Genomic DNA, 576,716 nt, shown 5'->3' on the forward strand with positions numbered 1-576,716 from the left:
TGAGCGACCAAAATCTTTATCTCTTTATTGTATTCTGCGCTGCAATGTGATTAAAACCGTTCGAAAGAAGTCAAGCCCCAAGTAGAGAGACGAAGCCCAGAGGTGGGCAATTACTTGACTCGCAACCCGAGTAATTAATAACCCCTCATATCTCAGCTATCTTCGACAAAATCATGTTATCCAAATGGAATTTGAAAGTAAAATGTTAAGTCAAAGGACAACGTGCAATTACATTCCACTTACTCTGCATAAAAGTTTTACTTACATTACTCACGAAAATACTTACTAAATTACTTTTATCGCATGCAAAGATCTTTATTAACTTAGATTTGAAGTCAGACGTTGTTTAGGAACATTTTGTGGACTGATACTTTCTATTTTGCTAGAAAAATTGTAAATAAAATAATCGATTATTGCCTTATTGGCGCTTATAACGTTAGTCTGATTTTCTCAGACTTATCAAAAAATAAAAACTCAGATTTTAATATAAGAAAGGCACATAACCACAAAATTAAAACAATAACTACTCATGCTAATTTTTTTCTTGTTGAATAACAGCTGCGTACCTTTAAAATCATGGAAGCATTGCACAATCGATGTTTTTCGGCAGATGGGGTTTCAAAATGTGAAAACCGGAGATATATATCAATTAAAACGATTTCTGAGGACTGCTAACGATATGACAAAGGTGATAGCGGCCAGTATTACGAACTTAACCTGCTCGCGTAGGAATTACGACTAAATACAGGATATTAGTATAAGAACTCCTCTCCGGCGCAAAAGGTTTCAATAACACTGCCCAACTGCCACATTAACAGTCATTTAAACTTAAGTTGATGAAAAAATCTTCTAAAAATAAATTACCGTCGAATTTCCATTGACTCAATGAAACACACAGAGTGAATTAATTTTTTACACCATCCGCCAGTTTTAGAATCAGCGTGAAAGGTGCAAGAAAGGAAGTGAAGATGCTTGAGTCACAAATTAAACCAGAGGCTATGTTAAACATTGAAGTTGGGGGGCGTAACTAGAGCAGGTAGAATGGGTCACCTGCCTATGGATTGCTTAAGACGAAGATTGGGCGAGAATGTAGAAGGGAAGCATGTGTTAGGCAAAGAGGCTTGGGCGAAGAGAAGGGAGTAAATGAGAAGGATCTCAAGCACATACGCAAAAAGAAGGCGAGGAGGAAAACTTAGACCGGGAGTGTCGCTTTGTTCGGCTCGGAAACTTGGTCAATCGGAATATAGGATTTATATAGATTGAAGGTTTTCGAAATGTGGGTTTAGGAGAGGATGGAAAAATTCAAATTGATGATAAGGAAAATAAAAGAAGTTTCGGGTATTGTAAAGGAGGAGGAAAGGTGGCTGGATGAAATGCAGAGGATATGGGAAGATAAAAGGACGTGAGGTATCTCGATTGGTGATGTTGTTGAAGAGGGATGTTGGGCAGGAAAGGTGGGGAAAGAGTAGGCGTGTTGGGTGGAATGAAGAGGAACTGAAAACATGTGGAGTTGACGAAGGCTATAGCGCAGTGTGTTCATTGTTGTCTTCCACGAGAGTTTTACTTTTATCAGTGCTTCGTCTCTGGACTCATCAGAAGCCTGGGTTAGTCGGTGGAGCACTGGTTATTGGTGACTGCCTTCACATTAATAAACGTATATTTTGCAGTACGATATTTCGCATACACTATTCCATACGCCGGGGTGTTGCATATACCTGCTCAGCAGCGGGGTGCATAAACAGAACTTCGCTTGGGGTGTTGGAAGAACAAGGGCCATCCCTTAAATCTAATATTCTTCGACGGAGAGACCGCCTACCTCGAAACAACACCCTCCTCTCTCTGATGGGTGGTCAATGCGGCTGTCAACGCCGCCACCTCGTGGATTAGTGGGCGACCACAGCACGCAACCAAGGAACTGGGTCAGCTTATAAACATCAGGATTGCTCCATCTCCATCTTTCGACGCTGGTGCAGAATCGAGTCTGATGGGGAAATATAAATACGTACTCATTTTTATCCGTAAAAAATATTTCCTAACAAGATGTGCGCAGAATGTAAACATGCGAAATTGTGATGATTTTGACGGTCGAAAATATTTGGAACAAAAATTTCACTTGAACGCAACCTAGAAGTAAACTGAGCCTTGTGAAATGAATTATTATTTCAAAAAGTTAGTAAATAAGTATTGAGGAACTTCGTTCAAACTTTAAATACTCAAAATTAATTATTTTCCAAATCGAAAGTAACTTGGGAAAATGTAGATGTTAGCAATAAAATATCATCATTGTCTCTGTGTGGTCAAAAAAATAAAATAAAGAACTAAATACGTTTTTCACAAAATTTACGCCGCTGAAAAAATTGACTCAGTAAAATTATTGAGCGTTATGTTTCAGAATCATTAAAAACGCTATCGGTGTAACTTAAAAAAAGTAAAATACAAATCAAAACGATATGGAATAAGTAAAGTAAACTTGCAGCATTGGCTTATTTGCTGTAGCGATTAATCAGGCAGTTAGTTGCAAGGGGTTTTAGGGTTTACGCCTACCATTATTCCATCACGAAAGCCAATTCTTTTCCTTCATCAATCTCGATTTCCCAACTTTTTCTCCACTACCGTTGCCTCTCAGCATCTTCTGCATCCAATTGTCCGCAATCTTCGCATTTTCTCAAGTTACCGCTGCGAAAATAATATGAATCAACAGTCGAATATCGAAATCAAGTAAGTTCTTGTACACCCCCCCCCCCCCACGGTGTTCCTCCAACAAAAGTGTGCCACCCACACACACCTACGCTCGCGAAAAGCAAGATTACGGTTTGGTTGAGTCGAACCGAGGGTTGTATTTCGCCCGGCAATAAATGGGACTGTGGATGGACGGCGGCAACCGAGCGGGAATAAATGGCGTCAGGGACGATGGGGACATGCATCAGACACGACGGACTTCTCGGAAGTTGAAGAGCACTCTGCATCGCTGCCCAAGTGCGCAAATGCACCTTTTTCTCGTGAAAGGGAGGTCTTCGGTGCCCTTCAACTGCCGGACACTGTCTTCATCTTCGCTCCTGTCTCCCCTCATTAAGACCAGAGTTCCATGTCCTTGCCATCGGTCAATGCCAGCAGCGCATTGTCCTTCCTTTCTCTCGCCTCGACGACCGGGCTGCCTTTCCTCAAAGCACACACGCCACTTCAATGGATCGGAGGGTCATCAATTGCTCCCTCTCTCCAGAGTACACGGAGGAAATCCGCATTACAATCGAGTGAATTCTAACTATATTATAATGTACTGAGATCGAAAATCTCGACAATTTTCCGCACGCATCTGATTCGAATCGATCTTGTACGTCCGAGATTAATTGGATTGTACTGTTAGTTCACGATCTTTCCTACCTTCACATCGTTTTGACATTAACGGTTCTAGGACGAGGCTTTCCACATTATCCTTCGCCCTTGTCCTGGGAATATCGATACCTGCGTGCCCATGCAGCTGATTTTCGAAATTCGACGGTGCGAAAGATCTACGCTAAACTCGTCCTCCCGAAGTTCTTTGGATTGACGAGTAAAGAGCATAGTTGAGTGTCTGCTTGCGAAAATCTTCTGCGACGGCATCGCGACGATTCCCCAACCCCCTTAAAGCTCCGACTTGGCACCAGCAGACTATTTCCTATTATCAAAAGTGAAATTCTCCCTCAAAGGATACCATCTTGTGACCCTAAGTGCCATCAAAGAAGCTTGCACACCTACCCTTAAGGACCATCCGGAACCCACCTATCAGTTAGCCTTCGAGGGGTGGAAAAGCCGCAAGGGCTAAAGTGTGTCGACGCTCTCAAGGGATGTACTTTGAAGAATTTTGAGTCGTCGTAGCAATATTTGAAGTGAATCAATTTTTTTGAAATTTTCCCCGATACTTTTTATACAAACCATGTATATATGCATCGTTATCATCTGTCCTTCGACCCTAAAACTGCATCCCTCCATTCTTCCCTATTCAGCGTTGATTCCCTTTCACCCCCTGATAGTCTTTCTGTCCTCCTTAACCTATCCTATGCACTATAGTATGTCCTTGTCTCCTGGTTTTCCTTTACGGGACCTTCCCTTCTATTATGTTTCTCATTAATCCATTGTGCCTCAAGGTGTGTCCAATCCATCAAGGTGCTCTTTGCCAAAGAGTTCTGCATATGGCTCTTCCCTCCGACGCCGGGTTTCTCTCCACCCTTCATCTTGTCCATCCCTAATGGCGCAAATGACCTTAGCTGTCGGTCGCCTCCCCTTATTACTATTACTCTTCAATTTGTCAACAATTTTAAACATGTCAACCTTCTAATAGATGATCCAGAAAATATAAATTTGGCACAATGACAATTTTAACGTCAAGCGCCGCAGAAAAATTGCGAAATTCCATGCGTATCTTAATGTGTAGCGACACATATCAAGTGTTATTGAGAATAAGAAAACCTTTGTTAACAGACATTTCTTAAAGCTTGACCTTTAATCTAGATGAGAATTCGAGGGAAATAATGCAGAGGAAAGTCGAAATGCCAGCAGCCCTTCACTGGTATGCATATCAAAATGCATAAATATTAATTTACTATAGCGGAAAATGTCTTGCTTTACGAAGGGAACAACGAATGTATTATGTGTCTTTCTTTAAGTGACGCTCTATTTCCTTGCTTGCATGATGAAGAATGTAACCTTTGGTGGAACATTTCTTGGCGTTTCAAGGCAGTAACCACGTAAAATTATCATATTATATTGTACTTCCAAGCTACGTATTTAGACTAACACGAGCACTGGTAAAAGATTGAATAACACGAAGAAAAGACGCTACTGCGAGTAGCACCCACAGATTTCCATTCAATGTGAAGAATGATCTAGGAGAAAGGGTGGCCTATCTTCGATGCTCTCATCCCGGGAATTCCCCTGCTTCGACTAATTACATTGGCAGGAAGAAAATGGACTCTTAAGGAGAAGGATTTCTTTGGGAAAATCCGTGCGCAGAAACGTTAAGGCCAGCTAGAATTTTAATAATTTTGCCGGCCCCGGTGGCGGCGGGGTAACGTCCTTGTCTGCCATTCCAAGGGTCGCGGGTTCGATTCCCGCCTGGGTGAGTTTCGCTCCATCTAGGGCTTGGGTGTTTGTAAATGTGACCATTGTTATCGTTGTTAATAGTTCGATGTAAAGGCCAAAATGTGCTGTTTTCGGACTTATACTGAATAAATAAATAAATAAATTAGGTATTTTAGGTACCATGCCTAGATTAAAATAAGTCTTCGTATTATTTAGTTCTCAATAACACTAAACAAATATAAATAAAAAAGTAAGGAACAAAATATAAACTCCATTCGACAGTACTAAGTTGGTAATTTTACCCTACACGGCCAAAACAGTTAATTTTTTTCCACAGAGATAAAAAGAATGAGAACCAACGTAAATAAAACAAAGTTAATCAAATCTCCGAGCAGGAGGAAGGTTAAGTTAAACAGTAGAATAGATGGTGATAAACTAGAGCAGACAGAACCAGCTCTAGTTAACTTTCTAGTACGTACCATCCTGGAGGTGCCTTGAGGAAAGAGATGATCACACGAGTAAGGACGTATGAAGAAATGCGCTGGGCAAAGAGCGTAGATGGGAGGCTTTTGAAATGTGGGTGTTGAGAAGGATGGAAAAGGCGAAGTGGACAGAAAGGAAAACAAACGAGGAAGTGCTGGGTATGGTGGGAGAGGAGAGAGGATTGTTGGGAGAAATTAAACAGAGGATGGAAAAATGGATGAGAAGACCACTGATTGGCAACGGGATGCTGAAGTCTGTGATAGATAGGAGAAGGTTACGCAAGCGAGGGGAAGGAATGAAGGGAGGATGCTAAATTGAAGAACAGTTTGTTGCAGTGTGGGGTGCCATGTTTTTCCTTGCCAGGCGAGGCTAAGAATTGTAGCCATTAAGAGTCACTGACCATCCAAAACTTACCCTAAACGGTAGAGCAATAGTAATTGGTGTGGTTCATCTTGGAAGGGTTTAAAAAGGGAAACGTTTTTGTGATATTTTCAGATTATAAAATCATGGGTTTTCACTCGGCACAATTTATAAATTTCGTTCAAGAAAACTGAGTAAATAAATCAGGCCTAAATCATCAATATATAAACTGTACAAAGTGCGAGCGCGTGAAAAAATCGTACAATTAATAAATTGACTAGTTTTAGGCGTGATTTGGTGAAATTCGAAACTTTACTTAAGAAAAGATAGTAACAAATTTACGATGGATATGTTTATTTGTACGACCGGTTTTCGATGTATTTCATGAAGATGATACGTCGAAACCCAGTCGTGCAATTAAACTTATCTAATGGAAAATTAATAAAATAAAATGAAAACTCCTACAGCCGTAATAAGTTAACACCACTCGTCCCTCGCCATCCATGGTCTAATATTTTTGCGACCGCGGTCATCACAACAGAAGTCTCCAACCGAGTGCCGTGTCGCATCCTGAGGGACCAAATAAGTCTCACACGGTCCATCGGTATCGTAGGTTCAAGGGGTGAAGGTGTCGCTTCCAAGTGTTGGAGTGTCCAAAAGACAGCACCAACGCGATTCGCGTCGGATTTAGCGTCCATTCATAAATCGGGACGCTTCATTCCCCAATCAGCCTGACTTACATTCAATAGCACGCCCTCTCACGCATTCATATCAAGTTATCCTTTCCAATTGAACGAAATAGATGTGCAGGTATCTGGTGATGTTTTAGATACCATTTTCACAGCGATGTAGGTTGCTGCAATTTGCGAAATCAAAGCTATTTAATCACGAGACGTGAATACTGCAAATAACGTGTCGAATGCGCGATGCAATTTACAATTGTTGCACACAAGAATTTTCAGATGCTTAGAACTTTGAAAATACTTCCTTTATCACAAAAAAATCCTATTGTTTTTTTTTACAGCTTCCGATTGATGGTGACCATTCAATGGACACACCAGTTGCTGGGGAGTTGTTGACGAAATGATTATTCGGTTTAAAACATTATTGAAATCGACTTTTTCAAAAATAACCGAGAAGTTACTGATGAAAAATGAGTGTCGCTAAGATTTTAGACTTTGAAAATCGTGGAGAATATGGCTTAACCATGCAGGTGCCACACATTCTGAGAACTAAAAAGTTTTACGAAAAGTTACGAAATGATTTAAAAGTTTTGAATTCGGAGCAAAGACAGAAGTGTGTCTATAATTTCAGACAAATTGGATGCAACATTTTGAAATATTCACTATTACTGAAGTACTCTGCATTGTCGGGTTTCACCGCGTCGTTGTTTTGATTCAGACAACAGTTTCACCGAATGCAACTTCGGCGAAACTGTTGTCTGAATCAAAACAACGACGCGGTGAAACCCGACAATGCAGAGTACTTCAAACCATCGCCGCGAAAACCTACGCAGCCATTCACTATTACTAATTGCATTATTGTCATGAATATTTCCAAATCACCTAAGTCGTCGATGAGATTAATATATATAATTAAAACTATAAATATCTGAGACAAATCCATAATTCTAGGTTACTGGGGACTAAGTTGGCATGATCATGAAGGCTTTGATCAAGTGCGGCAACACAGGAAGGTACTAATGGCATTTTGGGCAACAAATGAAAATATTTCTCTCAGTAGTATTTAGCATAGCAGCATACCAAATGAGACAAAGGTTTACGCACAATCAAGAACAAATAGTGTTAAAGAGAAACAGTTAGCAGTAGTTTCAACTTGAGTGTCATAAACATTCCACTTCAAAAAGCGCGAATAAAAAAGTTAATTTCTAGCAAAAGAGTTAAGCATTTACAAAACATTTTCGTTTCAAACTAAACAGCTAGTAAAAAGTCAATAATTTAGAGGACCCTTCTAATTGGTTAATTAATGAGTGTTTTCCTTTGGTTGGCCAACATTTTTTATTTTTATTTATTAATTATGCACCATGCAAGCCACCGCTAGGGTATGTGGCGGGAGGTGACACACCAAACTAATTCTTAACCGAACATGACCCTACCGCGGTCGGAAAATGTTAATATGATCTCTTATCGTGCGTGGAAAAAATGAAAAATGACATCTTAAATCTATCAAATCTTATTGACATGATCTCTCCTACCGTACTACGACGGGGCTATTAATACATTTTCAACATCACCGCTAATGAGCCACCCAATTTATGCAACAGATTCAATCTGAAATTTAACCTTCGCTCCATTGGGTGATTCCCTGCCTAGCTGCTCCAATATTTTGGATAAGCCACTAACTTTAACATGACAAGCTTTTACAAATCTAGCTCCTCTTCGCTGCACGCGATCCAATTCGGCAATTAATCCAACTTCATAAGGATGCCATATACTTGCACCATATTCAAAATGAGGGTTAACCAACGACATATGAAATTTCTCTTTGATTTTCTCATCTCTTTTATTTTCTAATATATCCTAATTTTTTGTTAACTTGTCCACATATTCCCCGTATTTGTTTCATTCAGGAGAGGTCGTGAGCGAGGGTAACGCCCAAGTAGTATTTAATCAAATCTATGCATTCCATTTTGGTTTTCCTAATGTAGTAGGCGTTCGGGAGGGAAATGCTCTTTTTTCTAAAAACGTATCACTACGCACTTTTTTAAGTTTAATTCTTATTGCCAAGAGTTGCACCAGCGTCATATGGCATTAAGGTCATCTGAAAAAATCTGCTCTGTTCTCAGGATCACGGATATCTCGGTAAACTTCTGCATCGTCGGCAAATAAACGTATCTGACTGGTGACTACGGAGTCGATGTCGTTAACGTAAAGTAGGAAAAAAAGAGGTCCGATAACACTTCCCTGGGGAACACCTAAAGTAGCTTCAACTGTATGTGAGCTGACTGTATCTATCACTACTCTTTCAACCCGACCATTCAACAAGTCTTTAATCCAACTCCGGATATTTTTATCAAAGTATAAAAATCATTCGGATGACTTCCTCAAAAGGTACTTTCGCGGTGCATTTCCATCGAATTTCGTAGCTCATTCCAAAAAAAGACGAAACTATCGATGTCGAATATTTTTGCGGGTAAAACCATATTAATGGTGCTCATTAACTACGTCTCTGAAAGGTCTGATTTATTCGTTTAAAGGAAGGATATTCGCGAAAATCCGCAGGTACAAACTCTAAAGTTTATTTTTCCATTCTATAGGATGCTGGACGAATGGACGCACACGACGAGCGTAGAAAGTAACTGAACGCTATTCGCAGAGTCGGAGGGCGTGAAGGCTTCCTCCTAATTTAATCCGATCCACGCGGAAGTGTAATTGTTGCTTGAGAGTGCAGATACGATAGTGTATTGTCCGCAGAAACTATAAATATCATGCAACGAAAGGTCTAATAAATTATGGAATAAGGCGACTGTGGGATATCGTGGACGGATAATGTATTCCATATGCAACTGAAGCCTGTCGGACGACTTATGTGATTCATCAAAGAATGCCCGAACTCCTTTCTTCTATAGGTGAACATCGTCTTTAATACTTAGGTTTACCTGGTGTAAACATGTTATCAGGATGTTATAAGGATAACGTGTATATTATAGTTTTTATTCAGTATTTTTGATAATATAATTCCTACAGTTGTAGCTAGAAATACTGATACTAGATACTTACATACGTTCGAACGACTTACATGTATGTCTTATATCTTTACCATTGTAAGAAACCATCAACTTCTTCTTCTGATTGACACCTTAATTGAAACGTAATAAGAAATTTTAACAGCATAATTCTTTGTGGTTCGATTATTGTAACGCTACGGTTCCCTTTAATATACCATCCCCCCTTCTCTAAAAGTATTTCCGCAGATGCTTGCTTCTTTGCAATTTCCGCAGGCCGGTTTAATATTGAGTTGGTTAACATTTACCCTTTCTCCTGAGTTCAATTACCCAACTCGCTTGTTCACTGGTCATATTTCATTCTCAACGCCGACGTCACGAGATTTATTCGATGACCGATTGATTCCTTAGCTATTAATTCCATGCGTACCTTAAATGCCAATTGCTCCATCAAGAACGCTGACATCAACGGTACATTTCAATATGGTTATTCACGGAGATAAGAGTTTGGGACTTATTCATCTGAAAAAGTGAACTGCCGAAGCGGAAATACTGAAAGCATTAGGATTCTCTATTCTTTTTATCTTACATTAGAGGACGGGAACTGCACGTCGTAAACAATTTGAGACTTGTGTTTTGGTTTCAACTAAAAGCATCAAAACCAGCCACTGCTGCAATTGTTTTCCCAGTTGAGTGTTTTCACCGTCAAGCGGCTGATTGAGATTGAACTTCACAGCGTGAAATTTATCTAAATTATTTTACTTTTCTCTATTCACACATCCGCAAGACACCTTGAGAGGCACCGACCGACGTGGTGCGTGCTAGGGCGTAGAACATCGACGCGAGGACAGCACAGCACGGGGGGAGTTGCGGTCAAGTACCGTACGTACATGAAATACTGGTGGTAACAAGCGTGGCATATTAATCTCAAAAATGCCGAGTATGTCGCTGCCTCGCGTAGTTGATTCAATTGCTTGTTCTGGCCAGACCAGACCCCCTATTGACTGGGCTTTTGCCCTCATTTTTATCGCTGCTTCGGTGAGACAACGTCCACCCCTTCAGCGGTAGTGTTTGTGCAGTTCGCACAGGGGAAACAATGGCGATCGAATGTGTAAATGGCGAACGTGTACCTTTCCAGTGTTAGTGAAGGAGAAGTTGAAAGAAAGACCTCTAGTGGGTTGGCAATTGGCCTTAACTTAAAGGAAGAACTAAAATTAGCTTAATTCTAAGGGCCGAGACATTTTGCCCAAAAACTCGTCAACAGGACGGAAAAACATTTACTAGTCTAAAAACTTAAAATTAACTTACGATTCTGGTCTAATTTTTGGTTATACAGGATATATATTTTTTTCTCTTTTGTTCTGTTTTTTTTTTATTGTTTTCTTTTATCCATTGGATTTATATTTTTTTTTTCTTTTTGACCTTTTTTTTTTCCTTCTTTACTTTTCTTTTCAAAAGAGACTTTTTTTTTTTTTTTTTTTACATTCAATGATAACAAAATAAAATGATAATATAATGGCAGTTACACAATGCCTTAAACATAATACATAAACCCTGGCTCAAATACATATTAATTTTTGAATCATATATAAGAAAGAAAGTCATAGGAAAGAATTCGGTAATGTTACCGAAATAAAATTTCTTTTGGTAGTCTGTAGCTCGGACGGCGTTTCCTGTGTAGGGAGTAATCCCATATATTTTTTGTAAGCGTGTTACGTGGAAGGGACCTCTCGAGTCGTTCAGCTTGCGCTCGAATGAAGTCGTGTATTTTAGGTATTTTGTGTGCGTTTCTGATCTCTTGTATTGGGACGAGTTTACTCTGGTTTGTGAGGTAGCGAAGTATTTTATTTTGGAATGTTTCTAAGCGATTTCTGTCTGTTTTTGTCGCGTTCCCGAAAATTTCGCAGCCGTACAGCATCCTGGGACGGATATACGAAAGGTACAGTCTAATCTTGGTTCGGTGCGTGAGGCGCGATTTGGAGCACAAGAGTGGAGACAGAAGTGCTCTTGTGCCCTGAGCGATGTGTAAGGCATGCTGTACGTGCGTGGCCCATGTCAGTCTGTAGTCGAAGTGTATCCCTAAGAATTTGTGTGACAATTTCGTCGGAATACGCACGGATTGAAAGGTTAGAGGTTTTTTTGGGAAATAGCTTCGTCTCCTCCGAAAGTCGACAACAACACTTTTCTCAGCATTAATTGTGACTTTCGAGTTGACGGTCCACTTTTCAAGTAAAGAGAGGTGGTTTTGTATCTTTCGGAAGGCACACGTGCCGCTCCAAGATCTTGCCGCGATAGCAGTATCGTCGGCGAACATGAAAGTTTGAGTTTGTGGAGAAGAAGGAAGATCGTTGACATAGCAGTTGAAGAGAGTAGGAGATAATATGGCGCCCTGCGGGACGCCACAATTTATTTGTTTCCCGGTTGACAGAGCTCCGTTTTCGGCGACATGTATAGCTCGTGAAGCGAGAAAACTATGGAACATCTTGATGAGATGCAATGGAACCCCGATTTTAAATAATTTAAGTATCAATCCATCATGCCAGACTTGGTCGAAAGCCTTGGCCACATCCAAGAACAACACTGCAGTGTGTTGGTTGTTCTGCATGCCGTGGCTGATATACTCTGCTAGTCTGAGTATCTGCAGGGAGGTGGAATGTCCTTCCCGGAATCCCATTTGTTCCGGTCGTATTACGTCATTGGTCCGTAGGAAGAGGTCTAGACGGGCTTTCAAAATCGATTCAAACAGTTTAGAGATAGAGGAAAGTAAAGATATAGGTCTGCGGTTGAGAGGAATTGTCGGGTCTTTGCCTGGTTTGGCAAGCAGGCACACTTTTGCTATTTTCCAGGAATCTGGAAAGTAGCAAGAGGAAAGACAGTTATTGAATAAGCCCAGTAGGTGACGAACGGCCGGCAGTGGCGCGTTCTTCAAATGCCTGTTTGAGATGTCATCAATACCCGGGGCTTTTTTCGGGTTTAAGTACTTTATTGTCATTCTAAGCTCCGTCTCAGTGACCGGCTGGAATGGAGGAGTCGGAAGGAGACCTAAGCTACTTACAGCAGCCTCGGCTTCTTCGTCCTCCCGCGTCCTTGGCCAGTCGGTTTTAAGAGTCATGGTTTCCTGGAACGCGTTGGCTAGGATTTCTGCCTTGTCATTGGCGTCGAAGTACAGGTTGTCGTTATGCCTGATGGGCTGGTCTGGACGGCCATTTTTGGTCAGTTGCTTAGCAACCTTCCAAAGGGATCCGTCGTCGAAGGAAAGGTTGTCGAGTTTGTCTCTCCATTGGTCATTAAACCGATTTCTGATCTCGCGTTTGACGCAGGACGCGAAAAAGTTATAACGCCGTTTATAGGCGCCATCCCTGGTTCGCGCCCATTGTCTGCGGGCCTTGTTGCGCTGTTTTATGAGTAGCAGGATGTCGTCGGGTAGGGCGTTTGAAGGAGGAGGGGGATGAGGGTACGGGAGCGATGCCAGTGCATGCGCGTCCCAAGTACTTAGCGAATATATAAGGATTTTTTTCGCACGAAACATCGAAAATTTTTTTCCGGCTTTCCTACGCAATAGGAGTCTCAATAAAATGACGGAAGGTTAATGTCCCGGCAGACTACAAATATACTGCTAATAGGTATTAGTCCATTGATTATTTTCTACGAGTGTAGTTATTCCTTCTACTTCTTCAGTGGTACTTCACGGTACATCCGTGAAAGTTAAAAAGACGTTTTTCACACTCGACTCCAGTGATGGTTGTACTGGAGTCGACCCAAGATGACGACCATGGCCAAAATCACTGACACAGTTCTTCCTGACTTCCAGACTCACTTTTATGTATCGCAATTAAATCTCGCGGCAACTTTTCTCCGTTGGTCTCATCGGTCCATCAAAGGGGAGATTGCTCCCTCACAGCATTCAATTGTCTCACCGTCGAGTTATACATGCGCACACAATGTCGGCATAGGAAAAGTTCACGTTGGCCGAAAGGTCGTCAAATATTCAGGGTTCGAGAGATTTTGAACTCGTTCCAGTGAACAGAGCTCTGCGATATATTAAACCGTCGCTCGGTGGTAAAGAGAATACTCAATACACGAGGCAAGATAAACAATAGCAAATTCAATGCTCATATATTAATTGTATAAGCATATAATACTTGCAAAACCCTCCCTGAATCACAAAATACGATTGTGATAAACTGAAATCCGACTTTACCTAACATGGAAGCATCGAAATAATTAAGAATGCGATCGTTGAAGATGATAATAAGAATAGTTTTTATGTGGGTCGAGATTTAAAAACAAAATAATTAATTCGCGAAAGTGGACAGAGATAATTCATTACTGTGGTCAGTTCTCTATCCCCTAAAGTTCCTCGAGACATTAGATGATATTAGTAATACGCAGGGGTTACGTTTAACGTCTCGATCGCCGCGAATTTCTCAGTTCCATACGACCGTATTGTATTCGTTCGATCTCCATAAGACAAAAATGAAGAATGCTCAGAGAGATTGGGGGAACTGGAACACTAACGGGCTTTTTAATGCATCTATAAACAACATTTCTATACGAGTCCGATTACGCCGATACCTCGGCTAGCGTAAAAAAAACAAAGAAAATTCAAACGAGGCAATGAATATTCATTCGATTTTTTTATTTCCAAAACAACAATCATTGTGAAAACCCACTTTCGATTTCACAGAATAAAATTATCCCCCAACACGCGGTGAAGATAGATATGTAACGGAAACCAGACACGAAAACATTGAAACTGAAATCAACCACACCCAAATCCAACATTGCCACTTGTAGGAGTCGGAAAGGAACCGGTTGGGAGTAATGGCCACGTAAAAAGCACCAATATATGGTATCAAAATGTTCTTCTTTCATTTTAAGTCTTACCGCCGAATGATATTTTTACTATTCGATTTTATTTGATTGCCAAACACGATTTCTGGCGAACTTTAATTCGAAAAATTACATAAGTGCCTTACCAGCAGCGAACTTGAACGTAAATAATTCTTTTATGAACCGAAAACCTAAGGGAATGTTGACCATCTAATCAAGAACTTGATGAACCCGCATGATTAATTTTATTTGAAAATCATTATTCTACGCTTTTCCCAATATGTAAGCTCTAAACCTTTACTGTGAAGTCTAGTTAAAATAATAAAAAAATATAATCACCAAGAGATGTTAGGGTTTAGATTGACCACTATCAACTACATATCCTCGAACTTTCTTTTTCCTGCAATAAATACCCTTCTGCAGTTCTTTGGATCTTCTCTACTCGCATTCATGCCGTCTAAAAATCTCCTCGCTTCTTCATGTACCTTCCTTACCTATTCATTTAATACACTTCCAGGATTCAAGCATCCCCTATGGTTCTGTGTTCCCATACCCACTTCTTAAACCTCTAGCTAGGAATTTAGCCGGCAACATTCTCCCTCCTCTCAGTATATTTAAAAAGTCTTCATTAGCCTCCATATCGATTTATAATGTCACTTACATTCGCCTCCATGTCCACCAATCAAAACCTTTCAAACATTGTTGATACTTCCAAGAAACTGAGGGAAATTCTGCAACTGTAGATTTTAATTGAGTCATTCACTAATGCAACAATTTCGGAGCGTAAAAATCATTCGCCTTGACCGGGAATCGAACCCATATCGTGGAGTGTAAGAGGACGCCTCGGTAGCTTGACTGTCTAAAGCGCTCGGTTGGGCATCGAAGGATCCGGGTTCGAATACCGGTCAAGGCGAATGATTTCTACACTTTCAAATCGTTGCATCGTTGATTCTTTTGCCCCAGAGACAAGGTTTCACATCCATTTAAGTGCTACGCTTCATGTTAAGTCAGCAACCATCTTATCTATCATCTTCAATCTGCTGCTTTGTCACCCTTTTCCTTCCAGCGAATTCCTTTTTCGCCAAGTCTCAGCGGATGAATTCGGGCTTCATTCGTTAAGAGCCCAAGCTTCCCTCTTCAATTGAGCAGCATCGTTCGAAAGACATTAAGTGTCTTAATTTCCTGGAGATACTTCCAAACCAGCGATCGCCCAAACCTAGAAATCCGTCAAACAGCTCTCTCCTGAGCCGATGTCATGAAAATCATTTCTTACGACAGCCTTTAATCCTAATCTCCAAGGACAACACATTCGGGCGAAGCCGCGAGGAAAACGAAGCAATCCCAGGGAATCTTATGCCTTTGTTTGGGCGATCCGGACACATATAGTATTGCCGCAGTGGTGTCCCCTCGTCCTGCCTCTCCGCCACCTTGACCTTCGGACATATTTGGAAAAGCGTGTCGTCCCGGCCCAAGGCTTCCCTCACTTCATTATTTTTCTTACGCGAACCTTTAATTAATGTGAATTAGGAACCGCTATTTTTTACATCGCGCAAAGAAAAAAAACTCATGAATCAACTGTCAGCCGTCAAAATATATCTGCATGCAATCTCCACTCATACCCTTGTTAGATAAAGTAATGTCGAAGTTTAGGACCGTCATGAGAATAACTGGTTCCAGAAGCGACTGCGGTGTCACTCCCCACTCCCCACTCCGCCAGCCTCCCTAAAATATAGGCCTTCTTCTAAGTATCCACGTGTAGATGATGAAAGAATAATCACAGAGATTCAACTTTAAGGAAATTTGATATTCATCGATCGGCAGTCCGTGGTGTTGGCTGTCATTATCCTTCTGAATTCTTATTTCCGATATTTTCATGATTGTTTCGCCAAAATTTAATGGGCGGGTGAGCTGATGACAGGCACCTTAGGTAAAGTCGCGAAAAAAAACAGTGAAAACTTTCCTTTGGAATGTTGTTTTGAACGGTTCGGAAACTTGGTCGTTGAGCCAAGGGGATGAGCGTGGTTTCGGAGGCCTTTGAGATGACCGCGCGGAGAAGAATGGAAAAGATGAAATGAACGGAAAGGAAAAGAAGCAATGAAACTCTAGGAATAGATGAACCAGAGGGATAGCGATAGGGAGACATTTGAATGGGGCAGGAAAAGAGAACGCAGGATATCCTTGAGAGGCAATGGCATAGTGAAGACGGTAATGAGAGGGAAGAATGGTGGGATATCGAGATGGATGAAGGGCAAGAATTGGCATCCTCTTATATATGCAGATTTAAAAAATGAGTTACTGGGAAGGAGTATATAGAAGAACTGTATGGTAAAGAACTCAGACCAACAAAGTTAGACATTGAAAAAGAAAATGACGTAGAGGAGGACAGCTTAGGTCCAGGCATACTAGACCATGAGATAGAAAGGGCATTAAGGGAGATGAAACTAAATAAGGCCGTGGGGGTAGATAACATTCCCGTGGAACTTTTAAAATGCTTAGGAAAATGTGGGAGGAAGAGGCTATATGGGCTGATCCGTAGTATTTATGAGGAGGGAATCTGGCCGGAAGACTTAGTGAGATCAGTTTTAGTTCCTATACCGAAAAAGGTAAAGGCCACGTCATGTGAGGACTACAGGACAATTAGTTTGATATCCCACGCAGCTAAAGTTGTTCTCAGGATCATAAACAAAAGGATAGAGAGTAGGGCAAATGATTACTTAGGGGATGATCAGTTTGGGTTTAGGAAGGGGAGAGGTACGCGTGATGCCATTGCAGTAATGAGATTATTAATCGAGAGGAATATAGAACACAACCAGGAGGTATTTGCTTGTTTCGTAGATTTCGAAAAAGCGTTTGATAGGGTGAATTGGGAAAAACTAATGAGTATATTGCAGAAAATAGGAATAGATTGGAGGGAAAGGAGGCTAATCCGCAACCTGTACATGTCTCAGACTGCTCAGGTGAGGGTGGGAAACGGGGAGTCAGGATGGGCAGTGTTAGGAAGGGGTGTGAGGCAGGGTTGCCCATTATCACCGTTGCTGTTCAACCTATATGCAGAGGAAATGATTAAAGAGGCATGGGAAGAACTCGAGGTAGGAATGAAAGTGGGCGGGGAATTCGTAAAATCAGTTAGGTTTGCTGATGACCAAGCCTTAGTTTGTCAGTCAGCCAAGGGGCTGCAAGCATTGCTGAGTGAATTGGAAATTCAGTGCGACAGGTATGGGATGAGAATCAATATTAATAAAACAAAGGTTATGCGATTTTCTAGAAAGAAAAAGGGCAAGCTTAACATTAAAATAGGAGGGCAAAAACTAGAGCAGGTAGAACAGTTTACGTATCTCGGTAGTGTTTTGGACCAACAGGGTCAAAGTAGGAGGGACGTAAGGAGAAGAATTGCGCTAGGAAAAGAGGCTTTCACAAGGAGGAGGGAGTTGATGACGGGGACTTTGAGTAAGGATGTTAAGAAAAGACTCGTAAAAACTTTGATATGGAGCGTAGCTATGTACGGCGCGGAAACGTGGTCATTGAAGCAGGAGGATAGACGTAGACTGGAGGCTTTTGAAATGTGGGTGTGGAGAAGAATGGAAAAGGTGAAATGGACAGAGAAGAAAACAAATGAGGAAGTACTTGGTATGGTGGGCGAAGAGAGGGGTTTGTTGGGAGCAATCCTATGGAGGCAGGAAAAGTGGATGAAGGGGGTATTGACCGGCAGTGGGATGTTGAAGACTGTGATAGAGGGTAGAATGTTGGGCAAAAGAGGAAAGGGAAGGAACAGGATAGGGATGTTGGACGGGATGAAGGGAGGAAGAAAGTACTCAGAGATGAAGAGGGACCTGATATAGAGTAGGATGATGGATTTTTTGTGTTTTGTTAGGAGTAAGAAAATATTTGTTTGGTAGTTGTGTCCATCCAAAAACCTACCTTAACCGGTAGATTACCTTAAAAAAAAAAAAATTGCGTCAAGTGCGGTAAAAGTTATCAAGAAATTACTGAAATGTAAGAAGCTGTAAGCACAACTACCAAACAAATATTTTATTACTCCTAACAAAACACAAAATCCATCATCCTACTCTATATCAGGTCCCTCTTCATCTCTGAGTACTTTCTTCCTCCATCCCGTCCAACATCCTTATCCTGTTCCTTCCCTTTCCTCCTTTGCCCAACATTCTACCCTCTATCACAGTCTTCAACATCCCACTGCCGGTCAATAACCCCTTCATCCACTTTTCCTGCCTCCATAGGATTTCGCCCAGCAAACCCCTCTCTTCGCCCACCATACTAAGTACTTCCTCATTTGTTTTCTTCTCTGTGCATTTTACCTTCTCCATTCTAAATATAAATTTATATATCTATGTATATTATATATAACACAGTAATCAACCCGAAGGTCGGTTTGGTAGAGTTCACCCAGCACAAGGCCCGACGGCGTCTATCTATCAGACATGAACATTTCCGCACTACCATGAATGACATCCAGGGTTTACATAAAAAGTAACGAAAATCGACTCATGAACCGAATTTATTTGAAAGAAAGAAGGCGATGAGGAAGAAAATGGAAAGCTGACTCTTCTTAGGCCTTAAATACGGAATAATGTGAAACGTAATCTGGAGATTTCATTCATCCCACAGCGCAAGGGCGCCAATCGGAGATAAGGAAAAATATTTTTCCCCTGACCGACATGTACGGTGGGTGTTATCTAAAATACTCATACCTAGTCTATTTCAGTGCTTTAGTTTCTACCTAATGGCGCTTCTGTTCTCTGGTGACTCCCAAGGTGGTCTGTGGGTTGACCGTTTATTTCACTTGTTACTTGTCGCTCGTGTCCCAGACGGCATCTTCAGGAGAGAAGCGCGCTCAAGAAACGCTGCGATATACGATGGAGAGCCACGATAAAACATAAACAAGCGATCTTCATTCGATACGGTCAGAATATCTTCAGTGAAGAAGTCTTTCAATACTATTCTAACTGTAATTTGGTTACATATTTTGTTGTCTCAGGCGTAACTTTATGGAATTTGCTTAACAAAGTCAATTATTTCATTACATTTCAATATGTTACATATTTTTTTGAAACGTAGAATTTTACAAAAATTAATTATGTGCGACAGATAGGAAAGTTAAGGGTAATCGCTGGAAAAGAAATTATTAAATTCCGGAGAGCGGACACAAGGTATGCAGTCTTTTTAGGGCCCCCTTGACATGCTGGGAGAAACTAACTCGGTATCCTTTGAATGCTGGCCACATGGCAGCAAGAGACATATTTTAACTGATTTTAAAGAATATTAAATTATTAGATGATGATGCTGCCATTCCGGTAGAAAAAGAGGAGAGCTATTGGAAGCTGTGCCCACTTTTGAAGGCTATTAGAGATGCCTATCTTGAAGATCCTTGAATAAAAAAGTATCCATAGATGGGCAGGGGATCCTTTGCTAAATGGCCATTCGGGTGCTCAGCAGCATATGGAAGGGAAGCCACATGCAGTTGGGCTCAAAAAACTTGTTATGGCCACACCTTCTGCCCTGCCTCGATTTCTTGGTCCTCGTAGGGAAAGGAGGAGCACTTACGGCAGATAAGACTCCTCTCCCACAAAAACTACCCGGTCGGACTCACAACAGAGTGGAATGTATACGCGAATCAACATCAGTCCTCCGAGGCTGTGACGGGAAGGGTTTTCGGGTTCAGAGATCTTTTGATGAGTAGTAAATTAAGGGTTAGTCGATTTTTCTAGTCAATAAAATTCACTAAGGATGGTAATACGAGACGATGGGGTAGGTTTCGATAAAATTCGATGAAAAAGGCAATCGGGCAAAATGGCGAGTTGGCCCAGATGAAATAACAAAACATTAAATACGGTTTATTGATTCCATAGCAAACGTATTTACTTGGCGTCTACTAAGCACGACGTCATACCAATTGAAGGATATGGACGTTGGTCCAGGAATAATTAAATGGCCCATGTGGAATAAAAACTGTATAATATTATTATTTTTGAAGGAGCGGACTTCGTGTATGGAGTATATCTGCTTTGAAAAACAAGATGTATCAGTGGCCCATTAGTGTTAGGTCTAGAAGCCCATATCCTGCCCGTTAAACTTGTACTGACCGATGCATTTAATGTCAATAAGAAAACCATAAACACAGTAATCAACCCGAAGGTTGGTTTGGTAGGTGATGGTAGAGTTCACCCAGTACCAAGCCCTATACGGCGTGTGAAATTCACACATCTGGGTAGGGGGGCCAGTTCCTTTCCCTGTGCCGGTTATGGTTTCCCAGAAAGACTTCCCGAACAATCACATAGCTTGGATGGAGCTGTAGGTGCCCAGAGAGACTTGCACGGAATTCGAACCCGGGCCCTCCGGTCAGTAGTCCAACGCTCTAGTCCGTGACCCTGTAATGTCCTGAAAAAAGTTAATATTCGATTTTTTAAGAGCGTAATTCTTTTTCAATTTTCCAAAAATTAATATTTTCAGGATAGATATAAGAATCTAAGAGAAAATGGGGATAAACCGATGAATTATCAAATCAATTTATTTTTTTGCCAGAGTAAGAACGTTACAATTGAATTTTCATAAATTTATGATCGACATTCTTATGGAACAAATTGTGTTAACATAAATATTTCTTTTAGTTGTTATTTTTTCTGACTTCCATTATATTTATAGGAATCCCAGCGATGACTTCCCTCCCTGTTTACTCAACTAAAACAAAACGTAAAAGATTCTCTCGGTGGTTTAAGAACACGCTTCCTGAACGCGTTTTCCAAAAGTAACAGTGTTAATCTCAAATCATTTAAAGTTTGGACACCAAAAAGCACAAGTCGAGACGAACCATTTTAATCGTTACATACCTGCCTTTCGCCACAGCCATCTTTATGGCATTAGTCAAATAATTTATTTAGCAATGGCAAAAAATGAGGACTGTTTCCGCGATTTTCTGGTGGAAGGTGGAAGTTGAACGAAAAAAAATTGTTCCCCGAGCAGGTCTTACATTAGGATTTGGAGTTCTCGAGTTCGTACTTCGTGACATTTGGTCGTTACATATGACGCCGTAATGGAGCCTTCCTTGAGCCGAAACGTTGCGGGCAGCAATGTTCCTTGGTGATCTCATGCGGCCCACGGAATTACAAACCCAAATCCTTCGCTTATAACCCTATTAAAGTGAGAATTTCTCATAGTATAGAGCTCGTTGGAATATAAAGTGTAGACTCGATTTAATGATTAAGTGCCAATCACACTCACGATCTCTCCTGTGTGAAACACATCTGGGGAATATGCGGACAAGCTACCCAAATTAAGATTAATTAGAGGAGTACTATGTACATGTGATGAACAGGTCAAAGAGAAATTTTACTCTCACTAGCTAGGCCTCATTTGGAATATGCTGTAAGTGTATAGGATCCTCACGAAGTTGGACTAATTGCCGAATTGGATCGCGTGCAGCGTAGGGCAGGAGCGAGATTTGCAAAACTTTCTAGTGTATAACCTTGGTAGCGCATCCAAAATATTAGGGCAGCTAGAGTGTAGAAAGTGAGATGTAGAAATAATTTTTTTAACGGCGGATTGCAAATTCTTCATTATCTACGCCTGCGGTAAATGGTTATGCGGTCGAAACAATCGGAGATAATTCAATTTTTTCAGACTTTCGGTCATAGAAGGGGGAAAAAACGGCCGTATTATTTCCAGAACAGAAGATGAGATTTTGGTATTCGAATTGGGAATTCCCATATATTAATCCCGGGAATAATATTAATTAAAATTAGAATAAAACCTACAAAAAAAGTGCGTAGTGATAAATTTTTGGAAAAAGAGAAATTGCCCACCGAACGCCTACTGCATTGGGAACCCCGAAATGGAACGCGAAGACACGATTAAATACGCTAGGCGTTACCCTCACTAACAACCTCTCCTGGATGACACACATGCGGGGAATATAGGGACAAGATAATAAAAAAAATAGGATTAATTAGAAGGATACTTGCTAAATGTGATGAAAGGGTGAAAGAGAAATGTTATCTGTTGCTGGTAAGGCCTCATTTAGAAGATGCTGCAAGTTGCTATGGGATCCTCACGAAATTGGTTTTATTGCCCAATAGGATCGCGTGCACCGTAGAGGAGATATATTTGTAAAACATTGTTGTGATAACGTTAGTTGCGTATCCAAAATATTAGAGGAGCTAAGCTGGGAATCACTGACGGAGCGAAGGTTAAAAAACAGGTTAAATCTCTTGCACATATTGAAAGGATATCTCTTTAGCAGTGATGTTGAGATTATATACTATCCCATTCGAACTACGCCAAGAGAAATCATGTCAAAAAGAACAGAGAGATCAAGAGTAATGAATAACGAATTTACCTCTAACCTCACCAATCAAACCAACCTTCCCCGGTTGATTACTTGGGTTGATGGAATCACACATGACCACAAGGAAGCTAGACACGTAGAAATCCTAGCCCCTTAGGGCTAAGATTTCTTCGGGTAACAATTTTCTACCTTGTTGTAATGGCATTTATAAGACCGGAATAGGTAGCCGAACAAATAATTTGTTAAAATTGGAGGCGTCGGACGTAAATTGAAAGATGGAGGAGCTTCCATCACTTTTCTCGCAAAACCTCGCGTGAAATCCCCTGTTCAAGGTACTCTCTTGTGCCGGGTGTAGTTTTCTTGATAAATATGGCGCTAAGACAGGGTAGGTAAACACGTGAGGTGAGGTCGACCTCACTTGAATCCAGAACCAACTAGGTAGCAGTAAGGGTGATTACACAGACGGGAATATCAGCAATTACTCAATTACCTCAAACACGCCTTAAGAAGGCAGATTTTTTTATTCGTGGCGAATGCGAAATGCCAATCGGGAATTACGCTTAAAGGCGATGTTTCTTTTCGTTTGCGAGACTACCTAGTGTTTGGTACGAGGCCATCGCGCGGGCTGACCCTGACAGATACCAAAAGTGTGGCAGGACCGATTTCGGCAATCCAGTGGCACGGACCACTAGAGGTACGGAATACGATTCCAAACAGCCGGGAGAAATGCCAGAAATGGACATAATGTCCGACGGGAAATTTGGGGAAAAGTCGGGAATTCAGAAATTCAGCAAACCAACAGCCACCTTGGCTTCGCTCTTGACCCATCTTTGAGGCTAGGTCGATAAATCTCAAATTATTTTTAAAATTTAAATCTCGATAATTTTTCTGCCAGCATCTAATTGTTGATAGCTTTTAGCTCTTTTTCATGTAAAATTTTAGATAGCAGAACGAGAATAAAAAAGAAAATTCCAGATTAAAAAACGAGAAACATTTGAGTCGTCAATATTTGGCTTAAGATTTTGAATATCAGGGATTTAAGAGAAGGAAAAACACTTGAAATTCACAATTAATTAGATGAAATAACTTTCATTATTCCTTTGTCAGGCATTACTGTAAGGTTTTCCCGATATAAATATTAGAGTCTAGGCAATACGATAAATGCAATGCAAAAGATGCCGAATGGAATATGAGCGCATTTGATTTAGATTTTGCCTCGGTCGTACTAAAACTACGAGAAGTTCTTATTATTTGCACATGGGCAGTCTACGGATGGTGTCAAATGGTGGAGCAGGTGATGCTTGCCAATATTACAAGGTAACGAGTGTGAAAGTTTTATATTAGATTTAGGAATGGTTCCAGAGGACTTGAAAATCGTTTTTTAGCTTTCAGTAAGTATAGTAGCGGTTAAAAAAATTCAAATGATTTTTCACTAATATTAATTCATCCAAAACAAAGATAATTAAATTTGAGCTTTAGAAAACATAATAATGATCAGATACGAGCATCATCAAGAAACATTTGTGCCCGGTTCTATTTTACGAGTCAATAAAATTTTAGGGATATCCATTTTAAGAGCTGCGATATTACAGGTCCAGCAGTGAATAAGAGAGTGGCGCATGAATGGACCCTGCCAGAGACCACGGGCCGCGTTCATTGTCATCCCTTACCATGGGACCCACGTAATCGCCCCCCCAAGGCCAAATGGCGAATCAATGGCTGTACACACGCAACTGACATCGAGCGGAACGTGGCGATCCCATTGACTCATTATTTGGATATAGGGGAAATTATGTAAACCCTCATTTAACAAATCAAGGATACACGGAGATATTTCCAAATGCACATGCAAGGGCGAATCGAACGAAAACTTAAAAAAATATGCTGAGAAATCGAGACACCACGCCATATTCATGTTCGTTTACTGACCCTTGTACTTTGAGGAGCGGTCCATAGTTGGTAGCATGGTGCCAGAACGTAAAATTGCGACGCAAGAAAAAAACAGATAAGAATGGCGACTCCACTTGCAAAATGCACAAGGGAGGAACGCCATTTTTTTAAGCAGTGAAGGACTGAAACCCTTCGAGTTCATCGCATATTGAAAGCTAAGTGTGGTGACCCAATATTGCCACCCCAGCAAACTTAGGTGTGCACTAGGAAGTACCTAAACAACGTTACCAACATAACATACTCTCCTCGATCAAGTCAGGCACAATTGTCGTCTAGCAAAATGATAAGGCTCGACCTGCAGTCAGCGTTGGCACCTGGTGTTTGACCAGGAACTCGTCGACTCGTGGCGCGTAGTGGCAAGGCGCGTTGTCGTGATGGAGTTGCCAGGTAGCGGAGATGTCTTTTTTCGTCCTGTTGACCCTTTTTCGCAGTCTTCCCAGCACGTCCACGCAGTAGGCAGCGTTAACTGTCAGTCCTTGAGGAACAAATTCCTTATGGACCACTCCTTTACTGTCAAAAAAGAGAATGAGCATTGTTTTCACTTTTGAATTACTCATTTTTGCCTTTTTGGGCTTGGGGGACTGGTCGGTGGGCCACTCACAGCTTTGGCGTTTAGTTTCTGGGTCGTATTAAAATACTGTTTTCATTACTAGTGATGACGTTGTCCAAATAATTAGGTTCATTTTCAATACGTTGAAAAGTTCACCTGAAATTTCCGCTCGATTGGTCTTTCGTGACACGGGCGGCGCGGGGTTTACAACTGACTTCCTGCCGCTTCCATAGCTTGGAGAGCACTGAGACCGAGGTTTCGCGGCAAAGCTTAGTGCCCCCCCACCTACATTAAGTGTTTCGATTCCATTCCAACTAATAGGAGCGGCGCGGGAAAGATACTAAAAATATATGTCTTTCGCTTTTCTTCCACGTTGCCCTAGTGACCTATGGACCGCTATGGGAGTCGACGGGAGGAGGCAACTCTTTTTATGTCCGACAGAGAAATATTCCCCTCGCAGGCGGTGCGTGGGAGGTATAGTGAGCAACAAGGATTCTTTTTCCAAAAGTACCAGAGCACTTCCGAAGCGCCAGAATATTGCACACAGTGGAGACTGCGGGAGAAAATGTCTACATTTTGTATTAAATTATTAATATTGGCAGCACTCTAACTGGTTAGAGATGGGTTTTTATGGACCCTGGGACGATACACCACTGTTACCATAAGCTCCCACTAAAACTACACAGAATTGTCCGCAGACCTGATATCATTTATTGCAATAACACATAGCTATGTATACTTTCTACTTCTCTTAACTCCATCCGATCATTCATTCAGAGAAAAACTCTTTCATTTTTTTCTAAACTCTTTAAATTACATTATTAGATGACAAGAAAAAATACGCAAGGTTTTCAATCGACGCTCCGACACCATCGAGGTGAAATGAGTTGTTTCGCCTGCCTACTTGTGAAGAGTTGGTCGGCGGTGGACTTGGGTTGAACACCCTCGACTGAGGCCGTCCCTCGGCGAAGCGGAGGATCAACAAACATCGTCAGCGAAGCGATGCGACGCGTTGACATGACATCGGTCCACGGATGCTGCGCCTCGCTTTCCTCCATCCTCCCGAAAGGGGTCATCACTCTCCAGTTTGATGAGAGTTTATTAATAAATTGCATAACTCATCCATTCGCGATTGAGTGGCAAAAATATATTTAAATATAAATTCAATTTGTACATTAAATACCCCACGGAATCAAGTTAAAATGTACGTTACTGAAAGCAACTTCATCTCTCCATCAATATGGGTTCTTTATTTAATATTTTCAAATTCTTCTTTTTTTCAACATTCAACGAGGTATATCAATTAAAAAGATTTTCTAGAAACGTTGACTTTTAAGTTACTTAATAAATGGACTTTTACCATTGGTAGTCTTATATCATGTTAGGGTAGGGCTTCGATTCGCATCCGATCAGATTACTTCTTAAGATCTCGGCCCAACGAAACATATGACCCAAGCTCATCTATTTCAGTCGAAGTCCTTAAGTTACCAAATAATCTACGGTCTATGTCTTGTTCTCTAGTTATCCAATCAAGAACGACCGTGGCTTGCACTCTAGCGCCACGAGTGACCAAAACTTGCAATACCCTTGACAGCAGTGCAAACAGCAAATAAGAGAGAGAAAAAACGAGAGAAATTCGAAAATGGTCAGATATCTCCGAAATCTATTAAGGAGGTTGCATCGAGATGTCAGGTGTACAAGCATGTCATTTCGAGAGCGTTTTCACTATTTATAACTCTAATTGCGATCTATCGGATGACGATGGCAAAAAAGGGCCTTTTCTTTGTATTTTTATTAGACGTCTATATCGAAGATCGAAGGTTTTATACATGCTCTCATGCAAAGACTACCAGAAGAAGAAGCCTGGATTGATCGCGAGGAAATTACAATTCGTTTTCACGAGAAACTGTTAGCATGTTCGCAATAATTAATGTAAGAATTGCAATTACACGATCATAAGAGCCTTTAATAGCTTGATGTTAATTAATTTGTGGGAAAATAGTTGGAATTGCATAGTTTCAAAAATTGAACCCTCACAACCAATCCAAAAAAATTATAAAGCAAGTTTAAAAAAAACCTCAAAGAATCTCATAGAATGCCTAAAAACTGCACGTAAGTATAGTCCCAACGTAATCAGTGTACGAAATGGGCGCGAACGGGTAAAATATTAATTTAATCACTCTTCATAAATACAGGAACTAGGATTTTGAAACGCGCAGTCATAAATCATCAAGAAACGGAGTGAATGTTCCCAATGATCTCTGCATGCGCAGACAAAAGATTGCTGACTGAATAAATTTGGAAGATCAGAGTCACTTTGAACGACGCGAGAAATGGTGGACGGCGCCGAATCACATTGGAGTTGTCCAGGATCGACGCGTTGCGAAGTAAAAGGTCGATCAACACGGCCCTCACCATCGAAAATTTGAATTTTAATCAAGTAAGTTGACTAAGTTGAGTACCTGAACGTCTTATAGGTCTGGGAGACACCTGTCTCTATTTATTCAATGTTCGACAGATGTGATTGGTTTGTTCTTCGAACTCGGACGACTATTAGCGCTGAAATGCGAACTCGCCGCATTTTAACACTCGCTGCAACTTAAAAATTTAATGATTGCTGAAAATTAGGCCACGAAGATTCCTTCAAATAGCCCACTAGATAAAAAAATGGGCCTTTCGAAGGACGATCCTTGAGAAGAGTTGGGCTGTCTTCAGTCGAGTCACATTCATTTTTTGTTTGGGAATGGCGGCCGGTGGACGTCCATAGGGACGTTTTTTTCCCCTCTCCCCCTCGGCCGCCGCCTTTCATCAAAGGACGAGGGCGATAGAGACCGCGGTCCACTTGACCCCTCCCTATCACGGGATGCCAATCTGATTGACTCCCGATGGGCAGCGGCTGAGGAGTTCGAGAGAAAAAAATCCCCATTTTGTCCACCGCGAGCACTAGGGAAGCGAGAGTGGTATCTCAAGGGGGAGGAGGGGATGAGAAAGTTGGAGGCGAAATTCGGATGGAAGAGGGCAGGCGTGCGTGTGTGCAAATCACGAGGACGTCTCCAACACTGTCACCTCGCCGCATTAATTACCACAAAATGTAAATTGTGGATTAAATTAAGTGTGGAGGAATTGGGTCGATTCGGTCTTTGGTTCACTGCCGGCCTCTCGCTTTATTGAATAATTCTCCTGAAGCTAAATGAAATGACCACCAAAACACAATATACGATGGTAGGCTGAAAACTAATGCACACACATACTTGTAGACCACAAACAAAAAGACATTCATAAGAACTCCTGGTGGCATTTGGAAGTAACATTCCCCCTCAACACGCATGCGCATGTTTGAGGTCGTTACATTCATCCAGTGTATTTCGAGAAGCGGAAGTATGGAGAGACGTACTCTAGTGCTGTGTCAACGCGAGTTAAACAGCGTGCTCTTATGGAATTTTTAACACCTGAAAAAGTGGCTCCTACTGAGATTCATCGTCGTTTACAGGCTATTTGTGGCGACGATGCTGTTGTTAGGTCTACTGTAAATCGATGGGTAGTAAAATGTCGTGGTTGCGAGCCTGGAAAAGTCATAATTATTTATGAGACACACGGCGGACGTCCGATCACTGCCACAGACGATACACATCGCAAACTCGTCGAAGATTGGATTCAAAATGACCGGCGAATCAGTCAAAAGCGTATCGCAAACCATATTGGAATATCCAAGGAACGTGTCGTCTTCATTATTGAACATTTGGGATACCGCAAAACCATCTGTGCAGGATGAGTACAACGCCTTCTCACAGACGAGAACAAACAAAAACACAGGGAATATCCCGATCTTGCGCCTTGCGATTTTTATTTTTTTCCTCAACCCAAGAGACACCTCAAGGGTAATCAGTACACCTCGGACGATGAGGTGAAGACAAAAATTCGATAACAGCACGCTGTTTAACTCGCGTTGACATAGCACAAGAGCACGTCTCCATACTTCCGCTTCTCGAAATACACTGGATGAATGTAACAACCTCAAACCTGCGCATGCGTGTTGACGGGGGATGTTGCTTCCACATGCCACTAGGAGTGCTTCTCAAGGTCATTTTATTTGTGGTCTACAAGCATGTTCGCATTCGTTTTCAGCCTACCCTCGTAAAAACTGACCACTTTTCGCTTGTCATTGAATAAAACTCACCACATTTCAATTAAGAGAACATTGCCAAATTTTGTCCTTTCTCCACATTAGTTAGAGAGAATGAAAGCATTCGACCTCGGGATTGAAACACGTTTTGAGAGTTCCTGAACAAGGTTTGACTGTTTCCCAAATTAATTCAATACCCGCGTATTTTTTAAGTTTTTTCAAGGTCACAGTAGCTACAAAATGTTAACTGATCATCTCCAAATTTTATATTTTTATTAAGAGCAGACAAATTGATTAAATTTGGTCTCATACTGACCCACCGGAAGTGGCCGTTTCGACCTTCTCCAACTCGTGACAGCGGCGCCAATCAAAAAAAAAATGTCAAGGGAGCGGCGGATCTGAGAACTACTTTCATTAAAACTAATACGAATTTCCATAAATACCATTCTTGTTTTTCTCATTGAAATATGAAAAAAATGTAGTTATTAGCGTGGTTGTTGAACTATTATACGGATAAAGGAATGAGTGCCATTATTTTGAATTATCTTCCGTATTTCATAGGAAAAAATTTTCAAACTTCGCTCACGTGCGGATATGTGGTATTTTTTCGACACTATTGTTTTTGGTCAGTGCGGAAATCTTGTAATCACTCCGATTTCTTCTCTTCGATGAGCCCGCTACGCCAAATTCAGACCTCCCCGGAAGAACTCGTGTTTTTAAAAGCGAAAACTTAAAGAATGAACTGCAAAAGGGTACCCAAAACCTTTTAGTCATTATGTTTGGCAAAGATAACAAGAATTATGCTCAATAGACCCGAGTAATTCAACACATTTTACTACCTTCAATATTTAAGCGTTGTCCGGATCTTTGGTAACCAAAAGGGAAATCGCATGAATGAAGTTGAGTGTGCAGGCCACCACGTGATTGATTGATTGAGATGATTTATGATTCGAGCTCAGGTGATCGACCGGTGATACAATGTGTTCGTTAGCACAGAATGTGCACGCACACTTTTCAGATGAATCAGAGAACAACCTGCTGGCCGATGATCGGAACACCCAACCAATTGCGAGTCACCTCCTGGTTTAACGTAGATCCCAAATTCACCGTGCGCTCATACCCCGATATTTAAATGCTTGGTCTTGGGGCCGCGGTTCTTGCAGGGCTGCTAAAAACCCCGTGAGCCCCATCTCAAGGAATACGGAACAAGAAAACTTAAAGCAATTGCAGATGAGGTGTTTGACGAGAATGGTAAACAACTATTGGATAAATGAATCTTAGAATTGTGGCGCATTGAAGTGGAAGACGAGGTAAGTGCATATACGCGGACAGACTTGATTGGCAAAATGGAAAAAACCGGGTAGGCCGCATACACTAAGATGGAACCGCTAACCGAATGACATAATAGAAGGCACAATTATGAGGGTTGAAGAGAGAAAGGAAAATGGCAGAAATTATGCAATTTCAAGAACGTAGAAGAGTTCGGCTAGGTAAAGAGATGGATAGGGATAGCTATTGGAAAGACACCTAGGAGTTAGACACTCAGATTACCTATGATAATAATAGGTATTCTGGATAATATCGTGACTACATACGTGAAGTTGCACTTCAAGAAACTGGAATACATTAGACAGTATTGGGAGAATGTAATGAAAAACAAAAGAGAGTTGTTCCCTCAATTTAGTCAGGCCCTATTTAGAATACGTTGCAAGTACCTATTCCGAATATGGGTCGACGTTAAAAATGTTATGAAGGAATTTGAAATAAGCTGAAAGAAAATCTGCCATATTGTATAAAAAAGGGGTACAAGGAAAGAGTAAGCGTGGCAGGTATGTTGGAAGAATTACGATGGAACCCTCATGACTCACGATGAGGTCAGGCAAGATAACGTATTTTAGAAAGGTACAGAACACCTAAATTCGATTGGAACAGTAAGGGAATAATTATGGCTCCACAGATCAGCAGCTTGGACTACCCAGGAGGAGATACGATATAAACGCCGTAGTCGGCAGATTCGAGTCGATGTCACTCCCTCGCAGGATACACAATCTTCCAGAAAGAAAAGTATCGTTTTATAGACTATGTCCATTCAAAACATAACTTAAACGGTAGAATTATTAAATCTGGTATTCTACAGTTTAGGTAGACACAGACACTACACCATTACAAAATTATACTCGTATTTTCTAGCTTCTTCTGACAATACAAAACCTGACTACAACACGCCGAGCATCATCTTTCCTTCCTACTTCTGATTCCTCACATGAATCCCCGCTCCTCCTCCGCCATGCCTAGCACCTCTTCGTTTATTTTCCTCGCCGAGTGGAAGTTTTGCAGTTGTTAGTGGGATGAGGGATGGAAAAGGTGATATGCGAAACAGAAAGAGAAGCAAATGAAGACGTAGCAGGTATGGTGGGGGAAGGGAGAAGACAGTTGGCAGAGATGCAGATGAGAAGCAGAGTACTTTGATCGGCGATGGGATGTTGAAGACCGTGATACAAACTCCTTATGGACCACTCCCTTATTCTCGAAAAAGACAATGAGCATTTTTTTCACTTTTGATTTGCTCATTCTTGCCTTTTTGGGCCTGGGGGTTTGGGTCGGGGACTCATAGCGTTGGCGTTTCGTTTGTGGGCCATATTCAAAAACCCAGGTTTCACCACCAGTGATGACGTCCAAATAATCAGGTTCATTTCCAATGCGATGCAAAAGTTCACTAGAAATATTTCGCTCGGTTGGTCTTTTGGTCGCCTGACAACACCTTGGGCACGAGCTTCACGCACACTTCCCTCATCGCTAAATCTTCAGCAACAATGCGAAACACAACAGTTGACGACAAGTTCAGTTGTTTGGCAACCATCTTGATACTCAATCGACGGTCAGATTCCAACAATTATCGAAACAAGCCACATTGTTGTCGGTTTTTCCTTGTTGACGGCCGCCCAGATCTTTTTCCTTCGTGAACCTCTTCCCGGCCCTCCTCAAAGGCCTTTAACCACCGCGAAACTTGTGATTAGGACAGAGTCCCCGTAAGCCTCAGAAATCATTAGATATTATTTCAGTTTAGCACAAAACTTAGTGATCGCGTAACGTTGCTCGATCGTCGATTCCATTTTCTTCGTGACACGGTCGGCGCGCAGTGGTTCACAACGGCCGTCCCACTGCTTTCACAGCTTGGAGAGCAGGGATTAATTTTGTGGCCAAGCTTAGTGTCTTCCCAACCTACTCCAAGTCATTTCATCTCACTACAATCAAAAGGAGCGGCGCGGGAAATTCAATGGCATTACATTCAGAGCGCACCTTGCAGGGGGGAGGACGACAAGCAAACAAGGAAGGGGAAGGACACAAGGATGTTGGACGGAATGAAATGAGGACGGAAGTACGTGGAATTGAAGAGTGACTTAATGTAGTTCGCGGTGCCAAATTACTAACACCACATATTACAATCAATACACATATTTTCAGCTCCGCATACTTCCTTCTTCCCTTCGTGTCGTCCATTCTCTATTCCTTGCCTGCCTCTTTTACCCATCATTCTCCCTTCCACACATCCAAGACTCCAACATTCAATTGTCTCTCAATGTAAGCAGCGTACACTTTCTCTGCTTCCTTTGAATATCTCTCAACAATCTTCCCTCTCTGTCCCCGCCATGTCTAGGGTTTCGTTCCTTTTCCTTTCGGCCCATTTCATTTCTTCCTTTCTCCACACCCACATCCCAATAGCCTTTAATTTGTTTTCATCCTCCAGACTCAGGGACCAAGTTTCGGAGCCATCTCACGGGTGGAAGTAGCGCACCTCCCCTGCGACTACTTACGTAACTATCACTCCACCTGGGGTAATTTCAATGTTTTTAGGTGACCTCGCGAATCCTAGACCGCTTCATTTATCAGTTATTTATTTAAAGGTTATTTCCTTTTCTAGAGTCTCCAATCTGATGCACTCCGTACGCGTCCCCGCCCCGCCTTTAAGACGAAAATAACTCTACCATTTTAAAGACGTCCATAACCTTGGGGGAAAAGGAAGACCTCTTCATTCTTCAGCGGTAAGTTTAAAATTACTTTCCTTATTCGACGGGATTTAATAACAACCGTCCAACGAATTCCAAATCACTATCTCTCTCAAATTTTCAACCGGTCGGGTCTCTTTTTGGAAAACGGGTATCGATCCAGTCGGTGAGGCATTCCGAGTCTCGTTAAGGGAACTCAATTTTGAAAACTCCACCCTGCGTCCACCCGGACGCGGCGGTTCGGAATGGAAAAGATATCGCGGGTGCATCGAAATAGTTCGGTGGATTCTGCGCGCGTGCCTCGGGCTTCGCTTCGTCCGGTCGCTGGAATCCGACGGGATTTCTTCTTCCCCGGAGTCCCCGCCTCTCTTCCTCTCTCTCTCCGCTACTCGCCAGCCGAGCCTTGGCCCTTTTGAGTCCACCACGCTGCCGCCCGCGAGCAATCAGGGGCATCCGCGAATTCGGAAGAGGGGTTCGGTTGTCCAAAAGTTCAAAAAAGTCGTATTCCTCTCTGATTTACATAATTGCGGAGGGTTTTCAAAATGGAAAACAGATGGAAGGAAATAATGTCCCCAAGCTTCAGCCAGGAAAGTTGGAGAGGAAAACAATTCCATTTTTAAGTTGGTTTTTTTTATCATTCTTTAACCCTTTCATTTCAATCTATCCCAATCCTGGGGTCAAAGGAGATGGGATAAAATCTCTTTTAAGATGAAATTTTTAAAAAATCCGATACTTTCAAAACGCAGCGCGATTTTTTTTATGTCTTGGTAATCACCGTCAAATCCTAAGTGTTCCTTGTCATATTTGAGTGACATTTGCAAAATTTTGAGTTTTTCGAGAATGTTATAATCACGAAAAACACTGTAGAAAGCCCACGTGCTGAAATTCACTCTTTTCGCAATGAAAAGGGTTTTGTAATAATTTTATGTTCAAATGAAGTCACTAAACAGAAAATGGAAAAGAAATTTTCAATGTTATCCCTCTAAAAATACTAAATTTGACGATTTTTGCTCGGGTTAACGATATTTTGGACGTCTCTCTAAGGAAACGTCTTTCCCGGACGGCCTCTAAACCGAGACGAGAACAGTTCGGTGTCTTTGCTGCACTTCTCCCTATGTTTTCCCGCGTAATGTGGGAAGGGGGTGGGGGGGTGGCAGCGTCCGACTTTTTTACGACCCTCAGTCGTCCCTCTCGGGAGCTGGACGCGGACGAACGAACGAACGCGGAGGGAATGGCAATTGGGCGCGCTCAATGCACACGCTCGCGAAGCTCCGGAGGGATTCATTGACGGAAGGGCTGCTTAAGATGTCGAAGGGTTGGTCGGATTAAAATGCCGGGCAAAAGCAGCACTCCTTCCCGTTGCTTCGGGGGAGGATTGCGGCGAGCTCCGACATCTTCCGTACGAGACTCAATGAGGACGAGAGGAGACGGAGCCGTTCATGGTGACTGGTTCATAAATGATTTTCCCCGGAAAAAATAGTTCCATGCCCAAAGTTTGAAGAAGGTATGCGTGCAGTAAAGGTGGAGTGGTCTTATGGTGGTGAGGGTGAATGTTGGCGGGGAGAAAAATGGGGTGCAAGTGAAATGGATGGAAAGCAAAGCAAACGAAGTACTGGGAAAGCATGGGAGGAGAGAAGTTTGCTGGGAGAAATCCAAAGGAAAAGTGGATGCAAGGCATATTGAGTGGCAACGGAATGTTGATGACTGTGATAGAGGGGGGGGGATGTTAGGCGGGCGAGGAAGGGGGAGGACAAGGATGTTGGACGGAATGAAGGGAGAGAGAGAGGGAGACGGAGTTGAAGAGGAGCTTATTGCAGTACGGGGTGTTGTGCAGTGTTGTCCGAAGCTTAAAAGGATAGCGCCGTTTAGTATGGGGACCCATCAAGTACCTGCCTCGGCGGATATACAAGCATTAAACAGCAATAATATTGATGATGATAGTGAGTAATAAGAGCCAGATCGTACATTTAGCCGGATGTAATTAAAATCGATGGCGAGATGATGGAATAGGTAACAGAAATAAAGTCGCTAAAAGAAGAAAAAACTCGCTAAATCTAGTGACAAAATCTCTAAATTGGCAACCGTGACTGTGCACTGCTGTCCGGTAGGGGGGAAAGAGAGGGGTGGGGTGGCGAAGAGAGGCGGAGTGGGATGGGGAGGAAATGGTGGCGGCGGGATTCGCATTCCTGATCCGCCGGCCGCGATGCGACAGGAGGGAGGGGGGAGAATGCGGGGGGGAGGCGGGCGTGTGGGAAGGGGATGGGGGGGGGGGGAGGCAGGGAGCGGCCCAAGATGTCCCAAGCCTCTCTTCCTTATCGATTTAATTAATCTGAGCGATTTCCGCGGTGGTTCATTTTTTCCCTTCCCCGCACCTGATACGTGCATTCCATGAAAATCTTGTTCCGCCGCGCAGAACTGACCGCCGACGAGGGAAAAAAAGAGAATAATCTTTTCGTTCGCGCATACATTTGGGACCGTTTCTAATCCCTCCTCGCCCGTATCATTCCAATACAGGGTTGCCGCTGATTTCTTGTTTCAACACACACTGTATTTTTACGGTTTTCCAGAGCAAGAATCATCTTTTTCAGTACTTTTTATCATAAATTGAACCTGTAATCATTATAAACGCACCACGTGCATGTATTTTGGGAGAAAATAAGCCAAGTATACGTACCAGATATTTTATAAAATAGATAATAAAGTGAAGCCATTTAGAAAAAATGTTAAGAGATAATTTTGCTAACAAAGTTATTAAGTAAAATAGGCAAAATAAAGAATTTACCTTCACTGTTTCATAAATGGACCATAATATTCTCGTTATATGTAATACTTCTAGAATATATTGTTGAGTAGTAGTAGTATTTAGGGGAGGCGCCATAGGGGATGGACAGGAAAGGATGAAGGGTGGAGAGAAACCCGGCGTCGGCATTAGCCCGCTCTTTGAGACAGGTGCCAAGGGGTCCGCAGCTTAACGTCCCATCCGACGGACGGCGTACTCACTCAAAGTGCCCTCCACAAAGCACCTCAAGTAGGGATCGAGATACCTCTGAAAAATATCCAACACCGCTGGGATTTGAACCCGAGCCCTCTGGGTAGAAAGCCAGTACAATGGCCACCGCGCCAATACCGATCCATGTTGTTAAGGCTTTGGTTAAAATTGCATACTCCCTTTATCAATAGGCACAGATTTTCTGAAATATTTCAAAATAATCATAAAGAGGATTGGTGTTACTGTGTGATGCCAACATAACAGCTCATGTTTATAGCACTTATGTAAGCATGGCATGTTTACTAAGCCAATATGGCTATTATAAATGGCTGACTCATAAAAATTATTCAATGGTTAATGAGTAATGGGCTATGGGATACTTCGATATAGCGAGTAGATGTCGCCATTGACTTTGATACCTTCACTTCACTTAAAATCGTACACATATCGTTTGATGATATTGATTTCGAGGTCGATGTTGACGTCGAATTTAATGTTAATACCGCCGTTGAAATTGATGCGAAAATTGTTTGACAGGTCTCCTGTTAAGAAAAGTTTCAACAATGTGGGAAAGAAACAAACTACCGTTTGTTTTGGATGTACACGACAAATATATTGTAAACCAATTTATCCCTCTCTCCCCTCCCTGAAGAGGCTTGTCGCCTAAAACGGGGCTTCCTAACAAAAAAAAAAAAAAATTCCTTCACATTATCGTCTTTGCATGACACCTTATTTCACCATATGTTCCGATGGCGAGTAATTGTTCCATTGCTTTACGCTTAATAGTTATTATAGTCATTAAATCATTCTGACGCAACAAGATCAGAGCAGTACTCCCTGCAGGAAGCGGTGCTTGAACTACTCTGCCTTGAGGAGTTGAGGCGGTGTCTTCTATGAATCGAGGCATCGGAAGGAAGCGGGAACCTGAAAGGGTTATTTTCCTGCAAGATCCCGGCACCATTCCTTTCTTCCACAATTTTCCTCCTAAATATACTTCCTATTAATATTTCGGAACCGACGAGAAAGATCCCTGAGAAGTGAAAAAAATCCCTGTTGAACAGACAAACTACGCAAATTTAATTATTGAAAATGGAAGGCAATCCTTTCCTCAACATCCCCTAGATTGGTCATTTGCCTAAGTCGTCGCTGTGAATTGTTCGCGAAACAGAATCTCATACCACTACTTATATGCACCTGGATTGGACAATTGGCGTCGCGAATATTCTTTCCGGCTAAGCCGCATAACATTAAAACTATGGAGTACCGACCAACCGCAAATTGGTTTAAAATATATGCGCCATTCTATGTAACCCACCGCGATGGCCGTAATTGCCGATACTATCCAGCCACAATCGATCATCGTCCTGAAGTTTTGAGAATGGCAGCTCTCGTTTAAAATCGATGCCAAGGCCGTGCCAAGCAAGGCCAAGGTGGCTGTATTGCGATCAGAACATGGCGTCAATGCAGCGGGAGTTCCAGATGCAGATCGCGGGATCGCCACTCCCGAAAGTTACCGCCAAACCCCTCTTTGACTTGTAAGGGAGATGAAAACCTAACAAGGGAGCTCTTGTTTTATTCGCATCATAGCATACGTACACGGTCGCATGGCGACTGCGCTTACGTTTCAGGCAATTCTTACGAGACCAGTACGTGGCATTAAGGAGTACTCAAAGTAATTCTTCGACCGAACACTAGCACACCGCTGTCTATCATTAAAGCCCTCACATCTCGCACAATGATAAAAGTAATGCGAAGAGCCACACAATGAAAATTTCCCCATTTTCCAAAGACTTTTCCACTTTGCTTCTTTATTGATAGCAGATACGGTGGAACTAACCTTAGTGCACGAATGGGATTTCAACACGTTACGGCTGTAACGGCAATCGCTTTCATACAGCCCTCTATTAAGTTTGTAAAATAGTATTTTGCTTCTTATCAAAGTTTAATGAGTCATGTGACTGTGGGGAAACTCTTAAACTCTCCTTGAGGCGACTAAAAAGACTTGAAAAAACGACGCGCCGCGGTAAAATCTCCTAATCAGGAATGTTCAGGGACATTAAGCCAATGCGAATTTCAGATGTGCTAGCGAAAGGCTGTGCGATGTTTTGGAAATGTCGTCTAATGTCGCGCTCATAAATTTTAAAAGGAATAAACCCAAGGAGTTAAATCCGAAAACAAGTTGACTGTTATCATAATCGCATGATTCCCTTAAACCGTGAAGTAGTATTAAGACCCTACAGAGGTCACAGATTCAATTTAAGTCCCTAATGAATTCCCTAATAATTCGGATTTCGAAGATGCAAACTTTTTGATGGGGTCGATGTCGTCACGATTATGAATAAATGGAGGCCTCGAAAAGTTTTCCACTCACCTACTGACCCCGAAAAATGAGGAAGAACTCCAAGGACCGGAAGGCGAGATTGATCGCTGGATTGACACTCCCGCAATAAAATTTAACGTGATTGATGGGGAAATTGACTATTTAACAAGATTCAAAGCTGGAATGCATAAAATAATAACACTCTTACATCTTACTGGAGAGTTCTCTGCCGACCGAATATGCTTCCGATCTTTCGCCCTCTTAACAAAACTCATGGCAAACAGCGTTTTGAAAATCACAGCACATCTCACGTTTGTCAGTTCTGAGACGTAAAACTACGAGGGTAGGCTGAAAACTAATGCACACATGCTTTGTGGACCACAAACAAAATGACCTTCAGAAACACTCCTGGTGGTATGTGGAAGTAACATCCCCCCTCAACGCGCATGTGCAAGTTTGAGCTCGTTACACTCATCCAATGTATTTCGAGAATCGGAAGTATGGAGACGTGTTCTAGTGCCATATCAACGCGAGTTAAACAGCGTACGATTTTCGAATTTTCACCTGCTGGAAAAGTGACTCCTGCTGAAATTCATCGCCGTTTAAAGGCTGTTTATGGTGACAATGTTGTTGATAGGTCTACTTTAAATCGAAGGGTAGTAAAATTTCGTGGTTGCGAGCCTGGAAAAGTCATAATTATTGTTGATGAAACAAGCAGCGGGTCTCCAATCACTGGATTTGATTCAAAATGACCGGTGAATCACTCAAAAGCGTATCGCAAACCATATTGGAATATCCAAGGACCGTGTCGGCTTCATTATTGAACAGTTGGGATACCATTCCAATGCAACAATTTCAGAGTGTAAAAATCATTCGCCTCCACTGGGATTCGAACCCAGATCCCTCAACATCCGGTCGAGTGCTTTAGCCACTTAAGCTATCGAGGCGTCCTCTTAAAACCTGAATTTTTTTGGGCTTTTAAAGGAACAAGGCATATCCCGCAGTTTCTTTGGAATTTGTCAAGGTATAAAAACCATAAGTGTTTAAAAGTTGGCATTAACCTCGTGGACTGTGGCGCGTCGCGCACGAATACGAATGCCGGTGACATTGTATGTACGGTATTTCGTCACAACATCTTGTTCCTTTAAAAGCCCCAAAAAATTTCAGAGTTTAAGAGGACGCCTCGATAGCAGGACGTGCCTGTGTTCACCGAGTGTCTAAAATTCGCCGGCGTCCGAGGCTTCGGCCGCCGGGGTTTGGAGAGCTGCACTGCCGGACTCTCTCGGAAATCGAGGTTCCGATCGTGTTTTGTTTCGAGCGGCGGTTGACCGCCTTGTCCATCAAGAAGCGTGCAGTTTGACTCTCAACTTCTTCCGCCGGGAAGGCCGTGCCTTTGTTTTGTTTACTGGATCAAGACTGACCTTGACTCCTGGTGTATAGCTTAGGCTCCTTTTTATTTGCTACCGCCGGGTGCGTGTAGCGGGGAGGGAGTGAACACGGGTGTTTTTTTTCTCTTTCTTGGAGTGCCTTCAGTGCGCTCTTCTTTTTTTTCGAGCTGGCGTGCTCCATTTGATTTGTTTCAAAATGGTCGTACGTCACGTAAACACGCTCGCCTTGCAAGTTCATGAGAAGGCAAAGCCCCCTACTCCGTTGGAGGTCCACCTCTTTACACTAGAGTCGCTGGGCCTCACACCCGAAGAGATTGTGGCGATCCAATTTGGATATAACCGCCCATTGGTATTCCTGAAGTTGGCAACTGAAGCTACTATGAAGAGGATTCTAGATAATATCCCACGAAAACTACCGTTTCCATCCCAAAATGATCCGAGGACGACGATTACCATTGACGAGACCTCCGGCAGCCCTTGTAATGTCAGGGTTCTCTGTCTCCCCGTGGAGACCCCATCGGAAGATATAACAGGCGAGCTTCAACGTTTTGGAAAAATCCATCGCTCGGGGGAGAACAGGTGGGAGGGCGACAAAATGGCGCGCGTGCTGACAGGTGGTGCGAGAGTGGTGCGAGAGTGGTGCGGATGACGGTCGAAAGAAATATCCCCTCGTATCTCCACATCGGCGGCAACCGGGCCATCATCATCTACGAGGGTCAGCGCCGCACCTGCGCCCGTTGCAACCAAGAAGACCACGAGCGCAAGATCTGCCCTCGGAACCAGGGAGGGAAGAGCTATGCGGATGCAATGTTTTTGGCCTCCAATCCGAACACCGCCGAGGAGATTGATCAGCCCGAGATGGCTGTGGAGGAGAGGGCACGGTCGCTGATACTTATCGAGGGTGCGCCCCCAGCTGTTCCCGCCGAACCCCCGCATCCCCCTCCACTTGGAGGGAAATTTCAGAGGGTCGAGCGAAAGTCGTCTACGGAAGAAAGGGATCCGAAGAAGAAGAGGACGGACGACACTGCACTGCTGATTTCGAACATCGATCAAGCTGCGGCCCCTACCAGCTCGGATACACACTCACGACCACCGGCCCCTATCTCCGTGACCCCGTCAAAAGAGGACGGATCATCCTGCGTCCTTCCTTTCTCTGGCCACGCCAACGACGCGTTCTCCCCGCAATCCTTGCTTCACGGGCTTCCAACTCCCCGAGAACCACGGGTGACAGCGGGGGAGGATGTATCCGATTGCGACTGTCCCCCTTCCTCAACGGCGGGCCCCTCGATTGCGGTATCACGGAAACTCAAGAAAGTATCACCGGCCGCGGAAGTTGACACATGTACGAGTAAAACCTTGTCGACGTCAACAATCCCAGACATCCATCGTCCTTCTCCTTTGAGGACAGCCAAGGTGTCGACGGTCTTCCCAGGGCTCCTCTAGAGGCGGACCAATTCGACCGATCTCCTATGATTTTCCCAACGGGACCCCTTCGTAAGATGACCACCAGTCCGCCACTCCGCCCCCCCCCTGAGGCCACCTCCTGGGCTGGGACGGCCCACAGCTTTGCTCGCTCGAAGAGGGTCCCCCGTGGAATGCCGCCGAGTAACCCGCTCTTCGTGGAGACCACGGCTGGGTCTTCCTCTTCGGACGAGGTTGGAGGGGAGGTATGCGGTGACAACTCGAGACCTCGATCGTCGACCCGTCGGACGAAGCGTCCCGGGAAGCGGCGAAGCACTCGTCGCCCGAGTTCGAGCCGCGACCGAAGCGACGTAAGCCACGACCAGGACTCTGGTAAGTGGTGTCCGGTGCCCATAGCTGCCCTCTCATTCCATCAATGAATATTATTTCGCTTAATATTGCTGGCGTTTACAGCGCTTTAAAAATTGCAGTCCTCCAACGTTTTCTCCGCGACCTTAGGGCTGATGTAATCCTCCTTCAAGAGGTAAAGGAGGACATAGTCTGGGATGCAAACATCTTTCAGGCTATCGGCAATTTCGCCGAAAGTCATTCTGGCACCACCACCCTAGTCCGAAATGGCATTCCGTTCTCTCATGTTCGCCGCCACCCCTAGGGCCGAATAACGTCCGCTATCGTGAATGGTATCCATATCACAAACCTTTACGCTCCCTCCGGTGAGCGCGCGAGGGCAGAGCGCTGGAATGTTTTAAAACCTATTTTAACCCACCTTTTTAACTGCATTTTAGCTAGCGGCTCTCTGACTGCAAGTCAGAGGACCGCCGTGATAACGCTTATACCAAAGAAGACGAGGCCAAAGTCGTTCAACGACTTCAGGCCAATCGCCCTTTTAAACGCAGACTATAAAATATTGGCGCATGTCCTACGATGTAGAATGACGGCTGCTGCCGACATCGTCCTCTCTCCATCCCAGTACGCCGTGTCGAAAACGCGAAACATTTTCGGTGCAGCATTTTTAATTCGCGACATTATTTTTTCCGCGCCCTTGTATGGCGATCGTTTTTTATCACTGCTGGCTATCGATCTTGAGAAAGCATTTGACCTGGTCCGGATCGAATGGATTCTCACCGTGCTCAAGACGATGGCCTTCCCCGAGTACTTCATTCGTGCCGTATCAACGATGTATAACGGAGCATACTCTATAATTAGGATAAACAATGCCACCTCGCCGCCCATCCCCGTCAGGAACTCCGTTCGGCAGGGCTGCCCACTGTCAATGCTGCTGTTCGGGGTACGCCGTCACGGCGCCGTCGGCCTGGGCGTCGCATACGCTGACGACATAACCCTCTTCGTAGACGACCCGTCCCACATGGATCTAGCCCACGACATATTAACGTCATATGAGCAGGGTGGTATCTTCCTCAACAACAGGAAATCCAGGTTTTTGCTGCTGAAGGGCGACCGGCCCTCGACCTCCATCGGCTGGTCAGAAGCGCCCTCGCTCAGAATCTTGGGGTTCTGGTGGGAGGAGGAGTTGGCTCCCACGATTGAGCGAAACTGGGGAATTATTGCCCATCATGTAAAATGGAGTGTTGGAAAGCTTTCACTCCCTTCCCTCCCGATCGTGACCAGCGTCCGCCTCCTCAACCAGATTTTCTTCCCAAGGATATGGTATGTGGCCCATCTATGGCCCTGGTGTAACATTCTAGACCGAATAAAACTAAATTGAACCATAGCTTAAGTGGCTAAAGCACTCGATCGGATATTGAGGGATCTGGGTTCGAATCCCAGTCAAGGCGAATGATTTTTACACTCTGAAATTGTTGCATTGAAATGCACATTAGCGGATGACTCCGTTAAAAGTTACTGTTGCGGCATCTCCCGCAGTAGTAGTAGTTTTAAGGGGAGGCGACCGACAGCTAAGGTCATTTGCGCCATAGGAGATGGACAGGAAAGGATGAAGGGTGGAGAGAAACCCGGCGTCGGCATCAGCCTGCTCTTTACGAAAGGCGCCAAGGGGTCCGCAGTTTAACGTCCCATCCGACGGACGGCGTACTCACTCAAAGTGCCCTCCACAAAGCACCTCAAGTAGGGATCGAGATACCTCTGAAAAATATTCAACACCGCCGGGATTTGAACCCGCGCCCTCAGGGTGGGAAGCCAGTACGTTAGCCCCCGCACCATCTCGATCCCCATCTCCCACAGTTTCTTTGGAATTGGGATACCGTAAAATCTGTGCACGATGGATACTACGCCGTCTCACGGACGAGAACAAACAGCGTCGATTGGAATGTCTCCTTATTCCCCCGATCTCGCGCCTTGCAATTTTTATTTTTTCCTCAACTCAAGAGACACCTCAAGGGTAATCATTACATCTCGGACGATGAGGCGAAGACAAAATTCGATAACAGCACGCTGTTTAACTCGTGTTGGCATAACACTAGAATACGTCTCCATAATTCCGTTTCTCAAAATACACTGGATGAATTTAACGGCCTGAAACCTGCGCATGCGTGTTGAGGGGGAATGTTACTTCCACATGCCACCAAAAGTGCTTCTGAAGGTCGGTTAGTGTGTGGTCTACAAGCATGTGCGTATTAGTTTCCAGCCTAACCTCGCACAAACACACAAATAATAGCCAATCATGCCACCTACTTAAATGCCACCTACTTAAATGCCACCTACCTAAATACAGAAAGCGCGGAGCTATTGGATGCTTAAAGGTTTCTCGACTCGTGTATATATGTTTCAAAATGGTTGCTTAATTAACTGATTCATATGAAAAAGCTACTGACATTTTTTTACCAACGGAGTGGTTAGATGTTGTATCGATTTTTCTAGTTATTTCATAATTATATGCGTAAAACATTTTCCGACTATGTTTTGCGATTAATTTCTAGGATTAAATCATTCGTTTCATTCAATTAGGCTGCCTCTTTATACATCTCCTTCTAAAAACATGACAAATCGTTTTTTTCCTTGGAGTTCCACCATTAAGAGCACTTTTAGCCATTTTACCTCCCCGTAACTGCTTTCGAGCCAATCTACAGCTCTATCTACACAGCACGAAAGTTCCATGTTAAACAATAGAGCATCGTAAATCACGTCGTCCTCCACGCGCGCCTTCCTTCCTTCGCCTGTTTTCTCTCCCCCCGGGAAAACACTTCTAGCACACAATGTGGGAATTCTCAACGGAAACTTTTCCGATCGGTTGCTTGGTGGCAAGCAGCTACAAGTGATCCGAGATTCCGGGTCCTCCGCAGAGGGTGGAAATGACAGCCGGGCGAAATAGCTCATGTTCCTCGCGAAGCAGCATCGTGTTTCACTCATCCAGGCCGTTCTTCTGTGCGATTCGAGATGCAATCTCCTCGCACCAACACCAAACGTCCCAGACATCCTACTACAAATTACACGAGTCGATAGAGGATTTCCCCCTCCGCCGGACACCATGGCATTTTAGCCACGAGGAACTGATGAAGTTCGCTTCACGGGCGGTGTAACGGCACCACGCCGAAATGGCGCACGAAGGGCTGTTTGATGGGGTCGCGCAACTCTATTCAATTTACTACTTTCCCCGATCCCATTCGACTTAAGTTTCCACTGACGGAAGCGTTTGCAAATGTACCTTCAAGTAATTGATTTGATACTTACACTAAAACACAACTAACGGCCGGTGTTCTCTTCGCTTTTTTAGTAAAAATATCATCGTAATGCAGGCGCACTTCAACTTTGCAATTTTTTTAATGCACGCCCAAATTTTGCTACTTTTTCGTCCGCCACCACATGTATTAAGAGGGAAATAAGAAATATGTAACTCCTTCGTTTAAGAGTTTTAAAATTTTTCAGCTACGCTTGTCGCGAGTTTTGTTTTCGTAAGGATTTCATTGAATTTTCATCCTCTTTAGTATTTATAACCTGAGTAAAAAGTTAGTTATGATAACAATGTGGCTCTTTTGTGGTAGTATTTTGTAGTTAAACGGTGACCCGAAGGGAATTATTAGCCCCGCATTTTTTGGATAGGTCAAACCTCAAAGGTAATATAAGGGAGATGGACTCCAGTACAGATAGATACAAATATCCGCTCTTTCCTCGGACAATCAGAAATCGTAATAGTAAGAAATAAAAGTCACGATGGAAATACTGGAGACATTCGAGTTACAAGCGAGGACAAGATTAAACGCTGCGTGGACATCTGGTCAACTCGCAGATGCACGTGCCTGTGTATGCTAGCCGCGCATTTTCATTTTTGTAAGTAAAAATGGGTTTTGCATGAATATATACATCCGCGTGGGTGTGAATTGACATGTTTTTGTTTGCTTTAATTGTTGTATCGGTGCCATGTGTTCATGGGGTAACATGGGGTTCATCCTAGAATACTCCTCCATAGTATGGGATCCATATGAGGTGGGACATATTAAAAAGATAGAAAAAGTTCAAAGAAAGGCAGCAAGATATGTACTCGGAAGGTACAAAATAACAGATAGTGTCGCAGAAATGTTAGATATACTGAAATGGGAGAGTTTGAAAAATAGAAGAAAAAGGAGTAGGTTAGGCGCGATGTATAGAATTGTTAAAAAGGACGAAGCGTGGGAAGATTTATGGCAAGGGATAGAAAAGCCTAACTTTAAGGGAAAAAACGACCATAGCCTCAAAATAAAAATAAGGACTCAAAAAACCAATAAGAAAAAATATTCTTTTTTAAATAGAACTATAATTGATTGGAACCAGCTGCCTGGAGGTTTGTTTGAGCCCTTTCCATCCAATTTTAGAAGTTTTAAGTTGAAATGTAAAGCAGCCACTGGGTAATAAACTTCACTGTAGTCATGAAAATATTGTTTGTATGTGATGTGGACGGCATTTTGTGTGTGATGTGGAAGTTTGTTTGTATGTGATGTGGAAGTGCCATTGTATGTAAAAATATTTTGTCTCTTATCTGTTTTTATGTGTTCGTATGTAATTTTCGTTGTTAGTAGTTATCTTTGACCTAACCTGACCGTTGCCACCAGGAAATTTGCCTAATTGCAACGTAATTGTGTAAATAAATAAATAAATTCCCACGCGCCGATACTTTGCTGGAAGGCTGTGTGCCCCGAATTTTAAAGAGTGCATGCGTTTCAGCAAGGAGGGAGAGAGAATCATTCTTTATATTCGAGCGTGCATTTCGTCTGATGGACAGATTCACGGCAACTTGGTGGACCGGGAACAGGTACTAACTGGACCCCATATACGAGGTCTGTTCAAAAAGTATCACGACTTTTGTGTTTTTTCAAAAATTATAAATATTTTCATGAATATCTATATTGTCCCCTTCAAAGTAATCCCCATTGTATATTATACACTTGTGCCAACGTTTTTTCTAATCCTCGAAGCATTTCACAAAATTATTTTTTGTGATCTTGTTCAGCTCCTCCTTCGATGCAGTCTTCATCTTGTCAATCGTAGCGTAGCGTCGTCCTTTCATAGGCCTCTTTAGTTTCGGGAAATAGAAAAAGTAACAGGGGGCTAGATCTGGGGAATATGGTGGCTGCGACATCATTATTGTGTTGTTTTGGCCAAAAATTCGCGCCCAAGTAACGATGTGTGAGCAGGGGCGTTGTCATGGTGCAAAAGCCAATGTTTGTTCTCCCAAAAATTTCACGGAGACCCGTGTCATGCCCAAATCATTGGTAAAAACCGAGTAGCACGAGCCAATCGATATGTTTAGGTCCTCAGCAACTCCTCTAATGGTGATTCGACGATTGGTCAATACTATTTTCTTCACTTCATCAATGTTTTCGGCTGTTGTTGACGTGCTCTGGCGTCCGGCTATTGGTCGTTCACATCTTCTCGGCCCTCTGAGAACATTATGTACCACCGATAAACGTTACTACGGTCCAAGATAGCTTCTCTATATGCCACAGTCAACATTTGGAATGCGTCCGCGCACTTAATTTCGTTTTTCACGCAAAAGTTGATTGACAGTTTCTTTGATCCATTTTTTGGAACTGGCAAAAATCGAAGACAGGCCAAAACACGTCCAGGCAAAACAGCTGTCAACAATTAATTGATCATTCAAAATGGCCGAACTTTTCGGCGTAAGGGAGAGACATAAGTACCAACATAACTCCACAAAAAAATCAAAAATCAAATAAACACAAACCGCGAAAATTAAAAATTCGCGATAATTTTTGAGCAGGCCTCGTATATATGACACAAATGAAAGGTTTCATACCAACAAAAAAAAGACATTCATAAAAGGCAGAGATATTTTGTTTCGATTGAATGAAATAATGCATTCTTATTTCCATTCAATTTATTGTCATGATGTTATTCCGATTCCGGAACTGCGATTTATGCATCATGACCGATAATTCAGTAACACTGGTGTCCTTTGGCTCTGTTGATGGTCGCAAATGGTCAGATTCATGCATTTTCTGATCTAAAATTGTCACTTGCAGAAAATATAGCAACAGTATTTCGGTTTCTAGGGATTATTATTGTATGAACCAAATGGGATCATTTTTTTGCAAGGAAATATTGATTGCATTTTTTCACCTGCAACGGATATGTGAATTCGTCTATGGACGTCTATGGATGTAGAAACACTGAGTCACTCCATCCGTAATGAAGCAATTCCACCAAGCGCCATTAGATCGAACTACTTCGTTTGAACGAGCACTTCGTTATTAATAGTACCCGAGCCGTTTAAGTTGCCGGAGTATTGGATTCAGATATTTAACATTAAAAACAATAAATAAGAAGGAAAAGACAATGAAAGGAGAGCCGAGGGAGTTTTACGGGTAAACTGCTCCACCACTCAGGACTGGAACAAGTTGAGGAGTTTTCCCTAAATTACCTGACATTTCCATTTATTCGTAATTTCTAAAAAATACATACATTTCACTTTCCGAGATACAGCACCTTCCCATTGCATCTCCCGCAAATAAACTTTTATCTAAGATGTTTCAAAAGTCCTTAGGGTTTAGCCATGGACGATGAAGGATGAAAATACAAGGATTTTGTTGGCAGCACAACCGTAATGCGTACAAAACAGTCCCAGCGCGACAGAATTATGAAAAGAAATATTTCTCTCTGTACTGGATCACGGTGAATTAAAAGACTCACCTCGTGGTTAGAAAAAACAATTATTAACTTAAGTAAAATGATTATTTGCCACAACTTAAGATTTTCTTAAATAGTTGCCCATATGTTATATATTTATCTCATTCACAACGTAAAAGATCTCTTATCCCTCATAAATTTCCATGCACTATGCTGATAAGAATTGATTTAATATTAATAACCTTATCTCACGGGGATCGGGGTTGTGCGGTGCCAAACGTACAGGCTTCCCATATAGAGGGCTCGGGTTCAAATCCTGGAGACAACAAATATATTTCAGTGGTATCCCGAGCCCTAACTTGAGGTGCTTGCTTTGTGAATCTCTCGAATGTCAATACCGGGGTGCAAGCGCAAAATTTCCCAAGAATAAGGAAATTACCACATGGCATGACATTAATATCACCCTTAGACTGAATACATCATTAGCTGAAGGGGTGCATTTGAAAAATGAAACTACAAACTGCGCTCATATCCACGCTTCAAGTGTAATCTCTGCTGTAAAGACTATATCGCACCTCATTGTGGAACGTTAAACTTTGAAATTAATTTCATTTTCCGACAATTCTTTCTGCGAAATAAAATGTTTTATATCCGCCCGTACGTAATTTTCCACTTTGTTCAAGCAGTTCCTCACAGGGTAAAAATCAATCGACGACTGGAAGGTCTAATATAAAAATAATGCCCATTCTCTGAGAAAAATAGTTTAACTATCGTACTTGTACAAATGTTTAAAATTCTTCAAAATACTCTCCCCCACCCTCAATACACAACCGCGGAGACGTGTCTGTCACGCTTGGAAGCCACCCTGAAACTCCTCGACGGGAACGTCTCTCGGGAACAGCTTTTAGATGTTTTCCACAGCTTTCCACCCAATGCTTTCCTTTCAGCTATCTCTTAAGTCGGGGAAACAAAGAAAAGTCGCACAGGGCCAATTCGGGACTGTAAAGGCGCCGCAAAACCACCGAGGGTGGTGCTCCGGGCCAGGAAGTTGGTAACGATGAAGGACGTGTGGCCGTATCTTTGATGTCAGTCCTCACTCGCGCGACCCGACGTTTCACTCTCTTGAGCACTTCCAGGTAAAAGGCTGAGTTGGCAGTTTCTCACTGCGGTAAAAACTCTAAATGGACGATTCATAGGACGTTAAAGCAGACAATGAATATGGTTTTGATGCGAGACTTGCTGATTCGCGCTTCCTTGGGGCGGGGATGATTATTTTGTGGGCCACTCGCTGCTCCGCCTTTTCGATTCTGGATCGTACTCGAACATTCGGGGTTATCGAACTCGAACAATCTACGGTTACAACAGAGCTAAGAAAAACCAATTCATTTTGAATGGGATCTCTTAACTCTTGATAGCACGAAATTCGAAGCTCTTTCTGGTATTTCTGGACTTTCGGTATAAGCTTCGTGCAGACCTTGCCCATATCCAGATCCTAGGTCATTATCCCATGTTCCGCAAATGAGGACATGTCTAGGGTACGCGCACACGATTTACGTTTTCGTCGGTTCTGGCCGTTGTTGGGCGTCCAGAACGGGGTTCGTCAGCGACCTCCTCCCGGCCCTCCTAGGATACCTTGTGCCACCTAGACTGTGACCTTGAAATGCAGTCGTCCTTGAAGGCCTCTTGAAGCATCTGGAATGCTTCGTACGTATTCCTTTCAAGCTGTACGCAAAACTTGATGACGTATCGCTGTTCAAGCGAAAGTTCTATCGCGCCGCGTTACAAAGTAGAAAAACAAACTTCACAGGAAGGTACGTCTTTGCGATCAGACTGCTCGGAGCAAACTGGTAACTGGCTTTGTTGGAAGGGCAGGCCCCCCACCACATTTGCCAACCAATTTTTCCACGCTGCCATGGATGGCCGCATCACAATAAAGTCTTGTGCGTTACTTTCATAATTGTCCGTGTATATCTAATTCGAGAACCCGATCAGTCAATATCAGGAATTTCGAGCCACTGTTCTTTCCTACAATTCCTAGGATACCAGGCATGGAAATTTTTTAAGAAACCGCGCTGCCTTGTCCTAAGGTGGATCTACTTTCAAGTGAAAGTACATTTTATGAAAATTTCGCCAAAGCTTCTCAAAGTAGCTTCATCTATGGGTACAGCTAGCAAATATGAACAGGATTATAGTTTTTGTCCCTTACTTTCAAAGTGTTTAATCAAAGTTTTTAATCAAAATGCACCGTAAAATACGCCCGTGTGGCTTCCCACCGTTGCCTCGAGAGATAGAGTAGTGTGTGTATTACAAATATTTTCGAATTCTCAAGTCGTTGAGGGGAAAATGGCGATTTGACTAGTATGAGTTTTCCAATTGATGATGCGTTTGCCATTTTAAAGTTAAGGCAATATGTTCATATTATCTATGAAAGGACCATTGCGAAATTTTTATAAATACAAAAGGCATGAATTAAACCTTAGGAGACTGACATTTAAAATATATTATTTGAAGGCCTTGAGCTTGTTGGGAACAAAAGCTGGAGGCGAAATGATTTCAGCCACTTATGATCGCGGCCGATCTAAAATAGTAGGTCAGATAGTCAAGAGTGTCAAGTCAGTTACTATTGATTGCAATACGTGAACAATGGGAGAGGTATATGATGAGTATTAACCATAAGATTACAAAATTAATGAGATTCTAGAGACGAACGAAGATTTATTGCATCTATTGGGCATGAGGAATAAACTAAATCAGAGGGGGCATCTCGTGTATTTTTGAGGACAAAGGGGTAATCCGTATTCGTGGGGTAATAAAAAGAAGAGCTGTGTTGGTGAAAGAAGCATTTATAAGTAAAGAATTGATGACTGGTGTACTAAGTTGTGAAGTTGTGAAGAAAAGTTTAGTAAAAAGCTTAAAATGGTCCTTAGCGCTTTATGGATGCGACATCTGGTCTTAGAAATTAGAGCGTAGATGGGCGGAGGATGGAGAAAATAAATCGGGCATTGACGAAGACAAACGGATAGGAAGACAGAAGAAGTTTCCTGGTAAAATCCGAAAAATGGAAACAAAGCGGGGGGAGGGAAATACTGAAAGGAGGTCGAGGTGGAAGGTAGAATGCTGGGAAAGCGGGGTTGAGAGGAAGGTAGCGAATGAGGTCATTAGACAACATGAAGGCAAGCAGAAGAAAAAAGAGGGTTTTGAGAAAAGAAGTAGGATTTTTCGAGATAAGATGACGATAGTCATTAGAGACCGTCCAAAACCTACCTGATTCGGTGATATACAGGGTTCGTCCGGAAAATAAGTGTACTAAGCTCAGGAAAAAAAATGTATTACACTTTTACATATCTTAAGCTAATATTCCTCAAAATAGGACCCTTGTGAGTCGATACACTTGTTCCAGCGGCGTTCCCATTCCTGGAACGCTCCCGCGAAGGCATCATCGGGAACCTCTCGAAGACACGTCGTCACGGCCTCTTTGACGGCGTCCAAAGTCCCGTATCGCGTTCCTTTCAAACTCCTCTTTATCTTCGGGAACAGAAAGAAGTCTCTAAACGCTCTCTAAAAAATGTGGATAATTTTTGCAGTGATCCGCAAGTTGTGTCGCGATTTCCAAACGATTGAGTCTTTGATCATCACTGAGCACTTTCGGCACCAACTTTGCACAAATTTTTCGCATCTGTAATTGCTCCCTAATAATCTCGTGCACTATTGTTTTTGGCACATTACACTGCTCTGCTATCATCCAAACACTAAGACGACGATCAGAGTTCAGTGCATCGCGAACTTTTCGCACATTTTCGTCGGCGAGTGTCGTTGATGGGCGTCCAGGCCGTGGTTCGTCGTCGACCTCTTCTCTGCCCTCCACGAACATCTTGTGCCACCGAAAGATCATGTTTCTGGACATGGCTGACTCCCCGTAAGCCTGGTTAATCATACCGACAGTTTCGGTAGACGATTTTCCAAGCTTTACCGCAAATTTGATGGAATAACGCTGCTCCAAAAACTTCGGCATCGCGTTCCGTGACGTGGGTCGAGCGTGGAGGTTTGCGTTAACAGAGCTCCCCACTACACCACAGCTCAGAGCCGACTGCCTTTTTCAGCGTCGCTTGCCAACATACCCCCCTCCAATCGCAGCCCGTCAGAGCGGTGCTGGGCGCGCCTGGAGCGGCGGGGAAAAATCAGTACACTTATTTTCCGGACGAACCCTGTACTTCCAAGATGAAAATAATGTTATTTGGTTTATTCGATGTTTTTAGGCTTAGCTTTGTGGAAATCCATCGACAATTTAGTAAAAATACCAATGCATCCCTACACTCAATTTTATTGGGTACAGCTAGTTTCGACGCATTAGCGTCGTCCTCAGGAGACCTAAGAAGGATGACGCCGATGCGTCGAAACTATTTGTACCGAATAAAAATTTATAGAAAAGATATACATTGGTATTTTTACTTCAGTGATACTGTTCGGCAAAGATTTGTACCAGTAAAGAATATCGCTTTCTCACCAAACACGAAGCTTCCACATCAGTTGCACAATAAACCATCAAATTTACCGTATTTTAAACATAATCCTTCAGAAGTACAGGTACTGTCAGCAATCGGTAACGCTACGAGCACAACCGAGTAGCATTTGGCAAACTTAATATGCGGCAATGATTATGATAAGAGCATACACATCCTCCTCTAAGGTCTCGCCTAATGACGTCCGCATCACCTCAAGCCTCATTCTAAGCCACCGTAGGAATTTCTCCCGATCGAATCTCAGAATAATTATCTTCCAGTTGCGTACTCTCAGTGGCAATGGCAGAAGAACAGTGATACCATTGTCTTGCTTCATCACTAATGCCATTTATCGATATCAAATTTTGCAATTAGATTCCCTTACAGTTTTATTGGTGAGAAACCCAGGATTAGTTATTAATAAAAGCCACATCAGTACAAGTTACCGAATAATGTCTTTTAATTGCATACAAAAATTTCCAATCGGAGATAATTTCATTAAAGAAATGCGCCACACGCAAATAATTTATTATATGTCGATTACAATAGATATTATAAAACCGATTTCAGATAAGTGTCATCCAGAACCTTGAAAGGTGAAGCAGATACGTTTTCATTAATTTTCATACCACTCTGAAAAATCGATTATTTCTCACTAAGTTCCCACTGTTTTATTTTCTCAATTATCTCAATTCACACCCGTGAGGAACCTCTGAAACCATAATAACTGCAATGACGTCGGGAAATACTATATTCTTCTAGAATGAAAACCTGCGACTCAATTTGATTATATATATATATATATATATATATATATATATATATATATATATATATATATATATATGTAGCAGTATATATTTTATAGAAAATATATAATATATATACATATAGTCCAGTAGATAGAGCGTTGGACTGCTGATCGGAGGGTCCCGGGATCGATTCCCGGGCAAGGCACTCTGGGCACCTGCAGCTCCACCCAAGCTAAAGTGATTTTTCGGGTACCAGGTCTTCCTGGGAAACCATAACCGGCACAGGGAAAGGAACTGGCCCCCCTTATTACCCTGATGTGTGAATTTTCACACGCCGTATAGGGCTTAGTACGGGGTGATCTCTACCATCACCTACTAAACCGACCTTCGGGTTGATTACTGTGTTTATGGTTTTTTTAAATATTGCATACGTATATGCATATATATTGTACATTGTACATAATATTTATATATATATATATATATATATATATATATATATATATATATATATCTATATATATAAAGGAGAGTGTTTGTTTGTATGTATGTAATTTGTTTACTTTTTTGCTGTCATAGAAACAGCATTTTCCCAACTATGCCAGCAGGATACTTTTGCAAGAACACTATTGTATTCAGAATTGCCGAGATATTATACGTGGAATACATCAAGGAAAGTCTTTTGTAGAAGAAAAATGGGCAACTTTGATCCTGAGAATAATATTTATTCATGTGACGCATTGGGCCGAGTCTACACAGTCCATCCTAACAACGCCGAATGTTATTTTTTAAGAATGCTTCTGCATACCATTAGAGGACCTCGCTCATTTGCAGAATTAAGAACGGTAAACGGAGAAATATGTGAGACATTCAGAGAAGCTTGCCAGATTTTAGGGTTGCTAGAAGGAGATCAACACTGGGATGACTCATTGCGAGAGGCCAGTTTGATTTCTCTTCCAGGACAAATCCGAATTTTGTTTGCCATCATAATAACCTCCTGTAATCCATCTAACCCAAAAACAACATGGGAAAATATAAAGAATCAATGAGTGAGGATATACTGGCTAAAGTTCGAAGTGAAAATCCTACATTGAATATTACGTTTAACTCCGACATTTTTAATAAAACTTTGATTATTTTGGAGGAAAAGTGTATCACCATGGTTAACAAGACTTTAGTGGAACTCGGTCTTTTTGCACCTGTACAAGATCAACAGGGTGTATTTTATCCAGATTATATACGTGAAACTAGCTACAATGTACTAGACTTAGAAGCATACATCGCGGATAAAAAGCCACTTCTTAATGAAGATCAGAAATTCGCGTACGAAACAATAATGGATCAAGTAGATAAACAAGAAGGAGGTATCATTTTTCTTGATGCTGCTGGTGGCACGGGAAAAACATTTTTAATTAATTTAGTTCTCGCTGAAATCAGGGTTCATGGAGAAATTGCTCTAGCCGTTGCATCTTCAGGTATTGCAGCGACATTAATGGAAGGAGGAAGAACAGCCCACTCTGCCCTTAAGTTGCCACTTAATATTTCCCGACAAGAAAATCCCACATGTCATATAAATAAAACAAGCGGCCAGGCACAAGTTCCTATAGAATGTAAATTGATAGTATGGGATGAGTGTACGATGGCTCATAAAAAATCTCTTGAGGCCCTCAACGCAACACTTCAAGATCTTAGAGGAAACTGCAGTTTAATGGGAGGAGCTCTGGTACTCCTGTGTGGAGTTTTCCGTCAAACTCTGCCTGTCATTCCAAAATCGACTCCAGCTGATGAAATTTATGCCTGTTTAAAACATTCTGTTCTATGGAATCATATCCAAGAAATTAGCCTTAAACAAAACATGCGAATCCTCTTAAGAGATGGGAATGCTCAAAATTTTGCAACTAAACTTTTGGAGATTGGAGAAGATAGATTAGTTATTGAAGCATCTGGCATGATAGAATTGTCATCAGATTTATGTGTATCGTTGAAAACTGTCCGCGATATGATACAAGCAGTCTATCCTAACGTAAATCAAAATTATAAAAATTTAGAATGGTTGCGAGAAAGAGCCATTCTTGCTCCTAAGAACGATAATGTTAATGAAATTAACAAGGAGATACTAGCCATGCTGCCAGGAGACGTGATTGAATATAAATCGGTTGATACCGTAGTGGATGCTGACGAAGCCGTCAATTATCCAACGGAATTCCTAAATTCACTTGATCCAGCTGGATTGCCACAACATCGCCTTATACTTAAAGTAGGATCTCCAATCATTTTATTGCGAAATTTAGATCCACCAAAACTCTGCAATGGGACACGATTGTGTGTGACAAAATTAATGAAAAATATAATCCAGGCAGTCATTTTAACTGGAAAAGGAAAAGGTAAAATAATTTTTATTCCACGGATACCTCTAATCCCAACTGATCTTCCCTTCAACTTTAAAAGATTACAGTTTCCGGTCCGGCTAGCTTTTTCAATTACCATTAATAAATCACAGGGACAGTCTTTAAAGTTTTGTGGTGTTGATCTAAGATCGCCATGTTTTAGCCACGGGCAACTTTATGTTGCTTGCTCCAGAGTAGGTTCGCCTAAAAATTTATATATTCTTTCTCCTGGATATGAAACAAAAAATGTAGTTTATATACAGGTGTTAAATAAAAAAGATTCTTAAATTTGTATGAAGTAGTGTATTATTGTACTTTATAATTTGTTGTTTTTATTTATGTAGTATATTTATATTATTGTTTCTCCCTAACCCGTGCAAAGCCGGGTATTCAGCTAGTATATATATATATATATATATATATATATATATATATATATATATATATATATATATATATATATATATATATATATACACACACATATATAATTCCATCAAACCATTAATTTTTATTGAAGTGCACTTAGCGGGGCCCTGTCTTAGCCTTTTTATGAATCCAACCAAACTGCATCGACGTATTTATTGCCATGGCTCGAATAGAGGCGATCACGTACACAAAGTCCAAGTACTTGTCCCACACAACCGAGATGGTCATTACTTATGAAATATAGGCTATCGAGATATCCCGTCCATAAACTTAGAATGATTCGTTCAATGATATTACAAGAAAACTTCGCGAAAGAAATATCTTCACGGCTCCTTCTGAAAATGGGCACGACGCGTTCTATTTTCCTATCCGCTAAGACTCTTGCCTCATAACATTGGGCCGATTTATTTAAAACCTTTGGAGAAGGCACTTTGTTATTAACTGAAACTTTTAGGGCCAAAACGTAAGGAGGGTGGTGTAAATGTAAGTGATGAGTCGTATGACTTGAGGGGCAAAAGTCAATGCGTGTCCTCAACATTTTGCCAAAATTACGAGAGCGGTTTCATGGGATTAGGAATTGTGCGGCTAAAAGGCGAACTCACCCTTAACCGAAGACGAAAGCCGACTTCGCCGTCGAATAGTGAGGGGCGGTGGGAAACCCGAGAACTCTTCTTCCAAAATCGACTCCTTTTCCCCAAAATCTATTTTACAAACTTAAGCTACGTCCTCGGTTACTGGACCCTGGACAAGGAAAGCAGGCAGCCGATGGGTTGCCCCTTTCCGCGCGAGTCCCTTCCCTCGCATTCGGTCAGCTGGGAGCCAGACACACTCGCCGGACGCCCCCTCACCCCACCCTCTCGCCTGAATACTGGTTTCCCCACGGGATCCGGCCTTTGAATGCAGCATATAAAATACACGATCGACGTCCACTGTGCGCGGTAAGAAACGAGCGTCCGCGCAGCTTTGGCGTGCTACACGAGTCCCCTTGTACCTCTTTCCCCCGGGAACACATTTGCTCGGGGAGGATACACCGTTATCGAGAAAAATAAAGGTAGGAGTCGCTTCTTAAATTATTGTATTCTGCAATGCTTCGGAATGTCGGTCAGAAACTCAACTCGCCAACGTTTCGCTCATGTTTATTAGCATCTTCAGCGCTGACAATTACACCAAAAACACTCCCATTAAAACCATAAATATAATACGCACAGAGTGTCAAAGATGCTGTTTTTGTTGTACTTACTATATAAGTGAAAAAGATGCCAACAAACATAAGTGAAGCGTTGACGAAGATACGGTGAGTTTAATTTCTGACCAACACGAAAACATTACGACTTCTCATGGTCTAAAAAATGGTCCAAGATTTTAAAATTCAAGCTCCACTTCTATAGCTTTAAGTTTTCCTCTAAATTGAGTCGTGATGGCCTGGTTGATGGAGAGCTCGGCTATCCTTGAACCCTGGGTTCAAATTCGGGTGGCCTTTCCGATTACATCCCGTTTCAACAAAACAGTATTTTTCCAAAGTATAGATATTTTAGTATCCTGCAAGCCACCGCTAGGGTGTGGGGCAGGGAGGGTATACACACCAGACTAATTTCGAATTCAATATTACCCCTACCGCCGCGGAACATTACTATTCTGATCCCCTATCGATTGCGGAAAAAATGACATCTTAAATCTATCTGTTCTCCACTTAATTTCTATAATTTTATCAATATGATCTCTCCTACCGCAGTGCAATTAGTACAATATATTTTCAGCATCACTGCTAAAGAGACTTCCTTCCAATTATTTTTTTTAAACCTGGACAAGGAGAGTTTAGTTTTAATCTGTAATTTAACCTTCGCTCTTTGAGTGATTCCCAGCCTAGGTGGTTTGATGTTTTGAATATGCGTCTATGAGGCATAACCAGCGACGGACAACATTTCTCTTTGACATTTTCATCTTATTTACCCTGTTCTCTTCTAATAAATGCTAACTTTTTCTTAGTCCACAAATTCTCCGTGGGTTTCCGCAGTTTTTCATACCCCCTTTTTTGTGGGTGTTTTCCTGCGGCGGTTTTTACTTGGGTCTTCATGTCTGACTCCCGAGGTTTTTCCCACTAAATTGCATATTGTGTTCTTTTATTGTATATATGAATTTACCATTATTTTCTTTTTCTCTAATGCTTTGTATTTCTTTTATTATTATTATGGTTACACACTTGACGAAGGGTTAAATGGAAGAAGGGACCTTATGGTCTCAATTTCGCCCGAATAAAGAAGTGATTGATAGACAGATTTTATTCTAGCGAATTCTGGCGGATTATGGTGAAAGAAATCTGTCTTTAGGTAAATAGGTATTAATCGAGTCTACACATCCCCTTTCGGTGTTCACCGTACGCGTTCAAAACGGGATTGCTTTTTTCCAAAAATTCATTACTACGCACTTATTTAAGTTTAATTCTAATATCCTCGCCAGTGTTGTATAGCACTAAGGCTATCTGATAAAGCTGGCATAGAGAAAGAAGCCCCCTTCCAAAATGATATTCTCATAATATGTTATATTTAAACACCATGGGGCTTTGTATCAATCGACCTTTACCCTCCCTTATCGATACCAACCTGGAATCGGTCACCGTGTCTTTACAAATAAAATACTATATTAAGAGATTTTTAATTTTGAATGTTGCCAAATCGAAATATTTTCTTTTTAATGATAATTTAATGATTTAATGATTCGACTTACAAAGTCATCATCTGGTGATGATGACTTTGTAAGTCTTAACCCGGGTCGTGTTTAATTAAAAATTTATGTGGAATAATCAAGTATTTATTTTCTGAAATGAATCGCTTCCACAAAGTGACGCCTGAAACCATTCTATTCAGTCACAGTATAATGAGGCATGAACAGCTTTAAAAGCAGAATCCACTAGCACATCGGGTGGAATTTAAAGAACTGACGTATCTAACTTCTAATTTATTTAAAATTATTTATATTCGCCTTGAATTATAATTCGCAATTTCACGATTGGAGGGAAACAATGACGTAAACGATCGCACAGCTGACTATCGCCACAATAAGAATTCTACGCTGGAGATGTCGCCACTGCCAAGCAAAGATATACTGTTTTCGCGTTCTGTGAATCGGGGTTTATCGGCAATGTATTCCGAAATATTTGCTCGGGGAGTCGTAACTTTCCGCGAACTATTTCGAAATAAACGCACGTAGCTATGCGCGAACAATATGATCCCCATTATCATTCCCCCCTAATGAAATCTGTTTTCCCGAGTTGGTCATTAGGACCTGGCGCAGCTGGCGCCCCATTAGCCCACTAAAGCGGTCTCCCGACAGAGATGAACGGCGGGGTTCCAGAATAGCGCCGTTTAAAATACCTGGACATCACGAAAAAAGAAAAACCGCGCAGTATTTTTATTGGTACACGGACGGAGGCATTTCCGGGATCTCTTCGCATTGCTCGAATTGCGAAAATGAAACAATAACGTCCTGCGCACTTTATGTACTCACCCCCCCCCCCCCCAGCGCGCCACCCCTCGTCAGCAGAGGGGATGGAATGCCGCTGCGCTCGTCGACCGGATGAAACGGCTGTCCCCTAAGGGGGCATCGGGATCACGTGGCCTGCGCGATTCCCTTCACATGTCCGCTTTCCTCCGCATCCCATCGCTCTCCTATCCGGGGAATTCTCGAACGCCACTCGTGCAGGGAGGAAATGAGTCAAAACGAGAGTATTCCTCAATTAACTTCGCGAAATCCGCAAAAGAAAATTCTAAGGATGTGTGCGCCGGAGACGGTGAGTTAACAGCCGCCTGTCACCGCCAGCTCCGGTACCTATAGATCACCGCTTGCTCTCGTCTTCGTCTCCGTCAGAAATCCTCGACAGCTGCACTTAAAGTTCCTGTAATGACTCAACGAGGAAAGGACAAGAAGAGACCTGGAGAAGTTTACCGTAAAATTTAACTTACTGAAGTTAAATTTAATAATATATATAAATATGTACATAAACGTATTCAAAGTTAAAAGCAACCCTCCAATATTATGTATTCCATTAAAATCAATCCATGATTGACTCTAACTTAATTTTAAACCAGTAAATTTTATTAACAATAAAATATTTTCACTCCATTGAAAACATTTCCCATTTATGAAAGATAAAATCTGTCAAAATAGAAGCCAAATCTAAATTGGCAAATCTAATCCGTGGCACACCGACATGCAAGGTAAATATTTTGGGCAAAATATCCAAACTATTCCAAATATACAGAGATGTAAGCCAAGGTTTTTATTAATCGCCAATTTTTTTCAATTTTTCCTAGGAAAAAATTGTGAGAGTCCAGATTTTAAAAATATTAAAGGAACGCAAAATATCTCCAATAATCTTGAAAAGAAAGAAAAAATATAATGAAATAAACTGTCTAGCATTCGCGAACGATTTTGCCGCCTTTTATAAAAATTTGAGAAATACAGCAATTCATTCCAATCTCTTGGAGAAAATATCCAGTCGGTTGCATTTAAGAATTTCAGCAGAAAAAACTGAATTTATTACGATCATAAAAAAATGCTTCAACGTCTTTCATAACGGGCATTGGAAACAAAGAGAGAGTTGAAAAGTCAAATTTTTAAGGGACATAATACTCGTACAATAAAATGATTTACAAAATTTGCTACAGATAAAAGTGTTTATCAAATCCAAATAGTGTATCGTATAACTAAGGATATTTACAACGAAAAACGCTCATCTAAGAACGCGAAGTAAGACATTAGAGAAACTAGAATGCCTATGCTCGAGAAAATGCGTAGGACTAACCATAATTCAGGCAAGTGATGTAAAAGAGCAATACGGACCATAAGAAACAAAACTGGGCCCACTAACGATCACAGAAGTATGGAAAGCTAGAAGTTTTCATTCGCCTTGCCCGGGAATTGTACACTCTGAATTTATTGCATTGAATTGCATATCAGCGGGTGACACCGTTAAAAGTTACAGTTGCGGTATCTCCCATAGTTTCTTGTAATTAGAAATAACGATGATACATGCATCAACTTTAGAAAATTTAACTGAAACAATAACAAATTATTTACATATTAGGGCGTTAAAAGGGAATGGATGACGATTGGTTAACAGAGCAGATGTTCTTTGGGAAAAGGAAACAAGAATTACATTAAGATTGGATTCAAGAAGTTCAGAAATACTTAGAAAGGAACAACATACAAGAAGAAGAGGCGATAGAGAGAAAATTTGAAGATTTGGGATTGGATGGATTTCAGGATATGCGTGAGAAATATTAAGAGGCCAAAATTGGTCCGGAAGAAAGAGGAAAGAGACGCACTTCGAAAGGATCTAAGAATATTGGAAGCAAGAATAGCGACAAGAGGCGGACTTGAAATTGTCACCTATCAAGGATTGAAAAACAATAGAAAACGAAGGAAAAGGCGAAGAAAAGACTCGTTGGAGTTATAATCTTCTCACTCTGTCCTCTTTTACTGATATCAACAAAAACTTATTTTATTAGAGAAACTAGAATGGACGAGAGGACGCCTTAAGAGGACGCCTCGGTAGCTTAAGTGGCTAAAGCACTCGACCGGATATTGAGGGATCTGGGTTCGAATCCCAGTCAAGGCGAATGATTTTTACACTCTGAAATTGTTGCATTGAAATGCACATTAGCGGATGACTCCGTTACAAAGTTACTGTTGCGGTATCTCCCGCAGTTTCTTTGGAATTTAACGTATTAACGTTTAACGCGTCACTACCCAAGTCTGGGCACGAGTTTCACGGGAAGTCCCATGAACAGGAAGAGCTCACGACTCCCGAAACCCGAGCGGGAGTTTTACACCGCTCGAGCCATTTCATACATTTTGCTCCGCCCTACAGGTGTAGAAGTGTGCCAAGCGCAAGTTATCAGAATGGTCCAAAATATAATTTCATCGAGGCAGAGAGGGACTTGCTCATTTCTACGTGTAAGCAAAACAAAGTCTTTATATCGAAAAAATATATTGATAATAATTCCATTTCAACGATTAAGTACTGTGGGAATATTATCACTGCAAAACAAAAGCACCGGCTATCGCTTCATTATACGAGTATTCAGTAGATAAATTGTATTATTTTCGGGGTGGCCGTGGTTGCGATCGTTTTGGTGTGGCAATCTCCCATTCAGATCGCCACTAACTACGCACGTGAACGCACTCACTTCAGTCTTAGGCTTGAGGTCAGTTTAAAAAAATTTTAGGAGTAATCTGAACATCTACTTGCCAAGAAACAATATATTTTTCAATGAAAAATACCATAGAAATACTTCATGAGCAGTGTCCACACATTCAATGGAGGCATAGTATTATCACCATAAGGTAATACTCTCTGGGATTACTGATTGTGTAAGTTGATTTCAGTTTAGGTAAGGCTTCAATTATTTGGTTGATTTGAAACGAAATTATCAATAGTAATGAATCACAAGCAGCACCAAAAATACCGAAAGATCTATTATTTCTTGGTGTTTTGGAAAGCTAAGTAAACAGTAGGACTGAGTTAATCGCGAGTAATTTGATGGAATCTATTTTGATATATTAGAAACTTTGTAAAAGTTGAAACCTTAAATAAGATAGATGTATAGGTCAGGGATTCTTACACCCGTACTGTAAGGAATACGTTTATAATTTAACAATTAATTACATTTTACTCCAGTCACTTTTGATTTTTTTTATAATTTTTTATTTTTCTGCTCTGATTTCAGTCATCCAAACACTTTTCAATATCAGTATATTTGTCATAGGAGCTACTGCGACCACTTTGAGCTGCATGTAACCATCGAACCATACTCAACGAAAAGCCAATCTCCATGCTCGAGGAGGGAATGGACCATAGCTCTGCGTGGCCGACTCCTTTTCATCCCCACTACCGCGGCGGGAAGTTAATTACGGACGTGCCTCTCCACCGAGAACTGCATTACCTCATCAATGCGGGAGCAACGTGACTGGAATTTCTATTCCATTTCAAAATTAATGTGTGTGGGTGTATTTATACATAATACACACAATACATAATACACATACAATATACATAATAATGTGTGTGGGTGTGTATATATACGAGGGTCATCCGGAAAGTAGTACCCGTTCGTGAAATAAAGACACAAAAGTAAATATTAACAAACATAAAAAATTTTATTTGAAAGAGGATACTTTAAACTACTTCTCAACATAATCTCCAAGCAAATTAAGGCATTTGTCATAACGTGTGACAAGTTTCTGTATTCCTGCTGCATAGTCCTTCGCCGCCAGCTCATTGAGATACGCGAGGGACCCATCTTGCACAAATTTTTGCATAATGCAGATGGTGTTTAACAATTTCATGAACAATTGTTCGAGAAACATTGGGAAAATGCTCACAGATGTCATCAATTGTGACGCGCCGATCGTTCCTCACGAATTCGTCAACTGAGCTCACCAGTTGGTCTGTAATGACAGACGGTCTCTCCGAACGCTCATCGTCGTGTGTGTTCCCCCTCCCCATGTTGAAGTTGCGACACCACCGCCGAACAGACGACTCGTCCATTACATTGTCTCCATACACCTCCTTTAATTGGCGATGAATATCACATGGGCGAACGTTTCTTGCATTGAGGAATTTAATCACTGCCCTCACTTCACAACTGGCGGCGTTCTCAATTTTTTTAAACATTGTAAACAATCACAGAAACAACACAGGCAATGCTAGCGTCACGCAACTTGGCTCAGAGAAGGCAGACAAGCCACTGAAGCTATCTGACCTCGTCCAGCGGCTACTCGCGTCGTCAGCACTTCATGCGGCACGAACGGGTACTACTTTCCGGATGACCCTCGTATATATATGTGTGTATATATATATACACACCCATATGTATATATATATATACACACATATATGTATGCATGCATACAAGTATATATACGAGTTTGTATATATATAAGTATAGCCATAAATACAGTAATCAACCCGAGGGTAGGTCAACTTGATGATAGAGTTCACCCAGTACTAAGCCCGACGGCGTGTGAAATTCACACATCAGGGTAGGGGGGCCAGTTCCTTTCCCTGTGGAAAATCACATAGCTTGGGTGGAGCTGCAGGTACCCAGAGGTTTGCCCGAGAATCGAACCCGGGACCCTCCGGTCAGTTGAAGTTATCGCGGGATATATATATTTATATATATATATATATATTTATATATATATATATATATAAATATATATATATATACACATCCGAGTCTTTATTAAATAACCTGAGAACAATGCAATTCCAAAAACGAATAAGATTTGACGATAATTTCTCGAGTATCCAATGTTACACGCATAGATTCATTTGTCAACAATCGTATGCTCTATTTAAAATCTCGCCCGGAATCTCGAATCTCTTCTGATATTATGCTAAGGTAATCTGCTTAAGAATTTCAATTATAAATTTGAATTAGGTTTAGTTTCAAGGGGCTAAAAATCTTTGAACTGGAGTTTACTCAGCCAATTGCGTGATGTCGATGTAAATTTTTGAGGGAGATAGACCAAGGACTATTTATTTATTAGAAAAACTTGGAAGGATTAGAAAACTTGCACTCAACCAAAGTAGCGGCGCCTGAGGAACCATCGCTCCGTCAATTTCCCACCGCCCTCGTCCCTGATTTCAGCAATTTCTGGCCTAGTTGGGACTCCGCAACTTCAGAAACGCACAAAAAAGTGGCATTTCCTTCCCCGAGAGCTCGCCAGCAATTTCATTCTCGTGGTCGTTTCTCAAGTAATTGCATTGGACGCTGTGATATGAGTTGTGTGACATCGAGGGAAGTGGGGAAACGATTCGGTATTTGTTCCACCAAATGCAATTTGCCGTTTTAGGTGACGTTGGCAAAGCGGGAAAAAGAGCAAATGTGACACCCTGCAATCATTATTTCCCAGAACGTTTAAATTCGCCCAACTTCGATCCTTTCACTCTTTGCAAATAATATAAAAAAAGTATACATACATAAGTTTGCTCAAACAAAACCAATTGCCAAAGGTCATTTATGTTAGCGTTTATCAGAACGATCGTGACTCTGCTTACGGAGGGTGGAGCCACCTCGTTTAACCCATTGCTCTAAAAAAATGTCATAACGAAAACTTCATCAAAGCTCATATTTCACTTCAAAATAGAATTTTCTCTGGAATAGTCTCAAAACTATGTAATATCCTCTGCTCTCATTTTTTTACTGCCTCGACAACCGCTCTCGCAATAGCGAGAACTATTTTAATGACACTGGCCTGCAATGCTGCTGCTAAAACTAATCCACCTAGCCGGTAAAATATACTTAAAATGGTGCCAATTACAGTCCTGTGGTCACTGCCAGTCGCCCACGTAGGGAGCTATTGTGAAACTTATAACCTTTAATATTTTATAATTATTTTTCCTTGCAATAGAAGATTTCAAGGTGATTATAACATCCAAGTGTCATCCTAACTGTGTCATCATAAGTGAGTCGTTTCAATTGTTTTTAAGTCACCTTTAGTTGACAATCTTCTAAAGTAAATGCCATTAGACTTACCATATTAAATATATTTCACCGTACTTAAATTAGGCCCACTAAAATTGAGTGGATACTAGAAAAAAACTAATTCGTTGAGCCAAATATTAGACCATTGAAAACAAAGAGATAACGCAACAACATTAGACTCCCCTAAACTAACATTTCCCGCTTTATTTAGAATTATCATATCGGTACAATTATCATACTGATTACACATGTATTCTGACTGAATATAACATGAAATTCGTAATTCAATATTTATGTTTGACATTTATACTTATTATACGATAAGAGAAGAGGAAAGAATACATTTCTAAGGTAGAGTGAGAACCGAAGTGTTATCTTGACCCTAACTTCGAAATATACATATTTAACCCGAGCCCTTTCCCATTAAGAACTATGGAAAATGATCATAACAAATGATTTACACAATATACTGTTAATGGCAGGTTTCCGATGTATCCTGGCATTACGGAGGGTGAAGCCAACTCATTTATCTCTGCGGAACTTCTAAGCTCCACTTAACACGACACCTGGTGCTCTTGAACCCTCCACTAAAATAAATCATATTTTAGCTCCGCATACTTTGCCTGATATTTTACTCCTTACCCCGCATCCTCCCTCCCTCCATTCCGCCCTAAATGGTATCCTTTTCCGAATTCTACCTCGCTTATTCTTACTTCCTTCAGAAAATAAATAATTCCGCTTTTTTTATCTTCTCGTGGATTTAACTCTTACCTAAAATAATGCTCGTCTTCTTTTCGGAACCATTCGAAGACATTAGTTAATATGGTCACCGAGTTATAAATCACCGCTTCGAACACAACAAGCAAACAAGGTTTGCATTAAAAGTATCGGTACCAATTTTTCCCCGACGCGGGCGTGAAGTGATGAATTCAGACCATCGTCTAAGTGTGCCCATGAGCGCAGATCGTGAATTGGCATTGATAAGAGAGCGACAGTTCACCCCATTACCACTGAAAATTTGGCGATGCGACAGATTTGATCTAAACTCGTCCTCCCGAAGGTCTTGACGGACCACCAAGAGCAGAGTCTAGTGTCTGCTTGCGAAGGCCTTCTGTAACGACATCGCGACGATTCCCCAATCCCCTTACAGTACCGACTTGGTACCAGCGGACTATTTCCTATTCCCAAAAGTGAAATCCTCCCTCAAAGGTCACCACCATGGGACCCTAAGGGCCATCAAAGAAGCTTGCACGCGTACCCTTACGGGCCTTCCGGAATCCATCTACTAGGGAGCCTTGAAGTCGTGGGAAAGCCGCTGGAAAAAGTGTGTTGACGCTCAAGGGATGCACTATTTGAAGACTTTTGAGGCATGGAAACTACGGAGAACATTGTCAAGAGCTGACTCGAAAGTTCGTCTTGAGTAAGACACCCATTTCCCACTGTTGACCGCATTTATAACATTATAATCCTCTAAGCTCTAAGCGGAGTCACATCAACTAGAAGAAATAACGGATGGCTTGAATTTAAAAATAAATAAATATCAAGCGCTCTGGTTCCTGTTTTACTTGTTTGGGTAGGTTTTCAGAGGACAAAATGCAACTTTGAGGGTTTAAAAATTACTCCATAAGCAACAGGATATTCCGAAATAAATAAGAAGCGAAAACCTTCAACCACAACTCGGAAGTTGGTTTGATAGGTGTGCAGAATTCACTTTATTCCACGTCCAATACAGCGCGTGAAATTCAAACTTTACAGGAGAGTAGCGGGGGTAGTTTCCTTCCCTACTGTGTTCCCTAAGAAATAAATAGGTCTGCCTCACTAGCCAGGACGAGCGCAATGAGCCACCGGGAACTTGGCGAGGCCTTAGCCCGACAGAGGCGTGTGGTGTGAAGGAACTAAAGAGAGACAGGATGGGGTGAGAACAAGAGAGGGCGAAAAACATGCTTATCCGTTGGTTAAGGTGTGTACTTAATGTATTCTTCGAAGTTCAAGAAAAATTAACATTATTTCTTCCCAAACAAAGGCACCAATGAACTTTTCGTATTATTTCCCCTCAACCCTCAAACAGAGAGGAGAGACAATTAAGTGGTACACGCCCCAGCCTACAAAAATCTTACGTAACGTGTGGATAGCGACTCCGTACATAGCGACCCGGAGTTCGTGGAAGCGTGCCGCTGGTTCGAAAGGCAAGTGATTTTCGGTGTATCACACCCAGAAGCTTTGGGTATATCACGTCCAGAAGGCCTCGTTATGGCAAAGAGGAAGCGAGGTTTCACCTTGTCGTCCCCAGGGGCGGCTTCACTTTCTCTCCAATTCCAAAGATTGAAGACCTAATTTGGAATATGCCGCAAGTATTTAGGATCCTTGGGAGAAATTTTGGCAGAAATAATTAGATAAAGTCTAGAAAAAAAACTGCTAGATTCGTTAAAAATTGTTATAATAAGAACACAAGTGTGACAGGTCTCTTAAGGGATTGGGGCTGGGAGCCATTTGAGATACGAAGAGAACAAGCGAGACTTTTAGAAAGGTTCAGAATAAACGAGTATAACGTTGACATTAAAAGATATTGTAATGGTCCCCTACTACTTAGGTAGGTAGATCAGGTTACAAAGATAAAATAAGGGAGATAGATGCCAGTACAGATAGTTACAAGTACTCATTCTTTCCCTGGGCAATCAGGAATCATAATACTAAGATACCGAAGTCACTTTAGAACTATTAAAAACATTTAATTTACAAGTCGGAGCAAAATTAAGCATTGCAAAGACATCAGGTATATTTGTAGGTGCATGGGTATGTTAGTTGGTAGTTTGTGTGTTTACAAGTGTGTGGGGTGTAAGGGATTTTGCATTAATGCATAACATGTTTGGTTTGTGAATAATATACACTTGTGGCTTTTTTAATGCGGTTTCTTTTCTTACTTTCGGGTGGTGCCCTAACAACCCCCGCCACACGCCCTTGCGGCGGCTGGCGGTGTATTAAGTAGATGTAGATGGTGAAGCCGATCCCGGGTTTATTTCCGAGTACTTTTCATCAACCAGGCTGCTCGATGGCTCATGCTTCATAACTCACCAATAAAATTACAGAGTTTAGTAAAAGCAGCACAAATCTTGATTCGAGCGCATAAGGAGTGGCCCGTCGTCATTATTTTGATTAGTGTTCAATCCGAGAATCTGATTGACGCAATTCTCCACTCGTCTCTTCTCCCCTTTCCACGCATTCATACTAATTCGCTTCCTCGTCTCCCATTGCGTCTTCCGCTGCAGTTCTTGGCATTCGCACTGACTCCCACGGCGATCTCAGAAAGCCATCCCAGTACGCGGGGTGCGTTTATGCAATAGGCTTTTCAATCATTTCCGAAGGCTTCCTTCTTCGCCCACTCTTGATTTATTGGTGATCTCGCCAGCAACTCGATCTGAGTGACTCACCCCGAGGCAGGCCGGCATTCCCCTGATTCGTCTCCCACGGCGCCGCTATTCACAGTTGAAATCTCCTCTCCCATTACACTCCGCCTTTTTACTACAGATCATTCAAAATCTTCGAATACATCGTATTAGTCTGTCTTTTGGAAGGTTTGCGGACGGTTCCTGACATCTTTCCACTCCGCGATCCTCGGGAACTTCCTCTTGCTTGCTCTATCTTATTTTCGTTCTTCGTACCGTCTACCAGTGTACTCGTCGTCAGAAACCCATTCCTATTCTCTCCTTTCTTCCATTCTTTACCCATAGTATTCTTCCATTTTTCACGATGATTTACCATATCCTATTAAGGCGCTACTCAATATTTTACCCACCCACTTTTTCTTTTTTCTTCAAAGTTCACTCAGAAATTTCCTCTTTTCCCTCGAAATATTTAAAACTTCACTTTTGTCTATTCATCACCACAATCGCCTTTTACGCTGACCGGTAAGAAGAAGTAGAAGTCTGCCAAGCAATCTTTCATTAGGTTCACCCGGTGCACGCTGCGAATTTCGAGCCTAGCAGTATAAAATGTGTACTCATCGGTCAGGTATCACGCTCCAAAATGCAATGAACATAAAAATGATCCCTTTACGCAGAGTAGAACAGTCGATCGAGCTCCAAGATAGATAAAGTTTTCGATTTACTGCCTCGACAAATTCTAACATTTCTTCCGATTTCCCGAGTTCCAGGACCAGACGTTAGACTTCGTTACTAGCAAATCATGACCCTAATCAAGATTCGCTTCCTGGGAACTGTATGAATTTATAACGCTGTCCTTGGTCTTTGTTACCTTAACGGAAATCACAAATTGTGTTCGATAACATGTTTTCACTGTCAAAGCTCTGTAACTAAGATTTTCCATGCATTTGTTTATAGGGAAAAATGTTCGAAATTACGTCCACCTTCGCCTCCATATTTACTACTTTTCTATCTGTAACAACTTTTATGACTGCGTATTTAGCATAAGTTTTTCATGAAAACGACTTGTAATTCTGCACCAATCATCCGTGATTCCCCTGGTGGTAGTGTTTCACTGCCATCAAACTATGTATAAAATCTTGAATTTTTTTTGCTAATTTCTATGAAAACTAAATCCGTATGAAAGACCCTTTTTTATCATCGACAGTCAATAGAGTGTACTTAAGGCTACAAATTTAGATAATTTCGTCAAACTGGCATAAAATAAACAACTCGGGGTGCATCACAGAAAGATATGAGTAAATTAGAGAGATAGGCGACTTATCCGCAATCCGCGTGCGCAACAGACTGCTCAGGTCCGTGTGGAAAATGGAGAACCGGGATGGGCAGTGTTAAGAAGAGCAGCATCAAATCAGGGACGTCCATTATCTCCCAAGCCTACGAACTTATGCGTGGAGGAAGCAGTTAAAGAGGCATGGGGAGACCTGGAGATAGGAATGAAAGTCAGAAGTTGAATTCTTACATCCAGTTAGGTTTGCGGATGATCAAGCTTAAGTTAACCATTCAGTCAAGAGATTATAATCAATGCCGAGCAAATTTAAAATCAGCGTGATAAAACTCTTCGAATGATAGCTGATGAACTGAATTTAGGAAAATCAACAGTGCACACTATTTTAACCGGACATAATTGATGGATTATTCACCATGACAATGCACCTGCACATTCAGCATTGAATGTTCGCCAGTTTCTGGCAAAAAATTCAATCGCCATCCTTGATCATCCTCCTTATTCGCCAGATCTCGCTCCCTGCGACTTTTTTACTATTCTCAAAATGCAAAAACGTGATGAAGGGACATCACTGGGAAGATGTGGACACAATAAAGCAAGAAACGACGAGAAAACTAAAAAGCCTAATTGCCAAGAGGACTTCCAAGGGTGCTTTAATTAACAGTGGAAAAGAATATGGAATAAGCCTATGAATGGAGAGTACTTTGAAGGGGACAAAATCGATGTAGACTAAAGTTTGCAAAAAAAAGTTTTTGATGGCCTCAGTTCGCGTATTTATTGGACATGGTAGTATGAAAAATATTAACATCGATGTAAGAAACACAAATTTTATGACGTCTTCGAGAAAGAGGAAGGTTCTGTTGCACTCTCAAATGCCAAAAGGGAAAGAAAACCCATAGCAGGTGGAACAGTTTCCCTATCTAGGGAGTGTTTGGACCAAGGTGGTCGTAGTACTAGGAGCATAGAAGAATGTCGTTCGGCAAAGAGGCTTACACGAGGAGGGAGCCAATGACATTGCCGTTGAGTAAGGAGGCCAAAAAGCTCGTAAAAACTTAGATATGGAGAGTGGTTTTGTACAGCGCAGAAACATTACCGTCGAAGCAGGATGATAGACGTTGAATAGAGGTTTCAGAATAAATATTGTGGAGAATGACGGAAAATATTAAATGGAAAAGAAAACAAACGAATTTTTAAACATGGTGGGGAGGATATGGATATTATTGGGAGGAATTCAAATGAAAGGTGAAAGTTGAGCATCAGGATAGAATGTTGACGTCGGTGATCGAGGGGAGAACATAAGGCAGGCGAGGGAAAGGATAAGGATAGGCCTTGTGGACGGGATGAAGGGAAGTGGACTGCACGGGAATTAAAGACCAGTTTATTATAATGTGTCAGGGGTCTCAGGTTGTGTATTTTTGGACGGAGCTAAGAGATGTATCCAAAATACAGGGTTCGTCCGGAAAATAAGTGTACTGATTTTTTCCCGCCGCTCTAGGCGCGCTCAGCACCGCCCTGACGGGCTGCGATTGGAGGGGGGTATGTTGGCAAGCGACGCTGAAAAAGGCAGTCGGCTCTGAGCTGTGGTGTAGTGAGGAGCTCTGTTAACGCGAACCTCCACGCTCGACCCACGTCACGGAACACGATGCCGAAGCAGCGTTATTCCATCAAATTTGCGGTAAAGCTTGGGAAATCGTCTACCGAAACTGTCGGTATGATTAACCAGGCTTACGGGGAGTCAGCCATGTCCAGAAACATGATCTTTCGGTGGCACAAGATGTTCGTGGAGGGCAGAGAAGAGGTCGACGACGAGTCTTCGAGAGGTTCCCGATGATGCCTTCGCGGGAGCGTTCCAGGAATGGGAACGCCGCTGGAACAAGTGTATCGACTCACAAGTTTTGAGGAATATTAGCTTAAGATATGTAAAAGTGTATTAAATTTTTTTTTCCTGAGCTCAGTACACTTATTTTCCGGACGAACCCTGTAAGTCTGCGTTCGCCCAAAAGCTACCTTCAGGGGTAAACTATCAATAATAGTAATACCGTGTCTGGGATACAATGCGCTCTGGTATTCATTCCCCTGTATACTCATGTCTGGAGGGATACTACAAAGGTCTGTCCCGAAAGTAGTTGGACTGAGTCGAAAAAAAAAATCATTGCCAGAATTGATACACTCAATCAAAAGTCTTCGGTGTATCACCCTTTTGCGTCCACACACCGATGCCAGAGGGTTTTCCACGCCTCGTACGCCTTCTGGAAGGCGGCGTCCGGAATGCTGCTAAGCTCCCTCGTCACAGCATGTGGTGACGCTTGAACCTAGCAGTGGTGACGTCCTTTCAGCACGGATATGAGCAAGAGAAGAAGCCTGGTGGGGCGTGGTCTAAAAAATTTTGATCCTCACTTACATGTTCGAGAAGCTCTTGGCAGATCCGCGTGCGAGTTTCCTTTTGTTCGTCTAAGAGCACTCGCGACACCAACTACGCACACGCCCTCCTCATGCCCATGTTTTCGTCCACAAGTCGTTGCAAATCACTTTTAGGGATGCTAAGTTCATCGAAAACCATACGAGCACTTAATAAGCGATCCCTGTCAAACAAAGCCTTCGCTCTTGCAAGATTTTCGTCATTTTTGAGGTCGAAGGGCGTCCTGAAGTTTCGGAGTCCTCAGCATCTTCTCTACCCTCCCGAAACAAATTGTGTCACTCAAAAACGCCCGATCTATCCATGGCGTTATCACCATAAGTTACCTTGAGCATGCCATGAGTCTCTTTCATGTATATTCCATTTCAATGAAATCCGTACGTCCAAATATTTTAATTGTACAATGTTCAAACCCACGGTTCCTTATGCGATGATGATATCCCAAATGTGGAGACATTCAAAAGTTTTAATCTTGCGCAGATAAATGAAATACTTGCTGACTTTCATTCTACTTATTATAGTTCCTCGGCGGGCTAGGGAGTTCGACTTCATATCCTTAGGGTCTCCGGGTCTTATTCTGGCGATGCCGGTTGACACCCATAATTTTCCCCAAGCCGTGTGATACTTCACGTGAACCAGTTCTTCCTGGACATCCATACACGGGCACAGTGACACAGGTTAACGAATTGGCCACCCTCGAATCGCCATATCCTCTTCATGTGTGAGTTTCATGCGCCAAAGGCCTTGGTGTTCGCCCTATCTTACTTCAAATATGAGTTTAAAACATACTAATTAATAAGCGCTACATACACATTAAACCTGGTACACTTTTTGCATTTAAATTGTCATTCGAATGAGTTTATTTTATATTTTGTGCCCTCTGCCAGTCACTATTGTTTATATAGCATACACCCCCCTTTTTTTTGGAACATACTATTCTCCTTCACATCGCTACGACTATTTTTATATGTTACTGTCTCAGGTTCACCCATGTGCAATTTCTCCATATTCTAAGGAATGCCAAAAAGAAACTCCACCCATTCCACACTTCGCAATCACTCGCGAGCCTTGTTTCGCTCCTATCGGGTGACGACACCTGATGATGGTACACGACAGGGAAACATGGTAGTGAGTGATAATAAATTGCGAAGTCTGGATTTGAAGTTTCTTTTTACTATTCCTTAGGAGAGACTTTTTTTACAATTTTTGTTGTGTTGGATGAAAGAAACCATTAAATACTTAATCAAACTATTCTATACCTGAATAACAGAACGTAATCATCTCCTTAAGAGAAATATGGCGACCCATTTAATTACAAAATGTGTAGCTGTCGTAATGTTCCCACTAATATGAGTTATTATACCAACTATATGATTGCTCTCCGTATATAATCTTCTAGAGATAACGCACACTCCATATTTGCAATTAAATGATTTTTAGCACAAGAAGTGCAGGAGAAAAGCAGCCTTCAACATTGAGAGCACGGTAGAAAAGTCACCCTCATAATACCATTGATGCATTAGTGTCATTAGGCATTTTGTCATCACAAACTGTGCGTCCCCCGGCACTTTTTTCTCAGAATGGCAAGTATGACACAGATATCCGTCGAACGCTCGGTGATCAGGCAGAAAAAAGGAGGAAAAATACATCGCTTCCCCCAATGGGTCACGTAAATCCACGACATACATTGGGTGTAGCAACACGACTCCTCGCGATCGCAGTGCGTCTCACTCGAGAACTATCCGTTGCTCAACCGTCCGGCGCCGACGGTCCCCCGGTGGGGAATCGGATAAGTAATCAGGGCCATCGTTCATCATCGCATCCGGGGCGACATCGCTCGATTGTTGCCCCAACTTACTCGCGGCGGCGAGCAATGGAGAGCGGTTCGTTTCCCGCCTTCACCTCCACCGAGGTGCCGGGCCCTGCGACTTGTGGCATCAAAACGTCCGTTAATCATCTCTTCCGCAGTGATTCCGACAATGTTAAGGAACTGATATCTCGAATGTCGATGGTTATTACAGTCAGAGCGATTATTACGCCCATCAACACCGATCAAGATGGGTTTTCATGGACTAAGGAAGCTCCGGTAGTTCAACTCGCAAGACTTCACCTAACACCACAGCAAATACACTAGAAAAACACATTATACGATAGTGAACCATTTTTTATCTCCACGCAGGTGCTTCCTTCCGCTTTTACCAACAATCCTCTCCTCTACATCAAGGTATACAGCATGCCATTGTCACTCAAAATGAGCTGCATCCTCTTTTCCTGCCTGCTTCTAATTTCTCCCAACAATCTTTTCTTTTCCCCCGGCCGTGCCTATGAACTTCGCTTGAGTCACTTTTTGGCCATTCTCCCTTAAAAGTATCCAATCAACACTTAGCTCTCCGCCTCGACCATCGGATCTGTACCAAACGACCATTCACATCAGTTTTTACTTCTCTTTTCTTTGCATCTGCCCCTTATATCCAGACATTAACTCCCTTTTTTCGTAAAACCTACCGAAATCCACAATTATCCCCTTATCAGTCATTTTTCCCACCTCTCAATTCCTTCGTTGCTAATCCTAACTACTACCCTAGCTGGTTAACACCCCTGAGAAATAAAACTTGCAGTCCTCGCATGCATGTAAGCTTGCTTTACCTTTTTCGTGATAGAGTTTACATCTTTATGGAAATTATAAATGTTACAAATGAGCTCATATAGTCTTTGGTTTCACGTTCTAATGTACAATGTGATCAATAACTTCCTCAATATTTTACAATAATTTCATTTGCGGCTGTATCTAACCATTTGGGGTCGTTGTAGTCGAGGGGTAGAAAGCTTGTTTTATTACTATTGGTATTCTACCATTTAGGGTAGGCTTTGGATTGACACTGTTGTACAGAAATACATTTAATTGTCTCTCCCCACAAAAATGGCAACCTAACATCCACCCTTACATTAGGCCACTCTTCATCTACGTAATCTTCCTTCCTCCCTTTATTCCGTCCAAAATCCCTTTTCTATTTTGATCCCTTCCTCGCTTGCCTAACATTCCCCCTCTACCACTGCCTTCAAGATCCGATTCCCGATCGAAACCTTTTTGAATCAATCTTTCCTGCCTCATTTAGATTTCTCCTTAACAATCCTCTCTGCTCACCCACCATGCTTTCTCACTTCCTCGTTTGTTTTCCATTCGGTCCATTTAACCTTCTCCTTACTCGCATTTAAAAACCTCCGATCTACGCCGATCATTCTGCTTAAATGATCATGTTTCCGCGCCGTGCATAACCGCGCTCCATATCAAAGTTTGCACCATATAATTATGTTTATTCTAATTCCAAGAAACTGCGGGAGATGCCCCAACAGTAACTTTTAACGGAGTCATCCGCTAATATGCATTTCAATACAACGGTTCCAGAGTTTAAAAATCATTCGCCTTGAATGGATCCCTCGATGTCCGGACATTGGGGGATCCAGGTTCGAATCCCGATCAAGGCGAATGATTTTCTACACACTGAAAATGTTGCACGTTTACTCTATATTGAACAGCCCTCGTAATTTGCAAATGAAGCAATGTTTGGCAGAAATTTGAGGAATTTCTACCACGTGGAACCATCACCATAAGATTTTTATTTAGGAAAACTCAGTATTATAACCTTTATTCACGTGAATGGCCACGCTAATGGTCATCATTCTCGCTCACACTCGCAGATTGACAAGAAGGGCATCATCATGCCCACTGTGACCAGGAGAGGGAAGGCGGGATGGGCTTATTAAGGCTGCGAGGAACACTTTACATAGGAATGAAATGACCTCCAAGGCCGTACTCTTTAGGAGAACGAGGAAATGAGAAGGCGGGAAAGATGTTGAAGACTCAAATGCCCACTTATGCGACGGAGATCCTCCAAACACACTTGCAAAAAACAAAGCAAACTGACCTCTTTACTCGAGCACGCACTCCCACTCGATCTCTTGCCGGACAGTGCAATTAGTTAATTAACTCCGGTATTTAAATCACTTCATTTCTTTTGATTTTTTTTTCCAGGCGTTCGTCGGGTCACGGCCGCGTGGTATCCCGCCATTTTTCGCGCGTGGATGTTGGAGTCTTTCCCGTCCTCTCGCTTCCACCCTTCCGCGCTGGACAAATATTTTTTTCTGCGATCCACAACGAGGGCGTGTGGCAGGAGTTGTTATTTCTCCAGCAATTAAATTAATTATTGGTCGATTTTTCGTAAATTATGCTCCTTACTGCTGGGACTTCGAATTGTGTTGAAAGAAAAAAACGATTCTATCCTGAGAATGTGCGATGTGTACTTGAATAATTCCACACCGATAGCATTGAAAATTATGTTTTGCCATCAAATTTAATTATGATGTCTTCAAAACTCTTTCATGAACACTTGCATAGCGGGTGATTCGTCGTCGAGTTTTTAGATATATTTTTTTTAAGGTAATTGACCGGTTAAGGTAGGTTTTTGGATGAACACAACTACCAAACAAATATTTTATTACTCCTAACAAAACACAAAATCCATCATCCTACTCTATATCAAGTCCCTCTTCATCTTAGAGTACTTTCTTCCTCCCTTCATCCCGTCCAACATCCCTATCCTGTTCCTTCCCTTTCCTCTTTTGCCCAACATTCTACCCTCTATCACAGTCTTCAACATCCCACTGCCGGTCAACACCCCCTTCATCCACTTTTCCTGCCTCCATAGGATTTCTCCCAACAAACCCCTCTCTTCGCCCACCATACCAAGTACTTCCTCATTTGTTTTCTTCTCTGTCCATTTCACTTTCTCCATTCTTCTCCACACCCACATTTCAAAAGCCTCCAATCTACGTCTATCCTCCTGCTTCAATGACCACGTTTCCGCACCGTACATAGCTACGCTCCATATCAAAGTTTTTACGAGTCTTTTCTTAACATCCTTACTCAAGGTCCCTGTCATCAACTCCCTCCTCCTTGTGAAAGCCTTTTAGCTATGTTAGTTAGAATTTAATTGACGCGAGGGATACAAAAGAGAAGCATAAAAAAACGTTCATGTCGGAATAAAATACTTGATAGTATGCCGCAAGCTTATTTGAGACGGCACGACACGTTTCACAACATTGTGACACTTAATATATTTAATTATTGCATTTGATCGTGTTATGCTGTAATTATGAACTGCAGTCAACACCGCTTTTGACAACATATAAGACGCACTTATTTCCAAAATAACGTTCAAAAAATCATGCCCGAGTCGTACATGTGCAGGTAATGCTATCCCCGAAGCTCAGTACTGTAGTTGCAGTTATAGTAGTATTAAATAATGGGGAGGCGACTGTCAGCTGAGGAGGTAATTCGCCCCATTAGGAATCGGTGGGTAATTTGGTAGGAGTAGAATGTTCAAGGAATGGCGGTGGGGTGCCGGTATGAGTCCACTCTATTAACACAAGGTGTCAATAGGGTCATAAACAATTTAACGTCCCATCTGATGAACGACGTACTCTCCATGAAGTAGGGATCGGAACACACTTGAAAAATGATAGCACCGGCGTGGTATGAATCTGACACACAGCGTGGGAAGCCAGCACACGTCTACCCCATCAAATATACGCCCCCATCTATTCACAAGCTCGTTACTGTGGGCTAGTTTGATCTCAGGTGGTCAGCAGGTGCCCTTACTCCACCCAACTCCACAATATTATTTACGCAAACGATACTGGGTAATTGTTATTACGGGAAGCCAATTGTTTTTACTGCACTAATTATTATCACCGGTACCCGCGAAGCTATACATAAACAGTAAAGTCAGGTGCCAGACGTTGAATATATTTTTTATGAATAAGCCCTTCTGAAATAGGAGTGAGCCTTATACACCTTTTCCTATACCTATGCTCCCAAGATCTATATTACCCGACATAAAATATTCTTATAACCCACTACATGTTACAGGAACTTATTCTTTGTCCATGCACACCTTCTAACTCCCTTAATTACATCAAAAATGTATATTCTTTCCCTTCCCCTACCTCGCTTGTCCAGCATTCTCCCTTAATAATAGCTAATAATAACATCCGTTGTAAATTACTTCGCTACCGGCGCTGAGGAAAGTGGAGAGAATAGATAACAGGAAGTTTTGGAGCAATAGCAGTGAAGCAGGAGATAATGTTTCTCGACTTATTATGAACATAGTCATTTTGGGGACTCCTAAGGGGATTTTAATGAAAGCAATGTCTCTTCAGGAGCCTGGCTCAAAATAAGGGGCAAGGGGTCTCAAATTAGAGACCGAGCGGCTACCATAGTCTTCACACACTAATTTGTTGCGTGCCATTTGAGGCAAGGCAACTGTTGACGTTGGACATAAGGTAACGAGACGAGATAATGAGAAAATACTTAGAGGCTACTTAGAGTGAAAACAGGGAAATAATTTTTCCCCCTTGCGCGATCAGATACATTTGCTCTGTTACATAATGTGGGAAAAATGGCATCTTAAAACTTTGCGCGATCAGATACATTTGCTCTATTGAATTACCGTTCGTGGGAAAAATGGCATCTTAAAACTAAGCAACTTAAACCTAACGCCTCCCGCTCTGTGCCCGGTCGGGTTTAGATGGATGTATATAAAACCTATTGCACATGTGAATTGTCCGTCCGGAATGCGTAGAATACTAACCGGTAACAAGTGTCAGAATTGCATCGGTGCCTGTCCCCTCTTTTAGCATATTTTCTAGTCCTCTTTGGGTAGGCATAGGAATAGCCGTTTTCCATGTTTTACTCGGAACATATGTGGGCATGTTGCATGATTGGTATCCGGTCGCCCCCTTTCCACGCGTCTTTGGTGAATCATGGGGTGCCAGGTGCATGAAGAAATATAGCGAATATGTTTAGAATGGCTGGTGACCTACCACCCCCTGCCACACGCCCTTACGACGGCTTGCGGGGTATTGTGTAGATGTAGACGAAGGTGATAAGTGACAGTTCCATCGATGGCAGCGTTGTGCATGCCGTCAAGGCTAAAAAAAGTCACAATTTTAGCAGTTAGGTTTGCGTATGTCGAGGAAAGTGGGGAGGGGATGATATGGAATGTTTTCCTGGTGAATGGATGGAAGTGATATTCGTTGCCATAGGGGAAGATTACGAAAAATAGCAGCAGTCAACGACTACAAGATAATTATTTTCAAAAACATTTCCTTCCTTAAATATACAGAGCACTACATCAGTGACAGTAGCCGCTACATAAGCACGCCACTTGGAACTAGACAGCCATTACTAAACCATTTCACAGATGAGTATACGAAGGGGCACGCGAAACCACACATACAAAGCGAACATGCCCCCGTTCCAGAAACCAAGGGTCCGCCCTGGTGTCATGGGGTGTGGTGATATCCCCCCCTCCACCATTGGTGCTAAACGGGTGCGTTGAGCCCCCCCAACCCCCTTCCCAAGACATGAACGCCTGAATGGTCCACTTTTACTTCGCGGGCGAGTAATTCGGGCTCGAGATTCTCAAGGGGGGGGGGCGACGTCGCGTACGTAGGCGAGGCGAGGAAAGGAGGGCGAGGGGCAGAATTAGTCCTAGGAGCGAGAAGGGGGCAGGTGGTGCACGGGGGAGGGGATAATGGGCAACGGTGGGCGTGGCGGCGCCACCACCGCGGGCGAAAACCTCTCGGGATCCGAGCGCCGCCGCTCTCGTGTGGGGGGAGGCGCAGAGGGGGGGATGGAGGGGGCTGCTGCATTCCGAGACGCGCCGCCGGGAGGGTGGAGTGGGCAGGATGCTCGCGACGTGGTCTCCAAGGCAGATCGCAGGGAGAACGGAAGGGAATGGCTGCAATGACGCCGATGTGGGCGGAATCTGTTGCAAGGAGCGGGAACACCAAGAAGGCGCCACAACCCACATACTACTCATTAAATGGTTTAAAACTAGACCAGGTTTGACAGCGTGAAGCTCTAGGGACAATAAACACTCTTTTGCTAAACACTATTGGGCTAAAATAATAAATCAATCACAACTAAGTAAATAATACGCGAAATAATTTTTATTTACCGAAGATACCGACAGCGTTCACAAGAGGACAAGTTAAACATATTTTTCAGTAGAATTGAGGAAATCAGCGTGGAAAGGGAACTACTTCTAACAGATATGAGGCGTGATCAAACAATATCAGGACTTTGTCATGAAAGCCATGCACCTTTCCTTCCGTCGTTTCCACTGTCTAAATTAATTCGAAAACGCCTCTTCTAAAATACTGTTTAGCTCCGCCACACATTGACAAGGTTTATATAAAAGTATCGGCTGCCGAATTTTTCCCTGGCGAGTGCGTGAAGTGCTGAATACAGACCGTCGGTTAGGAGTGCGCACATTGATAGGAGTCGGTTAGGAGTGTGCGCATATTAACATTGATAAAATTACGGTGCACACCATTATCACTGAAAATTTGGCGATACGAAAGATCTGCGTTGAACTCTTACCGAAGGTATTTACGGACAACCAAGATCAGAGTCGAAGGCCTGCTTACGAAGACCTATTACAACGACAAACTGCGACGATTCCCCAACCCCCTCACAGTCCCGACTTGGCACCAGCACACTATTTCCTATTACCAAATGTGGAATTCTCCCTCAAAGGACACCACTGTGGCACCCTTAAGTGCCATCAAAGAAGCTTGTACGCGTACCCTTAAAGGACCTTCCGTAATCCGTCTACCAGGGAGCCTTCGAGTCGTGGAAAAGCCCCTCTGGCGAAAGTGTGTCAACGCTCAAGCGATGTAAATCGATGAGTTTGGAGGCATTGTAGCAATATCCGAAATAAATCTCTTCTCTGAGAGTGGGCAGGGGGATTCTAGTGATAGGCAGGCAGCAGTAACGTCAGGCGTGTGATGGTCCGATTGCGGGAGAGGGCAGGCCATGAGGGTGTGAACCAGTGCCTGACGACATGGTGCTTTCCTGTTGGCGGCATTCCCCAGGTCACGAAGGCGGTCCGAGCAGCGGCTGCGGGCACAAAGTGTTCCAGGCTGTGGGTCGTGCCTCATGTTGGCGTCATACAATGCCGTCGACCGTGGATCTAAAGAGATTCTGGATTCCTTCAGGGAATAGAACTCGGAAGTGAAGCGGGTGGGTGGTGTCTAAGGGTGTTGATGTGACGCTCTCGATCTACAGCGTTGTCCCGAGGATTGATCGTGGACCTCTGGTTTGGAGCCGAGTGGAAGGCATCAATCAGAGGTTGCGCTGTCTCTGCTGGGATATCAGGGCGCCCTTCGTCGACCTTCAGCAGGCGATCCAATCATGTAGGAGCCCCTTGAACCTGTCTGGTGTTCACTACACGTCTGAGGCGGCCAGGTGTATAGCAGTTAGGATATTTCAGCACTTCAGGGATTTTCTAGTTAAAGAGTTAGACAGCGTGTAGGTCAGATAATTGGTAAACAGGGTGCGTTCCAACATTAATTCTTTTGTTTTTTAAGTACTTTATCGAACAGATTTGCACAAATACTTAAAATTCTTCAAAGTACTGTCCTTGAACCTCTCACTGCGCCCTGGAAGGGGTCTTTGGGGACCTCTCTCAAGGTCTTCGTCACGGCTGATTGGATTTCTTCTCTTCTCTTTTAGGGCTGCCTTAATCCGAGGAAACAAAAAGAAGTTCGCTAGGGCGACGTCAGGGCTATTGGGGGGGGGGGGGGGGTTCAGCAGCGTTGGCACCTCGTGTTTGGCCAGGAAATCGCGGACTCGTAGTGTGTTGTCGTGATGGAGTTGCCAGGTATCGGAGATATCTTTTCTCGTCCTGATGACCCTTTTTCGGAGTTTTCCAGCACATCCACGTAGAAGGCAGCGTTAACTGTGTGTTCTTGAGGAACAAACTCCTTATGGACGACTCCTTTACTGTCGAAAAAGATTATTAGCATTGTTTTCACTTTTCATTTGCTCACTCTTGCTTTTTTGGGCTTGGGGGACTGGTCGGTGTGCCACTCAGAGCTTTGCCGTTTTGTTTCTGGGTCTTATTCAGAAACCCAGGTTTCATCACCAGTGTCCAAATAATCAGGCTCATTTTATATACGTTGCAAAAGTTCACTTGGAATTTCCACTCGGTTGGTTTTTATTGACACGGTCGGCGCGCAGAGGTTTACAAGTACTGACATCCTGCCGCTTTCACAGCTTGGAAAACACTGAGACTGGTTTTGCGGCAAAGCTAAGCGTCCCCTTCGCCAACTCCAAGTGTTTCTATCCCACTCCGACCAATAGGAGCGGCGCGGGAAATTCAATCACATTACATTTGGAACCCACCCTGTATAAAGTACTCTTTGCCAAATAATATAGCTTTAAATGAGGAGAATGTGTTGCAGGAGAGATACATAAAAGGTGAATTAACATGAATCTGATAGCATCGGACAGAATTGCCACCCCCAATGGCGGTGGGGTAACGTGCTCTCCTGCAACCTAGAGGCCGCGGGTTCGATTCCCACCTGGGTGCCTTTTCCTTCATCTAGGGCCTTAGGTGTTTATAATTGTTTCCTTTGTTAAGCATATCATTGTTAAAAGACCAATGTAACAGCCAAATTGAAGTTTTCGAATTAATGCTAAATAAAAAAGTATATAAAGGATTCCATAATAATGAGAAAAATATCCTCGTTAATAATACCAGCAAGTTTTATGCCAAGTAATTATTACATGCATTAGTAGTTAACTTTCTGAGTTAAAATAAAAGCAAAGTCGCTGAATATCATCATCTCATTCAAGGCACAGGCATAGACATAATTATTGGGACAGAAAGCTGGTTATCCACTGATATAGCCGACGGTGAAATTTTTCCAAAATCTTTTTCCATTTAAGTAAATGATACCGCAACTAGGATTGGGTAGATGCAGCAGTTGTGTTGGCAGGACTGAGGCAATTCCAGATAACAGTTTGGAAAATGTTTGGTGTTAAATTAATAGCTATGAAACCAAAAGAATCTATTCATGTGCATTTCAAGAAACAGTCATGGGTTTGCAGCAATGAAGATTATTGAGGTTTTGTAAAGTTGAGCATTTTTGGGCTCAAGGTTTTTACAAACCGCAACGTACATTGACTGCCTGTTGGGGCGTGATTCAAACATACCTGATACTTTTTGAACGGAATGCTGTGGCAGAACCACTGGAAATGCAACAAACGCAGAAATATGAGGGCAAATCGAAGATAGAGGTAAAGGGAGAGGTTGGAGAATGCTATATTTCAGATGCACAATTTCTTCTAGTCTCAACGGGCGTAAAAATATCATGGTGCCTGAAACTCTGTCGCTGAGACAAATTGAGGAGTATAGAGCATTAACTATTGAAACGTGGGCGTGGAGGGATAGTAAGAAGAATAAGTAAAATTGACAGTTAAAAAAAACAAAGACCTGCTATTCACTGTGGGAGAAGGAATGTTGGAGGAAATAAAGAGGAGTTAGGAAAGGTTGATGCAGGACCTAAGAAGTGGCGAAGTATGTCGGGACATAATAAAATAATGTAGAAAGTATTTTTTTTTAAGGTAATCTACTGGTTAAGGTAGGTTTTTGGATGGACACACCTACCAAACAAATATTTTATTACTCCTAACAAAACACAAAATCCATCATCCTACTCTATATCAGGTCCCTATTCATCTCTGAGTACTTGCTTCCTCCCTTCATCCCGTCCAGCATCCCTATCCTGTTCCTTCCCTTTCCTCGTTTGCCTAACATTCTCCCCTCTATCACAGTCTTCAACATCCCACTGCCGGTCAACACCTCCTTCATCCACTTTTCCTGCCTCCATAGGATTTCTCCCAACAAACCCCTCTCTTCGCCCACCATACCAAGTACTTCTTCATTTGTTTTCTTCTCTGTCCATTTCACCTTCCCCATTCTTCTCCACACCCACATTTCAAAAGCCTCCAGTCTACGTCTATCCTCCTGCTTCAATGACCACGTTTCCGCGCCATACATAGCTACGCTCCATATCAAAGTTTTTACAAGTCTTTTCTTAACATCCTTACTCAAGGTCCCCGTCATCAACTCCCTCCTCCTTGTGAAAGCCTCTTTGCCTAGCGCAATTCTTCTCCTTACGTCCCTACTACTTTGACCGTGTTGGTCCAAAACACTACCGAGATGCGTAAACTGTTCTACCTGCTCTAGTTTTTACCCTCCTATTTTAATGTTCAGCTTAGCCTTTTTCTTTCTAGAAAATTGCATAACCTTTGTTTTATTAATATTGATTCTCATCCCATACTTGTCGCACTGAATTTCCAATTCACTCAGCAATGCTTGCAGCCCCTTGGCTGACTGACAAACTAAAGCTTGGTCATCAGCAAACCTATATGATTTTAAGAATTCCCCGCCTACTTTCATACCTACCCCTAGTTCTTCCCATGCCTCTTTGATCATTTCCTCTGCATACAGGTTGAACAGCAACGGTGATAATGGGCAACCCTGCCTTACTTCCTAACACTGCCCATCCTGACTCCCCGTTCCCCACTCGCACCTGAGCAGTCTGAGACATGTACAGGTTGCGGATTAGCCTCCTTTCCCTCCAATCTATTCCTATTTTCTGCAGAATACTCGTCAGTTTTTCCCAATTCACTCTATAAAATGCTTTTTCAAAATCTACGAAACAGGCAAATACCTCCTGGTTGTGTTCTATATTCCTCTCGATTAATAATCTCATTACTGCAATGGTACCTCTCCCCTTCCTAAACCCAAACTGATCATCCCCTAAGTAATCATTTGCCCTACTCTCTATCCTTTTGTTTATGATCCTGAGAACAACTTTAGCTGTGTGGGATATCAAACTTATTATCCAGTAGTCGTCACATGATGTAGCCTTTACCTTTTTCGGAATATGAACTAAAACTGATCTCACAAAGTCTTCCGGCCAGATTCCCTCCTCATAAATACTACGGATCAGCCCATATAGCCTCTTCCTCCCACATTTTCCCAAGCATTTTAAAAGTTCTGCGGGAATGTTATCCACCCCCATGGCCTTATTTACTTTCATCTCCCTTAATGCCCTTTCTATCTCATTGTCTAGTATGCCTGGACCTAAGCTTCCTCTACGTCATGTTCCTTTTCAATGTCTAACTTTGTTGGTCTAAGCTCTTTAACTATACAGTTCTTCTATATATTCCTTCCATCTCTCTTGGATCTTTCCTGCGTCAACTATTGCCTTACCCGCTTTATCTCTAACTGCTGTCGTTGATCTCCCTGTCTTACTTCCTGATAATAGAGGGGAGGGTGTTAGCCAAGGGATGGGATGGGAATGGGAAGGGATGATGTAAAGAATAGAATAGCATAAACTTGATTAGGGGAATGGATTTGTGTGCTGCAGAAACTTGGTCATCCAGGCAAGAGGATAAGTGCAGATGGTGGGTGGCTCTTGAGATGTAGGTAAATATATATATATATATATATATATATATATATATATATATATATATATATATATATATATATATTCTGATGACTATTGGTAATTTACCAGTTAAGGTAGGTTTTGGATGGACAAACTCTACACAATGGTAAAACGTCATTTCCCTTATCTCTCCTAACAAAGGACAACCTGACATTCAACATTACAATAAGCCTCTCTTCAATACTGCATACTTCCTTCCTCATTTTATTCCATCCAATATTTCCATTTTACTCCTACACCTTCCTTGTTTGCCTAACACTCTCCCCTCCAGTTGCCTGCTGGACTTAAAATATTTCTGAGATGCAAAATTTTATAATAGTGATACCCCCAAGAGCGAGGGTAATCCCAAAAGTACCCAACCCAACAAAGAAAACACAAAAATTTTGGAAAAAAATGTATTTATATTTCAACGTAATCTCCTTTCAGCTCTATACACTTTTCCCAGTGATGCTCAATAAGTTCGATACCCTTTTTATAATAAGAACTGCCTTGCTCCTCAAAATAGCCATCAACTGCCAACATCACTTCATCATGGTTGGAAAATCTTTGACCAGGGAGCCATTTTTTCAAATTTGTGAATAGAAAATAATCCGAGGGGGCTAAATTTGGCAAATTAGTTGCATGAAGTAGTAATTTAAATTCTAATTCATGAATTTTGGCCATTGCAATAAAGGATTTGTGAGTTGGTGCATTGTCTTGATGAAACAACACTTTCGTCTTACCCAAATGTGGCCACTTTTACTTGATTTATTTGCTCAAATGTTGCAATAAGTTCACATAATACTCGCTGTTTATAGTTTTTCCTTTTTCAAGATAGACAATTAAAATTATCCCACGCCCACCGCAAAAAACCGACGCCATGACCTTGCCTACAGATGAAATGGTCTTTGCCTTCTTTGGAGGTGGTTCTCCCTTTTGAATCCATTGTTTTGTATGTTCTTTTGTCTAGAGTGAAGTGATGGACCCATGTTTCATCCATGGTTATGAAATGGCACAAAAATTCTGCTTTTTTGCTGTGAAACTTTGCTAAACACTCAATTGAAACATCTTCACGACACTGGTTTTGCTCGAGTGTGAGCAAAGGCAGCATCCATCTGGCACACAGCATTCTCATGTCCAAATTTTCAGTACATATGTACTGAACCACACTTTGGTGTGGTACATGAACCACACTTGGTGGTGTGGTACATGTACCACACCACCAAGTGTGGTACATGTACCACACTTTTTGAAAGGCCCACTATGTCTTCTACCTTGCGCACTTTCAGTCGATGATCATCCAGTATCACTTTGTGGATTTTCTTCACCATTTCTGGAGTCGTCACCTCATTTGGGCAACCAATGCGATGCTCATCTTGACAGCTCATACGGCCCCGTTTTAATTCTGCCACTCAATATTTTATGGTTGTAAACAAAGGAGTGGACTCACCCAGAGTAGAACCCAGTTCAGCTTTTAAATTGGTTGGGCTAATGTCTTTTTAATCTATAAACCAATTTTCTTCATTTTCACAAATTCACTGAAAACGTTTACTATTGATGGCTGCCAAGCAACTACTAAACACCATAGTGTCCCCAAACTTGAAACATATGCCATATAGATTGCATAGATCCTAATATTTTTTAAACAACTACCACCATCTCTAGGTCTGGCCGGGTACTTCTAGGCCTTCCCATGTAAGGACAACCTGATATCCAAAAATGCAATTACTCCCTTTTCAATTCTGAATACTTCCTTCCTCTGGTCCAACATCCCTATCCTCTTTCTACCCTTTCCTGGTTTACCTAACATTCTTCCCTCCATTACAGTCTTCAACATCCAACTGCTGATCAATATGCCTTACCTCCATTTTTCCTCTCATTAAAATTCTCCCAGCTATCACCTTTCCTCGCCCACCAACCTCCTCATTTGTTTTCCTTTTGGTCCACTTCACCTTCTCCATCTTTCTCCACAGTTACATTTAAGAGCCCCCAAAATATGCCTATCACCCTGCTTCAACAAAAATGTTTCCACTCCATATATAACTATGCTCCATAGTTAATTAAAGTTTCAAAATGCCATTTTTGAAATTCCTTATGTGACATCCCTGTCATTAATTCACTGGTGAAAGCTTCATTGCCTGACTCAATCCTTCTCCTTTTCTCTCTCATTTAAGGGGTTAGGTGGTAGAAGAGACTCTATAATCTCAATCTCGTCCCAAAATAAAGAAGGCTATCTATTTAACTATCAATGTCCCTACTACTTTGACCATTTTGGTCCAGAAAATTTCCAAGATACATAAACTGTGCCACCTGCTCTAGTTTATCAACTCTATTTTCATATTTAACTTAGCTGTCCTCTCTCTTGAAAGCTTTACAGTCTTTGCCTTATTAGAGTTTATTCTCATCCCATTTCTGTCACATTGAATATACAATGCATTCGGAAGTCATTGCGACCCCTTGGCTGTCTGACCAGCTACAGCTTAGTCATCAGCAAACCTAACCAATTCCCTGCCACCTTTCTTTCCTACCTCCAGTTCATCCCATGCCTCTTTAACCATTTTCTCCACATATATGCTGTACAGCACTGGTGATAATGGACAACCCTGCCTTACACCTCTTCCTAACACTACCCATCCAGATGTTCCATTCCCCACTCGCACCTGAGCAACCTAAGACATGTACAGGTTGCAGATAAGTCTCTCATCCCACCAATCTACCTTTACCATCAAATCAACCAAATCCTATCAAACTCCTTTTCGGAATCTACCTAAGAGTCACATCCGGATTGAACTCTGCGCTCCTTTCTATTAGCGATGCCATAGCTGCTATGGTATCATCTGTGCTTCTCCCTCCACCAAATTGATCATCCCCTAAGTATTCATTTCCCCTGCACTCCATCCTCTTATTGATAATCCTGAAAACCAATTCAGCTAAATGCCAAATTAATCTTATTTTTCTGTAGTGCTTCTAATAAAGGCTACCTTTGCCCTTATTGGGATAGGAACTAACACTGATCTGACGAAATCTTCAACTATTCCTCTCATGTTTTCCTAAAATTTATGTAAATACAAGTAGCTCATATGAGTGGTGACAGAAGCACTTGAGACCGTGAAATTGACACATTCCAATTGGAAACCAAACACAGATGTTATTCGTACAGCTACCGAAAGCTATTTCTTTGGAGGGCAATAACCTTTTTAATTTGAAAGGTTCACTTCAAAAGAACAGCTGAAAACAAGAAATACTTTCCAACGGGGCAGCCAACAATTTTTGTACTGTACATACAAAGTTCTAGTCTCTAACCCAAGTATACAACATTCTAATATGAACAAGATGTTCAAATTTTATGCTGAAGAATATACTACTGGCAATGATGGAAACTATAACAATAAATTTTTTATGTTGCATTCAAGAACTTATTCTAAGATGAGCTCAAAGTCAAGATATTTCAAGATGAAAATCAACTGTATTTTAATTCACTCATCAACTGAATGACTTATTTATTAGCTGAAGCACTGCTGATAAAATTGATAAATGATATGAGAATATTATATACATTAAAGCCATCATTCATTTTCTTATCCAAGGCACATGCACTCCATATAAAATATACATAAGAACTGGATGCTGTGAGGTTTGAAGATGAAAAGGGCTTAGCTATTAATTTATCCCATTATTTGCAATTTTTTGATGAGCAAGAGAACAGATGAATCCATTGAAGAAACATTAATTAAATATGAAAACAGGACATCAATCAAAACCGGTGAAACAATCTGCTCACATTTGGATCTAGTAATTTAGACTGTAATGGCATTGCTATCTTAATTACTATTATGAACTTACTTAAATTTCATTAATAGACTTCCAATGAGTTTAACAGAGCTAAACACTATCATCTTACCTCAAAAACGTTCAAAACTATGTTATTCATAAAAATAAACTACAATAGCTATGAAGAGAAATTAATGATTTTGATACTAATGACCACATTATTAATATTTTGAAATGGTCCTCCCCAGTACTAATTTTTAAAATACTTTCCCAATACAATACATTCTATCCTTGATTTCTTAACTTCAACTAGTGCCACAATAATCAACCTGCAGGTTAGTATGATAGGCAAAGATACAAATATGATGTATGAAATTCACCTAGTTAAGATGGTAGGCCAGTTCCTTTCCTGTAAATTTGTGGCTCCTCAGAATGGTATGGTTGGTATCTTAAAATCACACAACTTGGGTGAAGATGGAGCATTGAGAGGAAGTTATAAAACACGTTGCATTATAATTAGGAGAGGAAATATATATAAATGTTCAGTCTGTGCGAAGTGATACAAACATTGGTAATGACTAGAGCAATATTTTTAGAAAAAGGGAGATAAGTTGAATGTTAAAGTTAGTCCTTCCCCATTGCATTAGCTTAGTAAAAAGTGGATGTAGGGCATTTTGATTAGTGATCAAATGTTGAAGATTGCAAGAACAAAAGCTAATTATAAATCTTATATGCATGCAGTAGTAATATTTAGGGGAGGGGACTGACAGTAGCGGTCATTTGCACCATAGGGGACGGATGGGAAAGGATGACGGGTGGGGAGAAACCCGACATCAGCATTAGCCAACTCTTAAAGAAAGGTGCCAAGGGGTCTGCAGCTTGAGATCCCATCTGACGGATGGCGTACTCACTAAACGTACTCTCCACAAAGCACCTCAAGTAGGGATTGGGATGCCACCGAAAAAATATCTCCTGCTTACGGGATTCGAACCAGTGCCTTAAGGGTGGGAAGCCAGTACATTAACCACAGCACCATCTCGATCCCCTTATATGCATTTATAATCACATTGAGGAAACAGGATAATCATATATTGGAGGCATTTGAGAAAAGGGTTTGGGGAATAATGAAAACAAAAATGAACGGAAAGGAAAACAAACAATGAAGTCACGGGCATGGAATATTAGGAGGGAGGCAACAGAAGGGGTTACAGTGTGTTTTGAGTGTTGATGGCGACTGGGATAGAGGTCAGATCCAAGCTCTAGGAGGAAGAGAATAGGCATGCGGGACGGAATGGAGGAGGGAAAAAGTGCAGAATTTGAGGATTTATAGGAGAGTTAGGTAAGGGTGAGGTTTAAGGTGAGAGTTTAAAATGCGGTGGTGATGTAGTCCGTGAGCTCATTCAATATGAAGGATTTGACAATGCCATTCTGGCAGTGTGGCGCACAGGGTTAAATGATAATGAGGAGAATACTTAGAACTCATAAGAGTGATGGGAGATTGGAAAATATTAGACTAGAAAAGGGAGAGTTGGGAGTGAAGTTACACCAAATTGATAAAGAATGATGATCTTGAGAGATCGGGTGATTTTTGGAAAAAAAGGTTTCAATACTTTACGAAACCCAACACAAAAATTGATAAGGTGGAGGCTCAAATGGAAAGTGCTTGAACACACAATGATGTATTTCCTTATTTGCAATATCCTTCCCGATTGGACTAAAAAATCTTGATGGGGTTATTATAAGGTAATCTACCGGTTAAGGTAGGTTTTTGGATGGACACAACTGCCAAACAAATAGTTTGTGACTCCTAACAAAACACATTCCAGCAAACTACTCCACATCAAGTCCCTCTTGATCTCTAAGTACTTTCTTCCTCCCTTCATCCCGTCTAACATCCCTCTCCTTTTCCTGTCCTTTCCTCGTTTACCTAAAATTCCCCCTCTATTACAGTCTTCAACATCTCACTGCTGACCAATACACCCTTCATCCATCAAAGGGCTAAAACTAGAGCAGAGCAGGTGGAACAGTCAGTTTTAATCTCTCTATTGGTGGATCTGAACCTATCTAGGCATTTTTTGGACCAAGATGGTCATAGCAGTAGGGGTATGAGAAGAAGAATCATGCCAGGGAAAGAAGCTATCAAAATGAGGGAGTTGGTGAAAAGGATATAGTGAAACGATGTCAATAAAAGACTCATTAAAAATCTGGCATGGAGTGTGGTTTTGCATAGCGTGGGAAACACGGTCACTGAGGTAAGATGACAGACAAAGATTGAAGGCTTTTGAAATGTGAGTGTGGAGAGGGGACTGTGGGCATAAATACAAATGAGACAGGAAAGGTGAAACAGGGTGTTTTCATTGAAAATTGAATGTTGAAGACTGTGACGAAGGGGAATTGTAAGGCAAGTGAGGAAGGGTTAGGCATTTTGGACGGTAGGATTGAAGGGAGGAAGGAAGCGTGGAGAATCGAACAAGGATCTATTGTTGGGGTCATTGCCAGTTGGTGTTTCGTCTGAAGAGGCAAAGACATTTCTCGTTATTCATTGAGCCCATTCAAAAGGTACTTAAATGGAGGACTTTTAATAATTATAATACATATTATGTCATCCACACACACTAATAAACAGGGAGATCAGTTATCTTATCTGCTAAGGGAAGAGTGCAGATTCTGATCAAAATTTAGCTGTCAGAAACTCAATCAAAGATTCGAGGGCTCGGAAGGGGATGGAATAGTTAAGCTTTGGGAGAGGATACAAAAGGTAGGGATACAAAGAAGGAATAATACTCTCAATTAAATACTATTTAAAAAAATTCACCAGGTAAAATTCCTCTGCTTTAGATTTGACAGAGAAATGAAAGACATAATACAACTTATTATTTATTCTATACACATTTCATGATACACTATGTTAGAGATGTGCTTTGAAATCCAGTGTACATCAATTGGTATGAGAATGGAAAATAACATGAAACAATGACGATACAAAAAGTAAAAAAATCTCCCCAAAATGCAAAATAATTTGAGCAATAACTAATAAATTTTATGATTTCATCCCTATTCCTTTGGAATAAATAAAAACCTTTCCCCCTGTTTTGATACAGCCTCAAACTTGTACAGCATCAAAAACTTAACCAATGATGTACAGATTTGAGATAAGTTTCGAACTTGTACGGTCTTCAGCAGCACATAATTCAGTCAACATGGCACGTGGCCCATAATGACATTTATTGAAAAGCACAAACCACGGGATCACTTCATTCTTGCTCTGTAAAAACTTCTTGGTGACCGTTTACTTTCAATCATAATGCTATATGATGAGGCATGCCCACCATAAATATTGTTCATGATTAACCGTCATACCCTTCTAGCCAAATACAATATGCAAATAATAACAGCACACATTTCCGTCTGGTCGAGAAAAAATACAAAATAAAAATGACCACGCATTACACCCTTTCTTTAAAAAATGACATATGATCACATTAAAAAAATCTAAAAGAATAATCATCCAAATCAACTCCACATTCCATGACTATTTCCCCAGAATAATTATCACGCACATTTGCGCACCTTTAAAACATTCATCTCAGTACTTTTTGCCTGATGACATTCACTGAGGTTCAAAGCAAATTATCTTAAGCACACAAGAAATAATTGCACCACATGAACAATACATGTAAACAAATCCTTCAACATAGTTCACATAAGTTACACTGACAGCCTCAGTTTAGTTTTTTTTTTTGATTGATGAGAATCTCCTCACCATTGAATTGCATCACCATTGAACAGCTTACTTTCAGCACTAAAAACATCAGATCTGCTAAATATTGTCTACTTACTCAAATGTTTTAGAAACCTGGCTATATAGTGGAAACTAGGATGTTTTCCAAAACTGTGTAGAATGCTCCGCGTCAGTTAAAAGAGGCTGTCACAACACACCATGCACAAATTGGGGATCAAAGCTGAAATTTAAGCAAAAGGATGTCGAAAAATGTACATATCCTACTCACTGTGTGGCTCTTTGTCACAAAACAATTCAAAAACAAACGGATGAGCCGGGCCCAGGGGGTGGAATGGAATGGTTCAAATAAACATGACATGGTATTCAGATATGTGGTCAGAGATACAATCTCCTCAAGGAATACAGGGAACTCTCACATTAATGAGGACGGAGATTACACTCCAAGCTTTACGGAATGCATGATGATCCAACTGGACGCTCTTTTCTTTTAACTTTTTGATTGTGGTCAAAGCCTTAACTTTTTTTTTTGGAAAAGGAGAAGCAATTTTATATGATTTGGGTCAACACTCGGGATTTGGGGGGAGGGAGGGGGGGGGGGAAGATGATAATGGGGACCGTTTCGGGTAAGAAGACAATAATACAGTACATGGTAACACTTAAACTGTGCGCACAAGACAACCACGCGCAAGTCCACACGCATATCCTGAAACATGCATTCAGAAAGGAGACAACGTCTTTTAAAAGATTGCCCTTCAACATTCACCATTCCTATCCACCACACTACAATTGCAAGTTACACGAGTGAAAACTTGCATGAGGTCACGCAACCAATTTCAGTGCACACATCTGAATGTGATCGGAGGAGGATTTTCTGCAAACATATATACATAGATATATGTGTGGGTGTAATAATGCACATACATACATACATAAACACACGTACATACACATATATGTATATATACATGTGTGTGTATGCATGTATGTACATACACACACACACACACATATATATATATATATATATATATATATATATATATATATATATATATATATATATATATATATATATATATATATATATATATATATATATATATATATATATATATATGCTTTCGTAGACATAACATTTATATATATATATATATGTTTCGTAGACATAACATCTACATATATATATGTGTGTGTATATGTATGTGTGTGTATATATATATATATATATATATATATATATATATATATATATATATATATATATGTGTGTGTGTGTAAGCCACCCCATCAACACAGCACATTTTTTCTATTTTATTCACTCAAGTCACATCGCACAACACCACACACATGCCTTATTGTTTTAACTGGACTTTTTTATTCTAAGTGTTCCATCCTTTAGCCTATTATTCATTCCTAACATTAAAATAGAGTACTTACTTCTCTTTGCTAGTCCTTTTTTTTTTATTATTCAGAGAACAAACAACCACAATTAGCCTTCAATTTTTTTAGTTATCCTGGGAGTCCGGGAAGCAAAATGCGAGCTGAGGGGATATGCAGAATACTTTCACTTGGCACTGTCAAGCTCTTTTAAATGCTTTCTTGCTTTCAATCACATCACAACAGCACAACTCATGATAAAGCCTTCCCATTGTCCCTTAGCAATACATTGGCAATGATCATTCAACGCTCATTTGTTGAGGCCACGGAGCACGGCTGCTGGTGAGGCATTTCTACACGGCAAAGCGCCAACTTCCTATATTGCATTACGAAGAAATTTTCATCACATCACGTCATGAGCACCACCACTACAGAAAAGTAAAACTTCTTCCAAGTAACTTTTGCCTTTAGCTCGAAAAAGTTAAAGGCGATCGTGAATGAGTCACTTACTAATCATAAAAAAATGCAACTATAAAATGTATCATTCTCATCCTGTAACGTATCTAAAAAGGCAAATTTTTCGATGACCAATAGATATATATTTATATGTGTGAATATATGTGCATATACTTATATAAATTACAAAAAAATTCAGTGATGAATTGGTCAGACAGCATCAGTCTGAGCTGTTTCCTCAGCACTTGTTTCCCAGCACCAAGGCTCCTCTTCTCCACGTGCGCCACCTCACTCCCGGTGCACAACTCATGCCATACTCTCTAGCTTCCATTCTGATGCAACCATTGTCAAAAAACCCATCCTCATAGTCTGCCATGCCCTCCTCCGAGTCCTTTTAAACGGGCAGCGATGGCCTTCTGTTGCTCGCCCCTTCCCAGGCCCCCATCTCGTCTCAGTTGGCATAATGGTCAAAGGAGCCAAGGTATTCCAAAGCAGCACGGTAGCAGAACTGATACTGGTCCTGGAAATGCCATGCAGGGTCATGAGATTATGACGCTCCACTGCTATTTACTTATTGAAGAACCCCATTCACATAAATTTATACAGTCCTTCAATGTAAATAGATTTCACAACTTCATGATGAGAGATTGCCCTTAACATTAACATCTACTTGTCTTAATTTATAAATAAATGGCTGTTGCCCCAACACATGCCTTAGGGGTAGCTTGTGGGGTATCATATACTATATACTTAGATGTTGACGTATAATTCAGTATCAAATAATAAGACTGAAAACAGTGTAACAAAACTTTTATAAAATTTAATGCAACAAAGTCTCACTAAATACTAAGAGAAGCCTTGATTATATATATATATATATATATATATATATATATATATATGTATGTATGTATATATATATATATATATATATATATATATATATATATATATATATATATATATATAGCTCCTATTTGATATGGCTCATCACTATTGACTGCTACCCCTTCACCCTATGCAAATGTCAGACTTCTCTTAAAAATTTTTTGTACATATAAAATGCTGCTGATGGGTATTATTTTAACTTCACAACAATGAAACCTGCTCTCTAAATAGTTCATACAAAACAACCATGAAGGCTTGTTTTTGCATCTGTAGAAAAAGTTTTTGGCTCCAATATGAAACACTCCAAAATAATAAGAGCAGATTTACTATATTTGAAAATATATTTTTTTTAGAAGGAGGTCAAGTTCTGCATAAATATATAATTACTACTTCAAGTAAGGATTTATTCTCATTCATATTTTTAAGGCTAACAAAGGCTCCGTCCTTATGGTATAAGGACGTTTCTTAGTAGAGTTTTTTAGTAGTTTTATAGTATAGATAACAGAAACACAGCAATTCCACTATTAATGGCCATGGCATTCAACTAATATTGATGGCCATGGTGGCATCACCACTGTGTGGTATCATTAGGTGACTCCTTTCTATGCAATTTTTCAGATCAATGAGATAATATGCCATAGTATGGGAAAATCTTGGTGTTTCTGGATTGATTCAAATCAACCGTGGAATTTATTGAATGTAAATTGATGTAAATTCAAAAACAGCAAAGGTCTCCCACATTCCAATTTAACTGACATATTTATATAGAGTACAGACCTCGGTTTGTACCATAGCTGGTCGTTGAGTCCTTAGTATGCGAACAGTTTGGAAGAGATCAACAACACCTTCATACTGCATTCTCTCCAAGACAATACTTAAAGTGATGAACACCCCAGTCCGGCCAACACCAGCACTGAAAGAGAGAAGACACAGATGAGATTCGCAAGCATCATTTAAGACACGGATGGCATGATAGATAGTGAATGCATTCACACGTGGACCTCCATTTTTGGAATAAACAGGATATCAGCTAGATTAATCGATGGATAAAATTAAAAATAAGCAACCAAATTGTTACCAACCACTCAGAAAAGACCATGGGAATGCCTATTTTCTCATATTGTTCATCTATTTACTGCATACTTCCAGCAACTTGCAGGATACATAAATATATTTTTCTTAGCCATTTTTAAAAGAAATAAATCAACTTTTCTAATTGATACTGACCTGCAGTGCACTGTAATTGGACCTTCTTGTCCAAACTGTTCTTTAGTTTTATGGACTTGACCAATGAAATCAATGAAGCCTTCCCCAGATTTTGGAACACCTTGCTCGGGCCAATCAATAAACTGAAATTGTCGAACAGTTCTTGATTGTCCATCCCTGGCATCGGTAACCTGCAATATGTTTAGAACACGATGAGAAAAATGCGAGATCGAAACTTCATCCACAAATTTCATCAAACAATTATGCACAATGTCAAAATGAAAACCCACAAACAAAATATAAATCGCTAACACTGGCTGAAATCAAATTCAATATTGTTTGGGGAGGAGGCAGGGAGGATGTTGTATGAGGGGCACTGCCTTCTTGTTGAGCATTAGTAATTCCCACCTCTTCATTTCTCCATCAATTCATTGCTAGATACATTTGGCCACAGGTGAGAACCACCAATCAGCTCCAAACAAATTCCCATTTGCAAACATTACATGCAGTTTGATATCCTGGTTCCTCTATCATTACATTTCAATGCAAGACTGCTTGATTCATTTTCAATGATTTTTTTGTTTTAATACAGAACAATGTGATTCCCAGCAATCTGCTCATTCAATGAAATTTGCACGTTTTGCATGAAATATGCACAATAGACCAAAGTTGGCCTAGAATAACAACCACAGGAACAATCAAATGGTGTAAGGACTTTCCGGCATCATCAAACTGGCACGGTTTGGACACAAGGCTAATACAATTGAGTGGAGGCAAGAACCATAAATGGACAGGGCCAAACAGGATATTTGTGCCATTAGAACACTTTTCCAAAAATGCTGATACTTGTACTGACCCTGTTCTACATTAAGTAAAAATCTTACAGCAAGACAAACCATTACGAATTAGGCACATGTTATTCCTATAAAGGTATAGGGAAGATTGTCAGGCTTACTTCCTCAAGAGTAGAAATGCTTTTATACATCTTATTGTATGCGTTCAATCATTTATCTTGAGCATGGTTATCATGGGACTATTGTGAGCAAGCAGAGGTTAAAAACTCAAGTTTGGTTAAAAACTATGCATTCTAATGAACATGATGCCATGGTTTGTCTGATTACTGTAGTATACAGGGATATGTTGTTGCTTGTATACGCCCCTCATAGGGGTATAACAAACAAATCTCTTGGGCAAATTTATGAGCAGGGACTGAATTGTCACACAAAGGATTGAGACTTATTATGTATTATATTGCCCTATTATTTCACAATGGAGAGAGGGGCCCCCCTGACTTATTTCATGCCATTTCCTTCTTTCTGAAATTCTTGCCGCAGCAATGACCAACCATTTGAAGGATAACTTGATTTCAACATGGTATTCATAACTGATATTTTAGTCTTTACCCTTTTTATCACATCTGCATAAGCATATATTTATGAACATTTTAGGTGAATGAGGAAAGTGGTGAATAAGAGTACTCGTGACAAACTGTAACAGAGAAAACAAGTAACAATGATTTGAAAACAATAGTCAAAGGTCCATTGCATCTCATTATAGCAGATATTTTACTATGCATATATTTTTATAATTTTATTTGAAAACCATGTTCTAGTAAATTTATGCTGAACAAAATTACATTCATACATGGCTTACTCTTTCCAATACTTCTACGTTACACTAATAAACTTTGCAAGTGATCATTATATTTTGCAATTAACTTAAAGCCAAAGTTTAGGGTTCATTTAACTCGTGATATTTGCAAGAGACGGTGAATTCTTTTGTAATATGATGTCATTCACCGATTATGACAGGTATTCACAGATGCCTATAATGATCTACAGCTCTATGATGAACATTTGAGTTTTTGAATTACCTTAAACTCTCGAAGAATGTACGTTGGCATGTTATATTCAGCTATAGGATCCACAACAAAGCACCCGTATCGCACAGACCGCTCACCGGGCCAATACTGATAGCATTTTTCCTGCAATAAAAACAAGTTGAGGAATTAGAACTGAAAATTCAATTTCATAAGATTTTATATGAAGTTCAAGGCACGAATGCACTATCTCAATGAAAGATAGTCAACTTAAAAGTGTTGTGCAATGCTACTAAGATCTTTGGCACCTTTCCCACATTGCTGCTTATTTTTAATGAGCCATGCTTATTTCAGAGATTCAGGAAAAACACACCAGCATATTTCTGTCAATTTTAGGACTGTTTTATTCACCCTATATATATTAAATTATTAGTAAGCAATAATTTAATTAATAATGACAATTTAATAAATTGATCTAGTCTATTGCATCAACCCTTGAAGGTTTTCAAATCCTTAGTTGCCGTTCACTTTCATTTTTCTTATTCTCTTGCATATTCACTGACATGTAGAAAATCTTTTATCAATATCTATATTTTATCCCAATAAAGTAACCATCAACGAACATTATAGTAAAGGGGTTCACCAAGTGATTACATCACAACAAATCCTGACCTAACCCAACATTTAAAAATTCTGACAATATTTGTGTTATAATTCATAAATTAAAATTACAACCTCTGGCTATTTATAGCTATTTTCAGTGATAAAATCTAATAGTCTGTTGGCTTCCGTGAATGAATAAAATAAAATATTTTATTCATTCACGGGAGCCAACAGAAAACTGGGAACTTTCCATTATGTGTAACTAAAAAATGCAAAAGTGAAGATAGTTTTTCAAAATTTCAAACAATGGACAATAGTTTCAATTACCTACATACCAAGTTTGGGGAAACTGATATACACTGGTGATAATGAAAGAACCTCCTTAACTGACTTCAAAGCTCTTGCACAGACAATTTAGGCGATTCAAATCCACACGTGGGTTATTCTTTAACTGAAAAATTCTCCACTTATTCCAAAGTTATCTGTCTCTCTAAGGAGACAATGAATGTGCATAGAATGCCACTAACCCTTCCCAATTCCCGCAGCTTTGTCAGCATCACAACAATAGTTGCATTGTGCTCCCACAGCATCCTCCAGAAGTCTCCAACGGTGCTGGGCAAGGGACCCTGCGCAGCAATGTACGCAGACCTCTGCCTGTAGCCATCGATGAAGGAGGCGTTGATGTAGTCCGAGCCCTCCCCGCTTCCGCCAATGCTGCTCCCGATGGAGGAGTCGCCACCGTCCGAGGAGGGGGGCGAGAGGTGGAGGGGCGGCTGGTGGTGGGGGTGGGAGTGGTGGTGGGAGTGAGGGGGCGTGTGGTGCGGGGGCAGGGGGGCCAGGCACACCCGGGTCGCCTCGTAGGGCAGCACGTGCACCAGCCGATTCTTGCTCTTGTTGCACTGCATGTTGGCCGTCAGGTAGCAGCGAGGAGAGTCCATTCGCAGGTTTGACAGCCTCTGTCAAAATCCAAATCAATTGCTCTTAACTTTGTCCAATGTGCAACTTAATTAAACTCATGCAACTCATGCAATTACTGTCTTAGAGTTCAATCAAATTTATCCCAGCACCACAACTAACTAACAACTTTCAACTTCTATAAATACTTAATACATTCCATTCCTCTCATCTAACAAACCCAAGGCAACATATCTAAACTCCTTGAAAACAGAACCATTCCCGTTTATGAATCAAAAGAAAACATTTGAAACATTACATATCAATAATAAATAAATCAACTGTGCAATTTTAGTCGTTTTTAGGGGAGGCAACTGAGAGCCAAGGTAATTTGCGCCATAGGGGATGGACAGGAAAGGATGAAGGGTGGAGAGAAACCCGGCGTCGGCATTAGCCTGCTCTTTACAAAAGGCGCCAAGGGGTCCACAGTTTAACGTCCCATCCGACGGACGCCGTACTCACTCAAAGTGCTCTCCACAGAGCACCTCAAGTAGGGATCAGATTACCGCTGAAAAATATTTGTTGTCTCCAGGAATTGAACCTGGGCCCTCTCGGTGGAAATCCAGTATGTTAGATTGGACGCTTTTTAAATGTGGATGTGGAGATGGATGGAGATGGTGAAGTGGACAGAAAGGAAAACAAACAAGGAAGAGGTGGTGAGGGAGTAGAGGGGATTGTTGGGAGAAAGCAGAAGGGGACAGGAAAAATGGATGCCGGGCATTGTGATTGGTGATGGGATGCTGAAGACTGTGATGAAGGGGAGAATTTTATGCAAACAAGGAAGGGCGAGAATATGGATGCTGGATTGCATTTAGGGAGGAAGGTAGTAGTATATGAAGATGAAGAGGGACTTTGTTGTGAAGCAGGATGCTGGGGGGTATTTTCAGACAAAGCTTAAGAATTTAGTGGTATTCGGTCAGTATACATCCAAAATCTACTTTAAACAGTAAACTAATGCATAGAAGTAATCATACGATGAATCAACAATGTAAATTTTTGGTGGAAATCTTTCTCCTGGTGCAAATTGCACCATAGAAACAAATCTTACGACGGTGAGAGTGAAAAGATAAAACTAACCTTGAATTCCAATTCCATTCCTGTAATGCTCTCGCCAGCCTCCTCATGGGCAGGCTGCATCAGGCGCTGTATGTGGGAGTGCAGATGTCTGGCAGCAACTTCAGTATTCCCGCATTCAACAGCCTCAAGCAGTGCATCATGAATAAAGATGTACTGATCCTCAGTCTGCAAATATAGATTACAAGTCGATATGATTCTGCATTCCAGCACGTGGCTAATTCAATGAGCGGAATCACTCTTGGGGGGATTGAGGGCTCAGGGTCCAAAGATCACCTCAAGGGAGATTTCCACCTCTGCCACACACTAACTCCTGATTATTCATTTTGCAGATTTTTTCCATGTCGTTCTCTTCCCAGCAACTTGAAATTTTAATATAAGTACAATCGTAAAGATAATCAATTGTGTTGAAACCTTTATACTACCTTGATCAAAAAGTTCCCGGAATAACCACCGTGTGGCGCTCCCATCGTTCCGATTTGAGTTCTGTTTTTTTTGTTAAATTGGTACATCTGTTGTTGATATTCCCTTTAAATCTTAGTGTCATAACTTGACATTTGCAAAAGTTACATAGCCAAGAGTACATCTATCTCTGTGTGTGTTGGCGATTTTTTACAATTGCAGAAATGGATTTAAATTTGCAACAACGAACTTGTATTAAATTTTGCGTAAAAAACGGATTTAGTGGCGCACGGACGTTGGAAATGTTGGAAAAGTGTTTCGGCAACGATTCTCTAAAAAAAAACGGTCGTTTACCAGTGGCACGAGCGGTTCAGAAGTGGTCGTGAGTCAATCGAAGATGATGAACGCAGTGGCAGACCATCGACATCGAAAGTCGGTGAAAAAATTGATAAAGTAAAAGAAATGTTGGTCAATAACCACAAATTAACCATCAGAGAAATAGCGGAGGACTTGAACATTGCCTATGGATCCGCCCAAGACATTGTGGTTAATGATTTGGGTTTCCGTCGTGTAGCATGCCAAAAGACCTCAATTTCATGCAAAAAAGAGACCGTGTTGACGTCGCAAAAGACATGATTTGCGAGGCTGAATCCGATCCCACATTCATCAAAAGGATCATTACTGGAGACGAGACGTGGGTTTATGAGTACGACACGCAATCCAGACATCAGGCAAGTGAATGGCGTTCACCAAATGAGCCGAGACCAAAAAAACCACGTCGTTTTCAGTCAAAAAAGAAGGCAATGCTGACGGTTTTCATGGATTACAACGATGGTGTGCATCATGAATTTTTGCCAGAAGGCCAGACAGTAAACAAAGAGTATTATTTGGGCGTTATGAGACGTTTGCGTGAAGCAATTCGCCGAAAGAGACCAGAAATGTGGGCAGAAAACTCGTGGATTTTGCACCATGATAACGCACCGTCGCACAGTGCTATCATTATTCGTAATTTTTTGAAGAAAAATGCAACAAATACCATCCAACAGCCACCGAATTCACCTGATTTGGCTCCCTGTGACTTCTTTCTGTTCAATCGAGTTAAAAAACCATTACGGGGAACGCGTTTTAGCAGCCGAGAGGAAGTAATGGAAAAATCGCAGGAAGCACTGATGGACATACCGAAAACCGAATATAAAAAATGTTTCGAGGATTGGATCAAGCGCTGGCATAAGTGTGTTGCAGTCGATGGGGATTACTTTGAAGGGGACAATATAGATTCAGATGAATAAACTTGTATTTTTAATTTTCTGAATAAATTCCGGGAAATTTTTGATCAAGGTAGTATATGTACTTTTTTAAAAATACAAAGGTAAAATGCATGGGCTTCCATAAAATGTTACAAAATAAAAAGTTGTAAATAGTATTTAATGTTTTAATTTCAACATTTTTGCATTATCCGTACCTTCTCACCCTCGCATTCATTAGCCCGGGGAATTAAATATTCTTTTTGGGTGAGCAAAGGCAAAAGTTGAGCAAATGCATTACATTACTATACAGCAAAAAATTCATTAAATATGAGGGTGGTCTGAAAAGTTTCCAACCTCAGAAAATTTCAGAAAAATTGTCTTGTATCTTTTTTAGGTCGGAAACTTTTCAGATCACCCTCGTATTTACCAGGCTACATGATTGGTTTAGCTTTTCGAAGAAAAGACATTCTGCTATTCACTTGATCAAATAGCTACTGTATTCTTGTAAAATTCTAATTCCACCATTTTGAAAATGGCTGAGAAATGAAAAAAAGAAATGCATTGCAAAAAGAAAAGTGATTTATAATCGCAAGAAATGATAGTGAAGAGTCTCAGCATACATCCCAATTATATCACAATCAAATTTATCGCATGTTTTGGTTATTGGTGTGTTTTACAATTGCCCATGCATCATCGTCATGCATTCATTAGCACACGGGAAACATCGATAGTTTACTGTACCCTTGAAATCCAACCCACACTATGGAAAGATATCTATTAAGAACCTTGGATAGCTGTCGAAACAATAAAAATAAGTAACCGTGCAGAAACTAGTATTTTCGTTTTTGTGGATGGACGATATCATATCCTCAACGTGATATTAAACAAGGTTTGCACATATACAGCATTTCCTCCCTTATATTTCTGAAATTTCAGTTTTTTGAAAATTTTAAATCCCAAAGCAGAACATACATTGAGTACTCTAAACAGGTTAAAATTTTTCCAACAAAAAAGAAAAACTGTAAAACATTCTTAAATCACTGCTATTTCAATTAGAATGTATTGTTTCCAGAAATAATTCAAGCAGAAGTCATTATTAATCATAATTAAAATTCACCATTTAATAGGTAAATTGTTATTTTTACGCAATTGATCTTTAGGCATTTGAATTTTCAATACAAATCCCATATGACACAACATTCAAGGAAATGAGAATTTTACCTGAACCATGTAGTTCCTTTGAGCTCTAAGGCAAGTCACATGTCCATAAATATCGACAGTGTCCTCATTCTTCATTCTCTCTAACATTGAATCAATAACAATGAAGCAACCGGTACGGCCAACTCCAGCACTGCGAAAGAGAATTCAAAAGAATTTTAAATCACTAGCATTATAAGATGCCAAACAATAATCATCCTCTTTAAAATTTACTCTTTATTTAATTTTAAATTCTGAAGAAAGTATTCATATACCACGGTGTGTATATCACAGCTGCAATTACCAAACATGAAACATAATTAATGAAACAATCAACATATAACAAAAGCTACAGTTTGAAGATCATGTCAATATATTATGTAAATATCTACTCCTGCTTAGTATATAGTATCCTTTTCTGGGGTTCTTCTCCGCTTGCAGACACAATATTTAAAATTCAAAAGCGAGCCGTACGGCTAATGGTCAAAGCAGAGCATAATGCTCCTTGTCGTCCATTATTCCATAAATTGAACATTCTACCTTTGCCATGTATTTATATCTATGTATTACTGGTGTACACCTTTGTAAACCTTTCAATGTATGACACAAATTGTGGTATTCACCACTATGGGACCAGGTCTAAAAATGATCTGCACCGAACTTACGTAAGAACTAGAACCACCGCACTAGGCCCTAAATCTATGGGTCTCCTTATGTTTAATAAGCTAAATGAGGACCTGAAATCCAGCACAAACATTTATCTATTTAAAAGGAAAATTGAGAGCTTTTCTTCAAAGGAATTTGTTCTATTCTATTAGGAATTTCATGGAACATGAAACTTAGAATAGGTATATGTATTACATTGTGTATTATTGTATACATTGACGTGTCCTATACTATGTGTACAATTTTTTGTATGATGCAGTCTCTGGACAAATAAAAATTATTATTATTATTATTATTTCGACCTTAATAAAACCATGAATGAAGTAATTTTAAAAGAAATCCAGCTTCTATTGATTTTGGTGGTGATTCAACTAAAATTGACGTATGCACATCATTTTTCTTTGTTTACTTTAAAATGCGAAAAGGGCACAGCTGTGATATTGGCATTCATCGTGACTTGCACTGATTTTAAAATGTTTTTCCTTGAACTGCTTGCCTCAAGTCACAAAAATTACCTGCAGTGAACAACCATTGGGCCGGCATCGGGGGGATTCATGGCATGCACGCGTCTGAGGAAAAGCAAGAAGGGGGCAGGGTGGTCAGGAACTCCATGATCGGGCCAGGCAGTGAACTGAAATTGTCGTATCTCTCTCCGCTCCGAGTGACCCGACTGCACATGAAATTAGTTTGGAAAAATGAAATTAGCAAACAATTGTAACAGAGAAAATGTAAGCACTCGACCGAGACCAGAAAATATTCATGTTTACAGAGCAACCACTTGGTCATAAGCAAACGAGAAAGATTGGCAAGAGACAGGACACCTGGAATGCCTCCAGCAGAAGCAAGAAAAAATTGCTATACAACATGTAGACATTTCTAAACTTCTTTGGCACCACTGAAAATGTACTTCTATATTTTAAATTTGGCATGATGCCAATATTTTCTAAATGGAAAAGGACTAACAATGGAATAGAAAATATAATTAAAACTTTATAATTTGATAGTTATCTTATCTAAATTATATTTATTTATTTAACAACCAGCATTACAAGTAGGCGATAGCCTGGTGATAATGTTCTTGATTACAAGTCATAAACCACTTAATCCATTCATTACATATTAAAACATACAAGGAAGTACATACATTCCGATACTCTGTTTAGATCATCCTGTAAGATATCACTATCCCTGTTGTCTTTTATTTTTCTATATATTATACAGTCATCTGCAAAGAGGCGAATGTTACATTCTGCTATGTCATTGATATAGGATAGGAACAGTATCGGGCCCAGTACACTACCTTGGGGGACGCCCATCATCATTGTTGATTCTTGAGAATATTCTTCTCCTACCCTGACCCTTTGGGTTCTCTCCTTGAGAAACTCTTTTAACCAGGACTTAACTCTTGTGTCAATGTTCATCTGTCGTACTTTATTTAGTAACAGATCATGATCTGGGATGATGGGACCATGTCAAATGCTTTTTTAAAGTCAATTACAACTACGTCTATTTCTCCTCCATCATCTATTACCTCAGCTATATCTTGGCATAGACCTAATAATTGTGTTTCGCAGGAATAACCTTCCCTAAACCCATGTTGGTACCTAACCAACCAGTTATTTTTATCCCAATAGTTGCACATGTATCTAACTATTATTTTTATTTTTTATACCCTATGAACTACTATAATAGTGTGTGGAACAAGTTTCAAGATAGGAGCCTTTACTATGCAATAAAAGGGAATAATTGGATTTGTTCTGATAACGTCTAGTAAAGAGAAAAAGTCTTTCTGTAATAAATGTAGGTCGTTTAACCTTTGTTTTCAGGTCTCAAAAGTTGTACAAGAAAATAAGGAGTGCTAAGGTCTTCCGATACAGTGGAATATTTCTCTTAATTTATCTGGGTAGTAGTCTGGTATGTTCATTTTGTGTTATTGCATCGATATTCTAAGTACATTTGAGTCCTCTGATTATTCATAAAGAGGCTTCCTCTCTGAATGAGCAACATTAGAATGGTGAGATTGCAAAAACCAAATTCATTTTTATATTTTCTGCATGAAAAAATGGTGGGCAGATAATTTGGGGTTCATGAGCGATGGGAAAACAACATTAATACTATTTCATTCCTACCAAAGAAAAATTAAAACCTCCACGCTTTTGACGCTAAATGGGTCCTCCCTTTAAGTGTTCCAAAGCAGCACGGTAGCAGAACTGATACTGGTCCAGGAAATGCCATGCAGAGTCAAACAATTATGGCACTGCACTGCTTTTTATTTCTTCAAGAATCATGGCACAACCCCATTCACATGACTTCAGACAAACATCAATTTAAAGAGATTCCATTTAAGCCATGTCCAATAGGATAACCAATGCTGACGCACATAGGCACAGCAAGAGTTGTGATAACTTAAGGGTAATTGCCCATAACTCATCTACGTTCACTGAGAACCCTTGTTTTTTTTTTTGCAATTCAAGTCTGAAGTTTATCAGTGTCTGTGCCAACATCAATGCTATTCAGTGGATGAATTCATGTCTTCCTCTATAGATAAATAATTTTATCCTTACCTACACTGTAACTGTTCCTGTTGACTGTTTTTTTAAATCACGAGTGTATCATTTGTATTCAAACATTGATTACAATATGCTGTGTTTGTCTACAATATTTGCAATCAATGTGAAACGTTCCATACATGTCTTTCAGGAACCAATAAACATCATCATTATCATTATGTATTGATACATATGCCACACTTACTTCCATCCCATTACATTTTCACGTCATACCTTAATTAATATCTCTCAGATGAGTTCCAAATACTTGCCACATTCTCTAAATGCATCCTGAATAATTTACAATGACACCTTTGCTTTCCCTTTTCATTACATTTCCTAATTACCATTCTAAAAAAACACGTTTATTTAAGCTTAGTCCGCTTGTAAATAATAACCTCCATAATTGGCTATGGGCCCGACAGATTCCAAGTTATTTTCATCATCCTGAGCAACTTAATTAAACCCAATCTATTCTGAAGGCAATGTTTTGCTTCTCACTCTTTTTAACACAAAAGTTCATTTTATTTTCTAAGGCTTATTTAATTGATTACCAATTTCTGAACTTCCCAAGCAGTTTGTTGAAAGTATTTGAAAGCAGTCTGCACCGTCAGTAACACTGTTAGTTCCACACCTGTGTTCATATAGTTCAGTTACACCAGCAAAAAATACCAAGGGTACCTCAATAAAAGATAACATCTTAGAACATAATAACAAAATATGCTTGATGAAAAGAATACTTTATGATTAAAATATAACATAAACATGCAGAATTAAGAAGGTCGAATCATATTTTAAAATCTTACCCTCTGAAGGAGCAGTGTTCTAATGCAATAAGTAGCAAGTTGTTGGGTGTCTGTTAGTGTGAGAGTGACGGGGCCATAGTTCTCGGGATGACCTCTAGACGTAGGCCAGTACTGGTCACATTTGATCCTTGTCCTTTCCTCCAATTTGGTCATCATGACTATCGTACAGGTACTCACTTCCCAACACATCCTCCAAAAGTCACCACAAGTTTCTTGCAAAGGACCCTGGGAAGTTTATCAGGAAAATCAACCCAATTAGAGTTCAACATCATTAGAATAAACATCGATTTCTTAGTTAGAATGTCAGAATAGAAACTTAGATTAGTATGTCATTTTCTCCAATATTCTCTACAAAAGTTGAATACCAATGATAATGATAAGTAGAGTGCAATAAATGAACATGTAGACAGCATTAAAATAAAATAAAAATCAATACTCTGAATGACAGTTGACTCCACCAAACGTTTTCATAGAAAGAGACGAGTTTTAAAAAGTTTAATGAACAAGTTTTCTCACAATTTTGGATGACGATTTAGGTTGAAATGATGACGATTTGACTGAAACACTTAATGAAAATATCAGAGTGTAATGCAAGCAGAAAATGCTTGGCTGTGAAGAGTTGCACTTACCTGAGTTGCAATATAAGCATTGTGTTTTCGATATCCGTCACAGTAGTTAGCATTGATATAATCACTGCCTAAGAGGAAACCGTTTGGCCCCACGCCAGGCCCGGAGCCTGGGCCTGCTTCGAGGGCCTGCAGCACCACACGTGAATGATCATACGCAATTACATTGGCATAACGATTCTTGGATTTGTTCACTTCCATACTGGAATGGTCCCATGTGAATTGTTGGCCAGGTTCAATAGACTGCAGGAGAAATGATGATGATGAATTAAACACTTTGAATTCTTTAGCGCTCATGGAACGGTGAATTTTAATTTAAGTTTTATGGTTCAAGAATTTTAAAAGAAAGAATTAATTTTCTGAAGAACTCATGGATTTTCCTTCTCCAAGGATTTAATTGAATATTTCAGCAGTTTAATGGTCAAAGTGAAATGTGTACATTTACTGCAGCATACCATTTTACCCCAAAATATTGAAAGTTTATTGGTAAGTCTCCTCCTTAATCTTAAGCTTAAGCACTTTGACCGATAACACACGCACTCACTAACACTGAATCCCAAAAAATACAAATGCCTGATTTAAGATCAAAGGTAGCACTTATGCAAAATCACATACCTCGTATTCTTGAGAGAATTTTAGATTGTCATTTGCTTTCAAACGTTCAACGTGAGCCGCTAGCTGAGCGATTGGTACTGGAGGGTGGGACACCATTGCGGGAGTCTGGAAGTGCAGGCGGCGCATCTCCACGGGGTCGCTGGCCAGAGGGCCACCTTCACTCATTCGTCCGCCTCCACTCATCCCGGATCCGCCCGAGGAGAGCATGGTCTGCAGCTGTGACCCTTGCCCATGGCCACCGACACCCCCGCCCCCAGGGTGTAGACCATGCTGGTTCATGCGAGGCGATGACGATATGTGACTGCATTGAGGAACAATGAGAGCCATGTTACCGTTGGATGGCGGATGGAGCCGGCATCGGTCAGCACTCATTTCAATAATGACTGATTGTTTCCACCTTTTTTTTAATAATTCAAGATCTCCGAAGCCCATTAAGTTACTCCACTTCAGAGAGTGGAGTGACAAGGATGTGCAGGGACTTGTGATTCAGGGGGCTCAAAGTCAGGGAACACATGCATTTTTCACAAATCACCTTCGATGGTTTTGTATGGACGTGAGACATGGATGATAAGGATGAAAGATGACGAGTATTTGGAAAGTTTGACTGTGAAAAAGAAGAGAAAAAGTAATGCCGATTGATAAAAGGAGAAATTAGGAGACGCTGACAAGAATACAAGAGGAGAGAAAACAGTTGAAATCCATGGTTTCTCACTCAACTTTATGAAATTTCATTTTTAAGAATTAAAATGTCACTTTGTGAATTTCAATAAATATTTAAATGTACTACCAGTTTCAGAAAATCAGCTTAATTCTCGAGTATGTGATGTCTAAGTGTTTAGCACAGCACTTTGATAAATTATGTGAAGTTAGCCAAGTGACAAGTTTTTGATTCTTCAGGAAGCCGTTGATGATGATAAGGAAGAGGAAGCAATCTTAGTTGGGACAAATACTGGGCAGAGATAGCATTCGAGTGAGGATAATTAAAGGGAAATTTGAAGCATTGGTATGAGGAGGGTTAGGAAATAACCATATATTAGGAGAGGGATGAACTATGCTCGGATGAGAAAGAGATTCGGGAGAGAAAAAAGTGGAGGGAGTTCAGTTGAAGCCTGTCAAAATGACAGTTCCACCAAAGAAAGAGCATTAAAATATATCTATTCCTTTCTAAAACAGAATTACTTCATCAGCATATATTTTTAAAATTATTAATTCACAGTAAAACTGCTCAGATATTATATTTACTATATTAACTAGATATTAATGAGGCCACCAAATCTTAGAAAGGTGGCTGACTCCAGCAACACGTATAGCAGTCCATACATATTGATGGATGAAACATGCCATAGTGTACCCAAGTCATTTTTTATTAACATCCCTAGGATAAAGTTAAATCCACAGACAATGAGACACGTAAGTGATGGGGCAACTAATACATCAAGGCAACAACTGTGGAAAGTAGTACACAAATGGAAAGTGAATGAATGCATGGCTGTGGAACACATAAGAAGATATGGGGGAATCAGTCTAGATTTTATTCTAATTTCTGTCTCTCTACATCACCATTAATGGCAAAGAATTACTGATGGTTGATATGTTGAAAAATAAAAAAAATAATGCTGAAGTTAAGTAGACAAAAAAATTATGTAGAGAATACCAAAGAACATGATATTTAAAGGAATAAGTGATGTGACAGGTACAAATCAAAGGGACAAAATTATGACAAGTTACATTTCCTCTGGTGAATTGATGTTTATGAAGCATAAGGGGCAAGAGAGAAAGCCTTCATTCAAATTTAACGATTTTTAATTAACTATGGCATATAGCAACCTTTTCTTGTTATTGCTAACCATAGAGGTTGCCTCTCATCAAGGATTGACTTCATAATTCTAGAGTAAAATTTAACATTTAGCCAAAGAGTGTTTTCACTCATCAAAACACCATACATATCATACTTTTGGCATGCATTCATCATTCTAGAGTTTTTATTGGAAATTTATTATGCAGAAACCAGCTGATGGAAAATTAAATAAGGGGCATCTTACCCTTGGTGTCCAGAAGAGGAGATATCAGTGGCAACAGCTGATGACATAAGAGGCTTCGTCACAGCTGACTGGTCGGGAGCCTTACAAGGCTGGCGTCTTCTGGAAATTACAATACATAATATCACAGGTAATTCAAAGTGAAAACTAGGAATAATTATGAGAATACTTATTTTCATTTATTTCTTAATTATAATCAAACTTGGTTATAATGAGACTAATGGTACAAGGGACTGAGGACTACTGCTTATGATAGCCATTACTTGTTATATCTGCAACACATAACATGCTGTTACATCTACAGCCACTAACTGCTTTCCTCTCACTTGCATTAATATATATATATATATACCATGTAATGGTGAACAAAAAAAACAAAGATTAACATTAGTTATGATTTTTATTCCAAAACCATAGCAAATGAAACAGAGACATGAAAGGAAGGAGACAGAAAAAAGGGGGACAAGTTGTACGGGGCCAACATAATAACAATGGACTTCAGTCATTAATATAATGTTCAGCCAAAGCTTATTCATTTGGTACAAAGATTTCTACATAATATTCCCAAAAGACTCTCTCTCCACTTCCGCAATCATTTTACCAAGACATTTGGCTCACAAAGAGTGTAATTACTGAGCAATAATTCTCTGTTTGCTTCCAATAGATCTCATTATAACCTTGCTTGCTGCATAGGAGTCTGATGGTGCGTAAATGTAAATCCTATGCCCTCCGAAGCTGTATAATTACTCTGTATCTGCTGTAAAGTAACATCGGTTCCCTTGCAGTTCGACAGCGATTTGCTTTGCATGCAGGCAACTGAGTTGCATGACAGCCAGCCACACCCTGGGAGCACTTACCTGCGGACAACGAAGAGGAGGAGGAGGCAGATGGCAAGGAGGAGGGCCGCAATGACGGGGCCCACCACCCACACCATTCCCGCCTCGGTGGCTTCCGTGTTGCGGTCAATGGACACGTCAGGCCCCCGGCTCCCTCCAGTGGCTCCGGGACTGGAGCCTCCGCTCCCCGACCCACCACTGCCCCCTCCAGGATAGCCTCCAGACGGCCCAGTAGAGATGGACCCTCCCCCTGCTGGGGATCCTGAACCCGATGAGCCATCAGGTGGGGGCAGGTTGGGATCTGGGCGTCGAGGGGGATCGCCTGGCGGGACCTCCCTCATGTCCAGCGCCAGCAGCTCCGAGAATGGGCTTGAGGTGTACAGGTGCTGGGAGGAATGATAGAGGGAGAGAAATTGTACATGTGTATTTGCTGTGGAACACACGACCCATTCTCCCTTTTGCAATGGCGAAGGAGAAGCTGAGGAGGTGCTTTGACCCAGAAAGAGCACATCTATGGCATAGGTCCTTGGAAATATTCAGGGAATAATTCTGTTCTCCAGAAATAATCACAATTTAGACTAGTTAGCATATGTGCTTACTGGTTAGGATGGACTAATGTGCGAGGCATAGATCTTGAAAACTTGTCATATGTTTCTTTAGTGCAATGAAAATCAATTTCTAAATCTCAAATCAACTGCTGGGAGATCACTGAAATTCCGCCAGTGCAAAATCCCCTATGCCACCAATTGATTCCTCCAGGCGTGAGAGCCTGGAGAAAGGAGTCCAATTCCACCACTTTGGCAGGAAAGTTATTTGCTCACAAATAAAGAACACATTGTCCCACCCTTCACGAATATCAGGGGGAGAATTTCTCGAGCAGTGTTTACCTTTTGTGGAGTATCCACCACAGCTCTGACAAAGATCCTGTAACGATGGCCAGCCTCCAATCGCCAATTTGTAAATCCCTCGTAAGTTTCAGCATTCCCCAAGTGAAAGGTGTAAGGGATGTTGCGCTGAGGAAATTTAGCCGCTATGTATGGAGCCATTTCAAGCAGCTGGTCAACGTTTCCTTGCCGTTCTGTTCTCGCTTTGCTGTTTGCAACAAGCTGAAAGAAAAATAATATTTTTTTAAACATTACCTTTTAACAGATTAAATTAAGTTAATATGGGTTTATATTCATGGCATTCTTCATTAACATAAGAATCAAATAAAATTTTGCTTTGTTTAAAAAAAATTACCCTTGGTGGATTCAAATTTTCATGACTAAAGATAAAAATCCATTTCTGCAGAGTTTACTACACTCCTTTTATCAGGCCAATGCACTAAATATTCAGAGATTAACAACTGAAGAATACTGAAACTGAGGTTGGAAAGTGTTAAACCTGATGAGATTAAAATGGCAGGAAAAACTACATTTAGTCAACGGACAGTGCACATTGCTTGTGAAAGTCAAAATGGGAGATATAATAATGCTTCAGATAATTGCATCTTCAGCAATGGCATAAATATATGCTATAGTGGAGAATAAGATCACTGATGCATTGATTTATTGATAGTGTATCACACACAGGCAACTATTTCATTAAAATTTAACTCTAATGACAAACGCTGGCTCACAAAATAATAATGATGAACATAAAATGTCGCTATGGACAAGGAAAAGCAATTTGCATTGGCCTCTTTTTTATTGTATCCTGATGGCCAGGGGAGAATAAATTATTATTATTATTGATTGAATCCATAATTCTGCAAGCATGAACGGAAACTGTTTAGAACATGAGTTATCTGCAATATGAATTAAAGCTTGCAAAAATATTTCTAATATTTACCGCATACAAGTCACTTGATTGAACATCATGCAATGATATAGGTACAGCAAGCAGCCTCCCTGGAATTCACATTGTTTAAGATGGAAACTGATACATGCTTATTACATTGGGACTCTTTGCGGTAAGGAGGAAATCTTTGATGCCAACCAGAATAAATTATCGAACTTACTTCTGATGTGAGGAATTGGTCAGGGTGCTTGTCTATTGTACTCTCATCCTCTGGGACAACAACCAAAAAATAATGAGATATTGGACCATATTCTTCCGAAGCTTGAGGCAGGATGACTTGGATCTCCTCTCCATTGACCACACCATAGAAATCAGGTTTCACCATTGGTTGAGGAGCTGTAGAAAAATTATCACATCAATGCACTATACCTATTAAATATTAACAGTGTAAATTTCAGTTACTCTCTTAGAGTAGTAAATTTTTCACTCATAAGAACTACAATTGCTTTACGTTCCTAGTGATTATGCCAAATGAATACCATGATATAAGACAAGTTAATGGTAAAAGCAAAATCTGGATTTATAGGGTCCACATAAATGTATAGCAATTACACTTAGGTCTTTTGCTGCATCTGATGATAATGTCTCATCATGAGTGAATATACTGTTAAGTACACAACTAGTATCTCTCGTCACGTTAACATTTGTATTTTTTGCATCACTACAAATTTCATTTTAGTACAGGCATGAGTAATAATGCAATAAATATGATAAAACATTAGTATTTTATTTGCTAGATGGACTATCGGTCCCTTTCAAAATTTTTTCTGTATTTATATAGCATCCAAAGATGACAAGTGGAAAATCATTGGCATTTGATTTGTTTTGCCAGAAAATAACAACGATTTTTAAAATTTATACTTATTCTGTAATTTATACAAATTTTAAATTTTTACAATATATTTTTAATTTATACTGGGCATCGGTGCTGCTGTTTAAGGGCTATAATGCAATCTTTTGCAGAAGGTGTTGTGAATTGCAGGTGCTGCAAGGATTATTTAACATGTTCTGGGAGTGAGAATACCTCCCTGATTGCAAAAATAATTAACCCATCTCATTGCAACTGAAAAGAGCATAAGGGTTGCAGGGCATGACGTATGACTATAACTGAAATTACTATGGCAGTGTGTCATGTTAAAATTCGATTCCTTTCAAAAAGCATGACATCCAAGATCGACCATAAACATTCACAAGATGACGTAGCTCATGCGTTCATTGCTATTGATATGGTTTGGTTTTTTGGATTGAAAGAGCAATCAATAATATTGCATATTACAAAGTGTCTATTTGTTTACTCAAAGCAAGTTTTCCTCAAATGGAGAGGATGCCAGAGATACAGAATACATCTTCAGAATTAGAAAATTTATTGACTCAGTGAGAAGGAGTTGATGGCACTGCAGTCTGTAGCAAAATAATTGAACACCAAATCATATGCTGATGCTTTGTGTCAAATCGAAAAATCAAAGACCTGCATTTCAAAAAGTAATTTAATTGATGTGAATTTATATTTTGAGATGTAGTTCAAAGCAAAAAGAAATGTACATAGCAAAATCAATGATAAATTTACATGTGCAATAGCTAATTTCTGCAGTTAAACTCATTTTTATTAATAACAATTTGGTATAAATCAGTCATTTGTATTCATTTAAACTTCATTGAATTTTTCACATTTTTAATTTATGCATAGTGAATCTATTTTTGTTTCAAATTCCTAAAATAAATATCATTCATATTTCTATACAGCAAAGGGGTTATTATACAACAGGATGAGTTTCATTATTAAGACGTTTTTGAAGCACTCTTTTAATATATTAAATAGACAAGAAATAAAACATTGTATCAAATAAAAATCTACAAATTAGATTTTTATTTAGCGGCCAACACGTCAAACTCTCTATTTCTACATAAGGTCCAAAAGATCAGTCTTCAATGAGTTTAGAACATCTAAAAGACACTACTGCCAAATGGGATCTTCCTTTAAGAAGCTGCAACATGTTCTAACTTCCACGTGGAGTGATCATCCATTGAGCTTACCTGCCATTTGCGTCGTAACAGTAATTTTAGCGGGAGGCCTGTAATGACGATCAGCAGGAACAGCACTAACATTGACAGAATAAGTTGTAAATGGGGAGAGCTCGGAGATGGTGTGACTGTGGGTCGTAGGAGGTAACGTCACAACACGCCTTGACACCACTGCAGTTTGGGTCATTCCTTGGGAATCAACAAACTCCTTCACAGCTTCATAAGATATCTGCAAATAAAAGAAAGATCACCCGAGATTACTTAAAATGATCCAAAGCTGAAGCGCCATTGATCAACGGTATCTCTTGTGCCTCCGCCAACATTCTGACAAATCTTTAATTAATCCCTTTTGCTCAATGTTTAATTTTTAAATTGAAAAATATTCCTGAAAAGCCAGAATTTCTTTTGATCAAATCATTGCCACTGACAATCACAATCTACAGAATTAACAATGCTCTTTTTAGGGAAAAAATAAAAATAGATAGGGATTGGCTAAGATGATAGACGGGGAAAATGTACACTTTCTGTACACTGTTTGCAGTAGTTTGCAAGGGCACGTTCTGAACACTTAATAAAAGCCACAAACCTTAAAATTAATAGGATTGAGCCGGATAGGAGGAGACCAGGAGAGGGTCATGCTGTGCGTGCTGACGTCATGGGCTCGAAGGTTCAAAGGCACATCTTCCGGCTTCACTTTCACCGTTACTTTCTCAGAAAGGCGACCCAGGCCCTGGAAGACAATTTCAACATCAATTATAAAGAACTGCATGCTTGAAAGTTAATATCACTCAATACAATAAAACTGGTGACTACAAACAAGTGTACCACCATTCAAACTCCGAGCACTTTGGTTTGGTGGGAGTGGAAGGATCATCACACAGCTCTGCCATATATTGCCATGATAAGTAACTCTTAAGTAACAAAATTATACAAACATAAAATAAGGGGGAAAATTGGTGTTTCCTACACATATTCTTTTTACGTAAAATGACAGAATTAATCAAGTATTGTTATTATTATGAATATGCAAACAAATGTTCTGAAGATGGCTAATTCAACTATGGTTGCAAATTCATATCATTGCAAAGATTTGACATCAAAATTAAGGGACAATTGTCATAATAAAACATGTAAATAGTTTTGAACCTAACTTTTTCCATGGCACAAAATGTTATTTAAATGAGAATAACTTTTTTTTGAGAACATATCAAACATGAAGAATTATAATTTCAGGCAGCATTTTGAAACTGTATTTGTTCGAAGAGCATTTCAAATGTATTTTAAAATTATACATTTCAAACACTAATCCCACAAAGCACCAAAAAATAATAAACCAAGCCACAAATATTCGAGGTACTAAACATTGGGCAGCAATATTCCACAAATGGATGCTTTGACAATTACTTTTACTCCCATGTACATCTGTGTCAATTTCTGCATCACTGAAAGTATAAACTATATTATTATTATTATTATTACTTTTTATTTGCCCAGAGATCACAATACAAAAATACCAGGTGGGTGAAGTATGTACATGATATAAGGCACGTCAATGAGGAGCAAAGACACAGGCTCAGTTAAGATACGTAAAAGAATAGATGCTCATAGTTACATAAGTGTTTGGTACAAACCCATGAACATCGGCTGTAACATGCACATACAATATCAAATTCAGAAAAATCATTGATCACAAACATGAATCAGATCATGACCATTGCTAGAAACTAAAAGTATGAACTTACTGGTCGGGAATATTGTTGAGATATTCTTCAACCGAGTAAAACATATTGCGCTGTAGATATCTTTTTAGTTTATGCCTGAATGCGGCAGTTCCCTGTGTATCCTTGATACTTTTGGGTAGTTTGTTAAATAATCTGATGCCCATTTCGTTGGGTCCTAATTTCAATGCTTTAGTTCTTATATTCCCATAATGGAAGTCATTCCTGCCTCTGGTGTAATGATGATGATAGGCAGAGTTAAGAGAATAGTTGCCGATGTTAAACTTACCGTCTTTGTTCTAGCCGCGACTGCAATCGCATATTGAGCAAATTTCTCTAAATTGACTAGATCAGCTGACTCGGTGAGCCCCACCACTTTGTGCTGCCACTCGTCAAGGTCCTCCACCGCAGTCATCGTGTAGAAGACCTGGGAAAAAACAATGGGATGGTGGTCCATTCACTGCTTCAATGTGGGTTTCAGATAAACACAAACCGAACCACCATGAGGACATACAAGAACTCTGGAACAACTACAAATCATGCTCTCTTTAAAGATGCCATTTTTTGTCGGAAATGCCACTTCTTCCAACAATTGGACTTCATGGATATAAATATTTGACAATTTTTTGGATGGCATGAGAGGACATTTTATGTAGGACTGAGAAGTACAGTAGTGTGTGCACTGCTTGGTTCCATCCAAATCCTCTCCTACCATGGGCATGACTATTACTAGTTTAATTACACATGCATTACCACAGACTCTAATGGTACAACGAACTTCAAATCAAAATCAAATCATTTATTAGCACATTACATTTACAAAGTTTCGGTAGCTGGCAGCTACCCGCAAATAGGTGCCTTGTCCAACATGTTTAAAAATAGAACAACAAATTACAAAAACATACATACAAATACATATTATACAATATTTTAACATCAATTATCTTCAAAAAATTCCTGTATTGAGTCGTAACACTTTTCAATTTAAGTGTTCTTTATTTTTTCCATAATACTGTTTGTAATTATACCATCAAAGTGTTTTAATCTTACCCTGAACTCATTATTAATCTTAATGCCCATATAATATGGTGAGTTTTCTAAAATTTTTAGTCTATGAGTGGGGATGTCTAGCAGGTGTTTTTTCCTCGTGTTGTGGTGATGATGGGTTTGGTTGCCTTAGAACATATCCAGATTACTATTGACATACCGCAATAATTCGTATATGTATAGGGATGGTAAGGTTAATATTCTCAGTTTTTTAAATAGAGGTCGACAAGTTTCTCTGTAGTTGCTATTTGTTATCAGGCGGATGTATTTTTTCTGTATTTTAAAGATATTTTCCCAGCCAGTTGCATTTCCCCACAATGTTATTCCATATTTCATAATGGGGTAGAAATAACCATAGTATACAGTAAGTTTTGTATTCATTCCAATTACTTTATTAATGCTTGAAATGCCAAAACAAGCTTTATTAAGCTGTATTGAAACATTTTTCAGATGTTCTTTCCACTTTAAACTTTCATCTAGAGTTACCCCTAGAAGTTTAACACTATTACTAATATTTTCCAGGCCAGAATCATGAAATACTGCAATGGGGTTGTTTTTGTTTTGAATAGTTTTGAAATTGATTAGGCTAGATTTTGATGTATTTAATTTTAGGCCATTTGCTGCAAACCATTCCTCTAACTGTTTTATAACTTCTATTATTGTATTCTTTAAGCTCTCAATGCATTTTCCTCTAAGGAGACATGTGGCATCATCAGCATATAGTATTAAATCACCTCTGATGTTGTTCGGTAAGTCATTAATATATATATTAAAAAGCAATGGTCCTAGCACCGACCCTTGAGGTACTCCTGAAGTCATGTTCTCCCATTTCGACATGTACTTATTTTCATCCCTAATTATTTCAGTTCTCTGTTTACGTCCAAATAAATACGATGAGAACCATTGTAATTCTTTTCCTTTTATTCCATAGTAAGCTAGTTTTTCTAATAGCAGATTGTGGTTAACACAATCAAAAGCTTTTGACTGATCACAAATTAGGGCAGCTGAGGTATATGATTTATCAATTGATTGAGTGACTTTATTCATGAAGTCTGTAAGGGCTGATGTAGTTGAATGACCTTTTCTGAAACCATGTTGTTGGTTATAGAGAATCTCATTCTTTTCTAGGTAGTTGATTAGTTGCTGATATACAGCCGTTTCAAATACTTTAGAGAAGCTAGATAACAGTGAGATTGGACGGTAATTAGTGATTAATTCTTGATTTCCTCCTTTATAGAGTGGTTTTACAACTGCATACTTCAAAAAATCAGGAAAGATGCCGGTCTCCATTGATTGGTTGATTAATAAGGACAATGGACTGCTTACTTGAAATTTAACATTTTTCAGTATAAAAGCTGGTATATTATCCCATCCAGAAGATCTTTTATTTTTTAGCTTTGAGATAACCTTTTTAATTGCCTCCTCTGTTACTGGCTGAAAAGTGAATATATTGTGATCAATATAGCCGTTTTCTATTGATACCATTTTGTTAAAAGCTACTTGAACATCAACCCTAGTGCCTAAGTCACTAAGTGCCTAAGTCACTAAGTGCCTAAGTAACATTAACAAAATAGCTGTTAATTGAATTAGCAATATGTTTAGGCTCAGTGATTCTAATTCCATGTTTTTGTATTGTATCCATTTGGTTGTTTGTTTTTTGTGGGATGCCCAATTCTTTTTTTATTACTTCCCAGGTTGCCCTGCTCTTATTCTTTGAATTGTATATGTGGGAATCATTTGCCATTTTTTTGCCTCTTTTATCACTCTATCAAGTATTTTCCTATATGTCCTATAATTGTGTAAATCAACTGGATCGTTAGAGGTTTTTGCTTTAGCATGTAAATACCTCTTTTCTTTGCTGGATATCCTAATTCCCTGAGTAACCATTTTGAAGCTGTAGGTTTTTCTTTTTTATGACCTGATTTAGTTCTCATTGGAAAAACTAAATCAAACAAAGTACTCATGTGATTTAAAAAGCTTTTATAGTTGTCATTGACATTACTGTATGTCAGAAATTGTGACCAATCTGTTTGTCCGACAAGATAAGTAAAAGTTTTCATGTTTTCATCGTTGAACACTCTATAGGTATGTGTGCAGATCTTTTCATTTTTCCTTGATACTGAACTGTAGGGCAATGATATAAATAAAATTTTATGATTCGATAAGTCGGTATCCAATATCTTTGTATAGTTTTCTGTATACCTCATATTTGTTATGATATTGTCAATACAAGTGCTTGTTTGAGCAGTTACTCTAGTGGGGGCATCAAAATTTACTACGTAACCATATGATTCTAATATGTTAACAAATTTGTTTACCGTAGGATTTGATGAACTTTTTTTTACTATTGATGACTGACTATGTAAGGTTTCATTATTTGTAGCATTTAACATATCTATATTGCAGTCTGTAGCTATGAGAATATTTTTCTTTGTACTTTCTTTTTTCAACCTTTTCAAAATATATTGCAATTTTAGAAGAAATGGTTCAACTGTATGGTGATATGGTGTCCTCTATATTGAAATTACTATGGTATTCATTTCATTTAGTTCAATAGCTGAGAGTTCAAAAATACCCTCCTCATTGTACTCTTTGAGATCAGTCTTTACTTTGAATTTAATATTTTCACTTTTTTTTACTAATATGCAAGAACCACCATGTTTTATGCTATCCCTCGCTTAACCATCAGCCAATATATAACCCTGGATTTTATTTAGTAGTTGTAAATGGTGGGGTTTTAGCCAGTGCTCATTTATACACAAAATAGAGATATCCATTTGGGCATTCTCGTCTAGAAATATTTCTAAAGGATCAAATTTTGAGTTTATACCCTGTATATTAATATGAATTACCCACTTAACTCTTTTTTGTTCACATTCATTTTTAGAGGAGAAAATTTTTCCACTTCCAGTCTCTTTCACTAGTTTCCCCATTTTTTACAGATTGAGATGACGTTTTCAATAGACTTGGATAGCAAATGCGACCCTTTTCTATTTAACTTTGACCTTCTCATAGCACAACTTGAACCTTTATCATGACCAGTAGCAACCAGGAGCTATACTGTCCTCTTACAATTTTGCGATGACTTCAAAATGTGCTTGCATATGTAAAACACTGTGTGCTAATTAATTGTTTGCTCTCATATGATACTTAATTTGATTATTCTAGATTATTCAGCAAATAGAAGGAACAAGTACCTTAAAACCAGATGGGTAGTAACCCCTCCTCCCAGCCCACTACTTTAATCACCTGACTCATTACCCAGTGCCATTCTCCCCCTCCCCCACCATCTCAGGCAATACCCATTTCTCACTCCTCTGTCAACAGACCTAACGCCAAGCAAAACTTTTTCAACAATGCATCAATCCCTACTCCCAGCCTCCTCCTTTATCACCATTACCAATCCTCCTCCATCTCCAACCATAAAAATTCCCCCCCCCTCTTCTTACCTCAACCATTCCTTTCCTTCCTCCCTCCTCCCCCCCTCCCCTCTATCTCCGCCCATATATATGTATATATACATATATATACACACACTATGTTTGACCAGTCAATTTTTACCTGAAGATGTTATACTGTAATGAAACCTAGGCCGTAAATAAATTTTCTATGTGTAAAAGCCAAGTTAGTTATTTTTCAATTTCAATGTGAAGATTTTCCACTAAGTCATGCCAGAAACAGTTTTATTTATTGTTCTTTATGTTTTCTGTATATCTTTGTGATTATGTACTATATCACTGAAAAAACAATGTAATAAATAAATTATATTTAGCATATTAACATAATTATAGATCAAGTGTTCACAAAAATCCACTTTTGATTAACAACATATTTTTTTTGTCCAGCACCTCCAGCATAAATGAGGAAATCACTGCACTCCAATACATAAATAGGTTAACAACCTAGTGAGAATCTTACTTCGTGCAGAGGCCTTTGCTTTCTTCAAGAATGAAATTAAGCTTATGAATTGCACATGGACAATTAATCAACTATTTGGGATTCCAAAGAAAATTCACTTACTTGATAGCCCAAAACCTTTCCACGACTTGGAACAGTCTCCCACCACACTTCGACGCTGGAGTCCGACGTAGCCACAGCCCGAACGCCCATTGGAGCACGCACCTGCACCACAGAGACAGAAGTGCTGACTTTAGTGGGGACCAGAGAACACTCAGAAATATAACTTTGTGGGACACTGGACTAGTACTGAGGAGAAATTAAAAGCCTAATCTCCCACAGCAAGTTGGAATGCATTTAATACATATAATCAGAGATGATCAAGAAATAGCTTGAATGGTAAGGTTCATAAGTTATAAGGGATCTGGTGTAGCTCCACAAGTACCTGTCATTGGAGTTTCTTGCCTACACAGCCATCTCCAAAACAGAATACCATCAATTTCTGCAAAATGTTATCATTCTCTACGATCCCATGAATACCATCGAAAAATGAAAAATGTGTTTTGGTCAATTATCAATCAAACTCCTCATACCCTCCTCCCTAGCTTCTAACACACTTAGAACTGCTGGTAAAAAATAATCACATGCATGCCATCATGTAAAATTTTCATGCACGTTCTGAATGAAGTATAACCTAGATTTTGTACAACCCAATTTTTTTAAATTTAATTTCACCCAGTTTAATGAATAATCCCTGTCAAATTCTTATGCATTCTCAAGGAAATATTATTTTAGAATTAATACATTTGATGAAATGAGTTTACTCTTTGAATCCTTTCATGTTTTGGAGATTTATCAATTCAATTTGATGAAAATAAACAAGGATGGACTTTAAAGGAGAAACAAGGAGAAGGATTTAAAAGAGAAATGAACATATTTTTTCATCTTAAATGACTTGTTGCCTGCTTTGTGATGACATAGTAATTTCATTCATTTGCTCATATTTCTAAAAATGTCCACTTCAACTATTAAACACCAATTCAGTATTTTCTGCAGAAATAATTAAAGTACAAAATGACTGATGACACACAAAACATTTGTTGGAGAAGTAACTGGCTATTTTTGCAGTAGAAGTGAAATGGCAGTCCCGAGTTCATATTTTTATGCACCTAGGAACATGTTTAAGATCACTGATCAAAGTTGAATATGATACAAAGCATAAACTTTTAATATTGTATTAATTTTTGATAACTTTTTCCACTTCACTTTTACTTAACCTGTCCGCAAAATACACTGATAAATCTCTTGTTACCCAACAAAATTGGCTATTTATAATGGATTAAGGGCAAGAAGTCAGTGTACAGGTATTATCCAGTGTAAAACACACATCGAAGAATTTACAATATTATGTTAGCTTCCAGTTCATTAAAAATAACACTTCTTATGCTTACATTTGTTAAAGATGGTAAAAATTGGAATACTTGTTTCAAAATTAGCTAGCAATAAACGATAACTTACCACCTCTCTTTCTGTTCTGAGTGATATTCTCTCGCTATAAGGGCCAGGCCCGGAGTTGGTAAAGGCCCGAATGCGAAATACGTATTCTGTGTTTTCCTCCAAGTCAGTAAAAACAGCCTGTAAAAAATTAAATTGCTCTTATTGAAAACATTAAAAAGATATCAATGGATTCTAATTATTAGTAGGCATGAAAGAAGAGATGCATGAAAAAAGATTCAAACCACTATTTTTAAATTATAATCTCACATTAATTATCAAACTAAATGCCTGAATTAGACGTACCTTAGTAACCTTGGTGACATTCCTGTCAGGGCCTGGATGGTCAGCATGTCGATGAAACTGGACACCATAGTAGGTGAGCTTCCCATTGCAAGCGTGTCGGGGAGGCGGATCCCAGCGAATGGAGGCCACGTCTGGTGTTTGGAAGCGAGCTGTGATGTTGGAGGGTGGCATGGAGGGGGCACCCTCTGGTGTCGAGGCCACTGTTACTGCCTCCTGCCCCCGCCCCACTGCATTCTCGCCCGACACTCGAAACTCATAGTCCACACCTCTCTCTGCGGGGGGTAAGAAGAGCAAAATGCAATTGGGTATGGCCTCAGAGAGTTTCCCGATTAAGTGACCACATATCCTCCGCCCAGAGATGCACATTCTTAGAATTTTGGTTAAATAAAAAATATTAACACCATCATAAATATATCGATGAGAGTAGGCCACTCTCCTAGAAAGGCTATTGATGGAGATATAGACTGAGTGATACTACACTTTCAGGACCGCCTCTAACATAACACTGACTACACAAACAAGAAACTAAATCCCTTAGAACCAATATGAAAAGTTGTCAAAGTAAATGATTGACTAAACAAGGGTGTACGCACTATGCAGCAGAGTTTGATGACAACTGGATGGAAAAATTACAGTATTTACAAAAATTATTATAATACCATTTAAATGAAGTGTGAGAGAAAGAAAATAATAAGTTACTAATAAAAATAGTGCATCAACTACGCTCAACAGGTTCAGGCAAGATGTAGTAGAAGTTTGTCATAATGATAAAAAACAAAATTTGCATTTTCCCACATTTATTTTTAATGTACTATACCTTTCCCTTCATCAAACCACCTTCAGATACAAGACTCTTGTCTTTGTACCCGAAGATGGTCCGATGAGCATAGTTACAAATGAACAATGGTTACAAATAAATCGCGAAGGAAAAGTGCAAACTTTATTTTCCTCATAGTGCATCGACTCTTTGAAATAATGCATGAATGTTAAGTAAATGGGAAGATACCTGAAGACTTTGTTTAAATAAAAACTATTACGATACCAAAAGCAGGGGAGGCAATTGAATGCATGAATTACCCAGCAATTGCTATTCTGTCATATTCTTCCAAGGTTCTTTCACCTGCAATAGGAAAACAGAATCAAAAAGAAAGTGGAGGAAAATGCTGGAGAAGATCAATATGGCTTCTGGGAAGGCAAAGGAATGAGAGACGCTATACTGGCAGTGCGCTTGATCGTAGAGAGAAGGCTAGAAATTGACAGGGAAGTTTTCCTTACCTTCATTGGTTAGGAAAAAGCCTTCAATACAAATAGGAAACATACGTTTGAAATTATGAGAAGAAGAGGAATAGACTAAAAAGACAGGAAGCTCAGGTTTTCAGGTCAGCCCAAACCAAAACACTTTTATAGAAAAAAAGGGATGTGAGACAGAAGCAAAGATTAGCAAAAAAGTAAGATAAGAATGTCCACTTTCACTGTATCTATTTGACTTATAATTTGAAGAGACTATAGAGAAAATGTAGGAGAATACTAATGGTATAAAGATAAATAAAAGAAAAATATGCTGCATTAGATTTGCAGATGATATTGTGACCGTGGCAGAACCAGCCGAAGATATGAATAGAATGCTCAAAACCCTGTCCACAGCTTTAAAAAAGTGGAAACTGAAAATAAATGTGAACAAAACCAAAGCTATGAGAGTTTCTAGAAACAGGATGGAACCCCCCTGTAAATAAGGGAATCAGGGATAAGCCACTTAAAACAGTTCTACTACCTTGGCAGTTCAATTACAAGAGACAACAATTCACCTCAGCAGTGAAAAGAAGGATAGCCTTGATGAAGAAGGCATTTGAAAATAAAAAGAGTTTTTTAGGAATCAAACACATGGAATTAATGGTTTCTGGCGTAACTTTATGGAACCGATTCATTATAAATAAATTATTTATTATATACAAACACATGGAATTGGAAAGTAGGAAATAATTTGCAAAAAGTTTAATTGGAGTACTTTATTATATGGACAAGAAGCTGGAAGACACTTGGAAAGAGGACAAAGGCTACATTGGAAGCAATGGAAAAAAGTGGATTTTGAGAAGGATAATAGAACAAGATGGACGGACAAGAAAAGCGACAAAGAGAAGAATTGACAGAAATTAACGAGGATGGGAATATAATAAAAGGGATAAAGAAGATAAAATTTGATTTGTTGGACATATTGTCATACTTAACTACTTCCTGGAGAGCATAATGGAAGGGAAAATAAAAAAAGGAAGAGAAATGCCAAAAAAGAAACTGATGGATGATATATAAAGTACCATGAGAGTAAAAGCATACAATAAATTGAAAAGAACTGCAATGGAGAAAGAGAGACCAATGGCTGCACGACAAGGCTCTGCCTTTAGAAGATGATGATGAATAAAAATATCCCATAAAATATTTTGTAAACTACTATCATTTATAAATGTGAGCCTATAAGCATTTATTTTCCATAAAATCTCCCAAGTATAAGGAATTCAAATTAAACTTTTAAAAATCAATTTTATCAGCATTTTCCTCCATCAGGTTAATTTTTACCCATCAAAATATGCTTGGGAAATTCACTCAGACTGCCCAAAATATGAACACTCATCCATCATTCCAGTTTTAACTTTAATAAATAAATAAATAAATAAATATATATATATTTAAGGTGGGGAATCTACACACAATTCAGATAGCATTTAAAAATAACTAATAAAGCAAGGAAATCTTTTTACATTTGTTGGAAAGATACAAAGAATTCTGTCACAATTCCTGCAACTGATACAGACGAAACTTAGGAGATGAAAATAAAGCCTCACCAAGATTGGGGATGCGGTAGCGTTGAGTCTGGGCACCAGGAGTTACAGGGAGAAGGCCAGAGCCCTCGCTCCCTCCTTCCCCTTCAGCGACAATATAGCGCAGTGGTTGATCGCGCACTCCATAACGCAGCCGATAACCCAACAGCTCACCATACGTTTGCGTCGGCCGTGACCATTCCAACTCCACGCTCACAGAGGGCTCTCGCTCAAGTATCCTGTGATTAAGAATTCTCACATGAGGCAGGGGAATGAGAGAATTGCTATTGAGGCCAAGAGCTTAATACTACTTAAAACTAAAGCACCAAGTGCTAAGAACAGCAAGTGCTGAATGCATTTGTTTAATATTATTGAAGTCAAATTTGGTTAAATTTGGGAGTGCTACTAATATATCATATTATTTGTGAAGATCCATATAAGTCTATAATTAGGTATCTTGAGCACAATTTTCCACATACATTTTGAAAATATAAACTTAAAGTTGACAATCAGTTCATTGCTGATCCAGCACTTTCAGTGAAGTTTAACAATACCATCAGTATCAATACCCTTGAAGGGAAGCAAACCAATTTTATTGGATCTCTGAATTGCTTCTCAAATTGCATAACAAAAGATCAAAATCATTTTAGTTATTTTTTTTAACAGCTGGTTTACCTAAAACACTGAAAATAAACGATCCCCCAGCCCTCTCAAAACTCTGCAGAACTTGATGTCATAGATTCATTTTTTTAAATTAATTATTTCTGTTATAGTGGATACACTTCACTGTGCCGGTGCATTACAAATGGAAAATCATCAAGCATACTGAAAAGAGCCATCTACATTCCCATTCATGAAAAAAAACACCAAGGTAATGTACAGACCTCTCACCCAATTTCATTTGTTTCCGTTTTCCAATAATACGCTTGAAAAACTTGTTAAATCGTGAATATTGTCTCCTCCAGACAAATGAAATTCAATTACAAATAGCATGGGTTGCAGAGGGAAAAGGCAAAGGCACAGAGGAAGCATTGGAAAATGTAACGATGCCCATCTCCGATACTATTAACTAAAGCTAACTCCATGTTTATGTTAATGTTAACATCAATGAAGCCTCCAATGCATTACATCAAATTAAGGCATGCAGATATTCGTGGTGTCTCCCTAGATAGGTTTGAGAGCCACTTATATTTATGCTCTCAGTATGTAAGGGTTAGCGATTACTAACATGATTTCAATCTCACGTGCTCTGCACCATAAGCCTCTGTGTTGCAACTCATTCCGAATGTAAATTAATGATTTATATGAATCTGTCTCTCTCTGTGAGTTGACTCACAAAAACAGTAAACTAACTTCCTCAGCAGTTGAATCATGTACTCACTTGACGTTGAGGGTGGGACGGTTGGGCACGCCACCGGGTGTCCTCACTGAAACTGGTGCACTACGATCGCCATCGCCTTTCCTTGTCAGAGCAGCCACCTGCACGGCATATTGCGTGTCCGGTTGTAAACCACCAACGTCCAACGTGCCTCCAGGCCCTGTACCACTTCCGTCTTCACCTTCCGATCCACCCGAAGCACCATCAAGGACATCAAATCGCATTGGTTCATTCAGGAGACTCTTGCCCTGAAATAGAAATTAGGGTAAGTCAATAAATAAGTCACAAACATCAGATAACCTTTTACTATGCTTAAATTATGCATGATACTTGGCTAGCAAATGGCAGCATATGTATGCTTGTCATAGAGGCTATGTGATATCTCATGGTCAGTCAGTGGCAGCCAGTACCAGATAGCGGATATGTTGCATGACCGTACACGAGAAGAACATCTGCGAGAAATATTTCATTGGGAACACTTGGAACATTCACTGTAGTCTTGACTTATCCGCCAGTGATTTTAAACTGTTCGGGACCCTAAAAAAAATTACTTGGGTTACCGTAGGTTAACAAGATTACTTGTAGGCTGTGACAGCAAACAAAAGACTTCTTTGCTGCTATCAAGAGCTTTTGAAGAGCTGGAATAAGTGTCTGAATGTACAGTGTAAATCCCATTCAAAAGTGAAATAAATTTCATGAGGTTCTTTGATTATTATTGTCACAGTGTCTATCCAGATTTGTACGTTATTTATTGACTTACCCTTGCATTTTAATTGGAGGAAAACTGAATGCAGAAGAAGACTATTCCCTGAGGCAATAAATCCATTATTAGGGAAGTTACTCATAGGTATCCCTGATTGTTGACGTGATGACTGGCCCAAGTTTTCCTACCATCTTTTGTCCCAACAACATGATTTTGAATGAATGAACCAAATAATGCCGATTGCAAGGAGGGGTCGGGTGTCCATTCCCAGAGGTTTCTACCACCACTCTTAATCCTACTTCCACTCACTAAATATACGCATTATGAATTGAATGAGGGTAGGTTGTGTGTCCAGTGGAATGTAATTTTTCCATGATAGTTCCAGGCAAGTTGCTATTTGCACCAATACAGTGCAGAGGTTACCTGGCTAGCAAACATTCTTCCTGGCAAAAGATTTTGAGATAAAAACGTTAATCATGCATGCATTAAATTAGGAAAAGGCATGACTAGATATTCCCAATACTGCAGGAAGCATTTTCTTAAGCTTACGAAAATTAGTTTCCTTAAGTCATCAGGGATTTAAACTGTTCGGGACCGTAAAAAAAATTACTAGGGTTACTGTAGGTTAACAAGATTACTTGTTGGTTTTTTCGGGCATCAGGGATTAACAAGTTTTGAAAGAATTTTTCAACTTGGAAACCAAATCTTGATCCCTATTAAGCACGTATGTAGGGCGACAGCAGAATTTACAAATGCTGAAATTACTAAAATTGATTGAAGGACCAGGATTTGGAATAGATGATAGTATGACCGACTTTTGCGCTGAAGACTTTCAATAACCTCATCCTTCGACACCAATTTACTTACATGATCTATAAGATATTGTACAAATGAACCACATACAATGACATATATATATATATATATATATATATATATATATATATATATATATATATATATATATATATATATATATATATATATATATATATATTCATATTTACCTCTTTCAGCAATGGTTAGGTGAAATGATGCAAGTACAAATGGCTTAAAAGCAATTTTTATCAGAAAATGTCAGTATTGCTTTTCAGCGGATACCCTATCTGATAGCAAATTATTTAAGCAGAGTCTATGAGATTTTATGAATGAAGCAAATATAATGTAATTAATTAAAATTTAAGTATCTGCATTACACATAGTAAATAAAACTATGTAGATGCAATTAACTTTTGTGAATAGTTTCCCATTCGCTGTCTTCTCTTGTAACAAAGCTTTGCAAGATATTTATTTTGTGGTATCCCAGTTAATCCAAACCCAGTTAATTGAAAGTCAGCCCTACGCCAATTTTCTGAGTCGCAATTTGATTAAAAATTAGCAAAGTTGATTACTAATATTAGACCAACTACACAAGCTCTCTAGCGAGGAAGGATATAATATGAAATTATAAATTTAAAAACAATAAGAACAAGTAGAAAAATTAATGATCTTATTTGTAATTTAGGTTTTTTATTAATTTAGTTATATTGCTTAATTTAAATCAGATTTTAATAATATATCAGTCAATAAAGTCTACACATATCAAATTCTTATAAATGTGTCCGAAAAGTATCTGACCTTTTTTTTATTTTTTTTTTAATTGTGAGGGTGTTGTACACTACGAATTTGCTCCAAGAGGTCAGACAATCAACAAAGAATATTACATTGAAGTTCTCAAAAGATTTCGTGATGCCATGAGAAGAGAACAACCGCATCTCTGGTCAAGTGGCGACTGGCTTTTTCACCATGATAACACGCCAGTGCACGTACAGCTTTTCCAGCCTCTGTAGAGTCCCAACAGAGCTCCCTATGACTTTTGGATGTTCCCAAAATTTTAAATGATGCATAAATGACGACATCAAGACGATTCAGTGTAATGCGAGCGGTGAGCTGGACGCCATTCAAAAACCTGCATTCAAGGACTGCTTTAAGATGTGGAAGCACCGCTGGGAGCATGTGGTTCAATGCAATGGGGACTACTTCAAAGGATACCACGGCCTGGATGATGAAGATTAGCACCAATGTGGAGATATGAACGCAGGCCGGATAGATTTCGGACAAACCTCTTATGACCACTGAAGAAGTGATGTCTGTGTGGTGATTTGAAATTGGACAGCAAATGACACAGTTTCAGGCATAGCATGATGGAAATCCTTCACGATGAAAGAAGGCAGTTTGCTTTTCTATGGAGATTTTTATTTTTATTACGACCTAGGTTTTATTCAGCGTAACACCTGAAGATGTCATGCTGTAGCAAAACCTAGGTCGTAATAATAACAATTCTACATGGAAAAGCAAAGTGTCTTCTTTCTTCATTGGAAAGCAAAGTTTTGCATTTGTTCTTCCGACAATCGAATAACGCAACAGAGTAGAGTGACTTGTTCTGAAAATATTTTTTCAATCCATTATTGATTTATTTTGCTTTAAGAAGGTCAAAAGATTATAAAGATGCATTAAAAATCAAGCAGAAGCTGTGGTAAGAAGAAGTGAAGAAGAGGTAAATGTTATTGTTAGAAAATTGCGACAAAGTTGAAGAAATATCCAAATTTTGAATCCAGGCACAATAGTGAAAAGCAGTCTCCGAGCAGTGTGCTGATTTGTCACCTTACACTGCTACTCTCTGAAGATGTAGAGAGAAGTTAAAGTTTCTAATATTTTGAGATGTGTAACAGCAAATATGGCAATGAAAAAATAAGACCTCTTCATTCTTTGATTGGGGCCTATGGTGGTTTTGAAACTAACAGACAAGGAGCATGTTGGTTCCGAGGAACAACTAGGTCGGTACTCAATAATGTTCCTCAACAATGAGGTCACTCCCAATGGCACCCGGGCCCTCTTCCTTAAAGACTTGGTATACATCGTCAAATCCTCCTCCATTGTTTCAGTGACAAATCACTAAAAATAAAAGCTAATCAAAAGTCACAAAAGCTATATTTTCACAGTTGCTTGAAAATATTTTCAAAGCCTAACCAAGGAAACAATAAAAGAAAATGTCTTGTTTTTATCAAGCGAATAAATTTATAGGGGAATGTAATATGACAATAATATTTTTGTCACAGGTGCAAACAAAATGAAATAAAAATTTATCCTTGCTTAGTGGTTGACTTTCAATTTTCCTTACATTCATCTTATGCAATTAGTATAAAATTCAGACTTATAATTACATTCCTTAGAAATAGCACAACTGAATATATTACACCAAATTTGGATTATAAAGCAAAGTCATCCCCAGTTTACTGCACAGCACCTTGTCTTTGAGGTACTGCTTTCATAATTGGCAGCACAGGTAATTTTCTCATTTCAGCACTTTTAATTACTCCAGCATTTAAATCACCAGTAGTAAAACTTTGTAATGTAAGTTTACAAAAATGAAGTTTTTCCAAGAAATTCCTCTTCATCATTAAAGAATATTCAATTAACTTGCATCGTTATCACACTGAGATAAGAATCCATCCCAGCAATTCATTTCTTCATCAATGGCAGTCATTTCCACTACATTTTATCATGTGATTATGCCATTGCCACAGCAAACTTTCTTCTTCACAGAGTAAGGCGGTCATAAATCCACAAGGGCTAACCTTTACAAGGGGACGAGGATACAGATTGCAAAGACAAATAAAGCTAGAAGGGTTTTCAGAATACCATCCCCTAAATGATAAACTAATGTTATTACCATTCCATCTACATCTTATATACAACTCTTTATTTTTAAGTGAGAAGCAGTGATTTAAATTTTTTTAGTGAAAATAATTTTTCTTATTTACACGTATTAAACCTTTTTACATAAACAAATTGGTGATTACACAATTTTATTCATCATGGTTCAATGAGATTAGATTGAATTCTAAATACATTTTGGAAACTATTTCTCCTCTGAACTTAATTTTACAGAAAATCTCCATTTTACATATTCACTAGTCAACTTTGAAATATAATTAAGAGGTTCTATGGCATGACGATGTAAGAACACAATTTCCAACTTCATCTCTCAGGATAATATGCACGGCTCTAGCATACCTTCACTCAATATTTATTCCGATTTGGTTAAATCTCAAGGTTAACTTTGAAAAAAAAATGTGCAAGATACTGCATGCAAATATCGAATTCACCTTTGCAAAAATAAAAAAATTTTATGATTCCTATTTTCATTATGTTTCTTGAATGATTACTGAAGCATAGTTGATCTTATGAATCTCTATTGCATCTGAAATCAATCATCACTTTAACTAGGATTGATTTGGTAAATTATGCAGATGTGTCAAATATTAAATTGAAATTTTTAAAGAAAATATTTCACCAAGTTGACACTTGAACTCATTAATAATTCAGTGCCCTAATTAAAAAATATATCCATTAATTTGTGAAAATGTCTTCATTTGGTGATGGTATATTTTACATCAAATCATGGGTCTCAAATTTACAGAGGCTCAGTGGCTATTATTTTGATTGGGCAATGAAAATCTTAATTGAAAGGCGGGCTAATCATTGCGTGCACAGAGAAATAACATCTTGGGCAAATGTCAACTATCCAAAATTTCATAGAAAAGAGCATGGTGAATAATAAATGTGAAACTCCAATAGCTGTAAACAGTTTACCTTTCTAAACAAAGTAAAAATGAAATTCGTATTCACCTTTCTTATCCTCTCCTTTTTTACCTTTTACCCCTTTTACCTACCTCATTATCCTTTTTTACCTTTTACCCCTTCTTGACTTGTGGCGCTAGCCAACTAATTTCATTTTTACTTTGTTTAGAAAGGTAAACTGTTTACGGCTATTGGAGTTTCACATTTATTATATATTACTAGCCGTAAGAGCTCATTTCTATCAATAATAGAGCATGGTGAAGTTTAGCATTGGAATAGTTGAATGGAAAACCATCAGTCATTGAATTATTCCCAAAAGAAATCAAATTTCTCACCTCTTCTTTCATTTCCTGCACATGCACGTGGTAGCCTCGGATGATTCCGTTTCTATCCTTTTCCTGGGGTGGGCGCCACTTCACTCTGATGGTAGTCGAGTTGAGAGCTACCGCAGAGACATCTTGTGGCTCTCCTGGCACTATTGGCGGATGGGGTTTTGGGTTTGGGGCCATTGGGTGGTCATTTTAAGCGGGAATGGATGATTGTTTCAACATAATTTTAAGTGGAACGATTGGGGAGAAGGTGGCAGGGTCAAGGCACAGAAAGAGGTCACGGATGATGGAAAATAGAATTAGAATGGGTAAACCATGAACCATGACCAAAGAAAACTAAACACTATATTTTTTATGTTTTTAGTTCAAAAAGTTCACTAATTTGCATACTCCACCTATTTTATACTTGAAATTACTTTGCAATCATTTTTCAGTTTTTTTTTTACTTTAAAATTAATTAATTTTATCAATATCAGCTTTAAATGACAGATTTTTCTTGAAAGAAAATAGCTGATAAAATGTGAATGAAAAAGTCTACTATAGTGTATAAACTATCAACCTAATATAAAATAACAATGCAATTGACCTCAAACACATACATGAGATCTTTCTTCATCACTGCAAGCATAAATTTATTAACATCTCCAACAACAATGATTTTCTTGAATGCCAAATTTACTGATCAGCAAAAAGTACCTCAAATATGTATTTGAATTCCACCCTCTTGAACATTTGAATACCAACACACCACCCCAGTTTTCAAAACACCAAAACAATCTACGCATACTCAGCTTAAAAAATGAGGGTCAGAGACACCTCATGAGTCCTTCAACACCAACGCCAATCACCCCTTCACCTCCATACCACCATTACCACCCACACTCACCACCAAGCAAGATGGTGATACAAATAATCAAACAAAAAAGGTAGCTTCCAAGATCTCAAAAAGGATCAACAAATCAATAAACAAACAAAGAAACTAAAAACATAACTTAAGAAGACAAGACAGTGATGGAACTTTCCAAATCTCTATCTACCAAAGGCGGTGACACTGAAATTTTAAGGTACAACATTTCAATGATAGAGTTGTCTGGCGGTGTGAATTTCACAAGGGAAACAATTCAAAGGGAAGCTTTTGGAATCATAATTTAAAAAAATAAAGTCCAAAAATTTGAAATTCTACTGCATCCATACAAAGATGCCACAACCATCCAAAGGTGAATTCATGACCGTTACACTCTGGCTACTAAACTCTCTCTATTTACAGCAAGTCATGTAACTATTTACAAAGCAGCTATTAATCTCGAGCTGACAATATCTAGCTAATGAATTCCACTAATTCGCAACCATCATCACCTCTAGGTGGGCTGTCACCGAAGGCAAGTCATCATCTCTCTCAGATCTTTTGACTGGCATGCACCCATGGACAAACTCTATCAATAACTGTACCTCAAAATGGTCAGTGAGACCCTACATTTGGGACAGACACACACCACACGACTACTCATTTGCAAAAAACACAAAAAAGTGCAATATATAGATTATTTTTTCTCTCATTTAGTGCCAACAGGGATTGATAAAAGGGGAAAGGTCATAATTACAAAAAGACAGAATTCACTACTTGACTCACTACTGTAAACAAATGCCACACAGTTCTCAATAGCTTTTTTTGTCACGTCCTGGACGGACATATACTTACTGCGACCCGCTGAACCCACGCGGGGGGGAGAGTCGGGGAGAAAAAGTGGAAAAAAATTGCCATGTGAGTGGGATCAGAGTTAAAATCCCCTTCTTCTTCTACAAGGAAAAAAATCTAATGCTCTCTGAACTACAAAACATTTCTTTGCTAGCAAAGTCAATAAAATTTTTTTTTAATTCTTTCGCAAAAAAACCTTATTGCCTAGGGGGTTTAATGCGAGGGCAAAAAAACCCTCAAACACTTTTAACCCACCCCAAAAATGTTGACCCTCCTCTCCCACCAAAAAATATCGACACTGTTGCTCTCACCGAGGCTTCCAAAAAAATGGGTTTCATTGAGCCTCTAAAAAAAGCAAGCCAATATGCCTTTCTTTCTCTTGGTGCAAAAAAATTGTCACTGTGCAGTTGCCTTGCATTATTGGGATGAACTTTGTGTCTCAAAGAGTATATCAGGACATCAAGAGTACTAAGAGTTGGCACTCGTGTTGAAGAGAAACGTTGCATGGAGGATGCTTCAGAATCATAGAGACTGGGCTCCTGGGGGCGATGGGGGAAGCTCAAAGAGTTTGGGTGGGAAAAAATGTCAAAAAATTTGTGTTGGCAGTGTCGCTTCAAAAATTGTTTCAAAAAAGTTTCCTGGTAGACTCAGTCATACAGCTCCCTCGGCTCATGGCATGGAAACATGGAAGGGCTTACCGGGGCTTTGGGTGACAGGATTCGGGGGAAGAGGTGCACTGTGGGGGGTCATTGAACCCCCACCAAAAATATATTCCCACCCATGAGCATATGCACACAAACACATACACACTTTAAAGATGTGACAACAAAAATCTTTAACCAATATAATAAGTGGTAATAAAGTACCAAAAAGTATCTCCTGGCTATTTGGAGTAAAACATGCACAGAAGAAGAAAAATAGAATGACAGCAACAAGGGAAAATAGAATAAAACAGAAAGCTAAACAGTGAATAGCAGCACATTTGGTCAAATTTTGTTTATCCAGTCTCTTGAAATGTATTTTGTATCAATCAATTAAGGCTTCAGGAGAAATTGTAAAAAACCATGCCTTTGATTAAAAAAGGAAAGTGTTCATGAAGTGTATTGGTATTCAAATGGGTGCTTCCTCCTTGTTGGTGATGCTGAAAGGACCAACTCCTCAGAGCAATCAGCATTACTGAATAACATGTCCAATTGGTGTCAACACAGCGCCTATCCATCTGTCGTTATCCCTCATCATTAAACCATTAACATTCAAATAATAATAAAAGCTGCAAATCTCTGACACACACCAATTTCAATCCAACTGACCCACAGTTGATTGCAAAAACTTTCAGCATCAGTACCGCAAGAGTTTGCAGTGCCACACCGAATGATTTTATGTGCGAAAGTTTAATCAAAACGTATAAATTTAGTGCAACTTTCATTCCCATAGAATCTAATGAAATAACATTAAAAATTATAAGCTAACATTTACTGGAATAACACATACAATTAGAGTGCAATTTGTGTGTGCAATTTGTGAACACATAGCAAAGGTTTCACTGATGAACACAATGAAAGAAATGGGGCCAATGAAGGGAGTGCCGTTGATCACACATGAAAGTATTTTGTGATACATACATCATTGCATGTGAGAAAAAAAATGAGTGCCTTTTGTGAATGAAACATGCACCGAAGAGGAGTGCCAAAACACAACATTTTTGAAGTGCAGCTTAACCATTAAAATCAGCAAATGCCGAAGACGGTCGAAGAGTCCACCAGCAGGTGAATTTAGGAAAAGCATTCACGATTGTTCTTGCAAGTGTTTTGGCAAATTAAAGAGAACGGGTGAAGCAGCAGAGGTGTGTTTACATTTTAATGGAAAGAGCTGAAGTGCAACTGGTCTAAGAGAGTGCCCGAACGCTGTGCAACATGAAAGTGAGAAGTAGTGACCATCACTAACAAGCAAGTGCAACTTTTTGTGATATTGTGCGATAGACAAGATATGTGAGGCATCAATACTTCCAGGCAATTTGCAGATAGGCATATGGATTAGCAAGTGCAAAAATGCAGTTGAAAGCAGGTGGCCAGAAGAACAGGGTTGGTCAAAGGCTTCAAGGACTGATATTAGTCCTTGGAGACATTTGAGCATGCACCTGTTCCATTCTAGATTTGCTAACAGCTACATTCTCTTTCAATGCATATCCATACCACTTCAAGATCCATTTCCTTTCCCTCAACACCATCTTGAAGAGGCAAGTAAGTAAAGAGTTATTAACAGAAATATTACCAATTTTATGGAGATCAATACATAACGGATGATCATGTGCAATGAAACCATATGAATGAACAAGCCTCTTCACCATTAATTATTCTTAGAAGAGTTATACTTTCATAAATCTTTAAAGTTGAAATTTATCTTTATGGTCAAATTATGCAGTAAAACCATCATGATTATATACATATATTAACAATTTCAAATGTTAAAATACATTACAGAATGTAATAATAAAGTTAAATATATATTTGCAAGCATTAAGAATTGATAAAATCACTTCCAAGGTTTTTTTTTACATGTATATTCTTATGTGATTAACTTTCAGCAACTCTTATATGAACATAATATCAAATTTTTGGCAGCAACATTCAACAAATAACACAAATATTACATTCAGTCTCACCTCACTTACTGACACATTCAATGTAACATTCTTCTCAAGCAAACTTCCCAGAAACTCTCTCTCCCTCACTCTCTCTCTCTCTCAGTCATTCATTGGCACACACACATTTAATAAACTCTTTCAACAAATCAGTATTTTTATTTCAAAATATGTTTGAATCACTCATTAACAGCATGGGGCGAAGCAAGTCAGTTCTTCTTTATCAAGTTTTCTATGCTACAGGAGATTGGATTCATCCCAGGATCATGTACAATGATAATGTGTGTTTTTAAAGAGTTGCGCGCCAAGTTTAAGAATCTTTCATTAATGAGTATTGTTTCACTGATAGCACTACCTGTAACTATTTTTAAAACCCTACATGTACATATATTCAGAAGATCTTATAATACCTTCTGGCAGAGAAACCATACACATTCCAAACCATTCCCCTCGATTATTATACAGTATCTTTTAGTGTACCTCAGTGCACTGCTCATAAACTTACAAAATGCAGTTAGTGTTAGTACCAACACCATGATGCAAATCAAGAATCACATCCAAGCACAAATCTACTCAAGCTAGAGTGATTTCGATTATGCAAGACTGAAAAAAATCACAATCCACTCTAAGATGAACGAATCCTTAATTAAAAATTAGGTGTCCATTAATTATGTGCAAGAATAGGCACTAATTTTTCTGAAAAATGTACATAGTTAATTGTTTTACAATATGTCAAATTGAACACTATAAGCATGGTCAATGTTTTAGTATTTAAGTCACATGATACAAGGGTTAGTGACAACATGATGAGATATGTTTTACATTACGAAATATGTCATATGTGAGGAACTTCACCGAAACTAGTGTGCTCAACGTACACATCTGTCTCATCTTTTATTCCAGACATTAACTGTCTCAAGAGTACGTCTTTTGTATAGTCAAATCATAAGAGTGAAACAATGGACATGAGAATGGAAAGTGCGTATCTGCTGCCATTTTTTTTTTAAATGAAAACAGACACTCACCCAATCATTCAGCCATTTATGATGTATACGAGTCATGCGTAAACGTAGGTAGGTCATAGACTTGACTACACATTGCATAATAACAATACACTTTGATGATTTCATCATCCAAGTTCAACCTTTTAAATTCTGCAAGTAGTGACTCCAAAATGGACACTTTAGTCCCATTTTAAATTCGGTGCTTGTTTATACCATTAGAAAATTTCACCACAAGAGTGACAGCGAGCAGTTAGCTGATTAACCCAAATTGAAGTTTCTACTGATGACATCCATGGTGGCGACAGAAACTGAAAAGTTAAATTCCTCAAGATTTCCCCAATTTCCTGTTCTCTTCTCCTTTGAATCCAGATATTTTCAGATCTTACAATACATTCAGGCTGTTCTGCTACCAAACATTAGTACAAAGTTATCATACAAACTATAATGCGATCAACATAAATATCAATTTTCAATGTCACCAGAACTTTATAGAGCGATAAGCACAGTGAGTGACATTGGATGGAATCAGAAGCCTAAATCCTAAAAATTCTAAAAAAGATATTAAATCACTTTACTGAGGGAATTCAAACAATCAAATAAATCCAACGGTCTTATTTTATAGAAATAGGTGGCTACACTATCCACTGAAAATATGCGCAGGACCTCGGGAGGAAAACTATGCCAATCAGAAGTTTATGCTCAACATTGTCAGCATATCCTCTGATATAACATTAATATGACCTTTCAAGGGCATCTACTGTTACATTAATGATAACTTTCAAGGGCATCTACCAAGAAAAGACTGACTAAACTGAAGAGGGCAGTCATTTTAGCATTTAAGCTACAAAATAGTTTTCTCATTGGAAATTCTGGAACGTGATGAGTGAATGGGTCTCTTCTATGGAATACCCTGAATTTAGGCTAACCTTTCCAGAGTGCTCAGATTCCCTGATATTTCTGTTATTTCCCAGTTCTGTCGCCACCCTGTTCTACACTTCCTTTGGTCCAATTCAACTATTGAAATTAAATAAATCACCCCAAAGTTCAAGATTTTGTTCAAATAACCACAATTGAGTGAAATTTTCAAAGTATATGTCATAGTTTTTATCACCCTGTTGTCAAGAGAACCGAGCATGTCCTCGAAAGGGTTCAGTGTGCAAGGGGCCAAGGGTTATGTGGGGGTATGATGCTCAAGGGAGACACATCGGAGATGGAGACAAAAGACAGCAGGAGGGGGGACGCCACCCACGTACCGTCCTCGTCGGTGCGAGCCGTGACGGGGAACGAGGGTGGCCCGTCCCCAACCGACGTTCCCGCGAGGACCCACACGCGGTAATCGGTCCACCGACGCAGTTCGTCAGCAATGAATTCCCTGCGCTCCTGGTCAACTGTGATGACCGCTGCTTCAGAGTCTGACTGGCGCCCAGCCTCAGCAATTTGGATGCGATAGTACAGGATACGACCATTGCGCTGTGCCTCGGGTGGCGGGGCCCAACGTATCCGTAGCGATGTAGGCCCGGCGGCTTCAACGGTCACATTCTGCGGGGGTGCTCCAGGCACTGCGCAAACCAGCCAAGAGCCCGAGCGAGCACCAGCCATGGACGGGGTTTGGGTGTTTAGGGGCAGAGGGGGTTAGTGAGGTGTGGAGGCCAGACCCAAGAAGTACCGAGATGAGACATTTTAGAATGGTGCGAAGAGGGGGAGGGGAGGGGAGGGGAGGAGGGTGGAGAGCAGAGTGGAGGGGGTGATGCGAACAGGAGGGAAACAAAGTTGGGAGTTCAAGTGTCGTGGGGTAAAGGAGACGGCATTAGAGATTGATTTTGGATTTGATGGGGAATGTTACATAAAAGAGGATGGAAACATTGAAGAGAGTCAAAGAGGGTGAGAATAAAGGTTAAAAGTTTTTAGATTTATAATATTATTAGTGGTAAATAGATGTTTGGAGTTAAGAGAGTAAGATAGTTTGGGGATGGAAAAATAACAAAAAAAAACTACAATTACAAATCATGAAACTGTGAAACAATAAATTAGTTTAAAATGTATTTCAACAGAACAGAGGGAAAATCCAACGACAAAATATGATAGGCTATAAAATGAAAACGTACACAAAAATTATACAAATAAACAATGTACTGATAATTTGAGGAGGAAGCATGGGTTAGCCATTTTTCAAGGAAAGAACTGTTGTTGCCATGTTAATTACTGCAGACTTTGTATTGACAGCACATTCTGCTGTGACCTCTTCTAAATGAATGATTTTATTTGAAGCATTTATCAGTCCACCTTCCTGAACACACACATACATGACACCTCACTCACTATGTGCAAAACACACGCATAAGGGTCCTCAAAGGGCAATCAAACGACATCGCACACACACATCCCGTCCGACACATTCACTTCGCCATTCACACAAGTATCACACATTGAAATGAAATTCATGATTCATCCTGCTGCCTTGTTTCAGAGCTGGCACTGGCCATTTAAATTGATCATGTTTTGAAATTAGCATTAAAACATGAGTAAAACCAATTGATGATGTCTAGTTATAAATGAATAATGAACTGAATAAGATATTCATCTATTTTGTATTAGCTTCTGCTTAAATGGTGAGCTTATTTCGCTATTCTCAGCTCATGGAAATGGACAAATTACTAGCCAAGTCGTTTGAAATTTGACTGTATTGTCATAAAACTGATGAGATGATAGCTATTTCATGATTCAAGTAAATGACCATTTCTTTTTTATTTTGACTCCTCCAAAACTAATGAGGAATTTACAAGGATTGGATGCCTTTGGATGAACAGGATCACACATTTTGGGACCTTCAAAGATCCATGTGATAATGGAGGTGAGGAACACGTCTAATCAAGCATTCACTTAAGAAAGATATTGCAAATTTACCCAGAAGAACAATGAGTCAAATACAGACAATACAATTTTAGCTCTCTAAACATGTTCAGGTAATAAGCACTACAGTGCGGTTTTGTGCAAAGTTAGACTCTATCTACATTCAAGTGACCAGTTTTGCCGAATAATTAGCTAGACATAACAAAAAATAGAAAAACCCTAAAATATGATTTCAAAAAGTTACTGGTATTTCCATAAGCATCGATGACTTCACTTGAAAGAAAAGCTACAATAAGAATCGGTGGTTCTGACATAAAAATCAACAATCTGAACAGAAGTTGAACTTTTAAAATTAAATTTTCCCACAAGATACATTCTTAAATTTATTCTAACTTTACTGCAGTTGTAAAGAACAAAACAACTTATTTATAAAAACTGATAAATGCCAAAAAGTGCTTGCAATGAAATACAAAAATTCCTTAACCACGTATAAAAATTAATAGTTTGCCTAAACTGTGCAAATTTGGTGATCAGCTTACAAAGTCTACAGATAATTATGCAGTGTATGGCAGAGGGCATCCGGTGCAAATCACATAGGCAGAGGTTTCATGAAAATTAAGGTGCTCAGGTTTTAAAGTGAAGCGGTGCCAAAATGAAAGGTGCTTTTAGGTTGATTGTGCCAGGTATTAGTTTGTGGGGGAACAGCAACAAGTCATCACGTAATCATTAGTAAACAACAAATATCACACAGCAGGAAATGTGCCAATGCTTGAGTGCTCTGGTGCTGCAACAAGAGTGAATCATTCACATAGCAGTGAAGGAGTGATTTATAACCTGTATGATAACTCATGCATTGTCATTAAATATTTTAATTGAACATACAGAATTCTTCATCAAGAGATTAATGGATTTTTATTGCTTAGCATACCACTATTAAAGTTACTTGTAAGCTCATTATTGTATATAGACAATCATACAGACATCCACACAACAAGGCAAAAGGATGTATGTACAAAACTGTGCTCAATTAATACTACGTGAGGTAAGATATTACAAATGGTATCAAATGTATCAACATACATGAATATAAATATAATATTCTGGCTTAAATCAATGGCAATGGTGATCATTATTACATAGCAATCATTGTGCACATTATAACAGGAGTGAAGTTAATTAGGTGCTTATTTAATAGTTAAAGGCACTGATGGTGAAGTAATTAGCACTTCCTCAGGTGCAGCACATCAACTTTATCAACAACATACTGACTAAGAGCCTTACCGGAAAACAGTGTACAAGTTGACTCAATTGTGGGTCCCATCACAAGACTGGCCTTGGAATATTAAATAATTTATAGAGAAAAGAAATCTAGTCACATAATAGAGGAAAAAGATATGGGTTCGGTAAAAATCTGGATGCAAAGTGTTGGGGATGTTAAAGGGGTGGAAAGTGCATCAAAACAGAGATGAATGTTTCAACTGTCAAACAGATTTGTGCTCTAGTGAAGGTTTATCTTATGTTTAGTGCTGTGCAGAGGGAAGTTATCCAAGATGGATCCAAATTGGTGCAAAATAAACTTCCAAAAAGAAACCAAAACCTCCTAAGGAGGAAATTATTTTTATTAACCAGAACATTAGGTAAGAAAAAATACCACAAAGAGATTGAAAATTTAAGGTGAAAATGTTGATGGGCACTAAAGGCCTTTTACCTACCTCATCAGCCCATGGGAACTCATGAAATCCCTCCCGCAATTCCCAACCCCCATGATTCCCTGCCAAAACACCCACAGTAGTTGTAAAAACTATCGTTGAATGTTATACTTTTTTAATGAGCCTTGTGTTCAATTACCTGCATTAATCATCCTCCACCAATATATGCATCATTGCTACAATATGTAGAGGCAGCAAAATTCCTGGAGACACTACTGAAACAAAATTCTATACACAGAGAAGTCTGAATTGAATTAAATAGCTCTGCATTTTGCCTTTGAGTTTACACCATAATGGAAAAATCACTTAGAATGCTAAAAAATGATTCAACATGAGTGCTGAAAAATGGTCACTGCTTCCAATACAGGGACAACAAGAATCAATGCTAGCAGAGAGTTATTTGGCAGGATTTATTTTTTCTTTAAACTTAAAAGAGCAAATTAAATAATCTAAAACTCAATCGTAATGAGAGCCAAATGGTCCTCGACTTAATTGGAAAAGAGGAAAATGAATTACAAAACTGAACGCCGAGCTATCTGCTTCAGACAAACTTCTTCAATTCTCCGGGAAAAACACTCTGGTGTATATTTCATTCTTCCTATGACCTTACCATACTGTTTAGTGCGGACTGGAATGGGTGGTGTGGTGGCCCCTTCCCCTCTCTGTGACCGGGCAGCCAGCCAAATGAAATAAAGAGTGTTGGGGTACAGGCTCGTCAACGTGTAACTTTCTGTTATCCCAATTCGCCGGTGGTGCTTCTCCTAAATACAGCAAAGCAAAGCTGAGTCAGATTCATCGCCAATTACGGGCTAAAAATCACGCAAACATCAATGGAACATGAAACACATCCATTTGGATCCAAACCAGCAAAACAAACAGAATTTGACCAAACAAATGGAGTCATACCTGGGGGGAGAGTAAAACTCAATTTTATTCATTACATCGGCCAGCAAATTCAAAATGTGATACAATTTATTGCATATTTTCCTCCTAATATCAGTTCATTTCTCATTAAACATTACTTGACCTCCAGAATTATATCACCCATTACATCACCTCATCTTAACACATCTTCAAGTATATTTAACCCTCTTAGTGCGGCGGGCCGATATATCGGCTCTTGCGTAGGCTATTGTTTAAATCGCTGTAACTTATGATTTTTTCTTTAATAATTTATGGTTTTTGTGCTATCGATAGGTTGAATTCCATAGAATTATGTAACTAATTTTTTAATATTTTATCAGCAATTTTAAATGCTTTTCAAAAAGTATAATTCTTACTATAATTTTTTCGTTCAGTTTTGTACATGTCGGGAAGCTCAGCCTAATTGTTTGCTCGTTTTTTTTCCTGAGTGGTCTTTCCACTATGAAAGGCCACTGAAAGGCTACTAATCTGTTTTCATCTGTAATCTCTTAAATGTGTTGTAGTGTCGTGGTGTTGATATATAGCTGCTTATTCAGACTTTGTTGAGACGATGGAAATGAGACCACTGCTTTGTAATCATTTTGGTTTCTCTTGCCGTCCATCCTATCTAATCAATTGCGCCCTGTGTAATGGATTACATTGTCAGCAGTTCTCTGTGAGTTAGAACTTGGTTTTTTTCTGCCTTTAGATTGTAAGCACATTGCCGCAGTCTCAAGGAAAGGGGAAAAGTCCCAATTTGACTCGGTGAGATCAGCCTTTTCAACAAAATCGAACTATGCAGAGGCTGACAAAAAAATTTGCAATTCACTGGTTTTTCTTTATTTATTTATAATATTTTCTGCATGTCTTTTTGATTCTTTATTATATTTAAATATCGTAGTTTAATTGAAAAATGTTTTTGAAAAAATATTAGTTTTGTGTCTAAAAATCGAAATATAATTGCTAAAAAAATATTCTTCAAATTTATGATACTGTAGTAATTACATTTATTTTTCAGATGATGTAAATGTATTACATCATTATTAACTACAATATTATATTTTAAAATAAAAAAACTGCATATGGATATCTAAACAAATAACTTCATAATGTTTTTTTTTCTAAGGTGATACATTTTCTTAAATTACCCTTTGCACTTCTCACTAGTACCCCTGGAATCCCCGCCACACTAAGAGGGTTAATAATGAGCCAAAATGTGTTTTGTTAATGCAATGCTTGTGTTCCGTTAATACTCTTGTGAAGGATAACTGGTGAATCCTCGCATGATTAATTAGGTTCATTGTTTGCATATATCATTTTAAACACTTTTTAATGGTTTTTACTTCTGAGGCAACACAATCAACTCCATGCTTCCAGTGAAACTGCAAGGTCCACTGAAAATAAAGGTTATCATCTTAAAAGATCGTCCCAGAAATAATCTTGAGGAAGAAACCGAATGTCTTTATGGCAAAACCAATTCAGCGTCTGCTAATGCAACATTCAATGTTTGGTCTGGCAATGTGCCCTTTGGGTTTCTATCATTTAGTATCAATGCAGACTAAATAAAAATTTCGCCCCATGTAAGTATATTACAGTAAGAAGAGAAATAATTTGGATTTAATTTGGCCTCTGTTCCTATTTCATAGCATGCTCGGACATTGGGAGATTTTTCTGTTCTTAGCATGTCCATTCCCATACCATGTAAATAATTATTATAAGTAAACTTTTGCCACCTCTTTTGCATGCTCAGGAAAGGGGTAAAACTAACATTTTTCTTTGGGTAAGTAGACAGCCCAATGAACAAATCAACAAAATACTTCTTCTTGTACCTAAAAATAAGTATAATAACTCTCAAATTCCAAAGAAACTGCGGGAGATGTGTTGTAGCACATAGTTAAAAAATCATAAACATAAAATCCCAATACTCTTTTTCATGATTGTGTGTACTCAATACCATAACTGGCAAAATGAATGCCATTTCCCAGGATTTCTCATAAGTCAGACAGTAATTCTTTATCATAGTTTATGGCACTGCCGGTACAAAATTTATGGATATCAATCAGAAGAAGTTCCACTGATTTGGACATAAACCCACGTTAAGTAAATTTATTTTCTGGTATGCAATATCCTTACTGATGCCATTGACCTCCATGCACTACCCCTCTCTCAAAAGTAAATAATAATTGACGGTGAGTATGGTAGTTTGAGAGAATATGGTCCTCTGGCTTCTATGGACAGAAATAATAGGTCCACTATATAAAGGACCATGGTAATTACGGCAACTGGCCCTCTCCCCTCTTCAGAAACAGCAAATAACGATCACCAACCTCTATTGCTCACAAAAATTTGGTTCGAATGGGTCCTTGCTGCATCTTCACGCACTAAATAACGATTATGTAATGGGCAGTTGGTTAGCTTTTCCTAAATAATTTCAACTGCTAAATTACACACTGACTCCTCTCTTTAAAATAATATTTCTTGAGCAGATAAATATAAATTTGCAAACATATCGGTTAAAGAAGCTTTGGCAGTTGCTCACTTACGTCAAGCCAATACAGAGCCATGCTCTTGAAGGCCCATCATTGTGCTATTGTATGCTTACAATTTGCCCAAATAAGTAACCAGAGAGCAGCAGTGTGACTTGTCCCAATGCATTAAATGACTATGCTAACATTGAGGTAGGATGGAGGCCGATGAGGTGGGAGGGAGTGCCTCTTGCCGGGAACAATCCTAACCCTAGGGATAACTGGATGTTGAATAGTCAGCACTTCACTGCACTAGATAATCGTTCCTCATCAACTAATACTTGAGGTTTTCTAGAATGTACAGAAATTTGGAATGTGTGAGAGTATTCACAAAACTTTTTAGTAAGAGTTTGATTAGCGAAAATAGAGATGGATACTAATAAAAATTGATACTAACAAAAAAAAACCACATATTCCTAATAGCAACACCTTAGTCTCTCGATTTATCAATGTTTTGCACTTTGGCAACTGTGCTCATTGAAACAAATAATAATTTACAGTTAAACAACCTATTGATGCACGAAATTATATTATTCAATGGTAATTTTGGCTGCATCATTTGTCATTATGATTAGTTATTATTTTGCTTAATGATATTAATTAGTTAAGGCGAGCATGAGCATTCTCGATCAGAAAACGTAAAAATGAGAGACAAAAATGTTTTTGTTTGGAAAAAGTCCCTGAATGTACTGAATAGCCAAAAGGCATACATGAAGCATGGACCTAATGCAAGTGAGTACCATGCCAATCCTGAAGACAACTCATGAAGTGAAAATTGAGGCCCATTTTCAACAAAATTGCACAAATAATTTTAAATGAAAAAAGCAAGATTACAGACTAAATTTACAAAACCCAATGAATCAACATCTACAATGAAATCATAAAGACAAAATTCATACTGAGAAATGGATATCAGTGATAGGCTTATAAAATATTACAATTCATACACTTTGGAAAATACTTACCTTAGCATAAGTGTCATTCCAGTAGAGGTCATAGCTGACAATATTTTCCCCCGAATGAGCAGGTTTACTCCACTTCAAACTGACCGAAGTTTCTCCAATATCAGTTGCGTGCAAATTGCTTGGCTGGCTGGGTACTGCTCATGCATGAATGGAATTATTTTAATGTCCTTTAAAATTATTCAATGAAGCTTAAAAAGTAATTCCAAACAATCAATGTCTTCATCTTTTAAAATGAAGAAATATATGCCCAGTTTGAAAACTCTAAATCAATATAAAAATATTAATGATGCCAAATTCATTCCATTCAAATTTTTAAATGAAATTTGAGGGCACACAAAATGACATTAAGAGCAAAAATATGAAATATTGTATCAATAAAATACTGCCCAAGAAGACAACAAGGTAAACGCACCGTGTAGACCAAACGGCTGCTCAACATGCTTCAGATGGTCACTGCAAAATAAACCTTTCCACCCTAACTTCACCACTTACCTCCTTGCTGTGTTTTCACTTGAACCGGAGCAGAGAGAGGTCCTGGTCCCACGCTGGTGAATGCCTGAACCCTTATGGTGTAGATGGTGTGTGGAATGAGATCGGATATTGTCGTGAGCTGGTTGTTGTCCACCATCTGAGACTCCCATGACGCCATCGGAAGACTGGGTGTCACCGTGTAATACACTTTGTATCCCTATGACAATTGTGAGATCAAACAATGTTCCATCAGCACTTATAAGTTAAGGTTATTCTAAATGCGCAAAGCAATAAGCATTCTGTAATCATTAACTGTATTTATATTTAGATGAAAATATTCCACAATAGATGTAATCAAAAATAACAACAAAAACACAAAGAGACGACATTTTATACATGTTTACATAAATTTTACTTGAACACCAAGCCATTAATGTCAGCTTCAAGAAATTCCTCGACGGAGTAAAAATGCTTGGTTTGATAACCGATAATACAGTTTGCTCATGAATTTTGAAACGTTGGTGCTGCATGCAGGAGGTGATAGTTTATTTAATAATATGATGCTCATGATTTTCACAGTGTTTAGGGCAGTGGTGGGCACTACCGCCCCCGTGGGGCGGTGCTCTAGTCTATGGGGGCAAAAAGAGGCATGGAGGCGGCAGAGGGGTACCGGAGGGTCCTGACAATGTGACATTTGCAAAGGCTCGGAGACCTTCCTTTTTTCTCCATTTTTAAGCTACTTTTTTTTTGAGGGTTTACATTGTTTCCCGCATCTGGAAGTAATTTAAACCATGCGCTTATTTACATTTTATAGGGGTTTAATCTCATTTGGTCTATCGTTGACACAACTTCACGACACTGAGTACTTCGACAGAGAGGTTTAGTGTGAATAAAACAGGTGTGAATGAGGAGAGGAATCAGCTTATCTGATAATTAGATTTGGTGTTTTCACATGAAATATTTACCTGGACTAAGATTTCCTAACAATTTGGTTCTAAGGATATTATAAAGGCTGCATTGGTAAGTTATTTTTCATTTATCCCACAGTATCATTCTTGTTATAGTAATATCAACAAATTTTTAGTATTATTTTATAATGGTGAAGCATATTACAAAAATAAATGGCCAGTATATTGTTTATGCTTTTATGAAATGGTAATATAAAGTTCAAAAAGAGGACTTTTCCCTCATGCTTCATATATACACGAATGAACTTTCCTGGCTAGATATCAATTAAATAAATTCCCAGTTCACTGATCTAAGTGATGGTTTTGCTGCAATTGTGCATTTCTTTGAAGCATAGCTTCTTTCAAACAATGGGTAATATTCAAAATTATTCTTTGAATAAAAAGAAAACTTTGAAAATATTTTGCCTTCATGAGTAAATTAAGTAATAAACATACTTCTTCACACAATTCCTCTTAATAATTTATCATCAAATGAAAAGGTGGCCTTGCTATGGAATAAACTTTAGTTGAAACAACACACACACAAGTATCCAAAAAAATTAAATCACAGCCAATTTCACCGAAACAGTGCCTTGAACTGCCTAGAAGTTTAAACATCATTTTTAATTTACATTTAGCAATTATATAACATGAATATTTTCAATTTATGAAAACAGAATAACCAATCATGTTTTGCTAAAATTAGTTAAACAATTAAGCGACAATTATAGTTCTTAATGGTCTAGAAGTAATTTAAGGGTATTCTATTGCCTAATTTAATAACATATTTCCATCAAATAAAATTTTCATGGGATGGATGGGCTTGATGACCTAATACCAATTTTCCAACACCCAGTTTAATGTCACTTAGCATGTGTCTAAAATCACTGGGTTCACAAACCTTAAGACAGTTTCTCTGCTTGGAAATAAGCTGAATGATTCCACTAAAACCACGTTCCACCAAATATGAAGATGAAAATGCAAGGAGGAGTTCTTTAACCACAATCTATAATGCAGGATAACTATCGGAAAACTCCTTCTGCCACCAAAACTCTTGATAATTTTTCTTAAGCTTTGGTTTCAATTCAACATCATTTTGTGGTCCAATTAATTCTTCCTCTAATACTCCTCCATATCTACAAATGGATTCATCACCTAGTCAGGAATTTCCAACAAATGAATACCCTCAAATTACTGCATCACATTTTTATGCAAGATGGCTAAATGGTCCCAAAAGACTTTTATCATCACCACGCCGCTGTAATGATAGGTTTGAGACTTACCCAGGGAACATGATCACCCCAGCTTGATGCAGAATCAAGGATGAAGCCTAGTTTAACAATCTGATTATTTTCAACTACTTTTTTGGGCAAAGTGAATAACGGATGCTGGGTTTAAAATAGTTTAGATTATTATATTGTATTTATGTAGCTTTCTCTTTCTCGGGGCCTCAATTTGTCATTTGATCATCAAATGAAATTTTACAAGATGATTAAAGTTGAAATGTTGCTTACAGTGACTTGGCCATTTGGCATTTCTGGTTCATCCCACTGAATCACCATAGTACTGGAAGATAGCGGCCGCACTTGCACATTCCGGGGAGCAGTTCCAGGTTCTGATAAAAGAGGGTTGGGAAAAACTCTGTTAATTCAATACAAAGAACTAAGAATAGAAAAAAACTTGAGAAGGGGGAAGTAAACGTTGAATACATTGATATGAAGAAGAGTGAATGATTCAATTGATAATTATTTCCTTTTAAAAGTAATACACAGTGAGGCAATAGATAAATTAGTAAATTGGATTGGAATTAATGATCCAATATCTATCTTCAGTTTTCCAAGGAGTAATGTTATTGTTATTGACATCAATACAACATTTTTCTGAGGAAATTCATACAAAGACAATAGCTAAAATGGCAAAAATACTGTTGAGGGCCATTTTCATTATGGATTATTGAATCAAAGAGAACATATAACACACATAGATTAATTATACCACAGAAAAAAGTAAGTGCAAAAGTTTCTTTTTGAGAAAGAATCAACAAACAAAACAATGAACAACTTATGCATGAAAGTGGTGAACAAAAAGCATTCAGAGAAAAAAGAGGAATAAGCACTAAAAGAAGTATTAGCCAAAACCAAACATCTGGTAAAATAAAAAAATGAAAGTTATTACATGGGAATAGAATCGATGCTAAATTTTTAATGATTTTAAATTACTGTTATATGGATGACATATCTTTGGATCATATAGGCATCAATTAGGGCAACAAAATAATAATGAAAATAAAAATGCTGGTTCAAAATGCCCCTTGTAAAATTCTTTTCCATAATAATGGTACCAAAATAATTACTGCAAAAAGGATTTGAGCTTTCATAAGAATTCAAACTGATTAGAATTTATTCATCCATATTAAGTCAGTGTTAAATTGTTACAAAAAATGATTGAAAGATTTGAGAAAAGGAGGAATTCCATGGTGAAAAAATAATTTGCCTTGACCTGGATCCTGGCCCAGACAAACATTTTTCACACTGTGCAATTTCTGCATTTTGATGCACATCAGCGGATTATGCCGTCATAGTGACTGTCCTCGCATCTCCCACAGTTCTTTGAATTAGTAATGACAGACAGGAAAAATCATAAGATATCTAGCTACTGTATCTGAGTGTTCAACACTAATTCCACAAAATGTGAAACATATGAAATAAAAGAAATATATTAAATATTTTGCAAGATGGAACATATGATATTAATACATGCACAAAATATAAAAAAGAGAATGAAGGTAAACTCAACTGATAGGTGTGCTGAGACACTGCCACATATTGACAATGTATTGAAATTTTTGTGCTTATTTTAAGAGCTGTTACTAACTCAGTGCTTACACTAATGAAACAAACAAATGTCAACGATAAAACAAAAAAGACATGCTTAATAAATTGAAAATCCACTCTTAATTATTCATATATTATTAACTTACTGGCACCTCCAAAAGAAGGATCAGCTAGAAAGAAAATGTATTTTGTTGAATTTTACATATATTTGTTTGTTGGCATAAAATATTGAGTGCACATATCATTAAGACAAAGGAGAGTGCAATTTTAGGTGGTGAGGCTACACATATTGTTTACACATACATTGAATGAAATGCTTATTCATGATTTTCTGCAGTTCTTACAACTTAATACTACATTAATTTCATTGTGCTGTTCGCTGAATAAGCCATTCACATATCTGCTGATTTTAATATTACTAGTGATAGAAATCAGCACATTAGATATCCAAGTACATCTTATTTCTACCTAATCTGGCAGTACTTGCAATATACAAGTGAAGACTACAGTAAAATCAAATTGTTGCGGGCTCCTTTATTTTTTTGTAATACATTGGCAAACACTGGGCAAATAACTACAAGGTGCAATGCAGTGTGGTGATTACACACCCTTATGGAATGCTGCAATGAGATTTATGCAAACTGGAGCATATTTTGCTTTACATCAAGAACAGAATATACTTCTTGTACACTGAGAACAATTCCGCTTCATTTCAGGACGTTGAGGATTAGAGTTTCTGAATAATTTTTCTTAAATCACAGAATCTGTATTCAATTGCACACATGGCATCCGCTAGTTTACATGCATCAACAGTTTCCATAAATCATTTTTTTTTATTTATTAAATTCATTAAAACTTATTAAGTAATGCAGGTACTCTCATGGCAGCATATTAAGAGATTCAATGTATTTGACTTCAAGTATTCAAAGGCCAAAGGACTTCAAATTTAAAAAGAGAGAATTGTTCTGATACCCGTCCCTTATTTATTTACTTATGTTCTATATTATCTTAGGAATGCATCTACCTATTCACCTGTGTGATTGTGTCTGTGAAGCATACAAATTAGATTTATCAGCTTTATTTAGGAAAATGAACAACAGAATTTAGCAATGAATTCAATCGTCATGGACATGGGATTCACAGAACTGTTTTACCCACTAAGCAAGGTCAAACACTGATTTAAAGGTCCATTGTAACAGTGATCCATTGCTCAATCCGCCCTGAAAACTAAATGTGCGGCCGGTCCATTTGATGCAAAGTGCTGCTCTGCCCTGCTCACACACTCAATACCATTTATCAATGGATATTCAACTTCAGAGTCTCAATTGTAAGAGCCATAGTGTGCGGGTAACTAAGTTCCCTATTCATTTTATTTCCTGCATTGTTTTGTTTTTTCAACAATTTAAACACTGGGGATTCCATGCTTAATTTCATGCGTTGCATTTGTTTTAAAATTGATTTTGGAGAGTATTGAATATTTCTATTCCTCATTTCCTATTTTTTTAAATCTCTCCACACATGGACCTATATAGATAAATTTGAATGTTGTGTACAGCTAAGCATTTAGCAACGCTGACTGTTGTGCTGCCCATCAGAGAGATTGGATAGTGTGGACTCATAAATGTTTCTTGGTAGTCAGTGTTCACACATGCACCTTTGTAACTTTCTGAGAACACTAAAACCAGTTGGGGATCGAGGGGGTGCAGTGGCTAATGTACTTTGAGTGAGCACATCATCTGTCAGATGGAACATTAAACTGTGGACCCCTTGGCACCTTTTGTTTAGATTAGACTAATGCCGACACTGTATTCCTTTCCACCCTTCCTCCTTTCCCACCCATCCCTAATGGCACAAGTGACCTTGGCTGTCAGTCGCCTCCCATAAAAATTCTACTAATAAAATCACTTCCACCAAAATATGGCTACACTGGATAAAATTGAACTAACAGCTCAAAACATGACTGTATTATGTACCCATGAAGCAACAGTCTTCATTTTAAAGCCTTTTTAAACAAAGAAAGTACACACAAAATATCATTACATAAGATGAAGAAAGAACGACGCAAAAAGCAAAACCTCAATATTTAAACTTTTTAATATTATTGGAAGGTTTTAATTACGTCCGACTTCCAAAAAATTTAATCCTAAGCCTTGCCTCTGTCCCAGCTCAAAAGATATTCTGTGTCAGAGGAAGGGATAAGAGTGTAGAACCGACCATCACATTCAAAACCACTGCGCTAATCAACAGTGTAGTAAATGATTTTACTTCTATGGAAAATTACATTACTGTACTTCAACAGTTTCGGTGAGTGAAAGTTGATGTAATGCGACAACTCAGACACATGTACGACACAATATTTCCATTAATGCATTCTGTGCTACCACTTACTTGATCACTACACATTAATACAACATTATCTCTTCAAAAGAAATAACCTTGAACTTATTCAACGAAGTAATGGCATTGCACATCTGCATAAAAACTCTAAAAAGTATGAAGCACTTCACTTAAAAAGGATATCTAATGCAAACAGAAAGTTATATCCATAAACTCCTTCAAACAACCTTGGTTTTACCACTACCAACCTAGGGTTTTGGCTTTAATATGCCCGCCCAAAGCACAGACATAACGTCTATTAACCCTTTTGGTCACACCGCAATGTGGGGCTAGTGACAGGATACTTAAATTTTTAAGTTCTCAAGTTCACCACACAGTTTCATTTAATAACTTCTGTTACATAAGTAGATACATACATGATGTAGCTCACTTCCTTGAAATATTCCAATTTCTCGTTTGTAATCAGAGTTAAAGCCTTTTGTTTGAACCAGGTTACTATTTAAAAAAATTAACTTGTCTGGAAAGAAACCACTTTTTCGTAAGTATTTCTCACACTAATACACATGTATTTCCTTGTGGCATTCTTCTGATATCGTTTCATCACAATTCATGTTACTTCTCGCAGCAAGAATTTGTACATAGCAGGTGCAATAATAATTGGCCAACTTACCAGACCACAGAGGGTTAATTTACATTTAATTTATTGACTCCCTTCTTTCAACAAGGGCATGCATTTGCATTTTCTATAATTATATCTTAAATTTTGATAAAAAAAACTAGGATGCTATTGAAAGAAGGAAATCAAAATTCATTGGTATGAATTTGTCTTAAAAGTGGCCCATCAAATCGTAGTACAGCAGCCATGTTGGACTGAGTGGCACTCGAGCTAACTCAAGCAAAGGAAAAATTGCTAAGTTGGACTTCGACCATGGAATAGAACTAATTATGCGATTATTGAGTTTACTCACATGTATGAATGGTTGACATATTCACAAGTTAGGAGAATCAATTTGAGATAACTATTTCACTAGTTTTTAGAACCATATGAACAAGCATTTCCAAGGTGCTCTATTTTACGATTCACCAAAGTGTAAGCTCAAACTTTAGAAAACTCATTGCATGTCAGCATTATCCACTGAGGGGTTTTGAATCAATGATTTTCAATTGCTGAGCACCAAAACAAATAATTTAAAACAAACGATCCATGAATAATACATACATCTGCAATGGATTCAAATGAAATAATTACTCCCTTTTTATGTTTAATCTCCATGGACATTGGTTCTCAGAAATTATTATTATATTTAAAATATTAAATGCACTTATCAAAAAGGAAAGGCCTTTGATGGAGTAGAACATACATTCCTGCTCTGCGGATGATTCTTCCACCGCATCTACCTCTCAGCTCCCAATGAGCTTTGGCTGTGGTTCCCAATTACCAAGCCACCAGATTTGACACAACACACACATGTCCATGGAGGGAACTTGAACGCAAGACCCCTGGGCTTATAAGACAGTTGTGCAGCCCACAAGAGTAAACCAGGCAGTCAAAGCAATAACATTTCCAATCAAATGAATTTTTACTTTCCGATATATTGGAAACATCTGATACACAAGTTCACCGCCAGGTGCTCAAAAAACAACTTTTAAGGAAAAGACTACCTTAATTGTGCACTTAACAACTTCAGAGTGATAGTACAGTCAGAGAGCAGTGACAAGATGAAACACTAGAAGTGGCATGCTAAGAAGAAAATATTATTAGAAGTGTAGGCTGGATTACTCAAAGCATCAACTAAAGTCCATTATGGACTTGACATACATAATAATTCATCATTGGTTAAAGTGCATTGGAATTTAAGCAGTACTGAAAAGCTTTTTCCAGTTGTGTTAAAAGAATGAGTGCAATTTTAAAAAGAAATTCTTTTGAGGAAAAACAGCTGTGAAAAGCAAATCTGCATACCTTTACTAAGTATTTAGCAGTCTTAGGCAGAAATTTGAGATTATAAAAGTCAAGAGCAGCTTAAATGTAAAGACTCATTATTCAACTTTGGTTCTAACCATCCAGGGTTACTCACTTTAAATGAAACTGGCTCAATTGAATAACAATTGTGATACATGTGCATTCTATATCCAATTTAGCCTCAAATTCTACCAGTGTACTCTCTTAATTCTTGCTTCAAGACATTACTCATTCATTGACCCTTTACACACCAACTGATCAATTCCATAATTCTTCAACGTGACATTGATCTTTGAAGAAGCGATAACTGTAACCCTGAATTTGATAGTAATAACAAGATGGTGATATAAAATCAAAACCACATTCCAGCAAAGGCCTCCATGGGCATGAAAAGTGCCAAACTTGGTTGTTTTAAAATAATGTGTAAGCTATTTGATGCACTGAATCTATACATGTGAAATAAAAATGCTTTCAGTTTCAAGAGTCAAAGCACGGTAACATAAATAAAATATAACAGGAAGATATTTGTTCTAATTCCTAAAAAGGTTAAAAAGCAACTAAGTTTGGGGTTTTCTAATGTGTGTTGAGAAACTCACACCAGAGGAGGTACCAAGAGATTCATATATATGCATATTGAATCTCTGACAGTAAAAAAATTAAAATGACTTACACAAGTTGCTCAGTCCCAAGTAAACAGGCATTAGTATTGGAAGCATTGAAAAAATAGACATTTCATAAGAGTTGACACAAGAGTTCAATTTGAAAAAAAATTTGTCATGAAGTTAACTCTACAGATCATCCATGGCTGATGAATAAAAAAATGCCACACAAAAAAATTGATTGACGAAAAAATACATTTCAACCATGACCACTGAACGGCCATGCAAAAATCAAGTTGCTATTGAAATATTCAAAATTCAAAACATCAAAAAAGTGAGTGGCTTATGTGCCATGGTGATATAGCTTTTATCATACTTTTAAATTGAATGTTATTCAATTATGCTCATCTAATCTACACTACTTTCTTCTAACAAAATACTGGAAAAAAACTGTTTATTTTAAAAAAATGTTTCATTGGAAGTTCACACAGAATTTTTTTCCAAAAAAATGCTCCATCACTCAAAAATTGGTGACAAAAAGTGGGAAGGGAAGGAGAGTATCCCGTAAGGAGATACTTGGCAAAAAGTACTATTTGTTGCTTCCAAAGTATTGCCGAAATTTGTAACATACTTGCTGGTTACTGTTCTCCAAAGAAAACTCTCGAATGAAGCAAAAAATAAGCAAAAACACATTGATCAATTTCAAAATTCATAGCAAGGAATAAAATGAGGGGAAATTGTGAGCATGAAAAACGTGTGATGACAAAATGAGTATTTGACAAATTAAATCAATTTTATACATCTTTGACCTATAATATCAAACTAATCAATTTCAGGTGATAATAACTCATGTACTGAAATAAACTCTGCAGTGTCTTTCTTCATCTATTGTAAACCTTTCTTACTGCAACCTCCCGTCAACTCTGAAATCAGTAAGACTATGTAATTATGAAAGTCAAAAGTTGAAAATGAGATAATGTCAATTCCAGATACATATCATCATTTACGTGCAACACCACCTGAATGCAGTTCATTAGAATAAAAATAATCAAAGACCCCATTAAACATTTTCACTTATAAACAATAGGGCTTTTAGTTTTTCAATTTTAAGTTTTAATACTGAGTTTTTCCCAATAAATTTGCTGAAATAGTTAACAACTCAAGTATGACACACTTAGTGTGATGACATAAGGCATAATTTCGTGACTCTTGCATACATCTTCTGGCCTGAACGTACAAGGGGAAGTTTCCAACCACAAAATTCCCCGGGAGCTACCATGGACAGCACTTGTAGCAATACTATATTCAAAGTCCACAATCTTTGGGTGAACATTTCATTTTCTAACCTAATGAACACCAAAGTTTAAAGCAGCAAAGGGGAATGCTAATTTTCTTAGGTATAATTAGATAAATTAAGAAAAGTTAAGCACTGATACTTTCAGAAAAGGACGAGAACCACATTCAGGTATGTAACACATGATGCTGCGTTTTCTAATCAGGCCTTTGTTGAACTATGCTGGCCATGAAAAGAAAAAGGGTTTCGCCAGCTTGCCAGCTACTATATTACTATCCTAGAGGTCTTTATCACTTATGGTCTAAGAGTGGAAAATGTTGGAAAATAAAATGGTGCAGTGGCAGTATCTGAATGTAACTTTATAGACCTTTTCGATTTCACTCCTCGTGACCTAAAGAAATCAATAGGTTGTATTAGAAGTCATGCCAATGTTATGAATTGCATTAAAACAACCAACGTACCTGTCTCTCCAGTTGTTACGGTCGCTGGTGTGCTCGCAGGCCCTCTGCCAACACCATTCACAGCTATGACAAAGAACTCGTACTCCGTGTAGGGGCTAAGGCCTCGCACTGTATAATACATCGTGATCACCCCGCTGATCTCCGAATATGCTTGATTTGCATACTTAGGCTTGTATTGTATGACATAGTATTGAAGGTCTTCTGCGGCTCCGATTACACTTGAGCCTATTCCACGGGATAAAAAGATGGACAGGAAATAATATCAATGAAGATAAGCATTGGGAAAAATTCAAGATCCCACGTATTACATGTTTCTGGGACTCGTGAGAAATATCCTGTGAATATCATTAAAGGTGGCAAATCTTCAGAAATAATGTAACTTTCAGGAAGAATGAAAAATGGCCAATACAATGCTCAAGGGGGAAGGGGGGAGACTTATCTGCCAGTAAGTGTGTACTTGCCAACGCAGAGGCACACAAAATTTTGAGAAAAAAATACTGATACACAGTGCTAACGTACAAGAATGAAGCTCGTAAGAGAGGGACAAGAGAAAAGAATGATGAATGCAACACACCAGGGCTGCTTGTTAAAAACCACAACACACTTATAAACATGGCTACAAGATCACGGGAATCACTGATAATTTTTAGTCAGCCAAACTTCTGTTTTGAATTTCATATGAAACACTCTTAAGTTCCTAAACACAATCAGGCATTAATACATTTTAAAGGCATCTCCTGGAAATTTTTCTTTCAAGTTAAATAATAATATCAGTCAATTCATTGAACACACATCACTTCCACAAAGTAATGCTTAAAATAAGCAAGTTTAATAATAATTTTAGTGCTCGTCATAATCTAGATGCAAAAATTCTCCAGGTATTGTGCATTCAGCCAAATTACGAATGAATTTTGTTGTATAATTGACATACATTGAAGTTTAAATTATTTATATTACAACTAAAGTCAACATTAATAATAACTGCAAAAATATTAATTTACAAACTGGCAAAATAAAAAGCTTTCGAGTTCAACCTACCCATATCCCCTGTATCACCTCCACCTCCATATGACCACGTAAGCCTCACAGATGTCGCTGTAATCTCAGATATTCTAACATTCGTTGGTGGACCAGGGAGAGCTGCATAAATATAAAAATGAATGCATAAGTTAGTTGGAAGGAAAGGGATTATTTAAAACAATGATACTGCAAATGGACAAGATTTTCTCTCTCATTAGTTCTGCCAGGGAAAATTAAGTAAGTTGATGTGGTAACCGATGCCAAATATTCTGAGAAATACGCATTACTTTAGTCACCACCCATCATCAAGTAACGACACACCACAGGAAAGGTGCCATTGTTATGAATTCCTCAAATTTGAGAAACTCAAGCTCATAGAAACAAAAGAAAAGATCCAAGAAAGGATTCCATTTGGACATTAGGGGAAGATGGAAAAAAATAACTTGCACTATGGAGAAGTCATTGGATGTAATCATTTTACATTAATGTAAAATTGGCAAATAAAATACAAGAACAATGACTAACCTTGAACTTTTACAAGTGTGGATGCTTGGATGACGCCCAGCGATGAAGCCGCAACGCAGGTGTAATTGGCCGAACGGGTGACTCCCATGAGACGAAGGACATTTCGTCCAATGGGCAACTGGTCTTCAGGTGTCAGCTCGGTAGACTCCCCTTCACGCCACTTAACAAAGGGCATTGGTGACCCAACGGCCACACACGTCAAATTAACATCACCTCCGACTGTCACCTCTTCCACAGGGCGGGGGGGTATCGAGAATTGGGGAGGAACTCGTCGAACTGAAAGTAAATAGAAGCGCCATGGAAATACAGAATCAAACAAGCAAAACTTTGGCAAGCAATAGACTTGGATGAAAGAAATTAATTCCACCATTTATTTGAGTCAAAGACTAACAAATTTAGGACAAAAATAACTAAACTCAGAAAATAAACATGAAAACAATATACCCTAGCAGACAATAGCCTGTGAAGATCTGTTACGACTAAATAACTGTCCACATGACTCATAGATCATGCAATTCTTCACGGAATATATTAAATGTTTCAATTGCAAATGGTGTGAAGTAATTTAAAATTGACCATAGAGGTGGGTACAAATAAAATACAAACTATATAGCCTAGAGCATAGTAAAAACATGAGTTAACTTTGAAATTTCATACTAATATTGAATGTACCATGCTACAAGAACCCTAATTTACTGAAGGTGTGAGGATGAGAAAAAAACAAATTTAATTGCAGCAATAAATAGTTTTCACCAACAGATTCTTTGAAGCCAGTAATGGTATTGGATCTTCATTTACAACATGACTCTAATGTGACTTGAAACCTTGCCCACATGAACGTGGGCATTCCAATGTTCTGAAGTTAAAAAAATTTTCCGAATAGTTGGAAAACTTACCTTTAACATATAACATAGTGGAGTGCGAGTATTCTGTCCCAACAACATTTTCAGCGACACATTCATATTTCCCTTGATCTTCCTCCTCACTGTTCCCAATCTGAAGAGCTCCTAAAATAAAAAACAACCATAAATGCATGATTAAAATTCAGTATACGCGTACAAGTCTCTTGTTAACAATGTCGTCTAGTAATGAAATAAGTTAACTTCAATTAAGCGTCAAAATTACATATTAAATTCACAGAAATTTAATAAATCAATGTTGGAAATGACTTATTAAAAACTATATAACTTTGCATTAACGAATGGTAGTCTTGATGGATTTTTCCATTACGAAAAATGATAACTCGCAGATTAATAATACTCCTGGCGAACTTCGAGGAATTAGCTTTCCTTTACGGATTTCTGTGTGCTTTATGATGCATTCACATTAGATTACTCCCGCGGCGTAAATTAAATGCGATGTTTGAGCATGAACATTTTCACCGGAAGAATTGAGAAAAAACAAAATTGTATCCAAAATTAAAAGTGAAGAAAAAATGAAGAAACGGAACGAGAGAAAGAGAATTATGAAATTAATGTCTTTTACACATCCACCTATTCAGAAATGAACCCGACAGGGAAGCGCAAGTGCGATACTCGGTGCGGTGGCTACCGTACTGGCTTCCCACTGAGAGGGCCCGGGTTCAAATCCCGGCGGTGTTGAATATTTTTCAAAGGTATCTCGATCCCTTTGTGGAGTGCACTTTGAGTGAGTACACCGTCCGTCGGATGGGACGTTAAGCTGTGGATCCCTTGGCGCCTTTCGTAAAGAGTAAGCTATTGCCGACGCCAGGTTTCTCTCCACCCTTCATCCTTTCCTGTCCATCCCCTATGGCTCAAATGACCTCAGCTGTCGGTCGCCTCCCCTCAAAACTACTACTACTCGCGTAGTCTTAATTTGAAGTAAACCTCACTTAAAAGTTCTCTCCACAAAGAACCTAAAGAAAGGATCGTGACACCACTGAAAAGATCTGCCGCCTCCAGAATTCAAACCCGGGACCTCTGGGTGGGAATCCTGTACATTAACCACCGCAACATCCCGATCCCATCTATGGAGGTTAACTACGGAAATTGTACATATTCCAGAGGATTGCATTGTTGTCTTGGATTGCCATATTTCATACGATTAGGAGTGTTTATTTCGTTACCCTACGGTAACACACTGCTATTTGATATGAAAATAAATCTTCGAAAGAAAAACGGCGGGACCTATCTCTCTAACTCTTTTTCGGCAGGTACATCCGTAATCATGAGGATACAGCAGCTTTGTTAGATGACCTAAATGCTATACAAAGCTGGTGCGAAACTTGGCAATTAGAATCAAACTTAAAAAGTGCGTAGTGATGCATTTTTGGAAAAAGAGCAATTCCCTCCCGAACGTCCACTGTGTAGACTCGATTAAATACCTCGGCGTTAACCTCATAAGTGAAATAACCACATACATACGTGAAACACATACGGGGAATATGTGGACAAGCTAACAACAATTAGTATTTATTAAAATAGTGTTGGGGGAATGTGATGAAAAGTTCAACGAGAAATTATATCTGTCGCTGGTTAGGCCTCATTTAGAATATGCTTCTAGTATTAATGGGATCCTCACAAAATTTGATTAATTGCCGAATCGGATCGCGTGCAGCATAGAGGAGCTAGATTTGTAAAACTTTGTTATAACAAATTTAGTAGCGCATCCAAAATATCAGAGGAGCTAGGCTGGAATTCACTCAATTAAGCGAAGGCTAAAGTACAAATTAAATCTCTTGCATAAATGGGAAGGATGTCTCTTTAGCAATGATGTTGAAAATGCATTATTAGCCCCATCGTACTACGGCAGGAGAGAGCATGCCAGTAAAATTGGAGAGATTAAGTGTAGAACAGATAGGTTTAAGATGTCATTTTTCCCACGAACGATAGGTGATCAGAATAACGTTGTCCGAGCTCGGTAGGGGTACAAATATTCGGGTCATAATTTCTCCGTGTGTATTTACCCTCTGCCACACACCCTAGCGGTGTTTTAAAGGGTACCAAAAGACAAAATGCACTAAAAGAACTGAAATAGATGCTGTATTAGTGCTGTAGTAGGGGTTTTATAATGGCCTAATAAAAATATTCACTTCTCTTCGTCAGATTCTTGAACATTTCGTCTGCCTCCGTCGATAATTTCATGTTTCACTTCGCACTTCCTCCTTCCGGTTTATGCCGAGGTAGCAGTGCTTACGGCGTGGGAGTTGGCGACGTTCGGACAAGTTACGACGGTAAGGACGCGTTTTCCCACGGCGCTTCCCTCTTTTCCAAGGCATACAGCTACGCAGGCAGTGGTTGAGGGTAGGAAGGGAGGGAGTGTGAGAGAGAGAGGGGCCGTGGGGCTGGGAAGAGAGGCTTGAGTTACGAGCCAGGGCGAACGGCCCCAGCAATACTGCTGTCGTCGACGCGAAGTCCACCCATAACTTTTAATTACGGGAATAGGTGCGGCTGGCCGACGATGGAGATGGAGAGAGAGCTCGCATTGCCGCTCCCCCCCCTTCTCCACACACGCCCATGTCCTCCCTTCGCCCGAGAAATCTTCTCCCAATAGAAACCTGAATATTACTGGCGTCATGACTGCGGCCATTTCCAACTTGGATCCACTTGGGACTGTGGCTTATTTCCCGTCGGTCCTCTGCATAGTCCGGAACCCCCCCGCTCGAATATTTATGACAATTAGACATGAAAATGCTACTGAATGGAATTAGCCAATAAGAGCTCACGTTTGGACCAGAGGCGTGGAGGTACTCAACCGTTGGGATGGCACGCACGACGACTCTTTTGGCCCACCATTTCTGTTTACGTTTGCACATCTCCATAAGAAACAAATCGTTCGTCAATTGTTCCCTCCGGCGAATTATCTCGCAATGGTTTGGCAAACGTCGACTTTAAATGCCTCCATTCCAGTATTATCGCCAGGTTTTCCCTCACTACGAAGTTCTATATCGCTGGAGGCGGTTTTACAACAATTTCAATAGACAAAAAGTAACATAATTGCGTGCGATAGTAATTTTAAGCTCGATGGTTCCTTATGTATAGAGTGGTTACTGCTCTCAATGAGTGAGTATAGAAACAAAATCTTGATTCGACTTTTGGAGTTGGATCGCTTGTGGGCTTCGTGTGCATTTGGGATGAATTCAACACAATCACAGAAGGTTGGTAACGAGTGCAATCACGAATATTCCTCAGCGTTTCGGTCTGGTGTTCGACGCCAGAGAAAATAACTGGATAATACATCTCGATGCCCGGAAGAGCGATTACGGAGAACACGAAACCTCAAGTGAATTGAATGGATTGGCTGAGCAAGGGATGGAATGAAGATCGCCGTTCCGTGCGGCTTGAGAGACATTGGAAGAAGATGACCGTAAATTGGTAGGCTCCTGAGATGAGGGTGTGCTGGGGGATGCAAAATAGTGCCAATCTGAGACACCAGTTCATCGGTGCGAGTACCCACGACTAATATCCTAGCAATTTCTCGGTCCCTGGGTATCGATACCTTTTATTTACACCTAAACCTGCCAAAGAAGTGCGCTACCATCGTTAAGCAGTGCTCTGCATTCGCGAAACACACTGGTCCAGCACGGACGGGAAAGACCATGCGACTCTCTCGAGAATCCATAGGTTTTAATAATTTTTGCAATCCATTAGGGCTTTATTCCCGATGCCGCTAATCTTTTATGGCGAGAATAAAGTGGGCGGGGGTGGAATTCATGATAAGCTAACCACTCCAGAGCGACATTACCACCTGCGGTCCCCCCCCCCCCGCGCGTCAGTCTCCGACGGCCCCGAAAGGCCCCTCATGACCCTCCCAGGAGCGCACCTGACTCCCTTCTGAGGGCGCCGCCTCCCCTCCCAGAAACGAAACGGGACCTGCCTGCGACCTGACCTCGCTCCCTATTACACCCCTGATGGATCTCGTTCGGGCCAACGGACGCAACGGAAATTGCGAGACAGTCCAAAAATTCAAGTTCGTCCGTTGAAAAAATAATAAACCAAAATAATTACGATTAACGATACTGAGTAGTAAAGTGGAGTCTTCATTAGCCGGTCCAGTTGCGGACGAATGCTATCTCGAATAACCGAAAACTCGAATAATCCTTAAGCATTGTTTAGCGAGCATAATTTAGGCTGACCATCGAAATGGTGATTATGATGACCAATAATAGCAATTGTAACATTTTTGTCTTTTGTTCAGTTGCAGTTCTTACCTCCGACATTCGCTTTCCTTTTGAGTTTACCTTATTTGTTGCTGCCACGACAAAATAATCCACGAACACGTGAGAACATACGTGAATAGATAGATCTACACGCCGGTTAATATGGAAACTCGGTGTAGAGGGATTTGGATAATCAACACTTTGTACATATCCTGTAAAACATGCGGCAGGGCACAAATGCGACATACGAACTAACGAGTAACATGGATTCCTGTTATGGCGCAGTGCCGTTTTGATGTCGGAAAGCCGACTCTGGATGTTGACGAGGTTCCTTTTGCCGCCACCAAACGTGATAGTTTGAAACCGACCGACTTCACTGTGACTGCTTCAGATTCTTAACGGCTCGAAGCTTTCAGCCTAATTTTTGCCTAACTTTCCTTAATTTTTACTGAATGCCCTAATTTTTGAGGACCGGCATTGAGTTTTGACAATTTTCCCTGAATTTTAGCAAACGACCCTGATGTTCGGCAGCCACTCCGAATTCTAAGAACCAGTCTTTTATTTTGAAGATAGGTCCTTCATGGGATTTCTTCCGCGTAAATCTGTCGCGGCGGACTACAGTTTCGTATGCATCACACCAAACTTCTTCCCTGTCAATCTGGTCGGAATCCCTTAGGAACTACACAAGGACGGTACTTTGAAGAATTTTAAGTGTTTGTGCAAATCAGTTCAAAAAACTAATTAAAAAATAATAGCATTACTTCTGGAACGCACCCTATGGTCTGCAGAGGAAATTCGGAAATGCCGTCATGATTAGATCAACTAGATGAAACTCCAGCAGTTCTGAATTCTGTCTCACAGTTCTGGTTGTCGCTGTAAGTCCTTACTTCTTCTATTGGACCTTATACTGCAATGATCAGGCCTGCATTTTGACGCACGATCCTGAATTGTAGCGAACAGTCGACCTTATTATCGACTTGGTCACACGTATTATTATATAGAAGTCATGCCTTTGCTCGCTGGATAAATCGGCTTTCATATGGTTTGACGCTCAAATTTGATCACAAAGCAATAATAAGAGCCATAAAAATTACAATCCTCGGAAAATCAAATAAATGCAGCCGAAGACGCTTTTCTAAATAAACCAATTTGACTTGTTGACTGAACTAAGTTGTCGCCAACCGCTGGCAACGAAATCAATTACCTAAGTGCGGACGACTTCTTGAGCAACGAGTGTTGGGAGACATTATCGGTCCATGACAGAGCTCTTATCCACTCAGATGACGACGAGGAAGACTGACAAGAGAAACGCGGTAATGGGGAAATGTGCGTGGCGCACAGGCAAGCATTGGCGTCAACTATTTACATGAAATGCGAAAGTTGGGGCTGGCGAAACTTTGAAATTGACGCTTGACGTTCTATGGTGTATAAATTCCATTACACTAAACGCCTCCGCACACAGGTGCTGAACTACTAAAGCTCATGTTTATGTCACCGCCAATCACATCACTGAAACGTCCGTCCCATTGACCCAGAAAACTATTGGAGACATTAACTTGTCAAGATTCGTTCGTTCCTCTACGACGAGCATAACAAGCGATCTTAACGTATGAATGTATACTGCAAGAAGCATGGGATGGGGATGAACCACAAGGATACTAAAGTAATGGAATTCTCAAGAAGCAGGAATGCTAAATTAAACATTGCATCACAAGGGAATACTCCACAGAGGAGGTGGAACTGTTTACGTGTTTGGAAGAAAATGGGCGTTGTAACGGGGGTATTAGGAGAAGATTGGCGGAGGTGAAAGAGAAATTGGCAAGAAGACGAGAATTAATGGCGAGTATGCTAAGTTGAGAGAAGATTGAGTCACTGAGAGGAGGCAACTACCATGTTCAAAGAACATAAGATTACAAACAAGGAAGCAGTTCGTCAAAACGTTCGTGTGGAGTATGGCACTCTACGGATCGGAGACATGGAATATTGGAAAAGTGGACCAACGAAGAATAGAAGCATTTGAAACATGGTGCTGGAGGAGAATGCTGAAGAGTAAATGATCAGAGAATGTGAGGAACAATAAAGTATAAAGAAGAGCAGAAGAGGTAAGGACCATACGGAGAGCTCTAATGCAAAGAAGAACTAGGGTTTGAAATTTAGGTATCGGTATCTCGTTAACAGTATGAGCGGTTGATTGAAAGGAGTAGAAGTCTAAGATAAGGGTGGTATCGTGCCTCGGTACCAGTACATAGTGTACCCATTCTAGTTACCACACCTAAGGATACTATCCTAGGTATTTATAGGTATCTGCATGCCGGTAACCCTGGCGTGACCCTACGACTATTTAGTATGTAGCAGGTATTAGATGGTCGAACGGTCTAAAACAAGTAAAAATACATTTAGACAAGCATAAAAGCCTTAATATTAAAAGCTGATCCAACAGAAAAGATGTAGAATAGGGAGACAAACGACCTAAATTCTCTCTAGACTGCGAATAAAATAATGAAAACTGAAAGCGCCCTTGCTTGAATTATTTGCAATTCCAAAGAATTTAAATCCAGGAAAATCATCCAGACATTAAATAATAAAAAAACATATTTTCGATGGCAAATGCTTCAATTAAAAATACCACAATTTCCCATTCAAGTTACAACTATAAACAGAAAAATATCCTTCCGTCTCCATTAGATTGAGGCATTTAAGGCCTGGGTTGGCAATAAACCCTTTATTTTAAGAAGATGATGATGAAATTGATATTGACGCTTGTTATTTCACCCCAAAATAAAGACGACTAGCTTGTTTGATTCCCAGGCTGATCCACATCTCTATATTATTTTCAATATTTAACCTGATAAAAAGCTTCAAGAAACTTTTCAATTTCACGGGAAAATGAGACTAAAATGATTTTCAATGAAATTACAGAAATAAAAAAAACATAAACACGGTAATCAACCCGAAGGTCGGTTTGGTAGGTGATGGTAGAGTCCACCCAGGACTCCGACAGCGTGTGAAATTCACACATCAGGGTCGGGGGGACAGTTCCTTTCCCTGTGCCGGTTATGGTTTCCCAGGAAGACTTGGTACCCGAAATATCACATAGCTTGGGTGGAGCTGCAGGTGCCCAGAGTGACTTGCCCGGGAATCGAACCCGGGACCCTCCGATCAGCAGTCCAACGCTCTCCCCACTGGACTACCGCGACCCACTTACAGAAATAAATACCCCGAAAATTTTCACTTGAACTTCAATTATTTCAGCTTTAGTGACATCAGTTAAACATTCAAAATCACCCGTCAACACGGTTTTAATAATTTGCGGTACGTGGAGAAAATCTAGTTCGACTAGGTCAGCCTACAAAGCGGAATGTTTCATCAAATAGGAAAGTATCTCAGGCGTCAATTTTTGAATACGTTTGATTTCCATTACAAGAAATAAAAACCGAGGCGAATTTCCGTATTTAATCATCAAACTGTACATAATTTCAACATGACTCCTTTTTAAGTGTGTATCCTTGAAATATTTAAACAATTCAGTTTTCCCGATAAGTAAGGCTGCGCTCGGAAGCGACCTCCAAAGGCTAAGAGGGATGCCTATCCTCGTTTCATACCAGCCAATGTTTATTTGGGAACCAACGATTTGAAATAAAAAGCGCCTTTCATAAGATTTTGAGGAAAATTCCATTGTAGGTTTAAAAAAAACAATATTCCAAACTTGTTCAGCATTTACAAATACATACTTTGTTCCATACAATCTACCCTTTGAAGAAAATTTGTCCTTTTACATTGCATTAATAGGAACTTAAATCTTAGTCAATGCGGCGACAATAACACTACCTCGGGGGATTAGGAGGTGAAACGCGGCGTCCACGCTTATTCAAATTGCTACGATCGACTCTGGACACTATCGATTATCGAAAGTTTAGTGACTGCGATAGCAAACGTAACATTGTGTCTTTGCGATGACGCCGATTCATCTGCACTACACGCATTTTTAGATTATGTAAACACTTAATATTCAAGGGATCTACAAATACACATAAGACATTTTTTTTCCTTTATAAGACGTACTCGTAATTTCAGTAAAAAAAGCCAAAAATCAGTTACCCTCAAATGCCACCCAATTCCAATAAGCCACGTTGTCTAGTTCAATTAAAACCAATTATTGCAGGATCGAGATGGTGCGGGGGCTAACGTACTGGCTTCCCACCCAGAGGGCTCGGGTTGGAATTCCGGCGGCGGCAAATATTTTTCAGAAGTATCTCGATCCCTACTTGAAGTGCTTTGTGGAGGGCACTTTGAGTGAGTACGCCGTCCGTCGGATGGGACGTTAAGCTGCGGACCTCTTGGCGCATTTCGCTGAGAGTAGGCTTATGCCGACGCCGGGTTTCTCTCCACCCTTCATCCTTTCCTGTCCATCCCCTATGGCGCAAATGACCTCAGCTGACTGTCGCCTCCCCTAAATACTACTATTGCCAATCATTGCTTCAACAAGGAGTGTTTACGTACTCCGTGTTGATACCATGGTCAGTTAATATTGAGAGCCTATTTACATTATATTATCATAATGTTCCCTCAACCAGTTTTGTTAAGGCACAAGGTTATTATTAGACTTTGCCCATCACTGCACCTCAACAAACAAGGTACTTCTAAAAGTTCTCACCGAATCGAGCGTAGGAAGAGTCACACTTCTTTCACTTCACGGCCCGCCAGCCTTCCCTCGCACTGATCAAAGGCACTCCTCGCTCCGATTTCTCGCAATTCTTCCGCCCCGGCGAATTTCTCCGCGATGAAAATTTATACCTGTTTACCTCAGTAAATTCGACATAACGTCGTCGGGAAGAAATGAAAAGACTCCTCTTTCGAGTCACCAAAATCAAGTGGAAATCTTCCAACAACGATTCTTCTCTCTCTCTTCCCGGGCGAGCGACCCGAGTGACGCAACACAGAGGAAGGCGAGAGGGATGAACGATAGGAAGAGGGAGGGGGAGAGGGAGACGGGGGGGGGAATAGAACGCCCGCCGATAAAACTATTCCGCCAAATGCCCGATCCAAAATGTCCTTCATTGCGCGAGAGTCGGGGGAGGGGGGTTGCGGAAGGAAAGGAGGGGTGATAAAAATCTTTGGGGGGGGGGGGGGAAAAAGGCAGGGGTGGGTGGTGGCCTCTCGGGGGAAAAAGAGGAAGGAATAAAGGTTAGGACGGGGTGGGGTGAACATGGGGGCAGTTTTGTGGGGAGGAGAAGGAGTTTCAGCGGGGGGGCTTAATACCCCTTTTCCTTGCGGAAGGGAAAAGCGTAAACTCGTTTGAAACACGGCCCAAGAGAGAGAGGGAGGGGGGAGGAGCCGGGGGAGAAGGTGGGTGACGGGGAAAGGTGGTTGGGGGGGAGGAGGGAGAGGGGGGGAGGGTGCAAGGGTCAGGCAGGGAGAGAGAGAGGGGGGGGGGGGAGTCATGTCGTGGTCCGGGGTAGCGTTGGATTCGACCGCGGGGATGGATGGAGAGATTACTGGAAGGGCGAAGAGGTTGGCAATATTTTCCCGGGCGCAGTTTAAGGGTTCGACGTAAGGATTAACGCGAGACGACCCTCAAAGAGAGTTGGGCAGAGAGACGGAGGGAGGGAGAGAAATAGGGCAAGGGAGTCAGTCCCCAGAGGCCGTGTAGCGGAGCCGCTTGATATACGTCCGTTGTTCGCCGCTGACCTTTTGTCTGTGTGTGCCTGGGAGGAGGGAACCGGAGATTGTCTGCGTGGAGGGAAGGAAGAGGGTTGCCGCCCTTCGTTTTCCCTTTTTCGCCGAGGTTTTTTGCTCTGGATTCAAAGGGAACTTGCACGGTTACAGTTCGAGAGGGATAATTATGTTGCACGTGGTCTTGCATCGGAAGGGTTTTCTGGACGTCACAAAAGGGCCTCCACAGTCGAACCCCCTTCGACCGGACACCTGTCCTACACGTCGAGCAACTTGAGCGCTTTTACCCGAAGGCACGTCTCATGTGTCATTCCGCGGCTGGTACTTTAATAAAAAAATAATCTGCACAAAGGTATTTGGTGACCTTTTTGAAGTAAAAATTGAAGGAGCATCTATTAAGCATTTATATATACATACATACATATATATACATATATATATATATGTATATATATATGTATGTATATATATATATATATATATATATATAAATATATATGCATTCCAACACGAAATCCCGCCAAACGGCGAATAAATACTCATTTATATTGAAACAGATATAAGGAAAAGGGATAGGAACACACATAAAGGACGAACACAATATATATGTATATATATATATATATTTGTATTATATATATACATATACATATACATATATATATATATATATATATATATATATATATATATATATATATATATATACATATATATATATACATATATATGCATATATATATATATATACTCATATATACAGAAACATATATAAGGAAAAGGGATAGGAACACGTATAAAGGACGAACACATTAGAGGTGGGGAAGGCGGAATCGAACGGATCACAAGAGTAAAAATATTTCCTCAACCGGGACTCGAACACCGGATCTTTCCACTTGCCGGGCGGATGCTCTTAACCACTTGAGCTATCGAGGATATGTAATTTACCCTGAGATCCGTGGGTCTTATATGTCGCCTATGTGTCGTTATATGAGTCCCGGTTGAGGAAATATTTTTACTCTTGTGATCCGTTCGATTCCGCCTTCCCCACCTCTAATGTGTTCGTCCTTTATACGTGTTCCTATCCCTTTTCCTTATATATGTTTCTGTATATATGAGTATTTATTCGCCGTTTGGCGGGATTTCGTGTTTGAATGTGTATATATATATATATATATATATATATATATATATATATATATATATATATATATATATATATATATATATATATATATATATATATATAGCAGTACGAGAAGTTGGGATGAAGGTAGACCGTTAGAAAACAAGAGTTACACTCAGTAAATAGGAAAGCTATATTAAACCTTAAGTTGGGGAGGGGAATGAAATGGAGCAGGGTACGCTTTTGAGAAGCATTCTTTGGTGTGGTGGTGAAGAGATTAAGAGGAGAAATGCATTAGGGAGGGACAGTTTTGGAATGAGACAAGAAGATTTGGGGGTGTTGTAAGAAAAGAATGGATGAGATTAGACGAAATGAGTTATTGGAAGGGGCTGCCATTATATACATATTGCGTGACCCTAAAACTGTCTGTTGTGTATAGTTTCATTATTCAGTTCTTGGTACCTTACAACCTCCATTTAAGCTATCTAAGAAGCCCATTTTATCCCTTCCCACACCCACCCACATAACATTTGCCCTTCTATCACGGCCTCACACTTCCCACTACTTCGCCATATCTCCTTCACCCACTTTATTGCTTACCCAATAATATTTTCTAAGCGACCTCATTGTTTTATGAAATGTAAGCAAGTAAAAATACAGCAATAATTTATATATATTTACGGCAGATGTCAATACTTTACACTCCTTCATACCCTAATAAAACCTATTGTATTCACCCCCTGCCACACACCCAAGCGGTGAGTTGCAGAGTAGTAAAAATTAAAATAAAAAATCAAACCAATGAAGTATTCTGCCGTGTTGAGCAGTGGTGATGAAATGTTCTCGGCCCTATCGAATTTGTTATTTTGGAAGGGAGAACATGACTATCTTATCGCATTTTATTTTAAATTGTGAGCAGGAGGAATCAGAATAACTTGGCAGGTCGCCCCAACATGGATATATATTTTCTTGAATAAACAACGACCGGAAGAATATCCGTGCGGTGTTAAGGGATGTTTGACTTAAACATATTCTCTAGCAGTTAATTTTTTCCCTTGGCTTCGATAGCCTAATGTTTCACGAAATCACACCAAAAGGAAGACTCTCGCGGGAAATCCTCATTGCCGATGAAATAAGAAGTTGGAGACGCAAAATTATTTCGCAGAACACCTGAGAGTTCAAGCGTGCACTGCAATGCAATACTCGGAAGCACGAGTCTTAAGATGAAATTTACCGTTTTGAAGACGATTCCTGCTATCTGAAGCAGAGTATGACATAAAGGCGACTCTTGTTCCTCGATGAAAGCTTCAGAAATTTAGATCTAGGTCGCTAGAACAAAATTTCGATAAGTAAGTAAGTGTGCGATGTTACACATATCAATATATATATATATATATATATATATATATATATATATATATATATATATATATATATATCGATATTTTAAAGATACGCCAACTAGCACACTGCTCTCTCGTTTCCATAGAGGCAATTATGCAAATAGGATATTTTTATAGCAATGGTGAGCGTAATTACCTTTAATTCAATCTCGAACAAGAGTCAACATTGGACAAACGGATGCCCAGCAGCCCACGGGCATTTATTGTGGGGCGGATAAACATCGCAATGCAATGTCAAATGTGCACCAAAGGAAATTTACTAAATCGCAGGAAATTCCTATTACATAGTAACTGTTTCTAATTGTATCAGGAAATTTAATCTCCATTTTTTCTCGCTGGTTGTAAACAAAAATATGTTCGCAAAATCTGGATTGCAAAACCTCAAAATCCTGATTCGTTCACCTGGTGAGTGACGACGATTTTATAAAAACTGACCGAACTCTTGAAAGCTCAACGATATATTCTCGATCACATTTTGCAGTGATTTTGCAGGATGTGTTGGTTTGCATTGGCAATGCGTAAGTGCATCCACTGTGAATAAAAAAGAGCACGGTATGACATGGCACTTAAGCACCCTCGCGATCCATATGAATTCGAAGAAACCGAGTTAATCCAATCGTGGACGAACAGTCTCACAGGGTGCTTGACCACTACGGGGGGCCGTAGAATCGGAGATTGAAGTACACACAGCAATGCCTGGAGCTCCTTCAGGGCCCACGGCCTGCTTCCCCGTCAAAATGCCGAACTTAGGCCCAATTATCGCCAAAGGAACGGTAAAAGGGGTGTTGTAGAACGATGGAGAAGGGTAGAACGCGTGGGTAAAAAAGACGTCGGTGTAGTGGATCGGAGGAGGGATTTTGTGTATTGTTAATGAAGGTGGAGGCATCGGAAGCGGGGAGGAGGTCATTTGCCACGTGCACGAGAGGATTCCGTTCCCACTCGCTAGGTGGCGAAGATTTATCCTCGGGTTCTCTCCACTCCTGCCGTTCCCCCGATGACCCATGCCTTAACACAAAAGCTGCAGAATGGATGGCATTCTCTGTAAATAAAACCCAAAGGTAAGAGAGTCACGTCCGTTAGTATAGTTCGCTGGTTATCGTCCCATTAAAAAATAGCCAAAAACACACTAGAACAATAATTAACGGACTTCCTTCCCCTCATTTATTCATCCCTCCTTTTCTGTAGTTTTGCACCCCCTCTCCTCCACTCTCTACATTTCTCTAAACCCCCACCCCCTCGTCTCAACCTACACCATGAGCAATGATGGACGCAAAGTAATATTCACGGTTGCACCTGAAAATGAAAACGCTACCTTGAAACCGCATTTGCGAAATAAAAAGTGTAATAAGATGATTAGTAGAAGCCTAACGCTTGTGAAATTTCATTTTTATTCATACGGAAATCACATGTAAAATTACAGAGTAATTGTAGCGTTTTATTGAATAAATTTATTTTTGTCTGCATACTTATCAGCATCTGGTAATGGGCATAAAGTGAACTATGTCCAGTAGAGAACACACTCACTTTGAAAGCACTTTAAAGTGGGATGGCGGAACACGGTGCGGGGCTATTTGAGCCAAGAGAACCACTCGTCAGTAAGCATATAAATTCGACAGTGAAAAGTGTAGTTTTCGAGGAGTGAAAAAAACGGAAATGGAGCTCATTTCCATGACGATCACGACATATCATGGAATGGCGCATTACTTAACCAGCTGGAGAAGTCTCCCACACAGCACACACTGCGAAGCGGGAGGAGAAAGACTTCAGATGACCCGTCGCCCCCTGCGAGGCCAGACAGCTTCAGCGCCCCCGTTCTACGGTTTCCACAACGTCTGCTGGTGCTTTCCGGGAATGAGGAATAGGCAGGGCAATTTTATGTATTCGATAGTGTCTGGCTCAACTTTGTCGAGGCTCAAGTTCATTTAATCGCTGGTTAGGCCTCATTTAGAACATGCCGCTAGTACATGGGATCCTCACGAAGCTGGATTAAATGCCGAATTGGATCGCACGCTGAGTCGAGGAGCTAGATTTGTAAAACGTTGTTTCGATACACTAAGCAGCGTATTAAAAATATTATAGCAGCTAGGCTGGGAATCACTCACGGAGCGAAGTTTAAATTGAAGATTGAAGCTCTTGCAAAATCTCTTGGAAGGAGGTCTCTTTAGCACTGATGTTGAAAATGTATCATTACCCCCATCGTACCATCGTAGGAGAGATCATGTCAATAAAATTATTGAGATTAAGTTAGACTTAAGATGCCTTTTTTTCAACAAACGATAAGGGACCATAATTTCATTGTCCGACCGCGGTAGGGTTATGTTCGGGTTATAATTAATCTTGTGTGTATCCACCCCCTGCCACACACACCCTAGCGGTGGCTTTCAGGGTACATAATTAAATGAACAAAAACGACTTTCATAAAAGATAGTTTTAATAGATCTGCAGCAAACTGTTTCCACATTAGGGATGAAAGCACTGAAACGAAAACTTCCCACCTTATGCCCTCGGTTTGAACCTCGAGAAAATGCATATACACTTTAGTTTCCAAATTAATTCTCAATATCGCGCGAATAAAAATGGATGTATCATTATTGCAAACCGTGTGTTTTGCCGTAAATAATTACGCACAAACGGGTGAAGGGCGGACAGCGCACGTCACCACCCAGCGCAGCTGACTTTGCAAATTCTAGTGAAAGGTGAGGGAGAGTGAAATTTTCCCCAATGCAAGCAGATTACGCCCCGCTGACTTCAGGGTCATCACTCAGAAACGAAAATGAGCAAATAATTTCGATAAATTAGTTATCTTTTCAACTGAACCGATTTTCAAAGTAATTACAGATGACGCCAGATGTAAATTCGGATAAAAATTCACGCTGTCGAAGCAACACGCCCACGTTTTCGACGGGCAGCAATGGCGGCAGCTGAGGTGCGCCGAGGGGATGGGTTGCCCCCCCCCCCCGAACCCCTCGGTGGGTAATACGGGGAGCGGGGGGATGTCTCACCTGACGGCGCGGCGACGCCCTCGCGATCAAAGCTCCGCATTTTAACTACGGCAACACTTCCCTACAACTAGTTGAAGGGAGCTTGCATGTTGTCATCACTTAGGGTCGATGCAGGACAATAAAATATGGAGTTTACAATAGCATGACCAAGTTTAACGCAATAAAGAAAAGATGGTAACAATTTTCCACCAGAGAATGATAAATTAAAAGAGAAAGCTTGGGCAGAACTAAGGAAAGAGACTGGGAATCCAAATGTTTTTTGGGAGGAATCATCACAAATTCAAGGTAAAATGCCGGGCATAAAGAACAATTAAAAAATGTTCATTTAAAAAGTTTACCTGCAAAACTATTCGAGCCCTTTCCTAACAGGGTAAATACTTGTAAGAAAAGTTGCAAACAATTTATATAATAATTTGATTGATGTGTTGAGTAAAATTGTATGCAACTGCTTAGTTTTGATTTTTTTCTTATTGATTGGGAAAATTGATGTAAATGAGATGGGGATTTTCTTCTTTTTGTGTTAGAGATTGGTGTCTGGATGTTTTCTTTAAGAGAATTGTTTTTTTCTGACTGATTTTATTTATCTTTTGTGATACTGATTGGATTTGAGATGTCATGTTAATTTTCCAAGGCAAGTTTGATTGTAATACTTGGGACTTGTGTGTCACTTGACATTGTTTATCTGCAAATGTGAGTTTTAATAATAATAACTCGATAACTAAACACGTAATTCTGGATAAAGAAATTTACACAAGTAAGTGCCAAGTCTGCATTTCCTCCAACAATTTTGAAATCCCTAAGAAATACACCACTACAGCATACCAAAAGTTAGTAAAAAAGTCACATCTTCGGCACTTAATGTTTATATCGACAGAGAAAATATAAAAAATAAAAATAAAATAAAAACTTACATCATCTATGGGAAAATTGTAACTACCTTTTCTTTACTATGCTCGAATTCCACTACGTCACGCCTGTAACTACTTAATTTGTTCAAGCTTAACGCATTTGAAGTTTAAAGAATGGCGAGATAGCAAAAAAAATGCGTTTGAAAGCACATTGTAATAATTTCAACAGATGTACGATAAATTATGGTGAGAACTGCATAATTAAATGCATTTTAGCCACATTTTCACGCTTGCTAACAAGTTAGTTGAAATCTTGGGAGTTTAAACGGAATGTTTCGAACACCTGGAAATATTTATCTGGGACTAAATTTTCCGCTAGCAAGTAAACGGGTCTACACGGGCTTTCAGGGATTTTATTACATGTTTTGTCTCTTTATCCAACCCCATTATTCTCCCTTACCTATCCCACCTGGTACTTGCCCCCCTGCCTGGGTGAATCGCGGGGTATTTATGTAGATGTATCTTTCCCCGCGATTTCCAATAAGTGATACAACCTTATCTGGGATCGAATCCGGGTCACTTCCTTGGGGTTTTTAAATTTTCTGCTTCTTTTCAGCGTTCCCTGAACAACCTGTAAAAATTTCAGCTTTAAAGGCTGCCAAGAGTGGCCCATAACCTGTGTCAGTCCGTGTGGTTATGGATCTTTATATGTGCAGGAAATGCGGTCATCTTAATACACGACCCATGGCCAGCCGAACAGAAAATTGCTTTCATCGGTGGTGTACGGGTTCAATCTCAAATCATCAGCCCGGGGATTAGTTCGCCAGTGCGGGAAATATTAAAAGTGATAAATATGTCTTCATCACATGCCAAGTTTTTCAAACCTTGAGGATTTAACAATTTTAATAATGATGAAGTGTAGGCCGACGACGGCGTCATGTGCAACGCTGACCATGCTTTGCAATTTAGAGCTTCACTCGCGACGTTTATTCGTCGCTTACGATTCATTCCTCTGACGCAACAGACCGGGGCATCACGGGTATCACATAAGCCGATGGTACGGCATCCCCACAGAAATGAAATATAACAGGACCATTTCGAGCGAGAAGATATAAAAGAGACGTAAAGAGGATTTTAGTGGGGCATCTTGGGGAATTGAAGAAATCTATGGCCTCGCGCAAAACTTTTTTAATTCATTCCAAGAGCTTACACCACCTCCATATCAATACGTTCTCATAGAAGACTATTTCGACGGTCCTGAGCCTTAAACGACGGTCATTTTTCTCCAAATATGCTTGAAGATTAGCTAAAGGTATAATGGAATCTTTTTAGTGTGTAGTAACTAAAATAAATATTGCGAAGGTGTGTCCATATAAAAGCAGATACATGCCTTATCCTATACAGGCAATGAATGGAGGTCGATAAAAGACGACCGAAAAAACCAATAAGGACTATTTCCTTTTTTGTTTTTTTATATTTTAGCAGGGATTTATTTAGTCTTGTGCATGCTAACCTTTTTAATGAATAAATTTGAACACGTGCGTGGCAATACTAATTCTCTTGCCCATCCGGAAAAATTGACATGATTGCCGAATAGGTTTGAGTGTAGCGTAGGGGAGCTAGATTTCCAAAACGTTGTTATGGTAAACTTAGTAGCGTATCAAAATTATTAGAGCAGCTAGGCTGGGAATCACTCACGGAGCGATGGTTAAATTATAGATTGAAGCTCTTGCATAAATTTGAAGGACGTCTCTTTAGCAGTGATGCTGAAAATGTATTATTTCCCCCATCGTACTACGGTAGGAGAGATCATGCTAGTAAAATTAGAGAGATTAAGGGTAGAGCAGATAGATTAAAGATGTCATTTTTTACGAACGATAGGGGATCATTATAACGTTGTTCAACCGCGGCAGGGTCATATTAGGGTACAATTAATCTGGTGTGTATTCACCCTCTGCCACACACCCTAGCGGTGGCTTGCAGAGTATATATTAGTACTCGTTTAAATAAAAATAAAATATAAAACAACACTAAATATCCGACCTAGTCAGCACGTGACTGGACTCACTGGGTAACGCCCTACAATAATATAAACCATATTTTTATCATTATATACTTTCAATTTCCCATTTGAATGCCTAATCAACCCAAGTGATGGAGGGTAAATTAGTGAAACTAAGTATGACTTAATTGGTATGTGGTCCCTTGTAAATGGCCGTTTCGAAAAATGTAACCATTAATTTTGATCTATTGATGGTTATTAATTGATCGCTACTCTTTTCTATAGGCCTCTAATTGTAGTATATTCAAAATCAGTGCGGGAACAATTATTTTATGCATACCTAGGTCGTGCACTATTGATATCTAAGCCAGAAGCTTACAAATCTTTTTTTTTTCAGAACCTCTAATAAGTTCCATTCCATTAAAATATTAATACGTAACGCTTTTGCTTTTAGAGTCTGTGCATGCAGATAGAATTCTCAGCCAAATTTTCGCATTTAAATCCGTTGAATCCGCATTCAAATAGGGTTTAACTCTGTTCCTATCTCCTATCTTTTCTTCCCTCTACCACGTTTAATATAAATAATAGAAATTGATGGATCTACCCAACATACTTGAAATGATCTATACATAAATGCATTGAAATAAACAACTAGTTCCCACATTATCTAAGGAAAAACAGGGTCATTTTATGCGATTTAAAAACAATATTAATTACTTTCAGATTTAAATAGAGTACCAGAAGGAGTTTTTCTAGTAATGTAGTTATTTTACAAGTGAAATATTTCCACTTCTACACCGTCCGTTGAATAACATAAAAAACCTTATGCTGAAGTCAAAACGACCTTTTACCATGAATTTTCAAAAGGAAATATTGGTTCTTGATATTTACACCTCTTCAGATTGCGTCGGTTTACAATTTTTACATCATGAATAGAAAATGATGAAATTATGCACAACGGTTCGACTAACCATACGACACAACAAGGCAGTAAAACAAGAGCTCGACCATCCATTGCAAACTTCCTGACCCAACTACCATGACACTAAAGTGAATTTACGCCACAATCATCGAACAAATGACAAAAGTTTGCGAAAAAGCATTTCGCATATTGGCGATTAAGAGTCCCCGTATTTATTTTAGTTGATTAATCAACCGCGCGCGGCCGCGATGGCACAAACAACGTAAGAGCAAACGACCCTTAACATAACACGGATTCATGAAGTTCCCGTCCGCTATTTGTTTAGTCCGCTCGCGAGAATGGTGCATTCCACGAGTGGGGAGGGTGCGATAGGGGAGGTGGGAGGCGGGTGGTGTGGGTGGGACGGTTGCCAAGCCGCCGAGATGGGCCGTTAAAATATGTAAGAAGGAGTTGGGGGTGGAAAGAAGTGAGCGAAAGAAATAAAAGGCGGGAATAATGTGGGAGGAGGGAAGACCGAGTGACGAACGGTGGAGACGAACCAACGTCATTGGCTGGTGCTCTTATTACCTGATATGTTATGTAATTAAATACGTTGTTGTTATAAACTGAATAGCGTATCCAAAATATTACAGCGGCAAGGCGTGGAGTCACTCACGGAGCGACGGTTAAATTACAGATAGAAGCTCTTGCATAGATTGGGAGGAGGTCTCTTCAGCAGTGAAATTGAACATGTATTATTACCCCAAGGGCACTACGGTAGGAGGGATCATTTTCGTAAAATTAGAGAGATTAAGTGTAGAACAGATAGATGTAAGATACCATTTATTCCACGAACGATATGGGATCATTCGCGTAATAAAATTTTTGGCCACGGTAGGGTCATGTTCTGGTATAATTATTCTGGTGTGTATTAACCTCCTGCCACACCCCCTGGCGGTGGCTTGCAGGGTATACATAAATAAATAAATATCACAATCGACGGTAGGACTGTTGGAAAAGGGGGTTGTACAATTCATAATAATAAGTCTGGCTGTGGTTAATGTTCATGTCCATCTAAAAACTACCTCAACCTTCAGACCAACGTCAGTAATAATATCGACATACTATATGTAAGGAGAAAAGCGACGGAGACACATCCATATGTCAGCAGGGGTACACGTTTTCTTCTTCATTCCGAGTAATCTCAATCCCTTTAAGCCATGCCTCCTCCTGTGTCGACCTAGCCTCCCTCTTCGCAATGAATTTTATCAATGCTCCCTTCTCCTATCCTTTCCAGCCATTATGAAGCACGCCGAAGTAAGACGGAACGATAAGTCGAGAAGATTTGAAGAATAGCTTATTGCAGGGGAGAGTGGTGCGATGTTATTGCCGAGTTACTTGGAACGTATGGGTCTAGCGGTGGTCAATGTTTATGGCCATCCAAAACCTACCTTAACCGTCAGAATAATATGGATAATAATAATAATATCGTACTTAGTCCTCTGTTAAAAATCTGCACCGGTAAAATGGTGATTGGAAGCTTACAGGGTTCGTCCGGAAAATAAGTGTACTGAGCTCAGGAAAAAAAATTTATTACACTTTTACATATCTTAAGCTAATATTCCTCAAAATAGGACCCTTGTGAGTCGATACACTTGTTCCAGCGGCGTTCCCATTCCTGGAACGCTCCCGCGAAGGCATCATCGGGAACCTCTCGAAGACACGTCGTCACGGCCTCTTTGACGGCGTCCAAAGTCCCGTATCGCGTTCCTTTCAAACTCCTCTTTATCTTCGGGAACAGAAAGAAGTCCGGTGGTGCCAAGTCCGGGCTGTAGGGCGGGTGTGGCAGCGTTGCCACGCCGTGCTTGGCCAAGAAGTCCGACACGACAAGCGCGGTGTGAGACGGCGTATTGTCGTGATGCAGCCGCCAGATGTTTTTGATCGCTGGCCGGACGCGGGCGACTCGTTTTCGAAGCCTGTCGAGCACTTGGACGTAAAATGCAGCATTTACAGTTTGTCGTTCGGGTACAAATTCGTAGTGGACGACTCCCCTTTTGTCAAAAAAGACAATGAGCATCGCCTTGATCCGAGATTTGCTCATGCCAGCTTTCTTTTGACGGGGTGATGATGGGGTGTGCCACTCCGCACTTTGTCTCTTCGACTCCGGGTCGTACTCAAAGATCCACGTCTCGTCACCCGAAACAACGTTCTCTAAAAAATGTGGATCATTTTTGCAGTGATCCGCAAGTTGTGTCGCGATTTCCAAACGATTGTGTCTTTGATCATCACCGAGCACTTTCGGCACCAACTTTGCACAAATTTTTCGCATCTGTAATTGCTCCCTAATAATCTCGTGCACTATTGTTTTTGGCACATTACACTGCTCTGCTATCATCCGAACACTAAGGCGACGATCAGAGTTCAGTACATCGCGAACTTTTCGCACATTTTCGTCGGTGAGTGTCGTTGATGGGCGTCCAGGCCGTGGTTCGTCGTCGACCTCTTCTCTGCCCTCCACGAACATCTTGTGCCACCGAAAGATCATGTTTCTGGACATGGCTGACTCCCCGTAAGCCTGGTTAATCATACCGACAGTTTCGGTAGACGATTTCCCAAGCTTTACCGCAAATTTGATGGAATAACGCTGCTCCAAAAACTTCGGCATCGCGTTCCGTGACGTGGGTCGAGCGTGGAGGTTCGCGTTAACAGAGCTCCTCACTACACCACAGCTCAGAGCCGACTGCCTTTTTCAGCGTCGCTTGCCAACATACCCCCCTCCATTCGCAGCCCGTCAGAGCGGTGCTGGGCGCGCCTGGAGCGGCGGGAAAAAATCAGTACACTTATTTTCCGGACGAACCCTGTAGGTTGGACGCTTTCGGGACGTGGTTGCACTCAAGCACGGAAAATATCGAGAGTAAGAAAACTGACGAGGAACAAGGTGGTGGAGGAGACTTTTTTTAGGAGATAAAAGGAATATGATTCCAGGCCGACATCGTAACTACTGCCACCGAGCCACGCTTATTCTACTGCTTCAAAGACCAGGTTTCCGAGCCGTACAAATATAAGATCTTTATCAAAGTTATCACGAATCCTAACTCATAGTTATTGACATTTTCGTCCAAGGTAATTGTTCTTATTCCCCTCTTCTTTGACCACCTAAGTCCAAAACAGTCCAATACTAGGTGAACTGTCCTTTCTACCTGCTCTAGTTTACGTCACCCAATTCCAATGATTAACTTAGCCTCTTACTTTTCAATAACCGCATTACATGTTTTATTTGCATTGATTCTCGTGGCAAAGGAAAATTGTTCCGCCCAGGAATCAACAATTATCATAACTTATTTCTGATTAGGGAATATAATGCCAGACGTTCCCTTCATAAATTCGGCCCTCTTCCACATTTCTTCCCGAATTTATGAAGAAAATAAGTTATTCCTGAGACTTAGCCCTATCTCCCAGACAGGCCAATTTTCCAAGTAAATGCCTTGCAATTAATTTTAGGTGGCGCGAGATATTATACTAATAAGGGATAAAGTCACAATAAAACATTGTAGGCAGTCATTGCCAAGTCAAGGTTGCAAAAAATGTGCGGAAATTGGCCACCGAATCGAATGAATTGGTGTATTCACGGGTTTTTTTCAGAACATTTCATCATAAAGAATGGGCCCCTGAAATCCTAAACAAGATCGCGTTTACATAACTCTTGAAAAACAGTGTTCACACTGATTTCAAAGTATAATCGAAAATGTTATGACTGAGTCGGTATTAATCCCAGTTCCTTTTTGATTAATTAACCCCGATGAGATTACAATTTCGAAAGGGGACATTTTCATAAGATCAAAGTTATTAACGACATAAGCTTTGGATATGCATCCTCAAAAAAATGCTAATTTCATTGAAAATATATTCAAATATACACCCTTTAGAATAATAAAATTTAATTTTCGCAGATGAGGTATGGATATTAATCTCATCAGTGGAATTAAGCTAGCGTTATTATTTGCAGGAAATTTTGGCATTTTGATTCTCGGATCCGAAAACACTAATCATTTCCTCCTCCGACGCAAAATTGGTAAGAATTGAGAACCCAATCACGTTTGCAGTGATTTTTAAGAAAAAAAAATGTTTTCCCCTGTTGGTCACGGAAGGGCTCGAGTCGATTCGCTAATACTGAAACACAGTGTTTCAATGACTCCGGAGAGATTTTTTTTCTTCATTGCGCCTCGCAGAGAGTTGAGCGGAAAATATCCACTCAATCCATTAAAATAATCAGAATAAAACCGTTCAGGTATCCGAATTTATAACGGCCATTAGCGGACACGAGCTTCATCAAACACCGCCAACTGCCAACGCCGCAGACCTCTAGTAAAGTGTGGCAAACCTTTAATGTCCACCACAGTAGTCGCATTGAATTAGATTAATAAACCCCCTCCCCACTTATTGCGAAGCACTGCAGCCTTTACGCGCGAAAACAAAAAAAAATGGAAGGCAAGCGGAGAGAAAGGCTGCGAAATGGCGAGTGAAAGCAAAACTTGGATCTGCGTTAAAAACATGAAGTATCCGGATTGTTAATTAATTATCGCATGGGATCCGCAATAAAATCAGAGAAAAACAGGAGACGATAGGCATAGAGATATAAACTGGATGAGGCCATAAAGGCTTAATGAAATTAACCCCGTGTCCATTGCGGCGATGGTTTGACAGAGGTGGTTTTAATAATGAAATTAATTACATTTTATGATTATAATATCCATTTGCAGGTGACCCAATTTCATAAAGTTAAATTTGGTTGTAAAGCTTTTTTTTTCATGCAGCATTATTTATTCCATCGATACACGATCTCTAAAATTTATATAAAAATCATAGCGATATTACATTTCAATTTAATCGCCTGATATGTTATATCTGCATTTTCGGTGAAATTCTACAGTATAATTCGGAAACAGCAACATGGAAATCAAAATTAATGCTGTTCATATATAAAATGGATCAAAAATTATTTTCTTGGTTTCCATACTCATTCGAGAAATGTAGGGAGCGTTTTGTGGGCAGAGGGGCTTAAAAATCAATGAACTTAATTTGCATAGGCATAAACACTTATCGGCAGAAAAAAACGCTCTGGTTAGGAGGAAAGGAAAACAAAACTGAGTGAAATTCAATAAATAAGTAACACCAGGGAATAAATAGGCCCTCGCGTCGCTTCCACGAAAGTGGTAACAACCAGAGCGTAATTAGAGGGGAAATTGCACCCTCAGACGAGGACCTTCAGCGAAGATGTACAGAGCGTAGTATTTTGCCTATCAGAAATTCGGTTACGTAGTTTAAGAGTATCGGTCAATTGTGTGTACAATGGGAGGCACGTGGAAGCTTTTATTTTTGCTAAAAAGAGCACGTTTGAGGATGCTAGTGGGACCTGATGGGAGATTCGAAATGATAGCACACGTGGGCACAGTAGTCGTTCGGATCTGCGCAGCTTCGCGCCCTGAGAGCGAGTGCCCTCAATCCGGCGCCATTCAGCCGAGAGAGCCATTTGACTCTCGATAATGGTGGCGAATGGCGGGAAACACACGGCAGTGAGTGAAGACGAAGCGAGCCCAATGGTTTGGAGAATACACAGATGAGATTCTTCACCCGCTAATGAAGGCACTGCGGTAGTTTGGCACTACTTTCATCAGTGCAGTTAGATTACTGTATTAATAAGTGTTGCATGTGGTGGTGGACCAACGAAGAATAGAAGAATTTGAAACATGGTGCTGGAGGAGAATGCTGAAGATTAAATGGACAGACAAAGAAGAAATAGATGGATTGGACACACGTTGAGCCACAATAGATTAGTTAGAAACATAATAGAAGGAAAAATCCCGCTTGGAAGGCCAAGAGACAAGAACATAGGGTAAATTAATAAGGACGTAAAACAGGGAACCTATGACAGGGTGAGGGAATTAACATTAAGTAGGGAAGAATGGAGGGCCGCAGTAAACCAATCTTAGGATTGAAATGCTGATGATGAAGTGTTGCATTTACGCTGTTTGATACTGGCAATGGTGACAGTTGTCCATGTCTTCTTCTGGATGGGAGGTTGCTCATTGCCGTGGCAGCTGACTCACTGTTTTAGACAGGAAGTTAGTCGTTAAAACACTTATTAAAAGTTGTTACTTTCAAAAAATAGCATATCCCGATGGAAATAGAAATTTGAATTATGAGGCATGGAGTTCATTTGGCTGGAGCGTTTAAAGGATTCAATTTGGAATAAAGAATTAACCACGATACATTTTTGTATTTTTGCTACCCTGAAAACCACCGCTAGGATGAGTGGCAGGGGGTGTATACACACCAGACTAATATTGACCCGAATACTTTCACCCCTTCTGCGGCCGGAAAATGTTATTCTGATCCCTTATCGTTCGTGGAAAAAATGGAATGTAAGGACAAGGGTAAATGAAGTACATCAATGAGTGGCTAGGGTTCATCGAGCTGGTTCACCGGGAGAGTTTTCATAGCTCGTTAGTCGGCACACCATAAATTGGCTACAAAGCCATTTAATTTATCGGGAAATTAAAAAAAAAACTAAAGTAATACTTCCAGGTAATCGCTCCTCTGCACGAGTCTTCAGCTGTTAACCTATGGCAACAATGTGAGAATTCTCAACAACTGACTTCACGATCACTTCAACGCTTCAAGATCAACGTGGACCTTTAGCTTAGGCTATTTATATATACTCGTATATATATATAAATAGCCTAAGCTAATGCCATAATATATATATATATATATATATATATATATATATATATATATTTTTAAGGTAATCTACCGATTAAGGTAGGTTTTTGGATGGACACAAATACCAGACAAATATTTTATTACTCCTAACAAAACACAAAATCCATCATCCTACTCTATATCTTCATCTCTGAATACTTTCTTCCTCCCTTCATCCCGTCCAACATCCCTATCCTGTTCCTTCCCTTTCCTCTTTTGCCCAACATTCTACCCTCTATCACAGTCTTCAACATCCCACTGCCGGTCAACACCCCCTTCATCCACTTTTCCTACCTCCATAGGATTGCCCCCAACAAACCCCTCTCTTCGCCCACCATACCAAGTACTTCCTCATTTGTTTTCTTCTCTGTCCATTTCACCTTCTCCATTCTTCTCCACACCCACATTTCAAAAGCCTCCAATCTACGTCTATCCTCCTGCTTCAATGACCACGTTTCCGCACCGTACAGCTATTATCTACTGATAAAAATATGCAGACTATGGAAATTCCGGCACACACGATTTTAAGATTACATGATTTGTAACGACCATATTCAACAGATTCAGGCGAGATGTGGAGGAAGTTCGTCACTACGAGAAATAAATTTGCAGTTTCGTCTTCTCAATCCTAATGAACATCATTACTTAAGAATTTTTCCCTGATAGTCTCATATATCGTGGGCCGCCGGGCCTCGGCTGACTAGGGTGCAGATTCCTCGGGGGGCGATGGCAAATCAACGGCCTCGACTCGCGTTAGCATGAGTGTTTTGTCCCATCCCACGACAACTATGCGGCCATCTTCTCGCCTCCCCGTGCGCCATCAAAACCTCCAGATTAACCTTCATGCCGGCGGATCACAATGCGAACAATGTTTCGCAAAATATTGCAAATATTTGCCACGCAGCGAACGTGGGAAGGGCATTGATAAAATATGCTGACCGGGCCAATGAGGTAGCAGCGCCTTTAAATATCGATCGAATGGTCGGATCCCAAAAGAGACTGCATTTCGTGATCAGGAAGCACACAGCTTCGACCATTTACGGCTCATGAATGCGCATCCTCCCACGGCTCTTTTGTTCATTCATACCGATACTTTGCTTTTACAAAGAGGAGAAGTTCGAAGACTAAGACTACAACTGAAGATGCTAAAAAAAAACCTAGTAAACTTCAATATGGAGCGCAAAATTACATGGTTCGGAAACCTGGCCGCTGAGGCAGGGGGATTGGCGTAGATTGGAGGTCTTTCAGATGTGGAGGAAGACGGAGAAAATAAAATGAACGGAAAGGAAAGCTTACGAAGAGGTACTAGGTGTGGTAGGGGATGAGGAAAGACTGTGGGCGGGACAACTGAATGCTGCGTGGCAACTGAATGTTTAAAACTGCGTTGGAGCTTGTTGGGAGAGCAAATGAATAAGCAGGTGGGACGAAATGAAGGAAGGTCGAATGTAGAAGGGCGAGTGGAAGAATGGTTCATTACAACGCATGAGGTTTAGGGCCGTGCCACGAGGAGCTTGGAAGGTCACTTAGTTCCAAAATACGTGAAAAATACTTCCTTGATCTGAAGACGACTTCTAATAATACCGCGGACTAGAAACATCAGAAACGAGGCGATTGTCACACGAAGGAAAACCCTTTCCTTGAAAAACGTTCCCTTGGAAAACACTCGGTATGAATCCATGTTGTTTATTCACTAATTTTGCTAAATGAAGACGGAGATGAAGAAAATATATTTCGCCGAGGAATACAAGTTTATCGGGACGCATCTCTCCTCCTTTATCCCCCTCGGCATTGAGACTAATTTTTATTTACTTCTCCCCGAATAGCAAAACAAAACGTTTTCAATACCGGATTGCCCCAAAAACTTGGAAGACAGAAGTTCCAGGACTAGATATTGCCACTATGAATACGCTGCATTTTATAGAATAAGATCTAAGTTACTGCAACAATTAATTTATTCACAGAAACAAGCAAGATATTCCTTTTAAATTGAGAAAATTTTCTTTCTATAAAATTAGATATATTCGTAGGACGAAGAAGACGTAATGTTAGAGAAATCGAAATTGCCTTGCGATTGGTTTATTCAAGCACACAGAGTGGGAAACATGAGATGGGATGCGCGATGGAAATACAATAAATGATGATAAATTAATGTCAATTAATATTAATCAATAGTTTGGGGTCACCGAAATCGTACACGCATTCCTGGGCGTACTTATAGTTTTCCAAGACATTTCCAGGTTTTCCAGAATTTTCAGGCGTGTGGCCACCCTGAGACACTTCGTGAATCGTGACACGACAAAAAGAAAATAACATCGTAGCATCCAAGGGAAAAAAGAACAAAATCCTCAAACGGTTGGCGGATCTACGCCACTCTCAAGAGGAAAACAATTGAAAACTTGTTTTTTTAATAACAACATATATCTCGTTGGAAATAAAACGTGGTAAAAATACTATTTTTTGCTCCTGACAATGAAATGAAGACATTGGAACCGGTAGAGGCGTTATTAAATTTTTTTCCGCGGCATATCACAAAGTTATCCTTCCGACAAAGAAAACGTCACCGGCCGGCCAAACAAAACTTTTACGCATTTTTTGTAATCGCCGGCTTCACCTCTTTTTTTTTATTTTTCCTTTTTTTCACTTCGCCCGGGGTCGATTTACTCGTATCTCAAAAAAAGGCGGTCCGGAGCAACGCGGGGGTGGGGTGGGGGTCGGGCATAGGGGAGGGGTAGGGCGGGGGACGACGAGGCGCACTTTTGGGATGAGCATATCGGATTCGGGGGAAACGGAGGGACTCGGGGGTTGGAAGGGGGTGGAACGGTGGCAGTTCCCAAGCGCCCACCTCACCCTGGAGCCGAGGGGGTTGGGGGCGGATAAACAGGGGGTGGGACATGGGGAGGTCGCAGTGAAAACCTTTGGCACCGCTGGGGCGGAGGGCCATTGGGGTGGGCAGGGGGCGGTCGCCATAGATACACGTCAGTGCAACTATAAAGGTCTCTTGGGATCATTAAAAGTAGCGATGCTACGGGACGCATATATTCAGGGGATATGGCCTGGCGGGATATACGAGCGAGCTCGCCCAACTTCCCTTCCAATTCTGCCGCAACCCAGCCCACACCCCCTCTCCCGCCCCTCCCACCACACACACACCGCGCCATACGTGTACGGACGGGGGTGTGTGTGGGGGAGTAACTGCCGGAACGAACGGTCGACGATTCCGACCCGAATGCCTAAGTACGTACGGACGTATGCATCGACCTGCATGGCCTATGCTTCATGGTCGCTCGGCGAGTAAAAGTGCGGCACCCATCACGGGGCCCGCGGTGGAAGGGAGGGGAGGCGGAGGACGTGCGGCCCGCCGGCCGAACCGGATACGTGTCATGCCGGGCCGTCCGGCGGGGAGAGTCCTGTGGAAAAGGTGGGAGGGGGGAGGATTTCTCGGGGCGAAGAGAGACGCTCGCGAACTGTGATTACAGCCGCGAGTCTGACCTAGCGAAACCATTCTGAGGGATCACGAAGGGAAGCAAATCTCCATGCAAACGGGAGAGGACCGTTTGGAAGTGTGTGTCTGTGTGTGTCTACGGACGCTTTTGGGTGGGGCACGTCGGGTAGCAGTTCACCTATCTAGGAGGGGGACGGGGAGTTTGGTTGAGGTTGTGAAAAGTATGTGGGAGAAACCTTAATAGATGGCGTAGTTTTGAACGGCGCGGTAATTCTTGACCTTAGAGGAAAGATGATGATCGTCGATTGGAGGATTTGGAGAGGTGACTGCGGAGAATGAGATAGAAAACAGCAACGTCCCCTCTTCGCCTGCCGCGCTCGCATTTTTTTATTTTTCTCCAACTGTTCCGATTAGTGACCATGCATAACCATCCCTCTCTGTAATATCCGCGAGCATTCCACGACTACACACCCCGGCTACCCCCCAGACTCCTTAAAAATAAAGACACTGGGCCGGTACATGACACTCGAGTGAATGTCGAGGATCTCTGTAATCACCGGAGACTACAGTTATCAACTCGAAATTGAGTTTGATACGTGAGAGTAGAGCTCACTTGGTTAAACTTAAGCCCTAAATGGTGCGTGAAATTCCTTCATTACGGTAATGAGGGATTCCCTTCCTTGTACCTCCTAAGGTTCCCCAAGAACAAACTTCTAGATTCCTGAAAATCCAACAGTTTGGGTGAAGCTGTTTGATTCGTTCCCGGGTATCGAACTCGGGCCCAATATCAGTACCCCAGCGCTCTACGCACTGGGCTACCTTGTCCCTATCCCCATAGCAATGGACAAACAAAGATAAAGGCAAGGGAATGCAACTTCAAGATTTTGTCCACGATTCCAGCGTATTCATGAAACGATCTTAATAACTTCACGAAATTGAACTCTCGTGAAATAGATGTAGGCATGCACGCTTTGACCTTAATGCCAGAAATTTAGTAGAGTGACCCACGCATATCAAACTTCTAATGCGAAAAAAAACATTAGTACGAGCGGCGCAGTTTCCATTTGAAGAATTTGCTTTCTCTTCGAGTTTTCATGTTATTTGTTCAGATTTATTATAATATTTCAGATGGCTCGCATGTTTTGATAATTTGAAGGTAGCCCAAACATAGGAATAGCGCAAGGGCTGCTTAAATCTTCCATTATTTTAAATTTCTTGATTGTGATTGAAATAAATGAATATATCTATACCTACCTTTCAACTTTGCAATAAAAGGTAAAGCGAAACATTCAGCATTGGCATGTATTTTAATTAGAGCTTGCTCAGGAATCACAACTAATACGTATGCAAAGCGACGAATTTTATGATAAGCTCATCATTTGTATTAAATAAGAATTTTTATTGGATATAGATCGTCCATAGAAACGGAGTTACAACAAAAACAGTTTGCAGTAAAACAGTGAATTGAAACTCAATATGGATTCGCATGTATTGAATTTATCCATGGAATATAATAATTATACGTATCAGCTAGCATTACAAAAAAAACTCTAATTTATCCAAAATGATGAAATAACTAAATCTGAGATTACATTGCCATTTCACGAATCATCATAATTAAACTCCGATAATTTTTCACCAGCAATTTTTATATATTTCATTTTTTGTGCCAGTTAAAATATATGTAGTAATCTATCTGAATGATTAGGGATTAGTAGAAATGGGACAGTAAGGATAGAAGTTCAAGATCGATATGTGCGATCATATTTTGCTTCGACTTCAGCTTTTCCTCACGAGCGAAAACGAACTCAGGGTAAGACGCCAATGGCGGTTCGACCGGAGATGATATTTTGTCTTTCCGAATCGAATTTGGAAAGATTTTTAGCGTTTTCAGAGACCTCGTCGAGGAAAGATGAAAATCGCAGGGTGCAATTGACCTCATTCCAATTTTTACGTCACTGCTTTACGATTTAGAGAGGTCGAATCGCAGAAGTCGATTTGGCCGATCGAAGCACGTATGATTTAGCGTAGAACAATCGACCATCTCACGCACAGAAACACACACACACACACACACACACACACGGGCTGGCTTTTTGTCACGCATATAAAAACGTCAAATTGTATTAAGAGCGGCGCATTCCCCATCCACCTCCTTTCATTTCACTTTACTTCCGTCGGGGGGCGGGGTAATAGGACTTGATGCGATAAAATTTCGGAGCCGAGGAGGGAGAGAGAAAAACTTCTTTTTGAGGCATTACTTTCGCCCTCCGGGACCCGTAAAAGGGGGGCGGATGGGTTCCGGGGGGGGGGGAGGGGAGAGAGGGTTGGTTGCTTTGAGGAGGGTCGTGGGGAAAATCTTTGGTGGACCCTCGAAATTCCTTTTCCGGAACGGGCAGGCACGCGATTGGTCGTCGCTTGTCGATTTCTCTCGGATCCGACCGCCATTTGCAACCAATCGTTGGGCGATTCCCGTCTATCGACGGACCCATTCGACCGAGAGGGAAGGTCGACTGAAGTGGGGGGGGGGAGGCGAGGCACTTGTCGCAGTGGATCACACTTCGTGAGCCACCCGGCTCACGAGTCGATGAGCTCAGTCCTTGGCCCACTGCCGCGGTAATTTATTTACCTTTCAGCATCAAATTACGTAACTCAGTGCAGCGTAAATTATTAAAAATTACGATTGTACTATTGCAATGGCTTTGAAAGAAATAAATTCCGAGTTCCTAGTTGAAGTCTAAACAGCCTTTAAACGACGATGAATCTCAGTAGGAGTCACTTTTCAAGCAGTTACAATTTCGATAACAGCACGCTGTTTAACTCGCGTAGACATAGCACTAGAATACGTCTCCATACTTCCGCTTCTCGAAATACACTGGATGAATGCAAATACCTCAAACCTGCGCATTCGAGTTGAGGGGGAATGTTGCTTCCACATGCCACCAGGAGTGCTCATGAATGTCATTTTGTTTGGGGTCTACAATCATGTGTGCATTAGTTTTCAGCCTTCCCTCGTATTTAAAATTTGCTAATATCTTTTTATACCATTCTTCTTGTTGATGTTTGTGTACGTATTTCCCTTATTCTATGTTTTATTATAGGCGCCGCCATAAATTGGTAGTATTGCTGTACGAGGACAATTTTTCTAAATTATCTAAAATAAATATTCCTGCTCCCACGACTGCATGGGAGTGAAACTTGGGTATGGCAGGATATGAGCATATATACGAGTATAAATGCGGCTGGATGCGTATGGGTGTGACGATATTTTACCGCCGAAACTGCCCTGTCTCCCCGGCGTGCTTCCTTAACGAGGCATTGGCTAAACGTCAATGGTAATAGTCCACGGGAATACAGTCCCGTGAATCACAGTCACGAGGACATCAAAGAATGAGCACGATGGATGGACCGGTAATGGACAAGTGCGACAGACGTATGCCCTGCTGTTTTGGTCACGTTGAGAGAGATTCGAATCACCCTAAAACAGAATATGGGGGAGGAGTAAATGCTTAGAGAGAGAGAGAGAAAGAGAGGAATGGGTAGTGGGTGAAATCCATGGGTAAAGGTAATTTGAAGAGATCACAAAGGCAAGGTCATACTATTAGGATTCCCAGGAGTCTATTGAAGAGCATGAAACGATGTATGAATGAGACAGAAACGGAGAGAGTACAGGTGTATGGCAGTCTGGAAGATGTTAGCAAAAAGGAGTAAGGGTTTTGACATGACTAGACAATCATATTTTTTCACTTTGCCCCGACCCTTAAGTTCATTTACGACCGCACTTTTAATTTCAAAATACGTAGGTACGAGAAAGAAGGCATGTTGATGCGATAGTTTTACAACGCTCTGTGTGGCCTCCGAATGGAAGGCAGCATTTTAACGTCACCATTACGAGAAGTTTACAACTTTCCAAAATTCTCGGCGCGTCGGTGAATGCCTGAAGACTTTTGGAAATGATTGCATTATTCTATCCTGATTCTAGCAAGTGAAAGTGCACTTCCTTTAGTGCTGCGATGCTATCATACGAGTATGAAACCATCGTATTGCTTGTATTCATATCTCCATTATTACAACGTGCAACGAAACAGGAAGATGGCCGGATTCATTAAAATGACCGGACCAGAATCAGTATCGGTTAAACGCCAAACTTCCAGTTAGTTATTCAGCAATATTGGCATTATGGAAAGGGACGTTTTGCTGTACGAATATTCAAACATATTTTCTCGCATAACTTTCCCTACGTAATAGACTAAAGTTGTCAGAGAAACTGAGATCCAAAAAATGCTACATTGATGAGCGCCTAAAAACTTCCGTTTTATGAACCAGAGATTTATTGAGTTGATACAAAATTTTCCAACCAAAGGTAAAAAATAAACTAAATATGCGAACACATATTTTATGCAGATTAATGTAGGGAAATTGATAAAAAACGATAAGATTTTAGGCGAACTGAATTTTTTTCCCGTGAAAACGTGTTCATTCTCAAAGTTGAGGGTGTCAAGAATATATACGTTCTTAATAAACTCAGTGCCGAAAATTATTACTCAGACTGAAATTGCATTCCATGTATCATTCCTTAACTATCACTAAAATATCCAAGACTCAGGTCCCACAACAAACAAAATTAGGCTGCGAAACGAGTTTTTGACATTTATGACATGCGTATATTCGCGAACTCTCTCTAGCAATAATGCGCGCATCATTACATAAATCACACCTATTGTCTCTGGGGAATCTCCGAATGGGCGAAGGCTTCATTTCCAAGCCAACTAAAACTTTTCGCGGTAGCCATTAATTCGAGTCGCCCCTTATGGCGAGACAATTTTCGATAGTCATTTAAGAGACGAAGCACAGGAGAGATAGGGGTGTCGCTCGTGAAAATTAAGGCGCATTTTCGATATTAATCCACTTGGTTTTATCGAGAGCAATTTGTCCCGAGGTGATCATGAGATTTCGCCATCTTAGCTAGAAGTAATTTGCGCGGTGCGTCCGGGAAATGTTTCAATTGGACTATCTGAATACTATTTCAAGTTTCACATTATTAAGGACGGAAAACGTTCAACGGAACTTGTAAAAAAAATTTTGTCTATTTCCACTCCGAGCGCATTAACTTTTTCACTAGTTTACTCATTGGGACATCTCCAAAGCACGAAAGAATTTCATCCGAACTCGACTCGGGGCTTTATTTCGCCCACTTCGTGCTCAGTCACATCGTCACGATCCATCGGCGTCATTTATTTCGCTGTCGCGTTCTCGTGTCACGATTTCAGCAAAGCCGTCGGGCGTGAATGGTCGCGAATACACGTGAAGAGCGCGCGTGGCGATAGTCGCCTGTTTTCAGCAATCATTTTCCTCACAGTACTCTCGCATTTGCTTTGATGTTCTTAGGTGTGGACAAGATGCGATAGGTTAAATGCACACGAAGTAAAACAAACGAGGAAGATCTAGGCATGATGCGGGGTAAGTGGTAAAAATGAGGCAGGAAGGGGAACGCAGTGCGTTTGGATCGAAGACGTAATTCTGAAGACTGAAGCTAGAGGGGATAACGCATGGCAAGCGAGGAAAGGGTAGGACAAGAAAGTACGATTTTGTACTGAATGAAGGGAGGAAAGAAATATAAAGAATTGAAACGTAGCACTGTTCAGCCCGTCTCTATTCAAAACCCACCTTAAATGGTCGACTACAATTAAAAGGAAAAATAAACCTCTTGGAACAATACAATTGTGAAGCTCCACAGGATTCGATTAGGATGGCGATATTGGGAGGAAGCATCAGGCGCGTGGTATGACGGGAATTTTGATCGGCGCAAATGGAAAGAGGTGAAAGGATGGTGAAGCGACTATCCCTTCTCCCGACTTCACCCTCGTGGATTGAGGTGCGGCTGTTCTCCAGTCAAAGTGGAAGGAATTCCACAGAAAGCCCGGGAGAGGGCAGTGCAGTGCTCACCTCTTGCGAAGGGAGGATTCTATCTTCGAAGGGAGCAGGGTGATAAGGACGGGAGTGGAGGGGAGAACGAGGAAGGTGGGCAGCAAGTAATTAAGGGAGAATGGAATAAAATCAAAAGAAATCGAGAACCTTGACCAGGAATGGTGACCGGGTGCTTGATATCCTACGTGATATTTTGCTCAATCATATCTATTTTGGTATTTTTTATAAAATGCCGATTGCTTTTCTGAATTTATTGGCATTTTGATAGAAAAGATCGTTGTCGACGAAAATAATATTACTTTTAAGTAGTATATCTCGTACAATGACGAATACGGACGCTCATCGTACCTATTTCATACTTGTACCCTTGTCATATGTGTATTAGAACTCTCACGGATTTCGGAACAAGGGATCTGGGTTCGAATACCAGTCAAGGCGAATGATTTTTACACTCTGAAATTGTTGCATTGAAATACACATTAGCGGATGACTCCGTTAAAAGTTACCGTTGCGGCATCTCCCGCAGTTTCTTTGGAATTAATCGGAAGACGTTAAATATCTTGGTTAAAAAATGCTTCGTTTTCGCATCGTATTCCGTAAAGTGTAGACACGATTCGTCTCAACTGACAGTTTAATATTTAAATGCGTGCCTTCGTTTGAAATATATCCTCAAGAAAATTCACTTCGGCTTGAAACCCATAGCAACCCAAACCCAAAATATAAGCACTTTGTTTAGAATGCTGGCGCCGCGTGGGCCAAAGGTATCACAGCATCAATGATACAACCGCTCCTGAAGCACGCGGAGCTGTGATACGGTGCATTGATGACGACGCACCAACACGCAGTTATAGAGAGAGAATGTGGCAGGGGCCTTCTCAACATAACACTGGCTGCTGACACGATTTGAGGGGAAACATCAGAAATACCTGTATTGAATTCTAATTTCACTATTCAGGAAAAAACTACTAAACAGGTATCTCCACGAACATACCAACGGGTTTAATTCTGAAGATACGACTTCCATTTCAAAAGCACGTGATACTCATAAATACACGATATTCCACGGATCTACGAAGATTACAAAGAGTGACATCTTACAAGCTTGCTTTTCTTGTTTTCTTGAAACCTTATCTGGATGAGTTTTCAGGAATAGTAATGGATAGGAAAATTAGCAAATCGTCAAATTCTTGGACCACACACGAGGAAGAAATACTCAACTGCCCTTCCTTCTGAGTGCTTCTTCAATTATTATCAAGATCACTTCATTGGTCAGCGCAGATTTTTCATGGACCCTGGCAGCAAGAAGAACCGGTTATTTTCAAATCTCCACCCAAAACAGTGCAACATTCTCATAAAAATTAAACCAATTTTCAAGTACACATACTTCTTACCTATCTTTATTCCGCCCATAAACCATAATATTTACCTTCTGCCGCGTTTTCTCTGCCCTCTCTCCACTACTCTCATTAAAAATCAACTGCTACTATTTAGTATTCTCTGTGCCTACTTTTAAAGCCTTTTTTGAATCAATTCTAACAATCCCTCTTCCCTTGCGTGGCATTTCTTCTTTCGTCTTCCTATATTTCCATTTTACTTTTTCCGTTATTTTCTACACCCACATCTCAAAAGCTCCCAGTCCATTCGTATCTTCTGGTCTCAACGACCAAGTTTCCGAGAAGTACTCAACTACGTTCCATAACCAAGTGTACTCCGTATTTTTCTGTACATTTTCACAAACTCCACCAAGAAATTTGATCCGTACTCAACGTCCCCTTAAACAAGGTCACCGTTCTCACGAAATTGGGAAGTCACTAGCTGAAAACAATTAGGAAACTAATGCACGGAATTAATTCTTAAAATAAAAAAAAATCTGAAAGACATTTATTTTTTTGTGGTTTCCTGCAGACCAAGGCTCAACTCAAGAAGGATACAATTGGATCCTATTATGCCCTCAAGACATACGCCGTGCAATCACAGAATAACACCACCCATAATTGGGTTAATCATCAAATCACTGTACCCTTAGCTTAATGGGATAAGAAAAAGTTTCCTTTTTTGACAATTCGGAAGCGAAAAATCCACACACTCTGTCCATCGCCACCCTCCCAAGAGATGGAAGAAGACGCAACCGAAAACAACTCCGCATCGATGAACTAACTACGGGCTTAAATCGATTCTGCCCCAGAGTATTTCACACCAAATGGTTTCAGAGGTGAATTTTTCCCACCGAGGAACCGAAGGCGTTATCAGCAGGGAACGGGAGGGATTTTGACAGCGGGAGCTCGGAAGAAATACGCCCCGCGCAATAAAACAAGTGGAACGCAGACGCATACGGTCATACGCGAGGAGGCCGAATAATTCAATTACGAATGGGGATGATAAAGGATGGTAGGGAGACGTAAAATAGGTCACGGGCCCCATCTTCCTTCGGGCCGCCCCCTGACGAAGTGCCGCAAGGCCCTAGATATTAACTCATTCCCTGCTGACAGTTTTCGCAGTGAAATTTACGAAAACCGACGGCCTCTGGGGGGGAGGGGGGCGAAATTATGGATTCAACGAACGGTTTCCAATAAAAGCCAAGCGATCCTGCGCGCGGGCTGCAGGGTTCCTATCGCGCAATATGGGATTCTTTTTTTTTCCACGAGGACAATCGAATAACAGTTGCACCATAAAAGTGTGCGCGGATGGAGGGAGGGAGGGGGGGAGGGAGAGGCGGTGGGGAGGGAGATATATGTTGGTGGAGGGGGGGGCAGGGGACTTATTCAAGTGAAATATTAGAAGCGAAGTGGAAGGAGGCGAAGGGTTGGGGGGTGCGAGGAGAGGGAGGAATGGCATGGAGGAGGGCAGAATAAGCGCAGCGACAGCATCTGCGTCCTCCCCCCCCCCACGACTCGCTGGGATGGGGTGAAAGTTCACGGGCACCGTCCAACCAGGTGGCGGGCCTCGCCTTCCATTCGCGTGCCCGACTGATTTTCCCCAAGAGTACGTGACTTTTTTCCTCGGTGGCAGTTATCGTTTATAATTTTATATATGTTTGTGTAACTATGCATTAATGTACGCGTGTGTGTGTGTGTATCATGTGGGAAGTTATATACGTATTTGTGTGTGAGTAAATAATTTCAAACACGAAAAACCGTCATATGACGGACAAGTATTCATTCAAATGGAAATATATACGAAGAAAAATGATAGGAAAACACATAAAAACTAAACATATGAATGCCGAGCAGATCACCGGCGCAAAAAAGTTCCCCTGACCGGAAACGGAACCACGGATCTTCGACTGGACTTGCCGGCCCAAGTTTCCGTGTTCGACTCTCATATGTGTTCCTATTCCTTTTCCTTGTATCTATTTCCATGTGACTGAATATTTGCGTAAGTGTGAGTATATACATATCCCATTATATATATATATATATATATATATATATATATATATATATATATATATATATTATGGGACGGCACAATAGAACACAAATAGAATAGCAACATTCAAAAGGACACTCACACGGTAAATTGTTCGAGCTTTCGGCCTTCTCCAAGTAAGACACACTTATAAATACATACACACACACACATATATATGTATATATATATACTATACACACACTTATATATATATACATATATATATATAAATATATATATATAAGTGTGTGTATAGTTACTTCCCAGTTACACAGGTGTGTCGAAGCCCCACGTTTTTCGGACCCCCTCCCTGCCCCGCTCCACCTCCACGGGCACGACGATTCGGACTGCGAGGGAGGGAGTGGGAAGAGAGGAGAGAGGGGGAGAGAGAAAGCGAGGGAGTGAGAGAAGGCAATTCCCGTCTCCCGCGTCCCACTCCTCGCCCCACCTGCTGCCTTCAGTGGCGAGATTAGTTAGGCAAACAAGTCGTCGCCAGTTTCCCTTATCGTCGGAGGAGGGAGAGAGGAACATAAAAAAAACGAGGAGAGGCGCAACGAAACAGTTGAGCGACGAAAAAAGTATCGGACGGGAAAGCTGATAAGGGAAACTTTATGAACCGCAACGGGACACGTCAACCGGGGAGAGGGGAGGGGGATTGGGGGTGGGGGGGGGAGTTGGGAGGGAAATGAGATGGAGAGAGGGTGGGACCGACCAATTACGTTTCGCTCGAGTTCGTCGACGTTTCCGAAAAAGCGCGAATTTTGCGAACGGAAGAATAAAAAAAAAACAAGTAACATCGGCGTGATCTCCAATCTGACATAATTCAAAAGAATGAAATGAAAAATATGCTGCCATAATAATAACACATAATACATCTCTCCGAGAGATATCTTAAATTGCACCTTTAAAACGACAAAACGACTGAAGCCTCCTGGCCGGCATGAACTAAAACCTTATTTTGTGGAAAAATATGACATTTCAATTTAATTTACATTTTTCTCTCCCGGAGGCCTTATCGAATGCGTCTCTGCATAAAAAAGTATTTCTGAAGTTGGAATCGCACAAGACTTTAAAGTGCCTAGAAAATTCTGGATGACTAACAGATCTACTATGAATAGAACGATCTAGTGCCCAACTGAATGATATGGAAATCGTCGAAATGCCAAATCACACACGTCCCAAAGAGTAAATAGCACGAATGCCGGCAAAATGGGTAAATGTAGATCACGTGCCTTTAGAAATACCGTACGGAGTGTAAAATTAACACAAATCCCTTCCCTTGCGAAGACTGGGGTTCCCCAGGAAGAAACGGTGATTGAAAATCATTCAGTTTGGGTTAAGCTGAAGGTGCCCAGAGACATCACCCGGAGTCGAATCCGGATCCCCCGGTCAGTAGCCCAGAGCTCTACGGACCAGACCACCATACCTGCCACGTACATCATTGCGGGAAAATGAAATGAAAAAATTTATTTTGCAATTCTGAATCCACAGTTGGAACATGAGGTGACAGATATAGAAGATCCCACACATATGGAAATGGTCAAGTATCCCGATATCATTGATTATTATAGATAAGGGATGCATATTCTCAAAATTTCACACCCAATCACATCTTTGAACATTATCCATTTGAAAGTTTCGATAGATGAGCGTATCCACAACGAATCCTTCAAACAAATATGCTCTTTTGGAAGATTCTGGTATCTTCAGTAAAAAAACTATTATATACATCATGGGAAGAACTGGAGGTAGGAATGAAGGTGGGCGGGGAATTCGTAAAATCAGTTAGGTTTGCTGATGACCAAGCTTTAGTTTGTCAGTCAGCCAAGGGGCTGCAAGCATTGCTGAGTGAATTGGAAATTCAGTGCGACAGGTACGGGATAAGAATCAATATTAATAAAACAAAGGTTATGCGATTTTCTAGAAAGAAATAGGCCAAGCTTAACATTAAAGTAGGAGGGCAAAAACTAGAGCAGGTAGAACAGTTTACGTATCTCGGTAGTGTTTTGGACCAACACGGTCAAAGTAGTAGGGACGTAAGGCGAAGAATTGCGCTAGGCAAAGAGGCTTTCACAAGGAGGAGGGAGTTAACGACGGGGACGTTGAGTAAGGATATTAAGAAAAGACTCGTAAAAACTTTGATATGGAGCGTAGTTATGTACGGAGCGGAAACGTGGTCATTGAAGCAGGAGGATAGACGTAGACTGGAGGCTTTTGAAATGTGGGTGTGGAGAAGAATGGAGAAGGTGAAATGGACAGAGAAGAAAACAAATGAGGAAGTACTTGGTATAGTGGGCGAGGAGAGGGGTTTGTTGGGAGCAATCCTATGGAGGCAGGAAAAGTGGATGAAGGGGGTGTTGACCGGCAGTGGGATGTTGAAGACTGTGATAGAGGGTAGAATGTTGGGCATAAGAGGAAAGGGAAGGAACAGGATAGGGATGTCGGACGGGATGAAGGGAGGAAGAAAGTACTCAGAGAAGAAGGGGGACCTGATATAGAGTAGGATGATGGATTTTGTGTTTTGTTAGGAATAATAAAATGTTTGTTTGGTAGTTGTGTCCATCCAAAAACCTACCTTAACCGGTAGATTACCTTAAAAAAAATACATCATTAAATGACCTAGTTCCCTTGAAAAATCAATGTTCAGCAGACGATGCAATATTTTGTGAACAAATATACACGCATTCCGGGGTTAACTCATGAAATGCAACTCTTTGAAATCCAAATGTGTTCGAATTCCACGTGAAGGGTAAATGCAGCCTTGATTATGCGTTCGGCATTTGTTGGTGGATTTCTAAGTTATAAGTGATTTGCTGATTATTTCCTGGCATATAGTAGGTCAATTTCGAACTTTTTCAAATGATTTATAAGGGAAAGTATACGCCTTTAGAACAAAATTCAAACATATATTAATAAAATATAATTCGGCATTGATTACTACCAATTAGCAATTAAGGCTAATATCTAGCCAAACATTTAAAGCTTCCTAAACAACGGCACGTCAGTTTTAATACTACGCCACCGATTTGATCGTTTTTTATACATTGTCTTTCACTTGCATTGCCAATATCGTCATTCAGTGTAATTACAAGTACATTATAGTGGCCTTTAGTGACGATTGATCAATTTTAATTTGATAAATACATAAGCAATGATTAGATTGTTTATATCTCCAGAGCGTCACAGGGTTAGGCCCTAACCCCACTTAGACCCTGAGAACGGGTCGGAGTGGATTCACCCAAAGGGGGAATTATTTCAGATCCATCGCAAAATCGGCCCAACCGGATGATAAAACAACAGGGCAAAGACCCAGGCGCGAATGGATTTAGATACTCTCGTCTTTACTCGTACAATTCACCATCATAACAGATCCGGACAACATTAATCAAAGAGGCCAAATATTGACTTGAAATCCCCATTTATAACACGCCACAATAAACCAAATTTGCATTACAAAGGATTGTGATTACGCTGGGCATATGTAGATGCGGATACATAATCAAGCAGGCAAAATATTGGTTGGCCAATGTCGGCATTTATTTAGTCCAACATTACAATCGGGAAAAAAGACATTTGCATTCCATCAGATAGCATGATACGTGATCCTTATAGGTTTTTGAATACGGAATGCGTTGCCGTAAACCAAATACGCGTGCCTCGTCAGAGTTGTCGGACATTAGCGGTTAGAATTACAAAAACGGGCTATTTTCACGTTTATTTAAGCTTTGTGGTGCAAAAATGATACTGTTAGCCTGCATCTTTCTCATTGCATCTTATCCCGATATTCTTGGGCTGAAATATAAGATTTAAACTACTGAAAAGAGGAAAAAGTGTCGGTTTCACTCCGTTAACCGTTAATCTATTGAAGCCTTGGATTGAGAAGGAGATTTGGATTTCGCTGTCGTATTCAGCCAGCAAAATTGAACTCCTACTCTGACACATGATGCAAAACGTTTGTTTTCTGGTTATTATTATTTCATGCCAAAGCGATCAAAAGACGAGTAAGACGCACCATTGTGAAGACGTCGACGTGATTGGGGTTAACTAAGGCATCATTAATTAGTCCCTGAGCTCTCTACGGACTACAAAGGGAATGCCGACTGGGATGCAAACACAGAACAATTACACCTTTACGCCTTTTGGAGAGAATCATGCGAGCTGAAGGAAAATATATCATGCTACGACATCCATCAACATTCGGAGTTGCCTCACGACGTTCAGGGCGGTTGGGACAAAACGTACAGGGAAGACACGATTTTAGAATCACGCGTGCCCTTATCAGTCAATCAACTCCGATCGCAAGGGATGCCGATAACTTAATCGAACGTGGTTCGACCTCGCTTTGCGTCATGTACAATAAGGGGATACCACAAACCACACGTGACAGCAGCCCAACCAATCTGCTTTCGGATTCAAAAGAGAGGAGCTAGAGGAAAATAAAGCCGAAACATCATTTTGTACTCCTCCCAGAAATTTCTATAAATTACCCATACTATCCGAGTGGTATCTCGTTATTTAAGCCCATACGATTCAAAGAGCCTTTCGGTTTAAGCCCCAGGTCACTTTTACGCGAACATTTCACTCTTTCACGCGAATTAAGTCGATTCCGCAGGCCGACGGGGATTCCGGACGCATTGGCCGGGGGTGGGAGGGGACGCTAATAATCGCCGCTGATGACTGGACCTTTGGGGACAGCGCAGATGGCGCGCTCAAACGGCCGAATTGATGAATGGGCCCATAGGACGTCCTTAACAAAACGTTAGAGAGACTTTTAATGACTCCATCATTCCCCGAAAAGTATCAATTAATGCCTGAAATCGACGCCGGCGCACGAAATCAATCCCCTTTTTTATATATAAGCATGCGCATATACGAGATGCTCTAGCAGCGCACTTCAATTAGGATATGCTCCTCTCAATACTCGGCACTCTCTTTCAATTAATCTTAAATATACACAACCGTCCATGGTAGCTTTAAAAATACCGACACATAAAATAAAAATGGTCCAGCGCTGAAAGGATCTTTTTGGAGTTGGCATATGAAGTACATCAATGTTACATTCAATATTTGGAAAGTTTATGTTTAAAAATATAGAAAACGCTTTAATATTTCACATGAATTCATGAGGGCATGGGAAAATATTGCGACCTCGTCCAAAAAGGTTGGCTATTCTATATTAATACCGAATATTGCAACGTATTCCATCATCATTGGTCGTCCAATCCTATGGTTGGTCGACTGCAGCCCTCCATCCTACCCTATCCGATGCTAATTGGCTTACTTCGTGGTATTTTTTGCTATGTACTTTCTTCTTTACTTGTCCCATGTATTTTATCCCTTGGCCTTCCTCTTGGGACTTTTCCCTCTATTTTTCCTTCCATTATATTCTTCGCGAATCCATTGTTCCTTAGAGTGTGGCCAATTCATCTGGTTATTCTTTTCTCTATGGTATTCCATTAGGTCGGTCCATAAGAGCCATAGAGTGACATGATCCATACGAATGTTTTCACGTATTGTTTCCTCGTCTGTAGTTCTATCTTCTTTGAATACAACAGCTGTCTTTTCATGGCGAATGCTCTCTTGGTTTAAGCTATTCTTTGCTCGATGCCTGTAGCACTTCTTCCGTCCCATGTGATGGTACTACTGGGATGTGTGAATGAATCCACTTGCTCTAAATTTTGTCCTTTCAGTATGACTACTGTATTCTCCCTTCCACATACTAGGATTTTGGTCTTCGTCTTGTTTATGCTCATGTTGTATCAAAGACACACATAGGTACAGCATTCCTTATTTAAGGTATAACATCTAAGCGTATGAATACGTGGCACGTGGGAAACGTGAAGAGGACGACCTCGAAAAAATCGTTCAGGAAAATCACTGAAACGAGGGAGAAGGATTACAAATGGTTGACATCGAAAAATGCACCTGTTCGGCGCAAAAAACGTTTTCTACAATTTAGCGGAGGATGGTGCGGCTTTTTGAGAGAAAACACAACTCAACGCTTAAATCGAATACTTGTATGTTATAAAGGGTGGACTAAACACACGGCACTAAGAATCTCTGCCAAACACGACAGCAAACATCCAAGACCCAAATTATTGCATCAGACCATTTTTCACCTCACACACTTTCCACTCTTCTTTCTGCCATTCAACAAGCGTACTCTCTTTTCCTCTCTCAGACTCGCTTCTCCCTCATTCTCCACCTATCACTCTTCAACATTGCATTGCCTCTCCCAGCTTACATCGATTACACTTTTAAATTACTCTTAAAATATTCACTCTTCCTATATCATTTCTAAAATTTTGTCGCTTGCTTTTATTTCCGCTCAGGAGAATAGATAGATAGATAGATGTATTTATTTGGGCGAAATTGAGACCAATTGTTCCATTCTTCCATTTAACCCATCGTCATATACATATTATATTAGCCATACAATTTATAAGTACGTGCATAAATATAGACAGGCACAGATTTGCACATCGTAAAAAAATATACAGGTATAAAAATATACCCGCATGTACATCCATACCTGTATATACATCTATTTACTCTACATACATATACATATAGAAATTAAGTATAAACCTACACGTTCACACATACTCGAAATAAATGACAGGGAAGAAAGAGAACAATAAAATAGGGAAAGTCTAAGCAAAAAATGAGGTTTGTGGGAAAAGCTAGGGATAGCGTGGCATTGCTCATCTAGGAAAACACCCACGAAGAGAAAGGGGGGGGCGAGAAAAACCTGCGAAAACCCTATAATGAATTAGAGGAAAGATACATATACAGAGTAGCAATTATTTTTCAGTGGAGAGAGTTGATGACGAGAGCAAATAAGCGTGAGATGAAGAAAATGTTCGATTTGATTGGAATGATATCGATCACGAGAGGACCTCGAAGAACCAGAGCTTTGCACGGCTCGGAAACTTGGTCATTGAAGGGCAAGAGAATTTGAGAAAACGTAAACTTTTAAAGAGGCAAGAGCGAGGAGCACGGATAAAGGGGAAAGGGGGAGTAGGAACGGTAGTTGGGAAATATTGGAAGGAGGAGCTAAGTCCAAGTAATTTGGATGCAGGACATTATATTGAGCGACAATGGAATGATGAAGAATTTAAAGGGATGATGTAGAGGGTAAGCCAGACAGAGCAGTGAATGGAGAATAGACCCGTTGTTCGGAATGGAGGGAAGGAAGAAAGGACGTGGTGTTGAAGAAGGGTTCAATGCAGAGTAGGGCGTTTGAGGTTTGTTCCCACAGGACACAGATGTGCACACGTGCTTAGGCTCAAGTGCATTTAGGCACACCTCGACAGGTACTAGATGACGGCAAATAATATGGAAATTAGTTCAGTTCAATTTAGAATGACGACAAAGGGGCATTAAATGCCACAGTGGCCGCGAGCGAAGCAATCGCGTTGGTTTATTTCTCGCGGGGGAGGGAGGAACGAAATACCTCGCGTCGGCGAAATAAGACTGACCTCTCCCTCTCTTTCGGAGGGATGGACCTCCCGGATCGCTTCCTCGCGGGGAGTAGAGCACCGAGTGGGGTTGGGGGAGCACGCCAGGGACGGACCCCCTGCCACCCCCCCCCATGCTTCTCCCGAAATAAATCACGCACCCGCGCCCACCTGCTAACCGCCTCGCACCCACGCCGCCATTATCCAGACGCCAACCGCTCTTTAATGCCTCTAAACTCCGATTACGTGCGGCCGAGGGAGCCACCTACCGCCGACGGCACGGAAATCGTTTCTCTTTTGCTAAATGCCGCCAAGGTCGATTTGACGACCGCTTATCGCTCCTTCCGTGACCCCACCGGGCCCCAACCCATTGGCGAGTGTTGGAATTAAAAAAAAAGGGAAATAATAATAAAGTTAAACCCCCTGTCTGCACCCACCCCCGCCCCCCCGTCCGGTCCTGCCATCCTCTCTGAAAATAACCCCGAAGACGCAGGGGGGGTCCACTTTCATCCCGTCCCGCCGCGGGAAACTTTCATCTGATTCCCGCGAAGGCGCTGCTGTTCGTGACATGGGTGCATCGCATGCACCGACGCACGGGAACGAGAAAGGCGAAGGGGTGACCTTTGACCTCGGCGGGGCGACGACGATTCCACGTGCCGTATCCCCGATGTGTCCAAGCTTCTAAGCCGGCAAACTTTGAATATCAAATCGGCACCTGGATATTCCAAGAACTGGGCAACGGTGCTTATTTCAAGCAATGCGAGAAGTATTTCATGAACCACTTCGGTTTTCACAAAGTAATGAGATTCTTAGGAAATTGGAAGGGTAAATTAAACCTCAGATTGGTACGAAATGCACGATATCAATTCAGGGACTCCTACGACTTTTGTTTTGTGTAAGAACCAACAGTCTCGTCATAATATGATAGATCTCTCCCCATGGTGGTCAACTTGCACATCCTGTCTAGCACCACTCATTTACTTACTTAACTTACATCACTAACGCCAAAAAAAAAAATAAAAAGTAGGAAACGCAAATTTAGATTCACGTATTGCATGCTGGATATATGAGTTTATCAAAGACAGGAGGAACAGGGTCAGAGTGGGTGACTAACTAGAAAAAATGTCGGTGGACTCGGGGGTCCCTCAAGGTAGGCTATTGGGACAATACTCTTTTGACCCTTCATTAATGACCTCTCCGTTAACAATCCATGCGGAAGTTAGGGTTTTTCGTGCACTATTGCATAATATGCAAAAACATTAAAATAAAAAGATAACCACGATTTCTCTCACGAAGACCTAAATAGTGTATTTAAAGTGGATGGCAAGAAAATATTGAGTAGAATTGAAATTTATCGAAATATAATATTTACCGTTCACCAACAACAAGTTAAGCCGACAAATAAACATGTATGATATCAGAGGAAAACTACCTGATGATTTACGCAACCTGCTCGGTGCAAATACTTCGGGTTTAACTTGATTGACTTGGTGAGTTCATTTCGAAAAAAACTGTATCTAACGCTTATCAAAAACTTTTTTAAAGCATTTTTTAAGAAGAAGCATGAAATAAGAAAAGCACAAAGCTGAAATGTTTACACATAAGATGTTGCTGCGGCCGGTCCTAGGGTATGACATAGATGCATGAGATCCGGACGCAAATGGTGGAATAAGTAGGCTTAGATGGCATGTCAGCTCTTTTCGTGATAAACTATATGGAAAGGAGGAGGAAGTTCCTAGAATTCTAAACGCTTTATGATGGGAATCTCTAAGCGAAAGAAGAGCTAGTAGATTAGTAGGCATGCATCGGACACACCGCATAGAGAGATCTTGGAGTGAAGTTCGGTGAACCAACCCTAACAGGCAAAATCGATCATGCATTTAAATTAAATTGAGGAGTCAGAGGGAAAATATAAGAATGTACTCTTATGATAAGAGGGGCATAGTAGGCAGTGAAAATCATTATCTCGAGAAAGCATAAATCCCCAGTCGATCAATGCCAAACTGTTTAAAATTGAACCAACAAGCACAATCATTTAAACACTTGCTACCTGGCCTACGATGTAGTTGACAGCATTACCTTTCCACCAAATTTAAAGCTATATCTAAGTGGTTCGGGATACAAAAATAAATGGAATATTATCGACTCCGGCAACGCGCAGCAAAGGTCATATAGGAATTATCCCTTCAAGGCGCATCAAACGACGGACACGGCGGAGTAAAATGGGACTAAGGGTGCCTGAAATGCGAGAGGCATTTATGGAAAGGGCCAAGAGTCGGCGAATGACACAATTGCGAAAATAATGAATTTCCTAGGCGTAAATGAAATAGAACAAGGAATTCAACGCCAGCTATCCTGTAAACGAAATTGACGTGAATAGTTCGGCCATCAGGTTAAAATTTGATGGCAAATACATTCTGAATCAACGGGCTAAGATGCATTTAGAAAATCCCAATTCATGTTCCAAAGGTTGCTTAGGGTTTCGCATGAAGTTGGTATTCGAAAATTTTTTAATACAGCTGGTTTATGGATAGTTACGCTCCAGTGGATGGAGTGGCCGAAGGAGTTAAGGGTGAGTTATAGGTTTAACTGAGAGAAATTAGGCATTAATGAACGTGAGTCTGGTGGAAGAATGAGAGTTAAAGGAGACGTAAATGGGATTGGTGTCAAAAAGGGATGCCTCTGAATAATTACTGGGATTCCTGCGTTACCCTGGAGATAATGAAAATGGAGAAAACATGTTGAATGTGTGCATGGAGAAAGGGATTATTTGTCTCAGATACAATTTAGCAAAATTATAAACGCATATACGTAGAGGGACAAGTGGTGATTGTAGGAGTACCGCTGACTTTGTTGCGTATAGAGAGAAGCTACAAGCGCCAGGGACGACCACGAGGGCAATGAGAGGTGGCTGAGCGTGGAAGAGAACATTATTTGGCAGTTTCAAAGAGGAGTTCCTTTCAACACGACTTCTGGAAGTCTTGTGGAAAGGAATATTAAAAGCTACAAGAGAAATAGAGTAGACATCGACACACTGTAAGGCAAAAGCATTAAGAAGCCAGTCTGACTGCACGGTTGAGGTTAAAACTTATTTATTTGGGTACCCTTCAAGCCACCACTAGGGTGTGTGGCAAGGGGTGAATACACACCAGACTAATTTTTACTCCAACATGGCCCTACCGAGTTCGGAAAATGTTATTGCGATCTCCTATCGTTCGTGGAAAAAATGACATCTTAAATCTATCTGTTCTACAGTTTATCTCTCTAATTTTATTGGCTTGATCTCTCCTACCGTAGTACGATGGGGGTAATAATATGTACATTTCAACATCACTGCTAAAGATACGTCCTTCTAATTTACGCATGAGATTTAATTTGTAATTTAACCTTCGCTCCTTGAGTGATTCCCAGCATAGCTGCTCTATTTCGGATACGCTACTAGCTACATCAGAACAACGTTTTACAAATCTAGAGCTCCTCTACGCTGCACGCGATCCAATTCGGCAATCGATCCAACTTCGTGACGGTCCCATATACTTGCGGCATATTCTAAATGAGGCCTAACCAACGACAGATAACATTTCTCTCTGACCTTTTCAACACATAATAAAATATGATCACATGATTTAATCAACTGCATTTATTTTCGTTGATTACAATTCAAAGAACTAATTAATCAGCAAATTCCACATCACCATAGGCGAGAAATTATCCCCCATCGAAGCAATTTTAGTTCAGTTGATAATTTCAGTTCAATTGCGTTAATTTTCCCTCCGCAAGTCATGTATGTCTTCGGGAAATAGATTAAATAAACCCGGGAATATTCAGGCGTAAAAATACAATCCTTGCTATTGAAAAATAAACAAGCCTCGCATCTGCAATTAACTCGCCGACACGCATCACTTTGGCCTCTGCCGTGAATGATGCTTTTCTCCATTCCTTCCTCTGCTACTTCAAACATGGATGCGACACCCGGGACTCATTGTTTCCAGCATCAGATAATAAATAAATAAATAAATTAGGAGGAAACACATCCCCGCTTCGACTTTGGGAGTTCGGTTTGCTGAAATTAATCCAAATAGCATAAAATAGGTCATCGGAAAGTAATGGAAGCATCTTTCTCTGTTCGCGGGGGGATATTGGCACTCCATCCGCGGGCTAAAATTATTTCAATCAGGCGGCATGATGGGAACACTCCAGCCTCACCCCACGAGAGTTTGTTTAGGGACAGAGGTTTCATATCCATAAAGATAAAAGAACAGAGACTAAAGGTGGAAATATTTCGATGCTTAGATGTCAATTACAGGAGTGTTCAGTCTATATATACTGCGAACAAATATTGTTTAATCCCATTTCAAAAGCCCTCGTTTCATCTCGACGGGAAGTACAAACTCAAGCGATGAATGACCAAATATTATCCAGATATTACACGGAATTTTCCGAACTTTATGACGACTAGAAATTAAATATTTATCATTCTAGATAACTCTAACGAAATGCAAAAAAGGGCCCGATGAAAATATGACCACGTACCACGATTTATCTAAATTCTCTAGCATGCGAAGAAGCCAGTAAGGTCGAAGGGATAGGGTGATAGCGGGAGCAGAGAAAGCCATTGATCAATGGAAGTTAATCCCAGAAGTAATGGCCACGGAATTGTCAACACACGACCAATAGCCAAAGAAGGTAACACGCTGTCTCTCGACCAGCGCTGAAGAGTGCCATCCCCACGGCTCTGGGCTTACTATATAATTGACAGTCTGGTATCAAAACACTGATAAAAAATTGCAACACTTGCCTGACGTTCTCCTCTCTATCATAAAAACTCATTACACTTATTTCGATTACGTTGATTCTCTTTCCAACCTATTGCACTAATTTCCAACCCCTGGCTGTCTGATACACTAGAGCTTGGTCATCAGCAAACCTGATTTTATGAATTCCCCGCCCACCTTCATTCCTACCTCCAGTTCTTCCCATGCCTCTTTTAATCATTTCCTCTACATACAGGTTGAACAGCAACGGTGATAATGGGCAACCCTGCCTTACACCTCTTCCTAACACTGCCCATTCGGAGTCCCAGTTCCCCACTCGCACTTGAGCAGTCTGTGACATTTACAGGTTGCGGATTAGCCTCCTTTCCCTCCAATCTATTCCTATTTTCTGCAATACACTCATTAGTTTTCCCAAATAACTCTATCAAACGCCTTTTCGAAATCTACTAGACAGACAAATACATCCTGGCTGTGTATAAACTTACTGTCCTAAGTTCTTTACCATATAGTTCTTCTGTATATTCCTTCCACCTCTCTTAGGTCTCCTCTGATTGAGCTGATATTTTTCCTGACCTATCTTTGATTGTTTGCAACTATTTTTCCTTCTTACTTCCAGACAGGGTTTTAACCTCCCCGTATAGCGAACCAATTCCAACCTTCCTATGCAAACATTCCATATCCTCGCACTGCGTCTTCCACCATGCTTCTTTTGCTCTATTTGGCACCCACCTAAGTTTAGCGTTTAACTCTGTACGTATACTTCCTTCAACCTAACTCTGTGTTTACATTCTTACATTTCTTTCTATGATCTGACCGTATCCCAATGATTTCGACCGTAATCCATAGTTTCCTCTATTCCATTTTTATCGTTCCTATATTTTCGATAGCAGTTTTCGGTATCCAAAAATCGCCAATTTCTGCGAAATGGATACCTCAACTTGAGGCTGGAGGGAGGGAGGGAGAGTTCGCGGATGGCAAGCAAGGTCTGATGGAAGACGAGAGCACCAAGTCCTCAAGTGGTACATTTTTGAAAGAAGACTAGTCACACGAGTACAGCTATTCGTCACGACTTGAAAAATCATCAAACATGTCCCACAATGCAGCAATCAATCACGTTCTGCTTCGGGAGAGTTCGCCAATCGAGCGATTCCATTTCCATTCGAGAGGCCTGGATGCTGGGAGAGTGGAAAATGGCGGACCGTCCTAGAGTCGCGGTGGATTTGCGACTGAGGCCAGGGAGGGGTCAAAGGCAAATAAAAAACGGTGAGTTCGTTTCAGGAGCTCAAAAAAATCCGTACAACTGGCAAAAACTTGCATAAAAATTGCGGCGGACAAGGTGGCGAGAATGGCGTCGATGGCAGAATGGGAGCACTGCTGGAATGTCAAAGTATCGGTCCATAAATGGGCACGCTCCATCTTCCAAATCGAATCCATATCAGGACACACAAGAAAGCAAATCAATTGCGAACGAACCGCAGGCATGGAGAGAGGACTCACGGAGACTCCCGCGTGGAGAGACATCGTGACTCACTCCCCATCCCGAGCGAAGGGCGCCGCCCATTCGCCTCCGGCACACAGCGGGACATAGCTCAATGCAATTCGACCATACATCACACACCTCGGAACTTCAAAGTAAGAGGAAAATAATTTTAATATATTGGTCACTATTTTCACGATAGACCAGAAACGGAAGTGAAAAAAACCACTACTTCATCAGACAAGATCAGACACGTAGAAGAAAATTGTAAAAAAAATCCAATTTCATTGAGTAAAATGTAATAAAATATTTTCAAATGCGTTAATTAAAAGCGCGATGAAATTAATTTCAGCTAGGATGAACTGAATTCAACTTTCATGCCAATCCTCAGCGAAAGACTTTACGTTAAATACTTTACTTTCACTGATACCGAAAGTTAGTTTTTAAAAAATAATTGGTTTCGCAAAAAAACAAACATCACCTCAATTAACTAGAAAGAATCATTAAAATGGAAGTAGACGAGCAAACACAATCATTTCAACACGGTAAAGGACAACGTGTTGCTGTCTTTTTTCGCCTCGCATCAGTGCCAACATAAAATCATTCTCTCGAGTCTAAAGAATTAACTCGTAAAATGTCAAGTTGTACGATAAATTTTTAAATATCAAGCAGGTAATGGAGAGAAGGGTTATAAAAATCGAAATCAGAAGATTGAAACAAAATATTACAGCTCTGTTATTGGTCAGTACATTCAGTATGCAACTGTGCTGCTATAAGTACGAGGAAATTGTTCAACTGCCTGGTAATTTCAAACTGAAGAGGCAGTTTTGCAAAGTGGTATTTTAGCAACATATAGGAAATAAAAAATTGCTTTAGTCAGTATTGAGTAATAGATACATTATACATATATAAAGTAGGTTTCGGATCGACACAACTACCAAATAAATATTTTGTGACTCCAAACAAAACACAATCCAGTATCCTACTCTACATCAGGTCCCTCTTCATCTCTATGCACTTCCTTCCCCCATTCATCCCTTCCGACATCCCTATCCTGCTCCTGCCCTTTTCTCGTTTTCCTAAAATTCTTCCCTCTATTACAGTCTTCAACATCCCACTGCCGATCAATACGCCCCTCAACCATTTTCCCTGCCTCCATAGGATTTCTCCCAACAAACCCCTATCTTCGCTCACCATACCAAGTACTTCCTCTTTTGTTTTTTTCTCTATCCATTTCACCTACTCAATTCTTCTCCACACCCACATTTCAAAAGCCTCCAGTCTACGTCTATCGTCCTGTTTCGGTAACCACTTTTCCGCGCCGTACATAGCTATCCATATCAATGTTTTTACGAGTCTTTTCTTAATATCCTTACTCAACGTCCCTGTCATCGACTCCCTCGTCCTTGTGAAAGCCTCTTGGCCCATCGCAATTCTTCTCCTTACGTCCCGACTACTTTGACCGTGTTGGTCCAAAACACTTCCGAGATACGTAAACTGTTCTACCTGCTCTACTTTTTGCCCTCCTATTTCAATGTTTAGCTTAGTCTTTTTCTTTCTAGAAAATCGCATTACATTGGTTTCATTTATATTGATTCTCATCCCATATCTATCGAAATGTGTTCCCAATTCGCTCATCAATGCTTGCAACCTAAGTAGCCAACATAAAAATAAATTTAAGAGTTACCGAGTTGCTAATTCAATTAATTTTTTTCCTAGGCGTATGAATATTTGACGCGTCACTTCTCAAGTCTGAACACGATCTGAGATGGAATTCCTCTCCACCATCGTGTTCCCGGTTTGGATTTAGGCTGCGAACTCTATCTTCGAGTCGCGAGGGATTTAGTCGAAATAATTAATATTCATGCAATGCAGTGTCCACGCAGGGCTTCGCCGGACGTCGCGATAAAGCCATCCGCGGTTGAAATGATCACGCAAAAGATTTGTGACATGGCTTCCAGATATTTTAGCGAATCCCGTTTGAAAACCCGAAGACACCCCGGCTACAACCAACACCGAAATTTAACGGGGCAGCTTCGGTCACTTCTTCCGAAAAGATTTCTCTGGCAAATTATTCCTTCTGCTCGCCTGCGACCCGGACAGTTTGCCTGCAAACTATTAGCACAGATGAATCCATCAATTGGGTTAATAGGTTAGAATATTTACTGCGACAATTTGTTTTATTTCAATAATGATATTCATAAGAGCGACTTTCGCCGGATTCTTCAACTTCCATCACTTGGAACATTGGTCAAAACGTTTATGATAATTATATTATCTCTACGTTACTAAGGAGGGTATCGATTGAATTGAGCTCTTTCGGCTAGTAGTATTGAGTAAATGAAAAACTCCAATAGCCATAAACAGTTTACCTTTCAAAGTAAAGTAAAAATGAGGTTAGTTGGCTAACGCCACAAGACAAACGATGGGGTAAATGGTAAAAGGAAGCTCACTTCAACTTGTTCTCTCGTGATGATATACCTTCAGTACGCTGAAGAGGGCTACTTCGTGGCCGAAATTCGCGTATTCGTATTCACTTTTCTTATCCCTTTCCCTTTTTTAGAATTAACCCCATCCTTTGACTTGTGGCGTTGGCCAAATAATCTCATTTGTACTTCGTTTTGAAAATTAACTTTTTACGGCTATTGGAGTTTTTCATTTATTCAATACTTGGGAGGGTATTTGCGAAAAAATGCACCAACCGGTACAACCGGTAATGTGTGCGCACTCCTTCCAAGTGACAGAAGCGTCCTGAATCGCAAAATACGTATTAAATATTGTCAAAAACACAATTCCTATCCCTAGCACTGACACCTGTACTGGACCCTTTGCCTGCAGCGTAAGTCGAGGCAACGTAGAACTTAGGGGGCGTCATTCACAACTATTTATTTAAAGAGTAAAATGTTAAGATTATAACTCTCTCTTTTTAATTAGCAGTGATGCGTTTAAGTGGAATCTGAGTTATAGGTCAAACTTATTGAGCGATTTCATTTTTTTTTGTTTTGCGATTTTCATTTGTTATTTGTTTTCTAATGAATGCACCAATAAACTAAATAAATCATGGTTTTTTCGAGGTGCTCAAGCTATGGGCTCCATATTGTGTCGATGAGTGTCATTAAAGCTCATCTTCTTCGAACAATGCTTCTCCTTTAGCCAATATCCTAATTGACCATTTTTGAAATACAATTTCTGCATTTACAGGGTGCAGCGCTTAAATCCGGACAAACATGCATTTCCTAGAATGAGGTTTCCTCGCTGGGTTAGCGAAACCTTCCCCAGACCTCTCCGAAGCATTATAGTTAGCTACAATATCGTAAACAGTTGTTCTGGGTTACCAGAAGAATCGAACTATTTCGAAATATAACGCCCATCGCAAATACTTTCGACAAAAGCGGGTCTTCGATTGTAATCCGCATTTGTACGTAACATCTCGGCCATGTTGAGGTAATGACTGTTAACTAGATGCCTATAGCTTTCAATTACGCCAATCACGACTTCTGGAACGAAGATGTGGCGGGAAATTTAAATTGACATTTGTCCGGATTTAAGCGCCGCGCCCTGTATTTATTTCGACCCCGATGGCGGCGGGGGTACCGTCTCAGGCTGCCAACCCAGAGGTCTCGGGTTCGATTTTCGCCTAGTTAAGTGTATTGCTGGCACTGCCTTTGTTATTTCCAAAATTAAAAATCCGATGCCAAGGCCAAGAAATGACTGTTTCCGGATTATTGATAGATAAATAAAAAGGTTGTCTTTCGTTTGCCCGGTAAATTATTCGGTTTTCAGGTACATTGCAAGTGAATATCAAGAACGATAGTATACAGCAATAAGGACGTTTAGCAGTGAATTCAACGCTAAACTTTATTTTTCAAATCATTATGCCTAGTGAATATCATGCCCCTCAGAGAGAATTCTAAATTGTTTACGTAAGACTCAACGCGAGTACACACATGCGCGGGTGTGTGTGAGAAAATGAAAAAAAAAATTTGAGCATAAATATTTGTCTCTCGGATAATCTGGTCAACAGCAGTCCTGTCGGGCATAGCCGTAATACTGGACCACATAAAAGTCGCGACGGCACCGTGGGGCCTTTTACGACCCTTCCGGGAAGCAGACATGGCGCCATAGGCTCCGCGGAATTGCAAAAGCTTCTAATGGACCGTCCTCGGTGGAGGAGAGAAAATTACAACCGGGGGGGGGAGGGGAAAGGGGGGGGGGTTTGAGGGAGAGAGCGCAAAAAAAGCCATTGCGACAACATGGCAAATTAGCGATGACGAAGGCGTCAACAATGAAACAAAAATTAGGTTAAAACCCCCAAAAAAAACTAAGGCATATTATTTTCGGGGAAGAGAAAAAGATCGCAAAGCTTTTAACGTAATGCATGCGCACCTGCGAACTATTTCCCCCGTTTCATACACGAGCACGGTCAGAGGCGCGTTAATGCTTGAAGAGGCCACGAACTACTAGACACGCCGACAAATACGTACATAGGAGGCATCAAAAGGGCGCAACACCAAAGACTAATGGGCTGCGAAATATCATTCAAGATTGTTTCCCATGGTGATTAGCACATTAGTTGAGAAGCAAAACGGTAGATGGGATGGGAATCAATGATGAGAAAACGAATTTAACGGCCTAAGAAATAAAAAAGATAAGATAAACATTAATGCAAGGGTATACACGAGAGCATCTAGTGGAACAATCCACCAACAAAAGGAAGTACTTTAAAAGAAGGTAAGACGGGTAATAGCAGGAAAGTGGCAAAAGAATTGCGTTAGGCACAGGAGGTTTTACAATTGGGGAGTTTAATGGGAGAACCTTGTGTAAATACGAGTAAGTATGGATAGTAATAATAATAATTAAATAATTTAGCACGTTCGATTAGAATCGGGCAATTTATTATTTAAATTTTTTGAGGTACCTTATTTTTAAACCCCCAATACAATTACGTTAACTTTTTTTTACAAAAATGAGTTACATGCCCTTCCTTTCCGTCTTTCTCCCCGTTCCCACTTTTATCTTTTGCTAATAAATCAATCCAATATTTCCCCAATCGGTTCCTAGTGCAGATATTTCCCAATTTGTTGGACTCTATGAAAATATCCAAGGATACCTTCCAGTTCGCGTCTTTCCTCCTCATAAATTGGTCAATAAAACAACTCTGTGTATTGCCGCCGTGTCCATCATGCATTCACACGTCCCTCCGGTAAGTAAGGATGTCGTTAGTGAATACTTGTATAATATGGAGCGTAGTTTAGTACGGCTAGAAAACGTGGTTCGCTGAGGAAACGAATTGACTGGAAGTCATTTAAATTTGGGAGCTGAGAGAAGAATGGAAGAAGTGAAACGGACGGAATGAAAAACCAACCAGTGCTAGGCAAGACGGAGAAAGAGAGAAGGCTATTGGAGAAATTCTAAAGCTAGAGGAAAGGTGGATCGGGGGAGATGTTCGTATAGCATTGCGATGAAACGTTGACACATTGGTAGAAATGAGATTTTTGGGGAAGCGAGATAGCCATGATTTATTGCAATACTGTGATATTCGGTTTAATTGGTACTTAGCGCCGTGGCGTGTTTTAGAAGAGCAGCAGCAATTTGTGCAGAGCGGGTCCATCGAAGATCTACCCTGATCCAACGGACTATTGTTCATAATCAAGTTTCCCGTTGCGCAGGTCCGCTCTAGTCTAGGCAGAAGGGTTTTTCAAAATGAAGGCTTTAAAGATTCCGGCCGATAGGGCAGGAAACTCACTCGCGGATGAGCACTGGAGGCTGTAGTCCCCGCAGCATGGTGATGAAATGGGGGGGCGCAGAGAGTGGGCAACGCCGATATCCGACCGAACGCATAAAAAAATAAGCCACAAGCACCCCTCCAACACAATTCCGCGGGAATGACTTTCCGTTCTGCGCTAGAATTAAGCAGCCAATCAAATCCCTCCCGGATCGGCGGAGGAAGATGCACCCGGAACCAAGCTTATGAAACTATTCTAGATTATAATGACGCCCCCCGGGGCGGACGGATGGAGGAGGGGGGAAATGGTGGATATCAACACTCGCGGGAAGGAATTAGGAATGGATTCGTGCAGTCCGCTTCATTTTTTTACCCATTGTCCTTTTTTGGTCTCTCCCCCGCCCCCACTTCCCACCAACACCTCCTCAACCCCACACCACCGGCAGAAAAAAAAAGAAGGCGGATTCTCGGGCATGTTCTCTTTTTATCGAGGCTTGAAAGGCAAGTGAAATCAGGTTCCCTGGGCGTGCGATGCGTTTGCAGCAGCGTGGAATGAAAATTAAGTCCGCTGGTGGCTCAGAGGGACAGTGATGAGCCCTCCGAGGCGAGTCCCGCGGGCTAACAACTCCGAGGAAGTTACACGCGGTTCAAGAGGCGCCCTGATTGAAAAGAAGCGGGGAGATATATTATTTATATGTGTGTATATATAACAGCAAAATGGTAATACCCTAAATTCACGCTCCAAGTGAGAACTATAGCAGTCCCTCGTTCGCATTTTCGCTCTCCCGTCTCCATGAGAGATTCATTCTCTCGCGTTGGGAAAGAAAAAAAAAACAAATACCTGCACCCCTGCGAAGGGGAAATGTGTCATTGTCGAGAGTAATTAAAGATGAAATACGTCGCGGTCAGAATCAGGGCCCCGCGCGAGGACCCTCGGACATCTTTAATTAAAGGCGACGCCTTTCACGCATTCCGCATGCTGCGAAGGGAATTAACATATTCCACCACGTAAAGATGTAATACATCCTAATACCCTTCACTACAAAAACAACTCACTTCAATTCCGAATGTATCTTCCCTCCCTTCAATTCGTCCAACATCTCCATCCTATTCCTACCCCTTACTCGTTCGCCCAGCATTCTCCCCTCTACCACAGTCTTCAACATTCTACGAGTGTAGACTGAAAACTAATGCAAACATGCCTGTAGACCACAAATAAAATGACCTTCAGAACCACTCTTTGTGGCATGTGGAAGTAACATTCCCCCTCAACACGCATGCGCAGGTTTGAGGTCGTTGCATTCATCCGGTGAATTTTGAGAAGCGGATGTATTGAGACGTGTTCTAGTGCTATGTCAACAGGAGTTAAACAGTAATTAATTCACCAATTAATTTAGCTCAATATTGCTGTAGTTTGATTTCGATTCACGAAAGACAAGTTTATAATTAACAAAATTAAAAACCTTATTTGCTACTTTTCGAAGTGCACTGATGCGGGAATTGCTGTGCGTTGACAAGATAATGACATTACACGTGTATTCTCGTATAAGAGGTGTAACTAAGGAACAATAAAAGATTTCAAAAGAGTAAATACGATAAAAACCAATCGTGTTCCTCCGTATAAAAATAATCTGATTTCAGAAAATTTCTTAAAAAACGAGTTATAAGGGGGGAAATTCTTAAAGCGGAGTCAAAAGTTACTCCTAAATCATTTAAAGCGTTAACCCGATTCAGCCTCAATAGGTTTAAAAAAATAAGAACTAAGTTCATTGAATCAAATTCACTTGTATTCATTTACATTCAGTTAATCAAGCCCAGTCATGTGCAACACACTTATCATTGTCCCTTCAAACCTCACGCACGGTTTAAGTGAACAATCTCTGTTCAAAATGTTGGCACCGAAACGCTAAGACGGGGGAAGACACGGGCACTCGGTGAGAGCGCAGAGCCGGCCCCGGTGGATACAAGAGCGTAACTCATAACTTTCGTAACTCAATGTGCAGAATGCATGGCGTTTTGATAGGGTAGGACATGGAATTTGTCGGAATTCTGAGACACCTCTCATATTCTCTTGACGACTGTCATTCGCCCTACTTCGCGACCAGGAATGACAAACTCCTCACAAGAGTAGTAACATTCAGATTGTTTCCTTACTTCCGCTGATCGTGGCCACAACGGTAGTTACGGCGACTGCTAGTTCCCTTAGAAGAACTGGAAGTTGCCGTGGCATTGCAAAATGTTAACATTTCAACTAGAAATTAAAACAAAAGAAATATACAAGTATTGTCCATCGGCGAAAAAATCCGGATATGAAAAAGGAAACATCGTTGAAAATACCAAATGGCCAACTAATGAAAAACATTAAGCGGGTGAAATTGCATTCGGATTATATCTTTTCACTATCACCAAACGACTTTTACCTTAAGTTGTATTAACTTCAGCTTATAGAACACATGATGAAAAACGCGAATGAGAAGTCCAGAATTCGGTGTTAGAAAGAGCGTTGAGGAGATGATCCGTGTAAGGCAGAGTTGTCCATTATCTCCTGTGCTATTCAACATATACATGGGTATGAAATGATTAGAGAAAGGCATTATGGGAGCACTGGAGATGGAAATTAATGTCGGCGGAGAATTCACAACATCACTTAGGTTTGCAGGTGATCAAGTTTTTTTTCGTCAGTCAGCCAAGGGATCACGTACAAGTATTGCCGAGTACAATGGAAATTCAGGGCGAGATTATAGATATGGGATGAGAATCAATATACATGAAAATAAGGTTATGCGATTTACCAGAAAGAAAAAGGCGAAGCTAAACATTAAAATAGGAGGGCAAAAACTAGAGCAGGTAGGACAGTTCACGTATCTCGGAAGTGTTTTAGATCTAAATGGTCAAAGTGGTAGTGACGTAAGGAGAAGAATTGCGCTAGGCAAAGAGGCTTTCACAAGGAGGAGGGAGTTGATGAGAGGGACGTTGAATAAGGATATTAAGAAAAGATTCGTAAAAACTTTGATATGGAGCGTAGCTATGTACGGCGCGGAAACGTGGTCATTGAAGCAGGAGGATAGACGTAGACGAGGCTTTTGAAATGTGGGTGTGGAGAAGAATGGAGAAGGTGAAATGGACCGAAAGGAAAACAAATGAGTGAGCACTAGGTATGGTGGGTGAGGAGAGGGGTTTGTTGGGAGTAATCCTATGGAGGCAGGAAAAATAGATGACGGGAGTATTGATCGGCAGTGGGATGTTGAAGACTGTAATAGAGGGGAGAATTTTAGGCAAGCGAGGATGGCACAGGAATGGGATAGGGATGTTGGACGGATTGAAGGGGAGGAAGATGCATGCAGACTTAAGGAGGTACCTACCGTAGTGTCGGATGTCAGGTTGTTTTGTTAAAACAGAAGGGAATTTTCGCGGTACCGTTTGGCATGGCGAAGCGAAGTTTATGTATTTCTCGAGGCTCCACGACGAAACAGATTAATTTCTCTGTTGGATGAAAACGCTACGCTTGCTTTCGTTAGACGACAAAAATTGCTATTGTTTCCTGAAATGAAAAACTAAACACCCGAAGTTTCCTTTGATGCTAAGCGTACAACATCAAAGGTGCACCCCAGCCATTCACCTTCTGAATGGCTTGATTACATTTTGAAAGAGGCAGGATTCTCAACTATTACGTTCCCAGACGTCTTCGCAAGGAGGAGCACTGAGTAAGCGTCCATGATTGCATTACACGTCAATGCCAACAGTACCGATTAAATTAACCCTGCTTTCATGGAGACCCCCATTTCTACTCGCGAAAGCCCAACCATGGCGACATGGGCATAATGACCAAACTACTGAAAGGAATCACTCAATTTGCTGCTTAGTCCTCCGCTGTCCTTTTGGTTGTGACCCGAGGAAATAAAAGCAAATTCACATTGAATACCTAATCTATCGGTTATTCCGAAGGGGTGGGAGACATCCACGCGGGATGCTTGTTAACTAGAATAATTCGGTCCTCAGCCGTGGAAGCGTAATCAAAGGAAAAGCTAATCCCATCGGACATATGTCAAACATAAAAGGAAAATTTCCACCACGACAAAATATTGCGCATGGGAGATCCTCGCTTTGCAAAACATATTCACGGGGTATAATATGGGAGGCTCAAAAAAGCACGCGTGTCGATATGAAAAACAAAACGAGCACGGCCGGATGCGGTGGGTCTAGTGCATCCGGAAATTCGTTTATTAGGCCCACGGCACAAACGCGCAGGCAAGAGAGATCCGACCAAGAAAACGAGGTTATCCGTCATTTTAATTAAAATTTCGGCCCGCGTTGAAAATGGAAGGGTAAAAAAAAAAGCGTTTGCGCGAGTGTCCTCACGAATCAGAAGTAGGCAGGAACGACATTTACCCTCGGGAACGGCCGTTGGGGATTTTGATGACATTTCGGGGAAAAATCACGCCCCTAAAAAATGCTGAATAGTCCTCTCGGAAATGAATGAGAAGTGCGGTAGGGGTTGACGGGGTGGGCGATGTGAATGGGGGGTGGGGGGGTGGGGGTGAGGAGGGAGTGAATTGGCGACGCGTCCCATGATTTGATCGATCAAATTTTTTCTCGCGTTCGATTTCCTGCGACAATAGTCTTAATTACGTCGCCGGCCACAATGCCAGGGGCGCCAATTCCGGAAAAACGGGCGCCGACGGAAGCTGGCTAAGAATTCCACTAGGGGGGAAGAAAAGAAAGAAGCAACCCCCTCGCTATTCGTTGCCGCATCCCACCCCTCCCCCATTCATTGGGGGTGACCGCGGGGGTGGGGGACAGGGAAGACGCGGAGTTTTGAGGGAGGCCGCCGACCTTAAATTACGTTCGGCCTTATTAATACACCGGCCCCCTTTGGTAAGCATCCGCAAGACATGAAGTCGTGTTGCCTCCCCCTTTTAGATAACAATTGGTCATCAACATATACAGCAGGCAACTTTTCCTGAGAAGGGCAGAGGGGTTCAGGATTTGACTGGAGCACGCATTATTGCGTCACACAAGTGGAAAGCACGGTTCTCCCGATCTTAGAATGCTTGTATGAAAACCATCGAGAATATTTTTTTCCTGATGTGACTGTACGTCGCAGTGCGCTCGCACCGCGGTGGCTCGGTGGTGAGGGGTCTCACCTGCAACACGCGCCATGCGCCAATCGCCTGCGAGCGTTCGATTAGGCTAAATGGTGTTTTTGATTGACCCTGACGAGTGACTAGCCGCACGTGTAAAATTCAGAGAACGATTGAACAGCGGTACGCGTACGGTTTTTGGATGCATTCCCCAGCCTGCGAGTGAATTTCTCCGCCCCCATTTCCCACTTTCGGTAATTTTAAACCCTAATCCAAGTTTTTTTTCGTGACTGCCGGAAAGTGCGATCGACTTCCACCGGTATGAAGCTAAAATATACTCGGCATGCTTACTTCACCAAACGCAATTCTTCTTTCACTGCCGACACCATTTCTTAGGGTGTAAAACTTGCAAGATGGATTCTGCCCACCCTAGTTCCTGCCGGCCGATTCAAATGTTTAACTAAGCCTTCCTGTTTCTCGAGAATTTCATTACCTTCGATACGTTATCATCGATTCTCACCCCGTTCCTATCAAACTGATTCTGTCGAGCGCTTCAAGGCGATTGCAATCATATCATCGACTGGCTAAACCACAAAATCTAACCCATTTGATGAGTTGCCCACCAACTTTTATTCACGTGGAGAGCTGAAAAGCGCGGAAGATAATGAACAACCCTGCCTAACTTCCCTGCGTATCACTGACACACTCAACATCGACGTCCGGGAGAAATGGAGAAGGGGGGCGGGGGAGGAAAGCAAACAACATATTGACACCGATTTTGTGAAATCATTCCTTGCCGAAGGCGTGAAGTCGTATCGCGGGATTTGACATGATACAGCGAAGAAAAAATTAATAAATTGAAATAGAGAGAGAGAGAGAGAGTTGAAATATCGTCGTTCAATGTTTCGGTTCCTTCGCTTTTTTTTATTTGAGGCGAGGAATATTTTCCGTCCACATTCTGCCAAAGCGTTATCGAGCCAGAAAACGAATAACAACACAGCAGCAACATGGGAAAAGGCTGAGTCCATAAAAAGTGAAAGTGGGCAAGTGCTCTGTTTACCCGTAACTAATACACAATGGCCGATGAAGGGAGCTTTCTTGTTTGTCACCAGGGAAAGAGGGAGAGTGAGAGAAAAATGACATTGGGCCGAATTCACCGACAGCTGAAACCTCCGCGCGCTCATACTTAATTCAATGCAAATGGCGCCGAAGAGGACTGCGAAAGGATAGCAGAAATAAGCAATCCTAGTTCCAATGCGACGCGAAAGTAATAGTAGCGCCTGCAGAGCAGACGCTTAACGCGGAGAAGGAATGAAAGGGAATTTCGGAAGACGTTATCATTGCCACAACAATTTAAATAATAAGAATAACACTCTGCAGTGAATTCTGGTATGGCAGTAGTCATGCAAAATTTTCCTGGGCTATACGGAATTCCATATAAAAGAGATTCAATTTAAAATGTGGTCACCGTTGACTACGGCAACATATTACGAAGGTAATTATCCAAGATTTTTTTTTAAAAGTAATCTACCGGTAAGGTAGGTTTTAGGATGGACACAACTACCAAACAAATATTTTATTACTCCTAACAAAACACAAAATCCATCATCCTACTCTATATCAGGTCCCTCTTCATCTCTGAGTACTTTCTTCCTCCCTTCATCCCGTCCAACATCCCTATCCTGTTCCTTCCCTTTCCTCTTTTGCCCAACATTCTACCCTCTATCACAGTCTTCAACACCCCACTGCCGGTCAACATCCCCTTCATCCACTTTTCCTGCCTCCATAGGATTGCTCCCAACAAACCCCTCTCTTCGCCCACCATACCAAGTACTTCCTCATTTGTTTTCTTCTCTGTCCATTTCACCTTCTCCATTCTTCTCCACACCCACATTTTAAAAGCCTCCAGTCTACGTCTATCCTCCTGCTTCAATGACCACGTTTCCGCGCCGTACATAGCTACGCTCCATATCAAAGTTTTTACGAGTCTTTTCTGAATATCCTTTCTCAACGTCCCTGTCATCAACTCCCTCCTCCTTGTGAAAGCCTCTTTGCCTAGCGCAATTCTTCTCCTTACGTCCCTACTACTTTGACCGTGTTGGTCCAAAACACTACCGAGATACGTAAACTGCTCTACCTGCTCTAGTTTTTGCCCTCCTATTTTAATGTTAAGCTTGGCCTTTTTCTTTCTAGAAAATCGCATAACCTTTGTTTTATTAATATTGATTCTCATCCCATACCTGTCGCATTGAATTTCCAATTCACTCAGCAATGCTTGCAGCCCCTTGGCTGACTGACAAACTAAAGCTTGGTCATCAGCAAACCTAACTGATTTTACGAATTCCGCGCCCACTGGTGGTGAAAATCGTTAATGATGGGAGAAATTTGTGTAAGCGTGGCAGTACGAAGGAGACATCGCACAGTTTGGATGTAAATGCGAGAGAAGGAAAGTTTTCAGACCAAAAAGAGATATTCTGGAATGTGAAATGTGTGGTTTAGGAGTATTTTGTGGCGTGCTGGACAGAGAATAGAAGTTCAGCAGTGCGAAATATTTCTGTGCATCGAAAAAGAACTCTAACCCGGTTGACCACTGTTAATATGAACTGATTTTACGTATCAGCACACCGTAGGGCTGTTACCCTTGCGGAAAAACAGTGACCGCATGCACTCGTTTTCCGTCGAATAGATCACAACTTGGCAACAAATAGGCGTGAATTATGGATCGAACACTGGTCCTCTGGGGGTAAGAAGCCAATACACCATCCACAGCAACAACTCGATGCAATTCACCAACTTAAATCCTCGAACTTCATCGTTGGACTACAATTGTTTGGTCAATGCCACCACTAGTAAGTACATTGCTCGCATTACCATGTAAATACTACACACTATACATTTTACTGGACCTTTTTTCCGCGCCCTACAAGACGGACTATATCCTGCTCGTGATTTAATGGCCCAAGAGGCGAGGCGAAAGGGGTAATGAATGCATGGGAGCCACTGAATAGGGGTTCAGAGGGTAACTGCTCACCATCCGGCATTCATTCGGATTGACGCTGTTGGTTGGGGTGAGTGAGAGATCGAGGGATGTGCATCTCGTGTGGGGGGGGATGATGAGATGGTGTGGGCACAAAACCTCCCTTAAATGTGTCAAAACAACCACCACTCCCCCTTATTGCTCCTCCTTCCCTTTTGGATCGCCGCGCCCGCATGCACCAACCCCTCCTGGTACGAACAACAACTCCTCTTATAGTGTGCGCTATGGACTGAGCACACGCACTTGCGCAGTAGAGTGTCGGGGTGAGATCATCGCGATCTAAGTGTACCTCGGACCTAGGGTTAGGGCGAAAATGACCGACAGATGAATGAAACTACACGTGATAATGTGGTGTCCTTGGAAACGTGTTACCCCCGAAGCCCAATAATTAGGAACTGAAGCGACTGACGACCGATGCCTTCAGTCCATGGGGTAGGTCAGAGGTTATGTGAGAATTACCTTGCTCTAGGGTGTGGTATCTGGGCTGGGCTCGGATGTACAGAGGCACCATGTCCCGCAGCCAATGGAGCTTGGGCGGGGGCGTCCCAGATGCCTCGCAGAGCAGCACGGCGGTGTGACCGATCTCGACGACCTTCGTCGTCGGCGCCTGGACGATCCTCGGGAAACCGCCGGGTAGCTTCTCGTCTGAGGAAACAAGAGAAGGGTTAACATCAGAACATCGCAATTTACTGAGGTCCAAACAAATTTTAGGGAAAACAAAATCATTTAACCTGATTCCTCTCTCTTCTTCTGAGTTTAAAATTAGCATCGTAACCACAATCTTCAACCCGAAGTCAAGACAATTGCGGTAGATACGGTTATAATAACAGTAGCGGAGTTAGACTGCTGAGGCGCAGACGACTGTTTGAATATCATAGAGGAACATTACTTTTTCAGGTGTAACCTTGTGGAATTCCTTCTTGAGGATGATTAAAAATAAACTTTGTGAAAATGGTCGTGTGAAGTATTCAATCTTAATGTGGAAGTGAAAAGTTTCTTTTTTTACCCTTATCATAGAGGAACACTCATTTATTAACCCTACCCAGGATTCGAACCAAGAGCACACGATTTCTAGACGGTTGATTGAGAAATACACTTTTCGAAGATGCCTCGGGAGCTTAACCTGCTTAAGCACTGCGTCATAAATTGAGAGATCCGGGTTCGAATCCAGCTCTAATCGAACGGTTCATTCACAGAAATACTTTCCGTTTTTCCTCTCGTAATCACGTCAGTCAACTCGCGACTCTGGTAGTCTCGAACAAAACAGGTACTTGAATAAAATAACCTTGAATGGGGGCGTCTAGTGATATCGCCAAGGATTATAGCAAGGAGAATTCCTAGTATATTCATTTTACATACATCCTGAATTAAATACTGAAGATGTCCATGCTAATCGACGACCAAATACCCTTGCGAATTAATAAAAGTGTATTTATAGCGCCAGGGTACAATTATCAATTAATATGAAAATTTAGGCACAGGAATCATCCTCGTAGTCGTTTCATACATCTACTCTAGACAATACCTCGCAAGGGCGTGTGGCAAAGGGGTGCTAAGATACCATACCAACAAAAAACATGCTATTGCACTGCACGCCGACGTTAATGTAGTCCTTAGGATACCAGATTTCAGGAAACGTACAAATTAGTCGTCACGAGACACTGCCTATTCTAATGAAACTAATTGGTGCCCAAGTTTCTGAGTTGTCAACCCCGTTAAGGTCACAGTCATTCTCACTGACCAGATAAGCGGAAATTATCGAAAATATCGCATAAGGGTTTTTCATGGCAAGAGGTGAAAGGAAGGGATTTTGATGAGGGGGTTTAGCGGTGCGAAGCATTCCCCAACAAGTTAGTGACGGGAAGCAGTGAGCCAAGGGCACACACCGCTGGTAAATAGGGTCAGCGGGGAGGGAAGGTCACGATTGATTTCTGCTCTCGCGAGTGACTGCCGCCATTTGAAATGGTTTCCCCGCGATCCATGCGTTCGCTCGGCAACACGGCCGAACGGCCACCTGGCGGGGCACCGAGACAAAACAGTCCTTCAGGCAAAACGTTCATTTAAACCGAATTACTGATAAATCATCAATTGTTTTACGCTCTATAGAATGAAGTTTTGTTATGACAACAACTCGGAGAGCCCGAGACCAAAGTACCTCGGTTTTCAACAGATTCAGGCTTGAGGTCGTGGAAGTTCATCATAATGAAATAAGGACAATTTGCACTTTTCCACAGTTTATTTAACGCACGACGCGTTTCAACTCACAGAGTCATCATCAGGTACAAGAACGAGGTCTTGTACCTGATGATGACTCTTTGAGTTGAAACGCGTCGTGCGTTAAATAAACTGTGGAAAAGTGCAAATTGTCCTTATTTCATTACCTCGGTTTTATTGAGGAGAAACTGCAATCCGATCAGTTTTCGAGTTAAATGTCCTAGTTTGACACTCGGATCTCCTTTAGCAGGTGTGTAGCACCGTACAGACCGGGAAAAGCCAAAAAATAAATTTTGAAAAGTGAAATTCTCAAACATGCATGATGAAGTTAGTAATATGAAAAGCAAAAGAAAGGATACGTCAGCAATGAATTCAATACGTTCGAATAGAGCTTGAATTGTACAACCCGAGAATTTAAAGAAAAAATGAAGATAGCACGTTTTTAAATTTTAATAAAGTCCGTTTTGACCAAAGATCCACTTAAGATTTTATATTTTCTACATTGAATTATAGTTCTATAAACAGGCATGTCCCACAGAGAAACTCTGAAATCATTCATTCTGCATTATTTTACTGCGAATCATTTTACATGTATTAAGGAACTTCTGCCAGACTTATAGTATTCCTATGACGTGAAAAACATTTTAATTACGATAGACCGAGTATGTTGTCGAGCGCAACATTTACCGCGCTATGTAATCTGGGGGTTTTATACACGAGCTAAACTACAAAGGCTGCGAATTTCCGTTCACTCCGAGACGAATACTTTTCAGCGATCGTATCGGCGATCACTCACTAGTTTCAACGAATATATATGAACAGTATGCATTGGGAATGAATTATAACGCGGGAAGAGTTGGGAGAGAGAAACCTAGGGATGCAATGAAGAGTCTAAAATGCTGACAAGTGTGTCCGTGGCACGAATGGGCGAAGCGAAGTTTTACCGGAAGGATATTCCAGGAATGAAATACTTCAGTTCAAACTGTTTTTCGGATGCTCGCGATTAAATGAAATTTTAACCGAGGGAAAAAAAGAAGTAACTTCTTCCTGGGGAATATTCCCTCGTGATTCGCCTGTCCGTTCCCATCGTTTAAATACTTGTTCCTTCCTAGTTGCAGGGACGGGAATATTAAACCCCGGAGAAGCATATCTTATTTTTGGTCCTCGATGAAATCATCATCATCTTCTAAAGGCGGAGCCTTGTCGTTGCAGCCATTGATCTCTCTCCATTTCCATTTGCTTCAATTCATTGTATTTTGCTACTCACAGAGTACTTTTTGAATAATCTATACATTTTCCTCTTCCTTTTTTTCCTGTTGTTTTCCCCTCCATTATATCTTCCAGGAAAATTGTATGTCTGAGAAAATGTCAAACAAATTTAATTTTCCTTTTCTTCATCTCCTTCATTGCATTCCTGTCCTCTTTAATTCTCTCTTTGTTGCTTTTCTCGTCCGCCCATCTTGCTCTTGTTATCCGTTTCCAAATCCACATTTCCATTGCCTCCAACAGAGCGAGCCTTTTCCCTCTTTCTCAAAGTCCAAGTTTCGTATCCATATAATAATTTACACCAAATAAACGTTTTTAAAAATTATTTTCTGTTTTCCAATCTCATATTCTAATTTCCTTAAAGATTATTTTCATTTCCATTGCCTTTTTCGCCTAGACTATCCTTTTCACTGCAGAGGTGCATCTATTCGATGGAATGCCGGCCGAATAGGATTTCAATATTACCAGCACCCATTCGACAAAGTCTCGATGGAATTTGAACTTGGATTCAAAGCAATAGTCGCTCACGTGTTGGCAAAGCCTGCCGGTTATTTTTCATTGCGCACGTGTGTCGCGTTTGAGTCGAACCTTCTGTGAATGCTGTCGTATCAAAGAGTGAAATGAAAAACTCGCATTAGCGATTTTGTACAGCTCCTCTTTGAGAATAGTTTTCGTTAAAACCATGGAATGGTTTTAATAATGAAGCATTGATGGACAGAAAAACAAAAATAATCCGGGAGTTGCAAAAAACTTCTGTTCGGTAACAGCACACTCATTCAAAGTATTCTACCAATTAAAGAGAGAGAGACAGAGAGAGAGAGAAGATTCTTTGAATAGAGTAATACTTAAAAACACAGTCCATATTATGTATGACGTTTCGCGTGGACGTTGCCTTCTTCACTCTATACATACATGATGTTCTCCTTTGGCGCTAAGTACTTCCCAACTGCGCTCATGCCGCCCAATAAGCCTATTTACGAGTCCTCCACAGACAGCTTACGCAACGATCTCCCTTCCCTTACGACCTTATAATAATCACCAGACTTCACCTCCCCACAAGGCCTCTACCCATCACCTCCGGATTTCATCAACGGCAACTTCATTAATAACGGCATTACCAATAAAAGACTATTAATCAATAGATTTATATTAATTAGACAACTTTATCAGAGGAGGGACTTACTAGCTCCGGGTAAAGACTGTCAGATAAAAATTGATTATTATTAAAAGGTAATCTACCGGTTAAGGTAGGTTTTGGATGGACACAAATACAAAATAAATATTATTTGGCTCATAACAAAACACAATCAAGCCACCAACTCTACATCAGGTCCCTCTTCATCTCATCTACATGTACATAATACTCCGCAAGCCGCCGCAAGGGCGTGTGGCGGGGGGTGTTAGGTCACCACCGGTCACAGAAATCACCGAGTACTTCCTTCATCCCGTCCAACATCCCTATCCTGTTCCTACCCTTTCCTCGTTTGCCTAACACTCTCCCCTCTATTACAGCTTCAACATGCCACAGCCGATCAATACGCCCTTCGTCCATTATTCCTGCCTCCTATACTCTACATCAAATGAAAATGGCCGAAACACTCACTCCATTACCCTTGTAGTTGAGAGCTCCTTATCTGAATTTCAAATGATCAGCAGGTAAGCATAAATTCTACGAATAGGTTTCACCAAAGCTCTCCCCGATTGTACGTTCATCGATGCGATCGGTACATCGAACAAAAAAAACACTCAAAATTGCTGAGTGAACTTAAAAAAAATTATTCTATTCCATTCTATTTAGCCTATCTTTCCCACATCGGCGGGTTTGATTTTGGGCACAGATATAACCATAAGTGCTACCATTCCACGTCCTGGAGACAGAGCAGTCACGAGGTTCAAAAGGAAAACGTTGAAAAGGGTGACTTCAATTAAAAACGGCCCATAAGGAAGCCCGTGAGTCACAATGACGTCGGGCGTATTTTTTTTTGTCATGAGGAATGGATCGAATGCGAGAAAGAGTGGGGCGGGTGCATTTGCTCACCTTTCGAACGGATAACGACGGCGCTGCGTTGTGTGAATAAATGAACGTTTCGTTCGCGTTATGACCACCTTTGCAATCCAGGCGGCTGGCTACTCGCGGGTGAATATGCGCGCGCGTGCATTGCCATTGCCTCAGAAACCATACGACGCATACGCCGGGACTTCAGTTTTCCTCGATTACTCGGGGCGCACGCGAGTTTATTGGGAAAAGAAAGAGAATTTTCCGAGCATCCCACATTGGGGAGAAATCATTGTGAAGAGGAAAAAACTCCGAATAGGCCGCGATAGGGCCGAGAGGTAGCCGAATACCAACGCGGACAATGCGAGAGATTATATGCGCTGCTATCCTTAGAATAATACAGTACGGAACACGTCAAAAACGGCAGAAGCAAGCTTAGGGATCCCTCAAAAGCACTAATCTTATCGGCGATCTTCTTCCGGTATGATGCAAGCAGGAATCGTTTTACTTTTCCCTTAATACGAATTACTTTTACCAGAAATGAAGTAATTTTTCCAATGATTCGCACGTGTAATGTTGACGATTTTGAATTAATAAAACGGCAATCATTTATTTATCTGTTTGCTATTCTTCAAATCATTACTTTATCATTTTCATTTTTTATCGAATAAATCGATCAAAAAATATTCGATAAAAATATTGCCTCGTGCATAAAGGTTATTTCGGATTATTTGTTCACGATTCGGTCTCAAATTACGGTTTTAGAGTGACGCGCCTCGCGGATCGATGAGGGATCGATCACTGCAATCGTTCATGGAAATAGCAGTATCTCTTCGCAATACTTAGACTCAAATGGAAAGTAATTATTCCGTCAAACATGGCGGAATCCATTCTACCTATTGACGGTAGGCTTCGGACGGTCCCTAATTACTTACTTCTACACATGACGAGAACTTACACCACTTTGACCAACATTATTTCCTACATCTTTGCTAGCACCTTCTAATGGCTTCATTTCGTCTTAAAAAAACTATTCCAAACTCTTCTCTTCGCTTTCCTAACACCATCTCTTCCAACACGGCCTTTAACATTCTCCTCGACCTCTGAACACTTCCTCTACCCAAATTGTCCATCTTCTTCGGGTTTCATCTTGTGAGGACAATACATTCGACAAAAATCCATCATTGGAAGATGTAATGGGATAACGCCGGCGCCAGTGATGATAACCAGTCGTTTCAGCGCACCTCTCTCGTCCTCTGCCCTTTTGGAACCACTCCATCGACGCCATCCGCCCTAGCATCGAGGAAAACTCGACAGCGCATACCGGTCGGCAGTCTTACCTCCCCCACAGACGGGCCAAAAAAAAATTATCACTCGCGAAACGGAAGTAAAAGGTAATGTCGCGGGGCGTAGCAGAGTGCAACTGCGTTCTTTCCTTCTCGGGGGAGAGGTGTGTGTGTGTGTGTTTCCGCGGAGGAGCGTGAGGGGGTGGGGGGTTGGACGACGAGGTCCCCGGAAGACATTCCACGGCCCGCGCGCATCCAATCGTTAAAATTCTCGCCGCCAGGAGGCGGGCGGTCGCACCACCCGCCGCCAAACTAGCACGACGCCGCGCGGGCCGGCAAATGTCCCGCACCGACAACGACGCTCCCAGAGAGGCGGTGCGCGAGAATGGGATTAAAGTGGCAGATGGGGAATGTGGCGTCTCCGGGAGGGAGGGGGGGAAGAAAGCGGGTCGCCCTACCGAAGAGGCGTTAAATGGCGGGGAAGGGAATTCGGAATGAGAGAGGGAGCGATCGCAATGGGAGGAATGCCGGACCTGGCGAAGAAACAGAAGTTCCAGCAGGTATGCATCGCCGAGGGAGGATCCCGGCGGGAAAAATATGGCGATCATCCCCCGTCGCAACCTTCCCACCTCCCCCCACCATCCCACCGTCACCCAAATCTGGCGCACATTTGCGCCGCGCTACGTGAGGACGCGGCAAAACTGCTTTGGACACCCACCACATTCCGTTCGTGCCGGAGTGGCGAGGTCATTTGCACATTTCCCCGACCCCTGTGCCTTGACGTTCGCAGTTTTGATGGCACCGAACTCTTGGGATTAATACAATAATAATAAAAGTGGGGATTAATTAAAAAAAAAATATTAAAGCTTGACCTAATTCAGACCAGAAAGGTTCGAGAGAATCCGACATTTATGAGTTCCGGGGATTCTACGAGTACATTCCGAGAACACCGCCTGGTTCCGACTTTGTTTTCCGATCACCACAGCAGCTAACCAACAATCAAAGGATTGATTTGAGGAAGCATCCCTCTAATCTCATCCCTGTCACAATTAGCCAATATTTCCATTCCATCAAAGCTCCCTGAACCGATATTTTCCCTTAATTCCGTCTCGGAGTTCATGGCTCTCTTACATATTTCCTGGACTTCCTCTTGTTAGCCCGACTTCATTTCTTCCTTCTGTTCACCGTACTTTCTAACTGTCATAGGACAAAAACTCACTACTTTTCAAAGTATCCTCTCCATCTACTTCTTCTGCCTCCTTCAGATTTAACAACAGATACTTCATCTCATCTCGCACCATATTTACAAGGTTTGCATCAAAAGTATCGGTACCAATTGTTTCTTGAAGTGACTGTACGTCGCAGCGCGCAGGGTTGGTTGTTGTGAGTCTGACCCTCAACATTTAAATCGCATTCCCAAGTCTCATAATCACACATTTGAATAAAATACCAATTCCCTGACCAATGGGTTTCAAAAGAACACTCTTTTATTTATTGGTAATCATGTAAGTACGTTGTTACCGAAATTGAAAAGAGGACATCCACAAATGAATCCCGTGTAGGTTAATGAAATTGCTAGAAGCCGGAATGCAGTTAAACTGGAGTTTTCGAGTGGCACACGGGAATAATATAAACGTTACAGAAACGAGTGCAGCTAATATTTGCTATAAGTAGGGAGTACGGAAACTAAAGTTTAATGCAACTTTGAGAACAACAACGATATCAAAAATAAACATGAGTGGTGAAAAAAGTCACGGAACGCATTTTGACACCATAAGATGTGTTTTATGTTCCGAGGAGTCTTAAATTCGCGTTAGATATTTTCAAAGTACGCACACTGAACAGTTCGAAATCCCATAAAAACTGTACATGGACGCCAATATAAATTGTACGTCTTTTTTATGTGACATTAGCTCAGGTACTGGACACATAAAATACGTGAAAATGTAGTATCAGCGATCGTAAAAACGGAAATTCGACAAAACCATCCAGAGGAGAGGAAAGATAAAGTAGTTTCCCGGTTGGAAACCTCCCCGAATCGCGACTGCCGATCCTTGAAAGGCAACGACGATGGCGAACCCGTTAAACATGAATGGAGAGAGAGAGAGAACGCAGGAATGGGAAGGAGTGGTTTTATGAAAGCAAGAGGGACCCTTTTCTCAGTTATTAATTCCCTTAATTTCTTCCTACTTCTACTCCCAGAAAAAAATGCGCGACCACATGCGAACAATTGCTCACATCAAAGATATGTACATAAAAGCCAAATCACTCTGGATGATTCAACACATAACGATTGGAATAAGGATTGATTCCCTACCAATGCACCCTCATCGTAACACCCCTTTGAATCTAGGCCCCACTAGGATACCTTGGAACATTTTCACTTGAATTAATAAGATCATCATTCACTGAAACAGGGACGGACAACCTCTGTTCATACACAGGCGGGAAGCAGAGGTATTTTCCGACAATCCAGACATTTTAAATAAGCAAACATTATTTAATAAATTTAACAACAAGGTTAATTTTTTTATTATTCCAATTCAAAGCCTAATTAATGTGAAAGTTCAAATGACATTCAATTTAAAAAAAGTCGACGGTCGCGGGTCACTAAGCCTATCACTATCATACACTAAGCCTTGCCGCTCTCGCCATAAACCTCCCGTCCCAATCACTTCTTCCACGAAATTTTCCCATTGCGACGTACATCCATTCTTTCCATAGTCCTTCGTGAATGAGATAGGCCTCGGCCGAACTAATAAAATAAACTTGCCTTATCAGGTAGGTGTCCTAAAAATTTGATTATCATTTATTCTGTACACCTAAAAAGGCTTTCCTTGTCGTAAAACTTCTTCCAGCACACGAGGGCCTCTCTTTGTCAACTCGCTCCCTTTACTATTCCCGCATTTCGGCGATTCCTCTTTTCACTCTTCCCTCCGATTGATTCCAGCTCTCTCGACCCCATGTGTCATCACAGCCCTCAAACATACATTTATTTTGCATATGATTCCCTTTTTTTGACATCAATAGTCAACTACAAAGAGTATGGAATAAGGAAAATTGTTTGACTATATTTTAATCAGTATTGGTTCCAGATAACCACGGCAAAAGATCAAACGTTTCCCGGCATTAAATAGGATACAAGTTAAAACACACTAATTTCATTCAGTAATATTTTCCCTTTGTCGTTCACAGAGACTCTTCCATATTCTTATCAGATAATGGATTTTGAATTCTATCTACTACGTGGTTTTGTAAGCGGGACCTTGAGAGCTATTTTCTTTTGAGGGGCGACTGGCCTTTTTTAATTCAAAATCATTGTGTAACGGACTCGCCTCGCAAAAGGAGCAGCAGCGGACGTCTCCAAAGAGGATTCGATGCATGCCTCCGCTGATCTCTGAGGCTTTTGAGCGAGACGGTCCCGCGAGTCCACTGAGGGCGCCCGCCACGCATGAAAGAGATTTTCAAATGCTTCGGGTGACGTGTGCGGAGAAAATGGAATATGTACGTACGACTACATTAGAAAGCTTGTCCCGCGTTGCTAAAAGGGACGGGTGGACCCTCGCTCGGCCCCATTAAAATGATACGACGAGGCCCGGATTTCCCTCGGGCGAGAGAGAGAGAGAGGGGGAGCGAGAGAGAAAAGGGAAAGTTTCCTGGGCTCTTCGCATTAATTAACAGAATAATAAAACATTTGGTTTGGATTAATCACAACGAACAAGAATAAACACTCAAAGCGCATTCAATATTTTTGCAATTAGCATCAAAAGCAAGAGAGGATCCCCAACTGAGCACAAAAGGAAGGCAAACTTTGTGTTCCGTGCGGGGAAAAACAGGGAAGGCTCTCCCCGCCCAATTTCTGAGAATGCTATACAAAAAACATAATCTATGACGAGAACACGTCTAAAAAAAAAAGATTTTGCCTTTCAAATATCCATAACATTGTAATCCATGATTTTAAAAGTCCATCAGTTAAAAATGTTAAGTTAATATACTTGCACCGGGGCGATGAGGTCAATAAAATTCCCTAGTTTTCTTTTGAAAAATCTGTTTCTTTCCCGCTTCTCGGAAAAGACCACGGATACGTTTTTATCGGATGTGTCCCGACGCAGGACTGCCTCTGCTTCGCATTCGAGGCTGCCCCTCCATCCGCCTGTCGATGAAAACGGATGCTTTGATACCGTTCATAGGAGAGCAGCGGCGCCGGACGACATTTTTTTTTTCAAATTTCGTAGCGAGTTTCCTCCTTTGAACTGCTCAACTAACTTTGAGCAGGTCGCATTAGAGTACCCTACAGTCTTTTTGATCGATTATTTCTCTGCGCATCAAAGTACCTACGACTAACTTAACGCCGGCGGATATCTCACAAAGAAAACATCATTAACACAGACCGAGAATAGAGGAGGGAACACGACCGCATTTGCCATGAGAGAACTGGGAATTACTTTCACTAAAGCAAAAAGCCTTAATCACCTATTTTGAATGAAAATTCCCGGACTTTATATTTTAAATTCAACTCCACGTTCCTTCAGCTTTTGTGTAAGTTTCAATGCTATAATTGTTGGAGCGTTTTTATCTTCACCGCTGAGTCGAAAAAGGTTTACTTTTGCTCATGAAAAGACGGAATGAGGATTTATTGCAATGCAAGGTATCGGGGAATTTAGAAAATTGTTATTCTGGTATGTAAAAGTGTAAAATAGCAAAGTTCCTTAGACATTATAGACAGTTTGCAATGGTTTCATTGTATCTATCGTAAGCATCCCTGTGATCGGTCAAGTAGTAAATAATAATACGAGGACGGTTCAATAAGTACCCGTGTAAGAAATGAAGAAACAATTATTTTTAAAACATTGTTTTTTTATTTTTCAACATAGTCCCCTTTTAGAAAGATACACTTCTCCCAACGTTCCGGCCATTTTTTTAACCCCTCCAAAAACTAGGATATGTCGAACTCTCCAAAATACGCCTCTGTCTCGGCGATAACTTCCTCGTTTCAGCTAAATTTTTTTCCCGCGAGCCATTTCTTCATGTTAGGGAATAAGAAAAAGTCGCAGGGAGCCAGATCGGGTGAATACGGGGGGGTACGGCAGCAATTGATAACGTAGTTCATGCAGTTTGGCGGCGACAACTCCGGATGAATGTGCTGGTGCGTTATCGTGGTGAAACAGCACCTTCTTTTTCGCCAAATGCGGCCGTGTCTTCTTCAATTTTTTTTCAAAGCGGTCATAACTCACTGTAGTATTTCCCAGTGATCGTTCTTCCTTTTTTCTAAAAAAATCCGTGAGGATGACGCCATTTGCATACCAAAAAACCGTCGCCATGACCTTTCCGGCCGATCTGACCATCTTCGCCTTCTTTGGAGCAGATTCACCGGGAGAAATCCATTGTTTTGATTGTTGCTTAGTTTCTGGTGTGTAATGATGAATCCAGGTTTAATCAACGGTGATAACTCGACGCAAAAACACCATCTCGCTTAAATTGCCGCAAACACTGCTTCGAAGTTGACATCGGCTGGAAAAGCCGGATCAGCTTATTGTCTACCGTGAGCAATCGCGTCATCCATCGGGCCGACAATTTTTTCATCGCCAACTTATCAAGCAAAATATTAATTGCCGTTCCGGTCAACACACCCACGGCCTCTGCTACTTCGCGCATTTTTGTTCGTCGATCAGCGAGAATCATGACGTGGACGTTTTGAATGATTTCCTCGGTAACCACGTCTGCCGGGCGTCCTGGTCGCTCCTCATCAAAAACAGATGTTCGCCCACGTTTAAATTCGTTGAACCAATATCTAACCGTGGTCATAGATGGCGAAGTGTCCCCATAAACGGTATCCAACTTTTCTTTTATCTCTTCGCATTTCTTCCCATCCAAAAATAAAAAAGCGAATTACTGAACGATACTGCTCTTTTTCCATCTTAGCGAAAAGCACGTAACAAGTCTTACTCGAATGGCTGCCAAATCCAAACTAACCTTTAAATCAGCCTGAAATTTGTTTCACCCTCGTTCGATAGATGGCAGCACACGATGACAACATAAACTTCCCTCAGGAACGCCCTTTTTCGTCAAACACGTGTACTTATTGAACCGTCCTCGTAATCAGGAGACCGCGTGTAGAAATCGGAGCTACGGACAGTCGAGTTATAAGTGGAAATTTCTCGTGGAATACGTCAGGACGACCCTTAACCACCTGTGTTGACGACAACATTGATCGTGTGCGGTCCCTTGTCCTCACCGATCGTCGAAAAACTGTCCGAATGATAGCTGATGAACTGAATTAAGGAAAATCAACAGTGCACACTATTTTAACCGAACATGATGGATGGATCCCTCACCATGACAATGCACCTGCACATTCAGCATTGATTGTTTGCCATTTTCTAGCAAAAAATGCCATCGTCATTCTTGATCATCCTCCTTATTTTCCAGATCTCGCCCCCTCTGACTTTTTATTATTCCCCAAAAATGCAAAAATGAGATGAGGGGACATCACTAGGAAGATGTGGACACAATAAACGACGAGAAAACTAAAAAGCCTAACTGCCGAGGACTTAAAAGGGTGCTTTAAACTGTGGAAAGGAAGATGTAATAAGTGAATAGCAACGAATGGAGAGTACTTTGAATGGGACAAAATCGATGTACACTAACTTTCACAAAATAAAGTTTTTATTGCCTCAGTTCGCGTATTTATTGGGCATCCCTCGTAAATTTAAAATTTTCGACTAGCAGCAGCTATATATTAATAACCTGCGCCCCTTCATAGAATTTCGTAGAATATTTAGGCCAACTTTCCCAACGGTGGTCTCCCAACCCTTTCGAGTACCACTGCTAATTGTCCGGAACTGCCAATTCGTCGAGCGCACTTGCTAATTCCGCAACCCGTTGGATTATCTATAGGTCGACCAACCATCGACAGCCTGGTGGGCGCACTCGATGCCTTAAAGCCCAGCGAAGAGTAATAATTAAAAAAATATAAAATAGCGAATTAATCATATTTCGTATTCACATAGACGATACCCATTCAACAGCTAAAAAACCGATTTAACTCATTTGCATGAATACAGTGGAAATTTAGGCGGGGTTTACAAGTTTACTTGAGATTAGTCCCCGAGGGAAATGAACAACGTTGTGCATTGGTTCATCTGGGTCCATAAAAAATGCCTATATCAAATACCAACGAGTTCAAAACTCACCGACAGGCTCAGGGCAATATCTTGCACCTCAAACGAAATAATCCCTCAGAGAGATTTCATCTAAAGTCCATATTAAATGTGTTTCTAGTCAAATTAATTCAATGAAAGCATTCTGCTAATCCTTCAGTTCCTCCCCCCTTCACTCCATCCAACATGCCCATTCTATTCCTCCCCTACCTATGGTACCAATAAATAAAAAAAGCATACTTTACTGAAGGCGTATTCTCGAGGGTCACTGATGACTTAGCGAATCGATTGAACTTCTTCACGTTTAACCTTCATAATTTCCTTCTTCAATTCTCCTTCGAGTCCAAAAAAACCCACTCCCTTCCGTCCCCTGACATCGTCCTTTCTTCTCCCTCATTCCGGTTCCGCCAACAGCAACCTGGTCTTCTTCCTGCGCCCACCTGGGACGTTAGTTCCACTCTCCGCCCATTTCTCCATCCTTCTCCATCTCGCTCCGTTTAACAGTAAGTAAGTTATAAAGGAACGGTATATACTTTTCTCCGATTACTAAACGACGCGCTGACATTAAGTAAAACTTGTGGAGTGACAGACGCACGAAGAAGGCGTAACGAAAAAAAGCAGAACCTCCTGATGGCGAACGAAACTTCAGAGAGAAAAAAGTACGTTCCGAGAAGGGAGGAGGAAAATTCTGAAATTCATGCCGCCATTAGAAAAGAAATGAATGCATATGCGTGCGTAGACAGGTCGAAGGAGGCGTCGGGGGGGGGGAGGTTGGGAGGTTTCCCCCGTTTCGCGACACGCCTCCCCGCGCGCCGTTCTTCCACCTAATGCTATTCATTTCGGCGCTCGAGCCTGAAAAGCGCGCTTCGCTCTTAATGCACTCATTCCGAGCGCGGGAGGACATGTCTACCCGGGGCGGGTGGAGGGGGAATTGCTACGCCAGAAGTTAGGGGTGGAGTGTGTGGGGGGTGGAGTGTGTGGGGGGTGGAGGGTGTAGGGGGTGGGTGATTAATAGCCGTGGCGGAGATAGAAAAAGTGACGCTGGCTGGAAATGGATTCGCCAAATCCAAACTGCCAAAGGAGCGTAGGGCACGTTCCGAGTCGGGCGATGGAAAATTTTTGGACGTCAGGGGAGGGGAAAAAAAAGGAGAATAGCAAAATGAAAGAAAAAAAGAATTAGCAGGGAGGAAACAAAGCATCCCTCTCTTTTTGAGGACTACTCGCAGTCCTGGATGGGAGAGGAGAAAAAAATTCCCTATTTCGTCGGAAAACGCCGACCCGATGTCGAATCAAATTAAGGAACATGCGCTTTTTTTTATATATACCGAAGAACTAAGATAAAAAGACCAAGTTCCGGATAATAAACGTCAAAACTTTGCGACACGCGCGAGACTGCGATTTTGCGATAGTAAAAAAAATCAGCGCTTTTAAAACAAAAGAGTGTCCCCACTCCGGTCTCTGCTATTTCTTTTTGTTGGACCAAGATAAGAGTGCATGACAATTACAAAGTTGGATCCTGAATACTCTCCATGGTGAGGGGGGGGAGGGAAATTCTAAAAGTGATTCGACTCTCCGTTCTGCACCAATTTACGCCGAGGATTCGAGGCACGGGCTAAGTAAGGAAGAATACATGAAATCTTTTGACATCGCGGAAATTTTATTCCCTGATGACACGTCAGTTTGGATGGACTGAAGAGATAAATACCGCTCCGATAAGCCTCGTTTACCTCCACGTTCATGACTGCGTCCATAAAAGTAGTACATGTGGGTAATAAAGGTAGCTATTCCGCGTTAGTTTACACGCATCGACGACCAAGCAAGTGTCTGGGAAATGACGCATCGCATTGGGTGGAGCGAGAGAAGAATCCTCCGGCGAAAGAAGGGGAGATTTTTTATTTTACACACCGAGAAGAATTCTTCGAATTTGGTCACTGCTTCAGTACGACCTTTTTATTACTCAGCCTCACTCAATGGTGCTGAAATTCATCGTATAAATGGACGTAATGGAAAATAAGATGACAATAAATGATTTAACTGTCGATTCAAATAGAAGATGTGGTTTTTAACCATCTGAAATAAAACCAAAATTAAACTACCTCAGATTACGATGGAAGGATGATGCTATCAAAATCTGCATCAAAAGTTAAATAAATAATCCCAGCCGTATGAAAATTTCACGAATAAATCGTTATCACTAGTCCTCAAAATATTTGGATAAAATTATTTCCGGTTAAATAGGCCAAAAAAGGATGCACGCATGAAAGCCGATATGAATCGAGGCTCTTGCTAATTCCTATTTTCTGATTGTTTTTTGTTCCTAATCAAAGGATCGCATAATTTTTACATGTGGCGTAGTTTCGGACAGGTGGTAAGCTTGGTTGCTGACACGAGATTGGACAATTTGACGACTTCGACTCCAAAAATGGCCACGGCACACCTTTCGAGTCGCCCAAATTTCTTAAGGCGTGCCGTGAGAAGCCCCATTTGGACGATGATGGAAAAATAGGGAAGGTAAGAAAGAGACGAAAAACATCCGTGTGCATTCTTTACACCAGTGAGATCATCCCACTTCGGAACGGACCTTTAACGAGAGCCTTCCGCCACGTTCAGAATCGACGCGCTTAGTCCAGGATCTCGGCGTCCATTGCAGACGGCAAAGGGCTTGACCCTCCGACTTGGGATGTCGGGCAGACCAATGCGACAAGCAGTTTGCATAAGAAGTGGGATCATTTCTGTTAGTGTTACTTGTATTATCTAAGAGATAGTTCGATAATGGTGAGGCGTGGTAAGAATCAAACTAAACAATTGTAAAAACTGAAGTGCGACTTTCAGGTAGCTAACTTCCTAACTTTTTTTATAATATACCGACAAATCTGGTTAGTTTTTATGTCCCTGGGGTGGTGGAATTTCGCCGTCTTACTTTTCATACTCTACCTTTGCACGTCATCGGATAAATTTATAGCTGCACATTCTGGGGTGCAATTTTTCGTTGGATGATGTGTACGCGTAAGTATTTGCATGCATGTGAAATAAAGGGATTTTTGCACGAATGTATACGCCACTGTGGGTGAAGATTTGCATGAATGTGCTAACTTTGAGTGTGGTTTGGTTCCCTTTAGCGGGTAGTGACCTATCACCCCCCCTGCCAACCGCCCCTGCGGCAGCTTGCGGGGCATTATGTAGATTTAGGTCTTAAAAAGCAAAAAAAATGACGATTTGACATGCCTGAAATCACCGATTCCACATTAGAAATTGGGGCAGATGGTTTTACCTTTCAAAGCCCTGTCAAAGCGGCGAGTAGCTGTCATGCTTTTTCCTAATTTAGAATTGTTAGCATAGAGAAAATGTTAAAAAACCCACATTATAATTTTTCCTGTTCACTATCGCATTGGTGAATATATAATACACCTCTGCTATGCACAAGAAAGCACGGTGTTTTACAATTCCCACCGAACTACGGGCCCAATACGGTGGGCTACACTGGACAAGTCAACGAGAGTAGAGGAACGCTGGCTACTGACCGGTGCCTTTATGCGGTTCGTTGCACCGCACGTATACCGCTGGTGACGCTCAAATTCAAATCCAGTCGCACTCCTAAAGTTGACTTCATGCACTGGACGTGCCCCCGCCTTTGATGCGAAGCGTGGTCACGGAAACATCCGCCCGCCCCCGCGGTCGACGTCGGAGGCGGCGGAGGGCCACGCGCGGCTGACGAATGGGACCCCGTCGCCGAGCGACGAGCAGGGTGGTGGGGTCGGGGAGGAGAAATGAAGACTGGTGACGGTGGGGAAAGGAAGATTAAGGGAGATGAAAGGGCGAGGAGCGGGAAACGAAGAAAAATGCGACCGTGGAACGGGGCCCTGGGGAGAGGGAGCTCGGGGGAGCGGGAAGGAACGGGGAGGCCGGGGGGTCGCAAATGTTACCCTTATTTTCCTTGCGTGTGCTATACGGCACGAGGCGAACATTTCGCCCCGGGGTTCTCTCAATTAAGGGGATCCTAACCTAGCCCTTACGATACGTCTTCCCGGGGGAAGTGGAACTCAGGCGTGAATTAAATAAATTTCCTGACGACTATAATAATAAGAATGTATTACGTCCTACTTAAGAGTGGTCAGCGAAATGCAATCACAAAGTTCCCTGATGTTTCCAAGTTGTCAAAAAATGTTGTCATGCTTCAAATGGTACCAAGTAACACACAATTGCTATCGTACGATAGTAACAGATTTCGAGAAATAAGTAAGCTGAGTTTGTACATTAAAGTAGGGGGCGCAGGCGGAACAGGTCGCTTATTTGGACAGTTTGCAGGAACCAGGGTGTAGTAGTGGCGGCATTAGGAAAACAACAGCGTTGTCGATAAAAGATTTGCTAAAAGGGAAGAATTGATGACGGGAATGCTAAGTGAAGGAGTAAAGATGAAATCAGTAATGACTTTAGCACGGAGCGCAGCACTGCACGGTTTTGGAGACTATCGAAACACGAGGATGAATAAAATTTGAGGAGGCCTTCGAGATTTACGAACGGAGAGCAAAAGGGAAAGCAATTTGGATGGAGAGGAAGACTGATGACGAAGGTTTCATTAAGGTGTGCGAGGAGAGAAAGCGTAGAGTAAGGGGAAGGCGATGTAATCCGAAGAAGGCATAAAAAAGTATGCTGACGACACGTGGCCAAATAGGGTGGCTGCTGAAGGCCATGATAGGAGGGAGAATTCTGGGTAACACGGAGAAGAGGGGGAGGAGGGGGATCTTTAATTCCGCCTCCTCCCCCCTTTCCCATTCAAGGCGAAATGGGAGGATGGGCACTTTACTTTTGAGGGTTGACTTGTAGCGGTTCTCACGACCGTATTATTTTACAATTTGACAGTTGCATCACACATTTTAATCTTTTTATGGAGCCCTCATTGAGATACTCCAATTACGCACACTCCTAAAGTACTTTTTAAATTGTTTATCCATTTTACTTTCATCATTCGCGGAGATGATTCCCATTGCTTTTGGTTTTCATTTCTTCGCCACTGCCTACCGCTCAGATACCCGGATAGAAAAGTAAACTCATTGAATAGGATAAAATTGACTGTACGTAGAAGCCTTAACTTTCGGAGATTTCACTTCTATGAGGAAAGAACTGAAGTCCTAAGCAAATATTTCACAATTTATTCAAAGAACAAACAACGTGTTTCGATGTTTCAACGTCACCGCCCAGGCTGTTTACACCCTGGGTGGTGACGTCAACACACGTGTCGTGTTTATGAATAAATAGTGAATTTTTTACTTTCTCCTTTATTTCTTTCCAAATATAAGTTTTCATGGACCGCGTCCTTATATTTAAGGCTATCACTATCTAGTCATTCAAAACAGAAAGCCTTCTTCCCCGTTCCTATTCTGCTTCCATATGCCGCTCTGCGGCCCTTTTACATCGCTAGTGATCTTGCTGCTCAAATATCAAAACTCTTCCACTCGTTCCGGCGCGTCTTTCCCAACTCCTCGCGATTATCTCCTCTACTTCAACTGCATGCGCGCAATTTTAGTTCCGGCCTTGATTATCTTGGGGTTGTACTTTTTCATCCCCAACACGGTATTGATAAGTAACCTCGTAAAGTACTTTCATTCTCCACCAATTGACCTCTATAGTACATAAATCGCAACATACTTTCCGCGTGCATGTAAATGAAAACCACCGGCGCTTCCGCAAGCCTCCTTTCATCTTCCCCTTGATTACGTTGATTCCCCACTCGAGGGAGACATTAAAGAACGAAGTCGAAGATGAGAAATCCTGCCGAATCCTTTCTCTATTTAACCTTTGCTTTTACCACACGGACTCACTGACGCCAATCCTCCATCAACCGCGGAGATCGAGATGGTGCGGAGGCTCATGTTCTGGCTTCCCGCCGACAGGGCCCGGGTTCGAATCCCAGAGGCGGCAGATATTTTACAATGTTATCCCAATCCACACTTGAGGTGCTTTATGGAGAGCACTTTGAATGAGTACGCCGTCCGTCGGATGGGACTTTAAGCTGCGGACCTCTTGGCGCCTTTCGTTGACACTAGGCTAATGCTGACGCCGGGTTTCTATCCACCCTTCCTCCTTTACCATCCATCCCTAAGGACACAAATGACCCCAGCTCCCCTAAATCTACTACAACTAATCCATCTACCGCCTGCATTGATGGCTATCGTGATATCTACGACATGAATCCGAGTTTGACCTGGGGCACTCCAAGTGAGTGACCAGACTCGACAGTATACGCACCCCATCACGCTAATGAGTATCAAATACTCAGAAAAATAAATCGTATGCTAATAAGTATCTCCGACTCCTAAGCTCCACGCTGAGACTTAGCGAAACAGACATGTACTTCGGACATGAGGTCCAGGGAGAATATGATATGAAGCAGGGAAGATAAAGATTGACTTTTTTTAAAACCGAAAGCTTACATGAGGGAAGGCAGCAACTGGTTCTTATACGCGCCGACGGACGGAATATTAAAGATAAAGATTAGACAAGAGTTTGCACAGAAAACTTTCCTGTCCATTTAATACGTACGGGTAATATTGGCTCAGAACGGATTCATTTTGGTGGTGGTGGGGTGGAAGCAAGGTGGTGGGGGAATTGGAAAGGGCAGAGGGGAAGTGGGGGGCGCAGGTAGCAGACGACAGGACGGCCGTCATCCGCGGAAGAACGCGAGTGCTTGCTTCCCTCCAAGTCTGATCTCAACTCCGAACTTTATTCTTCCCTAGCTGTCCTCATTCTTTAGGGACTTCTTTGCATCGTCCTCGTCTTCCATTCCTTCCATTTTTCCCATTTATTTCCCCGCAACTTTTCACCCACTCCACGAAATCTCTTATGAAAATAAATTTCGAGAGAAGAAAATTCCCAACAATACCCAGCGCTCCATCCCAACCCACCCGCCCGCCCGCCCACGCACCTACCTGGGCACGATTACTTTTTAATGATTTTTCCTCCGTTTTCTTCACCCAACCAGACAACTACACTCCCTCTTAGTTTTCACCAAACGCAGCAGACACCCCGCCCCCCCACTCATCCCCCTCCTGACTAACAGGCGCATTAGAGGCGCGGCTGATAAACGGGTAACTTAAGAAAAAAACACATAAAGAAGAAGCGGGGGAGTTCACTCCATAAGCTAAACCGCAGACTGCCCTTAAGATTGCGGCCTCGGGGGCGTAGGGAAGCCAGCCATAATAAGAGATTACGCGGGCATTTTTCTCCTCCCTCCCCGCCAGGCCTGAAAAATGCCTTCGATTTAACCGCCTCGGCGGCTTTTCCCTTGAGCGATGCACTTTCCCTTGATAAATACATTTACGCACAATCGCCTCGGAAAAACTCATTTTCCCGTTCACTTCATCTTGAAGGGGAAACTCAGAATTCATCACGCCCTTATTTCCACGAAAAAATAGAATTAGGCCGTAATAGTCCTCTTGAAATACCAGATGATCTGCATTGCGACTCCAGCGACGACTTAATATGTAAGTGTGTATGTATATGGTTATTGTTTCCCAGGAAGATCTGATATAAAAATCAGATCTTCCTGGGAAACCATAACCGGTAAAGGGAAAGGAACCGGAACCCCTATCCTGATGTTTGAATTTCACAAGCCGTCGGGCTTAGTACTGGGTGAACTATAACCGACCAAACCGACCTTCGGGTTGATTACTGTGTTTATGGTTTTTTATATGAAAATAATATATGTATATATTTCTATTATATATATATATATATATATATATATATATATATATATTTTCTATAATCTAATTACTATAATCTATCTCTTCCTATAATATATTTTTATATTTCTATAATATATATATATATATATAATCTATCTATTTCTATAATATATTTTTATATTTCTATAATATATATATATATATATTTCTATATTATATACATATATGTATATTGTGTGATGTACACCAAGATAGCACTAGCGAACAAAAATAGAAACACGCAAAAAAGGAACTCACGCGTATTCTGAGTTTTCGGGGGCAATAACCACCTTTCTTAAGGGAGAGAGGGAACTGAGGAAAAGGTTTCAATAGGAGAGGACGCTGGGTGGAAGGAGAAAGCGGGGAAAGGTTTGGGAGGGGAGAGTTGGGAGGGGAAGGTGGGTTTGGTTCGTGGTGGAGTCGTGGTTTTTGAGGATAGTGTAGGGGCTTTTTAGGATTGATCTCAGGGACTCTAGGGCAGGAAGGTATGTGGTACAAATCGGATGAGGGTGGGTTTCTGTGGTGGACGACCACCTTTTTCCCAAGTGCCCCTACTTCACTTTCAAACGCCCCGACAACTTATCAGATCTCCTCAAATCAACCACTCCAACCCTTTAAATCCCCACCCGGTCCTTAAGCCACTACTATGCCCTGCAATAAACCTAGATCCAAAACATGTCCTATTTTAATAACTCGAACCCCATCCCTCTCCCACCCACTTTTCAATTCTCTCCAACCTATTACCTACTCCTCATGTACTTCCAGCAATGTAGTTTACCTTCTGAAGTGCCAACTATGCCCTTTTTTTATATTGGACAGTGTACCACACCCCTCAATACGAATATTAGAATCGATAACCACCGGGCCTAATACAAGAATTCTCCCCTAATTGGCATGCTCCCAATCCCAAAACATGCCTCCGAACTCCAAACTCCCTTTAATAAATGCTATAGTGTCTCTAATCTAGCATCCCTGCCCCTTCCAACCTCCACGCAAACTAAAAACAATTGGACAGGCTCCTTGATTCCTGGACTGAGCCGGGTATTATGTATCCCCAGAGTGCATATATTAGATATTATGACCCAGGTATCAAATATCAGGCGCTAATTACACCAAACTGCAGATATTTTCATCCCCCCTCCGCTCCAAATATATATATATATATATATATATATATATATATATATATATATATATATATATATATATATATATATATATATAATTACATATATATATATATAATTACATATATATATATATATTATTACATATATATATATATATATATATATATATATAGTAACACGAAATCCCGCCATATGGCGAGAAAATATTCATTCACGTGCATATATAAGTTCGTTAATATGGGAAGGAAGGCTAAGCTCGCATTGGCGGGGAAATTGATTCATTTTTGAATTTTCCTTGCAGAAACGAAACACAAAGCCGAAATCCGCTCCGCTGCCACCGAATTTCAAAATGAAACTCCCTTTCAACATAACAATGAATTTTTTTTCTGTCAGTGAATGCTTTGGAAGGAATTCTTGACAACCGCCATCCAATTACGCTCTAAGCTGTAATTTCAGGTACCGAAATACGCGAAAAATATTCAATTAAACAGATTTGAATTCCAAATTAAAAAGATTTTTACTTAATCAAGACACACATAATATTTGATGGAAATACGTACAAGAATGTGGACGACGTCCCGAAACCTCCCCGAAAGTGTAATTTATTAAAACGTTTGGGCTTTCTTAAGGAAAACACATCTCAGGCATCTCTAAACTTAATCTTAATTTTAATTTACATTTTTGTCCTATAGCCACGATGGGCACCGCAGATACGTTGCGCTTTCATCTCAAAATAGAACTACTACATAAAGAGCAGTACTTTAGCGGGACTCGCTCAACCAATTTGACGACTAAAACAGATTCGTAATGCAGTAACAACACGTGCACCTAGTGCCTCAAGGCTTCTTAATCGACGGAGACATCTGTAAACATAAAGATGTTGAAATGCACGGATCGCCATGGGGAACGGGCATCGAATAAAATTAGTCGTTCACAAAAATAATTTTGACTCCCGGATTGTTTTTTCGTTTCCTTCGAACGAGCTGCAGTCGGGATCGAAAAAAATGGACACAGAAGCTCAAGCAATTACGTGACGAAAATGCACTCCGGGGAGAAGCAATTTGCATCGCCAAGTACCGATCGGGAAAGTGGAATTCCCAAATAAGAACTAATAAATACCGTGTCGTCTAAGTGACTTCGAACCATGCGCTCGCTACAAATACATCCGCCGACCTCCCAGAGGACGTGGATTTCTAAAATTCGAGCGAAAAATTTATCCGAATTTACTGGAAAGGTGAAGCTCTCGACGGGAATGGTAATTTACGAACTCGGTCTATCTCTCTCTCTCTCTCTGAAGGTTAAAAGAATGCTCGAAACAGTGTTCGCTGTGCAAATAAAGCTTACCTAATTTTAGGATACAGAGTTACGTTTTTGAAATGAAATATAGTGTTGTAATCAAATGCAATTACATTCAAGAGAGGCGTTTCACATGAGCCCGACTCTTCTTAGTAGTATGCCAAATTAGGTATTCCCCTAAATTTACAGACAGAGGTACTTCTGGCACGGATGCTCATATCAAAGAACAAGCCGTGGGAAACTGCCTGTATCGTAATTATTATCACATGCACCAAATAATTGATTTTCACATTTCAAAGCCCACGGGCGTCTCTTAGAATCGCCAAGCACAATCCCTCCTCACAAATCAGTTATTTTAACGGCTTTACGGGAACTTATATTTGTTCAATACCAGTGATTATGAGTTTCACCTCGATCGTACAAGGAACTCTAAAATAAACTAAAACTAATTCCAAGAAAATGCGGGAGATACCGCAACAGTATTTTTTACGGAGTCATCCAATAATATGCATTTCAATGCAACAATTTCAGAGTGTAAAAATCATGCGCCTTGTCCGGGATTCGAATTTCAGAGTTTAAGAGGACGCCTCGAAAGCTTAACTGGCTAAAGTACTCGGCCGGATATCGAGGGATCCGGGTTCGAATTCCAGTCAAGGTGAATGATTTTTACGCTCTGAAATGGTTGCATTAAACTAAAACTAACTAAACTAAAAGTAGTACCGTGAACTCTTAACAACTAAAGATTAAATACAAAATAAATGTTCCATTTCAGCCATTCAAATGGATCGACGAATTTTTTCATTAATGTATTGTATCTATCCGAGGGGCATGGGCTGAGGACTACGTTGGACGAAGTGGAATGGATGTCAAAAGAAGATTTTCATTGACTTGAAAATGTGCCTCTCCAAATGCTCTTCATTGGTGGAGTTCTCGAGCGGAAAGTTCAGACGAAGTCACCATTTTAGGTCCAACCTGATCCGATATACTGTCACTACCAAATGTCAGCGTAAAAGTTGAAAATTATAAAAGATGAGTACCAAAGTCTCGCACATTGCCGAAATCGCTTCATCGAATCCGATTTATTTTAACCGGCGGTCATACAAAGGTGAGCGTAGGTTTTGATTTTCAATAAGGGCGAACATTCATATACTTTTTCTCCTTTTCTTTTCGATGTGCAAATCTGTGCTAAATGAATTTGTGTCTATCTATATGCATTTATGTGTACGTATGAGTGTAACTATAAGATTTATCCATAATATAATATGTATACGACGATGGGTTAAATGGAAGAAGGGACCATTAGGTCTCAATTTCGCCCAAATAAAGACCTCTATCTCTCTCTCTCTATCTATCTATAACATTCAATTTTAGCAAGGTTGTGAACAATATGACATTGAATATATGAATTGCCTTTGACAATTTTCACGAATTTAACAGATTCCAACGACGCGTCGGCACACTTCACATTACTTCTGAAAAATGACGAGTGAAGGAAAACCCCCTGTCCGGTGAGCCTCGTTTGAACGTGGACGAAAACATTAGCCGCTGTGCTGAAATGGTGGATATTATCATGGGCAATACGTAGACATTAAAATTAGAGTAGAAGATAATGTAATTATTGAGAGTCGAGCGGTTTGGGTAGGTTTTGGAAAGATGCAATGAATAACACCACCTCTACATTTCTAGACATCACTTAGCACGATAACAAACATCGCAGCACCCCATTTCTATCTCCCTTCCTTCCGTCTCGCACGGCAAACATCTTCCTCCCTCTCACAGTTCATCATCAAACAATCTCCCCTTCGTGTCAATCTTCGACAATCCAATGCCACGCCATTCAATCTCCAGCATCCACTTTCCCTGCCTTATTTGAATGTACATCCCATAAACCGTCACTCATCCCCTGAACAAAGTCTAGTTCTTCTTCACCTGAATTCATTTCCCTTTATTTCCTTTTCCCATCCACTCCTCAAGGCCTCATTTCGATAGCCACCGGATTTCATCAAAGACTTCCATTTGATCATCGAATGAACGACGCTGCAACTTCGATACATTCGTCCTACCAAGCTCGATGCCGGCGGTCGAAGTATTTCGTGAATCGCGAACGTGGAAAATTCGCCAGGGGTGAGCTTTACGTGTCGAGTGGCAATGAAACGGGGCGTAGATCTCCCAATCGAATTCACGAAACGCAAGCGACTCGCTCGGATTGCTCCCGCGAAATGCTAAGACGTAACTTAAACACAGGTTGAGAGGGCCGGAGAGGTCACCTTTCGATAATCAACAATCCCCTCCGCCCTCTCCGGAGCGGAGGGGAAGAAAGCCGCCCTCCTCACCTTTTGACCTTCCTCCTACACCGCACACAATGCTACGAATCCAAATCCTCACCAAAGATCCAGTTGCCTTAGCGACCGCCGGTTAAACCCTTGGATTTTTTTTATTGATACGCTTCCGTTCCCGGAATCCCATCCTCCTTCTCCATCCAACCTTTTGAAGGCTCCAGTCGGAAGATGAATCCCACTCGCCAGTGGCCGAGCAAACAGGTGACCGTGACGAGGACGCGTTGCTCCGTGCCCATCGATTCAGAAGAAGCGATAGAATTCCAAAGCGGCGGCGTATTGCTCACGTCCCGTACGGCTGGACTTTTACAATTGTATTGGGGCACATGTAATCAAAACACAGCTATTGGGATATGAAATGGACTATCGAAAACGTATAGAGCAAATATTTTGCCGTATGAATACGCCACTTAATACATTATATATGTAATTACCTGTTTAAAAGCAGTACGTTCTCGGCAGCGTGATGCCTTCAGAGATTCGGCGAATGATGTCGCGGCAAGGTTACTCTGGCGTTGTTAGGAGGCGTTCCGACGCTGAGTTTGTTCGTTTCCAAATGTTTGGCGAAAAAGAACGAATTTATGCCACGAGTGAAAGAAAATGAATCTTAACTTATACTTTTTATTCGAGTGAAACGATTTGTGCGTCCATGAAATCTATTAGCCCTCTTTAGTATTATGCTAGCTTATCGTCATGAACACCCGAAAAAATTTTTAATTCATGTTCCAAAGGAAATAACCCCAAACACCAGCGCTACATATTATTTAATAATACATTGCAGAAAGAGATATAAGGACCGGGAGTAAAATATTACGTAAGGATGAGGAAACGCCAAGCTAATTAGAAGGCGATTCGACTCGCATGATTATGGCCAATTCAGAGGATAATTTTAATAGACCATAATTTAATGGTCCACAGTTACTTAAAATTGTGGAGGAGAGGGGGAGAAAAGGATAGAAATGCGAAATCATTCGAAAAGTAAATACCAGAGTCAACCAATATTCGGATTAAAGGAAATAAATGGAACAGTATTTTAATTACCTCGTAAAATAATTAATGCGGTCAATCGCAAACAAATTTTTGAAGTTGGTTCATATCATTACGCTTAATATTAAACGTTGAATCAATAACAACAGATACATTCCTTTCCGGGCCTATGGACGGCGGAAAATGCATCGGGTGGTATGTTTTTAATGAATTGCAAACAACGCTTTTTACAAGTCAGTAATATGCCAAGCCGCACCCATTGGATTTGATGCATTAGATGTCGCTAATTGGCTGCTGTGACGCAAGAGTAGCGAGAAGCAAGAAATCCGCACCCAAAACGTGTCCGAATGGGCAGCGCGAGAATATACTGTTCGGACACAAATGCGCGGAGGTATCGCATCTGTCGGGTTGATCCTTTCCGCAAATCGGATCAACGACCGTGCGGTTGGCATGGAGACCTCTTGACAGTCCGGGCGAAAATACCGTCCCTCAAATGTCGTCACAAAAAGCACGACGGCGGAGTGTTTGCGATCTGCCTTCGTTATGTTCAACATTACTTTTTGAATTGTTTTTTCTGTAAACTGGACAACATGTTGATCAGAAGACAACAAGGGTTGAAATTCACTTTCGACTGGATGGGTGACATTCACATTTGGCAATCCAACACACTTTTATACGTACATTAAACATTTCAGTGCCTGTATTTAATTGCTAAACAATCCAATCGCTCTTACCCCGTGAAACGCAGCGGTCGAGGTGCTCTAACCACCAAATATTAAACTACACCCACAACTTGCGAGTCGGCACTTAAACTTATGACATAGGGTTATGGGTCACTACACATTAGAAAAACTGCTGGGCAAAAAGAACGAATAAAAAAATTTCTTTTCTCAATAAAGCAATTGTTGATTGGAACACCTTACCTGCAAAACTATTCGGGCCCTTTCCTAACTAGGTAAATACTTTTAAGAAAAGAGATAAACAATTAATGTGAAATGAGACCGATGTGTTGTGTAAAATTGTATCGTATGTGACAGCTTAGTTTTGATATTTTTTTTCTTGTTGATTGGGAAACTGATGTTGATTAGGTGGGGATTTCCTTTTCTTGTGTCAGAGATTTGTGTTTGAAAATTTCCTTTCAGTGTATTTTTTTTCTTTTACTGACCGATTTTTTAAATTATCTTTTGTGATATTGATCCATTTTATAATATGTCCTGTTATTTTTTCCAAGGTAAGTTTGACTCTAATACTTGGAACTTGTGCGCCACCTAACATTGTCTATCTGCTCATGTAATTTTTAATAATAATAATAATAACAGGAATTCCCCATCGTTTTATTCTCGGGAAGCTCAAATGCCGTACTTTGGTGCGTAAAATGGTGCTCGATTATAGGCGAGTAAGAAGTGTAGCACCATTCAACACCATCGGCAGACACTATATGTGCTAATTACGAGGGACTGTGGCATCCGAGGAACGGACACCCGGCTACGGTATGAGCCTACCAATGCAATCATTTAATGCTTTAAGCTGCGGATGCGAATTTAGAAAATCAAATGAATATAAGAAGTAACGAAAGATGTATTCCGAAGATTTGGTGAAAGTGAAAAGCTATCTTGGATGTACTTATATTAAAATGTATTGGAAGTTCGCCATAAGAGAAAAATAAATTTGCACTTTTCTACAGATTTATTTGCAACGTACAACACGTTTCAATTCATTATCCACCCTACGCGTATTTCCCATCCAACCACCCCCTACCCTCCACTCTCAGTATGTGTCGAACAACCCTTCCCTGACAATCCTTCTTAGTATTACTTATGCCTCATCCCTCAACCTCCCTCTATCCCTTCCATGTCTCCTTCCCGCATAACCTTTCTTTATTCTTCCCTCCTTCCCACCGCCAGGACACCAGCTACATGCCACCGTCCTCTCAAATAATGACCACACGTACTTCTCTCCCCCCTCTCCCTCTTTTTACCTCTCCATTACTTTAGTTTCTCTGTTTCTTTGGGTTTTCTATATTTCCTCTCTTTGTCCCCACCTACCTCACTCCTCACTCTTTTCTCCCCCACCCCTTTCTCAAACAGGCACCACGAGTTGAATCTCGTCTTGTACCCGAAGATGGTTCGCGGATGATGTTTTCCTCATTATTGGATTTACTTGGATAAAAACTGAAGGAGTAATTCGAGGAGTCGATGGAGTTGGTAGAAGCTTATGGAGGACCCTCAAAAGATGATGAAGAGGGAAACTAAATAATCGGGACATCTCCCTAGACTCGATAGCTTACTCAAGAGCGTAACTGAAGGAGAGATGGAGGGAATAGTGGCGGAGGGCTGAACTGCGAGGAGAAGACGACGTGTAGAAGGCGCGGGGGACGAGAATAAATGAAAATCTTGTACGATTGGAACTAGAACATGTTTGTTTCTGAGCTACTAGGGACCAACCCTTGGATTGATCGCCCGTAATGATGACGTTTACTGCGTAAACACTAAATTAGCCATTCCCCCGACGTCTAGCGGGTCAAATTCTGCCATTTGGCAATCGTGATGACCTCTGGCCCCAGGGGCGGCTTTATACGGCCCCGGCGAGCCCTTCTTTGCCCCTATCATCCCTTCGAAACGTTCTCGGGGCAAGCTTCGACATTGTATGCCCAGCCCTCCGCTGGCCGCCCGTGTCCTTGCCTCCCTTCCCGCGTCATTACCCGCCGACTTCCGCCCCAAAGGGAAGAAAAAAAAACTGTCTCACTCCATTTTCCGCTGTTTTTTTATTATAAGTAAAAAAAACACGGCATCCCTCGACACTCATCCCGGGCGCTCAGCATAACAGGCAAACGACCCATTTGATGTCGCCTAGAATTTACATATTTAAGGAAACGGGGAGAAAGAAAGGCGCTTAGGAGGATAGAGGGAGCATCTGTTTAATGGGGGCACTAATGCCGCGGGGCGGGGTCGGCGAATGCGGCGACTTTCAACGGTGTATCCCTGCTTGCGGAGGATTTGAACGATATGACCAGAGTCGCGAAGTCGCGGGCATTCCTGGAAATGTTCCAAAAAACCGGGAAACCGGTCTGCTCTCCGGTTCCTCTCTATCTTACGCATCATTCTGTCGTCGAAGGAGGGTTTTGGATGAACACCAATTTAACTAACACCCCTGCATGCCTTAGCCTCTCCTTACGAAACGCGACCCGGCACCTCACACTGCAGCAAGCCCAACTTCAACACATCTAAGTGAAGTCTACTGTTTGTTCTCAATATAATAATACGTCGCAAAACACAATTCTCCAATTCTGATTACTTCCTGCCTACCTTCCTTCCGTCCGAAACGCCCCTCTTTCCCCGTCCCCCGTCTGGTTTACCCAACATTCCCTGTCACAGTAGTAAACATTCCACTGGCAACCAATGCGGCCAGCATCCACTTTCACTTCCGTCTGGAAATTTCTCCCAAGAAACTTTTCCTTCTCAACTAATGCCGTTATTAAGTCCATCTATGCCTTCTATGTATACATAATATCTGAAAATTAGTCACACTTCAAGGCTAAAAGGATACGCAGAAATGATCAATAATGTGGAGTTCGTCATAATTGAAGGGCAATGATGAAGTTATACCGCAGGCTATCATCGGAATGTCTATTTGCCAGTAGTTGTATTATCGTTGTCATAGTTTCATGCAGTTGGAGCTATTCTAGACAGTAGCGCTGTTGGAAATACGTGCTCTCTGCGGCATTAATGATGTCAGCTTTGATACAGCTGCGAATCATTTTTGGCGCTGATGTTGTTGGCATTGATTTACTAGGGATCACTGCTGCCGAAAATGAATTTAGAGACTAAGTTCCAGGACCAGATGTAATCAGCATTAACCGAGATTGAATTTGATTATGGTGGCTGCTGTAGACGTTTCGTACCGCTTTGATCGGAATAATAGTTCGGAAATTGGAGGAAAGTTTCTTAAAAGTCTTAGAAAATTAAAACTAGAGTGATGACTTTCTGGATTTACAATTTCAGCCTCCTGCAATGATTTGACATCGCACGCAAGCGCTGAGTAAGTTAGGTAATGAACGCCGTCGACTTTATCTAGGACTCCTTAACTTAAAAAAAACACTCACGCTAACGTGATCTTGCGTGGAAACGGAAATCTTGGGAAATGTATCTTTCATCCATCACTGGAATCGTTTCAATAGGCATCGGTGAAAACGCAAGAGGGAACATAAAACCTATTATAGAGGAGGAAATATCGACCCACCATTACATTTGTCAGCCATTGGGAATAATTACTTCGAACAATGAATTCAGGCAGCTTTTGCAATCACGGATCATTTCTCAGTTTTCCTGAGTATTCTGAGACAGCATTTTTATTGAAATCGATTGGAGAATCGCTGCTAGAATCATTTGCAGGCTTGGGGAGCCTACTGACTGGAAGGGAAAAAGTTCGACTCGACTCGATATCGGGTCAGTGAAATACAAAAATACCAGCCACACGAGCAAAACAAAAACTACTCTTTCGCTTAAACCATCGCAACTCCGAAGTCAAATCCAAGAGACGGGAATAATTAGCAGACATCGACTTTTTTTACGATTAAACAACCCCGCGAGAGAGAAATATTTGCTGCACTTACGGCACGTCTGTTGTGACCGAGAATTGGCTTGCTTTCCGCAATATGTCTCGCTGGAAGTTGTGGAAGGGTTGAACCATTCGACAACGGCGTGCGCCATCACTCACTTAAGCCAAGGAGAAGTGCTGGACCAGTGGACAGGGCCGAGATGGTAAACTTGATTGGCACTAAGAGTGTTTAAAGGGGGGGGGGGCAAATGGGAAACAATGACCCACGTGTAGCTATATCACACACAAAAAATGAAAAATTAACAAATAAGGAAACAAACAGGGATCGAGATGGTGCGGGGGCTAACGTACTGGCTTCCCACCGTGAGGGCGCGGGTTCAAATCCCGGCGGTGTTGAATATTTTTCAGAGGTATCTCGATCCCTACTTGAGGTGCTTTGTGGAGGGCACTTTGAGTGAGTACGCCGTCCGTCGGATGGGACGTTAAACTGCGGACCCCTTGGCGCCTTTCGTAAAGAGTAGGCTAATGCCGACGCCGGGTTTCTCTCCACCCTTCATCCTTTCCTGTCCATCTCCTATGGCGCAAATGACCTTAGCTGTCGGTCGCCTCCCCTCAAAACTACTACTACTAGGAAACAAACTTAGAACCACTCGATTCCTAGGGTGCATTAAGGAATTGTTTCTTCTTGTTTTTAGTAGCGGGCGTAGATAAGTGGCTAGAGAAAACCTAGTTAAGCGGTTTCGTAAGTTTGTTTCCTCATTCATTAATTTTGCATTGCTTGTGTGTGATTTAAGATACGAGCGGGTCACTGTTTCCAAAACGCACACAAGTGACCTAGTATGCGTTCCCTATCTTTCCCCTTACTTGTCACTTTGTTTTAATTCCCCCCCCCCTATAAACACCCCCAGTGTCAATCAAGTGTAAGATCTCGGCTATTTCGTTTCTTGCTTCACGACCGTAGGTACGTTCATTTCAAATTTACGGTGGACAAGCATTTTTCTTCACTTGTAACGTCATCTCGCCATTTCGAGAGACGCATTTTTAAATGTCTCCCGGCGAAAGGACGAGAATATCAAGTGCTTTTCTCTAGAAACCTAAGTTCGTTTCCTCCCAACACGGTCTACTCATCAACCTCCCAGAGATTTTCATTTCTTCTGCATTCCCCCACCCTCCCATTGCCCCCATCACACTCCCGCAATCTGATTTTCTCTCTCTCTCTCTCTCTCTCCACTGCAACTTGCTCAGAAATAGCAACAAAAAATACTTCTGCAGTATAAAAAACTTGCTGACATTTCCGTCATTTTCTTCCTCATCCGGGATTCATTTGTTTCCTGCCTCGCCTTCGACGCGGCGATGGATTTAATTCTCCTCCCTCCCCTTGTCTTCCCAACCACCCCCGACCCACCCCAACCCAACCATACACAGCAGCCAATTTTGCGTTTGATATGGTCTCGCAAACTGAAAACACTCCTTTTTTTCCTCTTCCCTGCCCCCCCCTTGCCATCCGTCGCTGGAAAATTCCAATGGGTCCCGGACAAAGGCACGTCGTGCTAGGGGGGGGGGGGGAGGGAGGGTTGGGTTGCCGGGGCCAAATCTCCTTATCATTTCAATTCCGAAATAAAAAGTCCGAGGATCGATCGCCCAGGGTCTTGCTGACAGACGGGACGAGTGTATCGACTGCTGGGGAGAAGAGTTTTTGACAAAGGAATTTGCGAAATAATGACCAGAACGGGAGTGAGGGTGGAGAGAAAAAAAAGAACCGCGGACGGCGCAGACCGTAAATACATGCCAGAAAATTACTACCCCTTGCACAATTCCCACCCCACCCTCCCCTAACACCCCAGGGCTAATGTGGCGTGTCGCGATGCATTCACTGCGCTGCTAGGTCAGTGATTCCAAGGCGATGAGGATTAGGAAAATACTGCGCTGTTCTGCTTCCTATCTCCTTCCGATCGCACGCTAGCCGATGGCTCGCCATTCGATTCCCCAAAAGAAAGTTTTTTCAAAAGCCTCCAGTCGACGTCTATCCTCCTGCTTCAATGACCACGTTTCCGCGCCGTACATAGCTACGCTCCATATCAAAGTTTTTACGAGTCTTTTCTTAACATCCTTACTCAACGTCCCTCTCATCAACTCCCTTCTCCTTGTGAAAGCCTCGTTGCCTAGCGCAATTATTCTCCTTACCTCCATACTAATTTGACCGTGTTGGTCCAAAACACTACCGAGATACGTAAACTGCTGTACCTGCTCTAGTTTTTTCCCTCCTATTTTACTGTTCAGCTTAGCCCTTTTCTTTTTGGAATATACTAGGGCGATTCGAAAAGTAAGGTCTCCTATTTTTTTTCATAAAAAATCATATTTATTCTCAACTTTGTGTACATCGTAGGAAATTCTGAGCATTTAGCTATTTTTCTACATAGTTGCCTTGACGATCAATCACTTTTTGCATCCTTGTAACCAGCTTTTTAATACCGGCGTCGTACCTTTCTCCCGCCGCGTCACGAAGCCAACTGACGACTGCTTCTTGCATTTCCTCGTCTGACTTGAATTTCTGTCCTCCAAGGTGTTTTTGAGAGCGGAAAACGAGTGGTAGTCGCTGGGGGCAACGTCCGGGCTGTAAGGGGGTTGATCGATGATATCCCAGCCGAATTCATTGAGTAGGGTGGTCGTTTGATGTGACACATGTATTGTCATGATGCAAAGACACTCATTTGGCGAAACACCTTGTTGTGACCTCCGACACAATATTCTGCACGGAGAAGTAGCCACTCTCTTCATTAAGGCCTCTCTTTATCTCCTGAAGGGTAATTCTCCGGTTATTGCGCACCATCTCGTCAATTGGAGCCACCGTTGATTCCGGCAAACTCGGCCGCCCCGACCACTGCTCATCGTGGGCGTTTTCCGGCCATCAAAAAACTCCCTGCTCCACTTCCGCACGTTTTTGATGCCCATACACTTCTCACCGTACACTTCCACTAAATGGCGATGAATTTATACCGGAGAAGCAGTCGTCAGTTGGCTACGCGACAAGGTGGGAGAAAGGTACGACGCAGGTATTAAAAAGTTGCTTAAAAGGATGCAAAAAGTAATTGATCGTCAAGGCGACTATGTAGAAAAATAGCTAAATGCACAACCTTTCCAACGATGTACGCAAAGTTAAGAATAAATTTGATTTTTCAGGAAAAAAATCGGAGACCTTACTTTAAGAATCGCCCTCGTGTGTGTGTGTATGAAGAAAAAAAAAGAATTCATATATGAATGATGAAAAAAGTTGATTCCTCTCTAAAAGCACCAATTCAAGCAACCAGTGTAAGTTTGAATTTGAAAGTCTTGGCGACTGAGGTAAAAACAGAACCACCGCCCAATTTAATGAACGGCCGTCGTTTAAAACTTGTACACGGTAATGACCCTCAGTGACAGTTAACATCGCCGGCGCGACCGGAAGCAAAACCGCATTCCGGCGGGGGGGGGGGGGGGGGATGATCCCACCCTCCGCATTTTCCGTGGCGGGAAATATCACTCCTATTTATTCGTTTGACCAAATCAAAGCGACCAGTCACAGCTGCGGCCCACGGCGGAGAGAGAATATCAACATCCCGGCGGTCATTGGCGGGAAACAAGGCGATTTCACCCTCGCAAAACTTCTGGTGGCCTCTTTTTTAAAATAGTTTTGCGACAGGAAAGGCATATATATATATATATATATATATATATATATATATATATATATATATATATATATATATATATATCACCGAAGATTACACAACCGGAAACGAATCGTGGTTCTGTTGAACAAATGGAATGAAGATAAAATGAACCAAGTTTAGTCAAAAAACGATACCATTTTCATTCTACACGTTCGTTTCCCCCACCAATCTACCGAGGCATTCTCCTCACTCACTGTTCACCAGCTGATTCCGTGTTTCTCGTCTCTGTGTTCAATTTTTTTCACTGATTTCCTGCTAATTATCACAAATGATGCATCAAGTGTTGATTTCATCGGTGACGGTTGAGCTCGACGTAAGCGCAGCCCAGGACGGCGAGTGAAATTCAAACATAAAAAAGGGGCAGAGTTCCGATCAATGTAAACCAATGTAAGAGTTGCGTTGCATTCGATGACTGCGCTCTGTCCATTTCATATGGAGTTACACAAGGTAATGCAGGATTCCAACACAATACCCTTCGATCATTAGCGGTCTGCTTCAGGGCCTACCAACCAGGAAGCAAACGATTGCATTACGTATTATCATTATTACATTGGTACTCTACTAAGGTGTGAGTGACAGATGGAGAGTCGAAATGGGCAAGGTTCGGAAGAGGGGGAAGTCATGGGTATTCATTAATACCCGTAAGTACTGCTCAATGCATGCTGGGAAAAAAGTGACACGGTTTCAGGCGTAACATGGTGGAAATCCTTCATGTTGAAAGAAGACACTTTGCTTTTCCACGTAGATTTTTTAAAATTACGACCTAGGTTTCGTTACAGCGTGACATCTTCAGGTACAGCGGTACCGCGTACTATCCTGAAGATGTTACGTTGCAACGAAACCTATGCCGTATTACTAAAATATCTACATGGAAAAGCAACATTTCCATTAAATGAAGAAAACATAATTTTCGTACAACTAGTTTCAACGCTTAGGCGTCATCGTCAGTTTTAAATGGACCGAAACTGAATTAATTTGTACCTGATGATGACGCATAAGCGTTGAAATTAGTTGTAAGAAAATAAAGAACAGTGGAAATATACTATGTGTTGAATACATTTAATGAACATGAACTTCCTCGAAGTTGAACCTGAAACAATTCAATATCAGCAAAATGTCTTATTTCATCGTGGAGGAAATGATAAAGGAGGCATTGGAAGAATTGGAGGTACGAATGAAAGTTAGTGAGGGAGGAAATTCGTCGAACTAGTCGGGTGTGCGGATGATCAATCTTTAATTGAATTGTCAGCCAAGGATTTGGAAACATTATTGAGTCTACTCCATAAATAGTTAAGGTATGAGATTAAATGTAAACATAATAAAGGTTATTATATTTTCAAAAAAAGAAGAAATGTGAGATAAATATTAAAATTGGAGATTAATAGCCACCGCAGGTGGAGCATTTTACCCATGTTGAATGTGTGATGGGCCAAAGTGGTAAGCTGAAGAATTGAATTAGGTAAAGAAGCTTTCACGTGAAGGAAGGTACTTACGACGGGGACGTTAGGGAAGGATGTTATGAAAACGCTAGTCAAAACTTTGGAAGGGAGCGTAGTTTGCGTACGGCGCGGAAACGTGGCCACTGAAGCAGGATGAGAGGAGTAGATTGGAGGATTTTGAAATGTGGGCGTGGAGAAGGATGGAGGAGGTGGAATGGACAAAAATGGAAACAAATGAGGGAGTGCTAAGTATGGTAAAAGGGGAGAAGAGGGAAAAAGCATCATAGGAAGACTGGAAAAATGGAGGAAGGGCGTATTGATCGGAAGTGGGATATTGAAGACTGTGATAGGGGGAGAAAAACAAACGAGGAAGGGGCAGGAATAGGATAGGACGGGGTTGGACGGAATGAAGGGAGGAAGGAACTATGCGGAGATGAAGTAATGTAATGTGGTGGGCTGAGTGTTTGGCCGTGTCTGTGCTGGGGGTGCCGGGAGATGATGAGGGACAACCTCCCGAGGGGTGGTCCTGGGAGGTGGCTGCAGGTTTCCTGGCAACCGCAGAATATCGGTGGGTGAAGTCAGCCTGGCGCCACTTTCCTAGCCATCATTACTGCAATGGCGAGAAGCCCAGCCTTGTTACACAACAGGTCCTTATTTAAAAATTATTCTAAATTTCAGGTTTCGTACTAGTTCCATTTGCCGTTAAAGTTATTTGGAGACCGATAACCTCTGTGACCCTTGCCTAGCGATTATTCCCGAAGAAAGGGCCCGCGGGCAATAAAAAAAGGATAGAGAAAAGGCCTATCTCTCTCTCTGACGATCGTCATGTTCCACACTTCAGGCGTCCGCTCCAACGCCCAATGCCCCCGTTCTCTTTCCCAGGGCCAGGGGAGCGGGGAGGAGGGGAGGGGGGGGCTCTCGTCTCAAGATTTCAAGCACGCATTAAATCCCCTCCCAAACACACTCCCTCCCTCTCTCTCAACCCTCTCCACTGACCCTTGATGCGGAGGATAAAAACCCCCTTCCATTTTCATCCACACTTTGTCAAAATAAATAGTTTGTTTTCAGATAACTTTATTTTACTCTCCCTCTCACCCACTTCAGAGAAGAGGGCACACCAATTAAGTTTATTTAAGTTGCTCCTAGAGGGAAGAGGAATGTTTTAAGAGGCGCAGAGAATTCAACGCCACGACGACGCCGTCAGGCGGTTCAACTGTTCCCGTGTCGATGTTTCGGCCACTACCTTCGAAACAGAAACCTCTTCGACGACGACACAAATATATAAAAACATTGACTAAGCCATTGACTAAACACAGAAACACAAAGAAAGGACACTCACATAGTTTTGACGTTTCGACGGCACAGCCGTCATCATCAGATTCTGTATATTTTGCACAATCTGTAAATTATTACATTTCTGTGCACAAGATTATATATATTATACATATATATATATATATATATATATATATATATATATATATATATATATATACATCACATTAGATTGCTCAGCATATACATAAAAAAAAATATATATATATATATATATATATATATATATATATATATATATATATATATATATATATATATATGTTGAGCAATTTAATTTGATGGACAAAACCACTAAATAAACATTTTGTGACTCCTAACAAAACACAAAATCCAGGAACCTACTCTACACCAGGTCCCTCTTATAATATTACAATATTGTAATGTTTTGTATAAATAAATATAATATTACAAAGACGATGGCTTATAAATATATATTTTTTTGATTGCATACATTTTTCTTTAGACGCCTATTTTATCGCTTCCAAAGACTCCCAAGCTTAAATCTCTCGAAGCGGCGCGCTATTGCCACCCCCTAGTTGTGTTCTATACACAATAATTAATTGAACATGAATAAGCAGTAGCACACCCTTCCCTGTTCCCTTCAACCCCACCTCCCAACACTCTCTCCCTCCACTCCTGCGACACCTGTTCTCTCCTCCCACCCCTCACCGTCTTCATTTCCTCTCCCGCGCCGCAGAAGCGTTGCGTATTTGCAACCGAACCTCATTGAAAAACTTAGAAGTATAATACAAAAACATGTTATTTTCTGAGTGTCTGTGTGCGTGTACATATGCGTAACGACTTGGTCCATTATGAAAGTAATGCGAATGATATCCTTATCGATGTATGATCAGCTACGCATATCGCATATGCCACATTCTGGAGGGAGTGTCACCGAATGGAATGAACGGGGACGAGATGCAAAATCACGAAAGGAATTTCACCAATTCGTTTGGATGAAATGCGCGCGGGATTCTGATTTTCTGAGAAGCGGTTACAGATTTTCCGATCAGGAAAACCGATGGAATCTTAAGCCGAAACTTAATGAAAAATAAAAATTCAAATCTGGAAAAATAAAAACGGATACCACGTGCATGTTTTTCCTTCCCCACTGCTTCGAGAGTTCAAACATCTCTCCTAACACTCCCCCCTCCCTCCTTCCCCTTTCCCGTTCCCAAAACTGACGGAATAAATAAAAAAGCGTATCAACCACCCTTCAAGGGTACGTCCAAGACGGAGCTCGGGATGAGTAAAATGAAAAATATTTTTCTCCCCGCACTTTCTCCTTACGCGATAGCATCCTCGATACGAAACGCAATGTTCCTCCCTCCAATTCCACCCTCCGGAGACGCCATCTTGTGCCCTCCCCCACCACCAACACAATGCCTCGCACGAAAACGCCCTTCCTTCCTTCCAACCCCTTCCTCCCCACCCCCGCCACGAATTTTTCCTCGGGGTCATTATTTTGGGTTACCTCAGTGACAAGCGCGGGGGAATTTATTCCAACTTTTTTTTACCCCTTGCTTCTCTTTCTCTCGCGGAAAACCTGCCTAAAAACCCTTTATAACACTCGGTGCCTACGGAAGAGGGGGGGGAGAGGTGAAGGGTTCCCCCCTAGTGGAGTGGGGGAGCTCACCTTAACGTCCCAACGGGCGAGTCCATCACACGCTATATTGCGGAGGCGAAACGATGGAAAATGTACTCTGTATGGGTCAGGTGCCAGATTTTTTCCCCGCCCCTCTCCCCCCACGTCGCAAAAAAACACCGTCCTTCCCCGCCCCCCCCAACCAAACCCCCGGCACCACTCGGCATCCCTTTCAGCGAGGCGGATAAAGCACTTCTGCGATGCTCCCGACTCCTCTTTTATAACGGCCGAGTCAACCGAAATAGGGCGGGAAGGGAAGTATTTAATTTTAAACAATAAATTCGAAGCAAGAATGTTTACGGGGTTGGATTTATACTTTCGGGGCGTGTGTGTATGGGGGTGGCGGAATAGCTGGGAAAGGAAAATAGAAACATTCCCCTCATTCCGCACCATTTACGAGCGGAACGTTCTCGAAAACAAATAAGAATCACTAACATCGGCTCGCGAACATCTGAAATGGCGAGGGGGAGGGGGGGCTGTTGGAACAAGTTGGCTCAGGTTCCTCGTTTGCACCGTTTTTCCACAAGATTCATTCACTGCCCCGACCTGGCGTTAAAATTCTCTCATTCCCGACATTCATTTGTCAATTTCAGAATGCTCACCTCTAAATGAGGTTTCGTTTTAGTGACCCTCCTCCGTTTCGGCTGGCATTATAACAAGTTTCCTTGCATTCCGCGTAATACATGGAAAAAATTACCCATCATCTAAAAAAAAGCGGACGTCGCGCAAACAATCCTTTCGAAGATCAAAGAAACCGCGCATGTGGGGAGATGAAAGTGATTTGGCCGACGGGTGATTCCGGTAAGCAACATTAACTGTGACATACGTAAAACATTGAACAGCAAGCCAATTACTTCGTTTGACACATAATTTCGACATACACTAGGACGCATTTTTTTCAAGCCTTAAATCTTCACCTGATTTCTTCAAAAGATGTCTGCATAATTTTGAAACCAGCACCTTGATTCTACCAAAGTATATACTGAGGTTAAGGATATTGAGGGTCTTTACTCTTTCCCTTAATTAAAAAATTAATGCCAAAATTAGTTTCCACGCGAAAAAGCAATAGGAATTGAGACTAGATGCACTCCAGTGATGATATGCCTACCGTTTAAGGGAGGTTTTGCAGGGACACAAACTGAACAAATACACCTTCCGTTACCTCTCCTAAAATAACCAATCGAAGAAGGAAAACACTTGGTTCTTCCACACGCACATTTTATTACACACGACCAAGATTTCCACTTACAAAGTCATCATCAGGTTAATATACAGAACGTATGAAGAATGGAATAAGGCATTAGGAAGGGATTAAGGTTAGATGACTTGGAACGTTTGGAAATTTCCAGGAATGTTCAACGTAAGGATATATTAGCTAATGGGTTTGATGCATTCCTACCATCACCCCCCCCCTCCTATGCGTACCGGTTTTCCAGCGACCCTCTCCTACCGAACTCAAACGCCCAGAACCGCCTTTCACACCCTTTTCTCCTCTCTATATACTGTATAAAGCAATGCTGTATTTCACCTCATGATACGTTTGTAAGTCGGATCATTGATCGTGCCTAGTAAAATTTACGTGTAAGAATCAAGTATTTTCTTTCTCATGTCATTTGCGTAATAATAATTATTCTAGTCAAGATAATAATGGTAAAATGTCACTTAATTTGAAGTATTTCCATATGTCATTTCTTTCACGAAGGATAAGGGATCAGCATAACGTTGTACGACTGTAGTAGGGGTTGAAATATTCGGATCAAAATTAATCTGGTCTGGTCTTCATCCCATGCCACACACCTTAGCGGTACCTTGCAGGGTACTAAAAATGCCAAAAAATTGCTTCCCCCAAATGACACCTCAAACCACCCACGAACAAATCTGATACCCGAAACTATGAGACATCCTCCCTAAAATCTACGATACATAGAAGGTTTGTATAAAAAGTATCGGTAACAACTTTTCCCTGGTGAGTGCGTGAAGTGCTGAATTCAGACCGTCGGTTAAGTGTCCGCATGATCGAATACCGTATTGGTATTGATAAGATGACAACGCAAACCATTAAAACTGAAAATTTTGCGATGCGAAAGATCTGCGCTAAACTCGTCCCGAAGGTCTTTACGGACGACCTAGAGAGCGGAGTTGAGGGTGTCTGATTACGAAGACCTTCTGCAACGACATCGCGACGAATTCCCAACCCCCTTACAGTTCCGACTTGGCCCGAGCAAACTATTTCCTCTTCCCAAAAGTGATTTCTTCCCTCAAAAGCCACCACCATGGGACCCTAAAATTCTGTCAAAAAAGCTTGCACGCGTACCCTAAAAGACCTAGTATCCGCCTACCAAGGAGCCTTCGAGTCGTGGAAAAGCCGCTCTGGCAAAAGTATATCGATGCATAAGGGATATAATTTGAAGAATTTTGAGGTATTGTCGCAATATCTCAAAGTATTCGGGTGAAAACTAGTCGTGTGCGTATTCACTCCCTGCCACACGCCTTAGCGGTGCCTTGCAGGATACTGAATTGAGAAAATAAGAAAATATTGTTTTTTCCTCTTTGTTAAAAGAAGCTCGGTTGGGATACGTAGGAAAGTATTTCAAAATTAGCGACCGAAGTGCATGTTCCTCCAGTTGACATTGTCTTATTAAAAACATTTTTACATTATGATTGGTGACTAACAATTTAGAAATAATTCTTTTTTATGGTGCATGACTGGTGCTGTACCATACGCTGCTGCATAGCCTAGCGATGACTTGTAGGCTACCCTGGGCGTAGAATGTAGAAAAAGCATTATTCCATTCCCCATTACTCCGCTACGCTTCATGCAAAGATACAAGACACATACATACATACACTTGCAGGACACTGGTGAGCGGAAGTAGCAACGCCGGCCATACACATTCAGAGGTCGTATTAACGGCCACTCAGTAATCACGTATTATTAATCTACGATCTTGCTTGAAATAATTTTATCCATAGGGGTGAAAAAATGAAGGGTCTAAACACAACCCTAACTGAAGGACTACTCATTTAAAAGATTCTATCAACCTTATAAGGCATTTTTGCAACAATATATGGATTAGAAGATTAGTAAAAACTTTGATATGGAGCGTAGCTATGTGTGGCTATGGAAACGTGGTCATTGAAGCAGGAGGATAGACGTAGATTGGAGGCTTTTGAAATGTGGGTGTGGAGAAGAATGGAGAAGGTGAAATGGACAGAGAAGAAAACAAACGAGGAAGTACTTGGTATGGTGGGCGAAGAAAGGGGTTTGTTGGGAGCAATCCTATGGAGGCAGGAAAAGTGGATGAAGGGGGTATTGACCGGCAGCGGGATGTTGAAGACTGTAATTGAGGGGAGAATGTTAGGCAAACGTGGATAAGGGAAGGAACAGGATAGGGATGTTGGAAGGGATGAAGGGAGGAAGAAAGTACTCAGAGCTGAAGAGGGACCTGATGTAGAGTAGGATGTTGTGTTTTGCTAGGGGCCACAAATTATTTAATTAGTAATTACGTCCATCCAAAAACCTACCTTAACCGGTAGATTACCTAATAATAATAATAATATGGATTAGAATGTGAAACTTAACGTAGCATCAGATGATACAACTTCAATGATAACGTGGTCCAATTCAGGTTTTCCTGGGGTGAAAAACATTTAAGTGAACATTTGGGAAAAGACGCGTCATTCCCAACAAAAAGAAGGAGAGGCATCGCAACCATTACCCATTAGCTTCTCTTCCGCGTGGAAATTTTTTTTCACCAAACCCAATGTTAAGGTCAGTTAAATAACCGAAAGGAATATCAATATGCTTGTGCATAATGTGTATTGTTAACCAGAATGATAAACGGTCATTTCGCCACGAGGCAAGCCTTCAACCTCGGGGTGATGCGAGTGGGAGGCAAGGGAAGGGGGGCGACTCCTGAGAGAACAAAGCAACGGAGACGACACGAGGACGAAGGAAAAAAGAGGCGAAGAATAGCGCCCTCCGAAATGCGCTCGTCCCGTCCGCATTGTGAATGCAAAAGCAGGGGTATTAGTGCGGAGGGAGAAGCTAACGGGGGGGGGGGGAGAGAGAGGTAGAAGGGGTGCTCGGGGGGAAGATGCCAAAAGGGAAGCGCCGAGGGAGAGGTCGCAGGGGGGAAGGGGGCGCAGGGAAAAGTCGGAATGGCGAGAGCGATAAAAAAATTACCGTCGCTAGATGCGAAAATGTCCGCGGGGACATCCAGGCGTCATTACGTCTCGACGGAGGGGATGAGACGGAGAAAGGCGGGATAAAAAAACAAAAGACAAAACACAAAAGTTAAAGAAAAAAGTGGAAACGGCGAGGGAAAAGACGCAACGGCCCCTCAAGGGATTCCTTTTCCCGGGGAAACAACTTCCTCCACGGTTACGCGGGCGCTGCCATCCGGCGGCCACCATCCGTCCGCGCGCCCGAAGGGAATTTCCCGCCGCATTCTTCCCTCCCGGCGAACAAACGACCTCCGGCCGCCAGACCCGGGGACACGAATCGACATTACATCGGCAATTGTCATTCAAAAAGGATGATGGTGGAGGCGGCGTAGGGCTAGACTAACTGACCCAGAGAGTTGATTATGATAAACTAAAGTAAAATAGCGAAATGGACCGAAATGTTGCTCCCAGAGACGAGGATATGGCTCACCTCGTGCTAAGTAAGATCAGCGGATCTGGGCGGGCGGGGAGGGGCAGTTATTTATTCCCTACATGCCCCCAGTGGTTTCTAAGGAAGATCTGGTGTTTGAAAAATCACACAGCTGCTCGGGTGAAGCTGTGAGCCCCCAAAGGCGTTAACCGAATTCGATGCCGGACCATCCGGTCAGTGACACTGCACTAACCGCTAGATCTACCGCGGCTATGATTAATTAAAATCTCTGAGTGAATTCCCACACTTGTTTTAGTGGCAGACCAATTTTCGGCACCGAGTTCAATCATAATGACTAGCGATCCCTGTCTTTGCGTCGTGGGAGGCTAGAAAGGGGGGGGGGGAGAATCACTAATAGGTTAAAATATAATGATGAGAGTTAATGCGCACTGAAATACAATTTTCACGATGAAATGCGAAGGGTTTGGTTTCCCAGGGGTGGAGCGTTGAACTAGTGACCGGAAGACCCGGATCCAATCCTGGGCAAGCCTCCCTGGACACCCTCACCTACATTGGAGCTGTTTGATTTTTAATTTCCCAGAACTTCTTGGGAAATCATAGCCGGCACAGAAAAATCCACCCTAACCTGATGTGTGGATTTCGCACGTCGTATAGGGCTTAGTTCCGGGTGAACTTCACCGTCACCAACAAACCGAACTTAAGATCTATTGGGGATCGAGATGGTGCGGTGCCTATCGTACTATATTCCCAACCAGAGGACCCTGGTTCGAATCCCGGCGGCGTAGAACATTCATCGGAGGTATCTCGATCCCTACTTGAGGTGCTTCGTGGAGGTTACTTTGAGTGAGCACGCCTTCCGTCAGATGGGACGTTAAGCTGCGGATCCTTTGGCGCCTTTCCTTACTAGAGTAGGCTAATGCCGACGCCGGGTTTCTCTCCACCCTTTATCCTTTCCTGTCCATCCCTAACGGCGCTAATTGCCCTAGCTTTCGGTCGCCTCCCTGCTATATACATGTATATATGGGGTTGATTACTGTGGTTATGGTTTCTTAATGTTTTAGTTTTTAGTTTCATTTCACACCCTGCAAGCCAACACTAGGGTGTGTGGCAGGGGGTGATTAACACGACAGACTACCCTTTATCCAATACACCTTTCCCTCCTAGCACGGTCGGGCAAACGTTTCTTTATTCTGAACTCTTATGGCTCGTGGGAGTAATGAAATGCAGGTAGAGTACTTCAACAAGCTCTTGCGACATGACAACAAATTTATATTTATATTTTATCAATTATTCTTGATTAATCAAAAAATATTTGGGGTAATTGATTTTTATACTTGATTCGATGCATAATTGTACATCGATGCGGTCGTATGTGCACAACGACAATTATTTCGGGTCACCGCCACATCCCCACATACCCTGGTTCCCTGGATAAGGCCAACCCTTCGCCAAAAATACTCGGCGTCTTCCGCAGGAGCGGTCTCGGCGTCAGAGGCAGGCGCTGGGAGAGGGGTGGGTAGTGAGGGGGGGGTAAGTTGAGGGATGAGAGATGCGTGGAGGTACAGGGGTGGCTGGGGGCGCTCGAGGAATAAGCGAACTGCATTAATAAAAGGGAAGGAAGCGAAATAAGGAAAAAAAGGGGAGAATAGGGTGGAAGGAATGGTTCACGGCCATGAAGTGCACCGGCCTCGCGATTCCCCGGCCCCTGAAGGCCACGTCTCGTATGCGGGAGAGGGGCATGATTCCCAGAAACATTCCATGTGACCCACGAGGAAAATGATGCTGTATAAAACCGCATTCCCCTCCTCCCTTCCCCCCTCGTGGAACGCAATATCACCATGAACCATGCACCCTGTTATCATATTACGAGCGTAAATCTCTCTCTCTCTCTCTCTCAGAATTGCTGTAGTTGCAGGGCATTTTTTTCGCTCATGTTAGTAGAATTCAGTTTACACGTTTCTAAGCATGGAAACGGGCAACACGTGACCCATATCTTCACACAGGTAGCGTGCGAGTTTGATGGCTTTCAGTGTGAATCGCCATTATGATAAGTTACGACACAATGGAAGGAAAGGTTTGGGCGATCCCGAACCAACTTTTAGGGAAAGCTTATCTTGTAGACTCCCCCTTGTTTCCCCCACCCTCCCCCCACATCACTTCTTTCTTCCGTCTTCGTTACTTCATGCCGTCTAAAATGCCTATTCTCTTCCTCTGCTACGCTTACCACACACCTTTTCTCCCTTCTGTCATGGCATTCAACATTCTTCTACCTCTTAATATTTCATCCACCTACTTTTCCAGCCTTCATTGGCCGTCTCTCAACTAACACCCCTCCCCAACTCCATTACAAATTAAATGTGATGAAAATATCAAAGAGAAATGTCATATGTCGTTGGTTAAGCCTCATTTAGAACATGCCGCTAGTGTATGGGATCCTGAAGAAGTTTTATTAATTGTCGAATTGGATATCGTGCAGCGTAGAGGATCCAGGGCCGTAAAACGTTGTTATGATAAACTCAGTAGCGAATCCAAAATATTAGAGCAGCTCACGGAGCGAAGGTTGAATTACAGATTGAAGCTATTGCATAAATTGGAAGGACGTCTCGTTAGCAGTGATGTTGAAATTATATTATTACACTCATCGTACTACGTTAAAAGAGATCATGCCATTAAAATTAGAGTAATTAGGTGTAGAACAGATAAATTTAAGATGCATTTTTTCCAAGAAGGATAAGGAATCAGAATAACTATATCCAACTAGGGTTGAAATTTTCGAGTCAAACTTAGTCTTAGGTGTGTATTCACCCCCTGCCACACACCCTAGCGGTGGCTTGCAGAATACCAAAAATTGGGAAAGATGAATACAAAATCACAATCTTCTTTCTCAGCTCTTATCTTGTGAACTTAGAGGAGTGCTTCAGAAACCGCGGCTACGAATGATGCCTAATCGAACGGCAATTTCATCTAATTGTCATTAAAAAGTGCGTTAAATAAAATTTTGATGAAAAATATTGCAATTTTTTTAAATATTTAAAAATATTTTGGTAATTTAAGCATTGCCTTAAAATTCAGACCGAATCCATGTCACCAGAGGCTACAAGAGTCGCATTAGTCAAAAGTTAGCATAGAATGAAAAACAAAAACTGAACAGTTATCAACTATTCAGCATGGGCATTCCGCATGAAAACACGTAAAAAAACGTCGACTACTACCCGAAATTATTTATCTAGCGGACACTACTTTAGCGTTTTCATTTGGATCATTTTACGTACTAATTTCCTGGCTCTGGATCAAGCAATTTTCGCGGAGAAGTTTCGAGTGGGCGTTTACCGTGAATGACGGCATTCCTTCGCATCAAAAATAATGCAGAAAAATTCATCCACGCTCCTACTTGCCTTACAAAAGAGGGAAATTCCACCGGGAATGAAACTGTTTAAAATTCCAGAATAATCCGCCAGTCAGTGAGGGACAATGTGAATATTCAAATGACCATCCCAGCTGCGGCTGACTCGCCTCCTCTGGCTGATGGTTAATACGCCGACGCCAGCGCCACCCAAAAGCCCTCGTCGCGAGTTCTTTCACGCGCGTTCCTAGGTAACGGGTCTTTCGCGATGAACAATAATGATTTGTTTCCAAAATTTCCTCCTTTGACAAATGTCCAGTATGGTTAAAATACCCGACTACCGGCTAAAACAAATGAAATCGTCTCCCGGAGCGATGGCTTCAATTATTCATCCCGCCCTCATTCAATTCCGATTCACAACAAAAGGCACCCCGAAATTTTGTTGCAAACAGCCTTTGATGTCATTTATATTTTTAATTCCATGCGTAAACCAAAACATCACCATTGTTAAGGCGGGGAAAAATATAAACAATTTTTGAAGCCTACGTTTCAATCCAAGCGACGCGATCATCAACGCAATATGCCTGAATGCGAGGCCCCAAAATAAAATAGAACCATGTCCCCAATCTGGTTACCATTGAAGCAGGGATGATAGGGATGGTTTAATCCACCACTGCACTCATCGCAAAATGTTTTAGCGGAAACGAGGATGACGTTTAATCGTGAGCGCCAGACTGAAAGTGATGGCGGGAGGACAGCGACCGCGAACGCATTTCTTCACGGGGACTCAGTCGAGACAATGGCCTCACGGCCGTCCGTGATGCAGGCGGTAGAATTCACGTTTACTGCCGACTCAAATCGACTCCGGACCGTAAAACACACTTTCCCAACTACCCGTGCAGATCTCTCGAATGCCGCGTAGCGACAAACCCGAGTTTCCCTTTCCCTTCACTAAAATTTGTGGGCTAATTCCCCACTGGGATCCCCCCTCCCCGACTCGTAACAAGAAGACATCCGATGGTTTACATGCGATTTTGACTGGGAATTCATGCATGCCATCCCGCCGTCTCCCGGTGACCAAATCTTCCGAGTCGCCATAAAGAGGAATTATCTCGTGGCAGGCGAAATGTGAGCTCGCGCCAAGAGGTGCACCGAAGTGCAAGTCGTCGTCCGCGGGAGTGGAGGGGGGGCAGCAATTCCTCGCGAGACGGCATGAAACCCCCCCGGCGAATCATTGCCATGACCGCAGACAGCCGAGCATAGCTAAGTACTTCGCCAGGATGGAATCCAGGCGATGCGATAATATCGCGTCCTCTTTCGCAATAATCCATGAGCCGTCGGATTTCTGTTTCACGTGCCATAATTTCTACATAAAAAGAGGATTTGTTGCAAAAACGTTCCCGTCACCACGATTGATGTGCGCAAATAAAGATTTTTTAAGTAATGAAAAAAATCACGGCCACATAGCCCCTGGCGATTTCAACGCAACAGGAGAGGATGGGAAAAGAGACGTCAGAATGGCCTAAAATGAGATTCCGAGATGAGAAATATTTCCGAGAATCATTACTATTTGTAATGTACCATTAACTGTTACCATCAGACTTTGGATGGGCACAAGATACCAAATGGCGCAGCTGCGATGCTCTTTTACCTCTAAAGTAAACAAAACCTGGCATTCAACTTCACAACAAGTCCCTCTTCAATTCACCACATTTCCTTGTTCCAACATCTCTCTCCTATTCCTGCCCCTTCCTCGTTTGCCTGATATTCTACCCTCTATCACAGTCTCAAAAATTACATAGCCAATCCATCCTCCCTGCCTCCTCCTGGTCTCCCCCAACAATTCTCCATCATTCCCCACCATAACTTTAGTATTTTTTAAGTAGCCTACAAGGCCACCACTAGGGTGAGAATGCACACCCGGCTAATTTTGACTCGAATATTTTTACTCCTACGGCGGTCGGATATGGTTATTCTAATTCCGTACATTCCATTGAAAAATGACAACGTAAATCCATCTGTACTACTCTTAATCTCCCTAATTGTATCGACATCATCTCTCCTACCGCAGTACGATGGTGGTAATAATACATTTTCAACATCATTGCTAAAGAGACGTCCTTCAAATTAACACAAAAGATTTAATCTGTAATTTAACCTTTACTCCGAGATTGATTCCCAGCCTATCTGCCCTAATATTTGGGTTAGGCTATTCAGTTTATCACCAAATAGTTTTACAAATCTATCTCCTTTAGGCTCGAAGGCTACTAAAGAAACATGATAGGAGATACTAACAAAAATAAAACACCAAATACCATTTCCGTCCTCCTCCGCGCCTTAAACTAGGCGCAGGAATTCTCGCAGAGGAGAACCTTAAACACAATGAGTAGGCATTTGACGTGCTTTAAACACGCTCGAAGATTAGCCATGAAAAATAACGAACAATGAACGTAACGAACAGTTTCCACACATTACTCTCCAGGTACGTGTCTTTTCATTCGAACGCAAATAAGTATCAGTCAATACCGTTAAGCTCCATTGCAAAGCGTTCCGAGGGTTCTTTTCGTTAGCAATATGGGTTGCCGTAGGAGGCTTTTAAGCCAACTCAATCCTTCATCGAGACAGGATAAAGAGCTAATTAGTACGTTTCCCGGTAGAAAAAATGAGGACATCACAAACTAACGAACTGAAAGATCCAGATGAATAATGGCGAAAATAATAACCCATCGATAAATGAGATTATCGTTACCGATCGAGGTTCCGATAGTTACGTGATGAGAGAGATTGGAGAGGAACTAACGAGCCGCAGCTCAAATGGTCACCAGGGGGGGGGGGGCTGCGGTCGCCGGGGGTGGAGTGAAAAAAATACGAGAAACGGGATTACCCACTCTAATTGCGCTCATGGAGGATACTTCGGGCAAAACTAAAGGATTGCGAGAAGTTGACAAGGTATTAAAAGGGGGATTATCCTAAGTATTAGTCTTTAAAAAATGAGCGGGGATTCAACGAAATTGAAAAACGGGCCCATCGGCAGACGGATGAACATATTAATTGATCGAAGAGGTGAAAGCGGACGTGGGTATGGGAGGAGACCTGGTCGATGGCCATTCTAAGGAATGCAAGTGATGCATTGAAGGAAGGAAACGCTCGCGTGTACGTGCACCACAAAATGTACAGCCTATTTGAAGACGGCCATGGCAGTTGAAATTTGGCATATCGGCACCTTTCACAGAAAATGCGGGAAAAATCGCCGAAATTCTGTTTGGGATCTCTAATTCCGGCGTGAAGAATAAAACACTGCCTGCAGGTGAATGAATGGGAGGAGACGATAGAGAAAGCACAATATATACGATTCGCTTCGTGCCACATTCACTTATTTGGTTACTAAAATATCTAAATAATGACTTTTGAAAATAGAAATTGTCTCATTATAAGCATTAAGCACTGAGAATTTTAATTCCTCTGATGATATTTTCGTGATGGAGGATCTGAACAGAGGAACGGGATGATACGGTGGCTAACGTACTGGCTTCCCACCGAGAAGGCCCGGTTTCGAATCCCGGAGGCGGTAGATATTTTTTAGTAGTATCCCGATCCCTAATTGAGGTACTTAGTGGAGAGCACTTTGAGTGAGTACGCCGTCCGTCGGATGGGACGTTGAGATCCCCTAAAACCACCATTACTCCTACTAGGATTTAAATCAACTCCGCATCGCAAAAGACATCGGTGTATCGCAAAAGACATCGGTGTATCGATGAGGTAACCACATGAAATAATCGCTGCAAAGGTATGAAACGAAAGGATGACCATTGACTAGCATACAGAAGGTATATTTTCAAGGAAAAATTAGTATTAATATCAATCATCATTATTATTGCTGTATAACATATTTTGGATAAACACAGGCTGTAACAGACTTCAACATTTCTCAGCCTCGCCGGACAGGACAAGAGCCTGACACGCCAAACACTACGAAAGACCCTTCTTCATCTCTGAGTACTTCCTTCCTCCCTTCATCCCGTTCAACATCCCTATCTTATTTATGCCCCTTCCTCATTTGCATAACATTCTCCCCTCTATTACAGTCTTCAGCAATCGATCCCAAATTAAACTACTCCGCCTCCACATTTTCTCTTGCCCGTTGAATTCTCCCGGCAATGCACTCTACTTCCCCACAATACTTAGCACTTCCTCGTTCCATTTTATCCTTTCTATCCTTCTGCACTACCACGTTACAAAATCCTCCAATCATCATATTTCAACAACCAAGTTTCGGAGCTGTTTCGAACCAAAAGTTTTCGCTAGTCTTTCCTTAACCTCCTTGTGAAAGCCTTTTTGCCCAGAGCAAAACCTCATCTCACGCTTTAATCCATAAAATCAGTCAGGTTTGCGGATGCCCTCCCTCGTCTAAAGCCCTTGCGGGGGTAGTGCGCAGATGTTAATGTTTTTCCACGATCAAGCTTTCAGCTAGTAATTTCATTGATGAGAGTATTAAAGAGGTCAATGCGATATCTTTACCTTTGGAGCGAGAAATTCTCGAGAACTGGAGATTTATAAATACTAATTAACTCACAAGGTAACTTTGGACAGTGTTGATGTTTTCTTGAAAACAAGTGTCTCGCCATCATTTGTCAATAATTTTTTCAAAATACTTGGGAGATATTTGCTGTACTTTTTGCCGAAGGTACCAGTTGGATCTGCGGAAAATCAAGTTTTGGCCAGCCATGTAGCCAAGGGGGTACAATTACAGATGATCGCATTTGGAAGACCAGTGAGATAGGCAGGGAAAGATAATTAATTGAAACACAACAGAAGGTTTGAGGCTTACTAGAACGTAGAAAGGCAACTCAATCGTTAAAAAACCGGAGAGAAAAAAACTAGAAAAGATGGAACAATTTACTTATTTTGCGGGTGTTTCGTACCAAGATGGTCACCGTGGAAGGGGCATGAGTAATTAGTGTTTAAGACGCGAAATTATCACATTTTCGCCCACTTGAAATCCTGATAATTTATGCATGAGAAAAAGACTGAATAAATGAGAGAAAACAAATATGTTTCGCGAATTAATTAAAACATTAAGCGTGATATTATCACATTCTTGTCTAACTTAAAGATAAACTTTAAGGGAATTTGACAGAGAGGGAAATAAAAAAAATATAATTTTTCGGATAAATTCGCAATTTAAGTACACTAAGGAGTGCGAATGCGTCGCCGGTGGAAATCGATTATCGCAAACGAGGCCGGAGCCGAAAAATGGGGGGAGGCCGAATAGGACGCGAATTTCTCGAGAGAAGGAATTATCGGTTTCGCAGGGGGGCATTACTCCATTGTCAAACGACACTCTGAGGGACTCGACCAACTGTGGTACGCTCGCCACCGTAGTCAATTAATCGCGAGAGAAATGCACCCAGCCATTCCCACCCCACTTATATATATATATATATATATATATATATATATATCATCTATTTTATATATATATATATACACACACACAAACACATATATTTACTCTCCTCCCGCTGTTGAATCAACGCCTGCAAATAACGAATGGCCTCAGATACAACTACTGTGACAAGCACCTCTCTTATTGGATCGGCTAAATGCGGAACTACGGCTAATTTAAAAAAAAGAACGAACTTCGAAATTTTCACAAACGGCTCGAATCTTTATTAGGTTCCCAATCAGATAAATAGAATGAAGTATTTGGAAAGAGACTAGTGTGTACATAAAAAAATTGTATCCTTTTTGACAAAAAAACTGCTGCAGTAATATTTCAGGCTCACACTCACAAACTGCGCAGTGCAAAAACGAGCACTGCGGCATTGATTTTGATTTATTTAGGACTTAAACAAAGCAAAAGGCTAAACGAATACAAATGCAGGCGGAACTTGATCGATCAGATTATTTACTTAGCAATTTTAGCATAACTTCTAATTAAGTCAATGTCAAAAGAAACGATAAAACGCCAATAGACGATGATTCTAACAACAATAACAGGGTTACTAGAAATTCAGCAATATTCCCGATCAATATTAAAGGAAAATGAGTAAGCATATTTAGAGCAACGAATAATTAAATGAATACCCGAATAAGGATTTCAGTATCAATCACTAACATTGATTATCAGTGTGTTTTTATCATAGTTAATGTTATTCAACAAATTAAGTTAGTGTTTTAATTGGCTCAAAGACAACCTGCCACATATACCAGCGGGACAATGAGTACCAGACTTCTAAACCACGCCTGAGCATCGCAAAAAACTAGTCTTCATCTCTGTATCCTTTGATTACGCCCAGAAACCATAGTCTTTTATTTTCCTGTCCTCGATCGCACAACATTCTCCATTATCTCATCGTCTATATTTACAAATGAAGCCCACTTAATAATTTAAACATTGCCGGGGAATAGTATAGCGATAGTATAGGGATAATATTAAGAGGGACGAATGTCAACTCCAATTGTTCTCAATTTGCCTGCCACGTGGCGGGAGTTTGAGTGTCCAGTATAATGTTCTCGCCAATATAATGTTCTCGCAATTGCTCACAGTCAGCACAATATGCTTCGGAATACCAATCCAAAAGGAGCTGAATTTCCATTCTGTTTTATCTTTAAATGAAACCACGTGCCTGCTTCAAATCTTTACGCAAGTAATTCTCCTTAGCCATCAGAATTCAAAGTATTTCATCCAGTAAACTATGGAACTCTTTGCCTAATAATGTAAAATTATACAGGAACACATCCCAATTCAACAGGAAAATGTTTGAATATCTGTCTACCACACTATCAAAATGACCTTATTACTGTTCTATCAGGCTAAATATTTAACTATTGTTCTTTGTATTTGTATGTATGTATTGTACTATATGTTTCGTTCAACTGATGTTAAATTATGTCTTGTTTCACTAGTTTAGAACCAGTTTCACTCCATAGGTTTCGAAACCTAATGTAAACTGTATTCTGCTCCAAGGGACTTTGCTCCCAGAGCAATTGTTTATATATCAGAATGTTAGCTATTTTAAGGCCGGTTTGCTCCATTAAAGTGAACATTTTGGCGGAATATTTCCGGACCAATCCGACATTCGTACACCTTGAACTAGACGCTCAACTTTGACGACTAGTCTCGAGGCATTTGATACTACAAAAAATAAAAGAAAGAAGTTTAAATATCCGGAAAAGCATACACGATCAATATTTCTGAGTGCAAAAATCATTCGCCTCTCGACTGGGATGATTTTTACACTTCGCAAGGCGAATAATTTTTATAATCTGAAATATTTGCATTCTGAATGCACATTTAGCGGATACCTCCATTAAAAGTTATGGTTGCGGTATCTCCCGCAGTTTCTTAGAATATATGGTTGTTTGAATTCCTGCGTCAAGATTACTTCGAAGCTGACGGAATTCGGCGATGAAAACAGTTCCAAGAACACACAAGAATGGAATTTCTATTTTCATAACTGAATTATTATTCCCAAAAAATGGCCACAAGTCCTGGATTTACATGGCCTGTGTCAAAAAATAAGTGGAATATATCGAGGAAAACTTCATTGTAGATCAAAGCACAAATTACTAAAACTCTTCAAGACAGCAGCACCCTTGTGCATCTACACACGGAAATCAGTGCCTCTGCCCCACTCGCTTCTGGCTCGCTACCCGTAAAAGGCATCAACACCCTCGTTAAGGTACCTCGTCACGGCTTCTCTGACATAATCCAGTGGTCATAAATGGTACTCATTGGGGTCGTGCTTGGGTCGTACTCAAAGGCCCATGTCTCGTCACCAGTAACCGCCTATTCTAAAAAATTCTGGTCACTTTCACCGTGGACCAAGAAGTCCAAGACTAGATTGTCACACAAGCAGTCTTCTGGAAGCACCTCGGGGACCATCTTGGCACACCCTTCTCATGGCTAAATCTTCTGTAAGAATGCCATGAACTTCGGTTTCCCGAATATTGTACTGTTCTGCTAACATCCTGACACTTGGGTGCAATCAGAATTGGGCATGTGTCTCACTTTTTGTACCTTTTCATCATACTGTGTTGTTGGAGGATGTCCAGGGCATTCCTTATCCCAATGCTCCTCGCTACCATCCCAGAACATCCTCAGCAAGCAGATAACCATCACTTGGGACATTTCTCCATCTCCATAAGCATCCTTAACCACGGCCATGGTCTCCGAACCCGATTTTTCAAGCTTGATGAACAATTTGATCGCATATCATATCTCCATGGAAAGTGGCATCGTGAATTTGTGACGCGACACTCGAACATGGGTTCAGTCTAGCAGCGATCCGCGCACTGTAACGGCCCGCAGGCTACTTACGCGGGTCGCGCTGCTTTTCCAAGACCCCTCACCATTCTTCCCACCACAAATCGTCCCACTCCAGTCGTCCGCTTCGGCAGGATACATCGTTTTACGTACTTTTTTTGGATAGACCCTACATGCTCGCAATCGCAGGTATGGTTCGTGAAACACACTAACTATTGCAGTTCTCAGATTTCCCATAATGCAGACGATAAGCGAACCTATCTGCAAAGTAGGCCATGTATGCTTGTCAGACGAGAGCGCGCTAGGGAAGCAGTTTGAAGGACGCTCTTACACAGGGCACACCGGTTTGACTTAGTGCAATACTTTCCCCGCTTCACTACCATCGTTTGTTCAATAGTTTTGATGCTGGTCTACAGATTTCACTCAATCCCACCACCAATATGTATTTATTTCTGGCTGATTTAAATGAAGCTACTGGTGTTTTCACCAAACCCCGCCAAATTTCAAACCGAATTCTAAAAAATCACACCGAGGGAGACTGCGCCAAAATGTTACACTCCGTCGTTCCCGAGTTAACGGTCATTTCTCAAGGCTCTCGGATCGACGTTTCCATCGAATGACTGGATACCTAGGGAGTGCCTGGCCGTTAGCCCGAGGGTTCGAACAAAGCAAAGTCGAGAGGAGAAGAGAAAATAGATTGCCGTAAATCGAACGCAATCTCCTCAAAAGAGTTTTTAAGTTGAAAGTTCGAAAATGGCGATTATTCTTAGTCTCGCGCTTCAGAAATCAGAAGAAGAATAAAGAGGAAAAAAACAACCGAGACGCCGGACTTTTGGGGAGTCGTTATCCCGAAGCCGACAGCACAAGGGTTTTGCGATAGCGCTCGAAAGAATAAAAGCCCGCACTGTTAATTCGCTGTGAAAACGGCTTTCATCACGAGGAACGCACCCCCCTCCTTCTCTTGACTCCCAGGGATTCTGGGCACGAGCGGAGCCCACCATTCTTCTCCCTCCCCCTCTAGGAATGCGATGAGGACCGATTACGCCACAAAAGTCGCTCAAATTGGGTCAGAGAGGGGGCGGGAGAAGTAGGAGAGGAACGTAAAAAGTTAGCCCCCTCCAAAAAAAAAATACGAGCTCGCTCGCATCCCAGCAAAAACGTAAATGTGCGGGAAATGGCACGCAAAAGTTTCGCGGACGAATCACGTCCACCCGAGGAGTGGCGGAAGTCTTCCGACAGCTCTCGTTATCGAAGCAACGCAGCACCTCCTCCCGTGAGGGCGATAAGCGATGGGGAACGGGGGAGGGAGTGGCCCACCACCCCACCCACGAACTCCCCGATGATAGCCCCGACGAAAGGGGATCGGAACTTCAAGAAAAGAAGTTCTCATCGCTCGGCTCTGAACATTATTTTGACGCTGCATACTTCAACGCGCAATTATTGCGTAATCGACAACTAAGACGGTTTATGCACTCGAGTCGATTCACCACCATTCTGAAAAGTTCATCAAACCGCTAATTAAGAGAGAGCTACGGCTAAATTAAAAGCATAGAATAAATGTGATTTCCACACCCTTGCTACTCATCCAGTATTGTATCCATCAAAAAGTGTGTTTAAAATAAATAGAGAAATGATGAATGGTAGTTACGATTTGAGTAATGATTACATTTAATACACTAAGTCACAAAAATAATAATGTTAGGACTGAGATTCTTATTATAAGGTAATCTACCGGTTAAGGTAGTTTTCTGGATGGACACAACTACCAAACAAATATTTCGTGACTCCTAACAAAACAAAATCCAGCATCCTACTCTACATCAGGTCCTTCTTCATCTCTGAGTACTTTCTTCCTCCCTTCATTCAACCCGTCCGACATCCCTATCTGATTCCTGCCCTTCCCTCGTTCGCCCAACATTCTCCCCTCTATTATAGTCCTCAACATCCCACTGCCAATGCTTTTCATCAATTTTTCCTTCCTCCTTATGATTCCTCCCATCCCACATTTGTTTTCCTTCAGGTCCAAGAAATGGGATACTTAATGAAAATGACTTTACACACCACGCAAAAAAATAGCGTCATGTCATTGGCTCCTTCCCTGCTTACAAAAGTTAAAACTTAAATAAGTGAAACCAAATGATACGGAATGGCAGCTATTAGAATGGATGCTAATTTTTAATTACTGATGACCTGAAACCCCCTGCGACACACCCTCGCGGAGGCTTAAGATGTTGACGCTAGAGTTTGACGATGGCGCTCTCGGGGAATCCGAAATTGCGTGCGACTGAAACGCATCCACCCCTGGGGGTGGCGCGTGCCCTTAATAAATGAGGCATTCTCCCTCCCACGTTGCGTCGTCAGCACTCCACGAACCAACCCCCCCCCCTCTTCCCCGCCCCCTTCCCCCCTCCCTCTGCCCTCAACAGGACACTCTTGGAAGGCGACTGCGACGCCGGAGGGTGGCATTAAAATTTCTGCGAACGCATTCGCGAACGGGGCGGAAGAAGACAAAAGAGGGCGGAAGCGCGCTCCGCCGCGAATATTCACAAAGGTTTCCCTTCCGCGACGACGCACTCAAGGAGTAAGTGGCTTTAGTTTCGCAAAGGGAACACGCGCTCCGGAACAGCACTAGTTCGGGGGGTCGATTACGTACCGCCATCACAACAAGTGCTAACACGACCACACACAGAGACAAAATAGGAGGCATCAAATTCAAAGACTTCTTCTGAACTTTCGAATGAACCATATTCCGAGCTGATCTGGCCTTGATTACCGCAGTGAAGTCGTCCTCGTGGACTAATGATTCCCATACAGAGTTTTACTTCCATATTTGTAAGTCTTTGATCCTCGTTTTCAAACACGCTTTCATTTAATTTTTGCTGCATAATGCTTGTGATGAAATTTAACGGGAAACTTCATCATATTCAATTTGGATAAGTTGTTTATTCATAAAAGGCATTCTGATTAATAAATGCAGATTTTGGATGGTCATCAAGGCCTATTAACTTGAATTTTTCGCGAGGAATACTTCTTCGGACCACATGATTTCCTTCATCAGCTATTTATAACTTGAGTCAGCCAGCCTCCGTGCTTTCTAGGAATCTCTTTCTCTTCCTTCGCCTGTTTTACATTCTCCCTTACATCACGGCCTTTATTTTGCCCCCACCCAACTTCTCGGTAGTATTTCCTCCACCAACATTTTCTGCCTTCTTCTAATTTCACCCACAGCAACTTTTTCCCCATTCGTCCACCGCAATTAAAACTTCGTCGTTTGTCTTCCACTCCGTCCAACTTATCCCGGCCTCTCTATCCGACACACGCACATTTTCAGAAGCTTCTGAACCGAGGCTCATCCTCTCTCCTCAAAATCAAGGTTTCCTATCCTAGGCACACGATGATCAATCGCTAAATAAATAAAATGGAGAGGAGCGGGTAGGCCTTGAACAAACATCACGGACACCGCCTTCGAAAAGGACCGACTTAGTATTAAGCGTGCATTTCCTCGCGTGACAGAAAATTATAATTCCACAAATATATGTTTTATTGTCCGGTTTCCATATTCTGTCACACTGACAGCTTAAATCTTGTGCGCTAAACTCGTGCGTCAACGTAAAAACACGACGATGGCATTGGTGGCCCCGTCCCCCGCGTGACCCCCTCTCGCCCCTACCACATCCCGTGCCCACATTCCCCCGGACGTCCCCTCGCGCAATTCACTGCCTCGAGCTTCGGTTTCGTCTCCGTTCTCAACTTCGCCGACCAATTGCCCCTCTTGCTTGACGCCATCCACCAGATTGGCTCGAACGAGCTAGTTTAGTTAAGCGTTTAGAGCCCTGCAAATCCACCACTGGGGTGTATGGCAGGGGAAGAGTACACACCAGACTACCCTTGACCCAAAACACCTTTCCCTCCCAGCGCGATCAGATAAAGGCCATTTTATTCCGATCCCTTATCGTTTGTGGGAAAAATGACGCCTTTAAAGCTATCCGTTCTGCACTTGATCTATCTAATTTCATTGACATGATCTCCCCAACCGTAGTACGATGAGGCTAATAACACATTTTAAATATCATTGCTAAAGAGACATTCAATTGATACAGGGGATTCAATCTCTAATTTGACCCCATATTCTCCCAAGCTGGGTGATTTTTCGGGCTTTACACAAAGATAGCGTTTAAATGAGCGAAAATTTATGATTCCCGCCTGGGTGCACGCGTCGTTAGTTCGTAAGACAAGTTTCAACTTGTTCTCTCAAGTAATTTGTTTACATGTATTGTTGCAGAGCAGCGCATTCTTTCGTATTTTTCGTCAAAATGGAAAAACTTGAATGTCGTGCGGTTATATGATTCTTCGTTTTGGATGCATTAACCCCTAAGAAAATTCATCCGAAGTTGACCAAAGTGTAAGGGGGACTCTGTTCCTTCAATATCAACCGTTAAAAAGTGGGCAGCTGAATTTAAACGTGGTCGCACATACCTCGAAGGTGACCCACGTATTGGACGGCCAAAAACCGGAACGGGACTGGAAACTATCGAAAAGGTTCACGATATCGTGTTGGACGATTAGCAAACGAAGGTGAGTGAGAGAAAGCTGAGGCCGTGTGGGAGATGTTAGAGGAAAGGGTGCGAAGCATCTTGCACTAAGAATTAAGGATGCGAAATCTCTGCGCGAAGTGGGTGTCGCCGCATTTGCTGAATGCCGATCAAAAGCAAATGCGCAAACGATTTTCGCAGCAATATTTGGATCGATTCGAGAGGGAGCTGACCGATTTTGTGCAATGATTTGTCACCATGGATGAGACATGGGTCCACCACTACACGCCATAAACGAGACAGCAGTCGAAGCAGGGGGGGGGAAGCCGGTAGTTCAGCGCCAAAGAAAGCGAAGTCGATCGTATCTGCCGGAACGGTCAAGGTCAGTGTGTTTTAGTATACGAAAGGGATCTAGTCAATTGGTTAGTTTAAAGAAGGCAGAACAATTACAGACGTATAATACTCCAAACCTTCTTGACCAGTTCAATCCCAAAATTCGCGAGAAGAGGTGTGAAGAGGAAAAAATCATCTTCCACCAGGACAGCGTACCTGCTCACGAAGGTGCGTTGGCGATGGGGAAACTACGAGATTTGGGGTGCGATTTGCTTGGCCATCTTCCCTATTCTCCTGATTTAGCACCCTCATACTTCCATCTGTTCCCAAACTTGAAGATAATTGTTTTTTTAGAAGCACTTCGCGTCCAATGAATAAGTTGAAAGGGACGTAGATGGATATTTTCACAGCCTTCCAGACTCTCACTTCCGGGAAGGAATACTGATCTTGGAGAAACGCTGCACCAAATGCGTTGAAGTCAAGGGAGATTACCTATGTGAACAAAATCATTTTCTGACTGAGAATCGCAGTCTTTCATTGCCAGGCCGAGAACGTTTCACTTTACTCTCACTGGTAAGCTAATTCAGCCCGATGTTATCTTATGTATGTATCACTAGTCGTAGTTCCAAGAGAAAACCCGCCGAGGCGCCACAAGGTACGCCGAAAAGTGTTGATCATAAATGAATCATCCAGGGGATACGGTCGAGGGAGAGTGCAGAGGCGGCGGCCCTGGGGTTAGGGGAGGTTTGTTTGAAGCGAGGCGGCGCCGTGGTGGGCAGAGCGGAGGCTTTTCGGGGGGACGGAAGACCCGGGGAGAGAGAGAGAGAGTATGTGGTGGAGGAAATTTGCAAGGGTAAAACGCCAATCTGGGGTGGGTGAGGGTGGAAATCATGTCGAGCGAAGGATTCAGCGCGGGAGATAGCTGCGGGATGAGAGGCGAGAGTGGGTGCATATGTTTGGGGGGGCCCTTCGCATTTGCCGCTCCCTCCATCACGCGAAGGTGTCGCCCTCTTGGGCCCAGGGGTCCCGTCCTGGGCAGAGATGGGGGGGAGGGCTGTGGGTGACTTTCTCCTCTCGGCGAAGCTGTTTGGAGATGGGCTGAGAGAGAGAGAGAGAGAGAGATGTGCCGACTAAGGGGGAATTATGGATGGGAGCGGGTCGGGCCGCCCTCCGCAATTGACCGAGAGGGACGATGGATACACAAAAGACGGAGTGGAAGGCGCGGGAAGAGGGAAGGAGGTTTGGTTGGGAGAGAAAGAGCTCGAAGACGGATTAAAAAGCGCACGCGGTGCACATTGAGTGGCCATGGGATGTTGATAGGACTGTGCGATATATCGTAGGCGTGTGGAGGGAAGGCAGTGGGGCAAGAGAGGCAGTGGGGCAAGCAGAGAGCTGGACGGAATGACGGGAGGCAGGAAGTGTGCGGAGCAGGAGGATTGTTTACTGCACTGTGCTCGAGTAAGTATTTAGGGTCATGTTAAGCGAGGCTTAGACATCTAGCAGAGTTTTAGTAACTGTAGCCATCAAAAACGTACCCTGACCAATGCACCACTGCTAACAAAATCCATGGTTTGCATAGAAAGTATCGGTAACAATTTTTTCCTGACCTGTACGTGAAGTGCTGAATACAAACCATTGGTTAAGTTTGCGCATGATTACGGATATCGCAGTCTAAGAGATTAATTGACCTCGACAACGAAAGGGCTGGTTCAATTCTCGGAGGGATTGGCACAATTCTAAAACTTCTCCCTACTCCGTGAATGATCGCTGTGTCGACCGAAAATAGATAAGGGAGTTAGTTTTCTTCACCTTAGGTATTGGATTAAAAATTTTCTTCAAAAAACGCTGTCACCAATAGCTGAAAATTTAACATCATCCTCACGCATCTCTGGAAAATTGAAAAGTGTAACTAATATCCGGAGAATAATTTTTCCTGGGCTCAACTGTGCTTGTACATCTTACACTTGCACCCCTCACCACTTCCCTAACATTGATTCCGCTTCCACACAATGGCATCCATGATGGGCACACTACTCAGGAGAGCCACGCGGTCACAGTGCAAAGGTCAACTGATGGGTAAGCAAGCACTCCCCTTGACCCCTAGGGGACTCCGCGTGTCTATTGGCTCTGGGGTCCGGCTTCCGAGAGGGGCTCGTCGTTGACAGGTGGGACGTCTCTCCCCACGCTCCCAATGGCAAACGAATTTCCTGCGATGCGTAACTGACCCACCGAAGATTTGGTCGAAACGTCATTCCGTCCTTCCGTTTCAGTCCCAAGTCCCTCTACCCGCTGGTTAAAATACATCTAACGACCGAAACCACTGCTGGGAACTAGAATATTCTTCCTTAGGGAATGAATTTCCGAGGTTGGAGCGGGAAAAATTTGAACGGTAACTTCGAGTCAGATGTCATAAATTTCATCTTTACCACATTAAAAACTTTTAGCAGCTACATGAATGGATATGTAACACAATAGCGTGGGAAGGGGCATAGCTCTTTTGTAGGTATGTGGGTATGCCCACGTCTTTCATGGGGAGCACATATGAGGACGATGTGCGGATCCGCTTTGAAGAAACCCGACTTCATTTAAAGGGAGGTGGGGAAATGTAATGAGAAAGTTAAAGAGGTGTTACTTTTCTCTAGTTAGATCTTATTTGGAATATACCATAAGTATTTGAGATCCTTGGGAGAAATTTTGATTCAAAGAATTAGATCAAGTCCAGAGAAAATCCACCAGATACGTGAAAAATTATTATAACCAGAACACAAGCGGGACAGGTCTCTCAGTGCATTTAGGCTGGGAGCCACTTGAAATACGAAGAGAACAAGCGAGGCTTAGACTTAACAAACGAGTTTAACGATGACACAGAAGGAATTATGATGGCCCCACACTACTTAGGTAGATCAGACCACAAAGATAAAATAAGGGAGATCGATTCCAGTACAGGTAGATGCAAATATTCATTCTTTCCCCGAACAATCAGAAATCATAATAGTAAGGAACCGAAGCCACTTTAGAAACATTAAAAACATTTCATTTACAAGTCGGAACAAAATTAAATACTGCAAAGACATCAGGTATATTTTTAGGTGCATGTGTTTGTTAGTTGTTAGTTTGAGTGTTTACATGTATTTGGGTTGTAGGGTTTTTGCATGAATGTATACAATGTTTTGTTTGTGGATTGTATAAATTTGTGGCTTTTGCATGCGGTTTTTTCTAAATTACAGGAGGTTCCCTAACACCCCCCGCCATACGCCCTTGCGGTGGCTTGCGGGGTATTAAGTAGATGTAGATGTAGGTACAGACTTTTTGACTGATTCAAATAAACAGTCTTTCATAACCGATTTCCTAGACGATACGAATTGCTTCTTCAACAACGACCAAAATATTTTTAAAAAATGATAAGAAAAGGCTGTTGATTATCACCCGTGCTTTTCAATGCATAGTTGGAGCAAATGGCAAAGAGGCAGGGATTGAATTTACTGGGGATAGTAATGAATGAAGGGAATGAAAGTAATGATCGCATTCGTCACCCATAAGATCGCTTTCATCATTGATCACGTGAAGGAAGAGAATCGATACGAAATAATGTCCTCGAAAAATGAAAAGGATAAATAAAGCACTAGAAGCAAAGATTGAAGGGCTTTAATTAGAGCAGGTGCAAATAAGTGCATACATTGAGGAATTGTTTCAGAAGGAGGCCGGGGAGAGCATTCGGGATATATTTTTAAAAAAATGGCGTTGCGCGAGGAATTTTTCGCAAGTAGGAGCCAAAATTGACCTTAACCGTTGGACCATTGTTGATTGAATGGAGGTGGGGGCGGAATTCATTCAATCATCTTCGAAATAGAACCGATCGACACGGCATTCCGTTTGGGGGTGCAGTGGCGAAGAAGGGGCGAGACTTATCTTCATTGCAAGTGACAACCGGCGAGAACCTCTTCCCCACCGCGCCATTTTCCGTATCGGCCACACTCGCAGAAGAACGCACCCCGAAGTAAAAACCCTCTGCCCCCGCGAAACGTGTACCTCACCTCGTTTGTCTTAGTTAACCCCTCTCCCGGTGCGTTTACAAACGCGCAGCGCCGAGAGACCCCTCTCCACTCGGGTCCCCGGGCGCCCCTCTACACTGCCGCACGTAGAAATTACCTCACATTAGAGGCGGCCGGGGTCCGGTCGCGTGATAAGTAACGCCGAATTTTTCCCTCCCACTTCCTCGGCTTTCCCTCCTCCCCTCCCCACCCACCCAACTCGGCCCCGTTGATTGATCGGCGCCGCGCCGGTGAAACGTCTTAAGCCAGGTTTACGATTGGAGTCACGTGATCTTGAACTTCAAACCCTTGCTCAGTACACAAGGCTGCTATGAAAGTTCTCAAGATCGCGGGATCAAGGGGTTGACCGTAAAATTCAAAAAGTTCAATTCATCCCCACTTAAATGCACGCCGTTGACGACAGCATCGCACAAAGTGGCCTTATAACCCAGCACCAACGAAGATGAAGGAATATTTCACAAGTTACCAACTCCAGTTCCAGCTGACGAATCGATCGTAAACCACGACCCTTACCGTGAACGCTACGGTTGAAGTTATCCTGCAGGCCCTGAAGATGTCCTGCATGTGAACTGCAAGATGAAACACGCCGAGTACATTCACACCAGGTGTGCGCAGCAAGGGAAGGAAGGGCTGTGCGACACACTGCAGACGGGAGGGCTAATGGCTAGAAAAACGTTTATTATGTAAGGAAATGAAAGATTTACGAGCGCCAAAATCACAGAGAAAAGATAATCTTCATCAGTAAGTGAATCATGTAAAGGAAGACACACAACTCTTCACGTCAGTCAACTTGATACGTGAGTAAAAAAATCAAACGCGTTTGCTATGGAAAAATAGAACGAGAGACAGCAACCAATCGAAATTAGGTAAGTAAGTATTAGGAAGTAGGGCAATAGGTAATATTAGATAGTACTCGTCGCTATACAAAAGAAACCAAGGAAAAAATAAATCTTACAAGGTCTAATTATGAGTCTATTCATCTCGTACGACCGCGGTGCACGGCGCTTACTTTGACTGGAGCAGCGAAAAAATCATAAAAACTTCCGAAATGGCACAGTGTATAAAATCACCTATGATTGTCACACTGTCACTGTCTGAAACATCTTATCAGTCAGCTACCCAATATACTACCTTGATCAAAAAGTTCCCGGAATAACCACCGTGTGGCGCTCCCATCGTTCCGATTTGAGTTCTGTTTTTTTTGTTAAATTGGTACATCTGTTGTTGATATTCCCTTTAAATCTTAGTGTCATAACTTGACATTTGCAAAAGTTACGTAGCCAAGAGTACATCTATCTCTGTGTGTGTTGGCGATTTTTTACAATTTCAGAAATGGATTTAAATTTGCAACAACGAACTTGTATTAAATTTTGCGTAAAAAACGGATTTAGTGGCGCACGGACGTTGGAAATGTTGGAAAAGTGTTTCGGCAACGATTCTCTAAAAAAAACGGTCGTTTACCAGTGGCACGAGCGGTTCAGAAGTGGTCGTGAGTCAATCGAAGATGATGAACGCAGTGGCAGACCATCGACATCGAAAGTCGGTGAAAAAATTGATAAAGTAAAAGAAATGTTGGTCAATAACCGCAAATTAACCATCAGAGAAATAGCGGAGGACTTGAACATTGCCTATGGATCCGCCCAAGACATTGTGGTTAATGATTTGGGTTTCCATCGTGTAGCAGCAAAGTTGGTGCCGAAAGACCTCAATTTCATGCAAAAAAGAGACCGTGTTGACGTCGCAAAAGACATGATTTGCGAGGCTGAATCCGATCCCACATTCATCAAAAGGATCATTACTGGAGACGAGACGTGGGTTTATGAGTACGACACGCAATCCAGACATCAGGCAAGTGAATGGCGTTCACCAAATGAGCCGAGACCAAAAAAACCACGTCGTTTTCAGTCAAAAAAGAAGGCAATGCTGACGGTTTTCATGGATTACAACGGTGTAGTGCATCATGAATTTTTGCCAGAAGGCCAGACAGTAAACAAAGAGTATTATTTGGGCGTTATGAGACGTTTGCGTGAAGCAATTCGCCGAAAGAGACCAGAAATGTGGGCAGAAAACTCGTGGATTTTGCACCATGATAACGCACCGTCGCACAGTGCTATCATTATTCGTAATTTTTTGACGAAAAATGCAACAAATACCATCCAACAGCCACCGAATTCACCTGATTTGGCTCCCTGTGACTTCTTTCTGTTCAATCGAGTTAAAAAACCATTACGGGGAACGCGTTTTAGCAGCCGAGAGGAAGTAATGGAAAAATCGCAGGAAGCACTGATGGACATACCGAAAACCGAATATAAAAAATGTTTCGAGGATTGGATCAAGCGCTGGCATAAGTGTGTTGCAGTCGATGGGGATTACTTTGAAGGGGACAATATAGATTTAGATGAATAAACTTGTATTTTTAATTTTCTGAATAAATTCCGGGATATTTTTGATCAAGGTAGTATGCCATCGAGATTTTTTTTAAGAAATGTCTTGCGATGCCAAACATTTAACATTAAAAATTGTAGCAATAAAAAGAACTTATTTTTAAAGAGCATTTCGTGAAATATCAACTCAAAAATTACCGATGCTGAAACTAGCAGCCGAACAAAAGTAAGCAAACTGCGTAGAACGGAAGAAGGCAGGGGGCGGGGCTCATTGGGGTAGGGGGCTCATTGGGGTAGGGGGCTCATTGGGGTACCGGGAGAGAGTATTCGTAAAAAGAAATGAGAGATCCGAACATTCATCTTGTCGCCTTTGCGCGTTCTACCCAGAACTGGCGCGTCAGTCGTCGCTACCTTGAACATGAGCTTGCATTTTTCATTCTTTTTCCGGCCTCATCAGGGAAAGTTGTTTCGGGAGTTAAGGGGGGTGGAAGGGGGAGAAAGGGTTCCCGAAACGGCGAAAGAAATTAAGATAAACGCAGAATAAAATGGCGGACCCAATTTGGTGATCGAAACTGGAGATTATCAACGCATCAATTTGGAAGAGAGGGGCACGAAGCAATCAGTCTCGTGCACAAGAATCAAACCCTGGCAACACCATTCAGGCGAACTATTAAGGTTAAACGGAAGTCACCGATTTTATAGCCCAATTCACTCGAGGGGGAACTTTTTTATTTTGTTTTTTCCCTTATACGACCTCGGCTCGTTTAAAGTGAATGCGACGCCCTGACAAAGGGATAGCACCCCGCAGACTGGCTCGTTTTAAAGTCTACGTGTTTCCTTGAGGGAAAGGAGAGGAAATACCTGGTTTGCAAACAGAAGGTGAATTATTACAACGATATCTTACCGTGCAAACCACCACGATGGCGTGTGATGGGGTTGTTATGGCACCAATCATTGCAGTGAAATTAAAAAAATAACCAAAATCATCCGAAGTTATACTTTTCAAGGCTGGGACCTCGAATCGTGAGCGGTAACAGAGAGACTTTTGATCCATCTGTTTGGCAGGGAATATCCGTTAGTTTCCCGCCGTGGCCTCTCCCACCTATGTAATATTAGGGGATTGAATGAATTCCCTTTGTGTCCACGCGAAACCAAAATGGCTGTTTTGAATCATTCATGTAGTCTTTATGCTTCCCGTGTGATCCTAAAATTGGGGTCTCAAGATTCTTCATAAAATGGGCACCTTTTCTCTCTGAATACCTCTTTCATTTCGAAACTCAGCACTCCTTCCCTATACAATCCTGCTGTTTGCCACAAGTAACACGTTCCTGTGGAAAGTGAGGACTTTTCAGACGCGTGCATCTGCGCCAAAATGAATTAGCGCCGCGCGAGGTGGCGGGGAAGCGATTCCAATCGAACGCCTATTGATGAATTTCCTCGAAGTTCGAATCATCGAGAGTCTCCGAAAGCTTTCTGAGGAAACTCTTATCACGTTCAGCGGAGCTGTGGCAGTTAATTTATTGGCGTTTTTACAATCATTCAGGTGGCATGTCAAAAGGGGACTGAAAGGGGGACATATATATCTTTTCAATTCATCTATGGGGCTGCCCAAATCAACGCGGTTTTCCCATTGATTTCCTCGAGAAAAGAAGACCTGAACACATTCCTCAATCGGTTTGGATCTTAACTGTTTGGTTGGAAGTTATGGGAGGGGGGTACATACATCGGAAAAATATTCGGGCAAGGCTTAATGGAGATTGGGTCCATCAGACGGATTGCACGAATCTGCAATGAAAAAATAGTGGGAATAAGGTGTAATCTCCGCTTTAGTTAGTCTACACATTTAGAATACGCGGTGCATGTTTGGGGATCAATGGGAGAAGATGTAAATTAAAGGATTAGGAAAGGGATACATGTAAATTCGCCAGATTTGTTCAAAACTGCTACGAGATGACAGCAGGCAAGACACTCGGAAAGGTGACAGATATCCCAGTTTTCTTGTGACACCAACGGAATTATGACGGCACCAAATTATTCCGACAGATTCGACCGTTGGGTAAACATAAGAGACACCGTCACAAACAGATGCAAACAATCGTCCCTTCTTCGAAATACGCATTCGTAAAAAAACCAACGCGCTTAAATACGCATTCCCAATGACAAACATTTAATGATTTAGTCAAAATATTTCGTGAATCACGTGTGAATGTGTAGAGGTTTTTTATTGTATTCAATATACTCTACGAGTATAATTGATATGCACAGCAGTAGGGATACCAGTATTGGAAGAACAAGAAGTTTTGACTAAATTACTTTAGAAAAATAATAAATAATCAGTAAATAAAGCAAGTAAAATAGCATTCAAAAGTCAAAATGGCAACTGATAAAGCAAAGAGTAATTCAATCATTGCTGATCTGATAATAGTATTACAAAATCAGGGTAAATCATTTGAAGAGAAAAACGTAAAAAGAGTGATTACGTTTTGGAAAAAAATTGGGCCGCTAAGACAAACTTTAACATTACGAGATTAAAATTTCGTATGCTTAGAATTTAGGCCACAGAAAGAGTATACACAAGAAGAGGAATAATTTGATGAAATCATTTAGACGAGTGCGTGTAATGTATTATTGTCAATAAAGGAAGAAAAGCGCTCGGTGAAGAAAAACTTACAAAGAGGAAAGAGTCAATGACATAGACCTTGGACAAAGGTATACGGTTAATTAGTAGTCTACGGTCTAGGGTAGGGTTTAAATGGACTCAGACTACACGTGCAATGGTACAAGATGGATGTACTCACCTCTCTTAATAAAACGCTGCCGGACATCCGACATTAAAACAAACCCTTCTTCAACTCCGAACACTTCCTTCATCCCTTCATCCCGTCCAATATGCCCGTGTCCTACTCCTGCCCCTTCCTCCATTTCCAATCGTTCTCCACTCCATCTAAGTCTTCAACAACCCATCGCCAATCAAAATTCTCCGCATCAACCTCTCCTTCGGATGTCTCCCAGCAATCTCCCTGCCCCCTCCCCCACCGTACCTACCACCTTCTTCTTTCTTTTCTTTTTCGTCATTTCACGGTTTCCTTCCAGATGTAATGAATACATTAATATGAAATTTGAAATGGGAATTTAGTTGTGCATGGACCGGAAACTTGGGTTGTTAAGGCAGGAGAATTAATGAAGTTAGAATAATTTGGAGATGTGGGTCTGAAGAAGAAAGGAAATCTAATAATATGCAGGTAAAGAAACCAAAGAATCAAGTAGGGCACGGTGGGGGAGAAGAGGGGTATTTGGGGGGAGAGTCGATGAAGACAGAAAAAGTGGACGCTGGGCATTTTATTTGGGGATGGAACGTGGAAGACTAGGATTTTGATGGAACGAGATACAAGGCACCATTACACCCCTGAGCACTCCGAAAACTACACTCTCCTAAAACCATAGGTACATAAATAAATTATTATTCAACCCCAAATAGGCTCAAAAGTCCTTCCTCGCGCTTTCGATGAATACAATCCAGCGAGTCCTATATCTCTCTTTCCCTCTCTCTGCATCGTTTACCAAATTTCGTTCTCCCTTCTCTTATACAGGGTTCGTCCGGAAAATAAGTGTACTGAGCTCAGGAAAAAAATTATTACACTTTTACATATCTTAAGCTAATATTCCTCAAAATAGGACCCTTGTGAGTCGATACACTTGTTCCAGCGGCGTTCCCATTCCTGGAACTCTCCCGCGAAGGCATCATCGGGAACCTCTCGAAGACTCGTCGTCGACCTCTTCTCTGCCCTCCATGAACATCTTGTGCCACCGAAAGATCACGTTTCTGGACATGGCTGACTCCCCGTAAGCCTGGTTAATCATACCGACAGTTTCGGTAGACGATTTCCCAAGCTTTACCGCAAATTTGATGGAATAACGCTGCTTCGGCATCGCGTTCCGTGACGTGGGTCGAGCGTGGAGGTTCGCGTTAACAGAGCTCCTCACTACACCACAGCTCAAGAGCCGACTGCCTTTTTCAGCGTCGCTTGCCAACATACCCCCCTCCAATCGCAGCCCGTCAGAGCGGTGCTGGGCGCGCCTGGAGCGGCGCGCCCAGCCCAGGAGTCAGTTCACTTATTTTCCGGACGAACCCTGTAGTTTCCTTCGACATTCCATCGCCGCACTCCATTATCTTCCGCATCAATCTTCGAAGTTCTCCCAACAACCCTCCCACCTCCTCATTACATTTTTGAAGCACATTAGTATTTGTTTTACTTCCCATCCTTTTCACTTTTTCCATTCTTCTCAACGCCCATATCTAAAAATGTTCCATTCCTCGTTCGTCGTCCTGTCTCATCCACGGAGTTTCCGAGCCGTACCTAACTACGTGTACATTCCATCTCCACATCTTCACTATTGCTTTCTCCAAATATTTGAGGTCACGTTCCTAGCGGACACAATGGACACGAAATGCGTCACGCGGGGTACCATTCGTCGCGAATTCCATAAAGGAGGGCACAGCGAAATTTCCTCGTCTCCTGAATCGTTAGAACCAAAGATTGACACGCGACGAAGCGGACTCACCGCTGGGCGGGCAGGACACGATTCACGATGTCCCGAGGGACGAGCGGCGAGGGTTTTAACATTTATTTGCGCAGCGAATTTCCCAGAAGATTGCTTTCGATCATAATTCGTCTGGACAAAACGCAGAGAGCACAAATCAGGAGCCATGGCGTATTTCCCGGGCGGCGTCTAAGAATCTACCCCGGCCCGCTTTCATCCCCGGGAGAAGGAGGTGCGGAGAACGGTTCGTCTTCATTCCAACCGACCCCCCCCCCCTCGTTCTCCGGATGAATATCACATGAGCCCACCCCCCCCCCAAAGTACGCAAGCGTGCTGAGAGGATCCCGACGCCGGCACATGTCCCCCTAATCAGGACACCCCGAGTATTTTAATATTTATTAAAAACCCTAGGCAAACTTCCTGTCCCATTATTTCAGCTGGTTCCAGGAGGCCGGGAATTCACTTACGCCGGCCTCGGAAGGATTCTTTAAAGGCCTCCCCTTCCCCCCGCCCCTTGATGGATGACGATGGCTCCGGCGGCCTTAAAACCCGCCCCTCACGCTCCGGGATGCCACCGCCCAACCCTTATAACCCCCTACTCTTCCTTCTCCACCCCCCCCCAACACCGGACCGCTTGGAGGGCCTCGGTAGATTAACCCGCTCGGCGAACAATCGCAAGGAAATGAGTCACGAACGAAGCGGAGGTGGCTTTCATTCCGTCTGTTACTCTTTCCTTAATGCCTCCCGGGGACCAGCCGCAGTCGCCCCCGGTGGAGGAACTGAAGGGTCGGGTGGGTGACCCGGGGGGGAGGGGGGAGGACTCTCTGTCTCACTCTCTCCCCGTGGCCGAGGATTGGCGCTGTCCGTCATGGACCCAACTTTCCTCGCGTCACGTAACGCGAGAGAAGATTGCCCGCAATGACGCTCAAAGAGCGCGAAGTTGGGACCGCGCACTCAATACGCGTCCCGTCGTGCCCCGGGTCGATGAGCCGCGACGGAATTGCACGAAGCAGCGGAATTGGCCAAAGGTTTGCATGGAACATGGGATGAGATGGGTTGGAGATGAAGCGAAAAAGGGCGAAAATTTCGACCGGAATGATGTTGCAACAGTGTCTAGAGTATCTTAAAAATAACTAAGTTATGCTTCTAAGGCCGCAAGCAAATTTTTAAGGTCCGTGGTCACTAATGGTGGTGTAATCCTTCCCCGCAGCATCACATGGATGAGAATATATGGGAAATGGTGAAGATGTGAGCGGGAGACTTCAAAAAGTGTACTTCCATTGAAATATTGAGATGAAATCTTGTACATCAATAAAATACCTCGTTGAAATAAAAAAACGCAGTACGCGCGCACGAGGGCGCAAAAAAGGGGGTACATACAGGGGCGCTTCCCACACTATATGGCTCGACTCCACGCATTCATGTAACAAAACCAAACATGAGAACCAGCATATTTTTATTTAAAAAACGAAATTGAACAATTCAGACAAAAAATCATTATTGTGTGATTTGCATTGGCATGTATGACTGGTGGCCTTACACCCCCTGCCACGTTCTCGCGATGCCTCGCGGGATATTTTGTATGAGATGAGATAATACGAAAGCGAATCTTGGGTTTTATGAAAAGGAGAGCATTAGCGAAAACAATAATTAATGGATACGATAGAGGCGAAATACGTACGTCACAACTGGGCGGTAAGGAATACAGGGTCTGTCCAAAAAAAGTACGTAAAACGATGTATCCTGCCGAAGCGGACGACTGGAGTGGGACGATTTGTGGTGGGAAGAATGGTGAGGGGTCTTGGAAAAGCAGCACGACCCGCTTAAGTAGCCTGCGGGCCGTTACAGTGTGCGAATCGCTGCTAGACTGAACCCATGATCGAGTGTCGCGTCACAAATTCACGATGCCACTTTCCATGGAGATATGATATGCGATCAAATTGTTCATCAAGCTTGAAAAATCGGGTTCGGAGACCATGGCCGTGGTTAAGGATGCTTATGGAGATGGAGAAATGTCCCAAGTGATGGTTATCTGCTTGCTGAGGATGTTCTGGGATGGTAGCGAGGAGCATTGGGATAAGGAATGCCCTGGACATCCTCCAACAACACAGTATGATGAAAAGGTACAAAAAGTGAGACACATGCCCAATTCTGATTGCACCCAAGTGTCAGGATGTTAGCAGAACAGTACAATATTGGGGAAACCACCGTGGATTGTATTGGTGCAGAAGATTTAGCCATGAGAAGGGTGTGCCAAGATGGTCCCCGAGGTGCTTCCAGAAGACTGCTTGTGTGACAATATTGTCTTGGACTTCTTGGTCCACGGTGAAAGTGACCAGAATTTTTTAGAATTGGTGGTTACTGGTGACGAGACATGGGCCTTTGAGTACGACCCAAGCACGACCCCAATGAGTACCATTTATGACCACTGGATTACGTCAAAGAGGCCGCGGCGTGGTGCCTAAATGAGGGTCCTGTAGATGCCTTATAGGAAGCGTAACAGAAAAGTGGCAGAGGTGCTGACATCGGTGTGTTGATGCTCAAGGGATCTGTTTTGTAGATTTTTTTGTAATTTTTACATTGACCTGCGATTAAGTTTTCCTTGATTTATTCAACTTCTTTTTTTGGACAAACCAGGTATTTTACTGAGAGCGAGAGAGAAACAGAGTATAAGTTTATTTTTGTGACTCAATGCATTCCATGCTTTTATAGACAGTAACTACCCCGAAACGGAATGTCGTTTAAGGGCTTGCTTATACGTATACATGTGATGCAGTAGTATTCATTATGGGAGGCGAACCGACTGCCGAGGTCAGTTGCGTATCTAATGGAGCCGCGCAATTTCAAAGGAAAACTTTCATTCGCGCAAAAAAAATTGAAGCACACAAAAATAAAACAGTGGCGTTTCTATGGATTGAACAATAATTGAACTAGGTTCACTCGAATGGTGTTTACACTGGGGTGTGAGCCTGGGCACCCCTGCAAATTTATGAGAGGGGAGAGAGGCTGCCTTTTTGCCGTGTTATCTCGGGAAGATGCCCGACGCCCCGTGACCCCTGCTGGTCACCCGGAAAGAATGCCCACTTCCGAGACAGCATGTTTATTAATGCCTGGGGGCATGACCTATGGCGGCTGCGGCGGGCAGGGGCGAGTGGATGCATGAATGATGGGAGCATAACTATCAGGCAAAAAAAGCGCTTCAGGTGCACCCCATTTTGTAAGACCACAGTCTTCGCCATAATACGTAATGCGCATTTCTTCATTGTTCCCAGCTCATTTCGATTAAGCTTGGTTTCGCATGGTTGCCTGTGTTGTGTATTCTCTTGGAAACAATTCTGAGATGAATTTAGTTTAATAAAAATTCTACATTGGGCTTTTCCACCACCACGGGCTAGCCGGAGGACAACAAGGTTGTCATGTTCAATTGAAGAACCAATGAATAGACAACCATGAAGTCTCAGAGCAATGCATTCGTTTCCTTAGGAAATTTGGCCAGGGGAGGTCATGACGTACCGGGCGAAACGACTCGCTAACAGTCCTCGAAATCTTAAAACAAATCCCCGAAGGCTTCGACGAAGTGTTTCAAAATGACCGGACACGACTTATAGGGTACAACTCCGACATTTTGTTGCAACCTATTATGAGCCAACAAGGGCACAGGTCACACGGCGAGTAAAGGTCTTCCACTTGATGACCTGGCTCGCCTATTCGCAGAATTTGTTCCAAAAACCTGCTAATTTTTTGATGAGGACAAAATTTGAGGCAAACATCGAAGAATGGGTCCTCAAATGTCTTTGAAATGCAAATTTTCTTTATCAAATGGAAAAGCAATACAAGCTCAATGAGAGTCTTATCATTATTCCTTGTGGAAATAATGAGAGAATTGTATTACGTGCATATGATAAGGCTGAGAAAAAGAAGAATTTTTATAATTGTATTTCTTTTGGGACGAGATTGGGACTTAATAGTTCCTCCTTCCACCTAACCCCTGTACATTCCATTTTACAATTTCACACATCCAAGCCAAAGGCGGAGGAGAACCAACCTAGGCGGGCATCGAACCCGTGCCCTCTGGCTTGGCAGGAGAGAACGTTACCCCGCCGCCACCGTGGGTTAAGGAGAGACAACGCTAGTTAAAATTTATTTACTTCGGATGCATTTTACGAGGTAAATTCCGGGAGCTCTTTGAAAATTGATAAATTTTCGGGAAAATTATATGAGACAGTGGCGACGAAATACCCTCAAACAGGGAAGTCTTCCGGATCTTGGTGTGGAGGGGAATGAAAAACATAACATGGACGGAAAGGAAAACAAACGAACGAGTGCTGCGCACGGTAGGGAAAAGAGAAGGTCGCTCGGAGAAGTCGAAGAAGGCAGAAATTGGGAAATTATATTGAGTGGCAATGGGGTTTCGGGGACTGCGATAAGCGTGTACGTAGAAGTGAGAAAGCCACAGTCAGGCGAAACAGAGGGAGGAAACGCACACGTTGGACGGAATGAAGGGAGGGCGTGGAGTTGAAGAGTGGGCACGCATACTTTAACTTTGGGTCATTTAGGGTCATGCTAAGTATTGCGTAGAGGTGCTTGGAGACTGATTAGTCCTTGGGCCGGAAGCTACCTCGACCGGAAGAGTACTCGGAAAAATAATAATCTCTGAGCATTTAAAAAACGAGCAATGACTAAGGGGTGAAATGGATTGATGCGAATACTGCATCATCTTGCTTTGCTCAATGATCAGAGAGCAAGGGGCAAATTCGTGCGTAAAAACCGTCAGTGCGGCCCACCCTCGCTTCGGAGGGCGGGCCGCCGTCTGACCCAAGCGTTCCTCTCCGGCCCGGCCCGCTTCGGAGACTTGCTTAGCGCCGTCCAGAGGGGGAGGGGTGTGGCGGGACTGGGTGGGGGGGGGTGGCTCTTAAAAGGAAGGGTTCCAAGGAGTGATGTTGCGTCGGAAGGGCCTCTGGGGGCGGGAGAGGGGTGGGGATGACGTGTGGGGGGTCGAGACACTGGGGCCATTACTCGCTCAAGGAAGTCCTCAGGGGCGGCAAAATGCCCCCTCCCCCATCCGAAATCCACCCCTCTCCCCGGCCCATATTAATCTTCCCTTCCAGCAGCCCCTCCGGCGAACCCCCCCCCCCCCACGGATCGCTTCTTAACCTGGAGGAGGAGGTCACTGCAGGCCCCTTTGGTGCTCAAGGAGAGATAGATCCGTCGCCGCGTGTGAATTCGGGGCAAGTCACGCGGCTCGAGTCGCCGATTGAACACGCTCCGACGCCCGCCCGTCAATCGGTTTGTCCTCGCCGCGGTGACCCCCGCGCGGCCGCGGGGGTCAAAGTCGCAGCGAAGGAACACAAATGGCTTGTTAACATACCCCCCCCCCCTCCGCACGTGGGTCTTGACCATCCTGGCCCGTCTGACACCAATTCCAAAATTAGCTTTGCTTTTCAACCCCATGGCTGAGCGGTAGCATTGAAACTTTTTTGAAACTAAGTAATTTTTTCAGCATTTATTAACAACATGTTCGCAGATTCATATTGATGCAATCCCGGAGTCCAGAGTACGAAAGTTTCATCGACTCAGTCCTTTCGGCGTTAGCAGAGTTGTACTATTTTTACTGGCAAAACCTTATAATTAACTATTTTTGTGGCAGTGTTTCCTTGCGCTGTCAGGAAATCTATCGCTTGTTTACGTAAAAACAGCACGATGATACGTAAAGGAATGCCTTCAACCAATGCACATAATCGCTCCTTTCGCCCTTCACTTTTTAATTAAATACATCATAAAATACATTGTTTTCATTTTGTAATGCGGTCCTTTGTCGTCGACCTCCGATTGAGTAATAATTTGCATCATTACCACCGTTTTGACAACTTGGATGAATTTTCTTTGGAGAATAAACGTTACAGTGGATCTCATACGAAGGGACAATCGGGAGAAAAGTAATCGCGATCGCGTGAGAGCACTTAGATGAGTACCATGCACCGATTCAGGGCTCAGTGTACCTATTCCATTCCTAGGAAAGACCGCGGGGTGAGTTGTAAGTGAAATGGGCTTCCTCTTTAAGGTAGCCACTGGTTAATTCCCTTGGCTCCATGTCTTATATCCAAAGAAGAATTTAGGGTACATTGGAAAGAAGATGCATTGATGTACCAATACATATTCTAGCTATTTGAAGAAGTTGTGTTCATCCATAAACCAAGCTCAACCGGTAAATTACCTTATAATAATAACAATAACTATTTGAAGAGTGATCATTGCAACGAATGCGGAGTAATGAATTAAATTCCCAAGAGAAGGGGAGGGATAACGGAAAGTCATGAGAGGTTGAATATCGTTAACAATGTGAAAATAGAGCTATTATTTAGGGAAAGGACCTTTTGAATGACCTTCGAAACTGAACTCCCGGAAAATATGAAACGGAGTGCTTGGTGAGGACTCAAGACGGTCCGACATAGTTTCCTAAGAATTGGATGACTGAGGGGGCGAATGGGTACAATCGCATGAGAAGACCAACTTCGACCGACATGAATGTTGCATCCCACGGAGCACGGCTTAAGTGGCTCGGCCAATGAGACCTCAAAGGGGACCCAACACACCAACAATGGGATCTTTTGCTCCAATTCTTAAGTGCACCTCGCCAGAAGTTGGGACCTGGAGCGCTAAACCGCGGACTATTGGAGGATAACTCGGAGGAGACTTGGGAGTCACGAGAATTAAAACGGATCTTGTTTTACGACTGCCCAGGAGAAAGAACGTGAACACGAACTCTTTCTACAAGTTTGCATAGCACTCCCGCCGCCGAATTCATGATCACTCCTCCCATGAGAGATAATATTAGTATCCCTTATCCCTCTCAATGATTTATGACCATTAAAAATTTCGACTGAGAGAGCAGTGTGCAGGCAGACACCAAATTAGACAACGTGTAAATAAACGAGAAAGAACGATGACATGAAATGACATGTTGCAGAATCCAGAAGACGGTGATAAAAGTTCCATTAACCTTGAGAACACATTACATATTTCTTCCAAAACATTCCGTGAGTGAAGAAAATAACTTCAAGTACGAGTACTTAACGGTCCAAGGGCGTGTAAGCACTCTTTAAGCACAGCCCTACTTGTAAGCCTCGCCTAACGCCCTGGATGGCATCAAACCGTTCTTCAGCACCATACCCTAAGTTTCCACGTAGATTCATTCCGTCCAATATCTCTGTTATTCTCTTTCCCTCCACGTTACCCAGCTTACTCAATATTCTCCCCTCTTTCGCAGTCTCATCCACTTCATCTACATCTACACAGACACACCGCGATCCACCAAAAAGGTGTTAGGCAGGGGGTGCAAGCACCAGATGGTAAGAGATACAGGAGAATATGTTTGAGGAAAGGGAAATTCTGTAAAAAAACGTCAAAATCCAAAACAAATGTTAATTTCACCTGGTAAATTAGTTCTTTTTTATACGAAAAAAAGGGAATATTAATGAATTACCACTATTTATGCGACACACCTCCACCATGCCATACAGACAGGTCAGTCAGAACTGGAAAGTAAGAAGTTCTTCCATGTCATGAGTTGCATACACGTGGTCCTCGCCCCACTCCACCCTCACTCCCCACTCTACCCTCAGATCCACCATCCAACGCACATTTCCAGCCTCCATGGGATTTCAATCAACAACCCGCCCTCCTCCCTCGCCTTCTCCTCCTTGCTTTCCTTCCCGAACATTTCACTACCCCTTCACTTTGCTTCGAAGTCACTCATTAAGAGAGAGAGAGAGAGAGAGAGAGAGAGAGAGAGAGAGAGAGAGAGAGAGAGAGAGAGAGAGAGAGAGTGCCAAGGGACCACCGTCATTAAGACTTTAAGGCGTCATGCAGGCGGACAATTACACAAAGACAAACTATTCAAATATCAATCACCGGGACCCTCAGTTCACTAAAATTATCATAGATATTCCCAAAATATCTATTCCACATGAGTGAATGCAATTCCTCAATATGCACTGATAGCATGGTTTTATTCTTTGACACTGGTCTTTTGAATGGCTGTCGATCAACTGTGTTTCAAATTGGTAATAGATTTCACGCAAGATGCATTTTTTCCAAAAGAGAAAAATATGAATTGTAGACAGAGTTGTTTACACTTAACTCAATAAAAATTCTTTCAATAGTCTAAAACGAGGAAAGAACAACCTATTCGAGAATAGGGAAGGTTTGATTTCAAGAATTACCTCATTTAAACCATCCCTTAGCAATGAATAATAGATTAAGGAGTCTTACTGAGTGATAAACAGAGGATTTCCGCACGAGAAATTGTACCCAAATCATATACTCAAATTAACAGGTTAATATCCAACACACATCCATGAATCTAAGTATCGGATGGGAAAATAACACTTGTTCGTGAATTAGCATCTACGGAGGACGGATTTGAGAGACGAACTAAAGGTGAATAAACGCTCAATGGACGCGTTATAAACGCATATTAGTTTATCTATTTTTGAAATTAACTCAAATAACTCACCTCTCGGATTTCTTTGGATGGAGATCACACGTCAGCCGGAGAAATTCTGCCCTGCCGTCAAATCACCACCGTCTGACAAAACAACCCACGTCCATGAATTCGCTTTGATGTGAACGGAATGCCCCCGTAAGCCCAACGCATTCTACGGTGACAACAACATGACGTGGCGGTGGACTGGTTGTCAACCAGGAGGCACGAGATTTATTCAGCAACGTTTCAGGACACAACGTCGCAACCAAGCTGTTCCAACCATTTCCTGGGATCGGCCAAACTTCGAGAGTCCCTGGGATCCTGCGAGTGAACTTTCCTCCGCGCTCCAAATTATTGATTCCGTGAATTACAAGTGAGATTTGCAGTTTCTCCATCCGCCATCTGATCGAATTAAATCTGAACTGACATTTCTGAGGTGATGTGACCTCAGGTTACTGTATTGATGCAAGCTCACATCGACAATCTCACCTGCAAGGTGTTCTACTCATTTTCAAAGGTAGTTTTTCGATGATACCTCAACATTATTTAGCTCTAGGTATCGTGGAAACTTTATTTATCTCCTCATTTCTCACTAACGTCTGCCTGCCTTAATGTTGTCTAAAAAACCCGCTCTCTTCCCTTCCCTTACCCGATTTCTCAAAGTTCTCCTCTTCAGTTACAACCTTCAAATGCTCAATGATCACTGCCTTTCGATATTTCCTCCATCCACTGCCATTTTCTCCGATTCCCGAAAACCCTGGTAACTTTCCTTTCATCCCACACCCCATTTAAAAACCCATCGTTTGTCTATACCTCCATCCAACTTACTATACATATAAATAAAGAAACATATATTTAATCATAAACACAGTAATCTACCCAAAGGTCGGTTTGGTAGGTGATGGTAGAGTTCACCCAGTACTAAGCCCACATATCAGGATAGGGGGGGCCAGTTCCTTTCCCTGTGCCGGTTATGGTTTCCCGGGTATATCTGGTACCCGAAAAATCGCATAGCTTGGGTGGAGCTGCAGGTGCCCAGGGAGGCTTGCCCGGAAATCGAACCCGGGCCCTCCCGTTAGCAGCCCAATGCTCTACCACCTGAACTTACACGCCCCATTGTAACATTAATATTGTTTTGACTCAAACGTGATAAGAAAATCATGACCTATAATTTACCAATAGAAATAGTTTTCCGGGTCTCCCTGAACACTCTATGTCTCTTACGCATCGTTTGTACTTCCTCTTCGTTGGCCTACGTCATTTCCTTTCTTCAGTCCTTCGTATCTCTCACCACCCTTCCAAAAAGCCTCGTCTCTTTCTCCCCGCTTATCTAACGCTCTTCCCTTCTATCACTGTTGCGTCCACATCTCTCCTCCACCAATTTTTTCTGCCTTCTTCGTATTTCACCCAAGGACTTTTTCTTTTGACCCAACCGATTAAAAACTCCGCTTTAGGTCATATTTTCTGTCCAGCTTGCTTAATCCATTCATCTCCACACTGACATCTCAAAAACCTTCGATCCCCGCTTAACCTCTTGCCTCAAAGCTTAAGCGTGTCTTATGAAATATCGCTAAGAATTAACTACAATCAACATTTTGGCCGTTTAATGGTTTCAGTGATATCGCCCTTTCGGCCAACACTATTTTCTCTAAGTCTTCTGATCGGTATTCAATTGTACAAAAGTGTAACGTGAAAGATGGCGTATGCATACCGCTCATGCAACCTACAACCCACGTAATGATTGCACTCTATCACAATTGCTGCGGAAACAGCGAACAAAATAACTTCGGGTTCGTCGAACTCACTGGAGGAAGCGGTTCAGTCCAATTGCAGATACTCCCGAATCACTCTCAGAATCAAAGTATAGCATGGAGCGTGCATTCTAGACGTGCACCGCGACAAAGGCAGACGAAAGTTTCTCAAAGGAAATAAAGGCAAAGCATTTCCATCTTCTGAAGATTTCCCTTCAGATCTCCACTCACGGATTGTTTTAAAGCAAACGTTGGGACTATCAGAGAAACACGACTCGCATCCACCAACACGGCTGAGGTCAGAGCAATCTGCAGGCGGACATTTAATGGAGAGTCCCTCTCCTACCACCCCAAAACCCCGTCCATTAAATGCCCTCGCACAAAGGGGGACCCTTGGAATAGGTCACGAAAAGGTCCCTACGACTCCAGCCGGCACAAATACGGGGGTGGGGGGGGAGGGGTCCGAAATGGGTCCCATCGGCTCCATTAGAGGCACCGAAGTCGATCCCGGCATTCGCAGGGTGCCGCGCAGGCGTTTGTAAATAATTCACGCCATTAGGGATTCCCTTTCGCTGCCTTGAGGAACCATTCCCCACCCCTCTGCTCAACAAGCCAGATCCACATTCCCCCCTAACGGACGGCGATGATTCTGGGGGAGGCGCACTTATGCGGCGGAAATCTCATTTCAGTTGTTTCCGCGCTCTCACCGCGCTCCGAGTTTGCTGAGGAAGGGAGAATTAAAGGGGGGGGGGCGTTTGGTGAGAAGAGAAGGATCCCTTTCCACCCCGGGCCCTTCTTCTTAGTCCGGCCATCACCATTTCCCTCATCATTATATTTGCAATAGGACTACAACGTTATCACGGGATATCACCCGAAGTTGGGCAAAGAATAGGTTTCTTTATAAACCAAGGCAGTCCACCGGTTAAGGTTATTTTTAGAAGGAAACACCAGACGGGAATATCAAAGTATACATTTCTCAATCTTTCCATGAGATCCGAAATCAAGTTCCTTGTCATAACCTCCCTCTTCTCAATAAAATATTCCTCGCTCAGAGCGATTTTTCTTTTTGTATCCCCATTTCTTACACCATCTTAGTCCATAAAAGACTTCCTATTTAAGTGAACCGTTCTACTTACTTCAGTTTATTGTCTTTGCTTTTGTTTTACTATGACAGTGAATCTGAGTTAGGAGACTAATATGGGGAAAGACGCGCAGTAGGAGGAAATTTAAAAACGGAAGGGTTACATTAGTGCACTGTGAAGGAAAGTGAAAGCACTGTCACTAATTAATCAGGGAAAATAATTGAAAAAATCAAATAAACATGAGGAAAATTAATAACTGAGCCAGGAAAGATTTATCAGAGAAGGAATGAATACCAAGAGGATCTATTACATGATGAAGTCATTAAGCCAGCAAGGTTAGACAGAAAGATGATGAGAGGAAGCAAGGACAGCTGAGGTGCATGCATACTTGATGACATGATCGATTCAGGTAATGAAGTCAAACAAGACCACCTTGGGGGAAGACAACATTCACGACTAAATAGGTAAGGAACACGTGAAAGGAAGATTTTTACGGGTTAGTTCATAGTATTTATGAGGGAGGAATTTGGCCAGAGCAGGGTTAGTTCCTATCCAAACAATGGAGAAACCAGTCTTATTTGAGGACTACAGAGCAATAAGTTTTATTTCTCACGCAGCTAAAATGGTTCTCAGGATTTATCAATAGGAGGAAGATGGAGAGGAAGGCATTTTTTGCTGTCAATAATACTTCTGCCTCGATTATTTGGATGCCGTTTCATCTGAATGTTTATTGAAATTTCCACGAAGCAACAAAAACGAGTGTTTTCACACGTATTGCTAACGGGGAATGTAATATCACCGGAGGGAAAAGTATCGCCGGGTATGTTACGTTTCACTGGGTCTGCAACATTTATAAAATTGAGTCATTCATTGGACTTTGCTTCATTTTTCACTCCTGCGTTGTAGTTCTTTAAATAATTGCTTTCCAAATTGTTCGCTTTCTACTTGGCCACATAACACCGCGTCATTGCATCAGTCATACCAGCATGCTCCGATAGGTGTTAAGAGAACTCTAAGCGTCTTGATTCACGCGTGAACTATAAATGTGCAACTATAATAAGACCATATTTAACTTAAAATGAATTCCTCGGTTAAAAAGATCTCTGAATGAAACAACTATGTTAAATCTCAGAAAAAAATTAGCCCGACAGGTTCAGGCGTAAGCAACATCAGCCAGCGAACACGAAGGAATGGGATGGCCAAGCGAAACCTCGAGGCAAACAAGAATACACGCGCGGGAAAGCCCTGCAGTGTAATTCAGGCAGGGAGGTCGAGAGCAATGGAGGAAGCAATGAGGCGAAACGAATGAGCAGAGTTAGAAGAGAGGACACCCTCCAAGAGAAGACGCAAACAACCACTGATGGCGAAGAGTACGAGTCAAGACATAAGAAGAGGAACATTTGAAAATGGAGACAGATAGCTGCACCAGAAGAAAATGGTCAAGAGGCGATGGGTATGAGTCCTTGCAGAAGAATGATGAAAATGGAACGGGAGGAGAAACAAATGAGCAACTATTTACAGGGAAGATGAGCAGAGCCAATTCCAAATATCATCAAGCTCGGTTTCGTAGTAGTAGCATTTAGGGGAGACGACCGACAACTGAGGTCATTTGCGCCATAGGGGATGGACAGGAAAGGATGAAGAGTGGAGAGAAACCCGGCGTCGGCATTAGCCTACTCTTTACGAAAGGCGCCAAGGGGTCCGCAGTTTAATGTCCCATCCGACGGATGGCATACTCACCCAAGGTGCCCTCAACAAAGCACCTCAAGTAGGGATCGAGATACCTCTGAAAAAATATTCAACACCGCCGGGATTTGAACCCGCGCCCTCTGGGTGGGAAGCCAGTACGTTACCCCCGCACCATCTCGATCCCCTTCGATTTCGTTCATCACTGTGAAGATGAAAGCCCATGGGGGGTAGAAGAGGGAAACAAAAGTATTGGACACGAGAGTTTACCGAAGGCCATCACCAAAGGGACCATGGAGATGAGAATAACCGCATTCTAAACCCATAGACGAATGACCACTGAGAGAGCTGATGAGGGCCAACCTTGGGCGTAAAATATTAAAAATGGAATAACTTCAAAATATTCCCCCACACAACTAACCTGGTTTCAAAATTAAATATGCATAATTAACAAATACGAAAATTTCACATAAAGTAATCGACGTAATTTTCGAAAGCGGTCGTGAATATAAAGATTGCTTCATTTGTGAACTATTACTATCAGGTTCCTTAAAGATGATTCACCAGCCATCTCGTTCAGTCTGGTTAAACCACGATAATAATGAAGTTTAATTTAAATGTAATATTTACCTTATTAAAATTAATAAGAAAGTAAAGTAATTGTGGAACTCTTTGGAGAACTGCCGCAATCCTGTGAAACTGCTAGTGGATTGGTGCTAAGTGGCGAGCGGGCATGGATGCTTGGCAGTTAAGAGGCAGGACGGGTCGCACACAATGTATCAGAAAAAGATCTTCCCTCAAAGAAAAGAAGACGCTAATGAACACAACTGTTTCGTGGCACAAACAGGTAGCACCCTCTCGGGGAAGTAAAGCCGTCGTCGGGAACTAGACTCCGGTTTCGCCTCGGCACTTTTCTTTATTATTTATCTCCAGCAGTCGTCAAGCTGCACATTGAAAAGACTCAAGCGGTCGTGGAGGTGAAACAGATTGAATCCACGACTCGGGGGAAATAGACGGGATTGAGGAAGAGGGGATAGGGGGGGGGGAGGTGGGTGGTTAAAGAGAAACGGGGAGAGGGACGCGCGCCCACACACACCCACACCTGACTTTGAGCGACGGAACTTGATTGAAGGTGTTGAGGTTGAGAGGCGGAGAGATAGAGGAATGCGGGGTTCCGAACGAAGGGCGGAATGGAGAGGATTACGGAGGGAGGCGGAGGAAGTGGAAGGGGGAAGATATATATATATATATATATATATTATAAAAGTGCCCCGATTCTTTATGGCGTCGTATGATGGCTTTACCTACTGCCCTTTCCTCTTGTGTCGTCTATTTCTCTTTTCGTGGGTGAAACAACTACTCCCTAACGCCATCTTCTGGCCAAAGAATCGGGGCACTAGGTTGCATAAACTCCCCGCAGATTTAAGTGTAAATTACGTTTCCTCGAGAGCTCAAGTGGTTAGAGCATCGGCCCGGCAAGTCGAAAGATCCGGTGTTCAAGTCCCGGTCTAGGAACTATTTTTGCACTTGTGATCCGCTTGACTCCACCTTCCCCACCTCTTCCGCTTTCGTCCTTTATACGTGTTCCTATCCCTTTTCCCTATATCCATTTCCATGTGATTGAGTATGTATATATGTATACAAGAGAGATCGCGCTCGGGTACTTATCTCGGCTCCATCTCTTCACTCCTGATTCCGGAGAGTGAAAGATGCCGAGGAATGCGGCGAGGGGAGAAGGAGTGGGGGGGGGTGGGGAGAATTTGAACGGGTGACACCGAGGGATGGAAAGGAGAGAGGAAGATGGGTGGAATTTACTTAAGATACCGCTTCCCTTCACTCGCCGGGAGACAGAAATCTCGAGCCCGTCGGCCAAAAAGCAACACACAAACTCCTCCGCGCGTGCCTTTCCTCCAATACACTTCACCTCAGAGGATTATATCTACAGCCGATTTACTAGAAGTCTCATTCCAGAGATTCCTCATCCATTAACTTTTCCCAATTTTCGCCCGAGTTCACCACTCTCGAAACGTTAGGAACCGGATTTGGTCTTCTCTTTCGCGCTCAACCCCTCGCCGCTCTGCCATCCTACTCGTCTTACCCCTCTACCTACATGCATGGATCGAGGCCTTTTTAAATCAAAACACGAACCCGTGAAACAAACGAAGGGAACCTCGTTCGTGACGGCGTTCCACGTTCGGTAAATACCGCCAAAACGCTCGAAGAAAACCACGCGTGGCACAAACCCGGTTCTTTTTCTTTCACAAACTTTTGAAGACAAGAATAAATTTCCGGCTTCCTCGACCGATTTCCAATCTTCATTCATGGGAGTCACGGCCCAAACGGCATCTCGGCTTTGGCGAGGAAATAGTGAAGAAACGGCCGGAAATAAGGAGTTTATGAACAATATGTCACTGTTTAATTGATCACTGAATTAAAGAACCTCACGGTAGTATAACGGGCCAAACGTATTGCCATATGGACGAGTAAAGGCTGAATTTTCACACAAATATATTTAAAATTTTTGCCAATGTGCGGCGTTTCTAAGTTCCCTGGCATCGCCCATCTCGACTTCCTCCCGTACTTTTCTCCCAACGTTCCGGGTGATTTGCAATTTTAATTGAAAAGATCGTTCAAAATATATTATTTGCCGAAGATAACTGAGATTTTGGAAGTTACGGTTTCAAAATTTCATTTATTCCCGAAAGAGATCCTGTTAGCTTCAAAGAATTAATGCCATCAATCACAATTTAACAAAGGATTTCATGTTTTCCCGGCGTATGGTATTCAAGAAGTTCTCTCGGGTTTCCCACCGGGTCAGGTTGCAGTGCACCGACGTTTCGAAGGCTGACTCTGCCATCGTCTTCAGGGTGAAGACGATGGCAGAGTCAGCCTTCGAAACGTCGGTGCACTGCAACCTGACCCGGTGGGAAACCCGAGAGAACTTCTTGAACACAATTTAACAGTTTGAGAACTAGAGTTGAGTACTGAGTGAGAGTACCCACGTATAACATTAATTCATTCCAACAGATGCACAAGACATCCTACTTTGGCAAAATAATAAAACAGCATTCAATTAATAAAAAAATGAGCACGCCACAAACTAAACAGCACCAAATTACGATCCAGATGATGATGAGGGGGAGAATGGAAAAAGATAAAATGGAAATGGAAAGGAAATAAACGAAGGAATAGAAAACATGGTGGGAGAGGAAAGAGGAAAATAAAATGGAGACAGAAAGTACTCGGAATTGTGAAAGAAGTTTTATGGTAATGTGAGGTGTCAGGTTACGTCTCGTTAGGCGAGGTTAAGAATGCAGCGAAATTATTTTCGTCAATCCACCGTAAATCCTACCTTACACGGTAGACTAATAATAGTCGAATAATAATAGTCAAATAGTTCGAATAATAATAGTCGAAGAAGAGTCTGCTCGCACCTAGAGGACAAAAGGAGTGACGGATATGACCACTACAATTCTTCGGTCCGATCCATCTCGTTACAATAACAATTCGGCTGATCATACAACTCCGCGTGGTGGCCTTGTGTACCTAACGAGGGACTCTCCCCCTCCCGGGGCGGATTAACGAAGGTGGACCGAATCAGGGCTTAAAGGGAGGGGGTATGGGCCAAAGGGGGCACGTTACGGGGGCGGTCGACAAGGCTTGGGGGCGAGGGAGCGGCCCAGTTCGCGGCCGCGGCACGCAATGGGCTGCTGGCACTGACCTCTCCTGGAAGCTACCATGGAATTTACGAGCGCGCGCGCGCTTGGGCCCAGCAGAACCGACGACGAAGCAACTCGCTTCCGAAACGGCGATCAAACAAGGGAAAATAATGCGTAAGTATAAGCATACACCATTATTGCACGCCATTACACTTAGCAATCCCATTTATGGCCTCTTTTTGATAATTTATTAAAAGCGATCCACTGGTCATTGCCAATGTTTGGTGGTATCATGACCTAAGTACTAGAGCACTTCAAAGCTCCGACTAATACGACGTTAAGTACCATAGCATTGCATCCAAATTGCAATCAGCCCTTCTTTGACTCCAACGCTTTCTCCCTCCCTTCGTCCCGTCTCGATTAACCTTTCTATTCTCCTCCCCTTCCCCATTTCACAGCCTTCGTAGGTTCTATCCCAAATCAAAACATCCTGCGTCCACTTCTCCTGCGTCCTCTGCATTTTTCCAAACGACTTTTTCTTGTCTTTTCCCTCTTAAAAAGATAAGTACTTATTAGTTTTTTAAAAAATGTTCAGTTCATTCATAATTTTCCTTTCCGTGCATTTTATTTTTTTCCATTCTTCTCCACATCCACATTTCATAACCCTCTATGAGCTTCTCTCCTGCTCTTTCCACGAATACCACGTTTCGGATACATCGCTCCACACCCAATTTTTGAGATGACATCATTTAGAACATCAGATAAATCTCTCCACAAGTGATTTTGCTCCAAAGCACTTAATCTCGTCATTTCACTCATTTCCTTAAAAAAAAGGCTGCCTAAATATGCTAAATTTTCCATTTACAGTATTTTGTTCCCAATATTTGGCCCATGTCTTCCTTCATTTTGCGATCATCATCAATTTCGGTTCCTTGCGAATATATAATCTTCAAACCATAATTTAAACCTTGATCCTGTCATATTCTTAACAATAACTTAAGTCTCTTGACTGCCTGGCCAACTAATACTTGATCATCCACAAACATTACTTGGTTCCACAACGACCATTCTCGACTCAAGACCCTATTACACTAAAAATGCCCTCAGCATATCGTGCGCATTAATTTTTGAATATGTTTCCTTTGTTTTACCGAGTTGAAAATGCTCAGGAAACCTCCGATTACTTTCTGCATGGTCAGCATGACGCCCTCCCACTCTCCCTGCGTCGGATTGATAATACCACGAAGCGCCGCGCCGCTAGTGTTTTGTCTCCGCGTATCCCGAGAGGAAAAAATTAAGATAAGAGAGACCGGAAAACTTTTATCCAGCACCGCTCATTCAGTTTTCGAAAATTTCTAGACCCTCTCAGAATGTAACTCTTTAGCGTAATGCTCGTTGTTATTATTTATAAGTTTAATTTATCAATTCATTTTTTTAAACTTCTTTCGTGCTGGATGGGGGATTCTGGAGTAGAATTTATTCAACTCACCAGGCGTCATCACCAGCGCGAGACGAAATGCTCATTTGACGCGTAACGGATTACAATGAATGGGTAAGGGGGGGGTGAAAGGCAGGGGGGTGGGGGGGTGAAAGGCAGGGGGGCAGGGCGAGTGAAAGGCAGGGGTAGGGCGGGAGAGTGGATGCGACGATGCGACAGAGGGTGGGGGGGGGAGAGAGACAGGATAAAAGGGCGCTTCCAAGGGCGGGAGGGAGGGATGAAGGGATTCGCAGGGCGAAAATAACAAAAAATTCAACGCTTGGGATAAACAAAACAAAAGGGGCACAGACTCCCTCCGCCCCTGCCGCTCCCGCGCGCATTAAAAAAAACACAACGAAAGCCTTTTTTAGGCTTTTTAACGCAAGGGGGGGGGGGGAAATAGAAAGCAAAAATGTCATTCGGTCGATAGATAAGACTATTTAAAAATAAATTTACGCGTGTTTTAACAGATACAAAAGGCATTTTGAAGAGCAAAATTAAGGCCCTGACATTTGATTTACATTTTTTTAAACCTATTTTTTTTTCCTCGGTGGGAGAAATACAGAAATGTTCGAATCCTTACGTTACGCCTAAGTGGCAATTAGCGATGCCCGTCAATTCACGATTCCGTGATTCTCCCGATGTCCATTAGAGACGGAGTCCGATGCACGCTCCACACATGACCAGAGCGGCCGAGTATTTCGATTGGGGGAAAATGAATTTAAATACACTAGTCACGAGGAATGGCTGCGGAACGTGTAGCGGTCGAAAGTAATCTCGGATCAAAGAAATTCCCCGGGGTGATGACATTAACATGGGCATCATTTCGACTTTGCTAGAGGGGAGATTAAATTACCTTTTGTTTCCAATGCCATAACATTAACGGGATGACACTATGGCGAATCTAACTTCCCACGTTCAAAACAGAATGTGAAAGTAGCAGGGAATAAACAAGAGACCTCAAGGATATCTCCACATTTGTTGGGGAGCGCACCGCTGAATGTAACAACACGAAAAGGAACAGGAGCTGCTATTTAACGAGTCACTGTTGGCTTTAATGATAAAGGTCACGCAGGGGTCCATGGACTTTCCGCTAGTCGATGCCATCACTGATGATGGCCAAAGGGGGCCAAGCACACGCCTGGTGGCGGCTGGTCTCATGCGCTTATTGCCACGGAGGAGATTAGCAAACACACAATCACTGACTCACTCATAACAAAGGAATGTTTATTAACGCATGGCGACTGCTTTCCGAGTACCAGGCTTCACGGTTATTTTCCTACATGTATGTAGAATGGCGTGCAGAAATTTTCTCGGAACTACACCTTTTGACCGTTTCTCCGATTGCATTTGGATGTATTTTATTGCCAAATCCGTCATTAAAAAAAAGATATCCTATCCACCATGCTTCCCATTAAGGCTTGCTGGAAACGGTTTTTAGAAAATGATTTTTATACGCCATTTGCCACAAACAAAACTCCGTGAAAACGTTAATTTATAGATATCATTTCCTCTTGTCCCATTACAGTTAACTTTATCCAATTTTTAGAGCAGCAATCGATGAAAATTGGCCGCGCGAATGCCGACGCCCGTTTACATTTTTCCTCAAGTGGTTATTATTTGTTTCATTCCAGCTTAACACGCAAGAAATAATTCAATGAATAATTGTTGTTTTTCCCTTGCATAATATCTACGCAAATTTCGAGAATCCTGTATCCACGAATTTGGAAAAAGCAAATTTTTGAAGCCATACATTTGACCGAAAGGAAAACAAATGAGGGTGTATTGTGAATAGTATAGTGGGCGAAGAGAGGGGTTTGTTGGGAGGCATCCTAAGGAGGCAGGAAAAATGGATGAAAGGCGTATTAATCGGCAGTGGGTTGTTAAAGACTGTAATAGAGGGGAGAATGTTAGGAAAACGAGAAAAGGGCAGGAACAGGATAAGGATGTTGGACGAGATGAAGGGAGGGAGGAAGTACATAGAGATGCAGGGACTTGATGTAGAGTAGGTTGCTGGATTGTGTTTTGTTAAGAGTAACAAAATATTTATTTGGTAGTTTTGTCCATCCAAAAACCTACCTTAACCGGTAGATTACCTTGTAATAATAATAATAATCAGGTGAATATTTTTCTATTGCTACGAGTTTCTCATGCAAAGTAGGTGATTGGAACTTTTCGCGAACTATTCTTTTCCGATTGCCAATCCAACAACCCCTGCCACACACACCACCTATGGCTTGAAGAGTACTCTGTATTTGAAAACCAATTCCCTGTTTGAAATTATATATATATATATATATATATATATATATATATATATATATATATATATATATATATATATACCTGTATATATATAATATCAACATGAAATACAATATAAGGATTAATTTCAATAACTGATTTACTCCAACAGAATTATCCCCGCTTGTAAATTAGCAGACGTTATTTACTTTCCCAGTCGACAATCGATTAACTCAAGGTATTCTACCAGTTAAAGGCAGACATTGGACGGTCTTCAACGACTATTTCTTTTTACCTAACGCTTAAACTTCTTGTTTCTCTAAACCTCTTGTTTCCCGTACATTACTAACTTCTTCGTGCCTCCCACTAACCTTCACCCCGCGTTGAAAGCCCAATTCTCTTCTTCATTCTGTCGGATTTAGCTCATCGACTACCTGCCTCACTTCCCCCCTCGCTATTTTTGATGCTCTGCGGCTAAACTTCCTCTCGGCTCAACTTTCTTCCTCCATTCTTTTCCATGCACAAGTCTTGCATCTGAACCTAATGCTCTTTCCCCCTCACAATAGATCTAATTATCGGCTTTCGATCGTTTAACGCATACTTAAAATGGACACACTATATTCAACGGTCCAGCTATTTGCCTCTCGCAACAAAACAACCTGGAATTCAATTCCCTCTTCAAGAGCTTCCTAGGACCATCTTCAATCCCGCATACATCTATCCTCCCTTCATTCCGTCCCAGATCTTTTCCCCTCCTTGCCTGCATAACGCTCTCCCCTCAATCAGACACTACACCATTCAAACGCCAAACATAGCGCTCTAAATCCATATTTCCTACCTCTCCAAATAAACCCCACTGCTCGCCCCCTATACTATTCATCATACATCCTCATTGGCTTTCCTTCCGGTCCATTTCACCTTCTCCATCCTTCTCCACACCCACATTTCAAAAGCCTCCAATCTACGTCTATCCTCCTGCTTCAATGACCACGTTTCCGCGCCGCACATACACTACGCTCCATATCAAAGTTTTTACGAGTCTTTTCTTAAGATCCTTACTCAACGTCCCTGTCATCAACTCCCTCCTCCTTGTGAAAGCCTCTTTGCCTAGTGCAATTCTTCTCCTTACGTCCCTACTACTTTGACCATTTTGGTCCAGATATACGGAAACTGTTCCTCCAGTTCTTCCCATGCCTCTTTAATCATTTCCACCACATATACGTTGAACAGCAACAGTGATAATGGGCAAACCTGCCTTACACCTCTTCCTAACATTGCTCATCCCGACTCTCCGTCCCCCACTCGCACCTGAGCATTCTCCTGTCCCAGCAATCTACTCTTCTTCCTTATAATAGTTTCATTAATTCTACCCAAGTCAGCTGATTGGAGGTTTATAAGTTCTCGAAAATACTTCATTTTTCGATTAACTCTTCACAAAACTCGTTTACTTATCATTCTTCTCCCGCAGCGATTCTATAAAAACCCTCGCGAACAAAATCGCTCTCAAAGCTCCTCCTTATGTCACCGTGAGAGCTTTTCTTTCCGAGCCGAGTCTCTCAGCTCGTCCCCCGCGAACCCCTCGTGCGTCATTGACGTGGACCTCGGCGTTTAAGATTCACGCGGGATGGAAGGGGTCGGGGAGGGGTGGGGTCGGAGGGCCTCTCCACTCGTGCGGGCGCGACTGTCAAATGTTTGAGCCGCGAGATGACACGGCCAGCAAGACAGACGACGCGCCGGGGGTTTGTAAAAAATCAATTTTTTGAAAAATGAAAAAAGTTAGTTGGAGAGAGGTGGGGAGACCCAGCTTTCAATCAAAGTGACCGCAGGGGGGAGGAAGGTGGGGAGTTCAAGGACAGGTCCTTGACAACAGCGCTTAGTATTAATTAAAGAAAACATCCTGTCCACAGGGAAAGACAGGGTTAATCGGAAAGTTCACGGTGGAATTATTAATGAAGTCATTTTTTTTGTTTTTTGAGTTTTGATCAAAGTTGTCGTTCCATGCGTACCTTTATGGAATCTATTCATAGGGAACCTAGCACAACTATTTCTAAATTCCACTGAATATTAATTAGCATACGACTCGTGTTTCCACATACACCAGATGATGAGGTTTCGTGTCGAATTCTGGGTCGCGAAGAAATAAATATTGTTCGGAATACCCACATTTTTTTTCAATTCTAGTGGCATAGGTAGGATTTTGAAGGACCAGGAGCTAAACGCTGCTTAACTTCGAAGTCCCGACAAAGATAACACTAAAACCATGTATTGAAATTATCCATTCGTCCTATTAAAAAAAATCCAATCATTTAATCAGCTGGTACTTCCCTTCATTTCGATCGATATGCCTATCCACCCGCCTCGCTCATTCAGCATTCTCCCCTCTACATACTACCTACAGCCTTCCTCATTCCATTACCCCTCAATATTAGCTGCATTTACTTTTCCTGTTTCCTTTGAAGTTTTCTCAGCAACTTCCACCCTACCCCTAACATTTTTAGCACCTCCACGCTCATTTTTACAAACTTCCACATCACTTCTCCTCGCCCACCTTCTTCAATATAGTGAGAAACAACGCCCGACATAAAGGCTTTACTATTTTCATATTAGCACCTTTGCTTACCGTTCTCGTCATCAAATCCCGGAAACAAGGTCTGGCAACACCGCAGCGTGGAAAGAGGCTAACGTGAGCAAGGAGTCGGGTGCAGGTCGGGCGAACCGTCGCGACGCGTCGGGCCAAAGTGAATCAACTGCCATTTGCTGGCGCCACGCTGGACCGACTCTGCGTCGCTCTCAAATTAGAGACGTGGTTACCTTGGCGACGCATCGCAGGTGAACTCGGCCGCGACAATAGACGGACGCTGGTGCACGGAAGGGGGGATTTGGATCGTGGACTATAAACGACCCCTCCGGACGAATGCGTTTCCAACACACAGGAAGCGAAAGGGAATCACCCTTTTTTAAATGTTCGCACCAAGGAATGAGTGCGATATTATTTCAATAATATATCTACATTAGATGTAGTGCACTGGCTTAAATGGTTTCTTGAAGGGCGATGGTACCGATACCAGTGTACGGAGTAACACTTCTGATTCTCGCTCTAGGTACCGAAATGTGTGTTATTGCCTAAGATACTGGTACGTAATGCCTCAATTACTGGGTATCGGTGACAGTTTTTTCTCGTTCTAGTTAGCATCGAACATTTCAAACAATTTTTCGACCTACCAAAAATACTGTTGACTAATATCTTGCCCGTATATGTCACGCACGGCGACCTACACACTCTTCCCCGCCTCCCCATTCCAAGCTCGTTGCCCTGCAACCCGATTGCACAACATAAAAACATCACCAATGCTGAGTACATATTTGGAGCATGGTTTGTTACAGCTTCCTAGTCATGGAGCTAGGATTCCTGCCCTACAAATTGGTGCTGTAGTACTAGTGCCTAGCTAGGTACCCAGGAGCTGTTTTAACAGGGCCCAGGGATTTTAGTAATTTATTTTGAAGCAACCAGGACAACACAAACTATTAGGACAATCCACCATCGCATCATATTATTATTATTTCGGAAGCGGTCATTATTAAAGCCGAATAATATCTCTGTTACGAATCCGCAAAATAAACTAAGATGAGATGCGGAGATATAGGCAAGGTTAGGGTTTACAAGCAGACTGATACGCTTTCCATGTCAATATGAGTCCGTGGCGGATCGCAGGAAAAATATCAATCCTCGACCTAATGCAGGAGCGGTGTAGATGTCAATAAAGTTACATAAAATGAGTCGTAAGAAATGTATTTCGATCCGGCGTGGTGTGTCTGAGTAGAATGACCTTCCGGGGACAATAAATTACGACCCCCCCCCCCGCTCCCTCTTCGGCTTACTTGCTGGCGGGAGGGGATGGACGGGTGGGGGGGGGGAGGCGTTGTGGAGTGTTCCGCGCCCGGAGAGTACACTGGGGCACCTTTTTCAAAATTCGCGTTTTTTTAACGAACAGGCGAACGTCCCTCCCTTGCCACCAAGCTAAGCAGGGTTGTCTGCCAGGCGCCCGACATAAGGAACGGGAGAGTGGGCAAGCAGGAGGCGAGTTGAGGGCGACAGCTCTGGGCCTTGCTTCGTCCGCGTGATTTATACGGGGAGAAGGTCGTCGAATATGGGATAAAGTGTTGGGAGGGAAGATACCGGCGCCCGGAATGGCATTTGGGGATTTCGAAACATAAATGCGAATTCACAACTGATCAAATATTTGCAACGGTGGACATTGGACAGAATGCGCATCCGATGGTCTCGGCGATGCATCTTTCAATTCGTTTGTTTTACCCAAGGGACCGTCAGCCTGACGTAATCGTCCACGCACCAAGTCGTGGCATTAAACAGGAATGTAGCATAATTCAGCAGGAAAACTTTGCGACCTTCTTATTATTAACAATAAGGTAAAAGAGTAGATTTATAATAGACCCAGACACTACATATATCTCCACCAAGTCCTGCCGAACACGACAATAAATACCCTTATATAGTATACGATATCAGATATGAAATCAAATTTCCCATAACCTCACTAAATACTATTGATAATAATTCATCCCAATACGCCTATTATTTTCCTCCCTCTTCCTCGCTTACCAGGCACTACCCACATTTTCAGAGTGAGAATCCCTGAGACTTCTTGAACAAATAAGGTGACAGTTATATTGCAGCTAAAATTTGGTAATTAGCCTGGAATAGATAAAGGCATGCGAATGCCATCGGAATGGTTGCCTGTAATACTCTAAGTACATTCAAATCCTATATGTGTACGCGCAAAAGAGTCAGTTTAATACAGCGTATTCACTTCCACATTTCAAAGTTAGTATCAAAAGGGCCGGTAGCATTTTTTTCCTCACGTGACTGTGGGTCGCAGCGCGCAGACTCGGCGGTGTGGATTCTGACCTTCAACACGTGCCAAGCGCCAATCGCCTGTTGAGCTTTCGTTCAGGCTAGATGGTGTTTTTAGTGGACCCCTGTCGAGTGATTTGGTGCGAGCGCCAAGTGCAGCGAACGAATGAACAGTGGAAACACCATCAAATTGTTGTTGGACTGGGGAAATCGAGTACGGAGACGTTGGGCATGATTCTCCAAGTGCTCAACGATGAAAGCATGTCACTAACTGAAGTTCTTAAGTGGCGCAAGCAGTTCAAAGATGGCTGAGAGAGTGTGGAGGACGAGCCCCGCTCTGGACGTCAAGAACCATCGACAACGCTGCAACGTGTGCGTGAAGTGCTGAAGTGATAGTATGTACGAGGGTAGGATAAAAAATAATGCACACATACTTGTAGACCACAAACAAAATGACCTTCAGAAGCACTGCTGGTGGCATGTGGAAGTAACATTCCCCTCAACACTCAAGCGCAGGTTAGCGGTAATCCAGTGTATTTTGAGAAGCGGAAGTATGGAGACGTGCTCTACTGCTATGTCAACGCAATGTTCTTTGTACTTCAAGCGAATTAAACTTGGGTGCGGCAGCGTTGGCGCGACTGAACGCAGAATAGGTTACAAGAGGAGTGTTCACGGTGAGAATAGTAGCGATAGTATAAGAGAATGGGCTGTGGAAGTGAGAGGTTTTATAAAAGCGAAGTTTCACAGAGAGAGCGAAAGACGAAGGGGAAGACGGGGAAATTATCGGTTTACGTCGAAGAGACTCTCAAGACAAGGAATATTAAGTCTCGGCAACGAAAGATCATGTCAAAATGAAATACACTATGTTATCCCACAGAAGAGCTTTATTGTACTATAAAGCTCTTCTGTGGGTTCTCTCTAAAGGGTACAATAAAGCTCTTCTGTGGGATAACATAGTGTATTTCATTTTGATATGAAGCAATTCCACAAAGTTACTATGGATACAATTAACCAAAAGAAAGATCATGTAGTGTGAAAATATGCATGAATGAATGTACATGGATGAGAAAAAAATTTTGACGCGACAAAAGGGGGGGCAGAAATGAAGACATTACCGGAGAGGGTCAGTTTCCTTCTGGAACCTAAAACGAGACGTTTCTTGGCAGTACCTAGGCCGAAAGGGAACAACGTGAAAGGCATGCACGGCTGTACGTACATAATAAACTGATGAAAATGATGGATCCAGGTCGACTCATGGAAGAGACATGTGGGACACGGGGTTTTAAGAAGCTTGCGTGAGGGCGAATTTGAGGTTGCCCGTTGTCGAAGAGACACGTGACCGGAGGAAAATTCATTTAACAACTTACGGACTTGACGGAGGCGACGGAATAATGGAAATACAGCAGTGTGGAGGAAATTAGTAGGTTTTTCTGCTGGCGCAAAATGGGTCTAGGGGGTTAAATTAAGTTCGGTGACCGATCGTGAACCACCAGAAGTCGCCAGAGAAAACATCCGAGGGGTGGTCTATTAACATTGCCATAACATCGGAAAATGGCTCACGACGACCCGGCAGAAATTATCTTCGTCCTACTAGAAGGTCAAACTATCCATCCCGTCTTTATTCCAGTTGCTACTTTCATATGTTTGGCATCGTCGCCCGGGGTCACCTTGTTTAAAGCTCGCGCAGCTACGTTCTATTGTCGTCAACATCAGATTTCCACGGCATGCTCGCTTCCGATTGGTGGATACAGGCAGCTAGCTCTTGAGAGGGAAAAAATAAATAATCATCACCCCTCAACTATTTCTCGCGCAATTACTAGCACGATTGTCACGCGATATCCGAGCAAATCCACGCAGAAACTGATCCCATGTGTGTGTGGAGAGTGTTTTTCAGCAAACTCGCATGCAACTCTCGCGCGAAAATGAGAATGGATCCAGCCAAAAAATTATGTGCGTGGCGTTCGGGAAGGGTAGAGGTCGTAGGGAGGGGAGGAGGGGTCGGAGAAAAAGGGTCCGTGGGAGCCATCCCCCCGTCTCCCTTTCCCCGCCCCCCCTAGTATCGGCGGACGATTATTTACACCTCCGGTGGTGCCCGCGCCGCGAGCGCCACGTCAAAATCCTCTCCCGTCCCATCGGCCCCCGCGCCAACAATGGCGCTGAGGGGCGATGGCGGGGCCGTAATCGCCGACGATAAGCTGGCCGAGCGACACCAGCCGGGTGATTTGTGGCCGCGCGGAGCTCAGGTTGGCATCATTTAGTTTTTGGCCGCGCCCGACAGTCCAGGGGGGAAGGGGTGTGGGGGGATGGCAAAAAATTCAGGGCCCGCACGATACCGTGAGGAGAGACGGAGTGAGAAAGGGAGAGAGGAGGACAAAAAAGAGGAACGGTGCCCGCCACGCTTTTTCCGAATCGAATTACCGATATATTTCCACACGTATTCGCCGACACCGCTCGGCTCGCGTCTTTTTTTCACCCTTTTTTGGTTCCACACGCCGCCGTCGAACCCATCGGGTGGCGGGGGGGTCATTCAGGGGGTTAGAGAGGAGGAGGAACAGAAAAAAAAGGAAAAGCAGCAAGGGCGACCCTTTCGCACCCTTATTCTGCGTTCCATGACCAATAGGAATGCAATACATTATTCAGGGAGACGCGAGGGAAATAAATAAATGTTTCGTATTGCTGCCGTTAGAAAGGATGGGGGCGAGTGCGAGGCGGTAAAGAGGGGCGAAGGGGGTTGACTTAGGCAAACGACTGTGCGGTCATCGCTTCCCCGGCAGAATTGATGCGAATTAGTCACAGCTGCTGCCCAAACCAGATTTAGAAACATTATTCCCTATGAATATCCTGAAAACGGAGGGCGAGTTGGGCGGATGCACACCTGCCTGCTTAATGGCGCCAAAAGACGTGTGTTGACACTGTCAACCACTACAACCTACAAGGATCTACGACGGAGCTGCAGGTCCACGCCTTTTATTTGCAGGGGAGAAATTTAAATCGTTTTCAAGACGCAGAGATATGGCGACATTGATTCAAATTGCAGCTCACGACATTTTTCCTAATACATTTTCACAATGACTTTTAAAACTCCACTTAATTGAAAATACACCTCGGTGCGGATACTAAAATACATATAACCATGAATTAACCCAGATCGTAACTCAGAGCAAAGGCATTTGTCCCGTGAATTTCCGTGACTTTTACGTTTATTGTTACAAACTCTCGCATTTTAAGGAAATATTGGCCTCAAGTCGAATAAACCTAAGTATCACAAAAAATCTCAGAATATTGCAGGTCAATGCAAGAGTAGTTTTCATAACTGCGCTTTCCACAGTTCTTATCTCTTCCATGATTCACCTTTTAAAATAATGTGCTTAGCATGAAATCGAATTTAAAGCGAAAAATTACAATTTAAGACATGAATGAATTCCCCAATATTATTGAAATATAATAAATCGCATGTTGTCGCAACAAATTTGTTCTTTTGATATACGGTATGCTTCCCAAAGTTACCCTTGGAGAGACATTTCGAGTTTAAATATTTCCGAAAATCTCGCGTCGTCGAAGTGTAAAATGGCGCCTTGGTTCGAATACATTTGGCAATTTTTGATACGTTGCTCAGTTTAAAGGTCAAATATTAATTTATCATATTATAGTCAAATAGCCACTGGGTGTATTTTATGATACTCTTAAGGGCTAACCTACACGCCTTTAATCCAATATATTTGGGCAATAATTTGCACCATTTGTCATGAATAGTGTTTTTAAATAAATAGTAAATTCCTTAAAAACGACGAATGCAGAACCCGCGAGATATATTCGCACTCTCACTCAGTGGAATGCACACCTCACATGCTCTCAAAAATTATTAATTTACTCAACATAGCCATTAACGCAGTTTCCTCATGGAATACCATAAACGTCTGCAATTGGGGTTGACAATCAAATACTAAAAGATTATCTGATCCCTTCGAATAAAATGTACGATTTCTACGATCCAATAACATGCACTACGGCATTAAAATATGTACGAAACATCAGTATTTAATTTTCCATAACCGGGAAATGTTCGGGGTACGCGATTTTATCAAACCTCCTCCGCCTCAAAAGCTCCTCTTTTCCCACCAGTGGACAGTTCGTATGGCCGAAGGACTGACCGCGACTCGGAGATTCCACCTCACTAAAGCAAGCATTGAGAACCCGAAGCGTAATTCGCCAGGGTATCCAAGCAGGCTGAGGTATTCCTCAGGGTAATCGGGGGAACAGGGTTTGAATCTCGGGCCAGAAGAATAATTTTTACCACTCCCAAATTCCTCGCGCGCAAGGCGAGAAAGTTTTTAATGGGGGGAAACAACTGCCTGGCGCCAAGCAACCACTTCCAACGGCACTTTTGCCTTTCCCAGCACCGTCGGCGAAAACAAACGCGTCCGAAACTACCTCTGCGACACATATCCCCGACAGATGGGAAGGAGAACAAATCCTTCGAAGACGGAATAAAAATTTGCCATAAATAATTTAAAAAATAAACGAAATTGTTCGGCTCCCATGACAACGGGAAGTTTTATGGCAGGGAAGGAACCGGAGGGTGGAGAGTGAGTGAGAGAGAGAATAGGAAATAATGCATAAATAACAAAAAAAACGGTAGGTGCAACACAGCGACAAGGGAAAGGAGGGGAGGAAAAAAAGTTTCGCAGTACGACTGTCTTGTTTTTTTTTCATCCGCCGCGGTAAATTTCGTAAGAGGGGGTGGGTTCCACTCCTCCAACACCCCCTTGTATATTTTTTACCGAGTTATTTATGCGACGGGGTCTTGATGGGTGGCCACCGGGCAGAGGGACGCCAATCCTTCCACAACCCATCTCCATCCGCCCCCACCCCACTCCCCCTTTCGCTTAGCCAGGACTAGAGGCGGGACGTCTATAAAATACGACCGTTTCTCTCTCTCTCGTATTTTTAAAGGTTTGGCGAACTATACGACATGGCTTGAAAACTAAGCACGTACTAAAAATCCGTATTTTTCACTCGGACTCCTCATCCAGTTATTTCTCCGACTGTAGTAACAATTTACCCACGCATGTTAACGAGAGGCCTTTGCTACGATGAGAATTGGGGTTGCGGAGTTACCGATTGCCACGAGTAAGTCAAATTAGTAGCAGTGAGAGAAAGTGTGACCGAGAAGAGATTCAGAGCAGGCTTTCCACGTTAACTTCCTCCGCATTGGTTGGTACGATTACAGAAAGCGGTGGACGTGCGTTTCCATACGTACTAACAGTTTGGTCACATAAAGTTAAAGCAAATTACGAGTCACTATCAAGGCTCATTTGGCCGCATAGTAAAAATACACCAATGTATACGAATAAAACGGATAAATTAGTGTTGTAGCGGTGAAACCGATTATATCACGCTAATTTTTCGAAAAACACGAATAACTCGGATGGAAAAATATCTTTCCAGAAACATTCTTACTTCGCCCAATCGCTAAACAAGACACAACCGCACGTTGACCCCTCCTCACCCCTCTCCCCCTCGCATCGACACTCAGTCCCTGAAACAACCCCCGTCGCACCCTCCTCTTCCCCGAGATCCCTCCATCATTCACCCGAAGCACCCCGCAAGGGGGAACCTACCCCCCTAGGCGTGCCAAAGCGCCATCGCCCTCACTCCCCTCTCCCCCAACCGCCCACTGCGAATAGCAGACGACATTAGGGAGGTGAAAACCGAAAATTAACTCGGTTAAGTAAAACGCAGCACATTTGGAACTGATTTAATTTTCAAAAAATGAAGGCCTACATAATTAATTTCAACTCTGCTAAGCAAATACTGTATTAATTTTTAAATCGATCATCAATTTAATTTGACGTAAAAGTTTTGACTACGGGATTTTCGCAAGCCAAAAACTTTGCACATAGTTTAAATAATTGAAAAATAATATTTTTGGGGAGCTGAGTTTGCATCTCCATAAATAGAAATTTGCATTGCTTTAAGTTGAAATAATCGCGTTTGTTCTCACTTTGTCTCACACTGGTTTGAAGCTTAAATTATTCTCATTGACGCTTCCCCTTCGTCTCGAGAAGACAATCATAAACTGCAAATATTTACGCTGATTTTTTTAGGGGGGATGGATACGCGTTGTAATTCCACAGGAATTTATTTTTCTCACAACTCGGGTTTCCACTTGAAAGAGGTCACCTTCAATTGAACCGCAGAACGTGCACTAATGTGGCTGGAGGGAGGGGGTGGAGGTTTAAGTGCGCGGGAAAGGGGATTCTGAAGATGAGGGAAGTGGGCAACGGAATGTCTTAGGTTTAACGCGGGTATACATACATAACTGAAGCTTTAAAATAATGTGTCGTACCTGAAGATAACTTTGTTAAGCCAACATCTGGGTTGTTTAATTAATCAACGAAGAAAATAACATTTTGACTCTGAAGATAAATTATTTTAAGACCAAAGTTAAAACTGATGACGCCAATTACGTCAATTGTTTTCATAATTAGAGAAACGCGTTACGTTAGAATATTGTCAGGAGCATAAATAACAATTTTAGAGTTACTCGAAGAAATTACTCGGGCATTAACGCGAAACGCGGGACTACTCGTGTCTGGGGGCAGTCTAATGGTCCAAAAGGCTTCCGGGGAGGAAAAGGGGCGGCCAGGAGGAAGCCCAATGCATCACTCGCCCCCCCTTGTGCATAGGGGAATGTGGGGGGGCAGTGCGCCCCCAGGCATTTGGCGCTTTTTTCCAAGTGGGCAACGGGAGGTCACGGGTTGGGTTTTGTGGGAGGTGGGAGTCGGATCGGTCGCGTGCGCCCGGGAGCGTGTACACACCCACGGCTGGGGGTGGGCAAAAGTTTCGCGAGGAGGTGGAAGCAGGATAATTAGACATAACGTCGGCGCACAGAGGACGGGTTTGCGATAATTAGGATTCCCCCGCATGAGGGACGACCCCGTTGAATTAATGCCTCCTCCCGCCCGCACCCCCCCCCTGCCTCGCTCCTCCCCCTCTCCCCCCCCACCCGATACTCCGCCTGCACACAAAATGCGGAAGCAATGAGGGGCGAAACGCAAAGATTATCGCCTCCCTTCGCGAAAGGGTGCGCCGGGCGAGCCATCCTTCTCAATTACCGTGACCTCGCGTTGTATTTTCCACAACCTCTCCTACGTGTTTCCGTCGTGCATAAATTCCGCAAATAATTAGCAAAAAAAAAATGGCGGGCCATAATTTGATTTTGGTGCGGCGGGAGTTAGTCCGCGCCGCGCCGTGTTGGCTGAGGCAAGAGAGCAATACTTTATTCGATTCCGCCGCCGAAGAAATAGTCAATATTTTAACAAGTGTTTTCCGCTCATGACTCACGCGATATGACATAATAATAAACTTATTGAATATAATTTTAACTATATTATTCAGGAAATCATTTCAGGCAAAGTAGTATTCTCAATTCATTGAAGAAAATGAAATAAGGGACAAAACGTAGAAAGAAACATGCTTGAGAAACTATCAGAAGATTATTCTAGTAACGATTTAAAGATTCCTTGATGGCTAAGAGGTCAGGTCAATCCAAAAATCCAAAACCAAAGGTCAGTAGTTCAATTCCCAGTCGCTGACCATTCCTCAGCGCGGAATCCTCTTCCTTCCACCTTTCCCAACGCTCTTGAGCGCGCCCTTTTCATGCGTTCCCTCATCCGTATATCCTTGTGAAAGTTTTCGCCGTTGAGTGGATATCAACACACGTATGAGTGAGTGCGTGCGTGAGCTTACACGTCGGTGATGATTATACCGGCCTCTCAGTGAAGTGTCTCATCACACATTGCCCCCTATAGGTAACCACAGAAATTAAACATGATTTCTATATATTTTCCATCACTGTTACTAAAATATAAGAACCTTGACTCGAGGTTTGTGCGCCTCGAAATTTGAAAAACATTAATTAAAGTACATAATTAGTATAAGTGGCAAACGGCATAGAATGGAATTTTAATGCACCCTGGCACGAATAATTACTGCACTACTAATCTCTAGGAAGAACTGGAGGTAGGAATGAAAATCGGCGAGGAATCCGTAAAATCAGCTGGGTTAGCTGATGACCAAGCTTTAGTTTGCCAGTCAGCCAAGGGGTTGCAACATGGATTGGATATTCAGTGTCGCAAGTATGGGATGAGAATCAATATTAATAAAACAAAGGTTATGCGATATTCTAGAAAGAAAAAGGCCAAGCTTAACATTAAAGTAGGAGGGCAAAAACTAGAGCAGGTAGAACAGTTTACGTATCTCGGTAGTGTTTTGGAGCAACACGGTCAAAGTATTAGGGACGTAAGGAGAAGAATTGCGCGAGGCAAAGAGGCTTTCACAAGGAGGAGGGAGTTGATGACGGGGACGTTGAGTAAGGATCTTAAGAAAAGACTCGTAAAAACTTTGATATGGAGCGTAGCTATGTACGGCGCGGAAACGTGGTCATTGAAGCAGGAGGATAGACGTAGATTGGAGGCTTTTGAAATGTGGGTGTGGAGAAGAATGGAGAAGGTGAAATGGACAGAGAAGAAAACAAACGAGGAAGTACAGGGTTCGTCCGGAAAATAAGTGTACTGAGCTCAGGAAAAAAAATGTATTACACTTTTACATATCTTAAGCTAATATTCCTCAAAATAGGACCCTTGTGAGTCGATACACTTGTTCCAGCGGCGTTCCCATTCCTGGAACGCTCCCGCGAAGGCATCATCGGGAACCTCTCGAAGACTCGTCGTCGACCTCTTCTCTGCCCTCCACGAACATCTTGTGCCACCGAAAGATCATGTTTCTGGACATGGCTGACTCCCCGTAAGCCTGGTTAATCATACCGACAGTTTCGGTAGACGATTTCCCAAGCTTTACCGCAAATTTGATGGAATAACGCTGCTCCAAAAACTTCGGCATCGCGTTCCGTAACGTGGGTCGAGCGTGGAGGTTCGCGTTAACAGAGCTCCTCACTACACCACAGCTCAGAGCCGACTGCCTTTTTCAGCGTCGCTTGCCAACATACCCCCCTCCAATCGCAGCCCGTCAGAGCGGTGCTGGGCGCGCCTGGAGCGGCGGGAAAAAATCAGTAGTCAGTACACTTATTTTCCGGACGAACCCTGTACTTGGTATGGTGAGCGAAGGGAGGGGTTTGTTGGGAGCAATCCTATGGAGGCAGGAAAAGTGGATGAAGGGGGTGTTGACCGGCAGTGGGACGTTGAAAACTGTAATAGAGGGTAGAATGTTGGGCAAACGAGGAAAGGGAAGGAACAGGATAGGGATGTTGGACGGGATGAAGGGAGGAAGAAAGTACTCAGAGATGAAGAGGGACCTGATATAGAGTAGGATGATGGATTTTGTGTTTTGTTTGGAGTCACAAAATATTTGTTTGGTAGTTGTATCCATCCAAAAACCTACCTTAACCGGTAGATTACCTTATAAATCAATATATCTCAACCACACGACAAAAATATACTTAAACCGCTGATTAAATATTACAATAATTTATTATTTGCCATTTGCTCGCCCACTACCACCCTTAATTCCACCCAAAATGCCCATTCCTTCCCACCCTCCTTTCCTCGCTTCCCAGCATTCTCTCCTCTACGCACCGCCGCTTCCAACATCCCAAAGCCTTCATGCCAGCATCAATTGCATCCATACGTCCTGCTTCGTTCGAATTGCTTCAAACAGCTGGCTCCCTCCCCCTACCATTCCACCTCGTTTGTTTGACTTTCCCCCATTTCATTTTCTTCATTCTTTTCCACACCCACATCCAAAAAGACTCGTCTGTATATTCTTATCCTCTGGCCTAATTGGCAAAGTTTCCGAGTCACACCACACCATACTCCATAATAATGTCGAACTCATAATGACATGATGGTTGATCGAAGGGTAATCTCCCTTGCATTTTTTTTGGCTTATAGGCCCCAAACTACTCATTATTACGTAATACGCATAGCAATGATTCGAAGTGGATCTTCACATAAAAATTTATGAATTCATTGAGTACAAGCACGAATCTCGATTCTTTCCTCAAGTGAACACAAAGAAGAGCTCCATATAACGGAACGCGAGAGGGACTTCATTTGCGGGGACCAGATTCACGCTCGTGCGCCTAACCTTGAATGCAATTGTCACTCATATTTCTCAATGGTCGAGGAAAATCAACTGAATTATACTAAAATTCGAAACGTGCTGCCAAGGGGCCGTGCACCCACGGGGCCCAAATATTCACACCATTCGCGCAACAAATGAGGAGTCGCGCGCGTGAAATTACGTTGAAAATCGTGGTAATTGCCGCGCTAGAGTTTGGCGCAGACTCCGAATCCTCCCTTTGCAGGTTAATGCAGCTACCAATGGCATTGGAGCAAGGCAGGGCTTATCGGGCGTGCGTTTGACTAACATAAGAGCGTCGCGGCGCCAAATGTAGGCGAGGTGACTCTGGACGAAAACGGCATTGAAATGTAAATAACAGCTGGGATTAAGACGCAACGGGAATTTTAATCACAAAATAGAAGGACTATTCTTGACTTCAAAACTACAAAGATAAGATCTGCTGCAAAGAGCTTTTCCAAGTCGCAGGGGGTAATTTTCTCTTGGGTGTATCGTGATTGTACGGAAACTTGGCCTTTTTTACCCTTGGTTAAGTCTGCTTTAACGCCCAAATGAAAGGTTTTCAGTTAGTGGAACATCAACATAAATTACACACTTGTCTAGGCATGAAGAGCAAAACGCCGGCTGCTTGCTCTGTAATATCATCTTGCTCGCTTTGCCTTCTAAAGCTTTACTTTCGTTTTTCTAACAAAATTAAACGTCGGAAAATTAATTTTTTCAAATTAAATTCCACTACTGGAACTATCTTGGAAAACTATGCAAGTATTTCGCCTTTCATTTGAATCAAGCAATGTATCATCAGTTACGCCCATTGATTTTGATTATTATTGGCATTTTTACCGTTTAAGGTTTCGGGTGGAAACAAACTTAATAACGATATTCTTTGTTTCTCCATATATATATATATATATATATATATATATATATTTACGGTGATCTACCCGTTAAGGTAGGCTTTTGGATGGACACAACTACCAAACAAACATTTTGTGACTACTAACAAAACACAAAATCCATCATCCTACTCTCTGAGTACTTCCTTCCTCCCTTCATCCCGTCCAACAACCCTATCCTGTTCCTTCCCTTTCCTCTTTTGCCCAACATTCTACCCTCTATCACAGTCTTCAACATCCCACTGCCGGTCAACACCCCCTTCATCCACTTTTCCTGCCTCCATAGGATTGCTCCCAACAAACCCCTCTCTTCGCCCACCATACCAAGTACTTCCTCGTTTGTTTTCTTCTCTGTCCATTTCACCTTCTCCATTCTTATCCACACCCACATTTCAAAAGCCTCCAATCTACGTCTATCCTCCTGCTTCAATGACCACGTTTCCGCACCGTACATAGCTATGCTCCATATCAAAATTTTACGAGTCTTTTCTTAACATCCTTACTCAACGTCCCGGTCATCAACTCCCTCCTCCTTGTGAAAACCTCTTTGCCTAGCGCAATTCTTCTCCTTACGTCCCTACTACTTTGACCGGGTTGGTCCAAAACACTACCGAGATACGTAAACTGTTCTACCTCCTCTAGTTTTTGCCCTCCTATTTTAATGTTCAGCTTAGCCTTCTCCCCTCTATTACAGGCTTTAATATCACATCACCAATCAAAACGTTCAGTATCCATATTCCCATCACTTTTTCATCCATCATTTTTGATCAAGAGCAGAATAAGAACATAAAATGAAATGCGTAAGAACAGAGTATTTTCCCGCATATGATAGGCGGCATACGTATACGATACTTATCGAGTGGATTTCATCTCCGAATTCGACGGTATTCTACGGAGATCCACTGAGTTTGTTGAGAGATATAATAATGAATAAAAAAAACAGTGTCTTGATTTTTATGAGAACTTGGTTGTGAATCAATCACTCGTGGATCGAAGGTTCAAATGCCTAATAAATTTTCTTGGAGAAATTGCGGCAGAAGACAATTCCGAAGCAGTGAAAAAATATTCTAAAAACCTCAGAGCCTAAGACCGAATCATGAATATAAAATATGAGAGTTCGGTCGTAGCACGGACAGATTTGAAATTTTCTTTTTTTTCATACTCGATTACAATCCCAACTAATGTGTTCAAAGTCCAAAAGGTAATGAGCAAGGTAGGAAACAGCGTATTTGTAGACGGTGTTTTCATGCAAACATAAATAGAACTATTATTGATTGGAACCAGCTGCCTGGAGGTTTGTTTGAGCCCTTCCCATCCAATTTTAGAAGTTTTAAGTATAACTGTAAAGCAGCCACTGGGTGATAAACTTCATTGTAGTTATTAAAATATTGTTTATATGTGATGTGGAAGTGTCATTGTATGTAAGAATATTTTGTCTCCTATCTGTTGTTCTAGTGCGTGTATGTATGTATTTTTCGTTGCAAGAGTGATCATTGACCAAACTTGACCGTTGCCATCAGGAAAATTGCCTAATTGCAACATAATTCTTAAATAATAAATAAATGCACTGTAAATATAATTCCCCGAACTATACATGTGCATGCATACATTTAACGATCGTCCCGAAAGAAAGGTATTATTGTTATTCTACCGTTTAAGGCAGGTTTTAGCTTGCCAATGATTTATACAAAAGTAAAAATATATTTTCTTGCCTTTACTAAAAAATTCACGACCAGAAAGTAAGTTCCTCTACAACAAAATGAATGGTAATCGGAAGATAAAATTACAAAAATACATTCAGTTGTCTCTCCTAACAGAAAAGAGCCTGAAAGCGGACACTTACGTAAATCCATCTTCAATTAGGGTAGTGGTAATTAAAAAGTTACAATTACTCCCGTCGTTATCAATGTTACACTTTTATTCTTCATTATATAGACTGCCAAATGGTTACTACCCATGTAGTAGTGTGAAAATCAAAGTGAATACTTGCTTGGTCGGAGGATGGGCAGAGATGGAGGAGTGGGGACGGGACGGAAAGAGAAGTCACCGAAGCACCTCCGGGCATGGCAGAAGGGAAAGCGATAAGGTGCCGGGGGAGGATTGAGAAGAGAGCAGGGAGAATATATTTTGGGCATTTGAGTTGCAATGGGGTGTTGCCGGCGGTGACAAAACGTGTCGAAGGGAGAAGACCAGGCAAGCGAAGAAGAGGGAAGGGAGAAGGATGGGACGGAATGAAGATAGGCGCGGGGTATTTGGAGGAGTATTTGAATAAAGGTGCATTGCAGTGTGAGGATACTTGGCTATGTTTTTCGGGTGAGGCTTACTCTTCGACATTTAGCACTACTTCCGACTCTGTTCCGAACAAAAACCTACCCTGACCTAAAGGATACTCTAAATAATAAATTTGGAGAATCATTATTTGGAATCATCCCTTGCCACACCCCAATTTGCACGGTATAGTGTGTCGCCGTGGACTCATCGGGGGGGGGGGGAGTTCAAACGCAAACGATCTCCTCCCGCCCCTCTCCCGGGGGTGGATTTCAAAGAGGAAGAAAAACTCCATTAACCGCCGCATTTCGTCTCGAGAGGGCGGCAGGTGGAGGGGGACGTTTCCAATCTCACTTTCATCTCGCTTTCCCTCCTCCACGACGCTCCAGCGTGGCACACGGACAAACACACGCACACACGTACGCGAGGCATCGATAATTCATGACCACGTTCAATTTTTTTGACCGGCGCTCATAATGCTTCACAGGCACGACCACGGTCGTGGGATGAGTTGGGAGGGGGGGGGGGGGCGTAAAAATGGGGTAACCGGCGTATTGGGCTGGGGGCGAAGAAGGAGGAAGGGGTGTGGTTATGACGCCTTCGAGACTTCGTGTCGGTCGACCGACTCCGTGGGAGGAATCCATCGAAGTCCTCCTCGAGGGGAGGAAGTGGCCATCGACGGGGGATGGCGCTCCCTTTCGAATCCCAAGTCGCGGGAACGTTAACTGCCGAGACCATCCCGGTGTGGCGATTCCCTTTCACCTCCACCCCTCACACCGCCCCGACAACGACCCGAGCCCCTAACGCTCGACAATAACACGCCACGTACCCTCCATCATTGAAGTTTCTCCTCGGAGTGATTTCCCTCTCGACACGCGCGATGCCGGGCCATGAAAATGGAATCCGCGAGGAAGGCAATTCTAAGAAGGGAAGCGAGCCGATGGAAATTCCCCGGATGACGGAAGAGCCAATGGATGCGATGATGAAGAAGAGAGGAGAAAGTACTAGACCTGGAAGGGTGAGGAGGATGGTTGAGCTAAAGAGGAGATCACTTAGACGAAGTTGGTCGGAAGGCAGGGAGGGAGGACGGGGAGAGGTGGACTGACGACGACCGCCTTCCGGTTCATTGACATTCCGCATTCCTTAGTCAGATCCCGTAAATTTTAGACGTAGATTCCTCATATACTATTCCTCATCTACATTTTTTTAATTTAATTCTAATCCCCGTTGCTTGCCTAAGTCCAAAATATTATCCAAACAGCGAGAAAACAGCGGGTCGTCAGCTGGCATATGATATTTTTCTCTGCAATACCATGTCGTCGACTTCTAACCTAATGTTTATTTTACGCCGGAGCTAACGCAACTATCACTTTCTGTTTAGATTATAATTCTCGAATGCCATCGGCTATCTTCCAATTTAAAACATATGTGTTTAGTTCATCTATCAGTCAAAGCTCTATCACTAACTACTTCGGGCTTTACTTCGAGAAAGTGTTACGTAGCCATAGAGAATAAGAAATCGGCAGTCTGTTGGAATAGCAGGGTCGTTCTTTCTTACAGCACCTGATTCATCTTACAATCGAAAGGAATTAAACCAAGAGTCTTCAGAAGCACACCTAAGAGAGGTGGATATCTGTGCATCCATTAGCGCTCGATATGTAGTAACAAAACGATTGCGTAATTATGCGACTATGAAGTACGTATATATTTGTATGCAACAACGTATCGCCGCTCTTTTGCCCACCGCTTTTCGCAACGAGGTCGCTTAACAAATATTTATCGCTCCGCAGAGGATTAAGAGACACAATTTCTGCCATGCGACGGAGAAATGAAACAAACAGAAGCAAGGAGAAACATGGCGACCGCGCGCATCGAAGCGGGTCTGTCAGAGGCGCCTCGACCAAATCGAATGAGCGACTCTTCACTTCTGATGTCGAGTGGATGAGGGAAAGGGGGGGGGGGTGACATTTACGTAAAACGAACGCCCTTAACCAGAAGCAACAGTTATGTGTGTGAGAGGGAGACGTAGAATGTGTGGAAGTGCGACGCACAGCAGGGGGAGGGGGCACCTGGGGGATAAGGCAGGGGGAGGAGGGGAGGGAGAAGCGGAAAAGGGGAGAGAGGGGGCGGGTGAAAAATGGTGCAGAAGTCTCGCCTTCAACTCCCGCGCCGTTGCCAAGCGACAGTTGCAATGCTTTCATTCTTGAGAGACGCTCCTCTCGACGTCGGGGTGGAATGGAGGTTCACGTGGCGGTCACTTCCCCGAAGGAAAATTCCACTCTCCGAGAGATAGTAATGGCAAGGGCACTCGTCAAAGGCGTTGGAAGATGAGGGGAATACCATGCGATTTTCTTATACTATACGCAAGAATTTATAAGCTTTAGCGTTACAGTGGTTATCAAGAAAAAAAAGGCCAATTTCAGTTGGAGAGTATGAATTTGAGCACCAAGATGTCTTCGTTCACCCACGAAGTGTTATGTGCGAAAATGAACTACGCAGTAGGAATAATATGAGAGCAACTGCGTTATACAAACGTATTTTTCTATTTTATTGTATTTTTTATCATCCTGCCCCTGCTAGGATGTGTGGACGGGGGTGAATCACATCAGACCAATTTTGACCCGAATATGACCCATACTGCGGCCGGACAATGTCATTCTGGTCCCATATCGTTCATAGGAAAAATTACATCTTACATCTAACTGTTCTACACCTAACCACTCCAATTTTGTTGAAATGATCTCACCTACCGAAGTACGATGGGAGTAATAATAAATTTTCAACATGACAGTTAAAAAGATATCCTTCGAATCTATGCAGAGATTTTATCTGTAATTTAACCTTCGCTATGTGAGTGATTCCCAGCCTAGCTTCTCTAATGTTTTGGATACGTTAATAAGTTTGTAATTAAAACGTTTTACAAATCTGGCTCCTCTACCCTGCCAGCGATCCAATTCGAACAAATCGTGCTCCATGCATCCAGAGGTGTGTTGGTTCATTCAGTGTCGTGTTGGATGGGGGTAGTGTACAGGGTCGCACCGAAAAGTGGTAGGACTGATTTTCTCTGGCGCAAACGGAGCGGTGGAGGGGGGTCTGCCTGGCAGGGTAAGGTGGAGGGGGCTCTTGGCAACAGACCGACACTAACCTCAGTCGCCTGCGGGCTGTCGTTGAGTGAGGACACCGTTTTTAGTGAAGCAAGTTTTTTGTCCGCGTCGAAAAACAAAATGAATCTGAATTTAGAGCAACGTTATTCCGCGAAGTTTTGTGCGAAACTCGGGAAGACGGCTACTGAGACCCTCGATATGATCAAGCAGGCTTATGGAGACACTGCCTTAAGCCGTTCCACAGTATTTGAGTGGCACAAGTTGTTTAAAGAGGGTAGGGAGCTCGTTGAAGACGACCATCGCTCCGGACGGCCGTCGACGGCAAGAACCGACACGAATGTGGACAGAGTGAGGACACTGCTGAACACAGACCGACGCTTAACCAGTGAAGAAATTTCAGACCAGTTGGGTGTGTCTGCATCCAACGTCCAACGCATTATTTCACAGGATTTGGCCATGCGCAAGGTGTGCGCCAAGATGGTGCCGAAAATTCTGCCATGGCGCGCTCGTCGTCAGACAGCTCCTGGCCAAATACGGCGTTGCCACGTTCCCGCACCCGCCCTATTCTCCCGATCTGGCACCACTGGACTTCTTCTTCTTCCCCCTGATGAAAAGACAGCTCAAGGGACGACGTTTTGACCCCATAACCGCCGTTTAAGAGGCTTCGACGAGGGTCATCAACGGCATCCCCAAAGAAAATTTCCAGCGGGCGTACGGGGAATGGGAGCAACGTTATACTTAGTTTGTAGCAGCTCAAGGAGCATACTTTGAAGATTATTAAGTCGATGTAAGTATATCGTCAATAAAATTCTTGTAAAAAAAATCAGTCCTACCACTTTTGGGTGCGACCCTGTATAAAAGTATTCATGTTCTAAGGTCAACGAAAACTTCCCTTAACTCGTAGTACACACCCAACCAAATGGACAGCTTAAATTCCTTACATAATGGTGTCTCCTCCGAAGATTGAAAATTATTCCTCATCCGAGGCGGAATTCAATACGATATTTATTATTCAATTTGGCCTCCCATGCACTACAAATCAACAATTTCTGTAGCAAAAAAGAATAAATTCTCAATAATTATTATATGAAAGCGCACAAAGTGCTTATTTCCACAAGTATATTTGATGAAGAACATACTGGATGTGGATAATTTGGGAAAAGAAACTCCCCTGAATATTAGTATGCATGTGGAAAAACTGAAGCATCTGAGAGAGAGAAAATAAAATTCTACTTCTCCGAAATCTCTCAGATGTACCTGTTGTTTGAGGGGAGAGTCCACACTTACCTCTGTACCCAAACACAATTATGGTTATAAAACACATGCAAACGATAAAAATAATGATTCCGTCTTCATCCATTTTCATTTATTTTCGATGGGAATCTAAAAAGATAATACTAAAACAAGAATTAAAGAGATTGTGCCAGTAACTTAAAAGTTTTAGACACAGGAAGTTGCCAATAAACTTGAGCAAACACAAATAAAATTTGCGAAGAACTAAATTACGCCGAAACCATGCAGTGGAGACTTTTACCCTAACAATATCACGGCTGAAGTGCGAAGCATGGAGAAAAAACTAGCGGTGAAAACTGTGACACCCACAAACAAGCAAACGAGCCACAAGAAACAAATGAGATGGAGGGGGCGGTTGGTTGATGGACCGCATTTGTTAGCGTTTCCGACGCGGTGGTTTCGGGGTCGCGGGGGGGGGGGGGTGGATGGGGTGTGGGGAGGCGAGACACGAAACGAGAGACGCAATTTACGATAATCAATCCAACCGGAACGCTATTACGTGGCTCGACGCAACAACCGGAAGCTACCCACTTCCGCTTCGGAAAACTGACCGACTGGACATCTCAAACGCCGATTCACACGTTACGAAACGACGGTGGAAAATAAAATACAGGAAAAACAAAAGAAAAGACGCACGCGGAGCACAAGGGAATCGTCCTGCGACGCTCGAGAGAACAAATGAGGAAGGGACGCCCAGCCGCAAGGCTTCATGGGACGGCCGGCCGACTGGGAAGGACGGAAGCACGTCTGTAAGGTCACGGGACCACGGGAGGAGGGAAGGATAAGGATAGAAGGGTCAGGGTGCGGATGAGGCGGGCGGTGGGGGGAAGAGCGACAGATGCGAGACAGGAGCGAGAGTTGGTCTGCCGCGTTCCCTGGGGGGGGAGGCGGGGCGTTGGGAATGTGGGCACGTGACGTGCTCGAAGAACTGCGGAAGCCACCACGGCACGCCCCGTGGCGCCAGCGGCGGCGAACGATGACACGATTCGGAAAAATCGGAACGGAACGAATGCCTTCGCGTCGGGATGGAAACGAAATGGCCCTTTACGGGACCAAATGCGAAATGGCACTAGGGGCGCACGTGTGCATTGCTTGGGAGGAGATTGGAAAGCATACAGGCAGGACGGGAGTAGACGGAAAAGTCGATTTCCAGTGCATGGCGTTAAAAAGTTATCTCAGATAAGGGTCTCGGAAGCAGCTCCGATGATGAGATCATATTTCACTTTTTAACCGATTCAAAAGAAGCAAAATACGTGAGTATTGGACATAAAGGAAAGACAGAAAAGATTAGTATATAAATATGAAGCGCCGCACTTGCATGGACTAGATGCCTGATGTCTGAGCCATAAACATATATTGGAGACTTGCAGAAAGTTGGGCGTGGAGAAACCGCAGAAGATATGTTGGGAAGAGCGGAAGGCAAAAACGAAAATTTCTAATAGGCTGGGACGAGAGAGGATGTTGCTAATGATGAAATCCGAAGAGGGTATAAAGGTTGGGCGGAAGCGATTGTTAGAGGTATAACATTAAGTGGTTAAAAGACCGCGGTAAAAGGAATGCATGTAGAGAAGAGAATGGAAGAGAGCAGGCATGAATGCAGCACCCACATGAGCTAATTGATGAAATCCAAACAATAATTAACACAACATTACATTAGGGACATTCCATAACCTAAAATAAATAGATAGGTACTCGTTACAGGCATAAGATAACGAAGGTTAAACTTAGATAATGGGCGTCGTTTGGTGCGGCACGGAAGCATGGTCAACGAAGCAGGATTTTACGCTGGGATTGGACGCTTTAGAAATATAGGAATGTGAAGGGTTAAGAGTGAACTGAAAGGAAAACAATACAGCAAAAGAAGCATGGTGGAAGACGCAGTGTGAGGATATGGAGAGTTTGCAGAGGAAGGGTGAAATTGGTGCGCTGTACAGTAAAGTTAAATCTTTATCGGGAAGTAAGAAAGGAAGATCTATGTTAACGGTTAGAGATAATGCGGGTAAAATAATAGTTTACGCAGGAAAGATCCAAGAGAGATGGAAGGAATATGAAGAAGAATTGTATAGTAAAGAACTTAGACCAACAATCCGTATTTTTTGTTTTGTTAGGAGTCACAAAATGTTTTATTTAGTAGCAGTGTCCATCCGAAAACCTACCTTAACCGGTAGATTACCCAATAATAATAATAATAATTATATATATATATATTTATTTATTTAGTTATATATTATTATTATAGTGGGTCGCGGTAGTCCGGTGGGTAGAGCGTTGGACTGCTGATCGGAGGGTCCCGGGTTCGATTCCCGGGCGAGGCACTCTGGGCACCTGCAGCTCCACCCAAGCTGGAGTGATTTTTCGGGTACCAGGTCTTCCTGGGAAACCATAACCGGCACAGGGAAAGGAACTGGCCCCCCTATCCTGATGTGTGAATTTTCACACGCCGTATAGGGCTTAGTACTGGGTAATCTCTACCATCACCTACTAAACCGACCTTCGGGTTGATTACTGTATATAAAATGTCAGTGAAAGTCTCACGGATGTGAATAATAATGCAAGCCAAGATAGTACCAGCGAACAAAAGCACAGAAAAATACACTTCCAAATGTTTTCGGTGGGATTTCTCAAGGGATTGATGGAACTCAATTCTTTTGTGTGTGTTTCAGTGTTTTTGTTCACTATTGCTATCTTATATAAGCACACACACACATCATAATATATAAGTAACAGAGTAACAAACGGAATAAATGTCCCAAATGAAGACCTGAGCGGAGAGGTTTTCCAAACAATTCCATCAATCCTGGATGATTCTTCGGGACGAAAAAGCTGAATTTAATCTAATTTATTCAAAAATACTCGAAATTATTGGTATTTTTAATTGAATTATTCGCATTAGTACGCCGCTGTGTTTAAGCCTTGCTGGGCGAATAACCTCTTGATCCCGTCGAAGCGGATTGATGGGTTTTATCTATTTAAAAAAAATTGGACATATTCCAAATGATAGATAAAAATGTACCACTCCCGAAACCTGCGCGAAACCCTGGAAACACCGCGAGAGAGGAGACGACTGGCACCCCCCGTGATATTCGAACTGGCCATCACAACCAAAGGGTACTCGCCTGCGTGGCAACGCTGCAACCCCGACACGTGTATGTTTCTCTTCGAGTAAACTGGAGTTCAGATGCCTCCCCATCACGAGGCTCCGGGTTCGTATTCCAGTAATGATAGAACTTTCCAGTGGCATCCCGATCCCTATTTTTGATGCCATGTGGAGAGCAATTCAAGTGGTCTACGCCGCCCGTTGAATGGGACGTCAATTTTTGTGACCCCTTGGCGCCTTTCGATAACAGGTGCTGGCTAACGCCCAACGCCCGGTTTTACTTCACACACCCCCTCATTTCCTGCAGATCCAGCCACCAATAAAATAACCAAGACGGATTCATGAAGACGCAAATCACCTCAGCTAGGAGCTGTCTAGAAAATTCTAAGCTTAATGAGGCTAAAAAAATCTAATAATATACATAAAATGGTTTGAAAGGAGGAAGGGTGGAGAGAAATCCAGCATTGGCATCAGCCTACAGAAAGGCGCCCAGGGGTCTGCAGTTTAACGTCCCATCCGACGGACGGCGTACTCACTCGAAGTGCTCTCCGCAAAGCACCTCAAGTAAGGATCGGGATACCACTGAAAAATATCTGCCGCCTCCAGGATTTGAACCCGGGTCCTCTTGGAAGGAAGCCAGTACGATAGCCACCGTACCATCTCGATCCCCCATTTCATATTTCGCTGGCAGAATCAGCCTACCGCTGCTAGCACTGAGATTGGCATCGGACTCACCTTTCAAAGGGCGGTCGCCGTCCCGCCCGAATGAATTCTTTCTTCGCGGTATAGCGGTTAATTGTGATAGGGCGGGTGATATTCGAATAAACCAAATTGCATGAATGGAACTATAGAAATGAATCGACTATTCTACCACTCCTGCGCGATAGGGTCGAATTCGCGGGGACACACACAAACATGAAGAATTAGATTATAACGCGTTCGCGCAAAAAAAAGAACCTTCGCAGCAATTGCGCGCACCCCCTCACTTGTATGGGGGTTCTGTTCTTTGCCTCCCGCCCCCACCCTCCCCTATCTTCTGCGCGAGGTCACCAGCAGGACTGTGCGACACCACAACGTGTTGATCGTAGGCAGACATTATTCGATATGCCGACGCAGACTCTAGGCGCGGTTGACACTCGTGTCGACATCGATGCTGTGAACGACGGGAACATTAATGAAGATGTCCACATTGATTAGGATGTATCAAGAGGTTTAGCTCAGCTGCCGTCGTTGAGAAACACACGAGAGATTTGATTTGCCGATCAGTTTTGATTAACGGCCTAACTTAATTCCTCCTGTGCTTCGCGGCGTCTAGACGCGTTGTTTAACACCGATCGATGTTCATGCCCACGACAATATTGATGTCGAACTCGATATCGATGTAGACATCGACATGGCCGACATCTCGAATGACGAATCGAAATTTTGAGGAATCTTTATTCAGTAACATCGAAAAGCCGGGGACCCAGAGCCATAGTCACCCAGTGGAGGAGAGGCAGGTGGGGTCTGGCGGGAGAGCGCGGGGTAATGGGCGGGGTCCAGGGGGGAGTGGGTGGGTGCGAGGACGATGAGAGTGGGGAGAGTTTAATCAGCGGCACAGCTGCGGCCAAAAAGACGCGCTGCGGCCCGGTGATGGGGCCGCAGGGGGTTGGGGGGGATCATGGGTCCAACCCGGGAGAAACAGTCGGCCGTACGCCGAGCTCCCGCCGTCAAACGAGGGAGCAGATCTCCGGACAGTTCCTTCGAGCGACTTCCTTCCATCGATTCTCGACGACTCTCGACTCGTCCGAGAGAATGCAAATCTCGTTCGACGCATCATAGAAAGGCCGCTTTATAAACTTAAACTCGGTGGAGGACGCCAATACGAGGAAGACCCCACCCAAATATGGCGCATTTCAAAGCTTCAACAGGGGATTTTCACGCAAAATACCAGGGTAGGCTGAAAACGTACGCACACATGCTTGTGGACCACAAGAAGAATGACCCTCAGAAGCACTCCTGGTTGCATGTGGAAGTAACATTCCCCCTCAACACGCATGCGCAGGTTTGAGGTCGTTACATTCATCCAGTGTATTTTGAGAAGCGGACGTATATAGACGTGTTCTAATGCTATGCCAACGCGAGTCAAACAGACAGCTGTTATCGAATTTTCACCCGCTAAAAAAGTGACTCCTACTTAGATTCATCGTCGTTTAAAAGCTGTTTATGGTGACGATGCTGTTGATTGGTCTACTGTAAATCGATGGGTAGTAAAATTTCGTGGTTGCGCGCCTGGAAAAGTCATAGTTGTTGTTGATGAAACACGCAGCGGACGTCCGATTACTGGATTTTATTCAAAATGACCGGCGAATCACTCAAAAGCGTATCGCAAGCCACATTGGAACATCCACGGTACGTGTCGGCTTGATTATTGAACAATTGGGGAAACCGTAAAATCTGTGCACGATGGGTACAACGGCGTCTCACGGACGAGAACAAACAAAACCCTCCTTATTCCCCCGATCTTTCGCCTCGCGATTTTTATATTTCTCCTCGACTCAAAGAGATGCTTCAAGGGTAATTATTACACCTCGGACGATGAGGTGAAGGCAAAAATTTGATCGAAAAAAAGCAACTAGTCTGCGTCATGGCGACCAGATTTCACTAGTTCGAGTATTTATCGCTTGTCGTACGCACACATTACGTAAAGAGATGAATATTCATGGCGCATATTAAAGTTGATTGAATTTCAGAGAATATAAGGCTTACCGTAACTATGGCGGCACATACAAGGGAAGGATGCGTAGCATACAGAAAAAAGACATGCGTAACAGTATTTTTAGATTATATTAACTTATCACATAAGTCGCTTTTTCATTTTAACGGAGTATTCGGAGAGCCCGCGTTCTCAGCGCAAACAAATGAGAAGTAATTGGCGCCTTGTCAGACAGCTGTTCATTCCGAAAATTAGATTTGCTTCAAGGCACGCCACGGTGTTCGAACAATATTTTCCGAATATCTCTCTCACTACACAGTGCTTTATACTTTCTTCTTCGAATTCTAGTTTGTGCTTATCACATTACAAAAAATCAACTCAAGTGAACACAAGCATAACATAACCGCCAAATGAGTTGAAGCATAAACAAGCAAAATCATTTCGCGGGCAATTAATTTTTCAATCGAGAATCACCAATTTAAGTGTAATGTTGGAATATACACATAGACAATAAGAACACCAGAATTTATGAATTATGACTTTTTCACTAATTGCAAAAATTGGAGTTGAGCACTTATTTTGAAGTCTGGAGATACATTGAAAATCATTTCGTTCCGCCATTGAAAAAAAATGTTTTTTTCGATAGGAAAAGAAAATTTTAGAAAGGGTTGGGAGTTGATGACAGCCATCTTGGATATTATATAAACACTTCTAAGCCCCATATTACACCGATAAATATAAACTCAACATTACAATAAAAGCATTCTTCCAATCAACATACAACTCCACTTCCCTTCTTCCCATTCAAATATTTCATTCCATTATTTCAGTATTCCATGCGCCAAATACGAACATACGTGTACTTCAATTAAATTCAGAGAATCAACTAATAACCATGAGTGACAGCTTGAATTACGAGCAAATATCTGCTTGAGATAAATCTACTCGTAAGAACAAAAATTTGCTTATGAATGGGTACATAACATATTCAACATGTCATTTTTAACACTTATATCCTTTTTTCTTCATTTTAATATTTGATCTCAGGCTTGAAAATGCATTCTTGAGACGAAATAACTTGAAATTGCTCCTATCAATAAAATTTATTCCAGTATCCCATCTCTCAATACAATCTTCAGTTAGATGTAATGAAATAATGATTTCGTTTACTCTAAATTTAACCTTAATAACTGACAGCATGGTGAAATTTTGGCGTAACATTGGAAAAATTTTCGATCATTTTTTAGAAAAATTTTTTTGCAAGCTAAATCCTTACGGCAGTATACCGCTCTTTTCCTGGCTTCAGTAAAAGTTTATGATAATATGGTTTTGATATTTCTAAAGGAACCAATGTATACAAGGCAATATTTTCGCGAAACGCCTGAGAGTTTTCCGCTAAAAGGATTTTTTTTTTAAATCAGGCCGCCTCCGTATGCGTATACCGTAATTTCCCTCGCGGCAGTACGGACTCGGATATACGTATAATCCATATCGTATGTAGATCTACTCATCGGGAGATGGGGAACAGCTCCAATTTAAGCGGCACCTGCTTTTTCGAGGGCCGTCCGTCACAAGCAATGGCCTCGGGGGCAACCCGCCGTCGTCGCCCGACGGCAGAGGACATGTCGTGGTGCGCGGAGAGTGGTTGATCTCGAGGCCGGGGTGCCTCAATCGAATCTAATCCGGGAGTGGATTAAGTGATTGCTTCCAGCCGAGAGGAGAGCTTCCCAATTTAAACTACGTCTCCGCCTCTGATTAAAAGATAAACTTTTATTTGTTTTAATGGAAAACCGAGTGGGATTGAAGGGGGCCTGGGGGGGGGGGGAGTGGGAATGCGGACGCGATGCACCTCCGAACTTCCCCAGTAAACCCCATATCGCGCGATTAAAGATGAGAACTGAGGCCCGACTCAAGTCTGGCGGCGGCGGCGACGGGAGAGGAGGGTCGAGGTCGGCGGGGAGAATGATTGCGGGGCAACATGCGGTGGGAACAGCCAGCAAACCAGACGCGAATAGGGGGCAGGCAACACCGTACGGGGGTGGGAGGGGGGAGGGGAGAGAGGAGAATTGAAGGCAGCGGTCCGTGGAAATCCCTCCCTCATTCCCGCGAGAGCGATCAGAGGAACGGAAGTAATGATCTCTTCGACATTCGGGGCAAAACTCTATTTACACTGCCTAAAGACAAAAGTTTTCGAGAGGGCTCTTCCGCTCCCGGCTGACAATTAAGCGTACATATCAAGCGAAAGAGGGCGCAACCGGGATTCCTTCACGCACCTGCCGAGGGAAGCGGCGCTTAATTCACGTTACACGATGAGTGTGGTTTAGTCATCCGCTACCATCGCCTGGTCGAGTGATATCGCATTCCAAACATCTCCATTTAAAAAAAAAATTAAAAATTCCACACTTTTAAGAGCGTGGCGTTATAAAGTCAATAATTTAATTTCAATATTTCCATTTTACCCCGGAAGTGGTCACAAGGACGTGTGGCGCGGGACTTTGAATCACCAGATGGATGGGGAGACTTTGATAACTGAGCCGGACTGGACAATCCCAGTTTTCATCGAAACAGTTCGAACACAGCAAAGGAACGAAGAATTCAGACGACCGAATGAGCAGCCTGAAATTATTGCAGCACTAATATCACATGAAAACCCTTTGCGACGTTCTTGCAACGCTAAAAACAGAGGCAGGCATTTGAAAACAACAAAGTCATCACATTCGAAAAACACTATTCTTCTCAAATTCCCAAACGGAACCACAACGAGGGAAACGTGCAAACGGGCAGGCACGTGTCTACGTGTACATCGACGCAAAAATAAACAGGACTGCCAAGATTTCGGAAAAAAGTGAAAAAACAATGGATCCCTAAAAAAGAGGAACAATAAGTTTTTTATTAAAATGGTGCTCCTTATCAATAGCTTATTATTACTACTACATGCCCCGAAAAAGTCTGAGAAAAGCTGTCAGCGTAAGGCATAATTCAAAGTGTTACAATACGTACACTACCTAATTGTAAACACATGCAGATGCATTTGTAGTGCTTGGTGGTTCACTGTCAGATAAAAATGCGTTGGCCTTTCAATCTTCCTAAGGAACAAGCAAGTAGAAATATTGGCCTGCAAATAAAAGAAGAAAAGGCAAAAATGTGGTTTTGCTGAAAGATGCCATAAAACTACAGACACAGAGATGCGGACGACAGGAGCAAACGTTTTCAACGCAGATTTATATAAAGACATGGATGGCATTACGGAATGCCAGCTGCAACCTCGATCTATCTATTGGAAAGCAAAAATATTTTCATAAATATAAAACTCATACGACCAGTTCTGGCGTGGTGCTCCAGAGACGTGAGTTATGGTCAAGAATGATGATTGAATACAGTGTACATTAAAGTAAATAATCATGGGAATATATAATGGAAAACTAAACTGCTAAATATTCAGCGCAGACAATGTAGTTTTGCCATTATGCAGATTATTCCTTGAACCAGATATCGTCACCGATAACAGTACATTTTTTTATTGCGGAGAGCTGAAAATAAAGATGGGGTATTAACCTAAACCGATAATTTTATCAATACGCGGAAACAAAACGAGAGGATTTCGGAATGATAGAAAACAAGATAGTCGTATAGCGTCTGCAGAAAGACTGCAATAGGTGGAGAGGTATGGCGAAGACCTCGAGGATAGCGAAAGAACAACACCGAGGAATAGCGCAATGATTTAAATGATAATGTATCTTATGTAAATGCAGCTGTAATTTTTCGGTTCAAACTTTATTTATTTTCTCAACTATCTTGCAGCTGTAATTTTTGCAGACACTCCCTTCTTTGAGGGTATTTTCCTGCGTGGGTTTTCACTAAGATCTTCATGCCTAAACTTCTTTTAAGGTTTTTCCCACAAAATTACATCTTGTGCTTGTTTCTTTTATTATTTGAGTATATGACTTAAAATATTGGATCGACTTCACGCCGAAGCCTGCAATCTTGTACCACCGGGGACGATAAGACAACTATCTTCATTCACAACATGAAAATCAATGCAGCAACGTCGTCTCACGCCAGAAGCCAGAGGATGCGGGAAAGGCTAGCGGGAAAGCTAAAACAAATAATGATGGGTCATTATTTGAGGCTGGAAACGTTTCGCGATCCCAGACTCATCATTTTCGCAAACTTCCGCAGATTAACCTGTCTCGATGGCTGTGTAGAACCAAGAAGGGGGGAGGGGGTTCTTGTCGGAGAGGGCGGATAAACACGAAGACGAGAAAGTGGCCCGCGAACATGAACCGAAGAGTGCCCGAAGGATTAACATCCCAGCGTCCCCTTCAGAATGCCCATCATACACAATGCTCGCATAAAAAACACCGGTGACAATTTTTTTACAGACGAGTGCGTGAAGTACTGAATTCAGACCGTCGGTTAAGTATAATCGCAGATCGTATTAACATCGATGAGATGACAGCGCACACCATTATGACTGAACATTTGGTGATAGGAAAGACCTGCGCTAAACTCGTCCTCCCGAAGGTCTTTGGACGGACGACCAAGAGAACGGAGTCGAGAGTGCCTGCTTGCGAGGACCTTCTGCAACGGCATCGCGACGATTCCCCAATCCCGTTACCGTCCCGAATTGGCACCAGCAGATTATTAACCCTATTTCCAAAAGTGAAATCCTCCCTCAAAGGACACCACCATGGGACCCTAAACAGCCGTCAAAGAAGCTTTCACGCGTACCCTTTAGGACCTTTCGGAATCCGTCGACCAGGAAGCCTTCCAGTCGCGGAAAAGCCGCTCTGGCAAAAGTGTATCGATGCTCAAGGGATGTGCCTCGAAGAATTTCGCGCATTGTAGAAATATCTGAAATAAACCTGATTTCCCGAAACTTTTCCCGATACTATTTATATCAAGCAAGTAAGTGACTACGTTTGGACTGCGCGTGCAGGGGGAAGAAGCGGGTGTCTTCGGACCCCCCTCGCGCGTCAACCAAGCCAACGGATAATGCGCCCGTCAGCGAAGGAAGCAACGCTCCAGCGAGGCTCCGGCGACCGACCATCGGGGCTATCGGAGCAGCGGCGAAGGCGTTCCCAAGGAAACATTGTAACTAAGGTAACGCACCTTCATTCAAATCCATCGCCTCGGACGCATCCTCTCTCTCTCTCCTTCTCTCATTCTCTCTTTCTCCTTTCGTCACGACAAAGAGGTTTCGAATGAGCGGGAAGAAAGGGCAGAAGGGACGGAGGAAAAGAAAGGCTTTATAGGCCGTAAATACCTCCGTCCTCCACCCTCCCCTATCGCCCCATTCACCTACTCTTTTAAGGCCTCCCACCCCCGCTTAACTCCCCCCCCCCCTGTCCCCCACGGCTACCCCATCTTCTCTCACGGATCGAAGAACCTCATCGTGGCCTTAATAACACCGGGACGAAGGCGCCGCGATATGAGAAATTTACGTGCCATAATGGGCAGTAATAGTCTCCGGTTATTCTCCCGAGACTGGCCACCTACAATATTCCGGGGTTGGTTCGCTTCCTCTCCCCCTCCGCACCCCGATCCCCCCGCACCTCCCAGCACCAGCACCATTCGCACGCGCAGGGGGGAGGCGGCTGCCGTCCCCCCTTCCCTCCGCCCCGATCCGCGGATACGGCGACCCCCTTCCCTTCCCTCACCCACCCGCCCCCACGGAATCGCTCCAACTCTCCCTCCCCCCTTCTGCCCCCGCGGGGGACCTTAATGCACCCTAACCGCCCCCGCCTCCGCCCCCTTGCGCCTCCCGGCCCCTCCGCCTCCACCCCATTATGCGCCTGGGCGCCTCCCCTTCTCCTCCCCACGCAAGGAGCTCGTACCTTCCGAGGGAGCCAACGGCCCCTCTGCGAAATTCAGGGCAATATGAGCGCAGCCGAGGAACGGATCGTGTCAGATTTGCGGATAATCAAACTTCAGTTAACCAGTGCGTCGAGGGATTGAGAGAAATGCTGGGCGCATCACAGAATCGGTGAAACAGTTTGGGTATGAGAATCAAAGAACAGAAAACGAAGGTAAAGAGACGGAAGAAAAATGAGGTCAAATACGAATCAGAGATGAAGTTGGGGCGTGGTTAAAAAACAGTAAGAAAGACAAATGAATTAATCACGAGGTGGTTTAATCGTGTATGGTGGTAGGGCATCAAAGGAGCAATAAGCTCTTGGGAAGAGAGCAGAGTTCATGACATGGGTCTTAAGGAATGGTGCAAAATAAGGGTTAGAGATACTTTCGATATGGATCGTAGTTTGAAGAGGCTCGGAAACTTGGTCTTTAAGAATAGGGGTATATTGGAGGATTTTGAGATGCGGATGTGAATATGGATGGCAAGAGTAAGAATAGGCGGAGAGAAAAATAAACCATGCGCTAGGAATGGCAGGGGAAGAGATGACAGTCACCGGGAGTGATTCAAAGCAGTCGGAACAGTGGATATTTGTCATATTGACTGATCATACAGGGTTCGTCCGGAAAATAAGTGTACTGATTTTTTCCCGCCGCTCCAGGCGCGCCCAGCACCGCTCTGACGGGCTGCGATTGGAGGGGGGTATGTTGGCAAGCGACGCTGAAAAAGGCAGTCGGCTCTGAGCTGTGGTGTAGTGAGGAGCTCTGTTAACGCGAACCTCCACGCTCGACCCACGTCACGGAACGCGATGCCGAAGTTTTTGGAGCAGCGTTATTCCATCAAATTTGCGGTAAAGCTTGGGAAATCGTCTACCGAAACTGTCGGTATGATTAACCAGGCTTACGGGGAGTCAGCCATGTCCAGAAATATGATCTTTCGGTGGCACAAGATGTTCGTGGAGGGCAGAGAAGAGGTCGACGACGAGTCTTCGAGAGGTTCCCGATGATGCCTTCGCGGGAGCGTTCCAGGAATGGGAACGCCGCTGGAACAAGTGTATCGACTCACAAGGGTCCTATTTTGAGGAATATTAGCTTAAGATATGTAAAAAAGTAATAATTTTTTTTTCCTGAGCTCAGTACACTTATTTTCCGGACGAACCCTGTATCATGGTGAAGACATAAATAGAGTTGAGACGCAATGGATAAGCGAGTTGAAGAATGGCTTATTGCAGCGTGAGTCCATAATATATTTACCTTTTTAATGCCGTATTAAACGGGGATTAGAATTGTAGTAGTGCTTGTTTACTGGGTTCATCAAAAACGTAACGTAACTTCTAGACTGCTCTTATTAATAAAAATTACGGCTGCCGAATCGCGTGCGTTCCCACACACCTACCCCAACTAACCTCGCCTCCCCAGTTTGACCCCCTCCCTCCCAACCCTTCAGCAGAGCCATTTCCCATCCCCCGCCACCTCCCTCGGAGGACCTCCGTTAACACTCACAGCTCTTTCAGCAGAGGCCGTTTGGCGACGTTATGAACTGATTTCCGCCGGGGAAAGGCCGTTGGGGCGCAGGGGAAGAATCACCGGCCGACGAAACGTCGCTATCTAGCACGTAGAGATCCCGCCGACGTATCCCCGCACTTCGAGGGCCTATGGAACCCTCGGGAATATCAATAAAATTAACAGCGCAGGGCGCAATTTGGCGACGGCTCTTGATGCACAGAATAAGAAGGACTCCTTGATAGAAGGGGGGTTAGATGCCGGAGACCTTGAAGCAAAGATAAAATAATAAGACTGGAGAAGACTTTAATATGGAACGCGGTTTAGTAAGGCTTAACTTAGTAACTGAGTCGTTTGGGGAAGAGAATAAGCGATAAGCGACTGGTGGCTTTAAAGATATGGGTGTGGAGACGAACTGAAAAAAGTAAAATGGATGGAGACAAACGAAGATGTAGTCTGCACGGTAGGGAAGGGATGAGGTTTGCTGGGAGAAATCGAAAGAAAGCAGGAGGGTCGGGCGAAGGGTGTTTCGATGGACAAAGCAATTCTTAAGACAGTGCTATATAGAGGATGCAATGGTAATGGAGGCAGGAGAAGAAAAAAATTACGCAAATTAGACGGAATGAATGGACACAATTTCAAGCGCAATATGGTGGGAACACTTCATAATGAAAGCAGACTCTTTAATTTTCCGCAGAGAATTTTTTTATTGCGACCTATGTTTCGTTACAGCGTAACATTTTCCGGTAAATTTCAGATGAATTTCACTGAAGATGTTACGCTGTAACGAAACATAGGCTGTAATAAAAAAATTCAATGTGGAAAAGCAGAGCGTCTTCTTTCATAAGGAATGAAGAGAGATAGACAGCTCGGAGTTGAAGAATGATTCTTTGCAGCGTAGGGCATTACGGAATTCAGTGACGATTTAAGTAAGACGTTGGGGAAGTATAGCAATGTTTAACACATGCAGTGGTGCACTATTACACTCCTTATCACAAGCAGGCATTTGATAGAAATTAGCAATGGGAAATTCAGTTGCGCCATTCTGTATTGTGGAATGAGGCAAACAGGATTAATCGTACCAAATTAAGACAAGAGCGAACTTTAAAAGAGCCTAAGGTTTCGGTGCGGATTTTAGAGTCATCTGAAAATTTAAACAATCTCTAACGCAGGTAGAATGTAGGTAGACCACGGCCACCGCAGAACGATAGCATTATGCGAAACGGCTGACCCTCAACATTTTCCTATTACAAATTCCAAGAAACTAGCGGGAGGTGCCGCAAAGGTAACTCTTAACGGAGTCATCCGCAAATATGAATTACAATGCAACAATTTCAGTGTGTAAAAATCATTCGTCTTGATCGATATTCGAACTCGAATCCCTCGATGTCCGGCCGAGTGCTTTAGCCAGTTAAGCTATCCAGGCGTCCTCTTAAAATTTAAAATTTTGGGGCTTTTAAAGGAACAAGATGCTGTGAAGAAATACCGTACATACAATGTCACAGGCATTCGTAGTCGTGCGCGACGCGCCACAGTCCAAAATAAATAAAGTCCTGCAAATATATATATTTGTATAGCCCATCCACAGAGCGTAGGTTCATTAAAAAATGGAAGACTCGCTTAATGTCCAGTATTGAAATCATTGATACCATAAACTTGGAATGAAATTCGTCGATGTTAACTACATCGATGAATTCATTCAATGAGCAAAGTGGGGCACGCTGCCGCCGGTAATCACCACGCGATTCTTAAAGAATAGGTGCATGCATTCCCGTTTCCCTGGATTCCTCGATCCTCACGTTAACGGTTGGACAATCGAAGCGGACCACGAGGGGGGAGGGGTTGGAAAGGAGATGGAGGGGCCGGCTTATAACCTTTGCTTCTGACATTCGCGGCATCCATCCGCGAGGATTACAGCCCGGCGACATTTGGACCGGGCGAATCGTTGAGGCGTGAAATTCCTCCTCGCCGGGACGGAGAAACACACGGACGCCATTTCGGGAAAGCGATGCTATAACGGACGAGGAGAACCCTTACTCCGTACGACCCGCTGAGACGGGAGATTTATAGACCGAGACGGAATAGGGCTTGCAGATCGCGATTCAACGCACTGACTACACGAGGTGCAGGGCTAATTTTATTTTCCAACCGTCTATTTTCTTACGATATGGAAGAAGAAATTGGCTCCAAGGGGAACGCCAATACCGACCATGGCATCACTACGTATTCTTGGATGGTCTGGATGTTTTTAGAGCTGGATTTGGGAGCCGTATGAACGAAGAAGACACTAGTTTCTAATATTTGGAAAGGCGAGACATATTCCCGGCATAGGCGAGACATAGACGAGAGCATATTCCCTGCAGAAAATTCATGAGATACAAAATAATGCAGCCTTCAAGTGGAATGCCAATTGGATTTTGAAATCTAGCAACAAGAAGTACTGGGAAAAAGAAGAATAGACGGGGGCTGACAGGTGCTTAGTTCTCTATCAGAACTATTTTCTCCGTATAATGAGGAGATGCCTTTCAATTGTCTGCACGCAGACACGTGCATGTCCATATGCGTATATGTCTGTATACAAATATATATGAATGTATGTACGTGTATATATGTTTATATTCATATCAGTAAGAAGGTTCAGTTTATGTTGACGATGGGACCGTCTCCTGGCTATTAATGTTCACCGTCCCTGAGTATTACCACATTTTTCTTTTAATGTCTAATTGAAATAAACTAATATAGCTATCTACACGAACAAACACATACACACGAATACATATTATTTTTCGGCAATCTACCGGTTAAGATAGGTTTTGATGGACACAACTACTAAATAACTATCTCCCAACAAAACACAAAATCCAGTATCCTACTCTACAACAAGTCCCTCTTCATCTTTTGAGTACTTTCTTCCTCCCTTCATCCCGTCCAACATCCCTATCCCCTATTCCTGCTCTTTCCGCGTTTGCCAAACATTCTCCCCTCTATTACAGTCTTCAACATCCCACTGCCGATCAATACGCCCGTCATCTATTTTTCCTACCTCCTTAGGATTTCTAAAGCCGGCAGGGTTTTGGTCGACCTCTGGGGTTTTGGGGGGTATAGATGTAGAATTCAAAATTTTTAAAAATATATAGAAATTTTTTTTGAAAAATTGAATTCTACATCTAGACCCCCACAAACCCAGTAGTCGACCAAAACCCTCTCCACGTCTTTCGACTAATTCGCAGTCAAGTCATTCACTGGTGTGAATTCCCATCAACACAATGAACTCTCCATTTTTTTAATGTCCGAAGAATAAGGCGAGTAGGCGCTATGATTTAGCTTCGTTGGAATGACCGGAATTTGAAAAACTCCTTCAGCCGTGGTGGTTACTCTTGGACGGAAAAAAAAGCATTTAAAAATATTATCTTAATCTTAGAAGGCTCAAGGGAATCCGGTAAATGATCAACTAACTCCCATGGAAGAAAGTGAGAGCACTAAGCAGATGTGCATAGGAAACCACCGACAAGGAAAAATGCCTCCCCACATCATTTTAAAGATATCAGAATGGGCACGATACTGTAGTCAATGTTCCTAGACAGGTAAAGTATAACACAGGGTGTATGTAACATAATAATGAACAAGAGAATGGGGAAATGCGCATAATTTCAATGCGCAAATAAAGATAATGTTAACTACGATTCCCGAGAGTGAATTTCCAGGGGCAGAAGAGTTATGTGCGGTAAAAAAAAAGAATGCTGTAATGGGACATAAAGAGCCGAAATCAGTCAAAATGTCGTTACGATGCTCACTAGTTGAAATCTCTGCACGGAACATTAAGGGAAGACTTCACCGGAGCGTAATTCATAAGCATATAGACATGAATAATAGCTGAATAATAAAATAATTTATTAAGGACACAGAGGCGAAGAGAGAGAGAGAGAGATATTTATGCAATGCAGGAATGAGTTGAGATGAGGGGAGAGAGATGAGAGCAAGGGAAAGGCATTAACTTACTATCACAACTCCTGGCATTTATAAACACCACACGCCACGTTCCGGCATCCCAGAATAACGCTACGATTTTTGGAACAAAAGTTACCAAAACCGTGGAAATCCTGATCATAGAGGGGAAAACATGTAGAAAAAATACAAAGGCTGATAATTTAATGTGAATGCCTAGCGGATGATAACCCGTTTTCTAAATTAAAAAAGCATTTACAGATTTATGGTCTTATCATGTCCATTTTTATCCCGTCCTGGAAAGGTTGGCTTGAAAAAACTACGCGAATGGGATTTATAATTGAATATCTAAAAATGAGACTATATTGGGCAATACATTTTAACGAGATTGATTAAAAAATGTGTGGAAATTCATTTTATTTCATAACCACACTATTGCAATAATGAAATATACAGCTATTAATCCTTGCGTGGGAAATACTCGAACGACGAAAAACCTTAAATTGCATTTAATATTCATTTATTTCCAATCACTATGGCCTCTTTATCGCTCATAAATTCAATTAATATTAATAGATTTCTCCTAGAAGATACCCACATTTTTCACCTTCCCAAATGGTACCTTCAAAATAAAAACGCACAAATTAATAAAAAAATAGCCAATTTTTTACTGTACAAGAGCCGTGCGATTATTCTTTCGTGTTTCGGTACAGATGTCGGAAAATGAGTTTTAAGTATTTAAGGCTATAGATTTTATCGACTCATGATTCGGAATAAACTATCTGCAACTCTCATCAAGGCATTGACCAAGGGGATTTAAGAAGGTACGTTTGGAGGACGAAGTGCTTTTCAGGGAGTCTGCAGAGTCGGTGAGCTCGATAAAAATGTAAGCGAGGGAATACTCGTCGCAATAGTCAATTGGTGGGACTGGAAGTTCCCAATTTCACCCGCATTTAGCACGAACAATAGGGACCGGAGAGGCTTTCATGGCCACTGGCGGCGGCAATGTTAAAAATGCTCCCGAGGCAATTCACTCCCACGCATTCTCTCCAGCCAACTCCCTCATCCCCCCGAAGATGCGAGCCCCTCACCCACTCCACGATCCTCCCCCTAATCCACCCCCAAGCACCGTCCGTCCCTTCCCGGGACCATCATCCCTTTCGCCCCATCTCACACCTCGCATCTCACGAACCTCAGGACAACCCCGCAAGCTTTAATTCCTCTCAATTTACATTCCCCGGCTTACTGCGTGCGTGCTCATCCCCCCCCCCTTTCAATATTCCGAACCGCAAACCTCACCACGGACTGAATTAATTCCTCGGCTCGGCCGTCGCAAGATGAATCGGCGCTGGCGTCGCGCCCGGACGAACAAATGAAGGAGGGACTGCAGCTGAAAAGGAGATTTCGGCGCCTCCCTCCCCTCTTTTGCAAGCCACCCATTCTCCCCACCTGCCAACCCTTGTCAACTCACTTGATTATCCTTCCCCAGCGTAATATATACACCTATGTGGCCAGATATTATATATATTATTATTATTAGGTAATCTACCGGCTAAGGTAGGTTTTTGGATGGACATTATATATATATATATATATATATATATATATATATATATATATATATATATATATATATATAATCAATATTTATATTCAAACACGAAATCCCACCAAACGGCGAACAAATACTCATTTATATAGAAAGAGATATAAGGAAAAGGGATAGGAACACACACAAAGGACGAACACAGGAGAGGTGGGAAAGGCGGAAACCAGCAGATCACGAATGTTAAAATATTTCCTAGACCGGGATTTGAACTCTGGATCTTTCCACTTGCCGGGCGGAGGCTCTTAACCACTTGGGCTATCCAGGAGACGTAATTTACACTGAGATCTGCGATGCTTTATGCAACCAACTGCCCCGATCCTTTGGCCAAGAGATGGCGTTAGAGAGCTGTTTCACCCACCAAAGGAGAAATACACAAGACGCACAGAGGAAAGGATAGTAGTAAAGGAATCATACAACATCATAAAGGATAAGAACAGTGCGTTTGGTGGCACGCATGGCCAGAAGAAGAGATATTTTTACATTCGTGATCTGCTGGATTCCGCCTTCCCCACCCCTCCTGTGTTCGTCCTTTTTATTCGTTCCTATCCCTTTTCCTTATATATGTTTCTACATATATGAGTGTGTGTATGTGTGTATATACGTTGACTTATGCACGCACACAAACGACGCATATACTAATCGGGTCCCAAACCGAGCGCTCATAGAGCCGTTTCTTTTATCGCCACTCTTCACCTCTCTCGCACCCGTACGAATTGCGTGTCCTTCATCCCTTTCCCTCTTTCCTTCCTCAACACTCGCGCCCTTTTGCGAGCAGCAGCGGGTAGTCAGCGGCGGCCCTCGCCTTTGAAAGAGTTAGCACTCAATAGATATCGCAGAAATGGACCATTCCAAAAGGTGAACCTTCTCCAAATACCCACCTCCCTTTGAAGGACGATACGGGATCGACAAGAAAGGATCCACCAAATAATCAATACCCTTCCGGCCATTCTTTTTTCCCCTGAATTATTCTGTGGATTTAGGATAAGGAAACGGCATCGCAGACCCTCCGATTGGTCCGCATCGTCTCTGAATTGATTCGCCTCTCTTCTCCACTATTCGTATTTCACCCGTTTCTTGTTTTATTAACACGTTAGTTAGGTTTCCATTATATACTCTCAGGGCCTCCTAAATCTGATTTTACATGACTAGGGAAACAGCCCCTTAAAATGCTTAGTATTAAACACATGGATTACATACTGTCGATCGATGCTTTCCTGGACATCAATACCAATTCGTGATGAATCTACGTCGTCATATTTGCGATGCATTTAAAATGCATTTCGGCACCGCCGCCGGGAGGTTCTATTTACCTTGTTTCATGATGCGAATAACGCTGAGATGAAGCACTACTTTTCCCACATTGGACATAAACGTGAAACGGGCCATTTTTTCGAAAAGTTCGAGTCAATTTTCAACTTTTAAGGACAATATCAACAAAAAATTATAGATATTAAGAAACAATAATAAAAGAGATGATACTAGCCATTACGGAGGCATCTTCTAGAGAAGAGATGCATTGTGACAGATGTGATAATTTGGCAGCACGTTCTCTCTGGAATGAATTATACATAGAATATGCACACCAAAAATTTACGAATGCTAATTAATTCTCATGCATATGCCTTCTTACCTTTATGGTCACGTATCCGTGATTTCTTAAAGTTCGCCGATCGCTCGTGCCTCGCAAGTAGTACGTAAGTATATACAGTAGTTCGCAAACTTTTCTAACGGTGTCCTCAATATACATAAGGATTTTAGATTTAAAAATTTTTTTCGACTTCCTATTTTAGCACACCAAGAGGAAAAATTCCAAAGAAACTGCGGGAGATGCCGCAACAGTAACTTTTAACGGAGTCATCCGCTAATGTGCATTTCAATGCAACAATTTCAGAGTGTAAAAATCATTCGCCTTGACTCGTCATAACATCTAGTTCCTTTAAAAGCCCCAAAATTTCAGAGTTTAAGAGGACGCCTCGGTAGCTTAAGTGGCTAAAGGACTCGACCGGATATTGGGGGTTCTGGGTTCGAGTCCCAGTCAAGGCGAATGATTTTTACGCTCGGAAATTGTTGCATTGAAACACACAAAGAGGGTTTCCTCCGGAAGAAATTGTGTGTGCAAATATAAATTCAAACCGTACGAACGACGGAGAAAGATGAATGGAATGCTTTGATTTTGTAATAGTGAAGATAAAACCGGGAAGTTAAAAAGAAGAGCAAAAAAGAGACTAAAGAACGGATCGGATGGATTCAGCGGAGCTATATTCGGATTGGTACGAACAAGTAAATGGTCCTCAGGCAGTAGGAAAATAAGTATAATTATTATTGTTGTCACGGCCACGGCGAATCAGGGCTAAATTTGCGCTCAAATCGCGTTGGGTGGTGTGAAATCATTCCCTGGCCTGGTTTTCACAAAGCGATTGGCGGTTGGGAGGGGAATTATGAAGGCGCTTGTCCCTTAGAACACAAAGAGGGGTAGGAACGGGCGGGAAAGAAGGGTTCTTGGTGGGCGTGGGGGATGAAGATGGGGGGGGCGGAAGGACATTGGCGAGCACACGAGAGGGAAAGGTACGAGAGGAAAAGGTAGGAGGAACTCCGGACGGCAGAAAACACGGGACACCCTCAAAACACTCGGACGTTTGGTTCAGGCCGAGCGGAACCAGAATTCAGAGCGCCCGGCCGAGCGACGCGTAAAAACTGCTCTCTCCCCTCCTCCTCCCTCCAACCGCCCTCGCCCGAGAAAGAAGTCCTTTCTATCGTCCCGAAACCACCCACGCAGGCAGCCTCCCCCATCGAGAGATCCCTTTGCCTTGACAACGCCTCCACTCCCGCTCGGACCCTCCGGCTGCCGAAGCGACCGAAAACCGACCCTCTTAAGACATCCTCATGACGTATGCGCGATCGGGACACGTATGCCGCCCACGGAGGCAGCCAGCCGCACGCTCCTCGCCCCGAGGGCACCGCCCGCCCCCCCACACACCCCTTCCCACTCCCGGTCGGAGGGACAGGGCCGGCCGGCACCGACGTCAGGCGACGCTGTCATGAGCACTCGCGCGAACACCAGCCCACCTTGCGGAGAGCGCACACCGCCCCTTCGAGGCACGAGTCGCGGTGCACATCCCACCCCCGGACAGCGACCCTCCCGCACGAAGAGATGACACAGCAAGATGAGCGTTCTAGAAAGGGCTAGGAACTCCGCGATGGAGACACTCCTCCTTCACAAGTCATGCAAGGCCGGTAATTTTGCCCCGATGTGCCCTTCTATTATGATCCTAACCAAACCATTGCGCCTAATGATTACGCCCGATAGGTTTCCTCTTCTTCTATACAGTAGAAAGTGCCCTCCATTGGCTTTTCTCTTCCCGCACTCATCGAAGTATTTCTTTATTTGTTACTCCGTCTATCCTTTTCATTTTATGCATTCAACCACAATACCGAATCTACATCGCTTCCGATACCTTCTTTAACATTCTAATTCCGGTTACGACATCATCATCACTCTTGCATCTCATCACGGGGGAACCTGCTTCCAAAACATTAAAACCCCTCCACTTGCTCCGGTGCCTTTCCATAATATTACTTGGAGATCACCTTCCTTGCTACGACCGCACACCAATGCCTTAAAGTTCATGTTGTGTAGAGTCTAGAGGTTGTACTCTTTAATTCTCATCTCCATGACCTCTTCTTTCTTCCGTGCAAGTACACACAGCTGTGTCGTCTGGAAGTTGTAGCTTACTATTATCATTTCTCCTCGTTCGAACACCAATTCTTATCTTTTCCGCTGATCTCTTCAATTACCCTTTCAATGTACACATCAAGTATTGATGGCGATAATGAGCAACACTGCCTCACTCCATTATTATTTCCACGCCTGCTTTACGAGCATCATGATGCCACGGCTTTCGCGGAATCGCATCCCACTCCTAATTGTCACAGGTTTCCTTCAATGAGTGCGACGTACGTCCTCTCATCCTCTCTCTATCCTCTTCTCTATGAATCTGACGGCGAGAATTGATCCTGCTGATCCTAAAATCCACTCTAAATATAATTCAATCCTCCCATTTAGATTCCCTTTCCTTCTCCTCTCTTCGGTTTACTGTTCTTACCAGAATTTTGGATGCATGGAGCGTCAAACCTGCTTTTTTCTTTCTCTATATTATTCACATTTGTTTGCATTTCCCTTTTCTGTACCAGGGCGATTACATTGTGCTTAAAATTTCGTATCCGATAATTCTACTCTAAAATAGATTACACTAAATGTTAATGGCTAGCTGTCTACTGTTCTAATATTCTAACCCTTTAATTAGTTCCGAGGGTGTATTGTCGATCTCTTGTGCCTTTTTTGCGATCAAGTCCATTAATGATAATTTCAACTCATAAGTGGACTTAATCATCTTCTTACAGGACTCTTGAGTGATTTCCTCTCATCCATCCATCCTTAAAACTTCAGATAATCAATTCGCATGTCAACTGCCAAACAATCTCTCTTCACGGCGACCTTTGTGTCTGGGACTGAGGTCTCAACTCGGGTTGAAGTGTCGTGTTGAATTCAGGCGACGATCAGGTCTGACATTTAAGTTTATAATGCATCAATAAAAAATCTAATCACGAGCTAAATATATCGTTATCCCGAATAAACATCCCACGCCCCCGAAGACTTTAATACAGAAAATGTGTTGTAATAAATCACTCCCGGGCTCCAAACGTCGTTTCGTTCACCAAAGTTTCTGCATTATATATATTGAGCCCGAGTCGAAGCTTCGCAATTTCCGCTCCCACCCGCCAAGGGGATCCCATCGACAAAGTAATGAAATGCTAAGACGCTCCTGCGGCAGTCGACCGCCGCTGGTGGTCCGCATATTCTCCGAAAAGACCTCCGCGTGAGGAAGGGGGGGCTGAGGAAAGTTGAGAGAGCGGGCACCTTAAATCCATCGGGCCGTTCATCACTACCGATAATTCCGTGTTAATTACAACAAAGTCTCCTCAAAAGGGATCCGAGAGACAATTCGTACTCTTCAAAAGTTGACCTCGGCACCCGTGACCTACCATCCCCCATCCGCACGCTCCACCGCACTGCACGCAACTCCTGCGGGGACCCGGGGAGAGGCAAAAACCACGGCGACGCGCATCCGCCGCTCTGGCCAACCCACGACGGACCAACTCCTCCGCCCCTCTTCCCCCCCTTTCCTCTTGCGCCCTCCACGAAGGGCCGTGAGCACTCACACATCCCTTCCCCCAGTTCGGAAATCTTTCTACGGCCTAAAAACGTTCCCCCATCCGACACCTGGGGCAGGCCAGGGATAGAGGAGATGGGTGGCGTTGTTATGGGACATTCTCCGGGGAAACTTAATGCGAGTAAGACCTTAAACTCCCAACCATAAGTACCCTACTCGATCCCACCCACCCACCTCCCCTGCCATACCCCCCAAACCTCCTTCCTATCCGTCCCCTCACTCACACCATATCTTCACGTTAACCGGCCAGCGGTGTGGCGGAAATATTAAAACGCACTCCACCCCGACGCCGAAAACACTCAGGCTCCCCGGAGCAAGCCCATTTCCCCCTCTCCTCCAACCCCCCATTCCCTTCCGACGCCCTCCGTCCCCCCAGGCCGCCCCTGCCGCCCCCCGCCGCCGCAGCCCAAGCCTCGAGAGGGTATTTCCCTTGGCGACCGCAATCCTCCTTTTACAGATCCCGGGTGCCGAAAGGAAGCGTGACGCTCATAGTTGAGAATTGAACTAAAATTGTACTCGTGAAGATTAGAAAGAAATTATTACCACTATTGATTTAGGCAGGTTTTGTATTGATTCGATAACTACGAAAACACAGTAAATTTCTGGTTTCCTCCTATCATGACAACATGTAAATATTACACCCGGCACATTACACACCACCATTTCTTAGCATCAAATACGTCCCAGGTCACTTCATTCCACCCAATAACCGTCAGCTCTTCCTCCCTCCCATCTCGTATGCCCAATATTCTCATCTCAATATCGCAGTCTTCAACCTTGAAGTGCCCCAGCATCCACTTCTCCTCCCTTTTTCTCATTTCTCCCAACTACCCTCTCCTTCCCCTAACCATGCCTCACGCCCATTTATTCACGAACCTTTTTTCTTTTCGCACGTTTAATCTTTTCCATCCTCCCCCATACCCACTACTAAAAAAGTTTCAATTTACATTATATTCTTACCTCAACGACCAAGTTTCCGAGCCATACAGTACCAAGATCTATATTAAATTTTCCTCAACGTTTTTTTTACAGCTAAGACTCCTGTCATCATATCCCTCCACTTTGCAAAAGCTTATTTCCTCAACAATACTCACTCTACAACGGCCTGCGATCATCATGCTCCACCTTCTGCTAAATAGCTGGGCCATTTCACCTTCACCATGTAATCAGTTCCTCATGCCCTCAGTTTAATGCCGCCTGACTTTATCCTTGGAAAACCTCCATATCTTCGTTTTTCTTTGATCGTTCATCATTCCATGCCAACTGCGGTGACTCCGATTAAAGAAAACTATTCCATTCCCTTGGATAAATGATTTATTTTACTTGTTTGGTTTAGTCTACCGCTTAAGGTAAGCTTCGGGTGCACAGGCTGAACACGCCTGCATTTCTATGGCTCGCCTAACAAAACAAAATCGAATGTCCCACATTACAATAATCTCTTCTTCAATTCAACGTACTTTCTACATCCGTTACAGAGGTTCAAAATGCCCATCATTTTCCTCGTTCCACTTCCATCACTAAACGCTCTTCCTTTTACTTTCACCGAAGTCTTCGACATTCCATCCCCAATCAAAATGCTTTGCTTTTCTCTTCTCTTTTGTTTTGTCAGATTTCTAGCCATAACGCTCTCTCTCCTCACCATTCATACCGAGCATTTCTTCGTTTGTTTTTCCATCCGTCCACATTACCTTGTCTAACCTTCCCCATGGCCACGTCTCAAGAGATCGCCGACTGGTATTCTAAGGCATCATTATCAAGGAATTAAACTGAATTGATCGATTCCCCATCCACCTTTCATTCCTTGCTCCAACACTTCGTATACTTTCGCTAGAATTTCTTCTGCTTACGTGTCTACTGCGTTGTATTAGTGGCGAGCACAGCCTGGACTTACCGCTATGTCTATCACTCCTCATCCCAACTAAGCATCTGCTACAATGACTACTGCTTCAAATACCTTTCTCAATTACCCATTCCTTCAATCGATCCAACTAATCTATAGTTTAAAAAGTCGTTATTTAGGTCTCACCTCCATTACTTTATTATTAGCTTAGTATTTATATATCGAGGATAAAGGTCTACTTTGAGAAAATGCGACTCCAAAATTCAGCGTCTAATATCGATTTAATATCTATGAATGAACATACAGGCCCATCGTGGACGGTTGAAAGGCAATTTGAAATGAAGCATCAGAAAATATAAGAAGCCTTCGGATAATAAAAGAACTCTTTCATGCCGCGAGAAATTAAATTTAAATTGACTTCGAATCAATGAAAAGCTTCATTTTTGGAGGGCATTATTTGTTATAGAATAAAACTAGTGACACGCGAGGTTTTGAAGAGGAATTACTCCAATTACTGAAAGCATCAGTCGAGGAGAAATGTGCAAAGAGAAGTTTTCGTGCTCCCATGCTCACCAACCAGGGTTTTCAACAGAGTGAAAACGAAAAACTTGAAAAGATATCTCAACATTGATTTCATAGCGCCATATCCAGAGAAACAAGAGCCTGGCCAGAGAAAAAGGATAACATGATCCCTTTGCTGCCACTGGCATCCCGAAGCGCAGCGTACGAAATTAAAGAAATTAAAACAAAATTTGAAGGGAAAATTTTAACCGTCCATTTGTGGAGGAACTTCAGCGAAAAGCAATGGGAATGAGTCACTCGATTAAAAAAGTTTCCTAACCTATCACCGACATTAAGCAACATGCAATTTGTTAAAAATAATAAAAGCTATATTATGGAGTATTAATAAAATCCTTCAAATTTGAGAGAATTTCATTGCCGCTATAAATATTGTATGTCTACATTAATTTCAAAGTTTACGATCACCCTCCGTCACTATGATGATAAAAGAATAATTAATAATATCATATGGCTGCTTCTTATGTCATTATTTGGTTTTATTCTTGTAAAATAGAACGCGAACGAGCGGAAGAATCATGGGGTGTATCAGACAATGTAAACAATTTGTTTAGTATTTTTTATGTATGATTAATATCTTGCCAATTTAAATTTTTCCATAGATTGGCGAATTCGGAGATTCATCGAAATGACACACAACAATCTACAGCGTAAAATAATTAATTTTTCGCTGAATAATTTCTTCTTAATATTTCAAAGGTAATAAAATTAAAACGAACGGCCGTAATTCAGAAGGTAATTTTTTTCACAAACAGCGACAGTCTAAAAAACCAGGCGGGAAACTCGAGAACCCCTGCTTCTGTTCATTCGCCGGGATAATCTAAGGTCTTTCGTCAATAAAATTTGCTATTCATGCGGGCACTGGACTAGGGTGGAAAAGTGGTAACATGTTCGACTCCCATACAGAGAGCCGCAGGTTCGAGACCATATCATGGAGAATATTTTACTGGATATTTTGTCGGAAAATATTTACCACAGGTTGACAACTTTTACACACAACACAAAATGACGGCTGAGAGGAAGCAGCTCTTAGAAGAAGGCACAGATTCGGGCGGCCACAGCTGACAGCCACAGCTTCGGGCGATGAGTGAAGTTCACGTAATCGGCCGAAGTACTGCGATACGGAAGGTGTAACGGGTAAGCTCATTTCAATGTACCGTACGTAACCACAGCCATATCGAAGTAATCCAACAATAACAGAAAAATTATGAAAGCAAACTTATGGAACGTTTGTAAAACAACCCGTTTTTGCTCACTAAGTTTAATTTCTATTTTGAAAACGCACTAGCTTCCGTACCTCCCAAACGATCAATATTCACAAATTTCAGAGATATCCGACTCATTATTCGCTGAATCTCAATAGAAAGTTACGGAAGACACATGCCTACATACGAATCCACACCTTGGGCGATTGTCAGCGTCAATTTGCGCTCACGCCAGCGTAATTCAGGCCAGCCATCCGACTGGCGCCGTTGACAGACCGCGAACTCGTTGGCTGCTGAATTTCGCTTCGACTCATGATTCGATCCCCGAGGAAAAAGTTTTATTCGGTTCCCGACCGCGAAAGAGAGCGAGGAGGTCCCAGGGTCTCCCTCTTGGGGCGGCAGGGGATAGGCGGGCTCGCCCCCTCGCCCTTCCGGTGACGCTCAGATTCGTGGCGCGGGCGTGATCGAAGTTCATTCACGTACCGCAGTCACCCCATTAGATGGTCCGACCATTCGGGTGTTGGGCCTCCTCCTTGAATAGCCCCCTCATTAGACCTACCAATTAGACAGTCACACTGCTCCTGGACTATCGCCACGACCACCGATACCATAGGCACTGTATTCCACCCCATCACTGGGGTGGATGTAGATTAAGAAGGCGCAGGCGGGTGTCCCGCTACTGAAGAAAGGACAGGAAACATTTTGAAGCGAATATTTGAAAAATAAATATATTTTAATATATTTGAAAAATAAATATATTTTAAAGGACATATTTTAATGAAAAATAAAAAAAAATATTAAAGCAATTTTCAGAAGTGATAACAATTTCGCAAAAATTCATTATCCATATGGGTGAATATGGGTCACGGTAGTCCAGAGAGTGAAGCGTTGAACTACAGACCGGATGGCTCAGGTTCGATTCCCTGGCAAGCCTCTCTGGGCATCTGCAGCTCCCCCTGCGTGATTTTTCTGGTACCAGTTCTACCCGGGAAACCATAACCGGTACAGGGAAAGGACTTTGCCCCCCCTACCCTGATATTTGGGCTTAGTACTGGTTGAACTCTACCATCACCTGACAAACCGACCGAGGGGTTGATTACTGTGTTTATGGTTTTTTTATTTGTAGATAAGATTACGGATTTAGTCTTAAAATGGCTAAATAACAAATTCATATATTGGCTTACGGTTGCCTCTTCCGTTTATTCTCTTTTTTCGCTTCTTTGCTTACAATTTATTAAATGTAGATGCTTTCATTAAATATGAGATAATCAACTTCATCAACGGAAACCATTTAGCTTAAATATACGACGCCCGGCTCTTCTTGGACCAGACACGTTGTGCGTTACGCCGCGGGATCCCTCCGCGCAAAAATCCTGCCAACATAGGCACGCCCCTACACCCGTCTCCGTCCTCATCCAACCCCCCCGTCGTCTCAACATCCCTCTCTCTTCTTCCCTCCACATCTCTTGCTCTCACGGCACATTAAACACTTATACTGCCGCTCGGCGTCTTCTGAAACGCCCCCCGGTCGGAGCAGGCCAGAGGGAAACCGCGGCCCAACCAGCCATAAACTCCATGGAGTTCGACGTTTATTACACCTGCGGATGAGAGCAGAAAACCCTTCCCGTGCCGCTCTCCCACTCACTCACTCGCACACACGCTTTCATCCTTCTCCCTCTCCCCTCATACAAACAATTCCCCCTTCCTCTTGACGGGGGGGGGGGGTAGGAAGAACACCCCGCTGGCCGGTGGGAAACGTTCCAGAGGGCCCTGTGACTGCTGAGTTGGTGAAGGGACGAGGGGCCATAAATTTATTTTGATCCGCTGGATGACAGTCCGCTGGAGACGCCCACCCCCCCGCCCAAGCAACCCTGATGCACACGGTGCTCGGTACGTACACCACGTAACGAATCCTCGCGGCGGAGAAACGTTTACTTGGCGTGTCGCCCTGGCTGACGAGGCATTTCCCGTTTCGCGAACATATTGGACGGGGGATTATTACCATTAGGAGTAGTCAACTGGTCAGGGTAGGTTTTTGGTGAGCCCAGGGAGTAATTACTCCTCCACTTCCCGAGCGTCTGCGGAACACGCCACTAAATGCCCAAGAAACTACACGCTACAACAAACCATTCTTTAACTCTCCACGGCATCCATCTTCGTCATTATGTCCGATATATGTATGTCCCTCTTTTTATTCTCCACCCTTTGCCTCGCTTAAGCGCTGCCACACACTTCCCTTAATGCCGCAGTCTTCAACCTTTCACTGCCATCAATACAATTCCCTCAATTCTATTTGCCTGCCTTTTTCGAATGTTCCAACTGCCTCCGTTTATCCTCTGCCGCTCCATGCCCAGCACTTCATTAGTTATTCGTTCCGCCCGTTTTAAACTCTCTTCCTCATCCAATTCCCAGGTATTTAATCTACCCTTTCTCCTCTTCCACCAAAACACGTTTCCGAGCCGCACCATTCTACGCTCCGAATCAAAGTTCTCGCCCACCTTTTCTTAGCATCTTTACTTAAAGCCCTTTTCAACGTCCCCTTCTTCATTTTAAAAAACTTCATTGCCTCAGTCGATTTTTCGTTCAATGCCCAAACTGCCTTGCCCATGTTCATCCTAAAACACTTTCCTCATTGGTGAAATGTTCCATTCGCTCTGCACCGTGTCCTTCAGTTTGTAACGCTTAACTTGACCTTCCTATTTTTTTTTGATTTCGCGAGATGAGATCCTCGAATCCCATATGAGGACACATTCCGCCTCGCAAAAGAAGAAGTCGCATACCTGGAGGCAGGTGCCAAATCCAAGACGCGGCCTGGGATGGGGAGTGGATGAGGAGCCTACTCCAAGAGAAAAGAGGCGTCGTCAAGGTAAGAGGAAAAAACGGGACAGGAGAGCTTTTGAAAAAGTTATTCGATTTTGTACGTGCAATATGCCCTACTGCACCACGGCAGGGGTGCGAAATTGGGAGGACTTGATCCACTGAAACATATAAGCGGGGGAGGGAGGGTGTCATCGAGAAGAGAAAAAAATGCATCAAGAAATATTTGGCCACAAGCGAACACCTGCCAGACAGTATGTTTCCAAAGGAGACAAACTATTTGATCGAGTCGTGCATTATTGCAAACCTGATTTAAATAAGCAAAGAAAGTGACTGATGGAGGATTGAATTTGCAGCATGAGAATTGCAATACCTTCAGTGTCCGGCTGCGATATGGATTCAGAATTAGCAATAGCTTGCATATGATGGAGGATCAAATTTACAGTTACGTAGGAAGGAATGTCGATTTGGCTTGTAATCAAAAGTTACGTCAAATCTATCTCATGAGTAAATTACAGGGTGCGTTCCAAAAGTAATGCAAATGAATTTCCCTCGCCCCGCCTAATGGTCAGAGTGGGATCGAACTCGGAAGTAGGTGGGGGGGCGGTGATCGGTGACGCTGAACTTTGCCGCGAAACCGGTCTCACAAAAAAATGTGTATTGGCCCAAAGACATTACTTTGAAAAATTTTATGTGTTTGTGCAAATCTGCTCAATACATTACTCTTTAAAAATAACTGCAATGCCTTTGGAATGTACCCTGCATCTAAAAAAAAAACCAGAAAATTTAGGTCCACTTTATATTGTCTACGATTTGAAACCAACACGCTTTCATAGAAATTGTTTTCAGCATGGATTTTCTGAAAAATTTCCAGAAAGGAAAAAGACAAGTTAAATGAGCATTAAATTACTACACAGTGCTATTGGACTATGATGGGAAATAATGCCAAACAACCTGCTAGATTAAAAGTATAATTAAAATCAGACATCAAACTGCCACCGAAAGATGACGTTAAACAAATACTGAAAGCTCTCATACAGAATTGCAGCAAACTAACGTATACGAGTCACTCCTTCTCTAGAACTGGTAACGACTTAAAAGGATTTTAAACCGCCAAGTAACATTCAAAGAGAGCGACGGACGAGTGAATCAAGGCGCGCCACTTATTCGTCAAAGAAAGAGGACGTCTCACGCGGGTGTTAATTTCATAAAATTAAAAGGACAGGATTGAAATGAGAAAAGAGAGTGCGAATTAAATTCAACATCTGTGGATTACGTAAAATTTCAATTGTCTGATTAAACAGAAGAAAATGGAATAAATAGAACTAATTACTGATACATGCACAATTTGTTCCTTACAAGGCCTAACAAAACGGACTCTTCTTGCTAATAAGAACATAGAATTAATGCATTTTAATCTGATCTGATGTAATTTAATCTAATTAATTTAATATTAATGTATTAATCTTTAAAGTAAGAAATTACTATTAATATAGTATACAACCGCGAATGATTTTAAACGGGTTTTCAAGAACTTTGATTCATTCCAATTTCATAAATAAAGCCCAAACTCATGAATTAACGTCAATTGGTGGGGATTCCTACAGTGATGCCATTAATTAGCAAAGCAGCAAGTTTCAGTCAAGAATAACGTAAATTAAATTCATCACTAAAAAAAATTAGTTTTGATATTCAACAGTTATTTTATGATTTTCATTTCAGTTTTGAAATGCCATTACTTCACTAATTTGCACTAACAGCTTATATTGTTATCCGCAGGTGTGCAAAGGAATATCTCGTAAAGTATCTTTTATCTATTCAATTACCGCCAATGCTTACCGTAACATATTAAAATCGGAACATTGAATGCTTGGTTGTACACGTTTTTTCCCTTCTTATTTGGCTGACTTGTTTGAATGCCCTCTGCGTGGAGATGTTTCCCGGATGACGGCATGGCTACTTCAAAAAAAACTTGAATATCTTTCACGTTTATTCCTTTTTCGCCATAATTTTGCTATCGGATAATCCCTTGTTTTTATGGAATTTTCATGTTTAACCTACAGCGACAGAAGTCTGAACGTCATTTTCGTCGTCTTGAAACTTAATGGAAAAAACACGTGCCAGCAAGAAAAACGGAGTCAGGTGTTCCATCCAGTGGCATGAATTTCTCCATTAACCAGTACAACATTAAATGGTTAGCTAATATTAAATGATGGTTGTCCTAGAATATTCTCCGATTCAATGAATATTTTTGTTTACGACTCTCTGGAAAATCCTGCATGCCATGTGCGAATGCATAGTATGACTGGCCCACCCGTCGCCTTAATCTTTACGGCTCGTGTGTGAAACACCCTCATTTCGCAAAACGCGCCATAAATAGCCATTTTTTAAAAATCATTTGAGAAAGGATGCGGTGGAAAAACTGAAGAAAAACACAACTCCAACCAATCGTCGCACAAATAACAAACCCGACTGACGTCTCCAAGGAACGTAAGGAATAAAGACTCGACAGCCATTGAAAGAAGCGCTCGTCACACAGGCCTTTTCAAAAGAACCCCCCTTTATGCGTCCCGCTTTTTTCATATTCTTTTTAAATAAATAAACCTCGTTTAGCGCGTCCGTACGCCACTCACTCCGTCGATCCGCCGGCACGCGCCGGGGCGGAGTGCGGTGGGTGGGGGGGGGAATAGGGGATGGGGGGGGGTTGAGAATGGAGTGGCAACGAAGGAGGGGGGGGGGGGAGAAAGCTCTCTCGCAAATTGAAAAACTCTTTCAAATGCATCGCGCGAAGGGACACCCCCCCCCCCGACCGCCCCCCGCCCTGCCCCACGACGCCCGACGAGTCCCGCCCTCCTTTTCAGATCGCGATGGCATTTCAATCCCGGGACAAGAGACAAACGCTCGAAGGCTCGTCCCCGTCCCGCGGCAACTCCAACGAGGGAAACATCGACACCACGAGAGAGAGAGAGAGCCCTCGGGAGGAGCGGTTGTTGGTTGCGGGGGCGAGAAAAGAGTGGAGGCAGGTGCTTGAAAGAGGGTGGAAAATTAATTTCTCCTCTGGGGTAGAAGGAGGAATAATTCCACGCGGAGAATTTTCCAGTGTATGTCTGCGGATGCCACGCGTCAAAATAGCCCTTTGATGGATAAATTCCTTTCGGGAAATTTCCTTCCGTCGAGGCCTCACGCGGGGGGGGGAGGGGAGGGGGGAATGAATAGCGGTGGAACTGTCCCACTCTCCCGCCTCCCCCTCCTCCCCAAACGCCCCTCTCTGCGGCATGAATGAAAAAGGCAAGGAGTGTGTATATTGCGTTACGGCGCCCGAGTTATCGACTGGCTTCCGGGAGCATCAGGTGTTGTAAACTCGGAAAAAGGAATCTTTAATATATTATCTCCATGAAAGTCGCCCCCCCAAACTTCAAAACGGGGGGAAGACGGGGGGTGTGTCGGGGGGGGGGAGGTTACGGGGGAGAAGGGGAAATATTTTCCGTTTCTGAGGGAAATGCTCGTCTTTTGACGTATCCTCTCATTCCGGAGGCGGCCGGGGATCCCTCGGCTGAGGCAAGTCACATACATGGTGGATGGCATCGCATGGAATGGGAAGATGGCGACGAACGAAATGGGTGCTAAGCACTTGAAAGGGCAGATGACTGAATCCAATTCACGCACGAATTATAGGAGACGAGTGATGGAGTGGAGGTTGTCGGTGAAACAGTCCTAATTTGCCGGCGGCCAACCACGGAATCCACCGGGGGTAGAACACCTAAACCGTTCCGTCAACATGCGAAGGGGGACCCAAAAATAGCAGGAATGTTGTCATAGATTATTTAGTTCTCAATATGTTTACATTGAATTTTTCTCACCTTCACAGTATTCCCCATTTACCACAATGCACTTCTTCAAACGATTCTTCCATATAAAGGATCCAAGGATTCCAAATATAAGGATCAAAGGAAGAAATTAGAGTAATACTGCAGTTGTTCATTACTTGCGGAAGATCATCAGGTATCCAAAAGGTCGTGTATTAATTTCAATGAACTGGGATTACTTCGTATTCAAATGATAATACCGTTTCATGAAGTACAACAGCATCCACACTGATATAAACGTTTTATATGAAAATGTACGAATAAACAATTACATGGAATATTAGCCAGCTAGCGGATCAATATATTTGCAGAAGAAGGAAGAAGTGGACTGAAGGCATAGGCTGCTCATTCCAAGCCTGTGCCCATCTCAGAGGAAATGAGTGCTAGTGGCGGATGGAAAGCCGGGTTTGGCAGAGCGGATTTTATCGGATAACGAGAATGGCCTTCCATCATCACTCAATGCTTTTCAATGCACACGCGGAGGAAATGCTAAGATTTATGAGAGGAACTGGACGTGGAATTGAAAGTAGGCATGGAACTCAGGAAACCAGTAGGATTTGCGGATGAATAAGCTAAAGTTATTCAACAGTGGGTCAAAGCACAGCAATCGCTCCTGAGTGCATCGCAGGACCAACGTAATCGCAAACATGAAGAAAATAAATAATGACAGAACGAAGAAAATGGTCCTCTCAAGAAATTGGAAGATTATGTCAAAATTAAAATCAGAGGGCATATTTTGGGAGCAGATGAGACAAGTCACTTATCCAGGGAATTCATTAGGTGAAGATGGAAAAAGCAGAGAGAGTGGAGAGTAAAAAGAGTTAAGTTAATGAAAATAGCTTCTTGAAAGAGGAGATGGATCCATACGGATACCATGCGTATGCAAGTAAAGGAAATACTACGGAAAAAATTAACTGATATTTGGTTTGCGAAACCTCTATAACGTGACCTTGTTACACTCGTCACGAACCGGTAACTAGAACATCGCACCGTGATCAAATGTTACTTGAAACTGGGCAAAATCGGGGAAGACACTCATGGCATGCTCTAGGAGCTTATGGTGATAACGCTAGAGTTAAATCGAGTTCTCCAGGGGCACACGTTGTTTCGGAAGAGTAGAAAAGATGCTGAAGACGCCAACAGCTCAGGACGCCCCTCGACCTCACACAGTGAAGAAAATCTTGCAAGAGTTAAGGCTCTTTTGGACAGGGATCGCAGTTTAAGTGTTAGCATGATTTCTGATGAACTTGACATTCCTAATAGTGACGTGCATCGACTTGTGACTGAAAAAAGTTGAGAAAGGTGTGCGCGAGTGCTCTCGGACGAACAAAAGAAAACACGCGGGATCTGCCAAGAGCATCTCGACCATGCCTCAGCCACCCTAAATCCATTACCCTGCCCCTTCTTCCTCTTCCCCGCCTCGTATCCGTGCTGAAAGGACGTCACCACGGCTCGGTGGAAGCGTTACAACAGGCCATGAGGAGGGAGCCAAGCAGAATCCAAAGCGCCACCTTCCAGAAGGCGTGGAAAACCCGATAGCAGCGGTGGGTGGACGCTAAAAGGGTGAAACTTGGACGACTTCCTAGTTCATGCATCAATTCTGGCAATAATTGTTTTGATCAACTCAGTCTTACTACTTTTGGGACAGACCTTTTATGCGCGGAGCAGTGCTTTTAAGTCCTCTTGGGTCTATCAAAAGCCTGATTTTACCCGCAGAATTATTTTTAATAATACGCCACCTTTCGGGCTGAGTAATGCTCAGTGCCGCCTAATGCAAAACTTCACTCCCGTGAGAACTTATACGCTCGTTCTGTTGCAGGCGGTGTCATGCCCTTTCGTCGGCACCCTCCAACCCCCCCCACCCAACCCCCACATGATGGGAGCGGAAACGAACAACAGACGCTCTTCCCCTTCGGCCTTCTTTGTGAATGTCACCTCGTGCGCGCTGAGAGCACTCGGCGTGACTCGTTTCGCGTACGTCGTCTTCCCGTGCGCAAGACCGACCTGTTCCGCTCGCCCGCTCCCCCCCCCCCACGCCACTTTCGACTCACGCACGCGCAAGTTAAATAACCCTTCTCCCCTCCAAACGTCACCATCACACACTTCCGCCGCTCGGCGACAACGGAAACGAACGCCTCTTACGGAGACCGCAACTGAATGGGTGAGGCGAGACCGAAAGAGTCCCCGGCATCTTTTACACGGGCGACGCTATCACGGAGGCATGCTATCTCGCATTTCACGTAGTAGACCTTGCGAGGAGGCAGGGCAAAGGATGAGCCGAAGCAATGAGGGGTTGGGTGGGGAGGGAGAGGACTTGTTTTGCAGGAAAAAATAGAAATATTACTTCTCCCGCTGGGCTAGACGCTAGGGGCCAACAGAGGAAATGCATAATTTCAGAGTTAATTACGGAAATTTGACTAGATACGGATCGTATTAACGTTCCTAGCTGCTTAAAAAAAAACAATCCCCTGCTACCCAGACCGCCACGTTCTCGGCACCATCGTGACATAATTCCCTGTATTCCCAGAAGTTTTCCTCCATTTCGGTGAGAATAAAGTTCCCTTAACATACTGGTCCTTCTCCGGAAAACTTGTCCGAGTAATTTAGTTCCATAAGTGAGGAAATTAATGCTTTTCATGACTAGAAACTGCATCTCAACTACAAACACCATGTGACCGTGTAAGCTCTTGTTGCTGTAATTAGAAGTCTTTAAAGCGTTGTAAGGGTTGCTATGTTACACGAACGAAACCATATGGTCTTATTGTTTATTATTTTAAACTTTGCCAGAGTTAGTTCTAAGAATTCTGGGAATTCGAATTCAGATCGTGGGTTGCTTGGAGGCAACGTATCTAACCACACGGAACAGTTCCAACTAAACTTACAGCTTAGAGGGTCATTAGATCGGCCGATGGGGTTCAATGCCTGCAAGGCCTGTGACTGACAAACATTTATATAAAAAGAGCTACCAGCCAAATTAGCCAATGGGATTGATTGGGAACGTTTATTTAATTAAAATATTTCCATCGCCCCTTGAACTATTTCCTTTATTACTTACCGAAAGTGAAAAATGTAATTAAAAATAAGGTGTCACTAAGTAAGGCTCGTCTTGATTTATTGCGGATACTAACATTACATTGTAACTTCATAGTTTAGTCAAATAAACTGATTTAAAATTGATGAAGACGCTAAGTTGACTTTCAAGGTAGAAGACCTATGTCTAAGGAATTCTCAGACCGAATTTTTGAGTTCAATATTCAATATGGACAAAAGCGTTAAATGAATTATTGTACACACATATTAGCATACGGAGATAGTTCAACGGGAAATGGAAGCTACATCAAGTCAGGAAGATTATTCAGCGATGGAGAAAAGAAAAGAGACTTAGTATGAAGGTTATTGGGTGGAGGGGATATTGTTCGTTGCAGCGGAACGCACCAGAAGAGCGATCCGGCAGAGTGATTGCTCGGCCGAGGCAGAGCAGAGGGGGGAGGTGGGGGGGAGTTGCTAACCGCTGGGAAGATGCGACACGGCGTGAAAAATTGCGCGGCGGAGGGCGATAGATCAAGGGGCAGGGGGGGGGGGAGACTAAAAAGCGAGATCTCTGCTCCCGTGGACCAGATTGATTCACGCTCAATTAAAACGGTCCATAGAGTCTGACCTACTTAAACCATTCATTCAAGACTTAATTGCGATTCTAACTCCTTCGAGTCCCGAGCCTTAATTTCGAGTGCCCCTTACATAATTAAGATAACACACGGAATGAAACCGGAATTCCACCCTTGGCAATTACTAATCCAAAGAGAAGCGGGGTGTTCGAAAGGCGAGGAATTCCGTTGTTTAAAAGGGTTTCAAGAGGCGAGGTCTCGCTGAGCAAGAGACGCGCAAGGCGTCTTCCGCATCCGAGAACCTCGTTTCCCTCGACTTCGTTCGCGAGTCCCAACGACTAATAATTTAAAAAATAAAGAATCTTTTGTGGAGGCGGAGGAAGGACTCCCGCGTAAGGCTATCGGTACATGCAAGTACGCCGTCCTTGAGGTAGGGCACTCGAATTATACTCAGCCTTTGAGACTTGGCCACTGGCGTAAGGAATGCTTGGGGGAGAGGGAGGGAGGAGGGGTGAGGGGAAGGAACGAAATTAGGCCAGGAGGGAGGGAGGGAGAGGAGGGGGCGGGGGTGGGAGGCGGCGGAAGGTGGCGTAGTCGTGGGCCCGGCGCGGAATTCCCACGGCATCGGAGTAAATGTGTTCGCATGCGGAAATCCGGAGTGCCAGAAATATGTCTGCCGGCGAAGAGCAGCGATATGGAAATATGAATTTGCAGATCCGGACCAACTGCACAAACACGACTGCGCAAGCATACATATTATAGCGACATAGGGGATAACAGTGGATGGGAAGAATAGCATGACTACGTCGCGGAGCCCATCGAGGGTCACTTTGTTGCTGAGGAAATGCGATCATGACTAGAGTTGTCCAAGAAGACACTTGAATCACGAAAGGCGCAATCCAAGAAGAAGACGAATCAGTCATTGGGATGAAACTTGTGTACGATGTGGTTGTGGTTGGAGACGAATATTTTTAATTGAGAGGTCCAGGACGTAATTAACGTGCGCTACAGGGAAACCTGCACGAAACCACGAGGGCGCGTGGCAGGGGATGTCATGTCACTAACCATTAGAGTAATTGGTGATTACTGACATTCGGTAATTGCACACAGTCGTGTGTTATGTTTTAAACACTCTTGGTATCGAGCTGTGTGAAGGAAAAATTATTCCTTAGTTCGATCGGCTCTAGGATTATTCAATCCCCCTTTATGTCAGCGTCAAATTTCAAAGATGTGTACCTTTCTAAAGACTTAATTATTCCATGCGATCTTCGTACTCCCAGATTGTCACAACCCAGGGCATCCAATAATAAATAATGTAACTTTTTTTGCTCATTTGCGTTGGTTCTTCGCGGAACAGGTGGATTCTCTCCACATTCCGCTTTCTCCGAAATTAAATTTCTTTATGAACCAGATTTAAAACATGAATAAAGAAAAACTCGAGCAAGATTTTCCTAGCCAGGAAATTGCCAAGCACTCTTCACTGACACTGTACAGTTGACGGCGGTCCCCGGCATGGGGATAAGAGTTAATGCCTAGACAATTAATGACAATCAGAAATACGCGACTGGCACAAGCAACATACTTCTGCCATTAACATTTTTGGAAGGATAACGTGATCAACCAAAGGATCGAGGAGCGAGCTCTCGGCTCTATCACTTCGGGAATGCGAGAGACATACGAATGCGACAGGGCAGCTAGGTTGGAACCGAGAGTAGGTGCTTAACAAAAGGAAATGACAAGACCGGGAGACATGGCGATCTGCACGGGGCTCCAAAGAGACGTGGTGATGCACGCACCCCGGGAAAATAATCATGGAAGCGCGCCCTCCGACGCACGCGTGGATGAAATGACACGAGAGGAAAATAAAATGGAAAACGCAAAACGCCCTGGTGTGAATGTCATCCCATTCTCTCGACGTCTTCCTCGAGCGGACGTCAGTCATTGCCTTCCGCGCGCCGCGACGCCTCGTCCTGATCGCCCGTCGATCGAAAATCAATACTGCGAGGCGAAAGAGTGAACGAAGTACTATATTTTATAAACACATATTTTTCAAGACTCTGTGAAATAAGGTAAAATTTATCACATTTTTAAAGAGCTATCCTTCGAGATCTGGAAGCAATAACGTCTATAATACCGTAGGCACTTGCGGAAAACACGGCATCTTAATTAAAAACTGTTTTGAAAAAGTCGACAGAAAAAGTACCGATTCCTCCGAATCGGAAGCTAGTTCGCATAACACCCGTCCACAAAAGTGGCGATAGGGAAGATCCAAGTCATTAAAGAAAAGTTTATTTAACATCAATACCCTACAAAATATTTGAACATACGTTACGTGTCATTGTTAAGAATATAATGGCTGTTCTCGACAGAAGGACCCTAATCTCCTATGACCAGTTATGATTTAGGAAGAGCAGGCTATGCGAAACACAGTTTGGCCTTTTAATTCACCAGGTCCTGAAATCGCGAGAAGGTAACACACATTTGAGGATGTTGTACTTTTAGGATTCAAGAAAGTTTTCGATAAAACCACGCACAATAAATTAGTATTTAATAAAAAATAATATTTCTGATGATTTCACACGAGGATAAACGTAAGTTTTAAAACTGATTTAATCAAACTGTAATTTAACTTCAAATGAACTCAGTTTAAAATAATACACATTTAATTTCACTGAAATGATATTTAAATTTATACTCCCTTCGCCCGATCTTAAGTGCACAGGTAAACATATTTAAAACAACGCAAAAATTTCAGAGTGCAACAATCATTCGCTTGATCGGGATTTTTACACTCTCGCATTGTTGCATTTTAATGCATATTAGCGGATGACTCCTGAAAATTACTGTCGCGGCATATCCCGCAGTTTCTTAAAATTTGTATTTTAAAACATTTACAATATCAATGGCGCATAACTACTTTGCTGTGATATTTTCCACAAACTTTTTTCCATCACTTCACAACATAGCTCTCCTGTCATATCTGTAAACATTCAACTTAGGATAATAACTACGAGGATGAAAGGAAATTATTATGTGAAATATTTGAATTAGAGCCGTTTCACGAGGATGCAAATATTGGGCGCAAGAAGGCGAGTTCTCGGCCCTGCCCCTGGGAGAGAGAATCCGATCCCTAGTCGTCTGGGGCGTGAGCGGACAGAAACGACGGGAAGGGTGGGTGGTGTTACGAACAAATTTTTACGACTGGTTTGGGATGAAAGCAGGGAGCGCACGAGCCTTCTCGTGGACGGGGGGTCGGGGGAGCGCAGGGGGTAAGACGGAAAGGGGACGGATGCTCCCCTTCTCCTAAGGGTTGCTACCTCGACCAGAGGGCATTCCACCAATCTCCACGCTATCCTCCCCGTCGGAAGCGCCACCGCGCCTTGGAAATCCGAACCAAACCGTCCTCGCAGTGCCAACATACCTGTTCTTCGACGCGCTTTATGTCAAGAATGAATTAATGATATGAGATGAAATAAAAGACGAATGATAGCGCATTTATTTAAAATATATTATTGAGGCCATTGAGTTTTCTCCTGCATCAATGGTAATTGATTAGAACCTGTACGAGAGATTTATAGTTAAATGAAGTAGAGGCAGAAAAAAAGAACTCCTATGATGGACGATATAAATTTAGATCGAAGGGTGGGTTTGGGGTTGAAGAATTTTTTATTTCAATACAAGGTATTCGGGTATTTTCACACCGTTGTGCCAGGCTAGGTACATTCGTGGGTGCACGTGTATGTTAGTTGATAGTATATGTATGTGTGTAAGCTGAAAAGGTTTTTGCATGAATACATACGGCTCTGTGGGGGATGAATTGGCATGAATTTGTTGGCTTTGCATGCGATTTTACCCTCTTTTACGGACGGTGTCCTAAGACACCCCGCCACACGCCCTTGGGTTGGGTATTGTGTAGATTTATATGGATGCGGAGCTTAGGATTGGGGCGGTGCTTCATCACTGGGGCCATCGAAACCCTCCCTTGACACACTAATGTTAATAATAGTGATCAGAGGTAATTTCGTCGCAGTCTTCCAAAGGGAGCCTGATATACGAATGTTCCAAAGCTAATACCAGTACGTCATTTGAGCTATGGGAAGTCCGTAGGGGAAGATGGGCTTCCTCCCATCATCTCTGCCCTCCCATCTTCGCAAGCCCAGGGGGGGGGGAGGACAAGCGAGGGGCGGAAAGAAGAGGGGCTGAAGAGGCAAAGCGAGCCCTTGCCCCGTCTTTGAAGGCGATGTGAGGAGACAGGGGGTGGAGGGATTGGGTTGTCTAGCAGCGGGAGGCTGAGAGGACGGAGTGGCAAGAAAGGGGGGGGGGGCTTTTCTTTTACCTCAGGCCTCTCCGGCCCTTTCTTATGCCCTGCGTCTCCCCTCCCCCCCCCCCCCGTGGTCCTTTGTTTCACCCCCTGGGCACGCCCAACCGGGGCCGCCGCCACTCTCACCCTCGGCCGGGTGGACACGAGTGTATGCGCACATCAAAGGATCCTCGGACTCCCTCCCGAACACAAAGATTTGGCACTTCGATCCCCATATGGTTGCTTGCCAATTACTTCTGACTGCATTATCCCCTGGCTTTTCCACGCTTTTAAAAATCATGCTTTTCCATAATTTATATAGATACTGTTGAAGCACTCACGAGAGCAATAGAATACCTGGACGGCACAATATAACACAAAAAGATAAATAGAAAATACGAAAAACACAGTCATATTTACGATATTATGAGCTTTCGGTCTTTTCAAAGGTCTTCTTCGGGTCAGGGTAGAATAGTTCGGGCGGAGGAAATGCGAGGACTGTTGCAGGGGTCAGCGCGGGGCGAGCTGGGGAAGATGGGGAGGAAAGAGAGCGATGGGGCAAGAATCTAGCGGTGACGGTTCCAGCCGGGAAAATGGAACTATCGGAATACGAGAGTGTAAGTGTACGCGGATTCGCGTGTTCTCGCCTCTCTATTGGGGACTTAATCGGGGAGAGATTCTAGAATGGCAAGGGAGAGACAATAATCGAAGAAAAGGCTGTGAAATTTGGCATGCGAAGGGCGTGTGGCTGGGGTTGTTCGGTCACCAGCCATGCGAGCACAATCCCTATCATGTACCTCCACACAAATTTTAGTTTGATCATATACTCGAAAAATGTTAATAAAACGAAATAAAGTACTTGCATGCAACAATATTCAATAACAAGATACCTATATTCAAATCATGCGATAGAACTGTTAAAATAATGATCCTATTAATTTTTTTTTAAAATTAACATGCAGGATATCGACAAAATATATACACTACGCTATTTTTAAGTTTCCCTTTCAATCCCTCGTCCCTCTCCGCGGGGGGAAATTCCTGCTACCTGCAACGTTGGGTCGCATTCCCTGCCTTTTACAGACTCTTTGGGGGTAGAGTGTTTCGTGGTACATTTTCATGTGGTAGTGATGTTTCAATTTCTTGCTTGTTGTGTCCTGGATTCCGTGTTGTAGGATTGCTTTCGTGCTGCATCATGGGGTGCAGTTTTTAGTTGTTTTGCGGTATATGTGTTTGCATGAGTATTGGATGAAGGGATTTTCGCATGAGTGTGTGCGCTGCTGTGGGTGTAATTTTCCGTGTTGTTTCTTTTGCATGTGGTATTTTTCCTTTTTACGGTTGGTTACCTAACACCCCCCGCCACACGCCCTTGCGGCGGCTTGCGGGGTATTATGTAGATGTAGATGAGAGAGGATGAAAAGAGAGCGAGGGACAATTACAAGAATATCAGTGAATTTTCATGCCGATTTACGAGAGGGCAATGCAATCGTCTATATAGAAAGATGAGTATTAATTGCATAGATATTATTGCATACTTTATTAGGTAATCTACTCGTTAAGGTAGGTTTTGGAATGATCGGTCCCTACTATGACCATTTTGGACCAAAAAACTTCCGAGATACGTAATTTTTCCACCTGCTCTAGTTTTTGCCCTCCTATTTTAATGTTAAGCTTGGCCTTTTTCTTTCTAGAAAATCGCATAACATTTGTTTTATTAATATTGATTTTCATCCCATACCTGTCGCACTGAATTTCCAATTCACTCAGCAATGCTTGCAACTCCTTGGCTGACTGACAAACTAAAGCTTGGCCATCAGCAAACCTGATTTTACGCATTCCCCTCCGAATTTCATTCGTATATTCAGCTATTTCCATGCCTCTTTGATTATTCCCTCCACATATACGTTGAACAACACCGGTGACAATGGACAGCCCTGCCTTACACCTATTCCTAACACTGTCCATCCGGACTCTCAGTTCCCCACTCGCACCTGAGCAGTCTGAGACATGTACATGTTGCGGATTAGCCTTCTGTACCTCCAATCTATTCCGATCTTCGGCAATATACTACTTAGTATTTCCCAATTCAATTTATCAAACAACTTTCGGGACGAGTTTAGCGCAGATCTTTCGCATTGCCTGATTTTCAGTGGCAATACTGTGCATCTTATCAATGCCAATGAAGCGATCTGCGATCATGCTCACACTTTACCGAAGGTCTGCATTCAGCACTCCTGGCACACGTCCGGGAAAATGTTTTACCGATATTTTTAATGCAATCCTTGTATACCAAGTAGGCGAAACGGAATTCCGGGCTTCTTCCAAGTTTTACAATCATCCCGGGAGGATTGCAGAATTATCAATATTCAAATCTTTAAGATGAAAAGGATTTTTAAAACTTAAGATATTAAGAATTAAAGATTTGAAAACTTAAGATATCGCTACAAAACTCGTCTAATTAGGAGTGAATTCTTAAAAAATTCATAACTTGACAGGAAGATGGAAACTTTGTTAAAGTGTTCTCCGAAAAATATCAAATGCAAAGACTTCATGGCGCTTCAAAAGAGAAGCAATATTAGTATTACTATAAGTAGGAATCATTTCGCCTCTCAACCACTTATCATTAACAATGTTTTTTAAAAAAGGAATGACGACCTAAATATGAGATGGTAATGACATTTGATTATTCATAACTTTTGAGCAATAATTAATCTCACATGACTTGCTAGAGGCGACCGGTTCCACTTCGAATTTTGTAAATCGATCGAAAAACGTTATTCGCTAAGCTACACATTTTTACTAAAAGACCTCCTCGACCATTTTCGACATACCTGCCTGCATACGTCAAAGAAGCGTACAGAAAAATTCTCGAATATGATGCCTGTATTTTTAAGACTACGGGGCATTGTAACAGATGTGTGACGTATTCCAACACGATCTATTCTGAAACTTATCAAACGCATTTCAACAAACTATTAGTTTAGTTTCAGAAAGAGTTAGTAACCAACATTCTACGCTCCAAAAAGTATTTTATGAAACAAAATTCCAGCTTTGCAGCCGAAATTCCCGATTAATATCCTGGTTTACAAGGCTTGGCAAATATTTGTGCATGTTTTTCCGGTTTTCAAAGCTGGTAGACACTCTGATTTAAGAATAACACTTTTCCTTCTGTCGGTTCGTTGGAGGCAACGCTCCCGAGGGAGTCACGCAAAAGAAATGATGAGTGGTGGTCGTCAAATCCTCCCCTCGGCACGCGACCCCCCCTGCGGACGAAACCCAACCGCCAAGACTGCCGGCGGCGATTACGGCACGTGACCTGATTTTACTTACGTAAGGTGTCCGATCCCCTCCCTCCCCCCCCCCTGCTTCGCCGGGAGAATGGATGCGCTAAATCAAGGCGGCAGCAGCTGCAATGGAAGACACACAAGGGACCGCACCTTGGGGGGCCTTATGTCCTCTCCGCCCACCTCTTCCGCGCGCCCGCACACGATCACAAATAACGAACGTACACAAGTACGTAGGTTGGCAAAGACCAGGAGAAATGTCCGTCAGTTTCCATGCATGAGAGGGAAGCAACAAGCCATATCCTTCATGATTTGCGACTGTGTGCACGCGTAAACAAACACGGAAACAAAAATACACACGGACAACACACAGGTGTATGTGCATCTTTCGACATTTGTGTCCATGTAAAATATACAAATGAACAGACGCAGAAAATATTATGCCCACGTGCACATCTCTTTTCGCATTTCCGAGTGTGTACACCAAGTAATACACTTGATAAGGAAGACGCCAATGTCGGCTCTTACGACGCACGACCATGTACGTGTGTCTGTATGCATACGTTACGGTATTACAAAAATGAATACGTTGCATAAATTGAGTACTCACGCGACAATGAAGGCTCATTACATAGGTATCTCAGATTGTAGGCCTTAGAACTGTACTTTCACAAACATTGAGAAAGTCACTTACCTGTAAAAAAAGTAGAAAAAAGTATATTAATTTCAGAAAAAACAATACATTTTAAGGTTACAGGCAAGAACTTGACTAAAGATGCACAAAAAAAGTACAATACCATTATGCTGAGGTTGTACTTCGAAATATTTGTCCATTCAAGAGTTTTGCGAGAGATAAACATTTTTCTCGATTAAATTAAAAACTCGGAATGATCATATTCGCCGAATGAGCAATTAGTAAATACATCGCATGCAATTATTATTTGGTCATTATCATTTTAATTGAAATGAACCATTCTTACTACAGAGATTATTTTGTCGCAATGAAATAATTACCTTTAGACGCGAGATAGTTGTTAAAAATATGGGTTTTCTACCACATGATGATGGGTCTTGGTCGGACGAGACCAAGGCAAATAGATAACTTTCCTGCTTAACACATAGATTTGCCAACCGCCATGTTGTCAAAATACATTCATAACAGAGGTAACCATAAAGGATATGCATACGCATTTAAAGTTTTAGTATAACTGCATCAAATTTACATTCGCACATTGAGTTTCACAATTACATATTTTCTAATCATTTATTATCACTGGTATTCTACCGGTCAAGGGAAAGAATCCATAATTAGGAATTTATCATAATGTCCTTTAAAGTAAACACAAACTTCATCAGGATGCGCATTTCGGCTCGGCGAGCGATCATCGGGAAAATGATGGAGGGTTTTCCATCCGATGATGGTCCAGGGGACCGAAAAACACTGGTAGGAGGAGCAAATCTCGTTCGCAGTGGAGAAGGACAATGCTCTTATTCCTACGTTATTCTGTACATTCTCGGTACACTTTTGTAAAATCAAAGGATTAATCTGCTTCATTGGTTGAAATTAATTTGATAACAAAATTAAACAAGCACTTCAGCAAACACGTAATACGAGGAACATTTTCTTTCTGATTTTAAGAGTGTTTTCTTAGCATTAACAGTAATATTTGTTGGATGAATCGACACCCATGTCATTTTACACTATTTTTAATTCTATTTTAAGGATTCCTAAGGCTTTTAAAATCCCGTACGAAGACTTAAGAGCCAAGCCCTACAAGTCGTAGTAACCAGCATATCACATACATAATGATTAACCAGGTAAAATATTTCTACACCATTAGCGCACGGGATATGAATTCGTCCGTTTTAATTCAACATATAACTTCGTGAGAAGATATCTTCGAACTGTTTCAGCAAAGAAAAGAAAGGGAAAAATTACAATAATCAAAGGCAATGCCAAAACATTCTATCCGATAACCTGCAAATACACAACTACTTTATTCACGACAGCCTTGCCGCTATGTCATACCACTGTCTACGCTCACCCTAGCTTTTCCCACAAACCTCATTTTTTGCTAAGACTTTCCTTCTTTTATTGCTCTCTTTCTTCACTGTCATTTACTTTGGGAATGTGTGTATGTGTCGATGTATCCTTAATTTATACATGTATATGTATGTTTATGTGGATGTATATATATATATATATATATATATATATATATATATATATATATATATATATATATATATATATTACCTTAAAAAAAATAGGATGTTGGGAGAAATCCTGTGGAGGCAGGAAAAGTGGATGAAGGGGGTATTGACCGGCAGTGGGATGTTGAAGACTGTGATAGAGGGTAGAATGTTGGGCAAAAGAGGAAAGGGAAGGAACAGGATAGGGATGTTGGACGGGATGAAGGGAGGAAGAAAGTACTCAGAGATGAAGAGGGACCTGATATAGAGTAGGATGATGGATTTTGTGTTTTGTTAGGAGTAATAAAATATTTGTTTGGTAGTTGTGTCCATCCAAAAACCTACCTTAACCGGTAGATTACCTTAAAAAATATATATATATATATATATATATATATATATATATATATATATATATATATATATATATATATATATATATATATATATTGCTTTTCCTGTCGACGTGCAAATCTGTGCATGATGAATTTGTGCCTGTCTATATGTATTTATGTGTACGTATGCATGCAATTATAAATTTGATGCCTAATATAACATTCACACGACGATGGGTTAAATGGAAGAAGGGACCAATAGATCTCAATGTTGTACAAATAAAGACCTCTACCTATCTATGAAGTACTGTCAATTATAAATTCCTATTTATCCATTATCTAAGGCAAGCAAACATTTTTCATTATTTCGTTCGAATTTAGCGATACCATTTCGGTAATCTGACGCAATATCACTTAGTGTTCGGTATTCCGTAAGCCGCTACTCCTTTTTCTGCAAGATAACAGAAAGGACTTACATCACACTTTCTCGAAGAAGGTAAAGGCAGAGAGCATTGAGTGTTCTTACAGTGATTTATGCGTAAATGTCCTTTGCTTACGGTGGTATTCCACACCGAGAATAAAATCCTTGAATTTTCCAAGTTTACCAGATAGACGGCCATCCCAGCATTGTATATAAAAATGACACTGTGAATGAATAAATTAAATGTGAAAGATTGATTGTACATGGATAGATTGTGCATCATTTAGGCAAATTTAGACATTGCACATGGATGAATGAATCAATTTTGAATAATTATATCGCACTCAAATAGAGAGAGCGAGAGGGAGACATTATAACCACCCTAAAAATGATTTGACTTAAGCTCTATTGCATAAAACATAAGCGAGATCTTTCATTCTCTGCGACTGACACCTTCTCCGGTGTGCTAAAACGAGGTGGGGAAATTTGTGTGGAATTAGCAGTGAGATATTTCCACTAGTATTTCGGTGCCCAGTTACATATTAATTAACATTAAGTTTGGTCGGCTCGGCGAACAGTAAGCAAACACGAAAATCCTGCGCGCTTTACAGGAAACAAAAATTGAAAAACGAGGGCGCGAAAGGAGAATACTTCATAAGGAAATAGCATACTGCGCCGTGTGTGAGAACTCAACGAGATATACAACTCAAACTATTCTTGGCGACAGATTTAATGAAGACTAAGTACAATATAAATAAAAAAGGCCACGCAGGAAACGAGGTCCCCGAGTTGTATAATAATACTTGCTAGACGGGGAGCATTATACTCCCCTGGCTTGGGCCATGACTTTTGCTGAAACTCCGCAAAATACGACACTTAAAACAACGACAGGAGTTAATGGCGGCGCCCCGCAGCAATTAGTCCGTTTTCCAACGGCCAACTAGCTAAAAAGTAGGCGAGGCAAAAAGAAGGAGGGGGGGGGAGAGGAGGACAGGAAGTGAGCAAACTCCTTTTTCCGCCGAATAATCACCCAACATCGCAAGATAGCGCCCCGCTCGGGCAATTTGCGTATATTTCCATAACTTTACGGGGAGAGGATGTTAATGGGGGTGGGGTAGGACGATGGAGGGAAGAGAGAGAGAGAGGGAGGGGGGGAAATACTTTTTTATTTGGGGTGAGAAAAATTAAGATTTTCGGAGTATGTGGGGAGGGAGGGAAAGAAGAAAGATTTAAAAAAAATTCAGTTGAATTGCTACGACCGACTGACTCAAAAGAACAAATGACGGCAAAAATAAAACGGGGAGGAGGGCTACAGCAATTTCAACCCCCCGGGCACGAAAAGTAAGCCAAGTAGGCCAGCCAGCGCAGTTGCAAAAGTTGCGCGCTTTTAACGACCTGCAGGAAAGAAGTTAGCGCTCGCACGTAGAGACGTGCATGGCGGGTGCAGGAAGGGGTAGGCCTCTCCTCGAATTCCGACGCCGGGGGTTAGTGGCATCGCCTCCCTCCCCCGTCCCGAGAGGATGATGAGCACCCTTTTTTTCCCACGCCGACGACTTTTTGAGTAAAACAGATGGATAGTGGAGGGAATAGGAGATCAAAGGTCGATTGAGCCTGACGATGAAGTGGCGTCAATCGCTAAAGGCCATTCTTTACACATCTCTCATTCAAACGAGGCAGTAATAAAAATAATGCGAGCCCGTTTTGACGTCCCCGATAATCCATATATTCACATAGAAAACTGTTGACATCAACAAAGCACTATATACAAAGCCAATCCCTTCGAATTTATAACTTAACTCCCTTTTTAATTTTTCATCCACCGAACTCCACACCTTTTCTCCTTCCGGTTCTGTGTTTTCCACTGTTTACTTCCAAAGGGTTAAATGGAAGAAAGGGACCATTTTGTCTCAATTTCGCCCTAATAAAGCCCTAATTATCTTATCCATCTATCCGGCTTTATTTCTCTCAGCTGTCATTCTAATCATCTGCTTACTTAATCCATGGCTTCCTCGCAATTTTCCTATTTACCGATAATTTTTTGGTTTACTGCATTCGTCAAATGCACCGAATCATCTTTCCAACATCTTTATTCGCTTCAATTCATGCAATTATCGTCATATCTCTTTAAATGGAAAAGAACTTTCCTTACTTACTTCCAGACGGTGATTCCACCTTCCGGCACATTCAACGTCCATCCATTTCAAACTTTCAACCGCCAAGAACTGAACGTATATATACACTCTCACGACCCTTTCAATTATGATTCTTTCACTTTACCGTCTTAGTTTTTTCCAATTCTTTGAACATCCGTCCTTTGTCTGTTTACAATCTTCCACCTCTTTCTCTTATCTTCATTTCTCGCCATCTCTTAAGGAATACGTGGCTTCCCATTTTTATCGTATTTGATGCTTTGATCGATGAAATCGCGGCTTTCATTGCCCTGTTTTTATGATATATTACGTTCTTTTTACTCGAGCCCACTTCCTCACTAATAAACCGTTTCACTGCCTCACAATCTTCCATTTTCATCTCAGATAAAGCTCCTACGCTCCATCTTACCATTTGTACTCCCTTTTATATGCTCTTGTATTTGACCTTAGACGCCAGCAAGACGATGACATTATAGACATAGCACTAATTAATGATTAGGGTCTCTATCCACTCTCGGGATAATGGGGGGATTTATCAAGCTGCTCCTATTAAGTAGGTTTAAACATTGCGCAAATAAAGTAACTTATTTATTCCATAATATATTTCAATATTTTTCACACGGACTCACGATATTTAAGGTGTTAGAACCAAAACCAAATGTTAGTTACGATTCGCCCATTCCTCCTAAAAAAAAGCCCGAAGTAATTCCTTGCTCCCAATCCCTTGCCTCACTGCCGACTCTTCGCCGCCCACCTTCGCATCCACACCTACATATACACCGCAAACCACCGAAGAAGTGCGTGGCAGGGGGTGCAAGCACACGTGGGACAGGTAGGGAGATGAGAGAGAGTAAGGGTGTTTAAATGGTTGAAAAAATGAAAAAAAAACATCCATTAAAAAACCACCGCAAAGAATCGCAAATCCAATATCCAATCCAGTCCCCCATCGCTATCAAGTATGATTTAGTGCTAAGTATAAACAATGGCGGAATAGTACTTGAGGAAAACATTTTAAAGATGGAATACGATTAATAATAACAGCGCATATATCGACAATTTATCGCTTTCATGTTAACTAGCCCCATGCACTTCGAGGAATACTTGCGAAATATAAGGCGGGTAAAAGCGATACTTGGAGATCGTCAATCCTGGAAAATCTTTCAAAAATCGACTTCGCCAGAGCACTCCCTGACTGCATTGATGTCCCCAGAGGAGCGAATCCGGATTTTCCAAGCGTTCCCGTGTCAGCGGACACCCTGCATTCGGAACACCGAAGACATTATCGACCCAAGGGAAAGAGGACCTCCTTTGCAGCCACGCTCTTCATGCACGAGGAAGCTGCGAAAGGGAAATACGTACCCGAGGGAGGAGTGGGAGCGGGCGAGTGTTATTATCGCAAAAACATCTTATTTAAAATTTTAGGAATCCGTCGCATATCCGTCTGCCCCGAGGCCAAATGCGGAAAAGAGGCTCGCCTCAGTGGGCCGGACCACAACCATTAGGACCCCAGCGGGGAGGGCAAAGGGAGGGGTAGCACTTTCATCAAGGCCGGATGGCACTGCCGAACCGCTGCGGGTCGGAAAATACGGCGGAAGATAAAAGCAGCGGACGCGAGCCACTTGTGTATACTATACAGGGCGAGAGCGCCGGCGGCCCCAACTGCGAAAGGCACGTGGGGGGGTGGAGAGGGAGAAGGGCGGGGTAGAGAAGGGGTAAAGGGGGGATAAAAGAGGGTGGGGGGTAAGAAGGGGAAAGGGGCTCCCGAGTTGGAAGGATGGTCGATAGGCATCGATATAATTCTTTCACATCGACATCCACGACATTAATTAAAATAGCTGACTCAACGACTCAAAATGCTTTTTAATCACTACTCATGCTCTAAATGCGGGCGAAGTGTACCGCTGTATATCAGTATCGCTAATTTTCATTCGATCGCATTTTATTACTATTATATCAAATTTTTACAGATTATGATAAAAACTGATGGTTTCCTGTCGATAATCGATAAGATATGCAGACGCTGAGATTTTAAAAAATGAACATTCATCTACGTACACAATACCCCGAAAGCCGCCGCAAGGGCGTGTGGCGGGGGGTGTTAGGTCACCAGTCATGCATGCACAATCCTAATAATGTCACCTCTACGCCAATATTAGCCCGATCATACACTCGAATATTGTTAATCACACTAAAGAAAGTACTCACATCCAACAGTATTCTGTTACAGTACACGTTTACTCAAATCATGCGGGAGAACAGTTGTAAAGATGGGTCTATTAAATAAACAAATTACAAGCAGGATATCGACAAATATATACACTACCTATTCTAATAATCTCCTACGCGAGGGGATCGAGATGGTGCGGGGGCTAACGTACTGGCTTCCCACCGTGAGGGCGCGGGTTCAAATCCCGGCGGTGTTGAATATTTTTCAGAGGTATCTCGATCCCTACTTGAGGTGCTTTGTGGAGGGCACTTTGAGTGAGTACGCCGTCCGTCGGATGGGACGTTAAACTGCGGACCCCTTGGCGCCTTTCGTAAAGAGTAGGCTAATGCCGACGCCGGGTTTCTCTCCACCCTTCATCCTTTCCTATCCATCCCCTATGGCGCAAATGACCTTAGCTGTCGGTCGCCTCCCCTCAAAACTACTACTACTCCTACGCGATTGCTGTCATACGTACCTATATTAACATCTAATGGTACGAGGAAAAAACGTCATTTTAAAATCCATCCGTCCTCCTTATACGCTAAACGTTGCGTATAAAGCCATGCCCTGTTTTAAGTTATTGGTACCGGTTTTGACCATTAATTGGCCCGCTGGATATGAAATAATATGAGATTAAACAAACATGATGAAGTGTTCTCGGGTTTTCCCTTCATCTGGTAGTGAAATTCGTTTGGTAGTATATTTATGCCTTCTTACTTGTCAAATTCCAGCTTGCGTGTTATTAGACAAATATTTACTACATTCTAAGTTGCAATCGTTTGTCAGTTGATAGTACATGTATTTGAATGCGTGTAAGTTTAAAGGCAATTACTATAAAAGAGAAGAGGCAATTACTATGTTCAAAGAATATAAGGCTGGAATCAAAGAAGCAATTCGTAAAGACTTTCATGTGGAGCATGGCGCTTCTCCTTAGCTGGTCCACTTTTCTGATTTCCCGAGACTTGGGACATTGGGAAAGTGGACCAGTAAATAACAGAAGCCTTTGAAACATGGTGATGGAGGAGAATGCTGAAGAATAAATGGAAAGACAAAGTGAGGAACGAGGAAGTATTTAGAAGAGCAGAAGAGGAAAGAGTATATGGAGAACTCTGCGGCAAAGAAGAAATAGATGGATTGGACACACATTGAGGCACAATGTATTGAATAGGAATATAATAGAAGGGATAATTCCACGAGGAAGACCAAGAGACATGTGCATAGCACAAATTAAGAAGGACGTAAAACAGAGAAGGTATTAGGGATTAAGGGAATAGGCATTGAATAGAGTAGAATGGAGGGCTGCAGTAAACCAATCCAAGGATTGAAATACTTTTGATGATGATGAAGTTGAAAGGGTTTTTGCACGAATGTATACGACTCAGTGGGTGTAGGTCTGCATGGATGTGTTGATTTTACATGTGATGTAGTTGTCTTAGACAGGTGGGGACCTAAAACCCCCTGCCACACGCCATTGCGGCAGCCCGCTGGGTATCGTGTGGGTGTAGATGTATCGATGATGCTGATTATTAATGAAAATATCATATAGAGAGAACCTTCCTATGCATCGACGCAGTTTTATCGATATATTCGCTTGAGGTGCCCGACCCTAGTCCCAAGGGAATGAGTCATTTCCCCACATCGGTCGTCTCCGCCCGCCTCTCCTCCCTCCTCTTCCCCCGCGCGCGGGGCCGCACTCGAACTGCCGAAGGCGGCCCCAAGGCCTCGCACGACGATCCCTCATCACCGCCGCCTTGAAAGGAAAACTCGTCCCGACTCCTTCCCCCGCATTCCTTCCCTTTCACCCGACGCACACCCCAACTCACAATCCCTACGCATTTACGGCACCGCTCTTTCAACCAGTGACAGAAACTCTTCGCCCTGACAGTCACACAAAGGGTGCAAGATAGGGTTGTACATTATCACCCGAGTTTCCGAACGCATACGCATGGAAAGCAATTTAAATGGGGGAGTGGTATAAGATTAATGCAAGAAGGGGGCGCGGCAGAATCAATGTGAAGCGTATGGGATGAAAGTCTAAGTAAATAAAACGAAGGTGATCTGACTCTCGAGAAGTAAGACGGCTAAGATGAACATTGAAATTGGATAAGGAACTTTGATGACTACAAGAAGTAGAAATGTTCACCTTTCTAGGAAGTGTTTTGGTCGCAGATGGTCTACTAAGTAGCAGGGAAATAGGAAGAAGAATCGCATTAACACATACCTCAACACAATTTTCAAATTCTAGCTTGCGCGCTATTGGATAAATTTCTTACTGCATCCTAAGGTGCAATTGTTTGTCAGTTGTTAGTACATGTATTTGCATGTGTGTAAGTTGAAAGGGTTTTTTCATGGTTGTATACGCCACTGTGAGAGTAGGTTTGCATGGATATGTCCATTTTACAAGTGGTTTCATTCTCTTTAATGGGTGGGGACCTAACACACCCCGCCCCACGCCCTCGCGGCGGCTTACGGGGTATTATGTAGGTAGAGAATACACGGAGGATCAAACTGATGACAAGAACCTCAGGAAAAAGGAACTCTGAAACTTTGGGAGCAATCGTTTAATTGCACTGCTCTAAAAATTAGCTGTAGTGGCAAGTGCTAAAAGTGCTTGGAAGCTTCGAGATGCGGGTGTGGAGGAGGATGGAAAAAGTAAAATAGTCTGAAAGGGAAACAGGCGGCAAAGCTCTAAGAGAAAGAAATAAGAATGTTGCAGGAAGAAATTCGAAGGAGGAAGGAAAATAGGAAGCTGAGTATATAAATTCAGTGGAAATGGAATGCTCAAATCAAGATTGAGGGAGAATATTGAGTACGAGGCAAAGGGAGGAAATGATTCGGCGGGCTGGTCGGAGCGAAGGGGTGCAGAATGCACAATATGGAATTGAAGAATTGTTTCAGGCTCAATGGGATTTTGAGGCATTCAGTATCCTGTTTGGCGATGTGGGGAGATATGCAGCCTTGCTCATTCTCTGGGTTAATGAGAAACCTCTCCTGGACGGAAAAGGCCAATACCATTGCCAAGAAAAATACATGGTCTATTATGGAAGCAATGCGCATGTTTTCATGGTAACGCGACTAATCATGGTAGCGCGATAAAATCGGTCGGGAAATGTGGTGGGGGGGGTCTGCCCTTCCAACGCAGCCGGTCGCCAGTTTGCTCCGAGCAGTCCGAGGCGGAAAGCGTGCCCCGCGTGAAGTGTGTTTTTCGACTTTTTAACACGGTGTGATGGAACGTTCGCTTGAACAGCGATACGCCATTAATTTTTGCGTGCAGCTTGGGGAGAATCAAGCTGAAACATTCCAGATGCTTCAAGAGGCCTTCAAGGACGACTGTATTTCAAGGTCACAGTCGGGGAGGTGACACAAGGCGTGAAGGAGGGCCGAGATGTTCCTGAGACACGTTCCCGTCGAGGAGTTGCAAGGTGCCTTCAAGGGGTGGCAGATACGTCTTTGCAAGTGTATTGATGGTGGGGTTAGAATACTGACAATTGATCTTCGGGCACTTCTGGAGGACTCGGAGGTCGAGACGAAAGGAAAACGAAATGAAAGAAGGTCCATTATCACACCTTGGTTTGAAGATACCACCAAAGAAGCCAATGGGGCCAAACCGGTCCCGCTGATGATGGGATCCAAAAGGGACGTTCCCCGCCGCCCCAAAGAGTGAAAGAGAGCCGAAAAAAAGTCGCCTTTGGTGGAAGAGTCCAAGAGGAATCGGAGCTCAGGTAGGGGGAAACACCATAACGGAGGAGCTCTCACCCACGCGACAAACGTCCCGGCAATCGTTCCCACCTACAGTGCACATAACCCTATCGAGACCCCTTTATTATATAGGTCATCTACATAGTACCCAATAGGCTGTCATAAGGGCGCGTGGCGGAGGGTGTTAGGTTACCACTTGTAAAAGGCAATAAAACCGCAGGCAAAACCCATAAATTTAGGCCCATCTACACCCACAGAGCAGTATATATATTCATGCAAAAACCTTTATAACTAACAATTATGCAAAGAAGTGTACATACACTATCAACTAACACACTTGCACCTACGAATATACCTTATGTCTATGCAACCTTTGATCTTGTCCTGACTGATAAATTAAATGTATTAACTATTTTAATGGTGACTTTGGTTTCTTGCTAATGATTCCTCATTGTCCGGGAAAGAACTAGTATTGGTATCTCTCCCTTACCTTTTCTTTTTGGTCTGATCTACCCAAGTAGCATGGAGCTTTATTAAAAGTCCTGTCACACCCGTCTTCTTTCTATAACAATTTTCCAGGAATCTGGCGGATTTTCTCTGGACCTTATATCCTTCTTTTTGCCAAGTTTTCCCCCAAGGATCCCAAATACTTCCGACATATTCCACATGAGGGCTAACCAGAGTGAAATAACAACTCTTACTAAATCCTTTCTCATTACATCCTCCCGTTTAATAAAGCCGAGTTTCTTTAAAGCGGATCCACTTATTGTTCTGATACGTGATAGGCGTGGAGTTAGAACTACCCTCAAATGTGAACATCGTGCACAAGGTCGCGTACGGCAAGCATTGCAAAAATTGTTCTGAAAGTATTCATCACCCTCTCTATTGAAACATGTTGAGTCGTATCGTGTGATTCCAATTAATGGTGCTCAGAATCAAGTTCAAGCTGCTAACCGTCCATTCCAAGGCAGGTGGTATTTCAATAGGGCGCCGCAACATATATAGCGATGTTTGTAGACCAGAACATTTCTTAATTGCGAAGTACGAGGGGCGTTTAACCGTTCAGTTTTAAATTCATAACGACTTTGCCGTCAATTGACTGTTTATATGATATAATGAATTAGGTTCATAATTTTATTTGGTTATATTGACTAGGTATTGGGATGTCGAAGACTACGATAGAGTGCAGAATGTCAGGTAAGCGAGGAATCGTTTGGGAATATGAAACATACATGTTGGAAGGAATGAAGGAAATATGGGGGGTTGAAGAGAGACTTGTTGTAGAGTTGGATTGTGTTTTGATTGGGAGGCAAGGAAACTTTCCCTGTACCGCCGGTTAACTTGGTGAATTGTGTGTCCATTAGAAACCTACATTAGATTAATGATGCCTCTAATAACAATATTTCGACTAGCATACTCTGCATGCGAAAAATTATAAGAAGAAAATAAGATCGCCGCTAGAGAAGATGACAAAGCCCTAGCGCTGGCACCCAAGGGGGTGTTGGGCCAGTGTTATCAAGAGTGCAAGGAGCACTGAGTGCTCCCGGCGGGGATAAGGAGCGGACATCGCCGACGATACTCGCCATCGACATGTCGAGCCGTGCCGGAACGGACCGCTCGCTTGTTTCCACTCGCCGTCATTTCCGTCGCTTACCGGAGTGGTCGGGGAGGGGGGGTAGGGGAGGGGCGGAAGGTGTGCATCAGGAAGATAGTCGGAGGGAATGGCGAAAGAAAGGGGTGAGAGGGAAAGCCGGGGGCACTTGAGGCGCTTACGGCCTGAATGGCCAAAAAACGCTAAGGATAGGAAACCCCCTCCCCCTCCGTGGGGGCTGAGGGCGTGGGAGGGGAGGAGAGGAGTTAGTAGCCGAGGGCATTGGTATGCGAGGCCGGCGGCGCCACAAGGAGGAGGGGGTGAGGGAGGGAGTGGGTTAAGAATGGCAGAGCAGCAAGGGATTGGAGATGGAAGCCGGCGTTATGATGTGGTTGAGAGGTAGAGGCGAGCGTGGGGGGCGGGGGAGGATTTGGTTTCCTGGCGGGAGTTGGGGGCGGGGGGTTTAGATGGGAAGATGTGCGAGGGAGAGAGAGAGGGGGCGTGGCCGAGGGGGACGAGATAAGAAGCAGCGGATTCGTGAGGAGAAAGCCAAAGCGGTCCGGAGGAAGAGGTGTTGTCGGGGGGGGAGTTGATGCAGGTTTTTCTGAGGTTTCCTTTATGAAGAGGCCGTTAAAGGAAACGGCGGGGGAAGGTGTGTGGGTTGTGGAGGGACGGGGGCGAAGGGCCGTAAGGCTGGCTCGAGGGGAGGGGGATGGCGTGTGAAAGGGGGGGAAGGCGTTTTGAAGGGATGAAGGACACGCCGCCACCTTGCCCGGGAAATGAGGCGCGGTGGTAGGCGGCGCAAAAAACGCCCCCCCCCCCGCGGGTGGAGGGATGCGAAGGAACTCTCCACCCGTACCCCACACCCCATTCCCGGAATCGAAGGCTCGCTCATCTGTGGGCGAGGGAGGAGAGGCCTCTCTCGTGTGTGCCGTTGGGGAGTCGTTGCTTTTTGCCCCCGGGAGAGGAGAGAGGGCGCCCCCTTTCGTGCACCCCGGGATCGGACGCTTCCGGACGCCAGCCGCGGCGCCGTTATTCTAATTTCCTTCCTCTGGAACGGGGCGGGCCGGAGGGCGAAATAGGACGTTCATCTTCCCCCACTCTCGGTCTCCCACGACCATCGGACGCTCGAGGGAAAAAAACGCGGGGTCGGAAAAGTTAGGGGTCAACGGGGGGGCACTGCCGAAGAAATCTTACTTTTAATACATTTAGTCCACGCACTCAAACTTGCATTGATACAAAAATCAGTGATGAAGTAGCAGTAAGACTTTCACATTACTGCGTTGCAAGAAACCATCATGAATTTACTACCAAGGGCGGTCTACTCATTGAGGTTAATTTTTGATTGACACGGAGGCAAAGATCAATCACTGCTAAACTTCTTTGCCTTGACTAATCGCTAAAATAAACCAATCTTCAAATCTACAATGTTTCTGCAACTCTTCATCCTGTACAATAGGACTATGTTCTCTCCGTCACGCCACCTCATTGGCTCAACGTTCTCTTTTCTCCAATTGACTCTTTTCCCTCCATGTTCTCGTCTTCAGCCTTTTGTCCTACTGACGATTCCATTCAGGAATATGCTTACATAATATGTAGTTTTCCACGCTTCATTTGCACTAAATATTCCATCAGTCATTGTACCGACCACCTTAGAATTGCAGGCAAACACCTTACCCCTTTCCTACATTCATATCTAGCACTGATGTTTTGATTTGCTTATTCCCGCCCTTTTTCCAAAATATTACTCCTACCCACATCTCAGAAGACTCCAAACAAATTCCATCGCCTCAATGATAAGATTTTCGTGCCGAACAACACCACATCTCATATTAATATTTAGACTTATTCTTTTATTTGCATCCCCATACCAGGTTCTTTCTATCAACTCCCTCCAATTTGCACGTAAAAGAAAAATATGTCCATACGTAGTCTGTACAATAAATGCGTCCACTATGGCCTCGCCCACCAGCGACGCTAGTTGCTTGAGACCCAATGAGCCGTCTGTCCTTGTCGGGTCGTTGAGCAGTGCGCATGGTGCCAGTTTTAAAATATTTTGCCGTATTAAATTGATTTCACTTTTTTCGATTATTAGAAATGCATCACCGCCACTTGCTATGACTGAACAGATCGTGAAGAGGCATGGAAACAATTTCCTTCTGGACACTCAGACCGGGGCCCGTCTGTTCCCGTTGATATTTCTCTCATAGATGAATCCCACCTGCCAAGGGGAGGAGTATTAATGCATTAAAAATACTTCGGTTAGCCTGGAGAATCGCAAATGGAATGGGAGCGTAGCATACGACGAAAGGTGGAAGATAGGTCTCCCCCCCGGGGGGGGAGGGGGTAGGGTTGGTTAGGCACGCAGGTGCGGCGGCGATAAAAAAAGGGGGTGTCGGAAGAGGGGGAAGCACTCGAGTGCGTGGGGCCGAAATATGACTGAGGGGTGGGCGGGAAACGGGGGTTGGGGGCGGCGTTGAGATTTGATGGGGATTAAGGGAGTCGTGGTGTGGGGTTGCGGTGCTTACAACGAACTGAAATATCATGTTTAGGGTGCGGATTGGGAGGGCCGGGAGGGGTGGAGCCGATGGCAAACACAAATCGGGGAGATATTTCAAAATTTAACGACTATCGAACGGAGATAGGAGGGCTTATTATCGAAAAAATCACGCATCCAATTTGACCTTCTATACAGATAGATTTGACTAGCGGATGAAAAAGTTATAGTTTGCCAATCATTCAATCAATGGAAAGAAAAATGCGCAGATATCCCCAAAGAACAGCAATTCCAAAATAAAACAAAAATGTGCGAAAGAATAAACTAAATCAAGTAGAAAATATTTCACTACTCTAGAAAGTAACTTTGACGAAGACGAAGGCAAAGTGATACATTCGAAGAAGGAGGGGTGGCGGTGGTTCCATGAGTATTCTCCTCGAGTCCGATGAGAGGTTATAAGGTCATTTTCATACATGAATTTTTCCCGCAGTGTGTCTCGTGCATATTCATGACTTGGTCTGTTCATGTGCTATGCAACCCTGTTGTGGATACACCCCCTGCCACACACCTTCCCGGTGGCTTCAGGGATTTCATTTGGATTTTGATGAAGAACTGATTTCAGTGAATTGCACGAAGAGGAGGAGATGGATGACATATCCTTTAGGCGAAAAGGTACAGGAAATATAAATGAAAACTTCACAGGGAGCGAAGTCTAGCACGGCGTAAAAGCATGGTATTTGATGTATATGGATAAACCTAGACTGGAGACTTTCATATTGTGAGTGCGAAGAAGAATGGTCACATGGAAACAGACAAAATAAGTAATGCTGGGCACGGCAGAGTAAATGGCTATGAGCAGTCAATAGAAGGCAGCAAATGTGAATCAAGGGAATATACGGTAGTGGCGGTGGTAGGCAGGCTTGTCGGATGAAATGAAAGGAGGTTTAAGAACGGGTTGCCAGACTGTTAGCCGCTGGGGGAATAAGGGTCGTGTTTGGTGGACCAGGGACAGCGGTCATTCCATGGATCCACCAAACATTTACGCCAAACAATACTTTTTTTTAAGGTAATCTATCGTTTAAGGTAGGTTTTTGGATGGACACAACTACCAAACAAATATTTTATTACTCCTACAAAACACAAAATCCATCATCCTACTCTATATCAGGTCCCTCTTCATCTCCGCGTACTTTCTTCCTCCCTTCATCCCGTCCAACATCCCTATCCTGTTCCTTCCCTTTCCTCTTTTGCCCAACATTCTACCCTCTATCACAGTCTTCAACATCCCACTGCCGGTCAACACCCCCTTCATCCACTTTTCCTGCCTCCATAGGATTGCTCCCAACAAACCCCTCTCTTCACCCACCATACCAAGTACTTCCTCGTTTGTTTTCTTCTCTGTCCATTTCACCTTCTCCATTCTTCTCCACACCCACATTTCAAAAGCCTCCAGTCTACGTCTATCCTCCTGCTTCAATGACCACGTTTCCGCACCGTACATAGCTACGCTCCAGATCAAAGTTTTTACGAGTCTTTTCTTAACATCCTTACTCAAAGTCCCTAATAACCTCAATTGTATCATTTAATGGTTAAACCTAAAGATTATGGGAAGGATTTCTTAACCCCCCCAAAAACGTGCCCGAGGAAGTTGTTTTCTAAAATTCGGACATCATAACGATCTGCATTCTAAGTCCTCTTTCACATTCACGCGCTTTTAATTTCAATTTCTGGCGCCTGTTATGTTGCCTATCATCTCCCTGCCTCGGCATCTCCCGCTTAGCATTCTCCTTCCCAGCACAGTCATCACCATCTCACGATTCCGAAACATCTCCTCCGTCCACTTTCCAAGTCTTTTCCCATCCACGCTGCCAACGCCCCTTCTTCTCGTTCCACGACTTCCATTTTCCATTATTATCATTTAAGCCAAACGATATGATATCATTCCAGCATGAACTAATAAACGAAAAAGTATGCATAGCTCACCAAACGGTGACCATTAATGGGTTCAAATGACTAGGCCGTGGGAACAAGGTTCGACCCTCGATGTTTTAGCATTATTTTCCGTCCTTATCACCACTCTCATCGTGGAATATGGCGCAAATTCATCCAAAAAGTTGAAACTCGAGCTGTGTCCCACGTTATTGCAATCCTCAATTCCAAGTGAGTTAAAACATGAAAACTCGATTATTATGAATGAAGGAATTAATTTACTCACTAACATCAATTACCATACTAAATGACCGAGGTCAGAATTGACCTTTATTGTGCTTGTTGACTTATGTACATTTTAAATTGGTGAAATGCCCTTGAATTTCCAAACATCTGCACGAGCATGCATACGATTCAGAAAATTCAAAAATAAATGACGGTGGATAAAAATCACACGAAACATTAACGCTTAAGTGAAATTAAATTAGGCATTCGGATGAAATTAATAATTAGGAAAACACGGGGAAAAAATAATACCCTCATTTGAGAGACAGATTCTCATCGAATTCCGATAAGTATTCTGGAAAGAACGAGTTATATTCTCTTAGAAGCCCTTGTGAACCTATTTATGTCATCACCCCGTAGATTTAGGAACCCTAAATTCATCTAATTTGACATATTGTGTATTTCAAAATCGTCATTTCATCACTTCCAACAGTTGTTCGCGTGGCATTTATGTATAGAGACAATACGACGGAACGTTGACGCGAGCGAGTTTGCCATACAAGAAAGCTTAAAAGGAAAGCACAAGCTCCGAAAGAAAAACAAACATGGAGCACCCCGCGGAACATTGTGCATACCGTAATGATAGCACCAAATCTCGAATGCACCAAGCGTGAAAATAATCTATCGAATTTCCCAATTGCCGGATAAAATGTTGTCAATGTTTTCATCTCAAGGTAATTAAGGTATTAGTAAAAACAAATAATTCAGTGCGGCAAACTTTCCATCTCATTTTATCTTTAGATCTTATATGACAAGGGAATTAAATAATAAAAAGAGAATTTTTTTAAAATTTTTTAAAGAATTAAATAAGTCCACTACCAGTCCTGCTGGAAAAAATGCCTTTAAAAATGCTTTAACGTCATCGCCAGAGTGATTGGCGTCTATCTGGTCGGGTTGGTCCCAAAAAAATGAAAATAACTCAAATCGTTCGATCGGTTGCGGATAACAAATAATAGCACAGCCGAATGTTCGATTCCCAAAACCGCCATTGACGGTTCGAGAAGGGTGACAGCATTTCAAGCCCATATGGCGGGGAGGCTTTTCATTCTGCGCCTGGATGAACTCCATTCCTTAATTTTGTAAGACCCGAAGTTTTCCAGCATGCCTTCAGCAATGTTATTCGGTGAGTTAAATTGCTACCTTCTTGTTTAGTCTAGTCCATGATCCATTATTTACCACCCCGACCCCCTTGCCGCCACGACCCCCGTCTCCCGCACGTCTCTCCCGAACTGGGCGAAAGCCGCCTTTCCCCTCCGCCCTAATCCACATTCCACCTTCACTTTCTCCGCAGAACGCTCCAGAACACGCTTCTTCCTCTCCACTGAGCCACCGCCCGCGGAACTTCCCCAAACATGGAAGAAGAGGTGTTACTTCGGCATCACTAAGGAAGCAATTTCCGGTTGGAAGTATGGGAGAAGAAAATCTAATCCGTTCGCCCCACTCCGCAGGGTAACGGTCGTGCGAATGGTGTAAATGTAATATAACTTGGAAGTGGGATAATTGCGGTAATTGTCAATCGCAGCCCGGTTCCACTTCCGTATTAAATGTCTAACTTTCACGTTACAAATTCCAACCCAAACAACACGCTACGTTAAAGCGGTCCCAATTCAGAACGACCCGTAAATTATTATTTACAGCAGTCTATTGATTTGGGGTTGGACACGGACAGTTCACAACGACGCAAGAGGACGAAGAAACATATCCGTAAACCCAATGAATAGAAACAACTCAACCAACTTTCTCCCTCCCTTAACTCCAGGCAACATCCCCATTATTTTCCTCCCTCCCCCTCGCTTTCCCACCACCCTCCCCTTTCTCACCGCTCTCTAAATTCTCTCCTGCATCCACTCTCATCTCGCCATCTACGTATCTTTCCCCGAAGCCGTTTCCCGTCCTTTCCCATGCCACTTCGTTTCTATTGCTTCACGCTCATTTTATTGTTTTCAATTTTCTATCTTGCATTATATATAAAAATTGGAGGATGAAAGAAAAATTTGACTTGACAACTACAAATGAAACACATTACATGTCCATGGAGTCATGATAAAAACTTTTAACTAATTATTTTATTTTCTTCTTTTCAATTTGCATAGAATGGTGAAATTTTTAGCTGAAATTTCACTGTACAGTTGCATTTTTGTAAAGTTAACTCATCATGCTTAGCACTCCACGGAATTTTTAACGTCACCAAGTTCTGAAAAACTTTTTTAAAATCGAAGAGATCGTGAGGAAGCAAAACTGCGCTTAACCATTAAGAAGGTTGTAGTTAAGCTTAATAGTTAAGCTTAAGAAACTTAACTACGACCGAGTTAATAGCAATAGCATCCACGGCGCAAATCCATTTTCATGAAGATTCATCCACGTTGTGCGATACCCAAATCGTTCAATTCCATTCCATAACCTGCTAGGATACTTTGGAAGTATTATCTAAGTATCACGGAAACACGCCTTTGATTCTGCAATAATTGTACATTCAAATATAACGGCCTGGTTCGCGTATTTCAGAACCACCGAAAGTTGGAAGGAAGAAATAAAGCTAGTCTCACTATATCTAGTATTAAATTAAATCTCATAAATTTAACAATTATATTGTGCAACGAATCCAAAAAGCCTAACACACTCTTTCAAAGCGACACCATTTTAGCGAAGAAAAGAGCGTTTTCAATGCAATGCCCAATATAAATTTGAATTCCCTAAAGACCCCTGGTGATTGAACGCGGACAAAGGAACAGTAAAAGTGTACCGAAAAGAATGTGTATCAATGGCGAAAATAAAGAACGCAGAATATGTTCTTGAACGCGAAAAAATTGTTTATTTTTAATGATCGAGGGAGCAGAAAATAATGTCACCATGTACTCCACACTCATGAACGCAGAAAAGAAAGCAACTGTCTCTTCTAATTAGATTTTAAAAAATAATGCGGACCCGAAATAAGGCCATTGGTATTAAGGACTGCATCAACGAACTATCTAAATGACTCAGAATGAAGGTAAAATGTGATTCATCCCCAAATACTACAATGTCCTTCGAAAATCGAGCGACAGGTGCTGAAGGGGGCATTGACCGGCAGCGGGATGTTGAAGACTGTAATTGAGGGGAGAATGTTAGGCAAACGAGGAAAGGTAAGGAACAGGATAGGAATGTTGGACAGGATGAAGGGAGGAAGGAAGTACTCAGAGATGAAGAGGGGTCTGATGTAGAGTTGGATGGTAGATTTTGCTAGGGGCCACAAATTATTTAATTAGTAATTACGTCCATCGAAAAACCTACCTTAACCGGTAGATTACCTAATAATAATAATATTTTTTTTAAGGTAATCTACCGGTTAAGGTAGGTTTTTGGATGGACACAACTACCAAACAAATATTTTATTACTCCTACAAAACACAAAATCCATCATCCTACTCTATATCAGGTCCCTCTTCATCTCCGAGTACTTTCTTCCTCCCTTCATCCCGTCCAACATCCCTATCCTGTTCCTTCCCTTTCCTCTTTTGCCCAACATTCTACCCTCTATCACAGTCTTCAACATCCCACTGCCGGTCAATACCCCCTTCATCCACTTTTCCTGCCTCCACAGGATTTCTCCCAACAAACCCCTCTCTTCGCCCACCATACCAAGTACTTCCTCATTTGTTTTCTTCTCTGTCCATTTCACCTTCTCCATTCTTCTCCACACCCACATTTCAAAAGCCTCCAATCTACGTCTATCAATAATAATATATATATTTATTTATTTATTTATATTTATATTGGTAGTTAATTCATCGCTATCCCATTTACTATGCATGTAATATAGAAAAATAAATGTTGAGCGCAGCTGAGACGTGGGTGGGGAGAAGAATAGAAAAAGTATAATGGACTGAAGGAAAAAAAAATGAAGGCAAGTCGGGAAGTGAAATCCGAGGGCAGTGATAGTCACTGGAAAGCGGCGATGGAATGTCGAAGACTGCCACGGAATGGGAGAATGCAGCGGGGATACGAGGCAGAGGGAGAAGGGAAGATTAGACAAGTTGGACGAAATGAACGAGGGTTGTGATTATTCGGAGAACTTGGAAAATGTTTAGTTTTTAGCGTTCGGTGTCACGACGCTTAGGGTCGTGCTAGGCAAGGCTCCAAAGTTCTGCCGTGGTTAGGCACCCTCTGTCCATCAAACACCTCCGTTATGAGTATAGACCGACACCAAAATATACGAAAATGGGAAAAAGGGAATATCGTGAAACGTCAAACGTATGAGAGAGTCCTCGTGGTTCAATTATCCGGAGGGAAGCGAGATGAGGAGCAGGCAACAGAAGGACACCTCGGAAGCTTCCGCCGATAAATGAGTACATGGGCAGAGAGTAAGAACACGGGCGGACTACCGAGCGACTTTGCCCATTAACGTCCACTTAACTCCGGGGCGCTTCCACGATAACACGCAGGCGAGGAACGGGAGGGGCGACGAGCGGCGACAAGTGCGGCGAGGGCGGAAACTGCTTGCGAGGGAGACAATGGCAAGGCGGAGGGCGCACCCTCGCGAGGATATCGCATCGCGACGTTCGACTGTCAAACAAAAGAGTAACGAGAGGGCGTCTAAGGGGAGGGAGGGGTGTGTCCGGTTGGTTTGGGAGTCAAAAGGGCACGGGCGCGCGAGAGACAAGTGACACGTGCAAAGCGAAAAGTGGAGAGTTCACAAGACGGGGGAAAAATTAAAGAGTAGAGGGAATGGGGGAGGGTAGGTAAGGACGCGAGTGGATGCGAAAAAAGTGACGAGCGATAGGCGAAAGGGGCGCCGAGGATGGCGTCGGTTTGATGGGAGAAAGGAGCGCGCGAGGCATCCGCCGTCGCTGCCGAAACGCGTTTCCGCGACGTCTTCCTGCGGATTTCTTCTCGAAGACGAAGAAAAAGAAAGAACGGAACTGGGCACGACGCCACGCCGTATTAATGAAAGAAAAGGAAGGAATTCGCCAAAGAGGGAAAACTTTAACGGAAGAAAATAAACGCCGCACCGTCAGCATGAAACTGGAAATTTCGAAGGTCTAGGGAAAGTAAAACAAAAAAAATTGTCGGCACACACGAGGAGAGGAAGAGTTTACTTCCCCGTGACGGAGAGCGACGTGGAATCGGGACGGAGTTTCCACTTTGCGTTACAAGGACTCTTATTTTCCGCTCATTAATCCGTAAGGAGGAATATGAAAAAGAAAATCTCTCTTAAATGTGGAGACCATTTGAAACAGCGGTGATAAACAAACCTAAAAAATAACGAGAAACATAGCCGCATCTATGGAAAGCATGTCTTCAATTATTTATTATATGAAAATGATGAAGGGAATCATGATTTATTGATGCTCGGGCTTCTCACTTTCAGAGTTCGGATTTTACCAACGTTTCATTTTTCACTGGAGGAAACTAACCTAGGGTATGTATGTAAAACCCAACAGTCCCCTGATCACCAGTGGACCGAGAAATCTTCAATCGATTAACAATTCATAATACTTAAATTCCGAAATGCAAATGTATTTAAAAAAAATGCTACATGATCGTTTTGCTGATGGCCAAATTTTGAGATTAATTCCTGAGGAACAAGAAACATTTGGGTCGTGACTGTCGATGTGGACCCCTCTCGCCGTCTGACCTTGACCCGGAACGTACTAAAAGTCGTCATTGTAATTTCCGCATTCCCATGTGGAAATTCGTCTGTGGGACATTCGTCTTTCCACAAGAATCTAGGGATCAATGAGATCGGATGCGATAAGATTAATGGGAAAATTACGATTAACACTGGTTTTAAGGGTCCAGCCGAATGCTTATAGCACACTACTCGAGTACGAAGGACGCGTTGAAAACGAGATCTCCGAATATGCGACATAAACACAGGTGAATGGAACCAGAAGAGCAAATGATTGCTTCTAGCCGAAAGTATTACAATTTTTAAGAGACATGATCTGACGTATTAAAAATAACACATCATGATGCATAACCTTCATTCTGCATGCAGCAAATACAATTTCATTTATCGCTGCCATTATTTTTCATAAAGTATTTATATGATACGAGGAAATGATTCATTAAAATTACTATAACAAACGTAACACCACACAGCATATTGTTTTTATAAGGAAAGGGAGGAAGGGAAAGGAATGGAATGTGCATACCGAATGGAACGAAGGCAGGAAATAAGTACACAGAATTGAAGATGGCATTACCGTAGTGCCCGATTTCAGGTTGTTTTCTTTGATAGGAGAGGCAATTAAAATGTGCTGTACGTAAAATGTATGTTCAATCGGTTAAGCAGCACCCATCCAAAACCTAACCTAACCGGTAGAATGCCTAGAGCAATATTTATTACAGCTTCGAACATTTCGAGAATTTGATCAAAATAATTTTGTTGGCAGCTTTAAAGGTTTTCCTACACAGAGACACGCTTCAAGGCAATCTTTGCTACTTGTCAGAAATGAGCTGAGGGATTGGGGGCCTTTCATGCGCTAAGATGCCCACTGATAAACGTAGGCGGAGGACTGCCATTGTGGAAGTGGCAAAGCATTAGACGGGGAAGGATTATGTTGATTCCCGGAATGATATTCCAGCCGAGGAGAGCTTGGTTTTGAGAATGATCCCGCCAAGGCTCTCTCCTTCTATGGTTTGGCCAGAGCGGACGAGGAACAAGCCCGTTGAGCCAATGAAATGATCAAAGCCAAAGGTAACGGCATAAAGGTTGACTCCAACACTTGAGTCTGATTTTTGTGATGAGAGGCGTATTCCAGATTCGGGGAAATCCTCACAGATGGCGGAACCACTTGGGAATTCATAGGAGAGCGGTCCATTTCTAGAGGTCATCCATAATCACAATTTTTGAAAGGAGTGAGCGTGGAATTTGAAACCGAAGAATTAAAAAAAAAACAGTCATTTGTAATTCTCTCCTAAGAATGCAGAATTGTCATTCTTACGTTTTACAACACTATTTCAAAATTTCTCAATCAAAATGAATGTTAGATTTCAAACTGTTAAAACACTCCAATATTATTTTAACGTGGCTTTCACCTTTACGTTTGGTTAAGGGGAAGACTGGTCGATTGCTAATTGAACAAATAACAACCAACCAACGACTGAAATTAGGATTAAAATACCTTATATTATTACCTATATTTATTCACGTATTTATTCCAATTTACTGTATTGTTTGTGCTTTAAATTAACAGGCAGCAAACATATGATTTAAAATCAAATCTAAATGACTTCAATTACAGACGACGATTAACTGATTCTTCGTGATGTCATACAAGAAAACGATTTACCTACAAGTACAATCAAATACATTACCCGCAAGCAGCTAATGAAATATCAGAATTATCGGAATCGACATAAATAAATTGAAATTATGAATTCACAAAGCATTTTAGCTAATGACTTATTTGGTAGAGCTGACAGCTGCTAAATTCGCTAAATCCCCCGGAAAATAATCGAAACCTCAACTAATTGGATGATATGCATTTGCTTATGCCGTAAAGCATAAACTGCTAGATTTATTATAAGAGAATCGTACTTACTTTTCTATTAAAGATTTTGTTCTTTCCAACCGCAACAAAAAAAAACAGCGAAGCACCGTAAACTTCAACAGTCTGATTTTAAGCTGCGGGCGCCTGAGAGCGCGTCAACTCCGCGGCATTCGTGCGTATCGCGGGCCACAATCAAGGCGCGCTCCGTATCACAGTCCGTTCAATCAACAGTGCTATAAAAATCAACAGACGCGCGCCGAAATAATATTAAAATCACCGCAATAAGGATCTAAATGGGATATCCTCAAATAACGAGCAATTTTTAAAGCATTATTCCTTGGTTCTGTTTAATATATCATATCTAATGTTTTTTACCGTCAAGTAAATGAGCTTAGTAGGCTACTGAAGTGAGTGATAGGAGTCAGAATCATCCCCATGTACGTTAAGTTATTACGAGAATTAATAATTGAAATGTATTTATACTACAGTTATTTTTATTAGTTATTGATGATCTCCAGGAAAATACGATTCATTCTGAGGGATTCACATGAATAATTTCAAGATATTCAAGAGTGAATGCCTGCAGGATAACACAATTCAACAAATTGATGGAGGAAACACATCGCATTATACTTTAAATTTCAATATACTGCCCATTAGTACAAGGATGGAGATTTAAGATATGGGGAGAGAAGATATTGGCAAGGAACAGGCTAGTATGGATATTGCTACCAACCAATCCTCGGATTGACAAACCGCGGAGATGCAATCACATGAATCCGAAAAGAGTATAATAGATTTATGTCACCCTATCAGAGTTTATCTATTAAACAGACTACGGTAAGTAGGGATAGATATAATTTCCATTACATACCCATTTACATCTGATACCGTATAGAAAACTTAGAATCGACGTAACCTAGGATACCGGGATTCGTAAATACAATGCATAATGAAATGATTTCCATAACATTATGAAACCATTGACATTGCTTTGTAATTCACCATCGCGGAACAAACTTGTGTATGTATATTAATGTAAAAAATATGCACACCTTTGGGAGAGAAGATGAAAATTAGTTTTAAAATTACGTTTTTGCAAACAGTATAAAGCCTACGAGCATAAATGTAGGGAACAGACAATAATGTGAGATATTTGTGAAAAACAATTATATAATGTAATGAAGAAAAGCATTTACTTTTTATTTTTACACGTTTCCGTAAAAGGAAAGGACTGTTGAAATTAACGAAGATTAAAGTAATACGAGGCAATAATTCATGCAAATGCATGAAAAAACGGTTAATTTCTTCAAGAATATTTGGCAACAGCCCAAAATCACCAATGCTCAGCATTTGAAAAGAACATGTTTCTGTATGTGAACATTTTTCTCGTCCCCTTATTTCAAATTTCAATCAATAAGTGAGTTAAAATTTTTCCTAATTAAAAGTACAAACAAAATTACTCCTTGTATTTACTCATTATGACGCGTTAAAATCTTTTGAAAGGCACTACAACTGGTTTAATTTATATGAAAGGCCCTCGTGTCTCTTTGAAATTATTTGACGAATGCTATGTAAATGCCGAGTTTCTTCTGGCTCAAATGAATAAATACGCGTGGCAGTTGTTCCATACAGTCGAGAGAGAATATTTTACAAAAAAATATAAATATATATATTTATTTAAATTTTCTTTCTTAAATGTTTCCTTTTTACGCGTTTTCTATTAATATTTTCCCGCTCTATTATGGCGTCCAAGTGATATGTGTGTATATTTACACAAAATTACAGCCTGTGTGTTTATGTATGCATATATATATATATATATATATATATATATATATATATATATATATATATATATATATATATGTATATACATACACACACACACACACACATATATATATATATATGACATTAATCCAGAATACAAACATAGAAGGATTCCGCAAACCCTAAAAAATTTGAACACGCGAACGCCCAATTCTACTTCGCGATTGACGCATTTCGCATTTCTTTGGGCGTGCATAAGGATTGTGGGTACTTGAAGAAAAGCTTTCCTCAAGTAATATTCCGCTAATCAAATACGGCTCACATGCGTGCGGCTCGCAGAAAAGCTGAAAGGAACAATGGCCGCATAAAATTTTCAACAACCGTCGACCCGTCCACTTCGGGATTGAAGCCGTCCCGAGCGACACCTGCGCGAGAGGATATATTGAGAAGGTGGGGTGTACGGGGGGATGTATGGGGGGGAGTGTATAGGGGGGGGGTTCAGGCCTTCGGAGAGAAGGCGGGCGAGGGGAAGCTGAAGGAATCCCCCAGCGGCGGGGCCTCACCCCTGAGAGACCCGCGAAGTGACCATCTGCCCCAATTATGAAAGCGCCTTCCACGGAGTCACAGTGCCCGGTTCCACCCCACCCACCTCCCTGAGCAGCCTCGTGACCTCTCCCGCCGGAAATAATAAACTCAATCCCAAAAGCCGCCTGTGAACGAGCAGAGACTTCGGGAAAGGGTGAAAGGGGGGGGGGGGTTAGCAGTAACATGTCTTTCCTCCCCCCCCCCCTTCCGCCCCGAGGGTCGATATCGCGACGGGAAAAATGTTTCCCTTTCGGAAATGCACAAACCTGCAATGGAGTCTGAAAGGGTGGCGGATGGGGAGAGTCGGGTGGGAAGGGTATTAAAAAAGGAACGAATCGGCCGGAACACACGAGAGACGTCATGATTCATGTAATGCACAGAGGGAGGTGGGGGAGGGGGAGGAGGCTCCGCTGACAACGCTTTCAGAGAATACGATTCGGCGTCGAGGTGTAGCCGGGGGAGGACGGGGTGTGTGCGGGGTGACGGGAAGGGGGGGGAATGAACACACGCTCTCCCGGGGAGGAAAGAAGCTGAAGCCGTCACTGGGCGATGAATAATTAAAGCGGAGGGAAAGAGAAGGGATGAATGGGAGGAGGGGTCATGGGAGGCTTCCCACGGCGGCGCGACACTCAACCCGCCACCTCCCTAACTCCGCTGCTGCAAGGGCAATTGTGTGAATTTTGCACGCTCGCCATACGCAAAAAAAAAACTATTTTTTTACACTTTTGGTGCATCGCGAGAGAGAGAGAGAGAGAGAGAGAGAAAAGGAAAAGGTGGGCGGGAAATAAAAAGTGTGATCATCGCTTCACTACACACCCAGTTAATGAATGATTAACGCAGATTTGGACGTGGGAGGGGGACGCGAACACCGGTGGACCCCCGTAACTCCATCTGCCCCGTTTGAGGCGGAAGTTGTAGAATCCCCTTGCCTTCCTTCCCCCTTCCTCGACTCCCGAAGCCTCCGGTTCGTCCTGCGCTTGAACCGAAAAGGAACTGACGGAACAAGACGCATTTCGGCGAACGTATGAGCAGTCGACATTCCTCAAATATTAATGCTAATCGTTGCACATCATTGTCGACATTGGTAATCCGCCGATTACAGCAAAAAATCCTCCAATGCGAACACTCTTCAGACGATGCAATATATTTCGATATTGCGGGGTGTCTGCTATTAAGAGAGGCAGAGCTATATCGTGTACAAGCCCAAACAGCTTTCCCGCCGCTGAATATTTTAGGAATGATTCTCTCATTCGTACACTTTTCACAAAGGAGCGATTGATGTGACGTTTAAAATATAATAAAAATTATCCAAATGGTATAGGCAGTCAAGGCAGAACTCAAAACATGAGTTCCTAAAACAAACCAAAGGCAAAAGTTTGGGACGTTTCCTCCAGAAACACCAGACGTAGAGAATTAGGAAATGCTTGATAGTTGTCCACCAGAAGGGGTGATTGCGCAATTAGAGTAAAAATGAGTGTCGAGCGGGAGTTAGCTCCTATTCCATTATTTAGCGTCCACTATGGAGAGGTCTTAGTTCAAATAAACGTCCATGGGGAATGATAAACTGCCATCCATTTGGAGGGGCCCGTAAATGGAGGTGGTGTTGCAATACATTAAGGATTTTGAAAGATTGCAAATAGTGATGCTTCCTCGCGCATATTCGATCCGGGGTAATGGTCAAACGCTACATTAATATCAAGGAAAAGATTCTAAAAAAATATAATGTGGTAATTAGAGATGTAATAAAAAGTTTTGAATAACTAACCAGTCTATTACCAGGGTTTCGAATGTAGACATCAAAGCTGCTAAACTTGAGCGAGACATATTCTATTCAGCGCTAGTTAAGCCTAGGTAAACAGATGATTGGGAAACTTTAGTACTGCTTCCTTAATTTATTTTCCTTTCCTAAAAAAAAATCTCACTCATACCCTTAATTGACACTCACAAAGACGCCGAGACATGAGCAGAAAGCTACAAAGCGGGGAAGTTCTCTGAAAAATTAGAGCACGCTGCTCTCGGAAGTTGTACAATGGAATCGATTACGATCGCAAATGAATGCGGCATCCTATGTTAAGGCTATTTCGATGTCTCCAAGTTCGGAGGAATCTTGGTGGGAGGAGAGAATGAATCATGCAGAAATGGCGAAGAGGTGGGGGGCGAAACGATGGGTGGAGAAGAAGCGGAAGGGTGGGAAACTCGATTCCTAGAGTCCCAGTTTGGGAAGTGAAAGGCCATGGCTCTTAATTGCTCCGCGATCCAAATAGACGGCGTGCTTGGAGGCCGTCGCCCTGGAATGTTTCAGCATAAGGCGGGATGGACTTGAGACTCAAATCACATCGAGGACAAAATCCGAGGGTGGAGAGGTCAAAGGTCTCCTCCTCCACACACTTGAGTAATTCACGAGCATAATTTACAATCCTGGGCAAACGGGTGAATGCTACCCCCTCGAATCTCGATACATTCCCGGCAAAGGAAAGCTTTCAAAATACGACATTAATACAAAACAGATTTCAAAATACGAAATTAAGAAACAAAAACATTTCAAGCCAAATTGATTTTGAGAAGGAGATTAACATGCCTAAAAATATGAGGACAGTACTTTCCAACACATTTTAAAGACAGCCTTAATATAAAATCAAAATATGCATCAGATTAATTAATTACAAAATTAACACGGAACGTAGAATTAAGAAAAAATGATATGAAAATTTAAAATTTAAAAATATATATTGGGAAAATATAAAAGGCTTTTAACAGTTATTCAATTTCAAATTTGTATCCGTTTCCCGAACCCAGGACTGACCATTGCAATGGCAATGCGAATTTATAGATGAATTGCGAAATAAATTACAAATGGAGATGCGTCAATTTAACATTTCTTATCAAGGGAATCAATAAAGTAAAGAATTGAAAATCCACCCACACAATAAAAATCAAGAGCAAAGTCTCACGCCTGAATCATTACAAAATCTTCCCGGAATACGTAGGTATGTTTGATAGATATGAAATAATAAATTACATGTAAAATATTAAACTATACTCGCACAAATATCTTGATTTTTTAAAAATAGCGAAACAAGAAATCTAGAATTAGCGCATTATGAATGCTGCTAATGACGAATAATAACTCCGTTCAACCTAACCTCTCCTCCAACAGTAATGGAGAGTAAAAAGCAAAGAGATACCAGACGATGGCATATTGACAATGATTGGGTTACATCGATTGAAGAGTTGATGCTGCACCAAGAATGCCCGAGTCTTAATGGAAAAAAGGAACAATTTTTACCAGAAAAACAATTTGTGAACAGAGTGATATCCTATGCAGGTAGAAAGAACAGAATTTCATCGTTTGATTTGACATGGAATACTTTTGGATTAAAATAAATGCATGGAATTAAAACGCTTAAGTATTTAGGCTATAAATTAAGCGTCTTTTGCCAAGGATTTTATTTCGGAGCGATAATGTTCCTTTGGCAAAGGGATTCAGGTATTTTAAGTTCACTTTCGAAACATGAAGAGCCGTCGTCGAAGCCAAACAAACAACATGCCTTATGGAAAGGACCGAAGGTACACGATTCCCTCGGATGGAAGAAGAAATTGATTTTAAATCAATATTATTCCTCAGATTTTATTTAAAAACTATGGTTAAACGTTGATTTAACCAACGAGACTAATTCTCACGGTAAATATCAATAGTTCGTTGATTTAAAATTCTAAAAAAGTATTAAAAATAATTTGTATTAAATTATACCATTCGATAGAGTTGAATGAATAATGAAAGTCTTAAACTTCATTCACCTCTGAATTATATAATGCCCATTCTAACATAGGATTATGCTTTATCATTCAGAACACGAAGGAAGCCACCAAATACGTTGTTTTTTCCGCTGTTTAAATGAGCTGAATAAAAATGGAAAAAAATTCAAACGACGACCATGAACCAAGGGCGAGAGAATTTCCCTCTCAGAGAGAAAAGAAGACTCGAGAGTACCTCATTCCAACATTTTACCCTCGATCCTCCTTTCCTATGTTCTCTATCGCCGATATCTTTTCTTCTTAATCGCTGGTGAGAAATGCCGAGTACAAAGCGACAAATAGGATCCGTAATTCGAAAAAAAATAATTTATAGGACGCACACAAAGGCGCACTGCACATGAAGAACCGGTGAGCAACCGTCTCATTTGAGTCGACGCTTCACGCGACGAGTGGCGACCTCCTCGCTCCGAGCGGACTGATTGGAAAACTCGGGGAAGCGAAAATTCCCATTGGAGGGGAGATGAGAGTTGGGGGTGAGGAGAGAGGGAAGGGGAAGGGGGAAGAATTAAAGGGGTGAGGGGAGGGAAAGGGATATTAGGATTGATTATGTGAGCCCCTGGCGAGCTCCGATGGTTTCCAGATGAGAAATTTATCGCTCGTTTCTTTCATTTCCATCGCCGAGATTATATTTCTTTTCCAATCTGAAGTGATGATCCAGTTTTGCGTGAGAAAGAGATACAGTCTCCGGCTCTCGATATGAGGAGGGATTAGAGAGGCGAGGACAGGGTTAACGGGCTTCCGTCCTTTTGATTGCGATGGAGACAGAGAAGCAGCACTGTGGACTCCGAGTGGCGCAAAGTACCCGCCCCTTTTCGTAACCACCGTCCGTGCTGATCCGAATGCATTCATTGTAAGTAAAGTGCACGGGACGGTGCAAATCCAGAGAGAGTTTTCGTTCCATTTATTTCACTTGATGAAAAATCAACACGACGGGGGAGCGTCTCCTGGGGAAGATCGTGGTCTATCTAATGAGAAGTGAGAAGGACTCGAAGGGGTGGAGGGGGTGGAAGTGGAGGGGGGGGGAAGAAGCTGTCGCCATTTTTCTTTTACCTAAACTTTAATTAAGACGACGCCCGTCCGCCAGGGTTACTGTTCCTGGCGACATGGAGACAAAATTGAGATCCGAAATCACACTTCCATTCGAATGAAGAGGAAGCGAGGGGAAATGGCTGTCACCAAGGGGTGGACCGATTCATGCGTCACCCCTGATTACGAATTCATTTTTTATGGATGCGCGTGGAAAATAAAATTACTCGTAAAAAACATTCCGAAATTTAGACTGCAATGATATCACCTAAGGATTAAATTGGTCGTAAGAAATTCACTGGGGACATGGCAATTGCAATAAGCGCAGGGTGAAAATTTGCTCACCAATGTGACCACTCATTATCTGGATGAAAACTTTTGCCTTATTTCGCATTTCTCGGAATGCATCTCACTCGCCAAATGCGGTCTGAAACTCGTTCACGACATAACACGTCTTGATATTTAATCGAGATTTTTAATAATGGGCCAAAAATATGCAATATGTTTACATAAATCTGGGATAAGAATTACATTTTCTAAAGGATAAGACTCAGAGAATCGATCTCCTTACAAACGAAATGCAAACTATATTTTATGCCGTTCATAATTCCGATGCTTTGGTCGAGTGCTTTAGTGTAAGCAACATAGAAAAGAAGGAAAACGTTCGTGAAACCCAACTGATTTTCCGGAGAGCTAACGCAACGTAAGGTTGCCGATGCTATACAAGTTCGCAAAAATTCTAAAACACGCTTAACCTCACAAAATCACTTAAGACTTTAAAATTCTCCCAGTTAAATACGAACGAACTTAGGGAACAATGCGACGAAACCGAGAGATATTAAAATGTTCGGCGGCTGCCTCCTGTTATCACAAACTTGTCTTGCCTCATTTCGAATAAAAATATATTTTGCGAAGGATAAGAGTGAGTGTTGCGCCGAACACAAAAGAACCGCGAGCAAAACCCAACGTCTTACGGAGTCAGCGGATACTCAATGCATAAAAGTGAACTAAATCCGTTCCTTTCTTTTTTAAATATATGAATGGAGAAATCGCATTCTAAAACACTTGACCCGCATATGGACTCCACAAGAAAAAGATTACTAATGAAGCAATTCCGAGTTGGCGGGAGTCGCGAATTAATAACACGGAACGGATTTCGGGGGGGTGGGGGGTGGATAGGAGTAGTTAAATAAGAAATGCAATCCGGAGGGTTAAGGGGGAGGAGGAGGATGGGGCAGAAACCCTCATGTCAGCGAAGATACGAAAAGTAACAAGGGTGACTTGAGCATAAACGACGGATGAAATCTCAATTAATTCAGCTCGGCGGTCACGAACCCCTTAAGTTTCTCGTTCATGCATTCGAGTGGAGAAAGGCTTTTCAGAAATACGAGCCACGAAATTCGCACATGACTCGAAGAACTTATGCGCCATAGAGAAAGAGAGTAATATATCTCTAGTTTTTCATCGGGAACAAAAACTCATCTATAATTATAAATCTCACAAATCAAATTTACTTTTGAATTAGACTAACACTGATTCAATGTCACCAATATTATGAACCCAAAAACATTCGACATCAGTTTTCAGGGAAGCCCAACTTATGATTATGGCAACATATATGCAGACAGTCGGCAGTTTTGAAAGATGCATGGAGTAATTAAATGGCTGCATTTACCCGATGCATCTCTCTCTTGGTAGGTTAAAGTTCACTTTTATAAAGCGGACGACATGCCAATGGTCGAAGGAGCAGGGTAAGGGTAGGCATAGACTGTACGATTAAGCGACGATGGTTAACAGCCTAACCGATAATTGGTTTCGATTAACGCTCCCGCCCACACCCCATGGCTATTATGATCTATAAATCACATTCCTCCCGAACTTTAACTGGGCCAGGGCTTACTTCATGTCCAGTAATTCTTTCTTATTAAAATTCGATAAATTGCAAACCATGGCCTTACTCCAACCCTGAAATTAATTTATTTTTTACTAACAAGGTAAGATTACGCTTATCACGATTTTGGGGCTATGAGTTGGTGTCAAGAGTTAAGAGATAAAGATGAGTATTAGGAAAACAAAAAAGATGAGGTTTTCAATAAGTGGTCGGGGAAGAGTAAACTTAAGCCTTGGAAGGCGTAAATAGGAACGCATGGAGCAATTCGAGTTTTTCAGAAACACCTAGGGAGAAATTAGATTTAGCGAGCACCATGATATCAGAGGGAAAGCAAACACAAAAGGACTTTAGAGAAGAGGAAAGTGATATTGGGGATCAAATAGGATTATTGACGGCTGGTATGGATAACATCCTTATCTTGGTTCAGTAACAGCGAAGTCGGATAGGAGGGAAGGAAGGGAATGGTTTGTATGAACTGGAGGCGTTTGAGGAGAAACGGGTTTTGGAGGTGGATGGAGAAGAACGTAAAATGAAAAGAGAGGGGAAGGCAAACCGAAGGAATGTTTGCCATGGTGTAGACGAGGAAATATTGCTGGAGACCACACTACATAAGAAGGGAGACGCGGCGGAAGGAGTTTATTTGAGGATGTGGTTGGAGGCTGAAGGCCTTTGCCACAGCAGGGAGAGTTTTGGTCAATCAGGAAATGGGAGTTTAGACATTTGAACGAGATGAAGCGAGAGAATCCATTGGTAGCTGAAGAATACAATGCTCTTGGTGCTAACAATGCAATTGGTTTACAATGCCATGCAGAGTTTGATTAAATAAGAAGACAGGAAGATGCCGAAAGAGTTTTCAGGCCACGTTAAAAAATATCTCCGAGGTTCATGGTTCCAGCGCCATTGCGGTGGAAAGGAACCCATGATGGAAACTCAAAAATTTTGCACTTTTCCGAATGAAAAAAAAGTGTTACTGCGACGCCCGTTTCGGCTCACGGAGCCTTCATCGGGCCAAACACTTCACCGCTGGCTGAAGCAAACGGAAATTCACCTTTTCTTTTGGAGAAGCTCAATGCTTTTAATTTTATTTTTCAACAGCCTCTATTTGGTGGCCTAGCCAAATAAATAATGATAATGTCTCGAAATAAAACTTTTCCAACTCCTGAAGCCACATATCACCTAAATGCCACAGTAGTTCGCATTCGGCAAAACCTTGTTCATGTTACCGTTTCAGCGATTAATTGCCAGGCATCCAGACTTCCAATGGGCACCCGCAGTGACTTTTATTGAACTTTATTGGTTTTCGTTTATTTCAAGACATTCCATTCTGAAGAAGTACAGGATCGCAGAATGAAAACTGTGTGTCAAAACTGGTATTACCTTTTAGCTGTGTGAAACGTATAAAATAAGTTTTTCAAAGTCATTATCGCGTACGTAAATTATTTTGAGCAGATTCTACAACAACTGTCGCCCACAGTGATTTTTACTATAATCAACAATATTATCTGCTTTTTTAACTATTTGCTTATTTTGCCCTCTTTATTTTTTTGCATATAACATCTCGCTAATTTTCAAATACCAAGAATTTACTCTAAGACCCTGATGTACTTACGCTTCCAAGCTAACAGCGCAGTTGAGTGAGACAAGTGAAGGGGCAAGGACGCAAAGGAACACCTTATCCGCCGCAAGGAAGGAATCAAATATTTATCAAACTTGCGAAGAACGCCAGATGTTCGTGATGGAGCAAACGTAACGTACTGAGGTAACGTTTTTACAGCGAGAGCAGGTACTTGTCCTTTTTTTTCTATTAAAAATAACGACAACTGCAGATGCATAAAGTGCGGCGTAGACTTTCTCGCCATAACCATAAAACTTTTGAGAACCAGCGCAGAGCGACGACGCTAGGTCGCTCTTCTCTTTTTTTCAAATTTGCTTAGATAAGGATAATAAGTCCAGCGACGCGTGAGATCGCGTGGAGAGGCGGGGGAGGGCCAACGGACCGGGGGAGGGGGCGGGGGGAGGGGAGGATGAAGTGTAAGCAACGAAAGACGGTTGCGCCCCCCCCCCCCGGAGTGTGTGTGTCGGGGGCGGGGCATGGCCCGGGGCGGAACCCAACATCGAAGATTTATTTTACCAAAAAGTGGGGGAGGATTAAAACCGAGTGACACCCCACTGTTAATTTTCCCCTGAATCACCCTCTGCCATCTACTCAACCCCTAGGGGTTGCTGAGTAGCATGTGTCATCTCCTCATAAAGGGTTCTCCGTTCAACACCAATTCTTTCGCACCCACGTCAATACAAATACGCATGTTACCATGCCATTGCGTCTTCCTCCCATCTCCAACCGTGCTCTCCTTCATTCACAAATTGAGCAGCTTCAGGAGTGATGCGGTGGAAGTCGAACGTAATGAATAACTGATCGAAGCACTTTTCAGATTAACACTAGCACCACCAGATTACAGATTATCAAGTGGAAAAGTGCTACGATCAGTCATTCATTATCCCTTATTCAGATTTAATCGACTATCTGCACACCTTCCCAGGTGTCTTTCCGGCCTCTTCCCTCTTATTTCTGCCGATTCCGCTTGCTTTTACTCTTCCCTCACCATTTCCCCCATCGCCCCTCCATCGATAACGTTTCATGTCCAGTGCATTCGCAAAACACGGCACCATTTCAAATGTTATTTGCGCTCCATGATGGACAATAATCTCACTAATGGTACGCATTGATATTCAGCGTAGATGAATGTCTCGCATCAGTACTGGGGTAAACAATGGATACCCCACCCACCGAAAACGAGCTTAAACATCACCCCGAAGCGTATCAGCGCAGCAAGCAATAATTGATGTCACCTCACTCGAAATGGCAACATGCCTGTATAATTCGTCCTACTTATAAATCGTACATTGCCGGATCATTCATACAAAATGTACATATGCTATTATAAGTACGTGCTATCATTTTAACTTACAACTTATTGTAAAAATTTATCTAATATTTTCCATTCTTCCCCAGTATAAGTTACGAAATAGATCTGAAAGTTGAGAAAACTGCTGAACTTAAATGGGTTCATACGAGGGAATAATTATTGAATCGTAGAGACTGTATATTGTCAACTTGTATCGAATAAGAAAGCAAAGTTGTAATGGCTGGAAAAATACTTGAAAACAACGCATTTCATATTATACAAGCATGCCGGTTAAACTGGATATAAACTGTCAACTTCCTGCGGCACCACCATATTGATGCCGACAGCGGGCCTTTTTTGGCATCACGGAGGGACAGGGCATTGTGGGAAGCAGCCATCGGGGAGGATAGGGAAGATGGACAGGGTTCGAGAGACATTTGAACTCTCACACACACCTAAGCTTAAAAAATAATAAAAAAGCCACGCCGGGTCGCAGATTAGGCGGCAGGGGCTAATCATGGGGCGCACTCGGTCTCCCATGACGAGAGGACGTTGTGGTTTCGGGGGTAGTAAATCCCACGGCGGACATGTTGTTATTTCCATGAGTGCGTCGTATAACACGAAAAAAGCTGCTTAACGCCCGCGACTCACAGTGGGCGCCATAAACAAGCCCCTCGGCTCAAACACTCACCCCCACCCACCCACCCCCCGCCTTTACGTTATGGACTTATCCTTCCCAGAGTGATAATGATTGGCGGATTCCGCCGCAAGCACCAAAGCACTTTGGTGCTTTCGTCTCGATACTGCCTCAAGGCCGGGCCTTCAACTACATCCAATTTATCGATTCCCTCATCCGTTGCCATCTTCAGGGCCACATGCAGGCCTATTTTTTTAATATCGACAGTATTCTACCCTTTAGGTTCGGATTTTGAAAGACCTAGGCGCTTGAACACATTGTTACACTTAAATGCTGCGCTCAACACGTCAATATATAACGTAATTCCATCGGCTATAATAAACCAATCTTCGACAGGCAACACTTTCTAGAACTTAGGGTTAATCCAAACGAAATTATTTTAAATTAATTATTAATGGCTGTCTACCGGTTACGGTGGGTTTTCGGTGGACCCCGTGGCATACCGATACTGAACGCTTTTACGCCTCACCTAACAACTATAACTAATCACTCTCCAAATCAAGATAGTGCCTCCTTTCATTCTGTCTATCACGCCAAACGTTTTCATCCTCCTGCTTCGCTCACCCCGCATTCCTCTCTCAATATATCACAACCTTCAACATTCTCCGCATCCTCTTTTCCGGTCTTCGTTTAGTGTCTCCAACAATTTTCTCTCCTCCCCAGCCTAGAGCATTGGATTTCTCTTTCGATTGATTTCACCTCTTCTATTCTTTTTTACAGACACACCAACGGCTATTTTATGCCTATACATCTGATTCATCCATCTTAATCTTCGCGAAACCAGGTAAACTTCCACTGAAGTGAAGTTTTGAATCTAAATTCAGCTGAATCAGAGACATTATTCACAGCACAAAGTGCTGGATTAAGATCTAAATATGGAAGGGAAGTTGCCAAATCTATCGGTATGCTAGATGAATAAAGATATTTCTCGGCATTTCCAGACAGGTTCGGCGCCATTGAGCAAAGCGATGTTTACCAGAATCACTTCGACTTTCTGTGTTCACGCTCAACTTTGAAGTGTAAAGTTAGCTTCAGACATGCTACGTAAGTCTACGTCTACGACGTTGAACGCAACAGGGAAACCCTAGAACTCTTCTTCCACCAGACAAAATATATTGGTTTAATCCAGGAAAGCCTCCAAAATTGCATAAATGTGGGTGGTTGGATTAGAAATAAAGTTACAGTAATTACATTATTATATATTAACAATTTTTTCCAAACTTGTAGGTGATGAAAATCTATTAACAATGACACAACTAGAGAGAAATATTTACATGATAACAGTAGAAAAATGCTTAAAAAACAGTTTAACGAGTATTATACGACTGTGAAATCGAAAAAAACTAATATTGCCCATACTTGTATATACACAGGAAAGGAAATCATAAACTTTCCCGTTCTCTATCTTTTGTCTTGCAGTATTTGTTTAAGATCCAATAGATTAATACACTCCCCTGATGCCTCTTTTTAAGGAATAATGAAAAAAATCGTCTTTAATAATTGTTAGAGATTTAACCTAAACTACAGCCTGCAACATTTAGGTATCCTCCAAACCTTACACCGACTGCGAGCAATTTTAATATTTTCTCTCGTCCATTTCACTCTTTCCAAACTCACCGCAACTCAAAAGACTTCAATCAATACTTATTCGCATGCATCAAGAGCCAGGTTTCCAGGCCGTATTCAACAAAGCTTCACATTACATTTTTCACTATCTTTTCCATTGTCCATGACTTAAAGTCGTTCCCATCAACTGTCTCTTCTTAACAAGGTCATCTTCTGTAAATGCCATTTGTCTACATTCGCCTAAAGCACTTTCGATATAAAATTGCTACCTGCATTAGTTAGCACCGCGTAATTTTACGTTTAACTCAGCCTTTGTCTCGGAAACCTCATTAGATTGGGCTCTACAAGGAATCCGTCCCGGAAAATAAATAAATAAATTCCATCATATGCTACCACCATTTTCTTATCAATGTTTCGCATCTCTAGTAATGCAATGCGCTCAGTAATGATCGCAAACCTGAGGTTGACATAAGACTTATGCTAAGCATCGCGACAAATGCTGGGATTATTTAGCGTGGCTCGCGGTGCTCAAAGGGAGAGGAGGAAGTATACATTGAGCGAGGGAGACGTTTTCAATGCCTTCCCGACGACAATGCTCCCGAGAGCAGTCGCCCCGCAACGAAGGAGCACACAAGCCCCTCCTGGCGGGCGGTTCGTCAGCCTTGATTAGCCCGAGACGCGCCTTCGATTAAAGCACCCTCGAAGAGGGGCGCGGATCGACGGAAATCCAGAGAGGGAGGACCGTGCGCAATTACGACTCGTCGGGGCCGAAGGCAAGACGCGACGGCGGGTCCACAGACAAACCTCCCCTCTCTCAAGCGGAGATGGCGGGATGAGTCCGCCACGCAAGGGATTACCGAACGGGAAAATTAAGAGTCGGATGGGAGATATTCTAATGAAGGCGGTGTGGGCGGCGGAGGGTGGGAAGCAGGCGGGAGGGTGAAACAAGACATATTCGGAGGGTGGGGGGGTGCATAATTGATCGGATTCTGGAGGTGAGTCGGACAAGGCGGAGGGGAGAGTGGGAGGGGGGACCCAGGGTGGTCTTCTTCCCTCGCTGCTATATCGCTCATAGTTTGGAGACGCCGGGACGACGAATCCGAACACGCTCCCGAGGACTCTTTCTTTAAACGATGGAGGACGAACTTACCGGCGATTGGTGGGGGTGGGACTCGGCTCATTAATATTGAGGTATATTCCTCTCGGGGAGGAAAACTCAAGGAATGCACACAGATGTATATATATATATATATATATATATATATATATATATATGTATATGTATATGTGTGTATATGTATATATATATATATATATATATATATATATATATATATATATATATATATATGTATATGTTTATGTGTGTATATGTATATATATATATATATATATATATATATATATATATATATATATATATATATATAGACTAGCTGACGCGGCGAACTTCGTACCGCCTAACAATCAATGAATAGTTTAGTAACACCATTTAGAAATCAAGAAAGGCTGTACCGATTTTGTCATATTTGACTAGTTATAATAATATAAGGAATGGTGTGACTATATATATATATATATATATATATAAAATATACACACACCTATAAATAGGTATTTATATAGGTTCGTATAAATCCGATCCATATATATAAGTATATATACCTGTATGTAAGTAAATAGATAAATCAATTAGGGCGCGATGAAAGGAACTTCATCCCGGATAATGTAAGCGGCGGGCGGCACGTCGATAGCGTCCCGTCAATAGAAGTCACAGAGGACGAGTTCTTCCCGGTGAGAACATCTCCCTCTTGCGTCCCGGAAAATACAAAGGAATTACGACATCGTCTGATGCTGTGCGATGGCGCACCGTGAGGAAAATTGGAAACGGGATGGGATATTGCGAATGAAGAACAGGAAGAGTCCTGCCTTTCCAATTCTTTCTTTTGTTGGAACGGAACGACTTTCCGCAGTAAATCTTCCTCTGTGGCCGGCGCCCGCGACTGGAGACAACAACTTTGACGATGAAAGGACCGATTTCAAAAATGGATTACGAATTTTGAGTGACAAAAGCCAAAGCGACTTATCCGAAGTCCATGCCACAAATACAAAGGACTAGTATGCAATGCATGCGATGAAACTGCCGAGGAAATAAGAATGATCACGCGGCCAGACATCCACAAATCGATCAGCTGCCCACCCAATGCCCCAAAAAAGTACCGAAACATAATACACTTACCCAGCTGATTCTCTCAAGCTTAACTTTTGAGTTCATTTGAGAGAAAAAAATGACAACGAGAGCCATAAATGCCGAGTTATTTCAATAAAAAAATGTTACAAGATTATTTTTCCGGGCTTCTGCTGACCATTAAAACAGGATATCCAAATTAGAGTAAATATTCATCCAAGTAAATGAAATTCATTTCGCGAAGGACATTAAGCAATTTGAAGCACTCCGGATCATCGATGAATTTTTTTTTAATAATATTATCTCCGTTATTCCCACATTGAAGTGTTTTCGCTGGTATACTGAAGCTGAATGGCGCGGAATAAATTGCACGCGATTAAAATACAGCTACAGTGAGAGTATAAAACGAAAAATTTAACATTGGCAAAAGCAAATATAACTGCTATTGAATTTATTAATTCTATATTTTTATATCGGGAAGGACTCGACTTTAAAAAATATCCTCTTTCGAGGACACCCTTTTAATTATTTCCACCTCATATGGAGAATGATGGGAATACGAACGATGGATTTGCGGAGTTAAAAATGAAGAAATACTTCGAAAAGTGGTTGTAGAACTAAAAGTCTACAGGAGAGTTTTACAGAAAGAATAAAATGAGAAAACATAGCGAAATCGGCAGTTTCATGCTCTATTTTGTGAAAATTCATCATCACTGAATAAGTAAACTTGTTATTTTTAATACTTTAATAAACTACCACTCGTTTGGTACGTCATCTGGAACATCAGGTATATATTATCAGATATACCAGATGACATCGCTTATTCTTCGAAACCGGTAGTAGTGCAATTAAATTCTTGTGAAAAAATCATACTTATCCAGTGATGGCAAAATATAATAATTGGACACGTTCCCAGGCAAAATAAATCACTGAAGGCCATAATTGAAGTAAATAGTGAGAAAATTTTACACAAACGAAAAGCAAAAATAAAACTGTGACAGGCAAACAATGAGGCATATCAGTACAAGGGCCTTTGAGAGAATGAAGAGGCTGGCTGATCGGAACGGGAATAGCGTAGATTGAGAGACTTGCTACGATCCAATCCTCTGCTCGGTACACTTAATTGTGCTAGCTTCCAATTTGCATCAATGCGAAATATTAATAAAGAATATGGCAATAGCCCACACTACGTGCAACGCGATAAAATGACAAAGGCATTGCCTCCCTTACACCCTCTTCTTCCCCCCTCCGACGTTCTCTGCACATAAAGAGGACTTTATGATACCTGGAAATAAGTAGACATAAGAAACTTAAAAGAGGGTATTAAACGTATTAGTGACTCGCAGAAAGACGGAACGCCAACGGAAAAGACGGTAAAATGAGATTGAAAGGTGTTGTACGTACAAAGCAGATCGCTGCATTAAATTAGAACATTCTTCATTACTATTTTGAATTCACCAATATAAATGGCAAATATGCCTACCGATTTCCGCTAGCAATTAGGTTAAGAGAGATTGTCCAAACTGAACGAAGAAAGGGTGAGGGTGGGTGACCTTCCATCCTGAGCCTCGCACCGACTTGCCGTTATTTACCCCCGGGGCTTACATAGGCAGACACGCAGGTGAGCAAGTGACAACCAGTCCAGCGATACGATTACTGCGCGCCCGAGATTACCAGAGCTCCCCGTGAGCGAACGAAGAAATTTTCCGTTCGGCATCGCTTGGCAATCGGGAAGAACACTCGGCTTGCCCTCACCTGCCTCGCGTTTATTACGCCACCGCCGCAAAGTCACGGAACTAAGTAAAATTTACTCCTCCAATTACTGGCCGTGGAATGAAGAGGAATCGCCCGTCGCGAAAAAATCAAGACACCCCAGGAATTTCTTTCGTGTTTAACTTAAGTACAAGCTTAGCGTAGAGAAAAAGATGCACCATTGCCGACCCATGAAAAAAGTATTCCCGATATTTAATTACGGAACAAAGAGTATAGGAAACTAGAATTTCATTACGCTACGGATTGAATTGGAAAAGGCAAATGGCCCAGATCGTACAGGATTTGACTTAAACACAAGATAAGTTTCCAATAATGCTTCCTGGGCGAACGATTAGGAGAAGAATGAGGTAGCTACCAAGCTAAATGGGTTTGACCAATTGAATGCCGACGTCAGGTCGTGGATCGAAAAATATATAATTCACGCCAGGCATTTATTTTATGGGATAAAATAGCGAAAAAAATTAAAAATAGATTTGAAATATCACTTCCCATACTTTTCTATCGTGATTTTTGAGAGACAGCGCACTAATTGCACAAAGAATCGATTAATGTGCAAAAACCGTGAGTAAAACTTGGATTTAACAGATTTCAATATATATATATATATATATATATATATATATATATATATATATATATATATATATATATATATATATTTTTTAAATTTATTAATGCACCCCGCAAGCCACCGCAGGGGGTGAATACAAACCAGGATAATATTTATCAGGATATGACCCTACCGGGGTCGGACACTGTTATTATGATCCCTAATCGTTTGTAGGCGTTAAGTATGAAGTATCGGGAAGAAATAAAGCGCCTAGAGATAAACAAAAAGATGAGGAAATTAGCAGCGGTAGGTTAGATTGGGAAAAAAGGAGAGGGGAAGACTTTTGGAACGAATTCGAAGTCAGAAGAAAGTGGCAGGGGCATGAAACGCTGAGAAACAATGGAATGTGGACGAATGACGGTGAAGAGAAGGCAAGAACGCCTCCGGGTAAGAGAGGTCAAGGGAGGAAGAGAAACGGAAGTGTTCCATGAAGGAAAACAGAGAAATTTCACTTTGTTTGCCTCAAGAGGGCATATCTTCGATGCTGGTTATCAAAGTTCAGGGCTGCTGAGGCCAAGGTCAGAAATATTTTCATTAAATCTGTTTTATGACATAATTCTACGGCGTTAAGTCGGAAAAGAACCAGAATTTTGAAGGAAGGCAAACAAATGAATAGATGTTAAGTATGATTTAATATCACGCAAGCAGTTGGGCTTTCCAATGCAAATAAAGTAAGACTTAGTAGAAGTGCGGTAATGTTTACTTTCTAACTGAATCATGCCACTGTGTTCCTTTTTCTCGATCAGTCTTTAAGTGCCCATAATAGTTAAGTGTTGATAACACAAGTCCCTAAGTGGCAAAACTAACGGAATAAAAAAATAGTAAAAAATAACTAAAGGTAATCAAATGGCAATTGTCTATTTGTTAATCGAGCTGCGCTGCGCTTGACGACGGTTTTCATCGAACGAAATTACATGAGCGTACGTCGTTCGAAAGGGCGGAATGCAGTCTTCAAACGAGCGCGCATATTCGTAAAACGCATTTAATGTATGTTACATCGCCATCACGTGCATTGGCATTCCTCATTCGTTGAATTTCTCGTCGGCTATGTTTTCCCGGCCATTGGAGATTTCCGCAATTCTCTCGACTACTCAACCCTATTAGAAAGAGCATCTCGTTTCTCGGCAGCTGATCACGTTCGTGATTATTGTCCTAATTCGAAGTTAGACAATTAATACGACAACTGAGGTGGTGCAAAAAAATAAACACTAACTTCACCTGAAATACTTCCGCAGAAAAAAGGCACTAGCATACTAATTCGCATGAGGACACCGTGGCTCATAATCGTCTGTTGATCGCAACACTAAGTCAAAGCCTTACGCGCCCTACACCACACTATACCATTCTTCAATCAGGCAGACTCATGTTTTTCCTTAATTCCGTCCAGAATGACGATTAAAAAGTCAAGCATGTGCTATCCAGTCCGAGGAGATACGAGGGTCAACGCTGATGATGACAAACGTACTCCACGAAGGTGCTTCTTCGCATATTTTATTGGTATTTTACTGGTTAAGGTAGGTATTGCATGAAAGCAGCGTAAACAATTGTACAAAATGAGTTTACTTGCCTCTTTTAACCAAAAAAACAACCCAGCATCCTATACTAAATGAAGCCCCTCCTCATCTCTGTGCACTTACTTCCTCCCTTCATCTCGTCCAACATCTCTATCCTGTTCCTTCCCTTTCCTCGTTTGCCTAACATTCTCCCCTATATTACAGTCCTCAACATCTCACTGCCGATCAATACCCCCTTCATCCACCTTTCCTCCCTCCATAGAATTGCTCCCAACAAACCCCTCCCTCTCTTCGCCCACCATAACAAGTATTTCCTCGTTTGTTTTCTTCTCTGTCCATTTCACCTTTTCCATTCTTCTCCACACCCACATTTCAAAAGCCTCCAGTCTACGTCTACCCTCCTGCTTCAACGAGGAAACAAGTAAAAGATACATTAGGGCTGGACTATAGAGAGAATGAAAAACCAACTTCGTCCACACTTTCGCTAGATTATCACGATTCCGAAAAGGGTCCTCCGAATCCACCACGCACAAAAAATTACCATGCGCAATTTTTACGTCACCAACCCGTGGCGGGCACCCAATAGTTTTTTTTTCAAAATTTCAGTCAGTTCTCTTGACGATAAACGATGACCTTCTTACACTTTGGCAGTAGCGGTGTTTATGTTTACTTCCATAACAGCAGTGACTGAAGCTCCAGGTCAATTTTACAAAGAACTTGCCACCGCTGTTAACTTCTCAAGCCTTCTTCCAGCTGCGCAGCTGGGGCTGACGCACTCCTTTATCATTATTAATGCCTCGCCTGACTACTTATTCAGACGAAGGCAAAAGTTTGATTCAGCATATTGTTCGTCGGGTGTCACCACCCACACACAGTCAATGAAACTTGCACCACATGTGAATCACTCATTTACCCAACTAAATTCAATAAAATTAAAATTTTTCATAATAAATCATAACAATGAAAAAAAATAACCACTCTCTTTTAGTTACACCTCGTATCATACGTTTTAATCTATCCCTAAACACCGAGTCAAATTTAACAAGATCCCACTAAAATACAATCCCACCGTCGATATTGAATCCCAATTTCCAAAAACATCCAAGACTTTTATTATTATTATAATAAATTCCTGTCTTCATAATTCTCTGCGCCTATTGTTTCGGCCTTCACATCCAGAGTGCACTTTCTTGATCACACTTTTCAGTATCTCCTGCTCTCCCGAAAAAGCTCAGATTACTCCGCCTCTGCCATTTAACTTGAATCGTCATTTTAAAACGTCGTTTCCCTGAATTCGCAACCATAAAGACTGAGCCATTCAAAAATGCTGGCTCATTCGCCGCCCTCCGGAACTCTCAGCTCGCCTTGACCTGCAATTCCTTTTATTTTTAACCGGCACGCGCAGCGAGCGAGAGGCCCAAACCTTTCATGTAATCGCGTAATTTCCTCCGCAGTCCGTCGAGGTTTCCTGTCACATCCAAACCAAATCCGTTCAACAAATGGAACGCGTCTCGCTTTAGCGAATCATTGATCCGCTTGTTCCCCTCGAGCGATTTGCGGACCACGACGAGGAAACGTAATTAAACAGTTAACAGCCCTAAACGGCGGAGGAAATTAGGGATGATAAACTTTCCCACCACAGGACCACTAAGGCCTTGTCACAGGTCACCAGGACGGACCATCAGGGAGGGAATAAAGGCCCAGGGAACGATAGTCTACGTCGAGTCCCACTGTTAACTCGATAAATGGCAATCGATGCTGGATGCGAGGATCTTTCCTTCTTTCATTTGTTTTGCAACCCCGATTCACCCTGAACGGGCCCTTCGCACTTTTCCTACAGGCTGACTGATTTTTTCAAACAATATTCCTTCTTCCATCAGCAGTAAGTGGCCCCATCATTTCAGGTGTTTTGCTCATATGCCATTTGATTAATAATTTCATAAAAGCAAGAAACTGCTGTCTTTCATTTCGAAACTTTTCGATTCTAGAGACCCCAGCCGACCGGCTCCAAAGAGTCACCATCCCTGTTATACGAAACATCTTCATGTTCCCTCCCATCCACCGCCACACTTCACGTCCATATACAAGCATTGCATTGTATTGAAATTGATTGCGTTTGAATACGGAAGTGGCCGACATTGGTTTATTTTTCTTGGTGTTATTTTGTTGTCCCATCGATCAATGCTCATTTGGGATATCGCCCGTCCGCCTTGATTATTATTTTTCTTGCTGCCTCAATCGAGTTCACTCAATGCCTCATCTGAACCGGTCCACCTTTTTCCGATGATGTAATCCAAATAGACTTTTTATTTATTTAGTAAGAAATAACCTTCGTTTTATTTTCATTAATTGCCATTCCATTGATATCAAATCGATTATGCCATGTACCACCAACTGATCTCTTGAACTGACAGAATTACATTCCACAGTATTGCTAAGGTCGATGTTGAATTTCACAGCAGAGAGACTGCGGCAAATGGCGCTTAAATCACCTCAATCGACACACGCAAGTAGGGGCAAAGTTACCAGTCAAGACAGAGATGAGTATACACCAGTATTGAATGGAAATCAAATGTCTTTTATCTGGTTTAGAGCATGCCAAAAGACGTACAGCATGTCAAATCCTTCTTCCGTCAACCCAAATGCTATTTGCGGATCTCACTTTGGAGTTCAGAGCGTCGTTAGCACCAGAATCGACTCCGCGGCCTCCCAAACCCTTGCCGCCGTTCACCCAACGTCTTAGCCGTGGCAGCTGCGTTGGAGGTCAGCTTCGAGCCGCGCGGTGGACACTATACGCACCTTTCCCTAAAGGATCCCTTGGCAAATGCCTCTCCCCGATCAATCCGAGCGGCATTTATTAATCCTGCAGTCATTTGATCGATTTAAATTTTTAGCAACCTGGATTCGCGATGCTGATCGCTTACCTCGCTCGTACTTTGCCTCAATATCTCCACTGTCTTCCACCGAAAGAGAGCCAGAGGGCGTATCCAACTTGTTTCACTTTCGGATTCGGGATCAGTATACTAATTTTTTGGGGATTAATTGACCACGTGAAAGTTTTGGTATATATTCAACAGATTCAGGCGAGATGAAGCGAAAGTTCGTCATTAAAAGGAAAATAAATTTGCCCTTTTCCACAGATTTATTTGTAACGTACAACGCGTTTCAGTTCATCAAACCATCTATAGGTACAAGACAAGATTCAACCTGTGATACATCATATTTATACCTGTTTGAGGAATGGGGGGGGGGAAGAAAAGAGTAAGGTGTAAGGTAGGCGGGGACAAAGAGGGGAAATATGGAGAACCCAAAGAAACAGGGAAACTAAAGAAATGGAGAGATAAAAAGAGAGGGGGTCGGGGGAGATATTCACTTGTGGTCATTATTTGAGAGGACGTTGGCATGTGGCTGGTGTCCCGGCGGTGGGAAGGAGGGAAGAATAAAAAGGGTCCAGCGAATCGATAGAGGAAGGTTGAAGGATAAGGTATAAGTGATTCGAAGAAAGGCATTGTAAGGGATGGGTTGTTCGACACATCCTGAAAATTTTGCATACTTCTATGAAAAGAGAGGGTGAGTGAGGATGACAAATTACCTGTACATGACCGCTTGAGTGGGACCCCTACCATGCACATGGGAAGGCCCATAAGTACCCGCCCTGACCTAGAGATGGCGCTGATTGTTTAAAAAATATCACCGTATTAGAAACTATGCAATCTATAAAGCATATGTTTCAATTTTGAAGACGCCAAGTCTGAACGACGCATTTGTTGGGCAGCCATCAATATTGAACGTTTTCAGTGAATTTGTGAAAATGGAGAAAATTGCTAATCGTTATGTGATACTTTTTTTGGAACAAAATCGTCAGGCGATTCTGAACATTCTGTGAAGAGTTTAATCAAACTCATTTGGCGGAGTTGAAGGCAAGAAGTTTACGCAGAGATGTAGATAAAATATCACGCACAAGTAAGATGCGGAGCGCCAATATCTACAGCTAGGAAACTTAAGTGATTGAGGCAGGAGGTGAAGGAGAATATATAGAGTGAATACGTTGAAGAAGACTGTGATCGATTGGAGGGGGGGGAGGATTTAACGGGCAAGCGTTACAGAGAGATAGGATACGACTGGGCCGGCCATCACCAATCATAACAAACGAAGGTAATGCAGTTTTCCAGAAACAGAATGACCAGGGTAAACATTCAAGCTGGGGGTTCTAAACTAGCAAGTCGAACAGTTTTTTTGGAATGTTTCAGGGCCCTGCAAGCCACCGCTGGGGTGTGTGGCAGGGGGTGGATACAAACCAGTTATTTTGACTCGAGTATTTTTGCCCCTACCGAGGCCGGACAAGGTAAGTCTGATCCCTTATCGTGCGTGGAAACAACGACATCTTACATCTGTCAGCTCTACACTTAATCTCTCTAATTTTATTGACCTGATTGACCTTAACGTAGTAAGATGGGTCTAACAATACATTTTCAACATCACTGCTAAAGAAACGTCATTCCACTTAATTCAAGAGATTTAATCCGTAATTTTTACATTCCATAGTACCTAGAAAGCAAATGTTAAGGTGTGCGGCAGAGGGTGAATAAACACCAGATTACTTTTGGCCGAAAATACTTCGTGGGAAAAATGACATCTTAAATCAATTTGTTATACACTAAATTCATGTTATTCCATTGGAATAATCTCTCCTACCGTAGCACGATGGGGGTAATAACACATGTTCAACATCATTGTTAAAGATACCTTCTTCCAATTCATACGCAAGAGCTTCAATCTTTAATTTAACTTTCGCTCCGTGTGTGATTCCCAGCCTAGCTGCTCTAAGAATTTGGATACGCTACTAAGTTTAACGTCGAAACGTTTTACAAATCTGGCTCCTCTGTGCTGCAGGCGATCCAATACGGCATGTAACCCGACCTCATGAGAATTCATTTACTTGCAGAATATTCTAAACGAGGCCTAAAACGTGATGACTGTAGAGAGGAAGTACGAAGAGTTAAAGCTGGTTTATTTATTTATTTATTTTTATTTATTTAGTAAAAAATTGTGCACATACAGCAGGATTGCCAATTTACAGTGACACATATAACAGGAACATATAAGGACACAAACATACAAACATCAACAAGACTATACTATTGAGGGAGGTGTGAGAGATGTGTCAGAGAAAGGTTTATAAATGTGTTGGCTGGGAGTGAGAGGGGGTCAATACTTTCGGGAAGGGAATTCAGTAAAGCGGGGAGACGGAAGAAAAGGGACCGTTTGGTGAGGGACAATCTGGGAACGGGTTGGTGGAATAAAGAGCGATCGCGGGTAACTCGGGGGGGAACTCTGAAATTGATAAGGGAAATTAGTTCAGGACAGTCGTTAATGGAGTTAAGGGTGTTATGCATGAGTTTTAAATCGGATTTTAGACGTAGAGTGGAGAGATTACAAATCGAGAGCGAGGAAAGAAGTGATTCAGTGGGCGAGTCCCGAAGATGGGGGACTCTGTACTTGACAATTTTAGTGAAAAAATTAGTTATCGTGTTAAGGGTATTAAGGTTAGATAGGGCAGACATTGACCATATAGGGGAGCAGTAGGTAATTAATGGTAAGATAATGGTTGAGAAATATGCGGTTAGAGATTGTACATCTTTTATTTCGGTGTAGCGGTAAAGTAGACCTAAAAGAGACATGGCTTTGCATTTAACTGCTTTGATATGACCTGAGAAATTTAGTTTGCGATCAGTTAATACACCAAGATCCTTGACAGAAGCAACACGATTCAGAGGAACTGAATTAATTGTATAGTTAAAGGTAAGAGGAGATTTTTTTAGGGAGAGAACTAGAGTATTGCATTTATTTGAGTTTAAATTTAGCATCCATGTGCTGCACCATTCTGAAATTTTATTTAAAGCCTCCTGAAGGTGGTAGCAATCCGTGGGGGAATTAATTTCCTTAAAAATTTTTCAGTCGTCGGCATATAGTAACGTGTGGGCTAGGGAGGTCGGGACTAGGGAAGCTAAGTCATCAATGTACAGATTAAAAAGATATGGTCCGAGAATACTACCTTGAGGAACTCCAGATGTCACAGAGGACCAAGGAGATGAGGCGCCAGATAGTATTACTCGCTGATTTCTATTCGAAAGAAAGCTGGTCAGTAATTTGAGAAAGTTTCCATTAACGTTAAAACGCTGACTGAGTTTATTAATGAGGAGGTTATGATTGAGGGAGTCGAAGGCTTTTGAGAAATCCAAGAAGATGGCATCCAATTGAGTCTTACTTGTTATCGCACTAACAGCGTGGTGTTGAAAAAGTGCTAAATTGGTCAAGCATGACCTGCCCGGAAGGAAACCATGTTGGTTGCTAGACAGAAAAGGGGAAGTAAAATAATAAAGTCTGCTGAGAATAATCCTCTCGCAAACAGATATAATTTATTTTATAGTTTATAATTATAACGCATGGCATCAGAGCGTTAATTGTCGAGTTAGACAGAGTTTTAAAGTACAACACTCTTTAATCGGTAGACAGCAGCTAGTGATAGTGATCGCCGAGAAGTGAGCAGAGATAATGCTGAGAGGGGGCACGCCCCCTTTTGGGACGCATCATCCCGTTGTCACCTGTTACCCATGGGAGGAAAAAGTGCCAAATTACGCACGATACTCCCTGGCAAGCCTTACAACAGGAGAACACCGCGTCGACTCAATTCGCGACTTCTTTACACCACTGTAAAGGGCGGGGCCATCATTTGCGAATCACAGCGATTCGGTTTGCCCTCAGACACGGACATTTCGCGAGGATGAGACGGACGAGTGGCCCTGCCCCTCCCCATTGGCGAGCGTAATCCGCCACAAAAGCGCAAACGAGATGCACGCCCCTGTTAATGGGACGGGAAGACAAGGGGGGAGTGTCAGCACATTTAACACATCGAAGGGATGATCTGCCGTGGGCGATTAATCTCTAAACTAGGCCTCGGACGAGAAAAAGAAATGCGTACGGGAAATGCATGCCTGAAGGGGAGGAAGTCAACTGATAATCTATCAATTACAAGAAGCTTCTGGAGGGGCCATAAAAACTATAATGCAGCAAGTATCGCGTGGACTTGTACCCCCCCCCCCCCATTATTGCCCTCGTCAGTTCGTCGACCTTTCTAACTGGACTCACGCCGCACATAAAACAATAACAACCTTCCGCATAGACTTACAGTGTCTACGAGGGAAGTGAGAAGTAAGAATAAAAAAGACTTCCGACGACATGTGACTAGTGCTGTGTGAATTCCGAGTTCGAGTCCCGGATTGTGACCAAACAAAGAGTGCAGGGCGTCGGAGGAGGACGGCCTCTGATTTCATGTCGTGTTACCGCCATATTCTTCCTTAGCAATCAATCAGGAAGGAAACGTTGGGAGCCATTAAATTACCTTAACAAGTGAAGTAAAATAAGAAACAGTTCGCCACCGTTAACATCCTCGTTGAGGGCGAGGATAGGCTTAACGATCTATTCACGGGTTATATTCTGGTTACAAAAGCCTAACATAAACTAACACATGCCGACGGCCGTCATCTTCTACGCCTGTTTAATGACCACTTCAAATGAAGATATAACACGGGATTTATAGTTGACGATTGATTTCCGGACTGGCAACAAGTGATTCACTGGTCGTTCATGATTGAACTAATGAAATGGAAGAAGGGTTAATCGACTTAAATTTTAATGCTAAACAGTAGTCAACGAAGGCATTTTACATGCACGGGAGCTTAAGAATGGCTTCTGGTCAGATTTTTGTATATTTATCACGGCTGCATTACTGAGACTATGATTTAGTTGTTACCGCGTCGTGGGCACTAGAATAACCACACAAACGCACTTGGCAAATAACTTTTCATGCATCATCAATAACTTCCACAGGTAGTCTCTTGCCGCTGCACGTCTGTTCTCAGCCAGAATTTCCAACCCTCCAGAGCAAACGCAGCCCACGACGCCTTCTTTTATGGACGAAAGCATCGGCCAACCCCTTTCCTTCCTCCCATGAATCTCTCCTTTCAACGTAATGGTGACAAACTTTTTGCCATACATCCAATCCATTTTTAATCCCTATTTCCTATTTTGTTGATGAAACAGTTTCCATATTTCACATACTATTTCCCTCCACTATTCATCCTTTCAACTGAATTTAACCTGTTCATTTCCCACCAATATCACATTCCTGCAGCTTTTATCTCTTTTTTTTCGCAAAACGAGAGCTCAACTTCCCCTATTCAGCACGCTTCAGAAATGGATTTCTAAATTCACTTCCTCGTCTATATTATTATTATTAGGGCATGTTCAGGTTAAGGTAAGTTTTGGATGGACACAACTACCAAACAAATATTTTATTACTTCTAACAAAACACAAAATCCATCATCCTACTCTACATCAGGTCCCTATTATATCTGAGTACTTTCTTCCTCCCTTCATCCCGTCCAACATCCCTATCCTGTTCCTTCCCTTTCCTCGTTTGCCTAACATTCTCCCCTCTATAACAGTCTTCAACATCCCGCTGCCGGTCAATACCCCCTTCATCCACTATTCCTGCCTCCATAGGATTGCTCCCAACAAACCCCTCTCTTCGCCCACCATACCAAGTACTTCCTCATTTGTTTTCTTCTCTGTCCATCTCACCTTCTCCATTCTTCTCCACACCCACATTTCAAAAGCCTCCATTCTACGTCTATCCTCCTGCTTCGATGACCACGTTTCCGCGCCGTACATAGCTACGCTCCATATATAAGTTTTTACGAGTCTTTTCTTAACATCCTTACTCAGAGTCCCTGTCATCAACTCCCTCCTCCTTGTGAAAGCCTCTTTGTCTAGCGCAATTCTTCTCCTTACGTCCCTACTACTTTGACCGAGTTGGTCCAAAACACTACCGAGATACGTAAACTGTTCTACCTGCTCTAGTTTTTGCCCTCCTTTTTTAATGTTTAGTTTAGCCATTGTCTTTCTATAAAATTGGAAAACCCTTTTTTTATTGATGTTGATTCTCATCCCATACCTGTCGCAATGAATTTCCAATTCACTCAGCAATGCTTGCAACCCCTTGGCTGACTGACAAACTAAAGCTTGGTCATCAGCGAACCTAACTGATTTCACGAATTCCCCGCCCACTTTCATTCCTACCTCCAGTTCTTCCCATGCCTCCTAAATCATTTCCTCCACATATACGTTGGCCAGCACCGGTGATAAATGTAAATAAATGAAAAAATATATAGTGATGCACTTAATGTCTGGAGAGGTTTCCTTGTTTTCAACACCATATTTTTTCTGCATTCAAATGTACTTCGCATGCAATCGTAGGGATCAAAGGAAAACATCCGGCGCTAGGGAAGTCTGAGGGCGACTTATAATAAAATCGTGGACAAGGGGAATCCTCACTCCGACAATCGCCGCACGTCCGAGAGCCATTCACATTTCTCTCGGTCCTTCTCGATCAAAGTTTCGCAGCGTTTCGCAGAGGCCAAGAGGGGGTAGGGGGGAGGCTGGGATTCGCCGCAGCCAGCGCCGACGACTGCTGTCTCCCCATCCGGGGGCGGGGCAGGGCGGAGTGGGGGGAGGATCTCATGAAGGAGACCTCCCGGCTGGCGTGAGAGCGAAGCCGACCGATGGCGACAACCGGACGCGAATAACCGCGCGGGGCGGCGATCGTTAAGGCTGCCAGATCAAAGGCGGGGAGGGACAATCAGAGACGTGGGACACTGGGGGGCGGGGTGAAGCCGACCTGCCGATGTACACGTTCATTTGATCCTCCCCTTCGCCTCTTAATCTTTAACCTTTCGGTCGAAGGAGCCCGAGAGAGGGGAGTTAGCATGCGGGAGAACAGGGGGTGTTCTACACGGATTGGGTGGCGGGAGGGAGGGAGGGTGTGTTCCAAGTTGCAAGCAACGCCGTCTTGAGAGGAGAGCAAGGAAATTCTCCCTCGCTGTCTCCTGCCCCCACTTTCAACCCCTCTTGAACGTCGGGAGGGCACTGCCGAGGGGATGGGTTGGTGGCGGGCGCAAGGGAGAAGGAAGTTGGGACAACGGAAAGAGTTCCTCCTTTTTTATCCATTCCAAGAACCTCTTTACGTTCTCTGAAAATTCTCCCGCTTTGAAAGGGACGACTTTGTCTGGCGAATCAAATCCGCGGTGGGAGGAAATAAAAAGGTGATCGCGTTCCATTTCTTTTCCACTTATTTTCCGGTTGTGTACAAGGGGAACCGGTAGAGGAATGATTGTAAGGGGAGCTGGAAGGAGTGATCGGAAAGAGACGTGGGAAGGAGTCTCCTCTCCCTCCCTTAAAGGGAAGGGAAAGAGTGAGAGAGACGCATGACGTCGGGGGTGAGGGGGAGGGCGCCCCTATCCTTTGGTCTCTGATGGAGACAAAAGAAAGGGTCGCGCGCAATACTTTTGAACTTGCTCACAGTTCCGGTGGCTTGTATTTCACTTCATGTCGAGACGAAAGAGAGAGAGAGAGATGAGAGAGATGACGGTACGCCCTTCCGAGCGGAGATAAACGTTGAATATTAGAGGGGAGACAGACTACTTTGTATGGGAAGTTCGAGGAATATAAAAGGGAAGCCGCTCTGCTGAAAACGAGCCAAAGAAATGCAAATAACTATTTATATCTTCCGAGGATTTCAAGACGTCCATTTACGCAGGCAGATCTCGCCTTCCCGGATATCTCTACCGCAACGCCGCATTATTTTCAGAGACGCCACCGCGGGACGGATCGCGATCGCGGATTCCTCTTCAATGGTGACCAGCATACGACTCCTTAACGTTTGGAAATAATTTCCGCATTCCTCGAACGCAAAACAATTTTGCTTTCACTCTGCGCGAACCATTAATTGCTCCTGACATAAGTAATTTCTCCCCGAACATCACCGCTTTGATGCAGGACCAAGCCACAGCCATGTTGCCATGACCGCGGCAAAATGACGAATCCGCAGCGCTCACCACTGCGCCCTTAACTTAAGCTGCCACTCCGCATTTTGGCTGATGAGGAGAAGGGCTCGGAAAAGGTTCCGCGATCGTTTAGCTGACGTTGACGAAGGCCAATCAGTGATTCGGTCGGTCAGTCCAAAGGAAGAAGAAATGATGAATTTGCTCAGTCGTTGTCGACCGAATAGTTTGAGAACGTAGAAAAGCGACACAAAGAGTTAAGTTAATGAATTATACTTCATTCAATTGGCAGCCGCTCAAACAGGAGTTGGTGGACCACAATCCCTCCGTTACTTCCAAAGCATGCATGCCCCCACGCATTACTTCCTCCTCCGTCGCTTGCTCATCGCGATGACTCCCTTAGCTATCCTGCCATAGACCTTTAACCTTCACATATCATCCTTAGTCGCTTCAGAGGGTGCAAGACTGCAGTCGCCTTAAAGTTATAAAAATTTAGAAAATGACACGGACTTGAGATAATGATATGAAGAAAATGTTAGTGAAGGCTTTTGGTAAGGAGTGCACTTTTGAACGACTCGGAAACTTGGTCTCTGAGGCATGTGGATGTGGATAAATGCGATTAAGACGCGGAGGAGGATGAAATAAAAGAAATGTGCGGAAAGGAAAACAAACGAAAAAGGGACTTAACATATCGTGGGAGGGGGGGATAGAAATAGTTGTTGGGAGAACTTGGAAGCGGTCAGGGTAACTAGGCCATATGTAGAGAAAATAGAATTTCGAAGACGATGGTGAAAGATGGGAGAATTTGCTAATTACGTGGGCGAGACGGAGAGAGGGAAAGAACGCGCGTGTTGGACAGACTGAATGGGGCGGAAAGGTGGTTGAAGAAGGGTTCACTGTAGTAAGGTGTTTCGTGTTCGGCGAATCTTAAAGGCGCAGCCGTGTTTGGGCCAATCAAACATGAATCTTGAGGGGGAAACAACTCTCCCAACGCAATGTTTGCAACCGGAAAAAAATACCTATTTTCTCCATTCTCTGGATACATTTCGTAGTAAATGAGGCAAAAATTACGGAGAGGACTGAAGGCAGCCACCCGAGAAGAATAGCACACCTATTGTTTAAAAAATATTAAGGTAGAATATAGAATGATGATGGTAATGCGTGCGTGTGACAATTTTTTTATTCCTAATTTAAAATTCATAAAAAAAGTTTATTTAGGCACCCAGACCAGCGATTTAAAAATGATCTGCACACTAAGTCATCTCATGAAAGAGTTTTTCTTAATACGGGGACAAAATTCTTCAGTAAACCTACAGGAAAACATTTAAAATAACATAATATCCACGAATGATAAAGGACCAAAATAACCGAGTTCAACCGCGGTGGGAGTAAAAATATTTGGATCAAAATGAGCCTGGTTTTTATTCACCCCCTGCCACACATCCCAGAAATGGCTTGCAGAGTACTAAAAAATTACTAAACACTAAGCTAGAAGGACATTGGAAATTTCTCAAATGGTGTAAACAAAATATTTTTGATGGGGCGTGCTCAATGCTCTAAGAATATGTCACTGAAGGAAATGTATTCTAGGGTAACATTAACATGATTACGCACAAGCAGGGTCACATTTATCTACAACTACTCGGATAAACAAACAGTATTAATCTGATTAGTGCTAATCTGGATGCGCTATTCCGTTACACCCACCGCCCCCCCAAAGCACAAACACCTTGATCTATGCTCAGGATTTCTTCGAAAATTATTAATCAAATCAACCGTAAAATCGTGATTACCTACAAGGAAGTAATATCATTCCGGCCGGAGAGCGCTCCATTACGGCGGGCTGGATACTCGAGAGATGTCGCAAGGAATTTTCACCGCAAGAGTAAATCCTGGAAAAATGTCCAGGCAGAATGCCAAACATTATTGGTGCAATGGTTTCCACCAGCCCGAATTCCAAATCTGCTCCCTTGGCGGTCGCTTTCACGGTGCAGACAGAGGGCGCCCGGCACCCGCACGACGCTCTTATCTCGCAAACGAAGCCGACCCATGCCACACCCAGGAGAGCCATCTCGTGGCCGAATCGGCAGTGTGTACGGAAGAAGGATGATTGCCGAGACACGGCATGGAACTCTAAGGGGCGTTGTTCTCATGAACCCAGAGACTAGGAACTCAACAACAACTCAATATCCTTCAACTATACGCGTGCCTCTTCCCCAAACAACGAACTCCGGGCCGCAAAAAAACTACACCTCATAAGACGACATTTCCGTATATATTTAATTTATATCCTCGCTCAAGGCCCTCGGCATCAACTACCTCCTCTGTACAAGATTCTTCACCCGACGCAATTCTTCTCCTTGTACCCTCACCACTTTGCCCAAACCTCGTCTGAAATGTCTCACGCCAGTTAAGGCACAACTGAACTAACAAATTAAACAACAAACCACCTTATAGACCGTTTAACTTTTATTCCTCTCTCTCTCAAATTTAGTTTTTATCATAGCATCCCCATTTTTTTAAAACCTCGTCATCTTTGTTTTATTTACGTACATCCTCACTTCATACCAATCACGCCGTTTCAACAGTGTGCCCAGATATCATTGAGATCTCTTTGACATGCGGAATAGCTGCATAAAGTTTGATCATCCGCAAATTTGAGTTTTCCCCACCTACGATACATCCACCCCTTAGCCCTTTCCCTGCGCACTCGACATTCCCCTCAGCTTTCATACATTGACCACTACAACATGCCTGCTCTCAATGCAATTCCTCAAGTCCTCCAATTGAGGTCGTTTGGCGATTGTTCATCCCGAGATACATTCACCCCCACAGAGCTACACCATTAAACCGGCATATCCCTCGCGATTGGTATCGGCAGGGATGACGTTATACCATGAACACATGAATAATTACATGCCGGGTTTGGTCAGCTAATTCCTTTCCCTTTGCCGCCTCAGGTTGGCCAGAAAATTGAGCTACCTTGAAAATCATACATATTGGAGTCAGTTCGCCCAGTCCTGTGGGTGTGGTTACCCCAATTTGAGCGCCAGAGCTTCCGGTCAGGAGCTTAGCGAATACTCGTAGGGATACTAAATCACGTGGTGAATATATGTATGTATAAGCGGGTTACATGCATCACATTTCCTCGACCGTTCCGCCGCCCTTGAAGCGGATGACCATGATTCTGTTGCCTGAATGAATTCCTCTCCTCCACCCCTCCAAAAGCTTTGGTAATGTAAATTGGGTGAGATTACTAGAGAAGGTTATTGTTCTTGGAAATGGTGACGAGAATTTCGATACTGGAAAGAAAGCAATATTCATTGGTCCGCGGCAGAAAAAAAAATATGAAAACATTGAGCCAAGTGAAAAAGACAAAAGAAATCGAATTTAAAAGCAAAAGAGAAACACATAATCTGACGAGTCGATTTGGCTTTCTCCTTTAAGGAAATTCCATTCACATACACCAACACGATAATCGAAACTTTGACACACTTTTCAAAAACGCTTCCCTCATTTTAGCCCCTTCTATAGTCATCAATTTTTAAATCTATTTTGATATATTACCAGACCGTCATTATCTTCTGTGCCCTCTAGTTTTTCTCCATCGATTCCTCAGACATTCCGTAATTTCCGTAATTATCCATCGCATGTCATCAGAGAATCTCACGTATCCCTCCGCGGCGCTCAGCTAAGGAGCGCCCATCGGCGGAATACCTTTTCAAAGAAAGCTCGCGTTTATTGAGCCTACTACGAGTTATTTTTTCGTAAATAATCAACTGGTTATAAAAAATAGCTGGAGTACGGCGTAAGAGGAGCATTAACCTCTTTTTGCAGGAGTCTTCTTTTTGGGTTAGATTTTGATGAACTCCCAAGCATTGCGCTGTGCTGTACCGATATCCAAGCCTAAAATTACCCAAAACCCTTATAAAGTAAACACTAAAAATCAAAGCGACTCGTTCCTTAGCTTTGCACGCTTTTTACCTACCTTGATTCCATCCGAAATGCCCCATCTCTTAATTTCCCCCCTCAATCACAGCTACCATCGTCCCACCGCCATCCAATCTCTCCTGCATCCATTCAGTCTCCCTCCTTCGGAGTTCAACCAACAAACATCTTTCCTCCTCCACTTCCCACCCGTGTATATTCCTTTCTGCCCATTCTTTTTTAAATTCTTCTCCGCACCGCCCACATCTCAAGACCTTCAAATCCACTTTCATTCACTTGCCTCTACGACTAAGCTTCCGAAATATACGCTAATGGTTCTCGCATTTCTTAGCATCGTTTTGCGATCTGCGCCGATGCTATTACAGCATTGAATATCAAGTTAAGTTTATCATCTCTCGGGAGTGGATTGAAATGTTCTTCCTTTAAAGAAGGGTCAAAAAGGAAAGCAAATCGGCGAGATGGGGGATGAGTGAGCGACAACGTCCTGGCAGGATTAAATGCCCCAATAGCGTCTACACACATTTTCCCCTTAGCCCGCTGTTCCCAGAACGGGTGTGACATCCTGCTCACGAGACTAAACAAAAAGTATGCCTCCAAATGCGCCGCAAGATCTAAAACAGTTTTCCGCCCATCTCTCGGCACGGATTGACTCAGCGCAGAAATGACTAATGAGTCGAGCATAGGAAATGAAATCCACCGCCAATGCTTGAGCTCGCATACCTCGATTAATTAATACGGAGAAGGACCAGTTCGCAATTACCACATTTGCAAAGGAAACCGCAAAGGCAGTTTTTTTCGGTGAACCGAATTTCAAGATAAAATTCATAAAAAGGCTATCGATGCAAAGCCATAAAATATCAATTTCGACCCACATAATTATTCTGAAACATGTTATCCTATTACTGGCTAAATCATTAAATCTGATGTTTGTGGTTGGTTACCGTCGATTATGGGCGAAACTCTTCAATTAATTGCCTACAAAATGATACAGCGAATATATATTTCTATTAACTTGCAACTGCTGCACTGCTTAACACATGATATTCAAAGAAATACCTAAAAAAAACTTGTAACCCAAACTTCAATCTTGACCGTAATGTGTATTACCACCAATGATATCAAATTAATTTTTCTTTCGCGGATTAACCCTTTAACAACCAGCATGAAAATTTGAGTATCACCATCACATTTTAAGAATTTCAACAGCATTTTACTCTTTCTCAGACAAAATAGCAATGGTCAATAATTATAGATTGCATAAAACAAACGAGCAAAGAATTTCACGACATCGCGGACAAAAGAGCGGAGTGAGCGCATTAATGAGTACTCACTGTCGTAGACGGTGAGCATCGCTTCGGCGCTGACGGCATCGCCGACTCCATTCTCGGCCACGCACTCGTACGAGGCGTCGTCTCGCCCCGGGCGAACGGGCTCGATCCTCAGCAGCAGGGCCGCCTTCCCGCCGCGACCTGGAGACAAAGCAGGAGAGAAAGGGGTAATTAAGCACTTGATCACCGGCAACCTACGGGGAGAAGGATGTCACCATTAAAATCACCCCAAAACACACACGCGCGCTGAGTATCCTAATCTTTCGTAAATAATTCAATCTCAGGGACCATATATCATCGGCTGATATAAAAATGCTAAATTAGCCAAACGAAGAGGTCGATGAATTAAAATTCGGTCCCACCAACGTAAAAAATTAAGTAAACTACAAATTCTAAATCAGTTGAGACGGCCATAGTAATGCCCACAACCACAGGGAAACTATGGACAGAAGTATCACGAAGCATACTACAAGAAGAGTATGAAACATTTTAAAATTAAAAGAGGAAATGATGTCGTTTAAACGTCTAGGCGCGTCAAAGTGTATGGCAATATACATTTTAAAATCTGCGTAAGTTTGTAATTGTAAGTAAATTAATAAATCAACTATAAGCTTAATAATTAAATGAAGTAATTATGTAGACATCATCACTAAAAATTCTACAAATGGTACAAATATTATTCATCCTTTTTTAAACAATACACCGCAACCGATTTCTAGGGTGTGGGGCAGGGTTTGTTTACATACCAGACTACTCTTGACAAAAATACCTTACACTCACAGCATGTTGATTGTTAGTAAATTGATAAATTTGATAACGGTAAGTAAAACCTTGGAATGCTATTTCCTACCCTCACGTTATCCAAGAGGCAGGTGGCAGGGTAATGTCATTACCATTACAATAAGTTTGTCGATTGCTTTACAAAGAAGGTAACAGCATATTTAGGGGTTGCCTCCTTACACAAAGGAAGCAATTGTTTCAATGTATTTCCAAAAGTGTCGTAATTTTATGATCAAGAAAAGATTTTAATATAAATACAAGCATGGATAAATTATGTTGAGCTGCAAATATTTTTATTTTCACAATATTTCTCATTATTTTGTTAATTTTCTGCTATTCTTCCGACCAGAGGGATTTATGTCATTGAGAATCAAATCATCTACAATTAGTATTAGACATGATGAAATTAAGCAAACAACGATAAAGATGAGTTTTAATTTTCTTTCAAAATCTTGAGCCAAAAAAATGGCCTCTTCAAATAAATTTTGGCTCCAACGAAAAATACCCATAGGTGGCGTTTTAAAAAATTACCTCAAAAAGGGACATGCCAACTTTTGAATTTTACGAGTCTTTGTTTATTTTAAGCTGCGTGGACGGTGTTTAATTTATTTGCGCTGTTCAAAATAATGAGAAAATTTGGAAACGGAGGCACCGAGTAAACAGTATAATTACGCTGATGGGTGAAACAGAAACAGAAACATACCGATAGAATTGCATTTTTTCTCAAAATTGCTAATTAATAAAGTTTTGGAGAAAAATAACTCTGCTCATTCATTTATGGGTGGAAACACAAACTCTGCATACAAACTTGATTTACGTTCGCAACGAAAGAAATAAGACCTTCAAGAAAATTCGTTGCGTCTAGTTATGCGTCACAAATATATTTATTTCGATGGGCCCTTTTGAAAACACCTTTCAATAAACTGTTACCAGGCGTCCGCTGGCCGTTATTCTTTTTCCCATGGGCTGTTCGAACCCATCGAACGCTGCCTAGCATAATTTATGTTGGCGTGATGGGGGCCGATCTCAGGGGTGGAGGCGCGATCCCCACGCCGGACGACTTCGGCCCTCGCTCCGGGAATCTGCCTCGGTCGTCAAGCGTTGGCAAGAGCGCCCCGTCCTTACAAAAACCCCAAGTTCCTCGCGGATCGCACAAGGGGGCCGCGAGAAATTTATATACGCCCGCACCGGCGGGTCGAACGGTGTTTACGACCGCGGGAGACGGGGGAGGAGGAGGCGTTTAATTCGCCGACGGCAACGCCGCGGCGGATGGCTGGGCATCCACGCTCCCGCGGCAATGAAAACTATTAACCACCAAGAGACTTTTAAAAACTCCCGAGCCGTACATTGCGAAAACGCCATTAATTCCGCGCAGGTGGATTCTCGGGACGCCATTGTTGGTAGATTTATGCACCAGGCGATTAAATAACTTTTAAATTAGTTCATCAATTTAACACTCCTCTCCCATCGCTAATGTATTCCTTCGAACGTTCCCGACTCCGCCATTGTGGGGGGAGGGAGGGCGGCCGAGAGGACTCCCTAGGGTCGTAGTTTAAGGGTCGTGGAGGGCTTTTTGACAGGTGCGCAAGAAGGGCGGTGGGTTTAACGGATGAGCATCCCTGCTACAGGAATAATGACGGACCTTCTGAAAAATGGCCATTCGACACAATAAGATAGGTGAAGATAAATTATTTCGCGAGTGAATGGCTACTCAGCTTCATGACGTGATGCCAACGGGGTCTACGTCACATAATTATTGACATGATCATTGTTACCGTTCTTAAAAAGAGTAGGAATGACGCTTAGCGACATGAATTAGGTAGGACCGTGAGTTTAACAAAATAGGTATCGGGGTTCGTTGCAGAAGTAGATTCATCGGGGTAAACAGCTTGTAGGAGCTGCCGCGAGATGTATTGGATATGAAAATAATCATATACTATGAACGGAATTCAAACCAAGAGCCTTCTATTTCCGATCCATTAAATCGGTAAGTTAAATAAAATATTAATTTTTTTCTTCAATACATAGTACCCTACTCGAATCCTTCAGGGTTTTTGGCAGGGGGTGATTACACACGAGACTACTTCTGACCCAAAAAACATTTCCCCCCCTAGCGCGGTCGGATAGGGTTATTCTCATCCGGTATCGTTCGTGGAAAAAAATGTAATCCAGGGATACCAGACAATGAGATAGAAAGGGCATTAAGGGAGATGAAACTAAATAAGGCCGTGGGGGTGGATAACATTCCCGTGGAACTTTTAAAATGCTTAGGAAAATGTGGGAGGAAGAGGCTATATGGGCTGATCCGTAGTATTTATGAGGAGGGCATCTGGCCGGAAGACTTTGTGAGATCAGTTTTAGTTCCTGTTCCGAAAAAGGTAAAGGCTACATTATGTGAGGACTACAGCACCTTAAGTTTGATATCCCACGCAACTAAAGTTGTTCTCAGGATCATAAACAAAAGGATAGAGAGTAGGGCAAATGATTACTTAGGGGATGATCAGTTTGGGTTTAGGAAGGGGAGAGGTACGCGTGATGCCATTGCAGTAATGAGATTATTAATCGAGAGAGGTATAGAATACAATAAGGAAGTATTTGCCTGCTTTGTATATTTCGAAAAGGTATTTGATAGTGTACGATTTCCCGGGAATCGATCATTAGTCCAACGCTCTAGCCCTGGACTACGGCGACCCACAGATATTTTTTTTTAAGGTAATCTACCGGTTAAGGTAGGTTTTTGGATGGACACATCTCCCAAACAAGCATTTTATTATTCCTAACAAAACAAAAAAATCCATCATCCTACTCTATATCAGGTCCCTCTTCATCTCTGAGTACTTTCTTCCTCCCTTCATCCCGTCCAACATCCCTATCCTGTTCCTTCCCTTTCCTCTTTTGCCCAACATTCTACCCTCTATCACCGTCTTCAACATCCCACTGCCGGTCAATACCCCCTTCATCCACTTTTCCTGCCTCCATAGGATTGCTCCCTGTCCTCGCCCACCATTTCAAGTACTTCCTCATTTGTTTTCTTCTCTGTCCATTTCACCTTCTCCAATCTTCTCCACACCCACATTTCAAAAGCCTCCAATCTACGTCTATCCTCCTGTTTCAATGACCATGTTTCCGCGCCGTACATAGCTACGCTCCATATCAAAGTTTTTACGAGTCTTTTCTTAACATCCTTACTCAACGTCCCTGTCATCAACTCCCTCCTCTCTCTCTCTCTCTCTCTCTCTCTCTCTATACTATATATATATATATATATATATATATATATATATATATATATATATTAACACATGATTGTGTAAATACACTGAATAGTAAACAACATTATACAATGCATGAATTGGACGTTTTTCCATTCAAATCGAATATGTTACTCATCTTTAATTGTGAACTCCCAACTGAACATTTCGTGCATCCTGGTTCGATCGCACTCTTCGCCGAATAGGAAACGAGCTTGGAACTGAGAATTAGCAAAATAAATGCAATATATATCCAAAGTGGGGCAGGGTAGTTCCAGGGAGTAGAGCGTTGGACTACTGACCGGAGGGTCCCGGGTTCGATTCCCAGGGAAGTCCCTGGCCACCTGCAGCTCCACCCAAGCTATGTGATTTTTCGGGTACTAGATCTTCTTGAGAAACCATAATCGGCACAGGGAAAGGACCTGCCCCCCCCCTACCCAGAAGAGTATACCCTCTACCACTAACTAACAAACCGATATTCGGTTTGAGTACTGTGTTTTTTTAGACATCAAAACTGTCGTTTTGGACAATTATTCGATTTTCATTTCCACTTTCAAAAAAAACTCTTAAGTTTCTTCCCTGACGGAGGCAACCAACACGCCAATCGATTTTCTTCGACATTTCGAACCGGTCAAGGATGGGCGTCGGGTCGAGGCTGCGTGGAATGTTCCAATAACGGGAATGAATCTATGGTCAAAACATCAAAAGATCCTCCACATTCAGATACCTGGGCATTGAATTCGACGAGAGACTAACATTCCAAGAGCACGCAAATTACGCAGCAGGCAAGGTCAAGAAAATATTTAACTGCTTAAGAAGGCTGTGCAGAAACAGATTTGGCATCACCACAAATAGCTTAAGAACTATATACAACGGAGTCACCATCCCAAGATTGGCATACGGCTGTGAGGTGTGGGGAGAGAGACTCAATTACAGCAGAATCCGGAGAAAACTGGAAGAGGCCCAAAGATCTTGCCTAATTGCAATATCCGGGAGCTACAATACGGTCTGTAATGAAGCTCTACAAATAATAACTGGAATACAGCCGATAACGTTCTCAGTAGAGGAAAGAAGAATCAAGGTACGGATGAAGCAGATGGAAGAGGCTACTCTGGGAGATGTAGCTTTGTCTCCAACTGAGAAATGGAGCAGGAACAGGAATTTTATAAGAGCGTATTTCCTGGATATGTGGGAACGGGAATGGGAAACATTAGAAAAGGGTAAAACAACCAGACAATTTTTACCTAGGGTGAAGGAAAGAATGAAGATCAGCTTTAAAACTTACAAAGGTATTACGCAAATTTTAACGGGCCACGGGGAGTTTAGATTATACCTCAAGAAAATAGGGAAAAAAAGGAGGGGACGTGTGAATGCATGATGGAGGAGGACACGGCAATACTTAAGAGAGTCCTTTATTGCCCAATTTACGCCGAGGAAAGACGCGAACTGGAAGCTCTCCTTGGATATTTGCATAACGTCCAACAAATTGGGCAATACCTACATGAGGAACCGATTAGGAAAATATTGGAAAGATTTATCAACAAAAGATAAAGTAAGAACGGGGAGAGTAACGGAAAGGAATGGCATGTAACTCATATTTTGTATTTTGTAAAATTAACGAAATTGTATTGGGGGTTTAAACATAAGGCACCCCAAAAAAAAACTGAAATTGAAACAATAAATTGCCCGATCCTGCTCGAACGGGCCCAATTCTTATTATTATAACGGGAATGCGGGGGTCAATTCGCGCCCTCTGCGAGCCCACCGACCACAGACGCTCGCACAATTATTACACATGTACACATTCTGGACTAAAAGGATGACGCCGTGGAAAGGTCAAGGATTCGTTTTGAAAAAAAGAGAACATTGCCAGGGGAAATTCAAAATAATTTCACACTATTTCGTTTAATTTTCCCAACGATACGCGAGTTAACGATGATTTTATACTACAGGGACACGTATTCTCATTAATAACTATGTAAACCAATTGAAAGTCACTTAATTAATAATAAATAATTGGAAAGTCCGTAATATTGCGACCTTGCACAATTAACAACGCTTCTTCCATCATTTTTTAAAAAAACATTTGTCATTAAACAATGGGACTCCACTGAAAGAGACTGCGCACTGAAATGACAATGAAATCGGGAATGTTCTAATTAATGAATGGAAAAAGGGTAGCGCCTAGAAACTTGGAACATTCCCCCTCCACTCGTGATGACCCGACGTCGACAGACGGGCACGGAATCCCATGATGAGCTGCACTCATAACGACAACAAAAACAAAAGAAGCGAAGGACCGCGCCGGAAAAGTTTCCGTCGTGGAATACGGGAGGGGAGAGGGAAGTGAAGCGATGGAAATTGAGAGGAGTAACCACGGGCGCCCACTTCTGAGCATCGCAAGTTCGGATGCACCGGGAGATCTTTTAATCCCACCCCCACCCGATTACAGCAGCAGGGCCTCTCCCCAAACGGAAACAAACATTAAGGCTTGTCGAACGAGGGAGGGGGAGAAAGGGGCGATAAAACCTCCTCCCACCCACCCACCCTCCCCTCCGCAAGACGACGACGGGGAGGGGAGGGGGGGAGAGTGAGGTGGAAACGGAAGAAGCGCTATCTAGAGCGTAAAAGCCTGAACTAGTTCGCCGAGAATTTTAAGTAAGCGTCGCATTAAAGATGAATGGGGAAGCGATGGGGAAGGAGGGAGGCTAATTCGGTTCTTCGGTGGTGCAGCGAGGCGGCAAAGGTAGCTAGCTGCCCAGACAATTGAGGGAGATGTCGCGGGAGAGTTGAGAAAGAAAGTGGCATGCATATAAAAGGACATCCGTAGTCTTTATGAGGTCCTCCGGATGAAAAATTGAGAGACGAGTCCAGGAGGGAGGTGGGAAAGGGGGAAGAACTAAATAGTGTGTGAACGGGGGGAACTCCGCGCATTCACTGAATGGACGGTTGACTTTCGGGAAAGGAAAGACAGTAGAACCAAGAGTCCAAAAATTCTGGTAAGGTTATAAAACAGCTTGTCTGTCTGCCACCATTGATAATCTTCATTCAAATAGCATAGCATCTTCAAGGGAACTCTCCTTACCAACGGCCTTCTTCCTCTCTTCTCAATCCGTGTCCCCCCTCGACCAACACATAACTTGAGTCTCATGTAGATTCCAAATTTCCGTCTCTCGATCTCCCAACGTTCCCCATTCCATCGACTCCCCGTTCCCCATTTAATTCCCAAACATTCATTCAGCATCCTTCCCTGGACCTCTATTCCTCAATCACAACCTTCACCTCCTTCTTTAAACGCTATAATATAGCAACTTAGCCCTCTCTGCCTGCATAGTATGTGCTCACCTGCTATCTTACTAGTATAGCTGTTCTTGACATTTATTTTGTTAATTTTTCATCATTGTTCATTGCTCACACCCTTTCTTTTTCTAAATGGATTATTATATGGATTGCCTGACAGCATATTTAAAAGCCTTTGTGCCGTTTTTGGCTGTTTTTTTATATGAAGAAGGTACCTTTAATGAAAACATATGGATGGAAGAAATTATAACACTTACATTTATAGGGAATCAATAGCTGGAAGAAAATTATTCGTTCGTATGGGAACAGTGACTTTCGCAACGAAAATATATAATAATAATAATGATAGACATAATCTCATGGAGGAGTGAAAAAATAAAATGAAAAAAAAAGGAAATCAAATGAAGAAGGACTTGTAAGGGGATGAGAGCGGGCAAATGCAAGGCATTTGAAGGAGTCACGAAGGGGAGTGGGTGATGGTCGGTGGGATCTTGAAGACAAGTGTTGAAGGGAGAATTAAGCACAGGCTAGGTAGGTGGAGGAAAAGAATAGGCATTCGGAAGGAGTGAAAAGAGACAGGAAGTTTGTAGTGTAGGATGTATATACAAGGGAGTTTTGATTGGTTTGGGAACAGTGTCAAGACTGATATAGGAGGGGAGATCGCCAGACAAGTGAGGAAAATAATTAGCATTGCAATGCGTGAAGAAAGGAGAAGGAGTTTTCTTTTAAATGAAACAATTAATCAGATGGTAAAAAAGGAAATTGATTGGAGAGCATGATCTGTCATCTCCACACAATAAAACGTAAAACCATTCTCCCAATCCTCAAAAGACATAATAGAAATACGCACAGTAATATGAAAAATAGGTAAATTTTATTCAAATAATATTTTCTAACAACACAGGTTGGAAAAGAGAAATACCCAGACTAACATGACACCGGTGAATTACGGGTAGATTTGATGAGTAACATTCGTATTCATTGAGCAGCTCATTATAATTGTAAGAGTAACCGTATGATTGAAAACAGATACTGGTGACGCGGCTATTGGAAATGACGACGAAGTTTACGAAACGAGCTATTTGAAACAAGAGAATGTCGAAACATGGAGCTTAAAATTCGTTGGTGTATATTGACCGAAAAATATACTCGTAACTGCCGTCTCATAACTGAGACCAAAGGTCGGCGTAAGTCCAAAAGATGAGAACATTTCATTTTACTTTTCACGTAAAAGATTTCGTTAGGATTTAATTTGCTCTGATTTAGTGGTACGAAGAGAAAAATTTAAGCAGTTAGAAAGAACGACAAGTTTCAGGGGTGTTGTTCTTTTCAGTGTTCATCGCAAGTGATCCTGGAAATATTTCCCCATTTGAAACCTCAGGCACAGACAACACGAGAAGGACCTCGATTTCGTGTTATATACGGGAAAGATGAGGGAAAATTTCGAACCAGAGGTTGTGCAGTTCGCTCGGAAATGAAAGTTGCCCTAATTTCACCAGATGAGAATTAGGCCGGCCGAGTCCCGATGGGGGTAAGGGTTGTTCGCCCAGGGACATTCTCCGTGCCCTGCTTATGACATGCTTCCATTACCAACGCACTGACCATCGCAAAGGTGGAAATTATGGTATGCACGACGGGGGGAGGGGGAAAGGGAGAGGGTTGACGCGAGATACTCATAAGAGGCAGGGATGCAGGACTTTTTGATTGGCGATAGAAAGTGGATCATTATACGACGGATAGATGAAGTATTTTGGACGGAATGAGAGGAGGTAGTGAGCATGCGCAGTTGCTGAATGGCTTTTGCCGGCGGCGATGGGGTAACGTTGTCATCTGCCAAACCAAAGGTCGCGAGTTCGACTCCCAAGTGGGTGAGTTTTCCTCAATCTAGGGGCTTGGGCGCTAATAATTGTGCACATTGGTAATACTTCACATGCATAGGCCACTAGTGCTGTTTTCGGATTAATGATATATATATATATATATATATATATATATATAATTGGGACGGCACAATAGAACACAAATAAAATAGTAACGCTTAAAAGGACACTCACACGGTAAATTGTGTAAGCTTTCGGCCTTCCTCGAGGCCTTCTTCAAGTGAGACTGAAAATATGCTGGAGATGGGTAAGGGGCGGGGAGGGCGATTGAGGTACAGGGAATGCTGGGAGGGAAATTAAAGATGGCGGTAAAGGGTGGGAATTTTCAACTAATATATATATATATATATATATATATATATATATATATATATATATAATAAATTTTATACGTATATATGTATATAATTTTTCACGTAAGACTTTTACGTCGCTAGTTAGACGATGTTTAGAAGTGTAGCAGTGGTCAGTCTATAATAGATGATCGTTCATTACCTATTAAAAGTAGGTTGTGGACGCTGCCTAACTACTATCATCTTCTTCGTATCGCGTGAACTTACTAATGATAGTGCCAACCTTAAATCTACCTTGGCCGACGGAATACTATTAATGCCTAAGGAGATCCAAGGAACCCATGGACTATTTAATTTTACCACGGTAGGACGCTGCTGGTAGGAGGAACACAGGTAGATTATAGGGAGCAAATCCTACAGTGGTAAGATGTTATTGATGGGAAGGGGGGGGGGAGTGCGGGGACCCTGGCTGTGTGTGTGTGCGAGGAATTTCGGGGGAATCGAGAGAGGAAGCGCTTCTTTCGCCACCCCCCGACCTCCGTCCCACCGGCCGCCCCGCCCCGCCTCCATGAATAATTCCATGGGCACTCACCGCGGGCGGAGGCCGACATAGAGAGCAGGGGCTGTTAATGACTTTACAGCACGGCTGACGCCCCGCTGCTGCTTCTACTACCGTTTCTGCTGGGGCCGCCCCCGCCCCCATGGGGGAGGTAGGGGGCGCGGCAGATGCGTGCGGTATCGCCTGCCCCCTTCCCACGCTAAGTTCGCCCCGGATGGGATCGCCATGCCAGCCAGGGTTGCCACTAATTCCTGATTTCGACAGTCCTTCACTTTTCCAGGTTTTTCAGTTCTCTCACGCCTTTCCTTTAAAATTTAACTGAAAAGCACTATAAATACACAGTGCTCAAAGCCTTACTCGATTGAAGTATTACCTAATCTACATGTGAATATCATTAGTTTCCGCCAAATTGGGAGTAAGCATATCCTGTGTGAGAGCAATATATGATCAAAGTCGTGAAAACAATTTTCGTATAAAACATAACTGTAATCGATACTTTAAGAAAATAGGTAAAACGTCAACCGTCATGTTTTGGGGTGGATTCTTACCACTGGTGGGGATTTAAATGCAACGACTCAATTTAGCCGCAGATTTCGTTTGAAATTCATTAAACGCTATTTTGCGAGTAATCATAGAACCTATCATATAGCTATTATTCAAAACTACATCTCATGTTTAATTTCTAAATCTTATAAGACATTTTTACTTTGGTAACATAAAGATTATAGTTAGCCATATCCAATTCAATAAATGATTCGCATGAAATATCTCAGCGATGCTTTAAACAAAGGAAATGAAACGCACAAGAACTGACGTCCAAACGTTCGTATGGAGCATGGAACTCTACGGATGAGTAACATGAAACATGTACCAATGAATAATAAAAGCTTTTGAAACGTAGTTTCAGCGGAAAATACTAAAGAATAATGAGACACACAAATTAAGGAACGAGAGGGTACAGAATAAAGAAGAATACAAAAAAGAACCGCATGAAGAACTTTGCGACAAAGGAAAATTATATTCATTGGACATGCCAAGGGGCATAACGGATTAATGAGAAAGTTAAAAGGAGGAAAAATTGAAGGTCAATTCCCGTAAAGGCAGACAGAGGGGAAAGTACTAAAGAACCTATCAAAGAATGACGCAAACGAGAGAACCTATCAGGGGGTGAGGGAATCAACAGTGAATGTAGATTTGAAGGCTGCGAAAAAGCAAATTTCGGATTGAAATACTGATGACGAAACCAAAAGTGCAACACCTCTTCACATTAGAACAATTCCACAGTGAATTAGTCATTGGTAAAGCATGATGACTCATGGATTGGTGGGCATGTATTCCGCTTGGCTCGTTGAAATGCAGCCGCCAACCATATATGACGAACTCATTTATACACAGTTTTCGGTCAATAATGAAAAACAAAGAACACTTCCTGTGATTTTGCCCAATTTTCCTGACACCGCATTTCTACGCCGCCGCATTTCTACGCCGAAATAAAAATCTCTCGAAGATTCCCTAATATACATATAGGTGGCAGGCAAATATTTTTGGGACACGTTTATTTTTTAAGGAAACGATTACCATACACGTAACAATATGATAGCTCATATAATCGTCAAAAATATGTCGATTTGAAGTAATATTAAAGTAGTATTAGTGTTGCTATTCATATACGTATTGATGACAAAAAGTGACCGTAGTTTTCCAAGTGAAACCTGCGATGAATCTTATATAGTTTATTTTGCAGAATTTTCTATTTCTATACAACTTCCATTATTTCAAATTATTGTGTGCATAAGGACGTAGATTGGAGGCTTTTTAAATGTGAGTGTGGAGAAGAATGGAGAAGGTGAAATGGACAGAGAAGAAAACAAATGAGGAAGTACTTGGTATGGTGGGCGAAGAGAGGGGTTTGTTGGGAGCAATCCTATGGAGGCAGGAAAAGTGGATGAAGGGGGTATTGACCGGCAGCGGGATGTTGAAGACTGTAATAGAGGGGAGAATGTTAGGCAAACGAGGAAAGGGAAGAAACGGGATAGGGATGTTGGAAGGGATGAAGGGAGGAAGAAAGTACTCAGAGCTGAAGAGGGACCTGGTGTAGAGTATGTTGCTGGATTTTGTGTTTTGTTAGGAGAGACAAGAGAAGAGAATAGTCGCTGTACCGTTGGGAAGCTTGAATTCATCCACGTAAACCAGTAGATTACTAATAATAGTAATTATATTTTAAGAAAACTTAATTTCAAAATGTCTAGTGATCCATTGGTCGGTTATACGTGTTTTAGGTAAAACTTGAAGGAAATGTCGATATTCACGGCTTCGGGTCTTCATGTATTATCATCAAAGTGTATTCATTTAATCACCTAATAGACACGAAAGGGCAGTTGAGCCAGGGCCCGTACACCCAGGACACTATCACCATCCTAGCCTGTGGTCTCTCCATTCATCCCGTTCAACATCCCCATCCTATTCTTGCCCCTTCCTCCTTTGCCTGACATTCTCCCCTCTTTTACAGTCTTCAACAGCCCACGGCCGATCAATGCGCCCTTCATTCGTATATCCTGTCTCATGATGATTTCTCCCTGCAATTCCCTCTCCGGCCCTTTCATACCTAGTACTTCCTCATCTGTTTTCCTTTCTGTCCAATTCACCTTCTCCACACCTACATTTCAAAAGCCTCAAATCTACGCCAGTTCTCCTGCTCCAATGACCACGTTTCTGCACCGTACAAAACTACGCTACGTATCAAAGCTTAGACGAGTCTTTTCTTATCATCCTCACTCAACGTCCCTGTCTTCAACTCCCTCCTCCTTGTGAAAGCCTCTTTGCCTAGCGCAATAGTTCTCCTTATGTCCCTACTGCTTTGACTTTGTTGGCCTAAAACACTTCCGAGATATTTTAACTGTTCTACCTGCTCTAGTTTTTGTAGAAGGCCATTAATTCAAGAAGTTAGAAGAGTTTACCTATCTCGGAAGTGCTCAGCTCCGAAGAGGTCAAACTAGAAGGAACGAAGGGAGAAGAGTTGTATGAAGGAAAGAAGTTTTCGCAAGGAGGAGGAAATTGATGAAAAGGGCGCAGAGTTAGGCGGTGAAGAAAATGTTCAACAAAACTTTAATACGGCGCGGAAACGTGGTCACTGCAGCAGGATGATAGGCGTAGATTGTTGGCTTTTGAAATGTGAATGTGGAGAAGGATGGAGAGATGAAGTGGACAGAAAGGAGGGAACAACACACGAGGAGTTGCTGGGCAAGGTGAAGGAGGAGAGAGGATAGTTGGGAGAATTAATAAGTAGGCAGGGAAAATTGATGAAGGGTGTATTGATAGGCGATGGCGAATGTTGAAGACTGTGATGGAGGGGAGAATGTTAGGCAACCGAGGAAGGGGCAGGAGAATAATAAGTATGTTGGACGGAATGAAGGGAGGAGGAAGGAAGTATGCCACCATTTTTTCGAACCAAACAACACCCACACACCAACATTTCTTCCAATCTTTAAATCATTCAGAAGCATGCAAAAGAATACGTTTCTCATAATCACGTTCAACAATGATATCAATGGCGACAACTAAATCTCCTCAAGACACTTGTCAAGAAGTAAAATCATGCGCTTAATATTTTTTCCCAACAGCCACGAAATAGTTCTCAAAACCAACTTCATTTTACACGCGAACGGTATTTACTATATTGCGTCGGTGTGAGAGGGAGTTATTATTTGTGAGGGCGACCGTGAAATCGGTTTGGCAGCCTGGAATCTGCGGAATGCGGGGGGGGGGGGTGAGAGAGGGGGAGGGTGGTGTAGTTTGGAACGGAACAAACAGCAGTTTGCCCGGCGCTTGGGTCGTGGATGTCGCCGTGCGACGAGCGCGCCACGCGGCGGCGGGAATTCGAAGTTTTAACTCGAGGGCGCCCGGAAGGTGCCACTTCACCGCCTCCGACGCCAACTTCATCAACTCACCGGTTCGTTGCAATTATTTTTTCCCTTGTGGTTTCGTCCGTCAAAATGCGGAATTCGTTAACCATCACCGAGCACGCACGTGTTGGGAATTGATTTTCGACGGAATCGCACGGCGGGCGAACGTGGCTTTTTCTCGTTATCATCCGCTGGAGCAAAACAATTATCCCCATGATTTAGAAGGCCATCTCGTCACTTTCCAATCAATTTAAAAATGAGAGGAATAAACGCCATAAACATTTTAGGGAGGTCAGTTTATAATGGAAAAGAACACGGGTGCAATGCACATATACACACAAATAAGAATGAATACACAAAAAATTGAAGTTCCATTTTTCCAATTTGGTCGTCTTGCGTAGGTTTGGGAAGGGCATAGCAGCAGGCACTACTGCGAAGGCATTTATTTGCCAGCCTGCCTAGCAAGACGCGACCCAATACACCACACTGCAAATTACTTTCCTCAAAGAGAAGATTGATTAGCAAACAGGGAACGGATTTTCAATGATAAATAGTTTTCTGATAGTCTACCGTTTAAGGCAGGATTGGATGGACACAGACTGTGTAATACTGCATATTTCAGCCTCGCCTTACCAGACACAACCTGACACCATAACCTACGATAAAACGTTCTTCATTGCGAGTATGTCCTTTCTCCATTCATACACGCACATTTTATTCCCCCGCCCTAGCTTGCCGAACACTCACCCCTCCATTACAGTCTTCAGTAAACTACCTAAAATGCCAAAATATTTCTAAACTGTTTAAGATGCTATTATGTTTTGGATGGAAAATAGCTACTACGTACAGCGAAAATTCTCATGGAACTCCTAACAAAATGCAACCTCACATCCTACTTTACAATAAGCCCTAATTCAATTAGGAATATTTCATTCTTCCCTTCACTGTTAACATACAGGTTGTAAATCAAAAATAGGCAGAAAATGTGGATACAGAGCGCTTTGATTGGCGATGGGGTGATGATGGCTGTGATAGAGGGGAGTTAGGCAAACGAGGAAGGGGTGGGAATAGAAGTGGGATGTTGGATTAAATGTTAGATAACCGAATCATTATTATTTTTCTAATAGCAAAGAGTCACTTCTTATCAATATTTTCGTCGATTTTATTCAATAAATTTCGCAGAAGTCTTGTTCCCACATCTTATGCTTTCCTATATATTCGATGGTCCTGAAGTCACTTGCAAGTGGAAGTGTGGCTGCGTATTAAGTGTAATGACTCTAGAGACTATTATATAAATATATATATATATATATATATATTTTTTTTTTCAAACGGGCTTCTATACGATTTCAAACCGGCGATATCTATTATTACTTCATAGGTACCCTGGAAGCCACCCCAGGGTATGTGTATATATATATATTATATATTTATTTACACACACACCCTGGAGTGGCTTCCAGGGTACCTATGAAATAATAATAGATATCGCCGGTTTGAAATCGTATAGAAGCCCATTTGAAAATATGCCACTCGTATTTTGAGCGATGAGGACCCTTCCAAGGCGAAGTTAGTGTTAACATATTCATGGCGAAACATTTAACTCGAATCATTACCTAGACTATTAAAGACATTAAAAACACAGTAATTGCGCATTAATCATATCATTAATATGTACTACAATACTGCTGGACACATGGCTAACCATTCAAGATGGCGGATATGGTCATTGTTTAGGAGGTACTCTTGGCTCAAGGTGATAAAAAATATAGGGATACTGTTATTATTCGTTATAAAAAAACCCTATCGTCGACCTGTATGCGCTGATTGAACAATGATTCGGAATCATATGCGGACACTATTCTGCCATCGCTTCTATATTTCGAGTTGAAAAGATCATATGAAGAATATAGGTATACATTACAGCTAGATATACTACGATTAGAAATATTTACGACTAATTTTGACGCGAATCATGCCTGTTTTGTGATGTACCTCGCCGATTGAGATAAACATCCAACATTTATAGTCGATTAAATATTCATCGTCAGAGACTAAACTACCTGAATATTTCATTAATGTTGAAATGAAATGCGAGCACTTGGTCGTTCCACGTAAAATGCAAAACTCGTGTTTCGACGTAAACCTTATTATAATGAATTTAACGCTGAACGTGCGTAAGCCAATGATGATGCTTTATACCGAAAACGGGTTTAATGAATAAATAATTTTTTTGAACATTAACCCAGTGTTTGTTTTTCTAGCCATTTGATGCACGGCGGTAATTGGCGTGAATTTCCAAAAATGTTAGAGAAAAGGTGGGGTTGAAATAGTTTTCAACAAAAACGTGACGAAGTAGAAATACTTGAAATAATAACTCGAGGACTTGAAATGGGAGATCACTCAGGAAAGTGAATAGAATTAGTAAGAGCTGGGAATTTCATCAGAACGGAATCATAGCTACGCCATGCAAATTTTAGGAACTGGATATCGTGCGTATACTTCAGATGAGATATCACATCTATGCCTATTGACAATAAATTAATAAATAAAAAAGGTACTGCATTCAGTTTCCTATCTTCACGGCCATTAACCACACACGGGACGATGGTGAAGGCACGGAGTAATAACGCCAGGGCACTACGGCCGTAAAGCCAAAATATCATTCCGCCATTCTTCATCCATTGAAGTGTTTGCACTGAGCACGCAAAACTAATAAATTTCAAGTTTTCTATTATGATATCATTGCGACACGAAATTCCCCGACGAGAGAGGACATCCTTTATTTCGCGAATGGTGAGAGGACAAGTCAAAATAAAAAAAAACACACACAATGCCGCCATCATAAATACCAACACGAGAGGGCCGTGATAATTCTTTAATTGGAGCATATTTCACTCGAGAGTAATTTATTTTATTTCCGTTCGGACGCCGACGCCGATGATACAAAAAAACCGGGGATTGGAAACATCCGACGCTCCACAGTGGGAGAGCATAAAAATACGCGTCGCCCATCCGCACTTTTTTTGATGGTTTCCAATACTTCCCTCTCTTCCTTCCGCACGAGAGAGGGCGGGCGGGAGAGAGACGGATGTGTTCGCGTAGGAGAGTAGAGACGGGGAGAGGCGAGTGCGGATTGGGAAATGAGGGGTGGCGATAAGATACAAGTCTGCCCGCCCACGTGGGAAATCAGCAAAAAAATTCAGGTCACCGGCGAAGGTGGGGAGGGAAGAGGGGGGGCGGTGGACGAACGGTGATGAGAGAGAGAGAGAGGAGAAAGGGTGGGGTGGCCCTTAAAAATGATTGCTTCCCTAAAACACCAAATAAGGGGCGGTGGCAAGGAGAGGGTGGATGGGAAACGAAGGCGAGAAATATGCGCTCCAGCGTGGGAAGGGAGGCGTCGACGCCGGCGACTCATTCCGCAGCCGGCAAATGATCCGCTCGCTTGATCCACTTCGGATGGGGCGACTCGTCTCGCCCCATCTCTCGCTGCGAGAGAGCACTTTCGGCGATTATTCCGGGAAAGATACGAAATGGACCCAGGCGCAGGAGGATGGGGTTCGAGACGGACAACCTCGGATGGACTGGAGAACTCGTGTGCTAATGCCTCGTCGTCCAGGAAACGCGTCGCGATGGCGACGACGCCGAGTAGACGAAATAGTTCGCAGGTTGGAAATTTCAACGCCTGAATCGGAAAAATGGAGTGCTGAGGAGACCTCCAGGGGGTCGGGGGCCTAGACTTCGACCGCAGCCTTGACCGGGGACCGAACAGAAGACTTTTTCTATACTTGAGAATTGAAAAGCAACAATTTTTCACGCAATAAATAAAATTTATTTAACTTCGGTTGCTCGGTAATTTCAAACAATTTCTTCCGGTCCGAATAAAAGCGATATAACAGTGAAGACGTGTGTGGGGGGGAAACCTTCTCCCCCCCCTGATTCTTTCCCTGATCCCTCATGTCTCCCCCCTGGCCCCTTCCTTTAACCTGAGATTCTAGTGGAGTGGGCAAAGGTGTCCCGGCTCCTCAAGCAAAGAGGGAGCTACCACAACGTATTCGATTCCTATGAAAATAGCGGAACGAAACGGGAAGAATTTCCTGAAGTCAAGATGGAAACACACAGAGCTTAAGCCGGTAAGCCGGTCAATGTTCAGTCTGTCGCAGGAGAATCGTGCATCGACGAATTGAAAAGAACAGAAAAAATATATATTGGATAGAGAGGAAAGCGATCGAAGATGGATCTGATGCTTTACCGGCTGATGCTATGCGGGATGAATTCAGTTCTGGATTGACACCCGATGGCCTAGGTTGTTCAAAGGCGACATTGCAATGATCCATCCGTCCCATCAAGGGAAACAGAGTGCCCAGTCAACATTTCTGATATCCTGAGATTCTGGAAAAATATGAGCAACCTCACCCCGTGTTTAATCCGAAAACGAAGTACTGGGACGTTTCGCCACGAAAAAAGATGGCTGTGAGAAATTGATAGAAGGCCCGAAGAGTGGAAGTTGGGCATTCTGAGACCATTCTTCTCCTCGGAATACTTTTGTCTCCCTCATTAACGTCCAATCAATTCCACCCCCCTCCCAAACTCACTTGCACAGCATACTTCCCTCGATCAGTCTTCTTTTACATTACGTCGCCACTCAGCATGTCCTCAATCCAATTTTGCCTCTTTTGAATCCTTGCTGACAACCCTCTTTCCTCTCCTGCAATGTCCACCAGTTCTCGCGTTTCCTTTCAGGGTATTCACATTTTTCTCCACACCCACAACTTGGAAGCCACCAATCTACGCCGGTGCTTCTCTCCCTTCAACGCTTGGAAGCACATTTAAAAAAAAAAAACTTTCACGATAATTTACAAAATAACAGTCCAAGTAATTAACTCTTCTCTTTGAAAAGATCCTTTGCCCAACGGTAAATTCTTCCTCCTATTCCCTCAGAAGTTCTTACTTTTCCCATCTCCATCTACATCATTAAGAAGATGAGAAAATTGTTTCATCTCCTCTAGTTTATGCCCTCCAACTTTAATGTGTGATTTAAACTTTCATTTGCCAGAGAACTCCATCACATTCCTCCCTTTAATATTTGTTTCTTTTCCTACACTTTTTTCTTCTGAATATTAATCTACTGACTAGTTTGCTGCTGTTGCATTTCATCATCGCTTTCAATCTTCAGATAATCTTTCAATCCTCACATGAGCCACACCCCACAATTTATCTTGACTTGCTTCACATGTATTCCTTTCTCTTATTTCCAAGTCTTCCATCTCATTTTCTAGTACATCTCATTCGCACTGATTTTGCAACGCGCCAAGCAGCGATTGAAATCCTTTGTCCGATTGGCGAAATAACGCCTAATCATCCCCAAATCTAGCCCAGAGACCGGGGGAGGTTTCCATTATCCAGGTATGTTTCGCAAGTCCGAAGGAAGAACAAAGGTATGATGAGAGCGCAAAAAAATCCACATCCGTACGGTGGACCACTCATAAAAACCCCTAGAACCTCTCACAATTTCAAATTATTCGGAGAAATTTCCCAGGGCTCTGGGTTTCCCAGGAATAAACATTAAATCTCTGCGACTCTCGGAGTTTTTCCTCCTGTTTCGTTTGACTTTTTTAAAACAAAAAAACCTTCAGACACATCTCGCGTGATCCAGCCAAGGGGAGTAGGGGGATCGCCCTTTCGCAGACGGGAGTGAGAGGGTCGGCGTTGATGAGATGGAAGGACGAAGCATCCGATGGGTTCGGGGTGCACAAAGGAGAGACGACGGAAGCCCTTGCTCCTCGAGCGAGGGTTTTCGACTTGTCGCAAGACGCGGCCACGTCCTTCATCACCTCCTCGCGAAGGTATGGTTTCTGTAATGAGCAGCGCATTACGGGACACTTCGAGGAGGCAAGGGGGGAGGTGGAAACAGGGGGGGGGCTCGGCTCATCATTTTCGTGAGAGGATACACCGCCGCCGCCGCTAGGACCGCGGGGGCCGTGAGACGCGACGCTAATGGATTCGTCTTCGGGGGAAGATGGGGGCCGGGATACGTGCGAGGGCGGATGGGAGTAATTTCCAGACGAGGGGGTTGGGTGATGGGGGCGGCGCTGTGCGGGGGATGATGCACCACCGGATGAGATGACTCTCACAAAGAAGCGGCGTACTTCACCACCCCACCCGGTGGAGGGGGAGGGGGCGATCGGTGCACAAACAAGTAGGTGCCCGGGACATTGAGAACGGAGCGAGCTTTTTCCAAGAACGCCGATCGATAGGTGATACGAAATCACCCTAATCCGAGGCAGCAATGCTATCAAAAAAAAACCCACGACCTACCGCAGCTTTTTACGCGGACCGCCACGGTTGATTGTTACTTTTTAACTAAAAAATATTGGAAATTTCACATTTTTTAGTGCTCGTATTTGATTAATAGGAAAAACCTCATTATTATTTAACTTGTGCATAAAACTGCATGTTTATTTATTAATTTGCGCACCCACTGAAGCAATAAAATGAATCAAAATGTAGAAATAGGATTCAATGCTTTATGCGAGAGATTTATTTATTCCCTTTAATTTTTCTGAATGAGTTCGCAAGCTGGGAGAATGCGTTGCTGAAGCTGCTGATGGATGAAGGCTACGCCACACTGATCTCAGGCGCCCACTTCAATCTCCGGGCACATAAAGTTATTCAATGTGGAAGGCAGATGGTGGAAAAACTGCCGATAGGGCGACGATCGATAATTTTTTAAACTATCGTATATAACGAAAATGTAGGCCATATTTTCATTAATTGTTTAAACGAATATAACGACTAGTCGATCGATGACGTTTCAAACATTCCCTTTGCACGATATTGAAACGACATATCCAACAGTTATATTGTTCAACCATCAGTTTTGCACAGAAGTTCCCATGCATCGACCATCAATAGTCCACTAACTATCGCTTTGCTACAACGGGAGATACATTGACTCTCGCCATTTTTGTACTGCCCTTGTTTTCTTTTTATTTTATTTATGTATATATATATGTATATAATACTAATATTTTAAAGTTTGAGGGTCACTTTGTGAGTTAAAGTCACACGTCTACAATATTTCTTTCCAGAAAAATATTATCCAGGCAGGGGGGCTACGGTTTTGGAGTAAGGAATGACGGCGGGGAGAGCGCTTATCTAGTTCTTCAGGAGATCATAATGAACACTTGGTTTAGAGAGCACAAAAGACGCATGTATGCATGACAAACGTCAGGGTATTTAGAAAGATATCAGCCTGAAACAAACTTCAGGTTGATAACTGTTCGTTTATAGAATGATCTGAGGCTTTCCTGGCGAAGTCCAGTTCGTTTATATTATGCTTACGGACAGAATTAGGGAGAGCGGCATTATTTATCACTGTTTTATGTTTTCCGGGAGCGGATGCAGACTCAGACCATAATTTAGTAACTGATTAAAAGATGGCTTAGGAAATGAAATGTAGAAGCAGTAACCGGAACTACAAGGAAGGAGTGCCAGCAAGCCAGATAGAACATTATGGGTAAGGAAAGGGTACTTTACGAGACAAACGGGAGCAAACCAAAGGCGATATCGAAAGTCGCAAAAGAAACTACAAGAAAAGTAAATAAGAAAAGGACATTTTTGCGAAAGATTACAGACGAAATAATCAAAATAGAGATTAGAAAGAGGGATTCGGAAGAAGGTTAATACAAAATTTGGTTGACATGCATGTTGGACGGTATATGTGAAGAAAAGAAGCATTCAGAAGTAAGAAGGGTTTATTGTTATATCAGGTTTTGTTTTGTGAGGTAGATGCAAAGAAATGTGTCCTTCTCTTCCGAAACAAAGGTGGTGTGGACCACCGAAAATTGGAAACCTAGTGAGTTTCTTTTCTTGTTGTATGTGTTTCTGTATTTTTATCTTTGTCCATTAGTGCTCACTCCATATACATCAACATCATGTATATATATACACACACACACACACACACACACACACACACACACACACACACACATATATATATATATATATATATATATATATATATACATACATACATATATATATATATATACATATATATATATATATATATATACATATATATATATATATATATATATATATATATATATATATATATATATATATATATATATATAGAAAGAGGGATTCGGAATGTTCGTGTTAGTGTGTGAAATTGTTTGCATCTAGAACTAATTCTGCATTGGGCATTGGGGAATAGGGGGCATAACATGATACACTGAGTTGGAAGCAAAAGCATATCACCAAACTAAAGAGTGGAATTTGCACAAAGGCAGTACGCAAATAACATGTGATTCTATCTATCCTTCCAATCCTATTGGGGGAGGAACGTAGGGAATTTGCAAATGAAAATAATGATTAGAATGCGTATAAACTGGCGATCCGATGAGCTTACAAACGCGTACCTAATTTACTGAATTATATTCTTTTCTTACTCATGAAATCTTATCAACAAAAAAAATAAGATATAATTCGCTCACACTAATTATAACTTTGAACTGTGTGGGAAGGGGAGTACAGGTAGACATTTTGAATACAGGGCATTAAGTATCATAATCATTTTAGAATCCATCACGAGATTACGTTTTTAAAATGAGCGCGGAGGGGAACGAAATTTTTAATTTACGCAAACGAGACAGTCAAAATGTGGTACCCGGCCCGGCAATAAACTTAAGAAATTTCAAACTCTGGAAAATTTAAACTACGCCATTTCAGTTCCTTTTAATTAGGCATATGCCTACAATCTCACACTGTAGCGAGCCTACATATTCCCAGAGCCAGATAGAACGAAAAATACGCGCATGTAATTGAAACGAATAGGCAACGTAAAAAATGAGAGCCGACGTCATGAACATTCTCCGAGGTGTTAATGATGCAAGCTGAAGGTTATCGCTAATCAGGAGTTATATAGGAAGGTTTTGGAGTCCTGACGAAACTACCACTTAATTTCGTGAAACATGCAGGGATTTCTTTCGCGTTGGCTAAATTACGCGGGGAACGACGCGCGGATGCCCATATATCAAAGCGTATTCACTGGAACAGCGGCAGAATCCGCGGATCGGACCGCGACGCACGTCATCGCCGAATGAAAAACGGCCCGCGAGAGATGGGGAGGGAAGGATAGGATGTCACGTGACTTTTGACGGCGAATACGAAATAAGGAAAAAACAAACAGCACACTTGGTGAAGTTGGTGGAATACCGCGGCAGTGTCGATCTATTAACCACGGGATCGGAGAGGGGTGCAATCAAAACTAGCCCATTCCCTCGAAGTCTGTTGGTAAATGTTATTACTTGCCCGGCGAAGAGTGAGCGCTCCCTAGGATAATCGCTCAGAAATGATTCCGCGTTAATACGCACGGACCCGATCCTGTCATCGTGAGAAACGTTAAACCCTTATTCATCAATGGCCGTTTAACGTAGTATTGGAAGGACACTTGGACTAGCCACCACTAACTACACTTCTAAGCCTCATCCAACACGGCACAGCTTGATACCCTACACTATAATTAAGCTTTCTTCAACCCCACATCCTTCTGTTTCATTCCGACCATCATGTCTATTATTTTCCATACTCCATGCTTGCTTTCACAACATTCTGCCCGCACCCCTTCTGCCTCCGTTGAATTTCTCCCTGCAACCTCCCCTTCCTCTCACAGCTGGCACTCCTTCCTTTGATCTACCGTCCGCCCATTGGAAGTTTTCCGTTCTTTTACCCACCAACACACACAAGACCCCCGAAACACAGCTATGGCTATGTCTCAGCGACCAGGTTTCAAATCACTACACCCTAGTAGGTACACTCCCCTCGATCCACTTCTCCTGCCTCCTTCGAAATTCTTTCGGCAACCATCCGTTTACTCCTTGCCTAGCCTAATGCATCTTGACTTGTTTTCCGTGACGAATTGTTTTCACCGCCCATCTGTTGCAAAAAAAACAATGAAAGGTAATTTATCCATCGAAGGTAGGTTTTGGATGACAATTTATAGCTTGCATACATATACCTATTACGTTTTAGGCGACTTTCACTTCTGCGATATTGAACTTACATTTGGTCTTCTTCCAACCTCGTACCTGCCTTCTTTTCCTTACTCATCCCCACTCGACCGATACTCTCTCCTCTACAATGACCAGAAGCATTGCAACAATTTCCACTCCCTTCGGGCCGCCTTTCCTTCCCTCATCCAAATTGACCCCTTACGTGACTCGCAGTCTCACTCGTGCAGTTTTTTTGAGTTAATGTCACAAACGCCTGCTGCAGATATCACCCATTTCCCTCGTTTGCGAAATTTATTTATTTATTTAGTATTAGTCCGAAAGCAGCATATTTTGGCCTTTACATCGGACTATTATCAATGATAACAATGGTCTCATTTACAAACACCCAAGCCCTAGGTGTATGAAAACCCACCCAGGCGGAAATCGAACCCGCGACCCTTGGAATGGCAGACGAGGACGCCACCGGGGTAAATTCATATTCATGACTTCTGACAGGGAACGATGTCCACTATATAACAATCAATTCTCTATTTCTTTCCCATCAATTCGGAATAACCTTTGCCTATATTTCAACAACCACGATATGCCGTCTTCGAATAATGAGAAAATGTGTCCCCCCTCCATCCCTAAAGAGGCTTTCTCTCCGGCCGCCCATTAGAGAGATCACGAAAGGACTGCGAATATGAAGGAAACCGATGACATCGGAAGAGGATTCCGCCCCCAATCCATCGAGAGTAAAAGATGGATGATATGCCCGACCGAAGAGTGCATATACATAAGCAGGGAAGACGGTTCCTTCACCGGGTGGCAACTTTTCAGGGACACCGGTCATAGACTACAAACGAGGATATCCGCGTCGAAGAAGTCGCGACGGGGTCAAATTCCCTACTCCGTCGCCGGAAGTATCTGGGGGGACCTCGTCGCCCCGCCAATAAATAGGGGGGGGGGGCGTGCCATCCATCGATCGCGATATGAATTATTTACGAAATATCGCAATCCGGTATTGAATACCCAGGCATTTGATAAATGTACCGCTTACTATCAAGGGAATCGCGATTTTTGTGATGCTGCGCGATAGGCGATATCGTGATATTTTACACATACATACATTCCGAAGTCTACGAAATGCTCCGCATTTATAGTCCACAGGATTGCTAATTGGAAGGCCTGGGTTCGATTCCTTGGGACGCCTTTGGGCACACTCAGTTTATTGACCCGTTCTACGTGATTTTCCGAAAACCAGATCATCCTGAGAAGGCGAGGCGAGGGAAGGAACCTAACCCGCCTCCCTTATTACTCTGATGTGTGAATTTCACACAACAAGCAGGGCTTAGTACCAGGTGGACTCCAACCCCCTCATCCATCGAACCGTCATTCGATTTGATAACTGAGGTTATATTTCGGCGATACAAAAATTCTTTAAAATGGAAACCAGCAAAGCCAAAGATTTCCTTTTCCAGGCAACTGCATATTTTTTTTACTCCAAACAAATAATGAAAATCAAAAATGGCTACTAAAAATATCGACATCTAATCGAAAGATCAATTCAAGAAAACTAGAAATGTTTCCAGCCTACATAAAGGAAAGTTCAGGTCCTCTGGCACGGAATGACACTCCGGTACAATATGTATAGCTGAAATATGAAACTAAATTTGGTAATTGAGACAATCGCTTGTTAATTACGAAGTTCATTTTTTTCCAGTTATATTTATCGTTATTATTGTGGAATTTAACTTATTAAGGAAGGCTAGAACATGGAAACAGACTAAATAGCGAAAAGTTTCCATATCCATCGCTAGCACATGCTAACTTCCGTCCAGCGTACGTACCCCATTCATTCCCCTTCATCGCCTCCCTAGCATTCCTTCCTCCATCAGAGTCTTCAACATGCCATCGCCAATCACAAAGCTCAGCATAATTCTGCCCTGCTCCTTTTATCTTTCTCCTCCTCGCCCACCACACCTAGCACTTGTCCGCCGCCCATTTCCCCATCAGCATCCTTCCCCACATCCACAGATCAAAAGGCTCCAAATTTTCCCCATCTCGCATCAACGACCAAGTTTCCACGCCGCACAATCCCATGCTTCATATTAGAGTTTTAAGAAGCTTTGTCTCGAATAAACCTATGGTTTTTTCTTATCTTAAAATATTCACGCTTTTAAAAATCTAAAAATGATAGCAAACGCATTCACTGGCGTGTCTTAGAGTATAGCAAGGAGAAACGGTATTCCTCTCCAGCTGCCTACAATTATATCGCTGCTCGATATTCATATCGGAAGAGGGCGCCTCCTGGGGAGCGGGAAGGAAGCGCCGAACGATGAGACGTCTTTTGAAATATATGCGACGGGGGGCGGCACTATCAGAGGGAGGAGAAGGTGGAGGACCGGACCAATGCCGCGCCGGGCCAATGGATTTATGATAGCCGGGCGTGGCGACGCGAACGCGACGAGGCCTATTCCTCAAGGAGCCATAAAACAAGGGGCCGGAGGCGTGCCGGAAGGACCGACCGAGGCACTGCTCTGAAGACGGGCTCGGATGATGAAAACGAACGGGGGCCTCGATTCGAGTGAAGGCAGGAAAAAAATGGGATGGGGCGGAGGCCCTCAAGACGGCCGCTCTTAACGTCATCTATATATATATATATATATATATATATATATATATATATATATATATATATATATATATATATATTGTTGGACGCGGTAGTCGCGGTTGGACTACTAACCGGAGGGCCCGGGGTCGATTCTCGGGCAAGCCACTCCGGACACCTACAGCTACACCCAAGCTATTTGATTTTTCGGATACCAGATCTTCCTGGGAAACCATGACTGGCACAGGGAAAGGTATTGGCCCCCGTTACTACACCGATGTGTGCATTTCACACGCCTTCGGGCTTAGTACTGGGTGAAATCAACTGTCACCTACCACACCGACCTTTGGTTTGACCTTATGGTTTCATATCTGCGTATATATGGTATCTATGGTCTGCGTATGTATGCTATGTGTCTATATGGATTTCCAACAATCTGTATTCTACTTGCAAAAGGATCAGTAAGTCAACATTTCGCAATTAGGCTCACCTAATATCGGACTAAATAATTACGAAACCCCGAATGGGGTTTCTTACACCCCACTGAGGAGGAGAGGACGATAAATCCACCAGAAGTTTTAAGAAATACTGCGAAAAAACCCAAAAGCTTATCATTCATCTCTTCCCGGATTTGCATATTGAAATTCGTAAGTATCTACTTGAGATCAGTGTAATTGCGTTATTTTAGGCATGGAACACATTTCAATTCTACAGTGTGATGTGCTCCATTCGCGTCTTTCTCCCTAAAGAAACATATTAAGATTAATGTTAGGGAAAAGACGGAATACTTAAAAAAAGAAATAATCTTTTCTAGCATTCCAACATTTTCTGCTGAATAGCTAGCTTCTCCTAGGATGACGCGCGTCACATCTTGCTTGCTATGGCCCCGGGCGTTCATCATTTTCGGCGAAATAGACAGGGAGAGAAATACTAAAAATGATATCTTGGTTATGCCCTGCGAGAAGAACGGGTACGGTCAGCTATTGTGGCGGATAAATATAAAAATGCATTAAACCCCAGACCGGAGGGATACGCTGCCCGATTTGATTCTCTCCCTCCCTCCTCAACCGACCCGAAAACCATATCGGCGACTGGAGAATGGAAGCCGGGAAATCGGTGCAAAATACACTCTCTGACCCAGATCCACACGAAGAGAATTCCGAATTCGCCCGATCGAGCGAGCCCGTGGATAGGACGCAGTGGATAACGCGACTTCATAAATCAGCGCGCGGGAGTGTCATCTTCAAAGACACCGAGGCTCCTCTTAAAATGAGATCGGAGGCGTTATACATGGCTCGGGTTTCAGGGCCACCCCAAAGGCGGGAGAACAATAAATATTGTCGCGAATGACCAACAGATGTCACTGGAATGATTATTGATGAGAGTAAAAATCTCCTTCCGACAAACAGTATCTTCTTTTAAGGGCCCTTCGGATTATGACATATGGAGTGGACCCGGTTCAATGCCCGGTCATGGCGGTTACTTCCATCGCACCATCCTTTGATACAATTTGAAGGCATACAGGGTGCGTTCCAAAAGTAATGCAATTGAATTTCCCGCGCCGCTCCCATTGGTCGGAGTGGGATCAAATTAATTGGAGTAGGTGAGGGGAATGCTGAGCTTTGCCGAAAAACCGGTCTCAGTGCTCTCCAAGCTGTGAAAGCGGCAGGAATTCAGTTATTGTAAACCTCTGCGCGCCGACCGCGTCACCAAAAAAAATGAATCGACGATCGAGCAACGTTACGCGATTACTAAGATTTTGCGCTAACCTGAAAATATCTCTTGAGGAGACAAACAAAATGATTTCTAAGGCTCACGGGGACTCTGTCCTAATCACAAGTTTCGAGGTGGTTAAAGGCCTTTAAGGAGGGCCGGGAAGAGGTTCACGACGAACAACGCTCTGGGCAGCCGTCAACCAGCAATACCGACAACAATGTGGCTCGTGTTCGACAATTGTTGGACTCTGACCGTCGGTTGAGTATCAAGATGGTTGCAAATGACCTGAACTTGTCGTCTACTCTTGTATTTCATATTGTAACTGAAGGTTTAGCAATGAGAAAAGTGTGCGCCAAGCTCGTGCTCAAGGAGTTCGCAACAACGCGCTACGAGTCCACGAGTTCCTGGCCAAACACCGGGTGCCAACGCTGCCCAACCCCCCCTATGGTCCTGACGTCACCCCGGGAGGCTTCTTTTTGTTCCCTTGGATTAAGGCAGCCCTGAAAGGATACCGTTTTTCGTTAATAGAAGAGACCAAATCAGCCGCGATGAAGACCTTGCGAGAGGTCCCCGAAGAGGCGGGTCCAGGGAGAGTTCCGGTCATGGTAGAGTCGCTGAAGAAAATGTGTAGAGGCACAAGGACAGTACTTTGAAGAATTCTAAGTGTTTGTGCAAATCTGTTCAATAAATTTATTTTTTTTAAATAATCGCATTACCTTTGGAACGCACCCTATTTCTCATCTCTGATACACTGATGAAATTATCTCCGGTATGACACATACGCAGTTGAGTGTACCAGATATTAATTTTTTAATAAAACTACCTGAACCGTACGATTTTAGTTGCACGAAATTGGAAGTTAATTGGCTATTCTAACATAGCACTTTAACTAATACGAAGAGATGAAATGCTGCTCGATAGCTCCCACCATATAAATTCCAATGCGTTAGGTGTAATGAATGTAAAAATATTTCCGGTGCTTCGAGCTGGATGTATTCTGTTGTAATTTGTGGAGTGCGCACAAGGGCGACCACAAATTACATGGTTTCTGATTCCTCTTATTTTATCTTCGGGTTTCTTTGGCTGAAAATTCTTTTACCGAAGCTTTGTGCTGCACTTAGACACTACTTCGCGTCCCCGATACAATTCAACAGACTAAATTTATATGAGAATATATTTTTGTAATTATCCTCGGCAGCATAGACATTCGCGGATAAATAGTTGAATAATAAAAATAGTTTTGAAAATCTAAGGCTCATCTAAATAAGACATCCCACTAACCGGAGGAAGATTAGCTCACATGCTATTTGGGAGTCTTGCATTTGTAGCACATATCTGACTTTTTTAAGCACCTGGATGGATGCTAGCTAGACTGGCGGACTTCAGCGCCTCCGCGTGGACTTCAATTTTAGAGTCAAACACAATTCATCATCTAATCACAAAAATATTTCAAATTCAAAAAATATTAATTTATTAAAAATAAACAACTTCGAGTAACTATTTCACAATGAAATTCCCATCAATATGGTAATTGATGGTATAACATGGTAACACTTTCTCAAACACCTTGAAAGACGTTTTGGAACGATATCTTAGGTATCGAGAAGAATTGATTTGTTCAAGCGTAAGAGTAAACAATTGAAGAGGCCTTAAAGAAATACTATGTTGATGCCTTCTGATCTAGGATTTTTTTGATAATTTCAGACATATGGAAACAATAGAATGTACGTATGAATCACAATTATACAGGACAATATACAGGGGAAGTAAAATTTCAACGAACCTGAGGGTCCGGGTTCGAATCCCTGGGGAGGAATGTTTTTTTCCTAAGATATACCGATACTTACTTCCGGTGCAAATGACCTTCGCCGCCGATCGCCTCCCCAATTACAACTACTACTCAACTTACATTTATGAAGGAATAAATCTCATAAATATAGATGATATATTCGTAATATAGTGCTAGAAAATAGTAGAAGTTTTACGGCTGTAATATGTTTCGGTAGTCCATCATTGAGAGTTGGTTGGTTTGGGACATTCTCATTCCGTGGCACGCTGAAGGAGCTCCTGCAGCATATAATTGCATTAAGCCTAAATCAAATTTCCTAATTTCGGCGTCGTACATTCTTCACATAGATTACTCTTGCCCTCAATCCTCCGACCACGCCCCTCCCGCATTCTCGTTTCTCTTATCAGAGTCCAATTATTACCCCACTTTCACCCTCAATATAATCTTCGAGATTCACTTTCGCTACCTCCTCCTAATTTCCGCGAACGACTTTCTCTCCTACCGTCCCGGGACAACGCTCCCAAGCCATTTTCCTCTCCATCGAGGTGTTCATCTATATCCTACACCTGCAATACTGCTTAACTCTCTTCTTTCCCTATCCCTTCACACGCAAATTCCCACAACCCTTCATTCGAACAGTGTTTTGTGCTTAGCATCCTAGAATCTCTACCCGATTCAGCCACCAATATAGACGTGAGAACTCGAGAATCCTCGTATAGACTAGCTTTCCAATCTTTCAAAATTCCCACCCTTAACCGTCATATTTAATTTCCCTCCCAGCATTCCCTGCACCTCCCCCTCCTTCCCAGCCCCCTGACCGCTCTCCAAAACATCTTACTTCTAGAAGGCCGAAAGCTTAAACAATCTACAATGTGAGTGTCCTTTTAAGTGTTACTATTTTATTTGTGTTCTATTGTACCGTCCAAATATATATATATATATATATATATATATATATATATATATATATATACACATATATATATATATATATTTTTTTTAAGGTAATCTACCGGTTAAGGTAGGTTTTTTGGATGGACACAACTAACCACCAAACAGATATTTTATTACTCCTAACAAAACACAAAATCCATCATCCTACTCTATATCAGGTCCCTCTTCATCTCTGAGTACTTTCTTCCTCCCTTCATCCCGTGCAACATCCCTATCCTGTTCCTTCCCTTTCCTCTTTTGCCCAACATTCTACCCTCTATCACAGTCTTCAACATCCCACTGCCGGTCAACACCCCCTTCATCCACTTTTCCTGCCTCCATAGGATTGCTCCCAACAAACCCCTCTCTTCGCCCACCATACCAAGTACTTCCTCATTTGTTTTCTTCTCTGTCCATTTCACCTTCTCCATTCTTCTCCACACCCACATTTCAAAAGTCTCCAGTCTACGTCTATCCTCCTGCTTCAATGACCACGTTTCCGCGCCGTACATAGCTACGCTCCATATCAAAGTTTTTACGAGTCTTTTCTTAACATCCTTACTCAAAGTCCCCGTCATCAACTCCCTCCTCCTCGTGAAAGCCTCTTTGCCTAGCGCAATTCTTCTCCTTACGTCCCTACTACTTTGACCGTGTTGGTCCAAAACACTACCGAGATACGTAAACTGTTCTACCTGCTCTAGTTTTTGCCCTCCAATTTTAATGTTAAGCTTGGCCTTTTTCTTTCTAGAAAATCGCATAACCTTTGTTTTATTAATATTGATTCTCATCCCATACCTGTCGCACTGAATTTCCAATTTACTCAGCAATGCTTGCAGCCCCTTGGCTGACTGACAAACTAAAGCTTGGTCATCAGCAAACCTAACTGATTTTACGAATTCCCCGCCCACTTTCATTCCTACCTCGAGTTCTTCCCATGCCTCTTTGATCTTTTCCTCTGCATACAGGTTGAACAGCAACGGTGATAATGGGCAACCCTGCCTTACACCCCTTCCTAACACTGCCCATCCTGACTCCCCGTTTCCCACCCGCACCTGAGCAGTCTGAGACATGTACAGGTTGCGGATTAGCCTCCTTTCCCTCCAATCTATTCCTATTTTCTGCAATATACTCATTAGTTTTTCCCAATTCACTCTATCAAACGCTTTTTCGAAATCTACGAAACAGGCAAATACCTCCTGGTTGTGTTCTATATTCCTCTCGATTAATAATCTCATTACTGCAATGGCATCACGCGTACCTCTCCCCTTCCTAAACCCAAACTGATCATCCCCTAAGTAATCATTTGCCCTACTCTCTATCCTTTTGTTTATGATCCTGAGAACAACTTTAGCTGCGTGGGATATCAAACTAATTGTCCTATAGTCCTCACATGACGTGGCCTTTACCTTTTTCGGAATAGGAACTAAAACTGATCTCAAAAAGTCTTCCGGCCAGGTTCCCTCTTCATAAATACTACGGATCAGCCCATATAGCCTCTTCCTCCCACATTTTCCTAAGCATTTTAAAAGTTCCACGGGAATGTTATCTACCCCCACGGCCTTATTTAGTTTCATATCCCTTAATGCCCTTTCTATCTCATGGTCTAGTATGCCTGGACCTAAGCTGTCCTCCTCTACGTCATTTTCGTTTTCAATGTCTAACTTTGTTGGTCTGAGTTCTTTACCATACAGTTCTTCTATATACTCCTTCCATCTCTCTTGGATCTTTCCTGCGTCAACTATTACCTTACCCGCCTTATCTCTAACTGTTAGCATAGCTCTTCCTTTCTTACTTCCCGATAACGATTTAACTTTGCTGTACAGCGCACCGATTTCACCCTTCCTCTGCAGACTTTCCATATCCTATATATATAAATATATATATAAATATATATATATAAATATATATATATACATATATATATATATATATATAAACACAGGTGAAGATTTTTAAACCATAGAGACACAAAGAAAGGACACTCACAATATGTTGTTTTGACGTTTCGACGGCTCGGCCGTCGTCTTCAGACAGGTTCTTAACATCTATATATATATATATATATAGATGTTAAGATATAACCGGTTCTTAACGTCGTATATATATACATATATATACACACACTAACACCAACTGAACTGATATACTTTTACATTCTGTTTGAAACATACTGCATGCTTTTTGAGAAGCTAATAACTTAGGCATCCGAAAGATAAATCTTCACGTCCCAAATCCCGCACTAATCCTGCACGAAGACCAACATGGAATATTTTGACTGAGGCAAAAGGTTTTACCACCCGCAATTCTAGCAGTATTAATCATCTCTGAGCCAAATTTTGCCTCTGTTACCTTTGGGTCGAAAAAAAGCGGTGTCTATCCCAGCTCAGAACTGCGTGGGCCCTACGACACGTTGCTTGGAGGGGTAGAGGGCAAGTTGGAGGCCATGACCGGCGCGGGGGGAAGAGGGACTGACTGCTGTGGCAGTGTCACCGTTGACAGCGATTTCCGCTACTACCTCCGCGGGAACGGATGCCCAGGAAGCTTAACTATTAAGTTGGTTAAATATCTCAAACAAAAGGTCTTTGGATTGGGAGAATGGCAAATATTTTAATTCAACTTTTTAAATAAATTCTTACCCCAATGATTAACGGCGGAAAAACCTAAAAAATAATTAATAAAATATAAATTGAAGCAATCACATTCATTTTCTTAGTATACATGCAATGAAATATATTGAGAGAGGGCGCTAGTTTATGAAAATCGGTCCTATTTGCATCAGATGAAGTTTATAACTTATTACTGGCAAGAAGGGCTGACTGATATAGGGCAAGGCCGGCTTGAAATTGCCTCGATCTGGCTCTAGCAATAACGGCTCAAAAACTCGCGTTCCCTCTCAGTGGAAAACCGCACCAAGAGGAGGGAAAGGAAACGTCGGGAGAGGAAACGTGGAGATGGGGCAAGGCAGCCTGGGCAGAAGGGGACACATGAAGTCCCGAAGGATTGGTCACTTTTTCTCCTTTATGGTTTTGTTCACTCTTACACCAAAAAATACTTGGTTTAACCTATCCTAAAAATTAGGAAAAATCACCTAAAGGTATATCGCTACAATACTGACCACCCAAGGAATTCAGTCGGAGTTGCAATCGTACATGCTTATTTTACATTTAAAAATGCTGAATCCACATTTCAAACAGTTGATATCAAACGAGAGGAATGGATCATTATTTTGCATGGCGTGTAAACATGTTCATTTAAGCATGATGAGAGATGCAGATTTTTCGATTTACAAATTTGGGAGATAAGAATGATGGTATGGATGAAATGGACGGAAATGAAAATGAACGAAGGAATCCTACTAAGCATTGTGGGCGAAGAGAGAGGGTTGTCGGGAGAAATGCAAAGGAGGCAAGAGAAGAATTTGGAGTATTTTATTGGCGATGGGGTGTGGAAGACTATGATAGACCGACGGAAGCGAGAGAAAGGGAGAAAAATTAACTAGGCACGCTGGACGGAATGAAAAGGGACAGAAAATATACAGAACTTAAAGAATGGTTTATTGTGGCGTTGAGTGTTACATAGTGTAACGTTGGGTGAGGCGTAGACGAGTGGCAGTGGAGAGTATTTCAGAACGAGAAGAAAAAAAGTGAATAATACATTATCAACTTAAAGAGACTTGTCTGATTGTTTTAAGATGTGGCTGCCTTTTTTAAGCTTGATATCCAAAAAGAAATTGATAACCTTGAGCAGACGGTACAGTTTACCTAGATAGGAAGAGTTTTGGGCCAACAGGGTCAAAGCAGTAGGGACATAAGGAGAACTATTGCGCTAGGCAAAGAGGCTTTCACAAGGAGGGAGTTGAAGACAGGGACGTTGAGTGAGGATGATAAGAAAAGACTCGTCTAAGATTTGATACGTAGCGTAGTTTTGTACGGTGCAGAAACGTGGTCATTGGAGCAGGAGAACTGGCGTAGATTTGAGGCTTTTGAAATGTAGGTGTGGAGAAGGTAAAGTGGACAGAAAGGAAACCAGATGGGGAAGTACTAGGTATGATAGGGGCGGAGAGGGGATTGCAGGGAGAAATCATCATGAGACAGGAAATATGAATGAAGGGCGCATTGATCGGCAGTGGACTGTTGAAGACTGTAAAAGAGGGGAGAATGTCAGGCAAATGATGAAGGGGCAAGAATAGGATGGGGATGTTGGACGGAATGAAATGAGGAAGAAAGCATACGGAGTAGAAAAGGGCTAACTGTGGAATAGGATGTTGGGCTTTCTTTGTTTGAAGGTTTGTTAATTTTAACTTATAAGGCTTATATACCGTGGCGGTGAGCCCGGGCATCAATTCAGTCCCCACCCTGAGACCGCGGACAGACTACTTAGCTAGTAAAGCCCGGTGCCAAAGGGTCACCGCGTGCGTGTGTGGGGTACTCACTTCCGATGGCGGCCCCGGGGATGCTGGTCTGGGCGTTGGCGGAGGGGGGCGGCGGAGGGATCTCCTGCACCAAGTAGCGAGACTGTGTGCTCGAGATCTTCTTCCCGTTCTTCCGCCACTGCAGCTGCGGTGCGGGGTCGCCCTCGGCGGCGCACACGAACGACGCGATCCCGCCCCCGCGCACCTGCTGGTCCCGCGGACGCACCGTGATCTCGGGCGGATCTGCGGAGGTTAAACCGGGGCGAGGATTGTTTTGGAGCGGCGAGAGGAGAGAGAGAGAGAAAGAGAGAAAAAAAGGAAATTAGATATGTTTACGAGGAAGGCAAAGAACAACCATACCAGTGTACAATTCAGGCCACTCGGGCGCGGTTTTATAATGCCTCGATAAATCCAAACCTTACTTCTCGTTCAAATGTGGTGGAATTTCAAACAGGTCTCAGGAACAGTTGAGACTGTCCATTGCTGATCGCAAAAATGCAAATCGCACTAACTCCACCTCGACGTTAAAGAGTATTGCGATTGTCACTTGGCACTTTTCAAGAGATTGCAACTTACTTTTGGGCCAGAGAAATAAGGGAAGCATTTCAACGACTCATTATAAAACCGCACCTCAATTCTTTCAATGCTCCATGAGGTCCATACGACAGGTTCCAATTGTGCCCAGGTTGTGTTTTTTAAGCTTAAAGAGGATATGATAACAACATATTTAAATCTTTTAATAATGGCGTGTTCTAAATACTGGAATATGTGGTATCACCGTGAACATTTTCTTCAGCAATAGCTAATTACTATCACAGGACATCGCAAAAAGTTGACAATCGATAGACCACCTTTCCGAATGATTGGTTTCATTTGTAAACGCTTCAAAAACAGCACGCCCTGGAGACTTGCTGTTTTGGGGAAAAGAATTCTTCCATTGCTGCTCTCGGTCTGGAAACACCGTCGTTATGCAACAAAAAAATAAATACCTAAAAAAGAAAGGATCATTGATGAAGATTGATAATACACTTGGTGTTTAGACACATTCGCATATTTGAATGCTTCTTACCAACACAAGTAGTCTTACATTATCAAGGTAATTGTTCCGCTATGAAAAACATAACATTCACAACAAATACTGGAAAAATTCAAACAAACGCTTTTCACTGGAATACATTTTGGTATTCTTAGGCATTAACATCAGATGAAGCGGCAGCCTAAGGGGTAGTAAAACTATTAATCCAGGTGGATGAACCAGAAAAACAGAGAAAATATTTTATTAACACTGGAAAACCGTAGACAAGCGGGGGTTTATTGTAAAAAAACTTACAGTATATTCTGGTAAGTATGTATGGATGAAACAGCGTGCTTAAGAGATAAAATGGCAAAGGTATTGGGATGTGATTCAACCCAGGGCAAACATAACCGGATGAAATACAAACTTCGAAAGAGCGCAATCCCTCTGCATAAAAGCTCAAACACAAGACGTTACGGCGGAAAAGAAATCGAAGAGGGGAAAATATATAAGAATTTATCTGCGGGGTAGATTTGATGGATCGCGAGGGCGTGTGTGGGTGCGGGTTGTGGGAGGGATGACGTGACTCGACTCGGGAAGCGGAGAGAGGACGGGCGGAGTTCTGGGGCGAAGAGATAAGACATCGGGGGAGGTAAGGTGCACGGAGATTATAATCCCGGGGATGCAAATGGAATGCACGGTGCGGGAGAACAGGGGCAGTTACCGCTGGGGAGACACGTAGAATACGATTATTCCCGCAGAGAGAGAGAGAGAGGAATAAAAGAAAGCACAGCAGTCCCGCGTTCATCCGAGCGGGGAAGTATCGATCAAGGGCCACCATCAGATCCTCGAGCGACTCTTTGAAAATCCCGAGCGAGAATGGAATTCTCGTGACGCTAATGGAACATTGAGAGGCGCTCGGGATAAAAGTGTGGCATAAAACGGAGTTTGCACGAGTCCTGGATGAAAGGGTATCCATCCATGAACACTTGCGAAATGGCTTTTGAATCGGATGGAACGCGAGGAGTCCAGTAATGAATACCCATCGGAAGAGAAAAATGGCGAATAAGGTTCGAAAACAATTGGCGGATTGAATGACGTGCGGAGCTCTACAAACTTTGACCCGCTCTGAATACAAATATTTCCAGGTGAGAAATGCGCCAGACAAGCATCACGTAAGTGGGTGTTTCCCAAACGCTTCCCATGAAGCACCACTCCCCGTTCTCTGACGGGTTCAAATGCTGTGGGTGTCCAAAATTACGAAGGATATCGATGGGTGGATGAAAAAACTATTGAATCTCACGGCGAAAAACAATCCACGCTTAAAAACACCCTTGCCACCTATCACCAAACAAACGCTACCTCGCCCACCCCTGACTTTGTGTGTACGTACAACTGGTTGAACAACAGTAAAGTATTTCTTATGAGGGTTTGGGCGTGACGGTCAGCTGAAATACCCCGCGGGGGTCTTGGCACCTCGGCTTGCCTTCGCGAAGTCCTCGTTCAAATGGACAAAGATTCCGACGTGATTCGCGGAACCACGAATGAAATCACCCCAATTATGTTATAATGTACGCTAGTGTCGCTTCAGCGTTCAGTCGTAAATAACATTTACAATTAAACATGCAATGAGACATGCAATGTGAACCATTATGGCGGCTTCGCAACCAACGCCATGTTTAACCGCGCATAAACGCATTGCACCATAACAGAAACATTAATTATTCAAACAGATTTGGAGTCGGGGATTCATATTACAGCATCCTGAAGGAAATCCACATAAACCGTATCCAGATGCCTTGCATTATCCAACGCCATAAAACGGGTCTAAGTATTTTGAAATGGAGAAATCTACCGATTTTATGGCTAGTGGAAACGAGTTAACCACGCCTTCACCACACACGTCATTGTGTTTTTTTTGTTGCTGAACGAGTAAAAGGAGAAAGGTCTTTGTTGGGCCACACCGCTGAGTGGCGCTGCGAACATTTAGGAATATAAATCATTCAAAAAGAGAGACCCTACGAATACATTTTTCAATGCCGTTATACTCAACTAAAATATGAGAATAATTTATTGTTCAAAAGTTTTTAAATTAAATTTTAAAATAACTGATATTTCTCTTCTTTCGATGGCGATTCTTAATTTATCATTGATTCTTATTATATTTTAAATCTAGAATTTGTCTAATTACAAAACTTTGAAAGAAACATATCAAATTATAAAAGACATAATGGGCAGTTAATCTCCATCTTTGCAGAGAAAGAGTCGGTATTGCAAGAAAATTTCATTAAACCTTGATAATTACGAGGAGAACGCTTCCGGAAATCAACGCCATGAGATACTCCAATGAGCACGACCAAACGATGGAAAACGGAGAAGAACATGACTCAGGATTGCCAAGCCAAGAAAGAGACCAGCACAGAGTGCGTCAGTTCACATTGCATATCGCCACAATGGCCACCCTTTCGTCGTGGGCCAGGATTCCGGTATGGCCACGTAGAGACCCTTATGCAAGAATGCCAGGGCAGCGACGAGTTTGAAAGAGATTTTATTATTTCGTCTCTCTGAAGAAGACGTATTCTGGAAACGAAAAAAGACAGGTTTTCCTTTTTTAAAAAAAAGAATGAAGCTATTTTTTTCGCAGGACAAAGAGACGTTTTATTTTCTTTTGACCTAGACAACGCCAATTCCCATGGACAATCATATGAATTCCATTTGATCCACCACGGCCGTCGCAGTGGCTATTTAAAACAGAACTGGCCATACACTTAATTTAATAATATTAATGATAGTTACCTAAATCCCAGGAAATTTAATTATAAGCATCAGAACCAAACCAATGTAGATTGGTGAATTTGCTGATGTCTTCTGCTGCGATAAATGAATGCCCACTCTATTATTTGAAAAACACCGTAACCATTTTGAAACATTCGTGAAATATTGTCAGACATTATTAGTCATATGGTCTGCGATATTGCAAGATTAGCTTTTCGTTGGAAGTTTACCAGATAATTCAGGGTAGGAAAGATTTTTGTGGATAACTTGTGGATGCTGTAACATGATCAAAGCTTTTTATTCGAAATTCTTTGCCGACATAGAGCTGTGCATACATCTTTACAACGTTTCAATCTTAATAGACGTTGAGAGTAATAAATAAGATGAGATTTAACCAACTAAAACTGTAAATTTAGATAAAAATACTAAGAAATAACAAGCAACTAATAAATATTTATAACATACGAGTTTGTGTTTAAAAATGAGGAAATATATAAACATGATTTCCACATTTTTCGGGCTGCGTCCGCGTATGTCGTTTAAATGTGTCGTTGTGCATTTAAACGACATACGCGGACGCAGCCCGAAAAATGTGGAAATCACGTACTCATCGCCGCGGAAACCTGCGAACGAACATAGATAAACACTGACCATGCTGAAATACGTCCAATGAAATGGTTCATTGGATACCACGATTTTAAACTTCCTCAATATTTTTCAAACAAATTAAAATACTTAAATATATTATTAACATACAAATTAGTAGACGCATGGAATTATTAGCAAAAGACATAACTCCTTCTGATGAGCAATAATATTACCAAGATAATGCCGACATTTTCAGTCGCCTAGCTCCGATTGGTCGAGTATGAAGTGAAAAATATTAATTATTCAGTTTACTTTAGTTTGCTAGAAATCATTGCAAATCCTCATTGATGGAGGGATGATGGCATTGAAACATGATGAATGATCAAGATTCCAATTTTACAATATTGGAACTCATATTTTTGACGGCATAGGGTCCGATGGTTGAGCGCACTCATCAGGAATGGAGTGGGGACAACTCCCACTGCGTACGCGACACGAGTGCTGGCAGCGGACGACGGCGTGGTTTTGCCAGAAGAGTTACCACCACATTTCGAAGCGCTTGCATCAAACTACGGTTTTGGCTTTTCCAGGCTCGCAACCACGAAATTTTACTACCCATCGATTTACAGTAGACCCATCAACAGCATCTTTACTATAAACAGCCTTCAAACGACGATGATTCTCAGTAGGAGTCCCTTCTTCAGCGGTTAAGAATTCGATAATAGCACGCTCCACACTTCCGCCTCTCGAAATACACTGGATGAATGCAACGACCTCAAACGTGCGCATGCGCATTGAGGGGGAATGTTACTTCCACGTGCCACCTTACATGCTTTTTAAGGTCATTTCGTTCGAGCTCCACAAGCAAGTACGCATTACATTTCAGCCTACCCTGGTACATTGAAAAATTATTTTAGAGTGTACCTTTCGTATTCAATAAATTAAGACATGAAAAATGTTTATGGTTTCCATTTTCATTCTCCCCGTAATACGCCGTGGTTTTTTTTCCACCTCCCAAATTTTACTTTTTATTTCCATCTCGACGGCGGGTGTGACACACAAAGAGTGCTCAGAAATGAAGTAGTTTCACGAGGATTTGATTATGTCGAGGAGGAAGCGGGAAGGGCGGGACCACAGCAGCTGGACCCTTGCGGAGAAAATGAAGTGGGGGCGGGAGGGGGGGCGGCGGAAAGAGGGCGTGTGCCCATCAGGAGCCCGGCCGGACGATGGCGGAGGAAGGGCCCGGAGAGATAAGGGACGAAGTTTGAGGGAAACATGAACGATGCATGGGATGGGGGAGAGGGAGGGGATGGGGGAGGGAGGGAGAAAGAGATGGAATTCGAGGATAAGACGGGAGAAGGAATGGGAAATGAGAAAGGGGACGGGAGAGCAAGGGTAATCGAGAGGGACCAAAAACAGACAAGGAATCCTTTTTTTATCATACAAGTGGAGTTCGCAAAGCAAGGAAAGGCACGGCGCATGAAATGAAGTTCTATAAAACCATGAAAATAGCAATAATGATTAAGAATAATCATAAAATACAGAGGCATACACAGCTTATTTCATACAGTATGGCATTATACATTTTCGAGATTAGTCACGTCAAGTTAAACACACCCGTCGCTTCGACTCTCTTCCAGGTGAAGTAAGCTCTTAGTAAGCACAGCAAAACGTCCCGTATTTATTTAAAGCCATCGACAATATGTGGTGCAGCCATTAAGAGCAGTCCGTCGGCGAGGATGGCTTATTCGTCAATGCATCCACTGTCTGAACAACACTACTTTGTAAGTACATCATAACACGACTAACTAGGCGGCAGTTGAAAGTGATGACGCCACGTTTAAAACTCTACGGTGTAAGGAAATCGGAGATCAACTCAATTATTTTTCGCAAGCAAGGACGGCGATATATCACTGATAGAGTATAACTAGTAAAAAAAAGTAAGACGATGCGGTAACAATCAAAATCAGCACTAAATCAAGCGACAGAATTAAAAAAAAGTGCACTAGAGCCTGTTTAAAAAAAAAAGGTGATTGAAAAAGATTACGCGGGTTAATGACGCAAGCCACCAACGAAAGGGTGGATGGAAGGGTAAAGAGGGGAAAGCCCTTATTCTCAGGAGAGGCAACAAAATGCGAGCGACGAGAGAATATGTTTAATCGATCGCCAAAGTCAGAGCTGCTTTAGAGTTGATTTCACAGAACTGAATATTTTTTTATTCATAAAAATTCTAAAAACTTGTAAAATATATAATAATTTTTACTTGGATTGGCTTTCAATTGAATATCATGCCTAGCTGTAACCGTACCATTTCCTATTCTTCTGGGTGCGGAGGAAAAATGCCGAAGAAGTGAAATGGCAAGCAGTAAGAGGGCTATGAGGAAATGAGATAAATTCATTCCGGTAATGACTCATTTCCAGAAGACATGCGAGTTAGTACGTTAAAAAGAGTTATGACGGGTATAAAAAAAGGCCTAAAAAGGTGAAATACAGAATAAAAGGAGAAAGTCAACGCAATGTCTAATATTTCAAGTGGCTGCTAAAACTCCACATTTACTCTGTAGGTTTTTCCCTAATATTTTTCCATATTACCAGTGAATTAAACAGTATTTTAGAGTCCTTTTAGTGTCGGCTCTTATATGTGCAGCAGTGATGAAGGTATGGTGAAGGCTTGATCTCGTCCTACATGGTTAATCTTTTCATCAATCCACACTTTTTGCGGGGGGATTCTTACCAAACGCAAATTTTTCATACTATTCTGCCCACCTTAGATAAGCGGACTCCTCTGCTAACTCTATTTTACGCCTACCAAATTCGATACTTTTCGCGGTCGTCCCATTTCTTCAGAATCGCATTAACTAATGATTAAAACTATGTCTTGAATATTGGACAGAGTTTACGATTGTTGCAAAAATCATAATTCTCGTTCTTTCCCATCGTGCCCTTCGAGACCTACTTCATAGTCATCACTCCTGTTTCCCTGGAGTTTCGCGCAAATTTGTGGCCATGTACATATTTTTTTTAGAGTAAAAATGTGATTATGAGTAAGTGTTGCGAAATTACATCCTATGTTACGCGAAAAACGCAAGTGTGCCCAATTCCTTCCTTTCCATTTCACCCAATCAGGGTGGCTTCAAAGAAGTCGCCTCCCTTAATGCCATTAACCTTGGAGATAAAATCTTTTCCCTAATTACCTCCTTTTTCATGCTTCGTGTTCAGTTTATTCATGCTCCGGGTGAGGGAGACATAATGCCTCCTCTCCTCCCATTTCACTCATGCAACTTTCCCTTGGTCCGCACCTTTCCTGGAAACCCCTCCTCAGCCCCCCTCACCCCCCAATCCCCTCCCCGCCAACGGCATCCCTTCTTCCGCCTCGCCCGTCCCTCCCCCGTCTACACATTTCCCTCGTCCCCACTCCTCCTTCCTCGAGTCGAACTCATCCTCCATTCTCCTTTCCTCCCGTTGCCTCTGCTCTTCGAGAACATTTTTTGTTGCCATGGATATTAGGCCTGCGACTAGTTAACGTAAGCACGTGATTATGTAGACAGTAGGCTACCGACCAAGTATGAGCTTTGACGGACACACGGAGGTAGAAAGGATATTTAATTAAAAAAATAGGTGTCGTGCAATGTGGACTTGTAGGGTAATTAGAGTCGAATTAGGTAGGGGCTCATAATTAAAGCAATGCTTAGTTCGCGTACACCGAAAGCATACCTTGGCCGCTGGACCTGTCTACATAATAATAAAATTTTCATACTTTCTGAGATGAGCCCATACAAAGATTACCAGCCATAATATTTTTCATCTCCAGCTGGATAGCAAACCAGAGAAAGCTTAATCTTCTCGTTGCATACACAGCTGAAAAGTATACAGGGTATCCGATTTGTTGGTCCAGATGTTCTGAATCGACTTCGTTCGAAAGAGAGAGTGAAATAGGAATTCTAAAAGATGTAGTTAAAATATTTGGTTGGCCACGGTAGAGATCGTGCCTGCCGAGCCCGAGGCGTTTGTGAGTCGAGGTTTAGAAATGTTTGCGATTGACCGTCAAAAGCAGCACGGGTCGGCAAAATTTCACCGACCGACTTCCTCAAGGTAACATCTTTGTTAGAGGATTATGTTGGCTGATGACAACAACACGTCACACAATCATAGACTAGGGCCTGGGGGTGAGAATGGTGAGATTGGGGGAGGATGGGTATTGAGAATGCCCCGCGGGGGATGAAAATGAGAGATAATCCCCCGGCGGGGGCAGGGATTGGGGTGAGCGGAGATGTGACATCCATGGAGATGGAAAATGAAATGGGGGCTATATTGCGGTCAGGGATACGTTTTCACATTGAAAGTAACCAAAGGGACCAAAGCAGCAGGAAGTAAAAAAAACACAAGCGATCATGCAACAAAAGCAGCAGTATCATAATAACTGCGTTTTTCAATCAATCAATTACATAAAGTACGAATTAGTCAATGAAATAGAATCAAAATTTGCCGTGCAAACAAATATCTAATACCGTATAATGGTTTTACATATAATACGAAGAGGACGGTAGGAAAGTGCTATGATACTTTTTAAATGCTGACAAGTAAGATGAATATTTGAAAACCATCAGCGAGGGAGTTACAAAGTATTGAGGGCGCGACGAAATATTTCTGAAAAACAGTCGTTTAAAGCTTTTAGGCAGTACGAGTACATCTTGTCTGGTGAAGGCCTTTTAACCATAAGAGGAGAGAGGCGTATGATGCTGATAATATTTCGAATACTAGCATAGAACCTTCCTGTGTTTTGAGAGGTGACCGAAAAAATGATCCCAAAATATATCAAGGGTGGCATCCGAGAACTTTAAATGTTGGAAGGAAAGGAAATAAAAGAGGCAACCATCCGGAGGGCGGATATTTAATCGAATGTGGAGACCTTTCAAATTTAAGTTCTTTTCTGTGTGAGATCATTGCATACATTGCAAAATTAGTCAAGAAATAGAAATTAAATAGCCGGTGGTGGTGAGATACAAAAAAAGAGAGAGGGAGAGAGAGGAGGGGAGAAGGGATGAAGGGGAGAAGGGATGAAGGGAAAGATATAATGAGGGAAGGGTGTGAGAGGGGATGGAGAAAGTTTGGGGATGATGGGTGAGGGGGGGGACGCCGGGAGATGAATCAGCGAGAGCAGGGGTGAAGAGGGATTAAGATAAGTTTATAAAGCGATAGCGGCGGCGGCAGATGAGGGTAGGGGAGGGTGGAGTGAGAGAGAGAGCGGGAAGGGGGTGTGAGGCTTTAGGAGGGACGAGTTGACGCGTCACCAGGAATACCGTGGGAGGGTTTTATTTGGTAAAGGGGGAGGCGGGGGAAGACGGGGGTGGGCGGGAAGGAGGGGCGGCCCTAACCCACAAACGAGATGAGGAAGTGACGGCGAGGGTGGCACAGGGGGGGGAGGGGGTGTCAGATGACGCGGGAGAGGCGATTGCGACAGCCGGGGGATGCCGTCGAGGGCTGAACCTGGCAAAGTGTTTCGGTGGCGCCAACGGGGAGGGGGGGGAAAGTGCGGGTGGCGGGGTGGGTGGGGAGGGGCGATATCGAAAAGGGTTTTCCCCTCTCCGAGGGGAAAGGGTCACGGCTCTCTGGGGTTAGGGGTAGGTGGTCACCGAGGGGTGGAGGAGGGTTGGACGCTACATGGCCCAAGGAATTGAATTGGAATGGAAGGAGAGGGATGAAAGAGATACGGGGTTGGAAACTTCCCAGGAATATACCCCCGTTAAAGCGTGGAGGGGGGGGGACGATGGCGTTCGGTGAGGGATGGCGAACGTTGCGTAGATATCCCCTCCCTTTTGTGTCCATCGATTGAAAAAACAGCCGACTTCGCCTTATCGCCAAATCGCAACCTCGTGTGGAATTCAAATCCGAGAGAGGGGGGGAGAGCAAATGGGGAAGCCCTCCGAGGGAAATGGCGATGCAAACAGGAGAAAACTTCGGCAAAATTTCGCTCTATAATGAAGTGGGGCGAAACGTTCGCATTCTTTTTTTCCACTAGCCGTTTCTAATGCCTCAAAATTCAAACTTTCCAGCCGTTTTCCTCGCTTACGTACGTATTGACGCGAATCATTTAAAAATGTATTTGAAATCAAAGGGAAGCAAAATCAGTTCACAGATCGTCTTATCATTGCGAGATTAAGCGAACGTTATTGAATGGGAATCGAAGTCGATGGATTGTAGCAAATTATAAGTTGATGGATCGTCATCATAAAAAGTACAATTTTAAAGAGTGACCTCTTAATTATTTATGTGAGATATAGGGCATCAAAACAGCAAGTGATATAATTTTATGAAAGCCATCTCAAAAAAGAAAGGAATTCAAAAAAGTGTACACCCTTAATTAATAATACCCTAGATATCCTTTACCCCAATCACCCTTTTCACAAAGTAAGTATATTCATTCTACATCCATCAAACATAAATATTACCAAGCCCCTCGGAAGAGGTAATCTTGGCTGTTAAAGTTATTTTACTAGATCCCAGTCTACATTTACTAGATCCCAGTCATCAATATAATTCTATGAAAACCGCGAAGGATATTCTGCAACAAATCCAGCAAGAGAGGCGCCTCTTTAAATACGAAACACTCACCTAAAATACATTTTACCTTTCGGTGTCCATCTGTAATAACCATTTCACATTATTTCCCGTTTCATTGGATTGAAGGGATGGACAACGGTGATGAGTTTCATCTTAAAAATGAGTGACTCGCGCAAAAAATGGAATAGCCCATCATTTTAAATTGAGTGTATGACCAGTGGACCCCTTAAGTGATATTAACAATTCGGCCTGAGACCACCAAATATCACTTTTTCAAATAACCGCAAGCAACGCTGCATCGGAAAACATATTAAAGCTGAAATACAACCAAGCTCGGGCGAAAGCATCGTAAAATTCAACTAAGGAAGAAAAGTCTTTGGCAATCCGTAATTCTCTCTCTCTCTCTTTCTCCGGGCGGCTAAACTGCGTTTAATTAACGGCTGGAGCGAACATATATTTTACCATTAAAATTAATCTCTCGAAAGTCTTAGTCAAAGCGTGAAAGATAAAGGGGCTGGCAGTGGAAACCCTTTTTCCGAGGAAATTAGTTGACACCTCAGTTGCTAGGATACAACCACTTAATGAAGGCCCTGGGAATATTTCCCGAAATCACAGTGCGTGTGTAGATCCGTCGAGGCGACGGAGGCGCCGCGTCGTGCCGAGGGCCCGAAGTACTATACAACACGTTGCAGAGCTTAATTGCATTCTTTCCTCCAGCGAGAAAGGAGAGGCCAATTCAATGATGAGATATGGCCGCACTTGGACAGAAATATATTTGGCCAAGTCAGGCACCGTGTCATGAAGACTGGAGAAGAACTATTGATTTTTAAGATCCATTGAGTGCTTCCCTAAATCTCAAACAAAGCAATTCATTTTTTCCACTGGACTACGTCAATGTTTTAATTAACGTAAATTTTAAAGTGCTACATTTTGGGAATCGCAAGTATCAACGCAGCGTTTGAAAAAAAACACCAAAATCGATGCTTTCGAACATCTCAAGCAATGCTTTTTCAAAATAAACAAATGAGCATAGATAAGCACATTATTGCATCGCTTCAACACGAGCATGAAAATAAAAATACATATTTAAACGAAAAAATTAAATTATACATAGACGCATGCGTAGACAGATGATGGCAAACATTCAATTAAAGTTAAAAAAAATATATTCAGCAGAGCTATCTCCTCTATTGATCGGCAGTGGGATGCTGAAAACTGTGAAAGAATGAAGAATGTTAGGCATACAAGGAAAGGGCAGGAACCGAATACGGCTATCATAGACAGGGAATGAAGGGAGGAAGGAAGTACTCAGAGATGAAGAAGGACTTGATGTAGAGTAGGTGGCTGGATTGTATTTTGTTAGGATCACAAAATATTTATTTGATATTCTGTGTCCATCCAAAGCCAACCTGTAGATTACCTAAATGCTATTATACGCCGTCTAATTAAGAAATATTTGCTCAACTTTCCTGGGAAAGGTCGAAACTAAAACTGAAAACTATAAATATCTGCGGAAAGGTATGGCAATTGAATACAAAAGTATATTCCTGGTCTGCCCAGAAATCATTTCAACACGAGTGCATGTGCCGGCGGAAGGAATTCCGCAGAGTGACGATGACGATTGAGAATGCCTCTGAGGTTGTCCTCTGCGTTGATTTAACATCTGCAATAAATGAACCAACGCGGAGGAACATTCTGAATCCACTTCATAGGACCAGAAGGAAATATTCAACCCGACGAGACGCATGCAACGATCCGAACGAATTGCGTAAATTCAGGCGTCGGCTAAATTCATCATTATATTCGTAGACATTCTACTATCAACTATTACATTCATGGACTTTTTGAGTCATCGTTCTTTCTCCGAAAATATAAATAGCTTTCTCCCCACTTTTTCTGGGAAAGGTGAAATTAGACGGAATTTTATTAGGTGGCATTTATGTTTATATTCCCTTAATATTTAGGTGGTGATGATAATTGACTTCAGGAAATATCTTCGGTAACAAATCAATATCAAGTGGAAAAGTATTTTCATTTGTCATTATTATGTAAACATCTGATTGCAAACGGTTGTAAATAGTCTTGAAGAGACCTGTTCGAGGCGAAATGTGTAACGAACGAACGCAGGCATTTCGGTGCACATCCCATAGGAACATCTATACTTAAAAATCTTTCACACCTAGTTCGGTTCCATAACAATGGCGAAATCTTAAGAAAAACTCCGGCATAACTGAAAAAACTCTACATTGAGCACATTTAAAAAAAAAGTTAAAATAGTGTTTTTACTCTCCGAGAAAAACCAGAGTTTATTGCTAGGCGTGGTTGACCTCTCCGGAATGAGTTCAGCAGAGGGGAAACAAGAGCCGATTAAGAAGAAGATGACCCGGACGCAGAAAACGGCGAATAGAAGGACAACGGGGAAGCGGAAGCCAATTCCGGCGGGGGGGAGGAAGGGAATGGTAATTAAGAGCGGCTAGAGGGGTGTCTCATTCACCCCCCTTCGCCCCCTCGCTCAAAAGGGTCGCTGGGAATCCCCACCAGAGGACCCGGTGCAATATGCAGTCTAGAGGCACAGGTGACAGGTTAAGTAGCATCCCTTCTTTCCACAGGGATCGGAGGCAAACTAAGACGTGGCGCCCTCACGCGGGAGCGGAATGCAAGGGAGCCCAGGTCTACCCGATTGCCACTCAATCCTGATTTCAACATTCGCTCACTTCTCAAGCTAATCCAGGAAAAGTAATTTTATCCGTGCTTTAAAAGTTGCCTTTAACCTCGTGGACTGCGGCGCGTCGCACACGACTACGAATGCCTCTGACATTGTATGTACGGTATTTCGTCACAACATCTTGTTCCTTTAAAGCCCCCAACATTTCAGTACAAATGGATGTATGTAATCGTATATATATACAGATATAATTTTTCATCACAATATTTGAAAATGAAAACGCTAAACTGATCCAATTCGTTAAAATATTTCTGTAACGAATATGCAATAAGCGGTTCAGGCAAGAAGGAATGCTTATCTTCTCCAGTTATCAATAGTAGCCTATACTTACCTTATTATTAACAGAAATTTAAAATCAGGGGTCAACAACATAAACAACACATCACTACACGCGATATAACATTTTCCAGTAAATTGTCTTCAATTCTTAGCTTCTTCCCAGTATTTCATACACAAATAAAAATCTCTAACATATCTAGGTTTTCAAGATTTTCCGGGAGAGAGGAAGGACGAGGTACCGATCAGGGTATCACAGGGAATTGTGGGCCCATACACCAGTAAATTTATGGCCTCGTAAATGCAAGACAATTCCCATTCGGACGTTTTTGTCGCATCGAGGACATTTAAAAATATAATATTTTTTCAAGAGAATTTCTACCATTAATTTTTTGTAGCTTTTAAGGCATTACTAAGATGAAAAAAATAATTTGGAACCGTGCATAATCCGTTTAATGCTTTGTCCACACTGAATAAAAAAAGGCTTAAAAATTGGTAATGAGCAGACTTGAAGACGATACTCATCGAAGGGTTTGTTCTCGTAAAGAGTCGAAGTAAATTGAGAAAGAAGGAGACAGAAAATAAAAGAAGGGGGACAGATGGTAGGGATGACCACGGGGGAACGAAGAACAATTGTGATTGGCACATAGAGGGACAAAATTGATCTGTAAGGGACATAATAGAAGGGAAGTCTCCGAGAGGAATGACGGAAAACGTGCGCCAAATACAGATGGATGTGAGGGGGGAGTGGTATCAGGAAATAGCGGATGTGGGGGGGAGTAGGTGGACTCATGAACAGAATACACATGTTAAATTAAATGAAATACACATGCAAACACGTTACGAAAAATATAATTTCATTTGGGTGTGTTTGTGTACATACAATAATACATACAGATATAAATTAGTATATGATATATATATATATATATATATATATATATATATATATATATATATATATATATATATATATATATTGTAAATCAGGGCAGGGGCGGCAGGTTAGAAAATGGAACGTAGAAGCATTAAATGGTTTGAAAAGAAAGGAGTACCGACAGGCTGTAGAGGAATTATGGAGGATGGTAAACGGCTAAGTACTATCGAAAAAAATGGGAAAGCATCAAGAAAGGGTTATCTAAAGCCGCAAAAGACACTATTGGAACCGTTAAAGCGAAAAGGAAATAGATATACCGCGAAAAAAGATAGGAGACCACACAAAGGATGAACAGAGGAGAAATAGGGAAGGTGGAATGGATCATTTTTTCGCTTTTGATCTGCTCGATTCCGCCTACCCCACAACCACTACGTTTGTCCTTTATGTGTTTCTATCCCTTATATCTATTACCATATGACTGAATATATATATATATATATATATATTTTTTTAAGGTAATCTACCGGTTAAGGTAGGTGTTTTTTTTTTTTGATGGACACAACTACCAAACAAATATTTTGTGACTACTAACAAAACACAACCCTAAATTCTACTCTACACCAGGTCCCTCTTCATCTCTGAGTACTTTCTTCCTCCCTTCATCCCGTCCAACATCCCTATCCTGTTCCTTCCCTTTCCTCTTTTGCCCAACATTCTACCCTCTATCACAGTCTTCAACATCCCACTGCCGGTCAACACCCCCTTCATCCACTTTTCCTGCCTCCATATATATATATATACACATATATATATATATTATATAATATAAATAAAGATATATATATATATATATATATATATATATCTTTATTTATATACTAGATATCCGACGACTCTGGTATTTCGCAAAAAGAATCGCTCCGGCTGCCAACCTCGGAATCCCTTGTCATTCGGATTCCGCAGCTGCGTGCTGGCGAGCAGGGCCGCTGGGCGGTGAGGCGCCCAATTGAACGTGACGGGAGACGAGGCAGACGGCAGGGCCGGCTGGACTCCTCCTGCCCCTTGGGAATCTCTCCAGCTCGCCTCTCTCCTTCCCACCCCCCACAACCACCCATCATTCCCTGCGTGCGCCGTCTCTCTCCTGCGCCAAACCTTAGACCGCACTTTTCGCGAAGGCTTTGGGAATGCTTCTCTCGGTCCGAATTTACTTCACCCGATCGCGACCCGACTGACCCTAATACTCGGAGAAGGATCTCCCGGCGAAAGGGGGGTGGGGGTTTAGGGGGGGGGAGTGACCCACGGTGCGGCGACGAACTGAATTCGACTTGCGCCTCCCCGCCTTCCTTTATTTTATTTCGCCCGACGGTCGGCGAGGCATCGGCCTCTTATCTTTCCGCAGGGCGGATACAACTTCCGGATGCACTTCTCTAATTGAACACGTCAGCGGGCGGGAAGCAGAACCCCTGGCCCAGGGCCGAAGAAGTTCTTTTGATTCGCGGGATTCCGCGGGGAAGCAACATTTCCGATCTCATTCTCGCCTGCGAATTTAGGTACAGGAAATTTTGGTAGGTTTTATTGGCATTGATTTTGTCACCGGTCTCCCTCAATTTCTCCTCTTGCGACGTGCGCGAATTATAACGGATTGCGATCGGTTGATTTCAAGTTTGCACAATTGACCGGTCGAGTACAAAACTACGCGAAGGGGCATGCTATACACGTATAGAGGAAACACCGAGTTTTTGCGTATATTTATTCCATAAGAAATATCTCCACGCAGTTTCACGAAAATTCCGCGAATCTTTCGTACCTTCAACTCATTCATATTAAATGCCAACAAAAAAACTTGGATATTACTCTGCCTTTTGCGAGTCACAAAAAATTTAATCGTATATATTGGGATATTATCTTTTTTTCTACCTTGTCCCTTTTCTATCCATCCAAAATAATATCAGACTTATGGAGGCTGATTGATCACTGAGACCGAAGGGAGAGAAGCGTCGGCCATGACAATTAAGGAATCGGAATCCCATTCACTTGAGGAAAAGAGGAAAAATGCAAATCGTAATTTGAACGAGAATTTAGTACGTCTAATGAGTGATGGATTGTGAGTTATCTATTTGACAAGCAGTCTTTAAGTGGGAGTTTCTACGTGTGAAACACCGAAAGGTAAAGTCACAATCCGAAATAGCACAAAGAGGGAAGAACTTCATTTAGAATTAAGTGAATACGTGTACAGCGTTGACGGAAAACAAATGAGTGTCGCGTGGCGAATTTGGAGTATGTATCGTATAACGCATCCAGAACCTCAATGTCTTCGAGGTGATTCCGATCCTTAACGATCTTGCGATTTAGGTTTCCCAAGGCTGGCAATCGCGAATGGCCGTTGTTAAATGTGTCACTGATGACTTGAAGGGACCTTGCAACCCTGTTTTCATTGCCTTATTTCACTCAGCCTCGTGGCAAATGTTTCTTGGTTCAATATGAATACGTAGGCGCCGTATAAATTAAAAACGAGGCTCGCACTAAAATATGCAACAGGAGAAAAAGAATTTGAAACCTGATGATGGGAGGCAGATGCTGAAGATCATATGATCAAATGATAAAAGAAATGAAGTACACGGAGTAGTGCTGGAGGAAAAGAAAATACAGAGCGAGATAAGGAGGAGGAGAGCCAGACGGCTTGAGCGCCTCTCGAGTTGGATGACTTCGTCAATGGAAAAATTACGGAGGGGGAAGTAGAAGGCATTCCTTGCAACCCTGCCATTTTATTCCCCTCTTCCCCCGCCGAAGATTCAACCTTCCTCAACACGTGATCCCCAGTGACATGAACGTGCGCCGAATAAAGAACGAGCAAAGGAAGACCTATCGGGACGTTTGCAAAGGAGCTACAATCATAGACGCGGAAAATGGAGGGAATCAGTGGTCAAACCATTCTCGGACTGATACACCAATGATGATGACTGCACTACATTGCAACTAAACTGTAAAAAAGTGGATGGCAGCTGTATTGATCGGCAGACAGGCAAATGAAAACAATGCCATTCCATTTTTAGACTTATTTCAATGGGAGCTCGCCATCTAAAATGAAAAGTCAAACCGCTGTCGGTCTGGGACTTCGGATAAAACCCTCCTCTGCAGCTCTCTTAGACGCGCGTCAAGCGCAAAATAAGTCCCCCCGTAAAAACAAAATATTAAAAAGAATATATTCTTCGCAAACAAAGTCCGAAGCCTAATCCCTGTTTTTTCTCCCCCCCCCTTCCCTCTCCACCAACTTCGGCTGCTTGCTTTATCTCTCTCCAGCCTCAATCTTTCTCTCTCTCTTCCCACTGTACCAGGATTCCAAACGCCTTTTCATCTAATCTTTCAAATGAAAAAAACGCACGCCCGCCCTTCTCATTTTTTCTTTGAAAACACCCGCGCCGCTCCGTGGCCCCATTATCCGACGAACCTTCGAGCGACGCCCGTCGAGACAGTTGCGTGTCGGACGGGGTCCTTTTTATTTCATTTCCACCCCGGCCTCGATTCGAAGGGGGTTGGACGCGTGACGACTGCATTGGGGGTTGAAGGGGAGGGGTAGGGTAGGGGGGTAGGGTGGAGGGGGGGGCGACGGGCGGGATCCGAAAGCTCGAACGCACTCCGTCTCGATGTCGGAGGGTACGTATTGTGAATATGTGCCCGCAGAAGAGAATATAGCGCGCCCCCTCGTTCGGAGGGGAGTTTCCATCGCTCCATCCCCCCAATCTTGTCGCGCCCCCCGCTCCCTCGCTTGCCCCAGACGATAGATTCCGAATCGATGTCGACATTTACCCTAACATCGTCCGGTCGACACTCGACGTAAAACATAAGTCGACCTATTGTTAGCGATACTCATGTTGACGTTACATTGATATCCACAGCAACACTGATATAAATACAGATAACGACATCGAACACATGGACATTGATGCCCAAATCGATATCTCGATACGACATGGATGTCCATCTTGAAATGATCGACATTTACAACATCTGTTATCGACCTAGTCATCGATATCGCCAACGTTACATTAATGTTGTATCACGATATTCAGAACCCGATGTCGTCAATCCATGGTGGGAAACTCACCACGATTATCTTGGCACTCGTCCGATTTCCCTCTCCTTTCTCGATTAATGCCTCCTCGGGAACGGCAAGACGTCACATCTGGAGTGTGATGTCGTACGGATAAGGGACATTGTCTTTGCGGAAAGATGTGGAAATAAAGAAGAGAGGCCTTCGAAATGTGGATATGGAGGAAGAGGGAAGAAATTAGCTGGGAGAATAGAGTAAATAAAAAATAGATGCCACAAAGAATTGAAGAAGATATAAAATTGGCAGCGAAAATGAAGGAAAGAAAGGCTAAATGGCAAGGGCATTGTATGAAGAAGGTGGGCCTGCTGAAGCTGTTATAGAGGGAATGATAGTGGTAGGAGGAACACGCGAACAGTTCCATTTTGACCCCCACATTGCTCATGAAATGTGTTAGGTTACGAGGCGGAAATATGAGATAACTATATTAAATAAATGAATCAACTAAAATTGCTCTTGAGATAATTTATGAAAGCAACACTGTACGAAATTCCCAGGGGGATTAAACAGGAGGTGGGCAACATTTCAACGTCGACGGATAATTTGAATTACCACTAGCGGAAATACCATTAATGTTCGAGCAAAAATTTCCTTGGCTGATATGGGTCGCTCGGTTGAATGCGGCGAAGAGTTAATATTTCTACTCTAAAGATAATATCCCAAGTTAATGCCGCGCCCTCCCTTGACGTCAAATTTTAAGTCAACAATTCGCTCGAATTCTGAGTTTCTGGGTCTGATGAAGGAGAGTTTCGAGGCGGTAAAAGAATCAGCCCCGACGTTATCATTGCATTGTCATTCAAAACGGGATTGAGTAACTGTTATTAAGAAACTCATCAACTGACATGAACTAAGACCATATCACCTTGAAAGAGGAAACCGGTGTGATTAACGACGAAACGGTGCTCTCCCTATCGTGTCCACGTAAATTAATGCCACGAGAATCGATCGATTTAATCAATTATCCGGCCGGTCGGTTTCAATCGAAGGTCCACCCGCAAAGTGCACTCATTTCGCAATATGACGCCGGAGGGGGGATGAGGGAATGCCTCCCAATTCCCCTCATCATTACCAACTCCCCCTCCGCCAACGGCACTCAATGACCATCTACTCGCCAGCTAAACGCCACGATCATTTTGCTTACACTCCGTCTAATGCATTTGACATTTATTTGGTTCGCTTATTTTTTTCGGATGATAGAAAAACATCGAAGTTAAACGATTTCAATCAAATTTCAAGCGGGCATATTGTTGTCAAATGTTGCTTTGTTTTGACAAATGCACATTCGCAAATTGAGTTTCACGTTTCTATTTTTTTAATCATTTATTTCGTTAAAAAAAATTGAATCGATATTCTTCATTGCATTCACAAATGGGAGCTTCATGAACCATGACGAAGCATATTTTTTCTTTAGAAATGGGCAACGATGAATTGAAAAGCTTGGAATTGAGAGGTTTTTTATGAAAATTCGCGTGGAGCAAAAGTCACAAGTGAACTTCAGTTTCAACAAAACCGTTATATTCACGATGGCCATTTAATTTCAAATTTAAAGAGAGATTTAATCAAGGGCAGAGTTAATGAAAATATTTCGGAACCGATTAGTTTCGGTGGAGAATGTGCATTACAAAAGTAATGATTACAAAGGTTTCTGCACTTATTTTTAGATTTTAATACCATTCCAAACCTAAAAGTTATAATGGAAATGGCATAATCTCCAATGCGGTGATTAGTCGATCATTACCGAAATTCAAATCAGTTTCTCAAAGTTAAGGTCAATATACCGATCCTCTGTAAACAATTTTTAAAGCAGTTTGAGGCATTCGAAAACACGCATTTTCGGAGAGAAGTGGACGGAATGAAGCATATCCAAGTGCATCATTATTTCCTGAATAAGAGAACTTAGTGGATGCGTAAATTGACTTCTCGGTTATAGAGATCACCCCTACTGTTTTTTACAAGAATCACTTTACGCATAAAATTTCGCGTTGACCTGTTGCTAAAGAGCGATTGACCACTCCCGCCCTCCATCTCAACCACGAGCGCTGCCACACCAGTGGGGACTGTGGCCAACTCGACTGGAGCCAAGTGTCTCCGGGAAAAATGACCTTTTCCACTCCCTAAATACAGCCGAAACGGTTATATCCGGCGATCGAGTTTTTGGATACAATCTAATCGGTTTGCATACTCTTAAAAATATTTTACGAGGTGTGATCAAAAAAAGACCGGACTGATTTTATTCTACCGTTCAACGGATTGAAACGAGGCACAGTGCGTCATCTAGCGACACATCTGACGACTAAAACGAGAGGTGTTGCGTTTTTTTTACGTCGAGTCGTTACGCAGCAGCAGCGGTACGTGTCTCAACCTGTTTGTCGCCGCGTGGAACGGCAGCAATGAAGGAGCTAGAGGAACAGCGTGTGCGTGAAATTTTGTTTCAAACTTGGCAAAAGTGCTACGGAGACATTTGGAATGATTCAGCAGACTTTCATTAATGAAGTAATGAGTCGAAGCCAGTGTTTTGTGTGGTACAGTCGTACTTCTTGTACATTTGTACTTCTTAGACCTCAAAAAAATATCAACATGCACACATGCAAAAAGTAATTATTATTATTGTTATTTTACCGGATAAGAGATGAGCTCTATATTGAAATTGGCGAACATCAGTTCAGGAAACATCCAAGGATGAAATATATGTTATCATCTGTGTTATGAGTTATGTGTTATGAGTTATGTGTTATGAGTTATTACATGTGAAATACATGTTATCATATCCTATATATGTTGAGATCAGAAATGCGTCTTCCCGACGGGATGGCTAAAAACGGGGAAATTACGGAGAGTGTACTAGCAGAGAATCAATAATGAAATGCGACGAGTGGGTAAGCTGAAGGTAATCTTTCTCAAGTTAAGCCTCACTTAAGTAATTGTATTTTTACGCAGTACCCTGAAAGTCACGGCTAGGGCGTATGGCAGAGGGCGATCACATACCAGACTACTTTGGACCAAAAATAGCGCGGTTTAACAACGTTATTCTGATCCCTTATCGATCGTGGACAAAATGACATCTTATATCCATCTGTTCTACATTTAATCCCTCTAATTTTATTGACATGATCTCTCCTACCGCGGTACGATTTATTTATTTACTCTTTGACTTAATTGGGCGTGGTTGAATCTTATAGTCCGTTCTTCCACATAACCTTTAGAAATCTCATTGAAGACAATTACATAAAACCAAGCCCTAGATGGATGAAAATCCACAACCTAGAACCCGCAACCTCTGAGTAGGCAGGGGAGGACGTTATCCCGACGCCACCAGGGCCGGCAAACGATGGAGGTAATAATACATTTTTAACATCATTGCTAAAGAGACGCCCTTCCGATTCATACAGGGCATGTCAGGTACAAGAGACTTACTAATCTGTGTTTTTATCCTTTGCTCCGTGAGTGAGTCCCAGTCTAGCTCCTCTGATAATTTAAATACGCTCCTAAGTTTATCATAACAAAGTTTTACCAATATAGCTCCTCTACGCTGCACGCGATCCAATTCGGCAATCGATCCAAATTCGTGAGGATCTCATTTTCTAAATGAGGCCTCACCGGCGAAGGATAACATTTCCCTTTTCATCACATTTACCAAGTACCCTTCCAATGAATCCTAATTTTTTGTTACCTTGCCCTCATATTCCCCGAACGTGTTTCATCCAGGAGAGATCGTGAGCAACGCCCAGATTGAGTCTACACATTCCATGTCGGTGTTCCTGATGCAATAGGCGTTCGGGAGACAATTGCTCCAGATATGCTATGGGTTGCTCAGGACCGAGGACCTAGGTTAGGTATCACTCACGGAGCGAAGGTTGAATCACAAACAAAATCACTTGAACACATCCCTTTTGCCATGTTGTTTAAAGCGCAATTAAGTCCCCGTTGTGGCACGATAGGACACGGTTCTGGAGATGAGATGAACAAGACTAACTGCAGAAACCACTGGTTTAAAATTTCTGATCTCCCATGAATGACAAGGAATCAAGATAACAGCAAAATACGGCGCTAACACTACCATTTACATGTTTTTTTCTTTTAGTATTCCTAGCATTTTATCAGAACTTTATAAAGCTCTATAAAGGGTGAATTCCATCATTCCAATTAATTGACTTTCCCTTTGGTTTAACATTAAAAAAAATATATTTTCGATTCTGCACGTGGAATCAACTCCCATCACAATACGGCGGCTGATAGGCACCCCTTTCAATGACACCCTGCAAACCACTGAACGCAAATGTACTACCTTGGAGGTACATAGACATGGATAGGTAATGAGCATTAGTGGGGTTGTATAAAAAAAAGTGTCCACTATATGAGTGAACTCCACTCGAATTAAAAGTTTAAAAAGAGGCAAAGAAAAGACGCCCTTTTCGCGAAGGCCCGTCAAATGCGCGAAAAGAAAATTGAAAATATTCACTGATTACTCAAAGGCTGGGCTGGGAGCAATTCGCTCGCGAAGATTATTTGCGCGATGATGCTCTACAAAAGCACAAATAATTAGAGTTTAGCGCAGGAACATAGGACTAAAGTTTAGCGTCGCATAACACTGACACACCAGAAAACAGAGACAAGGCAAATTGCCTGGAAAACCGATCGATATAGACAAATCATGTTTCTCCCCGTATGGTCAGAGACCGATCAACATTATGAAAAACATGACCACCGACAGAATTGACAATCCGAATGCCAAAAATCGCCAATCAACCATTACACTAAAGGCTGGTAATCAAACACCACCTGCCAAACCCCCTCGGGGCGGCTTCCAGGGGATGACGTATGGGAACACAAGTGTATTCTTCGAGACTCACTGAGCTTAAAGTTTTCCCGCGAACACGAAATCCTTCCTCAGCAAAAGGAAGCAAAGGAAGCGAACGAAAAGGCAAAACGCTCCGAGGGGCACCGAGTTCGCTCCCGGGCGGCGTTGTATCGGCTGCCGGCTAGCGGGGAAGGTGGCTGGGCGGGGAATGGTGGCACACGGACACAGGGTGTCGAGGGAAAAAAGAGAAGAGGGGAGGCGGTGAGAGAGTGGGCAGGTCGTCGCAAGGGTCTCCCTGATCGGCGGCCACGCGGCTCGTCCCCCGCGAATCGATGCGCGGCCTAATATTTGCGGAGAGGGGAGAGGAACACAGGGTGGGGGGAGGGAGCAGGCACGGCGCTGTGCGTTACAGCAAACTAGGGGAGAAGGATGGCTATGCAGCAAAGGTCTGGAAATTGTCGCCCCTCGACACTACCAATGTTGTGACGTCATAGCCTCGGTAATTACCGATTCTGGCGCTCACAAGCGATGAGATTCGCGGGAGCCGTGACGTCAAGAACTTGGTCATTGCTGTAAATCGACCAAGTCCTTGCTAAATCAAGGAAAATAAACAAAGAAGAGGGCAGGAGAAAGGGTTGGCGGGAGAAATCCAAAGGGAGCAAGCAATGCGGACGCGTTTTCATTTGCTGTTGAAGAGAAGACGATGACAGTGAGGGGAGAATGTTGGGGCTGAAAAGTAAGCGAACTTGATGAAGGGTGTATTCTAGCGCATGGTGTTAGCTAAGGATGTAGGCGGGGGTACGAAGTGCCGTTGGGGTCACTCACTGTTTCTACCGAAAAAATGACCCATATGTCTTAGTAGATTCGATCGAAGGGAATCTACATGTGGGCAGCGGTTTTAGAGTGTTCGAAACGACTCTAAAACCTTTACACCATATGCTAGAATACACAATTCTTCAGCCATGTAAAATTCCACCCTTCCTTCAATCAAACCTGCCACCTTAAAAATATAATATTTTTATTGCTCCCAAATATAACAGGGAGCTTAAGGAAAGGGAATGAAAGAAGACGTCCGCTTCGGGAGCTTGAGGTAACCTCGAAGGAAAGACCCGAAGTACGATTCCCTTCAACCAGATTCATTCGTGCACCGAATCGCAAAACAAAATTGGAATGTTAACAGGTGATATTATGTAATATCAGCTAAACTATGTTTCCATTTTCGATACTTGTAAACGCGAAGCATTTCAAAAAGGAAGTTAAACCTTTTTGCATGCAAGCAGCTCCTTAAGTGGTGACTAACTTTGTCCGAGTGTATGATGGAACTGATATCCGCATAGAGATGTAATATTTGTGCCTGCATGACTGGTGACACAACACCTTCTGCCACACACTGTTTCAGCCACCTACGGAGTATAATGTAGATGTGCCTCACTTATCATTCTTCCAATTAATGTCACCAAGTACTTTAGCATGCGCAATGCCCTTTCCAATTGACTCCATTTTATTACCTCATAATATCTTCTCCGACCATGTCTTTCCAACCCTTCCCACGAATGAATAATTCTCCCTCCACCGAACACACACAACACTTCGCCGTCCAATTTATTTCCCTCAACCGCACACGAACCCATATCTCAGAAGCACTCTAATCTACGCCCGTTCTCTTTCCTTAATAAAAAAGGCTTCAGAATCGCACAACTCTGCACTTCATATCAAGTCTTTTTATTAATCTTTCCTTTTCGGCCTTCGCTAAGATTCCCGTTTATCAACGCCTCCGTCTTTGATTAAAGGCTTCCTTCACTCCGGCAATTTTTCTTCTCATTGCCTTAGCTACAAAGTATGTCCGTCGAGATAACATCCGAATGCGTGAGCTTTTCAATACACTCGAATTTGCGTCAAAAAAATTTCATGCGAAGCCTAGTAATATTATCCTACCGCCAGTTATCAACCCAAAGGTCGGTTTCATAGGTGAGGCTGAGGTCATCCAGTGCAATGCTGCCCAACGGCGCGTGAATATCACGGATCAGGGTATAATGGGGGTAGTATCTTTTCCTGTAACGCGTATGGTTTCCCAGGAAGCTCTTCTAACAAAATAAATCACACGCCTTGAGTGAAGCGGATGGTGCCCTGAGGCGTTCCCGGGAATTGAGAATCCCGACGCTCCACCAACTGGGTTACCACATCCCCATTATCATGTTGTTTTTTTTCAAAGAATTCCATCACCGTGTTTTTCTAGGATGGCTAAGAGATTAATTATTCTGGTGATAATTTATTTATGAAGGCTAGAAAATTCTGCAACATGAAGGTAAGTCAATTATATGGATTCATAATTCGATGCGTCGATGTTTGGTTAATTTAGACTAAATGGACACGGGCAACTGGAATAATTATAATATATCAAGGCCACAGGCGTACTCTTGATGTCCAATGCCGAACGAAATATCCCAGAACATACTGTCGGACATTTTTGCCTTCACATTTGCTCACATTCAGTCCAACTCAAAATTGAAAGGCAAGATGATATACTTTAGGGTGCCACAGAAAATTAAGGCTAACGATCACGGAACAACTCGATTCTACTGGAACATGTTATTGCCCAGACAACGGCTGTGACAAAGAAAAAGAACAAAGAAGAAATGGCAATAGTCAGGATATTCAGTCGTGACAGGGTAACAAAAAATAAACCGAATGCGAAATTTTTGAATACCCTTGCTTAATATCCCAGGATAAACGATAGTATTTCAAAGCCGTACATGGGCTTATCTGAAGGCTGAAAGAACCTGAGGAGAAGGAGGAACACAGGCGCGAAGCAAAATGAAAACAGAGAGGATAGCGTGGAGAGAGGCAATACTAGGATAGATAAAGCAAGGTGACGGTGATGACAGAAAGAGCGATAGAATCTCACGGCTAGACAGGCAAACGGGAAATAGGAAGCGTCTGACCCGTATCTCATGAGAATGATCTCAACGCTAGTTACCAACTATCCATTGCTTATTAGGAAAGCGGCACCGCGAGTCTATTGTGCCAGCCAGGTCAGTTAATATGATAACGCACAGAGGTTTATGCAGTGGAGTACAGATTGTACCAACATTCGACACTAATTTATGGCTAGTTCAAGAAAGCTAACCGTTACGTATTTCACATACAGCAACTAATGTAAGTCCCAAAATACTAAAAAAAACACTCGTAAAACCTTTCAAAATTACGAAAAAAATCATCCCGTACATCTACATCTACTTAATACCCCGCAAGCCGCCGCAAGGGCGTGTGGCGGGGGATGTTAGGGCACGACCCGCAATTAAGAAAAAAAACGCATGCAATAACCACAAATTCATGGAGTCCACAAACAAAAAATGGTATGCATTCATGCAAAAACCCTTAAGTAAGGTACTTATTGACTTAAAAATGTATCCTTTTCATTATTAATTGGGGAGGCTAACATTTAATATAAGTTTTGGATGAGAGCAGATGGAAATCCGATAAATTAAAAATATATTCCAGGATTTATAAGGCGTTCAAATAGTTTGAGCTAAGACTTTTCCTACGAACGAGAAGGGATTAGAATAACGTTGACCGACAGCGTTAAGGGGGGGAATGTTTTTTGTTTCAAAAGTAGTCTGGTGTGTTATCACCCCCTGCCACACACCCTAGCTTTGGCTTTCTGGCGGCTATGTAATAATCCCCTGAAATACCACTCCTCGTAGCATTCAGAAGTTTGCTATCGTAATCATTCAGTCAAACGAGGAGCAAGAGTGTCAAAGCACATAGACTTCCACGCCAATAAATTCATCCGAACGATCATTTATCATCATTATCCAGCAGGTGCACTTCTTTTCCTAACATCGCTTTCCCGGTTCAAAAGAATGAATCACCCGGGTGCGCACACCAACACGGATCTTACAAAGTGGCCACCGCTGCGGCGACGACGATGTGCACCGTATTTTAGAGCCAATTATTTTTTCGGGTTCCCTCCCACGTCACAGAACTCGCTTCATATCTCGAGGGCCCGCGGGTGTGAGTCTCTCAGCCATCTTCACTCATACTTAGCTCCGCCGACTTTATTTCTGGTCCTTTTTCGTCATTAATATTTGAGACGGGACGCCCCACAGCAGTCAACTGTCTTTTTCACTTCTCATCCCATAAAGCCCCCCCCCCCCCCTGTTGCGCTCCGCTCGCCTTCTCTTGTTCCACTCGTCCTTTATCTTCCTCCGCGCCTCTGACCTGTGTCACCCTCCATCTTCAAGTGTTCCGGCAGAGGTCTCCGAGGAGAGAGCACGGCGGGGAAGCGCTCGGAATTTCGTTTACGCGGCGAAGCGCGGCGCCAGTGTCGCAGTGTTTTTTAATGCTCGGGGGGCCGTCCGCATCTTTGCTATCCGCAGGCCAGCGCATTCATCTCTCATTTCTTCTCTCTTCTTCCTCATTCCGCGCGCCTTCTTCCATTTCCCAGCTTCACGTCGAGGGGACTTCCTTCGAAGCGCTGTTCTATTTTTTTTCGGCCTCCGTTCCTCTCCCATTCGCCCTCCTCCGAGGCGAAATGGTGCGGACGTGGGGCGTGACTTGGGGCGGGGCAACCGGCCGCGTGGAACGGCCCCGACGCTCAATAATTCCCTCCCCCCAACCCTTCCATCTCTTCTCTCGATTTTTCGAGCGAGTCGGGAATTTTATTTCGCTCTCCCACCGTCCCCAACCCTCGACTTGAGAACCAAAAAATCATTCATCCACCCCGGGCTTCACGCACGCTCCCATTCGAGTTTTTTAAAATTTTAAATGATCACTTAAAACTTGGTTGGCCATTAAAAATGTACTCCACTCTCCTTGCCAGTGACCATGTGTCCACTGCTACGACTACAGGGGTGACCGACCCCCCCCCTTCCCCCAAACTCTGTGAACTTCTCAACAAACCAACTTATCCCCCATCCCCCGCCAAAAGAAACTTGACCTATTTTTTTTGCAAGCTTACTCTCATTCAATATTATATGCTGTTATGTTCTGAATCAATCCCTAACTATTTAAACAGAACTACTTAACTACAAAACTACATTTCTATCTCAATCTCAGTCGGTGGCCTCCGTCTCTGCAACAACACCGAATCCCGACAGAAATACATGGATCAGCCATATAACTCTCAAGAAACGCGGGTACCCTGAAAAACTACTGAACAATAAAGTCCTCAAACCGTCAACCCAATACACTCCTCTTCCAAAAACAAACCGCCCAAGATGCCCTAACCTCATCACCACTTTCTTCCCCGGAACCCTCACAATTAAACATATTATAGGAAATATTTCTACACAAGTAATCTACTCGATTCCGCTTTCCCCAGCTCTCTTGTGTTCGTCCTTTATATGTGCTCATATCCCTTTTCCTGATAGCTATTTCCAAGCGAATGGAAATAGAACGCTTTCCGGCGACGTACAGACACAAAAACACTGATATAGGCTTTTAAAACATAGAAACACAAAGATAGGACACTCACATATGTAGCTTTGACGTTTCGATTGCACGGCCGTCATCATCATATTCTATATGTATGTATATATGTATATAGATTATGATATATACATATATATATGTATGTTTATAATTACATATATATTTATTTCGATTTTTTCGTTGTTTACATACATATGTTTCTTTTGAAGAAGACGGAGCTAAATTCCGTCGAAATTATTAAGAAATATCGGGTGAGTGTTCTTTTTATGTGTTCTTATATTGTTTGTTGCCATCCAAGTTTACAAATGTAGATTTTTAGACCATAGAGAGACAAAGAAAGGACATCCACAATATTATTTGACGTTTCGACGGCTTGGCCGATTCTGAAGACGACGGCCGAGCCGTCGAAACGTCAAATTACATTTAGTGAGTGTCCTTTCTTTGTGTCTCTATGGCCTAAAAATCTACATCTGTGTTTATATATATGAGTATTTGTTCACCGTTTGGCGGGATTTCGTGTTTAAATGTGTTTGTATATATATGTGTGTATATATATATATATATATATATATATATATATATATATATATATATATATATATATATATAACAACAAATAAAACCAAAGAGTCGGAGTAGATGCCATTCGCAAACGACAAGAGGGAAGTTGAAACGCGGTAATGCATGGCAAATCTATGGGCGATATGACGGCGCTATATACGTACATGTAAAATACCCATTCACTCCGCCGGTGAAGAGAAAAAGGAAATGGAGCAAATGCGTTGAAATTGATATCATTGAGGTCCTACGACTGCATGCACACGTTAAATAAAACGGATACCCAAAAAAAATCGTTCGAAGGGGAGTACGCGAGACTATAATTGCAGCAAGAGAAAAACAAAAAAGTTAACGGAACCAAATACACCACTTTTATTTGATAATCCAAAAGAAAGGAACTCCGTGGAAGCCGAGCCGGTATGAATGTTCATAAATTTACTACGCAGCAGCGGCAATCGGATGAAAGGGAATACTGCAGCCAGCAACGATTATCCCGGACACGAGGAGCCGAAACACGCAGCAACGCCTCATCCATTTTGTCTCGCGATCCGCGGACGGCGTTACGATCGCATGCTGAGCGAAACTATTGGGGTTACAATGGCCGTCATCAAGTGATACAAACACCCACAAAGCGAGTAAATCTGAGACATTAAAAGCGTCGAAATTAATCCAGGTGGAGCAAGAGTGGATGTCGCATAGCCGAGTCCAAACGCAATGCAAGGAAATGCATTGAGGACATAGGAGATAAGTAATATTGGTTTTCTATGGAATGCAGGACATATGTGCGGACAGGGCGGTGTCCCGCGCTTTCCCTAATTCGATGCCGAATGAGAATAGAAGGGAAGTTTTAGGGATACAAGGAGTGACAAAAGAGGCCACGAGAATCCCCTCTTTCTGTGGGGGTGGGAGTGAAATGGGGGGAAAGGGGTGCAATGGGGTGGGGGAGGGGGGTACAAATTGTGGATGGGGGGGAAGGTGGACAGCGGAACGTCTCGCGAACGCCCAAACTTAAGATGGCATAGATGGAAGCTTGGATATTCAAATCGCTTTTCCAGGAAAGAAATACGAGTGTTCGGCCAATAAAAAAGTTTTAAAACAACCAGCAAGCTTACAATCAGCCTACGCGAATTAAACACGGGGGAAATTTTTGCGCACGCTAAACTAAGGGTCGGGTAAATGTTTCATTTTATAATAACAGGAGATCTTTCCAGCAACTCCTTCGCGGTAAAAAATAACAGACCGAGAAGCCTTTCATGCACACTACCTAATATTTCTGTTTCTAATGACATGGCACGACAACACAGTTTAAATTAATGAGTAATAGGAGATACGAAACAATGGACACTAAGGTCACCCGAAGGTGATGACATGCATCGAAGCAATCTTCATCAAGTTCTTTAAGGGCAATAAAAACAAAGGCTAGACTCGTAACGTTATGCCAAAGTTTTAAAGATAATTATAACAATTATGAAGAATTCTTGACCGGAAAAATCCTCAGGAGAATTAAAATTTGGAAGGGGAAAAAAAATCAACGCGGACGATACCTGGGAAATCCACCTCGGAAAGCTAGGAATATAAACTAGCTTTCAACTGCGAAGTACACAGCATCCGATTAGAGCCGAGTATACTGAGAAAGTTACAGCATCGTTTACTTTAACGGATTTATGAACCCTGAACCCTTGAAGCACACGAACCCATGGGAAGCCCAAATTTCTGCTTCTCCGGAGAAAGGATGGAGGGAAAAAGTCTGCACACCCGCCACTGATTCCGATCCACGACGAGGATAGTCCCTCCCTTCTTAGAGTTCACGGAAACGGCCGAGTGGGGGAGGGAGGCTGTGTACTGGACGGGAGGGAGACGGAGCAGACGCCTAGAGTATGGGGGAGTGCCGCAGTTAGAGGTTTCAATTTTTTGAGACCAAAGAAATAAGATATCCGACAAGAAAGAAATGGGATGTAAAGCGGGAGAGGAGTTCCGATCTGCGCGCTTGGTCGAAAGGATAATCGAAAAAGGTCGGTTGGATGATCGATATTGCATCGCTTATCGTAGGTGCAGCAAAGAGGCGAATACACAATAGTAACGGAAGGACGAAGTAATTAAGGGAGCGAAGGGTATGCGATGTGTTGACTAAATAACGGGAACATTTCGAGTAGTAGTAGTTTTGAGGGGAGGCGACCGACAGCTAAGGTCATTTGCGCCATAGGGGATGGACAGGAAAGGATGAAGGGTGGAGAGAAACCCGGCGTCGGCATTAGCCTACTCTTTACGAAAGGCGCCAAGGGGTCCGCGGTTTAACGTCCCATCCGACGGACGGCGTACTCACTCAAAGTGCTCTCCACAAAGGGAACATTTCGAGAATGCGATAGTCGTTACCGTGCGTATATAGTAGATATTACCATTCTAAATCTACACAGCAGCAGACTAATGCGTATAAGTGCACTGTGAAAATCGACTTTGACCTTGTGTGCAGAGCAATGCTGTCCACGACTGCGTTTGATACTTACTTCTACTCGGTCATTCATCGGAGTGCCACAAGACTCATTGAGGCTTAAACAGATGGGTAAGCAAAATTATATGTTAAGTTACCCTTTAATTCCAAGAGAATGATTTCCCCAGCAATCAAATCCTCAGGATTATTTGAGGTCTTACGATAAGACACGACTCAATGAAAATTCCAAATGAAATGAGCTAACGAGTTATCGATACTTACATTCCAAAATATTCTTCATAAATATTTCTTCTTAAACATGGTCAATGACATAAAATATATCAGAATAAAAACTGCTAGCAATCGCCGCTACAAATTTAAGGTAATTTTTCAAGAATCACTTCATTCAAAATCATACAAATGAGATAAAATTTATAGTGATATTGATTAATGTAAATCAACGTTTCAAATATATTTTTTCCGCCATAAAAAAACCTAAGAATAAAATTCCCTTACTTAAAAGCAACGTGTACACAGTTGTATGAGCACACGCGTAAGTATGAGGAAGGTAATAAGGACTGTGCATACAGCCTATGACTTGAAATTGGCTAATTCATTTCCCTTAACTAGATAAAAGAAGAATTCTACAAACAATGTCATACCTACTATTCCCATACTTTCAGCCTTTCTTCATCACAAAGCATACATTATAATGCACAAAAACTTTTGCTCGCTTTCTCCAGGACAAACATCGATTCTCATCGTAAAAATCGAAATAATTCGACTCCCATTCAATGTCAAAGTTCATCATCTCGATTAATTGGGTGCGTGGATTCAGGTGTTACTTGGTGGAAACGGCTCAGATAGGTATTAAAACCGCCTTGTATTTCCTTGACAAACTATTTATTCCAAAACTCGGTTCCAACATACAAAATCACAGTCAGGTGAAGAAGGTAGCTCGTAGAGTAGATATGCAATTTAGGTAATGACCCTCATAGTCCACAGCAAACTGAACATTCAATTATTTCGACAAAATGTTTCGAATTTGCAAACTACCCACGCACAGTATTCGTATCTTGCGCACGATTTGTCTTCGATTTCTAACATTTCAGCCGGCTTGGCAATCCTGGAAACTGATTCAATTCTGATGAGTTCTTACGATTTCACAGTGTGTCAAGGCTCATAAACTCCACACTATCACCGCCTCCCTGTCGATAAAGATATTAATATCGATCGACGTGACCCTTTCGCCTGGTCTCCATATATTTTTCAGCCAAGGGCCGCTTTTCAGAAGCGGGTGTTCGGGGCATGCGAAATCCGCGTTGCGACGCGTGCCCGGCCAATAGACTCGGCCACAAACGCATACCCAACAACGGTAGTGCCCCGGCGAAAGTTTTTCGATAGGGGAAACAATGAAGACGAGAGATATAAGTATATCGGGAAAAAAATCACGGCACGGAAGCAACGCATTTTAATCTAAAAGCATCCTTGAATTCACCGTCATTTAGATGCATCCATCATTTAACAGAAAGACATTTCGCTTGGGTTAATGATCTAGGAAGAAGCGATTCTGCAAATACCGCAACTCTACAAATAAAGAGCGAAAGATTTAGAAATATATTACAGAGAGTAGGACACCATGGTAATTTGCGATGAGCAATGGATGAAGAGAGGACGGAAGTACTCGCAGATGAAGAGGGACTTGATGTAGAGTAGGCTGCTGGATTAAGAGTCACGAAATATTTATTTGGTAATCGTGTCCACCCAAAACCTACCTCAACCGGTAGATTACTTTAAAAAATTATCCGATTCCATACAATTTGTAAAAACTGAAGACATCAGGGTAGTCCTCGCAGAAACATCCAACAGTCATAGGATTTAAAATTAACTAGGGCAATAAATTCCAATCATTATGTTGGTTTTCAACTGCGTAAGTCTCCTTACTCATACTTTTCCAGAAAAGAGAAGTATATAGCCGAAGGAAACAATAAAGGTAGGACTCAGCATGCTCAAATGATACGAATTAGATATTCAACCGTGAAAACAATCATTTTGAAGAACTGATAAAAATTTCGTCCTCCCGAAACAATTTAACACTTTGACTTGACTAATCCATGGGTCATCAGAGGTGGCCAGCAAGCATTCATTGCGGTCAAGGACAAAGGCATTTATGTCCACGTTAATTATTACCAAGGACCCAACATAATTTTCACTATTTCAAGGACAATATATTTCGAGCCTAGCCTACCGGGTTTGTATAAATATTATGCCACCGAGGGGTAGAACAAGTCCAGGCTCGGCACGATAATTAAGGTGGTATGCTGCCTAAATAATTGCGTGTGTGTGTGTGTACCAAGCGGTTCACTGCAAAATCTTTTTTATCTGCTCACCACACTTTACCAGGGTGTAAATTAATGTCTCACCGGCGTAGCGTACGACCGACAAGGCATTATCCATCATGACAACGCGGGTATGTTCATTTAAAAAAAATTGAGATGCTAATCAAATATAACATTGAAAAAAAATATCGATAATCGGGAAAATTAGATACGAGAGTTGGGGGATACAATGGATATGGGTATATACTATATTCTATTCAATGCAACAATTTCAGAGTGTAAAAATCATTCGCCTTGACTGGGATTCGAACCCAGATCCCTCAATATCCGGTCGAGTGCTTTAGCCACTTCAGCTACCGAGGCGACCTCTTAAAATCTGAAATTTTGGGGCTTTTAAAGGAACAAGATGTTATGACGAAATACCATACATACAATGTCACAGGCATTCGTAGTCGTGCGCGAGGCGCCACAGTCCACGAGGTTTATATATATATATATATATATATATATATATATATATATATTTTTTTTTTTTAAGGTAATCTACCGGTTAAGGTAGGTTTTTTTTGATGGACACAACTACCAAACAAATATTTTGTGACTACTAACAAAACACAACCCTAAATTCTACTCTACACCAGGTCCCTCTTCATCTCTGAGTACTTTCTTCCTCCCTTCATCCCGTCCAACATCCCTATCCTGTTCCTTCCCTTTCCTCTTTTGCCCAACATTCTACCCTCTATCACAGTCTTCAACATATATATATATTCTATTGTTTCAGGCTTCACTTCGTGGAAGTGTTTAATATCCATACTAAAAAGAAAGACTCGTACTTTTCCACAGATTTGCGGCATCATCAGGTACAAAAAACGTTTTTGTACCTGATGATGCCGCAAGTCGGTGAAACGCGTTGTACCGTATAATAAAATCTGTGGAAAAGTACGAGCCTTTCTTTTTAGTATGAATGGATATGGGATTCATATCGATACTTGTGGCGTAACATCAGGCGACACCAGAGTGTGTAAAGAACACATTTCCACATCCCTTTACGTAAAATTGAGGAGGGCGTTCCCGCCATCGTGGACATCGCTGACCACTGGCGCCCCTGTAGGCCAACTCGCGCACCGAGGACAGCCGAGCATCGAGTGCGCACGCAAGGGGGAGGGAGAGTGAGTCCGCCCCCCCAATCCAATTGAAATTACCGTCGCTCTGAGGGAAGGAGAGGTGTAGGCAAGCAAGGGGGGGGTATTTCTTCCCGCCCTCCTCCAGCCACGTCCACTCTTTTTGATTGGAGGGTCGACCTGACAACTGTCCCAGCAGGCGTACGGAGGAGTGCGGCCCGCGGTGGTTGCGCCAGAGCGAGTGATTGCTGCGTGAGAGCACCTCTCGCACCTTCCCCGCCATGGAAGGAAGAAAAGTGCCACAGGTTGTATCGATCAAAAGGGTGCCTACCCCACTCCCCCCATGCCACGGGTGGAGACGGAAGGCGGTGGGGGGTGACTTGGAGCCTTGGTGACCCGGCACGTAAGGCGCCTCTGACGCCAGCGGAAGACGCCACGCACCCTGGAGTCTCCCACGGCGCAGCGCAGTGTACGCACGATTCGAGTTTAGATTCGTCCGGGCGTAGCGAATGGGGAAAGTACCGTTTGCATGGATGGAATTTCCAACGGAAACGTGTCATTGATGCGCCCCGGATAGGTTTTGAGGATTTTCCATAAGACTTGTGTATGCCCGGGTGTCCATTGGTGATACGTATTTTCGCGGTAAGATTAACAGAAAAAATGTGAGCCATATTTTTTTTTTAATATTTGACATTTTTATCAAATGAAAACTCCCTTCCCTGATTTTGGCCGAAAACGATCAAATGCAAACCGAAAATCAAAAAGTGTTGGTGGCGTCGCCACATGAAAAAAAAAACATTTTAATATCGACGTGATATCTGAGGGCTATTTTTTACGGCGGCGGCTAAAAATAAACATTTGCATAGAGGGGAAAATCTGAGAGCTATATATTTATTGAAACTGATACCGATATCCACGGAACACCATTTTTATTTTTTTCAATAAAATATAAAAGAATCGAAATATTATGGCGTGGGACTTGAACCATTATGTGGATAAAAAACTTATTTTTTTATGTTCAGCTTCCTATTCATTGTATCTCGCACGAAAAAATACTAATCGCCGTTTACCTACGGATTGGCAGTGTTATTTTGGCCCTTTAGAAAGAGGTCACCTCTGGAGATCCATCATCAATGAATCCATTTCACGGTCACTTCTGTGCATTCTTCGACGGTGAATCGACAGGGTGACGATGGAGAAGGTTGTTTAGTGTGAATAATTGTCAAACTCATCGGATCAAGATGAACTACTTCAGAAGTTCACATATCACCTCATCCACAATTACACTCAAGAGTTTGCTCAAAAATACTGAAGTAGATGAAGAAATTCTGTCCGGAAACACTCCACAATAAAATTGAAAACAATTCCGCGAATGAAACTACGTTGTTTGTGCTTAAAAAAAATCCACTTAGAAGGAACTTGGAAGACGACTCTCGCCGGTTCCACGAGTCGTTGTATCCGTGCGACATCAATTGGTACACTTCATCGTGGGATGTCCTTTCATGTAAATATCTGATGGCTCATAACGAAGAACTACAATGATGCAGTACTCAGAAACACATGCGGCGTTTAATTTAACCGTCAAAATATGGCAACATTTTTATGGTATTAATTTTCCAATGGGTGTTTTCCCGCACGACGAGCGTAGAACACACGAAAGGCATAACTGGAAGGGCGATAAAAATGAAACGGCGCAGACGGTTAGACCGTGTGCCCCAGTGTCTTCTCTAATTGGGTGAAATCCACGAAAGCTTAGCGGCATTTAAAAAAAAAAAGGATTGCAAAATTAATAACATCAATATGCGACTACATCTACGCAACAACGGTTTGAAATGGATACCATCCATCTTTGAAATGGGGAACTCCGAAATGGAAACTTACGCCGGGAGTTGTGAAAACGTATAAAGCATTAAATAGGTCAAATGTAAGAGGGATCAATACCACCGCTCGCAATCCTCCTGGCTCATCAAACTACACGCGGACAAATACTTCACTAAGGCCTACGAGATATCATTTCATCATTAACCCCCACTATTGTCAAGGGAAGATAAATCAAATTACTACAACGGACGAGAACTCTGGTTGAACGGGAGATCTTAGAAAGAGAGAGAGAAAATTAGAAATCAAAATCTTAGAAAGTAAAACGAAAAGTAGGTTCAGCATTAGAAAAAAGCATAATTGTACCAAAATCAGAGATTAAAGCTTTTTCCCTCGATCAGTTGGCCACCATGAGATTATGAAACGATAGAAGCGGGGGAGGGGGGTACTAAAAAAGTGATATACTCGCGAAATAATGATTAATTAAAAGACTACATATACTTAAGGCGATAGGAAGAAGATAACAATCCAAAATTTAAGTACAGCCGGTCGGAACAATGAGCTTTTAGAGGTCGATTTTAAATGACATGAACAGCCGATGCTGTATTAAGTAATTATATGGCCGATGGCTCGAAAATGCAATCCATTTCTCTGAAATCCTCCGACGAAGTATTTGAGATGGGCTTGAGGAAATTAGTCATGAAAATCACATTCCTATAATTCCGTAAATGTTTCACAGAGCGATTTTAATGGCTATAAATTACAAGAACAAAATGTTAGGTAGAACAATTTGGTATTTGACGTCAAAAGCAAATGAGGTTTTGAAATGATAAACTGTCATAAATATTTCTCCGAACATTTCAATCCACACAAGCATTTAAATTTGCGGTTTCAAAGTTATATATATATATATATATATATATATATATATATATATATATATATATATATATATATAACGATTGTACGGAAAAACTCACACGAGCGGCACAATAATGGCCTGACAAAGTATAACACAAATAGAATACAATAGCAACATTTAAAAGGACACTCACACGCTAAATTTACCGTTTGTGTCCTTTTAAATGTTGCTATTCTATTCTATATTGTGTCAGCACATTATATATATATATATATATATACACATAAATATATATATATATATCTACATATATATATATATATACACATAAATATATATATATATATATCTACATATATATATATATATATATATATATATATATATATATATATATATACATTCAAACACGAAATCCCGCCAAACGGCGAATAAATACTCATATATACAGAAACAGATATAAGGAAAAGGGATAGGAACACATATAAAGGACGAACACAATAGAGGTGGGGAAGGCGGAATCGAACGGATCACAAGAGTAAAAATATTTCCTCAACCGGGACTCGAACACCGGATCTTTCCACTTGCCGGGCGGATGCTCTTAACCACTTGAGCTATCGAGGATAGTCAATTTACCCTGAGATCCGTGGGTCTAATATGTCGCCAAGCGCCCCGATTCTTTCAGCCAAGAGATGGCGTCAGGGGGCTGTTTCACCCACCAAAGGAGAAATAGACAATACACAAGGAAAGGAAAGGACAGTGGGTTAGAATTCATACAACATCATACAGGAAAGGAACAGTGCGTTTCGTGGCACGCATAGCCAGAAGAAAGAGATGAGCCACATTGGCCAAATACACATTCAAACACGAAATCCCGCCAAACGGCGAATAAATACTCATATATACAGAAACAGATATAAGGAAAAGGTATATATATATATATATATATATATATATATATATATATATATATATATATATATATATATAATCGAGAATCATAAAAGAATAATTCCATAAAATCTAACAAGCTGTATTAAATGAGAGAGGGTCACTTGCAAGCGATTAATTCAATATTGACGGCCAGTGAATTCATTTCTGTGTATTGAGAGCGCATTCATTTGGATAGCTGGTTCACATGAATCAGTTAATATGACACAGTTACCCAGTTGTGCGAGGGCCACGGCCACGCTGTTCGCGTCGGGCCCTCCCGTCAAAATGCTCCAACTGGCACATCCCGCGCCATGAGAACATACCAATCTCCATCAAGGGCGAATGTGGCCGCTGGAATCCTTTCCCACCACGCGGGACCCTTCACGCGGTGAAGGGTCCCTCGGAAATACGGTAGTTATCATCACCATTTTTAAATTTTTATTTAAACAATGTCTCAAGCCTAATGAGTTCTCATACGAGGAAAATTTGGAGAGAAATGATAATTAACAATTATAATTTCCACTGAGGTATTTTTATTCGCACGACCTTGGTTTTTACACTTCGAGTGAACTTCGACTCCCGCGTCGCATGAATAAAAAAACTTATAGTAATCACAATTGTCAATAATTATCCCTCTACAATATGGCAAACTTACACAAAATTGAGCCAACTATACGGTTCATGAGGGAAAGTATTGGAAAGGGAAGTGGAACATTGATTTATTCAATTCAACATCTAACGAAGGGAGTATATCAGGAAGGAGCACCCGAATTTACATATGCCAATTAATAAAATACATAGCGAAACAAGGGGATAAAGGGAAACCAATTCTTGATCGCTTCGATAAAGGCGTATTGAAGTGAAATGAATAGTTGAAATGCTTACATAAGAGCTTCATTAATTATAGTTATTTTCCCCGACAATGCAGACAGAAGAGGCTTTCATGAGGCAATCATTAATGTCATATGGGTTTTTAATGATTTTAATTTTTACGAAACCCTAAAGCATTCGTTATTCGGCGATGCAACCGCTCTGCGCCGTCGTATGTGCCGTGGGGACACGCTCCGCTAGATAGCGTACTGTTCAAAAAACATATCTCCTGGTTAGAATCATTTCCCCCACGCCATTATCAATTTTTCACAAAAGAAAACTAAAGTCCACAATATTAATTGCAGTTCTAAAAGTAAATTTTACTCAAATTGAACATGGGCCCAATGAAATTGGTGGAATGAGGGAGCTTATGGCGTCCAGTAATTCATAATCCAAAAAAGGGTTATTGCAAAAAAGTTTGGGGCGGGCGTTTGACCATTACAAGAGATTTATCGTGAAATCCATGTAAATTCAGTATCATTGGCGAACGGTGCGGTGAAAGTGTGGGGAGTGGAAATTTGCCGAACAGCCTTGGGTGTCACGGGGGATGAGAGAACAGGGAAAATATGGAATCTCTTTTTATTTATGAAAGAGAGAACATTGTCTTTATTACATCCGTGAAAGGTCTCCCTCAAAGCATTGGGCAACTATTTTAAATCGTAATTAAATCGAGGCGGGAAATGAAAAAAGTTTGTCCCAACTCGCAGTCATCGAGACTTGGGCTTTGTTCAACCTCAAAATGATTAAAAGTAACGTTAACAAAATAACGAAAAAAAAAATCCTGCACGCGCTCTCAAATGAAAAGATGAGCGCAGTGATAAAAGGCGGAGCCCACTGAAGCAATTTATTTTTCTAAAATTACGTCCCTCGCTTGGGAGTCTCGGGTGATTGAAATTACTTGAGTTCGGGCCCCCCGGAAAGTGAGCACGAAAGTCCAGGTGTCGTTCACGGCTTTCTGGAAACGACCCCAGACGCGTCCCTGGACTCGATCGCATAGATCGGGTAGATAGATGTCCAACGTTTTGTTACGCACGAAAGAAGAGGGACTTTAGAAGTGTTAAATTTGACCGATCGGATGACAACGAGTCTTTGATTTTCATGGGTCTACACTACTACAATTTTATTATTGATATTGATAGAAAGGTAAACTGTTTACGGCTATTGGAGTTTCAAATTTATTATATATTATATACTACTACAATTAACTAAAGGAGTGTATAAATATGATGCCCAGAATATTATTTATGCAGAAAAACCGAGGCTAACATGAGCAAAGACTTCAAAAACATATGCATCGTAAATCGAGTATCACGTTTGTAAAGAATATGTACACATTTTAAAGACAAATTGCGAATCGGACTTCCTTGCGGAATGCATACCTAGGCTCTAAGGTTACCGAAAACATAACAACGATATGATCTCCGAGAACACACGATTGATTTTTCCTTCAACTCAAATTTTCCACTTTCTGATGAAGCCATTGCACTGCAGCGTACAGTGCAATTGCTGTGAAGAACGTATATGTATGTAAATATGTTTGGGTAATTCAGGGGAAAACAATTGACGCTGTAAGGGTGAACTTGCAAGAAATATCTCATCGGGAATAACTCGAGAGAGAGAACTCTGTGGACAAACGTCGATGGGCTGTAAGATAAGATTATTAAGAAAAATCTGACACGGCTTCAGCAGCAAATTCAAATCTAGAAATAAGAGAATTATCCATTTGAAAGGCATTATTATAAAACAAAAGTTAAAAAATACAGACAGAACAAGACATGACTTTAGAAATCATTTGAATTTGTAAGATTCTTACTTAAACCATAACTTAAACAATCTGGAGCACAATTGTTGAACCATGGTTTCACCTGGAGAAAAACTTTTGATGCCATCACGGATATTAAAGCGAATGGCAAAACTTGTGGATGGACACCTTGAGGCATGGAGAATTAAAATGAACTTCGAAAGAGTGTACCCAAAACACGCGCGGTACCTCTTACTTACGTGTTAAATATTGGATGTACGGGAACACTGAGAAGTTAGAGCCTGAAACGATATAGTCGGAAAATCTTTTTTGCTGAATCCGTCTTTTCTTCAGTAATTTACAGCATTCTATAAATATAATTAAGGTAATGACAAGGTTGAATGCCGATTTAAAGGAATCGGAAAACATCATGAAAACCCCCAACACATGGAGAGAATTAAGTGATATTTAAAATCAATAAAATAGGAGTTATAAGCTCCCAGAGAACGTATTAAAGTTGCAACTAGAGATTATCTCTTTGAGAAATCAAGAAAATTTGTTGCAATAAAATTGTATTTTAGGTGCGCCAACAAATCTATCGAGATTCTCAATTAGATATGTATGAAATCATTATCTAATTATGCTCGGCATATTTCACGGGCATCACAATGGCGCTTTGGAGATTAATCATCCAACTAATTTTCTCAATCTTATTAAATCCGAGATCCATTCACAATCTCGAATATTAAGTGAAAACCAATATAATTTCTAAACGTTGTCATGAAGTTTATAAAAGTGCAGCAACCACTATCACTATATTAAATGGAAATAAAACTTATTCGAACAGATTATCAGAAAGAAGTACTACAAGTGCAGAGAAAAAACATGCAACAAATTAAACAGTAAGAAAACAACTACATGAAATAATATTCATAAAAGTCAAAATATCTCGATACAGTTGCATTTTCACTAAAAATATGGATTCCAGATGTCACCGAACCAAGAGACATTAAACGTAAGATTCAAGTAACGCCGCTCCAAGCAACGTTAGTCACAATCGCAAAATTTAAAATTCCCAAATTTCCGGGTAAGACTGGAACGTCATCGAAGTTCCGCAGACCAGTTTGTCCCGAGAGACGGCAAACGGTCCGAACTGAAGTAATCGGCCGAGAACGGCCTCCCAGTGATCCAAATGAAGTACGAGGAAATTCACTATAATTATTTCAAAAACACAACGATTAACGCTGGCTCTCAGGTTTCCGCGGCGTTTATTGTTCAGAATTTCTCCAATTTGCCAGATCTTCAACGCGTACCATCGACCTGGAGACGCGGGCTGGAAATTCAGCAAAACTGTTGCCAGCGTACGCGTTGGAGACATGAAAATTGGAGAGAAACATCACGATCATGTTTATAAAACGGCGGCAGAAGCTCTCCCAGCTCGGGCGGAAACGACAGCCGCAGAAGATAGGGGACCAGCGGAAATCGGTTATCGTCATTTTTATCATCATAGGCCAACATGGAACCCCTGACCCGGTGGAAGACCCGATCAAACCTCATGCATTATTATCATTATTTTCCAACATAACCATCGGAAATGCAGAGACGAGAGGCCGGGCGAGACAGGCACAGCCAACATTCCGAGAGCCGTTGCCAACGCAGTGTGCTGCGCCAGCCATGGATACACGCAAAAAAGTGCGTCTCCACGGTGATCTCGTGGGGAGAAGGAATATCGATCCGATCCGAGGACCATTCAGCGGCACATTTGCTGAAAGAAATGACCAAGACTTCAGACCATTCGCTTCGACAAAGCGATGATGACATCAAGCGAGGTGGAAAATCGGTCCTTTTGATGTCCTTTTGGTGATCGGTCCTTTTGAGATGTGGGTCCAAGACCCACATCTCAAAATCCTCCAATCCACACTCACTTCCTCACTCCAAAGACTAGTTTCCGAGGACATATTAAGTGATAGGTCTTACTCTTCCGAATGCCTTTACTTTACGCTCACCGGTCACCAGGTCCCTCCGTTCAAACGCAGAACGAGTGGCGCGAACATCTGAAGGACCGTGAAGGACGATTCGTAGCGTGCCCAGGCTCGACCCGATCCTCCCAAGCACGCGTGGCTAACTCGAGAAAGGGTCGCATCTTTTATTTCTTGCCGCAGCGGCAAGCAGCCGAAGCAAGAGGGAAGGCTACCCGCGACGGGAACAGTCCCTTCCTTGGGGCGCCGAAGGGATGGATGCGGAAGGGTGAGAGAAGGGAGTGATGAACGAACGAGGAATTCCGGCGAGGGCTTACGAATTGTTTTCGCTTGACGCGACGCGGCGGTGTAGGGCGGAAAGGGTTTGGGCGGACGGATTAGACAGGGGGGGAGGGAGGGCTGGGAATGGTTGAGGAAGCGGAGGAGGGATAGGGAGAGATAAGAGAGGAGCGGGTGGCCGCAGAATCGGTGCGAGGATTCAATTTCGCAAACTTCTCGTCATTCCCACGACACCACCGCCCCCTGAGCGTGGGATGGATGGGCTGGGGATAGAGCGAGGGGCGGGCGAGGATCTGGGCCTGGCGGAGGGAGCAGAGAGACAGTTAAGAGGAAGGAAGGTCGGGTGAGTCGAAGTCCGGGGTTGGGGAGAGGGGGGTGCGAGGGGATGGGTCTCCCGGGGGTTTAACGGGTGCAACTATGACTCCGGGGGAGGGAGGGAGGCTGGGAGGTATTCGCGAGCAAGACAGATGGCCTCACAGGTGTCGCGATAGGGGGTTCCGAGCTCTGGAAAAATGACGAAAGGAAGTGGAATATTGGAAAGGAATTTGGAGGAACGGGTGGGCCTCAAGGAACAAAGTAGGATGCTGTCGCGGGCATTAATCTTTGCGCCCCACAGCCACGCGGCTCCGAGGGTTAAGGGGCGAGAAGATTCCATCCTTACCGGCCAACAATGAAGGGCGGGGGTCAAATATTTTCCAGCCATACTCCGTGAGTCACGCGATCGGTACTTCCGGCTGGAATCTACATATCTTTTCATCTAGCTCTTCGGAGTGCAAATTCCAACGAAAAGCCCCAAACACATGCAATTAAAAAATAGCTCGAAACGGGAGGCAGTAATTCTCGACTCGCCTCCGCGCTGAAAGCAGCCATGTTGGAGGTTTTTCGTAAACAATGGAACGGAGGCCAAGGATCCTCCTCGCCCATCCCAATGCCCAGATACGTACGTCCGTAGCCTGCGCTCGCCTGACGCCATCTCGAAGCACTGCCAATTTGAAATTCTAATTTTTTCATTAGGTATGCGGGAGTCGGTCCGCGTTATAAGGATTGCACGTGTAACTTTAGGATTTTAAACAATTATTATTATTTACCTGGGGTATGATAGCATCTGGAAGATCGAGGATTCATATCAAATCCTTCGATTTAATAAATGCGCCCATAAAATGTTTGCTTTTGCCAACTTAATTCCAAGAAGCGTATTAGTGCGTAAGTTCCAAGTATCGGCATAGATATTAAAACACAGATTGAAACACCAGTTAAGAACAACCATCGAAACAAATATGACTCATGAGGTTTATATTACTATAAGAGCAAGGATGTTTGAATCAAAAATTTATTACTTCCTGTAAATAAAGTACAAAACAAACCCATTAATTATTAACCTAAAAATGACATTCGCCCATTTCTTAATTTTATAACGACATGAAACAACTAAGCTTTAATAAATTCCCACAAGGCCCTTCAGTGAATTTTCCCGAAATCGACACTTGGGCAAACGCTCCCTTGCACACGAAATTCCATCTAAACAATGTACAGGTACGTAAGTAGACCAGTTTTTCAAATATAACTCAACAGAATTACTGGCATTATTCTGCACCAGAATATTTACTCCCATGCAGCGGTTTCTTCCTTCCTCATTTAATTTTAACTCCATTTTTAAATTTATGGAAAGGACGTGTTTCGTGTCCCCAGTCAACGGAGGATCATAATCGGAACCCTGCCTTAATACACGTTAAATGTTTAAGGCAATATGATGAATTTTTCAATGATATTAAAAGTGTTTCTCAATGAGATCTTAAGTATTTACCGGTCATTACTTACGATTACTGCCAACCATTCATATAATTTAAGGACAATGCGAGCGGAATGTTTCATTTACAGTAGATGGAATTATGAGTCATTTGAATGAATATTACGCACAACTAAAAGTTTTCATCGGCAGTGGAATTCGACCTCGCAGGGTTCCGAAGAGGAACTTAACGAATTTCAGAGTAATAATTTTTCATACAATATCCATCCATATATTAACCTCCTCATCCTTTTGGGAGGGAGGGCGTATTCGGAGAAGTCGGAATTATTCGTCGCAAATACGTTTTAAAGCCTTCTCGAGAACGGCTCGCAATATTACTCCGCGCAACTAAGTAGAGACGAATGGGAATATTTTCAAGCATTTCAATAGCATTCAGAGAAGGGAACTAAACACGTCCATTGCCCAAAAATCTCACAGCATTGTCAGAACATCCCTGGAATGAGTGGAATACAAATATTTGAAGAAATAGGCGGGGATGGTCATTCGGAACCGCAGATGGGGCTTTCAGGTGAACAATGCGGTCAAATTTAAAAACGCGTGCTCTTGAGGCAAGGGGGGGGGGGGGCATCTCATCTCGTGGAGAATAGCTGAAATCGGCCCGCCGGATGGGTTCTTTTTTTCAAGTGCCCACCGGGACTTGATACTTGACCGAGCTCGCAAGCAGCTCACTAAAACGCACAAATACGTGCACACAACAATATCTCGAAATTGCGTGTGGTCGTGGTTTTTTTAGGTCAACATCCGTGATAAAAAAAAGAGGGCGAGAAGTCTATAGACGGGAAAAATGCTTTAATAACATTTTGTTCCGCACGTTTTTTCAGTCTACTTGGTGATTCTGAATTGTAGAAGAGGGAAAAACGAATCCTTGTATGTACCCGCTCTGCTGTTCATACATATCTCCCTTCATCATTTTTCGCCGCTGTCCGAACTTCCGAAATGTAGTTCGGGCTCCCGTTATTCCCCAGACGACCAAATCGATACCTTTGCAATAAGTTTAATCCAGCATCACTTTTCCATCCAGTGATCCCCATCCTCGTGTTTCTCGATTCCATGTTTTCTTTCACGTCTGCCCCGTGAGATTTTGTTTCGCCACGATGAGTTATAGTTAAAATGATACCCATTTAAAAACGCTACCAGCCAGCACACATTGGCTGAAAGCTAAGAGAAAAGTTAATAGAATGAGGAAGAATGGAACTATAAATACGGTAATTGGAGGAAAAGGCGTAGGGATTGATACTTGATTGGAATATAAAGAAACGATAGATGTAAACAGCTCCGAATATTTGGGAAATATGTATCGGGTGATATGATTTGCAGGGTAGAGATATGAGCAAGAATATTTCAATTAGCCAAACAACCATTCAAAAGAAAATGGAAGATGCAATGTGGAGTGATGAGACAAGATTTAGAGAGCAGTAAGTCTGTTATTATGAGATAAACAAATTTGCACTATTCCACAAGGGTATTGGTGACGTAAAACGCGTTTAGATTCACAGAACCATCATCAGGTACGACACGATGATTGTTCCGTGAACCGCAACGGTGGTGCATTATATTTTGGGACGAGGTCAAATTTATTTTTCTCACAATTACGAACCTTCCACCACATCTCGTCGGAGGCAAGTCTTGTTATTAAAGGGAAAACATCGAATAGACAGTCGCATCCGAATACACACACCCGCATTCCTCTCTAGTAGGCGGTGACCCATGCCTTGGATTAGGTTTTCGATGACTTCAGCAGTAAACATTACTGCACTTCTGAGCCTCATCAAACACGACACCACATACACTTGAACTCCATTTTGCATTGAGTGATTATTTAGCTCCGCAAACATTCTACGTAACTCCCTTTATTTCCACTCGAAATGCCAATTCTATTCCTCCCCTGCCCCACCCTTCCCAAGACAAGTGCATCACGAGCACATTGAGGTGAGTAGGGCGGGGGTAGAGGGGGGAATGGGGGGGGGGGATGAACGGGGAACCCCAACCCGGCCGCGGGAACGCCCTTCGCCGCGAAAGATGGTCGCGCCCGAGGGCACTCGAGCGGCGCTGCTACGCATTTCTCACCGCGGCCGAGGAAAACTCGAGAGCGAGTCACGACGCGGCGCTGTTTTCGCGAGCACAAGAAAGAGAAGGAACGAGCGGCGACGACGAATTTCCTGCGATGAGAATTCGCCGCAAGTCGCGACGCGATTACCGTCTCCCCCACGCGAAGGGGCCGTGCTCAGCGGCAGATGTCGCGCCGGGACATGCCCGCTTGATCCCCCATGGGCGACAACTCGCGGGGGGGGGCGAATGGCAATAAGAACGACGAGCAATGCGCACTGCGCAGCACCCCACCTTATTTTTAGGGCTATTCCTTTTTTAGAGGCTGTGAAATGAAAAAGAGAGGGAAAAAATGGTCTGGGGGAGGTAAGGGGTGGCGGGGAAACTGTGCACAACTGCCAGGGAAAGCGAGGCGGCGCGAGGGGATGAGATGAAAGGAGAAAGCCAGCGGGAAAAAAAATCTGTAATTTTTCTCTACCCGAGAGTGACGACGGTAAATAATACGAGGAGGGAGAAGGGATGCAGGGCAGCCAGGGGGGGGGGGGGCAGCGAGGGCGCAGGGGGGTATTTGCGTTCGGAGAAGGGGAAAGGGGAGGGGGCGTGGCATTGAAGACCGAATACACACACCCACATGAAAGCGGAGGCCGGGTTTGACCAACCAGGGGGGGAAGAGGGAGGGAGGGATAGGAGGGGATTTAATTCGATCATAGATCACAAATTTACTTATTTATATCCAGGTGTCATCTTTTGAGTGAAGCACATTAGTGAATGCTATTTTTCATATCGCCAATGGAAGAATTTACGGTGAAGCGTACAAGTATATATATATACATAGTATAAGTGAAGTAAAGATATTTAGGAAACGTGGCAACTGAAGCAGGATGATAGAAGTAGATTAGAGGCTTTTAAGATGTGGGTGTGGAGAAGAATTGAGAAGGTGAAATTGGCCGAAAGGAAGTAAAATAAGGAAGTGATAGGTAGGGACGACGAGGGGAGGGATTCGCTGGGAGAAATCCCATTGAGGCAAGAAAGATGGATGAAGGGCATATTGATTGGTAGTGGGATGTTGAAGACTGTAATAGAGGAGAGAATGCTGAGCAAACGAGGAAAGGGTACGGGATGAAGGGAGGAAGGAAGGACTCAGAGATGAAGAGGGACCTGATGTAGACTAGGTTGCATGATTATGTTTTGTTAGGAGTCACAAAATATTTATTTGGTGGTTGTGTCCATCCAAAAACCTGCCTTAACCGGTAGTTTACTTATCAATAATACTAAACGTAACGCTGAAAAAACTGTAGAGAAATCAATCTCAGTCAATATAAAATATAACAGAGATTGCAAGAGATACAAATTACAATTGAGTGAGATATAATCAGGTTTCCAGGTGATTAAACCATGGTTAAATTCGGACAGGCTATCGGTTTGAGTTATTACTGAGTACTTGGGCGGAATCAATGCATCTAACTCGGGGGTGAAAGAGATCAGAAAAGGAGAGTGCTGATATTCTCGAAAAGAAAAGTAAAGTTAGTTATCGGAACACGGAGGAGATTAAATACAGCGGGTGGAGCATTTTACGCCTTAGGGCTGTATTGCGGAGGAGGAGAGGCGTGGCAATTTGGCCATAAGGATAAGGAGAGGGTTGGCTTGAGAAACATTTGAATAGTGCAAAGCACGGGTAGAGAAGTAAACAAGATATTAGTATAGCTTTGAATATCCAGCACGGCACAGTATTCTAAATCCGAGTTAAGTGAATAACTACGTACATACGTAGAAGAATATTAAGTTATGAGTAGAGGTAAGAATGGAGTAAGTACGCATGTTGGAAAGAGAAGTAAACTAACACCGTGGAATTAAATAAAGAAAGAAGGAAAGTACAAGTTGCCAGGTGAAATCCGAAGGGGGCAGAAAACATGGGTGGATGAAATCCTGAATGAGGGTAAGTGGGATGTCAATTAAGTCGTCAGAGAAGGGGGAATTTTAGAGAGACTTTTGCAAACGGAATGAAGGAAGGTAGGAGGCATGAAAAACTGAAAAAGAAAATGAAGCAATGTAAACAGGAGTGAATTCACACGAGCATATGATACCTCTTAGGAGCTGTTAAAAAAATCGAATTAAATTAGAATCCCATTCAATTTATCATTAAATTAGTTCTTAATCCCTTTGTTCTATGACCTATATTGCCCGAAAGATAACCTATTAATGGGATTATTTCAAGAGCCAATCTTTTAAATATCTTATGCCACGGTTTTCCGTGGGCGAAATGAAATATGGCTTTTTATTGAGATTACTTCGCGGTATCGTGGTTCGGGAAGATAGTAGGTCGGTGCCGAATGTCTTGTTTGTGACAGATGACCTAGACTCAAACTGAGGAAAACCATTGCGGGACAGAATAAAAGGCAGTGACTATTGCTAGACATCCCCTTCTGCTACAGAATATTAGCCATACCACTGGATAGCCATTGAGAGCGTAAACTAAGAAAATTCTTAGGGTATTAATCACAATATACAGGAAATATCTCACAAAAATATTACGTCATCTAAGACATTTTTGATCAAGCCCTTTTGGGGATACCTTTTGGACAATTTTAAATAGATCAAAAGTAAAAAGATTCAAATTACAACAGATTAACATTTTCCGGAGAGTAATAGGAATTGGGAATAAATGCCTTCAAATTTTCACGCACGGAAGAAATGTATTGAACGGAGTGAAGCAGGGAGGAATGATTTCGCCCCAGAGTTTCCATTTGAGACGGCGCCGACAGGGGGAATGTGAACGGAAGGAACGGAATCGTGGCGGACTGGGGACCGAAACAAAGGCTGCCAACATTCCCGACAAACCAGGTGCCCCAAACTGACACCCTGAGAAGAAAATCTCATTGTTAATATTTTATTATAGTCTTTGGAACTTCAAAAAAAAAAACATTTTCGAGATTTTTCCGAATAATGAGAGTGAAACTTGCGCTGGCGTTAAAGGCATACACAAAAATAGAACTGCCGAGCATTAAAAACCAAGTGTGGGATCAATTGGAAATATATATTGAAATTGAGTTGTTTTAATTATCTTGGCACAGAGTCCTCAAAGTGATACGGGCACAAGTCCATTTCGCAGGAAAAGTTACGAACAAGCGAACCGGGACAAAACGCTCGCGACATATACAGGACGACTGCATCCCGATTAAGAAGTTCACGGGGATCAACACTCCGACGAAATGGTGAATCTCTTCCTACTCTACAGAAAGAGGTGAGTATTTCCAATGATAGCCAACTGGCTTCCAAGTAGGAGCCAATCAAAGGCGGCAGGCATGCACCTCCATCGCCGCGCGACCTCTCCTCGCTCGAGAACGGGCCACGACTGCCGCCAAAGGCAAAAAGGAAAAGATAAAAACCGCTCGAAGGATCAGCCACCATATCTAAACCCGTTATTGGGATAACTGTAATTCGGTGTGAGCATCCGTCCCATTCGATTATAAAAAATGAAATTTATGTCCCAGGGAGTCGCACACGCCCCGTTTTTCATATCTGCAAATCTGGATGCCTGCCGCCACCGTACGTCGCCGGGGAGGGGTGCGTGAGGGAGGGGGGGTGAAGCAGATAAAGTGCTGGAAAGACGAGGGATAGGGGGAGGGGGCGGAGAGGATGGGAAAGAAATTTTTGCGAGAAATATTGGGAGGTGAGAGAGGAAAGGCAAACGGCAGGGACCTCCCGTGACTCCACGAAATCGGGGACGAAATGCAGGGAGCAAAGGGAACTATGGAAGAATGTACTCTTAAGCCCATTTGGCGGTGAAGCCTAAGCTAAGTGGAAAAGAATAAAATACTGAAATTAAAGCAAATTTGCCTCGTTTTTGGATTCGGAGAGATACTTGGAATATAAACTAAAACGGAAGGGAAAGAAAACGAAGCAACGAGCATGCTTAGAGGGAAAGAAAGAAGAATTCAAGGAGAAAGTCAATGAAGGGTGTAAGGCGTCGATGCTATGCTGAAGACTGATATATCGTGTACTGTAGAGTGAGAAATGGATAGCGTAAGCGAAATCGAGGGATGAAAAGAGAAAAGGCATGTCGGAAAAAAGGAATGAAGACGGAGTGTAATGGGAGAGAAAAATGAGTTGTATTGCGAAGTTATGGAGTGTTTAATGTTGCGTTAGGCTGGACGAGTAGCGGTGCTTAGTCCCTGAGACCTTGCTCAGAAAAACTAACCCTGGTCGGCGGACTACGGCAAATCTAAAGCCTTTGCGACGTAGTAATTAAACGGAAATCACAACAGATATGGTGGGAATCTGCAAACCATCTTGATGAGCGAAGACTTAATAATTATAAACTTGTGCGTCTCAGATTAGATGGTCCAACTCTCACGGTACTTCTTATATCAACGAAGAGCACACTTTGTGGAATCCATCGATGTCCACAATCAATTCACTCGGCGTGGGTGTGATGGTGTTTTCCGGAGAGTGAGCAGTAAAAGTTTTACCTTCGGCTCAGTTACGCACGCAAAACCCTTTATGCCAATCATCCATTGAGCAGCGAACCAATGGAGGGAGTATTTAAGTACTAAAGGAGAAGTTTCATCCAATCGCTTGTTACCCTTTGCATGAGAAAGAAAAGCAGTCACCTAGGATATGATACCGTGAGGGTCACGTCGGAAGTGCGACAAAAACATGTGCGCCGATCTTGATGTAGTGAGTAGGACAAAGGCATTGCCATAAGCTCACAGATCACGCCAAGAAGAAGGGTTTGAAATATACTTGGTGACAAGGAAGGACTCTAGGGTCGATTTTGACATTATCGTCATGAAACAATGTAGCAGTCTAGCAATGTCTCCCGGCGATACGTTTTTTCATCCCCCACTACGGCATCGCCCACCACGGAGGGGAAGACAAGAATCTGACGCAGTATATTGAGTTCCCGCCAGTGACGAAATGATACAAAAAATCTTCGAGGCGCAAAGGTCCATTTCACACCCGGCGAGCATTTTGCGTGTTCGGTGTTATGAGAAGTCGTTCGGGCGCGAGTGAGAGTGCGAAACCCTCTCGGATATTCCGCGAAACAAAATTGCAGACACGAGATCGAGAATCACTTCAAGGACAAATGTTGCCTTGCACATGAAGTTTAATATTTGCAATTGCGAGGGAAAGGATGGGAAATGATTCTCGTGCAAAATAATTGTTCAGGTAACGAAACTGGAGGGAGAGAGAAGGAGATAGAGAGAGGGGACCGATGCAAGGGAAGAGGTACAATTCTTCCAGCAGCTGGAAACTTTTGTCGCTTGCGTATAGAGACACCTTTCACCACTAAAAATATCGACGGATTGGTATCCTCTTTTCATGAAATTTAGGACTTACTGCAGCCGAAGAGCAGCTGACAGGCAGGAAACAAAGCTCTATCTGTAAAAATACTAGACTGCTCAGACATGAAAATCGCTCCTTCTTTAGTTATTCCAACGGCATGACGTGTCTATAACGAAAAGATGAACGAAAGACTAGATTGAACTGGACGCAAGACGCATATGCTATCTACAATGTGAAGAATAAAACCTGAAAAGGGTATAAAAAGTCTATTTATATGCACCGAATCCAATCCTCAAATTACTGAAGCTTATCCTCTTCCAACAAAATCGAAATATTTTCCATTAGGCAAGTTACATCACAAATGGTTCAATTGCAAAAAAAACGGCATCACCTAGTGGAAAGGCGACAATTTAGCCAAATTGGAGATATTACTCGGAATACGTCGCCTGGAACCATTTAATGTGCTCTATAAAATTTGTACTTGCACGTTAAGCGGATAATTGATTTTTACTTAATCTAAATGGCCTGAATAGAAAATAGCGAAAGGATGCAACGTGAGGCCGTCGAGAACATTTGCAGACACGAGCATTTTACACTATAGCACATATTCGAAGTACTTTCACACCATGTCTTTAGGGCCCAGTCCGAAAATACGATATTATAAATCCCATTTTCAAATATTGTAAACAAGTGCATAAGATTCGATTGAAAATTTCAAATATCTATCCAATGTAAAACCCACAGAGTAGAGCAGGGGGAGCAGGGTATTCCCTCCGGAAGCCAGGGGCGTTGCCACGGGTACTCTCCCGAAAATTCTTTTCCGGGAAATTGCTCCCGATTTTAATGTCGTGTCTCCTCCCATGGAAACCACAACAATGAACTAAATGCGAGATCCATTGGGAGTTTGCCTGCCACGGGGACACAAGGTTGGAAAATTCCAAAAATACCCAGCGCCATGAATAAGGTTATAAAATAGATATAAAAGGAAGAAATTCCTCCACGGGGGGATTCCACGTATGCCGTTTAAGATTACACAGGTAAAAAACTATTTGGTGCCGCAAGGCGTGCCGGCATGACTGAATATTTCGCTCCGTGGATTGGCCGACAAAAAACTCACAAAAGCGCAAATAGCACTAACCATGTGACGCTCCCTGGAGAGAGAGAGAGGGGGAAAGGAAGGAATAAATTTAAGAGATTTATCGCGGACGTGTTGCTTCGATAATTTTTGGAAGAAATGAGAAAACAAAAAGCCTCACGAAACCCACTCGAGGGCAGGAATCAGGGCCCTTCGCAAGACGAGCGACGGAGTCTCGAGACACGAGCACGCGGCGAACAGTTAGCACATGGGCATAAATTTAGCCTTTGGAAAAAAGTCACAGCGAAGCCATGACACTTCAAATACATTTAATAACTTCAAGAGCTCAAAAAACAGAAGTGCATTCGAGAAATCCATGCATTCGAGAGAAGAACGTTCGGAAATGTGAAGATATAAATTTGAATTCAAACAAAGGAAGAGCCTTAAGATTAACGAATATCTATACATAAATATATACCCGTTTATACAGAAGATTTAAACATATATATAAATAATCCAACTCTAGAACAAGTCCCACTTCATCTCTGTGTACTTCCTTCCTCTCTTCATCCCGTCCAACATCCCTATTCTGTTCCTGCCCTTAACTAGTTGCCTAACGTTCTCCCCTCTATTACAGTCTCTAACATCTCACTGCCGATCAATACGCCCCTCATCCATTTTTCCTGCCTCCACAGGATTTCTCCCAACAAACCCCTCGATTCACCCACTATACCAAGTACTTCCTCATTTGTTTTCTTCTCTGTCCATTTCACCTTCTCCATTCTTCTCCACACCCACATTTCAAAAGCTTCCAACCTACTTCTACCATCCTGCTTCAATGACCACGTTTCTGCGCTGTACATAACTACGCTCCATATCAAAATTTTGACGAGCCTTTTCTTAACATCCTTACTCAACGTTCCTCTCATCAACTCCCTTCGCCTTGTGAAAGCCTCTTTGCCTCGCGCAATTCTTCTCCTTTCGTCCATACTATTTTGACAACTTTCGTCCAAAAAACTTCCGAAAGAAATACACTGTTCACCCTGCTCTAGTTATTGCCCTTCTATGTTAATGTTTAGCTTAGCTTTTTTCAGAAAAATAGCATACATATTGTTTTATTAATGTTTATTCACATCCTATACCTATCGCACTGAATTTCCAATTCACTCAGCAATGCTTGCAACCCCTTTGTCTGACTGACAAACTAAAGCTTGGTCATCAGCGAACCTACCTGATTTTACGAATTCCCCGCCCACTTTCATTCCTACCTCCAGTTCTTCCCATGCCTCTTTAATCATTTCCTTTGCAAACAGGTTGAACAGCAACGGTGATAAAGGTGATGCCTTACACCCCACACTAACACTGCCCATCCGGACTCCCCTTTCCCCACTCGCACCTGAGCAGTCTGAGACATGTATAGGTTGCAGATTAGCTTCCTAGTACTGAGTACTACTGTTTTTCTGAGGCAGACGGAGCTAAATTCCGTCGAAATTATTGACAAAAAAGTGTGAGTGTTCTTTGTATGTGTTCTTATATTGTTTGTTGCTGTCCAAGTTTTTATTCAACACGTCCGTGTTGCTTCGACGAAGTCATATATATATATATATATATATATATATATATATATATATATATATATATATATATATATATACATACATATATATACACATATATACATACATATATATATTTATATATAAATATTATATATATATATTGGAACACTCAAAACATTAACTAAATAGCAAAGATAGATCCCGGAATATGGAAGAGTGAGTGGGAATGTTGGTGTCGACCAGGCGAGCCTCCGGCAGTAGCCTCCGCGGGACGGGGGGAGGAGGAGGGGAAGTAATTTGGGGGTGGGAGGTGTTTACTGGAGCGCGTGAGTACTAAGGATACGGGAAGGGGGGACAATAAACAGCTCCTCGGGAATTTCGCTTCCAGCGCCCCCCCCCTCCCCCGCGAACCCTCGTTTTTCACCTTTCCACGCCAGCCGGTAAATTTCCACCCGTCCCCTATCTCTACCCCTCGACGCCCCACCCCCGCTCCACGCGCACCCCGTTCCGCTCCATCGCCGTCCCTCCGTACATTTCGCCCCCGCTACGTCCGTCAACCGCCCCCTCCTACCCAACCACTCGAACCCAAAATCCCTCGGGGGAACGGAAACTATAAAGGGGGCGGGCAGTCGATAGCTTGCGCATTTTCCTCAGAGGTTCCGGAAATAATTTGCGTCCCCACCCCCCTGCGCGTGGCCACGCCGAGCTAACACCCCTGGCGCTCCAGTTGTTGCCAAGGTGCTGGATTGGTGGGAAGAAGATTCGCAAAAGACAAACCAACTTCGGAGATGGTTTCCGGGAGCATTTGGGACGCCGGCTTTGAGAGAAACAGGAGATTCAAAGGAGGAGAAATGATAACAAGTAGGAGAAGGTGAGTGGGTCGGGGGAGGGGAGAAAATAAAAAAAGGCAATAAAAATGGGGGGGTGATAAGACGGATGGCAATACAATGCGGAATATTTTGAGGCTCACATGGGAGCACGTCATGGGAATTCAGTGAGACAGAGGCGACCTGGACTGAATGAAGAATGTTGGAAATTATGCAGAGTGGTAAATATTGCTTCATTTTAATTCATTGCGCTAATGTATTCTCCCGTGTTGCATTCACTATTATAGAAATGTCTTCCCACAGAGCTAGACGTGCGAGATGCGGAACACCACGGGAACGAAAGCATTAACTTCCATTTTGGGAGAAACACATCAGTGTTGAAACACATGAGGATCGCTAACCCAAAAAAAAGGGTTGATATATTCAAAGGGTTCTATTACATTTCCTACATTTCCAGGATTTAAACGAGTCACGGCAATATCCTACTCCATAGCACTGAATATTCCAGATCTCTCTGGTGTTAAAAGTGTGAGATTTGATATTTATTTATCGGAATAATTATAAAAAATCACACTATGGATGGAAATTTCTCTTTTACATCAGACATCGTCCGTGGGAAAAAGAACACCACGTGGGTAAACACCACAAGGCGTATTTGGTGAGACGCAGAGATGAATCTCGCATTCCAAACCCCGCGATCATTAGAGACTGTAAGTATGAGACAAATATCTCTTTCTCGAGCGAATTATAGAGAAGCGAATATTTCAACACCTCGAGTTATTGCCGCGTCGGAAAAAGTCCTAATGCGGATTTGAATCTAGGCTCGCGTGGGCAAATCTGGGCGGGCAACAGGAGGCGGAAAAAGAGGGAAACGTGGCATTCGCATATTTTTGGCGCGTCTAACATTCAAGGGAGAGTGGGGGGTTGATAGAGAGGGGGGGGGTTGGCTTGAGGCCTTAAGGAAGGGGATGGCGGGGCGCATGGATATGGGGGAAGGGGGGCGGGAATAAACTTTGATGGGGGGTTGGGGGGTGGGCGTTAAGAAAAAAAGTGGCGGGGCGTGCGAAGGGGAGGGAGGGTTGGTCGAAGGGTGAAGTTAAGGCCGGCGTCGCGCTCACACCAGAGGCGTATTTCATTCTATTTTCAATTCGCATGCGCGGGAGACATAAAGGGGAATTGAAAATAAGGAGGGAAAGGGAGGGGGGGGGGAGGAGACGCGTGGGAACAAGGTTGGATTCCCGCTTTTTTTCACTTGCTTGCGAACTTTTTTCGGAGGAATGAAAAAATAAAATAAACTGGCAATTCTTAAGGGGGGGATATTTTATCTAAGGCAAGTGTCACCCGAGTTCAAAGCTAAAAAAAATGCGACAGCGATTTATCACCCTTTTTTAAGCTGAAGTTGAGAAATGAAAACCTGGGCTATGCATTCTGCCACATAATTGACGTTTCATATCGTCTGCGCAGGAACAAATTTCAAAACAGCGAATCTATGGCACTGGTACCAGATACTTCTAAGGATTAAACGATGAAATATGCTTCTTTATATACCTCTTTGTATATTATATATATATATAATGGGCTGACACAATATAACACAATTAGAATAGAATAGCAACATTTAAAAGGACACACACAGTAAATTGTTCGAGCTTTCGGCCCTCTCAGAGGCCTTCTTCAAGAGAGAGAGAGGTGAGTCTCTCTTGAAGAAGGCCTCTGAGAGGGCCGAAAGCTCGAACAATTTACCGTGTGAGTGTCCTTTTAAATGTTTCTATTCTATTCTATTTGTGTTATATTGTGTCAGCCCATTATTGTGCCGCTCGTGTGAGTTTTTCCGTACAATCGTTATATATATATATATATATATATATATATATATATATATATATATAAACATATAGAATAAAAACATACATATAAAAATGCACACACATGTAACAAATTGATACAAGTAATTGACATAATAAGTTACCGCTGTTACCAGCCCCATAGCCTTTGAATGTAGTGTCTAAAACTTACGCGTTTCGCCTTCACGCATTGTTTGAAAAAATACGGAAAACATACAGCAGTACATGCATTATTATTGCTAACATAATAGGTTTTATTAATTCATGTACGGGAATATTTTCCACTGCATTTTTTTTGCTTCAATTCTCTCTCATACTATTGAAATAAAAAGCGATTCGCACCATAATTCCGTATCGTAATGATTCACACATAAAATCTGGATGGCGGAGGGTGTTACTTAATTAGCTCTCACTCCAGCCCTGGTGTTTTTACTTTTCAGTCTCCCAAGTAAATAATAAGAACTGCGATCACACACAGCATTAGAAATATAACTGACAACGATTATTGCGGAATTATTTCGTACACAAATGTGTACTCCCAGCATCTCGTATGGATTCCTCCGCAGCTATTTCGTCGACAAACAAATGTTTTCATTGTATTTCGTCGTTGCTATAGAAATGTTTGCTGCTCTGGGGTTCGGATGGAATCGTGGGTGAATGGAGAAGGAAGTCGAACCGAAATAGGGACCTTTAAGAGGCAAACGGAGACGATCGGGGAGACAATATGTACTCTGCCTCCCGGGGGAAGTTGTAGGAGCGCCTTTGATCCCGGGGGAGGATCCCCTATGGCGAGGGGAATCCTTTGACTCGCGCGCGCCCACTTCCCGGCAAACACCATGCGGCGAGGCAATCAAATACGAAACGTGATGGTGATATTCGAAATTATATGAAACCAAGAGGACCGGTATCTAAAATGATGCTCTGGAGATGATTCGATATTAAATATTTGCCGCCATCTGCGAGAGGGATGACTCCTCCCATCTCGCCAGACGCCAGTGAACCCTTCCGTCATTTTTATGACTGCGGCCGATACAGCATTCGGGAAAAAATACGCGAAACAAAACATGATGTCCGTGGAAACCTTTGGGGAATTCAATTCGCGCTTCCAGGATCGCAGAATGTAATACCTACTGTACTTAACAAGAAATATTCCAGCCTACAGGGTCGAAGTGGCTCGAACCGAGTGCAAGCAAATGGCGAGACAAGCGAAATGTTTCCCTAAGTGCAGACGTGGAGAATATATCAGATGCTATCTTTAGTATTCTACGGATTTACTCTGTCAAATGTCAACCCCAATGAATAGCAAAAGTACAACTAATAGACAAGCACAACTTCGAGAAAATATTCGTCGTTCTTTCGTCGCTTTCCGTAATAATCTCACCCCGTTCCACTTCCGTAGAAATATATGAAAGGCAAAACGCATAGTGCACCCTACTTACACCAGCACCAGAAGCACTAGCCCACTCTGTTGAAGCCATGGCGACAAAAGAATAAATGAACCCTTGGGAAGTGAAAGAGCTTCTGTTGAGATGAAGAAAACCAAAGCTATGAGACTTTCTAAAAACAGGAAAGAACCCCCCTGTAAATTTAACGATCGTGGAATCAAGGAATGATCAGCCAAGGAGAAGAGTTCGGCTGACTTGAGAGTGTAATTACAAGAGATAACAGCTGTACTTCAACAGTAAAAAGAAGGCTAGCCTTGGCCAAGTAGGCATTAGAAAATAAAAATAATCTCTTAGGAAACAAACACATGAAATTGGAAAGTAGAAAATCCTTTGCGAAAAAAATTCATTTGGAGGACATTACTATTTTGATGTGAATCGCGGACATATGGAAAGAGGGAAAATGCTCGGTTGGAAGCAATGGAAATGTGGATTTGGAGAAGGATAACAAGAACAAAATGGATGGGCAAGAAAAGCAACAAAGATAAGTATTGAGGGAAATAAATATAATGAAAGGAGTATTGAGGGAAATAAATATAATGAAAGGAATTGAATGTAAGAGATGGAGAAAGAGGAAATCAAATTTCCTGGAAATAATGTCAGACATAAAAACTTCCTAGAAAACATAATGAAATAACATTAGGAATATAGGAATGGGGAAAATAATAGGAGAGAAAGGAAGGCCATGAAAGAAATTTATGATTGCTATTAAAAGTACAAAGAGAGCAAAATACAATGAATTGAAGCAAATGGAAATGGAGAGAGATCAATGGCTGCAACGACAAGGCTCCGCCTTTAGAAGATGATGATGAAGATTGGAAAGAGTAAATTAATAAATTTGGCAAAATGTTACATAACAAGGTTCTAATTACAAGAACACAGCTATTTCCTTATTATTTATCCCATTTCACATTCAAGATAAAGAAAAACAAAACTGTCAATTCTTCTTCGTCGTTGTGAAAATCATATCATGATTATTTTATTTCCTGTGATTACCTATTGAGAAGAAATGAATTGGAGATAAAAACACTGTCGAAGTGCCTTTTTTTAAAGACACTGCGACAATCTATGAAGGGCACTGCGACAATGTTGTACTTGTTTGACATTGACGTTGATCAAACGCGGAATTTCAGCCCGCAGGTTAGTTTGTGCAGCTCTCCAAACTATTCTAAACCTAATTAATAAATTTAAACTCCACACATTTTGTCTAACTTAATGCCATCCACCATTTTTTTCTCCATCTGCATCATCGCTTGCCAAACGCTTTACCTTCTATCAGAGTTCCCATCACCCCAGTGCCGCTCAATATGCTCAGAATCCCTTTCCTTGCCTTCTTTGCATTCCCCTAAAAACCCGATCTTTTCGCACAATCCTTATATTATTAAATTTTTCGTCCATTTCCCCTTTCCCATCAGCCCTCCTTCAGATATGCATTCCAAAAGCTTCCATTCTTCACTTGTCGTCTTGCCTCAATGGCCCAAGTCTCCAAACCGCACAAAACTACGCTAAATACAATAAACGTTTTCACTAAAATCTTCTTTACATATTCAAGCATGATTTGTATGAAAAACAATTCGTCGAGGCGACAATAATTAGAGAGCGTCTACTTCTAAATCTTCGAGGAAGGAAATCCACCGCCAGACATTTCTGAACCTTCGCCTGCGGACAATTACGACACGGGTTTGCATTGTGAACAGGTTCGCCGAGGCGAATGGGCCGCAACAGCTGAAGAGCACGAACGCGAGGAATGGGGGGGGGGAGGGAGGTGGCGCCTGTCGCGAGATAGAGGGGAACGCGACTTCCGTCCCAACCGACACACGATTTCGTGATTAATATAAAAGACCGAACTTCTTCGGAGCGCGTAAAAACGGTTCGCCGAATATCCGCGGAACCGAGAAACTGAACTCAAATCATTCGATGACGGCGAGGACTGGTGGGAGGATACTCTTCGATATTCGTAATGAGGATAGTGGGCGGGGAAGAGTTTCTGCGAGAGAGAGGGGAGGGGAGGGAGAGAGATTCACCGTAACCTGGCAACGTCTCGCCCGCCTCCAACCCCCCCACCCACTCCTACTCCTCTCTGCCCCCCCCCGATGCCGTGGGAGGCCGGAGGGGACAGCCGCCCCAACCTCGCCCCTCCGCAGGCATTCCTCCAGCTCCACCCTCCATCAAACTCGCCTGGAATTCCAGACAACCACTCTCGGAAGAGTGCTTCCGTCCACGTCCTCCTCAGCCACCCACATCTCCCATTTAGGTCCACCGCCATCCTCCTCAATCTCGCTTCATCCCCCCCCCCACACGCACCGGCCCTCGATTCAATCCATCCTTCCTTCTCACCTATCACCCCCCCTGCCTCTACAAACCCGCGGCGGTGGATGGTAGGGGGGTCGGGAGTTACGCCGTCGGTTGGGAGGACCCACAGCCTCAGGATCGGTATGCAACGTTCTACTGACTGTGTGATGACGATTGGAAGATTTGCGGCTACCCGCGATTTAGCCGTCTCAAATACACCTTCATTCGAACGGTGTCTATCATTCTAAAGAGAGAGAGAGTTTCAGTCCACATGTAAACCGGAACCTCCGTAGTGAATAAACATGAGTCAAACAGATCTTCCTAGAATACGACTTGAAATGATAGGTTGGATAAGTCCGTCTGGTGCCAGTCAGTGAATAACTTGCCGTTGCCATCTTGGTGCCGTGCGCGAATTTTATTTCTGGACCAATTATTTCTTAATATCCATGATAGAACCTGAAACTCATGCCTTCACTTTGGATGCCATTTCCATGTTTCGTTCATTTCAAACGCGCGAACCGATTGGAAAAACGATAATGGAGCCATGGAAAATCTACTCGACTTGAAACTGGCATCTTCAATTGCTATTACGATAAAAATACTGATTTTTATCTATGAAAGGCTGATTGGAATTCGGATTCATGTTTAGTGCAAGCAGCTTCCCAATGATTTGTCACAACTGCTCGCCCACCAAATGAAACAAGCGGACAGTCCAATAATATTCCATGGTATAAAAGAGAAGGCTGGGTGAGCTGAGTGAATGAACGAAGAGAAACGGCTATTTCTCAGTAAAAAAGAAGAGAAAGAAATCAAAGCATTTGCAAGAAGAGTAAGGCGTTATCAATGTGCTGTTATTAGGGACCGTCGAAATCGTACTTCAAAAGACAGAGCAGCGAGATGAGAACTCAACGGATAACTTTGAATCATAGAAATAAGCTAAATAGTGCGCGTTATGCCTTTTAAATTACCAAAGAAAGATTACTACTCACACTGACGCATGCATAAATCAAGGTTTCCTTAACGTGAGCACATCCGAGTTCTCTAGCTGACAATGGGAAATCGAAGGAACGCGCGTCAGTGATGGGAAGGTGTGACGCGGGGGAAGGTCGGGCGACTCCTAGCGCCCGGGTTCATGAAATAAGCAAGCTGGAGTTTTGGCACGAGCGCGCGAAACGGACGGAATCCTAGAGTCGAGGTCTCATGTCCCGAAGTGAAGGCCAACCTCGGCGAGGGGACGATGCCCCCTCTGCTCTGCGACGTCAATCGCGCTACATTATACAACAATTGAGCGGACGGGTGGCTTGATCGTCGTAGCACCATGGAAACAACAGCATCTCCCAATGCGAAAGTCAGTTTAGCTAAACATAACAGTTTCACTAAGTGAAATTCCTTCATGATGAGGGTAGAGAAAGACACTTTGCACTTCCATCAGTGTGGAAGTTTCTTTCTCTTCTACCCTCATCTGTCTAGCTAATCGAAGTCCGATATTCTGGGAGGTGTGAACTGCATGCTTTTAATCAATGCAGTACGTATAGTATTCAATATTTATCCCGGTAAACGTATAATCCAAAATGTCTCCAAAAACATTTAATGGTAATCAGTCAATGGATTTCGTATCGACGTTCAATAAAAATTTTGAGACAGTTACCATCCCTTAATGAGACTACGAGAAATGATTTGGCATCAAAGGGTAGCCTGCCATTAAAAATATTCATTATAAATGTAAGGTAGGTTTTGAAAGATGTATAATAACTTTTGCTATTTTTATTTTTATTGCTGTATTTTCATTGCTATTACTAATTTTTATCTTTTCCTATCTACCTTATAGTACATTCATTCCGTTGAAAGAGCTCTATCATCATCTTCTCTCTCTCTCCTCCCAGCTAACAAAACATTCTTCATTCTATCTCGGCTTTCAACAAAGAAATACCTCTCAACATTTCCCCCACCCACTTATATGCCTTCATATCATTTCACCAACGCCAACTTCCTCTCTTCTCCCGCCACACACAAGGTTTCGTCATCAACTTTCCAACTTACTCTCTTATTTCTCCTCCATATCCTCATCTCAAAATCTTCCAAACTACGCTCATCGCCTAGCGTCAATAAGGTGTATTATCATACCAAAGTGTTATGATCGAGTCTATACTGTGTTCTCGTCGATAAGAAGCTTCGTAGTTATACCCTGGTGCCCCTCATCTCTTGGAGAGGAACTTCTCCCAATCCCACCTCTCCCCCTTCTCCTCAGCCTCTCTCTCTCTCCAGGATTATCTCTCAAGATTGTTGCCAAGATTCGTTCTCTTCGTATCCTAGATTTATGCGCCCTCGAGATGAGTACTATTCGGATGCTCAAAATTCTTCATCAGCACTTGCCGCTTGGCTCCCTTTTAATTTTTATTACTTAGGTGGGAATATATTAGTGATTCTAAAATCCTGGAGGAGTCTAGGGTTCCTTACGTGCGTCCTAGTCAATAGGACAATAAAGTACTGCTCGCTTCCAAGTATGGAGGAGTCGTACAAGCCACTCAGGGGCCCGCCCACATGCAGCCATTGGGTTCTTTCACAAGCCTACGGGCAATGGGAACTTCTAGGCATCTGATTAGTAGTCCCACTTGTCCAACTTACTTTCTTCTCCACATCACCAAAAACTCTTAATCAACACTCATCCCACGGCCTCAATGGGAGGTATTATTTTGCCGAAGAGCGGCAATTAAGACTGCAATATGACACCTGATTCTTCAGTATGGAGTTGGCATTATTACGAAAGAATCTGAAGAGGATTCTCTCCAGTTTCGATTTCCCATATTTTTGCCTTCAGTCGTCTCACTGAAAATCCCAAGTTACCGCACCATGAATTACGCACGAGATGGAACAAGACGCGACGACCCCCCCCCCTTTCAAGAAACGACACCGCTCGTCTCACGCGAGGTTTCCCGAGTTGCGGGGCATGAGGCGAAATGGCTCTCGCCAACGGGACCTTTGGAAAGGGGGGGGGATGGGGGGAAAGATGGCAAGCAGCGAGTCAGGCGATCTCTCTGTCAAGTCCTCCCTCACGCCCCTGCCACGCCACGCACGTCATCCGCTAAAGCCGGCCCTGGGAACCCCTCGCTTCAAACATCCGGCGAGCCGCTCTCGTCGTTCGCACGAATCCGTGCCCCGGCGGTGTCGTCCGAATCGCCCCGACCCCTCCTCCCCCCCCGCTCTCTCCCTCTCCCTCCCGCAGAGAGACTTGATGCGAGCGAACATGAGAACTGTCCGCTGCTCGCCGCCTCCGAGTCCACAAATAGGATTCGGAGACCCGTCCAAGAAAAATTGACGACGGGGAGGGAGATTTTTTCAATCGAATGACAAGGAAAACTGTCCTCAGGGGGGTCAGACGTGCTGCCGTCAGAACCCCCTGAGTCCGCGAATAACTTCACAAATGTATACGCATATCTCTTCATCCTTGGGATAATTTCCCTTATATTTACAGTGATATTGGGACATTTAATCGCGACAAAGCTACCAGCAACGGCCTCCAACAAACGGACAACGTATTAAATGGCGAAAACAAAAAAAAACCTGTGCGACTAAAAATCATCTACGCCTAGATAACATACTATATATGAAGGAGTACAGACGAAGGCCATGATGTTCACCGTGATGGGATTTAATTCTAGGTGTTCTACCTATTTACAGGTGTACGCTCATTACGACTATAGCGCATATTACTGCTTTTGGGTTATTTTACGCATTTAAAAAAGGTTCTCCTTTGTCTCCGAGGTAATTATGGAGGAGTGAAATGAAAAGGAATATCTCTGATGCTCCCCATTCCAAAATATATAAATTGAAATCGCGGAATAACATCTTGTACCAAATACAAACTTCAATAATAGATATTTCCGGGGATCAGCTAGTCTAATTTGTCTATCGTTTCCGATCAAACTTTGAGAGATTCACGTTGATGACTGAAAAAAAATCTCCTGAATTTCACAAAAAATTTCTACTCCCTGCAGGATGGGCTCAATCATATGGGCGTCTAAAAGTTACACCACGGTAAGTGAATATGCCACATTTCTAAAAAGTTTCTTCGCGCCGTAACGAAAAAGACTCGTGAAACCCATTTCAAACTTCAATCTATTTCACATCTTCCTTCGAGCATCCACGTCCCTCCTTTTAACGGTCGACTATGGACAGGCGCAACCATCCATATCTTCCCTGAAGCAACATTTTCACCCTTCGTTTAACTTCCAGCAACGTTACCCCGGCAATCTCCACTACCAAGCGTCTGGTCGGGCCTTTCACCAACTCAACTTTGCTTAGCGCCCAGGCACATGAAAAACATGGACTCTCGTTACTGCCAACCGTAAGGGGTGCTGGAGGGAATGGGGGATGGGTCTCCCTTGCAGTGATTATAGTGATTCGGTCTTTTGCACGCAATTTCTTTTAAAAAGGATCGAATCAAATTCCTTTCGACGCTTCTGCTCTCGTCTGGTAATAACACTTCTGACCATCTAGTCGAGCGCACGAAAACACGGACAGAGACGCACACCCATCCAAGCCCTCTCTTTCTTCCCCCCCCCCAACCCCCCCTCCGGAACGGTTCCTTTTCGCTTCCATCGGCGAAATATCCTCGCGCCATTATTCCATCCTCATTTCCTTTTACCTTCCCCTTACATGCCGCCACTTGATCTAATCGGCGCATGCTTCCCCGGCCGATGTTCCTTTGATCCCCCGCATCCCCTATCTCACCCCCAACCCCCCCCCTTTTCCTCCCCAGGCCCCCACAACCCAACCCTTTAATTTTACAACTGTTTATCTTCCTCGCCTCCGCCCTCCCCCCGATAATCCTCGAAGGCCCCACCTCCACACGGGAGAGCACATATGTATTATATTTCCCTCCACGAACCCTTTCTCCGCCCTTTCACTCCCTCTTCTAACCTCGCGGCTCCTTCTTCCGCGCACTCCTCTAATTATTCCTTTCCCATCTCCGCCTCTGCTCGCGCCGATCGTTTCGCTTCAACCCTCCTCTCGCCGCCCTGGATTCTCCGTCCTCTCCCCGGGGTCAGCACACCCCGCCCCGCTAATGATTTGCAAATTCGTCCGATTCCCCTGTGGCACACGCAAAGGGTTCGATCAGGGGTATATTTATAAAAAATCCACGCGGTACGTGGCCGACAATCCTCGACGGCAATTAGGCACACGGCCGTGCCGAAGTCGATGCTCTCGCATTATAATTACGTTTGCTTTATCGTCTTCCTCGATTCCTTCTCAGCCGAGAGCTTCTGCGAATGGGCAGAAGAGGGCAGCAGAGGCTTGACTCCAACTCATACGGATGAAATGAAAAATAACACCACCTCCAATTACCAAGTGACGCCCACATCTTCAACCCCGTAACAAATAGTTTGATCGACACATTTTTCCCCACCGGTGAAATAGCGCACCACACTTCTCCAAGATACCAAAATATTCTACGATATGCATAATTTGCAATTTTGTCATTAAAGGAATGAAAGAAAATAAATTTTCGCAGCACTCAAACCATATAGTATGAGTAATACTACGCCGGAACATTGCTATTTGCTAATCGACTGTTCAAATGAACAATGTTAAAACAAAACTTTGCGGCAATAAAGCTTATTTTTCATGCGGCGTCTCAAAGTTTTGTTTTAAAATTATTCATTGCGGAATAATTTCACAAAGTTACACCTGAAACTATTAATTTAAACTTCTCAACAAAATTTAATAATCATTTTTACGATAAGTATTAAATTTGTCATCTCAAAGCTCATTCACGCGATAAATACTAATGAATAAATAGCCGTGGCGGTAAATTTTTTAAAAATTAAATATAAAACGTAACAACATCAACAGCGAGAAATATTATGGACGTTTACACATTTTTAAGAACAACAACAGCTCTTTAAATTTGGTTTACACTTGGTTCTACAAATTTTAGTCCCATTTATCAATAGTTAAAGCCAATTGAGGCAACGGGAACCTTGAAAATGAGTATTACGGCAGCCAGGGGGCAAACAAGTAACCGGTCAGCTGAGATGAAGTGCGATACAAAGTACTCGGAGTTGATCAAAGGCTTCTTGTGCAGTGTGGTGTTCCGTGTTATTGACGAGGCTTGCACAGTGTGGCGGGCATTCAGTCCGCTCGTCATTTTAGAGACTCAGATCGCAAGATTCTTTTATTTCACTCGTACCAGAGTCACCACCTCAGAAACTCAAAGGTCACAATCAAGGACCAAATTCTAAGATGTTGTGAATTTGCGATCGAACTAGGAAAATTTTCCAAAGGGATGAAAGTGAATAACGGCTAAATCCTTCACAGATTGTTAATATTAAGGGTTAATTCGCTGACTTCTTTCGCAAATTTTCTTACTTTTCACCTTGTTTATTAATTTTCATACATTTTTTTTGGTTTCCGCCTCTTCCTAATTCAGCTCGTCAAGAGCGAGTGCTCTCCGCTCCGCAATCCCCAACCTCCTGCTCCTCCAACCCCTCCACTTGAGCCCAACTTTCTCTCCGCGCACCACCACCGTACCCTCCCACGCCCCCCGCCACAAGGCACCGCCATTCAAAACCCCCTTTAAGTCTTTTCCCCACGCCATTCAAGCGTTAACTCCCGATTTTCCTCCAGAACTCCACCTCCCCCTCTGTAACCTTCTCTTTCCCCCTCCCAACCCTCCCGAATACCCGCCCCCCCTCTATCCTCCAATCCAGACACCGCTGTTAATTAGGATGAGCCGCCGTAAGAGAGCAAAGGATCTCTGAGGAGAAGGCGGGGGATGAAACCGCCTCATCCAATCTGTAAGTAGTCCGGGGAGCGCGCATGCCGCCGCGCGGGTCCCCCCCCCTCTTATCAATCTCGGAATATCTTAGTTCCGACCGCCAACCAACCCCCCTACCTCCCTCCATCTCCCCCTGACCCGTAGGATTCTCCCAGCCTCCCGCGAGTATACATGAAGGTTTCCAGCTCCCTCCACAGAGACCAGAGAGGATATTACTAACGTCGACGGGATTCGGCGAAAAATTCTGCCCTCCTCCCTCTCCCCCGCCAACGGCGCAAATTCGCCCAAGCACACCCCGCGCCAATATCACCCTCCTCGCGTGCATCCGTGGTGGTCGACCACGGCAAGTTTTAAACCGACCAAAATATTATTTGTGGCATTCCAGCGGTTCAAGGCCATCTCTCGAGGACACTCGCGCAAAATACCGCCTCACTACGCACAAGTCTCGTCACAACACGTCACATCGCGAAACCATACCCTCGTAAAATAAAGCTTTCTTTTTAACTCCAAATACTTTCCACCGCCCTTCATTCCGGTCAACATTAGTCCTATTCCCTTTTCTACCCCCTGCCTCTCTTAGCGTGTGCTCTTCCCTCTATTCACCGCGTTCATACGTGTGAGCATTCAACATTTCCTCGTCAACCGAAGTACTTTGAATCCACGACCTCCCATTAATTTCTCCCAATGACCTCCTCTCTTCCCCCAACAGGCATTAAGACCTTCCTAATTTTCCTTTCGTTCCTTTTCTTCATTCTTGGCCGAACCCACATCTCGAAACCATTCCTTTGCCCTTTTGACTCATAGACCAAGTGTCCGGGGAGTGAAAAGAGCACACACCGCGGCTTTCACAAATATTTTCTCAACATTTTCACTCGAGGCCCTCCTCATCGAATACATATTGCGTTTGCTAATAAACTTTTAGAATCATTCACCAACAACGACCTTTCACCCGACCTGTGAACAAAGTAGAGGAGAGTTCAGCAGTCGGAGATAAGAGAAAGGGAGTTCAAAATATGGGAAAATACCCAGATGAAATGCCGCCGAAGTTTGCTTTCCATTTCGACTGATAATGGATTTCGGAGAGATTCAAGAATATACGGCGGCGTCGGGAGTCGTCGGCGGTGGTTTCGGCTCTTTCTCGCCTGAGGGCGCCACCGCCTCCGGAGCGATGGTTTATTCGAATCCCAGCATTAGCCTGAGATGCGACTGCCGCACCCGCCTCCTCTGACCCCACGCCAACATCCCTCCAACCTAACCCTCCACCTGCCTCCCTAGCAATCCCCCAACCCCCCTCCCCCGCACCCTAATGGTTCCAATCTGCGACCCGGCCTGAGAACGGTGATTATCGGGGGCGCGCACAACCCTCATAGACCCCTCGAGACGGATGGAGGGAACCAACTGAAGCCCCTCACTCGCGTCTTCTTCTTCGTCCCCTTCCCAAACTAAATAAAAAACATTACGTGACACATATAATACAAGGTTTGCACAAAAAGTATCGGTAACAATTTTTCCCTGACGCGTGTGTGAAATACTGAATTTAGACCCTCGGTTGAGTGCTCACAAATCGTATTGGCATTGATAAGATGACATTGCACACGCCATTGCAACTGAAAATTCGGCGATGCGAAAGACCTACGGTAAACTCTTCGTCCCAAAGTTCTTTGGACGTAAGACCACAGCCGACTGCTTGCTTGCGAAGACCTTCAACAACGACATCGCGACGATTCCCCAGCCCTCTTACATTCCCGACATGGCACCAGTAAACTAGTTCCTATTCCCAAAATTGAAATCACTCCTCACGGGACACCACCGTGGGACCCTAAGTTTCTAAAGGCCATAAAAGAAGCTTCCTCGCGTACCATACTTGAAATCCGCCTACCAGGGAGCCTTCGAGTCGTGAAAAAGCCGCTCTGCCAAAAGTGTGTCGACGCTTAAGGGATGTACTTGAAGAATTTTGAATCCCCCTGGCGAATGAAAAACGTTTCCCGATACTTTTTATACTAACCATATACGCCGCTGTTTGGTCAAGAGGCGAAAGTGACTTCTTGCCCTCGCTGTCACTTCTTGACCGCGAAACTCAAGGCGGAAGCTACATATATCCGCTCGGGTGTATTTGGGAGATGACGTCACGCGAGAGGGCAAGTAAGTACGGGAGGAGAGGGAGTAGGTCCTTGTGACGTCAGAGGCAGGGACCGTTCGTAGGTGCAGTGGAGCCGATGCATTCGAATGCAACCGACCAGCATCGAATGCGCGCACTATCGAATCAAGTTCACTCACTCGCGCGGTGGGAATACCGACGCCCACTCAACTCCTCTTTCCTGATACTTTCCTTCCGAATCGCTGTTCGCGCACCCCTTCCACGGGAGCAGTTATTGCCACCACCCCTTTCATCCGACTCTACATAGACACCCACCTTTTCGATAAGACAGTAAGACTGTCGGCCAGCTTTCCCCGAATGAAATGAAGCTACACTTCGACTGAATCTTTTTTCATACAGGTAAAAAAAAAGAGTAATCCCAGAGTCCATATTTTTTCTAATTGCTTTGGGAAACTGATGTTAATGAGATGGGATTTTTTTCTTTTTGTGTTTTAGAGATTGGTGATTGTTGGAATTTTCCTTTTAGTCTATTGTTTTTTTCTTGTCTGATTTTATTTATTATCTCTTGTGATATTGATTGTATTTGAGATGTCATGTTATTTTTCCAAAGCAAGTTTGATTGTGATACTTGGAACAAGTTTGCCACAGGACATTGTCTACCTGCAGCACATGTGAGTTTTAATAATAATAAATACCAATATTGACCAGCAGACTAAACTCGGTGAATAAATTTGTAATTAATTACAAGCCATTAGGCATGACCTACATAACTTTGAAAAACGGAGCATGCTCCAAGAGAACGTCTATCACTCAGACGGCAAGATATTGACATTTACATAGCCTCAGCAATTATAACATATCGTACAAGCCAATAATCCATCGACCGATCGAGAAAAAAAACCTTCTAAACTGTTCGAAATTACGTGGGGTAATGCACGACAGCAATCTGTTACACACAAAGAAATATAATGAAAATATCACTTGGTATCGGTACGTACTAAAATGAAACACCCCGCTCAAAGATTACACTGTCCATTTCGCCCCTGCAGTAATGCATACTTTTAATCGCGGCTGCTAATATGAATCAACCTCACATGACGACAATGTTTTTTAATTGTACTTTTTTCGAGAAAGGATATGATGGAATTATAATTACCACATCTCTAAAAGAGAAAATAGGTTTCGCGAGCGATATCAACCCGAACCCAGGATCACGCCCTCCGGTCTGGGCATTTGCCGAATCGTTATAGATTTACAAATTGAAAGCCAATAATTTGTACTTTTCCCCGGGGTCCGAAACAAATTGCACATCCATTTTTTAATCAATACCGACGCATTCTCTTACGGCGAGTAGAAATCCCAAACTGCAATCATTCAGCGAAATGAATGCCTACGGTTTGCGGAATTGTATTTCGTCATTCTTCCAAAAGGTCTGAAATTTATTGAAACTTTGAAGCAGACCGCGAACAATATAATTGAAATGACGCAATAGTTCCAGCCATTGCGTTTAGTATTAACAACAAATACCGAAAAATGACCGTCAAGTGGATATTGCCGTTGGCGGAGAAATCTGGATTTTTTAAAAAAATACCGCGATGAAAAAATGATTCCCGCGCACATTATCGCCGGAAAAGCGAGGGAGAGAGAGATGGGGTGTGAGTGAGAAGTTACGGGATGATTAGGGGGGGGGAGGCAACTTGCGGGGGTGAAGGGAGGTTGGTTGGGGAAAGCACGTCTCCATGCCTCGGTAGAAGCCAAAGAGGAGCACAGGAGAGGAATCAATTCGAATTGGAAAGGAAAATATTCGAGGAACAGGGAAAGATGGAAATAAGGCGCAGTTTGAGATAAGAGGGAAGGTTTGCTGGCGGTAAATGTTATCGCAGCGCAGGGTGGGGAGAGGGTTGGGAGGGAGAGGGCATTGTGTGTGTAGGGAAAGGAATGGGGGTGGGGGAAAGAGAATGGAAGGTGGAAGGAGAATGGGGGGGAAAGGGAGGAAGGTCGAGGGTGAAGGTAGCGAGCGGAGGAGAACGAAGGAGAGGCCGGAAACAAACATACAAAACGACTTCCGGGTCAGCCCACTTAATTTCGCAAGGAAACCTTTTTCTGGCGACTGAACAACGGGATGTATTTCCAGGAAAATACCAGGCCCAAACACTGTAGTCACGAAATCAAACGATTATTGGTGGGCCACTTTTTCCTGGTCCACTTCGAATCACTGCAACTGGAGATTTAGGCGTTCTGCGACTTCAGCAGACCCTGTTTGAGAGGCATCATGATACCAATTTTCCAAACTGAGTCGTTTAAGTCAATACAATATCAAAACCAATTACTGACACTAATATTACACCATAACGCTTACAGAAGATATTTATTTCTATTCGAGGTAAGTTCGAAAAGAGTCCAACCTGCGTATCTAATTATTTTTTTTGGCTGCGAGGGTGTTGTCCACCACGAATTTGCTCCAAGAGATCGGCAAATCGACAAAGAATATCACGTTGAATTTCTGCAAAGATTGCGTGTTGCCGTGAGAAGAAAAGGACCGCGTCTCTGGTGACTGGCTTCTTCATCACGATAACGCCTCAGCACATTCATCGAACCTTGTGCAGCAATATTTGGCGAAACAAAATATTGTAAAGCTTCGCCAGCCTCCGTATAGTACCGACAGAGCTCCCTGCGACTTCTGGATGCTCCCAAAGTTGAAAATGGAGCTCAAAGCAAAGCGGTTCGACGACATAAAGAGTAATGCGACGCGCGAGCTGGAGGCCATTTCAAAATCTGCGTTCGAGGACTGCTTTAAGATGTGGAAGCACCGCTGGGAGCGTGCGGATCAATCAAATGGGGACTACTTCGAAGGATGCCTCGGCCCGGATGACCATGAAGATTAGCACAAATGCGGAGGAGATATGAACGCAGGTCGGATATTTTTCGGACACATACAGTTGTATTTATCGGGTAGTTTCTAATATATCGAAACAAAAAAATCCATTAGAAACTTGTGTGGATGAGGTAGGAAAGGAAATGAGTAAAATTGGGGAGCGGTTGGGGGGGAGCTGGGAGGAAAGGGGGGCGGGATGAGTCCGCGGCGGGAGGGGTGGAGGTGAGGAACACGGCAGGAAAATCCGAGACGAATGGGAAGTCGCCGGAATCAATGAGCTATCCGGAGAGATGCTAAATGATGCGTGAGGAGAGCGGTGGAATCGCAGCTGTGAGAAGAACAAGGCGGGGAGGCCATAAAACGAGGGGCGGCCAAGTGTTCGGGTGAGGAAAATGACCAATGGGAAGGGGGCTGGGGGAGGAAGGGAGGCAATCCCCCATGTCGAGGAAATCATTGAACGGCTGCTGCCAGGGGCAAAAAAGGTCGGTCGGCGATATGCATAAAATCCCTCAATGGAATGGAAAATTGGAACAATGGGGCCCTCACTTGGGGGCCATCCGTGCATGCAAGGGCCGGAGGGGCGGCGGCAGGGCCGACGGAAAGATATCGCTTGAGTCCAGAATCATTCCTATTAACATCGGAAAGAAAGAAAAAGAGCAAAGGCGATCGAACGAATATAATTCGACCCCGATTCCGTGCGAAAATATTTAGGTGTAGTATCGTATGTCTTTAGATGGGGCCACGCCATGAGAAATACATACTAGAACTGGCGTGAAAATATTCCGATCCGTGCTCGGCTCAGGTCCATTAATGCTCAACGGCCGAAAAATCATAAACTACCCAAAATGCCTCGGCGTGTGTTTCTAAAGCGACGGCAAAGGAAATGTAATACATGAAGAAGTAAATTTATGGGGAAAACTAAGAATGTATCCCATGAACATAAATGAATCCTAATAAAATTTCAACACAAAAGGACAAAACAATGAATAATTAGTCAATTGTTATACAGTATCCAAAAGAAAATCAATACCACATTATAATCCACATGTACCATTAAGATTAATAAGTTATCGTAAACCTTTTGATGAATTAACAGAAATAAGTTGCTGATCACTCCTTGTCCTTATACGTATAACATTCTTCCCCTTATATACTTTCTTTTGACCTTAATAAAATTATTTATTTCATCTGTGTGCCAATGTTGAATCGGGAGTCTTCTGAACCCAAAAGATCCTCGGAGTCACTTTAAACTTTGATATTTTCGTTTTAAACTTTCATCTTATCAATTATAAAGAAAAAAAGAAGTAAAACGTATACAAAGAGCTGTCATGAGGTTCCCACTCCCTCGTCGCCGCATTAGGAGACCAGTCAGGGAAACGGGAATGCCGGCTGCCCTTACGATTCGGGCGAGTGAGGTAGTCTTCCGGCCTCAAGATGTTCCTCAAGTTTCTGGGGCTTTGAAAGAGAGAGAGGCGGAGCCCGCTAGTTTTCATTGAGATGTTAAAGGAATCTGTTTGATTTGAGAAGAGGGGGAACAGAGCTGGAATACACGCTCTTCTCATTTAGATAGACGAAGTTTCAAGACAGGACAGCATTTTAGAGAATTTAAATTTAACTACCAACTACCATCTTGACAGCCATCCCGAGTCCGACTCGCATTATGAAGAGATGTTAGCTCTCCTAAAAAACCCAATGCACGCCTAAAATCTGAAACAATGACACTCCCTCAAACTGATTTGCCTCGGAGCAGTATTGATTTTGACATCGGTGATAAAATATAATAGTGGAAGATATGTGGTTGGATAAATTTTGCAAATAAAACTATTACGCTCTTCTGGTCATCGATAAGTGAACAATAAAGGGCCAACTTCCTGAGTGTTTGTATGAAAGAAGGGTCATTGATCCCGGAAGAAACGTTTTAATATAATTCTATTCTTTTGTCTAAATCACAGGAAAGGCATGATTCAAAGAGCATTCCTGATTTCGCTGGATATAATAAGAGACTGGGAAGTTTGGTAACGGGAAGCGAGGAAGAATTTAGAAGTGGTGAGTGTAGAACAGACCACTACCGTCGACAGCCTCGAAAGTAGATCGGCGGAGTGTGAGTAGCAACGGATAGCAGATCGCAAAAAAAGGCTTGAGGAGACGCCATTACCGATTAAGATTGATGGAAGGAATATGGTACGTAAAGAAAACAGAGGTGTGAGCAATGCTTGAGAGGGTTTGAAGGATTGATTGTTTAATGCGACGTAGTAAGTGTCCGCGGAAAAGTTGAGGTCGGTTGAATGAAAGGCGATGGTGGACGAATGATAATGTCAAAGACGTCAGGACTGCAGAAAAATGCGTACTTATATAAGAGAATGATTGCGGCATTAAGGCGAGGGAGGTGGTGTTTGATGTTGAAAATGAAAAAGGAATGATAGCACAGATACCTATTCGAAAGGAAACATCACACGAAGGTCTGAAAAGGAAAAAAATGGCAAATTATTGAAGACGGAAATAATAAGCCGCTTTTGGAATAGGGTGAAAATGGCACGGGAATGAATGCAACTAGGGAAAAGAGTGTAGACTACGCTGGGTTGGACGCGGAGGCTGGGAAGTGTTGCAGGAATTGTTTTGATGGTGGGGGCAATGACGGTCGGGAGCATGAATATCAGCCGACTGTATTTAGCGGTGAACATGAATACCAGGAAGTTGATATAAATGAAAAGCACCATCAGCTCATCAATGGCAGTGAGTATTCTGTAGAAAAGAGAGAAAACTGGCAAAGATTGTACATTGGCCAAGATGTCAAAGTGTGGGGGGAAGCTACATACTTTTCAATTGAGCCATTTCTTTAATTTTGAAAACTTTATCCAAGCCAAACGACGGAAATACGGAGACATTGCCACTTCACGAGATGAGAAGTGATGTAAGTTGAAATGTAAGAATATCAGGGAAGTATTTTGAACAAACTGGTACACGTACTCATAGCAAACGTATGAAAGAGTTATTGATCAAAACCTGGGGAGAGCAATGTGTATTTATATCCGTGAAAAATCGCACATCAATCAAATTATTACATAAATTGCTTGCATCTTCTCTTAAAAGTATGCACTCTGCTAGGGAAGGGGGGAAGGAACGAGGGAAAGGCAATATATTTGTTTTCCCTTTAGAATAAGCTTCATCAGTAAATGGATGTGTGAAAGAAACTTTGTTTTACACTTGTTGATTTGGAGATGGTGGAGCAGAGAGGGAGACTCGAGGAGGAAAGTAAAAGGTTTTGAGAGAACAAGGAGTGTGTGTGCAGTTATTGAATTCTGTAAAACAAATTCACGAAAATAATACGGCTAGCGTCAGACTGAATGGGATCTTGAGTGACTGGTTTGAAAATATGACACGGCGCAAAACAAGGATAAGTTATGTTTCCACGACTGTTCTATATTTTAACGGTTTCAACGATTTTATAAATTTCTTCGAAATGGAACGCTCTTCGGCGACGCATTAAATTTATAAAAACACAGATATAGATTTTTAAAACATAAAAAAACACAAAGAATGGACACTCGCATATGTAGTTTTGACGTTCCGACGGCTGGACCTGGTTAAGGTAGGTTTTTGGATGGACACAACTACAAACAAACATTTTATTACTTCTAACAAAACACAAAATCCATCATCCTACTCTATATCAGGTCCCTCTTCATCTCTGAGTACTTTCTTCCTCCCTTCATCCCGTCCTACATCCCTATCCTGTTCCTTCCCTTTCCTCTTTTGCCCAACATTCTACCCTCTATTACAGTCTTCATTATCCCACTGCCTGTCAACACCCCCTTCATCCACTTTTCCTGCCTTTGTAGGATTTCTCCCAGCAAACCCCTCTCTTCGCCCACCATACCAAGTACTTCCTCATTTGTTTTCTTCTCACTCCATTTCACCTTCTCACACACACACACACACATATATATATATATATATATATATATATATATATATATATATATATATATATATATAGACAGAGAGAGAGAGAGGGGGCGTGGATAGGGTAGGTGTAATGATTGGAGATGGAAATGTGTGCGTAGAGTCATAAACTAACGCCAACACCCGACGGATCGTTTTGTGTCACGGCAAATATCGGCAAACCAACCAACCATTCGCACTTAAAATGAAATATTTGCACGTGGCGAATTTTCGATCGAGCAAAAATGCACGACCAAAACCCTCTTAGCAAGCAACCCACACCACGGACGGACATCCCTCGCCCGGAGAAGGGAAGGGCATCGGCGAAATTTTCCGTGAGCGGGCCCGGAAATTATTTCGGGCCTCCGTGGAAGGCGGGGAGGGGAAGGGAGGGTTGGCGGCGGCAGAGAGCGGATGCGGGCGATGGACTACTACTGCCCCCCCCCCACCGTCCTCTCCCGGACGTCTCCCGGACGAGAGCTGAGGTGGGGGCCGGGGGGGGGATTATCGAGGGGCGGTGCGACCACTTCTGCCCCCCGCCCCATCCCCCGGGGGTCCGTTCCCTTGCACCCAGCGAAAGGAAGGAATCAGAGCAGAGGGCGCGATCACGCGGACTGCAGGTGGGGATCAACGGGAGAAAGGGAAGAGCCTTAAAATGGGATGGCCGCATCGCCGGGAAGTGTGGAGCACAGTTAAGGAAATAAAACTCACGTACGGAAGGCCAGGGGCGGGCGGAGGGCCTGAGAGGGTACGCAAAAACTGCGATGCACTTGGGGATATTTTGCCAGCCGTCCACCGTATGGAACACGCACAGAAGAGGGCACTGAGAATAACGCACACGTCTCTATAGTGCTTGTTTATGCGTCTTTTTACGAACTTGTCCGCAAAAAATGAATGCTCTGCCTTTTGGTTCATTCCCTGATGTTTCTGCCGCATCCCAGCAGTCGTCCCTAAGGAGTAACACACTCCGAAAATGTTACGCACCCAGAGCAAATTTGGCTGCTCCGCCCCGAGCACACACCAGTCGGAGTGCCCGTCTCCCACGGACAACCGTTCGACAACACACCAGGGCGCCAACTAGCGAGACGGGACATGTCCGGCGACTTTCCAGCCGCTGTGGCCCACCGTCCATTGCCAGCGCTGCCCTCATCTCCCCCCAGAGCGACTGCTCATCAGCAAACGTCCGAGGATGCCAACACGTATAGCGCCGCAACCTCTAAACGCGCGAGCGCCCTCTTTTGTTCCCTCGCCCAATGCTCTATAGCCCTTGAGCATTTCATCACATCTAGTATCGTGCACCCCAGCTATTTTCGGGTATGCAAAATTAAACAAATAGGTATTAATAGCAATTTATCGAACATGGTAGATTCTTGATGGCGGTCGAGACCGATACAACCAGAGTACGTCCCAACACGACACCACAACATCTTAACCCTTCTCATACGCCATCATTCCATTCCACGCCCTTTTATGCTTCCGTTCTCTCCCTCTCTCTCTCTCTGTATCAAGCCATCTACATTTCATTCTCACTCGAAATAATCGCCAGCATCCATGTTCCGTGTCTCTTTCGAAATTCTTTCAGTTAACTTCTCTCCTACCATACTAAACCTAGAACTTCGTTTATTCTGATTTCTGTCCATTTCACTTTCCATCTTTCTTCACATCTTTATTAGAAAACGTCAATCAATCCTCGTCTTTCAGTTTCTGTAACCAGTCATCAGGGTATTACGAAAATAAATAAATAACTTATATATACATATATATATATATATATATATATATATATACACTCGTATGTTCATATACATGTATACACAAAATTATGCCAATACTACCTTCTGTCTGCATTGTTGTCACGAATTGCGAATGAAAGGAAAACGATCCACCTAAAATCGGTAGTTCGTCGCTCAAATCTGGGCGCTATTGTGAGAACTGCCGATTTAAGCCGTGAGGCTGGGATTATCTCCTCGGTGCCGCTACCATAATACCACGAGTGACGCCTTTTGCAAAGACACGTTTCTCACACAAACGTCACGGCATCGACGGAGGCGAGAACTTACAACACCGTGATACATTCGTGCAGCGCTTTCCACAACCGAAACGCGAGAGTGTTCATGACCCTTTCGCGTGTATGTACACATCCTTCGTTTAATTCTCGGAGAACTGCTCTCCCGGAGACTGGGGTCCCGGGACGCTCGCGGAATATTCGATGCGGGGACCACGCAAGGGATTGCCGCACGTCCACTCCACTCGGCCTTCGTTATATTTCAGCTTCGCGCGCAAAATGGGGTGAAGGGGGGTGGGAGAAGGTAAGGGAGAAAGTACGAGCGAGGCCTTAAAGGGGTTTAGTATGGAGAGGGCATTGGGAGGATGGTGCGGCGAGAAGTTACGACCAGAGAGCCCTCCGGACACTGGCGGGGATCCAACGAACCTCCGGGAGTGCGTGTGAGGGTGGAGTGGGGGGGGGGAGGCGGCGAGGGCGGAGAAGGGGGGGTGGTGGTGGTGAGAGAGGAAAGAACGAATGGTCGCTCGAACGGGGCGAATATTATTGAAAAAGACGGTTGCGGCGGCGGGGGGGACGTGGAAAGGGTTCGGCAGGGACCCCGGCGATCGTGCGAGGAGAAAGGAAGCGGAAAGCAAGAGGGGAAAGCGGAAAAAAAGCACGCAGGCAGTTGTGATGAAAGCCTATCTTATGTCAAGGATAATAAATGATTTTCTTCCCGCCACACGCGGACGGATGGATCTCAGCCGAAACACACGAAAGAGGCTTTGTTCCACTTGATCGCAATGGCACCCCTCGAATAAAGGTGTCACAAAGAGGCAGCGAAAAGTGATGAGCACTCACAGACGAAGTCATAGAAATCACGGATCGATAGCGATCAAATATAAGATCAAAGTTTAGAGCGGGCAAGGAGTGCAGGGGAAAATCCGTAAAAGGTTGGACGAGTGGGGAAAGGACGTAATGAGGGTTAGTGCCTGAAGGCGACGAAAGAATGATAGGGCAAGCGGGGCAGAGGGAGGAAGAGGCGGCTACGTACGAGTGAAGGCGGAGATATGAGCAATACCAGGAAAATAGGAGGAAACAGCGGCGCAAAGCCCTATATAACAACTGCAAGCGACCTGGCAAAGCTTACCTTGAATAGGCAATGCACGATGAGGACGAATTGCCAGAAACAAGATTTTAAGAGAGCAGCGAATCAGGAGCAAGCACTCATTTCTAATTTAATGAAAAGTTCCTCCAGGGGGTGTAATGCGTAGGAGGGCGAGGCGGCAGCTGCGCGGGAAGGGAAGACTCGATAATTCCCACCACGGCAAACGGAGGCTTCGGCTTTCCTTTTGGAATATTTACAGATCGACATTTTCCGAGAAAAATAAGATGATTTGCGGAATTTTACTTATTTGAAGACCGCTAAGCAAATTCAATCCCTTGCCGGGTCGATTCTGGAGAGAAGGGAACAGAGCATTACTCATGGGGGAAGGAATCAGTTAACAATTAGATTTAAGAAAATTCTTTCAAGCACCCCCCCGCCCCCCAAACATGATCACACCCAAATTAAACTACGCACCAGAATTTATTTTGAAGTAAGGGAACGAAAGGGTCGCGGTAGCCTACGGTGAAGAGCGCACGACTATTGCCCTGATGGCTCGAGTTCAATTACCGATTCTTTGAACTACCCATGATTCACTCAAGCGGTGTGATTTTCCGGACCAAAAGATCTACCTGTAAAGCTTAGGGCGGCATCCAGTATGGCATTCACAATATCCTTATTACCCTATTTAAGCGTGATTTTCACACGTACAAGTCTTTCTTACGAGGTGACCTCTACCCGTCGCCTGTTTCAGCTAACCTTTGGGTCGATTACAGTTTTTCGACGAAATTAATCCGCAAATTCCAAAATAAAATTTGAAGTCTCTTTTCAGTGAAGTTGCTTAGTTGAGCCAAGATAACTTCTAATGCTACGGGTGACGTCACACAACAGCAGTGTAAGCTGATATTCGATGAAAGGGAGCAGTGAAGATTGATAAAAATCAAAGCAAGCTAATAAAACGTCAATTGAGACATGAGAGACATATAAGCGCATGAGAAATAAGTAATTACATCTACTTTCACAATACCTTGCTATACAAACTTCTTAAATAGCATCAGAATCATATTACAAAAGAAAGAATTATCATCATGGGGATTATTTCCCCGTGGACTATTTTAAACCTCTAATCCAGACTCACCATGCACTGCCTGCAGTTTTAAAGTATTAACGATAAAATAACAGTACTATTTCCACAATAATGAGGGCAAATCACAGAGCACGAACCACGTGTAGGATAGGAGGAAAAATATCAGGCAGTCGCTTTGTTCGGGAAATGTGGACAGGGTAGAAATAATGGGCACTGATGGATATTCTAATGGATGACCTTTGGAGGAGTGCGACCCGTCTAAGGCCGGCTTTCCCCTCGGGAGAGGAGTCCTCCCGAGTTGAGCTGTAGCGCAGAGAATAGGCGAGCGGGAGGCGGCTGAGGGCGAGTGGTAGGCTCAGTCGCCGGCGGATGCCGAAGCTGCCGGAGATACGAGGCCCTTCAATATTTCTTCCATCATTGCGTTCCGCCCGACGGCCCACCTTTACGCTCCCTTGCCCCCCCCACTCCCCTTCCACATCTCCATGCCCTCCCGCCCCTCCCAATGAGCCCCTCCCACCCCTGACCGCACTGGACCCCAACCCTTCCTTCCCTCAAAGCGGATTAATGGAAAAAGGTGTACGTCAGCTGCTTTCTTTCCATTAATCATGTATTTTTTTTCATTTCCCTCACAACGGTTACCTTTTCCCTTCCGATTTCAATTCTCCAAGGTTAAAACAATACCGCTCTGACCTATCCAATCAGCTCACCCCCCCCCCCCGCCCGAGCGAATTTCCGAATGCCCAGGCCCCCCGACTCCGACAGGCTCCGGGAGGAAAAATGCTGAGCGGTGGGATATTCCCAGCGCATGCAAGTTGCTCGGATACCGTATTGACAAGTAGAGATGTATGGCCGAAGCGTCACGACCAAGTTAATCGCGGGGCAGGGAAGCTACGGCGAAATACTTCACTCCGCCAAAGCTGCCGCGGAGGGGAGGCGCGCGAATGTCGGAACAGACAGACTGGTCAGCAAATTCACGCCCGTCGACTATGAAGTACTATTGTGCGCGGTAGCTATTAATCAAAGCGTCATGCAAATATCACTCGGAAAAAGCGGCCATGGAAAAGTTTCATCGTAACATCAATATTTCAACGGGTGAGCTAGGAATCGAAAACAAAACGCGCCCTTCGATCGGGAGTCGAAATTTTTCGAAACGAGGGGTTCCTCTCTTCCCTGCAGCACGGCAGCACCAACCCGGATACATTGAGGAGTAATTAAATTCGGAGAGTACAGATCCAAAGCCGTACAGCGCGGCTCCAAATCTCCATGGTGGCGGGAAAACGGTGAGCAATCAGATAAGTGTTAAGAGTCAGGCGGCATCGTACGTACGTATGTTCTCTCTCTCTTGGCGTTACCAAGAGAACAGAATACGCAGAGGAGGAAGTTTGCTGCTCCGAGCAGTAGCTTTAACGTCGACGGGCTCACTTGCACTCGACTCTATTTCATTTGAAAGCCATCCAATAATCCCCTCTCTCGATGATGCACGCGTCTTTATTCGATTTGAGGATGAAAATAGTCTCTTATGAAGTGAAAACACGCCGGACTTATGATTTAAGAACTGAGTCTGTGGTTTTCAGCGAGTAATTAATGTGATTGAAAGTCGCGAACAAAAGAGTATAACATTTCATGAAAGAAAAACGAATGAAGAAACGAAATGACAATTCATTTGTAGGCCGAAAACTAGAAAGGAGAAATTGCATTGGCTCCAAACTAATCGGGTGAGAAATATGACACGTTGGCGAGACATCGTGAAATCAGGGAATATGAAGGAAGATTGACAGGAAGTCGGACAACTTGGAGAGCTGATTCCAAGCATTCCTCACTTTGGTAACCTATGACGATCATCATAACATCAGGATAACACAAACTGTGTTTCCCTCAGATAGGACGATAATAAATGCCGAAAGCAATACATTTAACCGTCAGTAGATAAAGACCAACAAACTGCGGAAAACAATCACGCAGATCAGAAAAATCAACCCACCCTGTAACGTATGGAAATGGCTAATGTCAGCATATTAAAACTAAAAATTTACGCAAGCTCCAACCATGTACAACTGTAAATTCTTACGTTTTTTCTCATTATTTTCACAGTAAACAAATGGTAGTTAAAATCGCAAATGAAAAGTCGGATGATAGGGCGGTATTAACGAAAAGAAATAGTTTAAACTCCGAATAACGATATATGTAATGTATAAAAACATCGCGTGTCCACCGTATCACCTTCGCAAGAGAAAGCAGAAGATTATTCCATTGGGCTTTTGTAATCCATAATTCATTCCCACCTCACTGAAAACGGCGCAAATTGATGAAAATACTTTTGAAATCCAATTATATCCCTTAATATTTCGACAGAAACGTAGCCTTCAGCGTGGAGCCGGGGGTTTCAATGTGTGGGTAATGTAATTCGATCGGGGAGGTTTTGAGCGGGATCGGGGAGGAAAGAAGGATTATGGGCCACAAAACGCTATCAACATTTTCATTCGGCCGAAGCTACGATCAAATTTAATGGATGCTGACTTTCAAATTCTAAACCTTTAATCTTTCCCAATGCCCTCAACAATACCCGACGTTCTCTAATACGACCGATAATGCCACTCTCCCATGTCCTACTTTAATTAGTCAATATTGCAAGCTGATTGCATTAGATTACTTATAGATAGATGGATTACATTTCCACTGAAATGTGAAAGAGTGGAGTGAATACTTCAGGCCTCAAAAAACTACAGCGTTGATAATGGATACTCAAACAAGGAGGGATAGCTAGCATTCATGCCCAAAACTCTCAAAACCAACATGGGTCTCAAAAATAATGTGATTAAAACAAATTTTTCACTTTAATTTCAATCGATAATGGTCACTTAAACAAGAGGTTACACGCATTACACATACACACCTCTGCATTCAATTTGTTTGAAGTAATGTAGGAAGCAGAAAAAAGGAAATTCTACATGCAATTTTTATTCTCAAACTGCAGGGTACAAAATCAACAATTTCAACAATATTTTAGAAGAGAAAGCTTTCCAGCACCAACTTACATTACTGGAAATGCCTGGAAAAGTAAGTTCTTCAATTTCCATTGCAAACGGCTCCATAAAGGTCAGGTGCAGTCCAATCGCATTCGCGTAAAAATTTATGGTACATTCCGAGGATTTAAGGCGAAGTTATAGTATTATGCTAAACACTTTAATAACAAGGTTCGATGCAGCCGAAATGCACCATGAGGGACGCCCTTCAATGAATGAGCATTCCCTTAACTAATAAATGCCCTGCGACCGTTAAAGAGACCAGTTTCCAATCGAAGCACTGGCACATCCTCACTGCTCCCTCGCTTCGTCACATTACTACCAATCCCTACTCTTGGCATTCATCGCTAAAGACCACTAATTCATTGAACGCTCTCCAGAGGATTTACAAGGAGACGTAAAATATATAGGCATTTACACGCAGAAATTATGAATTATGGGATACTTAGGGACAAATACAACTGAAGATTCAACAAAAGATTAATAGATGGGAACGACAAGAGAGAATTGAAATTATTTCCCCATTAAAAACCGATGGTTTCTCATTTTGACACGAACTTCAACCCTTTTCCTATTAAATGTGTTCTACCTTTTACATCGGTGATTAATTTGCAATTGATATTTCCACGCATTTTTCGCGCTAGTGGTTAAAAAACGATGACTGATGAGCGATAGGAATTAAGAATACTGATGATCAATTTTAAAATGCGAATGCCGAACATGTGTTACATGGGAAAAGTAAAGGGTATGAAAGCAAATACAAGAATGTCTCAAACATAAATCTACGCTTGTCGCAATGAATGTCAAAGGCGTATTTAAACGGGGATGTAATCCCTCTAATTGGTGCGAGCACCTGCCTTCTCGTACGCGGTTGGCCAATCCTGTAATCATATATTCCCACGGGAAGTCAAAATAAACGATATTTCATCCTCCTGGCGTTCCGTGTGCACACCTTTACTGTAATTCTTACCATTGGGCCCAGGGAGAGCAACGCGCCTGTAATTAGAAAGCCTCAATTGAATCAATGAAACAATGACGTGCACAATCCCATGAGGAACACACGTAACCAGTACGAAAAAATCATGTATTACAAACACTTTGAATGCGGAGTAACGAATATGGCATACGTAGTAATGTTCTATCATTTCATCAAACACAGTAAAAAGCCACACGATTGGCTGGTACAGCTGGGCGCAGGATACTCAAATAATGTCGGTTTTCCTAAGCTAATCCTTTAATGACTACTTGAATAGCGAGGCATACATCGGGTCCTATCAGCGTCTCCGGTCAAAGGAATAAAACACCCAGGCCTTTCATATTCAGTCTCATTAGGCTGGGTGATATATAGCCTTCGACATTCAGCTATCTTATCTATAAACATTAGGTCTCCTGTGTGTCAATCGTGCCTTCCTCTGTAGGTCTCATTGCAACGGTTGCTCTCCAATGCGCAATGAGGTCTAAGGCGATCTCTCACACTCCTCCCGTAGAATAAAAACGTGAAAAGCACTTGAACATTCTCACAGTCACCAGAATAGAACCGAGTCGCAATCGAATCGTAATTCATAGCCACCAGAATAGAACCGAGGAGGATCTAATGCGTATCCTTACTTCGACTTTAAAAACTATAAAATCCACACTATTTACTCGAGTGCAATACAGCATAAGTGGAAGAACGAGACTCACATTTGATGAGTAATACCTTTATAAAGAGTGAGTTCCTAAAGTAATGCAATTATTTTTCTTTATTTTCAAGTTTCCTTTCCTTTTATTCCACGTTTTTAAATCCTTTCCTTTCGAAAAAGACAATGAGCATTGCTTTCACTTTTTATTTACTCACTCTTACCTTTTTTTGGCTTGAGGGACTGTGCCACTCAGAGCTTCGGCGTTTTGTTTCCGGGTCGCATTGAAAAAACCAGGTTTCTTCACCAGTGATGACTTTATCTAAATAATCAGGTTAATTTTCATTACGTTGCGTAAATTCACTTGAAATTTCCACTCGGTCGCTCTTTCATGACACAGTCGGCGCGCAGGGATTTGCTATAACTGATGCCCTGCCGCTTCCACAGCTTGAAGAGCACTGAGACCAGTTTCGCGGCAAAGCTTAACGTCCACCCCACCTACTCCAAGTGGGTTGATCCCAGTCCAACCAATATGAGCCGCCCGGGAAATTAAATTGCATTACATTCGGAAGGCAACCTGTATGTCTGCGAAGTTGCGACGCCATTGACGAGATTTCAACGTGTATTTCTCTGCGGATGTCAGAAGTTGACGATAGGAGCGGCAGAGAAAAGATCCCAATGATGAAAATGCGGAGCCACAAAAGAATATTGAAAATAAAATGGTAAGAATGATTTTGTTATTCGAAGATGAAGCGAGAGAAGCAAATGAAGAAAAAGAGAGAATCGAATTGGACACATTCTGAGGTACGATAGCTTAATGAAGGCAATAATTGAAGGAAACAATGGGAGGGAATTTCTAGGCCTAGGAGTAACTACGACAAGCAGTTCGTGGAAGACATCATGACAGGAATCTATGAGGGAACTAACAGATTACTGATTGAAAAAAGCGAAGGTTAGAGAATAGCTCTCATAACGATAATTGGATTGATAAACTGTGAGGATGATTATTATTCCCGTTGCCTTGAACGTATAGCCTCTTTTCTACCTTCGTAATTACGTACAATATTTGATTATCGCATCCACCTGACACGTATCATCACCGCTCGTCCATTTGGACATGTGCAATGGTTAATCAATATTTGCCCGAGAACACTGGTCCTTTCTCTCCAATCGGCGGCAATCGGAGTTACCCTCGGTGAAATACATTGAGTGAAGTCGTGCCGAAACGTGAATGAACACAAAGACTTTGAAAGCAATGCTCTGAAGCGTACGAAGGAAATGTCTAAGAAATGGATTTCGTATTAATGAGTATGAAGTTCACCTAGGAAGCTAGAATGTTGGGGTCCGAGGATCTCCGAGGGCGGAAAAGACGTTTCAATACCACACCTGATTACCCAGAACCTCGGGGCGTCCACGATTCTTTTTTTTATCTACGCTTTCGTAGGGCACATTTTGATTCACTTCTCCGAACGACCGCAAGAAATTCCGCAACAGGTATTAATCGGAAAAAATGGCGATTATGTGTAAAATAACGCTCAGGTGATTAAAACGATTCGGTGATCGATGACGACGAAATGTATTCCACTTAATAAGGAAAATTGACGAAAAAAAATAAAAAATACATGTAGCTGATTCGTTCGTAATTACATAACGCGACCTAATAAAAGTACTGGTGAATGGGATTTCATACGCTCCAACGTTTAAGGTCATAGTAAAAAATATATTACGAGGCTACAACAGCCACGGTATTCGAGGCTTCTGTTTGAGATGATAATGAGTTATGTAAACAACTGTTCCAATTTTGCTAAATTATAACATTGATTTCACGTCGTTGGCCCGTTTTTATTACGAGGGATAATCCAATCACCTACACTTTACGCTGCAATCGCCCCTGACATGATGCAGTCAGTGATGTTACGAGTTTTCCGGTATTCATGCAAATGAGATTTTATAGTGCGACTAAACTTCAGGTGGTAAAGTTTGTCGGGGGAACATTTGTACATGGGTGAAATGGAATATTAAATGTTTATAAACGGTCGGACAGGCAGTAACAATTCGGTAGGGTCCTGGCCACTTCCCTGGCAGCGATCACGTTCGCGTCCATGAATATTTGTCGACCGAAAATAAAGAAAGGAACGAAAGTGACGAAAGCGGAACAATCAGCGCACGTGCAGGCACGAGTCTCGCTTATCCGCGGCGCCGTTGTTCGTATTGATTGCACGCCCGGCGCGTTTAACATTTTCCCATCCACCCCGCTCCCCCGAACAGCGAAATTCGCTGCGATGGCCGAGGACACACCTCATCTCGAATTCGAACAGATTCCGCAAAAAAATAAAACAATGAATTGAAAATCTTTTTTTACTCATTGCCTCAACGGAATCTGCAATTTAAAGGTCGACGAACAAGTCGTTTTTGCTACACTCAAGGTTAAATATTTCCCTGCATCAATTTCCCATATTAAATGTCGCTCGATCTGGAGTTGAAGAATGGTATATTGCAATGGTTTGCATTTAGTGGCGTGTCAGGCGAGGCATAGGCGTAATCAGTACTTAGTCCCTGGATGCGTGAGAAATCTAACGCGGCGGAAACACTGCTAATTATACAACTGCTCAGCTATAAAACGTTCAAGCTGACTAAAAATGAACAATAAATTGTTCCGACAAAGGAAAATATTATATTTGTTTAATTTTTTATTGAATTAACAATGAAAAGGACAAGTTAAACAACAAAACAAAAGGACAATAAGGCAATAGCTGAAAAACTACATTAATACGGGCAGTTTTAGGGTAGACCCCGGGCGAATGATATCACGTAAGAAGACAACAGGGTTCCCAAGTCTCTGTCAGAAAGGAGCGTATAAGGAGATAAGGAAGGAAACGAGAAAGACTTGTAGAGGGCATTTCTACGAGCAAGGAGGTATTTGTACGTTTCCGAAGAGCTAACAAGTAAAACAATAGTTGTCGAGGGAAGTCCAAATCCTACATCAAGCTGGATGGCTGCTTGCAACAACTTTTATTTCATTAAATGGGCCATAATCTGTTTTTAACTATATTCCACCGTGCACGTTGGGCTTTAAACCTTAAGATATAAATTGCGAACTTGGGCGGAAGGGATTATTTTTTTTGCAAAGCCATGCAAGAATTTTTCCAATGGAATACTAGTTTCCAATCAGGTGCAGATTGAGATTATAATATCCTGGTACTGCACCGAATAGACTGCAGAGCATGTAAAATGAGTAATGGCAATTTGG

General features: G+C 42.4%; 1 protein-coding gene across 3 annotated transcripts; it reads right to left on the reverse strand.

Annotated features, from left to right (window-relative positions):
• Positions 1-95,210: 95,210 nt before the first annotated feature.
• Positions 95,211-451,371, reverse strand: Lar (tyrosine-protein phosphatase Lar). Of its 3 annotated transcripts, XM_071594168.1 has the most exons (35): positions 451,265-451,371; positions 229,915-230,100; positions 163,180-163,290; positions 162,284-162,559; positions 161,777-161,878; positions 160,739-160,963; positions 152,768-152,868; positions 150,328-150,523; positions 149,836-149,969; positions 146,053-146,203; positions 142,137-142,442; positions 135,549-135,688; positions 129,891-130,135; positions 128,534-128,748; positions 125,697-125,968; positions 125,415-125,531; positions 124,020-124,121; positions 119,242-119,379; positions 117,821-117,964; positions 117,247-117,463; positions 115,373-115,548; positions 114,261-114,479; positions 113,395-113,759; positions 112,541-112,639; positions 110,499-110,799; positions 109,887-110,126; positions 109,258-109,482; positions 106,418-106,572; positions 105,261-105,390; positions 102,394-102,558; positions 100,890-101,318; positions 99,814-99,924; positions 97,962-98,131; positions 97,512-97,647; positions 95,211-96,366 (listed from the first exon to the last, which is right to left on the reverse strand). In XM_071594168.1, exons 1-35 carry the CDS (start codon positions 451,281-451,283, stop codon positions 96,298-96,300), a joined length of 6,387 nt encoding a protein of 2,128 aa, XP_071450269.1. In that variant the 5' UTR covers positions 451,284-451,371; the 3' UTR covers positions 95,211-96,297. The 3 variants fall into 3 exon arrangements, with proteins under 3 accessions (XP_071450269.1, XP_071450270.1, XP_071450271.1); XM_071594169.1 differs by lacking the exon at positions 142,137-142,442; XM_071594170.1 differs by lacking the exons at positions 160,739-160,963; positions 161,777-161,878; positions 162,284-162,559; ... (1 more) ...; positions 229,915-230,100; positions 451,265-451,371 and adding exons at positions 154,234-154,257; positions 159,055-159,122.
• Positions 451,372-576,716: the final 125,345 nt, after the last annotated feature.

The sequence above is a fragment of the Hetaerina americana genome, unplaced genomic scaffold, assembly GCF_022747635.1.
Source record: "Hetaerina americana unplaced genomic scaffold, ioHetAmer1.1.p SCAF_6, whole genome shotgun sequence".
NCBI classification, from domain to species: domain Eukaryota; kingdom Metazoa; phylum Arthropoda; class Insecta; order Odonata; family Calopterygidae; genus Hetaerina; species Hetaerina americana.

Coding starts and splice junctions, on each gene's coding strand:
- Lar (XM_071594168.1), bottom strand. Junction 115,549..117,246: donor TGTTACGACGCAAATGGCAG/GTAAGCTCAATG, acceptor ATTTTTCTACAG/CTCCTCAACCAATGGTGAAA. Junction 114,480..115,372: donor ACCAATTCCTCACATCAGAA/GTAAGTTCGATA, acceptor TTTTTCTTTCAG/CTTGTTGCAAACAGCAAAGC.